Raw genomic sequence first — 526,333 nt, forward strand, 5'->3', positions numbered from 1 at the left:
TTCGTTCGAGTTACTCTGCTCAGTAACTCCTTCTCCACCAAGAGCCAATATTCGAATGACATCACTCTTTGAATTACACTCGCGCTAGTTGCCTAGCGCCATCTATGAACGTTTATTTTCTTAACGCTTCAAAATCCAATCACTACACCCCCAACGTAAGAGTAGTGTTTATATGAAAACATAAACATACCTCTGAATTAAAATTATGAATTGGATTTTAAAACGTATCTAATAACATCAAATTATCCAAATAAAAATAAACACAAATGCAAAGTTAACTCGAATAAATAACTAATTACTAACAAACATTTAAGAAAGCAACGAGGTAAAATAAGAAATGCATAATTGAATATAAATACCATCTTGATAATAAGAAACTCACTTATCAGTTAATATATACTTAATAATGTATATAATCACTTATCAACTAATAAACGCAAATTTATAATGAATATAATCACTTAGTAAACATTAATACATAATTAAGAAAGGATTTCACTTGATAACATTACTCAAATGATATTTCAAATACAACCAAAACTGCTGAATGAAAATTTATAACAAACACTAGAAAAAGTTATATTCCTATTTCAAATAGTTTTGCACATTATACTCTTAACCAAACTTGCGAATACCAATTATTCAACATATTAAGAAAATGATAATAAAAAAAAACATTAAAACAAATATACATAATATCAAGCATAAATTATTATTATTTTATAGTCACTAATCCCATATTGATATATAAAACAGAAAAATGATATTAGTACTAAAAAAATATTTTTCAGTCTATTTTGGTAATAAACGTGACAGGGCATCAGCATGCGGCATTTTAGAACCAGGGCAATGTTTTAATGTTATGTTGAATCTCTGCAAGGCAAATACCCACCTTTGTAGTCGAGATGACTGAGGAGCGCACTTGGTCAGATAAGGAAGGGGGTTATGATCGGTAAAAATGTGGATCTCGAATCCAAACACAAGGGTTTCAAACTTTTTCAAGCTCCAAACTATAGCAAATGCTTCCCGTTGGATTGTCGACCAAGATTGTTGGCTTTTGTTTAATTTTTGACTTGCATAAGCGAAAGGGCACATTTTTCCACCAACAGTCTGTGATAAACACGAGCCAATCCCGATTGACGAGGCATCACAATGAATCACAAAGGGTTTGCTCATATTCGGAGTGTGTAGAGTAGGAGCGTGTAACAATGCTGATTTTAATTTTTCAAAAGCAATACTATGCATTTCACACCACTGTAATACATCAGGGCTTCTTTTCTTTGTTAGTTCCGTTAATGGAAAGGCAATCTCGGCGAAATTCGCAATATAATCACGATAATAGTTGAACAGGCCAAGAGCACTACGTAGTTGTTTCTTGGTTTCAGGTACGGGCAAACGAGAGATCGTTTCTAACTTAGCTGGATCAGCTTGATGCTTTCCTGAGCCAATTATATGTCCCAGGTATGAAATTTCAGATTTCGCGAAAGCACACTTTGAAAGATTAACAGTGAATTGCAGCTCTTCCAATCTATCCAGCACCAAATGAAGATGTTTCAAGTGAGAGCAAATATCATTGGAGAATATAGCAATGTCATCAATATAAGCACGGCAAAATTCTCTGTATGGCGACAATGCTTTGTTCATTTCCCTTTGAAAAGTTGCAGCTGCATTTTTCAGCCCAAAAGGCATTACCTTAAAACGATATTGTGCTCTATGGGTCTTAAAAGATGTATAATCCCGCGAATCTTCTTCCATGGGAAGCGAATAGTACCCCTTAAAAAGATCTAACACACAAATCACATTTGCCTGTCCTATGGAATATATTAATTCCGTTGCGTCTTCCATGGGGAAATCGTCGGTTTTAGTCACTGCATTCAAAGCTCGATAATCCACGCACATCCTGATAGATCCATCCTTCTTGTTTACACAGACTATAGGATAAGCAATGTCAGCTGAGCTCTCTTCGATTAGATCTAGTTTTAGGAGTTCTTCGATTTGGGAGTCTATTTGAGGTTTCAACGCTTCAGGAATCCTGTACACGTAAGGTTTTTCCTTTCTTTATCGTCCTCTAATTTTATCTTGTGATGACCAACCTTTGCAACTCTAACTTGTCCGGTAAATATTGAATGATGATTCCACAATAAGTTCAGGATTTGACATTTCATTTCCTCAGAAAGATGTCGCAAATCCACTTGATCAAATATCTCTTTCCGGTAACATACATTTTTATAACTGGGGGATGAATAAACTTCTCCAAAGTCTGCATCATCTTCAAAGATTAATTCTTGGATAGTATTTCCGAATTTTATTTGCATGACAATGCCGAATTTTTCCATCGCTAAGTTTTACTTTATATGAATGTGGAGGGCAATGCTCGATGATTTCTCCAGGACCAGTCCAACGGGCATACAATTTGTTCGATGAATCAGGTATTAATAAATAAACTTGGTCACCTGGCTTAAATTCCTTAGAAGCGGTTCGGCGGTTAAAATATTCTGCATATGCCTGTTGTTTACCAGAAGCGATGAGATATGCTTCCTCTGCAGCTCTTTCTAAGTTTATTTTTTGCTCCTGTAAATAATCCACAACTGATTTCTCCATGTTTAACGGAATGGCAATATCACCACACCAGCTCGATTTTAGAACACTGAGAGGTCCTCGTGCTTCACGTCCATACATCAACTTGAATGGCGAAACACCCGTCGTACAGTTAGGAACTTCCCTGTACGCAAAAAGCATATATGGAATGTATTTATCCCAATTACTCGGATCAGTTCTGATAATGTGATGGAGTGAATTTTTGAACACCCTATTATATCTTTCTATAAGGCCATTCCCAGCTGGATGGTTAGGCGTCGTAAATCTGGGAGCACAACCTAATCTTTTCATGAATTCCTGGGTTAACTTAGAAATAAAGTTCGTTCCATTATCACTTGCAATAACATTGGGTATTCCAGTCCGCATGAATATCTCCAATAAAGCATCACACGTAGCTTTAGCCGTTAACGAACGAAGAGGGATAGCCTCAGGCCATCGAGAATGCTGGTCCATTAGACATAATACATACTTATGCCGACGAGCAGAAGGGGGTTCAATGGGTCCTATTAGGTCTATATTTACTATCTCAAATGGCAATTCCGGACGGAGAACAGGAGTAATAGGAATTTTATCAATCATTTTTTCCGGACTCCTCAACTGGCATTCTTTACAGGATTTACAAAAGTTTTTAATATCATCTGTCATATTTGGCCAATAAAAACTGTATTCAATTCTTTCACTAGTCTTTTTTAATCCCATATGGCATCCGAAAATTGATTCATGTGCTAATTTAAGAACTTGCTGTCTCTTATTTTTGGGCAAAACCAACTGATTCACTTTTTCGCCTAATATTTTATCCCGGTGGAATATTAATTCATCATTCATAAAAAAGTTTCCTTTTCCAAGGGATAAATTTTTTCTTACTGACAGCAAAGTATCACATTTTCTTTGTTCTTCTTTCAACGCATTAATTTTGTTTTTCTTATCCAAAGAATCGCTTTCATTTCCGATCGGTTGTTCTTCGCTCTGACTAATTCCACAACAAATCATAAATTCATCAAAGCTCTCTTCCATCGGCGCCTCTAATCCAGACGAGTTTTGGGTGAGGCTGTGGTTTATGCTTTCTCCCAATAAATTTAATACAGAGGGGGGGATGATGAATTGCTCTTGAATTCTATCCGTGACAGCTGCAACTATCTCAATAGGTCTGGAAAATCCTTCGTTGTTTTTATCTTTTAATGATATTTGGAAACTCGAAAGAGTAGCGTTAATCCTTTCTCCAAATGCACTTTTTAAAATGATTTTTCCTTTTTCTTTTTGTTCACTCGACACATATTTAGAATTTAAAACTGGTATCATAGCACCTGAGTCAACTAGGGTTTTCAGTTCTCTATTGTCCACACAAATATCAACGTATTGTAAAGGATTGATATTTAAGCTTTTTTCACCATTAATTAATTCCGACTGAATTTCCGCGGTTAAAATGTCTTCCCGTTTCTTTTCTGCCGCAGATTCTCTCAACTGCGATTTTTTATGTCTATTTGGGCAGTCTCTAGCAAAATGCGACAATCCACAAACGTAACAGTCCCTTGTTACTTTTCTTGAATTTGTAGTTTCGTTTTTATGAAAGTTTTTGTTTCTGAATTCTCGTTGATGCGGGGGTACATATTTTCGTTCCGAAAAATGTCTCTCTTCTCTTTCGTCGTAGGTTTGATGTTTAGAAAAGTTATTCTCTTGATATAGTTCTTTCTTTTTCCTCACACTGTTTGATCGCACATTTTCATAATCATCTAATTTGCTTGCAGTTTCGTTTGGATTCGTGAATTGTGACCAAACATCAATAAAATGTTCTTTAATATCCGTAGGTACTTTTCGCTTTATCTGTTCTGTTATGATTAAACCCGACAAACTTTCAAAAGTAGTTATTTACAATCCTTGAATCCATTGCTCAAAATAATTTTTAAGTTCGTAAGTAAAATCGCACCAGGTAGTCTCCGGTCTTTTAAAATGAGTCATAAACTTTTGCCTGAATTTTTCCGGGATGAGTTTAAATCGTTTCACTAATAAACTCTTGATGTGGTCATAGTCCTTAACTTTCTCGATTGGCTCTCGAGCGATGAGTTGGGTTATATCCGTTGGCAATAATCCTAATAGATGCGACACGTAATCTTCTCGTTTTATTTGAGCCCACTCGGCTTGTCTCTCGAACAACAGCAAATATAAACTGATATCACTGTTCTTTTCATCGAATTTTTGCATCACGAGCCTGAGTTCTATCTTGGGAGTTGGTAATTCGACATCCACGGGTACACTGGAATATTGCAGCTTCAGTTTCTCAAGTTCGAATTCTCGTTCTTCTTGTGCCTTTTTCTCCTGCAATTCCCACTCTTTAATTTTTGTTTCTTCAAATTCTCGTTCTTCTTTAATTTTTCTTTCTTCAAATTCTCGTTCTTCTTTAATTTTTCTTTCTTCAAATTCTCGTTCTTCTTTAATTTTTCTTTCTTCAAATTCTCGTTCTTCTTGCTTTCGTTTTTGATCTTCTCTCTCTTTTCTATCCTCTATGATAACTATCATTTGTTTCTTCACAAACTCTTCCTCGTAATTTTCACTTCCAATAATTAATTTTTTTAAGTCCACAATTTTCATCTCTAATCAAACAGTTTCACCCAGCTCTTCCGCCAACAACTTCAAATTTTCCTTTTTCGCACTGCCTAGGAAGGCCATATCGATACCGAAAGCACACACCTTTATCAAATAAAGTTCGATTTCAAGTTCGTCAAAAATAGCACTCGATTCTCAATCTGGTCGACTGCGCCAAATGTCGTGGCTGGTTCGTGAGTGCTTTGAAAAAATTTAGGCAAATAGAAAACTTAACAGATTTATTTCAGATTCGTTCGAGTTACTCTGCTCAGTAACTCCTTCTCCACCAAGAGCCAATATTCGAATGACATCACTCTTTGAATTACACTCGCGCTAGTTGCCTAGCGCCATCTATGAACGTTTATTTTCTTAACGCTTCAAAATCCAATCACTACAGCCAGCTATCTGGGGGATGCGGTGGATGCTATGCAGCGGGGCCCCGCGATTGTGCCCCCCCTCCCCCCTGTGATCAAGAATTAAAATAATGTCCTGAACAATAACAGCGTTTACACATATTGAAAGTATACGTTTGTTTCCACGTGGCTGGCTGAGCTTCGACTTCCGGGGTTAGTGGGCAACGAATGTTAAAACAGAGCGGAGCGACTTCTGGGCGCATGCGACTCCCAGAAGTCGAGGATGAGGCTGAGTTCAAATGGACTTGTAAATCATCAATTATCTATTTTTTTTCTACATCTAATTTAATATATTTTATGTGTGCATCTGTGCATATTTGTTTATATTAAGTTATTAAGTTTTTGAAACAAAAAGTAAAACGAAGATAAATTAAACCATCAACTCCTAGCAATGCACAATGCATTACTTCTTCACAGGCCACGACCGAAATAAGAAGAATTAAGGAAGAAGTTTAAATGGAGAAGTCGGCGGATTTGGAAATATACGAAGTCTGCAGTATATATTATAGTCTAGTGCAAGTATGCAAATATTATTAATACAAGATAAGTGGATTTACAGTCACGTATCTCACTTACTAGGTAATAGTAGCATATATTAATTTGATCATTCATTCTATAAACTGCTTAATACTGTTAGATATAACCATGTCCATGCCAATGAAATATTGCTCTGGGTATCAAAAAAAGGAAATTATCAGAAAAGAAAACAGAAGAAAAGCTAAATTTCACAAGAAGTCACAAGTAGATCAGTTTTCTTGGCTACGAAGTAATTCTGGAAAAGAAATTTCTTCAACTTCAGAAATTGCAATTCAAACTTCAACTGGGGAAGAAATTTCTACTCCAACTACACAGTCTTGCAATGAAAATGTTGAAACGGTGAAATTTGTTGAAGAACCGTGTGTTTATACAAATATTACCGAATCAGAAAATAATGAGGGAAATGACAATAACAAATACGATCAAGAGAGTATAAATGATTCTGGTTTATGGCCAAGTATTATAACTGATAAATTTAGAATGTTTTGTGTTAAAGCAGACCTGTACAACACAAAGGATTTTTTACAAAAAATGCTGAAGGTAGATCATTTTCCACTACGTACTACTTCAAAAAAATGCCAAATGGTGAAACCTAATTTCGTAGATGGTTAATTTATTCAAAAACGCAAGACTCCGTGTTTTGTTTTTATTGTATACTGTTTTCCAAAAGATGAAGAGATGACCAAATTACACAATTTATAGGTGGCTATAATAACCGGAGAAAGCTGTTAACTGTAATTCAAGATCATGAGCGTTCTAGTTGTCATTTTAATTCGTTTATTGCTTGAGAAGAATTACTAAAACGACTAAATTTACATTCAACTATTGGTAAAACAAATCAAGTTAAATGATTCTATTTTTCTAATATTCCACTTCTAGGAAATCATGAAATAAAAGGATAGCTTAATAATGGAAATTTTTCATGTTTGATCGAATTATTAAGTAAATACGACTCTGTGCTAACGGATCAAAAAACAAAATAATAAATTCGAAAAATAGAATTGTGCATCATTTAGCACATAGTTCAAATGAAGAAATTATCTTTGCATTAGGAAATGAAGTCCTTAACAAAATTAAACATGATATAAAAGCAGCCCTGTACTATAGTATACAAAGGGATTATACTCCTGATATTTCCCATAAGGAACACACTTCAATCATTATTAGGTATGTAAAATTTGAAGAGAAAAGTTTAACTATAAACGAGTCATTTATAGGGTTTATTGAAGTAACTCATGTGACTGGAGAAGGACTAACAAAAACTCTATTGAAAAGATGTACTGAGCTTGATTTAGATATTATGAATTGAAGAGGATTTTATGTTGTGAAGTGTATGATAACGGTAGTAACATGAAAGGGAAATTTAAAGGATTGCAGTCTAGAATAGTTTCTCTACATCTGTATGCAATTTATGTTTCTTGCCTATCACATTCCTTTAATTTATTAATTTGTAATGCCACTTACAGCAGTATATAAAGTAAAAAAAAACTTTTTGGGATATTACAACATTTATATTGCTTATTTTCTGCCATGGGAAAAAATGGTAAATTCTGCAAAGCATTTAAACATTACTCTTAAACCCTTATGTGACACTCGTTGGGAAGCCAAAATAGATGATACACAGTTTGAAGAAATTTTAATACCCTAGAAGAATTTATTGATGTTTAAATGATGTAAGTAACGATAATACAGCGGTATCCGAAGCTAAAATTTTATTAGGTGCTAGAAATGTCATTTATTTTATGTTTAATAATATTGTTTGCAATATTTTCCAGAATTAAAACTATCAATAAACTATTTCTAGCAGAAACAATTGTTCTTGAGTCGGCTTTCAATTTAGTCAATAAAATTAAAACTGAAATCCAAAATTTAGGAACAAATTTTAACACATTTTTCGACGAAGCAAAAGTGCTAGCACATAATTTGAACATTTTCCTGAAAAACGAAAAGGAAAAGATTATATTCCAAAATTATATAAAAAAAACTGGAAGAGGAATTTAGATATTATTTTTTTTAACACTGTAATTGTACAAATAGAAGATGGGTTTAAAAGTATACCAAATAGTAATTCTGATTTCAAATTAATCACTGATGTAACAACCTTAGAAAAATATGAATTAGAGAAATGTTCCAAAAACTTTGTGAAATATTATAACACAGATGTAGATGAAAACCTAATCCAAGAAATTTATTTTTTACGGAATTTGATTTTGAATGAAAGAGATGTAAATAACTCGCAAGACATACTGCAATGTATACTAAATAATAATTATAATGAGTTATTTCTAAATGTATTAGTTGTCTTAAAACTTTTCTTTACTTTGCCAGTTACTACAGCAAATGCTGAGCGGTCTTTCAGCAAATTAAAATTAATAAAGAATTATCTTCGGTCAAGCATGTGTTCAGAACGCTTAAATGCACTTGCTGTATTAAGCATCGAAAGAGAAATTGCAAAATATTGTAATTTTTCTGAAATAATGGATGTATTAGCAAAAAAAAAAAAAAAAAAAAAAAAAAAAAAAAAAAAAAAAAAAATCAAGCATTAAATATATAAATATGCATTAATAATAAGTGTTCAGTTTTTTTTTTTTTTTTTTTTTTTTTTTTTTGCTTTACGAAAAATTAGGGCGCCAAATGGCTTCTTGTACCCAGGGCCCATCATAATGCCTTTAATCTAGTGCGTCATAACCGGCTATAAATATATGACGACGAATTATTTTTATTTAGATGAATGAATTTGTAAATTTTTTTCTGTATAATGTTTCAAATTCAAGTCATTTTAAGATTCCTCCATCAGATGTATGATTGTCAACGCTACTGATTTTCTGTATGTGTGAGTTCTACAACAATTCTTTGTCAAATAGATATTTTAAATTCTTTTTTATTCTTTAGGATTAAAAATATATAATTTTTACGTATATATAAAAAAACATTGCAGTTGTTGCGTTCTGCATGTTCTGAATTTGATGCTTGTAATGAAATTTTGGGGCATTAAAACGCAAAATCAAAAATTAGGTATGTAGTTTTGACAAACTAAATAAAAAGTTCATTATTTGTTTCATACTTGAGTAGCCTCTTAGCCGATGCAGTTCCAAAGAACTGCACCGTTGCCCAGGGAACACCACGTGGAGGTGGGCTACTTTTGTTCCCCGCCCACCCACCCTCCATCGCTGCATCCGAAGACAGTTCTGATCTGAAAACTGCATCGGGCAGCCGACGACAGTTTTGATGTTAAACTGCGTCTTTCTGCGACCGGTATCTCACTGGAATATCCAAGGCTAAGCAGAACTGGTAGATCGCAAAGGATTCTACAACTGGCACTCCGACAGGAGCCATTCGTGCAGGCAAACCCAGAGCAGAACACAGCTTGTAGACCGTATAGGATTCTACAACAGGGATATCTAACTTCTGGGTTGCAGATGGAGCCAGTTTCGCTGGAAGTTCTAAAGCCTGGCAAATCCTAAATACCGTGTAGGAGCGAACCACTGGGACGGATTCTACTGTAGTCGCAGGTGGATCAGATGGTGTATCAACATCTTGATCCAAATCGGGATCGAAAAACAGATCTCCGATTGAGGGTAAGTGAGGGAACATGTAATATTTCAACAGTTCCCAGATCGTCCATAGGACGATCCATCCAATGATGGCCGTAGCCTCATTGAAATGTTCAAAAAACGCACTAAGCATAGCTCAGCAAAAAAAAAAAAGTCACGCAACGATCAGTTGCAAAAAGAGAAATGATTCTTAACAGAGTAGCAGAAGGTGGATTCATTGTTTCATCTATTGTATTGTTTGTATTTTGTGTGTTTGTTTAACATTAAACAGTAATATTTCTGCTAACAACAATAAGAAGAATGATTGTTGACACTTTCTGCATCCAATAACAACTGAAATATAACCAATGATTATTACTAAGTTAACAATGGAATAAATCTAATAATCGAGCATAGAATAATAGAGGGGGGCAAAGAGGGGAGTAAATATTTAATTAAATTATGTGGGTTTTAATTTATATATTTTTTCGAATATTAACTAGATTTTTCATGAGGGATTTAAAACGAATACTATCGATCGAGATTGAGATTGATTAAAATGTGTAAAAAATGTGTTGAGTAAAATTTGAGAACAAATTTCCTGTTTACTTAATATGTTAAGAAAAAAGTTCCTGCCCTGTGCCGTATTTGTGGTAAATTGCCATATCATATTAGTATAGTCATTAGTTAAACAAAGGAAGTGGAAAGTGAAAGAAAAAGAGAAGAAACGCTCAAAAATATATTGAAAGATCAAATTCAAGCGAAACTAATGCAGAAAAAAAACATCAATTTTCAAGAAGCACCAATTTTCAAAATCCCTTACATGAGCGTTTAGTGCTTCGTAGAATAATGAAGAAAACCAAATATGCATTTTGGATGCTCATTTGTCAACCATCTTCAAAACTCCACACAAAACTATTTTAATGATAAGATCAATTATCAGATTAAGTCGCTGTTACTACGTTTACTCGCTTGTGAACGAGCAGACCGACAGACGGTCAATCCAAATTTGAAATACTTTAGATGTTAAATCGCCGGCATCCTGGCCTAGGGGTAGCGCGTCTTCCCCGTGATCTGGGCGTCCCGCGTTGGAGTCTTGGTTCGGGCATGGTTGTTCTTCCCCTTGTGTTCTATCTGTGAGGTGTATGAAAGAGCCGCTCTGTAAAAAGGGGTTGTGCAATCGAGTGTGTGAGTGTCATCCTCATATGAGCTGGAAGTTAGACTTCTGCCCTTGGGTGTTCAGGGGTCTTTATCCGCAGAAGCTACTGGACCCCCTTTCCGTTGTAATGAGGACACGACATCCTCAGATTTTAAATCTGTGCATCAAATATTACTCATTTAGCGTTTTTCGTTTTGTTGCTATTGTGTTAAATTACTTTCGAACCACCGAATTGAAAAATTTGTTGTGAATTCATTTCGTTCAAAATTTGATAGAAATTTAAAAATCTGAAGTAGAGACCATATACAAAATTTCATCCATAAAACTGAAAACACTTTTGAATAATTGTGTTACTCATAGGCGTGATTTTATTTAAAAAAAGTTTCTCAGATTCTGGGAGATTGAAAACGTGCTGATTCGTCAAAATATGAAGTTCGATTTTTTAAAAAAAAACTATTATAAGTGTAAACTATAAAACTATATTTAAACTATTATGTATAAACTATATTTTTAAACTATTATAAGTCCTGGCTAGGCACACCGACAACCCATTCTTATTTGATTGACTGTTGACTAGTTTTCAGAAAGTTGGCACGATTTTGTTATGTTTCGCAAGTAACTGGACATTAATCTTAAGCCTTACCGAACCTTTAATTACTGTGTCTTACTATAAAAAGTATCCAGAAACTGAATTGAAGCTTCAAGTGGCACAAATAATGCTCAAAACCTGAAAAGTGAAATGCAATCATTCATTTTGTTAAAATTTAATAATATGGAATGTATTAAATATAATTAGTATTCTGTAGCTTTTTTTCATTTTGTTAAACTCATCTTTAATTAGGAATCTGTTTTACACATGAAAAAAAATAATTAATATTTTGAAAAATGATGATATAAATAATTTATATACATTCTTCCTACATTTATCCTTTAACTTTATACATGATTTCAGTCTTAAACCCTTAAAAACCATAAAGACGCCAGAAAAATTGAAATTTATTTTGAGAGAATAAGACCTATTGAAGGTGTTTGCATAGCTGTGTCAGGCTTTGTAATAAGACATAAAATATAAATTAGAGAAATGTTCCAAAAGCCTTGTAAAATTTTATAACACAGATGTAGATGAAATCCTAATCCAAGAAATTTGTTTGTTACGGGATTTGATTTTGAATGAAAGAGATGTAAATAACGCACAAGACATATTGCAATGTATACTAAATAATAATTATAATGAGTTATTTCTAAATGTATTAACTGTGTTAAAACTTTTCTTTACGTTTCCAGTTACTACAGCAAGTACTGAGCGCTCTTTCGGCAAATTAAAATTAATGAAGAATTATCTTCGGTCAAGCATGTATTCAGAACGCTTAAATGCACTTCCTGTATTAAGCATCGAAAAAGAAATTGCAAAAAAACTGTAATTTTTCTGAAGTAATTGATGTATTAGCAAAAAAAAAAAAAAAAAAAAAAAAATCACCCATTAAATAAATATGCATTAATAATATATGTTCAGATTTATATATATATATATGTTGCTTTACAAAAAATTAGCGCCCCAAATGACTTCTTGCACCCAGGCCCCTTTGAAGAGAATACCGGCTCTTGATGGAATTATTAATCAAATTTTTCATCAAAACAAATAACATAAATTCCATCACAATGTGAAAGAAATCATCTAGAAATTATCCAATGCTTCTTAAATTCTAGCTAATCATCAAATATTAAATCATTGTTTTGTACTCACCCGGCTTTCGAGTACTCCAAAGTATTTTTTCCATCATCGATGGTGCTAACATGGCTCGAAGTGGCTTTCTTGGCGAAAGTCTAAAATAATATTTTAAAATCTAAATTCTAATTATTTTCCAAAGTTTATTTTTTAATTTAACCCATTTTAACTTAATTCTAAGATATTCTCTTATTTCTTGATCCAATTCCACATTTTTTTTTATTTAATTAATGCTATATACGAGCTTCGTAAAACTGTTGTAATCAGCACTTTCACATGCTCCAAGTGAAAGGATAAAAATCTATCTATCATTCTAATCAAATTCTTTTAAAAGATATCTATATTTCCCTTTCCTAAGTCTACACGTCTCAAAGAATTCCTATCAGAATCTCATAGTATAAAATCACCGGGGAAAAATATTTCGGGCTCTTTCGCTCTTTTGCATTTGTATCGCGATGTGAACGGACGTCAGTTTCATCGTCGCTTCACTCTTGTATATAATTTATGCCTCCAGGGATGGAATGAAGCGAAGTTTTTAAAATTTTCAAAACTCCGTGGTAAGTAAAAATGACCGAAGATACTAATAAAAAAAAATTAAAAACCACAAAACTTCAAAGACCCAGGGTAAGAGTCGGTCATTTTGAAGCATTCGAACCCTCCCAACTAATGTTCCTCGAAATGAGTTCATTTTCCAGGAAAAAAGAGAAAACAGGGAATGAAGACACATGTGTTAATTTTCCTTCATAGCGTCCCGCCGTATAACACTAGCGGTGCCGTGTTTCAGCTATTACATATGTATTTTCTTGCACATAATATATAAATGAATAGTTTAAGATACAGCCAACAAAATAAAATTGAAAAGTTTTTTCAACAATTATTTTTTTACAGGCAAAATAATTAAAAAAATTTCTTGAAAAAATAGGCTTTTACATAGAATGCTATAGCTGAAAGTTATGAATCTTTTTGATTTAAAAGGTCATCTGTTACTAAAAAAGGTTAAAAATGAATCCTAAATCTATTTTTTCATTTATAATTGAAATTAACGATTTTAGAAGCAAACGATGTAAGACACACTCAAAGGATTCTAGCAGTATTCTAATTGTCAAACAATTTTTCACTGTATCCAATTTTCAGGATTTTGTCTATATCCACATTTCAAAAAATCCTACGTACAAAAAAAATAAATTTTTTGATTTAATGACAAAAATGCCTTGAGCTAAAAGAATGATATTTATTACGATGTCTTTATATCAAATTTAAAGATTTCTATCAAATTTTTATTGAAATCCATTCAGAGGTAATTTTCTGTCTGGCTGTTCAAGTAAAAAATATAACTGCGAGACGTAAAGAGCTATATTGATAAAATTAGGCATACAGATATATCTTCTGAAATGTAGAACTCTATGAAATTTAAAACCAAATTAGTCAAGTGGTTGACCGTCTGTCGGTCTATGTATTTGCATGCATGTAGACGCAATAACATAAAAACGCGTTCACTAAAATAAATGGTATATCAATGGTTTAAATTCGATGATCTGGAAGACCAAGTTTCGCTCTGCAGTTTTTTTTTTTAATTAAGTTTTTTAGGAGAAAATATTTAGATACGAATCACATACTGATTCTACATATGAATATTTTCCAATCTTATCTACATATGAACTGGTCATTTAAATAAAAAAAAAATCGTGAATGTTATCGTGAAAAATCGTTTAACATGTTATTCGAAACAATCTGCTATATTAGAGTATTTATTTTTACAGTTTATCTATCATGACTTACGTTTTTGAACTTACATTCAGTTTTACCATGGTGAAATCATTTCCAAGATGGCACTATTTTTTAAATTCTTTTTAATCCATCGGGAAAGCACAATTATTTACAAGCAAAGACGCGGACATTGCGCGTCCGCCACATTGCAGTACAAAAGCCGAAGTGGGGAAAAAGGGCCGAAATAAATTATCCCTCGCCTTATATAACCTTAGATTTTGGTAGGGAAAATATTTCTTCATTGTGCTAATATATTAATAAGATTCTGATAGGGATTTCTGACGCATGTCAATCACATGTAATTGAAACACAGAGATTTTTTAAGAAAGAATGTGCTTACTGGACATTTTTTTACCCCTTCACGCCGAGCGTGTGAAAGAATCGGCTTTTAGCTGATTATGCAATTTTATAAAGCTTCTCTTGAATTAATTAAGTAGAGATAAAGGAATTGGATCACGAAATAAGAGAATATTTTAGAATGAAGTTACTATGGGCTAAATTAAGATAAAATCTTGGAAATTAATTAAATTGAAATTAAAAGTTTAATATATATATATATATATATGTGTGTGTGTGTGTGTAAAATCGCGTTTTTTTTCCAGTAAAGACACCTATATAGATTAACTTGCAAACCAAATCTTTATCTAAACATAAAATTTGATCCGTTTCCGAGATACACGAAATAAATAAATTTATATCGCTCCTTTAAAGTTAGAAGATGTCAAATTTTGGTATTAATCGATAGAAAAAAAAAACACGTCCCAAATGCTCAATTTTTCTCTGAAGTTCTACGAAGTACAAATGCTCATGTGCGGAAAGCTTAAAATAACGGCCCATAATTATAATGTAGGAGAGAAGAAAGGAAATAGATTTATTAGGATTCATGGAGCCTCAATTAAAAAGAGAACCGTGTCTGCTTTTGCTGTTCTATTTAAACATTTCCTCTTCAACAAGTTTAGTAATATTTTAGTTAAAATAATTAAAGAATTGCTTTCAGCAATCAGGAAATGGCAACAAATAAACGTGTTGAAGAAGAAAATTTAATATTTGTTGCCATTTCCTGATTGCTGAAATCATCATAGTTTAATTAAAATGATTACAAAATTGCTTTCAGCAATCAGGAAATGGCAACGAATATTAAATTAAGTGCACGCGAGTACTTTAATTATGTTCTAGGAAACGTTTGAAATTATATTATGGTTTTAATGCTTTTAAAATTTAAAATAGGCTTTCTAATTTTTTTTTCTCTTTTATAGATTTAAAAGACATTTTTAACTTTCTTTTGTAATTTAAAAAAAAATGCTTTACAAAAATTGTTATTTGATAATGAATAAGGATAAAATTTTTAGAATTTTATAATTAATAGTCCCTTTGACGACCACCGCCTTTCCTATTAATACAGAATTTTAAACAATTAAAATGAATTTAAAATTTCATCTTATTATTTCATAAGACTGGAAAATATGAACTTAGTGGAATCAGTTTTCGGAAAATTATTACACATGCAAATTAAGCAGTGCATATACCAGGGAATAAAAACGAAATTGAAAATCTTACATCTGAGTTAAGATAAAAAAAAAAAAATCTTAATTTTAACATTGGCAAAAGCGCGCATTTGAATACTTTGCGCAAATAATGAAATTAATCTGTATTTTATCATCATAATTAGAAAAAAGTTACAGTTTGTATGTGAAATCAAATTTCCTAAAATGTATTAAAATTTGAGAAAACATTTATACGGAAATGAAATTCGTATAGTTAAAGAGGTAATTTGTAGTGTTTTAAAATAAATACCGTTAAATTATAATCGTATTGTGAGGTAATATATTCGGGATGTATATTTACGATACACCAAATTGAATTAATTAATTTTTAAATAATTTTTGTACTTGATGTTCACGATGATCTTTTTGTTTCCATTTGTCTTGAAAAGCGGGTGTGCCTAATTTCGTGAAGGAAGTACAGAAAAATACAAATTTATGAAAACAAACACAAGCTTATTTTTTATATGTATACATTATAGAATATATAAATATGTGACTAATATACAGAGAGTTTCAAAGCATTTTAACAATAGAAATACGAGGGGTGTTCAAAAATAAGTTTATAAGGCAAAGGAAAAAAGGTTTTATCAACAATAGACCCAGGATACAAATGGTAATTAAGCGATAAATATGGCGGTCAATTCTCTACATAATCACCAAACCTGTTGAGGCATTTATCACACCGCTGGACCCATTTGTTTAATCCGCTTTCCTAATAATCAGGTCCCTATCTATTGAACCAGTCATCGGCACTTTTTTTAACACCACCGTCTGACATGAACCTTGTTTCGGATAAGTGTTTCTTCAATGCCGGGAAAAGAAAATATTCACTGGGAGCCAAATCGGGGCTGTATGAGGGGTGGCTCCGGACCTCCCAACTAAACTTTACCAGCAATCTCTCTGCCCACTTCAAAAGGACGACACCATTTTTCTACTCATTACTTCGTCCCCGTACACTTCAACGATTTGTCTGTGAATATCCGATGGGGACACATTCTAGACCCATAGAAATCGCATCAAGGCTCGCACCTCTATGCGAGACCACTTCTCTAGACGTCTTGCCATTACTGTCGCTGTTTCAGGTCTCAGTACTATCTGCTCGAACGACCGGTCTAAGACAACTAGCGCCATCTGTCTCCACTCTGGGTAACAATATTCCCATCCACAATTTCTACTTTCCAAATATGCTGCTTGTAAACTTTTCTTTGGATCACCCCTCGTAAATAAATTCATATGCATAAGCAAAATTATTATCAACTGTTAAAAGGATTAATGTTTATTTTGAGTTAGAAATCTTTCATTTTAACATTAACAGTTTTGAAACAAAAGAAAAGTGAAATTTAATACTCAATATCTTTTTCTTTTTGACATCCATTATGCAGAGAATTCTGTTTTAGAAGATTAGGATCTGAAAATAATAAATTTGTTTAGTCGTTTCTTTTTAAGCAAACCGTTTAATGAAGGGAATATAAAGGGAATGTGACCGTAGCCGTCGAGAGATAAGGCCTCAGTGCTGCTTCGTGACGTCATCATCACTAGGGCTATTCTCTACCGATTCGGGAATAGCGAACTGTTGCATACATCGTTTTGTCTCCATTTTAGATGGGGATTTATTTCCTTTTATTTTCAAAATTTGTTGACAATTTTATTTTAAGTTCAAAGGAGATATACTAAAGTCATAACGTTCCTTTTTCGTTGATATTAAAAATGCTAACTAAATAGAAATAAAAATTTACTTTGAACTTTAACAAACATGGGAATTTTTTTTATTGCCTATCTTTCATATACCGATTATTTAAGAAAAAGGGAGTATTTTTAAAGTAAAAATTTATGATAAAAGTATCTCTTTAGAATATAAATTTCAAATTTTTCAATGCATTTAAAGAATTTTGCCTGTTTTCTTGAGGGGGAAAAATAATAAATTTCTTCCATTATCAATTACATAATTTGAGAACTAAAAATTATTATAAATATTTGTTCTATTTTATTATTAAATTTTTATTTGATTTCAAATATATTTTTCCGGAGAGAATATTTACAAATATGATAAACATATTTAAACTATTAGTGATTAAGAGTTAAAGACCAAGATCTTGAAGTAAAATAACAGAAGTGTTTTCTTACATTACTCTGTCAAATGCTTAACAAAACAAATCACACAGTTTACAAATTATCAGATCATGACATTCATGCAAACCTTATCCCTCCCCATGTCAAATGCTATGCCTTAAATAATGCATAAGTGAAAAATTTTACAGCATAATTTTATTAACTTCAAAACATCAGTGAAAGATTTTAGATTTTCTCATTGATTTTACTATAGGCAACATTTTAAAATTATTTCTAATGTCAACATTCTTTTTTTCCTCACAAACACAAGGTCTACAGTGACAATCAGTTGATATTAGCTTTTTTACCAACCTCTTTAAAATATAAAAATAAATTTAAATTTCTCAAAAAAAAAAGAGAAAATTCAAACATAATATACAGATTTATTGTAAAGATAATCTTTGATAAATTGTCTTTATATTTCACTGAAGTCTATATAATTTAATAAGAGAATAAAAATTCACTAACCTTATAAAAAGCCAGAAATTTCTGCTCAGTATTTGAAGATAATAGAAATGATAAAGTCCTAAAAGACTAGAGCTCAAGTGAAAGCCAGATATGCCTGGTCTATCACTTAAGCCAGACCATTGGGACAACATTTCTTTCAAGCAGCATATAATATGCAAAATAGAATATGTAATTAAAAGTATCTCCTGTATAAAAGAAAAATTTACATAAAAGCTAAACTGTAATTTCTTACAAGCCAGACATGTCTTCTACATATGAAATAATGTATGTGCAAAGAATTTACAATAATCAGATTATTATGTCAGGAATGCTAAATTTTTGCTTGAAAGAAAACTATTAAAACCAAGGACAATCTCTTAAACCATGGGGAATTTTAATTCCTTTATTATGACTTCAAAATTTAAACTAAGTAAACAAAAAAATTTTTAGATACAATTTATAATATTAAAAAAAATTATTTTAGAGTTTGAAGTTTACGATTTTTTTGTTTTGCAGTTTGTTTCCTGCACTGATTTTTTTCTTTACAGTAATTATTTAAAAATATATTTGTAGATGACCACAGTAACATTTTGAGAATTTTTTCATCACTATGTTTATTATCACAATAATGTTCAAATAAGTTTTCAGAATTTAAATAATTTTCAGATAGTCCCAAAGCAATCTTTCTTGGATTTTCAGATGCAATAAAATCATCTTCAAAATTAAAACAGAGTTTTTTAATAATAATATAATTATGTACAATAGCATTAACTACATTTGGTGTAGGACAAAGAAGCTGACCCCTGTCTAATTTAAAAATGAGCCCATAACTTTCATCAATTTCAATTGTCTTATCTACTGTTAAATTACTTTTGCAGATATCACATTTTAATTTCTTAACAGCAATAAACACACAATATCCTGCTATGTAGGTTAATGGACCTAAAACCTCTCTAACTTCTTCTATATCCTCATCATTAACTTGAATATTTGGCCAAAATGAAAAAACTACACTTTCTTCATCTACATCACCAAAATCTTGCAAATTATTACTTGTAATTAAAACTTGACCAAAAGTTTTGGAAGATATACCTAATTTTAATAAAGAACGTATCCTAATCTTTTTTTCAGTTTCAAACAACTGCCTTATAGATATATGATAATTGCCACCTGACATTTGTCGATACAGGCCAAACCTATTTTCTAAATTATCTGTTTGAAATTTTCCTGGCAAAATAAAATCTAATCCAAACTTTTCTTTACAGTAAACAGCTATTTCTGTAATAGCATTTGTGGTTACTTTTAAGGCAGCATGTGTTTCGTTTGACAATCCACCCATTTCTTCCCATTTGTTCAACCAATTTAAAAATTTGTCAAGAAATTGAACTTTTTCATCATTAACCATGTACGATAGAAGCTGCTTAAATTTATCATTTTCTCTTAAACCTATACTAGGGGATTTTACATTCATAACCTTCCACCAAGTCAAGATTATTTTAATAAACTGAGCTGTATCTGCAAAATGTTGAATTTCATATTTATTGCCAACCTCCTGCAATGCCCCAACTGTATGGTCATTAAAAACCTGTAAGGCAAGACTGACATTTTGTCTCTCAAGACTTGAAGGAGATAATGCTTTTAATGTTAATTTACAGTTATGTTTAACTAAGTTATTAGCATCAACATTATGTAATTTTCTAAGTGATGCAAAAGAAGCTTGGTGAAAACTTTTCTCTTAATGCCTTTCAAAATTTGGGGAAAAAAATGAATTACCATCATTTTTTTGATTTAACCAATTGTTTCGTACACTTTTAAGTAAATGCACTGGATCAATCATGTAAAATAAAGGCCTTTCTTTATCACATGGATGAAGATAAACCATTCGAAATTGTTTTTTCTTTTTTGGATCAACCTGAGTATCAAATTGGGACATTGCACTTCTGTTAATGGAATTATTATCACTAACAACAGCAAAGACAAAAAAGCCAATGTTTTCTAACTTATTGATTATTTTCCTTATCATGCAATGCAAATCATCATATTTTATGCTTTTAACTGGCCACACATGTACAACATCTTTGTAAGAAGAGGTCACACTTGAAATCAGAAATACATGTGCTGAGGTAGCCAACTGGCCATTATTTTTTGAGAGACCAACAATGTTTCCTGCTTTATAATCAACATATGGTTTTATATGAATCTCATCAAACTGCAATATAACTTTTTTTATCTAAATCAGATAAATACATAACCCTCTGACTTAAATAATTTAAAAAGTATTTTTCATTTTGTTCTAACTGAGGGTTAATGCCTGGGGATGAGCATAGATTTTGAATTGTTGTTGGGTGGGGCAAAATAAGTTTACTACTTTTTCTAATAAATTGATATGCATTTGGAGCCAAGCCATACAAAAGTGTACAAAACACCAACATCTCTGGGGAATATGTTAATTTCCGCATTTCTTTTAAACATAGCTGCTCACCTATAAATTGGAAAAAAGGATCTTTATCACTATGCATCATGATCTGAAGAGCATCTTTAACAGAATTCAAAACATCATCTTTTGGCTCTTCTTCAAACACTTTAACACAAGTTGAAAGAATATCAGCGAGTAAATTAATACTTCGACACTGAAGAGGAAAAGAATAGGCTCCAACTTTTAATCGTTTAACATTCATGAAAAATACATTTACCTCCAATATTTCATTTATTAGTACCGAATACTTAATTTGTGGATAAGGAGAATCGATCAGTTTTGCAAAAAGTAAATATGAATCCTTTCGAATTACAGTCCATAAACTGGATAACTCCAAATTACTTACCTTCAAATCAAGTTCTTCCAAAGAGCTAAATGACCTGGACTTTTCATATATTTCATTTTCTTTAATACTGTTCTTAATAGCCTGAATGAGAGCAGACTGCTCTCTTTCCTCTCTCTTTTCTTCAGGACAATCTCTTTGAATCTTAGGAACTTGAAAGTAATTTGGATATCCACAAAAAATTGTAGGGAATGCCTCCTTCTTTAATTTTTTAATACCCAATGGTGCGGTAAGCACTTTACCTTTGTTTATGTCGAACCCATGAGCTTCTTTGACAAAATCATCTTCTACAAAATGCAGCTCACACACCTGCAATATAAAATAATTTCTATTTTAGCTACCACTGACTTTATCATTCCAGTAAATGCAAAATTAATCTTCAAAACTATAATAACAGAAGCATAATAACTACAAATTCAAAACAATGACTCATTGTTTACTTTGCAGGTAAAATGAACAGAAACTAGCAAGATGGACTATAATAAATAAAACGAATAATAAAGCAATAGCTAAGAAATAAATTATTACGTTCATTCTGACATAACTGCATTATATGCAAATGACATTAATTAAAGAGAAATTACTCCCTAATATAATTTTAAGAATTTTTGAGACTAATTTAATAATTTAAGGGTTAATTTCCTAATTTAAATTTAGTCTTTTCTCTATAATAATACAATCATATAGTTTATATTCAAAATAATGCTCAATACTCATTTTCGTTTTACAGTGGAAACAAAATTTACAAGGAACTAGGTAAAATAGATTGTAGTAAATAAAATTTTAATATTTATGATATAAATTTCTTATTATCCTTACAAAGGGAAAGGAATTGGAATATTATTGTTCTAATGAAAAAAAAAGGAGTTAATTTCGATCAATAGTGCATTCGAACACATTACTTGAAAACAGACATTAGCCCTAATTCTGAATTATTAGCATTTCAAACTTGATAATGGTAAATACATGTATATTATATAAAATAAATAAACAGCAATAAATGATGCTCAAGAATCAAGCAGAGCAAAAATAATTCATAAAGAAAATTATCTTATTAGTACTAGATTCTGTTTAAAAGTAAGACCTATTTCGATATCTCATTTTTGAAGAAAATAAGATAACATAATTCTTATATCATGAAACGGGTATTTGAATAATATATTAATAAAATTGACGAAATAGTTTACATACCTTGCTGGGTTCAAAATCCTTTCTGTGAATGGCGGCAATCCACCGTTTTCGTAAATTCCCATCTTTCGGGAAATTAAAAACTGAAACTTTGGGCCCAGTTCTATAATTTCCTTTACAGTTGGGTACACAACAAGTGAATGGCATTTTAAAATCCACAAAACTAGTGATGAGAAAAACGCAAAATAAAATGGCTAAGATTTCACACTCAAACAGAGCGGGAAAACAACGAAATGAACGAAACATGAGTCAGAAGAAAGGATCACGGGAGTAGCCCTACCGGATATGACGTCAGAGCAATAAAGAAATTCTTCGCTGCGGCCTTATCTCTCGTCGGCTACGATGTGACACGAACTGATTCTTAGATTATGCCTATCCCTTCCACCTCCTTCATAGAGAAAAAGTACTGTAATCGTCAAAAAAATTCGAACTCGAGATTTTGACAAATCCCCATGTTTTAGAACTCCCTGATTTCGAAAAGCACTTTTTTGGAAAGGATGAGGCGATAGATTCAGTAAAAATGCCAAATTCACGCCAAACGTGAATATTTTGTAACTACTGTACGCCAATGCCATGCAAGGCATTTTCTGTTATAACAAGTTTATTAACGTGTATGAGAGAAAATTTTGTGGAGACCATTCCCGTAGGTTTTAATATCCTGTTTTTGTGGTTAAACATGGAAGAATTCTGGCCATATTTCATGAATTGAACAATACAGAGATGATGAAGAGAGCATCGGAGCCACCCATCTCTTTTTGAAATTCAACTACACATCAATAACAGAATGATCGAACTAATAAAGATTTAACATGCACCATACCCACTTAACGGGTCGCTACCCTCCAATCCTGAATTAAATAAATTAATGCGATAAACTAATAGAATGGTCTGCGTTACAGGACCAAAATTCGAAAGTTCGATTCCAAGAATATCCAAGAATTATTCTTCTTGTACGACGATTAAGTAAAAGTTAAATCTTATGAGACTGAATGTTCTTCGGCAAGTGTAATAGAAAAGTTTGAAAGCAGGTATCGGGGCCGAAGAAAGATCCATGCCCTTTTCATCATTCAGAAGATTGAGATCCCATTTTAAACAGTCTTCAGAGAGTTAATATATGGTATTTTAATCTAAACGGTTTCATCTATTTGGCTGCTACTAGCATTCAATAATTGTACTCAGTAATTATGTACTCTTTGTGTTTATTCGAGCAAAACGTAATCACCGCAATGCTGTTGATTCATGACATGATAGAAACGCATTTACAGAACATTACTTTACAGATAGTAAGGTGACAAAAATTAGTTTCCGAAACGAATGGATTCATCTAAGGGCGTTAAATCCTTTCCTAACAAATGTAATTTAATCTACATAGGGGCTATTTTCTTAAGTGACTTCCTCCTATCTTCCACGCTACCACGTTTAGGCAAACTTAGCATTCAAATATACCATACAAGTTTAATTCTGCATTAGAACATCGCATAAAAACTGATTTCTTGAAAAAATGATACACGAGGAAAAGTGCAAGCAACTCAAATTTTATGTAGATGGATCCACGTTTCTTTAGGACGTTTTCCCTGCCTACGGAAAGTCGTCTTTCATGCCTCTCTTAAGGAAAAGAGAGGAATGTCAGCGGTGGGATTCGAACCCACACCTCCGAAGAGACTGGTGCCTTAAACCAACGCCTTAGACCTCTCGGCCACGAAACCACGAATAGGCAATCTCAGCATCCAAATATACCATAAAAGTTTAATTCTGTATTAGAACATCTCATAAAAACTGATTTCTTAAAAAATTGATACATGAGGAAAAGTGCAAGCAACTCACATTTTATGTAGATGGATCCAGATTTCTTTAGGTCGTTTTCCCTGCCTCCGGAAAGTCGTCTTTCATGCCTCTCTTAAAGAAAAGAGAGGAATGGCAGCGGTGGGATTGGAACCGACTGGTGCCTAAAACGAGCGCCTTAGACCGCTCGGCCACGCTACCACGTTTAGGCAATCGCAGCATCCAAATATACCACAAAGTTAATGCAGAAAAGTTTAATTCTGCATTAGAACATCTCATAAAAACTGATTTCTTAAAAAAAATGATACATGAGGAAAAGTGCAACCAACTCACATTTTATGTAGATAAATCTATTTTGCTGTAGTTCGTTTTCATTACCTACGGAAAGCCGTCTTTCAAGCCTCTCTTAAGCAAAAGAGAGGAATGGCAGCGGTGGGATTCGAACCCACGCCTCCGAAGAGACCGGTGCCTTAAACCAGCGCCTTAGACCGCCCGGCCACGCTACCACGTTTAGGCAATCTCAGCATCCAAATATACCATAAAAGTACAATTCTGCATTAGAACATCGCATAAAAACTGATTTCTTCAAAAAATTATACATGAGTAAAAGTGCAACCAACTCACATTTTATGTAGATGGATCCACGTTTCTTTAGTTCGTTTTCCCTGCCGACGGCAAGTCGTATTTCATGCCTCTCTTAAGGAAAAGAGAGGAATGTCAGCGGTGGGATTCGAACCCACGCCTCCAAAGAGACTGGCGCCTTAAACCAGCGCCTTAGATCGCTCGGCCACGATATCACGTTGAGGCAATCTCAGCATCCAAATATACCATAAAAGTTTAATTCTGCATTAGAACATCTCATAAAAACTGATTTCTTAAAAAAATGATACATGAGGAAAAGTGCAATCAACTCACATTTTATGTAGATAAATCCACTTTGCTTTAGTTCGTTTTCACTACCTACGGAAAGCCGTCTTTCAAGGCTCTCTTAAGCAAAAGTGAGGAATGGCAGAGGTGGGATTCGAACCCACGCCTCCGAAGAGACTGGTGCCTTAAACCAGCGCCTTAGACCGCTCGGCCACGCTACCGCGATTAGGCAATCTCATCATCGAAATATACCATAAAAGTTTAATTCTGCATTAGATCATCTCATAAAAACTGATTTCTTGAAAAAATGATACATGAGGAAAAGTGCAAGCAACTCACATTTTATGTAGATGGATCAACGTTTCTTTAGTTCGTTTTCCCTGCCTCCGGAAAGTCGTCTTTCATGCCTCTCTTAAAGAAAAGAGAGGAATGGCAGCGGTGGGATTCGAACCGACTGGTGCCTAAAACGATCGCCTTAGACCGCTCGGCCACGCTACCACGTCAAGAAATCAGTTTTTATGAGATGTTCTAATGCAGAATTAAATTTTTATGGTATATTTCGATGCTGAGATTGCCTAATCGCGATAGCGCGGCCGAGCGGTCTGAGGCGCTGGTTTAAGGCACAGGACTCTTCGGAGGCGTCGGTTAGAAGGGTAGCGGAGGCCCGGCCACGCTACCATCTCAGCATCCAAATATACCACAAAAGTTAATGCAGAAAAGTTTAATTCTGCATTAGAACATCTCATAAAAACTGATTTCTTAAAAAAAATGATACATGAGGAAAAGTGCAACCATCTCACATTTTATGTAGATAAATCCATTTTGCTTTAGTTCGTTTTCATTACCTACGGAAAGCCGTCTTTCAAGCCTCTCTTAAGCAAAAGAGAGGAATGGCAGCGGTGGGATTCGAACCCACGCCTCCGAAGAGACTGGTGCTTTAAACCAGCGCCTCAGACCGCTCGGCCACGCTATCGCGATTAGGAAATCTCAGCATCGAAATATACCATAAAAATTTAATTCTGCATTAGAACATCTCATAAAAACTGATTTCTTGAAAAAATGATACATGAGGAAAAGTGCAAGCAACTCACATTTTATGTATATGGATCCACGTTTCTTTAGTTCGTTTTCCCTGCCTACGGAAAGCAGTCTTTCAAAATTGTCTTATGCAAAAGAGAGGAATGGCAGCGGTGGGATTCGTACCCACGTATCGGAAGAGAATGGTGCCTTAAACCAGCGCCTTAGACCGCTCGGCCACGCTACCACGTTTAGGCAATCTCAGCATCCAAATATACCATAAAAGTTTAATTCTGCATTAGAACATCTCATAAAAATTGATTTCTTAAAAAAATGATATATGAGGAAAAGTGCAACCAACTCACATTTTATGTAGATAAATCCATTTTGCTTTAATTCGTTTTCACTACCTACGGAAAGGCGTCTTTCAAGCCTCTCTTAAGCAAAAGAGAGGAATGGCAGCGGTGGGATTCGAACCCACGCCTCCGAAGAGTCTGGTGCCTTAAACCAGCGCCTTAGACCGCTCGGCCACGCTGCCACGTTTAAGCAATCTCAGCATCCAAATATACCATTAAAGTTTAATTCTGCATTAGAACATCTCATAAAAACTGATTTCTTAAAAAAATGATACATGAGGAAAAGTGCAACCAACTCACATTTAATGTAGATAAATCTATTTTGCTTTAGTTCGTTTTCACTACCTACGGAAAGCCGTCTTTCAAGCCTCTCTTAAGCAAAAGAGAGGAATGGCAGCGGTGGGATTCGAACCCACGCCTCCGAAGAGACTGGTGCCTTAAACCAGCGCCTTAGACCGCTCGGGCACACTACCACGTTTAGGCAATCTCAGCATCCAAATATACCATAAAAGTTTAATTCTGCATTAGATCATCTCATAAAAACTGATTTCTTTAAAAAATGATTCATGAGGAAAAGTGCAACCAACTCACATTTTATGTAGATAAATCCATTTTGCTTTAGTTCGTTTTCACTACCTACGGAAAGCCGTCTTTCAAGCCTCTCTTAAGCAAAAGAGAGGAATGGCAGCGGTGGGATTCGAACCCACGCCTGCGAAGAGACTGGTGCCTTAAACCAGCGAATTAGACCGCTCGGCCACGCTACCACGTTTAGGCAATCTCAGCATCCAAATATACCATAAAAGTTTAATTCTGCATTAGAACATCTCATAAAAACTGATTTCTTAAAAAAATGATACATGAGGAAAAGTGCAACCAACTCACTTTTTATGTAGATGGGTCCACTTTTCTTTAGTTCGTTTTCCTGCCGACGGCAAGTCGTCTTTCATGCCTCTCTTAAGGAAAAGAGAGGAATGTCAGCGGTGGGATTGGAACCCACGCCTCCGAAGAGACTGGTGCCTTAAACCTGCGCCTTAGACCGCTCGGCCACGCTACCACGTTTAGGCAATCTCAGCATCCAAATATACCATAAAAGTTTAATTCTGCATTAGAACATCTCATAAAAACTGATTTCTTAAAAAAATGATACATGAGGAAAAGTGCAACCAACTCACATTTTATGTAGATAAATCCATTTTGCTTTAGTTCGTTTTCACTACCTATGGAAAGCCATCTTTCAAGCCTCTCTTAAGCAAAAGAGAGGAATGGCAGCGGTGGGATTCGAACCCACGCCTCCGAAGAGACTGGTGCCTTAAACCAGCGCCTTAGACCGCTCGGCCACGCTACCACATTTAGGCAATCTCAGCATCCAAATATACCATAAAAGTTTAATTCTGCTTTAGAACATCTCATAAAAACTGATTTCTTAAAAAAATGATACATGAGGAAAAGTGCAACCAACTCACATTTTATGTAGATAAATCCATTTTGCTTTAGTTCGTTTTCACTGCCTACGGAAAGCCGTCTTTCAAGCCTCTCTTAAGCAAAAGAGAGGAATGGCAGCGGTGGGATTCGAACCCACGCCTCCGAAGAGACTGGTGCCTTAAACCAGCGCCTTAGACCGCTCGGCCACGCTACCACGTTTAGGCAATCTCAGCATCCAAATATACCATAAAAGTTCAATTCTGCATTAGAACATCGCATAAAAACTGATTTCTTAAAAAAATGATACATGAGGAAAAGTGCAACCAACTCACATTTTATGTAGATAAATCCATTTTGCTTTAGTTCGTTTTCACTACCTACGGAAAGCCGTCTTTCAAGCCTCTCTTAAGCAAAAGAGAGGAATGGCAGCGGTGGGATTCGAACCCACGCCTCCGAAGAGACTGGTGCCTTAAACCAGCGCCTTAGACCGCTCGGCCACGCTACCACGTTTAGGCAATCTCAGCATCCAAATATACCATAAAAGTTCAATTCTGCATTAGAACATCGCATAAAAACTGATTTCTTAAAAAAATGATACATGAGGAAAAGTGCAACCAACTCACATTTTATGTAGATAAATCCATTTTGCTTTAGTTCGTTTTCACTACCTACGGAAAGCCGTCTTTCAAGCCTCTCTTAAGCAAAAGAGAGGAATCGCAGCGGTGGGATTCGAACCCACGCCTCCGAAGAGACTGGTGCCTTAAACCAGCGCCTTAGACCGCTCGGCCACGCTACCACGTTTAGGCAGTCTCAGCATCCAAATATACCATAAAAGTTTAATTCTGTATTAGATCATCTCATAAAAACTGATTTCTTTAAAAAATGATACATGAGGAAAACTGCAACCAACTCACATTTTATGTAGATAAATCCATTTTGCTTTAGTTCGTTTTCACTACTTACGGAAAGCCGTCTTTCAAGCCTCTCTTAAGCAAAAGAGAGGAATGGCAGCGGTAGGATTCGAACCCACGCCTCCGAAGAGACTGGTGCCTTAAACCAGCGCCTTAGACCGCTCGGCCACGCTACCACGTTTAGGCAATCTCAGCATCCAAATATACCATAAAAGTTTAATTCTGCATTAGAACATCTCATAAAAACTGATTTCTTAAAAAAATGATACATGAGGAAAAGTGCAACCAACTCACATTTTATGTAGATAAATCCATTTTGCTTTAGTTCGTTTTCACTACCTATGGAAAGCCATCTTTCAAGCCTCTCTTAAGCAAAAGAGAGGAATGGCAGCGGTGGGATTCGAACCCACGCCTCCGAAGAGTCTGGTGCCTTGAACCAGCGCCTTAGACCGCTCGGCCACGCTACCACATTTAGGCAATCTCAGCATCCAAATATACCATAAAAGTTTAATTCTGCTTTAGAACATCTCATAAAAACTGATTTCTTAAAAAAATGATACATGAGGAAAAGTGCAACCAACTCACATTTTATGTAGATAAATCCATTTTGCTTTAGTTCGTTTTCACTACCTACGGAAAGCCGTCTTTCAAGCCTCTCTTAAGCAAATGAGAGGAATGGCAGCGGTGGGATTCGAACCCACGCCTCCGAAGAGACTGGTGCCTTAAACCAGCGCCTTAGACCGCTCGGCCACGCTACCACGTTTAGGCAATCTCAGCATCCAAATATACCATAAAAGTTCAATTCTGCATTAGAACATCGCATAAAAACTGATTTCTTAAAAAAATGATACATGAGGAAAAGTGCAACCAACTCACATTTTATGTAGATAAATCCATTTTGCTTTAGTTCGTTTTCACTACCTACGGAAAGCCGTCTTTCAAGCCTCTCTTAAGCAAAAGAGAGGAATCGCAGCGGTGGGATTCGAACCCACGCCTCCGAAGAGACTGGTGCCTTAAACCAGCGCCTTAGACCGCTCGGCCACGCTACCACGTTTAGGCAATCTCAGCATCCAAATATACCATAAAAGTTCAATTCTGCATTAGAACATCGCATAAAAACTGATTTCTTAAAAAAATGATACATGAGGAAAAGTGCAACCAACTCACATTTTATGTAGATAAATCCATTTTGCTTTAGTTCGTTTTCACTACCTACGGAAAGCCGTCTTTCAAGCCTCTCTTAAGCAAAAGAGAGGAATCGCAGCGGTGGGATTCGAACCCACGCCTCCGAAGAGACTGGTGCCTTAAACCAGCGCCTTAGACCGCTCGGGCACGCTACCACGTTTAGGCAATCTCAGCATCCAAATATACCATAAAAGTTCAATTCTGCATTAGAACATCGCATAAAAACTGATTTCTTCAAAAAAAGATACATGAGGAAAAGTGCAACCAACTCACATTTTATGTAGATGGGTCCACGTTTCTTTAGTTCGTTTTCCCTACCTACGGAAAGTCGTCTTTCATGCCTCTCTTAAGGAAAAGAGAGGAATGGGAGCGGTGGGATTCGAACCCACGCCTCAAAAGAGACTGGTGCCTTAAACCAGCGCCTTAGACCGCTCGGCCACGCTACCACGTTTAGGCAATCTCAGCATCCAAATATACCATAAAAGTTTAATTCTGCATTAGAACATCTCATAAAAATTGATTTCTTAAAAAAATGATATATGAGGAAAAGTGCAACCAACTCACATTTTATGTAGATAAATCCATTTTGCTTTAATTCGTTTTCACTACCTACGGAAAGGCGTCTTTCAAGCCTCTCTTAAGCAAAAGAGAGGAATGGCAGCGGTGGGATTCGAACCCACGCCTCCGAAGAGTCTGGTGCCTTAAACCAGCGCCTTAGACCGCTCGGCCACGCTACCACGTTTAAGCAATCTCAGCATCCAAATATACCATTAAAGTTTAATTCTGCATTAGAACATCTCATAAAAACTGATTTCTTAAAAAAATGATACATGAGGAAAAGTGCAACCAACTCACATTTAATGTAGATAAATCTATTTTGCTTTAGTTCGTTTTCACTACCTACGGAAAGCCGTCTTTCAAGCCTCTCTTAAGCAAAAGAGAGGAATGGCAGCGGTGGGATTCGAACCCACGCCTCCGAAGAGACTGGTGCCTTAAACCAGCGCCTTAGACCGCTCGGGCACACTACCACGTTTAGGCAATCTCAGCATCCAAATATACCATAAAAGTTTAATTCTGCATTAGATCATCTCATAAAAACTGATTTCTTTAAAAAATGATTCATGAGGAAAAGTGCAACCAACTCACATTTTATGTAGATAAATCCATTTTGCTTTAGTTCGTTTTCACTACCTACGGAAAGCCGTCTTTCAAGCCTCTCTTAAGCAAAAGAGAGGAATGGCAGCGGTGGGTTTCGAACCCACGCCTGCGAAGAGACTGGTGCCTTAAACCAGCGAATTAGACCGCTCGGTTACGCTACCACGTTTAGGCAATCTCAGCATCCAAATATACCATAAAAGTTTAATTCTGCATTAGAACATCTCATAAAAACTGATTTCTTAAAAAAATGATACATGAGGAAAAGTGCAACCAACTCACTTTTTATGTAGATGGGTCCACGTTTCTTTAGTTCGTTTTCCTGCCGACGGCAAGTCGTCTTTCATGCCTCTCTTAAGGAAAAGAGAGGAATGTCAGCGGTGGGATTGGAACCCACGCCTCCGAAGAGACTGGTGCCTTAAACCTGCGCCTTAGACCGCTCGGCCACGCTACCACGTTTAGGCAATCTCAGCATCCAAATATACCATAAAAGTTTAATTCTGCATTAGAACATCTCATAAAAACTGATTTCTTAAAAAAATGATACATGAGGAAAAGTGCAACCAACTCACATTTTATGTAGATAAATCCATTTTGCTTTAGTTCGTTTTCACTACCTATGGAAAGCCATCTTTCAAGCCTCTCTTAAGCAAAAGAGAGGATGGCAGCGGTGGGATTCGAACCCACGCCTCCGAAGAGACTGGTGCCTTAAACCAGCGCCTTAGACCGCTCGGCCACGCTACCACATTTAGGCAATCTCAGCATCCAAATATACCATAAAAGTTTAATTCTGCTTTAGAACATCTCATAAAAACTGATTTCTTAAAAAAATGATACATGAGGAAAAGTGCAACCAACTCACATTTTATGTAGATAAATCCATTTTGCTTTAGTTCGTTTTCACTGCCTACGGAAAGCCGTCTTTCAAGCCTCTCTTAAGCAAAAGAGAGGAATGGCAGCGGTGGGATTCGAACCCACGCCTCCGAAGAGACTGGTGCCTTAAACCAGCGCCTTAGACCGCTCGGCCACGCTACCACGTTTAGGCAATCTCAGCATCCAAATATACCATAAAAGTTCAATTCTGCATTATAACATCGCATAAAAACTGATTTCTTAAAAAAATGATACATGAGGAAAAGTGCAACCAACTCACATTTTATGTAGATAAATCCATTTTGCTTTAGTTCGTTTTCACTACCTACGGAAAGCCGTCTTTCAAGCCTCTCTTAAGCAAAAGAGAGGAATGGCAGCGGTGGGATTCGAACCCACGCCTCCGAAGAGACTGGTGCCTTAAACCAGCGCCTTAGACCGCTCGGCCACGCTACCACGTTTAGGCAATCTCAGCATCCAAATATACCATAAAAGTTCAATTCTGCATTAGAACATCGCATAAAAACTGATTTCTTAAAAAAATGATACATGAGGAAAAGTGCAACCAACTCACATTTTATGTAGATAAATCCATTTTGCTTTAGTTCGTTTTCACTACCTACGGAAAGCCGTCTTTCAAGCCTCTCTTAAGCAAAAGAGAGGAATCGCAGCGGTGGGATTCGAACCCACGCCTCCGAAGAGACTGGTGCCTTAAACCAGCGCCTTAGACCGCTCGGCCACGCTACCACGTTTAGGCAATCTCAGCATCCAAATATACCATAAAAGTTTAATTCTGCATTAGAACATCTCATAAAAACTGATTTCTTAAAAAAATGATACATGAGGAAAAGTGCAACCAACTCACATTTTATGTAGATAAATCCATTTTGCTTTAGTTCGTTTTCACTACCTATGGAAAGCCATCTTTCAAGCCTCTCTTAAGCAAAAGAGAGGAATGGCAGCGGTGGGATTCGAACCCACGCCTCCGAAGAGTCTGGTGCCTTGAACCAGCGCCTTAGACCGCTCGGCCACGCTACCACATTTAGGCAATCTCAGCATCCAAATATACCATAAAAGTTTAATTCTGCTTTAGAACATCTCATAAAAACTGATTTCTTAAAAAAATGATACATGAGGAAAAGTGCAACCAACTCACATTTTATGTAGATAAATCCATTTTGCTTTAGTTCGTTTTCACTACCTACGGAAAGCCGTCTTTCAAGCCTCTCTTAAGCAAATGAGAGGAATGGCAGCGGTGGGATTCGAACCCACGCCTCCGAAGAGACTGGTGCCTTAAACCAGCGCCTTAGACCGCTCGGCCACGCTACCACGTTTAGGCAATCTCAGCATCCAAATATACCATAAAAGTTCAATTCTGCATTAGAACATCGCATAAAAACTGATTTCTTAAAAAAATGATACATGAGGAAAAGTGCAACCAACTCACATTTTATGTAGATAAATCCATTTTGCTTTAGTTCGTTTTCACTACCTACGGAAAGCCGTCTTTCAAGCCTCTCTTAAGCAAAAGAGAGGAATCGCAGCGGTGGGATTCGAACCCACGCCTCCGAAGAGACTGGTGCCTTAAACCAGCGCCTTAGACCGCTCGGCCACGCTACCACGTTTAGGCAATCTCAGCATCCAAATATACCATAAAAGTTCAATTCTGCATTAGAACATCGCATAAAAACTGATTTCTTAAAAAAATGATACATGAGGAAAAGTGCAACCAACTCACATTTTATGTAGATAAATCCATTTTGCTTTAGTTCGTTTTCACTACCTACGGAAAGCCGTCTTTCAAGCCTCTCTTAAGCAAAAGAGAGGAATCGCAGCGGTGGGATTCGAACCCACGCCTCCGAAGAGACTGGTGCCTTAAACCAGCGCCTTAGACCGCTCGGGCACGCTACCACGTTTAGGCAATCTCAGCATCCAAATATACCATAAAAGTTCAATTCTGCATTAGAACATCGCATAAAAACTGATTTCTTCAAAAAAAGATACATGAGGAAAAGTGCAACCAACTCACATTTTATGTAGATGGGTCCACGTTTCTTTAGTTCGTTTTCCCTACCTACGGAAAGTCGTCTTTCATGCCTCTCTTAAGGAAAAGAGAGGAATGGGAGCGGTGGGATTCGAACCCACGCCTCAAAAGAGACTGGTGCCTTAAACCAGCGCCTTAGACCGCTCGGCCACGCTACCACGTTTAGGCAATCTCAGCATCCAAATATACCATAAAAGTTCAATTCTGCATTAGATCATCTCATAAAAACTGATTTCTTTAAAAAATGATACATGAGGAAAAGTGCAACCAACTCACATTTTATGTAGATAAATCCATTTTGCTTTAGTTCGTTTTCACTACCTACGGAAAGCCGTCTTTCAAGCCTCTCTTAAGCAAAAGAGAGGAATGGCAGCGGTGGGATTCGAACCCACGCCTCCGAAGAGACTGGTGCCTTAAACCAGCGCCTTAGATCGCTCGGCCACGCTACCACGTTTAGGCAATCTCAGCATCCAAATATACCATAAAAGTTTAATTCTGTATTAGATCATCTCATAAAAACTGATTTCTTTAAAAAATGATACATGAGGAAAAGTGCAACCAACTCACATTTTATGTAGATAAATCCATTTTGCTTTAGTTCGTTTTCACTACCTACGGAAAGCCGTCTTTCAAGCCTCTCTTAAGCAAAAGAGAGGAATGGCAGCGGTGGGATTCGAACCCACGCCTCCGAAGAGACTGGTGCCTTAAACCAGCGCCTTAGACCGCTCGGCCACGCTACCACGTTTAGGCAATCTCAGCATCCAAATATACTATAAAAGTTCAATTCTGCATTAGATCATGTCATAAAAACTGATTTCTTAAAAAAAAGATACATGAGGAAAAGTGCAACCAACTCAAATTTTATGTAGATAAATCCATTTTGCTTTAGTTCGTTTTCACTACCTATGGAAAGCCATCTTTCAAGCCTCTCTTAAGCAAAAGAGAGGAATGGCAGCGGTGGGATTCGAACCCACGCCTCCGAAGAGACTGGTGCCTTAAACCAGCGCCTTAGACCGCTCGGCCACGCTACCACATTTAGGCAATCTCAGCATCCAAATATACCATAAAAGTTTAATTCTGCTTTAGAACATCTCATAAAAACTGATTTCTTAAAAAAATGATACATGAGGAAAAGTGCAACCAACTCACATTTTATGTAGATAAATCCATTTTGCTTTAGTTCGTTTTCACTGCCTACGGAAAGCCGTCTTTCAAGCCTCTCTTAAGCAAAAGAGAGGAATGGCAGCGGTGGGATTCGAACCCACGCCTCCGAAGAGACTGGTGCCTTAAACCAGCGCCTTAGACCGCTCGGGCACGCTACCACGTTTAGGCAATCTCAGCATCCAAATATACCATAAAAGTTCAATTCTGCATTAGAACATCGCATAAAAACTGATTTCTTAAAAAAATGATACATGAGGAAAAGTGCAACCAACTCACATTTTATGTAGATAAATCCATTTTGCTTTAGTTCGTTTTCACTGCCTACGGAAAGCCGTCTTTCAAGCCTCTCTTAAGCAAAAGAGAGGAATGGCAGCGGTGGGATTCGAACCCACGCCTCCGAAGAGACTGGTGCCTTAAACCAGCGCCTTAGACCGCTCGGCCACGCTACCACGTTTAGGCAATCTCAGCATCCAAATATACCATAAAAGTTCAATTCTGCATTAGAACATCGCATAAAAACTGATTTCTTAAAAAAATGATACATGAGGAAAAGTGCAACCAACTCACATTTTATGTAGATAAATCCATTTTGCTTTAGTTCGTTTTCACTACCTACGGAAAGCCGTCTTTCAAGCCTCTCTTAAGCAAAAGAGAGGAATCGCAGCGGTGGGATTCGAACCCACGCCTCCGAAGAGACTGGTGCCTTAAACCAGCGCCTTAGACCGCTCGGCCACGCTACCACGTTTAGGCAGTCTCAGCATCCAAATATACCATAAAAGTTTAATTCTGTATTAGATCATCTCATAAAAACTGATTTCTTTAAAAAATGATACATGAGGAAAACTGCAACCAACTCACATTTTATGTAGATAAATCCATTTTGCTTTAGTTCGTTTTCACTACCTACGGAAAGCCGTCTTTCAAGCCTCTCTTAAGCAAAAGAGAGGAATGGCAGCGGTAGGATTCGAACCCACGCCTCCGAAGAGACTGGTGCCTTAAACCAGCGCCTTAGACCGCTCGGCCACGCTACCACGTTTAGGCAATCTCAGCATCCAAATATACCATAAAAGTTTAATTCTGCATTAGAACATCTCATAAAAACTGATTTCTTAAAAAAATGATACATGAGGAAAAGTGCAACCAACTCACATTTTATGTAGATAAATCCATTTTGCTTTAGTTCGTTTTCACTACCTATGGAAAGCCATCTTTCAAGCCTCTCTTAAGCAAAAGAGAGGAATGGCAGCGGTGGGATTCGAACCCACGCCTCCGAAGAGACTGGTGCCTTGAACCAGCGCCTTAGACCGCTCGGCCACGCTACCACATTTAGGCAATCTCAGCATCCAAATATACCATAAAAGTTTAATTCTGCTTTAGAACATCTCATAAAAACTGATTTCTTAAAAAAATGATACATGAGGAAAAGTGCAACCAACTCACATTTTATGTAGATAAATCCATTTTGCTTTAGTTCGTTTTCACTACCTACGGAAAGCCGTCTTTCAAGCCTCTCTTAAGCAAAAGAGAGGAATGGCAGCGGTGGGATTCGAACCCACGCCTCCGAAGAGACTGGTGCCTTAAACCAGCGCCTTAGACCGCTCGGGCACGCTACCACGTTTAGGCAATCTCAGCATCCAAATATACCATAAAAGTTCAATTCTGCATTAGAACATCGCATAAAAACTGATTTCTTAAAAAAATGATACATGAGGAAAAGTGCAACCAACTCACATTTTATGTAGATAAATCCATTTTGCTTTAGTTCGTTTTCACTACCTACGGAAAGCCGTCTTTCAAGCCTCTCTTAAGCAAAAGAGAGGAATCGCAGCGGTGGGATTCGAACCCACGCCTCCGAAGAGACTGGTGCCTTAAACCAGCGCCTTAGACCGCTCGGCCACGCTACCACGTTTAGGCAATCTCAGCATCCAAATATACCATAAAAGTTCAATTCTGCATTAGAACATCGCATAAAAACTGATTTCTTAAAAAAATGATACATGAGGAAAAGTGCAACCAACTCACATTTTATGTAGATAAATCCATTTTGCTTTAGTTCGTTTTCACTACCTACGGAAAGCCGTCTTTCAAGCCTCTCTTAAGCAAAAGAGAGGAATCGCAGCGGTGGGATTCGAACCCACGCCTCCGAAGAGACTGGTGCCTTAAACCAGCGCCTTAGACCGCTCGGGCACGCTACCACGTTTAGGCAATCTCAGCATCCAAATATACCATAAAAGTTCAATTCTGCATTAGAACATCGCATAAAAACTGATTTCTTCAAAAAAAGATACATGAGGAAAAGTGCAACCAACTCACATTTTATGTAGATGGGTCCACGTTTCTTTAGTTCGTTTTCCCTACCTACGGAAAGTCGTCTTTCATGCCTCTCTTAAGGAAAAGAGAGGAATGGGAGCGGTGGGATTCGAACCCACGCCTCAAAAGAGACTGGTGCCTTAAACCAGCGCCTTAGACCGCTCGGCCACGCTACCACGTTTAGGCAATCTCAGCATCCAAATATACCATAAAAGTTTAATTCTGTATTAGATCATCTCATAAAAACTGATTTCTTTAAAAAATGATACATGAGGAAAAGTGCAACCAACTCACATTTTATGTAGATAAATCCATTTTGCTTTAGTTCGTTTTCACTACCTACGGAAAGCCGTCTTTCAAGCCTCTCTTAAGCAAAAGAGAGGAATGGCAGCGGTGGGATTCGAACCCACGCCTCCGAAGAGACTGGTGCCTTAAACCAGCGCCTTAGACCGCTCGGCCACGCTACCACGTTTAGGCAATCTCAGCATCCAAATATACTATAAAAGTTTAATTCTGCATTAGAACATCTCATAAAAACTGATTTCTTAAAAAAATGATACATGAGGAAAAGTGCAACCATCTCACATTTTATGTAGATAAATCCATTTTGCTTTAGTTCGTTTTCACTACCTATGGAAAGCCGTCTTTCAAGCCTCTCTTAAGCAAAAGAGAGGAATGGCAGCGGTGGGATTCGAACCCACGCCTCCGAAGAGTCTGGTGCCTTAAACCAGCGCCTTAGACCGCTCGGCCACGCTACCACGTTTAAGCAATCTCAGCATCCAAATATACCATTAAAGTTTAATTCTGCTTTAGAACATCTCATAAAAACTGATTTCTTAAAAAAATGATACATGAGGAAAAGTGCAACCAACTCACATTTTATGTAGATAAATCCATTTTGCTTTAGTTCGTTTTCACTACCTACGGAAAGCCGTCTTTCAAGCCTCTCTTAAGCAAAAGAGAGGAATGGCAGCGGTGGGATTCGAACCCACGCCTCCGAAGAGACTGGTGCCTTAAACCAGCGCCTTAGACCGTTCGGCCACGCTACCACGTTTAGGCAATCTCAGCATCCAAATATACCATAAAAGTTCAATTCTGCATTAGAACATCGCATAAAAACTGATTTCTTAAAAAAATGATACATGAGGAAAAGTGCAACCAACTCACATTTTATGTAGATAAATCCATTTTGCTTTAGTTCGTTTTCACTACCTACGGAAAGCCGTCTTTCAAGCCTCTCTTAAGCAAAAGAGAGGAATGGCAGCGGTGAGATTCGAACCCACGCCTCCGAAGAGACTGGTGCCTTAAACCAGCGCCTTAGACCGCTCGGCCACGCTACCACGTTTAGGCAATCTCAGCATCCAAATATACCATAAAAGTTCAATTCTGCATTAGAACATCGCATAAAAACTGATTTCTTCAAAAATAGATACATGAGGAAAAGTGCAACCAACTCACATTTTATGTAGATGGGTCCACGTTTCTTTAGTTCGTTTTCCCTACCTACGGAAAGTCGTCTTTCATGCCTGTCTTAAGGAAAAGAGAGTAATGGGAGCGGTGGGATTCGAACCCACGATTCCGAAGAGACTGGTGCCTTCAACCAGCGCCTTAGACCGCTCGGCCACGCTACCACCTTTAGGCAATCTCAGCATCCAAATATACCATAAAAGTTCAATTCTGCATTAGATCATCTCATAAAAACTGATTTCTTTAAAAAATGATACATGAGGAAAAGTGCAACCAACTCACATTTTATGTAGATAAATCCATTTTGCTTTAGTTCGTTTTCACTACCTACGGAAAGCCGTCTTTCAAGCCTCTCTTAAGCAAAAGAGAGGAATGGCAGCGGTGGGATTCGAACCCACGCCTCCGAAGAGACTGGTGCCTTAAACCAGCGCCTTAGACCGCTCGGCCACGCTACCACGTTTAGGCAATCTCAGCATCCAAATATACCATAAAAGTTCAATTCTGCATTAGAACATCGCATAAAAACTGATTTCTTAAAAAAATGATACATGAGGAAAAGTGCAACCAACTCACATTTTATGTAGATAAATCCATTTTGCTTTAGTTCGTTTTCACTACCTACGGAAAGCCGTCTTTCAAGCCTCTCTTAAGCAAAAGAGAGGAATGGCAGCGGTGGGATTCGAACCCACGCCTCCGAAGAGACTGGTGCCTTAAACCAGCGCCTTAGACCGCTCGGGCACGCTACCACGTTTAGGCAATCTCAGCATCCAAATATACCATAAAAGTTCAATTCTGCATTAGAACATCGCATAAAAACTGATTTCTTCAAAAATAGATACATGAGGAAAAGTGCAACCAACTCACATTTTATGTAGATGGGTCCACGTTTCTTTAGTTCGTTTTCCCTACCTACGGAAAGTCGTCTTTCATGCCTGTCTTAAGGAAAAGAGAGTAATGGGAGCGGTGGGATTCGAACCCACGATTCCGAAGAGACTGGTGCCTTCAACCAGCGCCTTAGACCGCTCGGCCACGCTACCACCTTTAGGCAATCTCAGCATCCAAATATACCATAAAAGTTCAATTCTGCATTAGATCATCTCATAAAAACTGATTTCTTTAAAAAATGATACATGAGGAAAAGTGCAACCAACTCACATTTTATGTAGATAAATCCATTTTGCTTTAGTTCGTTTTCACTACCTACGGAAAGCCGTCTTTCAAGCCTCTCTTAAGCAAAAGAGAGGAATGGCAGCGGTGGGATTCGAACCCACGCCTGCGAAGAGACTGGTGCCTTAAACCAGCGCCTTAGACCGCTCGGCCACGCTACCACGTTTAGGCAGTCTCAGCATCCAAATATACCATAAAAGTTTAATTCTGTATTAGATCATCTCATAAAAACTGATTTCTTTAAAAAATGATACATGAGGAAAACTGCAACCAACTCACATTTTATGTAGATAAATCCATTTTGCTTTAGTTCGTTTTCACTACCTACGGAAAGCCGTCTTTCAAGCCTCTCTTAAGAAAAAGAGAGGAATGGCAGCGGTAGGATTCGAACCCACGCCTCCGAAGAGACTGGTGCCTTAAACCAGCGCCTTAGACCGCTCGGCCACGCTACCACGTTTAGGCAATCTCAGCATCCAAATATACCATAAAAGTTTAATTCTGCATTAGAACATCTCATAAAAACTGATTTCTTAAAAAAATGATACATGAGGAAAAGTGCAACCAACTCACATTTTATGTAGATAAATCCATTTTGCTTTAGTTCGTTTTCACTACCTATGGAAAGCCATCTTTCAAGCCTCTCTTAAGCAAAAGAGAGGAATGGCAGCGGTGGGATTCGAACCCACGCCTCCGAAGAGACTGGTGCCTTGAACCAGCGCCTTAGACCGCTCGGCCACGCTACCACATTTAGGCAATCTCAGCATCCAAATATACCATAAAAGTTTAATTCTGCTTTAGAACATCTCATAAAAACTGATTTCTTAAAAAAATGATACATGAGGAAAAGTGCAACCAACTCACATTTTATGTAGATAAATCCATTTTGCTTTAGTTCGTTTTCACTACCTACGGAAAGCCGTCTTTCAAGCCTCTCTTAAGCAAAAGAGAGGAATGGCAGCGGTGGGATTCGAACCCACGCCTCCGAAGAGACTGGTGCCTTAAACCAGCGCCTTAGACCGCTCGGCCACGCTACCACGTTTAGGCAATCTCAGCATCCAAATATACCATAAAAGTTCAATTCTGCATTAGAACATCGCATAAAAACTGATTTCTTAAAAAAATGATACATGAGGAAAAGTGCAACCAACTCACATTTTATGTAGATAAATCCATTTTGCTTTAGTTCGTTTTCACTACCTACGGAAAGCCGTCTTTCAAGCCTCTCTTAAGCAAAAGAGAGGAATCGCAGCGGTGGGATTCGAACCCACGCCTCCGAAGAGACTGGTGCCTTAAACCAGCGCCTTAGACCGCTCGGCCACGCTACCACGTTTAGGCAATCTCAGCATCCAAATATACCATAAAAGTTCAATTCTGCATTAGAACATCGCATAAAAACTGATTTCTTAAAAAAATGATACATGAGGAAAAGTGCAACCAACTCACATTTTATGTAGATAAATCCATTTTGCTTTAGTTCGTTTTCACTACCTACGGAAAGCCGTCTTTCAAGCCTCTCTTAAGCAAAAGAGAGGAATCGCAGCGGTGGGATTCGAACCCACGCCTCCGAAGAGACTGGTGCCTTAAACCAGCGCCTTAGACCGCTCGGGCACGCTACCACGTTTAGGCAATCTCAGCATCCAAATATACCATAAAAGTTCAATTCTGCATTAGAACATCGCATAAAAACTGATTTCTTCAAAAAAAGATACATGAGGAAAAGTGCAACCAACTCACATTTTATGTAGATAAATCCATTTTGCTTTAGTTCGTTTTCACTACCTACGGAAAGCCGTCTTTCAAGCCTCTCTTAAGCAAAAGAGAGGAATGGCAGCGGTGGGATTCGAACCCACGCCTCCGAAGAGACTGGTGCCTTAAACCAGCGCCTTAGACCGCTCGGCCACGCTACCACGTTTAGGCAATCTCAGCATCCAAATATACTATAAAAGTTTAATTCTGCATTAGAACATCTCATAAAAACTGATTTCTTAAAAAAATGATACATGAGGAAAAGTGCAACCATCTCACATTTTATGTAGATAAATCCATTTTGCTTTAGTTCGTTTTCACTACCTATGGAAAGCCGTCTTTCAAGCCTCTCTTAAGCAAAAGAGAGGAATGGCAGCGGTGGGATTCGAACCCACGCCTCCGAAGAGTCTGGTGCCTTAAACCAGCGCCTTAGACCGCTCGGCCACGCTACCACGTTTAAGCAATCTCAGCATCCAAATATACCATTAAAGTTTAATTCTGCTTTAGAACATCTCATAAAAACTGATTTCTTAAAAAAATGATACATGAGGAAAAGTGCAACCAACTCACATTTTATGTAGATAAATCCATTTTGCTTTAGTTCGTTTTCACTACCTACGGAAAGCCGTCTTTCAAGCCTCTCTTAAGCAAAAGAGAGGAATGGCAGCGGTGGGATTCGAACCCACGCCTCCGAAGAGACTGGTGCCTTAAACCAGCGCCTTAGACCGTTCGGCCACGCTACCACGTTTGGGCAATCTCAGCATCCAAATATACCATAAAAGTTCAATTCTGCATTAGAACATCGCATAAAAACTGATTTCTTAAAAAAATGATACATAAGGAAAAGTGCAACCAACTCACATTTTATGTAGATAAATCCATTTTGCTTTAGTTCGTTTTCACTACCTACGGAAAGCCGTCTTTCAAGCCTCTCTTAAGCAAAAGAGAGGAATGGCAGCGGTGAGATTCGAACCCACGCCTCCGAAGAGACTGGTGCCTTAAACCAGCGCCTTAGACCGCTCGGCCACGCTACCACGTTTAGGCAATCTCAGCATCCAAATATACCATAAAAGTTCAATTCTGCATTAGAACATCGCATAAAAACTGATTTCTTAAAAAAATGATACATGAGGAAAAGTGCAACCAACTCACATTTTATGTAGATAAATCCATTTTGCTTTAGTTCGTTTTCACTACCTACGGAAAGCCGTCTTTCAAGCCTCTCTTAAGCAAAAGAGAGGAATCGCAGCGGTGGGATTCGAACCCACGCCTCCGAAGAGACTGGTGCCTTAAACCAGCGCCTTAGACCGCTCGGGCACGCTACCACGTTTAGGCAATCTCAGCATCCAAATATACCATAAAAGTTCAATTCTGCATTAGAACATCGCATAAAAACTGATTTCTTCAAAAAAAGATACATGAGGAAAAGTGCAACCAACTCACATTTTATGTAGATGGGTCCACGTTTCTTTAGTTCGTTTTCCCTACCTACGGAAAGTCGTCTTTCATGCCTGTCTTAAGGAAAAGAGAGGAATGGGAGCGGTGGGATTCGAACCCACGATTCCGAAGAGACTGGTGCCTTCAACCAGCGCCTTAGACCGCTCGGCCACGCTACCACCTTTAGGCAATCTCAGCATCCAAATATACCATAAAAGTTCAATTCTGCATTAGATCATCTCATAAAAACTGATTTCTTTAAAAAATGATACATGAGGAAAAGTGCAACCAACTCACATTTTATGTAGATAAATCCATTTTGCTTTAGTTCGTTTTCACTACCTACGGAAAGCCGTCTTTCAAGCCTCTCTTAAGCAAAAGAGAGGAATGGCAGCGGTGGGATTCGAACCCACGCCTGCGAAGAGACTGGTGCCTTAAACCAGAGCCTTAGACCGCTCGGCCACGCTACCACGTTTAGGCAATCTCAGCATCCAAATATACCATAAAAGTTCAATTCTGCATTAGAACATCGCATAAAAACTGATTTCTTAAAAAAATGATACATGAGGAAAAGTGCAACCAACTCACATTTTATGTAGATAAATCCATTTTGCTTTAGTTCGTTTTCACTACCTACGGAAAGCCGTCTTTCAAGCCTCTCTTAAGCAAAAGAGAGGAATGGCAGCGGTGGGATTCGAACCCACGCCTCCGAAGAGACTGGTGCCTTAAACCAGCGCCTTAGACCGCTCGGGCACACTACCACGTTTAGGCAATCTCAGCATCCAAATATACCATAAAAGTTTAATTCTGCATTAGATCATCTCATAAAAACTGATTTCTTAAAAAAATGATTCATGAGGAAAAGTGCAACCAACTCACATTTTATGTAGATAAATCCATTTTGCTTTAGTTCGTTTTCACTACCTACGGAAAGCCGTCTTTCAAGCCTCTCTTAAGCAAAAGAGAGGAATGGCAGCGGTGGGATTCGAACCCACGCCTCCGAAGAGACTGGTGCCTTAAACCAGCGCCTTAGACCGCTCGGCCACGCTACCACGTTTAGGCAATCTCAGCATCCAAATATACCATAAAAGTTCAATTCTGCATTAGAACATCGCATAAAAACTGATTTCTTAAAAAAATGATACATGAGGAAAAGTGCAACCAACTCACATTTTATGTAGATAAATCCATTTTGCTTTAGTTCGTTTTCACTACCTACGGAAAGCCGTCTTTCAAGCCTCTCTTAAGCAAAAGAGAGGAATCGCAGCGGTGGGATTCGAACCCACGCCTCCGAAGAGACTGGTGCCTTAAACCAGCGCCTTAGACCGCTCGGGCACGCTACCACGTTTAGGCAATCTCAGCATCCAAATATACCATAAAAGTTCAATTCTGCATTAGAACATCGCATAAAAACTGATTTCTTCAAAAAAAGATACATGAGGAAAATTGCAACCAACTCACATTTTATGTAGATGGGTCCACGTTTCTTTAGTTCGTTTTCCCTACCTACGGAAAGTCGTCTTTCATGCCTGTCTTAAGGAAAAGAGAGGAATGGGAGCGGTGGGATTCGAACCCACGATTCCGAAGAGACTGGTGCCTTCAACCAGCGCCTTAGACCGCTCGGCCACGCTACCACCTTTAGGCAATCTCAGCATCCAAATATACCATAAAAGTTCAATTCTGCATTAGATCATCTCATAAAAACTGATTTCTTTAAAAAATGATACATGAGGAAAAGTGCAACCAACTCACATTTTATGTAGATAAATCCATTTTGCTTTAGTTCGTTTTCACTACCTACGGAAAGCCGTCTTTCAAGCCTCTCTTAAGCAAAAGAGAGGAATGGCAGCGGTGGGATTCGAACCCACGCCTCCGAAGAGACTGGTGCCTTAAACCAGCGCCTTAGACCGCTCGGGCACGCTACCACGTTTAGGCAATCTCAGCATCCAAATATACCATAAAAGTTCAATTCTGCATTAGAACATCGCTTAAAAACTGATTTCTTCAAAAATAGATACATGAGGAAAAGTGCAACCAACTCACATTTTATATAGATGGGTCCACGTTTCTTTAGTTCGTTTTCCCTACCTACGGAAAGTCGTCTTTCATGCCTGTCTTAAGGAAAAGAGAGTAATGGGAGCGGTGGGATTCGAACCCACGATTCCGAAGAGACTGGTGCCTTCAACCAGCGCCTTAGACCGCTCGGCCACGCTACCACCTTTAGGCAATCTCAGCATCCAAATATACCATAAAAGTTCAATTCTGCATTAGATCATCTCATAAAAACTGATTTCTTTAAAAAATGATACATGAGGAAAAGTGCAACCAACTCACATTTTATGTAGATAAATCCATTTTGCTTTAGTTCGTTTTCACTACCTACGGAAAGCCGTCTTTCAAGCCTCTCTTAAGCAAAAGAGAGGAATGGCAGCGGTGGGATTCGAACCCACGCCTCCGAAGAGACTGGTGCCTTAAACCAGCGCCTTAGACCGCTCGGCCACGCTACCACGTTTAGGCAATCTCAGCATCCAAATATACCATAAAAGTTCAATTCTGCATTAGAACATCGCATAAAAACTGATTTCTTAAAAAAATGATACATGAGGAAAAGTGCAACCAACTCACATTTTATGTAGATGGGTCCACGTTTCTTTAGTTCGTTTTCCCTACCTACGGAAAGTCGTCTTTCATGCCTGTCTTAAGGAAAAGAGAGGAATGGGAGCGGTGGGATTCGAACCCACGATTCCGAAGAGACTGGTGCCTTCAACCAGCGCCTTAGACCGCTCGGCCACGCTACCACGTTTAGGCAATCTCAGCATCCAAATATACCATAAAAGTTCAATTCTGCATTAGAACATAGCATAAAAACTGATTTCTTAAAAAAATGATACATGAGGAAAAGTGCAACCAACTCACATTTTATGTAGATAAATCCATTTTGCTTTAGTTCGTTTTCACTACCTACGGAAAGCCGTCTTTCAAGCCTCTCTTAAGCAAAAGAGAGGAATGGCAGCGGTGGGATTCGAACCCACGCCTCCGAAGAGACTGGTGCCTTAAACCAGCGCCTTAGACCGCTCGGGCACGCTACCACGTTTAGGCAATCTCAGCATCCAAATATACCATAAAAGTTCAATTCTGCATTAGAAAACCGCATAAAAACTGATTTCTTCAAAAATAGATACATGAGGAAAAGTGCAACCAACTCACATTTTATGTAGATGGGTCCACGTTTCTTTAGTTCGTTTTCCCTACCTACGGAAAGTCGTCTTTCATGCCTGTCTTAAGGAAAAGAGAGTAATGGGAGCGGTGGGATTCGAACCCACGATTCCGAAGAGACTGGTGCCTTCAACCAGCGCCTTAGACCGCTCGGCCACGCTACCACCTTTAGGCAATCTCAGCATCCAAATATACCATAAAAGTTCAATTCTGCATTAGAACATCGCATAAAAACTGATTTCTTAAAAAAATGATACATGAGGAAAAGTCTAACCAACTCACATTTTATGTAGATAAATCCATTTTGCTTTAGTTCGTTTTCACTACCTACGGAAAGCCGTCTTTCAAGCCTCTCTTAAGCAAAAGAGAGGAATCGCAGCGGTGGGATTCGAACCCACGCCTCCGAAGAGACTGGTGCCTTAAACCAGCGCCTTAGACCGCTCGGCCACGCTACCACGTTTAGGCAATCTCAGCATCCAAATATACCATAAAAGTTCAATTCTGCATTAGAACATCGCATAAAAACTGATTTCTTAAAAAAATGATACATGAGGAAAAGTGCAACCAACTCACATTTTATGTAGATAAATCCATTTTGCTTTAGTTCGTTTTCACTACCTACGGAAAGCCGTCTTTCAAGCCTCTCTTAAGCAAAAGAGAGGAATCGCAGCGGTGGGATTCGAACCCACGCCTCCGAAGAGACTGGTGCCTTAAACCAGCGCCTTAGACCGCTCGGGCACGCTACCACGTTTAGGCAATCTCAGCATCCAAATATACCATAAAAGTTCAATTCTGCATTAGAACATCGCATAAAAACTGATTTCTTCAAAAAAAGATACATGAGGAAAAGTGCAACCAACTCACATTTTATGTAGATGGGTCCACGTTTCTTTAGTTCGTTTTCCCTACCTACGGAAAGTCGTCTTTCATGCCTCTCTTAAGGAAAAGAGAGGAATGGGAGCGGTGGGATTCGAACCCACGCCTCCGAAGAGACTGGTGCCTTCAACCAGCGCCTTAGACCGCTCGGCCACGCTACCACCTTTAGGCAATCTCAGCATCCAAATATACCATAAAAGTTCAATTCTGCATTAGATCATCTCATAAAAACTGATTTCTTTAAAAAATGATAAATGAGGAAAAGTGCAACCAACTCACATTTTATGTAGATAAATCCATTTTGCTTTAGTTCGTTTTCACTACCTACGGAAAGCCGTCTTTCAAGCCTCTCTTAAGCAAAAGAGAGGAATGGCAGCGGTGGGATTCGAACCCACGCCTCCGAAGAGACTGGTGCCTTAAACCAGCGCCTTAGACCGCTCGGCCACGCTACCACGTTTAGGCAATCTCAGCATCCAAATATACCATAAAAGTTCAATTCTGCATTAGAACATCGCATAAAAACTGATTTCTTAAAAAAATGATACATGAGGAAAAGTGCAACCAACTCACATTTTATGTAGATAAATCCATTTTGCTTTAGTTCGTTTTCACTACCTACGGAAAGCCGTCTTTCAAGCCTCTCTTAAGCAAAAGAGAGGAATGGCAGCGGTGGGATTCGAACCCACGCCTCCGAAGAGACTGGTGCCTTAAACCAGCGCCTTAGACCGCTCGGGCACGCTACCACGTTTAGGCAATCTCAGCATCCAAATATACCATAAAAGTTCAATTCTGCATTAGAACATCGCATAAAAACTGATTTCTTCAAAAATAGATACATGAGGAAAAGTGCAACCAACTCACATTTTATGTAGATGGGTCCACGTTTCTTTAGTTCGTTTTCCCTACCTACGGAAAGTCGTCTTTCATGCCTGTCTTAAGGAAAAGAGAGGAATGGGAGCGGTGGGATTCGAACCCACGATTCCGAAGAGACTGGTGCCTTCAACCAGCGCCTTAGACCGCTCGGCCACGCTACCACCTTTAGGCAATCTCAGCATCCAAATATACCATAAAAGTTCAATTCTGCATTAGATCATCTCATAAAAACTGATTTCTTTAAAAAATGATACATGAGGAAAAGTGCAACCAACTCACATTTTATGTAGATAAATCCATTTTGCTTTAGTTCGTTTTCACTACCTACGGAAAGCCGTCTTTCAAGCCTCTCTTAAGCAAAAGAGAGGAATGGCAGCGGTGGGATTCGAACCCACGCCTGCGAAGAGACTGGTGCCTTAAACCAGCGCCTTAGACCGCTCGGCCACGCTACCACGTTTAGGCAATCTCAGCATCCAAATATACCATAAAAGTTCAATTCTGCATTAGAACATCGCATAAAAACTGATTTCTTAAAAAAATGATACATGAGGAAAAGTGCAACCAACTCACATTTTATGTAGATAAATCCATTTTGCTTTAGTTCGTTTTCACTACCTACGGAAAGCCGTCTTTCAAGCCTCTCTTAAGCAAAAGAGAGGAATCGCAGCGGTGGGATTCGAACCCACGCCTCCGAAGAGACTGGTGCCTTAAACCAGCGCCTTAGACCGCTCGGCCACGCTACCACGTTTAGGCAATCTCAGCATCCAAATATACCATAAAAGTTCAATTCTGCATTAGAACATCGCATAAAAACTGATTTCTTAAAAAAATGATACATGAGGAAAAGTGCAACCAACTCACATTTTATGTAGATAAATCCATTTTGCTTTAGTTCGTTTTCACTACCTACGGAAAGCCGTCTTTCAAGCCTCTCTTAAGCAAAAGAGAGGAATCGCAGCGGTGGGATTCGAACCCACGCCTCCGAAGAGACTGGTGCCTTAAACCAGCGCCTTAGACCGCTCGGGCACGCTACCACGTTTAGGCAATCTCAGCATCCAAATATACCATAAAAGTTCAATTCTGCATTAGAACATCGCATAAAAACTGATTTCTTCAAAAAAAGATACATGAGGAAAAGTGCAACCAACTCACATTTTATGTAGATGGGTCCACGTTTCTTTAGTTCGTTTTCCCTACCTACGGAAAGTCGTCTTTCATGCCTCTCTTAAGGAAAAGAGAGGAATGGGAGCGGTGGGATTCGAACCCACGCCTCCGAAGAGACTGGTGCCTTCAACCAGCGCCTTAGACCGCTCGGCCACGCTACCACCTTTAGGCAATCTCAGCATCCAAATATACCATAAAAGTTCAATTCTGCATTAGATCATCTCATAAAAACTGATTTCTTTAAAAAATGATAAATGAGGAAAAGTGCAACCAACTCACATTTTATGTAGATAAATCCATTTTGCTTTAGTTCGTTTTCACTACCTACGGAAAGCCGTCTTTCAAGCCTCTCTTAAGCAAAAGAGAGGAATGGCAGCGGTGGGATTCGAACCCACGCCTCCGAAGAGACTGGTGCCTTAAACCAGCGCCTTAGATCGCTCGGCCACGCTACCACGTTTAGGCAATCTCAGCATCCAAATATACCATAAAAGTTTAATTCTGTATTAGATCATCTCATAAAAATTGATTTCTTTAAAAAATGATACATGAGGAAAAGTGCAACCAACTCACATTTTATGTAGATAAATCCATTTTGCTTTAGTTCGTTTTCACTACCTACGGAAAGCCGTCTTTCAAGCCTCTCTTAAGCAAAAGAGAGGAATGGCAGCGGTGGGATTCGAACCCACGCCTCCGAAGAGACTGGTGCCTTAAACCAGCGCCTTAGACCGCTCGGCCACGCTACCACGTTTAGGCAATCTCAGCATCCAAATATACCATAAAAGTTCAATTCTGCATTAGAACATAGCATAAAAACTGATTTCTTAAAAAAATGATACATGAGGAAAAGTGCAACCAACTCACATTTTATGTAGATAAATCCATTTTGCTTTAGTTCGTTTTCACTACCTACGGAAAGCCGTCTTTCAAGCCTCTCTTAAGCAAAAGAGAGGAATCGCAGCGGTGGGATTCGAACCCACGCCTCCGAAGAGACTGGTGCCTTAAACCAGCGCCTTAGACCGCTCGGCCACGCTACCACGTTTAGGCAATCTCAGCATCCAAATATACCATAAAAGTTCAATTCTGCATTAGAACATCGCATAAAAACTGATTTCTTAAAAAAATGATACATGAGGAAAAGTGCAACCAACTCACATTTTATGTAGATAAATCCATTTTGCTTTAGTTCGTTTTCACTACCTACGGAAAGCCGTCTTTCAAGCCTCTCTTAAGCAAAAGAGAGGAATCGCAGCGGTGGGATTCGAACCCACGCCTCCGAAGAGACTGGTGCCTTAAACCAGCGCCTTAGACCGCTCGGGCACGCTACCACGTTTAGGCAATCTCAGCATCCAAATATACCATAAAAGTTCAATTCTGCATTAGAACATCGCATAAAAACTGATTTCTTCAAAAAAAGATACATGAGGAAAAGTGCAACCAACTCACATTTTATGTAGATGGGTCCACGTTTCTTTAGTTCGTTTTCCCTACCTACGGAAAGTCGTCTTTCATGCCTCTCTTAAGGAAAAGAGAGGAATGGGAGCGGTGGGATTCGAACCCACGCCTCCGAAGAGACTGGTGCCTTCAACCAGCGCCTTAGACCGCTCGGCCACGCTACCACCTTTAGGCAATCTCAGCATCCAAATATACCATAAAAGTTCAATTCTGCATTAGAACATAGCATAAAAACTGATTTCTTAAAAAAATGATACATGAGGAAAAGTGCAACCAACTCACATTTTATGTAGATAAATCCATTTTGCTTTAGTTCGTTTTCACTACCTACGGAAAGCCGTCTTTCAAGCCTCTCTTAAGCAAAAGAGAGGAATCGCAGCGGTGGGATTCGAACCCACGCCTCCGAAGAGACTGGTGCCTTAAACCAGCGCCTTAGACCGCTCGGCCACGCTACCACGTTTAGGCAATCTCAGCATCCAAATATACCATAAAAGTTCAATTCTGCATTAGAACATCGCATAAAAACTGATTTCTTAAAAAAATGATACATGAGGAAAAGTGCAACCAACTCACATTTTATGTAGATAAATCCATTTTGCTTTAGTTCGTTTTCACTACCTACGGAAAGCCGTCTTTCAAGCCTCTCTTAAGCAAAAGAGAGGAATGGCAGCGGTGGGATTCGAACCCACGCCTCCGAAGAGACTGGTGCCTTAAACCAGCGCCTTAGATCGCTCGGCCACGCTACCACGTTTAGGCAATCTCAGCATCCAAATATACCATAAAAGTTTAATTCTGTATTAGATCATCTCATAAAAACTGATTTCTTTAAAAAATGATACATGAGGAAAAGTGCAACCAACTCACATTTTATGTAGATAAATCCATTTTGCTTTAGTTCGTTTTCACTACCTACGGAAAGCCGTCTTTCAAGCCTCTCTTAAGCAAAAGAGAGGAATGGCAGCGGTGGGATTCGAACCCACGCCTCCGAAGAGACTGGTGCCTTAAACCAGCGCCTTAGACCGCTCGGCCACGCTACCACGTTTAGGCAATCTCAGCATCCAAATATACCATAAAAGTTCAATTCTGCATTAGAACATAGCATAAAAACTGATTTCTTAAAAAAATGATACATGAGGAAAAGTGCAACCAACTCACATTTTATGTAGATAAATCCATTTTGCTTTAGTTCGTTTTCACTACCTACGGAAAGTCGTCTTTCATGCCTCTCTTAAGGAAAAGAGAGGAATGGGAGCGGTGGGATTCGAACCCACGCCTCCGAAGAGACTGGTGCCTTCAACCAGCGCCTTAGACCGCTCGGCCACGCTACCACCTTTAGGCAATCTCAGCATCCAAATATACCATAAAAGTTCAATTCTGCATTAGAACATAGCATAAAAACTGATTTCTTAAAAAAATGATACATGAGGAAAAGTGCAACCAACTCACATTTTATGTAGATAAATCCATTTTGCTTTAGTTCGTTTTCACTACCTACGGAAAGCCGTCTTTCAAGCCTCTCTTAAGCAAAAGAGAGGAATCGCAGCGGTGGGATTCGAACCCACGCCTCCGAAGAGACTGGTGCCTTAAACCAGCGCCTTAGACCGCTCGGCCACGCTACCACGTTTAGGCAATCTCAGCATCCAAATATACCATAAAAGTTCAATTCTGCATTAGAACATCGCATAAAAACTGATTTCTTAAAAAAATGATACATGAGGAAAAGTGCAACCAACTCACATTTTATGTAGATAAATCCATTTTGCTTTAGTTCGTTTTCACTACCTACGGAAAGCCGTCTTTCAAGCCTCTCTTAAGCAAAAGAGAGGAATCGCAGCGGTGGGATTCGAACCCACGCCTCCGAAGAGACTGGTGCCTTAGACCGCTCGGGCACGCTACCACGTTTAGGCAATCTCAGCATCCAAATATACCATAAAAGTTCAATTCTGCATTAGAACATCGCATAAAAACTGATTTCTTAAAAAAAAGATACATGAGGAAAAGTGCAACCAACTCACATTTTATGTAGATGGGTCCACGTTTCTTTAGTTCGTTTTCCCTACCTACGGAAAGTCGTCTTTCATGCCTCTCTTAAGGAAAAGAGAGGAATGGGAGCGGTGGGATTCGAACCCACGCCTCCGAAGAGACTGGTGCCTTCAACCAGCGCCTTAGACCGCTCGGCCACGCTACCACCTTTAGGCAATCTCAGCATCCAAATATACCATAAAAGTTCAATTCTGCATTAGAACATAGCATAAAAACTGATTTCTTAAAAAAATGATACATGAGGAAAAGTGCAACCAACTCACATTTTATGTAGATAAATCCATTTTGCTTTAGTTCGTTTTCACTACCTACGGAAAGCCGTCTTTCAAGCCTCTCTTAAGCAAAAGAGAGGAATCGCAGCGGTGGGATTCGAACCCACGCCTCCGAAGAGACTGGTGCCTTAAACCAGCGCCTTAGACCGCTCGGCCACGCTACCACGTTTAGGCAATCTCAGCATCCAAATATACCATAAAAGTTCAATTCTGCATTAGAACATCGCATAAAAACTGATTTCTTAAAAAAATGATACATGAGGAAAAGTGCAACCAACTCACATTTTATGTAGATAAATCCATTTTGCTTTAGTTCGTTTTCACTACCTACGGAAAGCCGTCTTTCAAGCCTCTCTTAAGCAAAAGAGAGGAATCGCAGCGGTGGGATTCGAACCCACGCCTCCGAAGAGACTGGTGCCTTAAACCAGCGCCTTAGACCGCTCGGGCACGCTACCACGTTTAGGCAATCTCAGCATCCAAATATACCATAAAAGTTCAATTCTGCATTAGAACATCGCATAAAAACTGATTTCTTCAAAAAAAGATACATGAGGAAAAGTGACAAACCAACTCACATTTTATGTAGATGGGTCCACGTTTCTTTAGTTCGTTTTCCCTACCTACGGAAAGTCGTCTTTCATGCCTCTCTTAAGGAAAAGAGAGGAATGGGAGCGGTGGGATTCGAACCCACGCCTCCGAAGAGACTGGTGCCTTCAACCAGCGCCATAGACCGCTCGGCCACGCTACCACCTTTAGGCAATCTCAGCATCCAAATATACCATAAAAGTTCAATTCTGCATTAGATCATCTCATAAAAACTGATTTCTTTAAAAAATGATACATGAGGAAAAGTGCAACCAACTCACATTTTATGTAGATAAATCCATTTTGCTTTAGTTCGTTTTCACTACCTACGGAAAGCCGTCTTTCAAGCCTCTCTTAAGCAAAAGAGAGGAATGGCAGCGGTGGGATTCGAACCCACGCCTCCGAAGAGACTGGTGCCTTAAACCAGCGCCTTAGACCGCTCGGCCACGCTACCACGTTTAGGCAATCTCAGCATCCAAATATACCATAAAAGTTCAATTCTGCATTAGAACATCGCATAAAAACTGATTTCTTCAAAAAAAGATACATGAGGAAAAGTGACAAACCAACTCACATTTTATGTAGATGGGTCCACGTTTCTTTAGTTCGTTTTCCCTACCTACGGAAAGTCGTCTTTCATGCCTCTCTTAAGGAAAAGAGAGGAATGGGAGCGGTGGGATTCGAACCCACGCCTCCGAAGAGACTGGTGCCTTCAACCAGCGCCATAGACCGCTCGGCCACGCTACCACCTTTAGGCAATCTCAGCATCCAAATATACCATAAAAGTTCAATTCTGCATTAGATCATCTCATAAAAACTGATTTCTTTAAAAAATGATACATGAGGAAAAGTGCAACCAACTCACATTTTATGTAGATAAATCCATTTTGCTTTAGTTCGTTTTCACTACCTACGGAAAGCCGTCTTTCAAGCCTCTCTTAAGCAAAAGAGAGGAATGGCAGCGGTGGGATTCGAACCCACGCCTCCGAAGAGACTGGTGCCTTAAACCAGCGCCTTAGACCGCTCGGCCACGCTACCACGTTTAGGCAATCTCAGCATCCAAATATACCTTAAAAGTTTAATTCTGCATTAGAACATCTCATAAAAACTGATTTCTTAAAAAAATGATACATGAGGAAAAGTGCAACCAACTCACATTTTATGTAGATAAATCCATTTTGCTTTAGTTCGTTTTCACTACATATGGAAAGCCGTCTTTCAAGCCTCTCTTAAGCAAAAGAGAGGAATGGCAGCGGTGGGATTCGAACGCACGCCTCCGAAGAGACTGGCGCCTTAAACCAGCGCCTTAGACTGCTCGGCCACGCTACCACGTTTAGGCAATCTCAGCATCCAAATATACCATAAAAGTTTAATTCTGCATTAGAACATCTCATAAAAACTGATTTCTTAAAAAAATGATACATGAGGAAAAGTGCAACCAACTCACATTTTATGTAGATAAATCCATTTTGCTTTAGTTCGTTTTCACTACCTATGGAAAGCCATCTTTCAAGCCTCTCTTAAGCAAAAGAGAGGAATGGCAGCGGTGGGATTCGAACCCACGCCTCCGAAGAGACTGGTGCCTTAAACCAGCGCCTTAGACCGCTCGGCCACGCTACCACATTTAGGCAATCTCAGCATCCAAATATACCATAAAAGTTTAATTCTGCTTTAGAACATCTCATAAAAACTGATTTCTTAAAAAAATGATACATGAGGAAAAGTGCAACCAACTCACATTTTATGCAGATAAATCCATTTTGCTTTAGTTCGTTTTCACTACCTACGGAAAGCCGTCTTTCAAGCCTCTCTTAAGCAAAAGAGAGGAATGGCAGCGGTGGGATTCGAACCCACGCCTCCGAAGAGACTGGTGCCTTAAATCAGCGCCTTAGACCGTTCGGCCACGCTACCACGTTTAGGCAATCTCAGCATCCAAATATACCATAAAAGTTCAATTCTGCATTAGAACATCGCATAAAAACTGATTTCTTAAAAAAATGATACATGAGGAAAAGTGCAACCAACTCACATTTTATGTAGATAAATCCATTTTGCTTTAGTTCGTTTTCACTACCTACGGAAAGCCGTCTTTCAAGCCTCTCTTAAGCAAAAGAGAGGAATCGCAGCGGTGGGATTCGAACCCACGCCTCCGAAGAGACTGGTGCCTTAAACCAGCGCCTTAGACCGCTCGGGCACGCTACCACGTTTAGGCAATCTCAGCATCCAAATATACCATAAAAGTTCAATTCTGCATTAGAACATCGCATAAAAACTGATTTCTTCAAAAAAAGATACATGAGGAAAAGTGCAACCAACTCACATTTTATGTAGATGGGTCCACGTTTCTTTAGTTCGTTTTCCCTACCTACGGAAAGTCGTCTTTCATGCCTGTCTTAAGGAAAAGAGAGGAATGGGAGCGGTGGGATTCGAACCCACGATTCCGAAGAGACTGGTGCCTTCAACCAGCGCCTTAGACCGCTCGGCCACGCTACCACCTTTAGGCAATCTCAGCATCCAAATATACCATAAAAGTTCAATTCTGCATTAGATCATCTCATAAAAACTGATTTCTTTAAAAAATGATACATGAGGAAAAGTGCAACCAACTCACATTTTATGTAGATAAATCCATTTTGCTTTAGTTCGTTTTCACTACCTACGGAAAGCCGTCTTTCAAGCCTCTCTTAAGCAAAAGAGAGGAATGGCAGCGGTGGGATTCGAACCCACGCCTGCGAAGAGACTGGTGCCTTAAACCAGCGCCTTAGACCGCTCGGCCACGCTACCACGTTTAGGCAATCTCAGCATCCAAATATACCATAAAAGTTCAATTCTGCATTAGAACATCGCATAAAAACTGATTTCTTAAAAAAATGATACATGAGGAAAAGTGCAACCAACTCACATTTTATGTAGATAAATCCATTTTGCTTTAGTTCGTTTTCACTACCTACGGAAAGCCGTCTTTCAAGCCTCTCTTAAGCAAAAGAGAGGAATCGCAGCGGTGGGATTCGAACCCACGCCTCCGAAGAGACTGGTGCCTTAAACCAGCGCCTTAGACCGCTCGGGCACGCTACCACGTTTAGGCAATCTCAGCATCCAAATATACCATAAAAGTTCAATTCTGCATTAGAACATCGCATAAAAACTGATTTCTTCAAAAAAAGATACATGAGGAAAAGCGCAACCAACTCACATTTTATGTAGATGGGTCCACGTTTCTTTAGTTCGTTTTCCCTACCTACGGAAAGTCGTCTTTCATGCCTCTCTTAAGGAAAAGAGAGGAATGGGAGCGGTGGGATTCGAACCCACGCCTCCGAAGAGACTGGTGCCTTAAACCAGCGCCTTAGATCGCTCGGCCACGCTACCACGTTTAGGCAATCTCAGCATCCAAATATACCATAAAAGTTTAATTCTGTATTAGATCATCTCATAAAAACTGATTTCTTTAAAAAATGATACATGAGGAAAAGTGCAACCAACTCACATTTTATGTAGATAAATCCATTTTGCTTTAGTTCGTTTTCACTACCTACGGAAAGCCGTCTTTCAAGCCTCTCTTAAGCAAAAGAGAGGAATGGCAGCGGTGGGATTCGAACCCACGCCTCCGAAGAGACTGGTGCCTTAAACCAGCGCCTTAGACCGCTCGGCCACGCTACCACGTTTAGGCAATCTCAGCATCCAAATATACCATAAAAGTTTAATTCTGCATTAGAACATCTCATAAAAACTGATTTCTTAAAAAAATGATACATGAGGAAAAGTGCAACCAACTCACATTTTATGTAGATAAATCCATTTTGCTTTAGTTCGTTTTCACTACCTATGGAAAGCCGTCTTTCAAGCCTCTCTTAAGCAAAAGAGAGGAATGGCAGCGGTGGGATTCGAACGCACGCCTCCGAAGAGACTGGCGCCTTAAACCAGCGCCTTAGACCGCTCGGCCACGCTACCACGTTTAGGCAATCTCAGCATCCAAATATACCATAAAAGTTTAATTCTGCATTAGAACATCTCATAAAAACTGATTTCTTAAAAAAATGATACATGAGGAAAAGTGCAACCAACTCACATTTTATGTAGATAAATCCATTTTGCTTTAGTTCGTTTTCACTACCTACGGAAAGCCGTCTTTCAAGCCTCTCTTAAGCAAAAGAGAGGAATGGCAGCGGTGGGATTCGAACCCACGCCTCCGAAGAGACTGGTGCCTTAAACCAGCGCCTTAGACCGTTCGGCCACGCTACCACGTTTAGGCAATCTCAGCATCCAAATATACCATAAAAGTTCAATTCTGCATTAGAACATCGCATAAAAACTGATTTCTTAAAAAAATGATACATGAGGAAAAGTGCAACCAACTCACATTTTATGTAGATAAATCCATTTTGCTTTAGTTCGTTTTCACTACCTACGGAAAGCCGTCTTTCAAGCCTCTCTTAAGCAAAAGAGAGGAATCGCAGCGGTGGGATTCGAACCCACGCCTCCGAAGAGACTGGTGCCTTAAACCAGCGCCTTAGACCGCTCGGCCACGCTACCACGTTTATGCAATCTCAGCATCCAAATATACCATAAAAGTTCAATTCTGCATTAGAACATCGCATAAAAACTGATTTCTTAAAAAAATGATACATGAGGAAAAGTGCAACCAACTCACATTTTATGTAGATAAATCCATTTTGCTTTAGTTCGTTTTCACTACCTACGGAAAGCCGTCTTTCAAGCCTCTCTTAAGCAAAAGAGAGGAATCGCAGCGGTGGGATTCGAACCCACGCCTCCGAAGAGACTGGTGCCTTAAACCAGCGCCTTAGACCGCTCGGGCACGCTACCACGTTTAGGCAATCTCAGCATCCAAATATACCATAAAAGTTCAATTCTGCATTAGAACATCGCATAAAAACTGATTTCTTCAAAAAAAGATACATGAGGAAAAGTGCAACCAACTCACATTTTATGTAGATGGGTCCACGTTTCTTTAGTTCGTTTTCCCTACCTACGGAAAGTCGTCTTTCATGCCTCTCTTAAGGAAAAGAGAGGAATGGGAGCGGTGGGATTCGAACCCACGCCTCCGAAGAGACTGGTGCCTTCAACCAGCGCCTTAGACCGCTCGGCCACGCTACCACCTTTAGGCAATCTCAGCATCCAAATATACCATAAAAGTTCAATTCTGCATTAGATCATCTCATAAAAACTGATTTCTTTAAAAAATGATACATGAGGAAAAGTGCAACCAACTCACATTTTATGTAGATAAATCCATTTTGCTTTAGTTCGTTTTCACTACCTACGGAAAGCCGTCTTTCAAGCCTCTCTTAAGCAAAAGAGAGGAATGGCAGCGGTGGGATTCGAACCCACGCCTGCGAAGAGACTGGTGCCTTAAACCAGCGCCTTAGACCGCTCGGCCACGCTACCACGTTTAGGCAATCTCAGCATCCAAATATACCATAAAAGTTCAATTCTGCATTAGAACATCGCATAAAAACTGATTTCTTAAAAAAATGATACATGAGGAAAAGTGCAACCAACTCACATTTTATGTAGATAAATCCATTTTGCTTTAGTTCGTTTTCACTACCTACGGAAAGCCGTCTTTCAAGCCTCTCTTAAGCAAAAGAGAGGAATGGCAGCGGTGGGATTCGAACCCACGCCTCCGAAGAGACTGGTGCCTTAAACCAGCGCCTTAGATCGCTCGGCCACGCTACCACGTTTAGGCAATCTCAGCATCCAAATATACCATAAAAGTTTAATTCTGTATTAGATCATCTCATAAAAACTGATTTCTTTAAAAAATGATACATGAGGAAAAGTGCAACCAACTCACATTTTATGTAGATAAATCCATTTTGCTTTAGTTCGTTTTCACTACCTACGGAAAGCCGTCTTTCAAGCCTCTCTTAAGCAAAAGAGAGGAATGGCAGCGGTGGGATTCGAACCCACGCCTCCGAAGAGACTGGTGCCTTAAACCAGCGCCTTAGACCGCTCGGCCACGCTACCACGTTTAGGCAATCTCAGCATCCAAATATACCATAAAAGTTTAATTCTGCATTAGAACATCTCATAAAAACTGATTTCTTAAAAAAATGATACATGAGGAAAAGTGCAACCAACTCACATTTTATGTAGATAAATCCATTTTGCTTTAGTTCGTTTTCACTACCTACGGAAAGCCGTCTTTCAAGCCTCTCTTAAGCAAAAGAGAGGAATGGCAGCGGTGGGATTCGAACCCACGCCTCCGAAGAGACTGGTGCCTTAAACCAGCGCCTTAGACCGTTCGGCCACGCTACCACGTTTAGGCAATCTCAGCATCCAAATATACCATAAAAGTTCAATTCTGCATTAGAACATCGCATAAAAACTGATTTCTTAAAAAAATGATACATGAGGAAAAGTGCAACCAACTCACATTTTATGTAGATAAATCCATTTTGCTTTAGTTCGTTTTCACTACCTACGGAAAGCCGTCTTTCAAGCCTCTCTTAAGCAAAAGAGAGGAATGGGAGCGGTGGGATTCGAACCCACGCCTCCGAAGAGACTGGTGCCTTAAACCAGCGCCTTAGACCGCTCGGGCACGCTACCACGTTTAGGCAATCTCAGCATCCAAATATACCATAAAAGTTCAATTCTGCATTAGAACATCGCATAAAAACTGATTTCTTCAAAAAAAGATACATGAGGAAAAGTGCAACCAACTCACATTTTATGTAGATGGGTCCACGTTTCTTTAGTTCGTTTTCCCTACCTACGGAAAGTCGTCTTTCATGCCTCTCTTAAGGAAAAGAGAGGAATGGGAGCGGTGGGATTCGAACCCACGCCTCCGAAGAGACTGGTGCCTTCAACCAGCGCCTTAGACCGCTCGGCCACGCTACCACCTTTAGGCAATCTCAGCATCCAAATATACCATAAAAGTTCAATTCTGCATTAGATCATCTCATAAAAACTGATTTCTTTAAAAAATGATACATGAGGAAAAGTGCAACCAACTCACATTTTATGTAGATAAATCCATTTTGCTTTAGTTCGTTTTCACTACCTACGGAAAGCCGTCTTTCAAGCCTCTCTTAAGCAAAAGAGAGGAATGGCAGCGGTGGGATTCGAACCCACGCCTGCGAAGAGACTGGTGCCTTAAACCAGCGCCTTAGACCGCTCGGCCACGCTGCCACGTTTAGGCAATCTCAGCATCCAAATATACCATAAAAGTTCAATTCTGCAATAGAACATCGCATAAAAACTGATTTCTTAAAAAAATGATACATGAGGAAAAGTGCAACCAACTCATATTTTATGTAGATAAATCCATTTTGCTTTAGTTCGTTTTCACTACCTACGGAAAGCCGTCTTTCAAGCCTCTCTTAAACAAAAGAGAGGAATCGCAGCGGTGGGATTCGAACCCACGCCTCCGAAGAGACTGGTGCCTTAAACCAGCGCCTTAGACCGCTCGGCCACGCTACCACGTTTAGGCAATCTCAGCATCCAAATATACCATAAAAGTTCAATTCTGCATTAGAACATCGCATAAAAACTGATTTCTTAAAAAAATGATACATGAGGAAAAGTGCAACCAACTCACATTTTATGTAGATAAATCCATTTTGCTTTAGTTCGTTTTCACTACCTACGGAAAGCCGTCTTTCAAGCCTCTCTTAAGCAAAAGAGAGGAATCGCAGCGGTGGGATTCGAACCCACGCCTCCGAAGAGACTGGTGTCTTAAACCAGCGCCTTAGACCGCTCGGGCACGCTACCACGTTTAGGCAATCTCAGCATCAAAATATACCATAAAAGTTCAATTCTGCATTAGAACATCGCATAAAAACTGATTTCTTCAAAAAAAGATACATGAGGAAAAGTGCAACCAACTCACATTTTATGTAGATGGGTCCACGTTTCTTTAGTTCGTTTTCCCTACCTACGGAAAGTCGTCTTTCATGCCTCTCTTAAGGAAAAGAGAGGAATGGGAGCGGTGGGATTCGAACCCACGCCTCCGAAGAGACTGGTGCCTTCAACCAGCGCCTTAGACCGCTCGGCCACGCTACCACCTTTAGGCAATCTCAGCATCCAAATATACCATAAAAGTTCAATTCTGCATTAGATCATCTCATAAAAACTGATTTCTTTAAAAAATGATACATGAGGAAAAGTGCAACCAACTCACATTTTATGTAGATAAATCCATTTTGCTTTAGTTCGTTTTCACTACCTACGGAAAGCCGTCTTTCAAGCCTCTCTTAAGCAAAAGAGAGGAATGGCAGCGGTGGGATTCGAACCCACGCCTCCGAAGAGACTGGTGCCTTAAACCAGCGCCTTAGATCGCTCGGCCACGCTACCACGTTTAGGCAATCTCAGCATCCAAATATACCATAAAAGTTTAATTCTGTATTAGATCATGTCATAAAAACTGATTTCTTTAAAAAATGATACATGAGGAAAAGTGCAACCAACTCAAATTTTATGTAGATAAATCCATTTTGCTTTAGTTCGTTTTCACTACCTACGGAAAGCCGTCTTTCAAGCCTCTCTTAAGCAAAAGAGAGGAATGGCAGCGGTGGGATTCGAACCCACGCCTCCGAAGAGACTGGTGCCTTAAACCAGCGCCTTAGACCGCTCGGCCACGCTACCACGTTTAGGCAATCTCAGCATCCAAATATACTATAAAAGTTCAATTCTGCATTAGATCATGTCATAAAAACTGATTTCTTAAAAAAAAGATACATGAGGAATAGTGCAACCAACTCAAATTTTATGTGGATGGGTCCACGTTTCTTTAGTTCGTTTTCACTACCTACGGAAAGCCGTCTTTCAAGCCTCTCTTAAGCAAAAGAGAGGAATGGCAGCGGTGGGATTCGAACCCACGCCTCCGAAGAGACTGGTGCCTTAAACCAGCGCCTTAGACCGCTCGGGCACGCTACCACGTTTAGGCAATCTCAGCATCCAAATATACCATAAAAGTTCAATTCTGCATTAGAACATCGCATAAAAACTGATTTCTTAAAAAAATGATACATGAGGAAAAGTGCAACCAACTCACATTTTATGTAGATAAATCCATTTTGCTTTAGTTCGTTTTCACTACCTACGGAAAGCCGTCTTTCAAGCCTCTCTTAAGCAAAAGAGAGGAATGGCAGCGGTGGGATTCGAACCCACGCCTCCGAAGAGACTGGTGCCTTAAACCAGCGCCTTAGACCGCTCGGGCACGCTACCACGTTTAGGCAATCTCAGCATCCAAATATACCATAAAAGTTCAATTCTGCATTAGAACATCGCATAAAAACTGATTTCTTCAAAAAAAGATACATGAGGAAAAGTGCAACCAACTCACATTTTATGTAGATGGGTCCACGTTTCTTTAGTTCGTTTTCCCTACCTACGGAAAGTCGTCTTTCATGCCTCTCTTAAGGAAAAGAGAGGAATGGGAGCGGTGGGATTCGAACCCACGCCTCCGAAGAGACTGGTGCCTTCAACCAGCGCCTTAGACCGCTCGGCCACGCTACCACCTTTAGGCAATCTCAGCATCCAAATATACCATAAAAGTTCAATTCTGCATTAGATCATCTCATAAAAACTGATTTCTTTAAAAAATGATACATGAGGAAAAGTGCAACCAACTCACATTTTATGTAGATAAATCCATTTTGCTTTAGTTCGTTTTCACTACCTACGGAAAGCCGTCTTTCAAGCCTCTCTTAAGCAAAAGAGAGGAATGGCAGCGGTGGGATTCGAACCCACGCCTCCGAAGAGACTGGTGCCTTAAACCAGCGCCTTAGATCGCTCGGCCACGCTACCACGTTTAGGCAATCTCAGCATCCAAATATACCATAAAAGTTTAATTCTGTATTAGATCATCTCATAAAAACTGATTTCTTTAAAAAATGATACATGAGGAAAAGTGCAACCAACTCACATTTTATGTAGATAAATCCATTTTGCTTTAGTTCGTTTTCACTACCTACGGAAAGCCGTCTTTCTAGCCTCTCTTAAGCAAAAGAGAGGAATGGCAGCGGTGGGATTCGAACCCACGCCTCCGAAGAGACTGGTGCCTTAAACCAGCGCCTTAGACCGCTCGGCCACGCTACCACGTTTAGGCAATCTCAGCATCCAAATATACTATAAAAGTTCAATTCTGCATTAGATCATGTCATAAAAACTGATTTCTTAAAAAAAAGATACATGAGGAATAGTGCAACCAACTCAAATTTTATGTGGATGGGTCCACGTTTCTTTAGTTCGTTTTCCCTACCTACGGAAAGTCGTCTTTCATGCCTCTCTTAAGGAAAAGAGAGGAATGGGAGCGGTGGGATTCGAACCCACGCCTCCGAAGAGACTGGTGCCTTCAACCAGCGCCTTAGACCGCTCGGCCACGCTACCACCTTTAGGCAATCTCAGCATCCAAATATACCATAAAAGTTCAATTCTGCATTAGATCATCTCATAAAAACTGATTTCTTTAAAAAATGATACATGAGGAAAAGTGCAACCAACTCACATTTTATGTAGATAAATCCATTTTGCTTTAGTTCGTTTTCACTACCTACGGAAAGCCGTCTTTCAAGCCTCTCTTAAGCAAAAGAGAGGAATGGCAGCGGTGGGATTCGAACCCACGCCTCCGAAGAGACTGGTGCCTTAAACCAGCGCCTTAGATCGCTCGGCCACGCTACCACGTTTAGGCAATCTCAGCATCCAAATATACCATAAAAGTTTAATTCTGTATTAGATCATCTCATAAAAACTGATTTCTTTAAAAAATGATACATGAGGAAAAGTGCAACCAACTCACATTTTATGTAGATAAATCCATTTTGCTTTAGTTCGTTTTCACTACCTACGGAAAGCCGTCTTTCTAGCCTCTCTTAAGCAAAAGAGAGGAATGGCAGCGGTGGGATTCGAACCCACGCCTCCGAAGAGACTGGTGCCTTAAACCAGCGCCTTAGACCGCTCGGCCACGCTACCACGTTTAGGCAATCTCAGCATCCAAATATACTATAAAAGTTCAATTCTGCATTAGATCATGTCATAAAAACTGATTTCTTAAAAAAAAGATACATGAGGAATAGTGCAACCAACTCAAATTTTATGTGGATGGGTCCACGTTTCTTTAGTTCGTTTTCCCTACCTACGGAAAGTCGTCTTTCATGCCTCTCTTAAGGAAAAGAGAGGAATGGGAGCGGTGGGATTCGAACCCACGCCTCCGAAGAGACCGGTGCCTTAAACCAGCGCCTTAGACCGCTCGGCCACGCTACCACGTTTAGGCAATCTCAGCATCCAAATATACCATAAAAGTTCAATTCTGCATTAGAACATCGCATAAAAACTGATTTCTTAAAAAAATGATACATGAGGAAAAGTGCAACCAACCCACATTTCATGTAGATAAATCCATTTTGCTTTAGTTCGTTTTCACTACCTACGGAAAGCCGTCTTTTAAGCCTCTCTTAAGTAAAAGAGAGGAATCGCAGCGGTGGGATTCGAACCCACGCCTCCGAAGAGACTGGTGCCTTAAACCAGCGCCTTAGACCGCTCGGGCACGCTACCACGTTTCGGCAATCTCAGCATCCAAATATACCATAAAAGTTCAATTCTGCATTAGAACATCGCATAAAAACTGATTTCTTAAAAAAAAGATACATGAGGAAAAGTGCAACCAACTCACATTTTATGTAGATGGGTCCACGTTTCTTTAGTTCGTTTTCCATACCTACGGAAAGTCGTCTTTCATGCCTCTCTTAAGGAAAAGAGAGGAATGGGAGCGGTGGGATTCGAACCCACGCCTCCGAAGAGACTGGTGCCTTAAACCAGCGCCTAAGACCGCTCGGCCACGCTACCACGTTTAGGCAATCTCAGCATCCAAATATACCATAAAAGTTCAATTCTGCATTAGAACATCGCATAAAAACTGATTTCTTAAAAAAAAGATACATGAGGAAAAGTGCTACCAACTCACATTTTATGTAGATGGGTCCACATTTCTTTAGTTCGTTTTTCCTACCTACGGAAAGTCGTCTTTCATGCCTCTCTTAAGGAAAAGAGAGGAATGGGAGCGGTGGGATTCGAACCCACGCCTCCGAAGAGACTGGTGCCTTATACCAGCGCCTTAGACCGCTCGGCCACGCTACCACGTTTAGGCAATCTCAGCATCCAAATATACCATAAAAGTTTAATTCTGCATTAGAACATCTCATAAAAACTGATTTCTTAAAAAAATGATACATGAGGAAAAGTGCAACCAACTCGCATGTTATGTAGATAAATCCATTTTGCTTTAGTTCTTTTTCACTACCTATGGAAAGCCGTCTTTAAAGCCTCTCTTAAGCAAAAGAGAGGAATGGCAGCGGTGGGATTCGAACCCACGCCTCCGAAGAGACTGGCGCCTTAAACCAGCGCCTTAGACCGCTCGGCCACGCTACCACGTTTAGGCAATCTCAGCATCCAAATATACCATAAAAGTTTAATTCTGCATTAGAACATCTCATAAAAACTGATTTCTTAAAAAAATGATACATGAGGAAAAGTGCAACCATCTCACATTTTATGTAGATAAATCCATTTTGCTTTAGTTCGTTTTCACTACCTATGGAAAGCCGTCTTTCAAGCCTCTCTTAAGCAAAAGAGAGGAATGGCAGCGGTGGGATTCGAACGCACGCCTCCGAAGAGACTGGCGCCTTAAACCAGCGCCTTAGACCGCTCGGCCACGCTACCACGTTTAGGCAATCTCAGCATCCAAATATACCATAAAAGTTCAATTCTGCATTAGAACATCGCATAAAAACTGATTTCTTAAAAAAATGATACATGATGAAAAGTGCAACCAACTCACATTTTATGTAGATAAATCCATTTTGCTTTAGTTCGTTTTCACTACCTACGGAAAGTCGTCTTTCATGCCTCTCTTAAGGAAAAGAGAGGAATGGGAGCGGTGGGATTCGAACCCACGCCTCCGAAGAGACTGGTGCCTTAAACCAGCGCCTAAGTCCGCTCGGCCACGCTACCACGTTTAGGCAATCTCAGCATCCAAATATACCATAAAAGTTCAATTCTGCATTAGAACATCGCATAAAAACTGATTTCTTAAAAAAAAGATACATGAGGAAAAGTGCAACCAACTCACATTTTTTGTAGATAAATCCATTTCGCTTTAGTTCGTTTTCACTACCTATGGAAAGCCGTCTTTCAAGCCTCTCTTAAGCAAAAGAGAGGAATGGCAGCGGTGGGATTCGAACCCACGCCTCCGAAGAGACTGGCGCCTTAAACCGCTCGGCCACGCTACCACGTTTAGGCAATCTCAGCATCCAAATATACCATAAAAGTTCAATTCTGCATTAGATCATCTCATAAAAACTGATTTATTAAAAAAATGATACATGAGGAAAAGTGCAACCAACTCACATTTTATGTAGATAAATCCATTTCGCTTTAGTTCGTTTTCACTACCTACGGAAAGCCGTCTTTCAAGCCTCTCTTAAGCAAAAGAGAGGAATGGCAGCGGTGGGATTCGAACCCACGCCTCCGAAGAGACTGGTACCTTAAACCAGCGCCTTAGACCGCTCGGCCACGCTACCAAGTTTAGGCAATCTCAGCATCCAAATATACCATAAAAGTTTAATTCTGCATTAGAACATCTCATAAAAACTGATTTCTTAAAAAAATGATACATGAGGAAAAGTGCAACCAACTCACATTTTATGTAGATAAATCCATTTTGCTTTAGTTCGTTTTCTCTACCTATGGAAAGCCGTCTTTCAAGCCTCTCTTAAGCAAAAGAGAGGAATGGCAGCGGTGGGATTCGAACCCACGCCTCCGAAGAGACTGGTGCCTTAAACCAGCGCCTTAGACCGCTCGGCCACTCTACCACAATTGGCAATCTCAGCATCCAAATATACCATAAAAGTTTAATTCTGCATTAGAACATCTCATAAAAACTGATTTCTTAAAAAAATGATACATGAGGAAAAGTGCAACCAACTCACATTTTATGTAGATAAATCCATTTTGCTTTAGTTCGTTTTCACTACCTACGGGAAAGCCGTCTTTCAAGCCTCTCTTAAACAAAAGAGAGGAATGGCAGCGGTGGGATTCGAACCCACGCCTCCGAACAGACTGGTGCCTTAAACCAGCGCCTTAGACCGCTCGGCCACGCTACCACATTTAGGCAATCTCAGCATCCAAATATACCATAAAAGTTCAATTCTGCATTAGAACATCGCATAAAAACTGATTTCTTAAAAAAATGATACATGAGGAAAAGTGCAACCAACTCACATTTTATGTAGATAAATCCATTTTGCTTTAGTTCGTTTTCACTACCTACGGAAAGCCGTCTTTCAAGAATCTCTTAAGCAAAAAAGAGGAATGGCAGCGGTGGGATTCGAACCCACGCCTCCGAAGAGACTGGTGCCTTAAACCAGCGCCTTAGACCGCTCGGCCGCGCTACCACGTTTAGGCAATCTCAGCATCGAAATATACCATAAAAGTTTAATTCTGCATTAGAACATCTCATAAAAACTGATTTCTTGAAAAAATGATACATGAGGAAAAATGCAAGCAACTCACATTTTATGTAGATGGATCAACGTTTCTTTAGTTCGTTTTCCCTGCCTGCGGAAAGTCGTCTTTCATGCCTCTCTTAAAGAAAAGAGAGGAATGGCAGCGGTGGGATTCGAACCGACTGGTGCCTAAAACGAGCGCCTTAGACCGCTCGGCCACGCTACCACGTTTAGGCAATCTCAGCATCCAAATATACCATAAAAGTTCAATTCTGCATTAGAACATCTCATAAAAACTGATTTCTTAAAAAAAAGATACATGAGGAAAAGTGCAACCAACTCGCATTTTATGTAGATGGGTCCACGTTTCTTTAGTTCGTTTTCCCTACCTACGGAAAGTCGTCTTTCATGCCTCTCTTAAGGAAAAGAGAGGAATGGCAGCGGTGGGATTCGAACCCACGCCTCCGAAGAGACTGGTGCCTTAAACCAGCGCCTAAGACCGCTCGGCCACGCTACCACGTTTAGGCAATCTCAGCATCCAAATATACCATAAAAGTTCAATTCTGCATTAGAACATCTCATAAAAACTGATTTCTTAAAAAAAAGATACATGAGGAAAAGTGCCACCAACTCACATTTTATGTAGATAGGTCCACGTTTCTTTAGTTCGTTTTCCCTACCTACGGAAAGTCGTCTTTCATGCCTCTCTTAAGGAAAAGAGAGGAATGGGAGCGGTGGGATTCGAACCCACGCCTCCGAAGAGACTGGTGCCTTAAACCAGCGCCTTAGACCGCTCGGCCACGCTACCACGTTTAGGCAATCTCAGCATCCAAATATACCATAAAAGTTTAATTCTGCGTTAGATCATCTCATAAAAACTGATTTCTTTAAAAAATGATACATGAGGAAAAGTGCAACCAACTCACATTTTATGTAGATAAATCCATTTTGCTTTAGTTCGTTTTCACTACCTACGGAAAGCCGTCTTTCAAGCCTCTCTTAAGCAAAAGAGAGGAATGGCAGCGGTGGGATTCGAACCCACGCCTCCGAAGAGACTGGTGCCTTAAACCAGCACCTTAGACCGCTCGGCCACGCTAACACGTTTAGGCAATCTCAGCATCCAAATATACCATAAAAGTTTAATTCTGCTTTAGAACATCTCATAAAAACTGATTCCTTAAAAAAATGATACATGAGGAAAAGTGCAACCAACTCACGTTTTATGTAGATAAATCCATTTTGCTTTAGTTCGTTTTCACTACCTACGGAAAGCCGTCTTTCAAGCCTCTCTTAAGCAAAAGAGAGGAATGGCAGCGGTGGGATTCGAACCCACGCCTCCGAAGAGACTGGTGCCTTAAACCAGCGCCTTAGACCGCTCGGCCACGCTACCACGTTTAGGCAATCTCAGCATCCAAATATACCATAAAAGTTCAATTCTGCATTAGAACATCTCATAAAAACTGATTTCTTAAAAAAAAGATACATGAGGAAAAGTGCAACCAACTCACATTTTATGTAGATGGGTCCACGTTTCTTTAGTTCGTTTTCCCTACCTACGGAAAGTCGTCTTTCATGCCTCTCTTAAGGAAAAGAGAGGAATGGGAGCGGTGGGATTCGAACCCACGCCTCCGAAGAGACTGGTGCCTTAAACCAGCGCCTTAGACCGCGCGGCCACGCTACCACGTTTAGGCAATCTCAGCATCCAAATATACCATAAAAGTTTAATTCTGCATTAGAACATCTCATAAATACTGATTTCTTAAAAAAATGATACATGAGGAAAAGTGCAACCAACTCACATTTTATGTAGATAAATCCATTTTGCTTTAGTTCGTTTTCACTACCTATGGAAAGCCGTCTTTCAAGCCTCTCTTAGGCAAAAGAGAGGAATGGCAGCGGTGGGATTCGAACCCACGCCTCCGAAAAGACTGGTGCCTTAAACCAGCGCCTTAGACCGCTCGGCCACGCTACCACGTTTAGGCAATCTCAGCATCCAAATATACCATAAAAGTTTAATTCTGCATTAGAACATCTCATAAAAACTGATTTCTTAAAAAAATGATACATGAGGAAAAGTGCAACCAACTCACATTTTATGTAGATAAATCCATTTTTCTTTAGTTCGTTTTCTCTACCTACGGGAAAGCCGTCTTTCAAGCCTCTCTTAAACAAAAGAGAGGAATGGCAGCGGTGGGATTCGAACCCACGCCTCCGAACAGACTGGTGCCATAAACCAACGCCTTACACCGCTCGGCCACGCTACCACGTTTAGGCAATCTCAGCATCCAAATATACCATAAAAGTTCAATTCTGCATTAGAACATCGCATAAAAACTGATTTCTTAAAAAAATGATACATGAGGAAAAGTGCAACCAACTCACATTTTATGTAGATAAATCCATTTTGCTTTAGTTCGTTTTCACTACCTACGGAAAGCCGTCTTTCAAGCCTCTCTTAAGCAAAAGAGAGGAATCGCAGCGGAGGGATTCGAACCCACGCCTCCGAAGAGACTGGTGCCTTAAACCAGCGCCTTAGACCGCTCGGGCACGCTACCACGTTTAGGCAATCTCAGCATCCAAATATACCATAAAAGTTCAATTCTGCATTAGAACATCTCATAAAAACTGATTTCTTAAAAAAAAGATACATGAGGAAAAGTGCAACCAACTCACATTTTATGTAGATGGGTCCACGTTTCTTTAGTTCGTTTTCCCTACCTACGGAAAGTCGTCTTTCATGCCTCTCTTAAGGAAAAGAGAGGAATGGGAGCGGTGGGATTCGAACCCACGCCTCCGAAGAGACTGGTGCCTTAAACCAGCGCCTTAGACCACTCGGCCACGCTACCACGTTTAGGCAATCTCAGCATAAAAATATACCATAAAAATTTAATTCTGCATTAGAACATCTCATAAAAACTGATTTCTTAAAAAAATGATACATGAGGAAAAGTGCAACCAACTCACATTTTATGTAGATAAATCCATTTTGCTTTAGTTCGTTTTCACTACCTATGGAAAGCCGTCTTTCAAGCCTCTCTTAGGCAAAAGAGAGGAATGGCAGCGGTGGGATTCGAACCCACGCCTCCGAAGAGACTGGCGCCTTAAACCAGCGCCTTAGACCACTCGGCCACGCTACCACGTTTAGGCAATCTCAGCATAAAAATATACCATAAAAATTTAATTCTGCATTAGAACATCTCATAAAAACTGATTTCTTAAAAAAATGATACATGAGGAAAAGTGGAACCAACTCACATTTTATGTAGATAAATCCATTTTGCTTTAGTTCGTTTTCTCTACCTACGGGAAAGCCGTCTTTCAAGCCTCTCTTAAACAAAAGAGAAGAATGGCAGCGGTGGCATTCGAACCCACGCCTCCGAACAGACGGGTGCCTTAAACCAGCGCCTTAGACCGCTCGGCCACGCTACCACGTTTAGGCAATCTCAGCATCCAAATATACCATAAAAGTTCAATTCTGCATTAGAACATCGCATAAAAACTGATTTCTTAAAAAAATGATACATGAGGAAAAGTGCAACCAACTCACATTTTATGTAGATAAATCCATTTTGCTTTAGTTCGTTTTCACTACCTACGGAAAGCCGTCTTTCAAGCCTCTCTTAAGCAAAAGAGAGGAATCGCAGCGGAGGGATTCGAACCCACGCCTCCGAAGAGACTGGTGCCTTAAACCAGCGTCTTAGACCGCTCGGGCACGCTACCACGTTTAGGCAATATCAGCATCCAAATATACCATAAAAGTTCAATTCTGCATTAGAACATCTCATAAAAACTGATTTCTTAAAAAAAAGATACATGAGGAAAAGTGCAACCAACTCACATTTTATGTAGATGGGTCCACGTTTCTTTAGTTCGTTTTCCCTACCTACGGAGAGTCGTCTTTCATGCCTCTCTTAAGGAAAATAGAGGAATGGGAGCGGTGGGATTCGAACCCACGCCTCCGAAGAGACTGGTGCCTTAAACCAGCGCCTTAGACCGCTCGGCCACGCTACCACGTTTAGGCAATCTCAGCATCCAAATATACCATAAAAGTTTAATTCTGCATTAGATCATCTCATAAAAACTGATTTCTTTAAAAAATGATACATGAGGAAAAGTGCAACCAACTCACATTTTATGTAGATAAATCCATTTTTCTTTAGTTCGTTTTCTCTACCTACGGGAAAGCCGTCTTTCAAGCCTCTCTTAAACAAAAGAGAGGAATGGCAGCGGTGGGATTCGAACCCACGCCTCCGAACAGACTGGTGCCTTAAACCAGCGCCTTACACCGCTCGGCCACGCTACCACGTTTAGGCAATCTCAGCATCCAAATATACCATAAAAGTTCAATTCTGCATTAGAACATCGCATAAAAACTGATTTCTTAAAAAAATGATACATGAGGAAAAGTGCAACCAACTGACATTTTATGTAGATAAATCCATTTTGCTTTAGTTCGTTTTCACTACCTACGGAAAGCCGTCTTTCAAGCCTCTCTTAAGCAAAAGAGAGGAATCGCAGCGGAGGGATTCGAACCCACGCCTCCGAAGAGACTGGTGCCTTAAACCAGCGCCTTAGACCGCTCGGGCACGCTACCACGTTTAGGCAATCTCAGCATCCAAATATACCATAAAAGTTCAATTCTGCATTAGAACATCTCATAAAAACTGATTTCTTAAAAAAAAGATACATGAGGAAAAGTGCAACCAACTCACATTTTATGTAGATGGGTCCACGTTTCTTTAGTTCGTTTTCCCTACCTACGGAAAGTCGTCTTTCATGCCTCTCTTAAGGAAAAGAGAGGAATGGGAGCGGTGGGATTCGAACCCACGCCTCCGAAGAGACTGGTGCCTTAAACCAGCGCCTTAGACCGCGCGGCCACGCTACCACGTTTAGGCAATCTCAGCATCCAAATATACCATAAAAGTTTAATTCTGCATTAGAACATCTCATAAAAACTGATTTCTTAAAAAAATGATACATGAGGAAAAGTGCAACCAACTCACATTTTATGTAGATAAATCCATTTTGCTTTAGTTCGTTTTCACTACCTATGGAAAGCCGTCTTTCAAGCCTCTCTTAGGCAAAAGAGAGGAATGGCAGCGGTGGGATTCGAACCCACGCCTCCGAAGAGACTGGTGCCTTAAACCAGCGCCTTAGACCACACGGCCACGCTACCACGTTTAGGCAATCTCAGCATCCAAATATACCATAAAAATTTAATTCTGCATTAGAACATCTCATAAAAACTGATTTCTTAAAAAAATGATACATGAGGAAAAGTGGAACCAACTCACATTTTATGTAGATAAATCCATTTTGCTTTAGTTCGTTTTCTCTACCTACGAGAAAGCCGTCTTTCAAGCCTCTCTTAAACAAAAGAGAAGAATGGCAGCGGTGGCATTCGAACCCACGCCTCCGAACAGACGGGTGCCTTAAACCAGCGCCTTAGACCGCTCGGCCACGCTACCACGTTTAGGCAATCTCAGCATCCAAATATACCATAAAAGTTCAATTCTGCATTAGAACATCGCATAAAAACTGATTTCTTAAAAAAATGATACATGAGGAAAAGTGCAACCAACTCACATTTTATGTAGATAAATCCATTTTGCTTTAGTTCGTTTTCACTACCTACGGAAAGCCGTCTTTCAAGCCTCTCTTAAGCAAAAGAGAGGAATCGCAGCGGAGGGATTCGAACCCACGCCTCCGAAGAGAATGGTGCCTTAAACCAGCGCCTTAGACCGCTCGGGCACGCTACCACGTTTAGGCAATCTCAGCATCCAAATATACCATAAAAGTTCAATTCTGCATTAGAACATCTCATAAAAACTGATTTCTTAAAAAAAAGATACATGAGGAAAAGTGCAACAAACTCACATTTTATGTAGATGGGTCCACGTTTCTTTAGTTCGTTTTCCCTACCTACGGAAAGTCGTCTTTCATGCCTCTCTTAAGGAAAAGAGAGGAATGGGAGCGGTGGGATTCGAACCCACGCCTACGAAGAGACTGGTGCCTTAAACCAGCGCCTTAGACCGCTCGGCCGCGCTACCACGTTTAGGCAATCTCAGCATCCAAATATACCATAAAAGTTTAATTCTGCATTAGATCATCTCATAAAAACTGATTTCTTTAAAAAATGATACATGAGGAAAAGTGCAACCAACTCACATTTTATGTAGATAAATCCATTTTGCTTTAGTTCGTTTTCACTACCTACGGAAAGCCGTCTTTCAAGCCTCTCTTAAGCAAAAGAGAGGAATGGCAGCGGTGGGATTCGAACCCACGCCTCCGAAGAGACTGGTGCCTTAAACCAGCACCTTAGACCGTACGGCCACGCTAACACGTTTAGGCAATCTCAGCATCCAAATATACCATAAAAGTTTAATTCTGCTTTAGAACATCTCATAAAATCTGATTTCTTAAAAAAATGATACATGAGGAAAAGTGCAACCAACTCACATTTTATGTAGATAAATCCATTTTGCTTTAGTTCGTTTTCACTACCTACGGAAAGCCGTCTTTCAAGCCTCTCTTAAGCAAAAGAGAGGAATGGCAGCGGTGGGATTCGAACCCACGCCTCCGAAGAGACTGGTGCCTTAAACCAGCGCCTTAGACCGCTCGGCCACGCTACCACGTTTAGGCAATCTCAGCATCCAAATATACCATAAAAGTTCAATTCTGCATTAGAACATCGCATAAAAACTGATTTCTTAAAAAAATGATACATGAGGAAAAGTGCAACCAACTCACATTTTATGTAGATAAATCCATTTTGCTTTAGTTTGTTTTCACTACCTACGGAAAGCCGTCTTTCAAGCCTCTCTTAAGCAAAAGAGAGGAATCGCAGCGGAGGGATTCGAACCCACGCCTCCGAAGAGACTGGTGCCTTAAACCAGCGTCTTAGACCGCTCGGGCACGCTACCACGTTTAGGCAATCTCAGCATCCAAATATACCATAAAAGTTCAATTCTGCATTAGAACATCTCATAAAAACTGATTTCTTAAAAAAAAGATACATGAGGAAAAGTGCAACCAACTCACATTTTATGTAGATGGGTCCACGTTTCTTTAGTTCGTTTTCCCTACCTACGGAGAGTCGTCTTTCATGCCTCTCTTAAGGAAAAGAGAGGAATGGGAGCGGTGGGATTCGAACCCACGCCTCCGAAGAGACTGGTGCCTTAAACCAGCGCCTTAGACCGCTCGGCCACGCTACCACGTTTAGGAAATCTCAGCATCCAAATATACCATAAAAGTTTAATTCTGCATTAGATCATCTCATAAAAACTGATTTCTTTAAAAAATGATACATGAGGAAAAGTGCAACCAACTCACATTTTATGTAGATAAATCCATTTTGCTTTAGTTCGTTCTCACTACCTACGGAAAGCCGTCTTTCAAGCCTCTCTTAAGCAAAAGAGAGGAATGGCAGCGGTGGGATTCGAACCCACGCCTCCGAAGAGACTGGTGCCTTAAACCAGCGCCTTAGACCGCTCGGCCACGCTACCACGTTTAGGCATTCTCAGCAACCAAATATACCATAAAAGTTTAATTCTGCATTAGATCATCTCATAAAAACTGATTTCTTTAAAAAAGAATACATGAGGAAAAGTGCAACCAACTCACATTTTATGTAGATAAATCCATTTTGCTTTAGTTCGTTTTCACTACCTACGGAAAGCCGTCTTTCAAGCCTCTCTTAAGCAAAAGAGAGGAATGGCAGCGGTGGGATTCGAACCCACGCCTCCGAAGAGACTGGTGCCTTAAACCAGCGCCTTAGACCGCTCGGCCACGCTACCACGTTTAGGCAATCTCAGCATCCAAATATACCATAAAAGTTTAATTCTGCATTAGAACATCTCATAAAAACTGATTTCTTAAAAAAATGATACATGAGGAAAAGTGCAACCAACTCACATTTTATGTAGATAAATCCATTTTGCTTTAGTTCGTTTTCACTACCTACGGGAAAGCCGTCTTTCAAGCCTCTCTTAAACAAAAGAGAGGAATGGCAGCGGTGGGATTCGAACCCACGCCTCCGAACAGACTGGTGCCTTAAATCAGCGTCTTAGACCGCTCGGCCACGCTACCACGTTTAGGCAATCTCAGCATCTAAATATACCATAAAAGTTCAATTCTGCATTAGAATATCGCATAAAAACTGATTTCTTAAAAAAATGATACATGAGGAAAAGTGCAACCAACTCACATTTTATGTAGATAAATCCATTTTGCTTTAGTTCGTTTTCACTACCTACGGAAAGCCGTCTTTCAAGCCTCTCTTAAGCAAAAGAGAGGAATCGCAGCGGAGGGATTCGAACCCACGCCTCCGAAGAGACTGGTGCCTTAAACCAGCGTCTTAGACCGCTAGGGCACGCTACCACGCTTAGGCAATCTCAGCATCCAAATATACCATAAAAGTTCAATTCTGCATTAGAACATCTCATAAAAACTGATTTCTTAAAAAAAAGATACATGAGTAAAAGTTCAACCAACTCACATTTTATGTAGATGGGTCCACGTTTCTTTAGTTCGTTTTCACTACCTACGGAAAGCCGTCTTTCAAGCCTCTCTTAAGCAAAAGAGAGGAATGGCAGCGGTGGGATTCGAACCCACGCTTTCGAAGAGACTGGTGCCTTAAACCAGCGCCTTAGACCGCTCGGCCACGCTACCACGTTTAGGCAATCTCAGCATCCAAATATACCATAAAAGTTCAATTCTGCATTAGAACATCGCATAAAAACTGATTTCTTAAAAAAAAGATACATGAGGAAAAGTGCAACCAACTCACATTTTATGTAGATGGGTCCACGTTTCTTTAGTTCGTTTTCCCTACCTACGGAAAGTCGTCTTTCATGCCTCTCTTAAGGAAAAGAGAGGAATGGGAGCGGTGGGATTCGAACCCACGCCTCCGACGAGACTGGTGCCTTAAACCAGCGCCTTAGACCGCTCGGCCACGCTACCACGTTTAGGCAATCTCAGCATCCAAATATACCATAAAAGTTTAATTCTGCATTAGATCATCTCATAAAAACTGATTTCTTTAAAAAATGATACATGAGGAAAAGTGCAACCAACTCACATTTTATGTAGATAAATCCATTTTGCTTTAGTTCGTTTTCACTACCTACGGAAAGCCGTCTTTCAAGCCTCTCTTAAGCAAAAGAGAGGAATGGCAGCGGTGGGATTCGAACCCACGCCTCCGAAGAGACTGGTGCCTTAAACCAGCGCCTTAGACCGCTCGGCCACGCTACCACGTTTAGGCAATCTCAGCATCCAAATATACCATAAAAGTTTAATTCTGCATTAGAACATCTCATAAAAACTGATTTCTTAAAAAAATGATACATGAGGAAAAGTGCAACTAACTCACATTTTATGTAGATAAATCCATTTTGCTTTAGTTCGTTTTCACTACCTATGGAAAGCCGTCTTTCAAGCCTCTCTTAAGCAAAAGAGAGGAATGGAAGCGGTGGGATTCGAACTCACTCCTCCGAAGAGACTGGTGCCTTAAACCAGCGCCTTAGACCGCTCGGCCACGCTACCACGTTTAGGCAATCTCAGCATCCAAATATACCATAAAAGTTTAATTCTGCATTAGAACATCTCATAAAAACTGATTTCTTAAAAAAATGATTCATGAGGAAAAGTGCAACCAACTCACATTTTATGTAGATAAATCCATTTTGCTTTAGTTCGTTTTCACTACCTACGGAAAGCCGTCTTTCAAGCCTCTCTTAAGCAAAAGAGAGGAATCGCAGCTCAGGGATTCGAACCCACGCCTCCGAAGAGACTGGTGCCTTAAACCAGCGCCTTAGACCGCTCGGGCACGCTACCACGTTTAGGCAATCTCAGCATCCAAATATACCATAAAAGTTCAATTCTGCATTAGAAAATCTCATAAAAACTGATTTCTTAAAAAAAAGATACATGAGGAAAAGTGCAACCAAATCACATTTTATGTAGATGGGTCCACGTTTCTTTAGTTCGTTTTCCCGACCTACGGAAAGTCGTCTTTCATGCCTCTCTTAAGGAAAAGAGAGGAATGGGAGCGGTGGGATTCGAACCCACGCCTCCGAAGAGACTGGTGCCTTAAACCAGCGCCTTAGACCGCTCGGTCACGCTACCACGTTTAGGCAATCTCAGCATCCAAATATACCATAAAAGTTTAATTCTGCATCAGATCATCTCATAAAAACTGATTTCTTTAAAAAATGATACATGAGGAAAAGTGCAACCAACTCACATTTTATGTAGATAAATCCATTTTGCTTTAGTTCGATTTCACTACCTACGGAAAGCCGTCTTTCAAGCCTCTCTTAAGCAAAAGAGAGGAATGGCAGCGGTCGGATTCGAACCCACGCCTCCGAAGAGACTGGTGCCTTAAACCAGCACCTTAGACCGCTCGGCCACGCTAACACGTTTAGGCAATCTCAGCATCCAAATATACCATAAAAGTTTAATTCTGCATTAGATCATCTCATAAAAACTGATTTCTTTAAAAAATGATACATGAGGAAAAGTGCAACCAACTCACATTTTATGTAGATAAATCCATATTGCTTTAGTTCGTTTTCACTACCTACGGAAAGCCGTCTTTCAAGCCTCTCTTAAGCAAAAGAGAGGAATGGCAGCGGTGGGATTCGAACCCACGCCTCCGAAGAGACTGGTGCCTTAAACCAGCGCCTTAGACCGCTCGGCCACGCTACCACGTTTAGGCAATCTCAGCATCCAAATATACCATAAAAGTTTAATTCTGCATTAGATCATCTCATAAAAACTGATTTCTTTAAAAAAATGATACGTGAGGAAAAGTGCAACCAACTCACATTTTAATTAGATAAATCCATTTTGCTTTAGTTCGTTTTCACTACCTACGGGAAAGCCGTCTTTCAAGCCTCTCTTAAACAAAAGAGAGGAATGGCAGCGGTGGGATTCGAACCCACGCCTCCGAACAGACTGGTGCCTTTAATCAGCGCCTTAGACTGCTCGGCCACGCTACCACGTTTAGGCAATCTCAGCATCTAAATATACCATAAAAGTTCAATTCTGCATTAGAACATCGCATAAAAACTGATTTCTTAAAAAAATGATACATGAGGAAAAGTGTAACCAACTCACATTTTATGTAGATAAATCCATTTTGCTTTAGTTCGTTTTCACTACCTACGGAAAGCCGTCTTTCAAGCCTCTCTTAAGCAAAAGAGAGGAATCGTAGCGGAGGGATTCGAACCCACGCCTCCGAAGAGACTGGTGCCTTAAACCAGCGCCTTAGACCGCTCGGGCACGCTACCACGTTTAGGCAATCTCAGCATCCAAATATACCATAAAAGTTCAATTCTGCATTAGAACATCTCATAAAAACTGATTTCTTAAAAAAAAGATACATGAGGAAAAGTGCAACCAACTCACATTTTATGTAGATGGGTCCACGTTTCTTTAGTTCGTTTTCCCTCCCTACGGAAAGTCGTCTTTCATGCCTCTCTTAAGGAAAAGAGAGGAATGGGAGCGGTGGGATTCGAACCCACGCCTCCGAAGAGACTGGTGCCTTAAACCAGCGCCTTAGACCGCTCGGCCACGCTACCACGTTTAGGCAATCTCAGCATCCAAATATACCATAAAAGTTTAATTCTGCATTAGATCATCTCATAAAAACTGATTTCTTTAAAAAATGATACATGAGGAAAAGTGCAACCAACTCACATTTTATGTAGATAAATCCATTTTGCTTTAGTTCGTTTTCACTACCTACGGAAAGCCGTCTTTCAAGCCTCTCTTAAGCAAAAGAGAGGAATGGCAGCGGTGGGATTCGAACCCACGCCTCCGAAGAGACTGGTACCTTAAACCAGCGCCTTAGACCGCTTGGGCACGCTACCACGTTTAGGCAATCTCAGCATCCAAATATACCATAAAAGTTCAATTCTGCATTAGAACATAGCATAAAAACTGATTTCTTAAAAAAATGATACATGAGGAAAAGAGCAACCAACTCACATTTTATGTAGATGGGTCCACGTTTCTTTAGTTCGTTTTCCCTACCTACGGAAAGTCGTCTTTCATGCCTCTCTTAAGGAAAGGAGAGGAATGGGGGCGGTGGGATTCGAACCCACGCCTCCGAAGAGACTGGTGCCTTAAACCAGCGCCTTAGACCGCTCGGCCACGCTACCACGTTAAGGCAATCTCAGCATCCAAATATACCATAAAAGTTTAATTCTGCATTAGATCATCTCATAAAAACTGATTTCTTTAAAAAATGATACATGAGGAAAAGTGCAACCAACTCACATTTTTTGTAGATAAATCCATTTTGCTTTAGTTCGTTTTCACTACCTACGGAAAGCCGTCTTTCAAGCCTCTCTTAAGCAAAAGAGAGGAATGGCAGCGGTGGGATTCGAACCCACGCCTCCGAAGAGACTGGTGCCTTAAACCAGCGCCTTAGACCGCTCGGCCACGCTACCACGTTTAGGCAATCTCAGCATCCAAATATACCATAAAAGTTTAATTCTGCATTAGATCATCTCATGAAAACTGATTTCTTTAAAAAATGATACATGAGGAAAAGTGCAACCAACTCACATTTTATGTAGATAAATCCATTTTGCTTTAGTTCGTTTTCACTACCTACGGAAAGCCGTCTTTCAAGCCTCTCTTAAGCAAAAGAGAGGAATGGCAGCGGTGGGATTCGAACCCACGCCTCAGAAGAGACTGGTGCCTTAAACCAGCGCCTTAGACCGCTCGGCCACGCTACCACGTTTAGGCAATCCCAGCATCCAAATATACCATAAAAGTTCAATTCTGCATTAGAACATCGCATAAAAACTGATTTCTTAAAAAAAAGATACATGAGGAAAAGTGCAACCAACTCACATTTTATGTAGATGGGTCCACGTTTCTTTAGTTCGTTTTCCCTACCTACGGAAAGTCGTCTTTCATGCCTCTCTTAAGGAAAAGAGAGGAATGGGAGCGGTGGGATTCGAACCCACGCCTCCGACGAGACTGGTGCCTTAAACCAGCGCCTTAGACCGCTCGGCCACGCTACCACGTTTAGGCAATCTCAGCATCCAAATATACCATAAAAGTTTAATTCTGCATTAGATCATCTCATAAAAACTGATTTCTTTAAAAAATGATACATGAGGAAAAGTGCAACCAACTCACATTTTATGTAGATAAATCCATTTTGCTTTAGTTCGTTTTCACTACCTACGGAAAGCCGTCTTTCAAGCCTCTCTTAAGCAAAAGAGAGGAATGGCAGCGGTGGGATTCGAACCCACGCCTCCGAAGAGACTGGTGCCTTAAACCAGCGCCTTAGACCGCTCGGCCACGCTACCACGTTTAGGCAATCTCAGCATCCAAATATACCATAAAAGTTTAATTCTGCATTAGATCATCTCATGAAAACTGATTTCTTTAAAAAATGATACATGAGGAAAAGTGCAACCAACTCACATTTTATGTAGATAAATCCATTTTGCTTTAGTTCGTTTTCACTACCTACGGAAAGCCGTCTTTCAAGCCTCTCTTAAGCAAAAGAGAGGAATGGCAGCGGTGGGATTCGAACCCACGCCTCCGAAGAGACTGGTGCCTTAAACCAGCGCCTTAGACCGCTCGGCCACGCTACCACGTTTAGGCAATCTCAGCATCCAAATATACCATAAAAGTTCAATTCTGCATTAGAACATCGCATAAAAACTGATTTCTTAAAAAAAAGATACATGAGGAAAAGTGCAACCAACTCACATTTTATGTAGATGGGTCCACGTTTCTTCAGTTCGTTTTCCCTACCTACGGAAAGTCGTCTTTCATGCCTCTCTTAAGGAAAAGAGAGGACTGGGAGCGGTAGAATTCGAACCCACGCCTCCGAAGAGACTGGTGCCTTAAACCAGCGCCTTAGACCGCTCAGCCACGCTACCACGTTTAGGCAATCTCAGCATCCAAATATACCATAAAAGTTTAATTCTGCATTAGATCATCTCATAAAAACTGATTTCTTAAAAAAATGATACATGAGGAAAAGTGCAACCAACTCACATTTTATGTAGATAAATCCATTTTGCTTTAGTTCGTTTTCACTACCTACGGAAAGCCGTCTTTCAAGCCTCTCTTAAGGAAAAGAGCGGAATGGCAGCGGCGGGATTCGAACCCATGCCTCCGAAGAGACTGGTGCCTTAAACCAGCGCCTTGGACCGCTCGGCCACGCTACCACGTTTAGGCAATCTCAGCATCCAAATATATCATAAAAGTTTAATTCTGCATTAGAACATCTCATAAAAACTGATTTCTTAAAAAAATGATACATGAGGAAAAGTGCAACCAACTCACATTTTATGTAGATAAATCCATTTTGCTATAGTTCGTTTTCACTACCTACGGAAAGCCGTCTTTCAGGCCTCTTTTAAGCAAAAGAGAGGAATGGCAGCGGTGGGATTCGAACCCACGCCTCCGAAGAGACTGGTGCCTTAAACTTGCGCCTTAGACCGCTCGGAAACGCTACCACGTTTAGGCAATCTCAGCATCCAAATATACCATAAAAGTTTAATTCTGCATTAGAACATCTCATAAAAACTGATTTCTTAAAAAAATGATACATGAGGAAAAGTGCAACCAACTCACATTTTATGTAGATAAATCCATTTTGCTTTAGTTCGTTTTCACTACCTACGGAAAGCCGTCTTTCAAGCCTCTCTTAAGAAAAAGAGAGGAATGGCAACGGTGGGATTCGAACCCACGCCTCCGAAGAGACTGGTGCCTTAAACCAGCGCCTTAGACCGCTCGGCCACGCTACCACGTTTAGGCAATCTCAGCATCCAAATATACTATAAAAGTTCAATTCTGCATTAGATCATCTCATAAAAACTGATTTCTAAAAAAAAAAAAGATACATGAGGAAAAGTGCAACCAACTCACATTTTATGTAGATGGGTCCACGTTTCTTTAGTTCGTTTTCCCTACCTACGGAAAGTCGTCTTTCATGCCTCTCTTAAGGAAAAGAGAGGAATGGGAGCGGTGGGATTCGAACCCACGCCTCCGAAGAGACTGGTGCCTTAAACCAGCGCCTTAGACCGCTCGGCCACGCTACCACGTTTAGGCAATCTCAGCATCCAAATATACCATAAAAGTTTAATTCTGCATTAGATCATCTCATAAAAACTGATTTCTTAAAAAAATGATACATAAGGAAAAGTGCAACCAACTCACATTTTATGTAGATAAATCCATTTTGCTTTAGTTCGTTTTCACTACCTACGAAAGCCGTCTTTCAAGCCTCTCTTAAGGAAAAGAGTGGAATGGCAGCGGTGGGATTCGAACCCACGCCTCCGAAGAGACTGGTGCCTTAAACCAGCGCCTTGGACCGCTCGGCCACGCTACCACGTTTAGGCAATCTCAGCATCCAAATATACCATAAAAGTTTAATTCTGCATTAGAACATCTCATAAAAACTGATTTCTTAAAAAAATGATACATGAGGAAAAGTGCAACCAACTCACATTTTATGTAGATAAATCCATTTTGCTTTAGTTCGTTTTCACTACCTACGGAAAGCCGTCTTTCAAGCCTCTTTTAAGCAAAAGAGAGGAATGGCAGCGGTGGGATTCGAACCCACGCCTCCGAAGAGACTGGTGCCTTAAACTAGCGCCTTAGACCGCTCGGAAACGCTACCACGTTTAGGCAATCTCAGCATCCAAATATACCATAAAAGTTTAATTCTGCATTAGAACATCTCATAAAAACTGATTTCTTAAAAAAATGATACATGAGGAAAAGTGCAACCAACTCACATTTTATGTAGATAAATCCATTTTGCTTTAGTTCGTTTTCACTACCTACGGAAAGCCGTCTTTCAATCCTCTCTTAAGCAAAAGAGAGGAATGGCAGCGGTGGGATTCGAACCCACGCCTCCGAAGAGACTGGTGCCTTAAACCAGCGCCTTAGACCGCTCGGCCACGCTACCACGTTTAGGCAATCTCAGCATCCAAATATACTATAAAAGTTCAATTCTGCATTAGATCATCTCATAAAAACTGATTTCTAAAAAAAAAAAGATACATGAGGAAAAGTGCAACCAACTCACATTTTATGTAGATGGGTCCACGTTTCTTTAGTTCGTTTTCCCTACCTACGGAAAGTCGTCTTTCATGCCTCTCTTAAGGAAAAGAGAGGAATGGGAGCGGTGGGATTCGAACCCACGCCTCCGAAGAGACTGGTTCCTTAAACCAGCGCCTTAGACCGCTCGGCCACGCTACCACGTTTAGGCAATCTCAGCATCCAAATATACCATAAAAGTTTAATTCTGCATTAGATCATCTCATAAAAACTGATTTCTTAAAAAAATGATACATGAGGAAAAGTGCAACAAACTCACATTTTATGTAGATAAATCCATTTTGCTTTAGTTCGTTTTCACTACCTATGGCAAGCCGTCTTTCAAGCCTCTCTTAAGCAAAATAGAGGAATGGCAGCGGTGGGATTCGAACCCACGCCTCCGAAGAGACTGGTGCCTTAAACCAGCGCCTTAGACCGCTCGGCCACGCTACCACGCTTAGGCAATCTCAGCATCCAAATATACCATAAAAGTTTAATTCTGCATTAGAACATCTCATAAAAACTGATTTCTTAAAAAAATGATACATGAGGAAAAGAGCAACCAACTCACATTTTATGTAGATAAATCCATTTTGCTTTAGTTCGTTTTCACTACCTATGGAAAGCCGTCTTTCAAGCCTCTCTTAAGAAAAAGAGAGGAATGGCAGCGGTGGGATTCGAACCCACGCCTCCGAAGAGACTGTTGCCTTAAACCAGCGCCTTAGACCGCTCGGCCACGCTACCACGTCTAGGCAATCTCAGCATCCAAATATACCATAAAAGTTCAATTCTGCATTAGATCATCTCATAAAAACTGATTTCTTAAAAAAATGATACATGAGGAAAAGTGCAACCAACTCACATTTTATGTAGATAAATCCATTTTGCTTCAGTTCGTTTTCACTACCTATGGAAAGCCGTCTTTCAAGCCTCTCTTAAGGAAAAGAGAGGAATGGCAGCGGTGGGATTCGAACCCACGCCTCCGAAGAGACTGGTGCCTTAAACCAGCGCCTTGGACCGCTCGGCCACGCTACCACGTTTAGGCAATCTCAGCATCCAAATATACCATAAAAGTTTAATTCTGCATTAGAACATCTCATAAGAACTGATTTCTTAAAAAAATGATACATGAGGAAAAGTGCAACCAACTCACATTTTATGTAGATAAATCCATTTTGCTTTAGTTCGTTTTCACTACCTACGGAAAGCCGTCTTTCAAGCCTCTCTTAAGCAAAAGAGAGGAATGGCAGCGGTGGGATTCGAACCCACGCCTCCGAAGAGACTGGTGCCTTAAACCAGCGCCTTAGACCGTTTGGCCACGCTACCACGTTTAGGCAATCTCAGCATCCAAATATACCATAAAAGTTCAATTCTGCATTAGAACATCTCATAAAAACTGATTTCTTAAAAAAAAGATACATGAGGAAAAGTGCAACCAACTCACATTTTATGTAGATAAATCCATTTTGATTTAGTTCGTTTTCACTACCTACGGAAAGCCTTTTTTCAAGCCTCTCTTAAGCAAAAGAGAGGAATGGCAGCGGTGGGATTCGAACCCACGCCTCCGAAGAGACTGGTGCCTTAAACCAGCGCCTTAGACTGCTCGGCCACGTACCACGTTTAGGCAATCTCAGCATCCAAATATACCATAAAAGTTTAATTCTGCATTAGATCATCTCATAAAAACTGATTTCTTAAAAAAATGATACATGAGGAAAAGTGCAACCAACTCACATTTTATGTAGATAAATCCATTTTGCTTTAGTTCGTTTTCACTACCTACGGAAAGCCGTCTTTCAAGCCTCTCTTAAGCAAAAGAGAGGAATGGAAGCGGTGGGATTCGAACCCACGCCTCCGAAGAGACTGGTGCCTTAAACCAGCGCCTTAGACCGTTTGGCCACGCTACCACGTTTAGGCAATCTCAGCATCCAAATATACCATAAAAGTTCAATTCTGCATTAGAACATCTCATAAAAACTGATTTCTTAAAAAAAAGATACATGAGGAAAAGTGCAACCAACTCACATTTTATGTAGATAAATCATTTTTGATTTAGTTCGTTTTCACTACCTACGGAAAGCCTTCTTTCAAGCCTCTCTTAAGCAAAAGAGAGGAATGGCAGCGGTGGGATTCGAACCCACGCCTCCGAAGAGACTGGTGCCTTAAACCAGCGCCTTAGACTGCTCGGCCACGTACCACGTTTAGGCAATCTCAGCATCCAAATATACCATAAAAGTTTAATTCTGCATTAGATCATCTCATAAAAACTGATTTCTTAAAAAAATGATACATGAGGAAAAGTGCAACCAACTCACATTTTATGTAGATAAATCCATTTTGCTTTAGTTCGTTTTCAGTACCTACGGAAAGCCGTCTTTCAAGCCTCTCTTAAGCAAAAGAGAGGAATGGAAGCGGTAGGATTCGAACCCACGCCTCCGAAGAGTCTGGTGCCTTAAACCAGCGAATTAGAGCGCTCGGCCACGCTACCACGTTTAGGCAATCTCAGCATCCAAATATACTATAAAAGTTCAATTCTGCAGAAAAACTGATTTCTTAAAAAAAAAGATACATGAGGAAAAGTGCAACCAACTCACATTTTATGTAGATGGGTCCACGTTTCTTTAGTTCGTTTTCCCTACCTACGGAAAACCTTCTTTCAAGCCTCTCTTAAGCAAAAGAGAGGAATGGCAGCGTTGGGATTCGAACCCACGCCTCCGAAGTGACTGGTGCCTTAAACCAGCGCCTTAGACCGCTCGGCCACGCTACCACGTTTAGGTAATCTCAGCATCCAAATATACCATAAAAGTTTAATTCTGCATTAGAACATCTCATAAAAACTGATTTCGTAAAAAAATGATACATGAGGAAAAGTGCAACCAACTCACATTTTATGTAGATAAATCCATTTTTCTTTAGTTCGTTTTCACTACCTACGGAAAGCCGTCTTTAAAGCCTCTCTTAAGCAAATGAGAGGAATGGCAGCGGTGGGATTCGAACCCACGCCTCCGAAGAGACTGGTGCCTTAAACCAGCGCCTTGGACCGCTCGGCCACGCTACCACGTTTAGGTAATCTCAGCATCCAAATATACCATAAAAGTTTAATTCTGCATTAGAACATCTCATAAAAACTGATTTCTTAAAAAAATGATACATGAGGAAAAGTGCAACCAACTCACATTTTATGTAGATAAATCCATTTTGCTTTAGTTCGTTTTCACTACCTACGGAAAGCCGTCTTTCAAGCCTCTCTTAAGCAAAAGAGAGGAATGGCAGCGGTGGGATTCGAACCCACGCCTCCGAAGAGACTGGTGCCTTAAACCAGCGCCTTAGACCGCTCGGCCACGCTACCACGTTTAGGCAATCTCAGCATCCAAATATACTATAAAAGTTCAATTCTGCATTAGATCATCTCATAAAAACTGATTTCTAAAAAAAAAAAGATACATGAGGAAAAGTGCAACCAACTCACATTTTATGTAGATGGGTCCACGTTTCTTTAGTTCGTTTTCCCTACCTACGGAAAGTCGTCTTTCATGCCTCTCTTAAGGAAAAGAGAGGAATGGGAGCGGTGGGATTCGAACCCACGCCTCCGAAGAGACTGGTTCCTTAAACCAGCGCCTTAGACCGCTCGGCCACGCTACCACGTTTAGGCAATCTCAGCATCCAAATATACCATAAAAGTTTAATTCTGCATTAGATCATCTCATAAAAACTGATTTCTTAAAAAAATGATACATGAGGAAAAGTGCAACAAACTCACATTTTATGTAGATAAATCCATTTTGCTTTAGTTCGTTTTCACTACCTATGGCAAGCCGTCTTTCAAGCCTCTCTTAAGCAAAATAGAGGAATGGCAGCGGTGGGATTCGAACCCACGCCACCGAAGAGACTGGTGCCTTAAACCAGCGCCTTAGACCGCTCGGCCACGCTACCACGCTTAGGCAATCTCAGCATCCAAATATACCATAAAAGTTTAATTCTGCATTAGAACATCTCATAAAAACTGATTTCTTAAAAAAATGATACATGAGGAAAAGAGCAACCAACTCACATTTTATGTAGATAAATCCATTTTGCTTTAGTTCGTTTTCACTACCTATGGAAAGCCGTCTTTCAAGCCTCTCTTAAGAAAAAGAGAGGAATGGCAGCGGTGGGATTCGAACCCACGCCTCCGAAGAGACTGTTGCCTTAAACCAGCGCCTTAGACCGCTCGGCCACGCTACCACGTCTAGGCAATCTCAGCATCCAAATATACCATAAAAGTTCAATTCTGCATTAGATCATCTCATAAAAACTGATTTCTTTAAAAAATGATACATGAGGAAAAGTGCAACCAACTCACATTTTATGTAGATAAATCCATTTTGCTTTAGTTCGTTTTCACTACCTACGGAAAGCCGTCTTTCAAGCCTCTCGTAAGCAAAAGAGAGGAATGGCAGCGGTGGGATTCGAACCCACGCCTCCGAAGAGACTGGTGCCTTAAACCAGCGCCTTAGACCGCTCGGCCACGCTACCACGTTTAGGCAATCTCAGCATCCAAATATACCATAAAAGTTTAATTCTGCTTTAGAACATCTCATAAAAACTGATTTCTTAAAAAAAAGATACATGAGGAAAAGTGCAACCAACTCACATTTTATGTAGATAAATCCATTTTGCTTTAGTTCGTTTTCACTACCTACGGAAAGCCTTCTTTCAAGCCTCTCTTAAACAAAAGAGAGGAATGGCAGCGGTGGGATTCGAACCCACGCCTCCGAAGAGACTGGTGCCTTAAACCAGCGCCTTAGACCGCTCGGCCACGCTACCACGTTTAGGCAATCTCAGCATCCAAATATACCATAAAAGTTTAATTCTGCATTAGATCATCTCATAAAAACTGATTTCTTAAAAAAATGATACATGAGGAAAAGTGCAACCAACTCACATTTTATGTAGATAAATCCATTTTGCTTCAGTTCGTTTTCACTACCTATGGGAAGCCGTCTTTCAAGCCTCTCTTAAGGAAAAGAGAGGAATGGCAGCAGTGGGATTCGAACCCACGCCTCCGAAGTGACTGGTGCCTTAAACCAGCGCCTTGGACCGCTCGGCCACGCTACCACGTTTAGGCAATCTCAGCATCCAAATATACCATAAAAGTTTAATTCTGCATTAGAACATCTCATAAGAACTGATTTCTTAAAAAAATGATACATGAGGAAAAGTGCAACCAACTCACATTTTATGTAGATAAATCCATTTTGCTTTAGTTCGTTTTCACTACCTACGGAAAGCCGTCTTTCAAGCCTCTCTTAAGCAAAAGAGAGGAATGGCAGCGGTGGGATTCGAACCCACGCCTCCGAAGAGACTGGTGCCTTAAACCAGCGCCTTAGACCGTTTGGCCACGCTACCACGTTTAGGCAATCTCAGCATCCAAATATACCATAAAAAATCAATTCTGCATTAGAACATCTCATAAAAACTGATTTCTTAAAAAAAAGATACATGAGGAAAAGTGCAACCAACTCACATTTTATGTAGATAAATCCATTTTGCTTTAGTTCGTTTTCACTACCTACGGAAAGCCTTCTTTCAAGCCTCTCTTAAGCAAAAGAGAGGAATGGCAGCGGTGGGATTCGAACCCACGCCTCCGAAGAGACTGGTGCCTTAAACCAGCGCCTTAGACCGCTCGGCCACGTACCACGTTTAGGCAATCTCAGCATCCAAATATACCATAAAAGTTTAATTCTGCATTAGATAATCTCATAAAAACTGATTTCTTAAAAAAATGATACATGAGGAAAAGTGCAACCAACTCACATTTTATGTAGATAAATCCATTTTGCTTTAGTTCGTTTTCACTACCTACGGAAAGCCGTCTTTCAAGCCTCTCTTAAACAAAATAGAGGAATGGAAGCGGTGGGATTCGAACCCACGCCTCCGAAGAGTCTGGTGCCTTAAACCAGCGAATTAGAACGCTCTTCCACGCTACCACGTTTAGGCAATCTCAGCATCCAAATATACTATAAAAGTTCAATTCTGCAGAAAAACTGATTTCTTAAAAAAAAAGATACATGAGGAAAAGTGCAACCAACTCACATTTTATGTAGATGGGTCCACGTTTCTTTAGTTCGTTTTCCCTACCTACGGAAAACCTTCTTTCAAGCCTCTCTTAAGCAAAAGAGAGGAATGGCAGCGTTGGGATTCGAACCCACGCCTCCGAAGTGACTGGTGCCTTAAACCAGCGCCTTAGACCGCTCGGCCACGCTACCACGTTTAGGCAATCTCAGCATCCAAATATACCATAAAAGTTTAATTCTGCATTAGAACATCTCATAAAAACTGATTTCGTAAAAAAATGATACATGAGGAAAAGTGCAACCAAATCGCATTTTATGTAGATAAATCCATTTTGCTTTAGTTCGTTTTCACTACCTACGGAAAGCCGTCTTTCAAGCCTCTCTTAAGCAAATGAGAGGAATGGCAGCGGTGGGATTCGAACCCACGCCTCCGAAGAAACTGGTGCCTTAAACCAGCGCCTTAGACCCCTCGGCCACGCTACCACGTTTAGGCAATTTTAGCATCCAAATATACCATAAAAGTTTAATTCTGCATTAGAACATCTCATAAAAACTGATTTCGTAAAAAAATGATACATGAGGAAAAGTGCAACCAACTCACATTTTATGTAGATAAATCCATTTTGCTTTAGTTCGTTTTCACTACCTACGGAAAGCCGTCTTTCAAGCCTCTCTTAAGCAAATGAGAGGAATGGCAGCGGTGGGATTCGAACCCACGCCTCCGAAGAGACTGGTGCCTTAAACCAGCGCCTTAGACCGCTCGGCCACGCTACCACGTTTAGGCAATCTCAGCATCCAAATATACCATAAAAGTTTAATTCTGCATTAGAACATCTCATAAAAACTGATTTCCTAAAAAAATGATACATGAGGAAAAGTGCAACCAACTCACATTTTATGTAGATAAATCCATTTTGCTTTAGTTCGTTTTCACTACCTACGGAAAGCCGTCTTTCAAGCCTCTCTTAAGCAAAAGAGAGGAATGGCAGCGGTGGGATTCGAACCCACGCCTCCGAAGAGACTGGTGCCTTAAACCAGCGCCTTAGACCGCTCGGCCACGCTACCACGTTTAGGCAATCTCAGCATCCAAATATACCATAAAAGTTCAATTCTGCATTAGAACATCGCATAAAAACTGATTTCTTAAAAAAAAGATACATGAGGAAAAGTGCAACCATCTCACATTTTATGTAGATGGGTCCACGTTTCTTTAGTTCGTTTTCCCTACCTACGGAAAGTCGTCTTTCATGCCTCTCTTAAGCAAAAGAGAGGAATGGCAGCGGTGGGATTCGAACCCACGCCTCCGAAGAGACTGGTGCCTTAAACCAGCGCCTTAGACCGCTCGGCCACGCTACCACGTGTAGGCAATCTCAGCATCCAAATATACCATAAAAGTTTAATTCTGCATTAGATCATCTCATAAAAACTGATTTCTTAAAAAAATGATACATGAGGAAAAGTGCAACCAACTCACATTTTATGTAGATAAATCCATTTTGCTTTAGTTCGTTTTCACTACCTACGGAAAGCCGTCTTTCAAGCCTCTCTTAAGCAAAAGAGAGGAATGGCAGCGGCGGGATTCGAACCCACGCCTCCGAAGAGACTGGTGCCTTAAACCAGCGCCTTAGACCGCTCGGCCACGCTACCACGTTTAGGCAATCTCAGCATCCAAATATACTATAAAAGTTCAATTCTGCATTAGATCATCTCATAAAAACTGATTTCTAAAAAAAAAAGATACATGAGGAAAAGTGCAACCAACTCACATTTTATGTAGATGGGTCCACCTTTCTTTAGTTCGTTTTCCCTACCTACGGAAAGTCGTCTTTCATGCCTCTCTTAAGGAAAAGAGAGGAATGGGAGCGGTGGGATTCGAACCCACGCCTCCGAAGACACTGGTGCCTTAAACCAGCGCCTTAGACCGCTCGGCCACGCTACCACGTTTAGGCAATCTCAGCATCCAAATATACCATAAAAGTTTAATTCTGCATTAGATCATCGCATAAAAACTGATTTCTTTAAAAAATGATACATGAAGAAAAGTGCAACCAACTCACATTTTATGTAGATAAATCCATTTTGCTTTAGTTCGTTTTCACTACCTACGGAAAGCCGTCTTTCAAGCCTGTCTTAAGCAAAAGAGAGGAATGGAAGCGGTGGGATTCGAACCCACGCCTCCGAAGAGTCTGGTGTCTTAAACCAGCGAATTAGAACGCTCGGCCACGCTACCACGTTTAGGCAATCTCAGCATCCAAATATACTATAAAAGTTCAATTCTGCAGAAAAACTGATTTCTTAAAAAAAAAGATACATGAGGAAAAGTGCAACCAACTCACATTTTATGTAGATAAATCCATTTTGCTTTAGTTCGTTTTCACTTCCTACGGAAAGCCGTCTTTCAAGCCTCTCTTAAGCAAAAGAGAGGAATGGCAGCGGTGGGATTCGAACCCACGCCTCCGAAGAGACTGGTGCCTTAAACCAGCGCCTTAGACCGCTCGGCCACGCTACCACGTTTAGGCAATCTCAGCATCCAAATATACCATAAAAGTTTAATTCTGCATTAGAACATCTCATAAAAACTGATTTCGTAAAAAAATGATACATGAGGAAAAGTGCAACCAATTCCCATTTTATGTAGATAAATCCATTTTGCTTTAGTTCGTTTTCACTACCTACGGAAAGCCGTCTTTCAAGCCTCTCTTAAGCAAAAGAGAGGAATGACAGCGGTGGGATTCGAACCCACGCCTCCGAAGAGACTGGTGCCTTAAACCAGCGCCTTAGACCGCTCGGCCACGCTACCACGTTTAGGCAATCTTAGCATCCAAATATACTATAAAAGTTCAATTCTGCATTAGATCATCTCATAAAAACTGATTTCTAAAAAAAAAAAGATACATGAGGAAAAGTGCAACCATCTCACATTTTATGTAGATGGGTCCACGTTTCTTTAGTTCGTTTTCCCTACGTACGGAAAGTCGTCTTTCATGCCTCTCTTAAGGAAAAGAGAGGAATGGGAGCGGTGGGATTCGAACCCACGCCTCCGAAGAGACTGGTGCCTTAAACCAGCGCCTTAGACCGCTCGGCCACGCTACCACGTTTAGGCAATCTCAGCATCCAAATATACCATAAAAGTTTAATTCTGCATTAGATCATCGCATAAAAACTGATTTCTTTAAAAAATGATACATGAAGAAAAGTGCAACCAACTCACATTTTATGTAGATAAATCCATTTTGCTTTTTTCGTTTTCACTACCTACGGAAAGCCGTCTTTCAAGCCTCTCTTAAGCAAAAGAGAGGAATGGCAGCGGTGGGATTCGAACCCACGCCTCCGAAGAGACTGGTGCCTTAAACCAGCGCCTTAGACCGCTCGGCCACGCTACCACGTTTAGGCAATCTCAGCATCCAAATATACCATAAAAGTTCAATTCTGCATTAGATCATCTCATAAAAACTGATTTCTTTAAAAACTGATACTTGAGGAAAAGTGCAACCAACTCACATTTTATGTAGATAAATCCATTTTGCTTTAGTTCGTTTTCACTACCTACGGAAAGCCGTCTTTCAAGCCTGTCTTAAGCAAAAGAGAAGAATGGCAGCGCTGGGATTCGAACCCACGCCTCCGAAGTGACTGGTGCCTTAAACCAGCGTCTTAGACCGCTCGGCCACGCTACCACGTTTAGGCAATCTCAGCATCCAGATATACCATAAAAGTTTAATTCTGCATTAGAACATCTCATAAAAACTGATTTCTTAAAAAAATGATATATGAGGAAAAATGCAACCAACACACATTTTATGTGGAGAAATCCATTTTGCTTTAGTTCGTTTTCACTACCTAAGGAAAGTCGTCTTTCAAGCCTCTTTTAAGCAAAAGAGAGGAATGGCAGCGGTGGGATTCGAACCCACGCCTCCGAAGAGACTGGTGCCTTAAACCAGCGCCTTAGACCGTTCGGCCACGCTACTACGTTTAGGCAATCTCAGCATCGAAATATACCATAAAAGTTTAATTCTGCATTAGAACATCTCATAAAAACTGATTTCTTAAAAAAATGATACATGAGGAAAAGTGCAACTAACTCACATTTTATGTAGATAAATCCATTTTGCTTTAGTTCGTTTTCACTACCTACGGAAAGCCGTCTTTCAAGCCTCTCTTAAGCAAAAGAGAGGAATGGCAGCGGTGGGATTCGAACCCACGCCTCCGAAGAGACTGGTGTCTTAAACCAGCGCCTTAGATCGCTCGGCCACGCTATCACGTTTAGGCAATATCAGCATCCAGATATACCATGAAAGTTCAATTCTGCATTAGAACATGGCATAAAAACTGATTTCTTAAAAAAAAGATACATGAAGAAAAGTGCAACCAACTCACATTTTATGTAGATGGATCCACGCTTCTTTAGTTCGATTTCCCTGCCGACGGCAAGTCGTCTTTCATGCCTCTTTTAAGTTAAAAAGAGGAATGGGAGCGGTGGGATTCGAACCCACGCCTCCGAAGAGACTGGTGCCTGAAACCAGCGCCTTAGACCGCTCGGCCACGCTACCACGTTTAGGCAATCTCAGCATCCAGATATACCATAAAAGTTTAATTCTGCATTAGAACATGGCATAAAAACTGATTTCTTAAAAAAATGATACATGAGGAAAAGTGCAACCAACTCAGATTTTATCTAGATAAATCCATTTTGTTTTATTTCGTTTTCACTACCTACGGAAAGCCGTTTTTCTGTCCTCTCTTAAGCAAAAGAGAGGAATGGCAGCGGTGGGATTCGAACCCACTTCTCCGAAGTGACTGGTCCCTTAAACCAGCGCCTTAGACCGCTCGGCCATGCTACCACGTTTAGGCAATCTCAGCATCCAGATATACCATAAAAGTTTAATTCTGCATTAGAACATGGCATAAAAACTGATTTCTTAAAAAAAAGATACATGAGGAAAAGTGCAACCAACTCAGATTTTATCTAGATAAATCCATTTTGCTTTATTTCGTTTTCAATACCTACGGAAAGCCGTTTTTCTGTCCTCTCTTAAGGAAAAGAGAGGAATGGGAGCGGTGGGATTCGAACCCACGCCTCCGAAGAGACTGGTGCCTTAAACCAGCGCCTTAGACCGCTCGGCCACGCTACCACGCTTAGGCAATCTCAGCATCCAAATATACCATAAAAGTTTAATTCTGCATTAGATCATCGCATAAAAACTGATTTCTTTAAAAAATGATACATGAAGAAAAGTGCAACCAACTCACATTTTATGTAGATAAATCCATTTTGCTTTTTTCGTTTTCACTACCTACGGAAAGCCGTCTTTCAAGCCTCTCTTAAGCAAAAGAGAGGAATGGCAGCGGTGGGATTCGAACCCACGCCTCCGAAGAGACTGGTGCCTTAAACCAGCGCCTTAGACCGCTCGGCCACGCTACCACGTTTAGGCAATCTCAGCATCCAAATATACCATAAAAGTTCAATTCTGCATTAGATCATCTCATAAAAACTGATTTCTTTAAAAACTGATACTTGAGGAAAAGTGCAACCAAATCACATTTTATGTAGATAAATCCATTTTGCTTTAGTTCGTTTTCACTACCTACGGAAAGCCGTCTTTCAAGCCTCTCTTAAGCAAAAGAGAGGAATGGCAGCGCTGGGATTCGAACCCACGCCTCCGAAGTGACTGGTGCCTTAAACCAGCGCCTTAGACCGCTCGGCCACGCTACCACGTTTAGGTAATCTCAGCATCCAGATGTACCATAAAAGTTTAATTCTGCATTAGAACATCTCATAAAAACTGATTTCTTAAAAAAATGATATATGAGGAAAAATGCAACCAACACACATTTTATGTGTAGAAATCCATTTTGCTTTAGTTCGTTTTCACTACCTAAGGAAAGTCGTCTTTCAAGCCTCTTTTAAGCAAAAGAGAGGAATGGCAGCGGTGGGATTCGAACCCACGCCTCCGAAGAGACTGGTGCCTTAAACCAGCGCCTTAGACCGTTCGGCCACGCTACTACGTTTAGGCAATCTCAGCATCGAAATATACCATAAAAGTTTAATTCTGCATTAGAACATCTCATAAAAACTGATTTCTTAAAAAAATGATACATGAGGAAAAGTGCAACTAACTCACATTTTATGTAGATAAATCCATTTTGCTTTAGTTCGTTTTCACTACCTACGGAAAGCCGTCTTTCAAGCCTCTCTTAAGCAAAAGAGAGGAATGGCAGCGGTGGGATTCGAACCCACGCCTCCGAAGAGACTGGTGTCTTAAACCAGCGCCTTAGATCGCTCGGCCACGCTATCACGTTTAGGCAATCTCAGCATCCAGATATACCATGAAAGTTCAATTCTGCATTAGAACATGGCATAAAAACTGATTTCTTAAAAAAAAGATACATGAAGAAAAGTGCAACCAACTCACATTTTATGTAGATGGATCCACGCTTCTTTAGTTCGATTTCCCTGCCGACGGCAAGTCGTCTTTCATGCCTCTTTTAAGTTAAAAAGAGGAATGGGAGCGGTGGGATTCGAACCCACGCCTCCGAAGAGACTGGTGCCTGAAACCAGCGCCTTAGACCGCTCGGCCACGCTACCACGTTTAGGCAATCTCAGCATCCAGATATACCATAAAAGTTTAATTCTGCATTAGAACATGGCATAAAAACTGATTTCTTAAAAAAATGATACATGAGGAAAAGTGCAACCAACTCAGATTTTATCTAGATAAATCCATTTTGTTTTATTTCGTTTTCACTACCTACGGAAAGCCGTTTTTCTGTCCTCTCTTAAGCAAAAGAGAGGAATGGCAGCGGTGGGATTCGAACCCACTTCTCCGAAGTGACTGGTCCCTTAAACCAGCGCCTTAGACCGCTCGGCCATGCTACCACGTTTAGGCAATCTCAGCATCCAGATATACCATAAAAGTTTAATTCTGCATTAGAACATGGCATAAAAACTGATTTCTTAAAAAAAAGATACATGAGGAAAAGTGCAACCAACTCAGATTTTATCTAGATAAATCCATTTTGCTTTATTTCGTTTTCACTACCTACGGAAAGCCGTTTTTCTGTCCTCTCTTAAGCAAAAGAGAGGAATGGCAGCGGTGGGATTTGAACCCACTTCTCCGAAGTGACTGGTCCCTTAAACCAGCGCCTTAGACCGCTCGGCCACGCTACTACGTTTAGGCAATCTCAGCATCAAAATATACCATAAAAGTTTAATTCTGCATTAGAACATCTCATAAAAACTGATTTCTTAAAAAAATGATACATGAGGAAAAGTGCAACTAACTCACATTTTATGTAGATAAATCCATTTTGCTTTAGTTCGTTTTCACTACCTACGGAAAGCCGTCTTTCAAGCCTCTCTTAAGCAAAAGAGAGGAATGGCAGCGGTGGGATTCGAACCCACGCCACCTAAGAGACTGGTGTCTTAAACCAGCGCCTTAGATCGCTCGGCCACGCTATCACGTTTAGGCAATCTCAGCATCCAGATATACCATGAAAGTTCAATTCTGTATTAGAACATGGCATAAAAACTGATTTCTTAAAAGAAAGATACATGAAGAAAAGTGCAACCAACTCACATTTTATGTAGATGGATCCACGTTTCTTTAGTTCGATTTCCCTGCCGACGGCAAGTCGTCTTTCATGCCTCTCTTAAGTTAAAGAGAGGAATGGGAGCGGTGGGATTCGAACCCACGCCTCCGAAGAGACTGGTGCCTGAAACCAGCGCCTTAGACCGCTCGTCCACGCTACCACGTTTAGGCAATCTCAGCATCCAGATATACCATAAAAGTTTAATTCTGCATTAGAACATGGCATAAAAACTGATTTCTTAAAAAAATGATACATGAGGAAAAGTGCAACCAACTCAGATTTTATCTAGATAAATCCATTTTGTTTTATTTCGTTTTCACTACCTACGGAAAGCCGTTTTTCTGTCCTCTCTTAAGCAAAAGAGAGGAATGGCAGCGGTGGGATTCGAACCCACTTCTCCGAAGTGACTGGTCCCTTAAACCAGCGCCTTAGACCGCTCGGCCATGCTACCACGTTTAGGCAATCTCAGCATCCAGATATACCATAAAAGTTTAATTCTGCATTAGAACATGGCATAAAAACTGATTTCTTAAAAAAAAGATACATGAGGAAAAGTGCAACCAACTCACATTTTACGTAGATGGGTCCACGTTTCTTTAGTTCGTTTTCCCTACCTACGGATAGTCGTCTTTCATGCCTCTCTTAAGCAAAAGAGAGGAATACCAGCGGTTTGATTCGAACCCGCGCCTCCGAAGAGACTGGTGCCTGAAACCAGCGCCTTAGACCGCTCGGCCACGCTACCACGTTTAGGCAATCTCAGCATCCAGATATACCATAAAAGTTTAATTCTGCATTAGAACATGGCATAAAAACTGATTTCTTAAAAAAATGATACATGAGGAAAAGTGCAACCAACTCAGATTTTATCTAGATAAATCCATTTTGTTTTATTTCGTTTTCACTACCTACGGAAAGCCGTTTTTCTGTCCTCTCTTAAGCAAAAGAGAGGAATGGCAGCGGTGGGATTCGAACCCACTTCTCCGAAGTGACTGGTCCCTTAAACCAGCGCCTTAGATCGCTCGGCCACGCTATCACGTTTAGGCAATCTCAGCATCCAGATATACCATGAAAGTTCAATTCTGCATTAGAACATGGCATAAAAACTGATTTCTTAAAAAAATGATACATGAGGAAAAGTGCAACCAACTCACATTTTATGTAGATAAATCCATTTTGCTTTAGTTCGTTTTCACTACCTACGGAAAGCCGTCTTTCAAGCCTCTCTTAAGCAAAAGAGAGGAATACCAGCGGTGGGATTCGAACCCGCGTCTCCGAAGAGACTGGTGCCTTACACCAGCGCCTTAGACCGCTCGGCCACGCTACCACGTTTAGGCAATCTCAGCATCCAGATATACCATAAAAGTTCAATTCTGCATTAGAACATGGCATAAAAACTGATTTCTTAAAAAAATGATACATGAGGAAAAGTGCAACCAACTCAGATTTTATCTAGATAAATCCATTTTGTTTTATTTCGTTTTCACTACCTACGGAAAGCCGTTTTTCTGTCCTCTCTTAAGCAAAAGAGAGGAATGGCAGCGGTGGGATTCGAACCCACTTCTCCGAAGTGACTGGTCCCTTAAACCAGCGCCTTAGACCGCTCGGCCATGCTACCACGTTTAGGCAATCTCAGCATCCAGATATACCATAAAAGTTTAATTCTGCATTAGAACATGGCATAAAAACTGATTTCTTAAAAAAAAGATACATGAGGAAAAGTGCAACCAACTCACATTTTATGTAGATGGGTCCACGTTTCTTTAGTTCGTTTTCCCTACCTACGGATAGTCGTCTTTCATGCCTCTCTTAAGCAAAAGAGAGGAATACCAGCGGTGGGATTCGAACCCGCGCCTCCGAAGAGACTGGTGCCTTAAACCAGCGCCTTAGACCGCTCAGCCACGCTACCACGTTTAGGCAATCTCAGCATCCAGATATACCATAAAAGTTCAATTCTGCATTAGAACATGGCATAAAAACTGATTTCTTAAAAAAATGATACATGAGGAAAAGTGCAACCAACTCAGATTTTATCTAGATAAATCCATTTTGCTTTATTTCGTTTTCACTACCTACGGAAAGCCGTTTTTCTGTCCTCTCTTAAGCAAAAGAGAGGAATGGCAGCGGTGGGATTCGAACCCACTTCTCCGAAGTGACTGGTCCCTTAAACCAGCGCCTTAGAGAGCTCGGCCATGCTACCACGTTTAGGCAATCTCAGCATCCAAATATACCATAAAAGTTTAATTCTGCATCAGAACATCTCATAAAAACTGATTTCTTAAAAAAATGATATATGAGGAAAAGTGCAACCAACTCACGTTTTATGTAGATAAATCCATTTTGCTTTACTGCGTTTTCACTACCTGCGGAAAGCCGTCTTTCAAGCCTGTCTTAAGCAAAAGAGATTAATGGCAGCGGTGGTATTCAAACCCACGCCTCCGAAGAGACTGGTGCCTTAAACCAGCGCCTTAGACCGCTCGGCCATGCTACCACGTTTAGGCAATCTCAGCATCCAGATATACCATAAAAGTTTAATTCTGCATTAGAACATCTCATAAAACTGATTTCTTAAAAAAATGATATATGAGGAAAAGTGCAACCAACTCACGTTTTATGTAGATAAATCCATTATTCTTTACTGCGTTTTCACTACCTACAGAAAGCCGTCTTTCAAGCCTGTCTTAAGCAAAACAGAGGAATGGCAGCGGTGGGATTCGAACCCACTTCTCCGAAGTGACTGGTCCCTTAAACCGGCGCCTTAGACCGCTCGGCCATGCTACCACGTTTAGGCAATCTCAGCATCCAGATATACCATAAAAGTTTAATTCTGCATTAGAACATCTCATAAAAACTGATTTCTTAAAAAAATGATATATGAGGAAAAGTGCAACCAACTCACGTTTTATGTAGATAAATCCATTATGCTTTACTGCGTTTTCACTACCTGCGGAAAGCCGTCTTTCAAGCCTGTGTTAAGCAAAACAGAGGAATGGCAGCGGTGGGATTCGAACCCACTTCTCCGAAGTGACTGGTGCCTTAAACCAGCGCCTTAGACCGCTCGGCCATGCTACTACGTTTAGGCAATCTCAGCATCCAGATATACCATAAAAGTTTAATTCTGCATTAGAACATCTCATAAAAACTGATTTCTTAAAAAACTGATATATGAGGAAAAGTGCAACCAACTCACGTTTTATGTAGATAAATCCATTTTGCTTTACTGCGTTTTCACTACCTGCCTAAAGCCGTCTTTCAAGCCTGTCTTAAGCAAAAGAGATTAATGGCAGCGGTGGTATTCAAACCCACGCCTCCGAAGAGACTGGTGCCTTAAACCAGCGCCTTAGACCGCTCGGCCATGCTACCACGTTTAGGCAATCTCAGCATCCAGATATACCATAAAAGTTTAATTCTGCATTAGAACATCTCATAAAAACTGATTTCTTGAAAAAATGATACATGAGGAAAAGTGAAACCAACTCACATTTTATGTAGATAGATCCACGTTTCTTTAGTTCGTTTTCACTACCTACGGAAAGCCATCTTTCAAGCATGCATATTATAAAGGATGGAGATATTATGAAGCATAAAACTGTCAAGCCGCACATGAGAGTTTTATGCTTCATTCTATAATAATATTTATTACATTCTGTAATATTTAATATAACCTTTGTTGTTCCAATGATTAACGCTAAAACTTGACTCAAATTTCTATAAGATCAGATACAAAATTTGGTTATTACTCTTTTGAGGTGCCATGTTTACATGCATGTGAACGTACAGATCAATAAATCTCCCCCCCCTCCCTTTTAGAGATTCTTACAAAATCCAGCACGAATCTGCAATTCTGATTTTAAAAATGTGCACACTAAATTTCATTCGCATAGCCCATTGAGTTTTTGAGTATCTCTTTCCCATGCATATATGCAGATAGGCATACTTTCCTTCAACGAATTTTTTCGAAATTTTAATAAAAATCTATAAATCTGGCGTTAAAACTACTTACCAAATTTCAGCGTCTTATTTAGTTTTTTGTCATATGTATAGAAAAACAGGAGGCAGAAAGTCAAATTTAAAAACAAAATTCCAAAAATGTGCTTTCCTTACTCGTGGAAATCTGAAACGTTAGGATTTGTTAAAATATAGAATTTTTTGACAACTAATAATGCTGTTTTTTTATATACTTTGTAGAAAAAAAATTTATAAGAATATTCAAAAGTATAATTATTCACTATGTAAACTGCATAGGTATTAGTAGGAAGAATTTTCAAGGAATTTGTATGATTATTGGATTAATATTATTGATTTTTTTTTTTGGAGATTTAAGATTATTTTGAAGTTATTCATGTGTTATAATATTTTTGGAAGTTATTGTGTAAAATAAAACTCTAACAATTAAAATTAAAATTCTGATTTTCAAAAAAAATTCCTCCGTGGTTCACCTCCCTCCCCCCCCCCTTTTCCGAATTTGCAAGCTGTAGGTCAAACTATTATAAGTAGATATTACAAACAAATTACAGTATCTTATCATTTCTCGATAAGAAACGAATGGAACAAAATTTGCTAATTCATTGTTAGTGGATATGATGATGTTTTGTTTATAACAGGCAAAATCCGATTTGGAAAATAAATTATTTACATTAGTATGAATCAGCTTTGTACAAGCTTGAAATAAACTCTTCACCATCTTCCTGCAACCAAAGAATAGTTTCATATCGAACATATAATAGTGTATGCATCATTTTTCATATTATATATAATACTTATACTACATAAAATAAATTCTATATTGTATGATCAGATTTTTTAACCTCTTTTAATGAAGATAATGTTGTAAAATTTAAATCTGAATCTCTTTCTATCTTACGACCAGTTAAACAAAAAATTTATGGCGAAATTTTCATGATTTTGCGTGACATTCCAAATATTATATAATAACATCATACATATATTGTATAATTGATGATAAAATAACATGCACACTTCTTGAAAAATCTGATTAATTTTGGTCTAAAGATATAGCTGTATTCATCAAATTATTCCGAAAATAGATTAAAAAAAAGTATTTTATCCTGAAACAGACTCATCTAAAATCCGTCATGTCAACTTCTGTACTAATAATAAAGATGACTGAGTGTGCGTGCATAGGTTGATGCTCTATAGACCAGACAACTTGATTCAGAGCTTCCAAACTTTATATATATATATATATATATATATATATATATATATATATATATATATATATATATATATATATATATATATATATATATATATATTGTTACGAAATTTCCGGGGTTCGTTTGGATAGTGGGAGTTATATGGTGTGGAGAACACTCAATCAGCAGGCGGCAGTAGAAAATGAAACAACGACGTTTATTTACACGAAGACACACAGGACAACACAAAGACGACAACTATATACAGCACACAATTATCTTCAGCCGATACGTGCAGACAACAGCACACAATAGACTCTAATGCAGACCGTAGCGCACAACTTAATTCAGCACTCACTTGACTCCGTCGCTGCTCCGCTAATCTCTGGAAGGGCAGTTCCTGCTGTCGCTTCCGACTACTCTTCGACTCCACTGGTTCGCAACCCAATTCACCACTGCCCTGCGGGTGCTTCCTTTTATAGGTCTCAGGAAGCGGGGCTAGAAGCCTCTCAACCAATCAGGAACGTTCGAGGCGTAACTCCATTCCTACTGGACGGATCGGGAAAATTCTCGATGTTTCGGGTATAATCTATATTGGCGCCAAAGTCGCCAAATTTGTCGCCAAGTCGCCAAATTTGTCGCCAAGTCGCCAAATGGTCGCCAAGCTCTAGGACCTCCTATGGAACCCACTATGCTGGGAAGCAGCATTGCAGGTTCGTAACAATATATATATATATATATATATATATATATATATATATATATATATATATATATATATATATATATATATATATATATATATATATATATATATATATATATATATATATATATATATATATATATATATATACTTTAAGCACTAAGTAGGAATTTAAAAAAAAATGTTATTAGAATTTTAATTAATTAAAAATAAGCGAAATTTTGAAATTTTTTCGCTATAACTTCTGAAAATATTACAGCACAAAAATGATTTTTATTCTCTCCTAAAATTCAAATATATATATATATTTTTAATCATAGAAATTTTTTTGCCTTATTATTTTTCTACTTTGAATTAATTTTTAAAAAAATATTTTAAACATATTTTGTTACAATGCATTTGATTGTTGAAGAGAAAAGTGAAATAGCTTTCACTTTTGCTTCTAGTATTTCGCGCTGGCATATTTTACACTGTTGATGATTATAATTTGAAGATTTGACATTTTTTTTGTGTTGAATAAGTTTCAGTATAAGGCATGATTTAATAAAATTGTTTGAAGTTTTGTTGTATTTACAATTAAGATTTGATTTTAGAACCAAGTGATGGCAAAAAATTCTTACAATACTTCCATTTTTGAACATTGCTGCTCTTGTCTGTGTTATAATTGATTGTATAAAGATAGTGACAGAAAATTACGGAAATGCACAGCACAATGAGCGGAAAGGTGTATGTTTCGAAAATAGTATATGCTTATCAAATCAGCGAATCGCCTAAATCATCTAGTTAATAATAAATTTAAATAAACTTAAAACATAGAACATTATCTTCAAAACTCAGGAAAAAAGAACTTTTAATCTTAATAAATTTACATTTTTTTTAATTTTATGACCTCAAATATGATAATATGTCTTTTAAATTTATAAATAGTAGTTAAATAAATAACGAAAAAAAAACTAGATTATTGGAAATTCTAAATATATTGTGAACACTTTTATTTTTCATACGTGAAATTAACATTTGCACCAAAATAGCAAAATAAATCATATTTGAATTGATTAAAAATAATTTAATCGAATTTGAATTTATTTATTCATATTTGAATGAGCATAAAAAATTATGTACATGAATTTATTTTTGAATTGTTTTCTTTTATCGGTAAAATATCCTAAATTACAATATTTCCTGTGCTAAGAATGGATTTCAGAAATATATTTCTATATTCAAGGTTTCTTTCAAACTTAATTGGATATATCCTAGCACACAATCAATACCAAGGTTACAAAGTAACTTTTGAATGGAGATTCTGCTCGCTCTACTCTCCATATCCGTTAAGATCACAGATGCTGTTCGCACATTCCAAGTACTTCCCTTTTAAGAGTTATAAATTCATCTTATCAGATTCGAATGTTATTAGGCAACAGAGTCTGGAGGCAGCACTCTGATCCAGGCTATAAAAGTCCATTTGTCCACAGCAGTGCTCTAGGGAAAAACATTATCTTCCTTTTCTGAAGGCGATGACACTTTCAAAAAGCGAATATGGGATAAAAGATTATTTTTAACTTCTTAGAATATATTAATACGATAACGTATTTTCTTAATCAAATGTCAAACGTGTCTGTGATACAACAACATTGATAATAATGTGATAACATATCAGTCACTTGAAAAAAAAACGTGCGATAAGTTTTTATTCATTGCAAACTTTATTGTTCAGAGTCGCAATCGAGATGCAGCTGTGGGAGAATGCGAACAAATGATTCGCAAGAAAAGAGAGAATTTGATGGAAAATGAAAATTCGCAGTTTATGAGTTTAAAATATTGGAAAAGAAAAATTTTCAACATGTCAACATAAATTTTTCATGGATCTGAAATTTTATTCAGCGGATTTACTTGTCTAAATAGAACACATCTGAAAGTGATGATAACTAAACATCTCTCTGCAATCTTACTTTGAAAATTTTTACTTTTATCTAGAAATATTTAACTTATTAGGAAAGAAAAATGGCTTGGAAGCTAGTAATTTGCTGTATTTTATATGCATCATTTGCAAATGCTGCCGTTGGAACTAACATTCACTCTTTGGACTTGATACCAAAAGTAGATTTTTTCCCCACAGAATTATTAGGCATCGAAGAAGAACAAGAACGTGACATCCTATTCGAAATCAACTGGACAAATGCTACAAATGAGACTTCAACGGAGTCTTCACAACCATTTCCAAAGGATTACTTTGTGACCGTCGCTTCCAGTGACTCTGGGATATTGGAAATAGTTAATTCTTCATATTCAAATTGCATCAATATAAACGATAAGCCTCACAATTTTACAATTGTTGTCAGGGGAGTGTTTTTAGGTTATACAAATGTGAAAGTAAGCTTAAAGGCAGCTACTAAAGGTTGTGGAGTCGAAGACAACGATGAATTAACCTCGATGGAAGAAGCACGTTCCCGAGATTTCGAGGTATTAGTTACTGTCATCAGACCGCCGTCAATATTGGTAAATAGTGTAACAGTTATTTTTGCTATTCTGGTTGCTTTTAATTTCATCAATATGGGTGTGCAGCTTGACATGGAGAGTATAATGCAGGTGTTAAAGAAACCTGTGGGACCAGCTATTGGTTTTGCTTGCCAGTTCTTGTTCATGCCTTTGGTGAGTGTAATTTACTTAATTAATCACTAATAAAGTTACTCACTTTAAAGTGAATATTTTAGTGAAATTGTTTTAAATTATTATAATATCTATCTCTTCTAATAATAAGGATAAGTGTGTGTGTGTGTGTGTTTTTTAGCGTTCTATAGGTCAGATCGTTTGACCTAACGTCACCAAATTTGGCGCATATATACTTTGGAAGGTGGAAACGTGCTATTAGGTGTGATTTTCAATGAAATTGTAAATAGTTTTAATTAATTAAAAAACTAAGCGAAATTTCGACGTTTTTAACACTATAACTTCGGAAAAATTTTATAGTGTAAAACTGGTTTTTATGTTAACTTAAAATACAAAATATTATCTTTTCAATGATGCTAATTTAATATTCATGTAAATTTGTTGGGCCAGATCGTTTGACTTAACGTCACCAAATTTGGCGCATATATACTTTGGAAGGTGGAAACGTGCTATTCGGTGTGATTTTCAATGAAATTGTAAACAGTTTTAATTAATTAAAAAACTAAGCGAAATTTCGACGTTTTTAACACTATAACTTCGGAAAAATTTTATAGTGTAAAACTGGTTTTTATGTTAACTTAAAATACAAAATATTATCTTTTCAATGATGCTAATTTAATATTCGTGTAAATTTGTTGGGTCAGATCGTTTGACTTAACGTCACCAAATTTGGCGCATATATACTTTGGAAGGTGGAGTCTTGCTATTCGGTGTGATTTTCAATGAAATTGTAAACAGTTTTAATTAATTAAAAAACTAAGCGAAATTTCGACGTTTTTAACACTATAACTTCGGAAAAATTTCATAGTGTAAAACTGGTTTTTATGTTAACTTAAAATACAAAATATTATCTTTTCAATGATGCTAATTTAATATTCATGTAAATTTGTTGGGTCAGATCGTTTGACTTAACGTCACCAAATTTGGCGCATATATACTTTGGAAGGTGGAGTCTTGCTATTCGGTGTGATTTTCAATGAAATTGTAAACAGTTTTAATTAATTAAAAAACTAAGCGAAATTTCGACGTTTTTAACACTATAACTTCGGAAAAATTTTATAGTGTAAAACTGGTTTTTATGTTAACTTAAAATACAAAATATTATCTTTTCAATGATGCTAATTTAATATTCATGTACATTTGTTGGGTCAGATCGTTTGACTTAACGTCACCAAATTTGGCGCATATATACTTTGGAAGGTGGAGTCTTGCTATTCGGTGTGATTTTCAATGAAATTGTAAACAGTTTTAATTAATTAAAAAACTAAGCGAAATTTCGACGTTTTTAACACTATAACTTCGGAAAAATTTTATAGTGTAAAACTGGTTTTTATGTTAACTTAAAATACAAAATATTATCTTTTCAATGATGCTAATTTAATATTCGTGTAAATTTGTTGGGTCAGATCGTTTGACTTAACGTCACCAAATTTGGCGCATATATACTTTGGAAGGTGGAAACGTGCTATTAGGTGTGATTTTCAACGAAATTTTAAATAATTTTAATTAATTAAAAAACTAAGCGAAATTTCGACGTTTTTAACACTATAACTTCGGAAAAATTTTATAGTGTAAAACTGGTTTTTATGTTAACTTAAAATGCAAAATATTATCTTTTCAATGATGCCAATTTAATATTCGTGTAAATTTGTTGGGAATTTTGGCTATGTTTTGAAACAAACGTTTATCACTTTTCCAACAATAAATTATATTGTGGCCCTGAAATTCAAACCGTTTTCATTTTTTCATTAAATCTTGTAATTTTCTTCTTTTTTTAAAAGATAGCGAAGAGAGATTTTGTTTAATAACAGAGTAGTTTACAAAGGAATGAAAATATGACTGTAAAACAGCTAAAATTAGAAAATAGATAAACCAGACATTTACGTTTTTAAAAGTTCTATATTGTAACGGGACTGGTCTCCATTAGAAAGGATTATGTACACAATGGACAGAGGATATATATGAATATATGTATTAATATAAATCAATTAAAGCGTTTCTGTTAGCAATAACTTAGATTTTCTGATAGATAGTTTCGTTACAACTGGTCAACAGAAATATATTTATATAATATAGTTTATATTAATTTGTACATTTGGCAACGATATTCAATTGATATACTATGATATTACTATGGTATTCAATTTTTTTATGATGATATTTACCAATTATTATTTGAAGAATATTCTGAATGTCAACGTAAAAATTACTTAAAACATTTAGATTAGAAATAGTTAAAACTAGTATTAATGCATTTCTATTATTATTATGAAATTATTATCTATGCATTTCAAGAAATGAAATAGCTGTTTTGAAATTTCATCACAATCAAAGTATTTATTACTTGAAACAAGTAGAAATTATCAAAAAGGTGTTAAAATTTATAAAATATTACCTAATTTTATCTTATTAATTTCATAACATGAGCTTTCCAGATTAATGAATGAGAAATTGGAAACCATTTTAGAGAATTTACCAACATTATCTTCTTGACCTAGTGTATCAAATTGATTTGAATTTTTCAACGTTTAAAGATTCTTTAATTGTACGAGAGTCTTTAAAATTCTTAATTATCTTTCTCATGGAGAGAAGAAGAGAAAAAATAAATTACTTTTAGCACTAAAAAAGAAAGCGAATTTATAATTCCAAATTATTTACAAAAATGCACATTTAATATTAACAGATTTTTACTTTTCTCTAAAATATAAGAACACATCTCAGAAACTAAGTCTTATCAATGACTCTCCGACCCGCCCGAAGACACACGGATAAAGAAAACTGAATGACCGAACCGCCGCAACTGCAACACTGGCGGGAACTGTGGTTGAGTCCTAAGGGCCATCACCGGCCACGATACAACTCTTCCCGAAGGAAGTACGTCCCGTCATGGATGGGATGAGCCAGATCCCCCACTTTTTTGTGTGCCCTCAAGGGTGGCGAGATCCAACCACCATGCTGGAAGCATCTCATCCTCCTTTCGAGGTGCCCCCCGAGGGTCTCATCTGAGAAACTAAAAATTACAATAACTTATTAATAAAATATTTAATAGAGCATTTTTTTCGTTTTTCCAATGATTACGAACCGAGCATAATGTTCTGCAATTTAGTGCAACCAGTCATTTGATTTTGCTCAGTTCAGTTCAGTTATATTAACGTCCCGTCCCAAAATAGTCTAAAGCCGCAGTCCTACGACCTGTGCGTCTACAGACATGGCACATTTTCCCCTGTTTCCCCTCTCTTGTGGTTTTCCGGGGTTCTTTGATGTCTGTGGACGCGATTCGACGTTTCCCACAAATTGTCGGTAAAATGGACATACATCAAACAACTCCGGAAAACCACAAGAGAGGGGAAAGAGGGAAAAGTGTGCCATATCTGCAGATGCACAATTGGTAGGAACGCGGCATTAAAGCTATTTTGGTACCGGCCTCGTCATTTTGAACCGTGGTCAGATGACGAGGACGACACCGCCACCACCGTTTTAGCTTCCGCACCACAGCAGCGAGATATGTTTGGCCCTGACGGATTTAGCGGGACTAGAGCCGCTTACTTGGCGGTTCTTCAATGGGATTGGATCTCAAATTTTAAACCGAGACCTTAATCCTCGACCACCGCGGCCCCATTTGATTTTGTAATATGTAATTAAATCTGTTCTACATCAAACAACAAATCATAAGCAATTTTTTAACTAATGAGAATTGTTTGAAATATTTAGTAGCAATGCAAATGAAAACAAAGAATTATATTAGTATTCGAATTTTGTGTTAAATAAGATGAAAAAAATGAGTGCCAAATAAAAGGAATCGAAAATTTGAAATATATAGAAAAGCAAAAAATTAAATGAAACACAACACACCCGGAAAAAGCAATTTTTCGTCAGAACTTTCGAAAAATAAATTAAATAATTCAAAATAAAATTTCCGTTGATACAGTATTTTATATAATGCATTTCTCAGATATTTAATACATATTTTTTTTCTTTCTGTGTTGTATAACTCTTTCGTATCTTTCTCAAACAAAGGAGCGTGGATGTTGCACGTTGAAATCCAACTTTATCTCGTTCTTTGCTGAAGGTAACAATGACGCTTTCTACTCGTTCGAGCATTCTTTGGCCTGGAGATAATAAATCACTTCTCTTTCACGTTCCGTTCCTCGACCTTCATTATTTATACACGATTTGGGATGGTCATGAAAACGGTCTCGCTAGGAGAAATCGTATTCTTTGACAGAATATTGATCATGCATTAGGGTTAAAAATAATATAAATGATTTTGAATGTAGAAACGAACAGCATTGCAAATTTTTAATTTTTTTGAAAGAGTAGATAATATATATAAGTGAAAGTGAAAATTCTTAAACAATTTATAAGTTGTTGAATTGTAAACACTTTAATGTTTTTTTTTTTTTTTCAAATTTTATTTACAAATATTATGAAGCAGCAAAAAGATTTTAGTGACGATTCCGTGATATAATGATTCATTTCTTTATTATAATCAGCGATAGTGGTCTCCCAAAAACTTTCTCGCACACTTTTTTAATAAATTTGTCATGCATTAATAGTATGCATGACAAAATTATTTTTAATTGTTCTTAGCTATTGTACGTCTTACATGGCTTTGGCGTACAACAGCTACGAAATATTAACTTTTGGCTTGAATATAACATTTTTACTCAATCTACCGTCTCACCCTTGGCGAGGTTTTTGGCGATTAATCCCTGGCATGCATTAATAGTGTGCAAAAACCGAATTTGAGTTTTAGACACGTTTTTCTCAACCGATTGAAACAATGATTTGATACAAAACTTCATTTGTAGTCACAAATTCCCGCACTAAATTCGATATATTTACGTCATTGCGTTTTTAAATTATTTTTGAAAGTATAGACTCGAAGATAGACAATCCGTAGTTGGATTTGGATCAAAACTTGATAGGTGTCTACAATATGGATGTTGAATATATGTAAATTTTATCCATCTAGCTCTCTTCGTTTTGTAATTATAGTGTTAACTTCTTCTTCTATTCGAACAGCTGGACTGACGGACCCTATCTGAACAGATAATACTCAAAATTTTATGGAAATTTGTAAATTCGGTGCAAAAACCGTATACCAAATTTTAACCGTCAAGCTCAAATTTTTTTCGAGTTATCTTTGTCACAGACAGACAGATGGACATTTTCCAAAAACGCGTTTTTGGAAAAGGAAATATAAAACGGAGAAGGATCTAAAGGAGAGTCAAAGAGGATCAAGGCTCTGGAATGGAAATTAAAGGAAATCTAAAACGTGAAACGTAAATTGTGAAAATCTCGATTCCGAATTCTTTTTTGACGATTACTATACTTTCTCTGTACTACGTATACAAGAAAATAAAAATGCCTGTTTCCACCGATTGGAAAAATTATTTAGTCTTTAGCCTTGTCACTACTAGTGAACGAAAATATCATGAACGTTTTAAATCATTTTATTTGATTCCAGTTGTTAGTCGCAATGTTTGATTAAATTTTCTGCCGTTCTTTCAAAAATATTAATAACTTAAGGTTACGCTTATATTAGGTTAAATGTTATCCGCAATTGGAAGCCTCACTTGATTCATCATGTCCAACAGTCAACAATGACAAAAATGGTCCCATTAGAATTATTGCTTGCCATTATCCAAGAAAATTATCTGACAATAAATTGTCAACAGACGATAAATGGATTTAACATAAAATCTGCTTAGTGGGAAAATTAACTTTGAATGATTTTTTAAAGAAATCGTTTGCGCAACTTATATTCTCATTTAAGTAATAAAAGTGCTATTGACAAAAGAATTTTGTGTATTATAATAACTAAAACATTTTTTACATTAAAAATAATATACGTAATTTTTAAAAAAAATGTGTTATTTTAACTGCGTATTGGCATTTTGTCAATACCATTAAATGTATTTTTATTTTCTCGCATTTAATGTTTACATCAGTGAGTCATCAACAGCTGATTTGATGCATGATTGTTGCTATCTTTTTTGTTAGCGTTTCAAATTTTAATCCAAATACTGAAACATGAGGAAGATGTCATTGAAAGTTTCAGGATAGACAATCAAATTAACATTTTTAAAAATTAATTAAAGGTATAAAAATAGTTTCATTTGAACAACATTAAATTTATCATCTAGAACACAAATTTCCTTTGCTTCTTAAAAGAGTTAAAATAAAAAAAAAATGAAAAAGAAGAAAATTAAGAAATAAGGTCCAAAATAGTCGTACATACAAATAAAATTCCCATTTATTCATCAAACTTGAAATTTTATATTTTTAGAAGAATATTTCATTATCCTTGCTTCATATTTATTTAATTTGATTGTAAAATTATGCTGATAATGTAATGAAATATCAAATGAATTTTTTAAAAAATATTCTTTGCAAAATTTGTCTTTTTATAAAAATTTATTTTTATAAATTTTTTTTTATCTAAATCAAAAATGCCAAGTTCAAACTCCTAACAACACAAGGTCTAAATTCATGTGATTCGAAAATAAAAAGGAATTTCCATTCTTTTGTAGAAACAATAGTTTATTTAAAAAAATATTTAAGTATTGCAAAGATAATAATTCACATGTTCAGTTTTATGATGATTAGAATCTCTGCTCTGCCATCATTTCTCCCTTTCTTTGAAGGATAACTTAAGCCCGCTATGATTCATTTCAAAGATTATCGAAGATAAATATCAATAATAGTGCATCTGGCGGGAGATTGATTTCCTTTAATAAGTGAAAACCATTACTTTCTCCGATAATAATTTTCACAAACCAATTTTCACAGTATTTTCAAACTTGGCAGGCAAATATTTGTAAAATTCAGGTTTACCAATTTCTCTGAACTTTCTTTCGGATCTGAATAGTATCGGATATCAAGGTTCTACATTTGCATGTGGTTAGGTACAGATTTTATCTAATTACGCCACTTTGCATAACAAAGTTTGAATTAAGCTCTTAAACTTTAGTAATTGTAAGAAAAATTTTCTTTAGAAAATTGCATTTATATCCTTTTACTTTCCCAGATATTTTCACATTACGATATTAAATGATCGAGATTAATTTTGCTTAGGAGAAAATAATTGTTTTTGTTCGATACCAAAAATATTCTCTTAAACATTTTTTCCAATTCATAGTATCTCATATCAAGTTATATCTATTATCACCATTATTCAAAACGTCATATTAACAATTTACTAAAATCTGATTATAATTTGATTGATGAAAAATATTAATGCAAAATGTTTGTATAAGATACCAATATCTGTTCTAATATTTTTTTATATGTGAGTGTTCTATGTTAACATAAAAGGCGTTATGACACAGGTGGTTTCAAAAGTTACCTCAAAGCGGTGTTATTTATATTATTTCTCCCAAATTTTAGCCCCAGCTCCTTCTGTTAATCATTTCCTTTTCATTTTGTGCAGGCCTCTTTTGGCATCAGCCATCTCCTGTTCGATGACAACAGTCTGAGGTTGGGGCTATTCACGCTGGGATGTTCTCCAGGAGGGTCCATGAGCAATTTCTGGACGTTGCTCTTCGATGGTGATGTTAACCTCAGTGTCACCATGACTTTTATCAGCACAGTGGCAGCTCTAGGTTAGTTAATCTATGTATTTTTTTTTCAGTCCGTCCTTCTTATTATGAGTAGCAGAAATAATTTTTTTGGCTGTTCAATAAAAACATGCCCTTATCAACTAGAAAAATGATAAAATAAATTAATAAAAATTTACCAAATAGTTACCATTTTTCATTGTTCCCTTTGTTTTTCAGTGTTTATGATACATTTATTTTAAATTGTTAAATAATGTTTTTATGTAATGATTCTAAATATAATAACATGCATATTGTCATAAAAAAATATTGCGAGTTCTCTATCAACTGTTATTTTTTGAATCCGTACAATCCGATTATGTAAAATCAATCATCGTGATTATTCATGATATATAGTTTCTATTCTCAGCGCATCACGGTTATTTTAAAATAAGCAATAAAATTACTGATCCTCTATGGGGGGGGGGTCAGTATTTAGTATGAATAAATGAATAAGCAAAAATATTGTAATATTCAAAAACAATATTTCATTTCAATTAGTATCATCAAAGTAATAGAAAATATGATCACTATTTTAAACGGTTAATGCTTTTTACTGAAGAAAACAAGAACACAGGAAATATATATTTAAGCATGATGCTGTTTTCAAATCTCTAATCCTAGCTGTGATTATTTCACTACACGAGAGAGTACTTTAAATTCTTCCGATTATACCTAGCAATCAGAATTAGTTCAGAGACGTCAGCCTTGAAGAGTTGGACAGGAGCTCCAAGAAAACCGCAACTGGAATTCTTTACGTAGAATTTCTCTACAAATGTCCATGTACCATACATAGGTTTAAAAGATCATTTCAACAATAAGATATGCCCTTCTTCATGTATAATAAATTTCTTCTTCATCATTGAAGTCTGACTTATAAAAATCATCATAATCACTTTTGTTAATCAAGAAATAAGACGATTCAATTATCCAAATGGACTGATGCATTAAAACCCATCGCACCCATATAGCCCAATAACTATTTTCTAAATCATTAAAGATAGGAATGTATTACCATAGTAGGAAATGTTTTTAAGTTAAGTAAAAAATTATATTTTATATTATTTTTGTGACTAAACGTACAGCTAACCAAACTACAAATTCTAAATTTTTACATAGGTGCTCTATCCTATTAGTTATACTTAGTGAAATATGCTTCACACATTATAATTTTAAACAAAAAAATTATTTTACAATTAAAACTAACCGAGTTATGAAGTTTTGAAGATAACTATGATTTTCTCCTAAGCAGCTTCATCCAGGTAAGTCCAATAAATGGTATTCCTGGGACAATGGAGAAACATCTGCTTAAAACTGGTCAGCAACAAACTTCCGACAGAACTCCATCTCAAACCATAAGTCTAAACGTTTCTGATAATGAGATTCTTATTTTTTTGTTTCAAATATGATATGGTGAGGTTTTTGCGTTAAGAATACCAGTTGTTTTAGGTGAAAATTCCAAATAAAAAATATCATCCAAGTTTGCGTTACCTTGTGAGATGAATACTTTAAAAAAAAATTTAAAAATCGTATTGAAATGTACATTTTTTGCCATTATGTACATCAGTGTGTAATTTAAGTGAAGTTATTTTGAATAATGATAAAGAATGTTTCGAACTAAAATTTTGGACATCAACGCTTATGATCCTATGTATGAAACGGAAGCTACAAAATTTCTGCCAACAATCATTACATAAAACCATTCATATTTTCGACAAATTTTTTTCAAGCAAATTTTATCACTCGCTCATTGATGCGTTTATTTTGATTCGTGTAGATAAGTTCCAAAATGTGCGCTGATACCGTCATAATGATCATTTATCCCCGCACTATGAATTGCAAATAATGATTGACAGATAAAACTGGAAAAAAGCTGATTTTTCAATTTTGGAGCCACTTTGAAAAAGATAATTGGTTTTTTTTTTATCTTGATAAAAATAGCAAAATAATTATTGATGCAAAAACAAACGAATTTATCTCTATGGTTCATTGACCAATGCAAGAGCTTTCAACTATTTTAAATCGTATCATATTAAATAAATATTAATATAAAATGCAAATTTCTTAAAAGAATTGCTCAATTATTAGACGGTTTTCTTTCATGCAAAAATGACAGGTTTTCCGATGGACTTTAATGGGAATGCAATATTGCCATTACAGATTCTAATGTAAATCCAAATCTTTGATTATTATTGGCCAACAAAATATTAAATAAGCCTAACTCAGATGAGAGTAATATGATTAAAACTTCTCGCAGTATTTTTGAATGGTCGTTGAATAACATTATTTCCCAAACATCAGTAAAAGTTTAAATAAAATCTTTGAAATGTGAGCTTCAGAATACAATTTGAAATATAATTAAAAGAAATATTAATTTATTATATTTAAGAACCGAAAATGCATTCTATTTTACCCAAATCCTTCCCTTATTGTACTCGGAGTATTTAATAAATTTAGACATGGCTTTCGATTCTAATACATCATTTCTTTCTTACATAAAATGAAATTAAACAGAGGATATGTAAAATTTATCTGAAATGAGTAAAATTTTAAAAGCAATTTGGGGGATTTGGCCACAAGACGTCAAAGAAATTAACTTAATCATTTTTGAGAAAATCCTATTTTATGCCAAAAAAATTTGGTGCAAAGACTTTACTAAAATTAATAACAAATTATGGCATAGTTCAAAGGCAGATTTTATAGTCAGTAAATGAATTATATGGCATAATTTCAAACGAAACCATACAGGTGCTCAGTGGATTCATTCCAATCGTCATAAAGAAGGAAGCGGAAATGGCAAAGTTAATCAGCTGAAAAAGACTTTCAGAAAGCTTTCGCGTATCTCTTTTAAACGTGCTTCTGTTTTATAGCTTTTTTTTTTTTCTTTTGGCGAATGTATTATTTTTTGGGCGCTTTCTTCCTGGCCGATTGAAACCAAATTTTGAGGCAGAAAACTATAATTGTAGTCACAAAATCACATACTAAATTTCATATATTTAACTCACTGTTCTTACACGCTTTTAAAAGTACAGACCGAACGATGGAGTTTTGACGGATTAGGTACCAAAATTAACATATACTTATATTTTGGATGCTAATTTATGTATTAAATTTTATTTAATTAGTTCTTTACTTTTTGTACTTAACGTGTAATATCGTGTCATTTCTTAATTATTTTTTTTAATGTAATCGAATAACCGGGCAGATAGACTTCCTCTGAATGGATTTCGCTCAAAATCTGGTAGAAATTAACAAATTTCTTCTAAAGTCCATATATCAACTTTCATCCATTTAGTTCAATGCAGTTTTGAGTTATTTTGTTCACAAAAAAATTAATTAAAAAATATGCTTATCACAATCAGGGAGATCTGAAACGTGGAGACTTATCAAAAACTCTTATTCGGATTTTTTTGACGATTAAGATTTTTTTTTCTTTGCTATTTCGTATACGAGAAAGTAAAAAAAAATATCGAAACAAAAGGAAATAAATTGCTACTGAATTACGAAATACTAAATAATCTCATAACCATGCCATTACCGTATTCACCAGTTATGTCCGGAGCTTAAGAACCTTGAGTTCAAGCTCTCCGTGACAGTCCCCTCAAATCGGCAAATCAGATTTCGAAATTTTGAGTATAAGGAATGGATCGGACCTTCGAATTTAATCATAATCAAAGGACATTTTTTTTTATGAAGAGTAAAATTCTGTTAATACCATTTATATAGATATTGCAGGACAAAATAACAGGAGTTGTCCGTGCCTTTGTCCTTCATTGAAAAAAAACAAGAAATAGATGAAAAATACTTAAATTAGGCGACTAATTACACTGCATTACTGTAGAGAAAAATTGCAGTTAGGTAAGCAGTTGAATATATTGTACAAGAACAAGATAAAAGATGTTAAATTTATCTGAGATTCCAGATCATTTGATTTTGAATAATATGCCTTTTCGGAACATAAGAAATATATTAATGAAGCAGAATGAATGAGTGGAATGTATTAAATGTATCAATTGAAATTTTCGGGATGAAAGCGCATGTGGTGTTTGTTGGAAATGAGACAGAATACAGGCAAGCAAAAATTACTAGAAAAGAGGATTTAATTGACATTAAATTCAATAAACCGGGCATTCGAATTAATATTGAAGACAAAGTAAAAATGATGAATTCATGCAAAATAAAGGGCAGGTATCTATTGAAGGCTGGTAGCCAAACTACTTTGAAAATGTTAACCCAAAGGAAATTGTTCTTTAACCAGATTCTCACTGGCTATGATGCTTTAAAGCTCATCAGCTGAGATCTTTCTGGCAAGGATGATAAGGGTTCCGATGAGAAAACAGTGAGCATAATTCCACCTACTATCAAAAAGAGTGAGTTTGGGATTAATCCGCAGGAACAGGAACTGTATGGAACTGAAAATGAAAATCTTATTGAAATTCCATTTTATCATGAACTTTGCATGGCGATTGTTCAGAACCATTGACCAAAGAACTGAACAATGCTAAACCAACATCAACTATGGACATTTTTTCTCACGTCCTCCATTTTTTTACTTAAATATTTCAAGTATTTTTATTTTTTAATCAATTCGTCATGGTTAGTATTTTATCTAAAACTACTCCTTTTTTTATGACTGTCACGTATAGATAATTTTAATGGAACTGCAGGTGGGATTGAGGACTCTTTGTGAGTGGGTCGATGTAGATCTTTCGGTTGGTTGTCATTTTACCGTTTAGCATTGCGGTATGAAACGGCTGTGATCCTCGGTTTCGCCCTTTAATGACCCACTTTTTTTTTCTTAGTTCCTTCCTACCAGTGGATTTTTTGGCGGCTTCCCATCTTTTCCCGTTGGCTTTGGCTTGTGTCGGAATGTGGACCTTATATATCTCTTTGATATTATTTATTTGGAGTTTTGCTTGATTATATGAATTAGTAAAAAAAAGTGCTCTAATACCTTAACACGCAGTTAATAATTCTCAGATTATGATCCAGTTTTTCTGCACCATTACATTTTCGTTTCACTTTTAGTCGTATTATAAAGCATGCCATTCTGTACATAAGCTTTTTTTTTTTCATATAGTGGATAAACGTTTGGAACTCAATTTTTCTGCCACAAAGTTGCCTGAAGTCCTCCGAATCAAAAAGATGTATATTCAAGCATTCATATAACTATGATTGCTATTACCTTATTCTGCTTTAAACGATACGATTTTTTATTTGTTTGATGACAAATGCTGTTCATGAATTGAATGATTTTATATTGACCCTAAAGACATAAAAATTAATCGCCGAATTTAAAATCTTGAATTATTTTGTAAATCTCCATTTAACTTCAAATATTAATATAACTGCTAATTTCTTAATAAGAAAAATACTCCTTCAAATATTTTTCAGTGCAATTTTAAAGGCATACTTTCTATGAATAGCCCATTTTTTTAAAATTTTTTTTTTACTCAATGCATACATTGCCTTTCATATAATGCGATTTATCTTTTCCTTTTTATTGCTTTGTACCCATATCTTTTATTGCTGATAGTATCTGGTATTTTTTTACTTTTCGAAAGTTTTTAAAACTGCAGTTCTTTATTTTATATGAATCCAGGAATATTTGATATTTCTTTTCTAGGAACAGCTTGAAATATACATAGTATGGAAACTAGTTACATAGTATAGACTCATAGCTTGCATACACCTACTCAGACGCTTTAATTTTGGAATATAACTTTCTTAATCTTATCTTTAAAATATTTTAACCTGCTATAGAAAAAAAAATGTACATTTCCTGAAAGGCTCAGTTCTGATTCATATATATATATATAATACTCAAGAAATAAACTTTATTAATATTTCTTTTCTTCCTTTATAAAGACGCGTCTGAAAAATATTTTGTATTGCTATCATTTAGAAACACTTTGTTGAAAGATTTGGTTGCAAATTACAAAATACTGTAATTAAGATGTTGAAATAATAAAATAAAGATAAATTTTGAAATTTGTAATTATGTAAAAATTTATTTTAATTTTTCCCCTCGATGAATATATTGATTTCTCTCCCAGATATACAGCTGAAAAGATTCGAGCCTACAGGAGCAAGAGTATAGAAAAAGTGATAAAAGTGGAAGTGGTAATATTGAATCTAATTTGCTGACTAAGCATCCTAGAGAGACCTACAACCAAGTCCTACTCAGGCGAATGTCCTTGTAAAGTGAAAATAATGAAGAAATTATTAATTCCCTTCATAATTTTTTTTCAGGCTAGCATTCCAAAATGGATAGGGTCAATTTTCCTCCTCCTAGGCCTATTAATTAAATTTTCGCACTAAGTCATGATGTGTGCATGATAATTTTGTAAAAATAAATTCATCAAGCAAATCCTATTCCAGGTTATTATTTTAAAAAATCTACATAATGGATTAAATGCATCAGCAGGAAAATAAAACAAAGTTCCGTTAACTTATGACGGACCATGCGTCTTCTCGTCTTTATCTGTCTGTCCTCTTTCATCTCCTTCCCTTTCTTGGTTTCCTCCCCTCGAATATCAAGTGACATTTCTCCTGCTAGCTATAATAGTTTGCACCTCTGTCGTTGGGGGTGGGGGTGGAGGAGTGGTGCCTAAGCCACGTTCCTATGGCCCATTGCCTTTACGGATATCGTCATAAATCTGCCATTTGACCCAGTGTAGGACCACTCTTACCTGTGGATGTCGGTTGGGAGCTTCCGGCAAAATTTCGATAAAATGAAGATACGGTAAAGAGCCCCGGAATACCACAAGAGGGGAAAGAGGGCAAAATGCTCTGGACGCTAGGCACGCATGGACCATGGGAACGAGGGTTCTAAGTATATTTAACTTAAATATGCAACAACTTGTTTGGAGAAAAGATTTATTACAAATATTAAACCAATACGTTTATTAGTGTTGCAGCATACAATAGATTATAAGTAAATAAAACATAAATAATTTTAGTAACTATAACATTTTTGTGCTTTCAGGTATGATGCCGCTATGGATCTTCACTTTAGGAGCTTCCCTATTTCGAGAAAAAGAAGCTTCTATACCTTACATGAACATGGTAGGATCTCTGCTCGGTCTAACATTTCCCATCATCATAGGGTTGCTGATCAAAAAGTACTCGCCAAAACTGACAAGAATTTCCCTGAAGATCATCAAACCCTTTACCATCATCATCGTTCTATTTGGCATCACTTTCGCTTCTTATGTCAACAGATTCGTCTACTACCTGTTCACTTGGCAAGTGGTTGTGGCTGGTCTCAGCATCGCTTGGGGCGGTTATTGCTTTGGCGCCCTGGTGTCGTGGATATTTCGTTTGGACAGAGCACAGATAATTGCCATCTCTATCGAGACAGCTTTCCAAAACCCCGCGGTTGCTTTTGTCCTGCTACTACTGACGCTGCCACAGCCTGGTGCAGACTTGGCGTCGGTTCCTATCGTTGCGCAACTAATGTTGACCGGAATTCCAATGTGGGTAGTACTGTTGGGAATTAAGATTTACAAGAAAATCAATAGATATAATGAAAGGGGAAGTACTGGTCAAATAGCGAAACCTCAGATAGATACTGTGCAGAATACATACTTAGCAGTAGAGACAAATCCACCTGAAGAGAAAGTTTATTATGAATCGAGGGCGAATAAGGTAGGTATAGAACGATACTCGATTCAGTCATGATCATTTGAGGTTTGCTGATTAGTGCCTTTTCGAATTCCGAGTAGCACTGATACTTCTGACACAGAATGAATGCATCATACAATTAATTCAAGGCAAATTGAACCGATGTCAATTCACAAATCAACCAAGTTTGCCGGATAATGTATTTTTGAATCAAATGTTATTGTCTTATTTGATCAAAATTTCATTTTCAACTAGTATTTGTTTTTCTAATATATGCAAACTTGACTCAAAAGACATCTATTGCACACGTGAACGGATGAAAGACAATAACTGATACATCTGTGATGTGTATTGTAAATAACAAAACTAGATGTATTGATCAATATATTGTCAATAGAATACCTTTATGATGAAATGAACTTACTTAATGATGAACATTATGAAATGAACTTAATGATTTTATAACTTACGAATTATATAACGTTTAATTGTTGAGCAGCTAATTTAATAAGCTAAAGAGTTACAGTTAATTACATATATCCTCATTAAAAAAGTGGATAGCAAAATGTATATCACATTATAATGAAGATGTCAGATATCTTGAGAAATTTAAGCAAATAAATGATGTAATTAAAGGTTCTGTTGCATCCTCGTTTAACTGAAGAGTTGATGAAACAATTCATTATATAATAATAAATTAATAATCCTGGACGGTCCGCTGCTGTTTCAATTTTTTGTATGTTTCTCATGTTACGAAAAGTATAAATTCTTATCACTAAGAAAGGATCTTTCAATAAAAGAACTTCATGACTTATTAGAAGTTTCATGTGAGATTATTTAATTTTTGTTAACAGTTATTTTGTTGTTTAAGTATGTTGATTCTTTTTTTAGATATGATATTCTCATTACTTCCCATTCATATCATTATCACATAGAATCAAATTGCAAAGTTATGAAAAGTAAATAAAAAATTAAAACCGACAAATTTGTGACACTTTTTTTTCCTATTTACAAACAAATGAAAGAAGAACAAAATTAATGGAGAAGAGATTCGAATTTCTAGTTCTAAGCATCGTAGTATTGTAATATTTTGGTTTAATTCATATATTTTAATTTTATTTTTGAAATTTACTTTTTATTGCTTGATTTATGAATTTACTTTACTTCCCAATTAGATGAAATATCCTTTTTTGAGACTTTTGCTGCTAGTTTAATTCCTATAATAATTTTAGTTTCATTTTAGATATTGAAGTGTTTCTACGTATTTTTGCATTTTCAATTACTTGATTCGAGACTAAAATTCCGTAATTCGACGCATGTGTCAGACACGTCATTATATAAGAAAGTTTTAATTATGTAACAGTGACAAAGCGCACATCGAAAAGTGGAATTAATACCATCCAGTGATGATTGTATTTTAAATAGAGCACACGGATTCATTGGTGCTAAACCTCCGAGACATTGCACTTAGTTTGATTTTTACACCTGATAAAAACCATAGAGTTTAGATTGTGCGACAGTTTATTGACCAATTTGAAAGGGAATATTGTATTAGTAGTATGATATACAACTCATGCATTCCTCCAGTTATTCTTTCGCTTTAGCATTCATTCCCACATTCATACATAAGAAAAATAAAAGAAAGCATATCAATGCGTGCAAGTGGATGAAATTTCAATATTAAAATTTTGGATTATAATGTTCATGAGTATAAAATATAGTAATAAAGTGTGTCACTGTAAAACATGCTTAAAATGATTTTGAAAAATGTATTAAAAATGCATAATGCCAGACACTTTAATTTTGAAAATGAACTAAATGCAAAAATAATTGAAAAGAAGATTTACTTCGAATAAAAATGCAATGAAAATGCTAAAACAATAAAACGAATTTAGAGAGAAAGTAAAAATTGAATGACATTTTAAAAAGCTAATGTTGCGTTGAAAATTCAACTTGACGATAAAAAAATAGCATGAATTCTAAAATTGAGATAAACGAAAAACAATCTTTACAACGACAGGAAATGTGAGGTTTGTATAGTTTTCGTTTCATTTGTTTAATTTCTATTTTTTTAAGTATTAATATAATAAATTTCTTTATATGCAAAGAACGTATTTACGCCTTTTTAATTAAAAATATATTTCTTTGAAAAATATAAAAATATAAAATAGTTTTAATCATAAGAAAAATATATTATTATCTAATGCACTCAAAAAAAATCTTTTAATCAAGATATCTCTCCCCAGCTATCTTAAGGAATATGACTTCAAACTGACAAAGGAAGCTCTTGAAAAAAGAGTGAACGGATATGTTAATCTAAGTTCATTAAAAGCGTACAGCCTTAATTAATGGAAACAGATTTGCCGGACTTGTTAAAAGAGTCGCATCGTATAATTATTTTAAATGTTCACATGTAAAACAAAGTTACAAAGTAAATGGAGAATTATTGAGAAACAAGGTATTTGTTTTTATTGACAATTGTATTTGCTTTTTATTCTAATGTTTTAAGAATCCTACAGAATATTATAGATATGCTTATTTTAAAAGCGTCGATGCTTTTTAAGGGGTGGTACAAATATTTATAATTTTTTAAAAAAAGTATTACAGATTTTTTCGATAAGATTGGATTATGATCAAGACACTAAAAAATTATTTTGACTCTAATATTTGGTACCGGAAACTAAAATTTAAATGGAATGATCGTCTGAAAAAAAAAAGACTTTAAAACTATTAGGGCGTCAAATTGGACTTATTGGACTATTAGGGCGTCAAATTACTGAGGATATGGTATGGAATTTTGAGAATGGCCGAGGCCATCCATGTCGTGCCAGAGAAGTCTTTTTCAGCTGTGCTATTGCTACTCAGTTTGTCAGATATCAATTCTAGTTTCCACTAAAATGATCTTCAGTTATAAAAATGGTGACAGTATAAAAATTCATTACATTGAAAGCTAAATAATATCTTTCAAAATACGAAAAAAAAAAAAAAGAATTTTAGCAGCGCCGTTACTTAAATAAAGTCCACCATTCACACACACACAAAAAAAAACCTGTTTTATAAGGTCCCTAATCAGGGAGAAATCAATTTCAAATAGAAAGCAATATCCTTAATCTGTTTAAATGGAGAAGGTCACCAACACTGGAAAAGAAAAGAAAAGAAAGCGACGAAGCGTTGTAAAAAATTATTTTTATCAATATCCTTCACAAAGGGTTAAACTCGTAAATGTAACTGCTTATGAAAGAGATGTTTTTTTAAGCTGTTGATAAAATAAGGAAATATCACTCATCTGAAGATATAGATAACACGAATGTTGAACTCTTTTTTATTTTTAAAATTCAGTTGTTATTTTATCAATTTAAAATGCAATTTTTTTGAATTATATAATTATTTGTTTTTGTATTCTCTTTATTTAAAGGCAGTGAAAATGTTGAGATTTTCCTTCCTTTTAAATCTGGAATTTGATATACCTTCCATAAAAAGACGTTAATAGCCAAAAGGTGCAATTCGCTTATCTATACTTATATATAAAGCTCAATGTGTGTGTGTGTGTTGGCGCTCTACAGAAAAGACCATTTGACCTACAGCTACCAAATTTGGTACATGTATACCTTGGAGGTCGGGAATGTGCACCTGGAGTCCCTTTTTTTGAATTTTTAATTAGAATTTTAATTATTAATTAAAAACTAACTTTCCTGCCAAAAAAATCTTTTCATTTTCCCCACCGCCAAATGAGTAAGGGTTCAGTTTTTTTTCCCCAACAGTAATGAGGCTAGGCTTAAGACTTTTCGGCTGATTATTTCAAACGATTTTGTTTATTTTCTAAACGTTTTTTGCATTAAAAATTAAACATTTTTAATTAATCGATCTTTCAGATTCATTCTGAAGTACTTTTGAATTAAAATAAAACAGAATAAAGGAAATTAAAAATGTCGAATCTGCATAGAGTTACCCCAAATGGCGCAGAAAAACTCACGCATTTGCGTTACCGTAACTGGCGTTGAAAATTCACGCATGCGCATTGTGTTTTGATTGTTGACATGACAACCATTATCAACGGATGATTTAAATTATTTTTAGATTAGTTGCATGCTTTTGTAATTAAAGTGTATTTATGTTAGTTATATATTTTTTGTATATGCTTATAGTTTTAAGTACATCGTTTTTTAAGTAGTTTTTTTAAACCTGTTTCCGATCGATTATTTTAAACGATTCATTTTATTTTCTTAGTGTTTGATGCATTTAAAATTAAACATTGTTAATTAATTGATCTGGTCATGATGAATCTGAGAAAATTTTGTTGACAAATTCTTGAAATATTACATAAATTAAGAAAGACATTCTTTAGTGTCCATATGGTTTAAATGCTCAGTGACTCTGTTTTCAGTAATCATATTATTAAAAAAATGCTTTGTTTCAGTAAAAAAAAATATTAGTATATTAATTGCAGTTTAATCATTTCCACTTTAATTTAAAGCATAAACTCTACGGGAGCTAACAGAAAATTAGAGAGATACATATTACGTTATGGCTGAAGGCCTTTATAGTATTATGAGTGAATTATATGATTATCAAAATTTGAAGTTTTAAAATAATTTGATGAAGAAGCTACTAAAGTAGGAATTGCGTAAAATATTTAATTATTAAAATGTTAACGAACATTAAGATTGGCGAACTGGCTGGTCGCCAAAGGCGGCTAGTTAGTAAATAAAAATAGAAATCATATGATTAATAAAATATTAGATTAATACTGTTGCTTTGTCTATAATTTATCAGGTTTGTATCAATTTTATAATAGTCATTTAATTATTACAATGCTTGCACACACCAAGCGAGTGCTTAACTAATATCGTGTATAAGTCACAATCTTAATGAATAAGTCATAAGTCTTAATAAATAATAAAAAAATAATGGCAGTGTCATTTTAAAATAAAAAAATACCGTAATATAAATCAGTAACATGATAATTAAACATGACGAACTATTATTACTTGGAAAGAAAAAATGATCCACTTATGTTATAAATAATCTGGTGCTAAAGAATTTTCTATTTATTCTGTTTATTTATTAAATGTTGTCATATAAGTTTTAATCTAAACTTTGACTCGAATTTTGAGTCAATAGGTTGCATAAAAATCAAGAGTATTTATGAATCAGAGCGATAAATAATTTATTGAGATGCATAAAGAAGTACAAGAAATCACTTTATCAATCGTGTACGGTGTAAGACACGGGGCTTTTAGTTTAGTTACATTAACGTCCCGTTTTAAAGCTGTACTAGGGCTATTTTGGGACGAATCTCGTAAGTATGAACCCAGTCAGAAGACGAGGACGACGCCTGAGCTGGCATGCCCCTCTCCAAGCTTCCGCACTACACCAGCGGGAGGACATTTGACTCAGACGGATTCAGCTAGGACGAGACCCGCTTAAACGAAGGTTCTTCGATAGAATCGGGTCTCGAACCCTCTTGTCCTGAAGAGGTACCCTTCCCACGAGACCACCGCAGCCCCGTAAATCCAGTGGTATAAAATACAAGAAACAATTAGTTTCATCTATGATGAATGCACGTTTATTTAAACTCTTATTCCCCAGGCTATTAAAAATTAAAACGGTTCTAATCAAATATGGGCCCAGGCGTATCAACATAAAATGGCTCCCAGGACAAATATCAAAATACCACCCCATCCTCTCTTTAAAAAAAGAAAAAAAAGAAAATTGCAATTTGCAAATTTTTTTCTCTCTAAATATTCAAACAAATTATAACGCATCATTAAATAACAAATTAAGTGCTGTGGAGTTCTTTAGTCTGAAAGTAAGTGAAAATACCTTTTTATCAAATGCATGACTAAATGCATCCATAAAATTTTTTAAAAAGTCGTTGCAGCCATCTAAATCATACATCTATAAAAAAAATTAAATGCTATATATAATTCTGAAATATAAATTGCCATATATTCATCATAACACTGACAGAAAAAAAAATATGACATCGAGTGGTGGATTAAACATCTTGAAGTCCCTGGTGCTGATGATGGTCTTACGAAATCACTGTATCCTATACACGATTTGCTAGACATTACCTTTTTAAGTATAATTTCGAATACTTTTGATCATTTTAATTATATTTTACTAATAATTCTTGCATCTTATAATTGGTGTACTATTCAATTTATATAATTAATTTAATCAATCTGATGGATGATTAAGATGCCTAGAATTCCATAATTTTGAATGCATGTATGCAACTTAGGAAATATTTGCTTTATAAGTTTCGTAAAATATTGCTTTCATGTTATGGTTTGTAGTTTCTGAATCTAATTACATCACACAAATGAATAACATTAATAAATAAGAGACTGAAAATAAGGAGAATTGCCATTTTCTTGTGAAATGCAGAAATAAAAATAACGATAACTTTAAAAGTTTACGAAACTTCCTAAAAATGCAAATATACTTAATAAATATTATATAGCTAATTAAATTAAAAAAGAATATTAATTCATTCTTAAAATCATACATAGGAACAAAATTATAAAATCATTTACTACTTTTTTGTTGCTTAAAAGTAAAGTAAAATTCTTGATTTAAAATTTGTTTGAAATATAGTGATGGTTTGCAATAGATAAACCATATTCAGTTTAAACATTTGATGAAACAGTGAAATAGATTTGATTTAAATTTCAACAATGAAAATATCTACTGCAAATCATATTTAAAAATATTTATTAAAATTATAGCAAGATTGCAAAAAAACCCAAAAAAAAAAACCTAAATTAATAGCATTAAAAAGATAATTTTTTAAATTTAAAATGGGCGGGAAATTAATATTCTCAAGATAATACTTTTTTGAAGCTGTTCAGACTTCAATGCTCAGACAGTCAGTAAAAAAGTTCTCTTATTCATTAATTAATTAAAATTCTAATTAAATTTTCTAGAATAAGTTTCTGAGTGTACAATCTCACCCTTCAACGTATATTCGTACCAAATTTGACAGCTTTAAGTCCAAAGATATGCCCTATACTGCGCCAATGACAAGCAGACAACAGACATATGAATTTGATTATAGATAAACAGTGATGACTATACAGTGGGCAGTATATAGGTCGATTTTTGTATCTAAAATATATCTTAAGGCATATAAAAATATTTAAAAAAACAGCTTTGATTCTCATTTTGAAATTTAAAAGAAAGTTGCTGGATAATTCCTCAGAAAATTTGAAATATTATTGCTTTTACCTCCAAGGAAGGATTAAAATAAGAAATTTTGAAAATTCTAGAAAATTTTGATTTATAAGAAAATTTAATCAAATATGCATTTCGTCTATCTCTTATTAAAGAAAATGACAAAAAGCGCTCAAATTTCTTATTCTACTGAAAAAAAAAATTCTACAGGTACCAAAAATTATCGACAAAAGTCGATATGCATTACTCTTTTATGTATAAAAATTCTAAAAATTGATAACTTGGAAAGGATTTTCTTTACATTTTCCGAAACAAGTAAAAGTATTTTCTTCCTTACTTTACTCTTCATTTTGGAAGCTCGATAAAATAGGGGAGCAATTTTCTGATCTGATTCCAAGTCAGAAGATTGATTGCGTGTGCGTGTTCAAATCACGTCGGGGCACGCATTCTGAAAATCATGTTAACAGCGCTGTTTCCAAGAGTGTGCAGGGGTGGTCTGACGTGTAGGGCGCTAGATCAAGATTTTTAACTTTTGATCATAAATTTGAAAAATCATCCACATTACTGTAAGGCTACATGAATTTCACCGATTTTTTGTTTCTTACTTTAAGTTTGCATATTTTTTTCTCGTAGGGTTTTACAAACTCAAACGACATGGGGCAACAGCGTATCGTTTGTAACACTGTATGATTTTTTAAAAATTTTCTACAGCATTTTTAGTATAGCGGGTGATTTAAAAATCCATTAACATTTGAAAATTCAATAAATCATAGAATAATATAGGTAGAAAGGTAGTAATGGACACGCATGTTCCGTTAGGCTTGGCTTCACAAGTCCCCAGACCTCATTCCGTGTGATTATTGGTTGTGGGGTTACCTGAAGTCACAAATCTATCGCGATCATCCGACCTCATTAATTATGCTGAAAGACAACATCCGATGACAATTTCTCACCACACTAAAAATATGGTGTATATGGCTGTTCAAAATGTTGTCCCTCGACTACAGGTATTGTTGGTGAATGACGGCTGACATGTTGAGCATTTACTATAAAGAAAGTGTTAGCTAAAAATCAATTATTATGCTAATTATTACTTTTGTTATGATACAAAGTGCCATCTGTAGGCTATTTTTTGAACTATTTTTGGTTCCAATAAAGCCCCATGCCATTTCAAACACGTGTTCCAATTTTTACCTCTCTACCCATATTATTACGTAAATTATGGTATTTTCACATGTTAACGGACTTTTGAATCACCCGGTATATGATAATTAGAAAAATATTTGTGCACTTTTACCTTTTGAAAATCAAGCATATGTGCCAATATACGATATATACAAAGTTTGAAAGTCGCCATAATAATTTCGAATACGGTGCTGAGAATTCTGCAGCCAACCCTGTATATAAAAAAGGCGAGAATATTATAAAACTTTAATATAACTCTTTTTTTTTTATTTCTAAAAAACATATTTCTCCAAATGGCGATTAAAAAAATTGAATTCTGAATAATAAAAGTGAAATCAAAATAGCAATTTAATAATGTTTAATGATTTTTCATTGTCTGGTGATGTTGATTTTCATTGCTTGCTTTTTATGAGTTGAGTTACATGCGCCCGCTATAATATATGAACATTTCATTCCTAACTACTTTATGGGGAACTTCAGATAAAATCAATATGCAATCAGTGCAAACTTGAAGGCTATAGAATTTTTATAAAAAGAATTGAGAGTTGTCCAATGTATATTTCTTTGTGAGACAGAAAACTTTGAAAAGTATCTTAGTGAACTCTGTCTTAAATAAATTTGATTTTTATCACCATATCTTGTTAACATAAATCTCTTTGTTATTTTGTTGGGGACACCGTGTTAGAATTGATTCCCAAAATGCAAAAAATGACTATGTTTTTTCTCACATTGTCTTGAATTAAAATATTTGAAATTTTTGGAATTTACAGAATAAGACAATAAAAAACTTGCTTTTCTCTTATATGTAATTGATCCCTCGATTTTATTCTCTCTGGTAATATGACCCAGAAGACTTGTTCTGCTTTTCATAGTTACTAGTATAGGATAATATATAATCTTTTCTACAACTTTGAAAGGAATGAATTTGAATTTCTCTCTCTCTCAAAAAAAAAAAAAAAAAATACGAATAGCATTAAGTTACCGAAATTTGATGGTCGAAACCTATTTGTAACAGGGAAAAAAGCTTACAAAGATTCTATCCAAACATAAGTGACACAATAATGGAAGGATATTATTTTTTATAGCAAAGGAAACATAGTATAATTATTAATACCCCAGGGTTTTCTTAGAGCAGCACGGAGGTTAAATATTAGTGTTTCCTTACTCCTACTGAATAAATATCGAATTCTTCTGAAGTCCGTGAAGAATAGGAAAATGCGTCATTCCTACTATCAGGAGTAAAGTAAAGCGAGGAAAGAAATACTTTGTTTGGTGAAGAGCTAAAAGTTAGAAATAAATATTTGGATTTTCATTGGATAAAAAAAATTATGTTTTCTTTAATCTCTCTATATTTTTTTCTGCATTTCATAAGATAATAATTCCAATTAGTTTAAAGAGAAAAGAATCTACAGCAACTATTTGACATTCAATTGTTTATTATATTTTTATTAAATATTATTTTACAACTAACTAAGGAAAGAGCAAAGTGTAATTTAAATTCATTCTTGACCATAATGATAAATAATTTTTTATTATTTTAAATATACATTCAGCCAGATATTTTTAAACCGTGAAGCTTAAAATAAATCAAAGCAATAAATCAAATTAAACTAAATATTATGCCAGCGACAAAAGAGCTTACCAAAATTTGTTGAAAAAATAGGAAACCAACGTGAAATACTTTTATTAACCGCTTAACTGTTTTGCCCGAGGGCCATACGTGCATCGATTTATCGAATTTTGATAGTTGTAAGCAAAAACATAAGCCATTGATAATGATTATAATTCAATATTAAAATTACTTCGAATACATAGATAAGTCAAGTATTCAATGGATTTCCATTTGAATCAAAATAAGAAAATATTCCCAAAATAGAAGGTGCCATCTTATTAGATAGTAAAGAAAGTAAAACAGTTAAGGGGTTAAGAATAAGAAACATGAATATGTTCGTCTTCTTTTATTTACTTTTCTCACAATTTATTGAAAAAAAAAACAATCTTGAGAAATACATCAAAATAAGTATGAAAATCAATGCATTTTTTAATACATGAACGATAGAAAATAAACTCTTTTAAAACGGAATCTGCTTTTTATATACATATCTTATTAAAAAAACAACAATATTTTGCATTGAAATTGCACAATCGATATTATTTAATATTTTTTAAATGCATTTTGCAAATGAAATAGGTTTCGTAATTCCTTAACAAAAGTATTAACATAAGTTTGTTGTGAATGAAATAAAACATTTATATAAATATCCGTACTGTTATTATAAATCATATGTTGTTGACAAAAACGTTTTCGGTTAGAGATTTATATAAATATCGATTTCATACGATATTTAAAGTGATTGTTAGTGGAATTTAATAACTGATTATATAAACCCTCAATTAAATAAAATACTCAACAGATAAATAAAGAGATTAAGAATTTAAATGTCTATTGCAAATATGTAAAAAAGAAAGAAAGAACGATTGAAAAACAGCCCGTTTATTAATTTTGATTAAAGAAGAATTTCTATCCTTTATAATTGATTGCTTATTTACACTTTCGACAGCATTCAGATAGCATTCTTGAAAAGGAAGCGATTCTACAAACAGATAACACGTGATATGGACATCTCAAAATTCTGATGAGTGATTGATGATATCGTTGAGATCTGAAGGTGGTTCTTTTGATAAAGTTTGAATGAATTGACTTATGATCAAAACATTTTAATAATCACATTGTAGCAGTAAATATTTTCAAGAAATGCTGATGGAAAGAATTATAATATCTTTGTGAATTCCCATAGTTTTTTTTCTTGTTTGCAATAGTATTACATGATATATGGCTGCTTATATCACATACGTCATTAAGGAATCTCTATAACAGCAATTTTGAGCCGTAATATATATATATATATATATTAAAATCCATATAAGTAGAACGTTAGCTCATTCTTAATCTGGAAAAAGGATTGGTAAATTTTAATTAAACATAAATACTATCCTAAATATAAGATTTAATATAAGACATACAATCAATACATTTTAAAACAATTGCTACTCGTTTTGCATTTGATTTTCACGAGTTCATTTCCAAATAATTAAAAAAAACTGAGTAAGTCATTAGAATGACTACAAACTAAATAAAATACTGAATAACACAGAAATCGTTTATTCGTCTTCTAAAAAAATAAAATAATTAATGTTATTAGAAGAATATAACAGCAGTCTTTCGTCATCAAATATTAGCTGCATAACGTTCTTTCATTGCCAAGGAAAACACTGCCAACATCGCCAAATGTGGAACACTCTAACCAGTTCTTCATTCCTCTCTCTCTAACACTGCACGAGTTTGGTGAAAGAAAAAAATAATAAAAATAAACGATTTCGAAAAGAAAAAAAAGAAGAAAAACTTTCTCCCTCGCACGTGATACTACACAGCCGCTTTCAACTTTTCTCAGACGCATACAGGCGGTTGCTGGCGGTCGGTTTGTTGGGAGTAACTCGTGGAATACTTTCCTACCACTGACCTGGAGATCCCATTTTCATTTACAAGCTGCAAGGACTGAAATATTTTATTTCCCTCAAAGCATTAAAATCAACTTATCCTTATCACAAACAAACGCAACTTCCGAAGTAACCGCCAGCATCCCAGAATTCCTCGCGTAATCCCCAAATAGCATCAGTTGTATTCTTTCAACCTTTAAAAATGTAAACAGGAGTGGGCTCTTTTTTTTTCAAGAAAATTGGAGGTAAATATGCTTTTATAAGGAATGTGAAATGTTTTAACTGGAAGTGTGTGACTGACATTCAATTGTTGTTTTTGTTTTTGTTGCTGCTCATCTAGTGTTTGTTCTATTGTGTGTGTCATCTTGTGGAGTGAAATGACCAGAAACAAATAATTTTCCGAATCGGCGTGTCCTTCCTTTGCCGCCCTTGTTATGCATTTACGGGCAGAATTTCCACCAATGAAATGCAAAGAAGTTATTCAGTGTTGATTGAGTGTGCGACAGTAACTCTTCACACTTCATAGATTTTTCTATGAAAGAGTATTCAAGCCGGGATTAGTGTTTATTGGAAGCTATTCAAAAGTGGTATTATTCACAGTTTTCAGCCATGAACCACGTCACGGTGGGAAATAAATGAAAAAAGAAGAATTATATACGCCGTCTGACTGTAGCTCAGGCTAGTTCTATTTGCATTTCACATTAGCGCTGTGTCGGAATCGGCAGTGTTAAAGCATAGCTCCTGTTCAGTTAAAGTATATCATACATATGAAGCACATGTTGCAGCTTTTGTTTAACATAACAAATAATTTTTCTAATGTACACAGTATGCTGATTGGCTCTCATAGATAACCAAGAATTTATTGATTTATCATACTTTCTCATCCTCACAAAATGTTGAATCAAATTTTATTCTGTGTTTTTCTCTTTGTTTGCGCTCATGGTTCTGCCGAAGTTGGAACACATCAAACAAAGCCAGTGCATTCTGTTCCAAGAATTGACTTCTATCCACAAGAATTAAATGCTGTTATTGAAGAAGACACAAGACATGTTTCATTTGGAATCAGCTGGGAGAATTCAACCGATCCTTTGCTGTCTGAGTCTCTTCAGGATTTTCACGGTGATTATCGAGTTACAGTGATTTCTGAAGATACGAATATATTAGAAATTGTGAATTATTCGTACCCCCAGTGCATAAGATCCAGGCATGAACCGAAGAATTTCTCTTTTACTGTTAAAGGGGTTTTTCTTGGCTTTACAAAAGTTAGGGTCAGTCTTCGAGCAGCTGTTAAAGGATGTGCAGCTGCTAAAAGAAATAGGACTTTTTCAAGTCCGTTGGAAAAGACAAAGGATTTTGATTTGACAGTGAGTGTGATTAGGGCGCCATCATTATTAGTTAATATTGTAACTGGTGCTATGGCAGCACTTGTTGCTTTTAATTACATCAATATGGGTGTCCAACTAGATCTCCTGTGTATTGCAAAAGTATTGAAGAAACCTATAGGCCCTGCCATTGGATTTGTTTGCCAGTTTCTATTCATGCCTTTAGTAAGTATCACAACATTTACGTATTTATTTAAAAATTTATGTTTCATATTATTCGAATGATAATTTATTAGATTAATATTTAAAATTGAAATATAAAATGTTTTTTATTATTTGACTGATAGATTGTTAGATTAACATTTACAATTGAGTTATAAAATTATGAGATCACAGCATAAGACATTAAATTATACATTATATAACAATCCAATTTTCATTTTTATATTATTCTTTGCATATTATTCTAATATTTAAAGTAGACCCAATTCATTTATCGTGTCATAAAAATATGTTGTATATTATCATATAATTTTTATATTGTCATGTCACATAAAATGTAGGTGGGGTTGCTTTTCAGCGGTCCCACCAGTTTCCCGCATGGCCTATGATTAGGTCGGAGTATCGCAGAGTATGTCACATAAAATGTCATATTCTTTGCATATTATTCTAACATCTAGTGTAAATCCAATTCACATATCATGTCACATGAAAATGTTAGCTGCGATTGTTAACTAATGTCTAATTTAATGTCTTAAGCTGTTATCTCTCATTACATACTTTTTCTTGCAACAAAAAGAATAATTGATTTCAATATTAAATAGGCACGGCGCCCTTGAGATATATCATATGATATTTTAAATATGAAATATTTGCAAACAAACACAGATGACATTGGAAACATCTTTCTCAGAAACAAGGAACCAACGGTCCAAAATTAAATGATTCTAAATTACCTCTTGTGTTGCTTCAAAACGAAAAGCAAATATGTCTAAATTTATCTAAATTTTAACAAAAAAAAATGCTTAAGGAGCATTTTTTAAAAATTTAATATTCATATTCTGTCATTTTTTAATAGGAACCATAACTTAGAACTGCCAAGCTTGAAATTTATCTGAAATTATTTTGTTTTTCATGATTTCCGGTCTCAGTTAACGAATCGATAATGAAACCATCAAGTATGATATAAAATAAACATACTATGAATATTTTTTTACTTTAATCAATTCTATATTAGCTGTTAATTGTACTGTGCTTGTTAATTTAGTCAAGCGCAGTAGAATTAAAATAACATCATCTGAAGTTGACTTCTTGATGGAATTGTTTTATATTTTTTTAACATTAACATATGAATTTTTTTTTAATTTTAAATAAAAGGGACTTTTACAATAATGATTTTTTTCGCTACACAGCATTATGTGGCCAAGAGTGTTATGCGATATAGATGCACTTCCCTTGCAATTCTTAGGGATTGCATGAGGACAAAAAAATAACGTGTTTATGGCACTTTATAAAAAAAATTTCATGTGAGGACCAAACAATAATGTCATATTTCGCCACTTACTTTCTCTATACGTCCTTAAAAACTTTCCTCATACATCTTTTTTTTTTTTTTTTTTGCAATGAAATATATTATAATAAAAAAAATATATGCATGTGAATTCTTGCTAAGAAAAAAAATGAAGAAGCACCTTATTAAAAGCGTGTTCAGCTTTTATGCTATAAAAAAATTCAAATATCGCTGGAAAAAAAAGTTGGTTATGAAATTTTAGAGATTATAATATTGCACCGCCTATATGCAACGAATTGGTTGCATTAGCAATTTAAAACTCACTGATGACATTGAAAAATTAATATTTTTTCAATATTCCATTATTCTGCAACCAATACTTATTTCAACAGATATTGAAATGGACACACATACTAATCCCTTTCTTCTGCAATAGATTAAGAATCGCATTAGATTAGTTGCACTTCAAGAATCGCAAAGCGTGACCGAAGCTTGTTTCCTACAGATTTTAGTTGCAACGTTTTTCAAGCGTAGTTAATTTGTTATATTTAGGCTACTAATTAGGAGATTTTGCTTTTCTGGGGGAAGCGTCTTAAGACTTATTTCACTAATCAGGACCATTTCCTTCTCAAATTTATTAAAAATAACCTTAACGAAAGATTACAGGCTTCCTTCTTAGAATTATCTAATGAAACTTTTCATTCGATAGGAGAAATCGATTCAACAATACTTTCCGTCATAAATATTTTATTTCTTGAATAATTTTCATAAGAATTTCATTAAGCTACAGTTTCAAGTCATGCCTAATTTTTTATTTGATTAAAAATTCCGTTAAACTATTTACTTATATGCAGTGGAGTCTCCATAAAATGAACTTCCACACATCAAAAATCTCTGCACTCTGAACTCTTTTAGGAATCTTGAGTTTCAATAGAAAAACAAGTTCTATACTATCGAAAAAAATTTCTATATATAAAACAAAATTTTTGAAGCAATCAACAATGGATCGTTAATTTTCTTCAGGAGTATGAAAAAAAAAATATTTTTTAAAAAAATTGTTTCATCGATTTTTGAAACAATAAAATTTTTTGGAAGGCTGTAATATTGTGAAATTTACGAAAAAGCATTCAATATGTGCCTGTGAGTCAGTCATACGTTACTTTTAGCTTCTATTTTACAAATCTCTTTCGTAACTTGAGACGATAAAACCTTATTCAATTTAGCTCCGGATTTTTTTAAGAGTTTGTATGGTCTCTAAACTGAATTCTTAGTGAATCAGAAGTTTAACAATAAAAGAAGTGGAAAGCGGAATTATAAATAATGTTATTGCAAAAAAATACGATATTTTGAAAAATAGATATCAACAAATTTGGAAAATCGTTATTTGTACATTTTTTTTAAAAATCTCATTGAAAATTTAATTTTTTTAAGTCCTCAAATAACGATGCATAGTTGTTTCTAATAAGAAAATGCCCCAAAGCTTGAAATATTTCTATATATTAGAAATCATGTGTTTCGAAACTTCTATCAATCCAATTTCCCCTTTGTGATCTTAAAATTCGATATATAAAAGTTCGATTGTATTTATTTTTCTGTTCTGTTTACAAATTATATTCTTTTAAATAAATTTCTTAACTAATTTTATTCCTTTAAGTCTTTTTTCAACCCTCTAAAATAACTATGCACCATTGTTTTTAATAAGAAAATGACGAAAGATTTGCAATATATTTATTTCTATATATTGACATTGAATCTCGATAAATCGAATTTTTCCCTGAAGTTCGATATATAGAGAAGTTCGGCTGTATTTAGTTTTCCATTTAGTTTATAAGTTATGTATTAAAAAAAATCTTAAATAAAATTAAACTAATTGAAGTTAACCTCAAGTTTAAGTTTAACAACAAGATGCTTTGTTTTGAATTTCTTTCCATTCAAGGGTAATTAAAAAGATCTGATTTAAAAAAAGCGATAGAATCAGGTACAGACAGTTATGTCTTAAATTTGTGAAATTAAGTGTGCATATTTTATTCCGAGTAAAATGCATTTTCATTTCAAAATAATTATTAAAATAAAGGAAATTATTTAATTACCATAAATATCCTTTGTAAATTTAATTTATATAAGAATATTTTTTCCATCTATATTATGAATTTAGTTAGATATTTTTGTATCTCCTGCTGTTATAAAAAAAAAAGGGAATGGCGCACAAGTTATACTTTCACCTATCGATTGTTCAGAAAATAGGTAAATCTTACAAAACCTTGCATAAATTAAATACATAGATGTGTTTGACATACAATTTGATTTCCCGAACTTCAAAAAGCGTGCCATCTTTCGCTTTGATTGACTTTCACTGATGAACTCACGTGAGTTCCCAAAACGAGGAAGAGAGTGCTAGACAGAATAAAAAAAAAAAAAAAAAAAGGAACAGAGGGGAAAAAAAAAAAAAAAAAAAAAATCTGCTTTTTGAAAGTCAGCTGCACCGCTATTTGGGACAGGAAGTGGTTATGAAGCAGTTAAGGCCTGGGGCGCTGGCTAATTTTCTGTAATACTACAAAGCCAGTTTATTTTGACCGTTATTTTATCTGGTCATAAGTTACAATAAAGTAGGACAGAAACGTGGTTTATTGACCAAGTTTCTGTGCATAAGCAACTGGCTACTTGCCTCTGTTCTTGTAAGACTCGTTTAATCATAATTTTTTATGCACTGTTTTCCTGTTTAAAATGTTTAAGCGTACCTATCAGATTACCTGGGTATTATTGTATAAATTCTGCCTCATGGTAAAAAGATTGCAATGTTTTTATATTTTAATGAAATTTTTCAGTAAACAAATTTTTAAGTCATTTTAGTTTTGATTATAAAATTTTTTCGATCTATGCATTCTATTCATATTTTATTATTTCTGATTTAATTTCTGAAAAAATATGAAAAAAAAAATGATGATTTGATGGAAAAGTTCAGCACATTTCTTTTGAGAGATGTTCATATTCATGTTTATATCTTCCTTGCCTTCAGTGGGTATTTATAAAATTAATTTTATAAAAGCAGTGTTGTTTACTTAACTGCGTGAAGTATATGCGCATACCATGGCATTAATTCATTAATTACAGAATTAATTTAAATTAATTAAAAGTAAAAATTTCAGCAAATTCTTTTAAATTTTGTTGGAAGCAGCAAAATTAAGACAGGTGTGAAATATAATTAAATTCTACAGAAACTTTTTTTAAAAGGATATTATATTTATTTTAAAAAAATTATTTTTAAAAAATCGGTAAAACGTTTTTTAAAAAATCTTTATAGATATATACTATATCAAACTATTTTTAAAAAATAGTGATCGATCAAAAATGATGAATTTCTTGTATTATCTCAAAAATAAATCAAAGTAAAAAGAAGCTCAAATAATTAATACGAATTAAATACAAACTAAAGAATTTGCTGATCATCGATAAAAAAATGTATCGATTAATCAGCACTAAAAATCACAACTTATAATAAAATAAAAAAATATTTGACAGTTTTTTTTCCTTCCAAAATATTTGTAAATCGTAATGTACTAAATTTTTAAATGCCTTTATGATTTGTTTCTTATTGCCTTGGTAGGAAATACTGTTATGTATAAATATTTTTTTAGCTTTTTCAGTCTGCAAAAGTATATAAAAGTCCACTGTTTATGTGAATGAGAAAATTTTTCATTTGTAGGTATAAGCTTAAGGTTTTGAAACAATGATCTGATCTGAAATAATACATAATATCGTCTCACGAATATCTTTTATATTAAGTTATATTTCTTACAACACTTTAAAGGAATGAACAAGATTTCAATTTTCAATAGTCAATTTCGTGTTGTAAAATACATTCTAGGTCTTCATCAAAGCATTGCTACATTTATTCTTTGAAAAAAATCTTTGCAAAATGGACCACTGTAACTTTTTAGAGTAATTTCACTTTAAAAGCTCGTGATATTATACTTTCTAAAGTATCGAATTTTTGAGTATATTTTTTAAAGATCTGAACAAAACTTGAAATCTATATTTGCGCACAGTTCTGTTGCATAATTAATATTACTTTTCTCTTTACTTACTGCATACATTTGGACCCAAGAAACTGTACCATTTATCAATTATTTCTAATATGATTCTTTTATTATTTATTATTTTTTTGGCAGATTTATTATTGACAGAGATTATATAATTTCAAAGAAAAAAGTATCTGAAGGTGAAAACGAAAGAAACTAGCAACAACAGCATAAAAAAACTCGATTAATCAAATTCAAGGTTATTTAGAACTGGAAAAAGCTGGTTTAATGTATTGTTTAGAGCTGTTACATGAAAATATTTAAAATGATACTAAAGTTTCAAAATATAATAACAAACGAATAAGTTTTAACAGGAATTAGCATTATTTTTTTGGTAATTTAAACCATTTACTTCTAGAAAATAGAAAAGGACACGAAATGAAAGGGACAGCAAAGAATTCTGAAGTCCTTAATATAGATAATAATAATCTAAAGAGAAATTACTGTTCTCTAGCTGGCAACGCTTCAATCAAAAATAAATTCCAAGGCATATCAAGAAATCGTTTGGAACTCAGTAACAATCGTTAAAGATATTTTGTCTTTAGCTTTATATTTTTCTCATATTTTTTAAAAAGTTATTATTATTTTAAAAATGTAATGTTTTTGTGTATCTCGATAATTTATTTATGTTCACAAACAGTCTATGTGAATTTTTGAATTTTCAAATTGGGTTTTAAAATGCCATGAGAAATATAAACTGCATTTATTATTCGACATTATATTATATTATAATTGGTTAAAAATAAACTCAAAAAACATTTGTCAATTTAAAATATTTCTAATCGAAAATTTCATCGGATCCTTAAATATGTCTCTAATCCCATCACAAATAACGAATCACAATAGAAAAATGTCACATTCGTTATAGTGAATTTTCATATAACTGGACACTATATGATTATCCGATTCTGTTATGGCTGTTTTATTTTTGTTGCTATTTGAATTTTATGTCATATTTGTCAAATTCTACGCATTTAAATTCAATGTCGCAGTAGCACATGAAAAGATGGCTTCTACTGTGAATTCATGAAAAATCATTTTCTTCCTTCTCAAACGATTGCGCTGAAAATCAGCTGTTTTTTATATGATTCTTTTATTATTTATTATTGACAGAGATTATATAATTTCAAAGAAAAAAATATCTAGAAGGTGAAAATAAAAAAAAATAGTCTTTTAATCTCAAGATTATTTGGAACTGGAAAAAACCAGCTTACAAACTGTCATTTAATGAACAGCTAAAGAAAAAAATTTAACATGTTTGTAAATTTCAAAGGATGGAATGCAAACAAATAATTTTTTATTTTAAATCAGCATTTATTTTTTGTACTTTAAACAACTTCAGTGAAAGACATGAAAATGAAGGGAACAACAAAAATTTCTGAACACACACACTACTTTATTGTTAGAAGAAATCTTGCTTCAATAAAGGTATTTTTTCCCATAGAGGATTATACCAATAAAGGGTTTTATCCTAGTGGTATTATACCTATAAAAGTATTTTTTTTACTAAAAAAACTTGAACATGCTGGGAACCCTTTAAGTTAATTTGGTACATATTTGGCTCTGAATTTCTAAACTGTGGAGTATTCGATTAACCCCAGATGTCTGATTATCTGAACTAAACGTCAATTTGTCAAAGTAAAATTTTGGTAAATGCAAGTTATCTTGCAGAACACGGAAAATTGCATCTGCAGTTGCAGTTAATTGTTGGTTGAATATTATTTTCTTAGTTCCATTTCGACATTTAAAAAAAACTTATTTACATTTTTGAATAAACAGGAAATTTTCGATCTGAAAAGCAATCATATTTGATGTATCTGTTAAGCAAACAAAAAAGGTAAGATTACTCGACAATATCTGCAATAAGCATTTGAATTAATGCATTTATAGTTTGTATTCGTTATGCACACAAATGAAAAAAAGCAAAAATGACACAACCATAAAACTAGATTTATTACTGTACAAAGACTTGTCATTCTATTGATTGCACTATGGTTTCAGTGCTATTATATTTTTGAGTCATATGACTTGAAATAAATGCATTTTTTTTATCAGCTGAATACATAAGCAAAGACAAGGAGAGATATAAATCGATACTTTTAAAAGAATGAGTGAATTTTTATCGATCGCATTTTGTAAAAAATCTGCAGTTGGGCGTCACAAATTGCACACCATATTGAATAGATGAATTCTTTCGAAATTATATTTCCCTGACTCTTACTTCTTCTTCGATGCTGAACTGAATGTAGAATTTGTCAATCCAAAAGTTTTTTAATTAGAGGTTTTTGAACTTTGAGTAAATTCTTTGTTGATGATTCATCAAATCATTCGTTATGACTGTTACTTAAGAGAGATAGATACCAATGAAAAGAACCATAGATCAAACAGATCGTCTTTGTTATAGTTTCAAAGCGGATTTTTTTCCTACATGTTCAATTTCATGTCTTTGAGAATTTTTTTTCTTTTTATATTGAGTTAAGTTTAGTCAAAAGCCTTTCTATTTACATGATTAATAAATTAAAAAATTTTCTCTAATTCAAACTTTGTGACCTTTTAAAATCTCATTCCTTTACAAAGAAAAAAATTAAATGAATTATTGTAATTTACCTTATTGTATTCTCTTTATTGTAATTTACTTTTCTTTAATAATGTGGTAATTTCTTTGTGAAAAGTACATATTTCGAGTACGTTCATTTGGAGACGATTATAAATTTAGGCATTTTGTGACCCAATGCAATACCCATCATGATGTCACACTTTTAATAAAACGGTTTATTTAGCTTAACTGTTTTTTAGAGATTTAAAACTTAATTAATGTGTTAATGATATATATTTATTATTTTATTTTAATTACTACTTAAAAATGCACACACACACATACATACATACATACATATATATATATATATATATATATATATATATATATATATATATATATGCAATGTTATTTCTTAATCTAATTTAAATCCTAATTAATTTCCTAATTTTTGCAGTAACTTAATCCATATTAATCTCATTATAAAATGTTCTCTTAGTTCCTGATCCAATTCCGCTATTTATTTAATTACTTTCAACACGCGTTTTAGAAAATTACTAATTCAGCAGATTCCCATGCTCCGAGTGAAGGGATAAAAATACTTAACATTTACAACATTCTTTTTAAGACTGGTAAGTTTCTCTTTCCTAAATCTACACATGTCAAAGAAATCCCTATAAAAATCCCACTGTAAAATCTCTGAGGGGAAAATTTTTGGTCTCTTTTGCTTTTGTGTCGCGATGTAGACTGCCATATCTATATCTCTTACCGCTTTTAATCTCTATAAATTTTTCCTCAGAAATGAAATAAATCAGAAATTTTAAAATTTCAAAAGTTTCTTCTTCTCGGCCAGGCATCTGCTAAAATATGTTTACATATATTTATTTATTGTGACGCCTGAATTAATTTTATGATGCAAATTGTGACTCAGAATTTCATTTTTCATATAATATTATCGAAACAGACATTTGATTTATAATATTCATGACAGATAATCATATTAATAATTAGAATATTATCGAAATATTTTAGCATTATTATCATTTGTATTTTTTGCATATTTATGTTTTAGATAACTAAGTTAATAACAATTTTTTAATCAATTTGTTTGAGGCAATCTCTCTTCAACAGCCTTAGGCCTGGTCTTCTTTCTCTGAAATCCATTACTGTTATTTGGTTCAGGCTGAGTTTTTCAGTTAATAACCCTATTTAATCAAAAACATTTTAACACGCTTATGATGTATTACGTGCCAGGCGTAGCAGACAAGGGCGTAGACAAGTACAAAAAAGATGAGTAAACGCCCTCCTTTGTTAAGTTAAAATCAAAACGGACAGGCATGTGTAATGACATTTTCCACAACTTTTATTTCATGTCAGAACAAAGGGGCATTTGAGGTCACGGAAAATCGTAAAGTCATCCAAATAGATAGAAGACAAAATAGAAAATTATAAATACATTACACGTCCTAATCCAACATATATGGGTGCGGGCACCTGTTGGATTATAGAGAATGTCCAGACTATAGAGGATTGTATAAACAACACTGAATTATATCATAATACATTTTTCTATGTCTGGTAAACGAACCTACATATTAAGGATTAAAATATGGTATAGATATACAAATAATTGGGTATAGACATCACTGAATTATATAACAATACATTTTTGTACGTATTGAAAACGAGCCATCATGTTAAGAAGAAAAATGTTGTAATAAGGTGTTCAGTAGGAGCACGTTAAATAAACAAATCATATACTGAAAGGGTGAAGTTTTCAAGTTTTAACAGAAAGAATGATTCATCACAAAATAACATATTAGAGCAAGTACGTCGAACTTGCTGGACGGATTAGAGAGCCTACAGTATTTTCATGTATACTCTCCGTTTTAGGTACCTTATCTAATCAGACAATGAGAAAGTGGATAGAAACTATAATTTGCTTGATAGTTGATAAAAATAATAAAATTATTTGAATGTTTCTATCATATATTTGTTCTGAAATGAATCCTTGTATAATTAATAAATGTAATATAATTCACCATAAACTAATTTTTATACCAAACCTTTTGTACCCAACAAATAGGTAAAGAGAGTCGAAAAAAATTGTAATTATATGCAATTTTTATGAAACCTGAAATGAACAGCTCTAGACAATGTTATGTAAGGTCACCACAGAGAGAGAAATGTTCAAATAAAATTAAAACACCTGGGGGCCTTTCATTTTAAAGGGCTTTGGGATGTTACTCAAAGAATGGATGTGTTTGTTGTTTTTTCGTGTAAAAATCTTTTTATGAAATCCTGAAAGAAGTATGAGAAATCATAAACATTTAAAGACATTCTTATTCCCGAGAAACAGTGCGTGCATATTTAAAAGTTGCACACCAGAAATAAATGTCTCAAAACAATCCTTTACCTCATCACTCTTAAATTCTAAAGGGAATCTAAGAATATTGAAGGGTAACTAGGCTTCTTTAAAAATGCACTATTACGTTCTTTCATGAGGTTCTCAAGACTGATATTTAAGATATTTATATTCAATTCGTATTACATAATTTTAGCTGATAAATGAAGAAAAAAAGTGCAATTTCATTATATTTAAATCTTATTCTTTTAAATGATTTAGATTTGAAGCTTGAGAATCATAGGAAATCAATTTGTTCAGCAGGAATTTTAGTTACAATTCGCGAATTTCAAAAAAATGTTGGCTTTCCAGTTTCGAAATTAGCATAAATGGGACTAGGAACAAAAAATATTATTTATTTCATCGTCATATTTGATTCAGAAAAGTAAAATAGACATAAAAATATATTGATTTTTTTCAAGTGTGTTGTGCGTTTTTGTTTTTATACTCTCCCTATGTTATTCCTATGCTACTTGTACTCAATGTGAACACATGTGATTATGTTGATTTTTCGAAATTTAATTCGTCTTGAAATTATAAAAAAAAATCTTGTTAGAAACATTTTTTCGCTTTTGTGCATATCATCATACTTCTGTTGTCAGTTGGAGAAAATACAGATTTATGTGATATGTAGAAATAAATCATCATTTGGAAATGAAACTTAATGCCCGTTTTGGAGTGAAATAAAACAAGTATCAGATCTGATTCTAATTTCTGGAACACTAGACGTTTTTATAGAAAAGTCTAGTTAAGGCTACGTTAATATTTCAACAATGCTATTCAATCAATGCATGGAAAACTCAATGCGCTACGAGGTAGATGTTTGCAATAAATCTACTGAAATAAATAAAGATATGATATAAAGATATGTCATAAAATCGTATAGAATTCAATGACTGAAATTTTTATGTTTGACGTAGTTTAGAGATTTATAATTCACCGTCAGTTTGGAATTATAAATCTGTAAAGCGCACCCGGTCAGAAAGTAAACATAACCATTGCTTTCATGCAGAAAAAAAAGGATATACGCTTACAAAAAAAAAGTACTTTGATTTTGCGGAGATCAAAACAAAGACATAAAATTAAATGTGAATAGCAAAGACAATACTGTGTCTTGTTGGAATGAAATCTTTTGATTTTTATTATTACTTCATAAATTGTTTGCCCAAGTCGTCTTTATAGACGGATGCCAATATCTATACAGTGCAAATAAAATGGAAATATATTATTAAATATCATCATTTATTTTTCTATTACAATTCCTGGAAACCTTTCAACTAAATACTAAACACTTGATATTTTTCTCCGATTCTTTAGGCATATTATCAAAAATCAGACTTTTTTTATTATCAAAGTTTAAAATCAGATATTTTAAAAAAGAAAATAAATGGTTAGCCATCGGAAATTTATTTATTAAAATTAATCTGTCATTCGCTAGCGTGTTGCCAGCCAATTTAATAAAAATACTAAATGCAGTTATTTTCGCGAAAGTTTAGTTTAGTTATATTAACGTCCCGTTGTAAAGCAACACTAGGACTATTTTGGGACGGACCTCGTCATTTTGAACCGTGGTCAGATGACGAGGACGACACCTGAGCCGACACCCCCCTCTCCACACCACACCAGCGGGGGGACGTTTGGCATGACGGATTTAACGTGCAACAGATCTATTTTCGCTAAAGTAATCACGGTTGTTATTCAAAGTACATTTTAAAAGATTGGTGAATTAACTAAAAATTAACTAAGCATTTTAGTGAAGAGTGCTCGATAGATAGTTTTTTTTTTAAATTTCTAACTTGGCATAATACCGGGTCTACACTCGGCCAGTAGACAGCGCATGCTTAGAAAGGCTGAAAAGTGCTGTTCTGTCGAATGGCAAGTAATTGTCCCGACGGGGCAACAACATGCCGCTATGTTGTATTATTTTCCCCCCTACTTCGCTATATTGTATTTTTTTTCTTTCTTTAAATTACTTTGTAGAATTTGGCGGTTATTTTGGCGTGAAAAAAATGATCACTTATCAATTCCGACATTTTTTTGCTCTTTGTTCTTTCTGATGTGAGGCTGTTTTTTTTTTTTTTTTGTTTTTTTTTTTCATTTTATTTGTCATTTCTTTTCTATAGTTTTCCAAATTTTGGTATGTTGATCTTTTTTTTTTTTGGGCTATTTTACCGTCTTTCTCTATGTAAATACTCATCAGTTTAATACGATACGCAGTAAAAAAGAAAAATTTAGGGACGCCAAAACGGCAATTTATAGTTAAGCAAGGAATGTCTGAATCTATCTTATGAAATTATGGCAAACATAAATGAGCCCCTTTCTGCGCATGCTCTGCCTTCTGGCTGTTTTATAATTGGGCCAATTTATTGCTGTAAAATATTCAATAACTAAATAAAAAGGCCAACCGTGGGAAAGATAGTTTTGGCTAGTTGTCAAGAATTTCTATTGACGTTAATCGAACATAACAATAGGCACAAACTTACTGATTGAAACTTATGATTGAGGTGACATCCATACGTGGGTGTACATCAGATAATCGGGCGGAGAACACACCCTATTTTTACTTTCTCGTATAAAAAGTATAACAAACAAAGAGAAGATATTAGGGGGAAAAAAGGAACTCGAGATTTTAATGAATATTCAAGCTTCAAATCTTTTTGTCAAAAAACTAGTTGTTGGAATTAAGCTTAAATATCTATCTATGAACATGATAAATCATAAATGTATTCAGCTACACAGATGAAATATGGCATGTGATTCTAACGAGAAATTTGTAGATTTATGCCAAATTTTGAACAATATTCATTCACCATAAGTGTGACTGCCTATCCGAGTACAATTAAACATGATCACTACAAAACGAACGAGACAAAATTTAATTTTAGTTTTAAAATGTTTAAAGTTTTAGTATTTAATGTGTATCATATTATCTGTAATCACAATCAGTTGTTCTAACATGCTTTGTGGCACACAGAATAAGCTGAATGACAACAGCATTGGTGGAAAATATGATGGTTTACTAAGGACCACTAAGAGCATTCCCATCGGAGGCATGTGCCATCTTTGGTAGGTGATAGCCTCACACCAATTATATTCTCATTAGGGAAGCGAGAACCAAGCACCATGCTGGAAAATTCCTGTCTGCAATTTTGAGGAGCCCTCCGGCGAGAGATGTCAAATCATCTGTTTCGAATTTTGAACTAAATCTGTAAAAGAGTTGTTATATTTATTACTAGACAATATAAAAACTAGACAATCTAGGATACTTTTTCTATATCTTGACTGACTTCTTTCTGACTTGTTAAATGCATAAGTCAAGTATGAATTTTTTTAAATACTGATGAAGGTATTAAAAATGTTTATTGACATTAGGGAAGTTTCAAAAACTTTAATTTGAAACATACTGAATTAGAAAATAAATGAATGATTTATAACAGAGTTTCACAAACCATGGTGCATGTACCAAAAACGGTACAACACGTCATTTTTAATTTGAGACATAGTGTATTAGAAAAAGAGCTAAGGTTATATAACAGTGTTTCTCAAACCATGGTGCATGCACAGCTGGTACAGTACATTATTTTTATTTTAAAACATATTGGAATAGAAAATGAGTGAAAGTTTTATAACAGGGTTTCTCAAATCATGGTACATGTACCATAAATGATACAACACGATATTTTCGTGATATAATTTTTACACTAGAATGTGAGATGAATGTGTGAAATGGATATGCTGTGGCACATATTTTAACATTTTGCTTTTGTCTTTATTTTTCAGGTATCTATTTTATTTTCTGTTTTGCCTCCGTTTTTTTTATTTACTTTTTTATTTTGAACACTGTGCTAGATAACATTTCAGTTCGAGATAGAGATCAGCCTTTAGATATTTAAGTTTAATGAGTTAAAAAAAACTGCTTAGTTTTCTATTCAAAAAGGGGGGGGAGGAAGGAAGATGAACACAGGCATATTTTCCAACAAAGCGATTAAATTTTAATTCCTATTTTTTTATTTTTGATAAAGTAGATTTTCAGTTGTTTTATATATTAAAAATAAATATAGAATAGGATGCAATTTGAACCTGTTTTATGCTTGAAATAAATGAAGATAAAACTTAATATATCGTTATATATTTTTTTACAATGCTTGCAAGATAAGCTGTTATGTTGAAAGAATAAACAAGCTAACGGAATTCTAAATTGCTTGGAGTATTATTTTAGTTGTAAGAATTTAAGATGCTCTGCAAGCTATAGTTTGAAGCTTAAGAAAACGGGTAATTTTCTAGAAAGCATGCAAAACATATAATATATTAATTTAAACTGTAATTAAGTTTAAAATCATAATCTAAATTTGTTAATAGACATTTAGCAGACGATTCCTTTTCAGACATTTTATAAATGCTACCATTTTTATTTTGTTAAAATATTATTAAAAGGTAAAAGCAAATTGAATTTTTCTTTAATAAACATATTTTGTTAATATTATTTCGTTTACTTTTTGTATAATAGCTGATGATCCATTGTAAACCTTTTGAAATCTGGCAATGCTTGTAAGATAAGCTGTTATGTTGAAAGAATAAACAAGACGGAATTCTAAATTGCTTGGAGTATTATTTTAGTTGTAAGATGCTCTGCAAGCTATAGTTTGAAGCTTAAGAAAATGGGTAATTTTCTAGAAAGCATGCAAAACATATAATATATTAATTTAAACTGTAAATAAGTTTAAAAATTATTAATACTCCATTTTGTATGTATTGACTTTCAGTTGAAAAATCTTATTGCTCTTATGGTATTTTTTTTTTATCTTTATTACAGTGCTACAGAATTTTAAAAGTTTATGAATTTCTTTATTATAGAACAAGAAGACGCTGATATTAAACAGCACAACTATGACTTCTTCTAATTAGCACAACAATGGTTTGCTTAGTAAAGTAAAAATGGTCGAAAGTAAAAGGCCGAAATTTTTTTTGTTCTCAAACAAAAACACCGTTGTACGGCTTCAGTTATATATTCTTTAAAAGATCACATTCAATTAAAAAAAACAGAGAAAGGGGAAATATTTTATCCCTTTTAACACATGGTTGGCTTCGGTAGAAGATACCGTTAATTTAATTTTAAACTCAGAATGCAAGGAAAAAAATAGTAAAAACGTTAGTCACAAGTTTATTCGAAGAATTTCTACAAGAGAACATTAAATTTTTTTCCCCAAGAAATTGGTCTATTATCGGTAACTAAATAATATCTTGTTCAGAGAAAAATATAATATATAAGGATTTTTTTAAATTAATTTACAGCACGATATCTGATCCATTAATTATCAATTAAATGTTATTTTGAAAACGGAGCTGGATTAAAAATCTAGTGGGGTCTTTTGACATTGCAAGATTCAAACCCTCTACTGCCTTTCCTTCGCCAAACTTTCGAAAACTATAGGATTTTTTAAAATTGATTTTAATTTATGTAGGCAGTTTTAAATAACATATAAAGATAAGTTTAAATAAAAAAAATATTTAATTGAGTTTGACTTTCAGAGAGCCGGTTTTGATATTTCGCATATACTAAAATTAAATAAAAAATTTCTCAGTTTAATTTGTTAAAGCATTCTAAATACAAAATTTATCAAAAGTTTTATTTGTGAGTCAGTAAGAAAACGGCAAAAAAAGAAACACTGCTTTGCAAGCGATTTTTAAAGCATAAAAATAATCTTAAGAATAATGTTTCAAACTTTGCAACAAATTTGATTTTAATGTGAATATTGTTACAAACCTATAAAGTTGCTTCCCAGCACGGTTAGTTCTATCACCTTAAAGACCGATTTACAATCATCGGCATTGAATGCTGCTAGGTTGCCGAGCCAGTGATCCCAGAGCTTACGACCATTTGGCGACAAAATAGATAATGCTGGAAACTTCGAGAATACAATGGGAGCTAATATGCGCCCAGAACCTTCACGCTCCGCCTCCCGGGAGCCGAGTCCTGGCGTTTATTGTAGAAGCAGCGTCGTGTCGTGTGTGGAGTAGTGAGTCGGCAGCTGGATACAGCTAAAGCGAGGGACAGTGAAAATTTCAGCCTTTTGGAGAGACCGTAAAGCGAAGCTTCGAGGATGCGCTCTCCTCTGCTTTTTGTTTTCACACCATACACCCACTAGTGAACGCGGTGATCCGTAACAATATGTTTGAATATATGGTTATAATTCAAGTGAAAGCATAAAATTAGATAACCGGAAAATACCGCAAAAAATATCGGGGGCCCTCGGCAATTACTTATATAGCCTATTTGATAATCCAACTCTGTCATGTTTAGTTTAGTTACATTAACGTCCCGTTTTGAAGCAACATTAGGGCTATTTTGGAACGAACCTCGTCATTTTGAACCGCTGTCAGATAACGCCGGCGCTGTCATGAGCGTTTTATATGTAGTATCGAAAAAAAGTGAGTAAGCAATTTGGAGGCCTTTTTTTTACAGATTGAAATCAAAATCTGATTTAGATCCACAATCTTAGTAATAAGTCATATTACTGACTCTCCGACACGCCCGAAGACTCACGGATAAAGAATACTGAATGACTGGACCACCGCAACAGCAACATTGGTGGGAACTGTGGTTGAGTGCTAAGGGCCATCACCGACCACGGTATAACCCTTCCCGAAGGAAGTACGTCCCGTCACCGATGGGAGAAGCCAGATTCTCCACATATTTATGTACCCATCGGGTGACGATATCCAACCACCATACCGGAAGCATTTCATCCTCAAATCGTGGTACCCCCCGGGGGTTAAATCTTAGTAATAAGATCATATTCCAAATTTCATTTATCTAAACCACTGAGTTTTTTTTAATTATGTTTATATGTATTCGAATGTATTGACCGACAGATAGTCAATCCTTTGACGATTCAAAATTTGAAACAGGACAATTTAAGTAACAAGATCACTTACCAAATTTTACTTCAGTTGTTGCATTTTTGAGCTTTTATTTTTGTGTGCATTTGAATTTACTAATTAACAGACAGTCAATTCTTTTATGTATTTGGTTGAATATTGATGTAGATCTATCTACACATTAGATTCTAAAACTGCGAACCAAATTTTACAGATCTAACTTTATCGATTTTGTCTTTGTAGTTATTGTGTTTTCTTGCACAAATACAGACAGAGAGACACAAAAAACATCCTATGAAAGAATCTTGTTTAAAATTTGACGAGATTCTACAAATTTATTATAAAGATCGTATACTAACTGTCATTCTTTCAGTTCAAAGTAATTTTGATTTGTTGTGTTCTTTGACAAAATAACAGACAGACATAATTCCATTTTTTTAAAATTTTATTTAGCGAAGTCTGAAATGTGCAGATTCATCAAAATCCCAAGGTCGAATTTTATTGACTATTACAGTACTTACTTGATATATGAGAAAATATAAAATGAAAGTTAGTAACCCTAATTAAAATGGCGAAAAATATACACTTTTAGCACTTCTTTTTCCCCTTGAGCAGTGAGCGCCCCCTTGTGGGCATTTTACAGAAGTCCCTTGTGGCGTTTACAGACAAGCAGTTGAACGGGAGACCTACATCCTGAGGTCGACTTTTTCCTATGCGCAACCCTTGCGCTAACGCCGAATGTTTTCGGTTAGAAACGGTGGAATCCCTCCGCCATACTGTTTTCTTTAACCTAATTGTCTATGTGTGTTTGTAAATTTTGTAGTGTAACTGTGTTTGTGTAGATTAAAAATATTATATTAAAACCGTTCATTAGAAAATCGCAACACACTCACTATACACTGCTATTTCAAAAAGAAATAGAATTAACTTTTTAAAAAAAATTATAAATTATTTTATAAATAAATGCTGGTCAATGAGTCAAAATTTCGGATGATTCTGGTGGATCCTGGACGTTTGATCAATTATATGCGGATTTCTCTGAATAATGTTTTTATGTTGATTTTTCTTCAGCATTCTTTGAACAGAAGTAGATAAACCAACGTTAAGGCAGCTAAGTGTTAAGGCATTTTTGCCTTAATTACAAAGTTTTGTTTTATGTGTTCTTCGTAATATAAAGCACAGGGGGTGTCAACCCGAAATTTTCTTGCATGCTCTCTAATAATAAAGGTATTCTTCGTTTCTTCCCGTTTAAAATTGAGAATCTCGGGCAAGGCGTAAATGCCACTAATGGTTTTTTTCCCCCGTCGCAGTTTCTCATACGAGAGTTATGTTGCATTGCATGAAAAGAAAACCGATTATGCATTTTGGACTTCTTTTTTCGATAGATGACAGATAGATAATGAAAATTTGACACAGAAATAGAATTTTAGAAATATTATCACATATCAAGTTTCATTTATTTAAATTACTGTGTTTTTTAGTTATTATGTTTACCTGTATGACCAATAAATGGCTAACCTTCTGACGCATTTGATAAAAAAAATTGATTAAATATCTGCACTTTTGTTATTAAATCCATATTATCCATATTACTCTTTACGTTTTTGTTCCTCGTCATCTGACCGCTGTTGAAAATTGCGAGGTCAGTCCCAAAATAGCCCTAGTGTTGCTTTAAAAGGGGACGTTAATATAACTAAACATAACAAAATTTATGTTTTTTAGTAGTGAGTGGATACACTTGCACTTGTACAGTCAGACAGCCGAATTTTTTCCATTTAGCTCTTTATTTTTATGGCTATCACATTCGACGTATTTGAGCAGACTGACAAATTTCCCACAAATGGATTTAATTCAAAAATTGATAAGATTCTGCAAATTTAGTGCAAGGAATATTTACCAAATTGTAGTTGTTAAGCTGAAAATATTTTTTAAAGAAAGAGAGATACATCATTTAACAGATGTATTTTACGGACTGGAAAGAAGTGTCCGAAACGTAAAGGATTCGTTTAAATCTCAAGATCATTTTTTTTTGTATATTTCGAATTGGAGAAAGAAAGGGAAAAAAAGAAAAAAAGAAAGATTAATTACTTGGAAAGGATTCATCTCTACTTAGGTGTGTGTGGCAACGGTTCTTATCTTTTTGAAATCGAAATGAAGCAATTGACCCGATTTTTCGGAACTTTCAATTTTATTGGCGCGGACTAGCGAATAGAAAAAAGAACTAGGTTTTGAAGCAAACGAGTTGGTGCTGTGCCGCACGGAGCAGTCGGAGCACGGAGCTATAGCTCACCTTGCATAACTTCCGGAAGTGAAAGGGGACATGTGAAATAGGTTCATCGCTGAAGGAAAAGTACCGAAATTTCGAAATTATTTATCTCATTCGTTTTTATTCAAAAACTGTACACTTGGCAAAAAAGAATTTCTTTTATAAAAACAAAAAATTAAACAAAACAATAATTAACTGACATTTTTTCATTTTATTATGTACGAAATAAAAAGAAAATATTGAAATTACCATTTTATTCGCCCTGTATGAGTCGTAGCATTTTAGACTTCTCAGTGTGCGAAAATATTATTTTTGAAGTTATGTCTGTCTGTGTATGAATATTACAACTCAGAAATAGAACGGACTAGATCGGAGTAGTACAAAATGTAAGGAGAAGGCATCCTAAACAAAAATTTAATGGAGATGTGGGGGCGGACTTCTACTTCCACTCCTGATACGTTTTGTCATAAATTGTACAGGGAATATTCGGAACGAAAAATTTCTCTAAATTAAATAATCCAGGCTGGAAATATGTAGCTGGTTGTGTTTGTTTAATCAAAGGAAAGATGCTTTCTTGTCTTTTTCTTATTTATTTTCGCACACACACACATGGACGATGATTAGACACATATAAGGAAACACATAATATTTACATTTAAAAATAGAAATTGCCGCTAACAAAGAGCGAACGAATGATTCTTTTTGCCGCTAACAAAAGAGCGAGCGGTGCCTGCTTGCACCAGTTTAACACCAACTCTCAGGGTCAAGTGTTTACAAAAAAAGCTTAAGTGCGCCTCCCCCACATTCCAAACATACATTTGCGCATACTGCGCCATCTATGTTCAGTATTAAGCTTTACTGTATGAATAAATATACAAAGAATAAAAAATACAAATAAAATAATTAAATAAGAACAAAAATTACAAATAATAAAATCACAAACAATATAAGACTAAAATAGATTGAGTTGTTAAATATCGAGATACCGCAGTGCTTTAATAACTGGATGACATTTGTGATGAAACAACTTATAACTAATTTTACATTCTCCTTCTGGTTTGCCAAGACTAATTCTTCTTCATTTAGCATTCAAATGGCTGACGAGTTAGTTCAACCGATTACTTACAATTGTTGCAAATTGACCGCTGCCCCAGAAAGGGAATCCACCTTAATAAAATACTGTAACAAAAGAAGTATAGAAGGGTAATAATACAGCAAAAAATGTTGTGAACAAAAAAATATATAAAGAATGAAATGGCCTGGCATTATTTAGGTTACTGCACCCCACCAGGGGGAGGCGCCCTCAGACATGAGGATGAGAAGCTTTCGATATGATGATTGGTTCTCACTATCCAGGTGGGATGAGAAATGGTGTGGGTTCGGCCATCCTCTGCCAATAACAGGACATACCTCCCACGGGAGGGGTTATACCGTAGTCGGTGATAGCTTTCAGGACTCAGCCTTAGTTCCCGCCAATGCTGTTGCCAGTTATTCAGATTTATACGTATCCTCAAGGCTTGTCGGGTTTTTTTGGTTACCACATGTGACAACTTCTGACATGTGACTTATATGACACATGTAGTTTATGTAACAACTTGTTATTATTTAGGTTACCACTTACATTAAGCACTCGTATTTTCTTCTGTTAGGCTTCTTTTGGCATCAGTATGTTGCTTCTGGAAGATGCCAGCTTGAGGTTGGGGCTATTCACTCTGGGGTGCTCTCCTGGCGGTTCTATGAGCAACTTCTGGACTCTGCTCTTCAACGGCGATGTCAACCTCAGCGTCACTATGACCTTCATCAGCACCATTGCAGCACTGGGTCTGTACCTAACTATTCTTTTATTTATTTATTTAACTTTATAAAAGTAATGATTTTGTTGATTTCAAGTGTTTAAGTGCTATTTACAGCATATCGTTGAGAATTTTATGCCAATATTATGCCACGAAACATTATTTCTGATTACAATAGAAAGCTTGAATGCAAGAAACAAATTCAAAGTGATGATGAAAAATTGAACAAAATTTGAATGCATCGAATAAAATGAGGAATTTAACTGTTTCATTTGAATTTTTTTTTCTGTCGGTAATGTTCAAGTATCGAAACTAATCCAACAGCATTCTGTTATAAGCTGTGAATTCGGTCAATGATTCCGCAGGTGGTCATAGCCTTGAACGATGATTATGTCCACTGATTAAATGAAAAACGATCTCGATTTCGTCTCCATTGGTCCATAATAAGAAGTGAGGATATTTGAACTCTATTTAATTCCTCTGAAGGACATTCATAGAATATGAACTTTGAAATCTTTAACCAGTCTTAAGGTGTAGTTTTGTATGCTTCATATGAAGCTCGTCAACAACATCGATATTTTGCACTTCTTTTAGTTACGATGTCTTTATTTTTCTTTGTTAATTAAATATTTAAAATACATCTCTGCTCATTATATTATTACTACAATGTTGAAAGAGCACCCACTAGGATTTTTGAGATTAATCATTATCGCAAAGATTGTTCCTTTTATATGTCATCATGAAACAAGAATAAAATGTATTCACTTGTTAATTTTGTAAAATTATCACTCATGATCTGGTATAATAGACATTTTTACAAAATTAATATACTTCATGAATAAACTTTTAAAGTTCATATTTGTAAGCAAATTTTTGGTGTTGTTCCGAAAACATGGAAATTTCAAAAGCGGATCAATCCTTGAAGAAGTTTTATTGTTTCTGATTCTAAAGTAATCTTGCAGAATCGATCAAAAACCGGTCCAGATCTTATTACTCGCTGAATATGAAATTTGAATTACAGCAAAATATTTAACTCGATTAGAGTATTGTCTTCTTTAAACATATTTATAAGTCGTATTTGTTTAGAAATACATCACCATCTTACTTTTTTTTTTATCGAATTTCCAAATGACCACCTTAATTTTCATTCTTTTAAACCACTGAAGACTTTGACGCAAGAAGACAGCTTGGGCTTTTTTCTTTTCTTTCAATTTTATGGTTTCATTTGATAAATATGAAAAAGAAATTACTTTTACCTTTCAGCGCATCATTAACTGCGCATTTCAATTTAAGAAAATTTGAATGAGAAAAAATAATGTTTAAATAATAATACTTATAAAATAAATTGAGTGCTGATATTTTATACTTAAAAAAATCGTTTTTATCTTTGCTATTTTTTATATCGTTTTCCATAAGTCATTGTATTGAATGAGTCAAATTGCAAAGCAAAATAACGAAAGCATGAAATTAAAATCAAAACTGTCTCCAAGGCCGATCACTGAAGTAAGCAAATCTGAAATCTAATTAATCTTCTAAGTATTTCGTAACGTTTAAATTTGTTTATAAAAGTTTGTTTGTTTATATCTTTAAAAAATATACAAAATATTAAATTTAAAATACCGATGAAGTGATTGTTTTGCTGAATATTTTATGATGCATGAAGCTACTTGATGAATTTAATTAGTTAGATTTGATTATTTCAAATTTAAAAAAAATCGGAAATAGACTTTTTGTGGGAAACTTATTTGTTAAAAAAAAGTTCATTTATTTATAGCTCTAAATAGTTATAATACTATACACTGCAACATTAAAACATTTAACAAATTAAAACATTACAACATTTACAGTATGTAGTATTTAAATTCGATCTCAATACATGAAATTGTATTGAGATCTACTTTAAATTTTATATGGAGTTCTTTGATTGTTAGGTTATTAACATGTATTCTAAAATACGCACAAAATTGTAATTATGAAGTGTCAGATACCACAGGAATATAGTTTAATTTTATTTTATGTTACAGTGAACACCCAAAATCAATCAAAACCCGAATATACTTGGTAAAGCGCGTTTTAACTAACAGCTTTAGGGAGAACCCGAATTAAACATGTAAAACGCACTCTAACTGACAGCACTTGGGAGATTTTGCTAATTTGTTTGTTTTGTTGCTAATTTGCGTTTTGGCTAATTTATTGGACAGTATTTCTATCTATCCAAAATTATTTTATTAAACTATACTAAGTAAAAACGTTTGAGGAAATAACCCGTCATTGAAGAAAAAATTGCTTTATTATTTTTTTAATTGTATTTACTTTGTTAATTTTACTTTTTTATTTATACTTTCTTATACTTATTTATTTTTATAATTACTCAAGCAAAAAATCTAGATTTTCATATAGTTTTAAATGGTTAAAACCGGAAATAACAGGGAAAACGATTCTCCGCAGCGCTGTTGGTTAGAGCGCGTTTTACCTAGTTAATTCGCGTTTTGACTGATTTCGAATTTTCACTGCAACATATTTTCTGTTATTGTTAATCTTATTGTATTGTCATATTATATTGACAAGTCAGATACTTAATACCTACTTCAAATTTTTCCACCTTGCTATTTATTTCATTGTTTAAAATTGCTATAAAAACTTTTTAAAATGTTTCAAGCAAAATCATATTAAAAATACAAGAGATTTACTGCATTACAACTTTAAAAATAGAATAATTTTTTGTTATTTCTATAGTTATGTGCGTCTTGATCCTATGAGAGGAACAATTATCAGAGAATCATGGTTTTTATAATGTTTATGTGCTGTAGACTGTTTTTAATGTCTTATTAGAATGAATAAATTGATTTTATAATTTTCTTTAGCAATGATGCCATTATGGATCTTTACTCTTGGCGCTTCTCTCTTCCGGGACCATGAGGCCACCATCCCTTATATCAACCTTGCGGGTTCCTTAGTCATCCTTACCTTTCCCGTCGGAATTGGTCTTTTGATCCAACAATACTCTCCAAGGCTGTCCAAGATATCCCAGAAAATCATCAAACCTTTTACTCTCATCTGTGTCCTCGTTGGTATCTGCGTCGGACTCTACGCCAATAGTTTCGTTTTTAAACTCTTCACATGGCAGGTGGTTTTGGCAGGAATCAGCATCGCTTGGGGTGGGTATAGCTTCGGTGCTCTGATGGCCTGGCTGTTCCGGCTAGAGAAGTCTCAGATCATGGCTGTCTCCATTGAGACAGCATTCCAGAATCCAGCTGTCGCTTTTGTGATGCTTGTACTGTCGCTTCCTCAACCAGAAGCCGATTTAGCATCAGTGCCTGTCATCGCCCAGTTGATGTTGACTGGACTTCCTATGTGGGCATTGCTTATCTTGACCAGAGTCTACAAGAATATGAAGGTTTGTTGTGAAGAAGACGATGAAATAATCGAGAAACCAGAGATAGATACTATACACAAGGCGTACCTCGCAGTGGACACTAATCCGCCGGATGATAGCGAAACTGTTGTGTTGGAACCACCGAATAATAAAGTTAGAATTGTTCGTGTATCATCTTAGTTTAAACGTGTTAATGTGATATTGTTACTTAGTTAATCGTTTTTGTATGTTTTTACATATTTGTACAATTTTGATTTGTGATTTGTTAGATAATGTATGAGCATTTAATGTAAATTTCGCATTTTTGTGCTGTTTTTTTTATTAAAGACGTAGATTTTAAGCATTAATGGTTAAAAGGAAAGCATTTTTTTCGATATTATTCTTTCTTTGGCCCTCACAATCAGGAAAATTTATGCAAAAACGTGAAAAATATTTTGAATTGTGAAATACAATTAATTGTTTTTTGTTCTATAATACAATTTCGATAAATGCTTGAATAGTTGAAATGAAAATAGTTTTATAAATGTAATCTTTTATACTGTGCTTACAATCAAAAACTTTAAAGTAAAAACTCCAGATACATAAGAAATTGTTAAATACATTCATACATTTTTAAATTCAGATGTTCAATATTTTTCTTGAATACTGTTTAATTGTGGTATAACATGACTGTTTACTAAAATTCTAAAACTTGAATGAAATTTAATTGGAATTTAAGAATATTTCATATTTGAATTTTGTGTTCTGATTTAGATAAATTTTGCTTTTTATCCCATGGTTTTAGATTAATATTGTTTTTACCATCATTCAAGAATCATTTTGACAAGCTTTTGACTTTAGAATAATTTAATTCATGATGATTTAATTATTTCAATTGCAGACAGGCAGAATAATGACACAGTATAGACAATTAAAGACTTTTGTGCTAATAAATTAAAATAAACCAGAAACATTACTTGGATGAAATGTCGGATTTATTATGTTTTCACTGATGAACACCTGTTGAAACCTGTCTGTAATAATTTTTTAATTTTAGAAATCTAAAAAAATATTTCATTAGTGAACAAAGTGTAATAATAGATTGCTTAATATCACTTTTTTATCCTATGTATCAAGTTCATCAATATTTTTTACAATTGTTAAACAGTTTATTACAATGCTTTCAGATTTTTAACACATTTTTAATTGAATGCAGTTAAAAATGGTTGAGTAAAAGTGTGAACTGAAATGTTATTGTATATTATGCATTACTTTAAAAAGTCATTTATTAAAATATATTATGTAAAATTTTAATGGAATGTGTAGATGAACATTCAATTTTGTTGATTTAAATGACGAATGAACCTTTTTTGGGCCTTTATTTGTGTATTTTTGTTTACCGATTCAAAAACCATTATTTATGCTGTTATTTTGATTCATTTTTAGATCTATTATCTTTTTTATGGATATATATATTAAATATTTTAACTAAAAATAAAAATTTTGTGAATGAATCCTACAAAAGGTGCATCATTAAAATTGTTCCATTACTTTTAAATTTCACTAGATAAGCAATTGCTTTAAAATGCTTTATTATGTTCTTTTATACTTGATATTTAATTATAAAGGAATAAAAAAATAGTATTAAACTGATTGTTTGCTGAAAATAGAAACACTTTTTAGACTTAAAACGTGGAATGCCAAGAATATTTTACTGAATATGATTCATCGGATCGAAGAACAGTAAGTGCATAGGGTCTTAAAATGCCTGAATTCGTCAGAATATAGAATAAAAATACTTCACCCCTTACTTCAACTGAAATTTGAGAACTGAATTTGAAATCTGTTATCCGTAGTTAAGCAGACAATTTTTCAAACCGTTTATGTCAAACTGAATCAATGAAAAAGTTTCTGTACTTGAACGTTTGCCTATGGACTCCTTTTATTAGTAAACTATTTGAACCAATATAAATTTCAAATAAATATGCATGTGTGGTAGTTCATTCGTACTGTAACTATTGTACGATAGTACATAATAAGTCATTATAATAACTAGTTAAATGAAATGGATTTTAATATCATTGCATTGTTGATATATATAAAAATATTTTATAATGAATAAAAAATGTCTTCTTTTGTTTCGCGTTCTCATAAACATTTTCAAAATGCATTAGTATTGCTGCAAAAGTTAACACAGTATCATGTTTTCATTGAACAATTCCAATTTCCTTTCCGAAGTTAAATACGATTTCTAAATAGTATAGTTTAAAAGTGGGCAATTTTTATGTGTAAAAATAATGTGAATAACAAAAGTGAATTACAGGTGCAAATTAAAATTCTGAAATCTGTTCATCAAAAAAAAAAAAAAAAAAAAAAAAAAAAACATATTAAATAAATGAGTAACACAAGTTATTTTTTAAAACTCATTTTAATTAGTTCGAAAAGTCATCGTAATTTATTTTAAATGTAGAGCAATTCAGAATAACAAAATAAATGAAGTTCTGAAAATTGTTTTTAAAAAAAGCTTTTATCAAAAAGTAAGAATCGTCGTGTTAAAGCTACAAAATAACTAATTACATAAAGTAAAACACACGGCTTCCTTTTTAAAAATTGAGCCAAACGGTTTCAATTTAACCTTCGTTTTAGCAAGCAGTGATAAAATTAGAAAAGAGTTTTAAAATTCAGCTGGCAAAGTAAGATTACGTAATTCGATGACTGAAGGTCTTTCTGCTTGCCAATAAAAATTTTGCAATCAATTCCCGCGACAGTTGTATCTGTTTTTAATTCACATTTTAAAACCTTTCTTCTCGTTGCAGTCTTTCGTTCTTTTGGAACTTGGCGAAGAACATAATAATATATTAAAGAATATCATTCAATTAATATTACTGTTAACTTGGTAAAAAATGCAAAAATACAGATTTTGTGAAATCCGGTCTTTTTTTTTAAAAAAAATTTTCTGGAACATTAAGCATACAATGAGTTAATGTTGAAATCTGCAAAATTACGATCTCCTTGTTTCAAATTTCCCTCACTTTAAAAAAACCCATATTTAGAATCCCGCCTGTCTTATTTATTAACTCAATAATTCAAAAATGCAGTGAGATATAGGATGAAATTTAGAAAGAAATTATTGCCAAAATTACTGATCTATATCAAATTTTAAACCACATCAGTTTATGGGAAAGCTATCTGACCGCGAGTATCAATATATCAAAAAACCAGAAACTAATAAACAAAACATCTAAAAACACTTGTTGCATGTTTAAATCTTATAATTTATCAGCATCTTGCCTGGATGTATGCGTCCTCTTTGTTGACAACTCTAGAATTATCAGTAAATATTTTTATCATCTCGTAAATTCTTTGCTACAAGCAAAGGAAAAGCGTTATCGTCATTTCACAATTCATTTTCACGATTTTAGTTGTTGAAAATATTTGAATTTTAAAAGCAAACAACAACAAAAAAAGGAAAACTTCTTTCCAATTTATATCTTCGGAAAGTTAAGCCTTGAAATAAAGTGGTAGATAAAAGAAATATCGAGGTTGAAAACAGACCTTCAGTTTTGAAGTTTTATAGCAATGTGTACTTTTTATTTATTTTTTTCTTACCAAAACACGTGTAGCTTATCTATTTATGAATGACAATGCAGTTTAGTACGTGATCAAGTGTCTTTTATTTGAAAAGAATTTTTTAACAATGGAATACGAGATCAATAAATTATATAACAGAAATGACTGCAATGAATGTCAAGTTAATCGATATGAAAAGTATTGTTTTTATAACTTAAGACTGAAAAACAACGCTTTGCTAAAGTTTTTTTTTTTTTTAATTTCTGTCATATGGTTTTGAATTTACATTATACTTTAATTTAATTAAATATAAGTAACAGAATTACAATTATGATAATTTGGCATTTTGATGAATAATTTACATATTTTGAAAGTATTGGTATGTTTTATGCAAATCGAATGTGGCTAAAGTACATTTTTTATCATGTGAGAACATGATGTTGTTTTAGTTAAGGAATTTTGAAGCTCGAAATCGCTTAGGCAATGAATAAGGCATAAATGGCAATTTTCATCATCATCTTTTAATCGCATATATTTTTTACCTGCTTTTACCGGTATTGCATTATTATTATGTATACTTCTTTGAAAGCAGATGCATTTTTAAAAGATTGACCAGCTTTTACCAGTATTGCTTTATTATTACGTATGCTTCTTTGACAGCAGGTGCGTTTTTAAAAGGTTGACGTAGAACTATGACATCATAGCTGTTATTTCATCTCAGAATCGGTCGAGCTCCAACACTTTGTTTGCCAGCTAAAAAAATTGAAAATGAAAGTTTAAAAAAATTATATATATATATATATATATATATATATATATATATATATATATATATATATATATATATATATATATATATATATATATATAAAGAGAGACAGAGAAGTCTCGTGATTGTTTCAAACTGGTTAATGACTTAAATTAATTAAGACAAATAATGACTTAAAAATAATAATGTTCTCACGTGATAATTTGAAATTTGCAATCATAGATTTTATTTTAATTTTTTAATTTTTTTAAAAATTTTCTTTTTATGTGAAGTAAAGAAAGAGAAAATATTGTAATCGAGAAAAATTCGAACTTGAGATTTTTACGAATCTCTACTCTTTAGACCACCATTAGTTCGAAAAACACTCTTTTCGAATGATGTCGCTCAATGAACACAATAACGATAAAACGCTTTGAGCTAAACAGATGAAATTTGGTGTGTGTACTCTACATCAAATTTGTAGATTTCTGCCAATTTTTAAGCGAAATCCATTCAGGAGAAATATTTCTGTCGTGCTGTCCAAATACAAATGAACAAGATAACCACAAAATGTAAAAAGACATGTTGATAAAATTTGATACACAGTTTGAGCATCTAAAGTGTAGATATATATCAAATTTGGAACCAAATTCGTCAAAAGATTGACCATCTGTTGGTCTTAATTTCGCAAGCATGAAATTGTGGTAATTCATAAACACAATGATTTAAATATATGAAATTTGCTTTATGAATTTATGTACAGTTTTGTGTCACATTTTGTTTTGGATCTCTTGGGGGAAAAAAAGGCATTCACAATATATATTGACTTTTCTGGTACTTGTCAGTTTTGCTTTAGCGATTAAACGTATCACAGCGATTAGTCGCCAAAAGTCGTACGATAATAAGCTCTTTAGTAATTATTTTTTCGCCAATTGCATGCAGTTAATAATTGATTCTTAAATACAAATAACATTGCTTGAGTCACATTTTTATACAAATTCAAGTTCTGAGGACGTTTCCTTCTTTTGGAAATAGCCACACGATGATAATATTCATAAATACGACAACTACAAAACGAAGAGAAAATTTGAAACGCAGATTTACCACCTAAAATATAGATACTTGTTAAATTTTGAATCAGATGCATCAAACGGTTGACCGTCTGTCGGTTTATACTTTCTCATGCATATAAATGCGTTAACTTTTAAATGCAACAACTTAAATCAATGAACTTCCCTACGTTACCTTTTGATTACATCTGTAGTTTTGTGTCATATTTTGGTGACAATCGGAAAACAAAAAAGCGTCCAAAATACAAATTTTCGCGATAGATTCAGTAAAAATGCCAGATTTACACCACAGCTCTATATTTCGTAACTACCATTCACCAATACCATGCAAGATATTCAAAGAATTACCTAATTACCACGATCTGATGCGGATAAAGAGGGATAAGATCTTTATTGGAGAAAATTTCAGGGAGACTAACTCTCGCTGGTTTAAACAGTAACATTTTCTACTCATATACGATTGCAGAAATCGTCTTAGTACTTTTTTGTTTCAATTCGTGCATTTTTTGGGGGGAGTGGGGGGATTCTATCTGATAATAATGATACCAATAATGATACCTACTCATCATTGGTAACTAATGATACCAATGTGTATATGAGTAGACCCTCATTGCCTTCTGACAACCACTATTTAAAGATATAGTCCACGTCTACCTCTTGTATTTATAAATAGATTATGTCTACTAGCAATATTTTTTATGTGAGCGCAACTTCTTACTTTATCAATTAGTAATGCTATCTCAGAGGCTTTGGTTTCTATTTCTAAACAGATTGTGGACGATTTTCAGATTATATGAGCCAACTTCACTTAATGACAGATAGCATTGGAAATAAAAGGAGTAAAATTATATTCGAACGCAAGAAAAATATAGAATCATATATTTTCCAAAATTAAAAACACGAAAAGTGGCATTTTAATATTTTGACGTCTTTCAATACCTCACAAAATTTCGCATTTTTTTTAATTTTAATTATCCTTACTTTATTATCCTTTTTATTGTCGTCATATTTTTTCACGATTTCAAAAATAATATTTTAATACCATTTAATATTTATTTTCTCGCTCTTCCTGCAACATCCATTTGTTATCATTCATTAATTTAAATTCTTTTATTACCATTCGAGGATATTTCTTTAATTTGACTTTTTACATCGGTATCGTATCATCATAATTTATGGCACAGTTTTGTTAATTACGTTAGATTTCAAAATCCATCTCTTTTTATTAGTTTTCAATTCATAATAATGTTTTTTGAACTTAATTAATTAATTTTAATTAATTTTTGAATTTTGAAAATTTGACAGTAACATTCATATCATCTTAAAGAGCACATATACCAAATTTTATCAAGATGGAAAGAAAAAAAAACATTGTAGATATGTATAAATTACATGCAAACAAACGTTTATCTTTTTGTGTTAAGGTTATCCAGTTTCAGAGTTCTGAACTCTTTTTCAGCCCGAAAAGTATTAATGAATGGAAAAATTTTAAGACATATGCCTCGTGCCTTTCAAAGAAAAAGAAATCCTTTTTTTTTTATTGTATTTCTTCCTTTCCTCTTTATTTCCTTAGCTTGCAGAATATGAAATACGAAGTAAATGAAATCGTGACCTATCAGATTTCACTGATCTCATCAGTTTTTCCTGATCTCGACGAATTCGATAGCTTCAATTCATTTATAGATTTCTTTTTGAAGTAGAATCCATCGAATCTAGAATCGAACGAGGAACTATTCTTCAATATTTTATTTCATTCAGGTCATTTAGTTCCTTTTTAGGTAGTTTTAGGCATATCTTTTTTTTATTGGATATTTTTAATTTAACGTGACTTTGAGAAACTTTTCATTTTAATATGGAATTTTTTTTCGTTTCACGTATTTGTCATTGCTTGTGGAAATTTCTTATTTCATGGATTAATTAAAAACCTTAAAGATTTTGTCCATTTATAATAATGTTAAATTTTAATGCAAATTTTAAAATAAATTTTAATATTTAATATAATTTAAATAAAATATTTGCTTAAATATATTTTAATATAATTCAAATGTATGTTCCACATTACTTCCTAAGCAACTGGTGAAAATTTTGCTCATTTATTAAATAAGGCATGAGAATGGGTATTGTCAACTTTTCAATGCATAAAAATTAATTACATTTTCAATTAATTAAAAATTAACAAAAATATTTTTTATATTGTGAACTATTTTACAATTTTCTTTTACAATATTCTTTTTTATTTTAATACGACTTTTGACAAAATTTTTATCGGTAACAGAGATTTGTCTTATTGATTTAAAAATGATTTTAAAAAAGTTTATAATAAACTTTCAACTTCGGCGTTTGTGAGAAAAATTTTCTTTAATAATATGATGAATGTTTATAACTAATGGAGAAAATTCGCTGTTTATTTTTTAAAAAATCGCCTGGTTTGATTTATATTGTAGTTTTAATTAGAAACCGTCAATAAATACTTCAGACTATAAAAGTGTTTTTTTTATATTATAATATTTATATGAAAACACTTTTTTACTTCAAAGATTTTTAAAAGAATTTTAAACCCGAGCAACGCCGGGTTTAGTAAAGGGTGGGATTCAATCTTAGATTATATTTTTTGAACTAGCAGAATTTATTCGTGGGAACATATTTGATTTTCTGGTAATATTTATGCAAAGTTTCTGGAAAAAAGTAATTGTCTTTTAAACTGAATTATAGAATTCGTATGCGGAAATAGCAGGAGTGTTCTCTCCTCCACTTTCTCATATAAACTGATAATCAAGAACCTTCTTTACTATCTGCAATTCAATCTTCCTCTGTATCCCCTGAGGAGAGTGGGTAAGGCACAGAGGAAGGCAAAAAAATTTTCAAAGCTTTTGATGTCCTCAAACATAAGTAACCCCCTCTCCCTCAACCACTTCCAAATGTAGTAATCCAATATAGAACGTTTTGTATCTCGTAATATAATGAAAAACCTGCGAGAATGGTCTTTTCAAAATGGTCTTCAAAACCTTTCTCGCATACGTTCTAATAGAGGTATCCCCCTACCTAACCCCCGGGGTGGCATCTCGAAATCAGGATGAGATGCTTCTGGTATGGTTTTTGGATCTCGCACCCTGGAGGGTACACAAAAAGGTGGGGGATCTGGCTCCTCCCATCAATAACGGGACGTACTTCCTTCGGGAAGGGTTGTACCGCGGACGGTGATGGCCCTTAGTTCTCAACATTAATTCCCGCATGTTAATCTTTGGCATGAATATAATATTTTTAATGAAATGTATTGTATAATCCTTGGTGAGGGTTTTTTTTTTTTTTTTGGCGATTAATCTCTAGCATTTAGTTAATAGTTCTGAAAATCAAATTTGCGTTTTAAACGCGTTTTTCCCAACCAATAGAAAAACAAAAATTTGATACATAATTATAATTGGAGTCACGGAATCGCATACCAAATTTGATGTACTTAAGACGTTGAATTTTTGACTTATCGCGTTGACACGTTTCTGGAAGTACAGACCGATAGATTACAGACCAATTACAGATTACAGACACGTTACAGGAAGTACAGACCAGTCAATTCCTTGTTGGATTTGGTTAAAATTTTGATAAGTGTTTACACTATAGATGCGCTCAAATTTATCCATCTAACTCTTTTCGTTTAATAGTTATAGTGTTAACTAATATTCAAACAGCCGGACCGACAGACTTTCTTTAAATAGATCCTGCTCAAAATGTGAAAGAAATATACACGCTTGGTGTGAAGGCCATACACCAAATTTCATCAATATAGTTCAAAGCGTTTTGAGCTATTTTTTCACAGATAGACAGAAATAATGCCAAATATATGTTCATCGGAGATCTAAAGCGTGGAGATTCTTTCTCTGTAATTCACATAAGAGAAAGTAAAAATTGAGCATATATATTGGAAGTTTTCTTTTCCATAGATTGGATCCAAAGTTTGATACAGATTTACAATTTTGATTACAAGACCACATATTAAATTTTATTTATGCAGATCGTTCCGTTAATGGTTTGTATATATTCTCGTTAACATGAGAGCGAATATACTGGTCAACAAATAGCCACCCTTTTGACAGGTTTAAACTAATATTTAAAACACAGCTACAAACTTGATGAAAAATCTTTATACCAAATTTTATCCATGTAGATCTTTGCGTTTTTGAATTATCCAGTTCACATGCATAAGGACAGATAGACGGCACACTTCCCTTCGACAGATTCATCCAATTTCGATAGAAATGCATGTAATGGTATTTTTTAAAATCTAATTTGAAACCTAATAAATTTCTTGTTTTCTATCTTAATTTAGCCCATATTAACTTCATTCTAAAATGTTCTCTTATTTCCTGACGCAATTCCCATTTTCTATTTAATTATTTCTACACGGGCTCTGCAAAATTACTGAATTCAGCAGATTCTCATACTCTGTGTGAAGAGATAAACATTTTTAATGCTTACAACATTCTTTTAAAGATACCTAAAATCCACTTATCTAAATCTATAGTGGCAAAGAAATCCCTATCAAAATTTCCTATTAAAATCACTGAAGGGAAAATTTCGGTCTGCTCTGCTCTTGTGTCTTGATGTAGGCTAGCAAATCTCTTACCGCTTTTTATATGTATAAATCATGCCTCCTGGGATGAAATAAATCGAAATTTAAATTTTCAAAAATTTCTCCTTTATGGCCAAGCAACTGCTAAAATATGTCTACATGTATATCATTGGTGTTAAGACCCTATGCTACTGGGTTTCGTTAAAAAATTGATAAAAATCTAGAAATTTAATATCAAGACAATAGAACAAATTTCATCAATCTAGTTCAATGAGTTTTTGAGTTGTTTACAGATAGACAGATAAACATAATTCCACATTTGTGTTTTTTGGACTCATAGAAATCTGAAATGCGGAGATCTCTGAAAATATCGATGCAGAATTGATTTTAACGATTACGATTATAAAACTTTCTTTTTGCATATTCTTCGTACAGAAAGACAAAACTGTTTGTTTATGTGAATATTTTATCGAAGCCAAGAGAACTGTAGGTTGTTTGGTTGGAATTTTATGGCACGAGAACCATATTTTTCTATACTGCACCAAGCGAAATGTAAAAGAAATTTTATTAATTATTAAAAACACTTAAAGCAAAAAAGCCATGATAAAAATTTCATAAAACACGACGAATTAACAGTGAATATAAATATTTACAAATGTTAAAAACAAACAACAAATCATTGTTTTGAAAAACAAGTGAAATGGAAACCAAAGAGAACAGTAGCGATACTAGTCTAAAACTCTCGATTCGATGAGTATAGATCTGCTCGACTGAATAGGTCTATACTCATTCTAATTTAAAACATGTCTATAACAAATGAAAGTAGATTGCTGTAGTACTGCTCTTATACTCAATATTTAGAACTATATTTATCGAATTGGTTTATAGAAATTTTTAAGAAAATAGAATTAGAGCTTATATTGTTTTTCTTCTATAATGATACAACTAAACAAACACACAAAAATCATTGCATGTCGATTTTTATATACCGTTATCACTCCTGAGAATTACGTTAGATATAAATGCGTTTTTTACAACTTAATAACACCAAACAGAACTTTTTAACGAGTAACGATGAGCGAATGCGTATGCTAATTTTCGGTCATCCTCTGATCTTCAAATAGCGGAAGCAGCTAATTACCTGTTGCGAAAACACGGTTGTCGGCGCCAAGAAACTCAACATCAAAGAATTTCTTTTTAAAAAAACGAAGAAAAACTTGTTTCTTTATGATGTCTGAGGAAAATTTAGATAATTTAAGAGATTATTTCAAAATGAAACAGTTGAGAAATATTCTTCCTTTGAATCTCTGGGATGCTTTTATGCAAGAATAACACGTGTTGCTTTAAAACCAACGGAAATTCTACCTCTGTAGTTTTCTCGCATCCTCTCCAATAAAGATATAAATCTCTCCGAATTAAATTCAGAACCCTATACAATGTCGGGAAAGCCACGAGTACTCAAAATTTTATTTTCAAAGTCCCACGTATAATAAGCTTTTAATGCTTCATAGTATAGGGAAGAAAACCGGATATGCATTTCTGTCCTAATTTGGGTTTATAATCGGATTCTTGATTTCTAAATTTATTGTCATTTAAAAATTGGTGATGAAAAAATTTGTACTACTATTTTTTTGTTGTTGTTTTTACTTAAGTGTAAGGTTAAAGGAAGATGGACTTGTCTGTCGTTGAAGATGTTGTGGTGACGCTTTATAAGCCAGATAACAGCTACGAGACAAGAGATATTTCTTTTGTCTAGTGGTCTTGTTACTCGGCTACGAACCCAAAGGTTGCGAGTTCGATCCTCGCCTATCGCCAATAGCAACATTGGTGACCCGATGACGTGATACGCAAAAAAAACCTTCATACAACTGTTGTAGCGCCATCTACCAGAAATAAATAAAATCAAAGCTGATAAAATAATCAGCCAATAAAAAATGAAAAAAAAATGAAGCTGATAAACAATCGGCCAATAAATAAAATGAAGCTGATAAACAATCGGCCAATAAATAAAATGAAGCTGATAAACAATCGGCCAATAAGAGAAAAGAAAATGCAGCTGATAAATAATCAGCCAATAAATAAATAAAGCTGATAAATAATCAGCCAAAAAAAAAATGGATAAGACGCTACAGCCAATATATCACCACTAATAACAACAAAAAAAACAGGACAAAAAATCGTTCGTCTCACCTCCGACGCACTGAAGGGGGAATAATGTGGTGACGCTTTATAAGCCAGATAACAGCTACGAGACATGAGAAATTTCTTTTGTCTAGTGGTCTTGTTACTCGGCTACGAACCCAAAGGTTGCGAGTTCGATCCTCGCCTATCGCCAGTAGCAACATTGGTGACCCGGACGTGATAAAATGCTCAACATCATGTTCAAATTTAGATACTGTTAAATTAGGTTTAGTTAAATTTGGATATTGTTGTAACAAATTAGCATATTTAGAAGTTTTATCCAAAGTACTAATAACATCATCAACAGATATTGTTGTTACATGGTGTCGAACGGACAGATTAGTTATTCCATCAATAAGTTGTTTGTTATGAATATCTATTAAAAGCTTAAATTTATTCAAAAAGTCAGCTCCTATTATTGCTTTATCAACTTTAGCTAATATAAAAGGAAATTTAAATTCTCTTCTAAGTCCTAAATTCAAGTTCAAAATTTTAATTCCATAAGTAGAAATTTCTGTTCCATTCGCCGCATATAGTTTAAAATCATCTGTTGTTTTATTTCGATGAGTTGCAGGAATAAGACTAACATCAGCTCCTGAATCCACTAAGAACCGCAGTCCTGTGTTTTTGTCCTTTACAAATAAACGAAACTTGCGGCTTTCATTAATATCAGCATCAGCGGTAGCCGCTAATCCTGTTGCATCTTGGAGTTTCCCGCCTTTTCGCTCGAGGAAAAGGCGAGTAACATTTATCAGGTCGGCAACGATCGCCAAATTTAAAATGATAAAAACAATATTTACATTTCTGGTTAAATCGCTTAGTTGAACGACTGCAGCTTCGAGATATATTCCGGCGATGATTTATAAATTTGGATCTAGAACGGTCATTTATTTGCAGTGAATCAATTTTTTGTTCTAAAGCAGCTATTCTTGCAAATAAAGCATCAGTATAGTTAACATTTGGCGAAACAGCACAAACTTCCTTTTCCTTTTCCTTTCAAACTTCTCGCAACCTTTGGGTTCGTAGCCGAGTAACAAGACCACTAGACAAAAGAAATTTCTCTTGTCTCGTAGCTGTTATCTGGCTTATAAAGCGTCACCACATTGTCAATCAACCAAAAATGTGGTTGCGCTTGTGCCGATATCTTTAAAAACTATTTTTTTAATGAACTTTTTTTATTATTTAGCCTTTTTGACCTGACTTTTACATGTTTAAAATTTTAAATCCCATGTAAAAATAGTTCTTTCTACGATAACCCATATATAAGTATTTATTTTCCTACAGGGGAAGAAGTTTGATAGCCAGGATGTATACTTCCGTTTGGACTAAAAGTGTTAAAGGATGTATTGGCATAAGGGAATGAACCAGCTATAAGCTATTTGATAATGAATGCTATAATCAGAGATTTATTATGATTTTTTTTGGATTAAGTATGTAGGTATACAGCTAATAGCAGTATGTTTAGTTAAGTTAGATCCTCTCAAAGACTTATCAATATTAGTGAGATGATAGAAGTAATATTTTAGACAATGTTTTAATATTGGCCAATCGATAGATAATAACCTATAAAGATAAAAATCTGATTAGGTAAACACCAGTTGAATAGAGATTTCACATAATTCGACTGAAATATGCTACCGGATAAAAAAAAAGTTAGCGAAGGCATAGTCGCTTGTCCAAATAATCATATGGGGCCGCGGTGGCCTGGTGATAAGGTCTCGGCTTCGGAACCGGCAGGTTTCAGGTTCGTGACCCGATTCTACCGAAGAACCGTCGTGTAAGGGAGTTTGTTGCACGTTAAATCCGTCATGACCAAGCGTCCTCCCGCTGGTGTGGTGTGGAGAGGGGGTGCCAGCTCAGGTGTCGTCCTCGTCATCTCACCGCGGTTCAAAATGACGAGGTCCGTCCGAAAATAGCCCTAGTGTTGCTTCAAACGGGACGTTAACTGAACTAAACCAAACTTCAAATAATTATGATTAATTTATACCACTATCATTATAAGAAGTATTTGTTAGTAAATCTACGAATTGCAAATGGAATCACTCTTGCTTGGCATGGGCGATGTCCTGATCATGAAGGGGACTCACTTGTTTGATGGCTGGCCATTGCACATGGTTCGGCTATGGGTCGTCACTTTCACAACTAGTAGTTGGTTGGGGCACGTAAGTTTTGGTAGGGGGGTTGCGTTCGCGCTTTCGCCGGTAATTAAAAAATTAGAGCACTGTGTCCTAGTAATGGATATTTGTTGCTACTTAAAGGATGTATATTGTGAGGAGCTAGTCGTAATTTTTGATTAAATCTGACTTTTTTGATTATGTATACAAGAAGTTGCAAGTATTCTACAGGTACGCTCAGGGATACTCGGGTTCTTTTCCTAATTTGAAACAGAAGCAGGGGGGGGGGGGGTTGTGATGATATTTCAATACTTGTCAATAGACGATTAACCTATAAAGACAAATTTCTTAGATAGTCACCAGCTAACTATAGATTTCACCCTATAATGAGTTATCGGAATATCATTTGACTTATGATTAATAGTTTCACAACTAAAATAAATGTATTATGTTTTCAAATGCTCATTTGTTCTAATTCATTATGTTTTCAAATGCTCATTCTTTCCAATTCATTATGTTTTCAAAATCATAGTCGCTGTCGAATTAATATTATTAATATTTACTACAACTAATGTGATAAAAAATTGTTTTTCGTTCAATGAATTGGAAGAAAAACTATACACAGGGCATTGGAGATGCTGTGATCGGAAAAATGGCTCTCCCAATCGAGAGACAGTCCTCTGTACTTCTTCGGGTAAGCTGATGGTTATCACTTTTCTAAACTGTGGTTGATTAGGGTGTCTGAATTTTGCCAATGGGAAATATATGGGCACTACTTATGATAATTTGAATGACAAAACAGTTTGTTTTAATAATAATATTCTCCTCTAATTGCATTATTTATTGATAATTGCATTTAATTCATTATCTTTAGACATAGGCAGGCCTCCATAAAATGGCCACTCCTCTAAACTTTATCAAGGACACTAAATTGAAATTGTAATTAAATCTGATTAATATTTTATAAAATATTTTCAAATTAATATAATTTTGTCTAGAAATTGATTCACTAATTTAACATTTGTTAATTGTTAAATAACATCAAATTATTTGTATTAATGTCGTTACTATTGCTAATTTAATTTTTTAATTGCTGATACCCTCAAAGCAATGATTTCGACAAACAACAAAAAAATATATTAGAAAATAAAGGGGGAAATCGCAGTTAACAAACAAATAAAAAAATCTATTACTTCTTTAATTAAATTTTGATTTTAATTAATTAAAATAAAATAACAACGTACAAAATTTTATTAGCTAAAGATATGAATTATATATTTAATTATTAAAATTTCTTAAGTCAAAATACTTAATAAAAATATAATTTCCCAAAACTTATTTAACATTTTGATCAAACACGAATTGAATTTAAATTACAAGTATATTAATTAGCTAATTACAAAATAAATATTTAAACAAATTATAACACAACAATGAATAAAAAAATCAATTGCTGCAAAATCATTTACCTTGAAAGTTAGACAAATATTCATCTTATGAAATGCACAACTAAATACATCTTGGAAATAAATAATAATTATAATAACCATTTAAATGATTCGTTTACATAAAAATGTCGACACTGTATATAGTTTTGAAATAATATTTATCATTATATATATTATCATAATAACTTTAAAAAATATTATATCATCTTGAGACATATTCAGTTTGTTGAGGCGCTTGGTATTGATGTTCTTGGAGAAGGGGGAGTGGGGAGGCAAGAAATAATCATACATAATATGGAGCTGCAATTCTGGCGTTGGGTATAATAATCTATCTATACTTATAACAAAGCTCAATGTGTGTGTGTGTGTGTGTGTGTGTGTGTGTGTTGGCGCTCTACAGGCCAGGTCATTTGACACACAGCTATCAAATTTGGTACATGTATACCTTAGAGGTCGGGAATGTGCACCTGGGGTCTCTTTTTTTGAAATTTTAATTAGAATTTTAATTATTAATTAAAAACTAACTTTCCAGCAGAAAAATCTTCCATTTCCCCACCGCCAACTTTTCCGCCAAAAAAATCTTCCATTTTCCCCACCGCCAAATGAGTAAAGCTTCAGTTTTTTTTTTTTTCTCAACAGTAATGAGGCTAGGGTTAACATTTTTCGGCGGATTATTTCAAATGATTCTGTTTATTTTCTTAATGTTTTAGGCATTTAAAATTAAACATTGTTAATTAATCCATGTTTCAGATTCATACTGAAGTACTTTTGAATTAAAATAACACAGAATAAAGGAAATTAAAAATGTATAATCTGCATAGCGTTACCCCAACTGGAATAGAAAAATTCACGCATTTGCGTTAACGTAACTGGCGAAGAAAATTCACTCATGCGCATTGTGTTCTGAATGTTGACATGACAACCAACGGATGATTTAAATTATTTTTAGGTTAGTTGCATGCTTTTGTAAGTAAATTGTATTTATGTTAGTTACATATTTTTTTGTATATGCTTATAGTTTTAAGTACATCGTTTTTTAAGTAGTTTTTTCAAACCTGTTTTCAACCGATTATTTTAAACGATTCATTTTATTTTCTTAGTGTTTGATGCATTTAAAATTAAACATTGTTAGTTAATCGATCTGTTCATGATGAATCTGAGAAATTTTTGTTGACAAATTCTTGAGATATTACATAAATTAAGAAAGATATTCTTTAGCCCCCATAAAGTTTAAACGCTCAGTGACTCTATTATCAGTAATCATATTATTAAAAAAAATGCTTTGTTTCAGTAAAAAATATTATTATATTAATTGCAGATTAATCATTTACACTTTAATTTAAAGCATAATTTCTAAGAGGGGTAACAGAAAATGAAAGAGATACATATCACGCTATGACTGAAGGCCTTTATAATATTATGAGTGATTTATATGACTATCAAAATTTGAAGTTTTAAAATATTTTGCTGAAGAATCTATTAAAGTTGGAATTGCGTAAAATATTTAATGGTACGACCGGAGTCTAGCCCTCTGCTTGGCACAATTTTTAAAAATCGCTAACAACGGCCTTGCGAAATGTTCAAAAGCAAAGGAGCAGATGTTCAATTATAGTGCATAATAAAGATTGCCAGCTTTGGAGCGTTATCGCAACTTGGCGAAGAAGGGGGTTAAACTCCGGTTCAACCTATTTAATTATTAAAATTTAGACGAACATTAAGATTGGCGAACCGGCTGGTCGCCAAAGGCGGTTAGTACTAAATAAATTAAAATATATACACGAAAGCTCTTACTCATTTTAATTATAATTTTATTAACCATAATTGAATTTTATAAATGCTACACTATTTATTTTTATACTTAATTTAATCAATCTGTTTGGATAATTATGATTAATTGAATTCAATAGTTTTAAACGAATATGTATTTGCAATTATGACTTATAAATATTTAAATATGTATTGTAAAATGGATTAGCTCACAGTATCAATTTATTTTCAACGTTAAAAAATTTTCATGCTGTTTTGTTTTTTGTTCTGTCTGGATTTTTTAATGACTAATATCGAAGGTTGCAAAAGACAGTTACTAAACAATGCTCCAAAATAAATGATTTACAAATGGAAACCAGAAGTTCTTAAAGTCATAACTGCATTTTTTAAGGAATTTTACAAATAAAAATGAGTTAATTCAATCCCAGAAATTTAAATTTAAATAAAAATATACATTTCTCTTATAAACCAAATTTTTTAGAAACGGTTTTATGAAAAAAAGACATAAAAAAAATAACTCTTTGATTTCAATTTTAAAAATGGAAATATACAGACCTGAAGAATGGAAAGATCTGTTTCAGGAGCATATTTTTAAAACTATATTTATGACATTTTTTTATATTTACATTACATTATTGCATTTTTTATCAAATTGTCAATAGTTAATAATATAAAATTTAAACTTCTTTCCCCATTTCGAATATTTTTTAGTTTTAAAATTTTAATGAAGATATTAACTTATGTAATTTTTCACAGAAACTGAGATACTTTGTAATTAAATAAAACATATTTCGAAATTTCTGCAACTTTTTTTTCATTGAATTAAATCGATAAAAATAATTTGGTAATAAATATTATAATTTTTGGAAAAATTGAAATTGCAAAGAAATCATTGTAAATAAAAATGCATCATTACTGAAAGACTTTATGTTTAATTATAAATGAATAAAACATAAATTATTTTTTAAAAGTTCAAAAATAATATATTGATATTAGATTCGGGTCATTAATAAAAGAATGTTAAAAAACTGGCTCTAAACTTCACTTTATTTCGTTTATCATTTAGCTTATTATTAATTATTCGTTATTAAATAATGTGCAACAATTAAATAATAAATTGTAAAAAAATATAATTGTTCATCCTTATTTTAGTTATAAAATCTTCTCAAGGTGGGCCAATTTCTTAAGCGAAACTGTATTCTCAAAGAAGACAAACTCAACAAATTTTATGAAAGCAGTTTAAAAATACACAAGGCTGGTTTCGTTGCGGTAATTAAAACTCACACCGAAATAAGTTCATGTCAACCTCAATAATAGATAAAAATATCAGGAGAATAGTGCATTATTACATCCGTATCATCTTCCGACACAGCACAATTTTTTATTGCTCGTATTTCCTTTCTACACGTGCAAGTTTTTTTTTCTGTTTGTTTTAAGAAATTTATTCCTGGCTGTTCTTATTCAGGCTACCTTATACCAATATCAAATATCTTATAGCCTTCACAAAATATTAATTACTTTTTTGCTGAATAATGGAAAACTAATTGACTATATTTCCAATGGGGAAAAATATGACCATTCGAGTCCTGTATCAAGTTCGATGTCACGTTGTGGTCTCTTCCCTCAGACGATGTATTTTTATCAGATGCTGTTAATATGATTCGATCATATTACAGTGATATATCGATGCTTATGTAGATAAAAAATATATTGCCTAACGCTCACGGTTAACATATCAATATCAGAGATGCAGGACATGGACTGAAATAGAATCTGATAAGTTCTAAAGTAAGGGATCATATTGTAATAATAAAACGAGAGGAATAAGATTATTAATTTGAGTCCCTGGCGCTCACCTAATTTTTAACCTTCCCCAAATAGAACTCGTCTGTTATTTATGATTATGTGTCACGTTTTATATTTTAAAATGTCACGTTTTTGTCGAAAATATATATAAATCAATAGTTTGTAGCTATTGAAGTTACGTATGTTCCTACAAATTATTACAATAAATGCATTGATCAGGTGGTTATAAATTTCATATTTAATCTAGTAATATAAATTGAATAAATAACATGAATGAATAGTTCTTAAAATAAGGAGAAATGGACTTTTCACATGAAATGCAATGTTAAAATGCCTATAGTTTTAAAAGTTATTAAAATTTCTGAATAATGCGAATATATTATTATATGAAAGATTTTGTTCAAAAAAGAAATTATTTAATGCTTGAAATCATACAGAGAAGGAACGTGAAAAAGTTATCATCTCTAAGCTGCAAAATCACTTTCTACCTTTTCATAATTTAAGAATAAAGTAAAATTCCCGATTAAAAAAGTTATTTGAGGTAAAACGATTTTTCTCAACAAAATAGCAAACGATTTCAAGATTTAATGAATCAATGAAATAGGTTTGATTAAAATTTCAACGCCGAAAACTCTTGCAATCATATTCAAAAATATATATTTTTTAATTTGTTAAAATTGTGTTAATATTGCATAAAAGCTAAATTTATATCATTGGAAATATAAGTTTTGAAATTTTAAATTGATTCAACAATTATTTTCGTGAGATACTATTTTCCGAATTATTCAAAATTCCTCATTCAAAATTTCGTTTATTTTTTTAAAAATCATTTAAATCCTAAACCGGTTTTTTAAAAAAATCACTTCGAAGTGCATTTTACTTTTCCTTCAATATATTTGAGCTAAATTTCGAACTTGAATCGAAAGGCCGACTTGTAATATGCCAACGAACAGACAGAATATAGATGCATACATTTACTTTATCAGTAATAATGATGATTGCATAATGGACGTTAAATATTCTTTTATTTAAAAGGTATCATAAAGATTTAATTTTTTTAAATTGCTTCGAATGATTATAATGATTTTATACTATATATTTTGGAGAGTGGAAATGTGAATCTTGCAGCAGTTATTTTGAGATTCTAATCGGAATCTTAATTAATTAATTATTAAGAGCGATTTTGACGTTTTCCCGTGATATCTTCTAAAAACACCATTACACAAATATATATATATATATATATCACTGCTTTAAAATTAAAAAAATTATCTTTGTAATGATGCAAATTTATTTATTGTGTAATTTTTCCCTGAATTGTGGTAATTTATTAGAAATGTTTTCTTGCATAATTTTCAGCAATATATTTCATTGTTGCAATGAAACTGAAACCCTTTTCTTCGTTTCAACAAATATTTAATTGTAAAATATTCTTTTATTATTGAATACCAAAGAGATTTTTTTACATTTGCAGGTTATGTGAGTAAGTAGAAAGTGAAATTTTCAGTGAATTACCTGGACAGCTACCATGAATTTCAGTGGTTATGTGACTTGACTCCATAAGGAAGGTTCAATTGTATGGCATTTAGAACAAGTGTAAGATTATTAAAATAACACGGCTCCAATGTCTATCAAAATTTGATGATAGATGGAGATTATGAACATCAAAGTTATGCATATGAGATTTAAATGAAATGAAACTCAGTTACCATTGGCGATGAATCAAACGATTGTCGAAAGCGCATAATTACTAATAAATGCATGTTTTAAAAACTCCAGTGGCGTAAGAAGGACAAGCATTTTCAGGACCAAATACTTTTCCGTCGTTTCTTAACAATTTTGGCGATATAAAATGAAATAAATTCATAAATATTTTGCCCAATTAAATGAATATAATAATTCTATTATTGTTCTGTCCTTGCTCATATTGTTAATTAATGTAATAAATCTAATAGAATTTCGTCTAGCATTAATAACTTTAATAAATTTACTATTAATTTGTCTTTTTTTTATTGTATTTAATAACCATACTACTTCTTTTTCTAATGCCAAATGAATGCAATCAATATTTTTGCGTCATTCTCAGAAACCGGCATTCGGAACAACCCTAACCCCCTGCCAACGTAAGCAATTTTTGACAATTAATAATTTCAGAAATTTATTCAAGAGAGACGGATAGATAATAAATAAGGAAATCACCCAATCGTTTACGGATATACAAGAAAATTGCTAATGAAATGTCATATATTCGTAGAGACTTTTTCTCTTTTCAAATTTGATTATCTGACTTTTTTAATTTGGAAGAAATCACACAACTAATAAGCAAAACAGATGTGTTATGTCTACTGATTTTTGTATTTTAGAAGTGCGAAGAAAAATATATTTTCTTTAAAAGGTTCAAGAAATCTGTTGGACCAATGTTAAAAAATAAAGAGCATAATGTCGCAATAAATAATTTTATTTCTGGAATTGCGTTGGGTATATAAATTAAATTATTATACTTGTGAAACTATATCATAGTATCTGACAATTGATTTTCAACAAATTTCTTTCCTTATCTTGTAATTTAATTTTATATTGAAGAAAACATTTTAAGAGAAAGGAGCAAAAATTAAATTTTTATTACATTATCTTTCTTGTTCTATTACCGATAGATGGCAGTACGATGTAGGCATCCTTAATAAAACCCAGAGAGAAAACGCAACTGTCCTCAGAGGCTTTAGAAATATAAATTAAAAAATAGGTTTTTCAGTGAAAAAAAAGTACTGTTTCAACGGTGCATACATTCAAATTTATTTGAAAGTTAACTACAAGCATTTTGGGAATTTCCTTCATGTTATTAAAGGAAATAAATATCTAGATTTCTGAAATCTCATGCTCACATTTCGGTCTCAGGTTGTTTAAAAAGCCGCAAATAATTTTTATCAATAAATAATAATTTCAATTTAAGTATAGTTTTTTAATTTTTTTAAAGCACAATAATTCTTAAAATTTTTCAAAGGCTTCATGTTTGAAATAATTTTAAAGGCATAATATTAAAAGTAATATAAATCTGAAAAATATTCTTTTGTATTATATATATTTCACTTTTATGGAATTAACCTTTTCTGTGGCATTAATGTAATTCTTTTAGTGTTTTGTTAGGAAAGCGTCCTTCGAGCCTGCTAAGCCCTATTAGAATGCTCGAATATGTGCAAAGAAAGTGCGTGTTCTTACTTCTTAATTTTTCTTATGTGTTTTTATTTCTTTTATATTTACTAAAGAAAAATGTTAAATATTTACCAAATATAAAGTAGTAAACTTATAAACGTTCCCTTCTCTTGTATCTTTTGAAAAGAAAAAGTTGACTTAAAGCAAGAAATGATGGAATTATATGATTTTTTTCAATTTAAAGTCATATAATTGGCCAAAATATCAATAAAATATAGTTGCATCTAAATGGAATTGCACAAAAGAAAATATTTCCTACAAAGTCATTAAAAAAAGGAATGCATAATTTTTTTTCTTCTAAATATCAGTTCTAATCAGGCATTGAGAATCCATCTAATACGATGACTCTAAAATAGAAAAAAAAAATAATGCATCATATTTCTTTGAAAACTTTATCAAGATTAGTAATTAAACAGAATAAGACAATAAACCAAATTAAATAATTTTATAGTGAAAATCGTCAATTTTAAGAGAAAAAGAGAATCAGCATCTTCGTACAGTAAATATCTCTCTTCACCGGGGACAAAGAGACTTCGTCAATGCCGAATATGAAAACCTTCAGGAAAATTGAACATATGCTTTTAGAAATTACCTGCACATATTTTGTAATGTCAGTTTAAAAAATGCAGCATGGGGTGTACTGATTACGTTGTACTATCTGTTGGCCACAATGAATCTAAAATTACGCAATTAATCAAAAATCAAGCTATTTTAATCCAAAACCTTACTGTTTATTCAATATTTGAAAAAAGCCTACGAAATTTTATATTTCAGACATAAAATCTGATCAACAATTTATATATCTAAAATTATTACTCATATCGTTTGATATTTGTGCATTTCATAGTGTGGTGAGATTTACTTCGAATTTCTGCCTGCTTATATGATTGTCGTCGGAGATTTGAAATTTCACAAGCGCCGACACGGACAAACATTGCTCTATGAATTTTATGATATGGTGTAATTATAATTGTCTGTTTATTTTTATTGATTTGAACTTCATTCTTTGTCTCCTAATCATCGCCTCACTGCTTTTCTGTATTAAATTCGATTATTCAATCGCCATTAAGAGAGAGTGTCATGGTAAAAGAGTTGTCAACATGTACACAAGCCTGCACGTCTTCTTTACTAAATTAATTGTATTTTTTTTATATATATATATATTACAGAGCTAAATTTCGGAATTCAATTTTTGCCTGCATTATTTGATGTTGACAGTTTAATTTTAAAACATTTAATTACTTATTGAATCTTTGTTAAACTACATTAAATATTTAATTTTAAATCTCACTACTTACCTGCCGCCTTTTTGGCAACTTGATGTTCTCCATGATTAATAGTGACTAAAATCTTTTATCAAATATTTTATGTGACTCCTCCGACAAAACTTTTTTAAACTTTAACTTTGCACTGTTTTGTTCATTGTACTGTGCATATTACTAATTTTCTATTCTCTTCCCTAAATTATTAACTTTAATTTGAAACGAATGTGATAAAACTTAAATGAATACCAAAAAATTTCTGCAGAAAACAAAAATATTTTTAAAATTATGAATAGAAAAAATAGAATCGTGCAATATTGAAATCCTACATGTACTGCAATTTTTTTAATATATAATTGCAGAATATTTCATTATATCTCAAAGAATTATTGAATAAAATTCAGTTTTAAGCTTTTCTTACAAAAGTATTTAAGCAACTTAAGTAATAATATTTTATTTGTGAATGTGAAAAAAAAATCTGAAAAAAAAATATGGTCTAAATTTTATACAATCCTTAAGTTCTATAAATCATCTTTATCCTATGTATTATTTTTCATGATTTTTCAGAGATATAAATAACAATTAATAATTCGAGGAACATGCTCACTTGTAATGTAGTATGCGCAGGCTAAAGTGTAAGCAAATTTTAAAGGTTTTTTTTTTTTTTTTTTTTTTTTTTTTTTTTTTTACGAACACATATTTTAGGAAGAATGTTAAGTATGTAATGTTTTATCTGATTTCGAATTAGATTTCAAACTTCTCTGAATTGACTGATAAGATATGGTTGATAAGCTGAAAAATAATCACTAAACTGATAAGCAGAATAGATAAATGAAATGATAATATATCATTGAATTGTTAATTAGAATAGATTATTGAATTGTTAATTAGAATTGATCAATGAATCGTTAATTAGAATAGATAGATAGACTGATAAGCAAAGCAGACCAATGAACTGAAAGTAGATTATATCTATAAATTGATAACCAGATTAAAAATTTCGCTCATTTTCTGATTTTTTCTTATTTATAGCAAAAGAATATTACATATTAGAGTTAAAAAGATGCTTTGGAGCAATAATTAGTTTTATTATTTTTAAAGTAGTTTTTAGATATCCGTTTTACAATAAAAGATCTTTTGTATTTTTTAAAAAAATAATTGCAGGCTAAGCAAATTAATTGGACATTTGTGAAAAATATCTGAACTCTACTAGATGACTTTCAATTAATTCCATTTACTTATTCTTATAATTCAAATTTCTGTTGATGTAAAGTATTCTAAAAAACAAAAATTTATTTCGATTTATTTTTTGAAGATATTTTCTTTTTCATTTTATAAATGATAGATGGCAGCACAATATGAAAACTACATCCGCAAAATTTATTTCCATTTTGTTGCATTTCAAGCAAGATATTTGTTATTTAACAAGTAGAAACTATTAAATGTAGGATTTATATTTTCTCATTGTAGATTGACAGTAATGATTTTGTGGCTATGACGCTTTTATTTGGTGAAGTTATTTAAGTAATTACATATCAAATGAAGTTACCGAAATGATTAACACACTTGCTCATGAGGATGATCGAAAAACTAAGAATCTGATATAGTAAAAATTGCAAGACAATTAAAAACGGCATTTAAATGGATTTCTGCTGTGGAGTTTTCAGTACTAAGCATTTTTACCGAGTATTTTTAACATTGTCTCTTTAACATCAATGGACAGATACAGAAACGTCAAGTTTTGAAATGAGAAGAGCAAAGAAAGGAGGTGGGAAAAAATACCAGAATAAAGATAAATAATCATACAAAATATACTATTATTGGGAGTGACTAATATTTTAATGAACCTGAGAAGAAGCATTGCTAAAAGAATTTATCATAGTGGCTTGGGAAGAAGAGCTATTATGCGTTTTTGTAGGGTTGATATTGAGCATTGATATGAGCTAATAGAAATTCAGAACGAATTAAAGCATTCGGATGGTCGAAAAGAACAATTAAAATGTTTCGAGCCATTTTTCGTGATGTGATCTTTTCTCTATTCTCAAATTGGAATGGATAACTGAATTTCTATTACAGCAGGAAGTGTTTATCACTCACTTAAAAATGGAAAGCATAAAGCTTCGTAGATTGTTTATGTTTTAAGAACAATCGATAAACCACATAGCTCGATAGTTGGCCAATGACCGCGAATTTTGGCCATGTTTTGATTTATTGGGGGAGAAGAAAAATTAAATTGGTCAGTCCAGTAATTTTAAATCGGAAATTGTATAGCGCGAAAAGAAAAGCAATTTGGAGGAAATAATTACGAATATTAGTAAGTTGCGATTACGATATAAAATATGGAGATATGATTATGATCAGTGGGGATTTGCAGCCTTAGGCCATGTACATTGCCAAGTTCCTCTTTTAACAAGCGGAGCGATTTAGTTTCATATTTCGGCACAATTTTAGCATGTGAATGATTTATTACGTTCATATTTTAATTTTAATAATTTTGTGATTATATGTTTTTATTTATCTATTATAACTTTAGACTGCCTGGTATTCATATTTGTACATAATGGTATTGAAGTAGATGTTCAATTTTATAAATATTTTTATAACCAAGAAATTATAATGAAAATAGTCTGACTAATTACGCGTAATAAAGTTTGAATATTACCCTAATCTTTTATCAATCGTAGAAGTTGTATTTTTTAAAAACTTATTTATTTGGCAACTAGGGAAATAAAAATTTTTGAGCTACCAACTTGCGGACCCCCCTCAGCGCAACGGCCCTAGAAATCTGCAATTGTCTACGATAGATTCTGAAGGAGAATCACACCTGTATTATACTATTAAAATAGGAGTTATAAATTAATAAGAAATTCATTGCGAGTCTAATTTCGTTAAAGAATATTTAAAAAAATTAATCAAACAACTATAGATCATAGCTTCCATAACTTTTCTCACTCCTTTCCATGGAGAAAGGAGGAAAGAAACTGAGAGAAAAGGAAGGATCATTTAAAACAACGATTCCAAATCCTATGTAACTCGGAGAGTCGTATACTTCTACTGAATTCTCTTCATTTGTCCGTGCAATAGGCATGACCTTTGGAGAGAACGGAAGTTGATTCTTCTGTCTTGATAACTTGGTCGTGATTGTCAGCACATTTTTTAGAAAAATTGGTATCTGGAAGATCAATCTTCGCTCAAAAGTTTTTTTTTTTTTTGGAGAAAATATTTTGTATTTTGATACATATCACATACACATTACATATCAATATTTTTGAATCTTACTACATATGAATTGGTCATTTAAATTTTTTAAAAATCACGAATGCACTTAGTTTAGCATGTTTTTTGAAGCAATCTGCTTTATTACAGTATTCATTTTACAGTTTAAATATCAATACATATGATTTTGAACTCACACTCAGTTTTAGCATGATGAAATCGGGTCCACGATGGCGCTGTCAGCATGAGAACAGACAGAAAAAGTCTCTAATAGTCAGTTATAAAATAAAGGAGGGGGTGGGGGTTGTATGTGTGTGTGTGTAAAATCGCGTTTTTTTTTTAGGAAAAAGACCTATACAGATATTAAAAAGCTAAAATATTAAATATAAATACATAAGTAAAGAAATAAGGTACAAGGATCAAATCGAACCGAGGACCCGATTACATGAATCATTCATGTTGTTCTGACTCCTATACTGTACTGCCTATACTTTGAAGCGGAAGTTGAATATACTTATTCTGATAGTTAGTTATAAAAATTGGATTTTTTTGTGTGTAAAATTACATTTCTTCAGGAATGACACCTATATAAATAAATTTAAAAAGCAAAACCTTATCTAAATACAAAATTTGATCCAAATAGTTAGAGCCTTTTTCGAGATATACGAAATAAAGTTATGTATTATACAAGAATGGCTCTTTTAAAGTTATAAGATTATAATTAATAATTTTGGTTATAATAATTACTCTAAGCATAAAACTTTCTGGAACCTGTCATACAAATAGTTTTCACAAGTCTTATTGTATTCAAATAAACTTCAATACTTTCAGTGAGATATTGAAACATCCTAGAAGCACATATATATTGCAAGATATTGCATAATATTTTATATTATTTTATGTTGAATACTATATAATACTATATTAAATATTATTTTATATTATACTATATTGCATATTATTTTATGTTGAATCTAATATATAAAAATCTCATGTCACGGTCTTTGTGTTCGAACTCCTCCGAAACGGCACGACCGTTTTTCATGAAATTTTTTATGTGTATTTGGTAGGTATGAAAACAGGTCGTAAAGTATATTTCACAACGCTATGTAATTAGGGTGTTCCTATCCACGTTCACCGTACGATAATGAGATCAACGCTTGCTTGAAATCATCGCCACAGTGACGTAACGTTGAAAAAGTCCAGCTACAAATAAACATACAAGATCCATCTGCTGACGCATTCTCGGACCAATTGTTAGATATCGGTGATGGAAAGGTTGCTGTCTAATAAAATACTGGATGCATAAAATTGCCCACTAATTTCTGCACTATCGTTGATTCGCAAAATGCCGCATTTTTCCCGATGTACACACATAATACATAAATCATGCGTGTCTGGCAGAAAGAGCCATTTTGGCAGCATAAAAATGTGGACGTCGACGATTTAAACTTCAAGATATAGTAGTCGTTGCCAGGCGACTTGGTATCATACAAATTGATCGATACAATTTGCGATGTTTTAGAACTCACTGGATATGTCAGGCATATCACCACACCTTCTACGACTGAAAGTTGGATCTCCGGTTATTTTACTTCGAAATTTGAACCCACCATAACTGTGCAATGACACTCGACTGGTCATTAAAAAATTGATGAAAAACGTTATCGAAGCCACCATTTTGAATGGTAAATTCCGAGCCGAAAATGTTTTGCTGCCACGAGTTCCAATGATTCTCACAGACGTGCCAATCGAATTCAAACGCGTTCAATTTCCTATTAGATTCGCATTCGCAGTGACAATCAATAAGTCACACGGCCAAACGATGTCTGTTTGCGGCTTAGATTTGGGCACACCATGTTTTTCACACGTGGCATGTTCTCGCGTGGGCAAACTATCGAGCTTATTTGTGTTGGCTAAATACGGACTGAGAAAAAATATCGTACACTCAGTTGCTCTTCGAAATGAATATTGATTTTCTTTATTTCATTTTTATACTTCAGGACAAAAAATATAATACTTTTTTCACTTTACGTTTAACTTTTAAGAGATCAAACAATGTATATGTTCGTTACGTTAATGAAATACATTGTATTGAGAAAATGAATGGTTGGTTTTTTTTAGTTTTTATCGGCGTCATCGTCTACAGAGCTCCATTCCTCTTCCTGTCATACATCCCATCCCTACACACTTACAATGCATTCGTTAACAACCAAAATATTCAATAGAAATAATTTATAAGGCAGAACAACGTTTGCCGGGTCAGCTAGTACTATATAATAATATCGCATAATATTATATAATATTGTGTAACGGGCTCTGCGACCTATGGTCCTGGAAGTTAAAAAATTTTTTGAATCATAAATCCAAAAGAATTTCCGATGACATTAATGCAATTCTAAATATTGTTATTTACCTTTTAGTTATTTTCTTTTATTATTTACATGGTTAGCATAAAGGAATAGTCGTATTTTAAAAAGCCATGCTTTCAAAACTATTACACATAATATAAAAGGCGGGGCGTTTTGTTTTTAACGTCCCTCAACAGGTGGCAATTATCTGAACATGACAGAAATATGGTTAATTCACAGCTGCATGAAGATAGTACAGATTTTATCTTTCAACAATATAGGCCCCATTCCATTCCGGTTTGGATGTTTGCAATCTACTTAAATTAGGAATTTCCATAATGCTGAATTGGACGTGCAGGTAACAGGGATTTGGCTTCATCATAGTCACCAAGATCTGGGAGTCTTACATAATGTTATTTCTTTCCATGGAGTTACTTTGCGTAAATCTTCTTTGCTTTGTATTTTTCTTTGTTTACAAAGATTTTGGTTATAGTCCTCCCCATTACCGAAACAGTCAATGAATTTAACGAACTTATTAAGGTTGCATGGAGCACTATTGAACAGAGTAACACTTCAAAATGTGAACTTGAAGTGTTGAAAGTGTGAACTTGAAGTCGAACGAACTTTATGACAGATTCAATATTTGTCTTTTTACAAAAGACTCATACATTGGACGGTTATAACAGTAAAAAATATTGGAATGTTTTTCCTTATTTTTATACATCTCTAATTATGCTATATGTAATAGCTTCGAAAATATAAATGTATAATATCTGACATTTATTTCTGATAACCCTGTAATTCATCAAAGAAAGCAAACTGAAAGCTGAATAATCTTGATATCTGTATTTATACATGCAGGAGAGTCCCAAAATGCCATTGTTACATTCAAATTATGGATCAAATATATAAAATAAATCTTTTTTCACGATAAGGCATATGTGAGGAAATGCAAAAAGGGGGAGAGATTTTTCTGCTGGCTTACTGTCAGTGAATTCATGAATAGAAAGATAAACTATACAACAATACAAATTTGCAATAGCACAGCCATTTATTTGCATGATCCGAATATTATAAGGAGTGGAATAAATAAATAATAGCTTCAGAAACATGATGATAGTAAATAGGACGCAAAATAAGCAATAAATTTCAGAGGATTTTGTCGTCTGAAACAACGACATAGATCTTGTGCCGTTCTAAATCTGCAGTCCATTATAATAAGGTGTGGGGGCCGATTTTACAAAGTCAGAAATTGATTTTGAGTTTAAAACTTTCCCCTAGCTACATTTTTCATTTTGTTTTATCGCTACTACTAATAAAAATGAATGTGTTTATATGTCCGTTGCCTTTTCACAGCACAGTGTTTTGACTTATAGCTACCAGATTTTGCATATATATATATATATATATATAATTTAGAGGGTAAAAATGTACACCTCAGAGTGATTTTTTAAAATTTCTTAATTATAATTTCTATTAATTAAAAATTAAATGAAATTTTGGCGTTTTTCTACGATAGCTTTTGAAAATACAGTTGCACGAAAATGAAATTCATGCTATTTCAAAATTTTAAAAATTATCTTTTTACGATACCAATGAATCAGTCACGCGAGTTTGCCCCAAATTTTGGCAATTTTTAACAAAATATTGTTTATATGTACATATATTAACAAAATAATAATATATTTCCTGCAGTAGTTTACATTGTTGCTTTGAAATTCAAATCGTTTTGGTTGCTTCTCAAGTATTTAATCGTATGATTTTTTTTTTCGTTGCTGAAGGCTAAAGAAGATGAATTCTGTTTAAATCTATGTAGTTTTCAGGATAAATAAAAATAAATTTGAATTATAATACCAGGAAAGTTAGGACAGATGAACCGCGCATTTACATTTCAATAGCGCTTTAATGTTATGGGACTGTTTCCATTAGAAAGGTCCATATACATGATTTACAGAAAATTAAGACAATTTAAATAACACTACATTAATATCTCACAATTTTAGGGAAATCACGGTCATGGTGTTATACCTAAACGACTTGACTGAAATTAAATACAACTTTAACCGGCGTACCAGCTGGTCGCCAGTGGAGATTGTCTATACGCTAATAATAAAGATGAATGTGTGTATTGGAGCTCTACAGGCCAGACTAGACCTAGGGCTGCCAAAATTGACACGTATATATCTTTTAGGTAGGGACTGTAGAAGTTGGAGGAATTTTATTCGAAATTTTAATAAATTAAAAATTAAACTGAATTTTGGCGTTTTCCCGGTTAAATACTGAAAATATTATTGCACAAAAATAAATTTTACACTGTCTCAAAATTAAAACAAACAAACAAACTTTTTAATGATATAAATTTAATAATCGTGTGAATTTTTGCTGAATTTTGATCATTTTTTAAAAATATTTTTTCTTTGATTTCTGATAATAGATTACATTATTTCCCTGACATTAAATCGTTTTCATTATTTCATCAACTATTTGATCGCATGATTTTTTTTTTTTTGCTGAATTTTGATCATTTTTTAAAAATATTTTTTGTTTGATTTCTGATAATAGATTACATTATGGCCCTGATATTAAATCGTTTTCATTATTTCATCAACTATTTGATCGCATGATTTTTTTTTTGCTGAATTTTGATCATTTTTTAAGAATATTTTTTGTTTGATTTCTGATAATAGATTACATTATAGCCCTGACATTAAATCGTTTTCATTATTTCATCAACTATTTCATCACATGATTTTTTTTGCTGAATTTTGATCATTTTTTAAAAATATTTTTTGTTTGATTTCTGATAATAGATTTCATTATGACCCTGACATTAAATCGTTTTCATTATTTCATCAACTATTTGATCGCATGATTTTTTTATGATTTATTTAAAATTAAATATAAACTATATCCTTTGTGAACCAGTTGGTCCCCAACGGCGAAGAATAAAAAAAATGAAATTACAATACAGCGAGTACTAGAAAATAAATGGATTAGATAATTACATTTTTAACATCGGTAAGATGTCGCGAAACTGGTTTCTATTAAAAAAGTTCCTGTGCATAATGAACAAAATGTATATCAGGTTATTAAAATAATAAGGCATTCATATCTATGATAATTTGATACCTAAAAATATTTTCCGAGTGAAAAATTATTAAATTATGCAAATCCGGCATACCAGCTGCTCGGCAAAGGCGGATAGTTTAACATAAATCAAAATGTTCTGTAGACTTAGCGTATAAAATTTTTAAACCTAATTATTTTATTAAATGCAAAAATTAATTAACTACTATCCAGTCCATCATCTCACTAGAGAAAGTGTACATCTCCCAATAATTTTTTAAAATTGTAATGAGAATTGTCTTTGGTATATGGAGTCTTCTAAAACTACTTAAAGGCCTGTTTCAACGAATGAAAAAATAAAAATTCTGATATTTTTATTTTAGTTATAAATTTAAGGGGCACTGGTTCTACTCTGTAATAAATTTAGAATATCTGAGAAATTTCTATATGGACTTATAACGAGGCAATTATTTTTATTTTATACAATTATTTTTTAATATACTTTGCGTGTGCGCATATAAATGAGTATGTTAGAAACAATGAGGAAAAAAAACAGGTGATATAATAATATTTGATAAAATTTGCGATTAACATCACATTTGTTGACAAACTTACCTACATTATTAGAAATAATTAAGTCGAAAGAAAGGGGGAAAAACGAATCATCATTTCAGTAACAGAGAAAGTATGCATATCAATATTTGTGCTGTATATCGTACAAATCCATGATAAATTGATGCACACGTTTTTATCTACTACAGAATCTACTTTACAGCTGTTTCGTTCAGTCTTTTTTCTCTTCCCTGGATTTCTTGAACAATTGTTTGTTATTTTTTAAACTCCATATTTTTGTTATTTTTTTCTATCTACTAATAATATATATGTGTATGATTGTGTTTTTATATTTGCTTTAATTTTAACTCAAAAACAGCCATAGATATTTGTACTCGTAAAATATTGCTTCTTTATTTATATTTCGGTCAACAATTTTAAATGAAATTTTGAATTATAATTTATCATTCAGTTCTACCTTTTTTGCACAGTGTTATTAAATTCTTTTAATAATATTTTAGTTTATTGTATTTATAACCATTTCTTTTAATTACTCTTCATCATCTATATTTACATTTTGAAACAAAATTGTTTAGCATTCAGACTGAATGTTTTCATTTGGCTGCATTCATTTAGTACTATTTCTTTATAGTTACATCTATGAGTTTCATGTTATATGTTAATGGCATGCGAGGGAAAGTTCAAATATCTCTCTATATAAAACGTTAAACTACGTGGCACAGAATTCGAGCTTATTACTAATTGTCAAATGGCAACTATCAAATATAAACAAAACATATACGAATTTCAAACTATTTGATTTACCTCGTTTTTGCCGATGTACAGAATCAAACATTTGGCTTAGCTAATTAATAGAGATGCAAAGTATTATTAAAAGGTCAAAGAAAAGAAGATGTAGAAGATATCAAGAAATAGGCTTCAAATAAAAAGTTCAATTAAATGCAAAAATAGGCATAACTATTGTCAAATTGGTAAGACTTTAGATTAATGTACGGCTTCTCGCCAAGCACGTCAAAAACTCTTTAAAAATCTGTAATCCTGGGTGTATATTATAAATGGTAACAAACGGCTTTTAAAAGTGCAGTCAAAAAATTGTCACGTTTATATTTGGCGAAAATTCATTCCAAAACTTATCATTTTTAGCGTTCGTATATTAATCTTAAGTCCAGCCGTAATCGTAAAGACTTGTCTACGGATATCGATATTTGCATTCTTCCAAAACAATTTTCTTATAAAATATGCTTTTTCTATTATCGTAATTATACAAAATTATCTTTTTAATTATGTAAATTTCATTTTTTTGTGAAATTTTTCATTTAACTTTCAAAATATTTTGATACACTATCTGATACAATGTTTTTAAATGCTATGATGAAATTAAACTCTCCATCACGACATTCAAACATGTGCTTTTATCAATCATTAAATTAATAGTAGGATGTTCACTTTCGCTTTTATTTTGTAATATATGCCCTTTGTAATGTGCAATAAACTACTTTACTTGAATTCATGTCAAATTCATGTCATATCAAATGACAAGGTGAAATGTTTTTTAAAGAAATGTATCTCATATTAATAGTTAACAGTCTAAAAACTCAATTAATCTTGGCGAACAATTGGCCGCCAAAGGGGGCTAATATATAAATAATGTGATATTAATATATAATATATAAATAATAATATATTATATATAAATAATATTATATAAATAATGTGCATAATATAAATAATGTGCATTATGCATAATCTACAATTCTATCATACAAAGCGATCAACATTTTTTGAATATTCTTTCATTTATTCTCTTTATTTCTCAATTTTATGATTAATTGATTTTTAACAAAGCGATAGTTGGCAATGAGCCTGCGTAATTATTGAGCTTTATGAATCAGTCCCAGTTCAGAGCATAAATGAAATTTCCCTCGTTTGACCTTGAGATTCGCTCTCCGCTCTTCAAAGCAAACAATGAGTCCTGCTACAAGGTGAACGAGGTTTTCCACCAATCAGTCGCGCCTCTTCATTTAATATAATTCTTTCTTTTGTTTTTTCTTCCTTTTTCATCCAAGTTTTTTCACGATTTTCTGTCTCTTCGCTTTAGTTCAGCTGCCACGCTTTTGATCGGCTGTCTAAACAGAGCGTTCTTTTTAAAGACTATCAGCTGATAAAGGATTTTTAGATTATAACTGAGATGATTATGAAAACAATGAGTTTGCAAATCCAAGGTGTAAATCTTCATCAAACACTGAAATCTCACAGCTATTTGTTTTTATCTCACACTTGAAATTTTTATTTGTAACAAGAATAGAGGAAAACAACACGCAGAAAAGACCCAGGTGAACACAATTGTATTTTCGGATTGTTTTAACTTCCTCCTTTGCGTCGAGTTAGAGTCATCTGCGCCAGCCTACGTGGAATTGCCGGTAAAAGCAGCCAACAGAATGCTTGGAGTAGTACTGCCATAAAATGAAATCAGTTGTGTTGCTCGTTTTTATAACCTGCCAGCTTTGTGTACAAGTTTCTTACGGTCTTAACATCACTTTTAACTCATCGAATGTAGAAGTTTTTGTCGACGATAAAGTTACGGTTTTGGTTATATTCAATGGAGCAGGTGATGAACTGGAACAGGTGAAAGCGAGCAATTGGACCGTGTTTTACGAACCACGGTCGAATTTAGAAGCAGAATTCAAACAATCTTCGATAGTTTGTGACAATATTGATCAACGATGTATCGGAGAAATGGATATAAAGGGCCTTTTCTTAGGATTTGGCACAGTGACTTTGGCTCGTTTAGATCCGGAAACAAAAACTTGGATAAAACTTGAACCTCGTTTAGTTGTTACAATTATTCGGCTAGATAAACTTATAAACAAAATATTTATAGCTTTTGTGGCTATAGTTGTGAGTCTCAATAATGTGAATATGGGATGTGCGCTTGATCTGGGTATTGTTAAAGATGTGCTCAAAAGACCTATTGGACCAGCTATTGGTTGCTTTTGCCAGTTTGTAATAATGCCCTTGGTAAGTAAAATTAAAAAATACATTTTCCTTTATTATTTTTATTTCATATTATTCTATACTTCTATTAGAATATAAAATCACTGACTTTTTAAAACACACTTATCGGTTCTAGTATTTTGAATCTGCATTTTCTTAATAAATCTAATGATTTATTATGTCTAATCTGATGATTTTGGTTGCATTTTGTCTTTCTAAGGAATTTTATTAAAGTCGAATACATAATGTTTATTTCATTATTCATAGATATAGACCTATCTAATTTATATTTTTAAAAGTTTGCGGTTTTTTTTTTAAATTTTAACTTCTCGTTCTTTCAACTTTTCACTCTTGTAAAAAAAATCACAACTTATAGCTAGCAATATATGAATTTAAAAAATAGTCTATAAAATAGGAATCAAAATATCAAATAAAATAATGGATGGTAATAACTCATTATAATTTTATGGTCTTATACTATTATACTTAAAATAATTTCGCAAAAGATTCTTGTGATTGCTGGATGAAGTTATTCTAAAGTGAAAATTTTTTCTCTAAAGTCTGGAAATTCGTACAGCGAGTGAGATATTTTTAAACATTTAATAAAAATACAAGATATATTTCAATATAATTAATTTATTTTATGATTAATTAAAAAGGAGTACCAAATTTGTGCACATTCTTAGAATTATAGGCATAAAAATACCCTACAAACTTTTTATAAAGTATTTTTTATGTGGATTTTAATGAAAACGATATTGCAGTACTTCAATGAGGATTGTTTTCTCAATTTGGACGGAAATCTATTCAATTGATAAATACAATAAATAGTCTATAAAATAAGAAAAATAAGTCAAAAGAAAATTATGACCGACATTAACTTAGTAGGATTTTATGATCTTGCACTATTATACTTAAAATAATTTAAAAAAAGATTCTTGTGATTGCTGGATTATTATATTCTAAAGCGAAAATTCTTTTTCTAAATCCCTGAAATTCGTATAAAGAAAAAGATATTTTAAAGCATTTAATAAAATACTAGAGATATATTATTCGAATCAATTTATTTTATGATTTATTAAAAAGATGTACCAAATTTGAACATATTCTTTAAGTTATAAATATAAAAAAATGCCTACAAACTTTCTGAAACTTTTTGAGCCCCTCTTTCACCCCTTTATCTGAATGTTAATAAAGAAAATATTCAGTGAATTTTTTTTTTTTTTTTTACAATATGGACAGAAGTCATTTTCCTGATCATACAATCATATGGTAGAGACAAGAGTATAGATACATAATATATCTTCTAATGTCTAACTGCATCCTGTTGTACATTTTTTTTTTGCAGTATGCTTAATGGATTCCAAAATTATATCGGCGCGACAAATTTAACCCAATCACTTAAAATGAATTCATTCCAAAAAAATGCCGATCTTTATTTCAGAATTACTTAAAAAATTTTAGAATTTTAATAACGTTTTCAAATTTTAGAATCTTAGTAATATAGATTAAAATTAAATAATCAATTCATTTATTAATAACTTCTATAAAAATGAATCATTTTTAATTGTTTATTTGTTTCGCACTTGCTAAAAGAAGATAAACACATTTAGTAAATAAAAAAACAGCTAGTTGTGCCAGTCACTTGGCTTAATTCCTGCAATGTCATCATCGTTTATGTTTTTCTGTTCTTTTAGAACATGCAATTATTGGCATGGTGCCATGTTTGTGGCTTGGTGTTTCTCCACGTGTATTCGTCGTCCTGTGTCTACTTCTGAATGCAACATTATTCGGCATTAGTAATGTTCGAATTTCTTAAAAATTAGAAACTCAAAGTATTAAATACTGAACTGGTTATTTATAGACGTTCTTTTTCTTTAGAATTATTTTGAAAGATAACACAATATTTCTTTTGTCGAAATTTGATGCAAAATTACAAAAATATGAGTGAATATTTCGGTTAAAAAGAAGATGATAATTTGGACCGGATCTTCAAGCAGATGAAAGGCCGAATAAATACAAACATTTGAAAACAAATAAATAGACATTCGAACTCTAGTTCCAAACATTACAAAATATTGTTTCGTTATTTTATTATTAAAATTTATTTGTAATTATATAACATTGATAGTGTGCACGCAGTAAATGTATTTAATATCGTTGCAATTTGCGTAAGTTTAAATATGATAGTGGCGGATGTAGACATTTCGAAGGTGCAGACAGTGCAATCTATGAGAACGTTTTTTTTTTATTTTTAAATTTGATGAATTTAATTTACCATTTCAAAATATGTTTAACTTAACAGCATAATGCTTTATTTTATACTAATTTTTTTTATATTTTAGTAATATTGTACAAATGCATATGATTTTATCTAATTATTATAATTAATGATTGTGTGGCTTCTACTTTTGCACAATGCTATTTAAACAGATGTTTTGTGTTTATAAACGTAGTTATTTTACGTTTATAACGTTAACTACGTTAACTACTAATACTATTATTATAGTATTAGTAGTTAGTTATTTATAATTCATAGAATCTGTATTTTTTTCAAACTTATTCATTAATAAGATTTTTTTAATCGGTCTGCATGCAACACCCTTCAATCCAGCAGCACGAAGCAGCTATCTAATTTATCTAATAGTCAAAAAATTCGATTTTAACAGGTCTCCTTATTTCAAAGCTCTATAATTCCGAAAAACACATTTTCAGCATTATGTTTGCCTGGCTGTCTGTCTATGAACATAATGACTCAATTACACTTTGGGATAAACAGATAAAATTTGGTATATCGACTTGCGTTGGATTTTGTAGATTTCTTTAAAATTTTAAATGAAACACAAAAATTCACTAAAAATGTTATATTCACACCAAAAATCTATCTTTATTAAATATTTCTCGTTAATGCCATGCAATGATTTGTGGCCTTTCGAAGGTTTAAAATTTTATGCTAGGGAAAGGGGATGAAATCTTAGTTGGAGAGTATATGAACAAGTTTTGGGATGATCATTCCAACTGAAATTTTCGCTCCTCTCAACTAGGGATTGCAATATGGGACCAAAAGTTCAATACCGGTATTCGTTATTTTTTAGATCTTGATACCGGGATACCGGTTTTAATACCAGTAGTAGACATTTTGGAAAAAGAAAGAAAACACAGGTGTTTCTTTGTTTTATTTGCCAGTTTTATTAGAGGGTGTGAATATCATAAAAGATAATTTGTAACTTATAGATTATAACAGTATATAAAGAGTCACAAAAAAATAAAATAAAGGAACATCTTACTTATTTAAAAAAATTCTTATTTATTACAAAAAAGTATAAATATCACTATTCAGTCTGTGGTATGTTACACATTTTTGAAACGTGATCTTAAAAAACATAATGCATCAATTGTACTATCATTAAGCCTGGAACGTAATCTTGTGCAAAAATTATCAGCCGTCGAAAACGCTCTTTCGGCATCTACGCTAATTGGCGGTACTGTTAGCAATACGCGATATACTTTTTCGAAGTATTTATCTCTAAATCCCTCATCTTCAAATAAATCGATTTCTCGTCGGATGGTTTTGGATGTAGCTGATTTCTGTATTGTATTTTTGGTTCGTTGAAATTTTATTTATCGTTAATTCTAATTTTTGTTCAAGAGACAATTCCTTTTCACTATCGGTGTCATCATAATCTTCGATAACTGTACCGAATTCTTCTGAATGTGGATAGGTTTGTGGGTAAAAAATTTTAAGAAAATTTACTATAAACTTGATCAGATTTGAATTGGTTAGTTTCTTTTCTTCTTTTTCATTTTCATTTTTAAAATCATTATAATTATGTAAATACCGTGAGACATTTTCTATTTCGGTATGCCTTTCTTCTGTGCGAGTTTTCAATGTAATATATAATTCTTCAGATAGTGATGTACGTCGTTCTTTCAGTGACTGCAACATGAAATTTATTATTGAATTAGCTGCTAATAAATTAGAATTTCTCCGACATATCCTCCTTTCACGCTTCCTTTCCTCCTTTTATCTCCTCCTTTCATCTCAAACATCTCCTTTCCTCTTTCCTCTCACCCTTATTTTGTTGAATTAAACCATCCTAACGCATGCGCAAAAGCGCGAAGGGTTTTACAATCCGTTGTGAAACAGTATTTTATCACTTCTCTTGATTGTACGATGCAATTTCGTATTCATTAATTAATTTCGTCCGTTAGGGAGACCTAAAAACAAAAACATGTATTATTTTGCTATGTTGGCGATCCCTGAACATGCAGTTGAGACAATTTTAAAAATTTCTAGTAAATAACGAAAAAACGGTATTTAAACTTGTGATTACTGGTGTTATAAAATTGAAAAAATAACTCAAAATACCGGTATTCGGTATCCCGGTATAGCGGTGTTGCAATCCCTACTCTCAATTGTTGTTGCCATGACATCAGACTCAAAATATAAATATTGGATTTTGAAATTTTATTACGCGTAATAGAGAATGATAAGGCTATTGTAATTGGACAGATATGAACACGGATCAAAAATCTGCATCAAGTCAAAAAAATAAACATACTAAAAATATTTTATAAATATATAATGCTTATTATTAATATACCCGTTGGAATTCCTTGTCGTGTACGTTGCATTTTATTCTGTGAAAATTATTTACTTGCATTTTATATGAATTTTAATTTCTGGAATTCTCACAATTTTTTTGTAGCGATTTGTATTAAAAAGTCCACATATGTTATTACATCAAGTATTAAATCATAGATGTATTATCAGACACTAAAGAAACTTTCAGTTGGCTTTTCCTGATTTTTTTTGTAAATATTTTCAAATAAAATTTAACCTCTTAAAAAAGCCAGTATGAACCGTGTAACTCGATATTTCTGCACTGGCCACTTATATGTTATTAGCTACAAGCAATCGTTATGTATAGATGTGCTAGGTTTGAGTGTAAAATTGTTCGTTAACCGAAATCTATAGATAAATAATCAATCATAGTTAAATGTCTTAAAATTTTTTAGGATTTTGAAAATAAAAATTGCATAATGTAAAAGAATTTGAGTTTTTCTTTTTCTTACTTATATATAAAACAGATAAATAAAAGCGCAGCTTTAATTGCAGCAATTGTGTCTAAAGATATCCAAATTATAAACATTATCATGATGGCATGGGTTAATATTTCAAATTGAAAAAACTGAATTGAACGAAATGTTTAAGTAAATTGCAGTGCTAAATATTAAAAAAATATTGTACTATCTGATGCAATTTCCTAAGTAAAGTATATTCTAGTAACACACACTGAATGTATCTGCACATTCTCTATGGGGAAAAAGCCCCGATAAAGTTCCCCAACCCAAACCAGTAGACTGATTTTGCTAATTTCTTTCATTTTAAAATTAATGATTCATCATCAATGGCTTGCTATTTTGTACCTTTATCCATTTTTGAGAGAAATATCAAAAATACGACTTCATAATGTATTTTCTGTGAGAAACAGAAAAGGTTCTATGAACGTCGATAAAAGTCTGTCATAATCACTGTAGCGGTTTCGCCAACTTTTATTTCTTCTGAAGTTAAAGACTCATAGATACATACATCGTCAAGAATAGTCTGATTTCATCGTTCTCCAGTTTCGAAAGCTATAATAAAGTAAAACTTCGACAAAGCCTTCCACTTCAGTGGTCGGAACTGCTTTTCATCACCAATTAATTTTGTTACTTTGTAAACATATATAACGAGTCGAAATGACTTATAAATATTGCATAATTTTTATTTTAAAAAGTGCTTTCTTTTGTTTTGATAATATGGATTTCATCAAAATTTTTCGATATGACTATGTTAATACTATTAATATTGTTTGACCAACTGGTCGCTGAAGGTGGTTCCACTGCACTCGTCTTCTTTATTTTTATTATTTTCTTTTAACCCTTTCTAAGGCCGTGGGAAGTATGCTTCTCACCAAATTTGTCAATCGTTGTATGAATTTATGTAGGTTGGCATAAGTTCTGACATATTTTTTTAGAAAGACAGAAACATATATGCTTCAGTCCTTTATCTCATACAAAATGATGTGCCTTGATATGTTACTTAATTATTAATTAATCAAATTAAATTCATCTAAGAAGCTAAATGAATCCCTTTTCTTATTCTAATTTTAAGCCTAAAAGTATTTTAACATAATATGACTAGAAAAAAATGGCCCTTTAAAGGGTTAACTAGAAAGTTTTAATGTTTTCTTATGGATTGTTTATAGCTTAGTAGAATTTGAATTATTGTGTTTCATTTACATAAAGTTATGATGTTTTTAACAATAACAGTTTTTACTAATTTTCATTAACTTTTACAATCAAAAAAAGAAGAGATTTTTTTTTCAAATTTGTTGGCATACTCAGGAATAACTTGAATCTTCTTATTTTAAAAATGGGGATGGTTTTATGTATAGTTAATACTCATTTATAATCCGCTGAGATAGCCTGATTCGAAAACGAATAAAAATTTCGTTTGCCACAAATTCATTATTTGATTCTTTTATCTTTTTAATAATTAATCACAAAAAAAAAGCATAACAAATTTGCATAAAAAAATAGCAGTTGAAATTCATTCAAAATATTTAAATGAAAGTTATGAAAGAAATTTCTTTGGAGAAGGTCTGACAAGTTTATAAGTGATGTAATAACATTATTTTTCGTAAACCTGAAATTTTCGCTTTTATCCTATTCTATTTTTGACGACGCCAGAAGATGAGCTGGTCTAGACTGGCCGTTATCCTATTAACTGATATGATTGTATTGGAAAAAGATTCTGCGCATTATAAGAATGCTTAAGGAATAAAAAAAATAAACATTATAATCTAAAATACTCTTTAGATATAATTATATAATAACAATGGAAGTTTTGTTTTTGTGCAATGGAATCTCTCTCTCAAATCAAAACTAATCAATATAATCAGATTTCAATAAATAGTGATCCACCAAAAGAAAAAAAAGTGCAATGCTGAACATAAATTTTAAAAGAAAAGATTAGCAATAAATTTCAAATTGGTCCATGAAGGGAAAATATATGGATTAGTGAAAGTATAAAATAATAAAAATTGAAGACCTCAGTTAAATGATCTTTGCTATTTATTCATGCTTAGATTTGTTTTCACACTGTTAAATCAGTTAATTTAAATGTTAAAAAAAGTATCAGTTGCAAAATAGAATCTGCCATTCGCATTCTATAATGACGCAGACCTAAAAGACGGGTATATTCTTAACTTCCCAAGTGAGCGATACAGACGACGGCGGACAATTATATATATTAACCTATTCTATTCTTGACGACGTCAGAAGATGTGCTCGTCTGTATATATACATATACAGACGAGCAGATATATCTGAAATATAAGTACCTATGTAAGATGTCTCAGATCAATGTTGTCCGTATTCCTTATACAACGCATAATGCATAAAAGTGAGAGAGAGAAAGAAAGAGAAAGAGAGGTCATAACCAAGGTAATCTTGTGTCAATGCATGCTGACGCAAACTTATAGAGATCTGGAAGGAAGGGAAGAGATATGACGTCACAACTTATTGCTCAGATATGCTTGTAAGATAACTCATATCACAGAATAGAATCCAATATATAAAATACTCGCAGTTGCGATAAAACATTGAATATTTAGTTGAATATATCGAACTTATACTTGTTTAATTGATAGTTTTTAAACTACTCAGTTGTCTCATCTAGGTGGGTACACACTCATATGCAAAGTGAAAGGAAATGGGCCAATTTTGATAGTTTTCCATAATAAAGTATGTGAAATAAGATTCAATTCCATCAGATCTGGACATCGAATTGTTACTATCTTTTCATCACCTCTCGTCAGATGGAAATTATTTACAAGGTGCGGCAAAAAAAAAAAAAAAAAAAAACTTGGACAAAGTTATTACATCATAAATTAGAAGTTAATTATTTTCATTTTAATTTTTGTTCATTTCTTTTTGTCTACTACTTCAGTGATAACATATTTTATAATGTATCTTTTAGTTTACGTATTGTTTTTTTTTTTTTGGCATTTTTACGAAGTCAAGCAAAAGATCTGCAATTTTAGAATTGTTTTAGCAAAGAAAACAAGTCGTTCGTTTGCTTAATGTACCTCGGCAAACTGTGTCTGATGTAATCTGCCATTTCAAAGAGCTTGGCAATGATGGTCCACGTCCAGGAAGTGCAAGAAAACGTATAGTGAATGTTTCCAATAATCGTAAGGTAATCAAAAAGCGAGTTCAACGAAATCTCTAGGTTCCCATAGGAAAGATCTCTCATGAAATGAAAATAAGTGACCGATTAATGCGGCGAATGTCAAAAACAGAGCTTGGACTGAATCTTACAAGTTCCAAAAAGTTCCGCTTTTGACTGAAGTAAACAAACTCATGCGGCTCTAAAGATGCCGAAAACTTTTGACACGGGCTGCAAGTCAGCGCTGAGTGAGATTCCTTTTCACTAATAAGAAGTTCTTTACCGTCCAAAAGCACATAACTCCTAGAACTATAGGAACTAATCTATAGACACTTCAAGTACTTCAGCAATGGGTGAACATTGCAAAAATCCAAAGTCGGTCATGTTCTGGGGCGGAATTTGCGCAAGAGACAAAACACCTCTGGTTTTTGTGGATGAGGACGTTAAAATAAATCAAAAAGTGTACCAACGGGACATTTAGAAGCTGTTGTATTTCCGTGAGCCAAAACGCACTTCCGCAATGTAAAGTGGGAGTTTCAACAAGACTCTGCATCAGCTCAAAAGGCTAAAAAGGCAGAGGAGTGGTGCAAGAAGCATTTTCCAGGACCTGATATCATTGAAGAATGGGTACAATACTCTTTGAATCTCAATCTCATGATACAGTGTATGGTCCATTTTGGAGCCTAGGCCTTGCATTAAACTTGCATAAAAGTTTGCATAAAAGGGCTTGCATAAAAGTTTGGACTATCTAAAGCAATGACTTCGGAGGGAATGGGATAGATTAAAGGTAGAAGATTTGCAGCCCTTTGCTGAAAATTTCAATAAGCGTTTGCGCCTGCCTCTACATCGCTGTAAAAGGCGGCCGTTTTGAAACAAATTAAATTTATTCATTAGTAAATGTCTACTCTTTTTATTATTTGTTATATTTTGTTAATTTATTTATTTTTAATGAAGCTATATTAAAAATTGTTTGTCCGGGTTTTTCTGTCGCACCCTGTAGTTTTGTTTGATGAAATGATTTTCTAATTGTAAAAGGTCTCTCTCTCTTTCCAAATCATAATCGTTTTTTTATTTTTATTTGTGTCATCGAGACTGTTTAAATGCTTTCCCAACGTCGGTTTTCTATTTGTAAAATTAAAACTTAAAAAAAAAAAAAACTAAGCCCTGTGCTTCCCAGTTTGAAATCTGACGATCCAATCCTCAGGTATAATATATTGTTACAAAATTTCCGGGGTTCGTTTGGATAGTGGGAGTTATATGGTGTGCAGAACGCTCAATCAGCAGGCGGCAGTAGAAAAAAAACAACGACGTTTATTTACACGAAGACACACAGGACAGCACAAAAACGACAACTATATACAGCACAGAGAAGACTATCTTCAGCCGCGAGACGTGCAAACAGCAGCACACAACAAGACTCTTCTGCAGACTGTAGCGCACAGCTTAGTTCAGCACTAGCTTGACTCCGTCGCTGCTCTGCTAATATCTGAAAGACTTCTTCTTCACTATCGATTCCGACTACCACCATTCTGGCAGCTGCGGCTGCCCCTTTTATAGGTCTCAGGAGGTGGGACTAGAAGCATCTCAACCAATCAGGAACGTTCGAGGCGTATCTCGGTTCCTAATGGACGGATCGGGAAAATGCTCGATGTTTTGGGTATAATCTATTTTGGCGCCAAAATCTTCAAATTCATCGCCAAGTCGCCAAATGGTCGCCAAGTTTGTCGCCAAGCTCTGTGACCTCCTATGGAACCAACTATGCTGGGAAGCAGCATCACAGATTCGTAACAATATATAACAAAAATTCTAAAATTATAGTATTTTTCATGTTTGTTACTTAAAACTGTACTGCGTAACAAGATCTGAAACCTTTACTTCTTTGGAAATATCATTAGAGAATTTATTTAAAAAATGATAAAAAGAGGAAACAATACTATAAGGAATCGCAACCTTTTTCATAGACTCATTTAACATTAAAATAATTTTAAATTAAACGCGGGATATAAAAGTAAAGTATATGTTTAAAAGATGATACAATAGATGCCACTTAATGTGATCGCAGTTAATAATACCATTCGTTCTATATTATCAAATTTCTCTGTTCCCAGATGACCTATTCAAATGTACATAAAAATATTTGCTTAATGTGATCACTCTATGGTTTAATTTTATCAGGTTTGAAGTAAAGAGTTGAGCTAGCTTTCGGTTTCAACCAATATTTATGACTAACATTCGTGAAATTCCTCTTTTACTGAAAAGAAACATCTGACATTCTTTTTCCCCTTGGATTTTTTTTTATTTGGATTAGAACTGGATTGGTTTAAAAGGACATCCACGCTGCCAGCTTTGGGTTGGAATCAAATCTAAATAACCATAAACTACTGCTACCTGCGATTCAATTCCAAAAGCAATAGAACATTTTTTTAAGCTAATTTGAGTATTGAAATCTAAATTGAAATTCTTATCAGGAAAGAAATCTTACCTAAAACAGATGAGAAATTCAGAACCACTTCTTTTGAAAATTGTAACAAATTGTGAGCTTTTTGTGAGTAAATCCTTAGCAATACCTGTTGATCATTCTGAGGGAACGAAAGTGCTGAAGAAAACCATCCAATGAACGCCTAAACGAGTCAAACGATATTTCGAAACGAGGTTTGCAGCTGCGCTCAACAAGTTTTAAAAACCAATCCAGTACGAACAATAATTGAGAAAAAATCGTCGGCTGTAACAATAAATGATTTTTTAAAGCATTATTTTTAAAACGAATTATAGATATCTCTGAGATAAGTATTTATTGTTTTTCCTTGACGTGATAAAAATACAATTGATTTTACCAATTCGATTATTGTTATCAATCGGTTAATGTTATTAAAATTTCTAAATATCAAAGTATTCACATTAAGCGAGAACTACTGTATAACAAATAATAAAAGTCATAATATGTTTATTTGAATTAATTCTTAAAAAATATGATATCATTTTATGAAAGATTTTATAAGGTAAAAATAATGAATGTGAATTTTGCGATTACTATTGAAAATTATATAAATTTTTCAAAATTTAGAAATTCTCACTTTTTGACAAGAATTTTTTTTTTTTTTTTGCTGACTTGTGTAATTACAATTATAAGAAAAAATAAAGATTTTTTTGCCATTGGACATAATGTTCTTAAGTATTCCAAACATTACCATTTTATTGCATGTCAATTTACTCTTTACTCTAAAAGAGGAAATGGATTAAATGCCAACCATCGAAGATATTTCAAAATGGATGCAATTTATGGAAGCTGCTTCAGGAAAAATTTTTCAAACCGCTATTTCCTTTGCACACCTGTTGCGTTAAACAGATCAGATCGTGCAATCTGATTATAAAACGTGTTGGGAAATGCTGCGTTGAAATCATTTCGATATTTAACTTGGGAGTGCTATCCGCATACCATTTAGTCATGAGATATAATTTTAACTTTCCAGGTTAAAGATATGAAAATAATTGCGGGAACTTTAAGGAAGTTGTAAAAATATGTGAAATCGGGTGCGCAATACCACAGAGATTAAATAGCGTGAATTTTTTTTAAAAATTATATTTCTTCTCGTTTCCGTTTATTCTATCGCATCATATTCAAGTGATATTGTTTTAAAGCTGATAAATTTTATCAAAAGCTTTGATAAGAGAAGTTTTATTTCAGACATGGAAAAATATTAACCAATAACTTTCTAAATGTTAAATTTAATGTTTTTTATAAATTTATGCAATTTATGAATTTAAATTTAGTATAATTTTATTTCTGAGTTAAAAAAATCAATAATAGACTGGTTTTTTTTTTTTATTCTGCTAGCTTTTTTTAGTTTTGTGCAGAATGTTGCAGAAAACGTAAAATAATTATTTATTAATGAATTTTAATATTAATAATAATAATAATTTTAGTTAAATATATTATTCGAAAGGAACAGGAAACATAATGATATTACAGATTTAAAAAATTGTTGAAATTTAGTATTAATTTCCCATGTTTTTGTTTGAATACTACTGAATAAAAAGTATAGAATGAATTGATAAATATCTCATGAAAACAGAAAATATTACTTTTTTGAATTACTCTTGTAGTGTTGTTAAATGGATAATTTAATCTTTGGTTATAATCTTATTAAATATTTTAAAAAGCTTTCTATTTAGCTTCTTCTTTTTTTTTTTTTTTTGGCTGACAAAGTAGTTTTGGTACATGTGTAGATTTTGCACAATCTCTTTTAATTAGATAGTCTTGTAGCCGCTTTTGTAATACAACTATAATTGGCTATGATGACGTCAGAGACAGCGCCTTCTGAGGCCATTTGTGACTCAGCTCAGATCAGACGACGGTACGTGCTGCAGGTTTTGATCTATGCTGTTACATCTATCTTAAAATTACTCCAAAATTTTGTAAGTAAATAGGCTGTGTGTAACGTTACCTGTAAATATTTAAATAACTGTTACACTAATTCGGACTTTTTACTGAATTCCTTAACGACCCTACAGCCTTAATTTGATCTAATTGTTCAGATGCAAAATTGGTAAATCTGAATTTCCAGTAATTACCAATACATTTTTATATTTGCTTACCTGGATACTTGTAAACTGGTGTACCTGTTCAAAGAAATTATCAGATTTCTTACTTCACTATTTTGTGCAAACATTCATACTGACTTTTCTTGAAACATACTAAAATAAAAGATTTTGTCAAATATACAGAAAAAAAATCTTGTCCAGTTTTTAATTTAAATTAAATGAAACAGAAAATATATTAGACGATTGTAATTTCTGTCAGATGATGAAAATGTTTAACTCTGGATGGCAGCTAAAAACGCATTGAATTAATTTTCCCTATCTACTATATTCACTTAATGTAGCTTGACGTACCTTTCAAAGAATTATGTTAATATTGAATTAATATTGTTATATTCTCAGTAAGCAATTCATTGATTCAATAATAGTACGTGCTTTACATTGGCGTGTTTCCTCCTAGGCAATCTAAGCAATTACCTAAGGCACTGAGCTGAGAAGAGATTGCTAGTAGAACGATTAAAGAATATTACCTGCCTATCTGCCAAATAAGTTTGTAAAATATTAGAATAAAATCAGCATTTTGACAAGTTTAATTGATCAAATTCTTATTGATTTCAGAACATTCATTTAGTTATTGCAATACTTATAAGTATGAAATGACTTCTTAAATGTAGTTATGTATAAACGTAACCTTTGTGAAGTCATGAATCATAATAAAGAAATAAATAAAAAACATATACATTCCAAAAAAAGTTATTAAAGTAAAAAATTTAAAATAAATCAAATGTTTATAAAATTTAAAATGTATAAAAATTTGAAAATAGATCAACTAGTTTATTAAAAATAGATCCTAATTATGTGTCCTTGCCAGGACCACAAAGTGTTTTAATCCTTCTCTGGCGTATTTTAAACAAAATAGAAACATATATCAGGATGCTATTCATATTAAAAAATATACTTAGGAATTATTCATTATTTTCATAATTTATAGTTCTATAGTCGAGTATAATAGAGTACTTGAAAAAAGTTATCTAAAATAATTCGATTCTTCTGTTTTTCCCTTAAGGTGTCCTATGGCGTGGGGTACCTTATATTTGAAGATCCCGTTATGCGTCTCGGGCTGTTTACGTTTGGCAGCAGCCCTGCAGGGGGTGCAAGCAACATGTGGACCGTCCTGCTGGGAGGCAATCTCAATCTGAGCATCACCATGACTTTCATCAGCACCATCGCTGCTTTAGGTGAGATTTCAATGATATCTTTTTAATAAAATTCTGATATTCAGGGGCAATTATTTGCCACAAAGAAGGAAACTGGATTCTAATGGAAACTCGACACTAGTATACAATATAACGTCGAGAAGATGCCCATTTGTAGACTGGGAAGGGAAAGATACATCAGCAAGTCGTTTATTTGATATATTCTTTACCCATTATCCGAAAGATTTAAGCATGCATATCTTATTGACTTTAGATCGTTGACTGGAGGTAAGATTTTATTGGCTATCAAGTAGCGAATTATCACGTCTAGTTATTGTATATATAAAAAACAAGGGTTTCAATCATCTCAATTGTTGTACAGTTTTTTTTTTTTTTTTGGCCATCATGTGACGAGCTAGTTATTGTATATATATATATATATATATATATATATATATATATATATATATATATATATATATATATATATATATATATAAACAAGGATTTCAGTCATCTCATTTGTCGTACCATTTTCTTTTGTTGGCCATCATGTGGCGTACTATCTCGTCTAGTGAGTGTATATGAATAAACATGGGTTTCAATCATCTCATTTGACATATAATTTCAGGTAAGTCACTAGATTTGCCTTCTTCGTTTTAACAACTGGGGAGGTGAAATTTTAGGACTTAACTGGGGAGGTGCGGTCTACGAGACCGTATTTCATTTACACTCAAATTAAAATTTCTAATGAATGCATTAGTTTGAAAAACTGCCAATATATTTTGCAAATATTTTTCTTGCTATATAGATATGTTTTAGAAATTTTCTAAAATATATTATCATTGAAAAAAGTAAATGCGTTAGAACATACATTTTCTTCTCAAATTACATGTTACAATAAATAATATTCTTGAAAAAGCATATTACTTTTTACTTTTTAAATCATATTTATTTTTAAAGTATATGAAGGTATATAGAAGACAATATAATGTAAAATTCAACAATTATATGAAAAATAAAAAAAAAATGACAATGGGTAAAATTGGCCCTTTTTTTATCGGCTTGTGTGACTTTCATAACACGGTTTTCTAGGGCATTTTAAATATACAGGTTAAGAACCGGTATAAAAATCAACCTATAAATTCTGTATATATATTTCTTGGTATATTAATATATTTTACGAATTTTTCAAAATACATTATCATTAGAAAAATTAATTATGTTTGAACATACATATCAAAATCAGTTGAATGTGAACTTTCATCGAAAAACTCTTCTGTACAATTATCCTTATCACTAAAATCACTTTATTCTTCATTTAAAAGTGTCTGAAGCACTGCTTCATAAAAGATTCAGTAAACTGGATGATATTTAGGGGCCCAAGTTTTAGCGCCATCTGATAAGCTTTGTTTATCACTGGGACACTAACAGGGAGATGCGGTCTTAGAGACCGCGCTCGAAGAAATAATTGAATTATTTAAAAAAACATCTGCTGAAATCGGTTGAAAAAGTGCACGTGTATTCAAGGTCATAAAACAGGAAGCTACAGGGTCAATCCATTCAATTAAGCTAAAAATAGAATAGGGGTGACAGAAAATCCATCGCTAGCTGTCTCACAGACCGCACGTCCCCAATTAAGGGTTAATAGATTTGCCTTCTATTAAAACAATATGACGGAAAAGGTTGGTGATAAGGGCATACCAGTCAAGGCTTTTGAGCTTTCCAAGTAACTGATTTCCGTTATTCCAGAATTATTTTCTGCTCTATGCTCAGAAATAGCTTGTTATTTTCAATCTTCTCAGAGATTCCAGATCAAATGCTTCATCTGCATTACGAAACACAAATAGTTCATATGATTTATTATTCTCCAGATCATTGAAGAGATGTCCTGCCAGAGTAGAAGGCTCAAATCTTATGGACGCATTCAACACTGATAACTATTTACCATCCATTCCAAATATCATTTTTTAAGTAAAAATAAAAGTGAATTTATTGTATTGGAGATACGCGAGGATTTGTATCACTCCAAGATGATGCATGATTCTGACAAGGGGAGGGCATGAGGTTGAAAATTCATTTCGAAATGAGATTTAGTATAATGGTAATATACATTTAGAATGTTCATTCACGAAAATATTAAAGCGCAATGGCCAGTCAGTTTCGAGAAAATGACCCTCAAACTTTCTGCATAATTTATATACTAATAATGTACTACTGTTGCCGAAAGCGCGAATAGTATAGTGGTTAAGGCATCGGAGTAGCTTTGTGGAGACCCGGATTTGATCCTGGGCTAGCAAACTTTGCGTTTTTCATTTCAAATTAATTTAACAATTTACAAACAGTCTTAATTAATATGTTTTTCATTTTTTATGCAAAAATAAATATGTATTCTCCTAATTTTTTAATTAAAATTTAATTTTTAGATGGAAAATAATTATAAGTATAAATGCCTTTTTTTTAAGTTTTCAGAATTAATTAAATTAAATTAACAATTTAAAGACGGTTTCAATTAATATGATACTCATTTTTATATGGAAAAAAATAAATGTATAATGCATAAGTTAATACATAAGTTATAACTTATTTTTTAAAGGAAAAATAATTATGTGCATGTATATTGTTCTTGAATTATAACTATAATTTAATTTTCAAGTGTTAAAATAATTATAAATATAATTTAAACTATAAAAATATTTCAAAATAAATATTTTTATCTTAAAATAATTAAACGTTTTAATTTTTGGATTCTAATAAAGATAAAATATTTATTTTAACTCAGTGAAGCTGTATTTATATCGGGAATTAAAGAGAGCTGCTGAAATAAACAAAATTGTATCGGCAAACATTCAAAACGTTAATAATCGAAAAGAAAAAGTAGAAAGCAGGTGTTAAGTTAGGGAATGCATAGGCAAATGGTTCAAAATTTTTAGTAACTTACGATACACTTTGTGCATTGCCCAATTTTCTGAAGGAAAAAAAAAATTTTTTTTGAAGGTGAATGATTTTTTTAATCGATTTTTATAAACTTTCTCTTTGAGTATAATCATTTATGAATTTTGCAAAATGTCAAAATGTATTTAACTTCTATGAAACGTTCTTACGATATTACGATTCTGTTTCTTGTATCCAATACAAAAAAAAAAAAAAAACTAATGAAATATTTTTTTGACGTCATTAATTTGATTAGCATTTTTCATCATTTAAGTTATATATGTAATTATTTTTCCTGCTTAAAAATAAAATTATAACTTAAGTATTAAGTCAATGAATATTTATTTTTGAGGGAGATTTATTTTTAAAACATTCGTTTTTGATTCTATAAAAGAGTTATATATTAATTTAAACTCTCTTAATTTTATTTAAATAATTAAAAAAACGCGTTAATATCTTTAATTTTTTTTAAAAATTTATAATTCAAGTATTAAGTGGAAAGACATTTATTTTTCTGTATAAAGAGTTGTATCATATTAATTGAAATCATCTTTAAAATGTTAATTTAATTTAAGTAATTTTGTATATTTAAAAATTGCATCCATATTTATAATTATTTTTCTTCTAAAAATTAAATTTTAATCCAAGAATTAAGAGAATAAATATTTATTTTTGCATTAAAAAATGAAAACATATTAATTAAAACTGTCTGTAAATTGTTAAATTAATTTAAAATAAATTAGAAAAAAAAAAAAAAAAAATGCAAACTTTGCGAGCCCAGGATTAAATCGGGGTTTCTTCAATGCTACGCCAATGCTTTAACCACTATACTATTCGCAACAGTGGCACATTATTAGTATATAAACTATGCAGAAAGTTTGAGGACCATTTATCTCGAAACTGACTAGCCATTGAATATTTTCGAGAATGAACATCCTCAATGTATACTACCATTATACCAATTCTCATCCCGAACTGAATGTTCAAACTCATGCCCTCCCCTTGTGAGTTTCATCATATGATTGAGGCCATATGTTTAACCGTTTGGATCTTCTGAGTGGCTGAGGTCACATGAAATACAGAGGGTTTTAAAAGAGGGCATAGTTTGCAATATTCAGCCGCAGTATTATGTAGTATCAAATGCATACGGCTCAGTCATTAGTGATGTGAGGGGCACCAACTCAACGGCAAAGCTAAACGCCATGTATTCAGCAGCCATACTTTGATTCATATTTGAATCCACCCTATTCTCTCGCCAACTTCGTAGTACAAGAATATGAGTCGCATGTATTTGGAATCTCCAGATTACATGTTGTGCTATGAATCACAAATAGCTTGCTTGACAATAAGGACAGTTTTCAGTATATATTTTAAACTTCTTAAAATAATAAATACGCATGACACATTTTATTACACCTGCCATTCGATGTATTGAATCATCAGAGATGAGTTTTTATATAATTCTTTGTTATTAAATGCAATGGCAGCCATTTCATCCATTTGGACTGTATCGCTACAACTTATGTTTAAAAATTAATTTTCTTTATCGATTTTTTTATTTTCTCATTTTGGGAAGACTTCAAAAATTTTAGTATTGAAATAAATATTTCTTTTATTTATGAAGAAAATGTGTAGTTAAAAAAAAAAAAAAGATTTTATTTACAGTTTTTCTTTTTCTTGATGATATTTAAAAAGAATTAGAAAGGTTTGAATGAATTTCGCGACAAAAGAATCATTTTTTTCCTAAGCACGAATCTTACCCGTACAAAGCAAATAACGTATGAGAAAATTAACGATGCACGTCAGTATGTAAATAAGAAGAAACAGGCATAAATAAAGAGCTATAAAGAGCTTTGCGAATTTTGCGACTTTTTGATAGTTTCAATAAACAGTGTGTTTAGGAGGAAAATAGAAAAATAAAAATCATGACATAGATCTAATAAAACAAGAATTGGGTAGAATTTGAATTTTTGTTCATTATCTCAAATTGCAAAAAAAAAAAAAAAAAAGGAAATGAATTTTCTCAGAAAATTTTCTTACACTGGATTTACTTTGAAAATGCTATTAGATTTTCCGATTTTATTTTCAGAAATAAAGTGATTAGAACTTTTAATTTAAGATTATTAATTAAAGAACACTTTTTTCAAAAAGAAATTTTACTTTAGATTTTTATGACGTGCGTTTTAAATAAGTTCAAAATAAATATTTCTTTCCAATTTCGTTTTAATAACAGAATTACCATAACGATTTCACTATCTTTCTTTGTTATAATAAAAATATACATTTATAATTTTGATTTTATATTTAAACCGAAGATGGTATCTTAATAAAATTAAAATAATTCAATTGAAAGGCTTAAAGTTTTTTTTTTTTTTTTTTTTTTGCCATCTAATTGATTAAAAAATAAGAAGATAAGGCAAATAAATTAATTCCAACAAATTCCAACCTCTGAAATCTGTTCTGTACGAATATCGTTTCTTTTAGCTTGTAGAATAAATATATATATATATATATATAATATAATGCGAAAATGATTAGGTAATTTCAAACTGATTTGGGTAATTGAAAAAATTTGATCTTAAGAGCTAAATATTGGAGATTTATTGTTTTGGCGCATTTTTAGCATTTGTGCTAAAAATATTGTTGTGTTGCTTATTGTTTAGCATTTGTGCACATTTATATAATTAAAAGAGAATAAAATTTGTTATGTGATCTTTCACGTTAAATTTATCAATTTTCTGTGCCTCTGTGTTTAATTTGCTGTGCCATAGGCATTTTTAAAAAAATTATTTTTGACTTCCATCTATTTCTAGACTTTTGAAAAAAAATATTATTGCTGTGAGGAATCCAATAAGTTTAATAATGGATAAAGGCGTTTTACTCAGTAAAAAAAACAACCTTAATGTGCTCAAATACAGTAAGATATGCACAAATGCACACAAAAAGGTAATGTGCACAAATACAGTATTCGCAGAAATAAAAAATATACGAGTAGAAAATAAGCTGCTAGTTAATTTAGCAGAAGAATACAAAGCGCTCACGATAGAACAACTGGGGAGCTTCAAGATTTTAAAGAAAGAATTCACGACTGACTTCAACCGCTTTCGTCTCTTACTTTATATAGCTTTTCCGATAGGACGAAAAGACTTCTAGAGCAATCGCCGGATTTTGATTCCTTTTAGAGATATCGCTTTAATTCTTGCACTTTCGAGAACCTTCATTGTTATTGCCAAATAGTCACCAAGTATTGGGGTGGCATCAGACTTGGAATCCATTAAACATTCATAAAAATCTAAAGCTCTGTTCTTTAATATGAAGAAGTGCAGACAAGTAGTATTGCAGATTCGTAACAATGCATTTATATATATGTAATGGTAAGTTCGGTTCGTAATTAACATCCAGTTTTGCATCTATCAATCACATATTAATATCTAACTATGTATGGTCTTATGTTGAGCTGTGACTGGCTGTTTTTTTACCCATAAAACGTGCAATGGATCTCGAAATTAAGTTGGCACTAAGAAATTGACATATATATATTAGTTATATTAAAAAATTAAACAGTAATATTATTTCACATATGTTGTTTATCTATACTTATGTCATTTAAATTATATCAGTCTGGTATTAAAAAGATTTACACCTATCATAGAGCCTAGAGAAAAAAAAATTGTTTTTTCAATAGAAAAATCATGCAAATACAAAATTAAAACATATTAGATATAACTGTTATAGTTCATACTATATAAATGAGGCATTCCAAATGAATTATTTATAATTTTATGCATACTGTATAGTTAATAAAAAGTCTCATGTTATGCAGTAAATCCTTTTTTAATTCAGTTTTCATTTCTAATTCGTTTGATAAAAATATTCATCAGATGTAGATACATTACATTCATAAGGATATAATAACTTCTTTTCACCACGTTTTTTTTTAAAGTATTTTTTGGAACCTTTCCAAAATAATATGCTTGCAAAAGAGAAAAATAACGATGCGAATAACAATAAATCGTCTGCAGAAATCCCGCACTAATGATCAAAGATTACATCAGACTATGTAAGCGAACTTATATAATGATATCTAATAAAAGAACATTTTTTCTTCAGTTGCCGAAATGTAATGAGATAACGAAAGGAATTTACCGAACAGGAAATGCTCCAAAAAAAGAAAGAAAAAGAAAAAGGATATTTGTAATAACGCTCTAATCATTCGGTTATTATTTTCTTATACCCTTCATAACCCTTATTTATATTTAACTTATGACATAATTTTTCCTATTACTCTTATTTTTGTACTAACCAAAAATTAATTATAAGTTTTATTTAATTTCTTATAATAACTCTTATAGTTCTTGTTTTCCCTTTTTCCTAATATTATACGATATCGTGCGATATTATATTATATCATTTAATTTTCAACAATATTATATAATATTGTGTGATATATCATTTAATATTCTACAATATTATACAATATTGTGCAATATATCTTTTAATATTCAACAATATTATACAATATTTTGTGATATTATACTATATCATTTAATATTCAGCAATATTATGCGATACTGTGCGAGAGATATTATATTATTTAATATTCAACAATATTATACAATATTGCCAATATCGTTTGATATCATACAATATTGTACAATATATGTGTGCTACTACGGTTTTCTTTATTATAATCTTCAAAACTTGTTTATTTACAGGTACAATTCCATTTTGGCTCTTCACTTTGGGGAAAACAATAATAACAGGAACAAAAATCGTCGTTCCATTCCAGAATATAATCGCGTCACTGGCTTCCCTTATGATTCCCATCGGAATAGGCATTCTAATCCAGCGCAGATTTCCCAAGGTAGCTGCACGCTCCAAAAGAATATTGGCTCCTGTGTGCATCATTCTACTTATCTGCATCGTAGTTCTGGCATCAATCGCCAATTCTTACATGTTTTACTTGCTGACGTGGCGCATGGCCATTGCTGCAAGTCTTAGCGTATGGACTGGTTTTGCAGCCGGTATTCTTGTTGCATTGGTCTTTCGCTTTTCACGTGCTGACATCATAGCCATTGCAGTAGAAACAGGCATCCAGAATAGTGGTATTGCCTTCGTGTTGTTGAGTTATTCTTTGAAACCACCTGTATCTGATATTGCATCTGTCGTGCCCGTGGCTGGGTCTATCATAACACCCATTCCTCTGTTTGTTATTTACTGTTTTCAAAAAATTTGGAACAGATGTCACAGAAATGAGGATTTCGAATTGCAAGCCATCACTTCGAAGAGGAGAGATTCCGACCAAGGTGAAATAAATTTAGCAAGCGATTTTGTAAATAAATGATGAGCTTTTGTGTTATTGTTTTTCAAATATTTTTAATTCTTATCCAGCTGTCTTTCATGTAAATTATTTTTATGCGAATATTTGAAAGCAAAAATGTTCAAAAATAAAATATTTTTTCATTTTATTGGAAGTATTTCATTGTTAAATATGATGTGATTCGGTACAGAAAGCGTTTCATGTGATATTACAGATATATGATACTCAATTGCTTGATTTCCGTTGAACTTTCATTTGCACGCTGTTTTATGCTGTACTCTGATTTCAGATGTGTATTATTTATAAATATAATCAGTGTACTTTAAAATTAAATTTCTGCTGAGCACTTTACGCATCTAATGTTATCATAAATACAAAACAATTACTTTCAAGATAAATTAATAATAATAAAAAAGAGAATTGTCCGCGATAAACTATTTTTAATGAACTTGAACTAGCACTTTACTACTGATGCACTAGCACTTTTCGACGATTGCACTTAATTAAGGGGTGGTACGCAGAAAGATGAGAGGTTATTGCACCTCCCGATTCCGCGATTCTCTAATTTCACCCTATTGCCAAATATATCTTCCCTGTCATTCCTTTTTTAACGAAATAAACTCTTCCTGGCGCATATGCAAAAGCGTTGAAGGTTTTAGAATCTGAGATCGAACAGTATTCATAAGCTGTTCGTACATTTTATGAAAGATTACTTTAACATAATATAAATCTAGTTTTTTTTTCTTTCATAAAATTCTTGGAAAAATATACTCAAACGTGCATTTTTTTAAAGATATATTTTAGAAATTTTTTCCAAACAGAACGTACATTTTTACACGTTTTTTCTTTTTTTCTCTTTTAAAAATAGCCATTCATATATTCTATCTTTAGATAAACCATTTCCAAAGTTTTTATAACATTTTTGAATAAAAGAATATTTTTCTGAAATAACTGACTGAAAATTTTATTTTTTGACTGCGAAAATTTTATTTTACCAAGTCGTTAATTTTTGCCATTCTGTAAAAAAAATAATAATTATCAAACAAAAATTTACAGTCTGTTAAAAATTGCTAAAAAAATAAATCCAATTTAAACCAAATGATTGTTTAGTATTTAATTAAAGTATTAAAAAATATATGAACAGTCATTGTATTTTTACTTTTAAATCAAGAGATTGTAACCGACATCGCTTAGTTATTGAATTATTCTTAAACTGATAGCGCATATAAAATTCATTCGGATCATTATTTACTATGAAGAGTATATTGATTCAAGTGTATTCATGTGAAGTAAACAGTACAGCATAAGCATAATGGATATTGTGGGGATCTGGAAAACTAATAAATATCTATATCTATAAACATATTTGAATTTAAAAAAGACAGCATTTGTTATTTATAGTAATTAAACTCGCAAATTGTTATTTATAGTAATTAAATTCATAATTTTTTTCCAATTATCCATTAAACTTTAAAAAGTTCTTCTTATTCCTTTGCAATTCCGGATAATGGAAAATTAAAATTTCAAATGACGTTTTCTTCCCTTTTATGGTTCCGTAATTCATTCTCAACAATGATATTTTAATCATATCTTAAAACTATTCAAAACATGTTCTTAATTGGCAATGAATATCTCTTTCAATTTTTGTTATTTTCAAATTGTCGACTTATTATTGTTTTAGTATTGATTACCAAAATTCTCAAACTTTTCTGAAAATTTTCGTGAAAAAAAAAGATGTTAGAATTCAGGTCTTTCTAGGAGGTAAGTCTAGGAATAAAAATTTTGAAGTTTTTGACAAATTGTTTGTTAAAAATGTAAGCAAGTTAAATATTTGTGCACTGCTCTTTGTTACTGTTAGTTTTTACGTTATATCTCTCAATAATTTGAAACTCCAAATTTAATGTTTTAAATATTGGCTAAAAAAAGTTTATTTTAATCAGGTAAAAGTGGTTCCAAATCTGAATCTTGATTAAAAATCAATTTTAATTTACTTAAAATTGAATGTTAAGAAAGTGTTCTGTTAATAAAGAAAATTATTTTTATTCGTAAATGATTCGTAACAAAAAATATAATAGAAATAATTGGAATTTTTTTTATTTACAACCGAAGAAAAATTTATTTTCGTTTGCTTAAAAAATTTCAAATGCAACAAGACAATAAGCAGTAAGAATTTACTGGCATATTGGTTATGTTAGTCAGGTCAGTTATTTTTATTTATTGTTTTTTCATTTATTTTACATTTTATTTTATTTTTTTTACCACCTGACTATAGTATATTGAAATTATTCGTCAAAAGTTTGCAAAAGCAAGAAGAATTTTATTTTAAAATATTTCATCAGTTCCTTAAAAAAAACATATATTACACTGAATATTATTTATATAATGAAGCAAGCATCATAAAATTTTGCGTTTTTATATTTATCTTTCGTTAAAATAATACTTGGCAGCGGTGGGATTCGAACCCACGCCCCCGAAGAGACTGGTGCCTTAAACCAGCGCCTTAGACCGCTCGGCCACGCTACCACATCCTGATATCAATGATATCACTTCTAGTGACATATCCTCTAATGACACTACAGAAATGAGATAAAAGTAGTTCAGATACCAGACATTCAATCAAGGAAAGTGAAACCGGAGCGGCGGCGAAAAGATAAGGACAACGAGTTCTATTTATATAAGATCTTGGAACATTTAATGGAAACCTAGCAGTTCACCAATATAACGGAGCACACTCAGTAAACGGCAGCTACAATTTTAGGTTAATGGTGACCAATTTAATAATAAAGATAATTTCAATTCGATGAATTTAATTTGATTATTGAAGAAAAGTTTTGATTGTTTATTTATTTGAAACAAATCTAAACAAAGAATTAATATCTGATAATTTTTCTAAATTAAATTTTATTGATAAATAAAGCAGTCGAAACATTTTTGATTTGATTTTTGATTGATTGATTGATTTTTTTCATTGATTTTTTTAAAAAATAAACTTACAATTATATATTACTCTCGCTTTGAAGAGCAAAATGTAATAAGATTGCACTTGTTATTATTTACAAAGGCGAATTTGAAAGAATATATCATATAATATATAATTATACTAATGTAATTAAAATTGTTGAATTCTCAACGTTCTTTAAAACGATACATTAAATCACATCTGCATAAAAAAAAAAGAAAAAAAACTTTTATAACTTAATCGTATATCATTCGCATCACATCAATAAAAATATAATAAAAACAGCTGCTAAAGCTGCTAAGTAGTGGAAGATTATAAATCTGCTTATCATTCCATCCCAAAACGGGCTTGAAATGTAGGGTTTTAACATCATTTATTTTACCTTGTATCCAATGCGCAAAAATATCTCTTTGTTGTGCATTTCTGCCATTTTTTTATAACTTAATCTCACATTTTACGATATAGATATGAAATTATTTTATTTGGTGTTTTGAATTAAATTTTTTTAAACTCTTTTTTGCTTAGAAAGCAATCTGTTATCGTCTGCTATTCTCTGATTACTCTGAAATTTTTTATTCCCTTTTTAATATATTTTTTCTTTATATGATACCTGATAACTTACAAATCTTTTTTGATTAAATCATGTAGTTCTTTACGACTATTATAACAACACACGATGTTGTTTACAAAAGAGGAGAAAAAGCTCTATTTTTGAACCCTTTTTTCGATTTTTCTTGAGCAACATGTAATTTTACTCAACATTTCAATTTTGCATCAAATTCTTTCCAAAATTCTCAGAAACCAAATTAAATACCCATTATCAAATAAACAAAGGATCCTGCGATTTTGGAACCATTTCATCAAGTCATTTAGATCTTGGTGCCTTGAACATCCAGGACATACTGAATTATATGGTTCTTAAGAAACTAATGAATATCGTCTATATATAGATGCAGAAATACCCAATTTCCAAATGAATCTCATCTTTTTCAAACTTTCGTATTTATTCTTATTTCACTCTATACTCGATTGAACCATGAAAATAAAAATAAAAATAAAAAATAAAAAATGGAGAAATACATCAAAAATTCCTTAACAAAATCATTGCAAAATTATAAAGATAACCCTAGCTTTAAAATTTCAGCCATATTGAGACTTTTTAATATTGTATTTTTTTATCATCATCTGTATTGAAATTTGTGTTATAATATTTATTAAAAGTTTACTGATTTTTATTTTTGCATTTCTATGTTATTTTAATGGGGTTTTTTTTGCTGTATTAAAAGTATTTTAAAGAATTATATATTGCTTTGCTTGGTATTTCGGGAATCATACGATTCTAATTTTAGTTTTTCATCTTTTTAAATAGTCCCCCTTCATTTTAGAGTTTCATTTGCTTTATTTATTACATCATGTTTGACGCACTGCATTCGTATCTGCAGCTTGAGGTATAAAATCCAAATAGTAACAACTCAACAATTAATACAAGTTGTATAATATTAAACAAGTAAGTAAAAGCACCGCGAATCTCACGAAGTCACTGTCTTCTTTATAATAGCCCATTTCAGCAAAATTGAAATTTATTTATTTTTCTTTTTGATAATTCGTAATTAATCAAACAGAAAAATAAATAAAAAATTTCGTAGTTTCTTTTTAGTAAACGGTTTAATATATTATGCTTTTTTTTAAATTTTGGACTAGGTGTTATGAGCTTTTGATTGCCTAATAAACATTGGAATACAATAGTATTAAATATCTTCCATAAATCTTTTAAAACTACAACATTAAGAATTTCTATGTAATAATATCTTTAAAATGATTAACGTCCATATATTCTGAATTTTATTTTATTTCAATTAAGAATCCATTGTCAATAAGTATATCTCAATTAAAAAATAGGCTTTCAAAAGCAATTTATGCTTACATATTAATTTTTTTTAAATAAAAATTTCTTACTTTTCTAATTTAAAACGAATTTTTTTTATTGAAAGCCCACTTTCCCCATAATATTTATAAGAATTTTTAAATTATTATGAACCAGACTATAAATTTTTATTTAAAATACTTATACTAATTAATACTGAAATATTCAAAGAATTTAGTTATATATTTTAATTGAAAATAATTGTTGATATCATTAAAAAACGACAAATAAAGAAAAAAGAAAATTTATTCATAATATGTATCGAATATTTTGTTCGATTGATAAGTGTGATACATTTCCATCACTAATTAAGAGTTATATAGATATACATTCCAATTAGCATGAAGATAGTATAAAGGTTACTATAGTAAACACTTTTTTAAGTGATTATGTAAAAAAAACATAAAATTGTGCATGAAAAAGTTATCATATGAAACATGAATTGCTATTGCACTTGGAATGCATAATGTTTGTAAAAAATATATTTCAAATGACAATAATCTAAGTAGAATAATCTAAAAAGAATATAAAAATTGAAATGGAGATCTTCATATACAAAAAAGAAAAATATACATCGAAATATAATATTTTTCAGTGATTAATTTCGATATCAGTCAAGGTTACAGTTAAAAAATAAAATTAGAAATTATTAAAATTAATTGCATATTTCCCCCCTTTAAAACTACATCAATTTTTTTTGATGTTTTAAAGTTCAATGTAAGTTTCTTATTAAGTTATAGTTATAAGCAATGGCAATTTTTTTTCAATAATCATTGAAATAAAATTTTGACAGTAAATAAAATACTATAAAAAATCTTTTACACCCATCAAATAAAATATAATAAAATATTATCACTTGAGAAACAACTTATGTTCGTTTACAAAAGAATTTTTGATATTCAACAACTCGTATGCAGTCTTTCGATTTGAAATGAGTTTGGAACTTCAATGCAACAGCTAAACTCATCTGTTCTTTCTCAAATGGGTGATGATTCTTCAGCAGTCACAGTTGCAGGAGCACATTTCTTTGGTTGATCTTCTTGGACGAGGTAGAAGTCCAGCAGCATCTACTAATTATAAACAAAAAATGAATTTTGCGATTCTTTTCTTTTCATATAGCAAATTTATAATTTTTTTCCGTATTAAAATTAAACATTATGTAATTTATTTTAAAATAATATTTTACTAGTTGACTGTTTGACCTAAATGCTTCCAATAACGCTGAGTTCTAAAGCCATTTACTGAGCATTAACTAAAAGAAAAAATTTAAATTGTATCTACGATGTTATTAGTTCCGTTTCTTTTTGGCATTGTTTTAAGTGGTATAAAAGGTTACTGTACGACCCCTGGTATCGTCTGCAGCGAAAGAAGGTCGTTTGGAGTTTATGAAAAAACAGGGGTGAAAGAAAGATTTTCAAGAAAGCTATGCACGTTCCCCGGAAGTAGTACATGTTTAATCCTGAATTAAAGATGGATTAACTTTTGCTTAAGTTCAACATAGATTAATATATTCACAAATATGTAAAATTGATTCCCTGTGTAATTATAAGATCTGATAGAAAAAAAAAAGATTTTTAAATAATATTAATAGATGCTGAATGAATGTGAAGCCAATGACCCCCAGACTTGGTGACTAATTTTGCAATTTTAGTGACAAAAGGAAAAGTCTAGAAAATGCGACAATTTTGACGGTTTTTCTAATAAGAACAGAGATTTTGAGATACTCTTCGAAATATTCGATATCCTATCACAGAGACCACATAAACACAAGAAAAGTAAAACTAGTCAGAAAATTTCTCTCTTTTGAGTGTCGATCGCAGAGGGAGCTCTCGACTTGTTTGCGCAAAGCTTTTTTTTTATTTCATGATTTGATATTTACTTGTGTGTTGTTGATTTTTGCATATGTTGTTTGTATATATTCCTCGGCTGCATTTTGTCACCTTTTTTTCTTATGAAATAAAATATGCTCATGTATTTCGAAATAATTGAACTGCTCATTATACATCTGCCGGATGATTTCCTTAACATTATTTATATGATTGTAAAGTAATAAACTAAATATGATTGATTAAAATTAGTTTTTTTTTGGGATATGTATAGCTAAAAAGCCCAGTAATGTTTTTGATAAACATATAATCAGATTACTCAAAAATTTAAAATGCTATACTGGTGTGCTAAACTTAAGCAACCGTGTGAATTTTAAGCAGATAATCATGAAATTGCGATCAACAGAATGAACACAATACAGTAGAAAGGTGATGCATACGCAATTGTCAGGAACAAAACATCATAGGCGATGTGAGTGTACCGCAAAACGCGTGCGGTCGGCGCGCGCAGCTCAAGACAACAAGGAAAGGAATGATGGAGGCGCAATTAAAGTCATTCCCTGCAAGTGCAAGCGAGTTCTTTCGTGAAATATGGCTAGAAGTAATCACTTGGACAACTTCATACGCGGCAGAATGATCGGAAATCTAAAGGAAGGGCACAGTTTGACCAGTGTAGCTGAAAAGTTCGAAATCAACAAAAGTGTTGTTCCGCTCGCTTGGAAAGCCTTCCAAACCATAGGTACACCTTTCAGAAAGGTTGGTTGTGGCCTCCCTAGGAAAACAACTGCAGTGGATGACCGATCGATTGTCCTGCAGGCGAAAAGAGTCCGATACCAATAAACAAGCGCCACTGCTCAGCAACTGTGAACAGCAACAGGGCGACAAGTGTCGCGGTTTACTGTAGCCAGATGCCTTTACAAAGGTGGTCTATTCCTTCACCGTCCTGAACGCTGCATTCCTTTGAAAGTTGGCCATCGGTGGCACCGTTTAGAAGTGGTGTAAGAAGCACAAAAACTAGACATCTCATTAATGGACTCGTGTCCTCTTTACGCATGAGAATCGTTTCAGTTCCACAAGTGATTCTCAACGCTAGTTGATTTCGAGAGAGGTCCGGACGCGGTTTCATCCCAGTAACATCATGGAAAGAGACCGCTATGGTGGCCCTGGAGTTGTCGTTGGGCAGGCATTATGCTTAATGGGCGGACTGAGCTCCACGTTTTTGACAGAGGTTCTGTAACCGGAAATCGCTATTGTAAGGAAGTGATCCTTCCCCATGTATGTCTGTTTCGAGGTGCTATTGGACCAGACTTCTTTTTTATGGATGACAACGCCTGGCCACATCGAACTGCTGATGTTCAGCAGTTACTGGAAAGTAAAGATATCACTCGAATGGATTGACCAGCATTCTCTGCTGATTTAAATCCCATAGAATATGTGTGGGATGCTTTGGAGAGTCGCCTTGCGGCACGATTACATCCTCCGGGGAAAACCCGACAACGGAAACAGATGCTGCTTGAGGAATGGGCACTCTTATCTCAACTACTGTTGGACAATCTGGTGCTGAGTATGGAGAGACAGTGCGAAGCTACCATTGCAGTAAGGGGAGGGCATATCCCAAATTGAGGAACATCTGCTTGCTATTCTTCCTCTTGTACAGACATCATGTGTAACGATACTATGAGTTCAATAAAGCCTTTTTTTTTGTTTGTTTCATTCCATACTATATGCATTGTATTCATTTTTGAGCAACTATGCTTTCGTCATCGTTTAAGTACAAAATTCTGTCTTCCATTTCTGAATTTCAAGTTTCTCTGATGATTCCTTGCGAAGTTATGCAAAAAAAGGAACTGTTGCTTAAGCTTTGCACACAATATATATTAATACTAATCAAGTCATTAGTAGCATAAACAATTTTCTTAATCTATGATACAGAGAAATATTTATTTCTCCAAAAATATATTGATTTAAAATATATATGATGTGAAATGTATTATTATATAAATGCATCATATAATACATATATGATTGATATAAAATCATTGATGGGAGGTGGTCGGATGTACACAAGAAGAAAAAGAATATATTGATATACTGAAAAAATGCCAGATTATGTTTCTAAACTATGAAAACGGCTCAGATCAGCTGTTTTAAACATGTATCTTTACTTATCTTCAAACATTTGGAATTTTAAAAATTAAATCTAATATTAGATCAGCATTGTAAAAATATCTCTTTTAAAATGATATTCAATAATTAGAAAAACGAAGAAAAAGTCGTTCTATACAGTCATTGTTCCATATTATTGAAAATAAACGCTTCGAGCAATGAAATGCATTATTGTCTATGTTATAGTACTAAAGAATCGTGATTATTGAGCATAGTGGCTTCATCTAAAATCTACAATTCGAGCGATGTCAAAAGTTCTTACCCTTGACGGCTGCCTTTTTGGACTTGGATGACTTCTTGGGCGGCTTGACTGCGGATATGCATGAGAGTACAACTCTCTCTCCCATCAATTGGACGAGTTTCGGGTCAGTGCTGAAGTTGCCGAAAGGAGTCATCAGCTGTGGAAATGGAAAAAGCAAAATGCGATGTTAGGTTGATGCATTGTTGGATAGAAAACAAGAAGAAATCTGGGTTCTCTTATCGTGATGCTATTTGTTTCGCGTTTAAAATGAATGGGATGAGATACAATCGAAAAAAGTTAGGTTATGTAAAGACTATTTTGTGTTTAGAGTTCTTTTATTCCGTAGCTTAATTCATACATATGAGTGTTGAAATATTCTGCACTGTCAATGACTTGAGTATCAGTAATCTTTGAAATATGGTTATGATTTTAAAAAGCATTCCAAGAATGCTGGGTAGTTTAATTTCTAAATTTTTCTGTAATAAATTGTTAGAATTTTATGTAAAAGATTTTTTTTATTATGGAATCATCATCCATTCTAAATATATGAACCACTCAGTTCATCTGATTTATTTTCATGAGCTTTATAACATCATGCTCTCTATATATTTTATATAGCTCAAAGTTATATCTTCTTCTCCAAACATTGTTGATTTCTATCCCACCAAGAATGACTCGCAGAATTTTTGTTTAGAAAATGGCTATTTTATTTTCTCCATCTTTGGTCAGGGTCCAGGTCTCTGAGCCATAGGTGAGTATTGGTCTAATTAAGGTTTGATATAGTAAAAATTTTGTATTTCTTAATAGTAGTGAGGATTTAAAAAATCGTTTTAGTTCGTGAAAGGCTTTATATGTATTCATTAGACGACCTTGAATCTTCTTGACTATGCTATTGTCATCAGTAACTATAAAACCAAGATAAGTAAAACTTTGGGCAACCTGAAATTTGTGAGAACCAATTTCTAGATGGGATTCATGGGAGGTTCTAATACTTAGTACACACATATATTTGATCTTTTTCGCTGTTTAGGATAAGTCCCATGCTATTAGCAGCATGCTCTAAAGAAAAAAAACTATCTTTTAATGCTGAAACAGTTCTTGAAATGATGTCAATATCGCCCGCATAGGCCGAAATTTGTGTTGATTTTGAGAATATATTGCTCCTGATGTTAATTCCAGTATCTCTTATAACTTCCATTAAAGCAACATTAAAAAAAAGACAGGATAAAGAATCACCCTGAATGATACCATTATTGACACTCATTTCTTCTGATAAAGATCCTAAGGATTTGATCCTGCAAGTGGTATTGGACATACTTGCAACTAACTACAAGTCTAATTAGTTTAGGCGGTATTTCAAATTCAGCCAGAACTTCATAAAGCGATTTCTATTAATATTGAAATTTGGTATGCGGTATTTATATTAATCTTGTAGATTTCTATCATATTTTGAGTCAAATCTGCTCAGTGGAAGTCTGTCCATCCGGCAGAATATAAGTTGTTCGACTATAATTTCACACAATAACTTCAAAACAAGAGAAACATAACAAGAAAGCTAGATAAATAACATTCGAGGCATAATATGAACAGCTATAGTCTAAGTACATTTCAAATTTCTAGCTAAATCCAACAAGGTATTGACCGTCTGTCAATCTGTACTTTCAGAAACATGTAAACATGATGACTTAAAGAACAATAACTAAAATACATGAAATTTAGTATGTGATTTTGTAACTACAACTGTGGTTTTATGTCAAACTTTTGTTTCAATTTTTTTCAATTTTGTTTCAATTTCAACTTTTGTTTCAATTCTTGGGAAAGACGCGTCTAACACACAAATTCGATTTTTGAGTACTATTAACCCATTCCAGGGTTTAAATACCAAATAACTCGCCAAGGATTACATTACTAGATTCAGTAAAAATGCTAAATTCGAGCCAAAGGTAAATATTTCGTGACTATTGTACGCCTGTGTCATTAAAGGCATTCTCTGAGATAACAATGTTATTAGAGAGTACGCGAGAACATTTTGGAGAGACCATTCCAGCTGATTATATAATAATAAATATGAAAATTTAATATTTTTATATCTGCATTATAAAAACAATAACTCCTTCCATTAATCATTATATTTCTTTTCCATCTGTATTATTCATTCTTGTGTGAATATACACACATAAAAAAACGTAATTAATTAAATTGATCAAACTTACAAAAGAAATACTGTTATTACTCATAGACCAGCCTAAAAAAATTTTATAAATATGAAATCCATGCTATCTTCAATGATTAAATATTTGTCTATGATAATAATTAATCCTAATCTCAGGATGATTTTATTAAAAAAGGTTAAGAGCAGAAAAAACCAGTGGGAGTGGTTTCGCCAAATCCTTCACGCATACTCACTAATAAATTTGTCATCCAGAGACAGTTTTGCATGGCATTGGCGTACAATAGTTACGAAATATTATCTTTTGGCGTGAATTTAGCATTTTTACTGAATCTATAGTGCCTTTCTTGGCGATTAATCCTTGGTCAATATTAATATTATCCCAAAATCGAATTTTTGATTTAGATACATTTTTCTCAACTAATTGAAACCAACATTTGACACAAAACTGCACTTGTAGTCCAAATTTGATATTCCAAATTTGCTATATTTAATTCATTGCGTTTTAGAATTATCGCATTTATATATTTCTGAAAGTACAGACCGAGAGACGGTCAACAACTTGTTGGATTTGGCTCACATTTTGACAGCAGTCTACACTATAGTATACCGAATCTTATCCATCTAGCTCTCTTCGTTTTGTTGTTATCGCGTTAACATATATTCGAACTGCCGGACAAATGGACTTCTTCTGAACGGAATGTCCTCAAATTTTGATAGAAATCTGTAAATTTAATATGAAGACCATATATCAAATTTCAACCATTTACCTCAAAGCGTTTTTGAGTTTCAGACGACAGACAGACGGATGGACAATTTGATGATTTAAAACGTGGAGATTCGTCTAAATACCGATTTCGAATTTTTTGACGATTACTATACTTTCTCTATACTACGCATATAAGAAAGTAAAAAAAAAAAAAAAAAGCTTATAAAGATGATGACCTGGGTTAATTTCTGCAACGACAGAGTTCCGACTATTTTTAACGAATTAAACATCCATGCGTGCAGACAGTAATACAGTTAAGTTATTTTTGTAACATAATCCATTTTTCTTATCTGTTCCCTCACTTATAAATTACTCTTATCTTACCTACGGCACTTAGCGTTATTAACGACCGTGCCTCAGATCTTTCATAAAGCAGATCTAGGCCAGCGAGGCTCTGCTCTGTGACGTAATCATTTAGGAAAAAGCAGTGATGCGTTGCGAGCAACATAGAAATTATCTAGGTTTAATCTTCTCCCATCCCCTCAACAGGTTTCTGTACGTCATGGCAGTCCCATCGGCGTTTGTCTGAGGCGAAATTGGGTCAGAAATATTTCACCCTCTGCAGACAATCGGGCATTGTTTCGTATTCCTGGCCGTAAAATTTTGCCTCGTGTTGAAACAGCGAAACAGCCATCCCATACACGACTGACTTTATTTCCTGTTTCAGACGGAAATGTGTCCCAACTTTCTTCCAACATCGCATTGACCCGAGGCTAACAGCAGGAAGAGAAAGGACACTTTCGGTAAAAAAAGAGGGTGTAGGAATGAATTAACATAGATTTTTTGATATTTACAGGCTGGTTTAAAATGCCACGTAGATATTTTTGAGACGCAGACAAAACAAAAACAAACTATATTCATTTCTTTGAATACGTGATATGAAATTTTGCTTTAAAAATTGCCAAAATAAGAATAACACGGAGAAGATTTAATAACACACTAAAAATAATTTCATAAATTTCAACGAACAGTTCTCATATATATACAAATTTATTTCGTGTATCTCGAAAATGGCTGTAACTATTTGGTTCAAACTTTATATTTAGATAAGGTTTTGTTTTTTAAGTTTATCTATATAGGTGTCTTTACTGGGAAAAAAACCCCGCGATTTTACACAAACATAATTTTTTTTATAACTATGTACTAGAACCCATTTCTATCAGCTGTCATGCTGACAATGTCATATGGCGCCATCTCGGGAAATTTTGTGATACTTGTATTGTTGCCATAGGAAGATAACTTACTGGTACTTGTACTTCAAAATGTTGTGAGATGGCGCTATATGACATTATCCGAATACGAATTCGTTCGGCTCACATCCAATAACAACAATGTAATTATTGTGTTAAACAATTCGAATAACATGTTAAACGAAGTGCATTCCTGATTTTTTTTTTATTTAAATGACCAGTTTATATGGTGGTAAGATAGAAAAATATTTATATGTAAACAGTATGTGATTCGTATCTAAATATTTTCTCCTGATGAACACATTTTTAAAAAGTACTGAGCGACGCTGAGTCTCATAGGTACTGAAAATATTAAAACAACTATTTTCAGAAACTTAACAGTTTGATTCTATTCTTGTGCAATTTAATAGAAGATAATGACCAGAGACAGTAAATTATAGAGTTTGAAATAGTTTTGAGATGCATATATAAAAATGTTTTCAAGGAATTTCGATTTTTTGATAGTCATTTATTGAGATTCATGGAATATAGCTATTTTTGATGTATAGCAGGAGACTTTCATACCGTAATTTTGATTATTAAATTGTCATTATAATTATAATTACCTTTAGTCAATATTAGATGAATTATGAGATTACGATAGTCTTCTATCAAAATTTCACCATTAACATCCTATGTACATTTACTGCGTAGCTTTTGCTTCAATAATAAACATTTCCAATCGCAATTACTTTGTGTTTTAACTTTCTCGTATACGTAGTATAGAGAAAGTACTGCAATTGATTGCAAGTATTGCAAGATCAAGCAATTGCAATTATATCAATTATATTGCAATTATTGCAATTATATCGTTGAAGTATATCAATTGCAAGATCAAGTATTGCAATTGATCGAGAAAGTATTGCAATTGATCGAGAAAGTATTGCAATTGATCGAGAAAGTATTGCAATCGGAAGAGTTTGCTGAATCTCCAAGTTTTAGACCTCCCGGAGTTCGAAAAATACATTTTTCTTTGAGCTGACTGTCTGTAAATACGATAAATCAAAAACGTTTTGAGCTAGATGGATGTTACAACTTTTAGATATCCATCCAATTTTGAGCAAATTCCGTTCAGAGGAATTCGGTCTGTAGGGCTGTTCGAATATATGTTGACATAATAATTGTAAAACGAAGAGCGCTGGATAGATAAAATTCAATACACAGATTTGCAATCTACAGTGTAGACACATAACAAATTTTGAGTCAAATCCAACAAGGGATTGACTGATTGTCGGTCTGTACTTTCAGAAACATGTAAACATAATACTTCAAAACTGCAGTGACTTAAATATATCAAATTTGCTGTGGGAATTTGTGATAACCAGTGCAGTATCCAGTCAAATTTTTGTTTAAATCGATTGGGGAAAACTTATCTAAAACAGAAATTCGTTTTCTGGATAATTTTCGCCAAATAACTCGCCAAGGATAGCAAAAATGTTAAATTCTCACCAAAGGTTAATATTTCATAACTATTGTACGCCAATGCCATGCAAGGCATTCTTTGTGATAACACCTTCATTTAGAGAATGCGAGTGAGATTTGGGGAGACAACTGCCGATGATTTTAACTTAGCTATGCACTTTAGTTGCCATAACTTTGATTACGTGTCAATAAAAGTAACAGCTTTTCATATGAAGACATTTATTCTATTAAAAATTCTTTCTTACCATTTTGGGATCCTGATGAATAACTTGACTAGCTTTTCTAGTTTCTGCCACGCAGTTGACTTCAGCCTTTTTGTTCTTTGGATCCTTCAGAACAGTCTGAAAAATCAACACATTACCATGAATAAATAGTTGAAATAATTTTTAATGCATATTGATGGATTATTTGGGTGAACAAAAAAAGCATTAAGCCAGAAGAATAGATTCAAATAAATAAGTACAGTTAAATATTTGCTGATGATTTAACAAAAGCTAAACAGAGTTATTTATCTGTTATAAATATAGAATTTCTAAAGCTTCATTTTAAGAAATGAATCTTTGCTCAATATTTTTAAATCCATAAATGATTATGACACTTCGTATCTAATATTAATATAGTAAACTGTCAGGAGAATCAACACTAATTTGACCATAGATTTCAAACTTTTTGAAAAATTATAAACCGATTGTCCTTCAGAATATATATATATATATATATATATATATATATATATATATATATATATATATATATAATAATAATTTGCGATACATACATTGCAAATTTCAATTATAATTTTAATTTTTCAAAAAATGTAATGTTATTTAATTTTTATAAGAATATATTTTCTTATATACTGTTTAATTTTAAATAATATATGATATTTTCGATACTCTTATTTTAGTTATATTAACGTACTGCTTTAGGAAAACATTAGGGTTATTTTGGGACGGATCTCTTAATTTTGAACAAAGGTCGAATAACAAGGACGGCATTTGGGCTAACCCCCAAATGCTGTCCTTGCACCCCCCCCCCCTCCTCCAAACTTCCGTATCTCACTAGTGGGAGGAGATTTGGTTCGATGGATTTAGCATGCGCCGGAGCCGCTTACAAGACGGTTCTTCGATGGAATCGGGTCTCGAATCTATAGCCATCCAGCCCCGAAAACGAGACCTTATCATCAGGCCACCACGGTCTCAACATTATTTTAATAGTAGGATAAGTAAAGGATTTCATATACAGTATATTTGCAAATGGTATCAAAAAAATATATATAAATTGGCAAGCTCTAGAGTCATATTCATTTGGAAAAAATTTTTTTATGGCATCATCAAAGCCCCATTCATGCCAGATAAAGATGTGCTGTAACTGAAAATTTTCCAGTGAAAAAAATTTTAGTTAATAGTATAGTTTCATTAGTTGGGCATAAGCAAATATTGCTTCAAAATAATTTTATGCAACCTTGTTAGGCTTGTAATCTATACTGTAAAAAAAAAAGCATGATATGTGATTACACATTTTAGAGGATGATTTAAAAGTATACTTTAAAGTCCTTAGAGTCTATCAGGATCTTTTCGATGCAATATTCTGAATATTGTAACAACAGTTTTAAGTCTTCTAACTGGCAAGGCATTTCAAACAATTGTAAATGATTGAACCTACCCCAAGAGCAGCATCGAGTTCTAGCTTGAGTGGAACGGACATGCCACCTTTGCCTTTAGCTTGTGGTTCTTTATCGTCAGTAGTGTAGGTGGGCTCGTGATCCATCCTGTCGATTCTGGCGGCAGAAACAGGCTGCAGTTGACTAGCAGATACCTGAAAGAAGCAAGTAAAATGATGTATTTTTTTTATAAAAGATATTAGCCAACTTCGGCTACCAGATTCTTCATTGGAAATAATAGTAGATGTATTTTATTATGCATAGTATTCCTGGCTCCCTTGTTTTAAACTTTGTAGTATTAAAAAGTAGAGCAAAGACCAAAGCTAAGTAAACATGTGAAATAAGTTGGCGAAATCGTTCGTTTTATTGATGCTAGGGATTTTTACATTTTGCCACATATTTCGAAAAGGAAAGATTGTTTATGGTAGAGGAGGAGACAAGATGAGCACCGATAATTTAAAGTAAGAATTAATGAAATCAGAACAATGATGGCAATTGGGGGCGCTGTTAAGATTTTCCTTCTAATGGAATGCACATGTAGTGTTTTTGAGATTTTCGTTGGAAATGATAGAGGGATCTAATTTTTATAAACTTTCATATAAAATAAAAATTAATAGAATAAGTACGATTATTGAAGTTGAGAGATTCTGTTGAGTTTGCTTTTCCATAAGAAACGTACGGTGAAGAAGTGAATTTGAAATTCGTCTCGAAGCTGGAGCGATTGGGAAGGCAACAATTGCTGACGTAGGTAGAGGCCTTGAATTTCCATTTAAAATAAAATTGGCGATAAAGATCCAGTGGTTGGAGTTGGGTACTCATTCTTTAGTTTGGTTGTCATTTATTAACATTGAATGCCCAAAGAGATACATAAAGGCTTGCTAAATCTGTTTAAGGTTATTTTTCAAAATATTAATAGATTCTACAACTTTTGAAGTGGAGAAATTAAGGATAAATATTCCAAAATTGATATTTGCAGAGAGGAATACCGTGTTCTGATGTGTTGATATGAGTTTTGATAGGCGCTTAGTTTGGGTTTGATATTACTTAACACGAAGTACGTATTTATCTAATTATTTTAAAATTCATGTTAGGAGGAAACCATGATTCAATGGATAATGAGAACTAAAATGCAATGTAACGCTGTCGGTTCTCTATCAACCTTTGTAAAAAGTAATTATAAGATTATATTTGTACTTCCTCTATAATTTTTATTTAAGATTTCGCATATATATGAACACTGAACACATCTAAATACAGAGTCTTATGAAAGCAATAATTTTCCTGCAATCTTTTTTCATACACTATTTTCTAAAAAAATTTAATACTTTTAGAATTATAATTCCTCATATATACCAAAATATTAAATCAAATCAACAACGTCAACTAATGATCATTTAATATACGTTAAATTCGACGCAATAATTTAACTTTGAGATCCGTTTATACCTTTACGAGAACAAAAAGACATGATCTTACGTTTTCATCATAAGATAACGAATAGCTAGATTTTAGAAGAAATGCACAGTTGCATTTGTCATGTGACTATAATATCACGAGAATCGACTAAATTAAAAATAAATTTTATAAAAAAATGAATAATAAATTTACAAATAAATAAAATTTTCATTCTTTTCTCGATGGTTCACTAAAGAGTAGATTTATTTTGTCCTCGCTCTTAACGTAATCTTTTTTTAATGTTGGTATTGTCTAAAATATCAATAAAATTTAAAATTAATGACTTCAAAATGAAAGCTATGAATTTTATTTCATTCTATTCAGAATTTTACATGATTTTCACATTAAACTGTAACTTAAAAAGGGTAAAAAATTATTACCGTTAGCTATAAATGCAGTTAATTAGCTTTGCTCATTAAGGCCACATTTATTATTTTTTTAAATTAAAATTTGTTATTTAAAAAATAGTAATTTTTATTCTTTGGTGTTTTATTTCGATATGTTTAATATTTTCATAACTATCTTTTGATGCATAATAATTGATATGCTGAATAGTTTTTACAAATTTTCAGAATCATATATTTCAATAAAATCGATGAATCTAAAAATTTAACAAGCTATAAATATTTAAATTTTAAACTTATAAGTAATTAATCTGCTATATATAATTATTTACTTTGAATTAAAAAATGTCGATAAATTAAGCAATAAGCCTGAATTAGTAGACAGCACAACATTAAATGCATCAAACGATATTTTAACAAAATCAAAATCACATGAAACGAACGATTTCCTCTCTTTAACTATGCAAACGAAAGGTTTGAATAAACTCTTATTTATTCTTTCAATAAAAAAAACACTTCTGAATTTGTTCTGACTGTTCGCTTACGTTATTCATGACTGTTTATTTTATTTCCAAATTGTTATTTCCTTTGCTTCCTTTCTTTAGAATTTATTGAGTACGATTCCAAAAAGAATTCTATGAATGCAAATTTGCAGAAAAATTCTTTAAGTAGCATAATACGGAAAAAGCAATCGTTTTCATCTAGCAAGAGAAATACGGAAGTGTATTTTGTATTTACAGGAATTCGGGTGTAAAACGATTCGTAGCATTAAGTTCCACGAACCGTTTCAAACTGAGCATTTTTTAAGCGTCGTTAATTCTGCGTTAACTACACCCATAACGGCTATTCCACTGGCGAATGATTCTCGTGGGAAATTAATTCTTCTTCCTAATGGCAGCACTTTTGTTGAGAAGATTATCTTTACTATGAAATTGTTCGGTGGCGTGGGTTTCGCGTTCGGTTAGATGTCACTGAAAATAAGAAATAATTTAAGGAATACATTTAAAACTAAAAAGTATTTCCCTGTTAGTAGTAATGTTTTATATCAAGCGTATGAAAATGTACAAAAGAAAGTCATAGACTTTCCTTTTAACAATATCGTTAAAAATAATTTTAAGATAGTAAAAGGAAAAAATAAGATGAAATTTATTGTCATTTAAACTTCTGGAACAAAAGAAATATAAACAGGTATTTAAAGCTTTAATTCTAAAATTTTTTGAAATAACAATTTTTATTATAAGTTCTTTTAAGAAGCATTTTTAAAACAATAAATAAAAATCTTTTCTATGGAATATTTTTATTAAAATACCTCAGCTAGAGCAATGACAATCTATTTGAAATTTTATATATGTTTGATAGAAGAATTATAATTATGATATTTTTTTATGACAGTTCCTGTATTACTAAGCTATAAATTACAATTATGGTAATTAATTTTGTAATTACCATTGTTAATTTTGAAATTTCTTACATTACCATGTAAGTTCCTATACCATTGATCTCGAATCATAGTATTTTATATGAAAAATTCTATGCCACTGATATATGCAATTAGATGATGTCATTTGATATACAGTGGCTCAAAAAATTGAGAGTACACCTTACTTTTACTTCATAAATCCGACTTTCAATATAAATAACACATTAACGGGAAGTGCAAACATGATTTTATTTTTACACATAACAAATGGTTTAATTTAGAGTAAAAATAAAGAAAAATCAACGAAAAATTTCTAAATTGAAAATTTTCAGAAGCATTTTAAACAAACATACGTAGAATTTTGCCTCAAAAAATTGAGAATACACCAATGAAATTTTTGAAATATCACGCATAGAAATAAAGTGTCACTATTAAATTGCATGTCTTTTGGCTCTTATAATGGCCTCTAAACGTCATGGTACCGATTTGACCACTTTTTGGTGGTATTTGAAGATATTTTACCCCATTCTTCTTGCACCAATTATTTTAAATGGGTTTTGTTTCTAATTTTGTGTCTTTGAACCCCTTTTTTGAGTATGGCCCACGAATATTCAATGGCATTGATGTCGGGGTACTGTGGTGCTGTGTGTAATTGCTATTTACAATGAAAAAGACACCATATTTTGAAGTTACGTGTATTCTGTTTGGGGTCGTTGTCTTACTGGAAAATGAAATTTCCATCTAAATCCAAATTTTTAGCACTTTTCTTTAGATTGCTGCGAAGTATATCCAAGTAAACCGTATCATTTATAATGCCATCTATAAAAATTAAATTTCCTACCCCGAATGAAGCCTTGTAACCTCAAGTCTCACGGAGTCACCATCATGTTTAACTGTAGGGCGTAAATTTTTCGGATACAAAGCAGTATTAGGCTTTCTCCATACAGTGAGATGGTTGTCACTGCCAAAAATGTTGAGGTTTCTTTCATTACTAAATATAGATTTCTTCCAAAGGTTATTGGTCTTCAATTGATGAGTTTTTGCAAACTTCAAATGCTTTTTCTGAATTTGCAAGCTGGTGAATGGTTTCTCTCTAACAATGTGACTTTTATATCCAGCTTGTTTAATGGCATTTAGCACAGTTTCAGCACTTACACTTCTGCCTATGATTTGAAAAGTTTCTGCAACAAGTTGGATGAACGATATGGTAGCAGCAATCTAAAGGAAAGTCTTAAAAATTTGGGTTTAGATGGAAATTCCATTTTTCAGCAGGACAATGACCCCAAACAGAATGCACGTAACGTCAAAATATGATGTCTTTTTCATTGTAAACAACAGTTACACACGCCACCACAGTACCCTGACATCAATGCCATTGAATATTCGTAGGGGATACTCGAAAAAGTGGTTCAAATATACAAAATTAGAAACAAAACCCATTTAAAACAAGTGATGCAAGAAGAATGGGGTAAAATATCTTCAGATACCACCAAAAATGGGTCGAATCGGTACCATGACGTTTAGAGACCATTATAAGAGCCAAAAGACATGCAATTTAATAGTGACACTTTGTTTCTATGAGTGATATTGCACAAAATTTCATTGGTGTATTCTCAATTTTTTGAGGCAAAATTCTGCGTATGTTTATTTAAAATGCTTCTGAAAATTTTCAATTTAGAAATTTTTCGTTGATTTTTCTTTATTTTTACTCTAAATTAAACCATTTGTTATGTGTAAAAATAAAAACAAGTTTGCACTTCCCGTTAATGTGTTATTTATATTGAAAGTCGCATTTATCAAGTAAACGTAAGGTGTACTCTCAATTTTTTGAGCCACTGTATTAGTTCCACTGCAATTGATTTGAGCATTATGATAATAAAATTTTATATATAAATTCATATAATTGACTAAGCATTATATTTAAAGAACTTGTAGATAAAATTTCGTATAATATGCTTTTTTTATTTAGCTATCTCAAATTTTCGTGAATTCAAAAATTTTGTAACATAATTTTAAAAAAATTAATTACTACGATTGCCTTCTTTTGTTTTAAAATTTTTCTTTTGTAATTTGTTTTAAAATTCTATACCTATTATTTTTATTTAATATTTCTGTGATTAATAATTTTAACATATTTAATTCTTGCAAATTATGCCAACAAATAATTTCAATAAATTATAGTATATTAATGAATTATAATTAATTTTTATTATTATGGTTTATAAATAAATTATAACATTTGATAGTCTAAAATTTAACTAAGAGCAAATATTATTTAAATATAAAAAAATAAGAAAATTGATTCTAAATGTTCTTACAAATCAGCCGCTATTGCTAAAACTAGGAGAATAATTTTTATATTTGCTTACATCATAAACAAAGATCAGTAAGATTTTTTATTACTAGTGTAATCCGCTTAGAAAATTTAATTTCCCTATGTTATCAAATATCCTTTTAACAAAAACTTACTTATGTTAATGTTAATGTTAAATATTAATGCAGTGTGTTTCCAACCACTTAGCCGTAAAATACTTTCCTAAAACACCTCTTAAATTTCAAAACTTTCGGAAAATAGAGCAAAGAAAGAAAAAAAAAAATCTACTTAAATATTATAAAAGCCTTCTTCATCTTCTTAATGGGAAATCACTTTGCGTTTTGCTAAAAATAGTTTCTTATTTTACATTTGAGGCCATTATAGAAAAGAAAATCTCCTTAAATGAAGTATGACGTTGCTACAACAAGTAAGCTTCGTTCCTATTTTTGGCGAGATCCGAATATAGAATCCAGTTCCTTTCCTGCTTCCTTGCTAGAAAGAAAGGTAACGTCTCACGAATGAAGATATTATTCAAGACGAAAGGTAGATCGCTTTTGCTCGCGGGGCCGCAATGTAAGATCGATATTACTGGAATACCAAATGGCCCGTAGATTGTTATAAAAAGAAATGATGATGTCTTTGCTAAATGGATTTGAAACTCTTTTACAACGCACGCAACATTTCTCCCAAGTTACTTTTATAAAGAAAAGCGCTTCAATCCATGCACTAAAGAATGCTTATTTTTAATATTTTAAAAGAAAAATGTAATGGTCAATTTATTAAATTTGTTGACTGCATTTAAAAATAAGTAGCTCAAGAAAGTGGCGAATAAAATAATCAGATTTCAACAAGGAAAAAACTAAAATACCAAAAGAATTGTTCAGAAATTTTGCTGCACTTTTATTTCTTACAAATTTTGAGAATTCTGTAATTAAAAATTGATTGCAGTTACGCAATTGAGAACTAAATACTGTTTGGGGAATTCAAACTACAGTGTTGAAAATCTCACCTCAGAAGCTTTAACCGAAATTGAAACAATTCCGATCTTTTGCATAGCAGTTATATCATTTTTTGTTTTACAAAATTGATTGAATATAGATAATTAGTTTTTGATTATGTCAACATTAAAAGTTTTAACATTAAAAGGAAACTTCTAGATCTTAAAGTTGGGTTTACACTCAGCCAGCTACAAACTATCCAGTAAGACCACACATGCGCAGAAACAGTATTGTCCCGTCGAGACAAGAACTTGATTTGTCCGCTGTCTCAGCGCATGCGCAATCTTCCTTCTGCGCATGCTTGACTTAATGGAATCTTATAACTGGCTGAGTGTAAACCTATCTTAATATGAATAACTTGAAGATGAAGATACTTTAGAATTTTCAACTTTTTTTTCTTTGAGATTTAAGAATTTGAAATGGCTGAATAGATAAATATTCGGATTTGAAGTACAAATAAAATATATTTTCAGTTTGTTCCATAAATTCTAATTAAAAGATTTATATCATAAATTAATTTTATATTGCAGATGGACCTTCCTCTGCGTCAAATTAACTGGGAATATTTTTGGTCTTTATTGTACGACCAAAAAAATAGAGTCTTTTATAACTCTATGACTTTTATGATACAACAACCACTTCTTCATGCAATGCTTTAATCCTGGTGTAAAAATATACAAAAATTATTAAAATAAGCATATTTAGGAAATATATAAAACATATCCAAATAAATATGCATGAAATATAGAGTTTGTGAATGATAAAATACTCTCAAGATAGAAAAAAAAGTGATAATTAAATACTAGAATCACCACGACATCAAAAAGATTAGCATTCATATGCATATGGAATAAAACTACTAGCATAAAATGATGCTTTAATTTCAAGAATTTTATTTCAATTCTTAGATTGAAATCAATCTTTATTGTTTTCACATCTTCTTTGAACTAGATAAATGAATCACATTATGAAAAGAAATTTGGATTCTTCTAGCTTCAGAAGCATGTAAAGTAGACCACTTATAAAGAGGAAAAAAGGAATTTTTTAACCAAGAATTATTTAACCCTTAAATGATTCTCACTGCAATATCTAGAAATAAGAGAATTATAAAGAAATAAAATGAATGCATTTTATTTCCTTGAGACTATCCATGGACTCTTAAATATCTCTAATACACAGAGAATTCTTCGAAGCGAATCTAAAAACTTCTCACGATCAAAAGCAGATCACGAAATGGAGTCAATTCATACTCGCATGCTACATGTCAAGTGTGTTGCTCTGATTCAATTTTGGAATTTAATGTCTGAACATCTTGCGTTTATGCAGCTTTAGCATTATGTCTCAGCACAATATAAGAGAATGTGCAATTACTTGAGGGAAAACATGCGCGTTAATATTTGCAAAGCAACACTGGAATTGCGCGAACTGACTCTATAGAGAAACTAAACTAACTGAATCGAATAATGAATCAGAAGATTCTTGTAATTTTTAATTTATTAAGTACTTTTATATTAATTCTGTTACTAATAAAGGAGATTATCTGTGTATCTGTGTGAGTATGAGCGTTCTAAAGAGCAAAAGTTTGTCTTAGATCTACCAAATTTGGCGCATATATATTTTGGAATTTAGAAATTGCACTCTAGAAATCCTGTTTTTGGAATTTTAATTAGAATGTCAGTTAATTAGAAATTAAGTGAAATTTTGGTATTTTTCCACTGTAATTTCCGAAAATATTATCGTACAAAAATAATTCTCATACCATTTTAAAATTTAAAAAATTATCTTTTTACATTCCACTTTAATTGCCCTACAACTTACCCTGAATTTTGACAATTTTTTTATTATTTGCATAGTTTTGAATAACAGTTTGATATTGTTTAATAAAATATTTAATCGCTTGATTTTCTTCTATTTAAAAAATCTAAGAAAAAAATTGCCTATGTATTTTACATTAAGAAAACCAGAAAGTGGAAATACGTTATCGCAAAAGACAACACGCAATTAAAATCTACATTTTCCAAATTAATATCTATTAAACTTCATTAAGAATTTTCATTCATAAAATATATATTAAAGACCTACAACTACTTAATCAAAATGGCTTTAATATCCGTCACAGTTTGATGCATAAAAATTCTCTATTAAGAGAATATGAGCATCGAATTATGCATAGGAGATTTAATTGAAATTAGAGCAAATGGTAAGCCAGTTGAAGGCCGAAAACAGCGTTAAACATTATTTTGATATCTCTTTCTAAAAAGTCCGAAAAGCTTATTGTCAAAGAATAAAATCACATCTGTCTTTAAAGATATTATTTGCACCGAATTACCGAGCAATTTAGATTTGGAAATTCAAAACCATGTGACAGGAAGCGGAAGAATAAATAATAAATACTAAATCCGGAAATATGCAAGCTATTTGCCAGTGACAACTGGTACCTGCCGAGGAAATGCACTTTCATAACACTCTATGTGACAATTCTTTATTTTTTAAGGAAATAATAAAATATGAGAATAGCAAAATATGACATAATGAGATTTTTATAAGCTTTTTTTTTTCATTCCATTATCATCTTGGAATAAAGAGATTTGATTTAGTCAACAAAACAGACATAAATTATTTGACGCTGTTTTGATTGTAGCAGAGATAAGTTGCACGTGCTGGCGTAATGATTATCTCGTTGAATTCCATATTAAAATGGAATAAGGTTGCTAGTTTATCATCCAAGTTAATGATAAATCGATAAATTATTTATTTTAATAGAACTTATATATCAGTGATGAAGGGATAAGTGAGTCGATAATTAATTTATCAACATTATGATGAAGTAAAGTGATTATATCAAATGAGATTATAACAGATAGAATTAGGAGAAATGAAGAGATTACAAGCTACATAAATGTTATTTTCTGTCTTAGAGGATTTCAACAGTTTTACTATAGTAATTGCACACAAAAACTGAAAAATATCACTTTTGGAAGCGCTTATGATATCAAAATAAACCACAAGTATAGATGCCTAAAAAATGAATAAAATTTCTAATCATTTAGTTAGAATCGTACAATTTATTGTTGCCATGAACAGAAAATAAATTTGCATCTGAAATAGGCTTTAGTAAGAAACTGTATAAAATATGTTATATAGATATATATATAAAATCTCCCAAGAATTATTTTAAAATTTGAATCTGAATGAAATGATGTATTTTTTATTAAGTTGTTTGCTAGATTTGCTCATTTTGAGATTGCCATTTTTAAGAAGTAAAAGAAAAACTTACAAAAAATTTCTGCTTTAATTTTGGAACTTTTTAAATAGAAATTTGGTGATAAAATTTACTTTCTTTACAGTTATATTTTTAATTGCAGTAAATATGAAAAAATTCTACAATTTATAATTTATTTGTTTTTTGAGAAGCACGCATTTCAAGAAACTTTAATAGAATTTAATATTTCACTTATTTTTTTAGTACAAAAAATGAATATTAATTAATAGAATAATAATTTCTCACAGTTATAATTATTTGATAATAAATTACAAAATAACCATTTTGAGATAAGCAATTTCTTAAGTAAAAGCAGAAAATATTCTATGTTGTTTCTAAGTTATTGTTATATAATTGGTTGCAGTAATTGATTTGAGGTAGGTAGGTATGTAGGGTTTATAGGCACAAGGGCCATATGAGGCCATACTACGTCAGTCATATGGTTTAATTTAAAAGCACATTAATATGAACCCAATCTATTAATTATAAACAATACCAACTGAGATAAAATGCATAAAATATAATCGATGTAGCAATCAACTGATAAAATTTTAAAATTTCCGAATCACAGAAAGAAAACATTTTTGGAACAAAGTAAAAGTGTGAGGTTAATGATATAAGTCCATAATGAAGCACTAACAAACATTAAAATATTAAAAAGCAGCTAGATGCAAGCAAAAAGGTGGATAGTTTTTAAAAAGTTAAAAATATTTGGATGGTATTTCTCACCCACCAGGTCGGTTAGATTTAAGGATGATGTATTGAAATAGCTGACACGATGGGAATGGTAAGAAGGGAATTAAATTAAAAATATTTGATGCTTAGATCAACGTGACACGTCTGACACATTGGTGCCCTTTCGACAAAGATTAGATGTCTGTGAGTACAGCGTGTATGTCCTATACGGAGGCTTGTTAAAATAAGCCAATTTGAGTACGTCCGATTTGGAGTCGCTAACTACACATACTTAACAAATAATTTGAAATAGCTTATTCAGAATTCCACAAAACTATAATTAGCTCCTTATGGAATAACTGAATAACTTTGGTCAATTTGCATTAATTCTGATGGCTTAAAACAAGTACTTGAGCTTTATAGTATATTTACAGACTTAGTTAAATTTTGGAATAATTTAATTCCTGAAAATACTCGAATATTCATTAATATTTCATATGCAGAATATCCTCTTTTGTTAAAAAGTGCAACTAGTAAGGAAATGTATAGCATCATTTCTGATTTTAACCATTGATTTTTCAGCAATATTAGTTGGCTTATGATTCTTTTTTAACAAAATATTTATCAAAGAAGAGAAGACATGAGAAAAAAATAAAAAGTTGTGTAATAAGAACATTTTTATCAGTATGGACAGTTGATGCAAAGAATCTAGCGTTGAAAATTACAAAACATAATAATATATAACAATATATAAAATGTTATCATCTATGATAGTGAAATTTATCTCTTGATGAGTTTAGTCCATGTTATATTATATTATGCTGAAAGACATCAAATAAATATTAGCTTGAATTTATTTAGGAAGTATCAAAATTCTTTTTTTCTTTATATGCTTTTTTTATTCTTTTGTAAGAAAAAAAAAACGTAATTTTATGAAATATTCTTTCAGCCAATTTTTTAATGGAATGCTTGGTTAATTAATGAGCAGTTATCGTCCCACATATTATTCTAGATTTTATTATCTTTTAAATTTCTTAGTAGAATTCAATTTAGGCATTGATTAATTTTATTTTATCGATTCCTAAATAATTATTGTCATTTTACCTCATTCCAGAGCAATTTACCTTATAATTTATTTAAGTTAACAAACTGCAAGCATAATTAATTATTGTTTGGAACTTCTAGAGTTTTGCTTACAAAACATTTATTCAGTATTGTTATATTCATTATTTCATTGTTTGTAAATACGAGATAAGCCTAACGAATCCACGTTACCTAACGCCACCTGTTATTTAAAAAAAAGGATAAAGACAATCGCATTGATTGAGATATAGAGCGAAACTTTTAAAAACTTTTATGTCTATCTCTTTGAGAGTGCCATGACTTCACGCTCCTTTGCGTTTGTGGGACGAATGATCTTTAACTCACGACTGCCTCTACATCTTCGAGAAATAAGTTCCCAAGAGATCTGCTGAGGTATTCAAGATTTTGCCATGCAATTCTAATTGGGCTAAACATTTCGAAAAACATTTATATCAATTAATTGTTTAAATTGTCTGTGGAATTGGCAATTATTTTCTGGGAATAAGAAGCAAAAAATTAGGAATAAATGGTTTTCAATTTTTATGCTTCAGAATTTTTCAATCTGGGGTGTTCATCTTTGGCAACATTAAGGAAATTTATATTAATTAATGGTTTAAATTGTCTTTGGAATCGGCAACTGCTTTATGGAAATAATAAGAAAAGAATTAAAAATAAATGGTTTTCAATTTTTATGATAAAAAATTCCTGAATTTGATGTACTCATCTTTGGCAACATTAAGGAGAAGGTTTTTTTCCTTCAGTTTTTCAGCTACTGTGTTTATCCTTTCAATTGAAAAATAGAAAATGAGACACCGTCTTCACTGTTATTATGTGCTCATACTATCTGCATAAAGATTTTCACTTCTTAAAATTTAAAAAGATTTTGACGACAAATGAAAGTTTTTTGAAAGATTCTAGGAATAGATTTCTTTATACTAATAAGCATTTACCTTACCATGGTCATTTGTCTGGCGTAGCATTACTGTCATTCGCCATTTTCCACAAAGTCCACCGTTTACTGCGCAAATGATATCAAATCATTAACTATTCTGTACAATTTTCATTGAAATTAAACTCTTTAAATTTTTCGTGGCTCATTGCCATTTGTTGTTTCCATAAAACTTATCGATTATTGAAGTCAAAACATTTATTCCTTAATTCGAAATTACATTTGCATGTTTTATTGTTCTGCATTTTTTTAATCTAATTAGATGATATTTTTTATTCCAAAAATGTATCAACCTTCGATGCAATTAGAATAGTAAAATATTTGAAATGTTTGTTGACTATGTGTCATTTTTGAATAAAAAAAAGTGTTTTAGAAGGATTTAAATTAACTTTTTTAGTTTGAGAAGCGATAATTTGATATTGGTGTAACTCACAGATACACGTTTAAAAGATTATGGTTAAAATGTAAACTTATAAATTGATAACATTTTGTTTAATGTTAAAAACGTTTAAAAACGCTTAACGTTTTTAAAAACGCCTTATTAAGGACTGTAAGGAAAGGACTGAAAGTTTTAATTTTTGTTCCATTTTTCTTATAAAAATATTGTTGAAGGAAAAAATATATGGAATGTTGAGTTTTGCTGAAACAAACTATTAGTTATTCAAATTCTCTTTTGATTTTTCGAAAATTAAATTTTATTCAATAATGATGCTTTTTATAATTTTAACCATAGACAGTTTTACAGTTATTTTTAAAATTATATAGTATTTCCTATTAGCTTTTGTAATTGCTTGATTACTTTTTAATCTGAAACTAGAAGAACTATTGAAAACTGTTCAATAATTCTAATAAAAAATAAAATAAGCAAAAAATTCTAATAAGAATTTTTAATAATAAAAGTAATAAATTTTTAATAATAAAAGTTAATCTAATAAGAAATAAAATAAGTAAACATTTTTTAGTATTTGATTTGAATTTCCCATGTTTCTTATTCTTTTTTTAATATAAATAATTGTTTATTTTTAATTACGAGCAAATGTATCGAAATTAGATACTTTTCTAGATTCGCTTTATATTCCTAGAATATAAAAGAATCGATCAAATCATTTTATCTACAGCTCTTACTTAATTATATCCGAAATTTGAAAATAGTGTAATTGATAACTTGCCATTTATATTCATACTACATGATAAATAATAAAGATAAGATAAATTTAATTTTTTAATACATTTTAGTTTAGTTTTGAAGTTTTTTTTTATTGTTTATGTACAAACGGTGAACCTGACAGTTTAAGAAAATAAAACATAACAACATTATCATCAGTTACAATTGACAGATATGTTTGAATTTGCATAAATTTCTCTTATAATTTATATTTCACTCAACAAGGTTTCATATTGCATGGAATATACTCCTGCATTCTATGGAGTCTTTTTTATAAAGAAAATACCCTTCGTATTTTAAACAATTTTTTTAGAGTTGAATTTTTTTTATTTAAGTTATTAATTTTAATTTAGAGAACATTTTATTCTTATTTCAAATAAATTGTTTTATAAAATAAATTTAACCGTAGTAAGTTTGATCTCAATTGAAGAGTCAAAATTTATCATATGGCTCCAGAAAAGCTAAAATTTTTGTTTAAACAATATAATTTTTCAAAAATAATTTTAAGAAATTTTAAAGGTTTTAATAATATAACAGAAGATTAATATTCATTTTTTTAATTTTCAGTTTTTAATTTATAAATTAGTATTGTAAATATCATGAATTTCTAAAATAATTTTTTCACAAAACCACAACCAGATGGCGCCATGCGTAAGGAATCACAATTTAAATAAATGAATCGATTCAATGATAGCTGAAAATATTAAAATAATATTATCATCAAGAACACAAGAGTGTATAAAATTTGAGAACTCTAGAATGTTAGGAAGTATGTGCGGAATTGTTTGCTATCTATTTTTATAAACACGAAACATGTCAAGTTAAATAAATACATTTAAACACACGCCACCATTTTATGCTGACCAGTAATAAGAAATCACACAGGTGTACTCACTACTTCTCTGTCGCACTGGCATTGGTATCCTTGGTGTATGTAAATCCCGAGCAGCACCATGATGCCAATGATGGTGGTCACTGCCAGCAGTGTCACAGAGAGGATGCGGGCCACCTTCAATGTCGTCGACACGGGCTTGTCGTACGCCTGCAAAGACATGTGTTTTAGATCATACATACGGATGAATAAATTGTATAAAAATGGAACCGACAGCAATTTCAGCAGAATTCCTTCAATACAGTAGAGTTTTTCGCATTTCAATATACATTTACACATATACTTAAAACTAATTAAGCAAATATAGTAATTACTTTTACTGTATTTATCTATATAGTAAAAGTAATTAAAATAATACGAACCACTTATTCCCGCGCCAATTGCTCTGATTTTTCAAATTTTTATTTTATATAAAAACTCAAGAACCCTAAAAATGACATCAAAGGTCGCTTGCTACATTCTGCTATTTTTTCTCCTCTCGAAATATCCTAAAAAACACCTTATAGCTCCCAAATTCAACAACTGGGTTGATATCGTTAATTGAATTCGCCAATAAATTTCACTACTTTGCATATATTTTTAACCATTTATTTTTTTTTCTGTACAAATGTAATTTAAGATACAGCAGTCATAAATATAAAGATCAAAATTGGATGACATTACAAAATTAATTTTATTCATATAAAGGGTAAAACAGCTTCTTGCCAAAAATGGCTAATATTAAATAATATTGAGAAAATGAAATGTTATCGTGAAGGAAATATTACGATAATTATTTGTCTAAATACAGATATTTCACCTATAGTATGCATTTGAATGATTATAGTATGTATTTGAAGCAATATTTTTTTAAGACTCTTAGGCGTATATTTAGTAACATATTAAAGATATTGCAGTAAATGGTTATAAAATAAATTTCAAAAGGAACACAACAATATTAATTTTTAATTTTTTAAATCGAAAATTTTTCAAAGTTTCCATCCGATTCTATAAATTTTGTATTCACATTTTAAAATCCTCCGATGTTTCAAACTTTACAAACTATTAATTGGAGCCCTTAGGAGCCCAATTTTCTGAAATATGTATGTTTTACATCCATTAGAGTATCGATGTGTAGTTATTTTACATATTCGCTTCTCATAAAGCGCGTTTAACTAATAAGCGCCCATTCATAAATTTGAGGAACAATCTTTGGATTCATTTTAATACCGAAGGAAAAAAATAGATGTTGGAGCAGTGATCCATAACTATCATCGAAAGCTGACTATCGTGATGACAATTATATAACATCAGTCAAGAGATGATTTGACTAAAAACTTACGGAAAGATTTTCGAAAGTTAAACTGTATTTATGTACAATAATTGCATAGCACTAGCCAATTTTTACTTTATCGCATACGAAATATAGAAAAAGGAACTGTAATCGTCAAAAATTTTAAAAAAAATAATTCAAACTCGTGATTTTGAGGAATTTACCTCAAGCCTCTGTCGAATTCAGGTCTCCCTGAATTCTAAAAGCCCATTTTTGGTATTATTTCTATCTATCTATCTATGAACCAGATTATTAGAAAATTTTCTAAGTTTGACAGATGAAATTTGGTATATAGTCTTTACGCTATATTTTTTGATTCCTATAAATTTTGATTTATCATTGTGGAAGTCTGTCTCTCTGACTGTGCGAAATATAAGTTGATACAATAACTACAAAAAAGATACCTGGATAAGTCAAATTTGGTAACAGATTTAACATCCAAAGTGCAGATGCTTATTTAATTTGAAACCAATTCCGTCAAGAGGTTAATCGCCTATCGGTCTTTACTTTCACAAGTATATGTGGTGGTAACATCATAAGCCAGATAACAACCTCCGGAGAGGAGTGTACACTTTTATCTAGTGGCTTTGTTACGCGGCTATGGACCCTAACGTTGCGAGTTCGAATTTCAAACCTGCACATTGGTGACCCTGGTTCTGCACAACCGCATGCTTCGTTCAGCTGGCGTCGCTCCTTCTACCTGCAATAACCACTCACATATGCTCTCCCTCGTCCGCCATAACACTTGGCGCGATAATCACGTTCGTCGCTTGCCATAACTGGCGCGATAAAACTCCACCGACTCACTGGTGGGGAAGTATTGTGGTGGTAACATCATAAGCAAGATAACAACCTCCGGAGAGGAGTGCACACTTTTGTCTAGTGGCTTGTTACACGGCTATGAACCTTAACATTGCGAGTTCGAACCTCAAACTTGCACACATATAACCGCGATAACACCAAAACACAATGCATTAAATTTTCGAAATTTTTCATCTAATTTTGTGATCACAATTGCAGTTCTGTGTCAATTTTTAGTTTCAACCCGTTGGTAAAAAACCCAAATTCGATTCTTAGATACTATTAATCGCATGCTAGTGATTAATCGCCAAGGATACATGATAGTTTCAATTAAAATGTTAAATTCACCCCAAAATATAAATATTTTTAACTGTTCTTCGCCAGTGCTAATCAAAACATTCGTAGTCTTACTTAAGGTCCACAATTTTATGAGGGGAAAGGGGATGGCACATTTATTAGAGGGTACGCGAGAAACTTTTGGGGAAGCACTCCAGCTGGTTCTTTTATTTATGTATTAAACATTTCTGCATGGTACAATCCGACGTCAATAATGCAAATGATTTAAATCGTATATAATGACTGAAAGTATCTGGAAGCAATAATTAAAAATTTTATTCTGAAAAACAAATCCGAGTCCAATTTTTGGTTATTTTCTCCCTAGAATATTTTGGATTTTAACTATTTTTAAATTTGGTTAGTGCTTACATTCTTCGTAAACATGCAGCAATAAATGAAAAAATAAAACATTTCTACTCATTTTTCATAACAATCGTCGTTTTAAATTTGAACTCGCTAAATAATAAATGACGAGGAAAAAAATTAATTCACGGTTACGATTAATGATTAAAATCTATTTTCTCTCAAAAACGTTGAATAATAACGTAAACATATCCTGAAACTGTAATTTTTCAATATAATTACTGGTGAAGTAGTCCATATTCCGAGAAATCAGAATTTTGATGTTTTATTTTTGTGAGCAGTAATTTATTTTTCCTGTGAAAGGGAAAAGATATTTTTAGGTAGATTAAATTGATTGTTAGAGAGAACAATGTGATCTATTTATATAACTTCCCATTATTTTAAAATTTCATTTATCTTCTTCGTGTGTACTACCTTCTTTGTCATATATATTTATTTCATATTCTGATGAATGAAACATTAAATGAAGATTTAAGGAAGTATGAATAACAATGGAAAATATTTATGGATTATAAATATCTACTAGTCTTGTACTCTTAATAAAAGAAAATATTGCCTTCATTTTCGCTATGAAAATTCTCTCTCTCTCACACACACACACACAAACACAAATCTAATTAGGGCCAAAGAATATAGATTTAGATCTCCCACAATCATTTGCAATTTTTTAGACGTATATGCTTCAAACAGGCATTTTGATTATTCGATTACTATCAGGTTTCTGTTCTCTTTTTGAGTTACTACTAGAGCTTCTTCAAATTTGCTCCTAGTAATTGTTTACTTGAATCCAATGAAGGTAACTACAATTGGATGGTATACCACACTCTAGATTGGCACACCGCACTATTGACTTAAAAAATAGATTAATTTTGAGAGAAATTAATATATACGCTGGTTCCTCAGTAGATTGGGTCTTTGAGCATGTGATCCTTTAACTAAAAGGACTGAAACTTTACCCCTAGCTCATTTTTAATACGCCACTGGGAATTTCATTATGTATAGTAAATACATAAAGAAAAACTGGCCAATAAATTCACAATACTTTAATTATATAAATTCCGGCAAGGCATATTTGATCTCTATTTGAAGCCACAAATTGAGTGTATGCGTACACATTACGCAAGAATGGTTCGTCGCACATAGTTAAAAACATAATGCAATGAACGTATTGCATGTTTATATGTAAACTGTTTGTCGCAATAGCATTTTGAGACACTAAGAAATTTTAGTAATTGGGAAATGTTTCATTGTTTGTGTTTATCATTTTTTCAAGGCTGAGAGGAAAAAAATAAATAAAAAAGTTACCATTCAATTTATACCAATTGATGACACCTCTGGGGAGTACAAAGGCATAGAGATAAGCAGTTTCCGGTAAGGTGGTTAATAATCATTTTGTTGGTGAGTATATTAAGGTTAAGGTGTCGATATGTCTCCACCCCCTGACGGGGCTACCTCCTATAGCAGGTATTGTACCTGGACCATTGATGATCATTAGGACTTTAGTTCTTACCTCCGTGCTGTCACAATGGCATAATAATTTTTTTAAACTTTAATACATTAAATGATTATAAAGAATGGTGACGGTATTATGCTATTGATGTAAATGTTTGTAAGTGATATTCTAGTTCATTAAAAACACTTGAATCTTATCCTGAAATAGTTTGTTATTCCGCACTTTTAACAACTTTTAAATGTACGTTTTGTTTTGTTGAAGTGCTTTTAAATCATCTGCTTTTATTCAACACAAGTTCTTAATGCCTGCGGGAAATAAATGAAATAAATAAAAATTGTACATTTTTTTTATCAGATTTTTTTTTTTTTTTTTTTTTTTTTTTTTTTGTAAATGAACGCAATTACATCCTTTTATCATTATATTTTGAAAAACATTAAGAGATTGTTGTCCAAGAACTGATTTCTTTTAAACCGAAAACTGTGCCATTATTTGTCATGCTTCGTGCGGACTAATGATGCATAAAATCCATTAATTATTGACAATTTTTTTTAAAAAAACTCAAAATGTGATTATTCCATTTGTTTCCAATTGATGCGGAAGAATTTGTTATCAATAATTTCATACATTAGCTTCTTTTTTTTACGAATTTTACGAGTTTTTTTTTGTATAATGTACGCATGGTTCAGTTTATTCACGTTTCAACAAATAAATGATTCCTTGTTTCATTTTAAACATATATCTCCATAGTATATTACGGATAGAAATAGTTTTATATGTTATGTGACATTTCAAATGCATAAACTATTTCAAATAAATATGATCTACAAACAGTATGAAAATTCTTATATGTACAAAAACTTCTACATGCTGATGAGTTATAACTCACTTTATATCCTATGATGATGTCTGAATTGATGAATTGATATCAATACATAAAATTAAAAATATAACCTCGTAACAGTCCGATTCTATAAGTCACCAGATAAATATTGAAGGTTTTTGTAACAAATTTCATATGAGTTTACCATAAAATTAAAAATTATTCTTTTAGTAAAAATTATTTTATAACGTAATGAATATAGGATGAAATTCATAAATATTTTTATAAGATATTTTCTATCCTACATTTTTCTATTAAGCTTGAATTATCGTAAGAAGTGAGTAGTCAGTCGTAGTATTAGATTTTAAATTTAAAAAAATAAACAAAACTTATGCTTTAATATTTTTTAATACATTTTACTTAGACTTTAAAAAAAAAACAGAACACCTAAGAAATATTAATAAATTGGTTCACATGGTTATGGCTTAATTGGTTTCCAAGGATATTGGATGTTTTTTCAAACCATACCGAAAATTGGTGATACTAGAAATCTGTTTAAAATGAAGGAAAACAAGGCTTGTTTTTCATCTGCCACCATATTTATCAAAATTATAATTCCTATAGATCTAAAAAAATGCGTAAAATAACGAATGAAATGTACCAGTTTTCTATCCATTAAATTAAAAGAAAGTAACGATAGTGTGAAATTATGGTGATTTCTATAGATAACATTTCACGTTTATGCATTTACTACATTAAAATTTAACATAAATAACGGAAATGAAATTTTCTGAATATGTTAAAATGAAATGCAGATTTTTTTTGTTATAAATATAAATAAACTACAAAGTGGATGAATTATTTATGCTAATAAATGGTATATATTAGTAATCATAAATAAGATATTTTTTGTAATTACACTTATGTAATTTAAATCTTAAGCAAATAGAGAATGCAAACTGAATTTAGAACAAACCTGACCGAAAGAGTGAGCTATTCTTGGAGATAATATGCGATTCTTCTACAGTTTTTGGAAATAATATTCTAGAAATGTTATCACTTAATGCAAATGATCTACGTAATGCTTTGGTCTCTAAAATCACTTTATACAACAAAAACATCGGTGATAGATTTTAGCTTGCTATTTAAAAGGAAAAAATAATTTATCCTCAAAGATAGAATTGTGATAGAACAGCAAAGAAAATTATATATCGTCTGTCTTCTTAGATAATCGAATTTTAATAGGATAAAATTAAAGGTTGATTTTTTTTTGGTAAAGAAAACGGTGATGACATTTAATTCTAAATAAAATGACATAAACGAATATAAAAATATAAATAATGTTTACGTACTGGTGGCAAACTAACGATGCTATTGGAGTCATTTCTGTAATCCACACTGGCACTCTCGTCGACAGCAACTTTTGACTTTTCCATCATTATTCTTCCCACAACCTGAACTGTTTAAATTCCACAAGTGAAAGCTGTCTTCTCTCTGGTAGAGCCTTAGTTTTGCACAACCTGCTCGGCCTGGGACGCTTTTTCAAATATGGGGCATGCACGGCACACACCAGTCAAAGACCTCACCGTTATGCTTGTTCCTTTTTTGTTTTGTTTTGGTTTTTATTCCCCTTTTTTCCTCCTTTGCAGCAACTCGTGTGGAACCATGGACCCGTCACAAATCTGAACTAGGACCCGTTATGAGGGATAGCCTTATTGAGTTTATAAAAAGAATGCTTTCGTTCTTTCTTTTCCTTTTAAAACATCGTCTGCGCTGTGGAAGGAAAGCAAAAGAAGAAATGTGTCACATCATTGCGTGGGACCTGTATTGTGGATGGCGAAGGTGATTGGTGAAACTTTAAGTTCAACTACCTGTTGTTGTCCACACGCTGCTTTTTGGTGATTGTGCGGAAGATAGACGGTTATAATTGGGCATTTTGTATCGATTATTTTGGTTGTTGTTCTATTGCGTAGGAATTATGTGTTTTCAAAATAGAGGAAAGCAATGCAATGGTGGGGAATATATTTGAATTATGAAACTATCGAAGGTGCAGGAAAAGGAAGTTTTTATTTTAAGAAAAGATTTCAGTCTTTTAGAACGCATTTCGGAAATTTAAAACTTTTTTCTTACTGAAGAAATAATTTTTGAATTGAGCGATCTTACCATCCTTCCTTTATTTGGTTCCTTTTTTCCAATAAAAAAAAATTACTTTTCAAAGTGTTTTAGGATCAAATCCTATCTAGAAATGTGCACATCCCTTTATACATAGAATTGAATCCTAGCTAGAAATGTGCAAATCCCGTTATACCCATTATACGAACTCAAATCCAGCAAAATAACTACCAAGAACCAACATATAATATTCATTTAAAATAGTGAATAAAATTATGATTGAGTAACGTTACATGATTTTTGTATTTTCAAAAGCTTACAATTGAAGTTTAATGATATTGCCATTAATCCCAATATATGATGTTTTAATAACATACATATTTATACTTGTCATGTGATGTAACGTCATGTCAATTGCCTGCATTCAAATATCGTGTATTTAATGCATAATGATGCATTTCGCTTCTAAACTACTTTCATATTATTTGAGATTAAAGAGTGCAAATTTATAGTTTCAGGTATGAACTATAGGACATAAAGTTTTTAAAATTCAATCTTTGTAATTGCATTTTATTTTTGAAAATATAAGAAAAATAAGCTTTCAACATAGTTACGCCGGCTACGGAAAAAAATTACGAAATTTCATTTTTTCCCCCTTCTAGTACAATTATTAATATATTGTTTTTGCAAAATAATTTAGCCTTTAAAAAGGAAAGTAAGACTCAAAATTGGAAGTAAATTGTTGAAAAACTCCTGTTGTCCTGGCTCAAAATATTTTTTCCCAAATTTTTGGGGATCAAATTAAAAATAGAAACAATGAGTTTCTCTTTGTAGATTGGATTTTAATTGTGTCTACAATATATTTTAATACTTTATTAATGTTTGGCATTTCTTTTATTTATAATATCAAAAATAATAATTACTTTTTTATTATATTTTTTTAGTAATAAAATTTTTCTAGTTCATAAATAGTTCTTAAACCCCAGTATATTATATATTGATTACCTGCGCAGTTACATTTGTTATGTGACTATGTGGTCACATAAACTGATTTCATTTAATGCAGTTATTATGATATGATACATTACTTTTGACATTAATGTAAATAATAATTTCCTTTATAGTTTAGTAGTCGCTGGCGACGATCGGCCGGCTCCATCGCCACCTCTTATTTAGAATAATTGCAAATGAAAGTTAATGATGTCTAGATATGTCATTTACGATCCTCTGTCCGCCATCATAATCCATTTTTAAGAAAATTCTCAAAAACCCTATTTCACTATGCAGTCTCTATAGCGGAAAACTGACAAAGTTTCCCAATCACAACCACAGAACCGATTTCAAATATTTTTATTAGATATGAAAGTGTTCTTAGCTCTTTTATATATGTTAACAATGGTAGACGTCCTCTTTCCCTTTCCATTTTCACAGAATCCCCAACTGCAACAACTGAACCAATTTTGTTAATTTTCATCCGAATTAAATTCTTCTCTTTGATGGCGTAGCTAAACAGTCATAATTTTTTGTCCTTAATGTGCAAAAGTAATTTAAATTAGCACTTTCTTTTATTTAGATTGAAAGTATTTAATAAAAATTGATCGGCATGACTACATTAATACTATTAATATGAGGGATGAAATGCTTGCTGGGCATCGAAATCTGCAACTATTATTAAAATTAGCTTTATCATGTCAATCAAATTTGATGAATTGTGTCTCATCTTCCCAATAAAAGAAAGTATTATTTTGAATTAAATTTGAAAAATTTGCATAAAACATTGTGATTGGTTTGCAGTATTTGTAAATTGACAAAATTGGTTCAGGTATTAAGAATGTACTATTTACCACAGTTTTATTCAGCACTATTTATCTCGAAACCTCAGAAGAAGACCATTGATTACAGATCTTGATACAGATCTTACAGAAGATCTTGATATCTAAAGTTCAAGAGCTTTTACATGAAACAAATATTTTCGAAATCGGTGCTATGAATGTGCCTGGGGAACTTCGTTGTGTTTTTCCTCTTAAAGAATGCACAATAAAGAATGTTTCTGGACCTTCTTTCAAGAATGGAAATTGGTAGAGGGCTAGCCATCATTGAAGACATATCAAGAACTCATGAGCTTTCATATGAAATAAAGATTGGTGAAATTCATACAGTAATTGTGGCTTAGAAATTCTGTCGTTTATTCTTTTTTTTTTTCTTTTAAAGAAATATAGTGAAGTTGTGTAATTGCGTTTTTCTTTTTCGATTTCACTCGTAAATGGGAAGTGAGGAAAGGTAGCCGACCCTTGATAAGTTATCTATCGCTCATGAATTTTTTTTATAAAAAAGAATTGAAAAACTTGGAATAGTTGTCGGGGCTGAAAGGCACACTTTTTTTTTTGGAGGGGAGGGTGTCTCATAGTTATTTTATGTATGTAGTTATTAATATATGTAGTATTAATATGAAAAATAATTCCTTTTTTATTTTCTCGTATACGTAGTATAGAAGAAATATAGTAATCGTCAAAAAATTCAAACTCGAAATCTTGATCAATCTCCATGTTTTAGATCTCCCCCCTCCCCCACTCTGAGTTCGGAACATGTCCGTCTATTTGTCTATGACAGAGATAACTCAAAAACATTTTGAGCTGTATGGTTGAAATTTGGTATACGGTATTAACGAAACAATTGTAGATATCTGTCAAATTTTGAGTAAAATGCTCAAAGGAAGTCTAAATATAAGTTAACACGATAATTAAAAAACAAAGAGGGCTAGCTAGATAAAATTCAGTACGCAGATTCAACCTCTACAGTGCAGGCACTTGTCAAATTGTGTGCCAAATCCAACTACAGGTTGACTGTCTGTCGGTCTGTAATTTTACAAACATCAAACATCCAAAACCGCAGTGACTTAAGTATATCAAATTTAATATGTGATTTTGTGATTATAATTGTTGTATATTATCAAACTTTGATTTCAATCAGTTGGGAAATACGGATCTAAAACACAAATTTGGTTTTCGGATACTATTAACTGTATGCCAGGAATTAATCAGAAAAAAACATCTTTCCAAGAATCGCACAAAAGATTTAGTAAACATGCTAAATTCAAGTCAAAAGTTAATATTTTGGGACTATTGTATGCCAGTGCCATGCAAGGGTTCGCTGGGATATTTAAATTCCAGAGTAAGCCCGCCCTCGCTGGTTTAATAATTGTCTTTCCTATGATATGTTTTTCGTATTATATAACCGTATATATTTTCCTATTGCGTATTGACCTCCAGATTTACATAAAAAATTATTTTCTACAATTGGCACATTAATAAAAGATAATTTTTAAACCTAAATCTATTCTATAAATTATGATACCTCCGCTACGTTAACAGACTGAGACATCTGTTCTTCATTTATTTTCTCGAGGGATTAAAAAGTTTTAGATCATTAAGCAAAGAGAAGAAAGAGAGAAAAAAACCCGAGGTGATGACCCATAGGGAAAACAACACCCTCAACTCATTAAAATAAATCATCTTCAGCCACCAAATTGGCCATTAGTTTTACGAGTGTCAAAAAAGAAATTTCTTTGTTGTCTCGGGTCTTTGTTTTGGTAGAGGCAATTGAGGCTTGTTTGGATTTTTCGCACAATGCCCCACTTGATCTAGCGTAAAAATGGGATTTCAAACAGGCCACAAGAAGGATGTGGGAGCTTGGAAATCGATGTTCTATTTTCATTTCTTTTTCGCCCGAAAACCCGCTTCCTTCTGCTGTTATCCTCGTGTAGGATGCGGTGGATTCAAGAATATTCTTTCTTTCGCCTTTATTAGCTCGTATATCAGAAGAAATGGGGTGATCGTGGGTATGAAGCAAATAAATTTTGGGGGATTGTTTTATTGAAAAATACGAGCAGTAGTGGCGATGTTAGAAATGGAATGGAATTTCGGTTGTTTATTCGAAATCTGTAGCTATATATTTCGATTTTGAACCATAGCAACTGGCTAGGTCAATTCCAGATTATCCAGTGCCATTTTTAATAGATGGCGTTAGTAGCATTTCTTACATGCAAATACATCGGGAAATTTATATGTGAAAGATTTGTGATCGGGGGCTGTATATTAAGAAAATTTGAGCTTGTTAATAGCAAAATTGACTTTTTTCGGTTTTTTTATTAACAGAAATTTCGGAAGAATAAACAACACCCATATCCTTAATATGAGTATCATTTATTTAAAAATATAAATATTTTTTTGTTTAATTTTTGAAGCATTTTCATTACTTTTAAAATCAATTCACCATTTAGTTTTTTTTAGTTGATATCTCCCTAAGAAATTAGCAAATAATTTTTAAGAATACAGAAATACGTTTTTTGGCCCATTTTTTTCCCCTTAAAAAGTAGCTAGCTGACTGTGGAAATGCGAATACCATAAAGACATTTTAAGACATTATCAGTGCTTGTTAAAAGGATGGACTATTATTTTCAGGCAGAAACAATTTTTATTCGGATAGAAGTTTATTAAATTTGCTACTGTAAGAAAGACCGAATATGGGCATTCTTTCTATTATCCAACGGCTGATGTAATCAAGCCGAATTGAGCCAAGCACATTATCATGCTATAGTGTCTCGAAAAAGAGATTCGAATGTTTTTTCATAAACGTAGTTACAAAGAGGATACAATTTTAGAACTTGGAGGGAATCATTTTAAGAATATTTTTAAAATATTCTCCATATTATGATTGAGTTTTAAACTTTAAGCCATTAAGAAATAAATAAAAAGTGCTAATTAATTTCCTTATTTTAGTGTAAATTAATTTATTGAATAGTAAGAAATAGCACTGATTTCTTTTTATCTTTATTTCATTTACTTGTAAGCGATAACTGTTGATAAAGAGCAAAACTTAATTAAACATTCCAACAATCAAATCTGTCTTGCAATATAATTTTATATCGTCTGAGTTGAAAAAAAAAAATCATTCATTTTTTTAAAGCAGAATTCATGTTAAATCAAAATCGTCTGATTTGAAAATAAATTTAATATTTAACTAACTGCGATACTATAATCCCCTTTAAAGCTCGTGTTTCATAAATATTAGTTCTATAAATGCAACTAAATTTAATATATGGTCCCTCAAAAAGTGGATGCAACTAATCTACTGTAGGAATTTTATAATTTTTATGAATATTTCGAAAATGGTTTGGGGTATTATATATATATATATATATATATATATATATATATATATATATATATATATATATATATATATATATATATATATATATATATATATATATATATATTTGGATTCCGGCATCTTAGCGTATCAATTTTTTACCCATGTAAAAATTTACTGTGTTACATTTCAATGTTTTCTCACATGTATCTTTAAAAATTCATAAAAAAAATATTAAATCTGTGTTATTTTTACATTTATTTAATGACTTTCTGAAATGTAATAATGTTACTTTAGGTGAGTGAAATTTTTTTAAAGAAATATATAATAGTTTCCGAGATATCGCCCAAAGTTCATAACTGAACATTGGAAGCGTCATTTTTAAAATCTTATAAATTTCTAAATTATCATCAGAATTCCAATAAAATTTATTGAGAGGTTAATTTCGGTACGACAAATCGAGTCAGGGAAAAATTGATAGTCTTAATGAAAAAATTTCGAGACAGTAGTTAATTAGTGCGATTAATCAGATGATTTAAATCAACAAACCTCTCCCCTCGAGTCATTTCCGTTAAAATCAAATTTGTAAAGTTGCGATTATAAATAAAAAAGTTACAGAAGTATTCAGTTTTGTTGTTGTATGATTGTGCGTACATTCACATGTATATTTTCTTCTGTAATAAAGTTGATAATTAAAAAAACAAGAATATATTAACTCGTTTTTCATTTTCTTTCGATTTAATTAATTTTGGCTATATAACATTAAATACATCAAGTTGGTCAAGAAACGTTTAATGTCCCACTTGCAACTTACCCTTATAATGCTAAGGAAATTATATGCTATCGTTGCGATGTTTTGAATTGAAAAAAAAAATTGAGGAAACGTGTATTTTGGTTCTTTATTTACTACGTTTTCAAAAAAAAATATTAAGTAAAACAATAATAAACTACAAAAAATTGCTTATGGTGTCGAGAAATCACGAACTTATCAAAACAACGAATAGGAAACAATGAATTTTTCTTTTTTTGCATTGATTATCAATCGGCAAGGCAAACTTTATTTAGATAAATACTAAATAATTTCAAAAAAGAAAATGCTTAACGACATGAGAGAGCAAAATTTTTAAACACAAGGTATTAAAAATTTATTAAATCAAAACCTAACTGTTTATGTTGATTTAAAAAAAAAAAAAAACTATCGAATCTTTAGTCTAAGACATCATAGTATGATAATGTTTTAAGTTTAATTCATTAGTTATTATATTATTTTTTCTTAATTATATAACAGCGATAACATACACGCACCTATTCAAATATTCATTTAACACCATCACAATGCTTATAAATATAAATCCAGCATTATAAAAGAAAATGAAAAGTATTGCAGTAAAATATACTTAAAATATTTTTAAAAATCCATTCAAATTAGAAAACAAAACTGATAGAACAAAAAGTAAAGAAATTCATAAAAATTATTTTATGAATTTTAAAATGATATAAAAATGGTTTTTGTACAATAACACCTTGGAAGTTATTGAGGGAAAATGCTAAAATTAAATTCGATTAATTTTTAATTAAAAATCTTATTAAAATTTTGAAAAACCCATTTTTATTGAGCTCTTAATATCCGTGTCATATTTAGCAGACTTAAGAGCAACAGTTTGCCAGCTGAGCGTTTTGTACGATTTTTTTTTATCATACGCATCGCAATTTGTAGACGAAAGTTTGCCTATAATGCTATCATGTGATTAGATAGATGATTATAAATAATACAAAGAAATATTTTGATGCTAATTGCTTAAAATTGTAAAAATCATAGGAAGGATTCATTAAAAACGATAAAAATCCCCCCCAAATCCTGCCTAATTGAACACAACTCAAATATTGCACTTTAGAAATGAGAAATGTTCTTATTTCGTCGTGCTGCCATCTACTGTAGAATATAATAATTAAAGTTGCCGCTCAATTCGGTTTATGTTATGCTTAGCATTTATTAAAATATTCCAAGTAAATTTTTATACTCCAACTAATAATTTTTTAAGGCATAGGGAGACCTTTCAATGGTTTAATAAAATTGTTCATTTGTAAAATACTTAGAATGCAATGATGATATACATAAAAATTTCTGTAATAGGTTTGTTAAGAGCATATTTTAATCATTAATAGAAAGATGGTGTACCATAATATCTGAACATTTCTCAGGATTAAATCTGATCTATTTTTAAAATTCTGTCATATTCTAAATAATCTATGATTGATAACAAAATAAGTGGACTAATGTATTAATTATTCGGTAACAGTTGAGAATAAATTTAGCATTTAGTTGTATTAATAGTTAAAACCTCTTTCATAAATCGACCAATAAAGTAGAGTATACAAAAAAATTAATAATTGCATATAAATTTCATTAAACTCTAACTGTTTATAAATAGAAATGTGGAGTTAGTTTCATTCGATATTATATCTAAAATATATATCCAATGTCTCTTCAACATTGAAACACTTTTCTTAACTAAAAAAAGAATCATTTCATAAAAGTGTTAAAATCTCAAAAAATAATAAATAAGAAGAACGCAATATTCAGTGACGACCACGATTCAGAAGCAATATTCATTAATAACATTATATTTTCAATTATTATGGCAATATAAAGGTGATTAAATATTTTTACCAAAAGATAGAAATGATATTTTAAAAATATCATTTAAATACAAATATACTAGACTTAACAATGCGCCATAATACATGTAAAATACACTTTATTTTACGTAGATATTAATAATAATGCAGATATAACATAGAAATACACTAAAATATACACAAACAAACAAATGCACTAAATTTATTAATGCATTTGTTGATTTTTATCCTATATATTTCATGAATTTGTAAGTTTTTTTTCTCCATGATATTTGTTTCTCTGAGGGATATCTTAAATAAGGACCCAAATTTCATTATTAAAATGAAGGAGTTCAATTATAAACTTTAAAAGCAAAGAAAAGTAAATAGAAAAGATAAGGGGAAAAATTAGAATTTAAGAGTACATTATAAGCTTCAAAATAGTGTTCAATTTCTAAAACTTCAGAATTTGACAGAATTTTTCAATAACATAAATTCGTCATATCAAAAAAAAATCTAGATTTGCTATTAATTTTATTACTGTATCTTAATTTGATAATTTTCAGTGAAATTCAGCATAAAGAAATATTTAAATATTCTACCACGGACTATAAATTTTGCTTAATATTGGTAATCGTTAATAATTATCACAAATTTTTCACTTTTACAGTATTTTATTGCAATTACTACACCTTTTGCTGAAATTACAAATTTTGACGCTGTTTAAATTTATTTTTGACATTTTTTTGAAAAAAAATTGAACTAATTTGAAACTTATTCCAAAACACTAAAAATAAAAAAGGGCAGTTAAAAATGCTTGCTTATCAAACTTGTTTTTGAAAAAAAAATGTTTTCATATTTTCCTTTTCAAAGATACTTTATCACTGGTTTTCTTCTGATTTTTTTTTTTTAATTTCCAAGTGCCTTATATTATGAAGATCTTAACTTAAATTAAAAAACTCCTGATAATCAGAAAGAGAGTTGACAAACATATTAAGAAGGAAAGCAATTGAAATGAATCAACTCTTACTTTTCTGGCGTCGCTCTTGGTGTGTAAGTAGTCAGGTCTGAAGATGAACGCCTCCAGGTGAAAAGTTCGGTTTTACTAACATATCCTCGAGTACACCGACCCAGAGCAAATAAATCTGTTGCAATGCTCAAACGTCCGTTTTTCGATGCGCAAGCCTGAAGAGGAGATACCACCCCAGGTTCCACCCTTGTCATCTGAGCGGCGTTTAAAAGCATGAGGTCCGTTGCAAGGTAACACTATGCGATAACATTTACAAATGGGGCATTAGTAAAATCTAATGAACTTGTTGCTTATGCTTATGTTAATTTTATCGGTGTTTTATGAATCTGAAACTATAAAAATTCACAAGAATGGAAAAAAAAATAATATTTGTTTGAAGAACTTTCAACTTAAAAATAAAATAAATGTAAAAAAAAAAAAAAATGAAATTTTTATAATTTTTATTGTATTCTAAAATAATATCTTCTATAAAATAATTTCTTATTTCGTTGGGACTTGATTCATGTACAAAGTTTAACCATTTGACAACCAACGGGACATATGCATCCCACTAACCTCTTAAAATCAGTTTAAATAGTTCTAAGTAAAAGTAGTTTTTTTGGTGGGGTGATGATATATTTGACCATCATGTTCTAGCCAAGGGAGTTTAAAAACATTTGGAAAAAAAATCGAATGGATTTGTCTAATATAGAAGCTATTAATATTAAGCTTCATTTTCTACACGATTGCAGAGAAAAAGATTTTAAAAAATTGGTAGTTAAAAGGTTTAAGATTTGCTTGCATGGCCTGGACACGTATACATAAGAATAAGGTCCGAGTGTAAAAATGTTCGAATTTCTACTTTTAGGAAAATTTACATTGTTAAAATCAACAGATCACAGTAAATATGTTAATGAGATTTATTGTAAATTTACTTTCTGTCTAACTAGTAATACATTGGAGTCATGTTTCTAACTGCAGTCTCTAAAATCATTATTTGTAAGTAATAGAGACTTTCTCTTCAGAGAGTGGCGGCAACTTGGTATTGAGGTCCCAACTCAGGAATGGAAATCGAAATTTGAAACCTGATTCCACTTAAGAAAGGACCTTGGTTAAGACTGTGGAAGTCAAATGTCTCTCGCCAGTGGTGTGGTGCGGACTCATGGAGAGGGAGCAGTCAACTCAGGCACCATTCTTGTTATTTGACCGTGACTCATGATTATGAGCTCCGTCTCAAAATAGATCTAGAGTTTCTTCAAAATGCGGCATTATTATAACTAAAATTAAAGTAAACTCTCTGAAGAGATTTAGGTATATCAGAGCCTATTTTTAAAATGCGCCTAATTCGTTTATGCTAGGCTCAATGATGGATTTAGGTATTTTACAGTCCTAGGCAATAACCATATCAATGATATATTTGAGTTCTTTTTTGTATATAACTTTCATAAAATGCATGTTTTTATCTTTATATTTAAAACTGAAAATCGATACGTTTGTTTAAATTCTTGAACCTTATAAATTCCACACCCCTTCACGGATTCGAACAAAATTTGGCACATATGTTTTGAAGGAAATTGGGATTAAAACATTTTACTATTTTCCCCGCCATAACTTCTGCATCACTCAATGCAAAAAAATTATTTTTAAGCCACTTTAAAATAAAATAAAAAAAAATAGCTATTAGTGCCATAAATCTCTTTTAAAAACGATTATTTTTTTAATTTGAATCAATTTTTTGATTTAATGTAAATATATTTTCGTAAGAATATTTTAATTTTCCATTGAAATGTCAAGTCTATTTTAATGCTGAATTACTTGCATCATTGGCGTGCTTTTATTATTTTCAGATATTATTTTTTATTTTGTTACGAATATGTTTACTTTCTTGGTTGAATTTTAATTTAATTTGTTATATACAAACTTTTGTAAGGGCTTTAAAATCTTCCTTTAAATTTTTTTTTTAATTTCTTCGACTGTTTGACCTCATTCTGTCCATACTAAAGTAATTTTAAAGTTTTAATGCTTCCAATTAGCATAGTATAATTTTTTACTGGTTTTTCAGCTTGCATTTATTGAATAAAATTGCATTTAAAAATAAATAAACGCAATCAAAATGTTTTGAAAGTATATATTCATTTATATACGCTTTGGTATTCCCAAGGCTCACATTCCAACTGACAGCGTGAAAATTATCTACTTACGAGTTATATAAATTTTGTAATTGTTAAATTCTGTGTTTCAGATATTTTAATATCAATTCTGTGTTAGAATTGATATTAAAATGCGATTCAAATTCATACAACAAACCTATAGAACGAGCATAATATTAATCACAAATTAATATCGTCTGCCGAACGTTTTCTTCAAAAAAACTTTTTTTTTAACATGATACATTTGCAAACTGTGCTTTCAATCTGCTTCGATTATTGTAAAGCTTTAACGTATTTTAATTTTGAGTTCTTGGCATTAAGGCATAGATGTTTTTTGCTGAAGATTCCAAACAGCGCATTAAAAAATTAAGTAATAGAGTCAAGTAGCCTTTAAGTTACTTTATTCTGATTTTGTTAATTTTAAATTAGGTTCAGTTAAAATTTAATCTCTTAAAAACACTGGTATGAAATTAGAAATTCTGTGACTCACCCATGAGCAATTATATGTAGCAGGAATCTAAAGAGGGGGGGGGGCTAAAAATTTCTTTTATTAGGATTCTTTAGAATAGTAACAAGGGTTGAACTTAAAATCTTTAAAGGATAGAATATTAAACCTCTGTGAATTAGAAGTCTATGTATTTCTCACATTCATAATACTTATAGAAAAAATTAAACTGGGGAAGCTGTGAATATAGTGATTTTTTAATAAGTATGACACGGTTGTGTGGTATACACTTTTGTGCATATTCTCAGGGCTTATAAATATCGTAATAACTAATTGGATGCAATGAAACTGATAGAATTCTGATCAGCTACAACTTGACAAAGTGTTGATATTATCCTAATACCTTTAATAAACAATGTTTTTGTTCTTTAATCGTTTGTTTTTATTATGTGAGAACATGATGTTGTTCTGGTTAGGAAGTTCTGAAGTTCAAAATCGCGTAGGCAATGAATAAAGCATAAGTGACAATTTTCATCATAATCTTTTAATCGCATATATTTTTTTACCTGCTTTTACCAGTATTGCATTATTATTCTGTAGGCTTCTTTGAAAGCAAATGCGTTTTTAAAAGGTCGACCTGCTTTTACCAGTATTGCTTTATTGTTACGTATGCTTCTTTGACAGCAGATGCGTTTTTAAAAGGTTGACGTAGAACTATGACATCATAGCTGTTATTTCATCTAAAAATCGGTCGAGCTCCAACAACACTTTGTTTGCCAGCTTGAAAAATTGAAAATGAAAGCTTAAAAAAATTATATATATATATATATATATATATATATATATATATATATATATATATATAGAGAGAGAGAGAGAGAGAGAGAGAGAGCGATAGAGAAGTCTCGTGATTGTTTCAAACCGGTTTAAACTGGATTAATTTTTTGATTAATTTTTGATAATTTGGTTTTGATTAACTTTTAAACATAATTTTTTTATTCATAAAAATATTCATTTGTTTTTTATCATTTTTTGACATAATTATATTTTGTTAATTCGCTTGTCTTTTACACATTTTTTTAATTCATAAAAGTCACTGTTTTGATTTATTTTTAAACATATTTTATTCATAAAAACATTCATTTGATTTTTACTCATTTTTTGACACAAACATATTTTTTTAATTCGCTTGTTTTTTACACATTTTTTTAATTCATAAAAGTAAGCCACTGTTTTGATTCATTTGTTTTTTTAAACATAATTTTTATTCATAAAAACATTGATTTGCTTTTTACTCATTTTTTGATATAAACATATTTTTTAATTGTCTTGTTTAGGCGTGTTTAATTGGCTTGAAATGTGTTATTAGTACAACTATTTTCGCTTTTCAAGTAATGTTTAATAGATGCAATTTAGAGAACAACAATTTTACATTTTCAAATAAATTGTTAGTCTTTGCCTATCAACAAACACACTTACAGGCGTCACATTTTTCCAAACAGAAAAACCATTTTCCAGCGTCGCGAACCTGAATGAAAATTGCATCATTTCGCTTTCTAACCGCCTAGCGATTAACTAGTATTCAAGCGTCCGGCCTTATTTATTGTTATTTTTTTTAGAATCCTTCAAAATAAACGATCCAACAGAAGCCACGTGCCTTGAAGAATTGATTGAGCAGCGCCCGTGGAGCGAACGAAAGCGGGTAGAAGGGCCCAACTTTCACACTATCCACCCTGTTGCAGTACACTTTACCCGGAAACGGAATGCGATCAATACCACAGGAAAGCGATTTCCTGGAAATAGGGGTAGATTTCGTAAGAGTTTTTTTTTTCTCCGGAGAAAAGTTATAAAATAAGCTCACTTCTTATTTGCTTGCTTTCTTCTTTTGGGGAAGGATGTCTTTTATTAAACGCTACTATCAGATTTATCCATCTATTGCATCTCTCTCTTATAGAAAGTTATTTAGGTTTTTCTTTTTGGCGACGAGGGTGAAAGAACCCTGATGGATTTGGCGAATTGTTTTTTGGATGGTTTTCTTGCGAAGCTAGACTGAAAAAAACATATATATTGGAGGAACGTGTCATGTATTTTATTTATTTTATTTTTTGAAGATTGACTTTCCTCCCCCTTTTTTTCCTTCTTAAGATGGTGGAAGAAAGCCAATAAAGTTTGTTTACTGTTTGGAGTGCTCTTACCCGTGTGTGTGCGTCTCAAAAGATTTCCTGAAATAAAATTCTAGTTAGCTATTTCTTTTATTAGTTGATAATAAACCAATACTTTATTAAAGGAATAAGTAGTACTCGGAAATTATAAGAGAGCAAAAATTTATCGATGTACGATAAGGTTCACGGAGTGCTTGAACTCAATGGCTCTTAACTTCCAGACACTGCTGTTTTTTGCTGAAACAATTATGCATTACAATTCCCCTACTATGCAAGCATGAAATTAATTTAAAAATTTAGCCTTTAAATTTAGAAATGAGTAAATGAGAGACAAATGAGCTTTTATTGTAACCTAAAAGAAGATAAAAGAAATATAAATAGAGATTGGATGTTTACATAATCGAATTAATAAGCATTAACATTTTCACATAGTCACATCGGCATGGTATGGCATCTTATCGTCCAGGGGGGGGATCAAAGCTATCTTCTTAGTCTTCAATGATAACAGAAAATCTTATTCCAGTCACTTTCACTGCAGTCTTTACGCTTTTATTTAATTTTAAAATAAACTTGTTGAAAAGTTTTTAAATAAACAATCGGAAAACTTAGATTTATGCAGAATGCTGCATTTTTGTTAAGTTAATTTGTACCGAAAGTATTTTAAAGTCTGCCGAAGTAAATTTGAACAAAAAGGTTATCAGTATAAAAACTTGACCTTTCTGTCAAACAGTTGCCTATATGAGTGTCGATTTCACAAAGTCAGTGAAAATGAGCCAATAAGAGATTTAATCACATTTCTTCTGACGTATTTAACCATAACATTCTACTGGAAGGAGCTCCACAGATATGATGATAAGAAGCTTCTGATATGGCTGATGGTTCTCGCTTCTCTGATGGGTACAATAACGATATGAGGCAGTTGCCTATACGGCGAAGATCGGTCGTATCTGATAAAGTTATTACGCATTTACCATATTATCCGTTTTAATTTTCTGACGATTCGAATCATTTAAATTACCCCAAATGAATAGGCTGGTCCGATAAATAGTGAAGAACCCTTTCCTGAAAGGGCACCATGAGTATCAAAAAGGAAGTCGTTCAATGAATAAATGGTTTTATTGTGAATGGCTGAGCATGTAGCAATGATTTTAGAATTATGTTGTCTTTATTCCCAATAATGGATAGTAGCACATTCTATTGAATGAGTATGAGCTAATGCTAATTTCGGGTGACAGGTCATGATTTCTAAGGTATTGTCACAGTACTCTGGTCATTTAGTGTTATTTAAGCACATATGGAAGTTGGGAGTTACTTTCTATGGATATTTTATTTTGATACAAAAATTCATAAGAATCTTTATAAAAAAAGCCTGGAAGTGTGACTTCTTTATTCAGTCAAATGAGTAAGAGAGCAATTGAAATAGAAGTTTGACTTAGCTGTTAGATGTAGTAGTGAATTGTTTTCCTGGAGGATTTTCAAGGAAACTGGTTCGCATTTGTATTTCAGTTCAAAAGAAACTAGATAAGCCTTCAGCAGTCATTTCAGCCAAGCAGGCTATTTATTGCTGAATAATTTAAAAATGCAATTGAACAACATAGTCTGAGAATAAAACTTATTATCATCCTATTTCGTTTCATATTCCTCGACTATGTCATGTTATAATTGTTTACCATGTTGTATTTCCTCAGCTTTGCCTCCCACCAGTAGTATAGTAGTCACTTATAAGCAAAAACAGCTAACTGCATGCTCATAAAAAGGATATATGAAATCGATTTCATCTTCTTCTTAAATAAATGAAAAATTAGTACCTGCATGCAAATGAATCTAAGGATGTAACATTTGGAAAGTTTGAAATCAAATTTTGATAATTTTTTTTTATTATGTTAACATTAATTTTTTTCACTTAAAAAACGTTCAGGTTGTGCACAATTTGTATAATTTTGAAAACAATCAAATGTTTTTTAATTACTCAAATGGGGAGAAGTAATGTAACTATACCTCCAAATTGATGTGGGTTTTTTTAAAAAAAATGATAATTCAAAGATTGCTTTCCTCTTATTATTTCCGGTTTATAAATAAAATTCGTTCACAACAAGCCATAATAAAAATAATATTTATTATTAGAAGTAATGAAAAATTATGTAATACGACAAAAATTGTGTGTTGTAAATTTAGAAACTATTCCTAATTAGACACTTTCGAATATTTTATTTTAAACTCTATTAAAATAGAGTGAAACATCAAAAAAATTATTGATATTTAGTCTTAAATTTAATTTTTGTTTAAATTTCATTAATTTAAAAATCAATAAAAAATTTTTAATAAAAATCTTCCTTACTGCAAATGAAAATGTGAAAAATACATTATTTAATTAATCGATTATTACTCTATTCAAATTTGTGCGAAAAAGACAAATTATGATTAAAATATATACCCTTAGAATGTGATTTTGTTATATCAGAACTACATATCTCAGAATCATTTTTACATATCATAATATGTTTCTCTTCAGAATAATTATTACCATTTTATCATTTGACCACACCTCTTCCTTTGCCAACCGACCAAGGCTTTGAATGCGAGTAGTTGATGAATTTAATTGGTAGAAATCGCGTGACTTAATACGTAATAAAAGGATTTTGTAAAGGGTAAGAAATAGCCAACTGGAATATTAATCTACTGGTTGGAAAGAAAATTGATTCATTCTGCATTAAAAATTCAAATGAAGTTCTAACAGAGTCGAATTTATAAATATTACCATAATAATTTTTCCCAAAATAAAAATTTCAAGGAAAAGAAAAAAAAATTTAAAGGGTCGACCTTTTATTTAAACCTTAGAATGTAACAAAATCAGAAAAAATCGCTTAACAGATTTTAAAGACAGGCGGAATCAAATAAAATAGGAAATAGTGAATAAACTATACAAGATATACTCACGTACTAAATAAAAGTCACCAGAAATTTTAATTAACTTACCGAATTAATATATTCTGGATTCACAAAAATTGCTTTTCCGATACAATCAGATAACTTAATTCAACAAAGAACTAGTGTGATTCTTTTGAAATTCATTTTTTAAATCATTCTTTTTGTTAATTTTATACAGAAAAACAATTAATAAGAGCAGACGATTATCAGATATGTGTTTCCAAATGTAACCAACCGAAAAAAAATCTTAAATAAAATAATAAATCTTTAAATAATATATATATTTTATTACAAAACCCAAACGATATTTGTTATTTAAATATAAGCTTTCTATGCAAAAGTTTTTTTTTGTCTATTTCGCAGCATAATATATAATTAATGTAATTCCTTCTTAAACCCGGCAGATAACTAATATATTTATAATTGCTTTAAAACCGAAGAAGTCATGATATATTAATATGAGGAAAAGTGCGCCATTATTAAAACTCAACCAACTTAAAAATTAAATTGAAATTAAAGATATAAACAAAGTTCTGATTTTTTGCCATTGGTAATAAAATCAGCACAAAGACTTAGACACTGAAACAGTTTTTCTATAAGAATAACATTCCTACATCAATCTGTGGAAAGTGTACGTTTTGAGATAAATAATACATTAATGATAAAAGCAGCATCAATTCGTGTTCATTTGAAGTGGGTTTTGCAAATCTGATATTGTAATATATCGTTCTTTTTTTATTATATTAATATCATATCATAACTTAGTATATGGCAATAATAGATAATCAGATATATTTGTCTGCTATGGCATAGTCATATTAAATGAGTCGATTCCATTTCCGTAATTGAAAAACAGTGTATTATATTTATTTTTTCTCGCATCCATTGTGCACAAAGAGAAAACATTATAATCGACTAACACGAAGTTTTAGCTTTTCCTGCGTTTTTCAAAACTTTTTTTGAAATTGTTTTACTAACAAACACAATAATTCAGAAACGGAACTCCCCGGACAAATGAAATTTCGTATGTGTTCTTTGTAGTAAAAGTATTCTTCTCTGACGCAATTTGAACGAAATCTGCGAAGAAACACATCCACGTGGTAGCTTAAAAACGTCACAACCTAGAAAGACGAAATTCCACTTATAGTTTAATCACCAGAATTCTAGAGCTGTATGAAATTTCAAACCAAATCTGTTTTCGTGTTCAGTGTTAATTAGCCTGTCGTCGCATGCAGTAATGGATTTAGGAATTTTTAGTGAGCCCTGCATTATACATTATAGGCCCTTCTTTTAATAACTGGTTAATTCAATTTCACATTTCACATATTTTTTTATATAATCAATATATCAATAATTTATTTTAATTCAATGTTTGTTTTCATTTCTATAGCCTTATAAAATATGTTTATAGACAAATCTATATCTATAGATATAGATCTAGATGGATAGAAATAGATAAATAAATAGATAGAGAATTAATGGAAAAAGTAACTAAAATAATACAACTTTTGAACATTAATTATACCTATCAATTGATGATTTCTTAAATGTGAATAAAAGTATTTAATTATGATTATAAAGAAATAACTAACTTCAAATCAGTATAACATTAAACGCTGGATTTATCATGTAGAATATAGCATAAGTAATTAAATGAATAGATATATTTCGATATATTTTGAATGAGTGATTAAGTTTTAATTTATTTAATAAAGAATTTAATAATTCAATATAAATACACATTGCATTATGATTTTTTAATTCATAGAGTTTGCACTTTTTACAAATTTATTCATTCGGCAACTAAGTCTATAATATTTTTTTGAATGCACCTGCCTGCAACCCAGTTGTCTAGTCAATGAATCTGAAATTCGTCGCTGAATATGTATATGAGGGAAGGCAAACACAAAAATATAACAAGCTATAGAAGTGAAAATTAATATGTGGTTTTGAGTTAAAACTATTGAGTTATGAAAATTTTTAAATTTAATAATTTAGAGCAAAAACAAATAAAATGCAGATTTCATTATGTTTCCAGTTAAAGACAAAATGCACCATGTTATGTAAGCCTAAAAATACTAGGGCATAAAACACTGCTCCAGATTTTTTTCGACAAGATAGAAAATAAATTTAAGATAATATTAAAATAAATAAATAAAAAATGATTGAAATCAATAAGAAACGTTTAAAGAAATCGTAATTCTAAGTAGTATTCATAATGTTTTGTAAATTCAGAAATAGGTGCCTTTTTAATCGTTGCTAAACGTTTAGTTCCTTAATAACGTCTGGCTGAGCACCAAGAAAACAAGCAAAGGTGTCATATTTCTTTTGTTGGTAATAGAAATATTTCTCAGATAGGCGCGGCATCCGCCGTAACTGTAGAAATCAACAGCTAGAAGAAAAACTATCATATTTTCAAGGAAGTCTGTTTTGTGCTTAACATTTTTTTCTAAGCTTCTATTTCAAATTTCGCTTCATTTTTCTTCTGCTAATTCACACCGTTTTGTTTTAACAAAATAAAATGTAAGATTAAGTTTCAGTTTCGCAATGTTAATATTCTTAGAATTAGTGAAACTGAATAACCAAATTGCATGACGGGGAAAAAAGTGTTCACGAATTATATCGCCGCTGTTTTTTAATTCACAGTTTAATTAAATCACTGTTAACTAATCACTATTAATTAATCACTGTTCAGAATTAGATCACTGTTTAACTAAAGGATTTAGTTTGTTTGAGATAATAATTATTTCCGCAACGTTTTCTTTGATGGAGTTAAAATTTACAGATTTATTAATTTATAGAAATCTAACTTTCTGTGATTTGTAGTTTTCTAGCCATATTAAAAATACTAAGTGGGAGGTATGAACAACGTACATAATTTTGAACAGAATGATAAAAATATTCAATACATGACAATATGAAACGGATCTGAAAATATTACAAATTTATTACTTCTCGACATAATTGCCATTCATGTTAAAGCAATTGTAACAGCACTAGATCAGTTTGAAAATCCTGATCTCACAGAATGCCGAAGATCTCTCAAATACTTATTAAATATCTCAAATAGTGGTTTAACATGCAATTTTTTTGATTATGGAGAAAATTATAAACAGACCATCAGAATTAATTGCAGACCCATTGCGGTATTATAATTTCAACCAAAATGGAAGAATTTATAATTCTGTACTTCACTTTCTAGGAATGTCTTCCTATTTTTCTGAATTTAGAGGGAATACGTTTGCATACACTGATTAGCGAATTGCATAATGCTTTATGACCTCGGTGGCCTCAGCTTCGGGACCGGAAAGGCTCCAGATTCGATCCCGATTCCATCGAAGTGTAGGCGGGTCTGCTGCACGTTAAATCTGGGTGTCCTGTCGCTGTCATTGGTGTAGTGCTGAATCTTTGAAAGGGGATGCCAGCTCAGGTGTAGTCCTCGTCATCTGGTCGCGGTTTAAATTTACGAGATCCATTCTAAAATAGTCCTAGTGTTGCTTTCAAACGGGACGCTAATATAACGAAACATATTGCATTTAATAAAATTTGTATTTCCGAGATTTTAAAATCTGTAGATCCAAAATAGAATCACTAATTTTATGAGATTTTTATTAAGCTTACTTATGTTTCTAAACGTGTCAAAAATTGTTAATTTTATTGACAGAAGATAATTTAAACTTTCCACAACTCAAATGAATCCCACATTTCAGATTTTATGCATAATTAAAAGAATACATAAATTTGGTAAAATAAATTTGCTGTAAATAGTGTGGATGAGATGTCCTTTAGCTGTAAATTGAGAACCCAATAGGTGTTGATTAAGGAACTGAAGTAGTAAAATTTCCATATTATTATTATTCAACATTTGCAAGTAAAAATAAATATGAAAATCATGTTAGACGTCATCCATGAAATTTGCTATGTATCCTTTTAGGAAAACAGACCCGAAGAAAGTATTAATTTATATCCTCCCCCCCCCCTTTTTTTTTCTTTCTATAACTTCCAAATCTTCTTTGAACGAAAAATACATTGCTAACAGAAATTTTAGGAAAAAATTTTAGGAACAGAAATTTTTTTTAAAAATTTTTTACCAGAATTGTAGTCATTTAATTTTAAATAAATTTATAACATTATTGTTTAATTTCTTTTTAAACTATTATTTAATTCATTTAAAAATTATTATTTTGTATAATTATTAATTTTGAAATTAAATTTTTAATTAATTAAATAAAAATAATTACACTATTAATTAAAACAATTATTAAATTTCAAAATTTCAAAATTAAGTGATAGAAGGCTTTTACTTTTCACGTAAATTCCTTTAAATATTTTGCATAAATAAAATTTTCATAAACATTCCATTAAAACATCTTGATTAAAATTCATTAATAAATGAATTTAAGATATGAAATTCATTAATAAATGAATTTAAGATATGAAATTCATTAATAAATGAATTTAAGATATGAAATTCATTAATAAATGAATTTAAGATATGAAATTCATTAATAAATGAATTATATTAAGATATATATGAAACACTATTTTTTATGCGTTTTTCTTAACAATTTTCTTAGAAAATCACTTTTTTAATTTCATTTTTAAATATGAGGATCGAAACAAAATATAATAAACAATTTTTAAGTTGATTTCTTTTTTATTACAGGTGCGAAAGCATATAATTTTATCAGCAATTTACTTTCCCGAGTTACCTCGGGCAGATGAAAAAAGTTAAATTTAGTCTACTATATTTAAAGTCCATGCCTTCGTAATCACTATTTGAAAAGTCATCTGCACTGCATATTCTTTATCATATATCATCATGTCAGCTGCCACAAACACTATTCGGCTAAACACCTGCCGTCCAGATCTAACATCCGAAAACAAAATTCTACAACAAAATTTGTGAACTTTCAATCAAAGCAGAATATTTTCTTTCTTTTTGAACTTCAGACCGAAGAAAAACTAAATCATGTTGAACAAATCCTGTATGACCCCAGTTTTTTAGTGATAATAATAAATTGCAATATATACGAACCCGAGATAACACGGGATAATCAAAGAAGCGGTTAAAAATAGAATCGAATGATTTTGCACACCTAGATTGCAAAGTACAAATGAAATGTATTCCAATAATACCGAAAAAGCAGAATTCTAAATCAGTTTGTTCAAACGCTTATCTGAATGACAGGATAAAATTAACTTCACTGGTTATTGATTGGAGTAGCATATCTTAAAGGCGGGTTCTCGGATCCGTAGGCGTTTGTTGTAGTTCGTCACCGCGGGATACCAACACAAATACGCCGCTAAAGATATTTGAAGTTTAATATTGAAAAATGGGGAAGGGAGTTAAATTTAGAACTGGGTAAAATAAATATAAGTCGAAAGTCTTTTGCCTTTTTAGTTTCAAAAGACTTATCACTGTCACGATGAAGATATGAATTTAATTTCGAACTATTAAGAGCACTGAAATTAAATAAAATGCTGCGGTGTTAGAAAAATAAAATGAGCGATTTCAAACATGTCTTGTGAAAGTTAGAAGACTTCCTAATATTAGTTTAACTATAACTTTTTGATTTCCTGATGGTTATAGAATAATGTCTAATATCAATAAAATCTCTTTTTATTTTTTGCACTTTTAAAGTTCTAAAAAAATCTATTCTACATTATGGATCGATAAATAATCATGATTAATTTAATCAAACGTATTATTAAAAAAAAATCTAACCATAAAACTGGAGACCAGAAACTTTCGATTTTGAATCTAGATTGCTTTAACTAGACGCGAAGGTTATATAAAAGTTTCATGGATTTGAGTCTAATAATCACACATATGTCATAAGGTTGAAAGGGTATAGAAGTTTTAAAAGAGGAAATTAACTCGGACGTATTCCTTGTGATTGGATTGCATTTTTTTTTTCATTACAAGAGTCATAATAATTACCATAATACTAAGCCGTATAAACAGGGATTTTTGTTACTGGCTGTTATGCTCATTAACTATACAGCTTTTGCAAAAGCAAACAGCAGGCAATAAAAGTTAAAAGAAACTTCAAATTGTTGGTAAATTGCTGGAAATCTTTTTAAAATATTTTTCATCATTTTTTAAAAATATTTTTAGATTTTCAGGGTATTTTAATATTGTGTTAAAATTATCACTATGCGTAATGCGTCTTCCTCTAATTTCATTGATTTCAATACATTCTATTATATAGTGCTGAACCGAGCCTATTTCACCATATATATGTGTTGTCTTGCATCCTTCCGACTCTGTTGAAGTACTCAGGAAATCTTCCATGTCATGATATAATCTGCACTGACATCAAGTGAAATATTCTTTTTATAATTTTTGGTTCCTGTATGAATTCATATGTTATGTGTCCTAACTGGATTACATTAGAGGAATACAATTCTATCAATACTGAACAGCTCCAAATGCCCGTTCAACGAAAATATGAGAAGCCTAGATACCATTGCGAAATTCCTTTTCCTTTCATTAAGAGTGTTTGAGGTAATACCCGAGGTGTGTGCTTTGTTCATTAGATATGCTCGCTCAAATGAAACATGAAGGTTTTCTGAAAACTCTCAATAGATGTCTGAACATCCATTTGCTTGATAGCTATCAGTTAAGTGGGGTCTTTTGTATATTATTCCCAAAAAAATATGGGCTATCATTGCGACTTTTCAGAAGAGTTGGGAATTTCTTATATTTGAAGAGAAAATCGCGCTTTACAAATTCTGAAAAGCTAAGGGATGAGGGTAATAAGATAGATTTCGAATGGAATTATACAGAGGGAAGCTCGGAACAATAATTTAATTAATAAAATAGAATCGAGTTTCATTTTTGACATTGAGATAGAAGAAAACACATAATTTTATGCTTTTGTTTCATCTGAAATAAGCCCTTACTTTAAACAAATCTGGGATACTTCACAAGGCTGCTTTAAAGGTTGTAATTACAAAAGAGTCTACTAAAGAAACAAAGCATGGATAACAAATTTCTTCTATACATTCATTTTATAATATCCAAAATTTACCTCAATTGCATTGTCTATTAACTTTTATCTTGTTATAAGTATAGTTAACAAAAGGGAAGTTTAAGAATGAAAGTAACAACAACGGAATTATAAATATTCGAATCTCAATATACCAATGATGAATTTTTAATACGTTCGTTGACCTTGATAATGAAATTCTCACTCTGACGTCATTAAACAATTAAATTTCAACAGCATTGCGACAAATGAACTTTGGCAACTTTCCAAAGACCTACCACATAGATAACTCTCTCCCAAACACAATTACAACGTCTTTAACTGCAACGATCCTCCCCATAAGCAAATGAGACAAGTTGTACTTTATCCACGAAACTCATTAATTGAACACAATCCGCCCACAAAATCTACATCACCAAAACAAAAACAGTTCTGAAAAGGACCCGAGCGGAAGTTGTGCGGGTGGAGTCACCTGTTCCTCAAGGAACACATGATCAACCAAGCCTGCTAAAATCATATCAAACAAAAGGAAACCGAGCTCGTTCGTGGTGGTAAGGTTGGTTTGGCTGGTAAGGACCCGCTGAGTTGGCACCTCTTCCTGTTCTTTGAAGGCCCTCTGCACGACATGTCCAACGGCTATCTTTGGCATCTGATGGCGTAAGATGGTGCCTCTATGGAAGCTCAAAGAAGTGTGCCGGTTTTGCGGGATGTTATGGTCAAAATGAAAACGAGGTTGCTTTGTTGCTTTTGGCGGGAAGTCTACTGAGCGGGTTAATTGACTTATCGGACGAGTTAGTTTTCTTTTTCAGGTTTGTGAGTGAGAATAGTTTTTGAATGGGAATTCTTGTGGGTTGAACTAATTTTTTTTTTTTTTTTGAAGGTGAAATGAATGTCAAGGTTTTAGGGGAAGGAAAGACGGCTTTCTCACATCCTGTGTATTGTTATTTTTTATATTAAGATAAGATTAGAGGTATTTTTTGGAAATATGAACAACTCTTCATTAATAACGATGTTGACTCTACCTAAAACAATTCTAGAATATTACAAATTATTAATATCGGTGAATTCACGATTTATCAGGTTCCTCTCATTTTTTTCTCAAGAAAGTGAAGCGATGTTTGTTTTCTGGAAAATAAAAAATAGGAAGAGATTTTTTCTTTCGGTGAAAAAAATTGAGCGTAGTAATGCATAGCAGCAGACAAATATAAACCTATACTTCATTATAATTACTTGTACAGATAAGAGAAAATAGATAAATAATTTTATCTATTGTTCGTTATCTGTCCCTTATCTGTATAGAGTGGAGAAAGGGTAATATAGGTTCGACATTTATCAAGCATTTTAATTTAAATATAATTTGCAAAATTCATATTAATTTGAAGACCATTATGGTCAGAATTATTAAAAATGAATTTGATATGAATAGTTTTTTTTATTTTATTTTCTGTTTCTGTTTATCAGAAATTAGCTTTTATTAATGAAATTGAAGATTTTAAGTTCCAGAGAAGTCAATTTCACTGCTACAAAATAAAGTTTATATTTTGAATAATTCATAAATTTTTTTGATTACCACTTGATTTTGAATAGTTAAAATATCATTTTTTATTATGTCTATTAATAATAACGATTAGAGCATGCGCGTTAGTATGAACTAGCAAATTTGGTATATATATGCCCTAGAAACCAAATTTCAATTAACATCTTGTTGACAATTTATTTGTGTTTCGGAGCAAAAGAGAAGCTGGCAGCGGTGGGATTCGAACCCACGCCTCCGAGGAGACTGGTGCCTTAAACCAGCGCCTTAGACCGCTCGGCCACGCTACCACGTTCTAATTCCTTCAACATCTGGATTTATCACTTCATTTCATTGCTGGTTGCCTTAGGAGGGGAGATAAATCTAGTTCAGAAAACAAGCATTCAGTCAAGGTAACTAATACGAGAACGGAAAACGGGTGTTACGAATTTTTACGTTGTTCAATGAAAGAGATAATAGCAATATTTAGCGGATATAATTTTAAAAATTTCTTTATGCCACAATAAATTAATATTTTTAAGTTCCAGGTGTATTGGATCGGGAGAAAGATTGTCAAATGGATTGATTCCTGACAGGCAAAGGAAGTATAGATGTCCCGAGTGTCAGTAGCCGATAAAATAGTGTTTTTGGATTTATTTTTGGAGCCAAGATTCTAAGAAGACTCTTGAATGAGTCAAAAATACAATATTTATTTTCATCACGCTAGTGATTTCTAATGGTCAAAAGAGCAATGGAACTATATAAAATAATTCGAAGATTTTTTCGAATTTTATATATATATATATATATATATATATATATATATATATATATTGAACTTTTAAGCGCACACTAACAGGTTTGAAAATTTATATAACGAGTTTTAAGTACTTAGTTTAGCAGTTCTTTAAAAAAATACAAAACACAAAAATAATTCGTGTTATATTTGGTGGATATAATATAGTTAAAAGGAATGAATTTAGAATGATATAGAGATTATGCCTCAAGTGTCGTTTATATTTTCTAACAAGACTAGACTATACTGATATTATCTACATTGAAATTTTTAAAAAATTCCATTTAGTACTATTCTCGTTACACTTCAAAATAAGATGCAAATAGGCAATATAGCGGTTTTGACTCAAATTAGTGTCGAATCCAAAGTATTTTCTTAAACAGTTGAGAGCTTCGCTACAAAACGTTCTAGCTATCTATTGTGTAAATTTATTCATAAACATTTTGTCTTCTGTTTTACTGGAATTAAAAATGTTGACGAAATTAATTACGAACAATCATCATTTCATATATAGAGAAATTCATTTATGAATGCTTGTTTGTATGGTCTTTTATACAAATCCATATTCTTTTTACTCGATCTGAATTAGTTTAGTTTAGGTTAGTTATATTAACGTCCCGTTGTGAAACAACACTAGGGCTATTTTGGGATGGACCTCGTAATTTTGAACCGCAGTCAAATGACGAAAACGACACCTGAGCTGGCTCCCCCCTCTCCACACCGCACAACACCAGGGGGAGGACGTTTGGTTTGACGCATTTAACGTGTAACAGACCCCCTTACACGACGGTTATTCTTTTAATTCGGGTCACGAACCTAAAATCCTATGATTCACAAGCCGAGATCTTACCACCAGGCCACCGTGGCCCTACTCATCTGGATATACGTGCTCTACATGACAAAAGAAAAGCTACAGTTAATTTTTCAAAGCCAAAAAATAAATTAAAATATCAGTTAGTTAAAAGTTTATTTAATTTTTGATATTTTTTTTCATCTATATTTTCTGAAAATATTATTCTACAGAAATGAATTTTACCCTATTTTATAACTAAAACAATTACTTTTTTTAATGATAACCAATTTCTTTTTCACATAATTTTTTTCTCAAGTCTAAATAAATTTTTTAACAATCCATTTTATGCACGTTCTGTAACAATGCTTTTATTATTATGATGAAAATTTAAACTTTTTTCATTATTCCATCAAGTCATTTCATTGCATATTTCAGTCAATACTAAAAATCTAGATAAAAGATAGCTTCGCTTGGTTATGAGCTCTAAAATATGGCTTTAACTGCTGCTTTTATTTCGTGGTTCTAAAGTTTTTCAAATTTAAACGTGAAGTAATTTGTAGTAGATTGACATCAAAAATTCATATTTTTCAGATTTATTAAATAGCAAAGTCAAATTTTGTAATAAATGCATTACCTATTAATAGTTAAACAGCTAATATTATCGGTCAACAGGAAGGATAGAATCTTGAGAAAGAATGACGAGAACAATATAAAAAAGTATTCTGTCCATTGATTGGTTTATAAGGTATTATTTTTATTTGAAAAAATTAATAAATGTCATTGTTTTGTTAAAAATCTAAAAAAACGTACTGAAAAATGCAAAGGAATGTCCATCATGCAAAGAAAAAAAAAACCACCAAATAGTTTAACACCGGAAAAAGATAAAAAAAATTAACAATTCTTAAGGAAATAGCACATTTATTTAAACTACCAGAATGGTTAAGAAGCCTGAATAGCTTTCAGCTTTCCTTTTATGGACCAATATTGGCGAACCGTTTTATTTCACAACATTTTTAATGCAAAATTTCTAAATTTCTAATTTATCTAAGTTGATACAGTTTTCACTACATCAACAAGAACTCTTCTATATAGCTGAGTTAGCTATTTAACACTTAACACGCCGCGATGGAATTATATTCTACACCATAATACTTACGTAACTAAACGAGGAAACAATTTAATTCGATTATTTCATCATTATCATAATCGAAATTCAGCAGAAGTGAAATTCACTTAATTCATTCACGTGCCTACCGTTTGCTATTTCACACGATTCCATCTTTTTACATAATTACGCGAAAAAAAGAGCACGGTTATAACTGAATAAAAATGAGTCAAAAATTTGGTCACTGCCATCAAGAAAAAGAAAGAAAAGAACCCAAATAATGGACGCGCTGACAGACAAGCGTGCAGCGCATGCCCGTCTGTCGTGAATGACGTCATCACTCATCAATTTATTATCCATGTCGAGCGTTTATGGGGTTTAATTGGTGCGTCTTTCGAAGTTGGGCCGAGTCCCACACCCGACAAGTTGATCCCATGATGCAATAAACCACTGTCTCTAGTCCTAGCGCCTTCTCTCGCGCTCTTTCGCTTCCCATGATCCGAACGTCCATGCTTCTCGATGTGGACAAAGCTGGTGAGACTGAGATGCCACGATTGGCGAGGAAATAGCTCTCATTGGCGATATTATAGTTTTGTTTATTAACTTTTTTCGTGAAGAGATTAACATATAAATATTACTCAATTTCAAATGAACAGAAACATACAGATTCGAATATTCTAAAATCAAATCCAAATATCTCAAAAGCTGAATTCAAAGTGAAAAGTCCTTTTTTTTTTTTGTAAAAACTTTTTTTCGAAAAAAATATTTAGATACGAATCACATACTGATTAAATATGACTCTTTTCCAATCTTATCTACATATTATCTAGTCATTTTAATAAAAAAAAATCACGAATACACTTAGGTTAACACGTTATTCAAAACAATCTGCTGTATCACAATATTCATTTCACAGTTTATATGTCATTACTTATATTTTTGAATTTCCTTTCAATTTTACCATGGCGAAATGGGTTCAACATGGCGTTTTATGACATTGTCACCATGATAGCAAATAGAAAAAGATTATAATATTTAGTTATAAAAAGGTTTTTGTGTGTCTGTGTAGTGTAAAATTGCGTTTTTTCAGAAAAGACGCAGATATAGATAAGATTTATAAGTAAAAAAATAAAGAAAAAAACCGGTAGTCGAATAATCAAGCGCCTTAGAACGCTTAACATACTTAAATTCTTTCTTAAATCACTTAACTTAAATTCTTTCTTACGAATTCATATGAAGCTAGTCTTTTTATATAATAATCCTGTCAAGGGAAGTGATATTACAATTGGGAAAGTGCGGAGTTTAATCACATGATATTTTATGCAAATAGAATCAGTTTTCTGACTTGCATTAACCTACCTGAGCGGTAGCCGTATTTCAATCTTTGCTGAAGCAAAAGAGGGAGATGCCAGCGGTGGGATTCGAACCCACGCCTCCGAAGAGACTGGTGAATTAAACTAACATGAAGCTAGTAATTTTATATAATAATCCTGTCAAGGGAAGTGATATTAGAATTGGGAAAGTGCGGAGTTTAATCGCATGATATTTTATGCAAATAGAATGAGTTTTCTGACTTGCATTAACCTATCTGCACGGTAGCCGTATTTCAATCTTTGCTGAAGCAAAAGCAGGAGATGGCAGCGGTGGGATTCGAACCCACGCCTCCGAAGAGACTGGTGCCTTAAACCAGCGCCTTAGACCGCTCGGCCACGCTACCGCAATCTTCCGACATCAGCCTCAAAAAATAAAATTGAACTTAATTTCTTTCTGAAGAATTGATATGAAGCTAGTATTTTCATATAATAATCCTGTCAAGTGAAGTGATATTACAATTGGGAAAGTGCGGAGTTTAATCACATGATATTTTATGCAAATAGAATCAGTTTTCTGACTTGCATTAACGTACCGGAGCGGTAGCCGTATTTCAATCTTTGCTGAAGCAAAAGAGGGAGAAGGCAGCGGTGGGATTCGAACCCACGCCTCCGAAGAGACTGGTGCCTAAAACCATCGCCTTAGACCGCTCGGCCACGCTACCGCAGTCTTCCGATATCAGCCTCCAAAAATAAAATTGAACTTAATTTCTTTCTGAAGAATTGATATGAAGCTAGTATTTTCATATAATAATCCTGTCAAGGGAAGTGATATTACAATTGGGAAAGTGCGGAGTTTAATCACATGATATTTTATGCAAATAGAATCAGTTTTCTCACTTGCATTAACGTACCGGAGCGGTAGCCGTATTTCAATCTTTGCTGAAGCAAAAGAGGGAGATGGCAGCGGTGGGATTCGAACCCACGCCTCCGAAGAGACTGGTGCCTTAAACCAGCGCCTTAGACCGCTCGGCCACGCTACCGCAATCTTCCGACATCAGCCTCAAAAAATAAAATTGAACTTAATTTCTTTCTGAAGAATTGATATGAAGCTAGTATTTTCATATAATAATCCTGTCAAGGGAAGTGATATTACAATTGGGAAAGTGCGGAGTTTAATCACATGATATTTTATGCAAATAGAATCAGTTTTCTCACTTGCATTAACGTACCGGAGCGGTAGCCGTATTTCAATCTTTGCTGAAGCAAAAGAGGGAGAAGGCAGCGGTGGGATTCGAACCCACGCCTCCGAAGAGACTAGTGCCTTAAACCAGCGCCTTAGACCGCTCGGCCACGCTACCACAGTCTTCTGATATCAGCCTCCAAAAATAAAATTGAACTTAAATGCTTTCTTAGGAATTGATATGAAGCTTATATTTTTTAAAAATAATCCTGTCAGGGGAAGTGATATTACAATTGGGAAAGTGCGGAGTTTAATCACATGATATTTTATGCAAATAGAATCAGTTTTCTCACTTGCATTAACGTACCGGAGCGGTAGCCGTATTTCAATCTTTGCTGAAGCAAAAGAGGGAGAAGGCAGCGGTGGGATTCGAACCCACGCCTCCGAAGAGACTGGTGCCTTAAACCAGCGCCTTAGACCGCTCGGCCACACTACCACAGTCTTCCGATATCAGCCTCCAAAAATAAAATTGAACTTAAATGCTTTCTTAGGAATTGATATGAAGCTTATATTTTTAAAAAATAATCCTGTCAGGGGAAGTGATATTACAATTGGGAAAGTGCGGAGTTTAATCACATGATATTTTATGCAAATAGAATCAGTTTTCTCACTTGCATTAACGTACCGGAGCGGTAGCCGTATTTGAATCTTTGCTGAAGCAAAAGAGGGAGATGGCAGCGGTGGGATTCGAACCCACGCCTCCGAAGAGACTGGTGCCTTAAACCAGCGCCTTAGACCGCTCGGCCACACTACCGCAGTCTTCCGATATCAGCCTCCAAAAATAAAATTGAACTTAAATGCTTTCTTAGGAATTGATATGAAGCTAGTATTTTTTAAAAATAATCCTGTCAGGGGAAGTGATATTACAATTGGGAAAGTGCGGAGTTTAATCACATGATATTTTATGCAAATAGAATCAGTTTTCTGACTTGCATTAACGTACCGGAGCGGTAGCCGTATTTCAATCTTTGCTGAAGCAAAAGAGGGAGAAGGCAGCGGTGGGATTCGAACCCACGCCTCCGAAGAGACTGGTGCCTTAAACCACCGCCTTAGACCGCTCGGCCACGCTACCACAGTCTTGCGATATCAGCCTCCAAAATTAAAATTGAACTTAAATGCTTTCTTAGGAATTGATATGAAGCTAGTATTTTTTAAAAATAATCCTGTCAGGGGAAGTGATATTAATATTGGGAAAGTCCGAAATTTAATCACATGATATTTTATGCAAATAGAATCAGTTTTCTGACTTGCATTAACGTACCGGAGCGGTAGCCGTATTTCAATCTTTGCTGAAGCAAAAGAGGGAGATTACAGCGGTGGGATTCAAACCCACGCCTCCGGGGAGACTGGTGCCTCAAATCAGCGCCTTAGACCGCTCGGCCACGCTACTGCAGTCTTTCGACATCAGCCTCCAAAAATAAAATTGAACTTAAATGCTTTCTTAGGAATTGATATGAAGCTAGTATTTTTAAAAAATAATCCTGTTAGGGGAAGTGATATTACAATTGGGAAAGTTCGGAGTTTAATGACATGATATTTTATGCAAATAGAATCAGTTTTCTGACTTGCATTAAACTATCTGCGCGGTAGCCGTATTTCAATCTTTGCTGAAGCAAAAGAAGGAGATGGCAGCGGTGGGATTCGAACGCACGCCTCCGAAGAGACTGGTGCCTAAAACCAGCGCCTTAGACCGCTCGGCTACGCTTCCGCAGTCTTCCGATATCAGCCTCCAAAAATAAAATTGAACTTAATTTCTTTCTGAAGAATTGATATGAAGCTAGTATTTTCATATAATAATCCTGTCAAGGGAAGTGATATTACAATTGGGAAAGTGCGGAGTTTAATCACATGATATTTTATGCAAATAGAATCAGTTTTCTGACTTGCATTAACGTACCGGAGCGGTAGCCGTATTTCAATCTTTGCTGAAGCAAGAGAGTTAGATGGCAGCGGTGGGATTCGAACCCACGCCTCCGAAGAGACTGGTGCCTTAAACCAGCTCCTTAGACCGCTCGGCCACGCTATCACAGTCTTGCGATATCAGCCTCCAAAAATAAAATTGAACTTAAATGCTTTCTTAGGAATTGATATGAAGCTAGTATTTTTTAAAAATAATCCTGTCAGGGGAAGTGATATTAATATTGGGAAAGTGCGAAATTTAATCACATGATATTTTATGCAAATAGAATCAGTTTTCTGACTTGCATTAACCTACCGGAGCGGTAGCCGTATTTCAATCTTTGCTGAAGCAAAAGAGGGAGATTACAGCGGTGGGATTCAACCCCACGCCTCCGGGGAGACTGGTGCCTCAAATCAGCGCCTTAGACCGCTCGGCCACGCTACCGCAGTCTTTCGACATCAGCCTCCAAAAATAAAATTGAACTTAAATGCTTTCTTAGGAATTGATATGAAGCTAGTATTTTCATATAATAATCCTGTCAAGGGAAGTGATATTACAATTGGGAAAGTGCGGAGTTTAATCACATGATATTTTATGCAAATAGAATCAGTTTTCTGACTTGCATTAACGTACCGGAGCGGTAGCCGTATTTCAATCTTTGCTGAAGCAAAAGAGGGAGATTACAGCGGTGGGATTCAAACCCACGCCTCCGGGGAGACTGGTGCCTCAAATCAGCGCCTTAGACCGCTCGGCCACGCTACTGCAGTCTTTCGACATCAGCCTCCAAAAATAAAATTGAACTTAAATGCTTTCTTAGGAATTGATATGAAGCTAGTATTTTTAAAAAATAATCCTGTTAGGGGAAGTGATATTACAATTGGGAAAGTTCGGAGTTTAATGACATGATATTTTATGCAAATAGAATCAGTTTTCTGACTTGCATTAAACTATCTGCGCGGTAGCCGTATTTCAATCTTTGCTGAAGCAAAAGAAGGAGATGGCAGCGGTGGGATTCGAACGCACGCCTCCGAAGAGACTGGTGCCTAAAACCAGCGCCTTAGACCGCTCGGCTACGCTTCCGCAGTCTTCCGATATCAGCCTCCAAAAATAAAATTGAACTTAATTTCTTTCTGAAGAATTGATATGAAGCTAGTATTTTCATATAATAATCCTGTCAAGGGAAGTGATATTACAATTGGGAAAGTGCGGAGTTTAATCACATGATATTTTATGCAAATAGAATCAGTTTTCTGACTTGCATTAACGTACCGGAGCGGTAGCCGTATTTCAATCTTTGCTGAAGCAAGAGAGTTAGATGGCAGCGGTGGGATTCGAACCCACGCCTCCGAAGAGACTGGTGCCTTAAACCAGCTCCTTAGACCGCTCGGCCACGCTATCACAGTCTTGCGATATCAGCCTCCAAAAATAAAATTGAACTTAAATGCTTTCTTAGGAATTGATATGAAGCTAGTATTTTTTAAAAATAATCCTGTCAGGGGAAGTGATATTAATATTGGGAAAGTGCGAAATTTAATCACATGATATTTTATGCAAATAGAATCAGTTTTCTGACTTGCATTAACCTACCGGAGCGGTAGCCGTATTTCAATCTTTGCTGAAGCAAAAGAGGGAGATTACAGCGGTGGGATTCAACCCCACGCCTCCGGGGAGACTGGTGCCTCAAATCAGCGCCTTAGACCGCTCGGCCACGCTACCGCAGTCTTTCGACATCAGCCTCCAAAAATAAAATTGAACTTAAATGCTTTCTTAGGAATTGATATGAAGCTAGTATTTTCATATAATAATCCTGTCAAGGGAAGTGATATTACAATTGGGAAAGTGCGGAGTTTAATCACATGATATTTTATGCAAATAGAATCAGTTTTCTGACTTGCATTAACGTACCGGAGCGGTAGCCGTATTTCAATCTTTGCTGAAGCAAAAGAGTTAGATGGCAGCGGTGGGATTCGAACCCACGCCTCCGAAGAGACTGGTGCCTTAAACCAGCTCCATAGACCGCTCGGCCACGCTATCACAGTCTTGCGATATCAGCCTCCAAAAACAAAATTGAAATGAAATGCTTTCTTAGGAATTGATATGAAGCTGGTATTTTTTAAAAATAATCCTGTTAGGGGAAGTGATATTACAATTGGGAAAGTTCGGAGTTTAATGACATGATATTTTATGCAAATAGAATCAGTTTTCTGACTTGCATTAACGTACCGGAGCGGTAGCCGTATTTCAATCTTTGCTGAAGCAAGAGAGTTAGATGGCAGCGGTGGGATTCGAACCCACGCCTCCGAAGAGACTGGTGCCTTAAACCAGCTCCTTAGACCGCTCGGCCACGCTATCACAGTCTTGCGATATCAGCCTCCAAAAATAAAATTGAACTTAAATGCTTTCTTAGGAATTGATATGAAGCTAGTATTTTTTAAAAATAATCCTGTCAGGGGAAGTGATATTAATATTGGGAAAGTGCGAAATTTAATCACATGATATTTTATGCAAATAGAATCAGTTTTCTGACTTGCATTAACCTACCGGAGCGGTAGCCGTATTTCAATCTTTGCTGAAGCAAAAGAGGGAGATTACAGCGGTGGGATTCAACCCCACGCCTCCGGGGAGACTGGTGCCTCAAATCAGCGCCTTAGACCGCTCGGCCACGCTACCGCAGTCTTTCGACATCAGCCTCCAAAAATAAAATTGAACTTAAATGCTTTCTTAGGAATTGATATGAAGCTAGTATTTTTAAAAAATAATCCTGTTAGGGGAAGTGATATTACAATTGGGAAAGTTCGGAGTTTAATGACATGATATTTTTTGCAAATAGAATCAGTTTTCTGACTTGCATTAAAATATCTGCGCGGTAGCCGTATTTCAATCTTTGCTCAAGCAAAAGAAGGAGATGGCAGCGGTGGGATTCGAACGCACGCCTCCGAAGAGACTGGTGCCTAAAACCAGCGCCTTAGACCGCTCGGCCACGCTTCCGCAGTCTTCCGATATCAGCCTCCAAAAATAAAATTGAACTTAATTTCTTTCTGAAGAATTGATATGAAGCTAGTATTTTCATATAATAATCCTGTCAAGGGAAGTCATATTACAATTGGGAAAGTGCGGAGTTTAATCACATGATATTTTATGCAAATAGAATCAGTTTTCTGACTTGCATTAACCTACCGGAGCGGTAGCCGTATTTCAATCTTTGCTGAAGCAAAAGAGGGAGATGGCAGCGGTGGGATTCAAACCCACGCCTCCGAAGAGACTGGTGCCTTAAACCAGCGCCTTAGACCGATCGGCCACGATACCGCACTGTTCCGACATCAGCCTCCAAAAATAAAATTTAACTTAAATGCTTTCTTAGGAATTGATATGAAGCTAGTATTTTTAAAAAATAATCCTGTTAGGGGAAGTGATATTACAATTGGGAAAGTGCGGAGTTTAATCACATGATATTTTATGCAAATAGAATCAGTTTTCTGACTTGCATTAAACTATCTGCGCAGTAGCCGTATTTCAATCTTTGCTGAAGCAAAAGAAGGAGATGGCAGCGGTGGGATTCGAACCCACGCCTCCGAAGAGACTGGTGCCTAAAACCAACGCCTTAGACCGCTCGGCCACGCTACCACAGTCTTGCGATATCAGCCTCCAAAAATAAAATTGAACTTAAATGCTTTCTTAGCAATTGATATGAAGCTTATATTTTTTAAAAATAATCCTGTCAGGGGAAGTGATATTACAATTGGGAAAGTGCGGAGTTTAATCACATGATATTTTATGCAAATAGAATCAGTTTTCTGACTTGCATTAACGTACCGGAGCGGTAGCCGTATTTCAATCTTTGCTGAAGCAAAAGAGGGAGATGGCAGCGGTGGGATTCGAACCCACGCCTCCGAAGAGACTGGTGCCTTAAACCAGCTCCATAGACCGCTCGGCCACGCTATCACAGTCTCGCGATATCAGCCTCCAAAAACAAAATTGAAATGAAATGCTTTCTTAGGAATTGATATGAAGCTGGTATTTTTTAAAAACAATCCTGTCAGGGGAAGTGATATTACAATTGGGAAAGTGCGGAGTTTAATGACATGATATTTTATGCAAATAGAATCAGTTTTCTGACTTGCATTAAACTATCTGCGCGGTAGCCATATTTCAATCTTTGCTGAAGCAAAAGAAGGAAATGGCAGCGGTGGGATTCGAACCCACGCCTCCGAAGAGACTGGTGCCTAAAACCAGCGCCTTAGACCGCTCGGCCACGCTTCCGCAGTGTTCCGATATCAGCCTCCAAAAATAAAATTGAACTTAATTTCTTTCTGAAGAATTGATAAGAAGCTAGTATTTTCATATAATAATCCTGTCAAGGGAAGGGATATTACAATTGGGAAAGTGCGGAGTTTTATCACATGATATTTTATGCAAATAGAATCAGTTTTCTGACTTGCATTAACGTACCGGAGCGGTAGCCGTATTTCAATCTTTGCTGAAGCAAAAGAGTTAGATGGCAGCGGTGGGATTCGAACCCACGCCTCCGAAGAGACTGGTGCCTTAAACCAGCTCCTTAGACCGCTCGGCCACGCTATCACAGTCTTGCGATATCAGCCTCCAAAAACAAAATTGAAATTAAATGCTTTCTTAGGAATTGATATGAAGCTGGTATTTTTTAAAAATAATCCTGTCAGGGGAAGTGATATTACAATTGGGAAAGTGCGGAGTTTAATCACATGATATTTTATGCAAATGGAATCAGTTTTCTGACTTGCATTAACCTACCGGAGCGGTAGCCGTATTTCAATCTTTGCTGAAGCAAAAGAGGGAGATGGCAGCGGTGGGATTCAAACCCACGCCTCCGAAGAGACTGGTGCCTTCAACGAGTGCCTTAGACCGCTCGGCCACGCTACCGCAGTCTTCCGACATCAGCCTCCAAAAATAAAATTGAACTTAAATGCTTTCTTAGGAATTGATATGAAGCTAGTATTTTTAAAAAATAATCCTGTTAGGGGAAGTGATATTACAATTGGGAAAGTTCGGAGTTTAATGACATGATATTTTATGCAAATAGAATCAGTTTTCTGACTTGCATTAAACTATCTGCGCGGTAGCCGTATTTCAATCTTTGCTGAAGCAAAAGAAGGAGATGGCAGCGGTGGGATTCGAACGCACGCCTCCGAAGAGACTGGTGCCTAAAACCAGCGCCTTAGACCGCTCGGCCACGCTTCCGCAGTCTTCCGATATCAGCCTCCAAAAATAAAATTGAACTTAATTTCTTTCTGAAGAATTGATATGAAGCTAGTATTTTCATATAATAATCCTGTCAAGGGAAGTCATATTACAATTGGGAAAGTGCGGAGTTTAATCACATGATATTTTATGCAAATAGAATCAGTTTTCTGACTTGCATTAACATACCGGAGCGGTAGCCGTATTTCAATCTTTGCTGAAGCAAAAGAGGGAGAAGGCAGCGGTGGGATTCGAACCCACGCCTCCGAAGAGACTGGTGCCTAAAACCAGCGCCTTAGACCGCTCGGCCAAGCTACCGCAGTCTTCCGATATCAGCCTCCAAAAATAAAATTGAACTTAATTTCTTTCTGAAGAATTGATAAGAAGCTAGTATTTTCATATAATAATCCTGTCAAGGGAAGGGATATTACAATTGGGAAAGTGCGGAGTTTTATCACATGATATTTTATGCAAATAGAATCAGTTTTCTGACTTGCATTAACGTACCGGAGCGGTAGCCGTATTTCAATCTTTGCTGAAGCAAAAGAGTTAGATGGCAGCGGTGGGATTCGAACCCACGCCTCCGAAGAGACTGGTGCCTTAAACCAGCTCCTTAGACCGCTCGGCCACGCTATCACAGTCTTGCGATATCAGCCTCCAAAAACAAAATTGAAATTAAATGCTTTCTTAGGAATTGATATGAAGCTGGTATTTTTTAAAAATAATCCTGTCAGGGGAAGTGATATTACAATTGGGAAAGTGCGGAGTTTAATCACATGATATTTTATGCAAATGGAATCAGTTTTCTGACTTGCATTAACCTACCGGAGCGGTAGCCGTATTTCAATCTTTGCTGAAGCAAAAGAGGGAGATGGCAGCGGTGGGATTCAAACCCACGCCTCCGAAGAGACTGGTGCCTTCAACGAGTGCCTTAGACCGCTCGGCCACGCTACCGCAGTCTTCCGACATCAGCCTCCAAAAATAAAATTGAACTTAAATGCTTTCTTAGGAATTGATATTAAGCTAGTATTTTTAAAAAATAATCCTGTTAGGGGAAGTGATATTACAATTGGGAAAGTTCGGAGTTTAATGACATGATATTTTATGCAAATAGAATCAGTTTTCTGACTTGCATTAAACTATCTGCGCGGTAGCCGTATTTCAATCTTTGCTGAAGCAAAAGAAGGAGATGGCAGCGGTGGGATTCGAACGCACGCCTCCGAAGAGACTGGTGCCTAAAACCAGCGCCTTAGACCGCTCGGCCACGCTTCCGCAGTCTTCCGATATCAGCCTCCAAAAATAAAATTGAACTTAATTTCTTTCTGAAGAATTGATATGAAGCTAGTATTTTCATATAATAATCCTGTCAAGGGAAGTCATATTACAATTGGGAAAGTGCGGAGTTTAATCACATGATATTTTATGCAAATAGAATCAGTTTTCTGACTTGCATTAACCTACCGGAGCGGTAGCCGTATTTCAATCTTTGCTGAAGCAAAAGAGGGAGATGGCAGCGGTGGGATTCAAACCCACGCCTCCGAAGAGACTGGTGCCTTAAACCAGCGCCTTAGACCGATCGGCCACGATACCGCAGTGTTCCGACATCAGCCTCCAAAAATAAAATTGAACTTAAATGCTTTCTTAGGAATTGATATGAAGCTAGTATTTTTAAAAAATAATCCTGTTAGGGGAAGTGATATTACAATTGGGAAAGTGCGGAGTTTAATCACATGATATTTTATGCAAATAGAATCAGTTTTCTGACTTGCATTAAACTATCTGCGCGGTAGCCGTATTTCAATCTTTGCTGAAGCAAAAGAAGGAGATGGCAGCGGTGGGATTCGAACGCACGCCTCCGAAGAGACTGGTGCCTAAAACCAGCGCCTTAGACCGCTCGGCCACGCTTCCGCAGTCTTCCGATATCAGCCTCCAAAAATAAATTTGAACTTAATTTCTTTCTAAAGAATTGATATGAAGCTAGTATTTTCATATAATAATCCTGTCAAGGGAAGTCATATTACAATTGGGAAAGTGCGGAGTTTAATCACATGATATTTTATGCAAATAGAATCAGTTTTCTGACTTGCATTAACCTACCGGAGCGGTAGCCGTATTTCAATCTTTGCTGAAGCAAAAGAGGGAGATGGCAGCGGTGGGATTCAAACCCACGCCTCCGAAGAGACTGGTGCCTTAAACCAGCGCCTTAGACCGATCGGCTACGATACCGCAGTGTTCCGACATCAGCCTCCAAAAATAAAATTGAACTTAAATGCTTTCTTAGGAATTGATATGAAGCTAGTATTTTTAAAAAATAATCCTGTTAGGGGAAGTGATATTACAATTGGGAAAGTGCGGAGTTTAATCACATGATATTTTATGCAAATAGAATCAGTTTTCTGACTTGCATTAACGTACCGGAGCGGTAGCCGTATTTCAATCTTTGCTGAAGCAAAAGAGGGAGAAGGCAGCGGTGGGATTCGAACCCACGCCTCCGAAGAGACTGGTGCCTAAAACCAGCGCCTTAGACCGCTCGGCCACGCTACCGCAGTCTTGCGATGTCAGCCTCCAAAAATAAAATTGAACTTAATTTCTTTCTGAAGAATTGATATGAAGCTAGTATTTTCATATAATAATCCTGTCAAGGGAAGGGATATTACAATTGGGAAAATGCGGAGTTTAATCACATGATATTTTATGCAAATAGAATCAGTTTTCTGACTTGCATTAACGTACCGGAGCGGTAGCCGTATTTCAATCTTTGCTGAAGCAAAAGAGTTAGATGGCAGCGGTGGGATTCGAACCCACGCCTCCGAAGAGACTGGTGCCTTAAACCAGCGCCTTAGACCGCTCGGCCACGCTATCACAGTCTTGCGATATCAGCCTCCAAAAACAAAATTGAAATTAAATGCTTTCTTAGGAATTGATATGAAGCTGGTATTTTTTAAAAATAATCCTGTCAGGGGAAGTGATATTACAATTGGGAAAGTGCGGAGTTTAATCACATGATATTTTATGCAAATGGAATCAGTTTTCTGACTTGCATTAACCTACCGGAGCGGTAGCCGTATTTCAATCTTTGCTGAAGCAAAAGAGGGAGATGGCAGCGGTGGGATTCAAACCCACGCCTCCGAAGAGACTGGTGCCTTCAACCAGCGCCTTAGACCGCTCGGCCACGCTACCGCAGTCTTCCGACATCAGCCTCCAAAAATAAAATTGAACTTAAATGCTTTCTTAGGAATTGATATGAAGCTAGTATTTTTAAAAAATAATCCTGTTAGGGGAAGTGATATTACAATTGGGAAAGTTCGGAGTTTAATGACATGATATTTTATGCAAATAGAATCAGTTTTCTGACTTGCATTAAACTATCTGCGCGGTAGCCGTATTTTAATCTTTGCTGAAGCAAAAGAAGGAGATGGCAGCGGTGGGATTCGAACGCACGCCTCCGAAGAGACTGGTGCCTAAAACCAGCGCCTTAGACGGCTCGGCCACGCTTCCGCAGTCTTCCGATATCAGCCTCCAAAAATAAAATTGAACTTAATTTCTTTCTGAAGAATTGATATGAAGCTAGTATTTTCATATAATAATCCTGTCAAGGGAAGTCATATTACAATTGGGAAAGTGCGGAGTTTAATCACATGATATTTTATGCAAATAGAATCAGTTTTCTGACTTGCATTAACCTACCGGAGCGGTAGCCGTATTTCAATCTTTGCTGAAGCAAAAGAGGGAGATGGCAGCGGTGGGATTCAAACCCACGCCTCCGAAGAGACTGGTGCCTTAAACCAGCGCCTTAGACCGATCGGCCACGATACCGCAGTGTTCCGACATCAGCCTCCAAAAATAAAATTGAACTTAAATGCTTTCTTAGGAATTGATATGAAGCTAGTATTTTTAAAAAATAATCCTGTTAGGGGAAGTGATATTACAATTGGGAAAGTGCGGAGTTTAATCACATGATATTTTATGCAAATAGAATCAGTTTTCTGACTTGCATTAAACTATCTGCGCAGTAGCCGTATTTCAATCTTTGCTGAAGCAAAAGAAGGAGATGGCAGCGGTGGGATTCGAACCCACGCCTCCGAAGAGACTGGTGCCTAAAACCAACGCCTTAGACCGCTCGGCCACGCTACCACAGTCTTGCGATATCAGCCTCCAAAAATAAAATTGAACTTAAATGCTTTCTTAGCAATTGATATGAAGCTTATATTTTTTAAAAATAATCCTGTCAGGGGAAGTGATATTACAATTGGGAAAGTGCGGAGTTTAATCACATGATATTTTATGCAAATAGAATCAGTTTTCTGACTTGCATTAACGTACCGGAGCGGTAGCCGTATTTCAATCTTTGCTGAAGCAAAAGAGGGAGATGGCAGCGGTGGGATTCGAACCCACGCCTCCGAAGAGACTGGTGCCTTAAACCAGCGCCTTAGACCGCTCGGCCACGCTACCGCAGTCTTCCGACATCAGCCTCAAAAAATAAAATTTAACTTAATTTCTTTCTGAAGAATTGATATGAAGCTAGTATTTTCATATAATAATCCTGTCAAGGGAAGTGATATTACAATTGGGAAAGTGCGGAGTTTAATCACATGATATTTTATGCAAATAGAATCAGTTTTCTGACTTGCATTAACGTACCGGAGCGGTAGCCGTATTTCAATCTTTGCTGAAGCAAAAGAGTTAGATGGCAGCGGTGGGAATCGAACCCACGCCTCCGAAGAGACTGGTGCCTTAAACCAGCTCCTTAGACCGCTCGGCCACGCTATCACAGTCTTGCGATATCAGCCTCCAAAAACAAAATTGAAATTAAATGCTTCCTTAGGAATTGATATGAAGCTGGTATTTTTTAAAAATAATCCTGTCAGGGGAAGTGATATTACAATTGGGAAAGTGCGGAGTTTAATCACATGATATTTTATGCAAATAGAATCAGTTTTCTGACTTGCATTAAACTATCTGCGCGGTAGCCGTATTTCAATCTTTGCTGAAGCAAAAGAAGGAGATGGCAGCGGTGGGATTCGAACCCACGCCTCCGAAGAGACTGGTGCCTAAAACCAGCGCCTTAGACCGCTCGGCCACGCTACCGCAGTCTTCCGATATCAGCCTCCAAAAATAAAATTGAACTTAATTTCTTTCTGAAGAATTGATAAGAAGCTAGTATTTTCATATAATAATCCTGTCAAGGGAAGGGATATTACAATTGGGAAAGTGCGGAGTTTAATCACATGATATTTTATGCAAATAGAATCAGTTTTCTGACTTGCATTAAACTATCTGCGCGGTAGCCGTATTTCAATCTTTGCTGAAGCAAAAGAAGGAGATGGCAGCGGTGGGATTCGAACGCACGCCTCCGAAGAGACTGGTGCCTAAAACCAGCGCCTTAGACCGCTCGGCCACGCTTCCGCAGTCTTCCGATATCAGCCTCCAAAAATAAAATTGAACTTAATTTCTTTCTGAAGAATTGATATGAAGCTAGTATTTTCATATAATAATCCTTTCAAGGGAAGTCATATTACAATTGGGAAAGTGCGGAGTTTAATCACATGATATTTTATGCAAATAGAATCAGTTTTCTGACTTGCATTAACCTACCGGAGCGGTAGCCGTATTTCAATCTTTGCTGAAGCAAAAGAGGGAGATGGCAGCGGTGGGATTCAAACCCACGCCTCCGAAGAGACTGGTGCCTTAAACCAGCGCCTTAGACCGATCGGCCACGATACCGCAGTGTTCCGACATCAGCCTCCAAAAATAAAATTGAACTTAAATGCTTTCTTAGGAATTGATATGAAGCTAGTATTTTTAAAAAATAATCCTGTTAGGGGAAGTGATATTACAATTGGGAAAGTGCGGAGTTTAATCACATGATATTTTATGCAAATAGAATCAGTTTTCTGACTTGCATTAAACTATCTGCGCAGTAGCCGTATTTCAATCTTTGCTGAAGCAAAAGAAGGAGATGGCAGCGGTGGGATTCGAACCCACGCCTCCGAAGAAACTGGTGCCTAAAACCAACGCCTTAGACCGCTCGGCCACGCTACCACAGTCTTGCGATATCAGCCTCCAAAAATAAAATTGAACTTAAATGCTTTCTTAGCAATTGATATGAAGCTTATATTTTTTAAAAATAATCCTGTCAGGGGAAATGATATTACAATTGGGAAAGTGCGGAGTTTAATCACATGATATTTTATGCAAATAGAATCAGTTTTCTGACTTGCATTAACGTACCGGAGCGGAAGCCGTATTTCAATCTTTGCTGAAGCAAAAGAGGGAGATGGCAGCGGTGGGATTCGAACCCACGCCTCCGAAGAGACTGGTGCCTTAAACCAGCGCCTTAGACCGCTCGGCCACGCTACCGCAGTCTTCCGACATCAGCCTCAAAAAATAAAATTGAACTTAATTTCTTTCTGAAGAATTGATATGAAGCTAGTATTTTCATATAATAATCCTGTCAAGGGAAGTGATATTACAATTGGGAAAGTGCGGAGTTTAATCACATGATATTTTATGCAAATAGAATCAGTTTTCTGACTTGCATTAACGTACCGGAGCGGTAGCCGTATTTCAATCTTTGCTGAAGCAAAAGAGGGAGATGGCAGCGGTGGGATTCGAACCCACGCCTCCGAAGAGACTGGTGCCTTAAACCAGCTCCTTAGACCGCTCGGCCACGCTATCACAGTCTTGCGATATCAGCTTCCAAAAACAAAATTGAAATTAAATGCTTTCTTAGGAATTGATATGAAGCTGGTATTTTTTAAAAATAATCCTGTCAGGGGAAGTGATATTACAATTGGGAAAGTGCGGAGTTTAATGACATGATATTTTATGCAAATAGAATCAGTTTTCTGACTTGCATTAAACTATCTGCGCGGTAGCCGTATTTCAATCTTTGCTGAAGCAAAAGAAGGAGATGGCAGCGGTGGGATTCGAACCCACGCCTCCGAAGAGACTGGTGCCTAAAACCAGCGCCTTAGACAGCTCGGCCACGCTTCCGCAGTCTTCCGATATCAGCCTCCAAAAATAAAATTGAACTTAATTTCTTTCTGAAGAATTGATATGAAGCTAGTATTTTCATATAATAATCCTGTCAAGGGAAGTCATATTACAATTGGGAAAGTGCGGAGTTTAATCACAGGATATTTTATGCAAATAGAATCAGTTTTCTGACTTGCATTAACGTACCGGAGCGGTAGCCGTATTTCAATCTTTGCTGAAGCAAAAGAGTTAGATGGCAGCGGTGGGATTCGAACCCACGCCTCCGAAGAGACTGGTGCCTTAAACCAGCTCCTTAGACCGATCGGCCACGATACCGCAGTGTTCCGACATCAGCCTCCAAAAAAAAAAATTGAACTTAAATGCTTTCTTAGGAATTGATATGAAGCTAGTATTTTTAAAAAATAATCCTGTTAGGGGAAGTGATATTACAATTGGGAAAGTGCGGAGTTTAATCACATGATAATTTATGCAAATAGAATCAGTTTTCTGACTTGCATTAAACTATCTGCGCGGTAGCCGTATTTCAATCTTTGCTGAAGCAAAAGAAGGAGATGGCAGCGGTGGGATTCGAACCCACGCCTCCGAAGAGACTGGTGCCTAAAACCAGCGCCTTAGACCGCTCGGCCACGCTTCCGCAGTCTTCCGATATCAGCCTCCAAAAATAAAATTGAACTTAATTTCTTTCTGAAGAATTGATATGAAGCTAGTATTTTCATATAATAATCCTGTCAAGGGAAGTCATATTACAATTGGGAAAGTGCGGAGTTTAATCACATGATATTTTATGCAAATAGAATCAGTTTTCTGACTTGCATTAACCTACCGGAGCGGTAGCCGTATTTCAATCTTTGCTGAAGCAAAAGAGGGAGATGGCAGCGGTGGGATTCAAACCCACGCCTCCGAAGAGACTGGTGCCTTAAACCAGCGCCTTAGACCGATCGGCCACGATACCGCAGTGTTCCGACATCAGCCTCCAAAAATAAAATTGAACTTAAATGCTTTCTTAGGAATTGATATGAAGCTAGTATTTTTAAAAAATAATCCTGTTAGGGGAAGTGATATTACAATTGGGAAAGTGCGGAGTTTAATCACATGATATTTTATGCAAATAGAATCAGTTTTCTGACTTGCATTAAACTATCTGCGCAGTAGCCGTATTTCAATCTTTGCTGAAGCAAAAGAGGGAGATGGCAGCGGTGGGATTCAAACCCACGCCTCCGAAGAGACTGGTGCCTAAAACCAACGCCTTAGACCGCTCGGCCACGCTACCACAGTCTTGCGATATCAGCCTCCAAAAATAAAATTGAACTTAAATGCTTTCTTAGCAATTGATATGAAGCTTATATTTTTTAAAAATAATCCTGTCAGGGGAAGTGATATTACAATTGGGAAAGTGCGGAGTTTAATCACATGATATTTTATGCAAATAGAATCAGTTTTCTGACTTGCATTAACGTACCGGAGCGGTAGCCGTATTTCAATCTTTGCTGAAGCAAAAGAGGGAGATGGCAGCGGTGGGATTCGAACCCACGCCTCCGAAGAGACTGGTGCCTAAAACCAGCGCCTTAGACCGCTCGGCCACGCTTCCGCAGTCTTCCGATATCAGCCTCCAAAAATAAAATTGAACTTAATTTCTTTCTGAAGAATTGATATGAAGCTAGTATTTTCATATAATAATCCTGTCAAGGGAAGTCATATTACAATTGGGAAAGTGCGGAGTTTAATCACATGATATTTTATGCAAATAGAATCAGTTTTCTGACTTGCATTAACCTACCGGAGCGGTAGCCGTATTTCAATCTTTGCTGAAGCAAAAGAGGAAGATGGCAGCGGTGGGATTCAAACCCACGCCTCCGAAGAGACTGGTGCCTTAAACCAGCGCCTTAGACCGATCGGCCACGATACCGCAGTGTTCCGACATCAGCCTCCAAAAATAAAATTGAACTTAAATGCTTTCTTAGGAATTGATATGAAGCTAGTATTTTTAAAAAATAATCCTGTTAGGGGAAGTGATATTACAATTGGGAAAGTGCGGAGTTTAATCACATGATATTTTATGCAAATAGAATCAGTTTTCTGACTTGCATTAAACTATCTGCGCAGTAGCCGTATTTCAATCTTTGCTGAAGCAAAAGAGGGAGATGGCAGCGGTGGGATTCAAACCCACGCCTCCGAAGAGACTGGTGCCTAAAACCAACGCCTTAGACCGCTCGGCCACGCTACCACAGTCTTGCGATATCAGCCTCCAAAAATAAAATTGAACTTAAATGCTTTCTTAGCAATTGATATGAAGCTTATATTTTTTAAAAATAATCCTGTCAGGGGAAGTGATATTACAATTGGGAAAGTGCGGAGTTTAATCACATGATATTTTATGCAAATAGAATCAGTTTTCTGACTTGCATTAACGTACCGGAGCGGTAGCCGTATTTCAATCTTTGCTGAAGCAAAAGAGGGAGATGGCAGCGGTGGGATTCGAACCCACGCCTCCGAAGAGACTGGTGCCTTAAACCAGCGCCTTAGACCGCTCGGCCACGCTACCGCAGTCTTCCGACATCAGCCTCAAAAAATAAAATTGAACTTAATTTCTTTCTGAAGAATTGATATGAAGCTAGTATTTTCATATAATAATCCTGTCAAGGGAAGTGATATTACAATTGGGAAAGTGCGGAGTTTAATCACATGATATTTTATGCAAATAGAATCAGTTTTCTGACTTGCATTAACGTACCGGAGCGGTAGCCGTATTTCAATCTTTGCTGAAGCAAAAGAGGGAGATGGCAGCGGTGGGATTCGAACCCACGCCTCCGAAGAGACTGGTGCCTTAAACCAGCTCCTTAGACCGCTCGGCCACGCTATCACAGTCTTGCGATATCAGCCTCCAAAAACAAAATTGAAATTAAATGCTTTCTTAGGAATTGATATGAAGCTGGTATTTTTTAAAAATAATCCTGTCAGGGGAAGTGATATTACAATTGGGAAAGTGCGGAGTTTAATGACATGATATTTTATGCAAATAGAATCAGTTTTCTCACTTGCATTAAACTATCTGCGCGGTAGCCGTATTTCAATCTTTGCTGAAGCAAAAGAAGGAGATGGCAGCGGTGGGATTCGAACCCACGCCTCCGAAGAGACTGGTGCCTAAAACCAGCGCCTTAGACCGCTCGGCCACGCTTCCGCAGTCTTCCGATATCAGCCTCCAAAAATAAAATTGAACTTAATTTATTTCTGAAGAATTGATATGAAGCTAGTATTTTCATATAATAATCCTGTCAAGGGAAGTCATATTACAATTGGGAAAGTGCGGAGTTTAATCACATGATATTTTATGCAAATAGAATCAGTTTTCTGACTTGCATTAACCTACCGGAGCGGTAGCCGTATTTCAATCTTTGCTGAAGCAAAAGAGGAAGATGGCAGCGGTGGGATTCAAACCCACGCCTCCGAAGAGACTGGTGCCTTAAACCAGCGCCTTAGACCGATCGGCCACGATACCGCAGTGTTCCGACATCAGCCTCCAAAAATAAAATTGAACTTAAATGCTTTCTTAGGAATTGATATGAAGCTAGTATTTTTAAAAAATAATCCTGTTAGGGGAAGTGATATTACAATTGGGAAAGTGCGGAGTTTAATCACATGATATTTTATGCAAATAGAATCAGTTTTCTGACTTGCATTAAACTATCTGCGCAGTAGCCGTATTTCAATCTTTGCTGAAGCAAAAGAGGGAGATGGCAGCGGTGGGATTCAAACCCACGCCTCCGAAGAGACTGGTGCCTAAAACCAACGCCTTAGACCGCTCGGCCACGCTACCACAGTCTTGCGATATCAGCCTCCAAAAATAAAATTGAACTTAAATGCTTTCTTAGCAATTGATATGAAGCTTATATTTTTTAAAAATAATCCTGTCAGGGGAAGTGATATTACAATTGGGAAAGTGCGGAGTTTAATCACATGATATTTTATGCAAATAGAATCAGTTTTCTGACTTGCATTAACGTACCGGAGCGGTAGCCGTATTTCAATCTTTGCTGAAGCAAAAGAGGGAGATGGCAGCGGTGGGATTCGAACCCACGCCTCCGAAGAGACTGGTGCCTTAAACCAGCGCCTTAGACCGCTCGGCCACGCTACCGCAGTCTTCCGACATCAGCCTCAAAAAATAAAATTGAACTTAATTTCTTTCTGAAGAATTGATATGAAGCTAGTATTTTCATATAATAATCCTGTCAAGGGAAGTGATATTACAATTGGGAAAGTGCGGAGTTTAATCACATGATATTTTATGCAAATAGAATCAGTTTTCTGACTTGCATTAACGTACCGGAGCGGTAGCCGTATTTCAATCTTTGCTGAAGCAAAAGAGGGAGATGGCAGCGGTGGGATTCGAACCCACGCCTCCGAAGAGACTGGTGCCTTAAACCAGCTCCTTAGACCGCTCGGCCACGCTATCACAGTCTTGCGATATCAGCCTCCAAAAACAAAATTGAAATTAAATGCTTTCTTAGGAATTGATATGAAGCTGGTATTTTTTAAAAATAATCCTGTCAGGGGAAGTGATATTACAATTGGGAAAGTGCGGAGTTTAATGACATGATATTTTATGCAAATAGAATCAGTTTTCTCACTTGCATTAAACTATCTGCGCGGTAGCCGTATTTCAATCTTTGCTGAAGCAAAAGAAGGAGATGGCAGCGGTGGGATTCGAACCCACGCCTCCGAAGAGACTGGTGCCTAAAACCAGCGCCTTAGACCGCTCGGCCACGCTTCCGCAGTCTTCCGATATCAGCCTCCAAAAATAAAATTGAACTTAATTTATTTCTGAAGAATTGATATGAAGCTAGTATTTTCATATAATAATCCTGTCAAGGGAAGTCATATTACAATTGGGAAAGTGCGGAGTTTAATCACATGATATTTTATGCAAATAGAATCAGTTTTCTGACTTGCATTAACGTACCGGAGCGGTAGCCGTATTTCAATATTTGCTGAAGCAAAAGAGTTAGATGGCAGCGGTGGGATTCGAACCCACGCCTCCGAAGAGACTGGTGCCTTAAACCAGCTCCTTAGACCGATCGGCCACGATACCGCAGTGTTCCGACATCAGCCTCCAAAAAAAAATTGAACTTAAATGCTTTCTTAGGAATTGATATGAAGCTAGTATTTTTAAAAAATAATCCTGTTAGGGGAAGTGATATTACAATTGGGAAAGTGCGGAGTTTAATCACATGATATTTTATGCAAATAGAATCAGTTTTCTGACTTGCATTAAACTATCTGCGCGGTAGCCGTATTTCAATCTTTGCTGAAGCAAAAGAAGGAGATGGCAGCGGTGGGATTCGAACCCACGCCTCCGAAGAGACTGGTGCCTAAAACCAGCGCCTTAGACCGCTCGGCCACGCTTCCGCAGTCTTCCGATATCAGCCTCCAAAAATAAAATTGAACTTAATTTCTTTCTGAAGAATTGATATGAAGCTAGTATTTTCATATAATAATCCTGTCAAGGGAAGTCATATTACAATTGGGAAAGTGCGGAGTTTAATCACATGATATTTTATGCAAATAGAATCAGTTTTCTGACTTGCATTAACGTACCGGAGCGGTAGCCGTATTTCAATCTTTGCTGAAGCAAAAGAGGGAGATGGCAGCGGTGGGATTCAAACCCACGCCTCCGAAGAGACTGGTGCCTTAAACCAGCGCCTTAGACCGATCGGCCACGATACCGCAGTGTTCCGACATCAGCCTCCAAAAATAAAATTGAACTTAAATGCTTTCTTAGGAATTGATATGAAGCTAGTATTTTTAAAAAATAATCCTGTTAGGGGAAGTGATATTACAATTGGGAAAGTGCGGAGTTTAATCACATGATATTTTATGCAAATAGAATCAGTTTTCTGACTTGCATTAAACTATCTGCGCAGTAGCCGTATTTCAATCTTTGCTGAAGCAAAAGAAGGAGATGGCAGCGGTGGGATTCGAACCCACGCCTCCGAAGAGACTGGTGCCTAAAACGAACGCCTTAGACCGCTCGGCCACGCTACCACAGTCTTGCGATATCAGCCTCCAAAAATAAAATTGAACTTAAATGCTTTCTTAGCAATTGATATGAAGCTTATATTTTTTAAAAATAATCCTGTCAGGGGAAGTGATATTACAATTGGGAAAGTGCGGAGTTTAATCACATGATATTTTATGCAAATAGAATCAGTTTTCTGACTTGCATTAACGTACCGGAGCGGTAGCCGTATTTCAATCTTTGCTGAAGCAAAAGAGTTAGATGGCAGCGGTGGGATTCGAACCCACGCCTCCGAAGAGACTGGTGCCTTAAACCAGCTCCTTAGACCGCTCGGCCACGCTATCACAGTCTTGCGATATCAGCCTCCAAAAACAAAATTGAAATTAAATGCTTTCTTAGGAATTGATATGAAGCTGGTATTTTTTAAAAATAATCCTGTCAGGGGAAGTGATATTACAATTGGGAAAGTGCGGAGTTTAATGACATGATATTTTATGCAAATAGAATCAGTTTTCTGACTTGCATTAAACTATCTGCGCGGTAGCCGTATTTCAATCTTTGCTGAAGCAAAAGAAGGAGATGGCAGCGTTGGGATTCGAACCCACGCCTCCGAAGAGACTGGTGCCTAAAACCAGCGCCTTAGACCGCTCGGCCACGCTTCCGCAGTCTTCCGATATCAGCCTCCAAAAATAAAATTGAACTTAATTTCTTTCTGAAGAATTGATATGAAGCTAGTATTTTCATATAATAATCCTGTCAAGGGAAGTCATATTACAATTGGGAAAGTGCGGAGTTTAATCACATGATATTTTATGCAAATAGAATCAGTTTTCTGACTTGCATTAACGCACCGGAGCGGTAGCCGTATTTCAATCTTTGCTGAAGCAAAAGAGGGAGATCACAGCGGTGGGATTCAAACCCACGCCTCCGGGGAGATTATTGCCTCAAATCAGCGCCTTAGACCGCTCGGCCACGCTACCGCAGTCTTCCGACATCAGCCTCCAAAAATAAAATTGAACTTAAATGCTTTCTTAGGAATTGATATGAAGCTAGTATTTTTAAAAAATAATCCTGTTAGGGGAAGTGATATTACAATTGGGAAAGTTCGGAGTTTAATGACATGATATTTTATGCAAATAGAATCAGTTTTCTGACTTGCATTAAACTATCTGCGCGGTAGCCGTATTTCAATCTTTGCTGAAGCAAAAGAAGGAGATGGCAGCGGTGGGATTCGAACCCACGCCTCCGAAGAGACTGGTGCCTAAAACCAGCGTTTTAGACCGCTCGGCCACGCTTCCGCAGTCTTCCGATATCAGCCTCCAAAAATAAAATTGAACTTAATTTCTTTCTGAAGAATTGATATGAATCTAGTATTTTCATATAATAATCCTGTCAAGGGAAGTCATATTACAATTGGGAAAGTGCGGCGTTTAATCACATGATATTTTATGCAAATAGAATCAGTTTTCTGACTTGCATTAACGTACCGGAGCGGTAGCCGTATTTCAATCTTTGCTGAAGCAAAAGAGTTAGATGGCAGCGGTGGGATTCGAACCCACGCCTCCGAAGAGACTGGTGCCTTAAACCAGCGCCTTAGACCGCTCGGCCACGCTACCGCAGTCTTCCGACATCAGCCTCCAAAAATAAAATTGAACTTAAATGCTTTCTTAGGAATTGATATGAAGCTAGTATTTTTAAAAAATAATCCTGTTAGGGGAAGTGATATTACAATTGGGAAAGTGCGGAGTTTAATCACATGATATTTTATGCAAATAGAATCAGTTTTCTGACTTGCATTAACCTACCGGAGCGGTAGCCGTATTTAAATCTTTGCTGAAGCAAAAGAGGGAGATTACAGCGGTGGGATTCAAACCCACGCCTCCGGGGAGACTGGTGCCTCAAACCAGCGCCTTAGACCGCTCGGCCACGCTACCGCAGTCTTCCGACATCAGCCTCCAAAAAGAAAATTGAACTTAAATGCTTTCTTAGGAATTGATATGAAGCTAGTATTTTTAAAAAATAATCCTGTTAGGGGAAGTGATATTACAATTGGGAAAGTTCGGAGTTTAATGACATGATATTTTATGCAAATAGAATCAGTTTTCTGACTTGCATTAAACTATCTGCGCGGTAGCCGTATTTCAATCTTTGCTGAAGCAAAAGAAGGAGATGGCAGCGGTGGGATACGAACCCACGCCTCCGAAGAGACTGGCGCCTAAAACCAGCGCCTTAGACCGCTCGGCCACGCTTCCGCAGTCTTCCGATATCAGCCTCCAAAAATAAAATTGAACTTAATTTCTTTCTGAAGAATTGATATGAAGCTAGTATTTTTAAAAAATAATCCTGTTAGGGGAAGTGATATTACAATTGGGAAAGTGCGGAGTTTAATCACATGATATTTTATGCAAATAGAATCAGTTTTCTGACTTGCATTAAACTATCTGCGCAGTAGCCGTATTTCAATCTTTGCTGAAGCAAAAGAAGGAGATGGCAGCGGTGGGATTCGAACCCACGCCTCCGAAGAGACTAGTGCCTAAAACCAACGCCTTAGACCGCTCGGCCACGCTACCACAGTCTTGCGATATCAGCCTCCAAAAATAAAATTGAACTTAAATGCTTTCTTAGCAATTGATATGAAGCTTATATTTTTTAAAAATAATCCTGTCAGGGGAAGTGATATTACAATTGGGAAAGTGCGGAGTTTAATCACATGATATTTTATGCAAATAGAATCAGTTTTCTGACTTGCATTAACGTACCGGAGCGAAAGCCGTATTTCAATCTTTGCTGAAGCAAAAGAGTTAGATGGCAGCGGTGGGATTCGAACCCACGCCTCCGAAGAGACTGGTGCCTTAAACCAGCTCCTTAGACCGCTCGGCCACGCTATCACAGTCTTGCGATATCAGACTCCAAAAACAAAATTGAAATTAAATGCTTTCTTAGGAATTGATATGAAGTTGGTATTTTTTAAAAATAATCCTGTCAGGGGAAGTGATATTACAATTGGGAAAGTGCGGAGTTTAATGACATGATATTTTATGCAAATAGAATCAGTTTTCTGACTTGCATTAAACTATCTGCGCGGTAGCCGTATTTCAATCTTTGCTGAAGCAAAAGAAGGAGATGGCAGCGTTGGGATTCGAACCCACGCCTCCGAAGAGACTGGTGCCTAAAACCAGCGCCTTAGACCGCTCGGCCACGCTTCCGCAGTCTTCCGATATCAGCCTCCAAAAATAAAATTGAACTTAATTTCTTTCTGAAGAATTGATATGAAGCTAGTATTTTCATATAATAATCCTGTCAAGGGAAGTCATATTACAATTGGGAAAGTGCTGATTTTAATCACATGATATTTTATGCAAATAGAATCAGTTTTCTGACTTGCATTAACGTACCGGAGCGGTAGCCGTATTTCAATCTTTGCTGAAGCAAAAGAGTTAGATGGCAGCGGTGGGATTCGAACCCACGCCTCCGAAGAGACTGGTGCCTTAAACCAGCTCCTTAGACCGCTCGGCCACGCTATCACAGTCTTGCGATATCAGCCTCCAAAAACAAAATTGAAATTAAATGCTTTCTTAGGAATTGATATGAAGCTGGTATTTTTTAAAAATAATCCTGTCAGGGGAAGTGATATTACAATTGGGAAAGTGCGGAGTTTAATGACATGATATTTTATGCAAATAGAATCAGTTTTCTGACTTGCATTAAACTATCTGCGCGGTAGCCGTATTTCAATCTTTGCTGAAGCAAAAGAAGGAGATGGCAGCGTTGGGATTCGAACCCACGCCTCCGAAGAGACTGGTGCCTAAAACCAGCGCCTTAGACCGCTCGGCCACGCTTCCGCAGTCTTCCGATATCAGCCTCCAAAAATAAAATTGAACTTAATTTCTTTCTGAAGAATTGATATGAAGCTAGTATTTTCATATAATAATCCTGTCAAGGGAAGTCATATTACAATTGGGAAAGTGCGGAGTTTAATCACATGATATTTTATGCAAATAGAATCAGTTTTCTGACTTGCATTAACGTACCGGAGCGGTAGCCGTATTTCAATCTTTGCTGAAGCAAAAGAGGGAGATCACAGCGGTGGGATTCAAACCCACGCCTCCGGGGAGATTATTGCCTCAAATCAGCGCCTTAGACCGCTCGGCCACGCTACCGCAGTCTTCCGACATCAGCCTCCAAAAATAAAATTGAACTTAAATGCTTTCTTAGGAATTGATATGAAGCTAGTATTTTTAAAAAATAATCCTGTTAGGGGAAGTGATATTACAATTGGGAAAGTTCGGAGTTTAATGACATGATATTTTATGCAAATAGAATCAGTTTTCTGACTTGCATTAAACTATCTGCGCGGTAGCCGTATTTCAATCTTTGCTGAAGCAAAAGAAGGAGATGGCAGCGGTGGGATTCGAACCCACGCCTCCGAAGAGACTGGTGCCTAAAACCAGCGTTTTAGACCGCTCGGCCACGCTTCCGCAGTCTTCCGATATAAGCCTTTAAAAATAAAATTGAACTTAATTTCTTTCTGAAGAATTGATATGAATCTAGTATTTTCATATAATAATCCTGTCAAGGGAAGTCATATTACAATTGGGAAAGTGCGGCGTTTAATCACATGATATTTTATGCAAATAGAATCAGTTTTCTTACTTGCATTAACGTACCGGAGCGGTAGCCGTATTTCAATCTTTGCTGAAGCAAAAGAGTTAGATGGCAGCGGTGGGATTCGAACCCACGCCTCCGAAGAGACTGGTGCCTTAAACCAGCGCCTTAGACCGCTCGGCCACGCTACCGCAGTCTTCCGACATCAGCCTCCAAAAATAAAATTGAACTTAAATGCTTTCTTAGGAATTGATATGAAGCTAGTATTTTTAAAAAATAATCCTGTTAGGGGAAGTGATATTACAATTGGGAAAGTGCGGAGTTTAATCACATGATATTTTATGCAAATAGAATCAGTTTTCTGACTTGCATTAACCTACCGGAGCGGTAGCCGTATTTAAATCTTTGCTGAAGCAAAAGAGGGAGATTACAGCGGTGGGATTCAAACCCACGCCTCCGGGGAGACTGGTGCCTCAAACCAGCGCCTTAGACCGCTCGGCCACGCTACCGCAGTCTTCCGACATCAGCCTCCAAAAAGAAAATTGAACTTAAATGCTTTCTTAGGAAGTGATATGAAGCTAGTATTTTTAAAAAATAATCCTGTTAGGGGAAGTGATATTACAATTGGGAAAGTTCGGAGTTTAATGACATGATATTTTATGCAAATAGAATCAGTTTTCTGACTTGCATTAAACTATCTGCGCGGTAGCCGTATTTCAATCTTTGCTGAAGCAAAAGAAGGAGATGGCAGCGGTGGGATACGAACCCACGCCTCCGAAGAGACTGGCGCCTAAAACCAGCGCCTTAGACCGCTCGGCCACGAATCCGCAGTCTTCCGATATCAGCCTCCAAAAATAAAATTGAACTTAATTTCTTTCTGAAGAATTGATATGAAGCTAGTATTTTTAAAAAATAATCCTGTTAGGGGAAGTGATATTACAATTGGGAAAGTGCGGAGTTTAATCACATGATATTTTATGCAAATAGAATCAGTTTTCTGACTTGCATTAAACTATCTGCGCAGTAGCCGTATTTCAATCTTTGCTGAAGCAAAAGAAGGAGATGGCAGCGGTGGGATTCGAACCCACGCCTCCGAAGAGACTGGTGCCTAAAACCAACGCCTTAGACCGCTCGGCCACGCTACCACAGTCTTGCGATATCAGCCTCCAAAAATAAAATTGAACTTAAATGCTTTCTTAGCAATTGATATGAAGCTTATATTTTTTAAAAATAATCCTGTCAGGGGAAGTGATATTACAATTGGGAAAGTGCGGAGTTTAATCACATGATATTTTATGCAAATAGAATCAGTTTTCTGACTTGCATTAACGTACCGGAGCGAAAGCCGTATTTCAATCTTTGCTGAAGCAAAAGAGTTAGATGGCAGCGGTGGGATTCGAACCCACGCCTCCGAAGAGACTGGTGCCTTAAACCAGCTCCTTAGACCGCTCGGCCACGCTATCACAGTCTTGCGATATCAGACTCCAAAAACAAAATTGAAATTAAATGCTTTCTTAGGAATTGATATGAAGTTGGTATTTTTTAAAAATAATCCTGTCAGGGGAAGTGATATTACAATTGGGAAAGTGCGGAGTTTAATGACATGATATTTTATGCAAATAGAATCAGTTTTCTGACTTGCATTAAACTATCTGCGCGGTAGCCGTATTTCAATCTTTGCTGAAGCAAAAGAAGGAGATGGCAGCGTTGGGATTCGAACCCACGCCTCCGAAGAGACTGGTGCCTAAAACCAGCGCCTTAGACCGCTCGGCCACGCTTCCGCAGTCTTCCGATATCAGCCTCCAAAAATAAAATTGAACTTAATTTCTTTCTGAAGAATTGATATGAAGCTAGTATTTTCATATAATAATCCTGTCAAGGGAAGTCATATTACAATTGGGAAAGTGCTGATTTTAATCACATGATATTTTATGCAAATAGAATCAGTTTTCTGACTTGCATTAACGTACCGGAGCGGTAGCCGTATTTCAATCTTTGCTGAAGCAAAAGAGTTAGATGGCAGCGGTGGGATTCGAACCCACGCCTCCGAAGAGACTGGTGCCTTAAACCAGCTCCTTAGACCGCTCGGCCACGCTATCACAGTCTTGCGATATCAGCCTCCAAAAACAAAATTGAAATTAAATGCTTTCTTAGGAATTGATATGAAGCTGGTATTTTTTAAAAATAATCCTGTCAGGGGAAGTGATATTACAATTGGGAAAGTGCGGAGTTTAATGACATGATATTTTATGCAAATAGAATCAGTTTTCTGACTTGCATTAAACTATCTGCGCGGTAGCCGTATTTCAATCTTTGCTGAAGCAAAAGAAGGAGATGGCAGCGTTGGGATTCGAACCCACGCCTCCGAAGAGACTGGTGCCTAAAACCAGCGCCTTAGACCGCTCGGCCACGCTTCCGCAGTCTTCCGATATCAGCCTCCAAAAATAAAATTGAACTTAATTTTTTTCTGAAGAATTGATATGAAGCTAGTATTTTCATATAATAATCCTGTCAAGGGAAGTCATATTACAATTGGGAAAGTGCGGAGTTTAATCACATGATATTTTATGCAAATAGAATCAGTTTTCTGACTTGCATTAACGTACCGGAGCGGTAGCCGTATTTCAATCTTTGCTGAAGCAAAAGAGGGAGATCACAGCGGTGGGATTCAAACCCACGCCTCCGGGGAGATTATTGCCTTAAACCAGCGCCTTAGACCGCTCGGCCACGCTACCGCAGTCTTCCGACATCAGCCTCCAAAAATAAAATTGAACTTAAATGCTTTCTTAGGAATTGATATGAAGCTAGTATTTTTAAAAAATAATCCTGTTAGGGGAAGTGATATTACAATTGGGAAAGTGCGGAGTTTAATCACATGATATTTTATGCAAATAGAATCAGTTTTCTGACTTGCATTAACCTACCGGAGCGGTAGCCGTATTTAAATCTTTGCTGAAGCAAAAGAGGGAGATTACAGCGGTGGGATTCAAACCCACGCCTCCGGGGAGACTGGTGCCTCAAATCAGCGCCTTAGACCGCTCGGCCACGCTACCGCAGTCTTCCGACATCAGCCTCCAAAAAGAAAATTGAACTTAAATGCTTTCTTAGGAATTGATATGAAGCTAGTATTTTTAAAAAATAATCCTGTTAGGGGAAGTGATATTACAATTGGGAAAGTTCGGAGTTTAATGACATGATATTTTATGCAAATAGAATCAGTTTTCTGACTTGCATTAAACTATCTGCGCGGTAGCCGTATTTCAATCTTTGCTGAAGCAAAAGAGTTAGATGGCAGCGGTGGGATTCGAACCCACGCCTCCGAAGAGACTGGCGCCTTAAACCAGCGCCTTAGACCGCTCGGCCACGCTACCGCAGTCTTCCGACATCAGCCTCCAAAAATAAAATTGAACTTAAATGCTTTCTTAGGAATTGATCTGAAGCTAGTATTTTTAAAAAATAATCCTGTTAGGGGAAGTGATATTACAATTGGGAAAGTGCGGAGTTTAATCACATGATATTTTATGCAAATAGAATCAGTTTTCTGACTTGCATTAAACTATCTGCGCGGTAGCCGTATTTCAATCTTTGCTGAAGCAAAAGAAGGAGATGGCAGCGGTGGGATTCGAACCCACGCCTCCGAAGAGACTGGTGCCTAAAACCAGCGCCTTAGACCGCTCGGCCACGCTTCCGCAGTCTTCCGATATCAGCCTCCAAAAATAAAATTGAACTTAATTTCTTTCTGAAGAATTGATATGAAGCTAGTATTTTCATATAATAATCCTGTCAAGGGAAGTCATATTACAATTGGGAAAGTGCGGAGTTTAATCACATGATATTTTATGCAAATAGAATCAGTTTTCTGACTTGCATTAACCTACCGGAGCGGTAGCCGTATTTCAATCTTTGCTGAAGCAAAAGAGGGAGATGGCAGCGGTGGGATTCAAACCCACGCCTCCGAAGAGAATGGTGCCTTAAACCAGCGCCTTAGACCGCTCGGCCACGCTACCGCAGTCTTCCGGCATCAGCCTCCAAAAATAAAATTGAACTTAAATGCTTTCTTAGGAATTGATATGAAGCTAGTATTTTTAAAAAATAATCCTGTTAGGGGAAGTGATATTACAATTGGGAAAGTGCGGAGTTTAATCACATGATATTTTATGCAAATAGAATCAGTTTTCTGACTTGCATTAAACTATCTGCGCAGTAGCCATATTTCAATCTTTGCTGAAGCAAAAGAAGGAGATGGCAGCGGTGGGATTCGAACCCACGCCTCCGAAGAAACTGGTGCCTAAAACCAGCGCCTTAGACCGCTCGGCCACGCTACCACAGTCTTGCGATATCAGCCTCCAAAAATAAAATTGAACTTAAATGCTTTCTTAGCAATTGATATGAAGCTTATATTTTTTTAAAATAATGCTGTCAGGGGAAGTGATATTACAATTGGGAAAGTGCGGAGTTTAATCACATGATATTTTATGCAAATAGAATCAGTTTTCTGACTTGCTATAACGTACCGGAGTGGTAGCCGTATTTCAATCTTTGCTGAAGCAAAAGAGGGAGATGGCAGCGGTGGGATTCGAACCCACGCCTCCGAAGAGACTGGTGCCTTAAACCAGCGCCTTAGACCGCTCGGCCACGCTACCGCAGTCTTCCGATATCAGCCTCCAAAAATAAAATTGAACTTAATTTCTTTCTGAAGAATTGATATGAAGCTAGTATTTTTAAAAAATAATCCTGTCAGGGGAAGTGATATTACAATTGGGAAAGTGCGGAGTTTAATCACATGATATTTTATGCAAATGGAATCAGTTTTCTGACTTGCATTAACCTACCGGAGCGGTAGCCGTATTTCAATCTTTGCTGAAGCAAAAGAGGGAGATGGCAGCGGTGGGATTCAAACCCACGCCTCCGAAGAGACTGGTGCCTTAAACCAGCGCCTTAGACCGCTCGGCCACGCTACCGCAGTCTTCCGACATCAGCCTCCAAAAATAAAATTGAACTTAAATGCTTTCTTAGGAATTGATATGAAGCTAGTATTTTTAAAAAATAATCCTGTTAGGGGAAGTGATATTACAATTGGGAAAGTGCGGAGTTTAATCACATGATATTTTATGCAAATAAAATCAGTTTTCTGACTTGCATTAAACTATCTGCGCAGTAGCCGTATTTCAATCTTTGCTGAAGCAAAAGAAGAAGATGGCAGCGGTGGGATTCGAACCCACGCCTCCGAAGAGACTGGTGCCTAAAACCAGCGCCTTAGACCGCTCGGCCACGCTACCACAGACTTGCGATATCAGCCTCCAAAAAAAAAATTGAACTTAAATGCTTTCTTAGCAATTGATATGAAGCTAGTATTTTTTAAAAATAATCCTGTCAGGGGAAGTGATATTACAATTGGGAAAGTGCGGAGTTTAATCACATGATATTTTATGCAAATAGAATCAGTTTTCTGACTTGCATTAACCTACCGGAGCGGTAGCCGTATTTCAATCTTTGCTGAAGCAAAAGAGGGAGATGGCAGCGGTGGGATTCAAACCCACGCCTCCGAAGAGAATGGTGCCTTAAACCAGCGCCTTAGACCGCTCGGCCACGCTACCGCAGTCTTCCGGCATCAGCCTCCAAAAATAAAATTGAACTTAAATGCTTTCTTAGGAATTGATATGAAGCTAGTATTTTTAAAAAATAATCCTGTTAGGGGAAGTGATATTACAATTGGGAAAGTGCGGAGTTTAATCACATGATATTTTATGCAAATAGAATCAGTTTTCTGACTTGCATTAAACTATCTGCGCAGTAGCCGTATTTCAATCTTTGCTGAAGCAAAAGAAGGAGATGGCAGCGGTGGGATTCGAACCCACGCCTCCGAAGAAACTGGTGCCTAAAACTAGCGCCTTAGACCGCTCGGCCACGCTACCACAGTCTTGCGATATCAGCCTCCAAAAATAAAATTGAACTTAAATGCTTTCTTAGCAATTGATATGAAGCTTATATTTTTTTTAAAATAATGCTGTCAGGGGAAGTGATATTACAATTGGGAAAGTGCGGAGTTTAATCACATGATATTTTATGCAAATAGAATCAGTTTTCTGACTTGCTATAACGTACCGGAGTGGTAGCCGTATTTCAATCTTTGCTGAAGCAAAAGAGGGAGATGGCAGCGGTGGGATTCGAACCCACGCCTCCGAAGAGACTGGGGCCTTAAACCAGCGCCTTAGACCGCTCGGCCACGCTACCGCAGTCTTCCGACATCAGCCTCCAAAAATAAAATTGAACTTAAATGCTTTCTTAGGAATTGATATGAAGCTAGTATTTTTAAAAAATAATCCTGTTAGGGGAAGTGATATTACAATTGGGAAAGTGCGGAGTTTAATCACATGATATTTTATGCAAATAAAATCAGTTTTCTGACTTGCATTAAACTATCTGCGCAGTAGCCGTATTTCAATCTTTGCTGAAGCAAAAGAAGAAGATGGCAGCGGTGGGATTCGAACCCACGCCTCCGAAGAGACTGGTGCCTAAAACCAGCGCCTTAGACCGCTCGGCCACGCTACCACAGACTTGCGATATCAGCCTCCAAAAAAAAAATTGAACTTAAATGCTTTCTTAGCAATTGATATGAAGCTAGTATTTTTTAAAAATAATCCTGTCAGGGGAAGTGATATTACAATTGGGAAAGTGCGGAGTTTAATCACATGATATTTTATGCAAATAGAATCAGTTTTCTGACTTGCATTAACCTACCGGAGCGGTAGCCGTATTTCAATCTTTGCTGAAGCAAAAGAGGGAGATGGCAGCGGTGGGATTCAAACCCACGCCTCCGAAGAGAATGGTGCCTTAAACCAGCGCCTTAGACCGCTCGGGCACGCTACCGCAGTCTTCCGGCATCAGCCTCCAAAAATAAAATTGAACTTAAATGCTTTCTTAGGAATTGATATGAAGCTAGTATTTTTAAAAAATAATCCTGTTAGGGGAAGTGATATTACAATTGGGAAAGTGCGGAGTTTAATCACATGATATTTTATGCAAATAGAATCAGTTTTCTGACTTGCATTAAACTATCTGCGCAGTAGCCGTATTTCAATCTTTGCTGAAGCAAAAGAAGGAGATGGCAGTGGTGGGATTCGAACCCACGCCTCCGAAGAAACTGGTGCCTTAAACCAGCGCCTTAGACCGCTCGGCCACGCTACCACAGTCTTGCGATATCAGCCTCCAAAAATAAAATTGAACTTAAATGCTTTCTTAGCAATTGATATGAAGCTTATATTTTTTTAAAATAATGCTGTCAGGGGAAGTGATATTACAATTGGGAAAGTGCGGAGTTTAATCACATGATAATTTATGCAAATAGAATCAGTTTTCTGACTTGCATTAACGTACCGGAGCGGTAGCCGTATTTCAATCTTTGCTGAAGCAAAAGAAGGAGATGGAAGCGGTGGGATTCGAACCCACGCCTCCGAAGAGACTGGTGTCTAAAACCAGCGCCTTAGACCGCTCGGCCACGCTACCGCAGTCTTCCGATATCAGCCTCCAAAAATAAAATTGAACTTAATTTCTTTCTGAAGAATTGATACGAAGCTAGTATTTTCATATAATAATCCTGTCAAGGGAAGGGATATTACAATTGGGAAAGTGCGGAGTTTAATCACATGATATTTTATGCAAATAGAATCAGTTTTCTGACTTGCTATAACGTACCGGAGTGGTAGCCGTATTTCAATCTTTGCTGAAGCAAAAGAGGGAGATGGCAGCGGTGGGATTCGAACCCACGCCTCCGAAGAGACTGGGGCCTTAAACCAGCGCCTTAGACCGCTCGGCCACGCTACCGCAGTCTTCCGACATCAGCCTCCAAAAATAAAATTGAACTTAAATGCTTTCTTAGGAATTGATATGAAGCTAGTATTTTTAAAAAATAATCCTGTTAGGGGAAGTGATATTACAATTGGGAAAGTGCGGAGTTTAATCACATGATATTTTATGCAAATAAAATCAGTTTTCTGACTTGCATTAAACTATCTGCGCAGTAGCCGTATTTCAATCTTTGCTGAAGCAAAAGAAGAAGATGGCAGCGGTGGGATTCGAACCCACGCCTCCGAAGAGACTGGTGCCTAAAACCAGCGCCTTAGACCGCTCGGCCACGCTACCACAGACTTGCGATATCAGCCTCCAAAAAAAAAATTGAACTTAAATGCTTTCTTAGCAATTGATATGAAGCTAGTATTTTTTAAAAATAATCCTGTCAGGGGAAGTGATATTACAATTGGGAAAGTGCGGAGTTTAATCACATGATATTTTATGCAAATAGAATCAGTTTTCTGACTTGCATTAACCTACCGGAGCGGTAGCCGTATTTCAATCTTTGCTGAAGCAAAAGAGGGAGATGGCAGCGGTGGGATTCAAACCCACGCCTCCGAAGAGAATGGTGCCTTAAACCAGCGCCTTAGACCGCTCGGGCACGCTACCGCAGTCTTCCGGCATCAGCCTCCAAAAATAAAATTGAACTTAAATGCTTTCTTAGGAATTGATATGAAGCTAGTATTTTTAAAAAATAATCCTGTTAGGGGAAGTGATATTACAATTGGGAAAGTGCGGAGTTTAATCACATGATATTTTATGCAAATAGAATCAGTTTTCTGACTTGCATTAAACTATCTGCGCAGTAGCCGTATTTCAATCTTTGCTGAAGCAAAAGAAGGAGATGGCAGTGGTGGGATTCGAACCCACGCCTCCGAAGAAACTGGTGCCTTAAACCAGCGCCTTAGACCGCTCGGCCACGCTACCACAGTCTTGCGATATCAGCCTCCAAAAATAAAATTGAACTTAAATGCTTTCTTAGCAATTGATATGAAGCTTATATTTTTTTAAAATAATGCTGTCAGGGGAAGTGATATTACAATTGGGAAAGTGCGGAGTTTAATCACATGATAATTTATGCAAATAGAATCAGTTTTCTGACTTGCATTAACGTACCGGAGCGGTAGCCGTATTTCAATCTTTGCTGAAGCAAAAGAAGGAGATGGAAGCGGTGGGATTCGAACCCACGCCTCCGAAGAGACTGGTGTCTAAAACCAGCGCCTTAGACCGCTCGGCCACGCTACCGCAGTCTTCCGATATCAGCCTCCAAAAATAAAATTGAACTTAATTTCTTTCTGAAGAATTGATACGAAGCTAGTATTTTCATATAATAATCCTGTCAAGGGAAGGGATATTACAATTGGGAAAGTGCGGAGTTTAATCACATGATATTTTATGCAAATGGAATCAGTTTTCTGACTTGCATTAACCTACCGGAGTGGTAGCCGTATTTCAATCTTTGCTGAAGCAAAGGAGGGAGATGGCAGCGGTGGGATTCGAACCCACGCCTCCGAAGAGACTGGGGCCTTAAACCAGCGCCTTAGACCGCTCGGCCACGCTACCACAGTCTTGCTATATCAGCCTCCAAAAACAAAATTGAAATTAAATGCTTTCTTAGGAATTGATATGAAGCTGTTATTTTTTAAAAATAATCCTGTCAGGGGAAGTGATATTACAATTGGGAAAGTGCGGAGTTTAATCACATGATATTTTATGCAAATGGAATCAGTTTTCTGACTTGCATTAACCTACCGGAGCGGTAGCCGTATTTCAATCTTTGCTGAAGCAAAAGAGGGAGATGGCAGCGGTGGGATTCAAACCCACGCCTCCGAAGAGACTGGTGCCTTAAACCAGCGCCTTAGACCGCTCGGCCACGCTACCGCAGTCTTCCGACATCAGCCTCCAAAAATAAAATTGAACTTAAATGCTTTCTTAGGAATTGATATGAAGCTAGTATTTTTAAAAAATAATCCTGTTAGGGGAAGTGATATTACAATTGGGAAAGTGCGGAGTTTAATCACATGATATTTTATGCAAATAAAATCAGTTTTCTGACTTGCATTAAACTATCTGCGCAGTAGCCGTATTTCAATCTTTGCTGAAGCAAAAGAAGAAGATGGCAGCGGTGGGATTCGAACCCACGCCTCCGAAGAGACTGGTGCCTAAAACCAGCGCCTTAGACCGCTCGGCCACGCTACCACAGACTTGCGATATCAGCCTCCAAAAAAAAAATTGAACTTAAATGCTTTCTTAGCAATTGATATGAAGCTAGTATTTTTTAAAAATAATCCTGTCAGGGGAAGTGATATTACAATTGGGAAAGTGCGGAGTTTAATCACATGATATTTTATGCAAATAGAATCAGTTTTCTGACTTGCATTAACCTACCGGAGCGGTAGCCGTATTTCAATCTTTGCTGAAGCAAAAGAGGGAGATGGCAGCGGTGGGATTCAAACCCACGCCTCCGAAGAGAATGGTGCCTTAAACCAGCGCCTTAGACCGCTCGGCCACGCTACCGCAGTCTTCCGGCATCAGCCTCCAAAAATAAAATTGAACTTAAATGCTTTCTTAGGAATTGATATGAAGCTAGTATTTTTAAAAAATAATCCTGTTAGGGGAAGTGATATTACAATTGGGAAAGTGCGGAGTTTAATCACATGATATTTTATGCAAATAGAATCAGTTTTCTGACTTGCATTAAACTATCTGCGCAGTAGCCGTATTTCAATCTTTGCTGAAGCAAAAGAAGGAGATGGCAGCGGTGGGATTCGAACCCACGCCTCCGAAGAAACTGGTGCCTAAAACCAGCGCCTTAGACCGCTCGGCCACGCTACCACAGTCTTGCGATATCAGCCTCCAAAAATAAAATTGAACTTAAATGCTTTCTTAGCAATTGATATGAAGCTTATATTTTTTTAAAATAATGCTGTCAGGGGAAGTGATATTACAATTGGGAAAGTGCGGAGTTTAATCACATGATATTTTATGCAAATAGAATCAGTTTTCTGACTTGCTATAACGTACCGGAGTGGTAGCCGTATTTCAATCTTTGCTGAAGCAAAAGAGGGAGATGGCAGCGGTGGGATTCGAACCCACGCCTCCGAAGAGACTGGGGCCTTAAACCAGCGCCTTAGACCGCTCGGCCACGCTACCACAGTCTTGCTATATCAGCCTCCAAAAACAAAATTGAACTTAAATGCTTTCTTAGGAATTGATATGAAGCTAGTATTTTTAAAAAATAATCCTGTCAGGGGAAGTGATATTACAATTGGGAAAGTGCGGAGTTTAATCACATGATAATTTATGCAAATAGAATCAGTTTTCTGACTTGCATTAACGTACCGGAGCGGTAGCCGTATTTCAATCTTTGCTGAAGCAAAAGAAGGAGATGGAAGCGGTGGGATTCGAACCCACGCCTCCGAAGAGACTGGTGCCTTAAACCAGCGCCTTAGACCGCTCGGCCACGCTACCGCAGTCTTCCGGCATCAGCCTCCAAAAATAAAATTGAACTTAAATGCTTTCTTAGGAATTGATATGAAGCTAGTATTTTTAAAAAATAATCCTGTTAGGGGAAGTGATATTACAATTGGGAAAGTGCGGAGTTTAATCACATGATATTTTATGCAAATAGAATCAGTTTTCTGACTTGCATTAAACTATCTGCGCAGTAGCCGTATTTCAATCTTTGCTGAAGCAAAAGAAGGAGATGGCAGCGGTGGGATTCGAACCCACGCCTCCGAAGAAACTGGTGCCTAAAACCAGCGCCTTAGACCGCTCGGCCACGCTACCACAGTCTTGCGATATCAGCCTCCAAAAATAAAATTGAACTTAAATGCTTTCTTAGCAATTGATATGAAGCTTATATTTTTTTAAAATAATGCTGTCAGGGGAAGTGATATTACAATTGGGAAAGTGCGGAGTTTAATCACATGATATTTTATGCAAATAGAATCAGTTTTCTGACTTGCTATAACGTACCGGAGTGGTAGCCGTATTTCAATCTTTGCTGAAGCAAAAGAGGGAGATGGCAGCGGTGGGATTCGAACCCACGCCTCCGAAGAGACTGGGGCCTTAAACCAGCGCCTTAGACCGCTCGGCCACGCTACCACAGTCTTGCTATATCAGCCTCCAAAAACAAAATTGAACTTAAATGCTTTCTTAGGAATTGATATGAAGCTAGTATTTTTAAAAAATAATCCTGTCAGGGGAAGTGATATTACAATTGGGAAAGTGCGGAGTTTAATCACATGATAATTTATGCAAATAGAATCAGTTTTCTGACTTGCATTAACGTACCGGAGCGGTAGCCGTATTTCAATCTTTGCTGAAGCAAAAGAAGGAGATGGAAGCGGTGGGATTCGAACCCACGCCTCCGAAGAGACTGGTGCCTTAAACCAGCGCCTTAGACCGCTCGGCCACGCTACCGCAGTCTTCCGGCATCAGCCTCCAAAAATAAAATTGAACTTAAATGCTTTCTTAGGAATTGATATGAAGCTAGTATTTTTAAAAAATAATCCTGTTAGGGGAAGTGATATTACAATTGGGAAAGTGCGGAGTTTAATCACATGATATTTTATGCAAATAGAATCAGTTTTCTGACTTGCATTAAACTATCTGCGCAGTAGCCGTATTTCAATCTTTGCTGAAGCAAAAGAAGGAGATGGCAGCGGTGGGATTCGAACCCACGCCTCCGAAGAAACTGGTGCCTAAAACCAGCGCCTTAGACCGCTCGGCCACGCTACCACAGTCTTGCGATATCAGCCTCCAAAAATAAAATTGAACTTAAATGCTTTCTTAGCAATTGATATGAAGCTTATATTTTTTTAAAATAATGCTGTCAGGGGAAGTGATATTACAATTGGGAAAGTGCGGAGTTTAATCACATGATATTTTATGCAAATAGAATCAGTTTTCTGACTTGCTATAACGTACCGGAGTGGTAGCCGTATTTCAATCTTTGCTGAAGCAAAAGAGGGAGATGGCAGCGGTGGGATTCGAACCCACGCCTCCGAAGAGACTGGGGCCTTAAACCAGCGCCTTAGACCGCTCGGCCACGCTACCACAGTCTTGCTATATCAGCCTCCAAAAACAAAATTGAACTTAAATGCTTTCTTAGGAATTGATATGAAGCTAGTATTTTTAAAAAATAATCCTGTCAGGGGAAGTGATATTACAATTGGGAAAGTGCGGAGTTTAATCACATGATAATTTATGCAAATAGAATCAGTTTTCTGACTTGCATTAACGTACCGGAGCGGTAGCCGTATTTCAATCTTTGCTGAAGCAAAAGAAGGAGATGGAAGCGGTGGGATTCGAACCCACGCCTCCGAAGAGACTGGTGTCTAAAACCAGCGCCTTAGACCGCTCGGCCACGCTACCGCAGTCTTCCGATATCAGCCTCCAAAAATAAAATTGAACTTAATTTCTTTCTGAAGAATTGATACGAAGCTAGTATTTTCATATAATAATCCTGTCAAGGGAAGGGATATTACAATTGGGAAAGTGCGGAGTTTAATCACATGATATTTTATGCAAATAGAATCAGTTTTCTGACTTGCATTAACATACCGGAGCGGTAGCCGTATTTCAATCTTTGCTGAAGCAAAAGAGGGAGATGGCAGCGGTGGGATTCGAACCCACGCCTCCGAAGAGACTGGTGCCTTAAACCAGCGCCTTAGACCGCTCGGCCACGCTACCGCAGTCTTCCGATATCAGCCTCCAAAAATAAAATTGAACTTAATTTCTTTCTGAAGAATTGATATGAAGCTAGTATTTTCATATAATAATCCTGTCAAGGGAAGAGATATTACAATTGGGAAAGTGCGGAGTTTAATCACATGATATTTTATGCAAATGGAATCAGTTTTCTGACTTGCATTAACCTACCGGAGTGGTAGCCGTATTTCAATCTTTGCTGAAGCAAAAGAGGGAGATGGCAGCGGTGGGATTCGAACCCACGCCTCCGAAGAGACTGGGGCCTTAAACCAGCGCCTTAGACCGCTCGGCCACGCTACCACAGTCTTGCTATATCAGCCTCCAAAAACAAAATTGAACTTAAATGCTTTCTTAGGAATTGATATGAAGCTAGTATTTTTAAAAAATAATCCTGTCAGGGGAAGTGATATTACAATTGGGAAAGTGCGGAGTTTAATCACATGATAATTTATGCAAATAGAATCAGTTTTCTGACTTGCATTAACGTACCGGAGCGGTAGCCGTATTTCAATTTTTGCTGAAGCAAAAGAAGGAGATGGAAGCGGTGGGATTCGAACCCACGCCTCCGAAGAGACTGGTGTCTAAAACCAGCGCCTTAGACCGCTCGGCCACGCTACCGCAGTCTTCCGATATCAGCCTCCAAAAATAAAATTGAACTTAATTTCTTTCTGAAGAATTGATACGAAGCTAGTATTTTCATATAATAATCCTGTCAAGGGAAGGGATATTACAATTGGGAAAGTGCGGAGTTTAATCACATGATATTTTATGCAAATAGAATCAGTTTTCTGACTTGCATTAACGTACCGGAGCGGTAGCCGTATTTCAATCTTTGCTGAAGCAAAAGAGGGAGATGGCAGCGGTGGGATTCGAACCCACGCCTCCGAAGAGACTGGTGCCTTAAACCAGCGCCTTAGACCGCTCGGCCACGCTACCGCAGTCTTCCGATATCAGCCTCCAAAAATAAAATTGAACTTAATTTCTTTCTGAAGAATTGATATGAAGCTAGTATTTTCATATAATAATCCTGTCAAGGGAAGAGATATTACAATTGGGAAAGTGCGGAGTTTAATCACGTGATATTTTATGCAAATAGAATCAGTTTTCTGACTTGCATTAACGTACCGGAGTGGTAGCCGTATTTCAATCTTTGCTGAAGCAAAAGAGGGAGATGGCAGCGGTGGGATTCGAACCCACGCCTCCGAAGAGACTGGTGCCTTAAACCAGCGCCTTAGACCGTTCGGCCACGCTACCGCAGTCTTCCGATATCAGCCTCCAAAAATAAAATTGAACTTAATTTCTTTCTGAAGAATTGATATGAAGCTAGTATTTTCATATAATAATGCTGTCAAGGGAAGAGATATTACAATTGGGAAAGTGCGGAGTTTAATCACGTGATATTTTATGCAAATAGAATTAGTTTTCTGACTTGCATTAACCTACCGGAGCGGTATCCGTATTTCAATCTTTGCTGAAGCAAAAGAGGGAGATGGCAGCGGTGGGATTCGAACCCACGCCTCCGAAGAGACTGGTGCCTTAAACCAGCGCCTTAGACCGTTCGGCCACGCTACCGCAGTCTTCCGATATCAGCCTCCAAAAATAAAATTGAACTTAAATGCTTTCTGAGGAATTGATATGAAGCTAGTATTTTTTAAAAATAATCCTGTCAGGGGAAGTGATATTACAATTGGGAAAGTGCGGAGTTTAATCACATGATATTTTATGCAAATAGAATCAGTTTTCTGACTTGCATTAACGTACCGCAGCGGTAGCCGTATTTCAATCTTTGCTGAAGCAAAAGAGGGAGATGGCAGCGGTGGGATTCGAACCCACGCCTCCGAAGAGACTGGTGCCTTAAACCAGCGCCTTAGACCGCTCGGCCACGCTACCGCAGTCTTCCGATATCAGCCTCCAAAAATAAAATTGAACTTAAATGCTTTCTTAGGAATTGATATGAAGCTAGTATTTTTTAAAAATAATCCTGTCAGGGGAAGTGATATTACAATTGGGAAAGTGCGGAGTTTAATCACATGATATTTTATGCAAATAGAATCAGTTTTCTGACTTGCATTAACGTACCGGAGCGGTAGCCGTATTTCAATACTTGCAGAAGCAAAAGAAGGAGATGGCAGCGGTGGGATTCGAACCCACGCCTCCGAAGAGACTGGTGCCTTAAACCAGCGCCTTAGACCGCTCGGCCACGCTACCGCAGTCTTCCGATCTCAGCCTCCAAAAATAAAATTGAACTTAATTTCTTTCTGAAGAATTGATATGAAGCTAGTATTTTCATATAATAATCCTGTCAAGGGAAGAGATATTACAATTGGGAAAGAGCGGAGTTTAATCACATGATATTTTATGCAAATAGAATCAGTTTTCTGACTTGCATTAACGTACCGGAGCGGTAGCCGTATTTCAATCTTTGCTGAAGCAAAAGAAGGAGATGGCAGCGGTGGGATTCAAACCCACGCCTCCGAAGAGACTGGTGCCTAAAACCAGCGCCTTAGACCGCTCGGCCACGCTACCGCAGTCTTCCGATATCAGCCTCCAAAAATAAAATTGAACTTAATTTCTTTCTGAAGAATTGATATGAAGCTAGTATTTTCATATAATAATCCTGTCAAGGGAAGTGATATTACAATTGGGAAAGTGCGGAGTTTAATCACATGATATTTTATGCAAATAGAATCAGTTTTCTGACTTGCATTAACGTACCGGAGCGGTAGCCGTATTTCAATCTTTGCTGAAGCAAAAGAAGGAGATGGCAGCGGTGGGATTCGAACCCACGCCTCCGAAGAGACTGGTGCCTTAAACCAGCGCCTTAGACCGCTCGGCCACGCTACCGCAGTCTTCCGATCTCAGCCTCCAAAAATAAAATTGAACTTAATTTATTTCTGAAGAATTGATATGAAGCTAGTATTTTCATATAATAATCCTGTCAAGGGAAGAGATATTACAATTGGGAAAGTGCGGAGTTTAATCACATGATATTTTATGCAAATAGAATCAGTTTTCTGACTTGCATTAACGTACCGGAGCGGTAGCCGTATTTCAATCTTTGCTGAAGCAAAAGAGGGAGATGGCAGCGGTGGGATTCGAACCCACGCCTCCGAAGAGACTGGTGCCTTAAACCAGCGCCTTAGACCGTTCGGCCACTCTACCGCAGTCTTCCGATATCAGCCTCCAAAAATAAAATTGAACTTAATTTCTTTCTGAACAATTGATATGAAGCTAGTATTTTCATATAATAATGCTGTCAAGGGAAGAGATATTACAATTGGGAAAGTGCGGAGTTTAATCACATGATATTTTATGCAAATAGAATCAGTTTTCTGACTTGCATTAACGTAACGGAGCGGTAGCCGTATTTCAATCTTTGCTGAAGCAAAAGAGGGAGATGGCAGCGGTGGGATTCGACCCCACGCCTCCGAAGAGACTGGTGCCTTAAACCAGCGCCTTAGACCGTTCGGCCGCGCTACCGCAGTCTTCCGATATCAGCCTCCAAAAATAAAATTGAACTTAAATGCTTTCTTAGGAATTGATATGAAGCTAGTATTTTTTAAAAATAATCCTGTCAGGGGAAGTGATATTACAATTGGGAAAGTGCGGAGTTTAATCACATGATATTTTATGCAAATAGAATCAGTTTTCTGACTTGCATTAACGTACCGGAGCGGTAGCCGTATTTCAATCTTTGCTAAAGCAAAAGAAGGAGATGGCAGCGGTGGGATTCGAACCCACGCCTCCGAAGAGACTGGTGCCTAAAACCAGCGCCTTAGACCGCTCGGCCACGCTACCGCAGTCTTCCGATATCAGCCTCCAAAAATAAAATTGAACTTAAATGCTTTCTTAGGAATTGATATGAAGCTAGTATTTTTTAAAAATAATCCTGTCAGGGGAAGTGATATTACAATTGGGAAAGTGCGGAGTTTAATCACATGATATTTTATGCAAATAGAATCAGTTTTCTGACTTGCATTAACGTACCGGAGCGGTAGCCGTATTTCAATCTTTGCTGAAGCAAAAGAAGGAGATGGCAGCGGTGGGATTCGAACCCACGCCTCCGAAGAGACTGGTGCCTAAAACCAGCGCCTTAGACCGCTCGGCCACGCTACCGCAGTCTTCCGATCTCAGCCTCCAAAAATAAAATTGAACTTAATTTCTTTCTGAAGAATTGATATGAAGCTAGTATTTTCATATAATAATCCTGTCAAGGGAAGTGATATTACAATTGGGAAAGTGCGGAGTTTAATCACATGATATTTTATGCAAATAGAATCAGTTTTCTGACTTGCATTAACGTACCGGAGCGGTAGCCGTATTTCAATCTTTGCAGAAGCAAAAGAAAGAGATGGCAGCGGTGGGATTCGACCCCACGCCTCCGAAGAGACTGGTGCCTTAAACCAGCGCCTTAGACCGCTCGGCCACGCTACCGCAGTCTTCCGACATCAGCCTCCAAAAATAAAATTGAACTTAAATGCTTTCTTAGGAATTGATATGAAGCTAGTATTTTTAAAAAATAATCCTGTTAGGGGAAGTGATATTACAATTGGGAAAGTGCGGAGTTTAATCACATGATATTTTATGCAAATAGAATCAGTTTTCTGACTTGCATTAACGTACCGGAGCGGTAGCCGTATTTCAATCTTTGCTGAAGCAAAAGAAGGAGATGGCAGCGGTGGGATTCGAACCCACGCCTCCGGGCAGACTGGTGCCTTAAACCAGCGCCTTAGACCGCTCGGCCACGCTACCGCAGTCTTCCGATCTCAGCCTCCAAAAATAAAATTGAACTTAATTTATTTCTGAAGAATTGATATGAAGCTAGTATTTTCATATAATAATCCTGTCAAGGGAAGAGATATTACAATTGGGAAAGTGCGGAGTTTAATCACATGATATTTTATGCAAATAGAATCAGTTTTCTGACTTGCATTAACGTACCGGAGCGGTAGCCGTATTTCAATCTTTGCTGAAGCAAAAGAGGGAGATGGCAGCGGTGGGATTCGAACCCACGCCTCCGAAGAGACTGGTGCCTTAAACCAGCGCCTTAGACCGTTCGGCCACTCTACCGCAGTCTTCCGATATCAGCCTCCAAAAATAAAATTGAACTTAATTTCTTTCTGAAGAATTGATATGAAGCTAGTATTTTCATATAATAATGCTGTCAAGGGAAGAGATATTACAATTGGGAAAGTGCGGAGTTTAATCACATGATATTTTATGCAAATAGAATCAGTTTTCTGACTTGCATTAACGTAACGGAGCGGTAGCCGTATTTCAATCTTTGCTGAAGCAAAAGAGGGAGATGGCAGCGGTGGGATTCGACCCCACGCCTCCGAAGAGACTGGTGCCTTAAACCAGCGCCTTAGACCGTTCGGCCACGCTACCGCAGTCTTCCGATATCAGCCTCCAAAAATAAAATTGAACTTAAATGCTTTCTTAGGAATTGATATGAAGCTAGTATTTTTTAAAAATAATCCTGTCAGGGGAAGTGATATTACAATTGGGAAAGTGCGGAGTTTAATCACATGATATTTTATGCAAATAGAATCAGTTTTCTGACTTGCATTAACGTACCGGAGCGGTAGCCGTATTTCAATCTTTGCTAAAGCAAAAGAAGGAGATGGCAGCGGTGGGATTCGAACCCACGCCTCCGAAGAGACTGGTGCCTAAAACCAGCGCCTTAGACCGCTCGGCCACGCTACCGCAGTCTTCCGATATCAGCCTCCAAAAATAAAATTGAACTTAAATGCTTTCTTAGGAATTGATATGAAGCTAGTATTTTTTAAAAATAATCCTGTCAGGGGAAGTGATATTACAATTGGGAAAGTGCGGAGTTTAATCACATGATATTTTATGCAAATAGAATCAGTTTTCTGACTTGCATTAACGTACCGGAGCGGTAGCCGTATTTCAATCTTTGCTGAAGCAAAAGAAGGAGATGGCAGCGGTGGGATTCGAACCCACGCCTCCGAAGAGACTGGTGCCTAAAACCAGCGCCTTAGACCGCTCGGCCACGCTACCGCAGTCTTCCGATATCAGCCTCCAAAAATAAAATTGAACTTAATTTCTTTCTGAAGAATTGATATGAAGCTAGTATTTTCATATAATAATCCTTTCAAGGGAAGTGATATTACAATTGGGAAAGTGCGGAGTTTAATCACATGATATTTTATGCAAATAGAATCAGTTTTCTGACTTGCATTAACGTACCGGAGCGGTAGCCGTATTTCAATCTTTGCTGAAGCAAAAGAAGGAGATGGCAGCGGTGGGATTCAAACCCACGCCTCCGAAGAGACTGGTGCCTAAAACCAGCGCCTTAGACCGCTCGGCCACGCTACCGCAGTCTTCCGATATCAGCCTCCAAAAATAAAATTGAACTTAATTTCTTTCTGTAGAATTGATATGAAGCTAGTATTTTCATATAATAATGCTGTCAAGGGAAGAGATATTACAATTGGGAAAGTGCGGAGTTTAATCACATGATATTTTATGCAAATAGAATCAGTTTTCTGACTTGCATTAACGTAACGGAGCGGTAGCCGTATTTCAATCTTTGCTGAAGCAAAAGAGGGAGATGGCAGCGGTGGGATTCGACCCCACGCCTCCGAAGAGACTGGTGCCTTAAACCAGCGCCTTAGACCGTTCGGCCACGCTACCGCAGTCTTCCGATATCAGCCTCCAAAAATAAAATTGAACTTAAATGCTTTCTTAGGAATTGATATGAAGCTAGTATTTTTTAAAAATAATCCTGTCAGGGGAAGTGATATTACAATTGGGAAAGTGCGGAGTTTAATCACATGATATTTTATGCAAATAGAATCAGTTTTCTGACTTGCATTAACGTACCGGAGCGGTAGCCGTATTTCAATCTTTGCTAAAGCAAAAGAAGGAGATGGCAGCGGTGGGATTCGAACCCACGCCTCCGAAGAGACTGGTGCCTAAAACCAGCGCCTTAGACCGCTCGGCCACGCTACCGCAGTCTTCCGATATCAGCCTCCAAAAATAAAATTGAACTTAAATGCTTTCTTAGGAATTGATATGAAGCTAGTATTTTTTAAAAATAATCCTGTCAGGGGAAGTGATATTACAATTGGGAAAGTGCGGAGTTTAATCACATGATATTTTATGCAAATAGAATCAGTTTTCTGACTTGCATTAACGTACCGGAGCGGTAGCCGTATTTCAATCTTTGCTGAAGCAAAAGAAGGAGATGGCAGCGGTGGGATTCGAACCCACGCCTCCGAAGAGACTGGTGCCTTAAACCAGCGCCTTAGACCGCTCGGCCACGCTACCGCAGTCTTCCGATCTCAGCCTCCAAAAATAAAATTGAACTTAATTTATTTCTGAAGAATTGATATGAAGCTAGTATTTTCATATAATAATCCTGTCAAGGGAAGAGATATTACAATTGGGAAAGTGCGGAGTTTAATCACATGATATTTTATGCAAATAGAATCAGTTTTCTGACTTGCATTAACGTACCGGAGCGGTAGCCGTATTTCAATCTTTGCTGAAGCAAAAGAGGGAGATGGCAGCGGTGGGATTCGAACCCACGCCTCCGAAGAGACTGGTGCCTTAAACCAGCGCCTTAGACCGTTCGGCCACTCTACCGCAGTCTTCCGATATCAGCCTCCAAAAATAAAATTGAACTTAAATGCTTTCTTAGGAATTGATATGAAGCTAGTATTTTTTAAAAATAATCCTGTCAGGGGAAGTGATATTACAATTGGGAAAGTGCGGAGTTTAATCACATGATATTTTATGCAAATAGAATCAGTTTTCTGACTTGCATTAACGTACCGGAGCGGTAGCCGTATTTCAATCTTTGCTAAAGCAAAAGAAGGAGATGGCAGCGGTGGGATTCGAACCCACGCCTCCGAAGAGACTGGTGCCTAATACCAGCGCCTTAGACCGCTCGGCCACGCTACCGCAGTCTTCCGATATCAGCCTACAAAAATAAAATTGAACTTAATTTATTTCTGAAGAATTGATATGAAGCTAGTATTTTCATATAATAATCCTGTCAAGGGAAGTGATATTACAATTGGGAAAGTGCGGAGTTTAATCACATGATATTTTATGCAAATAGAATCAGTTTTCTCACTTGCATTAACGTACCGGAGCGGTAGCCGTATTTCAATCTTTGCTGAAGCAAAAGAGGGAGATGGCAGCGGTGGGATTCGAACCCACGCCTCCGAAGAGACTGGTGCCTTAAACCAGCGCCTTAGACAGCTCGGCCACGCTACCGCAGTCTTCCTATATGAGCCTACAAAAATAAAATTGAACTTAATTTCTTTCTGAAGAATTGATATGAAGCTAGTATTTTCATATAATAATCCTGTCAAGGGAAGTGATATTACAATTGGGAAAGTGCGGAGTTTAATCACATGATATTTTATGCAAATAGAATCAGTTTTCTGACTTGCATTAACGTACCGGAGTGGTAGCCGTATTTCAATCTTTGCTGAAGCAAAAGAAGGAGATGGCAGCGGTGGGATTCGAACCCACGCCTCCGAAGAGACTGGTGCCTAAAACCAGCGCCTTAGACCGCTCGGCCACGCTACCGCAGTCTTCCGATATCAGCCTACAAAAATAAAATTTAACTTAATTTCTTTCTGAAGAATTGATATGAAGCTAGTATTTTCATATAATAATCCTGTCAAGGGAAGTGATATTACAATTGGGAAAGTGCGGAGTTTAATCACATGATATTTTATGCAAATAGAATCAGTTTTCTGACTTGCATTAACGTACCGGAGCGGTAGCCGTATTTCAATCTTTGCTGAAGCAAAAGAAGGAGATGGCAGCGGTGGGATTCGAACCCACGCCTCCGAAGAGACTGGTGCCTAAAACCAGCGCCTTAGACCGCTCGGCCACGCTACCGCAGTCTTCCGATATCAGCCTCCAAAAATAAAATTGAACTTAATTTCTTTCTGAAGAATTGATATGAAGCTAGTATTTTCATATAATAATCCTGTCAAGGGAAGAGATATTACAATTGGGAAAGAGCGGAGTTTAATCACATGATATTTTATGCAAATAGAATCAGTTTTCGGACTTGCATTAACGTACCGGAGCGGTAGCCGTATTTCAATCTTTGCTGAAGCAAAAGAAGGAGATGGCAGCGGTGGGATTCAAACCCACGCCTCCGAAGAGACTGGTGCCTAAAACCATCGCCTTAGACCGCTCGGCCACGCTACCGCAGTCTTCCGATATCAGCCTCCAAAAATAAAATTGAACTTAATTTCTTTCTGAAGAATTGATATGAAGCTAGTATTTTCATATAATAATCCTGTCAAGGGAAGTGATATTACAATTGGGAAAGTGCGGAGTTTAATCACATGATATTTTATGCAAATAGAATCAGTTTTCTGACTTGCATTAACGTACCGGAGCGGTAGCCGTATTTCAATCTTTGCTGAAGCAAAAGAAGGAGATGGCAGCGGTGGGATTCGAACCCACGCCTCCGAAGAGACTGGTGCCTTAAACCAGCGCCTTAGACCGCTCGGCCACGCTACCGCAGTCTTCCGATATCAGCCTCCAAAAATAAAATTGAACTTAATTTATTTCTGAAGAATTGATATGAAGCTAGTATTTTCATATAATAATCCTGTCAAGGGAAGAGATATTACAATTGGGAAAGTGGGGAGTTTAATCACATGATATTTTATGCAAATAGAATCAGTTTTCTGACTTGCATTAACGTACCGGAGCGGTAGCCGTATTTCAATCTTTGCTGAAGCAAAAGAGGGAGATGGCAGCGGTGGGATTCGAACCCACGCCTCCGAAGAGACTGGTGCCTTAAACCAGCGCCTTAGACCGTTCGGCCACTCTACCGCAGTCTTCCGATATCAGCCTCCAAAAATAAAATTGAACTTAATTTCTTTCTGAAGAATTGATATGAAGCTAGTATTTTCATATAATAATGCTGTCAAGGGAAGAGATATTACAATTGGGAAAGTGCGGAGTTTAATCACATGATATTTTATGCAAATAGAATCAGTTTTCTGACTTGCATTAACGTACCGGAGCGGTAGCCGTATTTCAATCTTTGCTAAAGCAAAAGAAGGAGATGGCAGCGGTGGGATTCGAACCTACGCCTCCGAAGAGACTGGTGCCTAAAACCAGCGCCTTAGACCGCTCGGCCACGCTACCGCAGTCTTTTGATATCAGCCTCCAAAAATAAAATTGAACTTAATTTCTTTCTGAAGAATTGATATGAAGCTAGTATTTTCATATAATAATCCTGTCAAGGGAAGTGATATTACAATTGGGAAAGTGCGGAGTTTAATCACATGATATTTTATGCAAATAGAATCAGTTTTCTCACTTGCATTAACGTACCGGAGCGGTAGCCGTATTTCAATCTTTGCTGAAGCAAAAGAGGGAGATGGCAGCGGTGGGATTCGAACCCACGCCTCCGAAGAGACAGGTGCCTTAAAACAGCGCCTTAGACAGCTCGGCCACGCTACCGCAGTCTTCCTATATGAGCCTACAAAAATAAAATTGAACTTAATTTCTTTCTGAAGAATTGATATGAAGCTAGTATTTTCATATAATAATTCTGTCAAGGGAAGTGATATTACAATTGGGAAAGTGCGGAGTTTAATCACATGATATTTTATGCAAATAGAATCAGTTTTCTGACTTGCATTAACGTACCGGAGTGGTAGCCGTATTTCAATCTTTGCTGAAGCAAAAGAAGGAGATGGCAGCGGTGGGATTCGAACCCACGCCTCCGAAGAGACTGGTGCCTTAAACCAGCGCCTTAGACCGCTCGGCCACGCTACCGCAGTCTTCCGAATTCAGCCTCCAAAAATAAAATTGAACTTAAATGTTTTCTTAGGAATTGATATGAAGCTAGTATTTTTTAAAAATAATCCCGTTAGGTTGAAGTAATATTACAATTGGGAAAGTGCGGAGTTTAATCACATGATATTTTATGCAAATAGAATCAGTTTTCTCACTTGCATTAACGTACCGGAGCGGTAGCCGTATTTCAATCTTTGCTTAAGCAAAAGAGGGAGATGGCAGCGGTGGGATTCGAACCCACGCCTCCGAAGAGACTGGTGCCTTAAACCAGCGCCTTAGACAGCTCGGCCACGCTACCGCAGTCTTCCTATATGAGCCTACAAAAATAAAATTGAACTTAATTTCTTTCTGAAGAATTGATATGAAGCTAGTATTTTCATATAATAATCCTGTCAAGGGAAGTGATATTACAATTGGGAAAGTGCGGAGTTTAATCACATGATATTTTATGCAAATAGAATCAGTTTTCTGACTTGCATTAACGTACCGGAGTGGTAGCCGTATTTCAATCTTTGCTGAAGCAAAAGAAGGAGATGGCAGCGGTGGGATTCGAACCCACGCCTCCGAAGAGACTGGTGCCTAAAACCAGCGCCTTAGACCGCTCGGCCACGCTACCGCAGTCTTCCGATATCAGCCTCCAAAAATAAAATTGAACTTAAATGCTTTCTTAGGAATTGATATGAAGCTAGTATTTTTTAAAAATAATCCTGTCAGGGGAAGTGATATTACAATTGGGAAAGTGCGGAGTTTAATCACATGATATTTTATGCAAATAGAATCAGTTTTCTGACTTGCATTAACGTACCGGAGCGGTAGCCGTATTTCAATCTTTGCTAAAGCAAAAGAAGGAGATGGCAGCGGTGGGATTCGAACCCACGCCTCCGAAGAGACTGGTGCCTAAAACCAGCGCCTTAGACCGCTCGGCCACGCTACCGCAGTCTTCCGATATCAGCCTCCAAAAATAAAATTGAACTTAAATGCTTTCTTAGGAATTGATATGAAGCTAGTATTTTTTAAAAATAATCCTGTCAGGGGAAGTGATATTACAATTGGGAAAGTGCGGAGTTTAATCACATGATATTTTATGCAAATAGAATCAGTTTTCTGACTTGCATTAACGTACCGGAGCGGTAGCCGTATTTCAATCTTTGCTGAAGCAAAAGAAGGAGATGGCAGCGGTGGGATTCGAACCCACGCCTCCGAAGAGACTGGTGCCTTAAACCAGCGCCTTAGACCGCTCGGCCACGCTACCGCAGTCTTCCGATCTCAGCCTCCAAAAATAAAATTGAACTTAATTTATTTCTGAAGAATTGATATGAAGCTAGTATTTTCATATAATAATCCTGTCAAGGGAAGAGATATTACAATTGGGAAAGTGCGGAGTTTAATCACATGATATTTTATGCAAATAGAATCAGTTTTCTGACTTGCATTAACGTACCGGAGCGGTAGCCGTATTTCAATCTTTGCTGAAGCAAAAGAGGGAGATGGCAGCGGTGGGATTCGAACCCACGCCTCCGAAGAGACTGGTGCCTTAAACCAGCGCCTTAGAAAGTTCGGCCACTCTACCGCAGTCTTCCGATATCAGCCTCCAAAAATAAAATTGAACTTAATTTCTTTCTGAAGAATTGATATGAAGCTAGTATTTTCATATAATAATGCTGTCAAGGGAAGAGATATTACAATTGGGAAAGTGCGGAGTTTAATCACATGATATTTTATGCAAATAGAATCAGTTTTCTGACTTGCATTAACGTAACGGAGCGGTAGCCGTATTTCAATCTTTGCTGAAGCAAAAGAGGGAGATGGCAGCGGTGGGATTCGAACCCACACCTCCGAAGAGACTGGTGCCTTAAACCAGCGCCTTAGACCGTTCGGCCACGTTACCGCAGTCTTCCGATATCAGCCTCCAAAAATAAAATTGAACTTAAATGCTTTCTTAGGAATTGATATGAAGCTAGTATTTTTTAAAAATAATCCTGTCAGGGGAAGTGATATTACAATTGGGAAAGTGCGGAGTTTAATCACATGATATTTTATGCAAATAGAATCAGTTTTCTGACTTGCATTAACGTACCGGAGCGGTAGCCGTATTTCAATCTTTGCTAAAGCAAAAGAAGGAGATGGCAGCGGTGGGATTCGAACCCACGCCTCCGAAGAGACTGGTGCCTAATACCAGCGCCTTAGACCGCTCGGCCACGCTACCGCAGTCTTCCGATATCAGCCTACAAAAATAAAATTGAACTTAATTTCTTTCTGAAGAATTGATATGAAGCTAGTATTTTCATATAATAATCCTGTCAAGGGAAGTGATATTACAATTGGGAAAGTGCGGAGTTTAATCACATGATATTTTATGCAAATAGAATCAGTTTTCTCACTTGCATTAACGTACCGGAGCGGTAGCCGTATTTCAATCTTTGCTGAAGCAAAAGAGGGAGATGGCAGCGGTGGGATTCGAACCCACGCCTCCGAAGAGACTGGTGCCTTAAACCAGCGCCTTAGACAGCTCGGCCACGCTACCGCAGTCTTCCTATATGAGCCTACAAAAATAAAATTGAACTTAATTTCTTTCTGAAGAATTGATATGAAGCTAGTATTTTCATATAATAATCCTGTCAAGGGAAGTGATATTACAATTGGGAAAGTGCGGAGTTTAATCACATGATATTTTATGCAAATAGAATCAGTTTTCTGACTTGCATTAACGTACCGGAGTGGTAGCCGTATTTCAATCTTTGCTGAAGCAAAAGAAGGAGATGGCAGCGGTGGGATTCGAACCCACGCCTCCGAAGAGACTGGTGCCTAAAACCAGCGCCTTAGACCGCTCGGCCACGCTACCGCAGTCTTCCGATATCAGCCTACAAAAATAAAATTTAACTTAATTTCTTTCTGAAGAATTGATATGAAGCTAGTATTTTCATATAATAATCCTGTCAAGGGAAGTGATATTACAATTGGGAAAGTGCGGAGTTTAATCACATGATATTTTATGCAAATAGAATCAGTTTTCTGACTTGCATTAACGTACCGGAGCGGTAGCCGTATTTCAATCTTTGCTGAAGCAAAAGAAGGAGATGGCAGCGGTGGGATTCGAACCCACGCCTCCGAAGAGACTGGTGCCTAAAACCAGCGCCTTAGACCGCTCGGCCACGCTACCGCAGTCTTCCGATATCAGCCTCCAAAAATAAAATTGAACTTAATTTCTTTCTGAAGAATTGATATGAAGCTAGTATTTTCATATAATAATCCTGTCAAGGGAAGAGATATTACAATTGGGAAAGAGCGGAGTTTAATCACATGATATTTTATGCAAATAGAATCAGTTTTCGGACTTGCATTAACGTACCGGAGCGGTAGCCGTATTTCAATCTTTGCTGAAGCAAAAGAAGGAGATGGCAGCGGTGGGATTCAAACCCACGCCTCCGAAGAGACTGGTGCCTAAAACCATCGCCTTAGACCGCTCGGCCACGCTACCGCAGTCTTCCGATATCAGCCTCCAAAAATAAAATTGAACTTAATTTCTTTCTGAAGAATTGATATGAAGCTAGTATTTTCATATAATAATCCTGTCAAGGGAAGTGATATTACAATTGGGAAAGTGCGGAGTTTAATCACATGATATTTTATGCAAATAGAATCAGTTTTCTGACTTGCATTAACGTACCGGAGCGGTAGCCGTATTTCAATCTTTGCTGAAGCAAAAGAAGGAGATGGCAGCGGTGGGATTCGAACCCACGCCTCCGAAGAGACTGGTGCCTTAAACCAGCGCCTTAGACCGCTCGGCCACGCTACCGCAGTCTTCCGATATCAGCCTCCAAAAATAAAATTGAACTTAATTTATTTCTGAAGAATTGATATGAAGCTAGTATTTTCATATAATAATCCTGTCAAGGGAAGAGATATTACAATTGGGAAAGTGGGGAGTTTAATCACATGATATTTTATGCAAATAGAATCAGTTTTCTGACTTGCATTAACGTACCGGAGCGGTAGCCGTATTTCAATCTTTGCTGAAGCAAAAGAGGGAGATGGCAGCGGTGGGATTCGAACCCACGCCTCCGAAGAGACTGGTGCCTTAAACCAGCGCCTTAGACCGTTCGGCCACTCTACCGCAGTCTTCCGATATCAGCCTCCAAAAATAAAATTGAACTTAATTTCTTTCTGAAGAATTGATATGAAGCTAGTATTTTCATATATTAATGCTGTCAAGGGAAGAGATATTACAATTGGGAAAGTGCGGAGTTTAATCACATGATATTTTATGCAAATAGAATCAGTTTTCTGACTTGCATTAACGTACCGGAGCGGTAGCCGTATTTCAATCTTTGCTAAAGCAAAAGAAGGAGATGGCAGCGGTGGGATTCGAACCTACGCCTCCGAAGAGACTGGTGCCTAAAACCAGCGCCTTAGACCGCTCGGCCACGCTACCGCAGTCTTTTGATATCAGCCTCCAAAAATAAAATTGAACTTAATTTCTTTCTGAAGAATTGATATGAAGCTAGTATTTTCATATAATAATCCTGTCAAGGGAAGTGATATTACAATTGGGAAAGTGCGGAGTTTAATCACATGATATTTTATGCAAATAGAATCAGTTTTCTCACTTGCATTAACGTACCGGAGCGGTAGCCGTATTTCAATCTTTGCTGAAGCAAAAGAGGGAGATGGCAGCGGTGGGATTCGAACCCACGCCTCCGAAGAGACAGGTGCCTTAAAACAGCGCCTTAGACAGCTCGGCCACGCTACCGCAGTCTTCCTATATGAGCCTACAAAAATAAAATTGAACTTAATTTCTTTCTGAAGAATTGATATGAAGCTAGTATTTTCATATAATAATTCTGTCAAGGGAAGTGATATTACAATTGGGAAAGTGCGGAGTTTAATCACATGATATTTTATGCAAATAGAATCAGTTTTCTGACTTGCATTAACGTACCGGAGTGGTAGCCGTATTTCAATCTTTGCTGAAGCAAAAGAAGGAGATGGCAGCGGTGGGATTCGAACCCACGCCTCCGAAGAGACTGGTGCCTTAAACCAGCGCCTTAGACCGCTCGGCCACGCTACCGCAGTCTTCCGAATTCAGCCTCCAAAAATAAAATTGAACTTAAATGTTTTCTTAGGAATTGATATGAAGCTAGTATTTTTTAAAAATAATCCCGTTAGGTTGAAGTAATATTACAATTGGGAAAGTGCGGAGTTTAATCACATGATATTTTATGCAAATAGAATCAGTTTTCTCACTTGCATTAACGTACCGGAGCGGTAGCCGTATTTCAATCTTTGCTGAAGCAAAAGAGGGAGATGGCAGCGGTGGGATTCGAACCCACGCCTCCGAAGAGACTGGTGCCTTAAACCAGCGCCTTAGACAGCTCGGCCACGCTACCGCAGTCTTCCTATATGAGCCTACAAAAATAAAATTGAACTTAATTTCTTTCTGAAGAATTGATATGAAGCTAGTATTTTCATATAATAATCCTGTCAAGGGAAGTGATATTACAATTGGGAAAGTGCGGAGTTTAATCACATGATATTTTATGCAAATAGAATCAGTTTTCTGACTTGCATTAACGTACCGGAGTGGTAGCCGTATTTCAAACTTTGCTGAAGCAAAAGAAGGAGATGGCAGCGGTGGGATTCGAACCCACGCCTCCGAAGAGACTGGTGCCTAAAACCAGCGCCTTAGACCGCTCGGCCACGCTACCGCAGTCTTCCGATATCAGCCTCCAAAAATAAAATTGAACTTAATTTCTTTCTGAAGAATTGATATGAAGCTAGTATTTTCATATAATAATCCTGTCAAGGGAAGTGATATTACAATTGGGAAAGTGCGGAGTTTAATCACATGATATTTTATGCAAATAGAATCAGTTTTCTGACTTGCATTAACGTACCGGAGCGGTAGCCGTATTTCAATCTTTGCTGAAGCAAAAGAAGGAGATGGCAGCGGTGGGATTCAAACCCACGCCTCCGAAGAGACTGGTGCCTAAAACCAGCGCCTTAGACCGCTCGGCCACGCTACCGCAGTCTTCCGATCTCAGCCTCCAAAAATAAAATTGAACTTAATTTCTTTCTGAAGAATTGATATGAAGCTAGTATTTTCATATAATAATCCTGTCAAGGGAAGTGATATTACAATTGGGAAAGTGCGGAGTTTAATCACATGATATTTTATGCAAATAGAATCAGTTTTCTGACTTGCATTAACGTACCGGAGCGGTAGCCGTATTTCAATCTTTGCAGAAGCAAAAGAAGGAGATGGCAGCGGTGGGATTCGAACCCACGCCTCCGAAGAGACTGGTGCCTTAAACCAGCGCCTTAGACCGCTCGGCCACGCTACCGCAGTCTTCCGATCTCAGCCTCCAAAAATAAAATTGAACTTAATTTCTTTCTGAAGAATTGATATGAAGCTAGTATTTTCATATAATAATCCTGTCAAGGGAAGAGATATTACAATTGGGAAAGAGCGGAGTTTAATCACATGATATTTTATGCAAATAGAATCAGTTTTCTGACTTGCATTAACGTACCGGAGCGGTAGCCGTATTTCAATCTTTGCTGAAGCAAAAGAAGGAGATGGCAGCGGTGGGATTCAAACCCACGCCTCCGAAGAGACTGGTGCCTAAAACCAGCGCCTTAGACCGCTCGGCCACGCTACCGCAGTCTTCCGATATCAGCCTCCAAAAATAAAATTGAATTTAATTTCTTTCTGAAGAATTGATATGAAGCTAGTATTTTCTTATAATAATCCTGTCAAGGGAAGTGATATTACAATTGGGAAAGTGCGGAGTTTAATCACATGATATTTTATGCAAATAGAATCAGTTTTCTGACTTGCATTAACGTACCGGAGCGGTAGCCGTATTTCAATCTTTGCTGAAGCAAAAGAAGGAGATGGCAGCGGTGGGATTCGAACCCACGCCTCCGAAGAGACTGGTGCCTTAAACCAGCGCCTTAGACCGCTCGGCCACGCTACCGCAGTCTTCCGATCTCAGCCTCCAAAAATAAAATTGAACTTAATTTATTTCTGAAGAATTGATATGAAGCTAGTATTTTCATATAATAATCCTGTCAAGGGAAGAGATATTACAATTGGGAAAGTGCGGAGTTTAATCACATGATATTTTATGCAAATAGAATCAGTTTTCTGACTTGCATGAACGTACCGGAGCGGTAGCCGTATTTCAATCTTTGCTAAAGCAAAAGAAGGAGATGGCAGCGGTGGGATTCGAACCCACGCCTCCGAAGAGACTGGTGCCTAAAACCAGCGCCTTAGACCGCTCGGCCACGCTACCGCAGTCTTCCGATATCAGCCTACAAAAATAAAATTGAACTTAATTTCTTTCTGAAGAATTGATATGAAGCTAGTATTTTCATATAATAATCCTGTCAAGGGAAGTGATATTACAATTGGGAAAGTGCGGAGTTTAATCACATGATATTTTATGCAAATAGAATCAGTTTTCTCACTTGCATTAACGTACCGGAGCGGTAGCCGTATTTCAATCTTTGCTGAGGCAAAAGAGGGAGATGGCAGCGGTGGGATTCGAACCCACGCCTCCGAAGAGACTGGTGCCTTAAACCAGCGCCTTAGACCGCTCGTCCACGCTACCGCAGTCTTCCTATATGAGCCTACAAAAATAAAATTGAACTTAATTTCTTTCTGAAGAATTGATATGAAGCTAGTATTTTCATATAATAATCCTGTCAAGGGAAGTGATATTACAATTGGGAAAGTGCGGAGTTTAATCACATGATATTTTATGCAAATAGAATCAGTTTTCTGACTTGCATTAACGTACCGGAGTGGTAGCCGTATTTCAATCTTTGCTGAAGCAAAAGAAGGAGATGGCAGCGGTGGGATTCGAACCCACGCCTCCGAAGAGACTGGTGCCTTAAACCAGCGCCTTAGACCGCTCGGCCACGCTACCGCAGTCTTCCGATATCAGCCTCCAAAAATAAAATTGAACTTAATTTCTTTCTGAAGAATTGATATGAAGCTAGCATTTTCATATAATAATCCTGTCAAGGGAAGTGATATTACAATTGGGAAAGTGCGGAGTTTAATCACATGATATTTTATGCAAATAGAATCAGTTTTCTGACTTGCATTAACGTACCGGAGCGGTAGCCGTATTTCAATCTTTGCTGAAGCAAAAGAGGGAGATGGAAGCGGTGGGATTCGAACCCACGCCTCCGAAAAGACTGGTGCCTTAAACCAGCGCCTTAGACCGCTCGGCCACGCTATCACAGTCTTGTGATATCAGCCTCCAAAAACAAAATTGAACTTAAATGCTTTCTTAGGAATTGATATGAAGCTGGTATTTTTTAAAAATAATCCTGTCAGTGGAAGTGATATTACAATTGGGAAAGTGCGGAGTTTAATCACATGATATTTTATGCAAATGGAATCAGTTTTCTGACTTGCATTAACCTACCATAGCGGTAGCCGTATTTCAATCTTTGCTGAAGCAAAAGAAGGAGATGGCAGCGGTGGGATTCGAACCCACGCCTCCGAAGAGACTGGTGCCTAAAACCAGCGCCTTAGACCACTCGGTCACGCTTCCGCAGTCTTCCGATATCAGCCTACAAAAATAAAATTGAACTTAAATGCTTCCTTAGCAATTGATATGAAGCTAGTATTTTTTAAAAATAATCCTGTCAAGTTAAGTGATATTACAATTGGGAAAGTGCGGAGTTTAATCACATGATATTTTATGCAAATAGAATCAGTTTTCTGACTTGCATTAACGTACCGGAGCGGTAGCCGTATTTCAATCTTTGCTGACGCAAAAGAGGGAGAAGGCAGCGGTGGGATTCGAACCCACGCCTCCGAAGAGACTGGTGCCTAAAACCAGCGCCTTAGACCGCTCGGCCACGCTACCGCAGTCTTCCGATATCAGCCTCCAAAAATAAAATTGAACTTAATTTCTTTCTGAAGAATTGATATGAAGCTAGCATTTTCATATAATAATCCTGTCAAGGGAAGTGATATTACAATTGGGAAAGTGCGGAGTTTAATCACATGATATTTTATGCAAATAGAATCAGTTTTCTGACTTGCATTAACGTACCGGAGCGGTAGCCGTATTTCAATCTTTGCTGAAGCAAAAGAAGGAGATGGCAGCGGTGGGATTCGAACCCACGTCTCCGAAGAGACTGGTGCCTTAAACCAGCGCCTTAGACCGTTCGGCCACGTTACCGCAGTCTTCCGATATCAGCCTCCAAAAATAAAATTGAACTTAAATGCTTTCTTAGGAATTGATATGAAGCTAGTATTTTTTAAAAATAATCCTGTCAGGGGAAGTGATATTACAATTGGGAAAGTGCGGATTTTAATCACATGATATTTTATGCAAATGGAATCAGTTTTCTGACTTGCATTAACCTACCATAGCGGTAGCCGTATTTCAATCTTTGCTGAAGCAAAAGAGGGAGATGGAAGCGGTGGGATTCAAACCCACGCCTCCGAAGAGACTGGTGCCTTAAACCAGCGCCTTAGACCGCTCGGCCACGCTACCGCAGTCTTCCGACATCAGCCTCCGAAAATAAAATTGAACTTAAATGCTTTCTTAGGAATTGATATGAAGCTAGTATTTTTAAAAAATAATCCTGTTAGGGGAAGTGATATTACAATTGGGAAAGTTCGGAGTTTAATGACATGATATTTTATGCAAATAGAATCAGTTTTCTGACTTGCATTAAACTATCTGCGCGGTAGCCGTATTTCAATCTTTGCTGAAGCAAAAGAAGGAGATGGCAGCGGTGGGATTCGAACCCACGCCTCCGAAGAGACTGGTGCCTAAAACCAGCGCCTTAGACCGCTCGGCCACGCTACCGCAGTCTTCCGATATCAGCCTCCAAAAATAAAATTGAACTTAATTTCTTTCTGAAGAATTGATATGAAGCTAGTATTTTCATATAATAATCCTGTCAAGGGAAGTGATATTACAATTGGGAAAGTGCGGAGTTTAATCACATGATATTTTATGCAAATAGAATCAGTTTTCTGACTTGCATTAACGTACCGGAGCGATAGCCGTATTTCAATCTTTGCTGAAGCAAAAGAAGGAGATGGCAGCGGTGGGATTCGAACCCACGCCTCCGAAGAGACTGGTGCCTAAAACCAGCGCCTTAGACCGCTCGGCCACGCTACCGCAGTCTTCCGATATCAGCCTCCAAAAATAAAATTGAACTTAATTTCTTTCTGAAGAATTGATATGAAGCTAGTATTTTCATATAATAATCCTGTCAAGGGAAGTGATATTACAATTGGGAAAGTGCGGAGTTTAATCACATGATATTTTATGCAAATAGAATCAGTTTTCTGACTTGCATTAACGTACCGGAGCGGTAGCCGTATTTCAATCTTTGCTAAAGCAAAAGAGGGAGAAGGCAGCGGTGGGATTCGAACCCACGCCTCCGAAGAGACTGGTGCCTAAAACCAGCGCCTTAGACCGCTCGGCCACGCTACCGCAGTCTTCCGATATCAGCCTCCAAAAATAAAATTGAACTTAATTTCTTTCTGAAGAATTGATATGAAGCTATTATTTTCATATAATAATCCTGTCAAGGGAAGTGATATTACAATTGGGAAAGTGCGGAGTTTAATCACATGATATTTTATGCAAATAGAATCAGTTTTCTGACTTGCATTAACGTACCGGAGCGGTAGCCGTAATTCAATCTTTGCTAAAGCAAAAGAGGGAGAAGGCAGCGGTGGGATTCGAACCCACGCCTCCGAAGAGACTGGTGCCTTCAACCAGCGCCTTAGACCGCTCGGCCACGCTACCGCAGTCTTCCGATATCAGCCTCCAAAAATAAAATTGAACTTAAATGCTTTCTTAGGAATTGATATGAAGCTGGTAATTTTTAAAAATAATCCTGTCAGGGGAAGTGATATTACAATTGGGAAAGTGCGGAGTTTAATCACATGATATTTTATGCAAATGGAATCAGTTTTTTGACTTGCATTAACCTACCATAGCGGTAGCCGTATTTCAATCTTTGCTGAAGCAAAAGAGGGAGATGGCAGCGGTGGGATTCAAACCCACGCCTCCGAAGAGACTGGTGCCTTAAACCAGCGCTTTAGACCGCTCGGCCACGCTACCGCAGTCTTCCGACATCAGCCTCCAAAAATAAAATTGAACTTAAATGCTTCCTTAGAAATTGATATGAAGCTAGTATTTTTAAAAAATAATCCTGTTAGGAGAAGTGATATTACAATTGGGAAAGTGCGGAGTTTAATCACATGATATTTTATGCAAATAGAATCAGTTTTCTGACTTGCATTAAACTATCTGCGCAGTAGCCGTATTTCAATCTTTGCTGAAGCAAAAGAAGGAGATGGCAGCGGTGGGATTCGAACCCACGCCTCCGAAGAGACTGGTGCCTAAAACCAGCGCCTTAGACCGCTCGGCCACGCTTCCGCAGTCTTCCGATATCAGCCTCCAAAAATAAAATCGAACTTAATTTCTTTCTGAAGAATTGATATGAAGCTAGTATTTTCATATAATAATTCTGTCAAGGGAAGGGATATTACAATTGGGAAAGTTCGGAGTTTAATCACATGATATTCTATGCAAATAGAATCAGTTTTCTGACTTGCATTAACGTACCGGAGCGGTAGCCGTATTTCAATCTTTGCTGAAGCAAAAGCAGGAGATGGCAGCGGTGGGATTCGAACCCACGCCTCCGAAAAGACTGGTGCCTAAAACCAGCGCCTTAGACCGCTCGGCCACGCTACCGCAGTCTTACGATATCAGCCTCCAAAAATAAAATTGAACTTAATTTCTTTCTGAAGAATTGATATGAAGCTAGTATTTTCATATAATAATCCTGTCAAGGGAAGTGATATTACAATTGGGAAAGTGCGGAGTTTAATCACATAATATTTTATGCAAATAGAATCAGTTTTCTGACTTGCAATAACGTACCGGAGCGGTAGCCGTATTTCAATCTTTGCAGAAGCAAAAGAAAGAGATGGCAGCGGTGGGATTCGAACCCACGCCTCCGAAGAGACTGGTGCCTTAAACCAGCGCCTTAGACCGCTCGGCCACGCTACCGCAGTCTTCCGACATCAGCCTCCAAAAATAAAATTGAACTTAAATGCTTTCTTAGGAATTGATATGAAGCTAGTATTTTTAAAAAATAATCCTGTTAGGGGAAGTGATATTACAATTGGGAAAGTGCGGAGTTTAATCACATGATATTTTATGCAAATAGAATCAGTTTTCTGACTTGCATTAACGTACCGGAGCGGTAGCCGTATTTCAATCTTTGCTGAAGCAAAAGAAGGAGATGGCAGCGGTGGGATTCGAACCCACGCCTCCGGGGAGACTGGTGCCTTAAACCAGCGCCTTAGACCGCTCGGCCACGCTACCGCAGTCTTCCGATCTCAGCCTCCAAAAATAAAATTGAACTTAATTTATTTCTGAAGAATTGATATGTATTTTCATATAATAATCCTGTCAAGGGAAGAGATATTACAATTGGGAAAGTGCGGAGTTTAATCACATGATATTTTATGCAAATAGAATCAGTTTTCTGACTTGCATTAACGTACCGGAGCGGTAGCCGTATTTCAATCTTTGCTGAAGCAAAAGAGGGAGATGGCAGCGGTGGGATTCGAACCCACGCCTCCGAAGAGACTGGTGCCTTAAACCAGCGCCTTAGACCGTTCGGCCACTCTACCGCAGTCTTCCGATATCAGCCTCCAAAAATAAAATTGAACTTAATTTCTTTCTGAAGAATTGATATGAAGCTAGTATTTTCATATAATAATGCTGTCAAGGGAAGAGATATTACAATTGGGAAAGTGCGGAGTTTAATCACATGATATTTTATGCAAATAGAATCAGTTTTCTGACTTGCATTAACGTAACGGAGCGGTAGCCGTATTTCAATCTTTGCTGAAGCAAAAGAGGGAGATGGCAGCGGTGGGATTCGACCCCACGCCTCCGAAGAGACTGGTGCCTTAAACCAGCGCCTTAGACCGTTCGGCCACGCTACCGCAGTCTTCCGATATCAGCCTCCAAAAATAAAATTGAACTTAAATGCTTTCTTAGGAATTGATATGAAGCTAGTATTTTTTAAAAATAATCCTGTCAGGGGAAGTGATATTACAATTGGGAAAGTGCGGAGTTTAATCACATGATATTTTATGCAAATAGAATCAGTTTTCTGACTTGCATTAACGTACCGGAGCGGTAGCCGTATTTCAATCTTTGCTAAAGCAAAAGAAGGAGATGGCAGCGGTGGGATTCGAACCCACGCCTCCGAAGAGACTGGTGCCTAAAACCAGCGCCTTAGACCGCTCGGCCACGCTACCGCAGTCTTCCGATATCAGCCTCCAAAAATAAAATTGAACTTAAATGCTTTCTTAGGAATTGATATGAAGCTAGTATTTTTTAAAAATAATCCTGTCAGGGGAAGTGATATTACAATTGGGAAAGTGCGGAGTTTAATCACATGATATTTTATGCAAATAGAATCAGTTTTCTGACTTGCATTAACGTACCGGAGCGGTAGCCGTATTTCAATCTTTGCTGAAGCAAAAGAAGGAGATGGCAGCGGTGGGATTCGAACCCACGCCTCCGAAGAGACTGGTGCCTAAAACCAGCGCCTTAGACCGCTCGGCCACGCTACCGCAGTCTTCCGATATCAGCCTCCAAAAATAAAATTGAACTTAATTTCTTTCTGAAGAATTGATATGAAGCTAGTATTTTCATATAATAATCCTGTCAAGGGAAGTGATATTACAATTGGGAAAGTGCGGAGTTTAATCACATGATATTTTATGCAAATAGAATCAGTTTTTTGACTTGCATTAACGTACCGGAGCGGTAGCCGTATTTCAATCTTTGCTGAAGCAAAAGAAGGAGATGGCAGCGGTGGGATTCAAACCCACGCCTCCGAAGAGACTGGTGCCTAAAACCAGCGCCTTAGACCGCTCGGCCACGCTACCGCAGTCTTCCGATATCAGCCTCCAAAAATAAAATTGAACTTAATTTCTTTCTGTAGAATTGATATGAAGCTAGTATTTTCATATAATAATGCTGTCAAGGGAAGAGATATTACAATTGGGAAAGTGCGGAGTTTAATCACATGATATTTTATGCAAATAGAATCAGTTTTCTGACTTGCATTAACGTAACGGAGCGGTAGCCGTATTTCAATCTTTGCTGAAGCAAAAGAGGGAGATGGCAGCGGTGGGATTCGACCCCACGCCTCCGAAGAGACTGGTGCCTTAAACCAGCGCCTTAGACCGTTCGGCCACGCTACCGCAGTCTTCCGATATCAGCCTCCAAAAATAAAATTGAACTTAAATGCTTTCTTAGGAATTGATATGAAGCTAGTATTTTTTAAAAATAATCCTGTCAGGGGAAGTGATATTACAATTGGGAAAGTGCGGAGTTTAATCACATGATATTTTATGCAAATAGAATCAGTTTTCTGACTTGCATTAACGTACCGGAGCGGTAGCCGTATTTCAATCTTTGCTAAAGCAAAAGAAGGAGATGGCAGCGGTGGGATTCGAACCCACGCCTCCGAAGAGACTGGTGCCTAAAACCAGCGCCTTAGACCGCTCGGCCACGCTACCGCAGTCTTCCGATATCAGCCTCCAAAAATAAAATTGAACTTAAATGCTTTCTTAGGAATTGATATGAAGCTAGTATTTTTTAAAAATAATCCTGTCAGGGGAAGTGATATTACAATTGGGAAAGTGCGGAGTTTAATCACATGATATTTTATGCAAATAGAATCAGTTTTCTGACTTGCATTAACGTACCGGAGCGGTAGCCGTATTTCAATCTTTGCTGAAGCAAAAGAAGGAGATGGCAGCGGTGGGATTCGAACCCACGCCTCCGAAGAGACTGGTGCCTTAAACCAGCGCCTTAGACCGCTCGGCCACGCTACCGCAGTCTTCCGATCTCAGCCTCCAAAAATAAAATTGAACTTAATTTATTTCTGAAGAATTGATATGAAGCTAGTATTTTCATATAATAATCCTGTCAAGGGAAGAGATATTACAATTGGGAAAGTGCGGAGTTTAATCACATGATATTTTATGCAAATAGAATCAGTTTTCTGACTTGCATTAACGTACCGGAGCGGTAGCCGTATTTCAATCTTTGCTGAAGCAAAAGAGGGAGATGGCAGCGGTGGGATTCGAACCCACGCCTCCGAAGAGACTGGTGCCTTAAACCAGCGCCTTAGACCGTTCGGCCACTCTACCGCAGTCTTCCGATATCAGCCTCCAAAAATAAAATTGAACTTAATTTCTTTCTGAAGAATTGATATGAAGCTAGTATTTTCATATAATAATGCTGTCAAGGGAAGAGATATTACAATTGGGAAAGTGCGGAGTTTAATCACATGATATTTTATGCAAATAGAATCAGTTTTCTGACTTGCATTAACGTAACGGAGCGGTAGCCGTATTTCAATCTTTGCTGAAGCAAAAGAGGGAGATGGCAGCGGTGGGATTCGAACCCACACCTCCGAAGAGACTGGTGCCTTAAACCAGCGCCTTAGACCGTTCGGCCACGTTACCGCAGTCTTCCGATATCAGCCTCCAAAAATAAAATTGAACTTAAATGCTTTCTTAGGAATTGATATGAAGCTAGTATTTTTTAAAAATAATCCTGTCAGGGGAAGTGATATTACAATTGGGAAAGTGCGGAGTTTAATCACATGATATTTTATGCAAATAGAATCAGTTTTCTGACTTGCATTAACGTACCGGAGCGGTAGAGGTATTTCAATCTTTGCTAAAGCAAAAGAAGGAGATGGCAGCGGTGGGATTCGAACCCACGCCTCCGAAGAGACTGGTGCCTAATACCAGCGCCTTAGACCGCTCGGCCACGCTACCGCAGTCTTCCGATATCAGCCTACAAAAATAAAATTGAACTTAATTTCTTTCTGAAGAATTGATATGAAGCTAGTATTTTCATATAATAATCCTGTCAAGGGAAGTGATATTACAATTGGGAAAGTGCGGAGTTTAATCACATGATATTTTATGCAAATAGAATCAGTTTTCTCACTTGCATTAACGTACCGGAGCGGTAGCCGTATTTCAATCTTTGCTGAAGCAAAAGAGGGAGATGGCAGCGGTGGGATTCGAACCCACGCCTCCGAAGAGACTGGTGCCTTAAACCAGCGCCTTAGACAGCTCGGCCACGCTACCGCAGTCTTCCTATATGAGCCTACAAAAATAAAATTGAACTTAATTTCTTTCTGAAGAATTGATATGAAGCTAGTATTTTCATATAATAATCCTGTCAAGGGAAGTGATATTACAATTGGGAAAGTGCGGAGTTTAATCACATGATATTTTATGCAAATAGAATCAGTTTATCTGACTTGCATTAACGTACCGGAGTGGTAGCCGTATTTCAATCTTTGCTGAAGCAAAAGAAGGAGATGGCAGCGGTGGGATTCGAACCCACGCCTCCGAAGAGACTGGTGCCTTAAACCAGCGCCTTAGACCGCTCGGCCACGCTACCGCAGTCTTCCGATCTCAGCCTCCAAAAATAAAATTGAACTTAATTTATTTCTGAAGAATTGATATGAAGCTAGTATTTTCATATAATAATCCTGTCAAGGGAAGAGATATTACAATTGGGAAAGTGCGGAGTTTAATCACATGATATTTTATGCAAATAGAATCAGTTTTCTGACTTGCATTAACGTACCGGAGCGGTAGCCGTATTTCAATCTTTGCTGAAGCAAAAGAGGGAGATGGCAGCGGTGGGATTCGAACCCACGCCTCCGAAGAGACTGGTGCCTTAAACCAGCGCCTTAGACCGTTCGGCCACTCTACCGCAGTCTTCCGATATCAGCCTCCAAAAATAAAATTGAACTTAATTTCTTTCTGAAGAATTGATATGAAGCTAGTATTTTCATATAATAATGCTGTCAAGGGAAGAGATATTACAATTGGGAAAGTGCGGAGTTTAATCACATGATATTTTATGCAAATAGAATCAGTTTTCTGACTTGCATTAACGTAACGGAGCGGTAGCCGTATTTCAATCTTTGCTGAAGCAAAAGAGGGAGATGGCAGCGGTGGGATTCGAACCCACACCTCCGAAGAGACTGGTGCCTTAAACCAGCGCCTTAGACCGTTCGGCCACGTTACCGCAGTCTTCCGATATCAGCCTCCAAAAATAAAATTGAACTTAAATGCTTTCTTAGGAATTGATATGAAGCTAGTATTTTTTAAAAATAATCCTGTCAGGGGAAGTGATATTACAATTGGGAAAGTGCGGAGTTTAATCACATGATATTTTATGCAAATAGAATCAGTTTTCTGACTTGCATTAACGTACCGGAGCGGTAGAGGTATTTCAATCTTTGCTAAAGCAAAAGAAGGAGATGGCAGCGGTGGGATTCGAACCCACGCCTCCGAAGAGACTGGTGCCTAATACCAGCGCCTTAGACCGCTCGGCCACGCTACCGCAGTCTTCCGATATCAGCCTACAAAAATAAAATTGAACTTAATTTCTTTCTGAAGAATTGATATGAAGCTAGTATTTTCATATAATAATCCTGTCAAGGGAAGTGATATTACAATTGGGAAAGTGCGGAGTTTAATCACATGATATTTTATGCAAATAGAATCAGTTTTCTCACTTGCATTAACGTACCGGAGCGGTAGCCGTATTTCAATCTTTGCTGAAGCAAAAGAGGGAGATGGCAGCGGTGGGATTAGAACCCACGCCTCCGAAGAGACTGGTGCCTTAAACCAGCGCCTTAGACAGCTCGGCCACGCTACCGCAGTCTTCCTATATGAGCCTACAAAAATAAAATTGAACTTAATTTCTTTCTGAAGAATTGATATGAAGCTAGTATTTTCATATAATAATCCTGTCAAGGGAAGTGATATTACAATTGGGAAAGTGCGGAGTTTAATCACATGATATTTTATGCAAATAGAATCAGTTTTCTGACTTGCATTAACGTACCGGAGTGGTAGCCGTATTTCAATCTTTGCTGAAGCAAAAGAAGGAGATGGCAGCGGTGGGATTCGAACCCACGCCTCCGAAGAGACTGGTGCCTAAAACCAGCGCCTTAGACCGCTCGGCCACGCTACCGCAGTCTTCCGATATCAGCCTACAAAAATAAAATTTAACTTAATTTCTTTCTGAAGAATTGATATGAAGCTAGTATTTTCATATAATAATCCTGTCAAGGGAAGTGATATTACAATTGGGAAAGTGCGGAGTTTAATCACATGATATTTTATGCAAATAGAATCAGTTTTCTGACTTGCATTAACGTACCGGAGCGGTAGCCGTATTTCAATCTTTGCTGAAGCAAAAGAAGGAGATGGCAGCGGTGGGATTCGAACCCACGCCTCCGAAGACACTGGTGCCTAAAACCAGCGCCTTAGACCGCTCGGCCACGCTACCGCAGTCTTCCGATATCAGCCTCCAAAAATAAAATTGAACTTAATTTCTTTCTGAAGAATTGATATGAAGCTAGTATTTTCATATAATAATCCTGTCAAGGGAAGAGATATTACAATTGGGAAAGTGCGGAGTTTAATCACATGATATTTTATGCAAATAGAATCAGTTTTCTGACTTGCATTAACGTACCGGAGCGGTAGCCGTATTTCAATCTTTGCTGAAGCAAAAGAGGGAGATGGCAGCGGTGGGATTCGAACCCACGCCTCCGAAGAGACTGGTGCCTTAAACCAGCGCCTTAGACCGTTCGGCCACTCTACCGCAGTCTTCCGATATCAGCCTCCAAAAATAAAATTGAACTTAATTTCTTTCTGAAGAATTGATATGAAGCTAGTATTTTCATATAATAATGCTGTCAAGGGAAGAGATATTACAATTGGGAAAGTGCGGAGTTTAATCACATGATATTTTATGCAAATAGAATCAGTTTTCTGACTTGCATTAACGTAACGGAGCGGTAGCCGTATTTCAATCTTTGCTGAAGCAAAAGAGGGAGATGGCAGCGGTGGGATTCGAACCCACACCTCCGAAGAGACTGGTGCCTTAAACCAGCGCCTTAGACCGTTCGGCCACGTTACCGCAGTCTTCCGATATCAGCCTCCAAAAATAAAATTGAACTTAAATGCTTTCTTAGGAATTGATATGAAGCTAGTATTTTTTAAAAATAATCCTGTCAGGGGAAGTGATATTACAATTGGGAAAGTGCGGAGTTTAATCACATGATATTTTATGCAAATAGAATCAGTTTTCTGACTTGCATTAACGTACCGGAGCGGTAGCCGTATTTCAATCTTTGCTAAAGCAAAAGAAGAAGATGGCAGCGGTGGGATTCGAACCCACGCCTCCGAAGAGACTGGTGCCTAATACCAGCGCCTTAGACCGCTCGGCCACGCTACCGCAGTCTTCCGATATCAGCCTACAAAAATAAAATTGAACTTAATTTCTTTCTGAAGAATTGATATGAAGCTAGTATTTTCATATAATAATCCTGTCAAGGGAAGTGATATTACAATTGGGAAAGTGCGGAGTTTAATCACATGATATTTTATGCAAATAGAATCAGTTTTCTCACTTGCATTAACGTACCGGAGCGGTAGCCGTATTTCAATCTTTGCTGAAGCAAAAGAGGGAGATGGCAGCGGTGGGATTCGAACCCACGCCTCCGAAGAGACTGGTGCCTTAAACCAGCGCCTTAGACAGCTCGGCCACGCTACCGCAGTCTTCCTATATGAGCCTACAAAAATAAAATTGAACTTAATTTCTTTCTGAAGAATTGATATGAAGCTAGTATTTTCATATAATAATCCTGTCAAGGGAAGTGATATTACAATTGGGAAAGTGCGGAGTTTAATCACATGATATTTTATGCAAATAGAATCAGTTTTCTGACTTGCATTAACGTACCGGAGTGGTAGCCGTATTTCAATCTTTGCTGAAGCAAAAGAAGGAGATGGCAGCGGTGGGATTCGAACCCACGCCTCCGAAGAGACTGGTGCCTAAAACCAGCGCCTTAGACCGCTCGGCCACGCTACCGCAGTCTTCCGATATCAGCCTACAAAAATAAAATTTAACTTAATTTCTTTCTGAAGAATTGATATGAAGCTAGTATTTTCATATAATAATCCTGTCAAAGGAAGTGATATTACAATTGGGAAAGTGCGGAGTTTAATCACATGATATTTTATGCAAATAGAATCAGTTTTCTGACTTGCATTAACGTACCGGAGCGGTAGCCGTATTTCAATCTTTGCTGAAGCAAAAGAAGGAGATGACAGCGGTGGGATTCGAACCCACGCCTCCGAAGAGACTGGTGCCTAAAACCAGCGCCTTAGACCGCTCGGCCACGCTACCGCAGTCTTCCGATATCAGCCTCCAAAAATAAAACTGAACTTAATTTCTTTCTGAAGAATTGATATGAAGCTAGTATTTTCATATAATAATCCTGTCAAGGGAAGAGATATTACAATTGGGAAAGTGCGGAGTTTAATCACATGATATTTTATGCAAATAGAATCAGTTTTCTGACTTGCATTAACGTACCGGAGCGGTAGCCGTATTTCAATCTTTGCTGAAGCAAAAGAGGGAGATGGCAGCGGTGGGATTCGAACCCACGCCTCCGAAGAGACTGGTGCCTTAAACCAGCGCCTTAGACCGTTCGGCCACTCTACCGCAGTCTTCCGATATCAGCCTCCAAAAATAAAATTGAACTTAATTTCTTTCTGAAGAATTGATATGAAGCTAGTATTTTCATATAATAATGCTGTCAAGGGAAGAGATATTACAATTGGGAAAGTGAGGAGTTTAATCACATGATATTTTATGCAAATAGAATCAGTTTTCTGACTTGCATTAACGTAACGGAGCGGTAGCCGTATTTCAATCTTTGCTGAAGCAAAAGAGGGAGATGGCAGCGGTGGGATTCGAACCCACACCTCCGAAGAGACTGGTGCCTTAAACCAGCGCCTTAGACCGTTCGGCCACGTTACCGCAGTCTTCCGATATCAGCCTCCAAAAATAAAATTGAACTTAAATGCTTTCTTAGGAATTGATATGAAGCTAGTATTTTTTAAAAATAATCCTGTCAGGGGAAGTGATATTACAATTGGGAAAGTGCGGAGTTTAATCACATGATATTTTATGCAAATAGAATCAGTTTTCTCACTTGCATTAACGTACCGGAGCGGTAGCCGTATTTCAATCTTTGCTGAAGCAAAAGAGGGAGATGGCAGCGGTGGGATTCGAACCCACGCCTCCGAAGAGACTGGTGCCTTAAACCAGCGCCTTAGACAGCTCGGCCACGCTACCGCAGTCTTCCTATATGAGCCTACAAAAATAAAATTGAACTTAATTTCTTTCTGAAGAATTGATATGAAGCTAGTATTTTCATATAATAATCCTGTCAAGGGAAGTGATATTACAATTGGGAAAGTGCGGAGTTTAATCACATGATATTTTATGCAAATAGAATCAGTTTTCTGACTTGCATTAACGTACCGGAGTGGTAGCCGTATTTCAATCTTTGCTGAAGCAAAAGAAGGAGATGGCAGCGGTGGGATTCGAACCCACGCCTCCGAAGAGACTGGTGCCTAAAACCAGCGCCTTAGACCGCTCGGCCACGCTACCGCAGTCTTCCGATATCAGCCTACAAAAATAAAATTTAACTTAATTTCTTTCTGAAGAATTGATATGAAGCTAGTATTTTCATATAATAATCTTGTCAAGGGAAGTGATATTACAATTGGGAAAGTGCGGAGTTTAATCACATGATATTTTATGCAAATAGAATCAGTTTTCTGACTTGCATTAACGTACCGGAGCGGTAGCCGTATTTCAATCTTTGCTGAAGCAAAAGAAGGAGATGGCAGCGGTGGGATTCGAACCCACGCCTCCGAAGAGACTGGTGCCTAAAACCAGCGCCTTAGACCGCTCGGCCACGCTACCGCAGTCTTCCGATATCAGCCTCCAAAAATAAAATTGAACTTAATTTCTTTCTGAAGAATTGATATGAAGCTAGTATTTTCATATAATAATCCTGTCAAGGGAAGAGATATTACAATTGGGAAAGAGCGGAGTTTAATCACATGATATTTTATGCAAATAGAATCAGTTTTCGGACTTGCATTAACGTACCGGAGCGGTAGCCGTATTTCAATCTTTGCTGAAGCAAAAGAAGGAGATGGCAGCGGTGGGATTCAAACCCACGCCTCCGAAGAGACTGGTGCCTAAAACCATCGCCTTAGACCGCTCGGCCACGCTACCGCAGTCTTCCGATATCAGCCTCCAAAAATAAAATTGAACTTAATTTATTTCTGAAGAATTGATATGAAGCTAGTATTTTCATATAATAATCCTGTCAAGGGAAGAGATATTACAATTGGGAAAGTGGGGAGTTTAATCACATGATATTTTATGCAAATAGAATCAGTTTTCTGACTTGCATTAACGTACCGGAGCGGTAGCCGTATTTCAATCTTTGCTGAAGCAAAAGAGGGAGATGGCAGCGGTGGGATTCGAACCCACGCCTCCGAAGAGACTGGTGCCTTAAACCAGCGCCTTAGACCGTTCGGCCACTCTACCGCAGTCTTCCGATATCAGCCTCCAAAAATAAAATTGAACTTAATTTCTTTCTGAAGAATTGATATGAAGCTAGTATTTTCATATAATAATGCTGTCAAGGGAAGAGATATTACAATTGGGAAAGTGCGGAGTTTAATCACATGATATTTTATGCAAATAGAATCAGTTTTCTGACTTGCATTAACGTACCGGAGCGGTAGCCGTATTTCAATCTTTGCTAAAGCAAAAGAAGGAGATGGCAGCGGTGGGATTCGAACCTACGCCTCCGAAGAGACGGGTGCCTAAAACCAGCGCCTTAGACCGCTCGGCCACGCTACCGCAGTCTTTTGATATCAGCCTCCAAAAATAAAATTGAACTTAATTTCTTTCTGAAGAATTGATATGAAGCTAGTATTTTCATATAATAATCCTGTCAAGGGAAGTGATATTACAATTGGGAAAGTGCGGAGTTTAATCACATGATATTTTATGCAAATAGAATCAGTTTTCTCACTTGCATTAACGTACCGGAGCGGTAGCCGTATTTCAATCTTTGCTGAAGCAAAAGAGGGAGATGGCAGCGGTGGGATTCGAACCCACGCCTCCGAAGAGACAGGTGCCTTAAAACAGCGCCTTAGACAGCTCGGCCACGCTACCGCAGTCTTCCTATATGAGCCTACAAAAATAAAATTGAACTTAATTTCTTTCTGAAGAATTGATATGAAGCTAGTATTTTCATATAATAATTCTGTCAAGGGAAGTGATATTACAATTGGGAAAGTGCGGAGTTTAATCACATGATATTTTATGCAAATAGAATCAGTTTTCTGACTTGCATTAACGTACCGGAGTTTGTAGCCGTATTTCAATCTTTGCTGAAGCAAAAGAAGGAGATGGCAGCGGTGGGATTCGAACCCACGCCTCCGAAGAGACTGGTGCCTTAAACCAGCGCCTTAGACCGCTCGGCCACGCTACCGCAGTCTTCCGACTTCAGCCTCCAAAAATAAAATTGAACTTAAATGTTTTCTTAGGAATTGATATGAAGCTAGTATTTTTTAAAAATAATCCCGTTAGGTTGAAGTAATATTACAATTGGGAAAGTGCGGAGTTTAATCACATGATATTTTATGCAAATAGAATCAGTTTTCTCACTTGCATTAACGTACCGGAGCGGTAGCCGTATTTCAATCTTTGCTGAAGCAAAAGAGGGAGATGGCAGCGGTGGGATTCGAACCCACGCCTCCGAAGAGACTGGTGCCTTAAACCAGCGCCTTAGACAGCTCGGCCACGCTACCGCAGTCTTCCTATATGAGCCTACAAAAATAAAATTGAACTTAATTTCTTTCTGAAGAATTGATATGAAGCTAGTATTTTCATATAATAATCCTGTCAAGGGAAGTGATATTACAATTGGGAAAGTGCGGAGTTTAATCACATGATATTTTATGCAAATAGAATCAGTTTTCTGACTTGCATTAACGTACCGGAGTGGTAGCCGTATTTCAATCTTTGCTGAAGCAAAAGAAGGAGATGGCAGCGGTGGGATTCGAACCCACGCCTCCGAAGAGACTGGTGCCTAAAACCAGCGCCTTAGACCGCTCGGCCACGCTACCGCAGTCTTCCGATATCAGCCTACAAAAATAAAATTTAACTTAATTTCTTTCTGAAGAATTGATATGAAGCTAGTATTTTCATATAATAATCCTGTCAAGGGAAGTGATATTACAATTGGGAAAGTGCGGAGTTTAATCACATGATATTTTATGCAAATAGAATCAGTTTTCTGACTTGCATTAACGTACCGGAGCGGTAGCCGTATTTCAATCTTTGCTGAAGCAAAAGAAGGAGATGGCAGCGGTGGGATTCGAACCCACGCCTCCGAAGAGACTGGTGCCTAAAACCAGCGCCTTAGACCGCTCGGCCACGCTACCGCAGTCTTCCGATATCAGCCTCCAAAAATAAAATTGAACTTAATTTCTTTCTGAAGAATTGATATGAAGCTAGTATTTTCATATAATAATCCTGTCAAGGGAAGTGATATTACAATTGGGAAAGTGCGGAGTTTAATCACATGATATTTTATGCAAATAGAATCAGTTTTCTGACTTGCATTAACGTACCGGAGCGGTAGCCGTATTTCAATCTTTGCTGAAGCAAAAGAAGGAGATGGCAGCGGTGGGATTCAAACCCACGCCTCCGAAGAGACTGGTGCCTAAAACCAGCGCCTTAGACCGCTCGGCCACGCTACCGCAGTCTTCCGATCTCAGCCTCCAAAAATAAAATTGAACTTAATTTCTTTCTGAAGAATTGATATGAAGCTAGTATTTTCATATAATAATCCTGTCAAGGGAAGTGATATTACAATTGGGAAAGTGCGGAGTTTAATCACATGATATTTTATGCAAATAGAATCAGTTTTCTGACTTGCATTAACGTAACGGAGCGGTAGCCGTATTTCAATCTTTGCTGAAGCAAAAGAGGGAGATGGCAGCGGTGGGATTCGACCCCACGCCTCCGAAGAGACTGGTGCCTTAAACCAGCGCCTTAGACCGTTCGGCCACGCTACCGCAGTCTTCCGATATCAGCCTCCAAAAATAAAATTGAACTTAAATGCTTTCTTAGGAATTGATATGAAGCTAGTATTTTTTAAAAATAATCCTGTCAGGGGAAGTGATATTACAATTGGGAAAGTGCGGAGTTTAATCACATGATATTTTATGCAAATAGAATCAGTTTTCTGACTTGCATTAACGTACCGGAGCGGTAGCCGTATTTCAATCTTTGCTAAAGCAAAAGAAGGAGATGGCAGCGGTGGGATTCGAACCCACGCCTCCGAAGAGACTGGTGCCTAAAACCAGCGCCTTAGACCGCTCGGCCACGCTACCGCAGTCTTCCGATCTCAGCCTCCAAAAATAAAATTGAACTTAATTTCTTTCTGAAGAATTGATATGAAGCTAGTATTTTCATATAATAATCCTGTCAAGGGAAGTGATATTACAATTGGGAAAGTGCGGAGTTTAATCACATGATATTTTATGCAAATAGAATCAGTTTTCTGACTTGCATTAACGTACCGGAGCGGTAGCCGTATTTCAATCTTTGCAGAAGCAAAAGAAGGAGATGGCAGCGGTGGGATTCGAACCCACGCCTCCGAAGAGACTGGTGCCTTAAACCAGCGCCTTAGACCGCTCGGCCACGCTACCGCAGTCTTCCGATCTCAGCCTCCAAAAATAAAATTGAACTTAATTTCTTTCTGAAGAATTGATATGAAGCTAGTATTTTCATATAATAATCCTGTCAAGGGAAGAGATATTACAATTGGGAAAGAGCGGAGTTTAATCACATGATATTTTATGCAAATAGAATCAGTTTTCTGACTTGCATTAACGTACCGGAGCGGTAGCCGTATTTCAATCTTTGCTGAAGCAAAAGAAGGAGATGGCAGCGGTGGGATTCAAACCCACGCCCCCGAAGAGACTGGTGCCTAAAACCAGCGCCTTAGACCGCTCGGCCACGCTACCGCAGTCTTCCGATATCAGCCTCCAAAAATAAAATTGAATTTAATTTCTTTCTGAAGAATTGATATGAAGCTAGTATTTTCTTATAATAATCCTGTCAAGGGAAGTGATATTACAATTGGGAAAGTGCGGAGTTTAATCACATGATATTTTATGCAAATAGAATCAGTTTTCTGACTTGCATTAACGTACCGGAGCGGTAGCCGTATTTCAATCTTTGCTGAAGCAAAAGAAGGAGATGGCAGCGGTGGGATTCGAACCCACGCCTCCGAAGAGACTGGTGCCTTAAACCAGCGCCTTAGACCGCTCGGCCACGCTACCGCAGTCTTCCGATCTCAGCCTCCAAAAATAAAATTGAACTTAATTTATTTCTGAAGAATTGATATGAAGCTAGTATTTTCATATAATAATCCTGTCAAGGGAAGAGATATTACAATTGGGAAAGTGCGGAGTTTAATCACATGATATTTTATGCAAATAGAATCAGTTTTCTGACTTGCATTAACGTACCGGAGCGGTAGCCGTATTTCAATCTTTGCTAAAGCAAAAGAAGGAGATGGCAGCGGTGGGATTCGAACCCACGCCTCCGAAGAGACTGGTGCCTAAAACCAGCGCCTTAGACCGCTCGGCCACGCTACCGCAGTCTTCCGATATCAGCCTACAAAAATAAAATTGAACTTAATTTCTTTCTGAAGAATTGATATGAAGCTAGTATTTTCATATAATAATCCTGTCAAGGGAAGTGATATTACAATTGGGAAAGTGCGGAGTTTAATCACATGATATTTTATGCAAATAGAATCAGTTTTCTCACTTGCATTAACGTACCGGAGCGGTAGCCGTATTTCAATCTTTGCTGAGGCAAAAGAGGGAGATGGCAGCGGTGGGATTCGAACCCACGCCTCCGAAGAGACTGGTGCCTTAAACCAGCGCCTTAGACCGCTCGGCCACGCTACCGCAGTCTTCCTATATGAGCCTACAAAAATAAAATTGAACTTAATTTCTTTCTGAAGAATTGATATGAAGCTAGTATTTTCATATAATAATCCTGTCAAGGGAAGTGATATTACAATTGGGAAAGTGCGGAGTTTAATCACATGATATTTTATGCAAATAGAATCAGTTTTCTGACTTGCATTAACGTACAGGAGTGGTAGCCGTATTTCAATCTTTGCTGAAGCAAAAGAAGGAGATGGCAGCGGTGGGATTCGAACCCACGCCTCCGAAGAGACTGGTGCCTTAAACCAGCGCCTTAGACCGCTCGGCCACGCTACCGCAGTCTTCCGATATCAGCCTCCAAAAATAAAATTGAACTTAATTTCTTTCTGAAGAATTGATATGAAGCTAGCATTTTCATATAATAATCCTGTCAAGGGAAGTGATATTACAATTGGGAAAGTGCGGAGTTTAATCACATGATATTTTATGCAAATAGAATCAGTTTTCTGACTTGCATTAACGTACCGGAGCGGTAGCCGTATTTCAATCTTTGCTGAAGCAAAAGAGGGAGATGGAAGCGGTGGGATTCGAACCCACGCCTCCGAAAAGACTGGTGCCTTAAACCAGCGCCTTAGACCGCTCGGCCACGCTATCACAGTCTTGTGATATCAGCCTCCAAAAACAAAATTGAACTTAAATGCTTTCTTAGGAATTGATATGAAGCTGGTATTTTTTAAAAATAATCCTGTCAGTGGAAGTGATATTACAATTGGGAAAGTGCGGAGTTTAATCACATGATATTTTATGCAAATGGAATCAGTTTTCTGACTTGCATTAACCTACCATAGCGGTAGCCGTATTTCAATCTTTGCTGAAGCAAAAGAAGGAGATGGCAGCGGTGGGATTCGAACCCACGCCTCCGAAGAGACTGGTGCCTAAAACCAGCGCCTTAGACCACTCGGTCACGCTTCCGCAGTCTTCCGATATCAGCCTACAAAAATAAAATTGAACTTAAATGCTTCCTTAGCAATTGATATGAAGCTAGTATTTTTTAAAAATAATCCTGTCAAGTTAAGTGATATTACAATTGGGAAAGTGCGGAGTTTAATCACATGATATTTTATGCAAATAGAATCAGTTTTCTGACTTGCATTAACGTACCGGAGCGGTAGCCGTATTTCAATCTTTGCTGACGCAAAAGAGGGAGAAGGCAGCGGTGGGATTCGAACCCACGCCTCCGAAGAGACTGGTGCCTAAAACCAGCGCCTTAGACCGCTCGGCCACGCTACCGCAGTCTTCCGGTATCAGCCTCCAAAAATAAAATTGAACTTAATTTCTTTCTGAAGAATTGATATGAAGCTAGCATTTTCATATAATAATCTTGTCAAGGGAAGTGATATTACAATTGGGAAAGTGCGGATTTTAATCACATGATATTTTATGCAAATGGAATCAGTTTTCTGACTTGCATTAACCTACCATAGCGGTAGCCGTATTTCAATCTTTGCTGAAGCAAAAGAGGGAGATGGAAGCGGTGGGATTCAAACCCACGCCTCCGAAGAGACTGGTGCCTTAAACCAGCGCCTTAGACCGCTCGGCCACGCTACCGCAGTCTTCCGACATCAGCCTCCAAAAATAAAATTGAACTTAAATGCTTTCTTAGGAATTGATATGAAGCTAGTATTTTTAAAAAATAATCCTGTTAGGGGAAGTGATATTACAATTGGGAAAGTTCGGAGTTTAATGACATGATATTTTATGCAAATAGAATCAGTTTTCTGACTTGCATTAAACTATCTGCGCGGTAGCCGTATTTCAATCTTTGCTGAAGCAAAAGAAGGAGATGGCAGCGGTGGGATTCGAACCCACGCCTCCGAAGAGACTGGTGCCTAAAACCAGCGCCTTAGACCGCTCGGCCACGCTACCGCAGTCTTCCGATATCAGCCTCCAAAAATAAAATTGAACTTAATTTCTTTCTGAAGAATTGATATGAAGCTAGTATTTTCATATAATAATCCTGTCAAGGGAAGTGATATTACAATTGGGAAAGTGCGGAGTTTAATCACATGATATTTTATGCAAATAGAATCAGTTTTCTGACTTGCATTAACGTACCGGAGCGATAGCCGTATTTCAATCTTTGCTGAAGCAAAAGAAGGAGATGGCAGCGGTGGGATTCGAACCCACGCCTCCGAAGAGACTGGTGCCTAAAACCAGCGCCTTAGACCGCTCGGCCTCGCTACCGCAGTCTTCCGATATCAGCCTCCAAAAATAAAATTGAACTTAATTTCTTTCTGAAGAATTGATATGAAGCTAGTATTTTCATATAATAATCCTGTCAAGGGAAGTGATATTACAATTGGGAAAGTGCGGAGTTTAATCACATGATATTTTATGCAAATAGAATCAGTTTTCTGTCTTGCATTAACGTACCGGAGCGGTAGCCGTATTTCAATCTTTGCTAAAGCAAAAGAGGGAGAAGGCAGCGGTGGGATTCGAACCCACGCCTCCGAAGAGACTGGTGCCTAAAACCAGCGCCTTAGACCGCTCGGCCACGCTACCGCAGTCTTCCGATATCAGCCTCCAAAAATAAAATTGAACTTAATTTCTTTCTGAAGAATTGATATGAAGCTATTATTTTCATATAATAATCCTGTCAAGGGAAGTGATATTACAATTGGGAAAGTGCGGAGTTTAATCACATGATATTTTATGCAAATAGAATCAGTTTTCTGACTTGCATTAACGTACCGGAGCGGTAGCCGTAATTCAATCTTTGCTAAAGCAAAAGAGGGAGAAGGCAGCGGTGGGATTCGAACCCACGCCTCCGAAGAGACTGGTGCCTTCAACCAGCGCCTTAGACCGCTCGGCCACGCTACCGCAGTCTTCCGATATCAGCCTCCAAAAATAAAATTGAACTTAAATGCTTTCTTAGGAATTGATATGAAGCTGGTAATTTTTAAAAATAATCCTGTCAGGGGAAGTGATATTACAATTGGGAAAGTGCGGAGTTTAATCACATGATATTTTATGCAAATGGAATCAGTTTTTTGACTTGCATTAACCTACCATAGCGGTAGCCGTATTTCAATCTTTGCTGAAGCAAAAGAGGGAGATGGCAGCGGTGGGATTCAAACCCACGCCTCCGAAGAGACTGGTGCCTTAAACCAGCGCTTTAGACCGCTCGGCCACGCTACCGCAGTCTTCCGACATCAGCCTCCAAAAATAAAATTGAACTTAAATGCTTCCTTAGAAATTGATATGAAGCTAGTATTTTTAAAAAATAATCCTGTTAGGAGAAGTGATATTACAATTGGGAAAGTGCGGAGTTTAATCACATGATATTTTATGCAAATAGAATCAGTTTTCTGACTTGCATTAAACTATCTGCGCAGTAGCCGTATTTCAATCTTTGCTGAAGCAAAAGAAGGAGATGGCAGCGGTGGGATTCGAACCCACGCCTCCGAAGAGACTGGTGCCTAAAACCAGCGCCTTAGACCGCTCGGCCACGCTTCCGCAGTCTTCCGATATCAGCCTCCAAAAATAAAATCGAACTTAATTTCTTTCTGAAGAATTGATATGAAGCTAGTATTTTCATATAATAATTCTGTCAAGGGAAGGGATATTACAATTGGGAAAGTTCGGAGTTTAATCACATGATATTCTATGCAAATAGAATCAGTTTTCTGACTTGCATTAACGTACCGGAGCGGTAGCCGTATTTCAATCTTTGCTGAAGCAAAAGCAGGAGATGGCAGCGGTGGGATTCGAACCCACGCCTCCGAAAAGACTGGTGCCTAAAACCAGCGCCTTAGACCGCTCGGCCACGCTACCGCAGTCTTACGATATCAGCCTCCAAAAATAAAATTGAACTTAATTTCTTTCTGAAGAATTGATATGAAGCTAGTATTTTCATATAATAATCCTGTCAAGGGAAGTGATATTACAATTGGGAAAGTGCGGAGTTTAATCACATGATATTTTATGCAAATAGAATCAGTTTTCTGACTTGCATTAACGTACCGGAGCGGTAGCCGTATTTCAATCTTTGCTGAAGCAAAAGAGGGAGATGGCAGCGGTGGGATTCGAACCCACGCCTCCGAAGAGACTGGTGCCTAAATCCAGCGCCTTAGACCGCTCGGCCACGCTACCGCAGTCTTCCGATATCAGCCTACAAAAATAAAATTGAACTTAATTTCTTTCTGAAGAATTGATATGAAGCTAGTATTTTCATATAATAATCCTGTCAAGGGAAGTGATATTACAATTGGGAAAGTGCGGAGTTTAATCACATGATATTTTATGCAAATAGAATCAGTTTTCTCACTTGCATTAACGTACCGGAGCGGTAGCCGTATTTCAATCTTTGCTGAAGCAAAAGAGGGAGATGGCAGCGGTGGGATTCGAACCCACGCCTCCGAAAGAGACTGGTGCCTTAAACCAGCGCCTTAGACCGCTCGGCCAAGCTACCGCAGTCTTCCGATATCAGCCTCCAAAAATAAAATTGAACTTAAATGCTTTCTTAGGAATTGATATGAAGCTAGTATTTTTTAAAAATAATCCTGTCAGGGGAAGTGATATTACAATTGGGAAAGTGCGGAGTTTAATCACATGATATTTTATGCAAATAGAATCAGTTTTCTGACTTGCATTAACGTACCGGAGCTTTAGCCGTACTTCAATCTTTGCTGAAGCAAAAGAAGGAGATGGCAGCGGTGGGATTCGAACCCACGCCTCCGAAGAGACTGGTGCCTAAAACCAGCGCCTTAGACCGCTCGGCCACGCTACCGCAGTCTTCCGATTTCAGCCTCCAAAAATAAAATTGAACTTAATTTCTTTCTGAAGAATTGATATGAAGCTAGTATTTTCATATAATAATCCTGTCAAGGGAAGAGATATTACAATTGGGAAAGTGCGGAGTTTAATCACATGATATTTTATGCAAATAGAATCAGTTCTCTGACTTGCATTAACGTACCGGAGCGGTAGCCGTATTTCAATCTTTGCTGAAGCAAAAGAGGGAGTTGACAGCGGTGGGATTCGAACCCACGCCTCCGAAGAGACTGGTGCCTTAAACCAGCGCCTTAGACCGCTCGGCCAAGCTACCGCAGTCTTCCGATATCAGCCTCCAAAAATAAAATTGAACTTAAATGCTTTCTTAGGAATTGATATGAAGCTAGTATTTTTTAAAAATAATCCTGTCAGGGGAAGTGATATTACAATTGGGAAATTGCGGAGTTTAATCACATGATATTTTATGCAAATAGAATCAGTTTTCTGACTTGCATTAACGTACCGGAGCGGTAGCCGTATTTCAATCTTTGCTGAAGCAAAAGAAGGAGATGGCAGCGGTGGGATTCGAACCCACGCCTCCGAAGAGACTGGTGCCTAAAACCAGCGCCTTAGACCGCTCGGCCACGCTACCGCAGTCTTCCGATATCAGCCTCCAAAAATAAAATTGAATTTAAATGCTTTCTTAGGAATTGATATGAAGCTAGTATTTTTTAAAAATAATCCTGTCAGGGGAAGTGATATTACAATTGGGAAAGTGCGGAGTTTAATCACATGATATTTTATGCAAATAGAATCAGTTTTCTGACTTGCATTAACGTACCGGAGCGGTAGCCGTATTTCAATCTTTGCTGAAGCAAAAGAAGGAGATGGCAGCGGTGGGATTCGAACCCACGCCTCCGAAGAGACTGGTGCCTAAAACCAGCGCCTTAGACCGCTCGGCCAAGCTACCGCAGTCTTCCTATATGAGCCTACAAAAATAAAATTGAACTTAATTTCTTTCTGAAGAATTGATATGAAGCTAGTATTTTCATATAATAATCCTGTCAAGGGAAGTGATATTACAATTGGGAAAGTGCGGAGTTTAATCACATGATATTTTATGCAAACAGAATCAGTTTTCTGACTTGCATTAACGTACCGGAGCGGTAGCCGTATTTCAATCTTTGCTGTAGCAAAAGAAGGAGATGGCAGCGTAGGGATTCGAACCCACGCCTCCGAAGAGACTGGTGCCTAAAACCAGCGCCTTAGACCGCTCGGCCACGCTTCCGCAGTCTTCCGATATCAGCCTACAAAAATAAAATTGAACTTAATTTCTTTCTGAAGAATTGATATGAAGCTAGTATTTTCATATAATAATCCTGTCAAGGGAAGTGATATTACAATTGGGAAAGTGCGGAGTTTAATCACATGATATTTTATGCAAATAGAATCAGTTTTCTGACTTGCATTAACGTACCGGAGCGGTAGCCGTATTTCAATCTTTGCTGAAGCAAAAGTAGGAGATGGCAGTGGTGGGATTCGAACCCACGCCTCCGAAGAAACTGGTGCCTAAAACCAGCGCCTTAGACCGCTAGGCCACGCTACCGCAGTCTTCCGACATCAGCCTCCAAAAATAAAATTGAACTTAATTTCTTTCTGAAGAATTGATATGAAGCTAGTATTTTCATATAATAATCCTGTCAAGGGAAGTGATATTACAATTGGGAAAGTGCGGAGTTTAATCACATGATATTTTATGCAAATAGAATCAGTTTTCTCACTTGCATTAACGTACCGGAGCGGTAGCCGTATTTCAATCTTTGCTGAAGCAAAAGAGGGAGATGGCAGCGGTGGGATTCGAACCCACGCCTCCGAAAAGACTGGTGCCTAAAACCAGCGCCTTAGACCGCTCGGCCACGCTACCGCAGTCTTCCGATATCAGCCTACAAAAATAAAATTGAACTTAATTTCTTTCTGAAGAATTGATATGAAGCTAGTATTTTCATATAATAATCCTGTCAAGGGAAGTGATATTACAATTGGGAAAGTGCGGAGTTTAATCACATGATATTTTATGCAAATAGAATCAGTTTTCTCACTTGCATTAACGTACCGGAGCGGTAGCCGTATTTCAATCTTTGCTGAAGCAAAAGAGGGAGATGGCAGCGGTGGGATTCGAACCCACGCCTCCGAAAGAGACTGGTGCCTTAAACCAGCGCCTTAGACCGCTCGGCCAAGCTACCGCAGTCTTCCGATATCAGCCTCCAAAAATAAAATTGAACTTAAATGCTTTCTTAGGAATTGATATGAAGCTAGTATTTTTTAAAAATAATCCTGTCAGGGGAAGTGATATTACAATTGGGAAAGTGCGGAGTTTAATCACATGATATTTTATGCAAATAGAATCAGTTTTCTGACTTGCATTAACGTACCGGAGCTTTAGCCGTACTTCAATCTTTGCTGAAGCAAAAGAAGGAGATGGCAGCGGTGGGATTCGAACCCACGCCTCCGAAGAGACTGGTGCCTAAAACCAGCGCCTTAGACCGCTCGGCCACGCTACCGCAGTCTTCCGATTTCAGCCTCCAAAAATAAAATTGAACTTAATTTCTTTCTGAAGAATTGATATGAAGCTAGTATTTTCATATAATAATCCTGTCAAGGGAAGAGATATTACAATTGGGAAAGTGCGGAGTTTAATCACATGATATTTTATGCAAATAGAATCAGTTCTCTGACTTGCATTAACGTACCGGAGCGGTAGCCGTATTTCAATCTTTGCTGAAGCAAAAGAGGAAGTTGACAGCGGTGGGATTCGAACCCACGCCTCCGAAGAGACTGGTGCCTTAAACCAGCGCCTTAGACCGCTCGGCCAAGCTACCGCAGTCTTCCGATATCAGCCTCCAAAAATAAAATTGAACTTAAATGCTTTCTTAGGAATTGATATGAAGCTAGTATTTTTTAAAAATAATCCTGTCAGGGGAAGTGATATTACAATTGGGAAATTGCGGAGTTTAATCACATGATATTTTATGCAAATAGAATCAGTTTTCTGACTTGCATTAACGTACCGGAGCGGTAGCCGTATTTCAATCTTTGCTGAAGCAAAAGAAGGAGATGGCAGCGGTGGGATTCGAACCCACGCCTCCGAAGAGACTGGTGCCTAAAACCAGCCCCTTAGACCGCTCGGCCACGCTACCGCAGTCTTCCGATATCAGCCTCCAAAAATAAAATTGAATTTAAATGCTTTCTTAGGAATTGATATGAAGCTAGTATTTTTTAAAAATAATCCTGTCAGGGGAAGTGATATTACAATTGGGAAAGTGCGGAGTTTAATCACATGATATTTTATGCAAATAGAATCAGTTTTCTGACTTGCATTAACGTACCGGAGCGGTAGCCGTATTTCAATCTTTGCTGAAGCAAAAGAAGGAGATGGCAGCGGTGGGATTCGAACCCACGCCTCCGAAGAGACTGGTGCCTAAAACCAGCGCCTTAGACCACTCGGCCACGCTACCGCAGTCTTCCGATATCAGCCTCCAAAAATAAAATTGAATTTAAATGCTTTCTTAGGAATTGATATGAAGCTAGTATTTTTTAAAAATAATCCTGTCAGGGGAAGTGATATTACAATTGGGAAAGTGCGGAGTTTAATCACATGATATTTTATGCAAATAGAATCAGTTTTCTGACTTGCATTAACGTACCGGAGCGATAGCCGTATTTCAATCTTTGCTGAAGCAAAAGAAGGAGATGGCAGCGGTGGGATTCGAACCCACGCCTCCGAAGAGACTGGTGCCTAAAACCAGCGCCTTAGACCGCTCGGCCAAGCTACCGCAGTCTTCCTATATGAGCCTACAAAAATAAAATTGAACTTAATTTCTTTCTGAAGAATTGATATGAAGCTAGTATTTTCATATAATAATCCTGTCAAGGGAAGTGATATTACAATTGGGAAAGTGCGGAGTTTAATCACATGATATTTTATGCAAACAGAATCAGTTTTCTGACTTGCATTAACGTACCGGAGCGGTAGCCGTATTTCAATCTTTGCTGTAGCAAAAGAAGGAGATGGCAGCGTAGGGATTCGAACCCACGCCTCCGAAGAGACTGGTGCCTAAAACCAGCGCCTTAGACCGCTCGGCCACGCTTCCGCAGTCTTCCGATATCAGCCTACAAAAATAAAATTGAACTTAATTTCTTTCTGAAGAATTGATATGAAGCTAGTATTTTCATATAATAATCCTGTCAAGGGAAGTGATATTACAATTGGGAAAGTGCGGAGTTTAATCACATGATATTTTATGCAAATAGAATCAGTTTTCTGACTTGCATTAACGTACCGGAGCGGTAGCCGTATTTCAATCTTTGCTGAAGCAAAAGAAGGAGATGGCAGTGGTGGGATTCGAACCCACGCCTCCGAAGAAACTGGTGCCTAAAACCAGCGCCTTAGACCGCTCGGCCACGCTACCGCAGTCTTCCGACATCAGCCTCCAAAAATAAAATTGAACTTAATTTCTTTCTGAAGAATTGATATGAAGCTAGTATTTTCATATAATAATCCTGTCAAGGGAAGTGATATTACAATTGGGAAAGTGCGGAGTTTAATCACATGATATTTTATGCAAATAGAATCAGTTTTCTCACTTGCATTAACGTACCGGAGCGGTAGCCGTATTTCAATCTTTGCTGAAGCAAAAGAAGGAGATGGCAGGGGTGGGATTCGAACCCACGCCTCCGAAGAGACTGGTGCCTAAAACCAGCGCCTTAGACCGCTCGGCCAAGCTACCGCAGTCTTCCTATATGAGCCTACAAAAATAAAATTGAACTTAATTTCTTTCTGAAGAATTGATATGAAGCTAGTATTTTCATATAATAATCCTGTCAAGGGAAGTGATATTACAATTGGGAAAGTGCGGAGTTTAATCACATGATATTTTATGCAAACAGAATCAGTTTTCTGACTTGCATTAACGTACCGGAGCGGTAGCCGTATTTCAATCTTTGCAGTAGCAAAAGAAGGAGATGGCAGCGGTGGGATTCGAACCCACGCCTCCGAAGAGACTGGTGCCTAAAACCAGCGCCTTAGACCGCTCGGCCACGCTTCCGCAGTCTTCCGATATCAGCCTACAAAAATAAAATTGAACTTAATTTCTTTCTGAAGAATTGATATGAAGCTAGTATTTTCATATAATAATCCTGTCAAGGGAAGTGATATTACAATTGGGAAAGTGCGGAGTTTAATCACATGATATTTTATGCAAACAGAATCAGTTTTCTGACTTGCATTAACGTACCGGAGCGGTAGCCGTATTTCAATCTTTGCTGAAGCAAAAGAAGGAGATGGCAGCGGTGGGATTCGAACCCACGCCTCCGAAGAGACTGGTGCCTAAAACCAGCGCCTTAGACCGCTCGGCCACGCTACCGCAGTCTTCCGATATCGGCCTCCAAAAATAAAATTGAACTTAATTTCTTTCTGAATAATTGATATGAAGCTAGTATTTTCATATAATAATCCTGTCAAGGGAAGTGATATTACAATTGGGAAAGTGCGGAGTTTAATCACATGATATTTTATGCAAATAGAATCAGTTTTCTCACTTGCATTAACGTACCGGAGCGGTAGCCGTATTTCAATCTTTGCTGAAGCAAAAGAAGGAGATGGCAGCGGTGGGATTCGAACCCACGCCTCCGAAGAGACTGGTGCCTAAAACCAGCGCCTTAGACCGCTCGGCCACGCTACCGCAGTCTTCCGATATCAGCCTCCAAAAATAAAATTGAATTTAAATGCTTTCTTAGGAATTGATATGAAGCTAGTATTTTTTAAAAATAATCCTGTCAGGGGAAGTGATATTACAATTGGGAAAGTGCGGAGTTTAATCACATGATATTTTATGCAAATAGAATCAGTTTTCTGACTTGCATTAACGTACCGGAGCGGTAGCCGTATTTCAATCTTTGCTGAAGCAAAAGAGGGAGATGGCAGCGGTGGGATTCGAACCCACGCCTCCGAAGAGACTGGTGCCTAAAACCAGCGCCTTAGACCGCTCGGCCACGCTACCGCAGTCTTCCGATATCAGCCTACAAAAATAAAATTGAACTTAATTTCTTTCTGAAGAATTGATATGAAGCTAGTATTTTCATATAATAATCCTGTCAAGGGAAGTGATATTACAATTGGGAAAGTGCGGAGTTTAATCACATGATATTTTATGCAAATAGAATCAGTTTTCTCACTTGCATTAACGTACCGGAGCGGTAGCCGTATTTCAATCTTTGCTGAAGCAAAAGAGGGAGATGGCAGCGGTGGGATTCGAACCCACGCCTCCGAAAGAGACTGGTGCCTTAAACCAGCGCCTTAGACCGCTCGGCCAAGCTACCGCAGTCTTCCGATATCAGCCTCCAAAAATAAAATTGAACTTAAATGCTTTCTTAGGAATTGATATGAAGCTAGTATTTTTTAAAAATAATCCTGTCAGGGGAAGTGATATTACAATTGGGAAAGTGCGGAGTTTAATCACATGATATTTTATGCAAATAGAATCAGTTTTCTGACTTGCATTAACGTACCGGAGCTTTAGCCGTACTTCAATCTTTGCTGAAGCAAAAGAAGGAGATGGCAGCGGTGGGATTCGAACCCACGCCTCCGAAGAGACTGGTGCCTAAAACCAGCGCCTTAGACCGCTCGGCCACGCTACCGCAGTCTTCCGATTTCAGCCTCCAAAAATAAAATTGAACTTAATTTCTTTCTGAAGAATTGATATGAAGCTAGTATTTTCATATAATAATCCTGTCAAGGGAAGAGATATTACAATTGGGAAAGTGCGGAGTTTAATCACATGATATTTTATGCAAATAGAATCAGTTTTCTGACTTGCATTAACGTACCGGAGCTTTAGCCGTATTTCAATCTTTGCTGTAGCAAAAGAAGGAGATGGCAGCGTAGGGATTCGAACCCACGCCTCCGAAGAGACTGGTGCCTAAAACCAGCGGCTTAGACCGCTCGGCCACGCTACCGCAGTCTTCCGATATCAGCCTCCAAAAATAAAATTGAATTTAAATGCTTTCTTAGGAATTGATATGAAGCTAGTATTTTTTAAAAATAATCCTGTCAGGGGAAGTGATATTACAATTGGGAAAGTGCGGAGTTTAATCACATGATATTTTATGCAAATAGAATCAGTTTTCTGACTTGCATTAACGTACCGGAGCGGTAGCCGTATTTCAATCTTTGCTGAAGCAAAAGAAGGAGATGGCAGCGGTGGGATTCGAACCCACGCCTCCGAAGAGACTGGTGCCTAAAACCAGCGCCTTAGACCGCTCGGCCAAGCTACCGCAGTCTTCCTATATGAGCCTACAAAAATAAAATTGAACTTAATTTCTTTCTGAAGAATTGATATGAAGCTAGTATTTTCATATAATAATCCTGTCAAGGGAAGTGATATTACAATTGGGAAAGTGCGGAGTTTAATCACATGATATTTTATGCAAACAGAATCAGTTTTCTGACTTGCATTAACGTACCGGAGCGGTAGCCGTATTTCAATCTTTGCTGTAGCAAAAGAAGGAGATGGCAGCGTAGGGATTCGAACCCACGCCTCCGAAGAGACTGGTGCCTAAAACCAGCGCCTTAGACCGCTCGGCCACGCTTCCGCAGTCTTCCGATATCAGCCTACAAAAATAAAATTGAACTTAATTTCTTTCTGAAGAATTGATATGAAGCTAGTATTTTCATATAATAATCCTGTCAAGGGAAGTGATATTACAATTGGGAAAGTGCGGAGTTTAATCACATGATATTTTATGCAAATAGAATCAGTTTTCTGACTTGCATTAACGTACCGGAGCGGTAGCCGTATTTCAATCTTTGCTGAAGCAAAAGAAGGAGATGGCAGTGGTGGGATTCGAACCCACGCCTCCGAAGAAACTGGTGCCTAAAACCAGCGCCTTAGACCGCTCGGCCACGCTACCGCAGTCTTCCGACATCAGCCTCCAAAAATAAAATTGAACTTAATTTCTTTCTGAAGAATTGATATGAAGCTAGTATTTTCATATAATAATCCTGTCAAGGGAAGTGATATTACAATTGGGAAAGTGCGGAGTTTAATCACATGATATTTTATGCAAATAGAATCAGTTTTCTCACTTGCATTAACGTACCGGAGCGGTAGCCGTATTTCAATCTTTGCTGAAGCAAAAGAAGGAGATGGCAGGGGTGGGATTCGAACCCACGCCTCCGAAGAGACTGGTGCCTAAAACCAGCGCCTTAGACCGCTCGGCCAAGCTACCGCAGTCTTCCTATATGAGCCTACAAAAATAAAATTGAACTTAATTTCTTTCTGAAGAATTGATATGAAGCTAGTATTTTCATATAATAATCCTGTCAAGGGAAGTGATATTACAATTGGGAAAGTGCGGAGTTTAATCACATGATATTTTATGCAAACAGAATCAGTTTTCTGACTTGCATTAACGTACCGGAGCGGTAGCCGTATTTCAATCTTTGCAGTAGCAAAAGAAGGAGATGGCAGCGGTGGGATTCGAACCCACGCCTCCGAAGAGACTGGTGCCTAAAACCAGCGCCTTAGACCGCTCGGCCACGCTTCCGCAGTCTTCCGATATCAGCCTACAAAAATAAAATTGAACTTAATTTCTTTCTGAAGAATTGATATGAAGCTAGTATTTTCATATAATAATCCTGTCAAGGGAAGTGATATTACAATTGGGAAAGTGCGGAGTTTAATCACATGATATTTTATGCAAACAGAATCAGTTTTCTGACTTGCATTAACGTACCGGAGCGGTAGCCGTATTTCAATCTTTGCTGAAGCAAAAGAAGGAGATGGCAGCGGTGGGATTCGAACCCACGCCTCCGAAGAGACTGGTGCCTAAAACCAGCGCCTTAGACCGCTCGGCCACGCTACCGCAGTCTTCCGATATCGGCCTCCAAAAATAAAATTGAACTTAATTTCTTTCTGAATAATTGATATGAAGCTAGTATTTTCATATAATAATCCTGTCAAGGGAAGTGATATTACAATTGGGAAAGTGCGGAGTTTAATCACATGATATTTTATGCAAATAGAATCAGTTTTCTCACTTGCATTAACGTACCGGAGCGGTAGCCGTATTTCAATCTTTGCTGAAGCAAAAGAGGGAGAAGGCAGCGGTGGGATTCGAACCCACGCCTCCGAAGAGACTGGTGCCTTAAACCAGCGCCTTAGACCGCTCGGACACGCTATCACAGTCTTGCGATATCAGCCTCCAAAAATAAAATTGAACTTAAATGCTTTCTTAGGAATTGATATGAAGCTAGTATTTTTAAAAAATAATCCTGTTAGGGGAAGTGATATTACAATTGGGAAAGTGCGGAGTTTAATCACAAGATATTTTATGCAAATAGAATCAGTTTTCTGACTTGCATTAAACTATCTGCGCGGTAGCCGTATTTAAATTTTTTCTGAAGCAAAAGAAGGAGATGGCAGCGGTGGGATTCGAACCCACGCCTCCGAAGAGACTGGTGAAAAAAACCAGCGCCTTAGACCTCTCGGCCACGCTACCACAGTCTTGCGATATCAGCCTCCAAAAATAAAATTGAACTTAAATGCTTTCTTAGGAATTGATATGAAGCTAGTATTTTTTAAAAATAATCCTGTCAGGGGAAGTGATATTACAATTGGGAAAGTGCGGAGTTTAATCACATGATATTTTATGCAAATAGAATCAGTTTTCTGACTTGCATTAACTTACCGCAGTGATAGCCGTATTTCAATCTTTGCTGAAGCAAAAGAGGGAGATTGCAGCGGTGGGATTCAAACCCACGCCTCCGAAGAGACTGGTGCCTAAAACCAGCGCCTTAGACCGCTCGGCCACGCTACCACAGTCTTGCGATATCAGCCTCCAAAAATAAAATTGAACTTAATTTCTTTCTGAAGAATTGATATGAAGCTAGTATTTTCATATATTAATCCTGTCAAGGGAAGTGATATTACAATTGGGAAAGTGCGGAGTTTAATCACATGATATTTTATGCAAATAGAATCAGTTTTCTGACTTGCATTAAACTATCTGCGCGGTAGCCGTATTTAAATCTTTGCTGAAGCAAAAGAAGGAGATGGCAGCGGTGGGATTCGAACCCACGCCTCCGAAGAGACTGGTGCCTAAAACCAGCGCCTTAGACCGCTCGGCCACGCTACCACAGTCTTGCGATATCAGCCTCCAAAAATAAAATTGAACTTAAATGCTTTCTTAGGAATTGATATGAAGCTAGTATTTTTTAAAAATAATCCTGTCAGGGGAAGTGATATTACAATTGGGAAAGTGCGGAGTTTAATCACATGATATTTTATGCAAATAGAATCAGTTTTCTGACTTGCATTAACCTACCGGAGCGGTAGCCGTATTTCAATCTTTGCTGAAGCAAAAGAGGGAGATGGCAGCGGTGGGATTCAAACCCACGCCTCCGAAGAGACTGGTGCCTTAAACCAGCGCCTTAGACCGCTCGGCCACGCTACCGCAGTCTTCCGACATCAGCCTCCAAAAATAAAATTGGACTTAAATGCTTTCTTAGGAATTGATATGAAGCTAGTATTTTTAAAAAATAATCGTGTTGGGGAAGAGATATTACAATTGGGAAAGTGCGGAGTTTAATCACATGATATTTTATGCAAATAGAATAAGTTTTCTGACTTGCATTAAACTATCTGCGCGGTAGCCGTATTTCAATCTTTGCTGAGGCAAAAGACGGAGATGGCAGCGGTGGGATTCGAACCCACGCCTCCGAAGAGACTGGTGCCTTAAACCAGCGCCTTAGACCGCTCGGCCACGCTACCGCAGTCTTCCGACTTCAGACTCCAAAAATAAAATTGAACTTAAATGTTTTCTTAGGAATTGATATGAAGCTAGTATTTTTTAAAAATAATCCTGTCAGGGGAAGTGATATTACAATTGGGAAAGTGCGGAGTTTAATCACATGATATTTTATGCAAATAGAATCAGTTTTCTGACTTGCATTAACCTACCGGAGCGGTAGCCGTATTTCAATCTTTGCTGAAGCAAAAGAGGGAGATGGCAGCGGTGTGATTCAAACCCACGCCTCCGAAGAGACTGGTGCCTTAAACCAGCGCCTTAGACCGCTCGGCCACGCTACCGCAGTCTTCCGACATCAGCCTCCAAAAATAAAATTGAACTTAAATGCTTTCTTAGGAATTGATATGAAGCTTTTTTTTTAAAAAAATAATCCTGTTAGGGGAAGTGATATTACAATTGGGAAAGTGCGGAGTTTAATAACAAGATATTTTATGCAAATAGAATCAGTTTTCTGACTTGCATTAAACTATCTGCGCGGTAGCCGTATTTAAATCTTTGCTGAAGCAAAAGAAGGAGATGGCAGCGGTGGGATTCGAACCCACGCCTCCGAAGAGACTGGTGCCTTAAACCAGCGCCTTAGACCGGTCGGCCACGCTATCGCAGTTTTCCGACATCAGCCTGCAAAAATAAAATTGAACTTAAATGCTTTCTTAGGAATTGATATGAAGCTAGTATTTTTAAAAAATAATCCTGTCAGGGGAAGTGATATTACAATTGGGAAAGTGCGGAGTTTAATCACGTGATATTTTATGCAAATAGAATCAGTTTTCTGACTTGCATTAACGTACCGGAGCGGTAGCCGTATTTCAATCTTTGCTGCAGCAAAAGAGGGAGATGGCAGCGGTGGGATTCGAACCCACGCCTCCGAAGAGACTGGTGCCTTAAACCAGCGCCTTAGACCGCTCGGCCACGCTACCGCAGTCTTCCGATATCAGCCTCCAAAAATAAAATTGAACTTAAATGCTTCCTTAGGAATTGATAAGAAGCTAGTATTTTTTAAAAATAATCCTGTCAGGGGAAGTGATATTACAATTGGGAAAGTGCGGAGTTTAATCACATGATATTTTATGCAAATAGAATCAGTTTTCTGACTTGCATTAACCTACCGGAGCGATAGCCGTATTTCAATCTTTGCTGAAGCAAAAGAGGGAGATTGCAGCGGTGGGATTCAAACCCACGCCTCCGAAGAGACTGGTGCCTTAAACCAGCGCCTTAGACCGCTCGGCCACGCTACCGCAGTTTTCCGCCATCAGCCTCCAAAAATAAAATTGAACTTAAATGCTTCCTTAGGAATTGATATGAAGCTAGTATTTTTTAAAAATAATCCTGTCAGGGGAAGTGATATTACAATTGGGAAAGTGCGGAGTTTAATCACATGATATTTTATGCAAATAGAATCAGTTTTCTGACTTGCATTAAACTATCTGCGCGGTAGCCGTATTTAAATCTTTGCTGAAGCAAAAGAAGGAGATGGCAGCGGTGGGATTCGAACCCACGCCTCCGAAGAGACTAGTGCCTAAAACCAGCGCCTTAGACCGCTCGGCCACGCTACCACAGTCTTGCGATATCAGCCTCCAAAAATAAAATTGAACTTAATTTTCTTTCTGAAGAATTGATATGAAGCTAGTATTTTCATATAATTATCCTGTCAAGGGAAGTGATATTACAATTGGGAAAGTGCGGAGTTTAATCACATGATTTTTTATGCAAATAGAATCAGTTTTCTGACTTGCATTAACGTACCGGAGCGGTAGCCGTATTTCAATCTTTGCTGAAGCAAAAGAGGGATATGGCAGCGGTGGGATTCGAACCCACGCCTCCGAAGAGACTGGTGCCTTAAACCAGCGCCTTAGACCTCTCGGCCACGCTACCACAGTCTTGCGATATCAGCCTCCAAAAACAAAATTGAACTTAAATGCTTTCTTAGGAATTGATATGAAGCTGGTATTTTTTAAAAAATAATCCTGTCAGGGGAAGTGATATTACAATTGGGAAAGTGCGGAGTTTAATCACATGATATTTTATGCAAATAGAATCAGTTTTCTGACTTGCATTAACCTACCGGAGCGGTAGCCGTATTTCAATCTTTGCTGAAGCAAAAGAGGGAGATGGCAGCGGTGGGATTCAAACCCACGCCTCCGAAGAGACTGGTGCCTTAAACCAGCGCCTTATACCGCTCGGCCACGCTACCGCAGTCTTCCGATATCAGCCACCAAAAATAAAATTGAACTTAAATGCTTCCTTAGGAATTGTTATGAAGCTAGTATTTTTTTAAAATAACCCTGTCAGGGGAAGTGATATTACAATTGGGAAAGTGCGGAGTTTAATCACATAATATTTTATGCAAATAGAATCAGTTTTCTGACTTGCATTAAACTATCTGCGCGGTAGCCGTATTTCAATCTTTGCTGAGGCAAAAGAAGGAAATGGCAGCGGTGGGATTCGAACCCACGCCTCCGAAGAGACTGGTGCCTTAAACCAGCGCCTTAGACCGCTCGGCCACGCTAATGCAGTCTTCCGACATCAGCCTCCAAAAATAAAATTGAACTTAAAGGCTTTCTTTGGAATTGATATGAAGCTAGTATTTTTAAAAAATAATCCTGTTAGGGGAAGTGATATTACAATTGGGAAAGTGCGGAGTTTAATCACATGATATTTTATGCAAATAGAATCAGTTTTCTGACTTGCATTAAACTATCTGCGCGGTAGCCGTATTTAAATCTTTGCTGAAGCAAAAGAAGGAGATGGCAGCGGTGGGATTCGAACCCACGCCTCCGAAGAGACTGGTGCCTTAAACCAGCGCCTTAGACCGCTCGGCCACGCTACCGCAGTCTTCCGACTTCAGCCTCCAAAAATAAAATTGAACTTAAATGTTTTCTTAGGAATTGATATGAAGCTAGTATTTTTTAAAAATAATCCCGTTAGGTTGAAGTAATATTACAATTGGGAAAGTGCGGAGTTTAATCACATGATATTTTATGCAAATAGAATCAGTTTTCTGACTTGCATTAACGTACCGGAGCGGTAGCCGTATTTCAATCTTTGCTGAAGCAAAAGAGGGATATGGCAGCGGTGGGATTCGAACCCACGCCTCCGAAGAGACTGGTGCCTTAAACAAGCGCCTTAGACCTCTCGGCCACGCTACCACAGTCTTGCGATATCAGCCTCCAAAAACGAAATTGAACTTAAATGCTTTCTTAGGAATTGATATGAAGCTGGTATTTTTTAAAAAATAATCCTGTCAGGGGAAGTGATAATACAATTGGGAAAGTGCGGAGTTTAATCACGTGATATTTTATGCAAATAGAATCAGTTTTCTGACTTGCATTAACCTACCGGAGCGGTAGCCGTATTTCAATCTTTGCTGAAGCAAAAGAGGGAGATGGCAGCGGTGGGATTCAAACCCACGCCTCCGAAGAGACTGGTGCCTTAAACCAGCGCCTTAGACCGCTCGGCCACGCTACCGCAGTCTTCCGATATCAGCCTCCAAAAATAAAATTGAACTTAAATGCTTCCTTAGGAATTGATATGAAGCTAGTATTTTTTAAAAATAATCCTGTCAGGGGAAGTGATATTACAATTGGGAAAGTGCGGAGTTTAATCACATGATATTTTATGCAAATAGAATCAGTTTTCTGACTTGCATTAACGTACCGGAGCGGTAGCCGTATTTCAATCTTTGCTGAAGCAAAAGAGGGATATGGCAGCGGTAAGATTCGAACCCACGCCTCTGAAGAGACTGGTGCCTTAAACCAGCGCCTTACACCGCTCGGCCACGCTACCACAGTCTTGCGATATCAGCCTCCAAAAACAAAATTGAACTTAAATGCTTTCTTAGGAATTGATATGAAGCTGGTATTTTTTAAAAAATAATCCTGTCAGGGGAAGTGATATTACAATTGGGAAAGTGCGGAGTTTAATCCCATGATATTTTATGCAAATAGAATCAGTTTTCTGACTTGCATTAAACTATCTGCGCGGTAGCCGTATTTCAATCTTTGCTGAGGCAAAAGAAGGAGATGGCAGCGGTGGGATTCGAATCCACGCCTCCGAAGTGACTGGTGCCTTAAACCAGCGCCTTAGACCGCTCGGCCACGCTATCGCAGTTTTCCGACATCAGCCTCCAAAAATAAAATTGAACTTAAATGCTTTCTTAGGAATTGATATGAAGCTAGTGTTTTTAAAAAATAATCCTGTCAGGGGAAGTGATATTACAACTGGGAAAGTGCGGAGTTTAATCACGTGATATTTTATGCAAATAGAATCAGTTTTCTGACTTGCATTAACGTACCGGAGCGGTAGCCGTATTTCAATCTTTGCTGCAGCAAAAGAGGGAGATGGTAGCGGTGGGATTCGAACCCACGCCTCCGAAGAGACTGGTGCCTTAAACCAGCGCCTTAGACTGCTCGGCCACGCTACCGCAGTCTTCCATCAGCCTCCAAAAATAAAATTGAACTTAAATTCTTTCTTAGGTATTGATATGAAGCTAGTATTTTTAAAAAATAATCCTGTTAGGGGAAGTGATATTACAATTGGGAAAGTGCGGAGTTTAATCCCATGATATTTTATGCAAATAGAATCAGTTTTCTGACTTGCATTAAACTATCTGCGCGGTAGCCGTATTTCAATCTTTGCTGAAGCAAAGGAAGGAGATGGCAGCGGTGGGATTCGAACCCACGCCTCCGAAAAGACTGGTGCCTTAAACCAGCGCCTTAGACCGCTCGGCCACGCTACCGCAGTCTTCCGACATCAGCCTCCAAAAATAAAATTGAACTTAAATGCTTTCTTAGGAATTGATATGAAGCTAGTACTTTTAAAAAATAATTCTGTCAAGGGAAGTGATATTACAATTGGGAAAGTGCAGAGTTTAATCACATGATATTTTATGCAAATAGAATCAGTTTTCTGACTTGCATTAACCTACCGGAGCGGTAGCCGTATTTCAATCTTTGCTGAAGCAAAAGAAGGAGGTGGCAGCGGTGGGATTCGAACCCACGCCTCCGAAGAGACCGGTGCCTAAAACCAGCGCCTTAGACCGCTCGGCCACGCTACCGTAGTCTTCCGACATCAGCCTCCAAAAATAAAATTGAACATAAATGCTTTCTTAGGAATTGATATGACGCTAGTATTTTTTAAAAATAATCCAGTCAGGGGAAGTGATATTACAATTGGGAAAGTGCGGAGTTTATTCACGTGATATATTATGCAAATAGAATCAGTTTTCTGACTTGCATTAAACTATCTGCGCGGTAGCCGTATTTCAATCTTTGCTGAAGCAAAGGAAGGAGATGGCAGCGGTGGGATTCGAACCCACGCCTCCGAAGAGACTGGTGCCTTAAACCAGCGCCTTAGACCGCTCGGCCACGCTACCGCAGTCTTCCGACATCAGCCTCCAAAAATAAAATTGAACTTAAATGCTTTCTTAGGAATTGATATGAAGCTAGTACTTTTAAAAAATAATTCTGTCAAGGGAAGTGATATTACAATTGGGAAAGTGCAGAGTTTAATCACATGATATTTTATGCAAATAGAATCAGTTTTCTGACTTGCATTAACCTACCGGAGCGGTAGCCGTATTTCAATCTTTGCTGAAGCAAAAGAAGGAGGTGGCAGCGGTGGGATGCGAACCCACGCCTCCGAAGAGACCGGTGCCTAAAACCAGCGCCTTAGACCGCTCGGCCACGCTACCGTAGTCTTCCGACATCAGCCTCCAAAAATAAAATTGAACATAAATGCTTTCTTAGGAATTGATATGACGCTAGTATTTTTTAAAAATAATCCAGTCAGGGGAAGTGATATTACAATTGGGAAAGTGCGGAGTTTATTCACGTGATATATTATGCAAATAGAATCAGTTTTCTGACTTGCATTAAACTATCTGCGCGGTAGCCGTATTTCAATCTTTGCTGAAGCAAAGGAAGGAGATGGCAGCGGTGGGATTCGAACCCACGCCTCCGAAGAGACTGGTGCCTTAAACCAGCGCCTTAGACCGCTCGGCCACGCTACCGTGGTCTTCCGACATCAGCCTCCAAAAATAAAATTGAACTTAAATGCTTTCTTAGAAATTGATATGAAGCTAGTATTTTTAAAAAATAATCCTGTCAGGGGAAGTGATATTACAATTGGGAAAGTGCGGAGTTTAATCACGTGATATTTTATGCAAATAGAATCAGTTTTCTGACTTGCATTAAACTATCTGAGCGGTAGCCGTATTTCAATCTTTGCTTAAGCAAAAGAAGGAGATGGCAGCGCTGGTATTCGAACCCACGCCTCCGAAGAGACTGGCGCCTTAAACCAGCGCCTTAGACCGCTCGGCCACGCTACCGCAGTCTTCCGACATCAGCCTCCAAAAATAAAATTGAACTTAAATGCTTTCTTAGGAATTGATATGAAGCTTTTTTTAAAAAAAAATAATCCTGTTAGGGGAAGTGATATTACAATTGGGAAAGTGCGGAGTTTAATCACGTGATATTTTATGCAAATAGAATCAGTTTTCTGACTTGCATTAAACTATCTGAGCGGTAGCCGTATTTCAATCTTTGCTGAAGCAAAAGCAGGAGGTGGCAGCGGTGGGATTCGAACCCACGCCTCCGAAAAGACTGGTGCCTTAAACCAGCGCCTTAGACCTCCCGGCCACGCTACCGCAGTCTTCCGACATCAGCCTCCAAAAATAAAATTGAACTTAAATTCATTCTTAGGAATTGATATGAAGCTAGTATTTTCATATAATAATTCTGTCAAGGGAAGTGATATTACAATTGGGAAAGTGCGGAGTTTAATCACGTGATATTTTATGCAAATAGAATCAGTTTTCTGACTTGCATTAAACTATCTGCGCGGTAGCCGTATTTCAATCTTTGCTGAAGCAAAGGAAGGAGATGGCAGCGGTGGGATTCGAACCCACGCCTCCGAAGAGACTGGTGCCTTAAACCAGCGGTTTAGACCACTCGGCCACGCTACCGCAGTCTTCCGACATCAGCCTCCAAAAATAAAATTGAACTTAAATGCTTTCTTAGGAATTGATATGAAGCTTTTTTTTAAAAAAAATAATCCTGTTAGGGGAAGTGATATTACAATTGGGAAAGTGCGGAGTTTAATCACGTGATATTTTATGCAAATAGAATCAGTTTTCTCACTTGCATTAAACAATCTGCGCGGTAGCCGTATTTCAATCTTTGCTGAAGCAAAAGAAGAGATGGCAGCGGTTGGATTCGTACCCACGCATCCGAAGAGACTGGTGACTAAAACCAGCGCCTTAGACCGCTCGGCCACGCTACCGCAGTCTTCCGACATCAGAATCCAAAAATAAAAATTGAACTTAAATTCATTCTTAGGAATTGATATGAAGCTAGTATTTTTTAAAAATAATCCTTTCAGGGGAAGTGATATTACAATTGTGAAAGTGCGAAGTTTAATCACAAGATATTTTATGCTAATAGAATCAGTTTTCTGACTTGCATTAACGTACCGGAGCGGTAGCCGTATTTCAATCTTTGCTGAAGCAAAAGAGGGAGATGGCAGCGGTGGGATTCGAACCCACGCCTCCGAAGAGACTGGTGCCTTAAACCCGCGGATTAGTCCGCTAGTTCACGCTACCGCAGTCTTCCGACATCAGCCTCCAAAAATAAAATTGAACTTAAATTCATTCTTAGGAATTGATATGAAGCTAGTATTTTTTAAAAATAATCCTTTCAGGGGAAGTGATATTACAATTGTGAAAGTGCGAAGTTTAATCACATGATATTTTATGCTAATAGAATCAGTTTTCTGACTTGCATTAACGTACCGGAGCGGTAGCCGTATTTCAATCTTTGCTGAAGCAAAAGAGGGAGATGGCAGCGGTGGGATTCGAACCCACGCCTCCGAAGAGACTGGTGCCTTAAACCCGCGGATTAGTCCGCTAGTTCACGCTACCGCAGTCTTCCGACATCAGCCTCCAAAAATAAAATTGAACTTAAATTCATTCTTAGGAATTGATATGAAGCTAGTATTTTTTAAAAATAATCCTTTCAGGGGAAGTGATATTACAATTGTGAAAGTGCGAAGTTTAATCACATGATATTTTATGCTAATAGAATCAGTTTTCTGACTTGCATTAACGTACCGGAGCGGTAGCCGTATTTCAATCTTTGCTGAAGCAAAAGAGGGAGATGGCAGCGGTGGGATTCGAACCCACGCCTCCGAAGAGACTGGTGCCTTAAACCCGCGGATTAGTCCGCTAGTTCACGCTACCGCAGTCTTCCGACATCAGCCTCCAAAAATAAAATTGAACTTAAATTCATTCTTAGGAATTGATATGAAGCTAGTATTTTTTAAAAATAATCCTTTCAGGGGAAGTGATATTACAATTGTGAAAGTGCGAAGTTTAATCACAAGATATTTTATGCTAATAGAATCAGTTTTCTGACTTGCATTAACGTACCGGAGCGGTAGCCGTATTTCAATCTTTGCTGAAGCAAAAGAGGGAGATGGCAGCGGTGGGATTCGAACCCACGCCTCCGAAGAGACTGGTGCCTTAAACCCGCGGATTAGTCCGCTAGTTCACGCTACCGCAGTCTTCCGACATCAGCCTCCAAAAATAAAATTGAACTTAAATTCATTCTTAGGAATTGATATGAAGCTAGTATTTTTTAAAAATAATCCTTTCAGGGGAAGTGATATTACAATTGTGAAAGTGCGAAGTTTAATCACAAGATATTTTATGCTAATAGAATCAGTTTTCTGACTTGCATTAACGTACCGGAGCGGTAGCCGTATTTCAATCTTTGCTGAAGCAAAAGAGGGAGATGGCAGCGGTGGGATTCTCACCCACGCCTCCGAAGAGACTGGTGCCTTAAACCCGCGGATTAGTCTGCTAGTTCACGCTACCGCAGTCTTCCGACATCAGCCTCCAAAAATAAAATTGAACTTAAATTCATTCTTAGGAATTGATATGAAGCTAGTATTTTTTAAAAATAATCCTTTCAGGGGAAGTGATATTACAATTGTGAAAGTGCGAAGTTTAATCACAAGATATTTTATGCTAATAGAATCAGTTTTCTGACTTGCATTAACGTACCGGAGCGGTAGCCGTATTTCAATCTTTGCTGAAGCAAAAGAGGGAGATGGCAGCGGTGGGATTCGAACCCACGCCTCCGAAGAGACTGGTGCCTTAAACCCGCGGATTAGTCCGCTAGTTCACGCTACCGCAGTCTTCCGACATCAGCCTCCAAAAATAAAATTGAACTTAAATTCATTCCTAGGAATTGATATGAAGCTAGTATTTTTTAAAAATAATCCTTTCAGGGGAAGTGATATTACAATTGTGAAAGTGCGAAGTTTAAACACAAGATATTTTATGCTAATAGAATCAGTTTTCTGACTTGCATTAACGTACCGGAGCGGTAGCCGTATTTCAATCTTTGCTGAAGCAAAAGAGGGAGATGGCAGCGGTGGGATTCGAACCCACGCCTCCGAAGAGACTGGTGCCTTAAACCCGCGGATTAGTCCGCTAGTTCACGCTACCGCAGTCTTCCGACATCAGCCTCCAAAAATAAAATTGAACTTAAATTCATTCTTAGGAATTGATATGAAGCTAGTATTTTTTAAAAATAATCCTTTCAGGGGAAGTGATATTACAATTGGGAAAGTGCGAAGTTTAATCACATGATATTTTATGCTAATAGAATCAGTTTTCTGACTTGCATTAACGTACCGGAGCGGTAGCCGTATTTCAATCTTTGCTGAAGCAAAAGAGGGAGATGGCAGCGGTGGGATTCGAACCCACGCCTCCGAAGAGACTGGTGCCTTAAACCCGCGGATTAGTCAGCTAGTCCATGCTACCGCAGTCTTCCGACTTCAGCCTCCAAAAATAAAATTGAACATAAATGCTTTCTTAGGAATTGATATGAAGCTAGTATTTTCATACAATAATTCTATCAAGGGAAGTGATATTACAATTGGGAAAGTGCGGAGTTTAATCACGTGATATTTTATGCAAATAGAATCAGTTTTCTGACTTGCATTAAACTATCTGAGCGGTAGCCGTATTTCAATCTTTGCTGAAGCAAAAGAAGAAGATGGCAGCGCTGGTACTCGAACCCACGCCTCCGAAGAGACTAGTGCCTGAAACCAGCGCATTAGACCGTACGGCCACGCTACCGCAGTCTTCCGACGTCAGCCTCCAAAAATAAAATTGAACTTAAATTCATTCTTAGGAATTGATATGAAGCTAGTATTTTTAAAAATTAATCCTGTCAGAGGAAGTAATATTACAATTGGGAAAGTGCGGAGTTTAATCACGTGATATTTTATGCAAATAGAATCAGTTTTCTGACTTGCATTAACGTACCGGAGCGGTAGCCGTATTTCAATCCTTGCTGAAGTAAAAGAGGGAGATGTCAGCGGTGGGATTCGAACCCACGCCTCCGAAGAGACTGGTGCCTTAAACCAGCGCCTTAGACCGCTCGACCACGCTACCGCAGTCTTGCAATATCAGCCTCCAAAAATAAAATTAAATTTTTTCTTAGGAATTGAGACGAAGCTAGTATTTTTATATAATAATCCTTCCTGTCAAGGGAAGTGATATTACAATTGGGAAAGTGCGGAGTTTAATCACATGATATTTTATGCAAATAGAATCAGTTTTCTGACTTGCATTAACCTACCTGAGCGGTAGTCTATTTCAATCCTTGCTGAAGCAAAAGACTGAGATGGCAGCGGTGGGATTTAAACCCACGCCTCCGAAAAGACTAGTGCCTTAAACCAGCGCCTTAGACCGCTCGGCCACGCTACCGCAGTCTTCTGGACACAGCCTCTAAAAATAAAATTAAATTTTTTCTTAGGAATTTCTATGAAGCTAGTATTTTTATATAATAATCCTTCCTGTCAAGGGAAGTGATATTACAATTGGGAAAGTGCGGAGTTTAATCACATGATATTTTATGCAAATAGAATCAGTTTTCTGACTTGCATTAACCTACCTGAGCGGTAGCCGTATTTCAATCCTTGCTGAAGCAAAAGAGGGAGATGGCAGCGGTGGGATTTAAACCCACGCCTCCGAAAAGACTAGTGCCTTAAACCAGCGCCTTAGACCGCTCGGCCACGCTACCGCAGTCTTCTGGGCACAGCCTCCAAAAATAAAATTAAATTTTTTCTTAGGAATTTCTATGAAGCTAGTATTTTTATATAATAATCCTTCCTGTCAAGGGAAGTGATATTACAATTGGGAAAGTGCGGAGTTTAATCACATGATATTTTATGCAAATAGAATCAGTTTTCTGACTTGCATTAACGTACCGGATCGGTAGCCGTATTTCAATCTTTGCTGAAGCAAAAAGGGAGATGGCAGCGGTGGGATTCGAACCCACGCCTCCGAAGAGACTGGTGCCTTAAACCCGCGGATTAGTCCGCTAGTCCACGCTACCGCAGTCTTCCGACTTCAGCCTCCAAAAATAAAATTGAACGTAAATGCTTTCTTAGGAATTGATATGAAGCTAGTATTTTCATAAAAATAATTCTATCAAGGGAAGTGATATTACAATTGGGAAAGTGCGGAGTTTAATCACTTGATATTTTATGCAAATAGAATCAGTTTTCTGACTTGCATTAAACTATCTGAGCGGTAGCCGTATTTCAATCTTTGCTGAAGCAAAAGAAGGAGATGGCAGCGCTGGTATTCGAACCCACGCCTCCGAAGAGACTGGCGCCTTAAACCAGCGCCTTAGACCGCTCGGCCACGCTACCGCAGTCTTCCGACATCAGCCTCCAAAAATAAAATTGAACTTAAATGCTTTCTTGGGAATTGATATGAAGCTTTTTTTAAAAAATAATAATCCTGTTAGGGGAAGTGATATTACAATTGGGAAAGTGCGGAGTTTAATCACGTGATATTTTATGCAAATAGAATCAGTTTTCTGACTTGCATTAAACTATCTGAGCGGTAGCCGTATTTCAATCTTTGCTGAAGCAAAAGCAGGAGGTGGCAGCGGTGGGATTCGAACCCACGCCTCCGAAAAGACTGGTGCCTTAAACCAGCGCCTTAGACCTCTCGGCCACGCTACCGCAGTCTTCCGACATCAGCCTCCAAAAATAAAATTGAACTGAAATTCATTCTTAGGAATTGATATGAAGCTAGTATTTTCATATAATAATTCTGTCAAGGGAAGTGATATTACAATTGGGAAAGTGCGGAGTTTAATCACGTGATATTTTATGCAAATAGAATCAGTTTTCTGACTTGCATTAAACTATCTGCGCGGTAGCCGTATTTCAATCTTTGCTGAAGCAAAAGAAGGAGATGGCAGCGGTGGGATTCAAACCCACGCCTCCGAAGAGACTGGTGCCTTAAACCAGCGCCTTAGACCTCTCGGCCACGCTACCGCAGTCTTCCGACATCAGCCTCCAAAAATAAAATTGAACTTAAATTCATTCTTAGGAATTGATATGAAGCTAGTATTTTCATATAATAATTCTTTCAAGGGAATTGATATTACAATTGGGAAAGTGCGTAGTTTAATCACGTGATATTTTATGCATATAGAATCAGTTTTCTGACTTGCATTAACGTACCGGAGCGGTAGCCGTATTTCAATCTTTGCTGAAGCAAAAGAGGGAGATGGCAGCGGTGGGATTCGAACCCACGCCTCCGAAGAGACTGGTGCCTGAAACTCGCGGATTAGTCCGCTCGTCCACGCTACCGCAGTCTTCCGACATCAGCCTCCAAAAATAAAATTGAACCTAAATTCATTCTTAGGAATTGATATGAAGCTAGTATTTTCACATAATAATTCTGTCAAGGGAAGTGATTTTACAATTGGGAAAGTGCGGAGTTTAATCACGTGATATTTTATGCAAATAGAATCAGTTTTCTGACTTGCATTAACGTACCGGATCGGTAGCCGTATTTCAATCTTTGCTGAAGCAAAAGAGGGAGATGGCAGCGGTGGGATTCGAACCCACACTTCCGAAGAGACTGGTGCCTTAAACCAGCGCCTTAGACCGCTCGGCCACGCTACCGCAGTCTTCCGACGTCAGCCTTCAAAAATAAAATTGAACTTAATTGCTTTCTTAGGAATTGATACGAAGCTAGTATTTTCATGTAATAATTCTGTCAAGGGAAGTGATATTACAATTGGGAATGTGCGGAGTTTAATCACACGATATTTTATGCAAATAGAATCAGTTTTCTGACTTGCATTAACCTACCTGAGCGGTAGCCTATTTCAATCCTTGCTGAAGCAAAAGAGGGAGATGGCAGCGGTGGGATTTAAACCCACGCCTCCGAAAAGACTAGTGCCTTAAACCAGCGCCTTAGACCGCTCGGCCACGCTACCGCAGTCTTCTGGACACAGCCTCCAAAAATAAAATTAAATTTTTTCTTAGGAATTTCTATGAAGCTAGTATTTTTATATAATAATCCTTCCTGTCAAGGGAAGTGATATTACAATTGGGAAAGTGCGGAGTTTAATCACATGATATTTTATGCAAATAGAATCTGTTTTCTGACTTGCATTAACGTACCGGATCGGTAGCCGTATTTCAATCTTTGCTGAAGCAAAAGAGGGAGATGGCAGCGGTGGGATTCGAACCCCCGCCCCCGAAGAGACTGGTGCCTGAAACCAGCGCATTAGACCGTACGGCCACGCTACCGCAGTCTTCCGACGTCAGCCTCCAAAAATAAAATTGAACTTAAATTCATTCTTAGGAATTGATATGAAGCTAGTATTTTTAAAAAAAAATCCTGTCAGGGGAAGTGATGACTGAGGTGGCAGCGGTGGCATTCGAACTCCCGCCTCCGAAGAGACTGGTGCCTAAATCACAGTCCTGCGATATCAGCCTCCAAAAACAAAATTGAACTTAAATTCTTTCTGAGGAATTGATATGAAGCTAGTATTTTTATATAATAATTCTGTCAATTGAATTGATATTACAATTGGGAAAGTGCGGAGTTTAATCACGTGATATTTTATGCAAATAGAATCAGTTTTCTGATTTGCATTAAACTATCTGCGCGGTAGCCTTATTTCAATCTTTGCTGAAGCAAAAGAGGGAGATGGCAGCGGTGGGATTCGAACCCACGCCTCCGAAGAGACTAGGGCCTTAAACCAGCGCCTTAGACCGCTCGGCCAGGATACCGCAGTCTACCGACAACAGCCTCCAAAAATAAAATTGAACTTAAATTCATTCTTAGGAATTGATAAGAAGCTAGTATTTTTAAAAAATAATCCTGTCAGGTGAAGTAATATTACAGTTGGGAAAGTGCGGAGTTTAATCACGTGATATTTTATGCAAATAGAATCAGTTTTCTGACTTGCATTAAACTATCTGCGCGGTAGCCTTATTTCAATCTTTGCTGAGGCAAAAGAAGGAGATGGCAGCGGTGGGATTCGAACCCACGCCTCCGAAGAGACTGGTGCCTTAAACCAGCGGTTTAGACCACTCGGCCACGCTACCGCAGTCTTCCGACGTCAACCTCAAAAAATAAAATTAAACTTAAATTCATTCTTAGGAATTGATATGAAGCTAGTATTTTTTAAAAATAATCCTGTCAGGGGAAGTGATATTACAATTGGGAAAGTGCGGAGTTTAATCACGTGATATTTTATGCAAATAGAATCAGTTTTCTGACTTGCATTAACGTACCGGATCGGTAGCCGTATTTCAATCTTTGCTGAAGCAAAAGAGGGAGATGGCAGCGGTGGGATTCGAACCCACGCCTCCGAAGAGACTGGTGCCTTAAACCAGCGCCTTAGACCGCTCGGCCACGCTACCGCCGTCTTCCGACGTCAGCCTTCAAAAATAAAATTGAACTTAATTGCTTTCTTAGGAATTGATATGAAGCTAGTATTTTCATATAATAATTCTGTCAAGGGAAGTGATATTACAATTGGGAAAGTGCGGAGTTTAATCACGTGATATTTTATGCAAATAGAATCAGTTTTCTGACTTGCATTAACGTACCGGATCGGTAGCCGTATTTCAATCTTTGCTGAAGCAAAAGAGGGAGATGGCAGCGGTGGGATTCGAACCCACGCCTCCGAAGAGACTGGTGCCTTAAACCAGCGCCTTAGACCGCTCGGCCACGCTACCGCCGTCTTCCGACGTCAGCCTTCAAAAATAAAATTGAACTTAATTGCTTTCTTAGGAATTGATATGAAGCTAGTATTTTCATATAATAATTCTGTCAAGGGAAGTGATATTACAATTGGGAAAGTGCGGAGTTTAATCACATGATGTTTTATGCAAATAGAATCAGTTTTCTGACTTGCATTAACCTACCTGCGCGGTAGCCGTATTTCAATCTTTGCTAAAGAAAAAGACGGAGATGGCAGCGGTGGGATTCGAACCCACGCCTCCGAAGAGTCTGGTGCCTTAAACCAACGGTTTAGACCACTCGGCCACGCTACCGCAGTCTTCCGACGTCAACCTCCAAAAATAAAATTGAACTTATATTCATTCTTAGGAATTGATATGAAGCTAGTATTTTTAAAAAGCAATCCTGTCAGGGGAAGTGATATTACAATTGGGAAAGTGCGGAGTTTAATCACGTGATATTTTATGCAAATAGAATCAGTTTTCTGACTTGCATTAACGTACCGGATCGGTAGCCGTATTTCAATCTTTGCTGAAGCAAAAGAGGGAGATGGCAGCGGTGGGATTCGAACCCACGCTTCCGAAGAGACTGGTGCCTGAAACCAGCGTATTAGACCGTACGGCCACGCTACCTCAGTCTTCCGACATCAGCCTCCAAAAATAAAATTGAACTTAAATGCTTTCTTAGGAATTGATATGAAGCTTTTTTTTTTAAAAAATAATCCTGTTAGGGGAAGTGAAATTACAATTGGGAAAGTGCGGAGTTTAATCACGTGATATTTTATGCAAATATAATCAGTTTTCTGACTTGCATTAACGTACCGGATCGGTAGCCGTATTTCAATCTTTGCTGAAGCAAAACAGGGAGATGGCAGCGGTGGGATTCGAACCCACGCTTCCGAAGAGACTGGTGCCTGAAACAAGCGCATTAGACCGTACGGCCACGCTACCGCAGTCTTCCGACATCAGCCTACAAAAATAAAATTGAACTTAAATGCTTTCTTAGGAATTGATATGAAGCTTTTTTTTTAAAAAAATAATCCTGTTAGGGGAAGTGATATTACAATTGGGAAAGTGCGGAGTTTAATCACGTGATATTTTATGCAAATAGAATCAGTTTTCTGACTTGCATTAACGTACCGCATCGGTAGCCGTATTTCAATCTTTGCTGAAGCAAAAGAGGGAGATGGCAGCGGTGGGATTCGAACCCACGCCTCCGAAGAGACTGGTGCCTTAAACCAGCGGTTTAGACCACTCGGCCACGCTACCGCAGTCTTCCGACGTCAACCTCCAAAAATAAAATTAAACTTAAATTCATTCTTAGGAATTGATATGAAGCTAGTATTTTTTAAAAATAATCCTGTCAGGGGAAGTGATATTACAATTGGGAAAGTACGGAGTTTAATCACGTGATATTTTATGCAAATAGAATCAGTTTTCTGACTTGCATTAACCTACCTGCGCGGTAGCCGTATTTCAATCTTTGCTAAAGAAAAAGACGGAGATGGCAGCGGTGGGATTCGAACCCACGCCTCCGAAGAGACTGGTGCCTTAAACCAACGGTTTAGACCACTCGGCCACGCTACCGCAGTCTTCCGACGTCAACCTCCAAAAATAAAATTATACTTAAATTCATTCTTAGGAATTGATACGAAGCTAGTATTTTTAAAAAATAATCCTGTCAGGGGAAGTGATATTACAATTGGGAAAGTGCGGAGTTTAATCACGTGATATTTTATGCAAATAGAATCAGTTTTCTGACTTGCATTAACGTACCGGAGCGGTAGCCGTATTTCAATCTTTGCTGAAGCAAAAGAGGGAGATGGCAGCGGTGGGATTCGAACCCACGCTTCCGAAGAGACTGGTGCCTGAAACCAGCGCATTAGACCGTACGGCCACGCTACCGCAGTCTTCCGACGTCAACCTCCAAAAATAAAATTGAACTTATATTCATTCTTAGGAATTGATATGAAGCTAGTATTTTTAAAAAGCAATCCTGTCAGGGGAAGTGATATTACAATTGGGAAAGTGCGGAGTTTAATCACGTGATATTTTATGCAAATAGAATCAGTTTTCTGACTTGCATTAACGTACCGGATCGGTAGCCGTATTTCAATCTTTGCTGAAGCAAAAGAGGGAGATGGCAGCGGTGGGATTCGAACCCACGCTTCCGAAGAGACTGGTGCCTGAAACCAGCGCATTAGACCGTACGGCCACGCTACCGCAGTCTTCCGACATCAGCCTACAAAAATAAAATTTAACTTAAATGCTTTCTTAGGAATTGATATGAAGCTTTTTTTTAAAAAAAATAATCCTGTTAGGGGAAGTGATATTACAATTGGGAAAGTGCGGAGTTTAATCACGTGATATTTTATGCAAATAGAATCAGTTTTCTGACTTGCATTAACGTACCGGATCGGTAGCCGTATTTCAATCTATGCTGAAGCAAAAGAGGGAGATGGCAGCGGTGGGATTCGAACCCACGCCTCCGAAGAGACTGGTGCCTTAAACCAGCGCCTTAGACCGCTCGGCCACGCTACCGCCGTCTTCCGACGTCAGCCTTCAAAAATAAAATTGAACTTAATTGCTTTCTTAGGAATTGATATGAAGCTAGTATTTTTAAAAAGCAATCCTGTCAGGGGAAGTGATATTACAATTGGGAAAGTGCGGAGTTTAATCACGTGATATTTTATGCAAATAGAATCAGTTTTCTGACTTGCATTAACGTACCGGATCGGTAGCCGTATTTCAATCTTTGCTGAAGCAAAAGAGGGAGATGGCAGCGGTGGGATTTGAACCCACGCCTCCGAAGAGACTGGTGCCTTAAACCAGCGCCTTAGACCGCTCGGCCACGCTACCGCAGTCTTCCGACGTCAACCTCCAAAAATAAAATTATACTTAAATTCATTCTTAGGAATTGATATGAAGCTAGTATTTTTAAAAAATAATCCTGTCAGGGGAAGTGATATTACAATTGGGAAAGTGCGGAGTTTAATCACGTGATATTTTATGCAAATATAATCAGTTTTCTGACTTGCATTAACGTACCGGATCGGTAGCCGTATTTCAATCTTTGCTGAAGCAAAAGAGGGAGATGGCAGCGGTGGGATTCGAACCCACGCCTCCGAAGAGACTGGTGCCTTAAACCAGCGCCTTAGACCGCTCGGCCACGCTACCGCCGTCTTCCGACGTCAGCCTTCAAAAATAAAATTGAACTTAATTGCTTTCTTAGGAATTGATACGAAGCTAGTATTTTCATATAATAATTCTGTCAAGGGAAGTGATATTACAATTGGGAAAGTGCGGAGTTTAATCACATGATATTTTATGCAAATAGAATCAGTTTTCTGACTTGCATTAACCTACCTGCGCGGTAGCCGTATTTCAATCTTTGCTAAAGAAAAAAACGGAGATGGCAGCGGTGGGATTCGAACCCACGCCTCCGAAGAGACTGGTGCCTTAAACCAACGGTTTAGACCACTCGGCCACGCTACCGCAGTCTTCCGACGTCAACCTCCAAAAATAAAATTATACTTAAATTCATTCTTAGGAATTGATACGAAGCTAGTATTTTTAAAAAATAATCCTGTCTGGGGAAGTGATATTACAATTGGGAAAGTGCGGAATTTAATCACGTGATATTTTATGCAAATAGAATCAGTTTTCTGACTTGCATTAACCTACCTGCGCGGTAGCCGTATTTCAATCTTTGCTGAAGCAAAAGAGGGAGATGGCAGCGGTGGGATTCGAACCCACGCTTCCGAAGAGACTTGTGCCTGAAACCAGCGCATTAGACCGTACGGCCACGCTACCGCAGTCTTCCGACATCAGCCTACAAAAATAAAATTGAACTTAAATGCTTTCTTAGGAATTGATATGAAGCTTTTTTTTAAAAAAAATAATCCTGTTAGGGGAAGTGATATTACAATTGGGAAAGTGCGGAGTTTAATCACGTGATATTTTATGCAAATAGAATCAGTTTTCTGACTGTCATTAACGTACCGGATCGGTAGCCGTATTTCAATCTTTGCTGAAGCAAAAGAGGGAGATGGCAGCGGTGGGATTCGAACCCACGCCTCCGAAGAGACTGGTGCCTTAAACCAGCGCCTTAGACCGCTCGGCCACGCTACCGCCGTCCTCCGACGTCAGCCTTCAAAAATAAAATTGAACATAATTGCTTTCTTAGGAATTGATATGAAGCTAGTATTTTCATATAATAATTCTGTCAAGGGAAGTGATATTACAATTGGGAAAGTGCGGAGTTTAATCACATGATATTTTATGCAAATAGAATCAGTTTTCTGACTTGCATTAACCTACCTGCGCGGTAGCCGTATTTCAATCTTTGCGAAAGAAAAAGACGGAGATGGCAGTGGTGGGATTCGAACTCCCGCCTCCGAAGAGACTGGTGCCTTAAACCAGCGCATTAGACCGTTCGGCCACGCTACCGCAGTCTTCCGACGTCAGCCTCCAAAAATAGAATTGAACTTAAATTCATTCTTAGGAATTGATATGAAGCTAGTATTTTCAAAAAATAATCCTGTCAGGGGAAGTGATATTACAATTCGGAAAGTGCGGAGTTTAGTCACGTGATATTTTATGCAAATAGAATCAGTTTTCTGACTTGCATTAACGTACCGGATCGGTAGCCGTATTTTATTTGCTGAAGCAAGAGAGGGAGATGGCAGCGGTGGGATTCGAACCAACGCCTCCGAAAAGACTGGTGCCTTAAACCAGCGCCTTAGACCGCTCGGCCACGCTACCGCAGTCTTCCGGACACAGTCTCCAAAAATAAAATTAAATTTTTTCTTAGGAATTGATATGAAGCTAGTATTTTTATATAATAATCCTTCAAGGGAAGTGATATTACAATTGGGAAAGTGCGTAGTTTAATCACGTGATATTTTATGCATATAGAATCAGTTTTCAGACTTGCATTAACGTATCGGATCGGTAGCCGTATTTTATTTGCTGAAGCAAGAGAAGGAGATGCCAGCGGTGGGATTCGAACCAACGCCTCCGAAAAGACTGGTGCCTTAAACCAGCGCCTTAGACCGCTCGGCCACGCTACCGCAGTCTTCCGGACACAGTCTCCAAAAATAAAATTAAATTTTTTCTTAGGAATTGATATGAAGCTAGTATTTTTATATAATAATCCTTCAAGGGAAGTGATATTACAATTGGGAAAGTGCGTAGTTTAATCACGTGATATTTTATGCATATAGAATCAGTTTTCAGACTTGCATTAACGTACCGCATCGGTAGCCGTATTTCAATCTTTGCTGAAGAAAAAGAGGCAGATGGCAGCTTTGGGATTCGAACCCACGCGTCCGAAGAGACTGGTGCCTTAAAACAGCGGTTTAGACCACTCGGCCACGCTACCGCAGTCTTCCGACGTCAACCTCCAAAAATAAAATTAAACTTAAATTCATTCTTAGGAATTGATATGAAGCTAGTATTTTTTAAAAATAATCCTGTCAGGGGAAGTGATATTACAATTGGGAAAGTGCGGAGTTTAATCACGTGATATTTTATGCAAATAGAATCAGTTTTCTAACTTGCATTAACGTACCGGATCGGTAGCCGTATTTCAATCTTTGCTGAAGCAAAAGAGGGAGATGGCAGCGGTGGGATTCGAACCCACGCCTCCGAAGAGACTGGTGCCTTAAACCAGCGCCTTAGACAGCTCGGCCACGCTACCGCCGTCTTCCGACGTCAGCCTTCAAAAATAAAATTGAACTTAATTGCTTTCTTAGGAATTGATATGAAGCTAGTATTTTCATATAATAATTCTGTCAAGGGAAGTGATATTACAATTGGGAAAGTGCGGAGTTTAATCACATGATATTTTATGCAAATAGAATCAGTTTTCTGACTTGCATTAACCTACCTGCGCGGTAGCCGTATTTCAATCTTTGCTAAAGAAAAAGACGGAGATGGCAGCGGTGGGATTCGAACCCACGCCTCCGAAGAGACTGGTGCCTTAAACCAACGGTTTAGACCACTCGGCCACGCTACCGCAGTCTTCCGACGTCAACCTCCAAAAATAAAATTGAACTTAAATTCATTCTTAGGAATTGATATGAAGCTAGTATTTTTAAAAAGCAATCCTTTCAGGGGAAGTGATATTACAATTGGGAAAGTGCGGAGTTTAATCACGTGATATTTTATGCAAATAGAATCAGTTTTCTGACTTGCATTAACGTACCGGATCGGTAGCCGTATTTCAATCTTTGCTGAAGCAAAAGAGGGAGATGGCAGCGGTGGGATTCGAACCCACGCCTCCGAAGAGACTGGTGCCTTAAACCAGCGCCTTAGACCGCTCGGCCACGCTACCGCAGTCTTCCGACGTCAACCTCCAAAAATAAAATTGAACTTAAATGCTTTCTTAGGAATTGATATGAAGCTTTTTTTTTAAAAAAAATAATCCTGTTAGGGGAAGTGATATTACATTTGGGAAAGTGCGGAGTTTAATCACGTGATATTTTATGCAAATAGAATCAGTTTTCTGACTGTCATTAACGTACCGGATCGGTAGCCGTATTTCAATCTTTGCTGAAGCAAAAGAGGGAGATGGCAGCGGTGGGATTCGAACCCACGCCTCCGAAGAGACTGGTGCCTTAAACCAGCGCCTTAGACCGCTCGGCCACGCTACCGCCGTCCTCCGACGTCAGCCTTCAAAAATAAAATTGAACTTAATTGCTTTCTTAGGAATTAATATGAAGCTAGTATTTTCATATAATAATTCTGTCAAGGGAAGTGATATTACAATTGGGAAAGTGCGGAGTTTAATCACATGATATTTTATGCAAATAGAATCAGTTTTCTGACTTGCATTAACCTACCTGCGCGGTAGCCGTATTTCAATCTTTGCGAAAGAAAAAGACGGAGATGGCAGTGGTGGGATTCGAACTCCCGCCTCCGAAGAGACTGGTGCCTTAAACCAGCGGTTTAGACCACTCGGCCACGCTACCGCAGTCTTCCGACGTCAACCTCCAAAAATAAAATTATACTTAAATTCATTCTTAGGAATTGATATGAAGCTAGTATTTTTAAAAAATAATCCTGTCAGGGGAAGTGATATTACAATTGGGAAAGTGCGGAGTTTAATCACGTGATATTTTATGCAAATATAATCAGTTTTCTGACTTGCATTAACGTACCGGAGCGGTAGCCGTATTTCAATCTTTGCTGAAGCAAAAGAGGGAGATGGCAGCGGTGGGATTCGAACCCACGCCTCCGAAGAGACTGGTGCCTTAAACCAGCGCCTTAGACCGCTCGGCCACGCTACCGCAGTCTTCCGACGTCAACCTCCAAAAATAAAATTATACTTAAATTCATTCTTAGGATTTGATATGAAGCTAGTATTTTTAAAAAATAATCCTGTCAGGGGAAGTGATATTACAATTGGGAAAGTGCGGAGTTTAATCACGTGATATTTTATGCAAATAGAATCAGTTTTCTGACTTGCATTAACGTACCGGAGCGGTAGCCGTATTTCAATCTTTGATGAAGCAAAAGAGGGAGATGGCAGCGGTGGGATTCGATCCCACGCTTCCGAAGAGACTGGTGCCTGAAACCAGCGCATTAGACCGTACGGCCACGCTACCGCAGTCTTCCGACATCAGCCTCCAAAAATAAAATTGAACTTAAATGCTTTCTTAGGAATTGATATGAAGCTTTTTTTTAAAAAAAAATAATCCTGTTAGGGGAAGTGATATTACATTTGGGAAAGTGCGGAGTTTAATCACGTGATATTTTATGCAAATAGAATCAGTTTTCTGACTGTCATTAACGTACCGGATCGGTAGCCGTATTTCAATCTTTGCTGAAGCAAAAGAGGGAGATGGCAGCGGTGGGATTCGAACACACGCCTCCGAAGAGACTGGTGCCTTAAACCAGCGCCTTAGACCGCTCGGCCACGCTACCGCCGTCCTCCGACGTCAGCCTTCAAAAATAAAATTGAACTTAATTGCTTTCTTAGGAATTAATATGAAGCTAGTATTTTCATATAATAATTCTGTCAAGGGAAGTGATATTACAATTGGGAAAGTGCGGAGTTTAATCACATGATATTTTATGCAAATAGAATCAGTTTTCTGACTTGCATTAACCTACCTGCGCGGTAGCCGTATTTCAATCTTTGCGAAAGAAAAAGACGGAGATGGCAGTGGTGGGATTCGAACTCCCGCCTCCGAAGAGACTGGTGCCTTAAACCAGCGCATTAGACCGTTCGGCCACGCTACCGCAGTCTTCCGACGTCAGCCTCCAAAAATAGAATTGAACTTAAATTCATTCTTAGGAATTGATATGAAGCTAGTATTTTCAAAAAATAATCCTGTCAGGGGAAGTGATATTACAATTCGGAAAGTGCGGAGTTTAGTCACGTGATATTTTATGCAAATAGAATCAGTTTTCTGACTTGCATTAACCTACCGGATCGATAGCCGTATTTTATTTGCTGAAGCAAAAGAGGGAGATGGCAGCGGTGGGATTCGAACCCACGCCTCCGAAAATACCGGTGCCTTAAACCAGCGCCTTAGACCGCTCGGCCACGCTACCGCAGTCTTCCGGACACAGCCTCCAAAAATAAAATTAAATTTTTTCTTAGGAATTGATATGAAGCTAGTATTTTTATATAATAATCCTTCCTGTCAAGTGAAGTGATATTACAATTGGGAAAGTGCGGAGTTTAATCACATTTTATTTTATGAAAATAGAATCAGTTTTCTGACTTGCATTAACCTACCTGAGCGGTAGCCGTATTTCAATCTTTGCTGAAGCAAAAGTTGGAGATGGCAGAGGTGGGATTCGAACCAACGCCTCCGAAAAGACTGGTGCCTTAAACCAGCCCCTTAGACCGCTCAGCCACGCTACCGCAGTCTACCGGACTCATCCTCCAAAAATAAAATTAAATTTTTTCTTAGGAATTGATATGAAGCTAGCATTTTTACATAATAATTCTTCCTGTCAAGGGAAGTGATATTACAATTGGCAAAGTGCGGAGTTTAATCACATGATATTTTATGCAAATAGAATCAGTTTTCTGACTTACATTAATCTACCTGCGCAGTAGCCGTATTTCAATCTTTTTTAAAGCAAAAGAGGGAGATGGCAGCGGTGGGATTCGAACTCACGCCTCCGAAGATACTGGTGCCTAAAAGCATCGCTTTAGACGGCTCGCCCACGCTACTGCAGCCTTCCGATCTCAGCCTTTAAAAATAAAATTGAACTTAAATTCTTTCTTAGAAATTTATATGAAGTTAGTATTTTTATATCAAATGATATTTTATGCAAATAGACGGAGTTTTACTGACTTACATTAGCCTACCTGCGCGGTAGCCGTATTTCAATGTTTGCTGAAGCAAAAGAGTACGATGGCAGCGTATATTTATAATTAGCCTCTCAAGGTGTGTGACATTAGAAACAGGAAAGTGCAGAGTTCAATGAAATGATACTTAATACTGGCAGATGGTGTTTTCTTGGCTTCCTTTTGCCTACCAACCCGGAGCCGTGTTTCGAAACAAAGCGATGGTATCGGTGGGATTCGAAACCACTCCTCCGAATTAACTGCGAAGCAAATTTTTGTTGCCTTAAACCAGCGCCTTAGACCACTCGGCCACGCTACGACAATTTTCGGATCTCAGCATCCAAATAATCATTTACTGAGTTTCATTCTTGGAATTGATATGAAGCTAGTATTTTTTATAATAATCCTGTGAAAATGAGTGATATTAGAAGATGTAAATTGCGTAGTTTATTGAAATGATATTCAATACAGATAGACGAATTTTTTTGGCTTGCTTTTGCCTATTTACCCGGAGCCATAGTTGAATCTTTCCTTAAGCAAAAAACAGCGATTGCAGCAGTGGGATTGGAATCCGTGCCCCCGAAGAGACTGGTGCCTTAAACTAGCGCCTAGCTCGGCATCGCTGCCATCGCCTTCTGATCTCAGCATCCAGATATATAATTTAAATTCTTTTTTAGAAATTAATATAAAGTTAAAGTTTTTTTTTTATAATAATCCTGTCAAGGTGTGTAAGATTCGAAGAGGGAATGTGCGGAGTTTAATCATATGATATTTAATACAGACAGATGGAGTTTTTTTTTACTTTCTTTTGCCTTCCTGCACGGAGCCGTAGTTTAATCTTTCCTTAAGCAGAAGAGAGCATTAGCAATGTTGGTAACCGAGCCCAAGTCTTCAAATAGCGCCTTGGTCCGCTCGGCTACGATTGATGTTGAACTCGTATTCTTATGTACTTATCTTTTTGCATTTTGATATCCTATTTCTCTTCGACGAATATCTTTTTTTATTTGATTATTTATGTTAAACGAATGAACCAAATGATGGCCGGAAAGAAGAGGGACCACGTGACACAAAGACTATAGACTTATAGTGACAGTTCATTTTCCCAACTTCCCCAGGTTCCGAATTTACAAAAAAAAGGGGGGGGGGAGATTAAAATTAAAAATAAAATCAAATTTTAAAACATCCTAAAAAGTATTTAAACAAATAAAAATCAAATCTTAAATTGATATAAATAAATCGAAGTCAAATCTTAAAAATGATTAAAACAATAAAAGGTAGGTCTTAAAAATGTTTAAAGCAATTAAAACTAAATATTAATAATGAATAAGGTGATTAAATATTAAATCTAAAAAATGTTTAAAACAATCAAAATAAATCTTGAAACGATTAAAATAAATTAAAATCAGATCTAATTAGAATCCATACGTGAATGAGTAGGTTTCTTTTATTATTTTTATTATATGTAACACATGTCTATTTCTGTGTTACTCAAGTATATGTAACACAAAAACATACTCATATCTGAACTATATAAGTAACATTATTACATGCTGAGTAAGACTTAAGATAAATAGTTTTTTGCCAATATTCAATTAATAAGATGTATATACGGAGGGTACAAAAAAATTCTTTACGTAGCTATAATTATTAAAGAAAGTTTAATTTTTAACACAAAATATTTTATTATAAAAATGAGAATTGGTCTAACACAATTTCATTTATTATTTATGAATATTATAAAGGGAAAAACTATCTAGAAAATTAAATACGTAAATTGAAAGTATCAAAAAATGCCAATAATAAGAAACAAAAAAGTTTCCGTACTCTATTTACATAGTACATGTAAGATCTTTTCATGCTGACCAACTTGTATTTAATGATCGGTAGCCCTTCCTTTGGCCTTTATCACTTCTCTCAAACGTTGTGGCATAACTTTTACAAGCATTTTTGTTGTTTTTGGAGAACTAGTGCTCAAAATGTTTTGAATGGCCCTTTTGAGTTCAACTTTGTTCTTTGTGTTATATTTTTTTATGTTCACGGCTGATTTCTTCACATAAATGTTCTACAGGGAGCCTAGTGTCGAGTGAGTGGGGAGGGCTAATGTTCTATCGGGAGACTGGGGAGGGCTATGAGGCTGTTGTTTAACTTGATAGAGAAATTACTCTTGACAAATCTTGGACGTATGTTGTCCTGTTGAAAAGTAAAGTCAGTTCCAGGGATAGTTTTTCTGCATTTGTTAAAACATTTTATTTTAGAATGTCAAGATACATGTACCTATCCATACTTTTATAAAATATAACTTTTTGATACCAGCAGCCCTGATACACCCCCATACCATATTTCCGCCATCACCTTGCTTCACAGTTCCACATAAATTCTTAATTAACATGTGTTGCCTTTATTTCCCACAGGCCATAACTAGGCCATCTGATACATGGATATTAAATTTTGATACATCACAAAAAAGAACAGATTCCCCAAAAGACAGAGGCTTGCTTATATGCTTCTTTGCAAACTCGAGACGCTTTTTTCTGTTGCAGAGACTCATAGGTGTAAAGACCGTATACCAGATTTCAACCATCTAGCTCAAAGCATTTGTGAGTTAGTTTTGTCACAGACAGACAGATATTTTTCAAAAATTTGTCTTTCGAATGCAGGGAGATCTAAAACTTGGAGATTCGTCAAAATCTCGAGCACGAACTTTTTGAACATGACTATACATATATAGTAAAATGAAGGAAACAGTCACGTGTCGTAGAATCTTGGGAAAGTTTAAATAACGCCCAAATGTTTATGCTTTCAATACTGCAGAAATCTAAAACTTGAAAATTACAAAGATAGTTAAATAAATAATGACTTACAAAGATACAAATTACAAAGATACAATTTAGATAGATAATAATTACAAAGATGACTAGTTACTCTATTTGCTCTAATGAAAACTCATAAGGATTATTGAGGATGTGAGCTTTAACTGAGCTAACATGTATTCGTTTAATAATGTTATTTATTTTGGTAAAAATGCTAATTTTTTATCAAATAATTAATAATTTATTTAATAGAATGTATAATTTTCATTTAAAACCGCATACGAAATTTAATATGTCTTAATCGTCGCATCTTTCAATTATTGTGTTCACAGATAAACAGGCTGGTTGAAATAAATTATGTTTTCTGATTCAAGAAAATATAACATGTGGAAAATCAAATCTAAAAGTTCAAGAACATTCTAGTTTCACATTATAAATAAGTGACTCGTTTCCAGCCGAAGAAGAGAAAGATACAATGTGCCCGACTAATCAGAAACGGTTTTTAAAAATCGTCTGCTTAAATTGAAATTCTCATTTTAATTGAAAAGCTATTCAGATTATATAATGATCCCATGTGTTAAAATATTTCATAAAGAAATAATTTTCTCATTAAAAATATTAGGCATTAAGTTATTTTAATACCGAGCAAGTAAGACGCTAAAATATTTCAGCAAATATTTTAACGCCGGGCATATCACCTAGCATAATATAATTAAATTTGCCTTACTTGAATGAAGAAAAAAAATCGTCTCTTCTTAAATGGATCGTTTGCTGCATAAGATAAATAAACTATAACTTTTAATTTAAAAGTGCTTTTATTAGAAAAAAATCTATTTCATAAACAAGCAAGTGACTATCTTTTTTTCTTATGACTTTGCTTAAATTTTAGCTGATTTTTAAGAATATAAATTTGTTTCATTACAACTCCATTTACAATCAGTATTTCACTAATTTTACATCATTGTTTAGATTTTAATTTTAATTACTCTTTATTACGTTATCGTAATTTCTTTTATTTCTCATTATACAGTGACGTAAGTACTTTTTAAATTTCTATCTGATAGTATTTCTATTTCAGTTAACTATATAGTTTAAATTATTTTTATATTATAATTTTTTATTGCATTATTTTTGTATTATAATTTTTTCCAAGTTTTAGTATGCTTGTTTTTACTTCAGATGTTTATCTTTTAATTTTCACTAATTTCATTTTCTGTTTTAATATACTTTTGTTTAAATTTATTTGTTTCATTTTTAGAAAAATAGGATTTTGTATTCAATTTTTTATTGCTTCCTAAAATGCTATTGCACTAAAATCTTCCATTTTAGAAAATCAATAATAATACACTATTTTAATATTTTCAAAACTGATAATCAATCTATTACATTATATAATTAGCGATTCCTTATAAGAGGCAAAAATGAGATTGAGAAAAAAAGTGTTAATTTCAAGAATCTTTAATATTAATAATGAAGAACAAAGAAATAAAAAAATAATTACATTTTTAAAAAATGTTTTAATTTTAGCAGTACAAATATGTTTTAAAAAACTATTTTAAAAACAGATTTGCATCATTAAAATATCAGCTGTATTTTGAAAAAGAATATCATGGAATCAGATTATATTATCTTAAAACTCCAGCTTTGTGCAGTTTTGAATTGTTGTTTTGACATAACCTTTGAGAAAAGATTCATTATTGCCACATAGTAACTAAGTTATATGTAAATACCATAATAGCATAACGTAGTTCTGTTCTACAGTACGACAAATTTTTAAATCTTTAATTAGTAAATGACGAAAAACAGTAGTAAAAAAGTTTTGAAATGCACATGGTAAATAAATAGGATATGTGTAATGCATTTACGTGTTCTTAGAAATTCATTCTAAATAATGAACTGATTAATTTTTTTAATTTATTCTTAGACAATTATTCCAATTTTTACCCAGAAATCTGTGTGCGGAGGCTTGCTTATAATATCCATGTAAAACATTTAAAATGTCGATTTGCAATAATAGTAAAAGACAGACCATGTTACTTTTGAGCAACCATACTGATTTTACTGATACCATAAGAAAAATTTGAATATTGGTGAATGGAATATTTGCCCAATACGAGAAAGTTAATTAAGTTTTTTCATCCTGATTCAAGCCCATGAAATAGATGAAGAATAAGGAAGACGTGAAATTTAATTTTTAAAGTTTGATATTTTGCTGTATCTTTATTTCTGTACTAACAATCAGTACTTGCTGGGAATTTTGGTTTAGTTTAATTTCAATTAATTGTCTTATGCATACCTAGGGGATTCTCTTAACAAAGAATTTTGAAGCAATGAATTCTTCTGTAAAGCCATGTAATTTTAATAGCCTTATATTGTTCAGATTATTATGTACATAAATATTCTTATAGTGTGATGAAATCATAGCGCCTATTATCAAATCACATGAAATCGTAATGCCTGTAATCAAGTCATTTGAAATCGTAGTGCCTTTAATCAAACAGCATAAAATCATAGAGCTTATAATCAAATCGCATAAAATTATATTGCCTAAAATCAAGTCACTGGAAATCATAATGCCATTAAAAACATAATTTTTCGAGTAATCTGTCTTCTAGCCACTCATTTTTGTCGAGGAATTGTAATTTCACTTGCTTGTTCTCTTGTAAATTGCGTAAATAATAAATGAAATACTTCTTTCTTAAACTTTCAACAAATAAAGAAAATGATGCTATTAATATTCAATAAAATATTGAAAAGTTTGAGTTTCATTGCAACAATAAAATGCGTCTTTAAAAATTATGTAAAAGGCATTTTAAAAAATTGCCAAAATTTTAAAAAATTGATTAAAATTCTAATTAAAATCGCAGTTAAATCTCAATCTAACGAAAATCTTAATTTCTTTGATTAACTCTTTTCAATTGATTAAAATTTTAATTAAAGTCTCAGAGGTTTGACATGAAATGCAAATCATCCTCACCCTTCAAAGTATATTTACACGAAATTCGTGTGCAATAGATTAAATGGTTTGATTTGCAGCACAACAAAATTCTTTTAGGTAGATTCTTGTAGAAAGACTATTTATTGCAATGTTTGTCCATGTTATCTTGTGAACACAAGAACTAGAGTAATTTTCTTTGGATTTTAACTGGCTTGGAATATGTTGCTAGAAATGTAAAAATCTAGGACGAGCTGTAAATGAACCATCCAGTTCGAGGAGTGAAAATGGTGAGAACTGAAATTTTCATTTAGCGATGATATTCTTAATATTGACAATAAAAAAAGTCCAATTAACCAAATTAGCACCTCTTTCAGACGAACAACTTTCGTATATTTTGTTTTTCAATATCTACAATATCTTAGAAGTTAGGGGCCGAAAAGTGATTTTCGGGCCCTAACTCAAATGTAAAAGAATCTACTTTTGCCTTTCAACTTGCCGAGAAGAATTTTTTTTTTATTAGTAGTGTAGCAGTTGCATTACTCTTATCTTCTCTTTTGGATACTAGAAGGTGATACCTGATTAGTCCATCCGACATGTCATCCCATAGTGCATTGCGATTGTAATTAAAATGAGATGTGATGCTGAACTGTGAAGCCGCGCGCGTGAATGTCTTGTCTTTGTGTTTGTGCTTGTTTAGTGTGAATGTGATTATTAAAAGAAATGTTCCTCAAAACATTCGTCCTGTTGCTTCCTGCATGGATCATAATAATCTACATACCACCACAGTAGTAAAAATAAAGAGGAAATAAAAGACAATCTATCAACAAAATTAATATTTAGAAATAACATTGAATAAAACTTGTCCATAGTGTATCATATTCACAAAAATTGGTGCATAAAATTTCATATATAAAAAATTTATTTTGATAAATGATAAAGTTTTGACACCCTACGTCAAATGTACGTTTACTTACGAAATTCAAATTACCATTGTTCTGTTAGCAAAGTTCTAGAATTACAGCAAGTTATTCAATGCTTTTGAAATAAGATATGAAATTTAATTCAATAGGCACTGAAAATATGACATATTTATGGCTTCAAACTTATGACAAGAAAATAAATCTTAAGTGATTCATTTTTCGTCCTCCCCTACAATATATTGTAAAGAACACAATGATTCTATCTTGCTACTATGTAACAGAATAATCGTGTACTGATCTACTTCAATTTTTTATTAAAAGTTTTTCTTTTCTTTACTTAAAATTCTATTCCTATAAAAAATGAATTCTAAATCGAGATTGTTCTGAACTCTAATTGAAATGTTTGATATCTAAAACTTTTAGTTTAAAATTTTGTAACTCTGAAGTAATAAAATTTGACTTGTTGTAAGAATGACTACAATTTGCATCATTTTAAATCTAGCATGCTTAACAAAAGATTTTAATTGTAATTTCAATTCTGATGCCATTTTTTTCAAATTCAATAACATTTTTCAATAAATCAATATATCAACATTTAAAGTTTATATAAAAAATGCTTGTCCTGAAGCATGTTTTCAATAAAGTAATATATTTCAATAAATTTCCCATCAATTTGCTGATCTATTTTCTTACAGTAATTTGTATAAAATAAAGAGTGACGATAGCCATATTATTGCATGATGAGACAATGCATCTGTGTTAATAATAAAGATGAAAATGTGTGTAACCAATTTGGCACATATATTTCTTAAAGAAACGAAATATATATCTTGGAGAAAGGTTTTTTTTTTGAAGTTTTAATTAGATCTATTTTAATTGGAAATTTTAATTAGATTTATTTTTGAAATTTCAATTAGATCTATTTTAATTAGATTTATTTTTGAAATTTTAATTAGATTTATTTTTGAAATTTTAATTAGATTTATTTTTGAAATTTTAATTAGATTTATTTTTGAAATTTTAATTAGATTTATTTTTGAAATTTTAATTAGATTTAGATTAATTTTAAATAACTAAATCAGAAATTAAGCTGAATTTCTGTGAAATTACTATTGCATAAAAATAAATGTTTCACCATTTCAAACTCAATTTTTAATACTAACATTTTTAAAGAAAAGTAAGTAATTTTCTGAATTTTGGAAGTTTTTCAAATATATTTCTATTTGCCTAACTTTCAAGTATAAATTGTATTATTGCCTTGAAATTCAAAACATTTTCATTTTTCATCAAATATTTAATTGCGTGATATTTTCAACAGTAGAAAACTAAGAAATGAAAGATTCTATTTACTATATGCGTTGTTTACACCGCGAATAAAAGAGTGAAGTTACAATAATGCAAAATTTAGTTGATAAATGAACCGATCAGTGACATTTTTAATAGCCCCATGATGCAATGGGGCTAGTCTTCGGTAGAAATGTTCATGGACACAATATGCAGAGCGTATGCATGACAAAACAACAATTAACTTTAATATCTGACTGTTTGATGGAATCATGGGCATGAAGTTATATCGAAAAGATTTTACTGAAATTAAATATAATCAATATAACTGGAGAATCAACTGGTCGTTAAAGACGACTAGAATTTAATAAAATCACAGTGAATGTAATAAAATCACAGTGAACATGAAGGAACATGAATGTATTTTTTAGGCTGATATGCACATTTTAATTGCTTGGCATAATAGTTTAACGCACAAAATATAACATACTTTAGAACACTTCATGGGACCTAAAGCATACTAAAGTCCAAATAAACAAATAAAATAAATAAATAAATACTTTAAAGGTAGGTACAGGCCCGATTTCTTTCGAAATTTTAAATAAATTTTTAATTAATTAAAAACTAAGCCATACTTTAAACTTTTTAGCGAAAACTTGCAATATTATTAAGAACATAGAAATAATTTTTGCACTATTGTTGAAATTTTTAAAAAGGTTAGTTATTCAGTAATACAAATTTCATTTATATGCATTTTTTTCTTTAATTTTAATAAATCTTCCATGATAAACTTTAAGTCGAATTCATGGCAATACTTTTATAACCATAACGGAACTGAAATGAATTATTATTGTTTCACCAAGAATTAATTTCACCCAAGTTTTTTTTTTTTTTTTTTTTTTTTTTTTTTAACTTTTTCTTATACTTAGTGTAGAGAAAGTATAGTAATCGTCAAAAAAAAAAAATTCGAATTCGAGATTTTGAGAATCATTTTATTTTCGACCTCTTTGAGTTCATAAAAACGAATTTTTGGAAAATGTCCGTCTGTCTGTGACTAGGATAACTCAAAACCGCTTTGAGTAAGACAGATGAAATTTGGTATACGATCGTTAAACCAGATTTTCCAATTTCTATCTTTGATTAAAATGCTTTCAAAGGAAGTCCATCTGTCCGGCAGTTCGAATATAGATTAACACAATGATTACAAAACAAAGACAGCTAGATAGATAAAATTCAGTACAAAGAGTTAACATCTATAGTCTAGACAACTACTAAATTTTAAGCCAAATCCAACAAGGGGTTGGCAATCTATCGGTCTGTATTTTTAGAATCGTATAAACACGATAATTCGAAAACGCAATTACTTAAATGTATCAAATTTGGTATGAGATTTTGCGATTCAGTTTTGTGTCAAATCTTTGTTTCAGTCGGTTGAGAAAAATGTGCCTAACGCACAAATTTATTTTCGATACATTAATGTCGTGCCAAAGATAAATCGCCAAAACACTCGCCAAGGATTACACGATAAATTCAGTAAAAATGCTAAATTCAAGCCAAATGTGAAAATTTCGTAACTATTGTAAGCCAATGTCATTCAAAGCTTTCTCTGACATAACTTGAGGGTATGCGATAAAATTTTGGGGGAGATTTTTTTTTTCACTCTTAAAAAAACAACTAATTGAAAAGCTTTTAAAATAACCTTATCATGGATATCTTTTAAAGTGTTCACCAAAGTAAGTACTCGGGGAGTGTTTAAAGTGATTTTGCTCTTTCTTGTAATATAATTTGATGTAGTTTCTGTAAATTGCATATACAAACATCATTAATCACAAAATGCAATGATTGATTCAATGCAGCAATATGAAGACAAGACAGACGATTGAAGCTTAAAATATTGTCAAGCTATGAATTTTCAATTTTTGTACTATGGCTAGTAGAAATTCTGACACCTTCCTCGCAATATACTTTCGTTCCAGAATCGATTTGTCATTTTCTGTAATCAGTGTTTTCCTATAAACAAAAACTCTGGAAAGCCCTCTTCGGGATTTTTCGCATTCTACCACACACTTATAATGAGTTGTCAAAATCTGTTTTGTCGATGCGTATGTAATGCAAAGGAATTTCCCGCCCGATATTATTAAAAAAATTTGACAAATATCCAGAATTCTCTTTCTTCCAGATGCTTCCGTTTTCAATTTTTTTCTTTTCGTAATTTTTATATATCCTGGAGTTCTCTGGGGAAACTAAGCGAAAAATAAAAAGTCATCTCTGCAATAATGGAAATTTGATAGTCTCTCTACTCTTTCTCTCATCGCAATCGTCTTTATTTCCTCATATACTAAGTAAACAAAACGAAAAAAATCTATTGTCACCAAAAAAAAAAAAAAAACGAAACTCGAAATTTTGACGAATTTATTTTGGAATTACGTTTGTCTTTCTGTAAACACATTAAGTCAAGAGAGATTTGAGCTAGATAGATGAAATTTGGCATATGGACTTCAGACCAAATTTATAGGTTTTGTTAAGAATTCAGTTAACCACGTGATCTTCCTGGGGGAGCTAGCTGCCAATCATGTATCACGTGGTCTCCCTGTTGTTGTTTAGTATATTTTTTCGAGTGGAAGTGAACTTGACTCTTGTACTAGGGGGAGTGTGATCTCGGCTCTCTCTCTCCCGAGAAATTTGATGTGTAGTTTTCTAGGCCTTCTACACTTTGGCGTACTCATGTGCCTTTTGTTGTTGATGTTACCAATAAACCCCATAAAAGACAACATGTGTCTTCAAGTCTTTTCACCCAGACCACAATCTTCACTATCAAATAAATTATTGTGTAATCATGAAAAGCAATAACTTTTACAGGTTTTTATCAAATTTTGGAACGAAATCCATTCAGAGGCAGTCTATTTATCTGACTGCCCATATACAAGTGAGCACAATAAATACAGAGCGCAAAAAGCAAGATAGATAAAATATAGTGCTGAGGTTTAGCATTTTAATTATAGATTCTTATAAATTTTTTAACCAAATCTATTCAAGGGCTGACCGTCTGTCAGTTTTTACTTTCTCATAAATGTAACGCATTGACTTTAAGAAATTCATATGTTATTTTGTGGCTACAGCTGTAGTTTCGTGTCAAATTTTAAATTCAATCGGTCGAAAAAAAAGGTGTCCAAAACACACATAAACGACAAATTCATTAAAATTGCTTAAAGACCTACATGTATTAATTATTATCCGGCAATGCCATTTAAAGCATCGGGACCTTACCCAAGGTCCATAATTTTGTACGGGAGGGAAGATAAGACATTTATTGGAGATTAAGTGAGAAAATTTCTAGAGAAACCACTCGTCTGGCTTATATTAAAATATTTTCATAATAATATTATTCTTTCATGCTTCGATTTTTGTGCTAACTCAAAATGCCAACAATATTGTTACAACATTTTCATGATACTGCACAGCATTTAGAAAATCGAATATCATAGAGACATCGTGAGGTATCCTGCGCCAATAGGATTGTTTCTTCAGATTAGCTTTTACTTTTAAGAACTCCTCCCTCTCCTCGATCCTTGGCGAAGAAATCCTTCCCCTTGGCGGCACTGCGACACCCTCTGGCAGAAACAGTCCGTGCAACCCTTCAGTCGGAAAGCGGTCTCTCTCACGCACGCATGGAACGGTGAAACGAATGCTGTCAGTGGGAACACAACTGATCATCATGAGGCTGAGAAGATGCAGATGACGTTCTTTAGGAATACCTGTCCCCCGATGTGATCATTCTCTTCGGGTAAGCACTCCCTTCTCATCTTCTTCCATCAAGTAAGTGTTCGGTGCTCCATAGGGAAGGCATTCCCTGGGCTTTTGGAGATTTGAGAGATGGTGACCTTCTCCTGCATTGGGAAGTCGGTTTTTGTCTCTCGGTTCTTCTCTTATCGTGACTTTGTTTCCTGAGATAATGACTTGTGGTTGGCTGTCAGAGTATCTTGAGGGATGTTGTTGTTTACGTTCGGTTCGACAGTGGGGACCACTTAGTAACATTATAGGTTAGAGCTCTTACAACACTTTAAAGGTTATGCGTTGTTTACGAAATACATCATCTGAAGCTTAAGCATATATTGTAAAAGCTTTCACTACATTCTTGTGTCATCTTAAAACTTTGGCTATGATTCCATTATTAATTTTAGAATAATTTTGCAAGTTCAACTTAAGTCTTGACCTATGATCACGGTATAAAACATATATTCATTTTCAAGCTCTAGTTATTATTGTTATTCTTTTTTTTTTTTTTTTTTTTTTTTTTTGCAATAAAACAGTGATACACTTTAAAATTAAGCTAAATTTCTGAGGTTGAAACCTTTAAGGGCCATTTGAAAGTATCACCTTCTTGCATTTTTAATTTATGAGACATTGCAACTTCAATTAATAAAATGAATCTTATTTTTAAACATTCAGAAGAGTTTAAAGTTTATTTTTGTTTGCAATAAATGCAATATATAATTAATATAATATTTGATATTTATATTTATTTCAATAAATATTTGTGGAGAATTAAAGTACTTTAAATACAGAAGTTTTATACTATAGTCTGAATAAAATAGATATGCATAAATATTTAATTATCATAAAAAGATGTTAAATATTCTTTGCACAAAAAAATGAAATAAAATTTCTCTTAACGAATCTATTTAGATATTATTATTATGTATCATCTAAAAATTATTTTTTATGCAGCCATCATTCAGTTATAAAGCTTAAAACACGAACTGATTCAATATAAATGTTAAATACGTATGAAAAAAATAAAAAAAATAAAGGTTTAAATTATATTATTATTCATTTAAGCCAGAGTAATATATGCATCTTAGAATTTTTTTTTTGAAATTTTGTCTTCTGTTTTTGTAGATTCAAATATTGTAAATCCTTTTATCGCTCTTTTTTCCAATTGTTTGAAATTATAAGAAGTATAAATTCAAATACAAAACGAAATGTTTTAAAAATTCATCCTACAAAATATTTTTAAAATATAGATTCATATTTAATTAGAATGATTGTTGATCTCGTTTGGATTATTCACGATACAACAATGGTATATAACCACTCTACTTTTATTAATTATTCCTGACTAATTATCACATTTTGAGAACACCACCAATACAACGTGATTTTTATGTGGCGAAAATTTATAATTTAACCTGATTGTCACGTCGTCAACACGTCACGTAACCACAAAGTGTTGCCACAAAGAAAATATAAATCGTATTTTCGATTTTTTATTTTTATAGAATTTAATGCACGGAGAAATAATTCAGTAATCGATTGTTTCAAACATTAAAAAGACAATAAATGAAAGTGAAAAATGATGGATACTATTATTCTTTACGCTGAATGATAAAAAAAAAGTGTCCCATTCCTGATAATTTGATTACCTGGAAATAAATCCTCTTATCTACTGAATTGATCTATTATTAATTACAAATTTTATCACATTTGATAACCATTGTTGATAACGATATCGTTTTTCTAGCGATTGAAATGTAAGCTTCGAGAGTAAATGATTTCATTCCCCTGTTTTTTATTGCTTTTTCTTTTTCTTCCTTCCTTTCTTTTTCTTTCTTTTTTCCTTTCTTCTTCTTCTGCGTTTTTTTCTTTCGTCTTTTCCTTTCTTTGTTTGTTTTTCCTTTTTCTTTTTGAAATAAAGTCTTCTAATGAATATGTTTACTATTCAAGCCGTGAAATTGTATAAATGATAATTTGAGCATCTGAGCTACATTTGCGCATCAAATTAACTAGAAATGAAGTGCGAAAGCTTCTAAAATAATTAAATGAATCTCAATATTAACAAAATAATCGATATTTTTATTTTGGGGCTCTTTTTTCACTTCAAGGTTGCGGACTTTCGCTTGTACGTATGATGAAATAAACAATACAGTAAAATTTAGTAAAGCATTCAAAACTTCGATATTAAATTATTGTAGTTTTCTAGCAGTAGATTAAAAATATCAACGCATATATTTTTAAAAATCACATTTAGTCTGCTTTTTTAATCAGTGAAATTATGAACTGAAATGTGAAATCGACTAACTTTAATTTTTATTATTTTGTATTAGTTATTTTTATTTATTATTTATTATTGTTTAACCTATCCGATTACAGTTGATTTATAAATCTTTTAGTGGTTGTTTATTGAACTTTTAAATTTATATATGATTTCCACTAGTAACAAATTTAAAAATGCAACACGTTAAGAAATTATGTGTGCAAGCGATTCATTTTATCTAACATGATTGAATAGATATGTATCTCATCTCGATATGTATTCTTATTTCATTTCAGGTTACTTTGTTGTAATAAAAATTTATGTAAAGAATAAATGATTATAGCATCCGTATGAGAAATATAAAAGCTGAGAATGGTGACTGTATATAACTTTTATATATGATTGCAGATTCACGGTATGAAGGAAGTTTTTCATTTTTTATTTAAATTTATTTTAATTTTACGCTACTCGTTCAAAACATTTTTTTTTTTTTACTCTAGACATAAATCAATAAATGTTGCTATATACAGAGTGGTGACAAAGTCTTTCTCTTATTGCAAAAAGTTATTGTGAAAAATTATTATACTCCGAAAAATTGTAAAAGTGTTTATAAGGTTTTAATAAAGCCACTAATGTTAGTAAATTTCGATGTTAACACCCTTGGTAATTCAAAGAATGTATAAGCGGTGTTCCACAAAGTTTTGCTCAACATTTCGGCTGTCCAACTAGACACACAATCTGTGATCCTAGCTTTGAGAGTATTAATACCTTCAACTGGCGTTGCCAATATTACTTTGTTTTTTACGCAAGCCCAAAAGCGACTCTGAACTGCAATGGCCAATTTGAGTTCTTGGAATCAAAGTACACATTGAACTTTTCCCTTCTTTAACGCCACTTTAATAACATCCAAACATAAAATCACTGTTTCTCATTAGTTGTACTAGTAAAAATAATAGTTGGATTAGTAAAAGTGTTGCAGTATTATATTAAATGTAATAATTTTTTGTAACCAAGGAAACCATATTCTGACTTCATTTATATTTTTTCACACTTTTAGAAAATATAAACAGGAGATTTTGTATAAATATGGCGTAGAATATGTAAAGTATTGGAAATGTATCGTGCTTTGGAAAGTTATGTAAGAAAGAATTATATAAGAAATTTACATGTTGAATAATATCAGGCTAATATTAGAATGCTTGCTTAAGCTATAAATAAAGTGAAATGCATGAATATAAATATTTAAAGTGAAATATTTTTTTTTGATTATCAAGATAATATTATATATGCTGTGTTCATTTAAATTAACAATAATGAATCTCAATACAATTTAATCAATAATAGAGATTATTTCAACGATATGGAGTACTTGGAAACTCTTATCTGTATTAAGCTTTGTTTTTTCCAAATCAAATGACAAAGAAATGATATATTTTAATTGAAATGGCTTAAATTTTTTCAAAGAATTTTATTTGTATTCCAACTTATTCCCTCAACTGACAGGAAATACCTATATTTATAAATTAATAACTTATAATTATAACTTGCTTTACGTAAAAAATCTAATGTATGCTTAACTGGAAAAATGCGATCGTTTAAATCCTGATAATATGCAAATTATTCGCACATATATAAAACCATAAGAAAATTAACCTCACTTTTTTGCGATCATTTAAATAATTCCTGATAATATGAAATTATTCGCACATGTATAAAACTATAAGAAAATTAACCTCACTTTTTTGTGATCGTTTAAATAATTCCTGATAATATGGAAATTATTCGCACATGTATAAAACCATAAGAAAATTAACCTCACTTTTTTGCGATCGTTTAAATAATTCCTGATAATATGCAAATTATTCGCACATATATAAAACCATTAAAAAATTAACCTCACTTTTTTTTTTTTTTTTTGCAATCATTAGTGAAGAGCGCGATACAATTTCAAGCTGTGAAAAACTTAATTATAAAAGAAACGTATTGCATGGTAAATACAATGCCAATGTTAATTTTTTTTATGCAAATAACATTTCGATGTGTTGTTTGGGCATGGTTGTTATTTAAATTGTAAAAAAAAATTAGAATGAATATGAAATACTGAAATATTTAGCAAGTATGCATTATTAACATTACAATTATCTACTATATCTTAAAATACAAATTTTCATTTTCTATTTATGGATTTCAGAATTAACGTAAATTAATTTTCCAGTGCTCTGTAAAAAAAAGTGATTATTTCGATTTTAATTGTCATTTATCGAACAATTTCCATTTACAGCATTATATGGCATCAATTGTATGTGTAGTTGTTATATCTCAAATTGCGCTGACGTTTCATAAAATGCCACTGAAATAAGATAACTTACAAAGTTCTTTGAACTCGCAAATATTAATTCATCTCATCTTCATTATTTATATTTTTTTCTTGGGAGGGGGTGGGGGGTATGAACATAATTTTTTCTGATTATTTTTGCTCTTAAGATCTTTTCTTTACAGAATGTAGCTTTTAAACACCATAAAAAAAGTTCTGAAATATATATTATGTGATAAATACATTCTTTCCTTCCTTTGCGAAAGGGAAGCTGCGAAAGATAGTTCGATCCCTGGTTCATAACTCTCTAGCATAACAGAAAACAAACATTGTGTACGGCTTCTGCAGTTGTTGTACCAATTCGAGAACAACCGTCGGCTGAGTCACGTCACAGCGATTTTGACAACTTAAAGTTTCGGAAGCGTCATCACTTCGCCGCCTTTAAGACATCTGTTGACGTTCAAGGTCATTCTGTAAATCAACAACCATTTACGTTATGTCATTTTTACTTCTGAGAATGGCCAAAATGTGCTCATCATTTGGGAAGAACGCGGAATGGAATTTATGGGAGACGATTTTTTTTTATAGTTATTTCCATCGTCTGGTGGCAATGCCATTGTATGCATTCTTTGGAAATTTCGAATAAAATAAATGAATAATGCAGTTTTTGTTTTTAAATGTTATCTGAGCTTGAGCAATGGCACCTAAAGGTTTTCAAACTCGCTGGTTATGAGTTTTACAATCGTTAAAAGCTTGAGTGAACATTGTAAACTGTCACGTTTATTGTTTTGTTTTGGAAAAATTACATTTCTTGATGTTTCCACGGTGTCCAGTTGGTGTCTAAGCTTCCCAAGATATATGATCTCTGTCTGTACAGTTCAGATATGCATATGATGACAAAATAATTGCTGAGCACTTTTCCGATTTGTCAGTTGTTACTGGATTGCTTGTTAGTGATCGCTTGTTTGAAAGCTATTCAGCTGATTTGATGAATATTTTTCTTGTTTTATTTTAAGTATAGCAATAGAATAAATTAAAAAATACAACCAAGTGAAAGTTAGCACTGACGGGTCAAGCCTATTTTGGCGTCCTTTCCGTGTAGCTCACGAAATCCGATTTCTAAATTCGCTGACAATCACAGATTTATGTAAAGCCACGATAAGACTGAGTGAACTTAATTGCATTTATTTTGTGATCTCTAGCTTAAAATTTATTAAAAGAATATATTTTTTTAAATATATATCGTCAGTTAATATTGACTAACGTGCCTGAAAGAAAAATTATATTGTCAGTCAACAAAGTCTAACGTGGCCTGAACGAAAAGTACGAAGTCAGATATTTTTTATTGACTAGGCACTTAACATGTTGAATGTTCTGCCCTAAAGCGACTAATGCTTACATTTGGTATTGGGTTATTTTACTTTTATCACGTTTGTAATTTTCGATATATCGATCATCTGTCACTCTAATTTTTTTTTAATTTTTCGGGATTGATATTATGATAATTAATTACACCTTTTTTTTTATCAAAGGCTATTATAATTATCTTACTGTACAAATAAAGATCCACGTTTTAAATTTGCATGTATTTCCAGTCTCCCTCCAAAAAATAATATTGGGCGCACTGTTAGAATATAAAACAAGAACTGTCTTCCAGTTTATTTGCAGTTTCACATTATAACTTTGTTAACACTATATTGTACTGGCGGAAGATTCAAAAATCGCCAGAATTTCATTGCATAATATATTGCCTTAAGATTGGAAAATCCTCAGAATTTGCTTATAATTTAATAAATCAGAATTTGCATATAATTTCTAGTAAGCTATGTTAAGTTATATACACCTAATTCTTCAGCTCTTAGAGAAAGAGCAAAAGAATATGCAAATGAGTTTCGAAACATTTTTGAGTATAAATAATAATATGTGATTTGCCTTTCAAAATACCACAATGGATTGGAATTTTTGAAATAAGTGATACATTCCAGATTAATTTAAGAATATATATATATATATATATATATAACCAAATACCAAGTTAATATATATACATAAATTATTATTGAATCCAATTTTAATCTTCAATAATTATAGAATTAAGATAGTGTGACAATTTTCTTAATGCAGTAAAAATTGAGACTGAAAATACCTTACACTATTATAGGCTCATAATAAAAATCAAATAAATCTGTTTATAATTTTTTAATATTAATTACTTATTTATGAATAAAACATGGTACAATCCAAATAATTTAATTTAATTCAGTCCAAGGTGTTGAAACTGGGACTATCCCAGCTAATTCTTCACTTAAGATAAGTATTACATCTTAGAACCCTGAAGTCCAATGACGAAGTTCTACAGCTATATCAATTGATAACAGATATCCATTTGAGCTGTAACAGATATTCACTGCAGCTGTATCATTTGATAACAGTGATTAAATCAATAACAAATACTAACAATGTGATAACCACACTTTCCAGTAGTCCCAAGTCCACTCTTTCCGATGAAGATACTGCTGTGCTGTCGTCAAGTCAGCTGCTAATGGCAAAGAACGATCAAGAACTTAGCGGAATGCGTCTCCGTCTATCAGACTATCACATCTTTCCCTTCTCCAGCCATAAAACCCTCGTGTTTCTTATCGATCTTAATTAAGAGAGAGCTTAAGCTTGTTTGGAGTTTATCTTCCGATAACGGAATGGCCAGCTTTTGCTAACAAGTGGTGTCAGCGATGAAACGGGGATGGCGCCAAAAATGAGGGTAATCGCGTGGTTTTAGGAGGTGAAAATCCTGGAAACGATATCAGATGAAGTGATAAATCTCCCCCAAATGATGGTGTGTTTTTTCCTGTAGTAAATTTATCACAAAAATTCGTTAGCTTTGTGCGAAAGAATGGCTTTGACAGCGAACATGCCACTCTGTATTACCAACGTTCTCCCATGCTCTCTATAAAGATAAATTTGTGTTTTAGACGCGTTTTTCCCAACAGACTGAAACAAAAATCGGGCACAAAATCACGCTTGTAGTCACAAATTCACATACCAAATTTGATATATTTAAGTCACTGCGTTTTAGAGTTATAGCATTTACATACTTCTGAAAGTACAGACCAACATACGATCGATACCTTGTTGGATTTGGTTCAAAATTTGATAGATGTCTACAATATAGATGTTAAATATGTGTAACAAATTTAATCTATCTAGCTGTCTTCGTTTTGTAGTTATCGTGGTAACTTAAATTCGAACAGCTGACAGACTTCCTTCCAATGGAATTTGTTCAAAATTTGACAGAAATCTTCAAATCCGGTGTAGAGACTGTATATCAAATTTCACCCCTCTATTTGAAAGCATTTTTGAGTTATCTTTATCACAGACAAATGAACAGACAGACATTTTCCAAAAATGTATTTTTCGAATTCAGGGTTCATTAAAATATCGAGTTCGAATTTTTTGAAGTTCATTTTACTTTCTCTATACTTCATATACGAGGAGGTAAAAAATGTTACTCCCTTATGGAATGACCAATTTAACTTAAAGCACATGGAAATGAATAATTTATAGCAGCATTTCTCCCTATTTTTACTTGCTTACTCCTTGACTTGTCATCACCGTTCCACGTCTTAGTCAATGTGAGTTGCTGGATCCCCTTCCACTCTTTGAACTTCAGAAACGAGATAGTTTTATTGATTATAAGTTAATATCTACATATTAGCTGTTTTTAGCAACAAATATTTGGATAATTTCAGTTTACAAAACATTTCATTGCAAGCACTCCCAAAGTAATTAGTCCAAATATAAAACAGCTAAATTTAAAAATAATTTCAAGCAAAATATTTTTAAAAAACGACACATTCTTTTCAAAATTCTAAATGTTTAGATTCAAAGTTTTCCAGGAGTGTTGAATTATAAATCATTAAACCAGTTGGGAAAAAAAAAAAAGATTTGACCATAATAATCTGCAAGTGAATTTGAATGCGTGACAAAATCCATGACATAAAAAAGTGTTACATTTTTTTTTTTTTTTTTTTTTATTTGAATAAATTCCAGTACGTTTCCCTTGTGAATCCAATTGAAGGAAAAAGTTAGAAAATTTTCCTGATACAATTATTACAAATTTTTAATGTTTTTTTGAAGTTTTGTAGCTAACCCTTTGACAACACATTTTTTTAAACGACTTTTGTATTTGAAGAGCATTTAATTTTTTGAACATGTGAAAGCAGTAACTTTTATGTAAGAATACATTTATTTCTTATTATTCAAAATATATACTACATGACATTGAGATAATTTAAACTAATTAGAATTACAAAAAAAAAAAAAAAATGGAAACATTAATTCAAACAAATGCGGAATGTTCTGATACATCAGATATACCCAAAGGGTTAATATGAAAGAATAAAATATAAATGGTACAATTCATAATATTATAACTCTTTTTAATTTTAGAAACTTTATTTGATTTTCAAGTGATAAATAAGAAAAACCTTATTGTGTGGTACGCGGTAAAATTATGTGAAAGTATATTCCACATTTTAGTGAAGACATTCGTTGCTTGCAGGTGTTCTATGCAATTCAAGCATGACAACATTCACCGCGCATGCGTGACAGACGACCCCTAATTGTTTCTCGATCGCAGGTGTTGTTAAACATGCAGCTGGTTTAAAAAATTCTTTATAAAGAAGTAAAAATAAATTTGTAGGCAGTTCCATATAATTCATCGATTTGTTGGACTTAATTTAGCCTTATTGTATTTTTATAATAAAAAATCTAAAAAAATGACGGTTAAAAACAGGAAACTATATTTATATTGCATTCATTTCCTGGAGAATTATTTTTTTATTGAGATGTATTTCGTTTATTATTTATTGAAATTAAAGTTGTATGTATAAAATAATATTTTTAAAAAAATTTCAAAAGATTTTTGTTTGAATTAAAAGTAAGTAGAAGATGCGAGAAATTTTAAGAATAAGACTTTAACAAATATGAAATGAATTATGATTCCATCCATTTGTAATATAAAATATATTTGATAATACATCATGTTTAAATATTATGCATTTTCAAGTTCATAAGTTATTAAATGGCACCCAAGAAACCTTACTATGTAAAATTATAAATAACATTTTCTTGTGCAAAATTGATGAAAGCAAACTTTTTCGACTTAGAATAATGTAAGAAAATCAGATTCTTAAAAGATGGTAAAATTTTAGATATTACTTGTGAATTTTTTAATGTACACGATTGAATAATTATTATGAAACAAAATATGAATTTTTTTAATGTAATGCAAATTTATAATATACTTTATAAATATATGGTTATAAGTTAGAAATGAGCTGATTTCATTCTATTTCAAGATTCATTTTCAAGATTTAACAGAAAAAAATGCTAATGCAATATTTTCAAAAACTGGCTGTTTTTTTTAAGAGTAACTCTGCTTTCGAAATATTGAACTTATTGAACATTATGTAAAGGAACATAACTTCATTATGAGGTATAACTTAATTATGAGGTAACCTTTTTAACTTCATTATGAGGTATATGAAAATAACAGACGAGTTTCAGGAACAATTACTTAATTATTTTCTAAGTTCCACATTTCACAGACGAAAGAAACACGAACACGAAAATTACGCTATAGTCACTTAGAACACAATCTAATAAGAAGAAGGAATCCAAGAAGGATCATGGGAAATATACCCTGTTAATAAGGTAACGCCATCTGTTGTACCAAAAGAGAAATTAGTAGAGTTATGTAACTGCTACAATTAGAAGTAGCACTTTCGGATGCAGATTTTGGTAGCAAATACCATACAGTTGACTTCTCAGTGACATAGAGAGATTAAATTGCGCTCAGGGGGTTGGCATTATTTTTTCGCCCCTTTCGATACGTCTCTTAAAAGAATTATATAAACGATTATATGTATCCCATTTTGCCCCAGAAGAATGGTGCCAGATCATCAATGACCCTTTTTGCGCTACGCTGTTTTTTCACCTAATTGCATAACTGTAACCATATACTACTGAAACGTGTTTTATAATCATTTTTTTTTCTAGTTTTTAGAAATGAAAAGGATTTATTTATTGAAAATTCGGAGAATTCGAAGAAATTTTTAAAAAGGTGCCTTTCGATTTCATTTTTGTATGTTTTGCGTTCTTTTATGAAAGTTAGGCTTGCAGAGGTTGGCATTATTATTATTATTATTATTATTATTTTTTTTTTGCCCCTTCAATAGTTCTCTTAAACGACTTATGTAAAGCACATTAATGTTTTGTTCCATTTTGTCCCAAAAGAATGGTACCAGTTTCATCTATGCTACTTTTTGTGCCCAATTGCTACGCTGTTTTTTTCTCCTAATTGTATAATTCCAACCATATATTACTAAAACATGTTTCACTATCATTCTTTTTTTCTATTTTTCAGAAATGAAAAAAATTTATTTATTGAAAAATTCGGAGAATTCAAAGAATTTTTTTCTTTCTAAAAGAAATTTTTTTAAAAAATTGCCTTTCAATTTCATTTTTCTTTGCAAAGAGGAGTGTTTCTGTAATGGTAGGAAAGTTTAGCTCGCGGAGAAGTCTTTGCTAACCGCTCTAGTTGTGCTCCCGCTGAAGTCATTGCCTGTTGTTTTGTTACGCTTGTTGTGAAGCCAGAATGCTGAGCATCTTAATTACTCAGCAGGTCCAATAAAGCTCCCCAACAAACCGCAGAACCGCTCATTTTTAGCCACACTGCTAAAGGTTAGACCGCAAATGTCAACAACACACCATTCACGCATGTGTATTTTCGCTCCTCTCCATGCTCGCTCTACGGGGGTGTTGCCGATACCACAGAAATTTCCACCTACCTTAATTCTTGTGTGTGAATCACTTTTAGACCCTTTGAAAAAAAGTTTTCTTTTCAGCTCTTTCTCTTTTATATATATAGGATCTATTGTTTTATTTTTTATTTCTCAGCTCCCCTCCCCCTTCTCCCTCATACCAAAGCCGCTATCTGACGCTTCACGCTTTAGATTTCATATCCAGTGGTCGTTGTATCAAATGCAAGTTTAACATTAAAAGTTAAAATCTAATGTCCTATAAATGAACCAGATCATTCGTAGCCTGAAAGCCCCCCAACACGCGCCCGTATAAATTCGTTATATTCTTTATGATATTTTTTTAGCATATTAATTTTGTGCTTTCGTATAATTTACAAGGCCATGCATTTCAACAGCTTAAATTTAAAATCAAAGCATCGGCTAAATGATGCAACAGTATTCTAATTTTTCTCTTTAATCTTCTTCTAACTATTTTTTATTAATTTCTATTATGTTGTTTAGAAACTAAAACATATGTTGCTTAATATTTTTTTTTAAAAATGTCCGATTATGTAATTTAATAATATTTAAATTGCTCAAAACTTTGCTTTTTTGTGCCATTACTTTTACTATTCGGCTTAAAATTGCTTTTAAATTTAAAACTTGAACTTTTTTAATATACGAAATATTTAAACCAATTCTCTTTAAAGGATTCATAATTAAAATTTTGTGAAATTATCAGAATTTGCTGCATAACTCTGCTTATTTAGCGAGTCTGACTTGGGAAGTAAGGGAGTGGTTTCGCGGGGACTTTCATTGCCTTAGAGCTCCTAGAGGGCTTAATCCGGCTGTGCCTGTTTTACCATTCAAGTGCGACTAAAAATTTAATTTCTGTATTACTATTGACTGTACTTTAAAGAAATAATAATAAAAGTATTTAATCTCTGTCACTATTAGCATCAACGAATTAATTCTGTGTTTGGCAATAATGAATTACAAAAAAAAATGAACAGAAAATTTTCGAAATATTCTTTTATAAGTGCATTAAAAAGTATAAAATAATTTTTATAAGACTTTGGAAGAGATTATAAATATTCTAAGAAAATTAGAATTTAACTAACATGCATAAAATATTAATTATTTTTCATAAATATTTAGGCGCTTGATTTCCTATCATATTTATTGTGGCTTTATTTCCTTAGCTCATAACTTGCAGCGCTTTGCGCTTTTATGATTTTGTTTTGAACTTCCTATCTTGCCTTTAAAAAAAATTATTTTCTACTTTTTAGTCCAATAACTTCTAAATTTTTAACATTCTAACACTTATTTCTATTATTTGTAGTTTTTAGTATATTTGAAAATTATTTAAAATATTCTGTGATCTTTTATTAATTTTTTTATTTCCTCTCTTTTGGAATAAATTAACTGATTGTTAATTTTGAAAATGTTAAAGTATTGTCTTCGGAAATATACAATTGTATAACATCTTAGAATCTAGTACTTCAAGAAGTCAATGAAAAATCTACTTATCTTTACCAATTTTTAAAAAACATTATTAAATGCAACAGTGAATTTCGGTACAGCCAGGAAGTGTCTATAAGACTCTTACGTAATCATTGTATAGTTATGCGCAGTTAAATGTTATAAAAAATTAAAATGAAATCTACGATCGCAAATGTCATAGTTCTACGTCAGCCTTTTAAAAACGCATCTGCTGTCAAAGAAGCATACGTAATAATAAAGCAATACTGGTAAAAGCAGGTAAAAAAATATATGCGATTAAAAGATGATGTTGAAAATTGCAATTTATTCTTTGCCTGCGCGATTTCGAGCTTCAAAACCTCCTAACCAAAATAACATCATGTTCTCAAATAATAATATACTTAATCACTTTACTGGTTTACTTTATATACAATTTGATGCATATACAATTTTAATAGGGAAAATATACTTTCTTTTACGCTGTGATCAATATTCATTGCCTGCGCGTTTTCGAGCTTTAAAACCTCCTAATCAAAACAACATCATGTTCTCACATGATAATAATATAAACGCTTACTGAATCTCATTTCAGATTCGTTAACATTTGTAATTTTAAGAATTTGTTTTAAAAGCATTACGAGTTAAAAAATTTCATTAAGTTAATCAAATTGTCTTTTTAGTAAAATATTCTTTCAGTAATTAGTATTTAAAATTCTTTCTTCTGATTTATTTTTCGATAATAATTTTTTGATAGAAGTTTGGTGGTAACAAATTTTGATTACTGGAATTGTATAGGAAGTGAGAAAAAGGATGCTATAAAGTTTTCATTTTTTGATTTATCTTGTACTTGATGCATATTACGATTTCATTCGCAAATAGAAATTCTGCGTATGTTAAAGCATATTTGCTGACGAAAAGAATGAACATGATAGAAAAATGTATAACATTTATTGTCAAAGGAAGAAAGTTTGTCTTTTTAGCAATTTCTAATACTTTATTGTTTTTTCCAGATACAGAAAGCTTTTTTATTGAATTTTGTTTAATTTTCATAGGAAAAGAAAAGAAGATTTAGGTTTTTTTCTAGAAGCATCCTGAAATTCTTACCATTAAAACTTTTGCTTTTTCCACCATATCTACATTGTTCCATTATCGGAAGTAAGTTTTCATACTACAGTAGAATCTAAGAATCCGGTGCTTTTTTATAATAGAAATATAGAGCCATATATTAAATCTTTCAATAGGCTTCATGACTGATAAATAATATTTTCAAAACTTCCCATTCAGTTAGAAGTTAATTTACCTTCAACGCCATCGATTAAGAACATATCGCAAACTAACTATTAATACCAACCATCTTGCCCTAATTTTATAGAAATCATTCACTTGACTATAAATGGCTGGTGAAAAAATTTCCACTTCTCGCCAGTTTCACCCACATTATTTTATTATGTAGCTTTAAACTAAATAGATGAAATTGTTCTGGATTTTAGTATGGATTTGTGTATGGTCTTTACGTCGAATTGGCAGGTTCGACAATAATAATCATTCTCTCTTGATAATCTTCTTTGATAATAACAATCACTATCTGACAGTACTAATAATATACTCGTGTATTATTAAGCATATGCATTTGACAACCAAGAATTATGAAAAAACTTATTAAAGTATGATCTTTGGTAGTTTTTCGCTGATTTTGATAATCGCTGGGATGCAGTGAAAATAAAAATACTGGAAAACCTAATGTTCTTCCTTCTGATCTATTAAAACCGAGATTGATACAAAATTATAATTGTAGTCTCGAAGTCACATGCCAATTTTCGTATATTTAAGTCATCACGTTTTGAGAAATCGCATTTATATGCTTATAAAAGTTGGTTATCAAGATACAGTCAAAGCCCGCGGCGGATTTGTTTCCAAATTTGATACATATCGATTCTTAAGATGTTAAATTTATGTACCAAATTTGATCCAACTAGCTCTCTTCGTTTTTTAGATATCAAGTTAACTTTTATTCGGATAACTGGAGAGACAGATTTCCTTTGAATGGATTTCGTTCAAAATTTGATAGATATCTTCAAATTTGGAGTAAAAATCATATATTAAATTTAAGCTACCGATCTCACTACTATCTCTTTGTATATTTCCTATACAAAAAAAGAATGTCAAAAATTATATTATCTGTGTGCAAACTTAAACTTCAACGACAATGAAAAACATTTGAATAAAAGAGTGATGCTGTGATAATAAATGAATTTTGCGTACTCATTGTTTTGGGCTTTGTTTAAGGAAGTAATTAAGTAGAGGGACAATTGAATATTATGGACGAAATTAACAGATCAACGCCATTTCGACCTTCAACGTCAATTAAAATTGAATGATGTCAGCATTACTCAAATGTTGAATAATTTTCTCATATCCATTTTTCAATTATGCTTTTTTTTTTCACTGAGTATTTAAATTTTAAGAATATTTTTTATGGTTTTGTTTTTACCTAAAATTGTGTGGAATTCAGTTTTCTACAGTAACAAGTATTTTTGAAATCATTCTGAAGTTAAAATATGTTTCTCGTGCTGTTTCCTGCGCAATTGTCTGAAACAATCCGTATTATGAGAACTCAAATTCCAGACGTTCCGGATTAACTGGAATCGTCTGGGTTTTTGACTTCTTGCCCCAGTTGAGAATAAAATGTTTGGAATTGTCTCGTTTTTATATTTATATATTAATAAACCAGATTACAAAAAAGTGGATTTAGTTAAGCAAAATATATTGCTAAAGACTTAATTCCCTTATTCTCACTATACGAAGAATTTGGACAGTCTGGTTATATTGACGTCGAGATTCCTTGAAGAGTGCAATGAATTTTAGAATTCAAACTCTTATAATTAGAATCTGTCAATAATTCGATTTGTTTTGTTAGTTCCTTAAATTTCGAATTAACGTAATGATAAAACATCTTCTTTAATTCTAATTTATTTTGATTAATTTGAAATGAAAAAAAATAGAACCTTTTTTAATTGATTTTTTTAATTAAATAATTTGCAAAGAAGTTTTATTGCAGAATCGCAATTAAAAGTACTGTACCTATTTATTTATTAAAGTTATTTCCGTATTAAAATTGCTATTTTTTAAAAAATAATTTTTATTACTTAATAATTAAATTATATATATAATTTATCAAAATATTTAAATATTAAAATTAGTTCCTTACTCTCATTCTAAATTTAAAATTTTCACTTTCTCTTGGTGTGTTGTTCATTTTTAGAATAGAAATTTTTCTTATTTCGAAGATTTGGATAATTTGAATTTTAATATAGCCTCTTCTATTTCGATTTAGTTGGTGTCCTTCATATAAGGCTCTTTTAAATATAGCTATTTAAACTATAAAACCTTCAACTCTTAGAAAAAGGCCGCCTTTATAATATTCCTCAAAACATTTTCTGTTTGACCAAAACTATTACGTACATTATTCATATTTAGCAGACATTTAAGTAATATTTTTATCTTCCAATTTTACTTCGTAACATGTAAACATATAGTGGGTCTTTTCGAAATTTTGAATAAATCCATGTAATTTTTGGATTTATATTCTAGGAATATTTGTACTCATTATCCAGTTATTAACATTTTACAGTGTCTTATTTAAATTATTAAAATCTTAAATCATTAAAAAAAATGGAACATATTTTAGCAAGAAAATTAAAATCCTAATTGACAAAAACATTAAGGAGCCCGCTGAAAATACAGTGGCCAGAATGTTAACTGCTGTTGAAAAATGAATTTTGAAACAGAATAGAATATCTAAATAAGGACGCTTTTAGTGTATATAATTTCTCTGATATTGTCAAGAAAATATCTATTCAAGGCATGAATCATTTCAAGTGATATGCGAAAAATTTCCGATATCAAAATTATATAATAGAGAATCGTAAGAGCTGAAATGCTTTCATAAGTTGAATGCGCTGATTACTGTAAAACAGAATTAACACAATAAAATGCAGCGATTAAATACTCTTTTATTGAAAATGTATCGCAATATTAAAGTTTGTTTTTAACGGAAGAGATTAATCAAGTTAAATACAGAAGGTAAGGCAGAAAAGAATATCCTTCGTCAATGCAACAGAAAGCAGAATTGAAAAATCGGAAAACAGTATTTAAATAAGCCTGTCATATTTTAGAAACACAATTTTTCCTGTTATGATTTGCTAATGAAATCTAATCCTTTAAATGACAAAAGAGTTCTTTGTAAAAAAATCACATTAGAATATGAGATAAATTCGAACGAATTCTTCCAGAAATAGTAAACAAGAAAGCAATTATAAATTCAAACTACAACTTTAAATAAAAAAAAAAGAAAGAAAGAAAGCGTTGTTGGTGAAAGCAGAGCTTTAAGCTAAACGAGAATGTTATGTAAGAATGGAAGAACGAATATGTCAATCTATCTTTCAAGCAATGATATAAGAATGAATTAAAATATAAAAAGTGACACATTTGTTGTAAATAGAATTTTCTTCTTTTTAATGTAAGAATATATCCAACGAAAAGTTAATGTAGCAATTTAATTTTCTAGTGGAATATGAATTTTTATTTAACCAAAAAGAGAAATTACTGTAAACTATACTCTGATTCTTAGAAGATACATGAACATTCTTAACTAATGAAGAATACAATTTCACATGAAAGATAAATAAAGAAAAGGAAAAACGCATGTATGTTAGCACTTTTTTTCGAAGATGCGGATGTGTATTAATTCTTCTAAAGTAATTCATTAATAATAATTTAATAATTCAAATTATTTTTTGAATAAGAATGCTATTGGAATCTAATTCAAAATCTGTACATAAAGGCAAAAAAAAGTCAGATTTTATATCTTTTACAGTCAGTGTTTTTAATTTAATTTAGCACTTGAACATAATAAATAATTAACAACTGAAACATTTAAAAGAAATTTTGTTGTAAAATTTCAAATAACCGTCAATGAATTGCAAATACTTTATATCAAAACTCCATGGTTGATTCTATAAGTATCTCCAACTATTTTATTCTTAAAATCACAATTTTCATACTTTTAGAATATTAAACCTGGAATAACACGGTAATAGACTCTTTATTTTTTTTCTTTGACATCTTATACCTTTTAGTACTGAGGGATAACTAGATCCACAGAAGAAAAATGCAATTTAAAAAAAAGTTCTTGTCACCAGAATTTTCGAAAAGAAATGCATGTGTTGGGAAAGGTGATAAAACAGCTGGCTCGTGTCCGTCTGAGACGAGAGACAGGTTTTTATGCCGAATTCACTGCCACAATTGTAATTCAAGCGCTTTCGGTGAAAATTGGGAGAAAGTCGATTCAAGATCGTCTGCCAGCATCATTGCTGTGAACATATTTACAATTTTCCGAATTTAGTTTTGGCAATTTAAAAGAATATTGCAAAGAATGAAAGATCGTGCATTGATAAAAAAAATGTTTGTTCTTTTTTTCATATTCTGATTTTTAATCACATTTTTTTATTTTATCAGAAAAGGATTGTTTGGTTTCTTTTTCAAAACACAATTCCTTTTATTTCTGTAATAAGGACAATTTTTTTTTTTTTATGAAAAGAATTAAACAAATGGTTTGACTTATAATCAAACTTGCAATCATATTACTAATTTAGTTATTTAAAATTATTGATTAATAAATTCTTTATGCCAGTAAAACTCTTAATACATAATCATTAACTTTTATTTACTATATTTGTTTAATATTAGTATTTTAAATTTTTACATAAACATTAATAGATAGGGTTGTATTATTTGTCATATTTATTAAAGAAGAAACAAAACATTTTGTATTAGAATTGTTTTAATATCGTTATTGATTTACATAATTTATTGTTAAATAAAACAGCTTGAAAATTTCTTGCGTATTATATTTTGAAAATTAGGAAAATGCATTGAATGATTTAAATAAATTTTAAATCGTTCGGAAAATTCCATGTCTGTACCACAAAATATTTTTTGTGTTTTTTTAACATTATTTTGTTGCGTCAAATAAATTTGGTTTTATTAACTGAATAACAGTATCACTTAGAAATTATTCTACAATTTTATGGACTTCGAGTACATTATTTTAAACTGTAAATAAGAGAATGTAGTTATAATGCAAAACTGAATTCACTTTATAAGCTGCATAACAGACTATTTATGCTTTTTCGAACAATACAGTGTTTGAGTTTTTTCGCGTGAACTTTTACCAAAATACTTATATGTCAAAGTGCAACCGATTCATTATATATTTACATACATTATTAATTATATGTTTTATTTTGGCTTAGTATTAATTTTAATTACATATAGAAATTATAAGTAAACTATCAATCAGTTAATTTATTACTAAAGTAATTTAATTCACAAAATATGCCAATATTCTGATTTTTGTTTTTACATTGTCTAAGCCAAAATCCGTCGTTTTTCTTATCTGGTAACTTATTTTTCATCGATGAACTATCAATAGGTTCATCTTCCTAACCTGAAACACCGAGGCCCCTTATCTGTGTAGTGCAGGACCTTATAGCGGAAGTCGATAATAGGAAGAGTTTAAGTGACTCTTCCATATGGCTACTGATTGGCTTCCGGTTTTTGTTTTCAGATTTTGACAGGTAAACGCTTAGAGCGCGTGGCGTTCCTCGCCTTTCCCTTATCTCCTGCCCCTATGCATACAGATTCGGATTTAGTAATCTCCGAATAAACTGAAAACTCCTCCCATTGTTCCCCTTCCCATTTATTAGGGTTTTGTTTCGGGTCGTTTAGCAGTGACTCTTTGTTTCCGTTCTAAAATGGCTAACAGAATGAAATGACTGTATCGGAGGGAAAATACAGCATGCTTCTGGTTCAGGCTTTCTTGTATTGGAAAATAAAAATGTGATGTTTTTTTTTTTCTTCTTTTTTTCCCCCTTCATTATTTTTGTTCAAGAGAGTAAATCTCAGAATATGTATCATTCAATATTGCGCTATTAAAGTTTTTTTTTATTTATTTTTGTTTAAAGCAAATATATTTTGAAAGAAAAATGTTCTGTTATTTAAATTAAATCTAAATGTTCATCTTTTGGAAATTAAAATCAAATATACTTAATCACTTTATTGGTTTATTTTATATACAATTTCATATATATACAATTTGTTATATACAATTTTAAAAGGGAAAATGTACTTTCTTCTATGCTGTGATCAATAATGGAATGGAAACATGGAGGCATTAAGACTTCGTTTTTCTTAATAATGGCAAAACGAGATGATTCGAAAAGATGTATTTTCATTACTTCCTCTATTCCAAATTCCCCATCTTTAAAAGGAGTTTTGAGGTGTTTTTAATGCCAGTGATCTAAAGATAAAGAAAGATTAAACTATGTTCTATGAAGTTTTATGTAAAATTTTGTTATCAAGAATTATGATGCTGATAAATCCTTTTGATGAATGTCTACATATTCAAAAGGATTTATATACCATAGGATTTAAGGTACCATAGAAGTTTCATAATGATTGTGGAAACTGGTTTTGTTCTGCTACCCATTGTCTTACCTGATCTAATGGCAAATGGATACAATACGAAAAGATGAATTTCCATTATCGACATGTTCCCCGTCATTAAAGAAACTCTGGCATTCTGTAAGTCAGATATCTGAAGATTTAAGTATGTATAATAAAGTATATATGTTACTGAAAATTATGATGCTGGTTAATATGAATCCTTTTGATGAACGTCAGTGGTACCATACGAGTATTGTCATATTTGTGGAAACTGGTTTTGTTCTACTATCCATTGTCTTATCTGATCCATTGGAAAATCGAGACCATCTGAAAAAATTAATTTCCATTACTTACTTTGTCGACATATTCCACGTCATTAAAAGAAATTCTGACATTCCCTACGCCAGCAATCTAAAGATTTGAAAGATTTAAGAATGTTTGATAAAGTGCGTATGTTATGAAAAACTATGATGTTTATTAGTATGAATCCTTTTGATAAACGTCAGCAGTACCATAAAAGTTTTCATCATATTAAAAGAAACTGGCTTTGTTCAAGGTAAGATTATCCATTGTCTTACTTTATCTAATGACAAATAGAAGCCATTGGACAAATTAATTATATTCGAATTAATTTGCCCAATTTATTATTACGAGGCGAAAAAATTAATTTACATTCTTCCTCTATTCAAATTCCCCATCATCAAAAGGAATTTTGAGATTTCATACGACAGTAATCTAAAGATCATACTATGTTCTAAAATATTTGCAAAACTGCTATTTCAAAACTTTGATGCTAATCAAAGTTTTGGATCCTTCTAGTGAATGTCAACGGCACCACAGAAGGTTCTTCTGAAAACTGTCTTTGTTCTACTTTTTCTTATTTTACCTCATCTATTGGTAAATGAAGATAATTTTAAAAGATTTATTTTCATCATTTCCTCCATCCTATATTTCCCATCATTAAAAGAAATTGAGAGATTTCATGCGGCAGTAATCTGAAGATCAGATTATATTCCATAATATTTTGCAAAACTGCTAATCGGAAACTACGATGCGAATCTATACGAGTCCTTCTGATGAATGTCGATGGCACCACACAAGTTTCGTCATATTACTGAAAACTGGCTTTGTTCTACCACCCACTGTCTTACCTGGTCTAATGGCAAAACCGAGTCTATCCGAAAAGATTCATTTTCATTATGTCTTCCTCATAAAAAGACAGGCCGGGAGGTCAGCAGACTCGGGATGGGCCGCCACGCCCTCCGACTTGAAGGGCGGCCGCTCGTTACGCCAGCAGAATTGTTTCAAATGGGGTGCGCGGACCGTGGAAAGAAAAAAAGTGGCGCTTCCTTCTTCGCCAGCCGCAGGAAGTGCTTTACCGAGATGGTAGAAGGGGGTGGAGGGAGAGAGGGTATTTCTTTTTTCTTCGGCCATTTTTCGCCCTCAGAATCGAGATGACACCCTATTTGTCATCTGTGGATAGATGTGTTAGTTCTTTGCGGCAAAGAAATGAAAGCTGTTGTCTATCGTATTGTTTCACATTTGTTTTGAGTGCATGTTTGGATGAACTCAAATTTCATCACTTTAGCAAAGATGCCTCCTGAAAATTTAGAATCTTAGATTGTAATACATTTTAAAAAGACACTTTATACTTGTGAAATGATTCGATAATTGATTGATTCTATAATATAATAATTGTAGAATGCGTTCTGTGAGAAGATCGATTTGATGGTTGAGAAGTGGATTGAGAGAGACTGATATAAAAGCCCAAATGCAGTCTTTAGGGGTTCCCAGAAATTTAAACATTTTTGAGTTTTGACTTTTGAGAATTAAATATGACGATAGAGGCGAGAATGCGATATTATACAGGTTGATTATAAATGAATATCTCAACATTGAAAGTCTGTTAAAACAAAGCAAAATGAAGCACAGCTGTGCTGTACATTGGAAATCAAAAATAACAATTTGAAAGTTTAAATTGGTGCCGTGAAATTAAAACTTTTTCGTGTTTTGGATTTCTAGAACCAAATATGATGAAAGAGGCGAAAATGCGATAATACACAGGATGTTTATAAATGAATATCCCAACTTTGCAAAACAAATTGAAGCACAGCTGCGTTGTACATCGTAGAGCAATTACAAATTACAAAAATAAAAATTGAAAGTTAAATTGGTACCGCGAAATGTAAACATTTTTGTGTTTTGATTTTTGAAAATCAAATACGACGACAGAGGTGGAACTACGATATTACACAGTGTGATGATAAATGAATACCCAACTTTGCAGGTTCGTTAAAACAAAACAAAATAAAATGCAGCCGTGTTATTCATCTTTAGTCAAAAATAGCAACTGAAAATTTAAATTCAACACAATTATTAGTGTTCAAAGCGAGCCCCCTCCAGAAATAAGAATTATATCAAAGCGGGGACTCATACCACAGTTTTTTCTGCATGTTTGCTGTGAAGCATTGAAAAGATGCAAATCTGAGTGTATGACAACATTTGATCTTTTTAAAATTAGACTACATTATATAACTGGTGTTTGTTTCTCCACTCCCCATTGATGTTCACAAACTGAAGATATGCATATCTACGAACCTCCAAAGCGTCACATCAAGGATGCTGAAAAGATATGAAATGAACTGTCATATCGTCTTGATATCGTCCGCATTTTCGGAGGGGCTTCCAGTGAACGCTTATAACTGAGTTAACTTTAAATTTCCAACTGTTATTTGTAATTTTCGACAAACAACACGGTTGTACTTTGTTTTGTTTACTTTTAATAGCCCTGCAAAGTTGGGATATTCATTTGAATCAATCTGTATTCTTTATACCATTTGTTCTGGCAGTGCTGCTGTAGCAATAAGACTGATGAAAAGCTTATGAATATTTGGATAAAAAGGGATTCTTGTCTCGGAGCAATATGATTTCATTTTTATAATCCTAACGTGAATTTTGGTGGTTATGTTTCCTTTCCTTATAATTTTAAAAATAAATTATCTTTGTCGGAAATCAAAGATCAGATAGTGGCAATTAAAATCATCGAATTGAAAGTATTTATTTATTGAAAAGAATCAATCGATCACAAGCTGTTTTAACCCTAAGATAGGCTCTAGTTTAATAGGATATATTTACATTTCACAAACAGAATCTTCCAAAATTAAAAGTCCTATTATGTTTCTACTGCATTGAATATAGAGTAATTTCTTAGATTAAATTAATTCGAAAACGGTTGGTGAAAGCAGGTGATATTGCTTCTTAATTTTATAAGAATTTGTAGTTCTTTTGAATTCTATAAGACTTTCTTTTCACTTCAATTCTTTTTTTATAATGGTGAGTATACAATTTCCCCCAAGTTCCAAGTCCTGTAGTAAAAATGTTACAGTTTTTTTATCCCTTGTTGATATAGTCTTGTAAATGCTATCAATTTCATTACACACAACAACAACGATCAGCTAAAATTATGTCAATGTTCCAGCAATGAATAAGGCATATCAAGTATATATATGCAATAATATTATTACTCTAATTCAAATCCTAATTCATTTCCTAATTTTTATCTTCATTTAGCCCATGTTAACTTCATTCTAAAATGGTCTCTTATTTCCTGATCTAATTCCCACTTTTTTATTTAATTGATTCTACACGCGTCTGGAAAACTGAGGAATTCAGTTTGTTTTCACACTCTAAGCGAAGAGATAAAAATCCCTAATACTTACCACATTATTTTAAAGGTACCTGAGATTTCCTTTCCTAAGTCGACACGCGCCAAAGTAATCCCTATTCACATCGCATAATAAAATCACTGAAGGGAAAAATTTTGGTCTCGTTTGCTCTTGTGTCGAGGTAGACGGACACATCTTTTACCGCCATTTCTTTGTACAAATTATGCCTCCCGGGATGAAATAAATCGAAGTTAAAATTCCAAAAGTTTCTTTGGCCACGCAACTGCTAAAATATATTTACATATATTTATAAAAGAATGTGGCATATATCTTGATTTATATCTTAAAGATTAGTGATATACATATGACATAACTCCGCGATTCTTTGCCTTCCGATCATTATTACGCATAATTTACACATAATTTTTTATGGTATAATTTTACACATAATTTTTACATAATTTATACATAATTTTAATATGGTATAATTTTGGACGGCATCCTTTTTTTAATATGGTGCAGACAATAGTCTTTGCGAAAACGTAGTCTTAGCGTAATGTATAGTGCTTTGCGAAAACTTTCAATTGAACTGGAAACACTAAGGATATCACTTTGCTTAATTAATCGTCCCTTTCAGGACAATATTTTGCCTCAAATACTTTTGTTTCCCAGATTTTGGGAATGTTGAAAGTTGAATTAAGATTTAAATTCTGTTTTTTTTTTTTTTTTTTGTTTTTTTGTTTTTTTTTGGGGGGGGGGGGGTCTTGTAAATTTAGGGAACGTCGTTGGAGTGACATCATAAGGAAGTAAAGAAATATATTTAAGGAGCATAACACATCGAGGGGAACAAGGAAAATATTTTTTCCTGACATGCTTCTATAAAACAATTTTCTTCTTTTATCAATTTTTTTGCCGTGAATTTTATCTTCAGAATATTTAGTTTAAAAGAATATAATTTTTTAAAAACTATTTTTCTATTATATAAGCAAATTTAAATATTTTTCAAGATTTTTTTTTATCAAGTTTATTCTAAAAATTTGTTTTGAAATAAATTTAAAATTAAATTTTTAAAAAAAAATCGGCATAATTTTCTCTATACACTGAAATTTTGTATTTTATGTAATGAGATTATTATTGTTTTATTTTATTATCATCTAAATAGTTTTAAAAAAACAAATACGTTTTATTAACAACTTGAATATTTAAAACGTAGGGAAAACCGTTGAAAAAATATGTGAACTCGTAAAGGCCTTTTGAAATAAATATGAAAGTTTTCATTTTTAATTCAAAAAGAATTAAAGAAGAAACTTTGAACAGTCTAGACAGGTATTTTCACATTTTATAAGCTTCAGTCATTAAAGAAATGTGAGTTTATGTGAGAAAATAAAGCGAATTTTCTCATTCAGGAATGAACGAACGATAATTTGTTTAATTTAAGTAGTAAATACATGAACATTACTTACATATCTTTAAACTCCAAACAAATTTATTTGACACTTAATTCTACTTTTATATTTGTTTTGTTTTCGATAATAAAAGTTTATGCTGTAAAAGAAACATAATTTTCAGAGTAAAATCTTTATTAGCTGAATGTTTCTTTATTATTATTCTTATTGAAAACTCCTCTAATGGAAAAATCATGTTCTTGAACTTATTTTCATTTTTACGAAGCTATCTAACTACAGTTTATGTAACTCGAGTCGTTACTACTAATAAAAGAGTCCGTGTCTTTCTTTCTGCTTATGTGCGTGCGTATCTCTTAGCGCTCTATAGAGCATACTGTTTAACCTAGAGCTACTAAATTTGGTGCAAATATACTTAGGAAATGATAAAATGCATGGAGTGTTTCTTTTTAAAGTTTTAATCAGAATTTTAATTGGTGGGAAAGTAAGCGAAATTTTAGCACAATTATATATCCCGAAATTCGAGATATATTATTGTGCAAAAATAATTTTTATACTATTTTAAAATGTAAAAACTTATCTTTTTAATAAGATCATTTTATTTTTCTGCTATTTTTTATGACATTTAGCAAATTAAAAAAAATTGAATAATCTTCAACAATGTTTTTATTATTGCAGTATAATTCAATCCATTTTCATTGTTTTGTCAAATAGTGTAATTTTTTCCCCATTGTTAAAAGTCGAGGAAAAAAAATTCTGTTTATAAATTGCCTAACTTGCAAGAAGAATCAGAAAATAAAGTTACAATATCGTAAAAGACAACGATTAATTAGAAGATGTATTGCCTCGAAAATTACACTTTCCATGGTACTACGATGTCATTGGATTCGATACCATTAAGAATGTCCTTATCTTCTCTTCTAATAATAATGATGAAAGTGTGTGTATGTTCATACTCTACAGGCCAGATCGTTTGACTATCGATATATATATTCTTTAGAAGATGTAAATGTGCACTTCGGAACGAATTTTTTAAAAATTAATTAGAATTTTAACTAATTATAAATTAAGCGAAATTATGGATTTTTTTTGCAAAAATTTTCTTAATTATTACAGCGAAAAAAATAAATTTTATATCATTTAGTCATTTAAAAGATTGTTTTTTTCAATGATACCAATTTAATAGTCGTACAAAAAAATTTAAATTTTTTCTTGATATCTAACAACTGATTAAATTATTTCCTTAGAATTCAAACCTGTTCCATTGCTTCGTCAAAGATCTAATCGTTTATTTTTTTTCTATTGTTAAAAGCTAAAATAAAAAGATTCTATTTAATATCTGTGTAATTTAGAAAATGTTTTTAAAAAATGAAATTACAATACCGAAATTTAAAATGAAATTTAAATAAAATTGATGAACCAGGCTTTTATATTTTTAATATCGCCATAAAGTCATAGAACTGGGCTCTATTAGAAAAGAACTTAACTAAGAGTATTAAAGTAACCCGACTTTAATGCGTCAGCTTTATGAAATCATGGACATAAAGTTATATCTCAAAGATTTAGATTGTGTAGCAAAAATTTAACGATGTCACTACTTATTACTCCTGACGAATAAACTCGTCATAACGCAACATGTTGTATTTTATTCGTTAATAGCAACTCGTCCTTAACTGGTTAACTAAAATTAAATATAACCAATGTTCCGGCAAACCAACTAATTGTCAGAGGCATCCAGTACACAATAAACCTATTAAAAGAACACACCTTTAATATGCATGTAATCTAATTTAATGTTTAAAAATATATGATTGAAAAAATTCTAGATATCAAGTTATGTATAACAGATGTGTTTGCAGTTAAACACAATTAGCGTTCCTAGTGAACCAGAGATCGCCAATGGCGAGTTCTTTAACAAACAATGTAAAAAGTAAGAAGAACACAAACATAAAACAATACATGCTATGCAACCATTGTTACCCAGTTAAAACGGACTATTAAATCCTTCTAGAGAATCAATAAAGAGGGAAAAAGAGAACTATCAGAAGTAAATTAGTAAATCTGTTGTTGGTTTACGAGACCAGAAAAAACAAATAAAAGCGCAGATGGGTGAAAGTAACTTCAACACGTAACATTGTTTTACAATCTTATGCGTTCTTCTTATGAATAGATCATAATGTTTATTACACAGTAATTTAGTTTTCTTTGTTAGAAATTTTATTATGTTCACAAACATTCATTTCATATGGCTTCACAACACTCACAAACATTCATATGACTTCTTTTTGAGAAGCAGAAACTTTTACTTGATGAAGGAATAAAAATGTTCTTTTTAATTTTCATCACATTTTCTTTTTTGTGTTGAAGCCGTAGCCATATATTTTTTGCCATAAATTTCCAAAGTTATATAAATATTTTGAAATTTCTTCTTCAATTATTTCTAGAAAAACCAAGACAAAAACTTACCGATATTTCTGAAGAAATCAGATTAACTGTCTTTTAACCATAATAGTGAGTTTTTTATTGCATGTATCACAATAAAAAATTGGATTTGTTTTGAAACACATTAAAGTAATAAATATTTTTTTAAAAATCATTAGTTGTGTAATAACTGGGTAAATACTTGCGTTTGTTCCTGCTATATTTCTGAAGGAAACAACGAGATCCATGACAAATAAAATATTTGGATAGTTTTCGATATCAGAAAAAAATAGACTCGGAATATTAGCACTGTCACTACAAATCTGGGTCCTTTAATTTTTCAAAATTCTTTTTTGCTTAGGCCATAAAATTAGCACAACGCGATTATATTCTAGAACACAACAATAATAACTAGTGGGAGTGGTCTCCAAAACATTTTCTCGCATGTATCCTAACAACGCGATTTTATTCTAGATCTTAGAAATAATAGTGAATGAAGATTTTCTTGCATACTCTCTAATAAATGTATGTATATATTATTAACTCATGCAAATGCCGAGCATTAGATCCGAAAGAAAATGTTAACGTGAGATCTTCGATGATACTTTTTGGCGATGAATCTTTGGAATGTTGTTAATACCCAAATACCAGAAAATCCATTGTGTATTTTGGGCACCTTTTCCCGCCATTTGAAATCAAAATATAGTATAGAATTGCAATCGTTGTCTCGGAATCTCATATCACATTTCATATATTTATGTCAATGAATTATAGAATAATTACGTTTACATGCATTTGAAAATACTGACCGACAGACGGCCAACCCCTTGATAGATTTGGATCACGTACGTCGTATGCCCCACAGTGATTCTTGCGGTTATTTCACGCAGTGTTGCCTGTATATTAACACTGACAATTCTACGTTATGCTGGTTTCGGTCATTAAGTGCATGGTCTGTCACTGCGTTGTCCATGGTGGGAGGTTATACCAGAAATTAGGCACACTTTCTTGACACTGTGGATATCAGAATATTGAATTCCCTAACGGTTTCCGAAATGGAATACCTTATACGTCTAGTTCCAACCATGATTTCTGGTTCTAAGTCTGGCAATCATTGTCGGGAAGCCGTAATCACTTCAAAAACCTTTTCATATGAATCCCTTCAACACAAATGAATGCACTATCCGTTTACACATTTTTACGCGATACTGCTGCTGTCTGTATTGCATACTTCTATCCCATGACTTTTCTCACCTCAGTATATATTGTGTACTTCTTTTAATCATGCCTCCGTGCCAAATTTCTAAAACGTTAGACATAGACGTACAAATACTGCTAAGAGATACAAAGAATGGTATTTTGTGATTTTTGACTCATAAAATTTTCTGGTTAAAAATAACAAAGTCTAATTTTTTACACAATTTCCCAGTTCTGTCAATCATATTGAACAAAATATTGCTGACATACTAATATTTTGAACAAAAAGAAATTGTATTCTATGAAGAAAACTGACCAGATTATGAAATTTTGAATTTCATTATGGTAAGCCAATCAGTGGTTGCTGCTAAATAGTGCTTTGTTTTGATTGGCAGATTTTGTTTTCAAAGTTATCAGTGAAATATTCTTGTGTCGTCTGAAATAGTGATCAAAGTTTAGTAATTCGATTAATTTAATGTGATAGCTAAAAAACTCAACAAATCAGATGTATCTGATTTTTATATCCGTTAACAAATTTCTTTCTAACTGTGTAGTGAACTGTCTACGGTAGATAATTTGTTTGTTTATTTTTCTGTTTATGTATATGTGAAATCGATATTTAAAAAAAATCTCAGCAATCTGTATCAATGAAATTTGGTATATACTCCTGTCGCTTAAATATCAGATTTATATCAAATTTCCTTATTATTTGGTTTACTGATTCGCAAAATGCTTACGCGGTTACTTTCATTGTACCACCAGTTTATTATAAAAGGACCCTTGTTCTTCAAATACATGAAAAAAACCGGAAAACTATTTCAAGCTAGAAACATTATGATGTTCTAACTTATTTTTGATGTTCTAGCTTGACTTGATTCAACCATCAAATGATTTTGAAAAATAAAAAGATATCGTTTTTGGACTGCTAGACCTCTTTTCAATTATATAAATAGCTCTTGCTTTAAGAAATTCCTAAAAAAAAAAAAAATGTCAAATATTTATTGTATTAAAAGTCCGCCACGAGACAACACTTAACGGACTACCATTAAATAGTGTTTAAAATGAAAAGATTCTTTTTCAAGAGCGTGAAGATAAAACTGATCTTTCATTGACTAATATAACTCTGAGTTATTCTGAGTTACACATTTCTAAAAGATAAATGATACTTATTTTAATCATAACAATCAGATTTTTATATCGCATGACGCAATATTTTGGTATCAATTTTCTTCCCATAACGCCTTAATTACCATCAGTCTCGAGTTTGACCTGAGTAGTTCAAAGGTTGGAGTGCTGCAAACCAACGCACCAGAGTAAACAAAACTCGTCAAAACGGCCTTATCGGGGTTGATAAATATTTAACTGGACGGAATGCGATGTTTCTGTTGGGTTTCTGATGGTTCCCACACGACGGAACTCAAACAGGAACCTTGACCGGTCTATCTGCGGATGCCTTGTTGGCGCTGGGTAAGCGGGGAGAAGAGAAATAATTTATTTTAGATGGGATGCTGCAATAATTTTCACTGTCTTCTAGTCAGCTGCATCAACTTCAAAATAAACATCTTTCTTCAACATCTGCCGAAGTTTTGCTATTATATTTATGTAAGGATTTCTGTGTTAAAGTGTTTTATTATTATTGTTATTTGTCCCATGTTATAGCCATTCTTTTAAGTGAAGAGTGTGGCAATGGTTATTGATTCTATATTACAAATTGAAATTTGGAATTCATTTCAAAATAATAAAAACGAAATTTTAACGATGTATTTGTTTAGATTATTTTTATAATTTTATCAAATTAAAAATTCAAACTGGAGCCATAGAAAGATCGTGCAGAAATTCCATTTTATTTTAGATACTTTGATAAGTGAGAGAGCCAAAGTTTATTTAATGCAATTCAAGAAACAATAAAAAGAAATAAATTGAGAAAAAGTAAAATAACTGGTAATTTAAAAATGGTTTTAAAAAGGTAGAACCTTATGAATTAAAAATGATATAGTTTGTTGATTTTTGAATTTATTCCTTCCGATATATCCACTGACTCATAATGAAGGATGTTTATATTTTGCGTGTGGTAAAATTTGAGGAAAAAACTTTTTTTAAAAAGCTTATTTTAAAAAATAGTATCTTTTTTTTTCAATTGGAATTTTATTTATCAAGATAAAAAAAAAAAAAAACCTAATCAGGGTTGTACCAACTAATCTAGCTGATCTGGTCGCTTTAATGTGATGCTCATCTAGCACTTAAAATATTTAATAAATTGCCGTATTTAATGAATTAATAATATGTGTTTGGAATATCGTTATCAAAACACATTAAAAAAGGATAAGTTTTCAAAAATAAAATTCTGAGAGTAATGACTTTCAGCCTATGTATATGAAATATTTTTCGCAATTATCTAATAATAGAGAGAATCGTAGATTTCGTATAAAAGATCTCAGGAAAATTAATAATATAAATAACCTTAACAATCCTGCAATAATTTTTTGAACTTCCTCCACACATAGTTATCGAGGATATGACTATTCGATTTTTTCCATTATATAGGTGCTTACCCGCAACCCTTCCTTATCCTTTTAACCTAAGTGTAGACATTATCTTTCTTTAGATTAAAAAAAATTCCGTAAATAGTAAATAAAAATGATTTCATTCATTTTATAATAAGAGTTTTTAAATCAAGTTTTTTCGAAAAGTAAAAACCGAAGAGAAATACTGAGATATCCAATAAAGTATTCATTTCTAGCAGAGATAAAGATTATTAAATAGAAAAATTAGAAAATTGATAAAATTCATATTAACAATAACTTTTTGAGGCAATTTCAGAGAAATGTAATTTTGTACTTCCATTTCATTTACAAGGACCATACAGTAGAAGCTACTTAAATTAAATCTCACAAATTTTGAAAGTTTAATCTAATAGCATCTTTAATTAAACCTTGCAAATGAATGCAAGTAATGTAATGTGAGCAATTTTATATTATTTTGCTTTGAAATTTGTATTTGAAAAATATTTTGCTTGATATTTTTTTTAATGTCAGATCCTATAATTTAATAGTATTTAGGCTGTGTTAATGAAAGTTTTGCTACTTTTTACTGTTTTGTCAGCATTAATTAATTGGATGATGAATCTTATTCTATTGACTGCGACGCGCCATTAAATGTTTACATCAATTTGGTAACAATTGACCTAAACTGCTACGACAGCTACTTAAAACTGCTTACTTATATATTAAATTAAATTCAATAAAGTGCACAAAAATATAATTTTGGAAAGAAAAGGAGAAATCAGAGTGATGGGGGCTGAAACTTGCATTACTTGAGGGCTTAATCTGATTCTGATTTCTAACCTAGTAATCAATATTGAATTTCCATTGGCCTAAGGACATCCTGAGAAGTTTAATCCGACCGTTATATCAAATCAAGTAATCATTATTGGTGAAGTTTGAGACAGTGCTAAAGAGACAATGCTGAAGTTTGAGACAATGCTGAATTTCGAAATATATTTTGGTTCAAATATCTAATTACCGTTTAATTTTCTCTCACTTGCCAAGTAAGCGATGAAAACTTGGCAGCCTGGAGCACCCTGATAAATCGATTCGAGATATCCGTCCGAATCCTTAGATTCTGCTCACGCAGGAGGAGAGCCGGAGATCAGATTAGAGGAATCCTATCGAAATTCAACTTTGAACCCCGGGGTCACCCCCGCCTCTCTTGTTTGTAATTCTGCTTGTCATACTACTGCGCTACAAGAAGCAGCTGTATTCAAGGAAACAGTGCGCGAACAAGGAGATAGTATGTGTATGGGAGACGCCAAGTTGCTTACTCACCACAGTCGATTGGAAGGGATTGTTGTCTCTGGTAAATCATCAGCAGAGAGTGATCAACTGGTGCGATGCGAGCGTCTTTAGAGAGAAGTGTAGGTCCGGACATGGATTTATAGACAATGCAGGTGGTGACTGACTGTTTGGGAATAAGACACTGAAAATTCCGTATTTGCAATCGTTTCTCTGAGGTATGTTCATAGGAATTTCTGATATTGTGAATATATCATACATTTTGGCAAATTTAATTGATTTTAGTTTGTTGTTATTATCATGTAGCAATATATTTTTTATAGATAATCGATGCTTAAATTTTTCTGTTCAGAGAAAAAAAATGCAAATCAACTTTTAATTATAATTGGCTTTATTGGCATTTTAATCAAGATCGTATTCAATTATTTAATAAATTCCTCTAGTATCTTTAGGTAGTGCAAATCCTGGAACCCCCTATTTTTTTTTCTTCTTATTTTGAAAAGCAAGATATACTTTATTCAATTTAGTTTAATCTTTTTATAAACGGCTTTACATAGCAAATTTTAACAAATAGAAATAGCAAAACAAAATATTTCATTTCAATTCATTTTCAGGAGAGTTCGTGTCAGAATCTTAAATACAAAGAAGAAAAAAATGAGCTTCAAACTCAAAAGTAATATTGAACTATTTTAATGCAATTTAAACACTATTCAATATTATATAAAAAAATATAATATAAATTTTGTAAAAACTAATTAATAAGAAATGTTTTAGAATAATGCTATATAATTTGAAATGTAATTGATTTTAAGTCGAATGAGTTCAAATGCTATTTTAATGCTATATGATGCAATACAATTTTAATACAATTTAAACACCATCTAATATAATATAAAATAATATAAATTTTGTAAAAACTAATTAATTAGAAATGTTTTAAAAGAATGCTATAAAATTTGGAATGTACTTGATTTTAAGTTGAATGAGTTCAAATGCTATTTTAATGCTATATGCTGCAATACTATTTTAATACAATTTAAACACCATCTAATATAATATAAAGAATATAATATAAATTTTGTAAAAACTAATTAATTAGAAATGTTTTCTAAAACATTTCTAATTAATTAGTTTGCTATATAATTTGAAATGTATTTGATTTTAAGTTGAATGAGTTCAAATGCTATTTTAATGCTATATGCTGTAATACTATTTTAATACAGTTTAAACACCATCTGATATAATATGAAATTTGTAAAAATAAAATTAATCGGAGATGTTTTATAATAAAGCAATAAAATTTTAAAAAATGGACTTGAATTTTAAGTTGAATGAGTTCAAATGCTTCGTTTTTGTAAATTAAATGAAAGCAAAAAATTAAATTAAGCAGGAAATCCTTGGAGAATTTTTTATGTTGTCTCTCTTTTGATAATAACATGAAATCGTTCCAGATTTAGAACCACCCTTCCTAACCAAATACGTTTAGTACTATTCTTTAAAAACTCCCAGTTTGGAAAAACAGAATTGAGAAAAGGGTTATTTTTCAATATTTTTAATAATGTTTGATTAGTGATAATTTACAAACAAATTTTATTAATCTATTCTTATCTTAATGACGAATTTTTATTGAGGGTAAATATTTTGAAGAATATCCACAACTTGATAATAGCTCATCAAACTTTACATTGTAACACGATAACTTGAAAATAACTTTAGCCTTTATTAGTGTTTTAAAAATATATTTGGATTGGCACTAGTTATCATAATATAAATTCTATTAAATTGAGTTAGGATTTTTCTTAAAAATATTTTCGTTATGAGTTCCTTGTTATCATGTGAAAACATGATATTGTTTTGGTTAGGAAGTTTTGAAACTCGAAATCGCGTAGGCAATGAATATTGAAACTCGAAATCATGTAGGGAATGAATAAAGCATAAATGGTAATTTTCATCATCATCTTTTAATCGCATATATTTTTTTACTTGCTTTTACCAGTATTGCATTATCATTATGTATGCTTCTTTGAAAGCAGATGCGTTTTTAAAAGGTTGATACCTGCTTTTACCAGTATTGCTTTATTATTACGTATGCTTCTTTGACAGCAGATGCGTTTTTAAAAGGTTGACGTAGAACTATGACATCATAGCTGTTACTTTCATGGAATGTAATTTTTTTTTCGGAGGAAATTAAATAATTTAATTTATATAATATGTTAAAAAAAATTTCACTCGTGTTTAATAACAGTTTGGATAAAAGTATTTTCTTTTCCCCCCAATATCACTTCATTCATTCTTAAGTGGGAAGCATTGAAGGATTTCACTCCAGTTCTAAGATTAATCCATTATGAAACTGTTTTATGATCTCAAAAATTAGAAAATAGCAGTTTGTGTTTACAAAAATATTGTTTTCATAAATATTCGATATAAATTAATATGTTTAAAAATTTATTGATAAATTGTTTATCATTTGGAAATCGCATTGCGACGGAAACGCTCGTTGTTCAGCTTCCAAACATGGCATTCTTTTTTGTGAGAACATAATGTTGTTTTGGTTAGAGGGGATTTGAAGCTCGAAATCGCGTAGGCAATGAATAAAGCAAAAAAGGCAATTTTCATTTTCAATTTTTTCTTGGCTGGTAAAAAAGTTTTGGAGCTCTCGTAAACCGGTTTAAACTGGTTAATGACTTAAATTAATTATGACAAATAATGAGCTTAAAAATAATAATGTTCTCACATGATAACTTGTAATTTGCGATCGTAGATTCCATTTTTAATTCTTATTTTTTAAATATTTTCTTTGAGAGTTATATATCTGTATGAAACCTTTAAAAATAAGTAACTGAAACGACATTTTATAGGCCATATCGTTAATGTTGTATATCAGCCAACCTTAAACTCTAAAACATAGAATGAAGCACTTACGATGATCATCATCTTTTTGATTTTTAACAATTTTTGAATGATTTATTGATTTTATGTAATAAAAAAATCGTGTCATATACTTTACAAAATGATTCGCTCTTACATATTTATGTATCGTATCATTCAAGACACGGGTTCTTGTAAATTATATTCTCTTCCAAAATATTTAATTCACTTAAAAATATAATATTGTTACTTTATCATCGCAATAAATAAAAAGCGAATTTCTAATTCATTGGTTTTCATGGCTAATATTTCATTAGTTTAGACAGGTGAATACAATCATTTTAGCTTCAGCGACATAAATGCGACTTAGTGGTAATGCACTACGCTATGTTTTGCAGCCAACTTTTAAATTTATTGCGATAAAAATTTTATACGGTGACGTTTCGCCTCATGCATCGTTATTAGTAATACACGCTCTGAGATTCTGGGAGAACAATAGATATAGTTCTCCACTTCTTTTTTATTTTCGGCGATGTATAAACAGTCGAAGATGCGAGTTGCGGTATTGCAATAAAAATAATAATAATAAAAATGGCACGCTAACTCTCACGAGCGCCAACACGTATACCTCGTACAAGTTATCTCGGTGAAAGATTTTAAAACTCATCAAAACACGCAAGTAAAGAGATAAATCATTTATATTTGTAGCAATAAAATTGCTATCAGATTTATAACCTTTTATTTTCAAAAATAAATAATTGCTTTTCACCCAGGTGGCACTAGCGGCTGATTTAAGCATTTTGCAAAAATATGCTGTACACGCTTTGAGGCCTATTTTTTAAAAATAAATTATCAGTTAAGTTTCAGATTTCAATACATTTTAAATTTAAGCAATAAATTAATTTTAGTTTAAGGTTTGAATAAGTCAACGATAATTATTAGCTAATGATTCCCTGATTTATAAATTATTTATAATGCATGTGTTATGAGAGAATATCTAGAAATTATGATTTTTCAAAAAATATAACTTTAAAACTTATTCTTTCGCAGATTCTATCGAGTCAGTTTTAATATAACCATACAATCAAATGAACAATTATAATTATATTATACATAACGCATGCTATGTATAATATAAATTGTATAATTATTTATATTATATATAGTTTTATATATTTGGCAATTGAGCAAGTATTATTTTTTAATCGACTTGTTTGAGACACCTTACAAGCCATTGGCCTGGGCAGCAGCCTAATCTGCCTAAAGGAAATCCGTCGCTGATTGGCACTTATCTCTTAGCATATTCTTGTATGCTATTTCATTCATAGAATACCTTTTATTCCAATACCTTTATATCTTTTGAAGAAGCAAATTTATATGAAATTTGTTTCTTATAAAGGATAATTAGTAAGAAGGGGGGGGGGGTTATTATATAGGCAAAGTAGGGTAAGTGTCTATAGGCCCCGCATCATTCGGGGGCATCAAGAAAAGTTAATTTATGCTTTCATATAATTTAAAAGTGATATGTACTCCATCATATTATGATTTAAGGCAAGCATCGTTTCAATTTGAGGTTATTCTTTTAATGACTTTTCCTTTGTATATGAGTATTTATAATATGTTTTTGTGATTTTTTAACCTTAAAATATAAAATTACGTTTAAAATTTTAATTTTTTTTCATTGTTTACTGAAGTCAGGCCTCTTGAAGATGATTTTAAATTAAATTTTTGTTATTACAGTCTGTAATAGTATTTATTTCTTAAAAACTGCTTATACAAATATGAATTAATATACAGAAAATATATCTAGTTTTGAAATTTTCGAATGAAAAAAAAAAGGACCTTGAAAATTACATTGCTTTAGACCTTCTATAAAACTTAATCTAGCCTTATAAATAATTACTTCAATAACTAAAAAAAAATCGATAAGTAATTTGTTAGAAATTCGGATATGATATATTTCCTTATGAATTTTATGCAGTTTAGTATAGTGGATTTCCATTAATTGGAGAAATTTATACATATTCAGATAGCAAAGCCAACAATCAACCCAACTCTATGTCACAGGTATGAAAATGTCAGGTACATTTGAATATCAGTATCAATCTGTAACTGATACAATCCTTAAGATTAAAATTCCCTTTTTAATAATACATATTTAACAGCAGTGCAAATTTTTCATGAATTTTGGCAATTTTTTAAAAACATTTTTGATTAATTTCAATGATAGTTACATTGTTGCTTTAAAATTCAAATCATTTTAACTGTTTCATCAAATATTTAATCTCGTAATTTTACTTTTATTGTTGAATGCTAAAAAAGAAGCATTCTGTTTATTGTCTGTACGGTTTACAAGAAGGAACCTTTCCCGTGATTTGTGCATTCCGGGTTCGAGTCCCGGTTCGGGTATGGTTGTTGTTCTTCTATCTGTGAGGTGTGTGAATGTGCCTCCCCTTTAAAAAGGGGCCGTGCAATCGAATGTGATGCATGAGTAGCTAAGTCGTACTCTTGGACCTAGATGGCGCTACTTAAAAACAAAAGATGCTCACTCGGCTTAAAATCACTGACATCCTCAGCGGGCTTATCAAATACAAGTGCCATTAGACACAACAACAGCAAGAAGGGGGAGGGGAAGTGAATTTACAAAACGACAAAATATAGAAAAATAGGTAAACTAGACATTTACGGTTTTTATAGCTCTATGATATCATGGAGAAGGATTATACACAATGAACAAAGCATGAAAAGATAATTAAAACAAAACAGTTTTATTGTTTGGAAACTGTGTTTCAGTTTTATTGTCTGAAGAATTGTCAAAGAAGAATTTTATTATCAAAGAAGTCTCTCTAGTTTAATAAAATGCAATGTTTTTATTGTCAAAGCATCAATCACTCTTAGTCAATCGGTATCTTGAATTGTTGCTGAAATAAATATATTTGGAACGATGTTGCGCAAAAGATAAAGAAAAATGCAGTAACAGTAGATTGAACTGTTCAACAAAATTTAAAAACACGATAGCTGCATGTAGAAAGTGTTTTCGTTTTATCTTTGACGTCAAGAAGTGAGATAGAATTACGTAATTTGAAAAGCAGAAGATCTCTCCAAATCACTTTCGACATAACTGTCTGTCAGTATTTCGCTTACTTGTTAGATTTCCCACAATAATAACTTATTCAGCAATTCTTTGTAAAGAAGAGGCATTATGAGTTGAAAGAAGTTGTTTTATGGCGAAAAACATAGCCTATGTTTAGAAAAATGAGAGAAAGGTTATTTATCAATCTATTCAAATCTATGTAATTTTAATCAAATTCGCATTCAAAATATTTTTAATCTTATCGAAACATGACTTCTTAAACTTGGACCCGGATAAAAATAACTATCACTTGTATGAATTTCGTTGCAGCAATTATATGTAATGATATCTCTTAATTTAATTTAAATCCTCATTAATTCACTCATTAATTTAATCCTCATTTTATCGAAACATGACTTCTTAAACTTGTACCCGGAAAAAAATAACTATCACTTGTATGAATTTCGTTGCAGCAATTATATGTAATGATATCTCCTAATTTAATTTAAATTCTCATTAATTTAATCCTAATTAATTTAAATCTCTTAATAATTTTTATCTTAAAAATAGGCCCAATTCTAAAATTTTCTCTTATTTCCTGATCCAAATCCTATTTTTTTAGGAAATTATTTCTAACACGCGCTCTAAAAAGTTGAAGATCATTGCAGTTTCTCCTGTTCCGAGCGAAGGGATAAAAATGCTTTATACTCACGCATTCTTTTCAAACCTAAAATTCCCTTTCCTAAATCAACTAATGTCAAAGAACCCTCTGTCAGAATCCCTTAAAAAAATCACTAAAGATAAAAATTTCTGTAGCTTTCGCTTTTGTGTAGTGATAGAAACAAATGTGTTCCGCCTTTTGTCCTATGCAAAAATTTTATAGATCCATGACTTAGAAAATTATACTTTTGAAATAAACTTCAATTTATGTCACCAGGGGAGGGCAATAATATGTGCATGAGGACGAAAAGTCCGCTCACACCAGAACACAAAGGGGAAAGGTACTGATATTTTCCCTTTAATGATATTACCAAGTAATTCAGCCAGCTCAGGTGTCGTCCTCGTCATCTGACCGCTCTTCAAAATTACGAGATCCGTCCCAAAATAGTCCTAGTGTTGCTTTACAACGGGACGTTAATATAACTAAACTAAACCAAGAAATTCTGATAAGGTTTTCTTTGACGCTCGTCGATTTAGAAAAGGGAATGTTAGGTATCTGTGAAAAGAAAGCGTGGGTGTTACAGATTTTTATCCCTTTACTCAGAGTGTGACAAACTGCAATGATCAACAATTTTTTTTGTTCTCGTGTCAGAAATAATTCAATAAAAAAAGCAGGATTTGAATCAGGAAATAAGAAAAAAAATTTTGAATTAAGTAACATGGGCTTGTTTAATATAAAAATTAGGAAATTAATTAATATTTAAATTAAATTGAGATATATATATATATTCTTGAAAACTGGCATACGAAGAGTTATCTTTAAATGACAAATTTATCATTATTTTATTAATAATTAATTAATAATAAAAGTAAATTTTTTCATAAGTAAGCAAAAAGCACAGTTTTTAGAAGTTTTAAAAAAAGTTTTTTGTTAAACCTGTGTTTAGGGCGGTATTAGCAAAGCAAGAGAAAAGAATATGTAAACAAATTCAGAGCTTATATAGCTTCTGAAAGGAAATTCTTCCCTAGTTCCAGATGGAACAAACATTTATTTTAACCCTGTGATTTTCATGTGCTATTGCAACTTACGTGAGAGTGTTAAAGTTGCGAAAATAAATTTTAAAGAACAATTTGATTTTCCTCGAAAGTATTTTCAGGATACTGATTTTTGAACAGTATGAAAATTTGCTGCTTGAACTAATTGTATCAATCGAATACTTAAGAAAGAAATTATTAGCTTTCCTGTCTGCTATTCAATAGATAAATCCATTAAGTCCTGAACATGAATATAAAATACAGAGTGCTCAAAAACAATTAAACGATATATTAAAGTTTGAGTGATCCATAATAATAATCATTATCAGAAGAATTTAAATTCTTCATTAGACGCAAACATAACATTCTTCATTAGACGCATGCGTCTCTCTGTTGTGGGTTTTCCTCATAGACAATGTACAGTGAATCAGTGCTTTTGGGATTTTGAGTATTCATTTTATGTCTAGAATCCACGGGTTTTCTTATGAAAAAAAAAAAAAAATTGTCGAAATCGGACCAGTGGAATATATATTAAAGCTAACATTATAAAAATATTAAACAGTTTTAATACTAACCAATATAAGCATTGTTTCTCGAAATAAAATAAATGGCATAGCATGAAACATTTTAAAACCATAATATATATTTGTATATTTTTAACGGTTTCTCAGTATTGTTATGAAGAATTATAACTAATTTTGATGGATTATTTTTTTATCTGATTCCGTTATATATAATACTGATTGCCTTGCAGCAAAAGCTTTTGTTGTTTATTATTAAGTATAATAGCGTACCATTTAATAAATTTAATGAAAGCAGCTTTTAAAACCGCACCTATATTAATATATTAAAAAGCGTTTTCTATATTTTAGTCTTTAATTATTCTAATTATTATTAATTTACTTATTATCAGTTAGTTATTAATTTATTATTATTGTTATTAATTGAGTCTTAAATTTGTAATTCACTTTTTTTAATATGAGAGACTCTTTTTCAAATTCACCAACATTATTTGTCGCCTATCGTATAGAATAATTTAATAAAACTTATTGCATTGCTGGTAACTAAGTTATGAAAATATTAAAATACTGTATTTTTATCGAAGACATACAAATTTCGAAATTTTAAAAACACTATCTCGCCCAGAATAAATGAAAAATGAATTACAACATTTTGTCTTTAGAGATAATTAGCGTAGTTGATTAAAAATGTGTTAAAAGATGTTCATCGTTATCACCCCTACTCCAACTATCAATTAAATCAACAAAATGAGGTTCAAATTAAATATAGATATTTTAGTTACCTATTTGTTTTCAATATTGATTGAGATTTTTATACTTCAGTTAACTTTAATACTTCAGCTGTATTTTGTAGTACAAAGAAACATAAAATGTGTTCATATGGTCCTATTATTGTAAGTTCCATCGCATTTCCCATGATAATCCTATTTGACAAATATAGTCTATCCTATAACTACTGTAAAATAGAATAATTAAAGGTTTTGAATTAATTCGCATCGAAAAGTAAACGCGCATGTTTGAGTTATGACAGCAGGTTTGTATCATGAACGGTTGCCATTTAATTAGGATCCTATATCTGAAAAGTAAACATACATATGAATATGGCACAGAGCTGTCACGACTTTGCCGTCACATCCTTGCAATTGACAGCTACAGTCATTTGTTATAGTTTTCTCACAGTGTGTCCAGTTGACAGCAACTGTTGAGGAAACGCGGTGGAAAAACAGAATCCCCATTTTCTTGACAGACGCCGTTTGAAAAATGGAAAAGAGGAAATGGGCAGAAAGTGAGGGCGATTCCAGTTTGACCCAAATGTGAATTCCTAATCAGGAAGCTGCAGATCATCTCGCACAGCAACCACCGGCGATACCGCTTCTCACGTGCCCCTCATCCATTCTTTTTTTCCCCTCCGACAGCGCTGTTTTTCTATCCCCCCTCAGCTACCACCCCCCTTTCCACCGAATTGTTTCATCACAGCCAGGCAGCATCTTCCAAATTAATAAACGTCTAGTTGCCAGTGGCAACGCTCCACGCAATGCGCACTGCGTGCAAGCGCACGGTCGAGGTCATTTGGCGATTCGGCGGTGAGAACCACTCGACGTCACAAGGACGAATTTTCGGTCGGCTGTTCTCTGTTTGCGTTGGGAGGGGAGGAAGGTGAGATTGTTTTGATTGTTGGGAATCGGGAAGGGATCTAATTTTTTTATTTTTTATTTTTGATTAGGTTAGGCCTTTTTTTTTAAAAAATTTTTTCACTTTTTCTTTTAAATAATGTTATTATACTCCAAAACTTTTAAATAAATAACAAAATGAATCATTTATAAAGACCAGCAGGAATGGTATCATTAACTTTTTGTACTTTACAATAAAGATACTATCCCGTCTCTCGCAGCGTAGAATTTTGCGACTTCGTTAAGACCGTGAACAACACGAGCGCTCAGATTTTTTATTCTTAAGAGACCTGCAAAAGAGCATTTTGTGTTTCGTAATATAGAAAAGAGATCCGAATATACATTTTCGACAGTGTTATTTTTTTTCGACGGATTAAACTCGGATTTTTCTCGACGGATTTGGTGCAGGAATACAATTTTAGCAACTAGATCGTATGCCAATTTTATTTATGTAAGTCTTTGCATATTTGAATTAACCGTTTTTATATGCATTCAAAAGTGTTATGTCACCAGGAATCACAGCACACAGTTTATTTATTTAACCCTCTGCGGCTCCGCTAGCCAGAAGGTAGTTAAACATATTAAAGCTAAAAGGTCGGATTCATAATTACATAAATTATATAAAAAACAATTTATAAAGAAAATGGAAAATTAGAATGTGATTCATAATTTACAATCACATGGAGTGACATTTAAAAGAGCATATGTAAAAATCTTAATTCGGAATTATATCGTAGCATATTTATGAATGTAAACTCATGTTTCTGTATAATTATAAATATGTTAAATGAAAAATCGTTTCATCAATTACATTGGAAAATAGATTGGACAAAGTGTAGTTTAAAAGCAGGTAAAACAAAAACACACACAATACATACACACACACACACACAAATTCCCTTAGCCCCCCTCCATTTTTTTACTTCACCATTTAGGAAATATATAAGAAAAAAACAAATTTTAAAAATTAAGTATAAAAAATTTTTAATTCGAGATTTTTACAAATTTTTGTGTTTCGGATTCATTTTCTCTAAATCCAAAAACTCATTTATGTTATTATGCCTTTCTGTGAACACGATAGCTCTAAAACGCTTTGAGCTAGATGGATGAAACTTGACGCGCTATCTTGATATTAAATTTGTATCAGATATCTGGATTTTGTTCAGATTATATCAAATTCTGAATAAAATACATTCTAAAGAAATTCGTCTGGCTGGCTGTCCGAGTGAAAGTAATATTATAATACAAATAATTCAAATATAATAATACAAAATATAATATAGTAATACAAAATAGCGAGCCCTATAGATGAAATTCAGGACACAGCTTTAGCATCTAAAGTACACATCTGTATCAAATTTTGAATGAAATGCGTCTGCTAGTGTTACTGCCTGTCAATCTGTATATTCTCACGCATGTAAATGAGATTATTGAATAACGCAACTACTTAGATAAATTAAATCTGTCTATGCCAAATAAAATCTTTGACAAATTTTGGTTTCAAACGGTTGATAAAAAAGGCATCCCAAAAGCGTATTTAATTTCTTTCATAATCCTAATGAAGCACAACACACTCATTTGCGAGAATAAAAGTCTTGAGCACTCTTGAAATTTACGGTCTTGAGTTCCAAGATTGCTCAATTATATTGAGTTTCAGGAGTTCACATGTTACATTTGTGAGTGGCATAAATATACTCAATAGTAAATAGCATTTTTCTTATCGAGTATATACGAGAAATTTTTGGAATTATATATATATATATAACATTTTCATAAATATTTAATAAAACCCGCTGGTTTTAACCCCTTGCTTGCCGCGGGCGTATATATACGTCTCCCTAAGTCAATGTGTTAACTGCCCCTGGCGTATATATACATCTCGCAACTATATACGTATATATACGTGGCACTGGGGACCGAATCTCGCAAGTTATCCTAGGCAGGTAAGGGGTTAATAAATATTTGAAACACGACTCTAAAAACAAAATCAAAAAAAAATATATATATCAAAAGTTATGTTATCAATAGATAAACCAACAATTAAAAAGAAAACACGCACACACACACTACAAAAGCTAAACAATAGTTTTAACCGATTTACAATTCAAAAAGTCCTCTTAGAAAACAAAGTAGGGTTTATTCACCGATGTCAGCTGCAGCTTCTTTCCCTCGACGCCCTCAATTTGTCTGATAAAGGGCTTCCTTATTATATTTTTTTTCTGATTTTACCTACCACGATGGCCGTGTCTGGGAAAACACTCAGAACTCCAGAGAGACAATTACTTATAATCTTAAATGAAACTCCGAGTTCAAGCTAGACAGCCAAAAAGTACTTGTGCTGTCATTTTGTCCTTTTCCCATAGCTAGAATGTTACAACCCAGAAGAGCTTGTGCGCCAGTCTGCATCAGATGGCCAATATCTTGTATATTTCAGATGCTGTCTTTGGCTATAAAAAAAACAGAATTTCACATTACATGCAACGTCTATTACAAAAGATTATTTTCAATAGTTTCTTATTAAAAAGAAGGTAGTCACTACAATGTACATAATAAGAATGACTCACTTAAATGTTGATTTTCGAAAAATTATATTATTATTGATACGAAAAATTATCCAGCTGGTATATGGTGAAAAAAACTCCTACACTGGAATATTGGATAATGATTTTATTCCTCATGCACAGGAAGCAACAAGAATTTTTTTTAAAATTAAATGTTAAGAACAGAATTTGTAGACATTAACAACACTAACAGACAGAAAATTGCTAAAAAAAAAAAAAAAAAAAAAAAAAACAGTAATAGCGATTACAGAGGTCGCTTTGTGATTAAGAAAGAATTAACTTCATGTGAGAACGCTTCATATTTTATAATCTCACAAAAATATATGGAATTTTCTAGATGTATAATCATATCTCGGTTCTTAATAGAGACTGCTATAATTCACATTCACATAATCACGGCAGTGATCATTTTGATGAGACTCTAAAACTGGTTTGAATTGTTAGAAAATGAATTTAAAATTAATTTTGAAAAATTTAATAAAGTAAAAGGAAAAAAATTACCTGAAATAAAATTGCTATCACTGCAGAATTTTGCTTACAATTTTTTTAAGCGATGGAAAAATGGTTTCTGTGAAATAATAATTTTCGAAGCTAATAAGGAAATTCGTTAAAATTGAGATTAAATTCTATTAACGGAGAATCTAATTAAAATTTTGAAAAATACTTGATGAAAACTTTATATCTAAAAAGTAACTACGTCCCGAATTTAGCAGTTCCAGGTGAAATCGTCTGTGCAATAGAGCTTTACATTTTATATGCAAAGCTCACAATTATATCTCACAATTCATAGAAAATAAACTAATTAAAAAGTATTATCATGTTACAAAGCATCATTCTACGTTAGAATAGCGGATTTCCAACGAGGTAGATTTGGCGAATAAAGCTGCCAGGCTAGGAGAGGATCCCAAATAAGTCGATTAAAAAATTTTATATTCCTAGTTGCCAAATAGATAAGCTTATAAAAAATACAAATTCTATGATTGAAAAATATAAACACTCAATCAACTGTCATTAGACTGTTTCTTATATGTTTCTCTTAATTTTTAGAATGTTTACTAACGCATTCACTTAATTTTTAGGTTGTTTACTAACACATTCACTTAATTTTTAGGATGTTTACTAACACATTCACTTAATTTTTAGGATGTTTACTAACACATTCACTTAATTTTTAGGATGTTTACTAACACATTCACTTAATTTTTAGAATGTTTACTAACACATTCACTTAATTTTTAGGATGTTTACTAACACATTCACTTAATTTTTAGAATGTTTACTAACACATTCACTTAATTTTTAGGATGTTTACTAACACATTCACTTAATTTTTAGGATGTTTACTAACACATTCACTTAATTTTTAGAATGTTTACTAACACTGAGCTTCTGATTTCATAATACTGTATGCAAATGTAAGTACGTCAATCCCAAGCAGTCTGGAATCGTCCATATTTACTAATAATAAAGATGAAGGCGCGTGTGTGTGCTGACACTCTACAGACCAGAATGTCTGACCCACAGCATCGAAATTTAACGCATATACTTTAAAGGGTAGGAATATGCATCGCCAGGCATGTTTTTAAATTTTGATTATAATTATAATTAATTAAAAATTACGCTGGATGTTTCAGTCATTCCGCAATAATTTCACAAAATATTATTGCAAAAAATTAATTTTACATCGTTTCAAAATAAAATTAAAAAAATATATTTTAATGGTTCCGATTTAATAATTGTGCTGATTTTTTTCCTAAATATTGGAATATTGGCAGCTTTTTTTTAATATATTTTTTTTTTCTAATTTCGAACAACAGATTACATTGTTGCCATGAAATTCAAACCATTTTCATTGTTTCGCCCGGTTTTTAATCTTTGATTTCCTTTTACTGTTGAAAGTTAAAGAAGAATCCCGTTCAATATCTGTGTAAATTACTAGACAAATTAAAAAGTGAAGAAACAATATCGCGAAATTTAGATGATAGTTGAATCGGATCTTTAACTATCTTTAACTAACTTGATATTATTGGACCGTACCCATTAGAAAGATTCGTGTATAGAATACTAGAACTTAACTAAGGTAAGTAATTAAAAAACACGGCTTTAACCGCTTAACTGTTTTGCCCGTATGCCATACATGCATCCATTTATCGAATTTTGATAGTTGTAAGCAAAAAATAAAGTATTCATAACAATTATAATTCATTATTAAAATTACTTCGAATACATAGATAAGTCAAGCATTCAATGGATTTCCATTTGAATAAAAATAAGAAAATATTCCCAAGATAGAAAGTGTCTTCTTATTAGACAGTAAAGAAAATAAAACAGTTAAGTGGTTAATGTCAGACAATTTCACGGAATCATGGACATGGAGTTATTATAGAAGACGATTTATCTTGCGATTTTAAGAAATAAAAACAAATATATTTTCACAAAATTAATATATTAAAGCAAGATTAACCTAAGATAAATCATTAACATGATTAAAATGAAGAAAATGTGGAACTAAATCTATCATCTTATTAAAAATGGAGCTTCATAATATTTATGCTTAGAGCTTTCGCGTCTAGTGAGTTACCCGTTTTGGCGTTTTATTTCAATATCATATTTGTTATTGTAACAAAGCCATTTCATGTAAAGTCATAGTTATAGAACGAAAAAAAAACCCCGCCAATTATTGTTTCTTGTCTTACTTTTTGTTATGTAAAAGTTACAATCAGACGATAAAAGGCTTCAAAATTAAATTGGCAGTGCTCATTTGTTGTACATAATACGAGCATCAATCAAGTCCATTGTCACAATGCGCTACTCAAAAATCGCCCGTAAATGTCTCTTAGGAATTTAAACTTTTATTACATTCCATACGCACGGCGTGAAAACATTTTTATCGTGCTGTTGTAATCATTCTAAAATGTTAACGATTCACAGTAATGGCTTTATTGTTAAGTCGGAATAAGCTACTACAACATGCCGTGTTATGTTGATATGCCAATAAAAGCAAAACCACTCGGAATGATGCACTTAAAAGTGGAGCAAAATGCACATGTTCAAGGATACAAGGATCTTCGAAGGATAATGAGTTGTCAGTTGCATGATGCGGCCGAAATATCTGGCACGGTTCTTGTTTTATGCGCATTTGACTTATGGCATTTCCTCGTCTGACATTGCTGTTTATGATATCGTTCGATATCTTTTTTATGATAGCTGAGAAATCTGTCGCTTTTATTCTTTGTAATAAATGCGAAGAGAGTGCATTCGAAACATTTCAAATGAAATGGGTTTTTAATTGTTGAAACGTCCACGTGATATCTTTTTCAGAGGAGCAAGGCCGTAATTGATTTTATTGGTTGTAGTGTTGTGGCAGCACGTTTTCCTATTGTCATATTGCTGATGAAAGAATTATTATAATTATCGGTCTTTGTCTAAATCAGCTTTTGCTTTATCAAAAGTACTTTTTACATTAAGTGTTGTCCCACGGGGGGGGGGGCACTTCATAATTGAGGATTAGAAGCTTCCAGCATTGTGGTTAGTTTTCGCCACCCTTGTGGGTGCTCGAAAACTGGCTGTCTGGCACCTCCAGTCGAAGACGGGACGTACTTCACTAGGAAAGGATTGTGCCGTAACCGGTGATGGATCTTAGACTCAATCACAGTTCCCGCCAATGTTGCTCCCACTTTGGTCCTGTCCATGGATTCAGTTTCATCCATGTGCGTACTGGCGGGTCGAAGTAGTCAGTTAATGATTAGATTTAGTGTCGGGGGCTACAGAAATAGCATGGGGTCGACTACCCCTACCAATGATGGGACGTGCTTCTCAACGATAGGGTTATCCGTAGCCGATGATGACTCTTAGAACTCGATCTTAGTTTCCACTAATGCTGTCTCCGCAGACCGATCATTCAGATTTTATCTGTGTGAGGTCGGAGTAGTGAATGTGTGATTACATTAAGTATCATAACCCTTAATACAATATCACTATATACCGATTATCTGAGCCGATTATGTCAGTCCTTATCTGGAATTTTCTAAAAATGGGTTATTCGAGTCTCAGTTTCAAATCATGATTTCTTTTTCTAAGTTTCCCGAAACTGTTTACTTCAAATTAAAATTAATGTGAGTGGTCTCTACGAAGCTTTCTTGAATTCTCCTTAATAAAGGTGTAATGGTGTTAACCCCTTTTTCTCCTGCATAAAAATTATAGACCTTGGACAAGGCCTTAAGTGTCACAAATGTTTAGATTTTTATTTTCAGAGTTCCACATATGAGCACTTTGTGATTTATAGAATTGTGAAGGAAAACTGGAGCGGCATTTTGGTCACATCAACGATTGCCACCAAAATTCGACGCAAAATTACAATTTCTCTCAGAAGGTCACGTACCAGATTTATTTTTCTGCGTTTTTAAATTACTCAGATCGATAAACGATCTACTTTTTCACGAATTTCATTCAATAGTTTAATACTGATCTGAGCTTTAGTTGCTAAAATTGTGAGCTAAATTTTATTTATCTGGCTCTTTATATTTTGTAGTTAATGGGCTCACTTCTATTGGTAAAAACAGAAGGACATACAGACGTATTTCCCTTGCATGTATTTCGTTCAAAATTTGACCGAAATCTACAAATTTTATGTAAAAAGTGTATATCAAATTTCACTTATGTGACTGAAAGCGCTTGTTATTAATCATGTTCATAGATAGTTATATTTCCATTGTAATGGGGTGCGTGAAGGTCCAGATTTATCTAAATCTCAAGATTGTTTTTTGTTACTATTTGCTACATATTCTTTGTGTATACTTTGCATAAGAGAAAAAGTTGATCGTTTGTCGATCGTCATATATCTAGTGTTTCCTTGGATCTTTTACTGTCTCCTTTGCTTTTTCTACTGTCTCCTTTGCATTTTCTACTATCTCCTTCTCTTTTCCTATTGTCTCCTTTGCTTTTTCTACTGTCTCCTTTGCATTTTCTACTATCTCCTTTTTTACTATTGTCTCCTTTGCTTTTTCTACTGTCTCCTTTGCATTTTCTACTATTTCCTTTTCTTTTCCTATTGTCTCCTTTGCATCTTCTACTGTTTCCTTTGCATTTTCCCAGTAATTCTTTAAAAATGTTTAAATAAATGTTTTCTCCTGCTGAACAATACGAAAGTTCTAAAATGTTAGACTGGAGATTTTTGAATTAAAAAAAATGTATATGGAGTGATATATATAACATTTTTTTTTGCAATTATTTTTAATATTTAATTCATAAAATCGCATTTTATTAAACAATCAAAGAAAAATATTTGTTGCTTGGATAAGAATTATTGCTTAATATAAACGTTGCAATTTAAAAATGCCTCACATTTTTGATTCACTCTGCAAAATGATTTTTAATGAACAAAGTATCGCATGAAATTTTACTTACTTTTCACTGGCTGACAAAACAAAACTACAAAATATGATTAGATAAGACTAACTTTAATTTAACATAGCAAAACAAATTAGTCAATAATGCAATAATAAATATTGTTCTCAATAAAAAGTGTACTTTCTTAATGTTAAATAATATTTAGAATAGTTTTTGAATAATACATTGCGAATACAGTTGTTTTCATTCTTTATTTGCACTTATTTTGGAATGTGTTTTCAGATCCTTTATTCCAATTTTAATTTTTCCTCTTTGATAAAGTCTTTTTACCCCTTTTAATTGGCCATCAGTATTAGAAAATAAGAACAAAATTATTCTCTTGTGTACATTAGGCATTTAATTAAGAGTGTTTTGCCCATTCTTTTTTTACCAGCGTCTAGATCAAATGCAATCGAACCTGCAGGTGTCTAGACTATATTTATTAGTTTAGAGTTCTTTGACACTGGCTAATAGAACCGTCTGTCGATAATAAGAAAAATCGTCTGCTATTTCAACATAAAAAAGAAAAAGAAAAATGATTTTGACCTTCAATAATTTTCCTTGTGTATCTTATTTAAAATGAATTTTTCTGTTTTAATAGATATTTTATTATTTGAACATTTGGATTATCCATGAAATCTTTTTAAATTTTACATTAAGAAGCATTTAAAAAACAAAAGCAAATGATTTGCTGATATTTCGTTTATGTGGCTTGTTGGGCAAAAACTAAGAATTTTGTATCATATTTTGTTTGAAATCGATTTCTTTAAAATAACAAAAATTATTCAATCTCTCGTTTTAGCTAGTTATTAATATCATTTAGATTCAAATAAACATATAATTTAAAATAGTACGAGAAGTCTATGATGTTTATTTTGAGGGTGAGTAATTGCATTTGCAAGCTATAATTGTTATCAAGTGGAATAGATCTAAAATCAGAGAATCATTTATCGATTATGGAAAAGATTATCTGCAAAATAGTATTATGGATGAAATGGGAATTCTTAGTTAATAGTTAAAAAATTTGCAAAACCTAGGAAGAACTTTAACATGACCGTAACTTCAAATAAGACTGATTATTCTACAAATTTGACCACTGAATTTGCAGTAACAGAATCTCGTTTCACTCCATTCAGTCGAAAGGAAACATAATCATAACTAAACCAAAATAAATTTCACTCCATTTGTTCCAACTGTTCTTTATCGGATTTTGAAACTCTCCTCGCTTTTGAGCATGCGTCTGGAGGCGTTTGTTTCGTCAGAAAGGGGTAAGAGGGAAGTTGAAAGGAGGTGCTGTTGGTGAAAGGTTATTCACGGAATTAGGAGAAGTAACAACCACTTTCTTCATACCACCCCTTGGCGAAATACAAATGTCGAAAAATGTTAGTCTCGGAGATCCTGAAACGAATAGTAGATATGAACGTCGTGATATTTTGGTTGGATGGACTCTTATTCTTATAGTAGGTTCATTAGTTCGAAACTTGGTTGTATCGAAGATCTAATGCGTACATGAGTCTGATGCACTTTAAATCTGTTATCGAAGGATTTGTGTTTCTCATTTAAACGAGGATTGGTAATCCTTAAGTGCCCATCTTTTCATTTGACTACGATGAAAATTTTAAGTCAGATCAAAATAGCCCTTAAGTAGTTTTCCAAAACAGTGCTTTATTCTAAATGAATCATTCAGAATGTGACTTGATACTTAAATCTTGTGTAAAACTAGTGCAACTCCCATATCACATCGATTTGGAAAATATCAATATATATAATCGTTCACCTGAGTTTGTAACACTTACAAATATCCCCGTCTTTTTGGACTGAGTCATCATTCGATGCGTTAATTTTTATTCGTCATTATTCCCAATTTCTATACAGATTTTTCTTATGCGAATAAAGCTAAGCATGAATAAAAATTAGCTATGCGATCTTAATCTTTACATTTTATTTACATTTGTTGTGTTGTAACGAAGATAAATGAGCTGAGGACTGCAATTATTTTATATTCAAATTAATTTTAATCATTAATTTTGATTTGAATATTCGAGAATTTGAATTGATTGAAAAAGACCCCACTGCAGAAAACAAATCTTTTAATTTTAGTATGCATTTATATATAAAGCACATTTTTTAAAATATTTTAAAACAATTTGCTAAAATATTTAAAAATTTCTTTTTTTTTAAATTTTTTAACATTAATGTTAATTTTTTAAACATTCTGTAAGAGTGCATAAGAGTTTATAATACAATTCTCGTCAGTTAGCACATGATAATCAGATCTAAGATATAGTTTACCCATCTAGATAGGCACATTTTCTAGTACTGAATTTTCTTTAATATCATTTTCATGATAACCAAAAATGAATGTCTGGATCGATCTTTCTTCATTTAATCTTTCTAAGTTAAGGGGAGACTGTCTTGTGAAATGGCTTAACTCCTCCGATAATCCAGGGGCTTGATAGCGGCCTTGTAGTAAACGCTAAATCCGCATGAGCTCGCGTATTTATAGCTGGCAGCAGACGATATTTGTCGAGGCGCCGAAGGAATCCTTTCGTGACGTCATCAAGCGGGACACAGACGATATTCCTCGACAGCACGTGTCGCTGACTTGCACCTCTTCACTTCAGTCCTTTCTCGAATCAGACGGCGTGCTTTGAACGAAATAAAAAAAATAAAAATAAAAGAGACATCAAAAAATAGAAACACCAGTTAAGAGAAAAAAAATATTAAACGAAAGTTATTTACAGATCTTGTGATTCGAGTCTGCCTCGATTATTTAATTTTTTGTTGCATCAAATTTCTCAGCATTGGATTCTCAGCATTTTTTTTAACAAGAATCAAGTTTTGGTTTACAAAAAATGCAAACTAAAAAAAAAAAAAAAAAAAAGGGAATAACAAAAGATGTATTTATTTACAGTTAGTGCATTTTTATAAATATATTTTTAGGAAACAGTTTTCTGCACTTAAAGATAAAATTAAATCCGATCTTTAGTTAATAAGTTTTTTAGAGAAAAAATACTTTTTAGTTTAGTTTATTTAATTTGGTTGAATTAACTTCCCTTTTTGAAGCTACGCGAAAGTAATCAGCAAAATCACTTGCTGAATAGGATTTTTCATTATTTCTACAGCTTCCTATAATAGAATTTGTAAATTCGCCTTTTTTATTTCTGTTTTTAAATTTTACTCTTATAATTAATGTGTTATTTTTATACAATGAATGCGTTATTCATCTGTTTGTTTAATTTTTACTCTTATATTGCCAGTTATTTAATGAAACATATTAGGTAATCAATTGTGGAATTGAATTTGGGAAGAAAGGTGAAAGATTAAAATATGTATTATGAATAATGTTATTAATCGATTATTATTAATAATCAGCAGAGTGGTCTGCCTGAAATTTTCTTGTACTCTCTATTGGCGAGTTTCTTTGGCGAACTCTTGTACTCTCTATTGGCGAGTTTCTTTGGCGAACTCTTGTACTCTCTATTGGCGAAATTTTCTTACAATCTCTATTGGCGAATAATAGTCACGTCACAAAAGAGCCTACTAGTTGCAACTATTCTTAAGGATGCTGTTAAGACACAATCCAGAATGGTCTCCTCGAAACTTTCTTGGGTGTGTGGGGGGGGGGGTCTAATACTTTGAAATTTGGGTCTTATCCCCCTCCCGCTGGATATTGGGTAAGGCCGAGAAAAATTTTACATGGCACTATAAATAACAGTTATGAAATATAGATCCTTAACGTGAATCTAGCATTTTAACAATATAGGGTGTTCATTAATTATTGTAGGGGTTTCCGTACCTCATAACTTTCAAATAAAAAATATTACACAAAAACCGATTACGAATTCGTAAATTACAACTCAAAGAATTTTACGTGGCAACAATGCGATCGTAGCGCATTTGCAGTCTGGGTAATTATGAAGTCATAAATAAAAATGGCGACCGTGCAAGAAAAAGCAATGTGTGTATTGTGGTTTTTCGAAACTAAATCAGTCATAACTACTCAACGTCGCTTCAGGACCACGTACAAGAAAGATCCTCCTTCGGATGATTCCAGACGCTGGTTAACACAATTTCAGGAAACTGGTAGCGTTCTACACTGAAAGGGAGCGGGAAGACCGAGCACATACGACGATGTGGAACGTTCTCCATAACCGCCTTTAACTGAATGCCTACAAAGTGCAAATTGTGCAAAGCTTTACATATTAATATCATTAATAAAATTCTTTGAGTTGTAATTTACGAATATGTAATCGGTTTTTGCGTAATATTTTTTATTCGAAAGTTATGAGGTACGGAAACCCCGACAATAATTAATGAACACCCTATATATCATGAGAATATATATTTTGGAAGCCTTTTTTCCCACCAGATTGAAACTATAATTATACATGGAATTACAGTTGCAGTTGCAAAATCATATGCCGAATTTTATTGCTTTAAACCGTTGTTTAATAGTTAATGTGTTTACATGCATGCAAAAGTGTAGATCAACAAATAGTCAACCATTTGATAGTTTTGGCTGAAAATTTCATAAGAATCGGCATTTTAATTGCTAAACCCGTGTTCCAAATGATATCTATGCACTTTGCGTTTTGTAGTTATATAGTTCTCTTATATTCGAACAGCTAAAAAGATAGATAGTCTCTGAATAGATTTCGTTTTAAATATGATTAAAAAAATCTACAAATTTGGTCTTAATTCCATGTATTACATTTCGTTTTCTACCTTAAAGCGCTTTTAAATTATCCTGTTCACATGTAGTCATGTCATATAGTCATAATTCCACAAATAGTCATATAATCATAATCCACAAATGTCATATAGTCATAATTCCACAAATGTGTTTTTCGAAATGTGTTCGATTCGTCAAAATCTCGATTTCGGAGTTTTTGACAACTGCAATGGGTCGTATAAAAATAAGTAATAAATGGCCAGACTGATGGATCGATTTATTATATTGACCGGTTATCATTAACACAAACTCCGGAAGTATTAATAATAACCGATCGATTACAATTGTGAGCTTTTCAAGTGAAATACTTTAATTATCTTTTTTTCTGTGTATTATTTATCCTCTTTGTTTATTTTTTTCACTCATCAAAGTAAATCGAAAAATGTCAGCTACATAAGGAAAACATTTTTTTAAAAAAATATTTCTTTTATCTACCCCCAAGGTGAATTCCTCATTCAAATATTCTGACGTATGTATCTGTAATATTTGGAGCTAAGGAAACGAATAAAAGACATTAGTATCTACCTGATTTGTCCTATCAACTAATCCTGTAATATATATATATATATATATATATATATATATATATATATATATATATATATATATATATATATAATTAATGAAATAAATAATAAGTCCTGTAAATATATAAAATCAATTAAATAAGTAATAATTCCTGTAAACATATAAAATAAATGAAATAAATAGTAAATTCTGTAAATATATGAAATATATAAAATCCTGTAAATAAATATAAAAAAGAAATAAATAGTAAGTGCTGTAAATATATAAAATAAATGAAATAATAGTGAATAAAATAGTAGAATAAATAATAAACGAGTTATAAAAATCCTCGTACGAAATAAGATTTAAAAAAAATTAAATGCGATTTCTCTTAATATTAGAAGGCGTTTTGCTTTAAATAATCTATTATCCTTTTAACAGTATTTCAGATCTGATTGTCACAGATTAACCAACGGAAGTTGTATTAAAAAATCTCATGCACTTTGATAGAGTTCTTAGGAAATAGAAAAAAAAAGATATACATTATTTGATGTACATTTTAGATGTAAATATATAATAACATTAGAAGTTTTGTTTCGTTGCAGAGAGGATCTCCTGTATCAATAATCAAATCAAAACTATTCTCTATACAGGTTGAATATGAAATTTAAAAAAAGAAAAGAATATTGAAAGAAAATAGTGACAATAATTTTCACTTTAGTCTGTGAAGGGGGAGTATAAAATGATAAATTTAGACCTTAGCTATTTATTCATAGTTACACTCTGATAAATCAGCCAATTTTTCAAAAAATATCTATATCGGTTGCTGAGGCTAAAACAGAAGCTAGAATTTGCTCATCCGATAATGACGCAGATCAAAGGGACGGGAATATTTTAATTGCATCCAGCATTACAGACAGCAGTGGACAATTATACATACTGATTCCCTATTTAAATGGATATTTACTATTAATTTTCTTTAATGTATCATTTACTTTTTTTTGCATGATGCATAATTAATACGCAAATTTCTTTTTCAGAATGCACTGGACAACCAACAGATAAAGATGGGCTGTGCGTTCTCAAAAGCCTACGAGAACAATCCAAGAATATTTCACGTAAGCATGCTTTAAACAAATAATTAATGCATTCTATTTCTACTAATAACAAAGATGAATGTATGTTTGTCTGTGTATCGGCATTCTATAGACCGAATAGTTTTACTCAGTGGTATCCAAGTTCGCACAAACATAGTTTGAAGAGTGAGAATGTGCATCTAAGATCGATTTTTTTTGAAATTTTAATTAACTAATAATTAGTGATATTTTTCCGCGATAATTTCCGAGAATATTACAACTCAAAAATAATTTTTTACATCACCCTATAATTTTTTCTATTTTTAATTAATTTTTTAAAAATATTTTAAACGTATTTTATAATAATGTATTTCATTATTGAAGTGAAACTCAAATCGTTTTCATTTTTGGTATTAATAATAAAAATTTGGTATCATCCTAAAATATTTTACCCCATTGTTGATTATCAAAATATGAAAATTCAGCTTATTTTCTATTTTGAGTAGTTTCAGTATAAAACATGCTTAATTTTTAAAAAATTTTATTGTATTTACAATTGAATTTTAACTTCAACACTAAGTAATAATGAAAAAAATTAAGGTTACGTATAGAGATAGAAAATTAGAGAAATGCATACTGCAATGAATAAAAAATACGAGTTATATTCAGTAACTATTTATCCCCAAGCATTAGCTGGTCACCAAAAATGTCTAACAGTTTAATAATTGATTATTAGAAATATTTTATTTATAAAAGAATGGATGTAAAGTTTGATAATAAAAATTGTTTTCAATTTTAGCGGTATTCAATGTTTTTTTTTTTTTTTTTTTTTTTTGCTCTTTCCTCTGTAAGTGGGAAATAGTGAAACTTTCTTGTTTTTTATTCTGTTGCTTTTAATCGATCATCCTGAAGTTTTCTCTTTTGCAGAAGTATCTGTATTCTGTATTATTTAATATTTTGTCACTTAAGGTGTATAACGAAAAATTGTACTGCACTGAACCTGTCACAACAAACGACAAAGTTTATTTAATAGACAGTTATATTTCATTGCAAGCTGTTCAATCCATAATCCATTTCCTGCAATGCATCAAAACATCGATGTCAGCTAACATTATACAAAGTAAATTAATCCGCTAATAATGTACTTGAGATGACAAGAAATAAAAACATACAGCTATAATTCCTGGCCGATAGATGGCGCCACGGAAAATTCTTCGAAATTTTTTATCATTAGTACATTTATTAAAACTTCATATCAGACAATGAATAGTTCCATAATATTTCTGAATCAAAATTTGTAATTGTAAATCAAATGGAAAATAAATTACATCACAGAAAAACGCATTTTTATTCGGTAATTCTGAAGTAGAAGATAATAAAAAAAAATTTCAAGGGGTTTCAAAATATTTGGATAGTCAACAATAGTTGGAGGCAAGTGGGTTTAGAATTCGATTTCTCAAATGCGCTGCCATTTGATGAATATCCAGTATGGTTTCAACATGATCTTTGTTCTAAATGCTGTTAAAACAGTGAGTGCAATTATTTCGCTGTTTGATTTGTTTAATAATATTTTTGAGCAATATTTTATACAATCAAGAGAGAATAAAAATAAAATAGAACCAAAATAACCTCACTGAATGTTACATTTTTAATGCTTCGTAGTTACTATAATTAGCTGGCAATGGTAGATACTGTATTTCAAAAAGTTTAATTAGAACTTTATATTTTATCGCATTAATGATAAGGCGGCTATTTGAGTAATAAATTAGTATATGATGTCTAATTATGTCAGTAAATTAACAGATCAATTACTAATTATCATTTAGTAAGTTTTATAAAAACGATTATTTCTATGTATCTGATAGGTTAGCACACTTCATTTATTCGAAAAATTTTGTCTTTGTGTCTTTAAATCAAGCTGTATTTCATTTATTTTTCATGATCATCATGAATATCATCATTTCTTATTATCACCATTATTAACATGTTTCTTATTATCACCATTATTAACATGTTTCTTATTATCATTATCATTTCTTATCATCATCATGATTAGCATCATTTTATCGTTGTCATTTCTTATCATCATCATGATTAGCATCATTTTATCGTTGTCATTTGTTATCATCATCATTATTAAACATCATTCTTATTATCATTTCTATTATCATCATGATTAACATTATTCATATTATCATTTCTTATCATCATTTCTTAGTATCAAACTGTATTAAAAACGATAAGCGTTATACCTCCTTAATAATCAAGAATACTGTCAACAATGAAATAATTTATTTAAATCAATTAATTAATAAATTATTTAATCAAATAAATAAAGCAAAACTGTTATGATATAAAAAAATTCTAACTAATTGAATCTTCCTCTTTTAGGTGTGGAATGTGGATAGTGATGGCCGTCATCTGAAACCTGGAAAAATAGAAGTTACAGACACGCAATTGATTCTTTACCAGAAAACAAACATTGTAGTGAGATGGCCTTTGACAAGCTTGCGTCGGTATGGTTTCGATTCAGAAGTGTTTTCTTTCGAGTGCGGTAGAAGGTGCACCACTGGGGCAGGAGTGTACGCCTTCAAATGCAGAAGAGCCCAGGCTTTGTTCAGCATCTTGCAAGAATCCATCAACAATAGCAGTAGTAATGCCGCCTCTAACACTTACGCGGAGGAACAAACTTCTACAGCCGTAACAAACACCAACGCCGAATCGGTGAACCCCATACATTCCACATCTCCAGCAGTTCAGAATGGCCACATTCTCAACATGATACCGACTAGTCCAACAGTGGATGCCTTCGGGTATCTGCAACCAAATCCAGCAAATAATTTCGTTCATTTTCAACCTCCTACTCCAGCTCCAAGACACAACAGCACTGCTGGCTCTCCGGGTGGATATATATGCATCCAAGGAACTAGCAGCGTAAGTCCGCCAGAGGGTATGACAACAGAATGGCCTTCCATGCCTTCGAACCTACCTAGCTGCTGTAGTCTGGGGACTTGCGGAGGAAGATCTATATCTGCCTCTCCTTCAGCTCATCATTATGTAAATAATGAGGTCATTGAGCAGGGTGCGAGTTGTTCAAATACCATGTGCATTATGAACAAGTACGTCAATCACTCTGTGATTGCAGCAGATTTGACACATCGATGCTGTCCAGTCACAAGATGTTGCGTAGAACATAACAACAAAAGCACGTACGTGAACAGTGCAATGGTCACTCTGAGCACAGGTCACCTGCCTTGCTCTGGAGGGATTTGTCCAATGGACTGTGCCCATTGTTTGGATTTGAATACCAACTATGCAAAGTTAGATGACCTTCTAAAGCAGGAACAGTCGGCAAAAAAACACAAAGAACATTACTACGTTAACGTTAAAACTGATGCTACTGCACATTCTAGTTCCACCAGTAGCAAATGTGTGTCTGGTAGGTCCAGTCCTATAGAAGCTCTCAGCAGGTGTGGCACTCTGACCACCCCAACTAGTCCAAACTCTACCCAAGTGCTCAAGTCACACTGTTACGCCAATCTGGGCTCTCCTACTACCTCTGAGACCGCGAGTTCCAAAGAACAGATCGAGCTAACTTATGCGGTACTGGACTTGTACCAGTCTGATTCGAGCAATAATAATGTTGCATCGCCAGTTTCCACTCAGAATAGCCTTCATTCACTTGCTAGTTCTCCTGTTAAATCGCCAGAGGGTTACGCCCAAATTGATTTTGATAAAACTGTGGCGCTGTCGAATTCTGCTAATCCATGTGCAGCTTTCAACGACGATAGTATGAGAAAGACTAGGCATAACGCTGTTACACCCGGTGCGAGTATGACTGTGTAAAAATGGAACACGATTCTTTTATAGAGTATTTTCGATTTATGGTGCTTTGAGATGAAACCTGTATTGTTCAAAGCAGATAGTAAAATACATCAATGTATTGTATCTTGAACAAAGCGATGGATCTCTATTGTCCAATGTCTGTCGGATGGAATTGTTGCCAAAGACAATTTTAAAGTATTCTTCTACGGAAATTCGATAAGACAAAACGAAAATCTTGCTTTTTCAGGGATAAGGGATTTATTAAATCTTATGAAATTCCACAGTCACTGGTAGAACGTCCAGTTTTTAATACTTTTGTTAATATTAAGTGGATAAGAAAGTTCAAGTCGAGTATTTTATATCGTTTGAAGCGGGAAGATAATGATTGTTTTAAGTGTGTATCGCGTGTGATTTTGTAATATATTCATTACTGTCATACATATTTTTCAAAATATTCGAACTGTAGGATTTTTTTCCCGATTATTTTGTACATTGAAGTAACTTTACATTTGTATATTTCATTTCCAAACTTGTAAATATAACATATTTTTCATCTATCACTTCATTAAAGTATAAATATGTTTTCATTTTCTCTACTATTAAAATGCTAATCTATGAAAGTATGTCTCTGATAATTTATCTTAAGTTGCCGTAAACATAATTTATTATAAATAAAAAATTATGATAAACTTATGATGATTATATTATACATTATGTCCCAGTTTTTTTATTTGCAATATTGCATTAATGAATCGTCAATCGGTAGCTTTTCAAAATTCCTAAAACTACAACAATATTCGTGCCATATTTATTAGCTTAGTTAGCTTTTCGATGCTGTTTCTATTATTTAAATATATCTTTCTTTCTTAAATATTTTTCCTAATTTTACGTATTTAATTTCAAATCAATTCCATTTAATGAAATTATATTCAATAAAAATAATTATGGAACATTTTTGCAAATTTAAATTTTATATCAGCAATTCTTAATCTTTCAGTTAAAATATGTTGTCAGACTGAAATTTTTCAATAAACCAACATTATATCTAGTTATTTAAAAATAATTAATATCAAAATATGGCATGAAAATGTTCTGACATATTTTCATAGGTTTTGTATTAGTGCTTTAAAAGTATATTACAAAATGTTTGTTTCCTGTATAAGAAAATTTTGGATGCGTTTTAAGAACTGCTTATTTTTATATATTTTCTGATTTATTACGTGATTTAAAATTAGATAAAAGTTGCAATAATTTCTATAATTGTTATACAGAATTCCAGTCATACTTCTCTTGTACAGATTTGTCTATATATTTTTTGTCAAAGAATTCCAGAATGTTATCGGAAACTAGAATTGGATGTTTTACAACTAAAGTAGCGCGCTATTTAGATTGATTCTGTCTATTTTTAAAAGTTGCTTTACTGATTCCCAAGTGTTATAATGTGAATGAATTTGTTGTACTACTTTCCATGAACTTTCTTGTATTGACTTCTCTAATGAACATGATGAACTAGAATTGTACAAATATTTCGAAGCTTTGTACAAATATAAATGGCTTTTAACTCTCGTGCTTCCTTATTTCAGTGAAGGTCATTTGCTTGACATTTATTGTAGTGCCTTGTGTTAAGTTTTCATTTTATTTTGCACAAATAAAGTAAGTATCTTTAAACCAAGAAGTTAGAAACTTTTTATGTATTCATTGTGCCTGTCTTTGTTTATACACTTGTTTTAAGGTGTGTCCAAAAAGTAGGGTTATGTTGAAAGAACAATTTAATCAATTTTTGCACTTAACATAACACCTTGGCATATTTGCTAATGATTGATATATTGCGCTAGAAAATTGGAATGATGTGGGTGGCTTTTGTATAGAAACTTCTAGGTTACTGGCGAGTTCCATTTCTCACACTGTCCTGCTTTGTGGAAACTGTATTCCATTGTCATTCACTTTGGTATACTGCGCTAGAACATTGGGGAGATTTGGATGGCTTCAGTACAAAAAGTCCTAGTGTAATCCTAGTATAATCCTCACAGTGTCCTGCTTTAGGAAAACTGTTTTCCCCTGTCATCCAAACCCCCGGAGGGGCACCTCGAAATGAGGATGAGATGCTTCCGGCATGGTGGTTGGATCTCGCCACGCTGGAGGGTACCCTAATAGGTGGGGGAGCTGACTCCTCCCATCGATGACGGGACGTATTTCCTTCGGGAAGGGTTGTACCGTGGCCGGTGATGGCCCTTAGGACTCAACCACAGTTCCCGCCAATGTTGCTGTTGCGGCGGTCCGGTCATTCAGTTTTATGGTTTAAATCCGTGTGCCTTCGTGGCGGGTCGGAGAGTTAGATGGTTGACTTCCCCTGTCATCCACTTTGGTATACTGCGCTAGAACATTGAGAAGATGTGGATGGCTTCAGTATAGATGTGGATGGCTAGGTTGGTGGGAGGGGGCTCCATTTCTCACAGTGTCCTGCTTTATGAAACCTGTTTTCCCCTGTCATCCACTTTGGTATATTGAGCTAGAACATTGGAAAAATGTGGATGGCTTCAGTATAGAAACTCCTAGGTTACTGGCGGGATCCATTTCCCATAATATCCTGCTTTGTGAAAACTGTTTTCCGCTGTCATCCACTTACTATGGTGTCCTATCGCAGTTATTTTAAGGGACCGTTCTCACTTAGCACTTCTCATACAGTTCTGTTTTTACTATAACTTGAAGAAAATTACTAATTCGTTCGAAAGCATTACTCAAAACAGACAACTATCATTTCTGCTAAATCTAAGATCATTCGGATTTTAAATTCTCTAATACTATGGGAAGTCGTACGGATTATCCCATATCATTTTTGTTTTCGAGGTATAGGGACTGTGTAGAGGATGCTTGAGGAATCACCATCGAAATTTTTCTGGAAATTCGAGAATCTTCTTGGTCACGTGCATCTTTACATTGTGTATAAGTAGTATTATTTCCTCCGATAGTGTGACTGTTGTTTGACATTGAATGGCCGGTTTAGATCTCCCAAGTGTGGTATAGTAACATTGAGCGATAAAGTTTATAGCCCATTCCCATCAGTCGATGCGAAAGTGGCCATTTGAGGGGTGCGTTGAGTGCTTGAACTAAAGGCTCTTAATCTTCGGACATAACAGGTGAACAGAGTAATGGCATAGCAGTGAGATTACTTACTAAGTGGTTGTAATGAAAAACTTTTCTTTTTCATTTAAAAAGAAAATGAAAATCATTTCCTCTCCTCTGGCATTGTAGTCTTTTTTATAAGTTTGAAACCGAGATGCCACTGCTATCTATGTTCTGTCAGTGAACAAATCTACTCTCTTCAGTAAGTCACAAAGCTGCAATGGCATAAGTCTCCTTTTCATTAGAATTAATGCCACAATCACATGACAAACGTAATTGTGCTGGTAATTTAAAATCAACTTTCTGTTGCTGATTGCTGATCTAACTTTAGTTTTGTGGCAAGAGGCTCTATGAGGATTTTGCCTGTAAACCAAAGGCGGATCAATGGACATCAATATGCCCCATGCCATGGAACTGCATGATGCCAACAAATCAAGCTAATACTCAATTACTGATTTAATTTTGAAAGTTCCAAATTAAACCAGCACATCTTATTTGAAGTGCATCATATATCGATCCCTTTGCAAAAATGAAGAATTTTAGTCTAGAGGAGAATCTATAAGATGATTAATGATTAACCGTAACATTGATAATCTAGGTAATTTGGACATCCAAGTTCATTGTTTCAAAAAAATAATTTGAGATTTTCTAACTAAAATCGTAACATAAATTTTTTAAACAACCGTAACATTAATTAAAACAGCAACAACAAAAGGTTTTCACGATTTATTTTCCACTAAAAATCCTTTTGTAAGCTCTCATTTTTATTTAAATTAATTTTCATCGAAATTGGTCGTACTAAACTCACTAGTATAATGAATAAGAATTATTCAGTTGATATAATATAAGAATTCATGATGCTTTAAAAATTCTAAGTGCACATTCTCAACTTTCGAAATATAATTGTGCCAGATTTCGTAATTTGTGAACGTAATCTGGCATCTTTAAAAATGATCATGTAGAGTTCCAACACATGCATCCATCAATATTAGTAGTGGATATTTTGAAGTTTCAGATGCTGTTGGTATATATTTCTTTTAATTTTTTAGGATAAATTAATAAAACTAAATTAATTAATAATAATTAACTGTTAATTTTAGTATTTTTTATACTCCTTTCGTCTTAAGCCTCGTAATAAATTGTATCTCCTTAGTGCATCCCATCAGTTTATTGGTAAAAAGGCCGTTTTGCCTTGATTCTGATTCAGTATTATTCATTTGAATGTAAACCAAAGGGGGAACCAAACCAAAATCTCTCCAAAATTTCCTCTTATATTCTCTGATAATGGAGTTATTTCCCATCCTCCTTAAAATATTGTCTACACTGCATAACTAAGGAAGGTCTGAAGCGTGGAAATTGAACCAAAATCTCCAAGCTAAATGAACTTTATGACTTCTCAGGCATGTGGTATTACAGTGTCTAAAACATTGAAGAAGAAATTTGTAATGTGATAAATTCATTTAGCAGTCATTAAAATATGAAATTAATGATTATTGAACTAGCAGAACAAATTTAAACTAGTAGGAATGGTCTCCCGCAAATTTTCTTACTAAGGCGCTTGCTATATATCTTTCATAAAATTATTGACCATGAAGAAGAAATAAATGCTACGAATACTCATATTTTTATTTTCACAGACTTGCACATAAGCGTATTTGCATTCGTAGCACAATGAAAAGAATCGAATATGCAATTTCGATTGTCAACTGACTAAAAATCGAATTTGATACAAATTGCAAAACGTTTATTGCAAAATCGCATATGAAATTTCATATATCTTAGTCGTTGCGTTTTATAAGTTTTCGTTCTCAAAATTTAGTAAAAGCTTATTAAAAATATACACTTCAGATATTAAAGATTATCCATTAGATCCAAATATTATCCACTTACCTCTTTATATTAATATACACTTCAGATATTAAAAATTATCCATTAGATCCAAATATTATGCATTCACCTCTTTATATTAATATACACTTCAGATATTAAATATTATCCATTAGATCCAAATATTATGCATTTACCTCTTTATATTAATATACACTTCAGAAATTAAATATTATCCATTAGATTCAAATATTACCCATTTACCTTTTTATATTAATATACACTTCAGATATTAAATATTATGCATTAGATCCAAATATTATCCACTTACCTCTTTATATTAATATACACTTCAGATATTAAATATTATCCATTAGATCCAAATATTATGCATTTACCTCTTTATATTAATATACACTTCAGAAATTAAATATTATCCATTAGATTCAAATATTACCCATTTACCTTTTTATATTAATATACACTTCAGATATTAAATATTATCCATTAGATCCAAATATTATCCACTTACCTCTTTATATTAATATACACTTCAGATATTAAATATTATCCATTAGATCCAAATATTATGTATTTACCTCTTTATATTAATATACACTTCAGAAATTAAATATTATCCATTTACCTTTTTATATTAATATACACTTCAGATATTAAATATGTTCCATTAGATCCAAATATTATTCACTTACCTCTTTATATTAATATCCACTTCAGATATTAAATATTATCCATTGGATCCAAATATTATCCATTTTCCTCTTTATATTAATATACACTCCAGATATTAAATATTATCCATTAGATTCAAATATTATCCATTTGCCTCTTTATATTTTGTAGATATCTTGCTCTGGAGTAGCCGAACAGATAAACTTCCTGAAATGGTTTTAATCAAAACATGATAGAAATTTTCAAATCTAGTGTAAAAATTCCATTCCTATTTCATCCTTCAAAGTCAATGTGATAGATTTTCGTCACAATCTCAAGCCCTTTTTTTTTTTTTTTTTTTTTTTTTTGATGATTGAAAAAAAAATTAATTTTGCAACCTTCAAAATCATCTCTTTGCCAGTTTCATGCACATGAAAATACGAAATTAAAATGCGTTTTTTTTTTTTCAATTCTGTCTGGAAAGAAAATGAAGAATTATTGAAATGAAGATAATGATTGCTTTTATTTCTATCAATTGTAATAAAACGATCCAAAATATCTGATTATGGAAATTATTTTAATGAGACGATCCAAAATATATCAATATATCTAATTGTGAAAATAATTTTAATGAGATGATCCAAAATATTCCAATATATCCAATTATGAAAATTATTTTAATGGACGATCTAAAATATTCACGTATATCCAATTATGAAAATTATTTTAATAAGATGATCCAAAATATTCCAGTATATCCAATTATAAAAATTATTTTAATGAGACGATCCAAAATATACAAATATATTCAATTATGAAAATTATTTTAATGAGACGATCCAAAATATACAAATATATTCAATTATGAAAATTATCTTAATAAGACGATCCAAAATATTCCCATATATCCAATTATGAAAATTATTTCAGTAAGATGATCCAAAATATTCCCGTATATCCAATTATAAAAATTATTTTAATGAGACGATCCAAAATATACAAATATATTCAATTATGAAAATTATTTTAATGAGACGATCCAAAATATACAAATATATTCAATTATGAAAATTATCTTAATAAGACGATTCAAAATATTCCCATATATCCAATTATGAAAATTATTTCAGTAAGATGATCCAAAATATTCTAGTATATCCAATTATAAAAATTATTTTAATGAGACGATCCAAAATATACAAATATATTCAATTATGAAAATTATTTTAATAAGATGATCTAAAATATACAAATATATTCAATCGTGAAAATTATTTCTGTGAGATGATCCAAAATATTCCCGTATATCCAATTATGAAAATTATTTTAATAAGATGATCCAAAATATTCCAGTATATTCAACTATGAGAAAGTATTTTTATAACATTATCCATTATATTCCAATATAATTATGAATATTATTTTTTGTTGTATGGATAAGAAATAAATTTTAGAAAGAAATATCTCTAGAAGAATAGTCAAAAAGATTTTTCAATACAGTTAGCAAAGCGTTCATGGCTGTATTCAAGGTTAACGATTTTTATGAGGGGATAACATCTTTTAATTAAGGTGTACGCGAGAAACTTTCAGCGGTCCCATTAGTGGCTGTCCATTGTGGAATTTGTCATCCGGGCATTTGTTGTTGGAACAAAACAAAACGCGTATTATCTACAGATTTAGTTGCCGATTTTTCCTTCAACTAGAAACTAGTTACGAACAGTTTGAACTCAATTTGCTCGTTTTATCAGGACAGGCTATGCAAATAATCCAACTAACTACAGGTTAAAACTTGTGGCTAGTTTTGTGCAAGTGTTATTTTACGTCAATCAAGAAAAATTCTTCTTTCATTCATGAAAATTCTTTTGTCATGCTCGGAAAACTGGAGTAAAATGTAAAAATATATCCCAATTCGTAATGGATGAACAATTTTCGGAGTAAGCTATCCGTAGCTCATCCAAATGTAAAAGCGGACTTTTTCATGTATATGATTACTCGCTGGAAAGTCATATCCCCGGGATGGGTAAAAGGATATTCGCGAGAAAAAACGATCCTCAGTCAGATTCCCATTGTTGTCACAGAGTAAGAATGGATGCACTTATCAGGATTGGATTTTCCCACAACCTTCCCTTCTTTCTGGAATGACATTTTAGAGGAAAACATAGAGCACAGAACTGGCAAATATTGTAAAAGAAAGAAAGAAACCTATGCTGTATTTTGATCTATTTTTTCAGAAATAAAATAAACAAAATATTCATCGGAACGTAAAGTTTATATATTTGTTTTTGCAGTTAACCTAAAACTAAGATGATATTTTAAAAGAAACGTGAAATTAATATTTTGAGAAGGAGAGTTTTTACTTTTCGTTTGTTTAAAATTTGTCTCGTTAAAAATTTATGTAAGATATTATAATCATCAGACATTTTATTTTGATATTTTAATCAATATCTCCGCGACAAAACAATCAAAAGTTTAGCTTAATTATATTAACGTTCCGATTTTAAAGCAACACTAGAGTTATTTTGGCACAGACCCCGTCATTTTGAACCACGGTCAAAGGACGATACTTGAGCTGGTATCCCACTATGCAAACTTCTACGACATACCAGCGGGAGGACGTTTGGCCGCCCCGATGAAATTAGCTCTCACCCGACCCGCTTACAGACGGTGTTGTGGTGGAATCGGGTTTCAAACCTGAAATTCTCCAGCTCCAAATCCAAGACCTTACTATCACGCCGCCGCGGCCTAAACAACCATTAAAATATAACCACACCATAAAAGACATTAATTAAAACATCATTAAACATCATATACGACACATTAACACCATATAAAGCAACCAGTTTGAAATGCATTCTTAACATCACACCGCATCTTCGTTCCTAAAGCACTTGTGACCCATTTCTGGTTTGGTATAGATGTGGGTGGACTTTATTTAAAAAAAAATTACATTGTAATCAGTTGGAAAGAAGCATACAAATGACAAAATACGAATACATATTACATAACAAAAAAAAAAAAAAATTCTAAAAACTAGAATGAAAAATATCTAGCGTATAATAAAACTGTATGAATGGACATTCTGATATACAATATGAGTGAAAAAAACAAAGTAGTTATAAAAATTATGTACTTGAGGAGGCTTAAACATGCATTATGTATAAAATGCAAGGGATATTGAAATGTTGAACGGAAAAATTAATAGGATTAATCTAATCACCGAATTATGCTAACTCAATCAGCAAGAGTGTGCTCTCGAATCTGGTATACTACATAATAAATGTACTTGTCTGCTACTAACCATATGCCATTGGCAAACTATAGCTACGAAAGATCCTATTAAAATGCAATCTTTGATGATTTATTGTTGGGATGTGACTACTACACAACTACTAGAAAACAGAATGAGTATTTTGGGTCCTTATTGCGTTTGATTAAAAATACAATTTGATGCAGAGCCAACTGTAATCGAAAGATCATATGCCAAACCAAATTTCATATATTTGAGTCATGACGTTTTGGAATGATCGCATTTACATCTTTTGAAAATACAGACGGACATTTGGTTAACTCCTTGACAATTTTGGTACTAAATTTGACTGGATATCCTTTAGATGTTAAATCTGTGTATACAAATTTATCTATCTAGCTCCCTCCATTTTGTAATTAGCATGTTGAATTATATTTTTTAATAATAATAATTAATAGTTTGTCAATAGTTAATAATAAACAAGTGATCAATTAGGCTCAAATTTATCTAATAATGGTTTAAATATTTCAGTGTAAACACACATAGTAGTCCTAATTCTGAGCATTTATATTTTTTTTACAAATATATTCATTTAGAAGCTAGGTTCATAAAAAAATATTTATCGATTTGCCTGCAGCGTCTCCTAGACTGCCTTGTTAGAAATACGCCACAGATCGTTACGATTTATTTACGTCAAATAAATACCAATACCAAATGCATATTTTTACATCCAAAATAATTACTCAAAAGCAGCCATTAATCATGAACAAAAACAATTGCAAAAATGATAAAATAATGTTAAAAAGTCTTTAAAATGTAATGTTTTTTTGTTCTTTGTGAAAATTAATAATTCTACATCAATAAAATATATTTGAAAGCATTTACAGTGAATTTTTATTCTACATCGAGCTATTAAACATGTTATTAACAAAAAGAGTAACGATAATCCAATCAATTTAACACACGATTTGTATCTATCTAGTCAATTTCCAGCTGCCATCGCATTAATCAATATAGAAACAAACATTCGCTTTCCCTTATATTGTTTCCCAGTGGTCTTCTGATGTAAGACAACAATCGAACAGTCAATATAAACAAGCCGAAAAGAAAGAAGTCTGCCGCAATAGCTGAGTATTGATTCTCTGCAACAACAGGAATCATCGTATCGCTTTGACGATACCGAAAGAAAAAAGAAGTTGTTATTGCAGCCGGTGACATTAATTGAGCAATCACTCTTTGTGCAGTTCACAGCGCGCATCGTAAAGTTGTTTTGTTTTTAATCATCTGCCAGTCACGTGTTTTTTTTTTTTCTGAATCACCCATCTATCGACCCTCTCGAGCACCCTTCGTCCCTCTTGGCTTTTAATAATGCTTGCAATTGAGGGTTTTTACCGAATCAGGGCAGTTTTCCAGAATAAAGGAAATCTTGTGTGACTTGGCTAGAATTCTGAGAGCATCAAATGTAGCATATGCAGTGTAGATTCGTCACTCCAGAAATGCGCGCTGCTACAAAAAATATCTATGATGAAATTGCATTTTTTAAAAGATATTTTACCCGTAATTAGCCTAAGATTTTTAATTTTAAAATCAATATTAAATAACCAGTATATGATAAATTCCTTGTAATTTTGCCAATAGAAAATTATGTGAATACTGATGTGATGATTTGGCAGATGAAAGCATCAGATCACCCCCCCCCATCCACCCACACAGGCGTCTATTTATGCACTTTCATCTCGGTAATACTCTTTTAAAAAAGAATGTTAAAAAAAGAAGTGCGATTTATACATGTATTACAGATATTTAAACATCTTTAAATATCTCTTATTACATTTAAATTACATTACATTTAAATATCTCTTATACATTTAAACAAATTTCACTAGAAATTACTACTAGATTCTCTGAAAAATTATACAAAAGCGAAAACATGCTTATTAAGGAAACAAAATTTTACAACCCCCAAAATCCCGAAGAATTTCAGACAGTATTACCGTTCTATGACCAGAACCTCTCCAGCAGCTTTATCACACCAATTTGACTCTGAACCTAATTTTACCAATAAAACTCAAAAGTAAACTCAGGCTTCCTTTCTTTTTTAAGTGATAAGTAAAGTATTTAAGTTACAAGTAAATATTATAGTTTTTATGTACACTTAAAAAATTTTTCATTTACAACAACTTATTAAGTAATTTCATTGCCATGTTATTAGCTCTGTCCGATTGTAATGTCCGGAGGTGATGAACGCCGTGTTCATGTGCGCAGCGAACTTTCCCTCAAATCGATAAAAAAATCTTACCTAAATACTCATTCATGAATTAGTAATTTTAGAAGAAAGTAGAAATTCGAATTGCTGCGAAAATTATATTGTAAGGAATTAGTTACGCGCGTTATACAAGGTGGTCCAAAAAAATCTTTTCCTACATATGAACTACTAGTGGCCTATCCGCCCAACAATTGAAGAAATGTCATTAGTGACATTGTATGGATACAAGATGGGGTTCTTCCATACGTCATCCAATCTGTTCGATAAGTGCAGCAACAACACTTTGATGATAGAGTCATCTCCCGTAACTTTGAAATTTCGTGGCTACCTCTACTCGCCGAGTGCACTCCTATGGATTTCTGGTTCTTGGGTTATTTGAAATCTAAAGTGTACATGTCTAGTTGGCGATATGTTGAAGAATTGGAAGATGTGATAAAATGTGAAGTTATGCAGATTCATACGTTCGTCATTGTTGTCAACAATCCCCCATATGCAATATGTTGCCGCCTGCGGAAGTAGACGCTTGAAAATTTCTAATTCCAATAACCCTTTACTCTCTTATGGTGTCATTGGTCCTTTACAGTTCCTTTCTTTGCAAATGCTTTAGGCTGACGATTTTCGCCACACACTTATCGTCCCAAAGCTATTTATGGTTTTTCAATACGCTGATCCATTTGCGCCAGGAAAAAGTGGGTGTTGATGTTCAAAAATTCCGAAATTCCTTCAATGTAATGGTAACCGTGAGCTCTGTGTCATTTAAAATCATCACAATCTCGAACGTATACCTTCAAACAACCATATGTGAAATTTGGTTCAATTGTTTGAGCGGATAAGGGCGCTAGAGTTTCCTATATCGGAGAAGTTATTTTTTTTCAAGTGGAGGGGGGGGGAGCTATTCTGTATTTCGTCATAAACTAAACGGTATTCAAATATTTATATTTAAAAAATCTCCTTGGTGATTCAAATCTTTTTTTCAGACAAATAAAATTTTATAAAATTAAACTCTTTTAATTCAATAATTTCAATTAAAAATTGTTGATAAAATAAAAACATCATAACATTTTAACTGGCATTGTAAATATTAATGTTCTATTCTAAGAAACTGGAAATTTAACAATGACAAAATAAATGATAAAATAAACTTATGTAAACAGCAAAAAAGTTCAAATTTTACAAACAAAAAAAATCTGTTAATTTAGAAATGCACAGTACACATATATAGACCTGCTTAATTTAAATTTACTTTCTAATTCTTTGCTATCATACTTTGTTCCGGATAAAAAAAAATAAGGGTTTCAGTTCCGACAGAATTCAACTTTAATATCGATAATTTGGAATCTCTTGCGAGATTTACTTTATTTTTTCTAACATAAAACAATCTTACGTGTCTTTTTAGCATCATTTTTCGATCCTTTGCGTAACGATTGGTATATAATTTTGGATCGATAGATCCCTTAAACACTCACCAACAAGGAAAATCAAATAAACAAGGAAAAATCCCGTTTAATACATTAAGCAGTTAGGCCAGGGTAAGATTTTGTGTTAAGTCTATAAATGGCCCATGCGATTTGGCCTACATAATTTTTGGCTATTAATTCCTAGCATTTGGTTCATACTGTAAAGTCTCGATCCAATAACAGGTAGCGATATGATCAAATTCTTTATTTACAGCTTTATTACATAAAAACAACTCTTTCTCATCTAGGTTAAATGAATGACGCTATTTATAGCACGAAATTTAAACAAGAATAGTTCCTCGAACAAATTTGGAGAAAACGCCTTCACAAGAACAGCTAACAGGCGGTTGGCGTCTCAGGCTACTCCAGGGTTAGCTCTAGGAATCCACCGAATTTCCTTCGGGTTGAATTTTTCTCAGAAGTCCACTTCATACCAAGCTCCTCTCTCCCTCTTCTTCCGAAAAATCTCACCTTTTATCTTTCTCTCAGACTCCACTTTTCCTGCCCACTCCTTGTTACCCAATCACCGTTCAGAACAACCTGAATCGTCTCTGGTCGCCCGTGGGAAATGTCCATTGATGATCCACCCTCCACAATGGGAAAAATGAAGGACATCTGGACATCTGGAGTGTTTGACACTCTCGCCTTTCGAAGACACGATTTATTTCCCTGGGAAACGCACGTGTGGTTCCTTATCTGGATTAGCACTAATTGGCCAGACGACCGTACTTAAAAGGAGGGTCTTCCATTTGGCAATCCGGAGGCACTTAACACTGTGGGAGTTTCGTTGATGAAGAATGGCCCGGAATGTAAATTATCGAGTGTGGGAAAAAGGAATGTCACAGTGGTCACCCAGGAAGAAGCTGAATCATTACAATACACAGAACAGAACGCCGTCTCACTTTCAATGTCTCTCCCACTTCATGCTGGCCAGATATGGCTCTTGTAGCCACAAAATCCGAAATAACTAACTAACTAACTTCCACTTCATGCTCATTACAGTGTTTAAATAACCAGAGGGTTATAGTTGCAGGGGCATGAAGCGGTGTTGTTTGTATCCGTAACCATTCTGATCACTGAAGGTTCATACACAAGTGCCCGAAAATCGAATATGTAATTGATCGATCAACACTACAATTTGGCACAAAATTTCCTGTATAGTACACTTATCAAATTCCAATTGAGTTACTACATTAATAATTATACGAAAATACAAACCGGCGTACACAGAATCCTTTCAAAAATTTGGTTCCAAATTTGATGAGAGTCTGTACTTTAGATGTTGAAACTCTGTACCAAATTTTATCTATTCAATTCTTTACATTTTGCAAGTGATCATTTGCACTAGGACAGCAGGACAAACAGACGACCTTTGAATGGATTTCTTTCACAATTTGATAGAAAAAGAAGTTTATAAACCGAATTTCATTCATCTAGCTTTACGCACTTTTCACTTGGCATGCTCACAGGCAGACATAGTTCTATTATTTTTCAAATTCAGAAAGGTCTAAAACGCAGATTTATTAAAAATTCGATGTTTTTTTTTAACGATTACTTTTTTTTGTATACTTCATATACGAGAAAGTAAAAACTGCTGGGAAGTTTTCTACCTCATACAGAATTTTATCCTATTTTTTTAAAGTTAAACTGTTATTTAAAATTAAATATTTGCAATCGGATTCTTTATGTTTCATCATCAAACTAGGGATAATCTGATAAATATAAATAACAACGCTTTCATCACTTCGAAATTATGCCACTTGCAAGATGAATTTTTTAAATATGTTTTTATTTATTTTTCAAAATTTACTTTTTTTAAAAGCTGCAAATAATTATTTGCAGCGGTCGTATAATAATCGATTATAAAATCATATTCTACATGAGGATTTACTTACATCGTACATTTTGCACTTTAAATTAAAATTGTGTAATTAAATTAATTGCTATTACAGAACTGCATTTTGGATAATTCGTCTTTAAAAACTATTTGGTAAAAGTAATAGTTAAATACTTTAAAAACATGTTAGAGATTATTTGCTTAATAAGATTAAAACATTTCCTCGAATTTTTCCTCTTAAATCTTATAATCTTATAATCGAATAGATTACATATAGTCAAGTTCTATTTAAATCACCTCGCACTAGGACAGAAAAAGCACATTAAAATTGCACATAACAATAAATGAAAAAGCACATAACAATAAGTGAAGAAAAGATTTACTTATATGAAGCATTAAGTAATAACAACATTACTGAAAATTACTGTCCTGAAAGCCTTAAAATGCACTCCTAGACTAACTTTAAAGCGAACTAAATATAATCTTTTAATTTACATTGATGTTAGATAAACGATAATAGTTATAGCTTTGTTTATATGGTAAAAGAAATTTTTCAGCTAAAAATCTTTTTACTATACCTGTACTTATTTAATCTAATCTTTTTACTATACCTGTACTTATGAAAAGTATGAATTTTAGTATTTTTTTATACAAATTTTGTCATAAGCTCATTGATTTTATAAAAGATTAAATGCTATATTTCGTTCAACAGAACATGGGAATGTGTCAACGAGTTTTTTTAAAAATCAAAATTACAAAAATTGGTTAACAGTCTTAGAGCTATAAACATTATCGAATGCTCCGAGTGCCACCTTCTGTATCATCAGTGAAATTCAAAATATTAAAACATAAATTTGCTTCTTGCATAATTACTTTTTTAATTCAATCATTCATTAAGTGATGAAACATAACATATACTCCAGCATACATACTGGAACCTAAGTTCTTACATAGTCATTTACCAAGCTAAAAATTAAAAATCCAGCTGTTGCCATTTTTCTATTGATATTCTCTCTAATAATAATAAATAAATTATAAACATGCTTTTGTTAAATCATAACCGAAATATATCTGTGTATAAACTGAAGTAGAAAAAAGAAAAAAAGACAGAGTGATTTTATGCATCAAATTATTCAAATTTTATTATTTCAAGTTGACATCATTATTTCTAAGTATAGTTGTCAGTCCAGATTTTCGAATTGAATAATGAACAGCGTTTCAGCTGCGCAATAAAATAAAAATTGCCACTGCAAAACTTACGAAATTTAGATGTAAATAGTCTTTCGTGGTTGGAGAGATCTTCAAGGTCTTGGTAACAAGCAGAAACAAAAGCGTTAAATTATTTCAAATGCCATGTCCTATCTTTTGTACATCTTATTTATTTATTTATTTTCATATTCTGTTGCATGCGAAATAAAAGTTATTGATGTCTAGCAGATAATATTTAAAAGAAAATTAAATGGGATTAAAGCACTTTTTTAAAAAAATCATTAAAAAGGAAACTCACAAAAATTTAATAGCCTTATTAAATGGGATTAAAGCACTTTTTTAAAAAAATCTTTAAAAAGGAAACTCACAAAAATTTAATAGCCTTGTTTTTAATGCAAAGAAACTATTCTCTTCCTTTACATATAGAAAGCATTATTTCTAACAAGTTTTTTTTTTTTTGCATACAAGTATTGGTTTTTATATTTAATTAGGGAATAAAATATTTAAAATATAAATTATTACCAGTCCAACTATTTATTTTCTTTGTGATAAACGACACTTTCTATCATCAATGCGTTAAAAAAATCTTGTTAAAAGAAAACTGACAATTATTCAATCACTTTGTTTTTACTGTAAAGAAACGTTTTCTCCCTCTGCATGGCGAAAAATTTATTTCTAACAGGTTTTCTTTTCGTACAATTATTGATTTTTAAATTTAATTAGGGATTCAAAAAATTTAAATATAAATTAATGCTAGTCCAGCATTATATTGTTCTCTTATGATAAACAACAAGCTCTAGCTCTTTCATCAATGCTTTTATTTATGAATTTACGAACTGTTAATCAAATGAAATACTTGTTTTAAACCAAAATTAAAACATAAATAAACAAGTATGGTGGCGCCATCTACGTAATCTTATAATAACCATATTTAATTGCAAATTTCTTTTAAGTAAGATTCTATCGTGCTGCCATCTACTTTTCGTTTTATCAACTACGAATGATTATACCAATGGGTCTTTAGTTATTTATTAATTAGAAAATAATCAAATTCAGAAAGAGAAAGCAATAATGATCATATCTTCTTAACATGACTAGTGTGAGAAGCTTTTTTTAATGCAACATTAATAAAAGACCAAAAATAACTGTAGTACAGAGATCTTAGGTAGAAAAGTTAAAGGGGGAAATTTAGAAGTTGGAAATAAGAAAAGTTAAATGCAAAAACTTAGAAGGGAGAAATTATTATTAAAATTTTAGTCATTTGATAACTTATGTACTTATCGAAATTCATTTGTGTGTGTGTGTGTGCGTGAACTTTCATATTCCCTTTTACATTACTGCTAAATATTTCAAAAAAATCTTCAGTTTTCGTGAAATAATGTAAAAATAAAAGCTGAAAAGGGGGTGGGGTGGGATATAATTCTGAAAGAATGAAAATAATAATAATAATAATAAAGAGAGAAATTGTGGAGCTTCAAAGAAAGAAATTCTGAATCTTTTTTATTGGATAATATTCAATCCATGTGAGTTACCTTAATTTTTCTATATTTTTATGTCTTAATGTCATTTTAAAATTCTCTCATTTTCTTTTCCAATTTCGCCATATCTGAAGGATTTAATTCACAGCTTAGGAAAAATAAATAGGTCCAACTGTAAATGTATTTAAACCTATTTTGTAAAATGACTTCATGATTATTTATTTTATGTTTTTTGAAGGAAGTGTAATGTTACTAATTTCTTTCCTTATTAATTTATAAGTTAATATTTATAATAATTTATTTAATTATTTGAAATGTAATGCATTGAAAAATTCATTTATTTATAAGTATAAAATTAATATGAACATCTGGTAATCGATGTTTGTAATATTATATCATTTCCTGTTTTCCTTTTGTCAAGTACCACTGACAGATGGCAGCACGATTGCTGAAATGATGCATAACTCATAATTATTACAATTAACATACGTTTGGAAATTTTAAGAGAATGTGCTTATTTTAAAACAATGTGGAAGTCTGTCAAGTTTTAATGCAGAAGAAACAATTATTTTATGTACTCTAACGGAACAATGAATAATTAAAATAAAAAATATATTCATAACAAAAAATTAAATAAAGAAAGAAATAGAATATAAGAATCTTTCATAGGTTTTAAATCATTTGTTTTACATTTTTTTGTCGAATTGTTGCTTTCGAATTTCCATTTTTTTAAGCCATAATCAATGGTCTATAGAAATTTAAAAAAGTACATAATCATTGAACTGAATTGGTCTCCAACTCGTCCTTTCTTCTCTCCACAAATCTATTTTCTAAATGATTTAAATATAAGAAATGGACCAAGCCGGACGATGGCTAGCATAGCCTTTCAGTTAAGCAATGGATTCAGTAACAAACGATGATAAAATTAATTGAAACTTTATATCCTCTTAAATATTAAAAGAGGTCCGAATTTTCTCCGAAACATCATAGCATGATAAAGTTATAAAATTATTATGTCGATAATAAATCCTTAAAATCAGGAACATGAAATGATGCTAAATTATATCTTAATCTTCATCTCGCCTGGCTGAATCAGCTGCTGCATTCTGCGCGTTACGATTTTAATACCAAACAATTGCTTAAAAAATAGCAGCTGAAAAACCTTCTCATGTTTAACAAGGTAAATTAAGAAACTCTACTTTTGAATTAATGTCCAAAGAAAGTAGGGATATTCTTTAACTATAATGTTAAAACTAGTTAAAACACATGAGAAAAAATTAATATAATAATTTCTAATGAGCAAAACTGGTATCATCAAAAATTCATTATTTTTTTTAATTTCATAATTGTGTAAAAGCGAGTTTATGCGATATTATTGAATAAAGAGAAAAATCACTAAATTTCGTTTAATTTTTAATTACATAAAAATTTAAGTTAAACTTCTGAAAATCCTTCCTTATTGAGCGTATATTACTCAAGAATTTCGAAGCTGATAAATTTGGCAGCTGTCCAACATTCCAAGTCCAACATTCTGCCTTGTAAAACGGTTCGAATAATTTTAACATCACTCGTTAACCCCCAGAGGAGGGCACCTCGAAAAGAGGATGAGATGCTTCCTGTATGGTGGTTGGATCTCACCACTATGCAGGGTACACAAAAAGGTGGGGGATCTGGCTCCTCTCATCGATGTCGGGACGTACTTCCTTCAGATAGGATTGTACAGCGGCGGGTGAAGAACTGAACCATAATCCCCGCCAGTGTTGCTGTTGCGGTGGTCTGGTCATTCAGTATTCTTTATCCGTGTGCCTTCGGGCGGGTCGGAGAGTCAGTGATATGACTTAACATTACTCGTTTGCATAAAGTATCTGAGGCTGAAATCATGGGCATATTAAAGTTTAAACGCACAGCATCTATATCCTCTAGAACAAAATTTTAGAAAATTCCTGTTTTAAAATAATAATAGCAGCTATTTCAGATGCTTGTAACTGAATTTGCTTTTTTCAACGAGACACTTAATAAACCAGCTGGAATGTTCAACACTAGATTTTCTCATATACTGAGAACGTATAATGAGCTTGGGATAGTACAAGAACAATGAGGGCAAATACTGGACGTTCATGGCAGTCTGCAAGCGTGAGAGTCTTCCCAGATTTTCGCGGGTAATGAGCACGTAATAAACCAGCTTGAATGTTCATATATTTCTCATATACTTAGAACGTATAATGAGCTTGGGATAGTACAAGAACAATGAGGGCAAATCCTGGACGTTCATGGCAGTCTGCAAGCGTGAGAGTCTTCCCAGATTTTCGCGGGTAATGAGCACGTAATAAACCAGCTTGAATGTTCATATATTTCTCATATACTTAGAATGTATAATGAGCTTGGGATAGTACAAGAACAGAGAGGGCAAATCCTGGACGTTCATGGCAGTCTGCAAGCGTGAGAGTCTTCCCAGATTTTCGCGGCTAATGAGCACGTAATAAACCAGCTTGAATGTTCATATATTTATCATATACTTAGAACGTATAATGAGCTTGGGATAGTACAAGAACAATGAGGGTAAATCCTGGACGTTCATGGCAGTCTGCAAGCGTGAGAGTCTTCCCAGATTTTCGCGGCTAATGAGCACGTAATAAACCAGCTTGAATGTTCATATATTTATCATATACTTAGAACGTATAATGAGCTTGGGATAGTACAAGAACAATGAGGGCAAATCCTGGACGTTCATGGCAGTCTGCAAGCGTGAGAGTCTTCCCAGATTTTCGCGGCTAATGAGCACGTAATAAACCAGCTTGAATGTTCATATATTTCTCATATACTTAGAACGTATAATGAGCTTGGGATAGTACAAGAACAATGAGGGCAAATCCTGGACGTTCATGGCAGTCTGCAAGCGTGAGAGTCTTCCCAGATTTTCGCGGCTAATGAGCACGTAATAAACCAGCTTGAATGTTCATATATTTATCATATACTTAGAACGTATAATGAGCTTGGGATAGTACAAGAACAATGAGGGCAAATCCTGGACGTTCATGGCAGTCTGCAAGCGTGAGAGTCTTCCCAGATTTTCGCGGGTAATGAGCACGTAATAAACCAGCTTGAATGTTCATATATTTCTCATATACTTAGAACTTATAATGAGCTTGGGATAGTACAAGAACAGTGAGGGCAAATCCTGGACGTTCATGGCAGTCTGCAAGCGTGAGAGTCTTCCCAGATTTTCGCGGGTAATGAGCACGTAATAAACCAGCTTGAATGTTCATATATTTCTCATATACTTAGAACGTATAATGAGCTTGGGATAGTACAAGAACAGTGAGAGCAAATCCTGGACATTCATGGCAGTCTGCAAGCGTGAGAGTCTTCCCAGATTTTCGCTTGTAATGATCATTGTGGAATGCTTTAAATAATACAATTAAAAAAACTGTCAGTGAATTTGGATATGATTACATCCAAAATTTGGCCTAAATCTATAATTTCAGCTGCAAGAACGCATACCAAATTTTATTGAACTAAGTTAACGCGTCTTTGAGTTATAGCGCCTATATGCGTGCACGAAAATATGCGTGCACACGAATATGCGTGCACGCGAATATACATGCACAAAAATGGATTTTCTTTTCTTTGACAGATTTGGTTCAAAATTAAATAAACATTTACATTTCCAGCGACAGATCTGTCATAACAAATTTCATTCATATAGCTTTTGATTTTTATGTGCACATGCGCATTTAAAGACAGACCAACAGATTTTCTTGCCACGGATCTCGTCCCAATTTTGTTGAAACAAATTTACATATTTAGTATTAAGGTGGAAAATTAACACAAGGTAGCTTTTTTGTTAAGACAAAATGCCTTTTAACTTTCTCGTATACGTGGTATAGAGAAAACAATGTAATAGTCAAAAAATTCGAACTCGAGATTTTGACGAATCTCCACGTTTCAGACTTTCCTGAATTCAATAAACACACTTTTGAAAAAAAAAATGTCCATCTATCTGTCTGTGACAAAGATAACTCAGAAACACTTTAGGCTAGATGAATGAAATTTGGTTTACAGTCTTTACACTAAATTTGTAGATTTCTGTCAGATTTTGAGCAAAATCCGTTCAAAGGAAGTCTGTCTGCCTGGATGTTTGATTATAAATTTGCAGGATAGCTACAAAACGAAAAAAAGCTAGATGGATAAAATTTGGTACCCAAATTTAATATCTATAGTGTATTTACCTATCAAATTTTGAGTCAAATCGAATAAGGAAGTAACCGTCTGTCGATCTGTATTTTCAGAAACATATAAACGTGATAGTACAAAAACACAATGAATATATCAGATATGATATGGGATTTTGTGACTACAATTCTCGTTTTGTGTCAAGTTTTTGTGTCATTTGGTTAGGGAGAATGCCTCTAAAATACAAATTTGAATTTCAGATACTGTTAACCGCATGCCAGTAAGGAATCGCCACAATACTCCCCAAGGATGACACGAGTACTAATTCAGTAAAAATGCTAATTTCGCGCCAAAAAATATTTCGTCTTTATTGTAAGCCAATTCCATGGAAGGCATTTTCTGAGATAACACCTTTATTAGAGAGTGTGCGAGAAAGTTTGGTTGAGACCACTCCAGCTGCTTGAGCTCTCTTAAAATACAAAGAGACAGACATAATTCCAAGAATATGTGTTTTGGATTCCATGAAATTTGAAATGTGGACATACGTCAAAATCTCGAGTCGATTTTTTGAATGATTACAGTGCTTGAAAGTAAAAACTTACAGTTTATTCTTATATTATATTTTAAATGTTGGAAGAGCTGAATGCTTTGGAAAACTATATGAAGAGTGACATTTCAAAAAGTAAAGCAAATGTTTTGTGAGACCCAAAAGGTTAATTTATTCCACTAAAATTCACGGAAGGCAAATGTCAGTAAAATACAGCAAATATATTTTTAAAGTTGGATGAAAAATTGCGAATAAAAATTGTAATGATATACTTTTTAAGGTACCAGTTATATTTCCCCACCCACAAAATGAAGATCTTCTGATTTTGGATCGGTGTTTCATATCGATTTCCGATATCAGTGTTTATTTATCCAATATCATATCAATAAATCGACTCATAAGAGGCAACACCCATCTCAGCTTGCCAAATTTTACAAAAGCAAGAAAATGAATTCTTCGCAACCGATAATAAATATTTCCGATTCTTTTTTTTCTTATTTGATATGAATACCAAACCATATCTTCTTAGCAGCTGTGGAAAAAATCATAAATATTTATTATTGATTGCGATTTTTTTATTTACTTTGTGTGGCAGATGCTGTTGCTTGTTAAACGATGGAACATAAAAGTTTTCGAGTATCATGATTGATATTCAAATCGTTATTTACAAAAAAATGTTCTTTTTAATCCTCTGTAAATAGATCCAATCTTTATATTTTGCAGATCGATATTGATTTTGGACTTTCATTTTTTCTGCCTAACAAATAACCATTCATCAGCTCACAAAGGAGCTGTAATATAAAAAAGAAGAAAAAAAAATACGGGAAATGTGATTAAGAGAAATAATATCCCCCAAAAATAAATTACGAATTTCTTCTCCGAAGCACCGTAACATGCTAATAATAAGGGCAAATTTGTTTGTCTTGTATGCATTTTGCATGGGGGGAAATATATTAAAAACAACCAAAAATTCTGTAACCGAGTACTTTTATTTATTATTTTCTCGCATACGAAAAACTTTAACTCAGATTTTTGACGAATCTCCACGTTTTAGACCCTCATGAGTTCGAAAAACATATTTTTGTAAAATGTCCGTCCATCCAACTGTCTGTCTATGACAAAGATAACTGAAAAATACTTTCAGACAGATAGATGAAATTTAATACTCGGTATTTACTCCAAATTTGCAGGTTTTTATCAAATCTGCTCAGAGGAAGTCCGGCTGTTTGAATATAGTACTATAATTATAAAACGAAGAGAGCTAGATAAATAAAATTTGGTGGATACATAGATGTAATATCAATATAGATTTAACATTTAACAAAAGCCATTGCACGATAATTAAAAAACATAATGACGTCAATATATAAAATTTGGTATGAATTTTATGACTACAACTGCTGTTTTCTATCACATTTTTGTTTCAATCGTTTGAGAAAAACATGACAAATTCAATTTTTGGTACTATTAATGCATGCCAGTTTTAATCGCCAAGTAACTCGCCAAGAATGAAACGACAGATTCAGTAAAAAGGCTAAATTCACAACAAAAGTTAATATTTCGTAAACTATTGTACTCCAGCGCCTTGTAAGGCGTTCTCTGGCGCAAGTTTATTACAGAATATGTGTAAGAATTTGGAGAAGAGTACTCCTAATGTTTTTTTAAAATAATTATTTTAAAGTGCAAAGATAATTTTAAAGTGCAGATGCATTTTTCTGATAGTTTGTTCTTGTCATCACCTTTTTTGCATATCTTTGTGATCCAGTTTATTTATTCGATCTTTACTCTTCTGTTAAACTTTACTCCTCTGTTATTCTGTTAACCTTTCAAAATAAAGTACATATATTGCGGTACATTTATTACAGTACATTTATTGCTGCACATTTATTACAGTACATTTATTGCAATACATTTATTGACTCAATTAATATAATTCTTTACATTTATTAGAGAACTTTTTCCACTTTCAATTTGTCACAGCATAGTAAATAGTTGGCTTTTGCGCCATAAAAAAACGAAACTAAATCCAATTTTAAGTATGCACCTATCTCTAAAGGTTCAAAAATTAGCTATTGAGTCACGATTAAAGTGACCACCCTGTATACTGGCGAAATAAATTACAAAATAAATTTTGCTTAATAAATTTTATGTAGGAATGATTAAAGGATTATTCAACACGAGTGAAATTAAAAATTAAAAGATTCAAAGAGAATTTTAGATGCTATATATTGTTCGAATCAAACTCTTCAACAATAGAAAAATAAACAAAAATAATCCTCTATCGTGAACTACAGCAAAGTTACCTATATACTGACATCTGAAATATCAAACTGCCGAAAATCTAATAATTTTCATAAAGTCTGCTGCTGTATGTCCGGCTGTATACATGTTTCAGTTTCAAGTAGGGCTAGGGGGCTTTAAGTAATATTTTAATGCGTGAAATCCAGCAGTACCCTCATTTTTTTTTTTTTTTTTTTTTTTTTTGAAATTTGAATTTAGCTATTTTGATGGACATTTCACTCTATTCAATAACTTAAAAAGCGGGAAAACTTGGGGAAGATGGGACACGAATCGTGCATCACGTAACAAAACGTCTCAACCGAATAATTCTTCATCAAAACATTTTTTTTCTTAATTAGTAGCACTCAGCTAGGATTATATATGAATAGAGCTTTTGCAATCAGAAAATAACTTTAAAATACATATTTTAAGAATAGAAGTACTTGTAAAGGATAGTTGAAAATTTATAATGCTTTATAGTTTGAAAAATCATTGAATTAATATTGCGTTGTACAAAAGAGTGTAACTATTTCAATTTTGAATCACATTCTGTACCATTTATTGGTGGACGCGAAATATATTCATGAATGGCTTGAACTTTAGATGGGACATGACAAATATAAAATATTTCGTGCAACTCGTGTCAAAATGCTTCAAACTAATAATTCTTCATTTAAATGTTTTTTTTTTCTTATTTAACAGGACTTAATGAGGATTATATATATGGATAGAGGCTTTGCACTCTGAAAATAGCTTTAAAAGATACATTTTACAAACAGAAGTACTTGCAGAGCAGAGTCGAAAAATTCTAATGCTGCATATTTTCAAAAATTATTGAATTAATATCGCTTTGTGTAAAAGAGTGTAACTGGCTCAATTTTGAATCGCATTCTAAACATTTATTGGCGGTTTCAGAATATATTCATTGGTTTTTTCCACGTTTCCACAATATCTTTGGCGTTTTAAAAGGAAAGAAATGTATTTTTAAAGCTTTTCTTCCGATTATTATCAAGTTAGTCATCAAGTTTGTCTGCAACGAAGAGTTTATTCCAACTATGCTTGAAGATTTTATATTGTCTCTTTTGAATAATAACATTATTTTTTAACACTAAAATCTGCGAATTTCTGCTTTGTTTTAAAGTGACTACTACTTTATTAATAAGCTGTAGCTACAGATTATTATTTTATTCCTTTGGCACTTTGTTTTTGATAATGTCTGTCATTTGATTAAAGAGATATAACTACAAATCTTTTGCAATGCTCTCTTCTTTTCCACTTTTCAATATATATATATATATATATAAGGAAATATAATTAACGAAATAACAATATTCTATCTTTAATCATTTTATTAAAGTTTGATGAAAATATAGTCCTTCATTGTATTATATAAAAGAATTTATTATGTAAAAAATAAATTCCTTTTCAGTTTCATTTATTAAAAATTTTATTCCCTAATTTATTTTTTAATTCAAATGTGTCTCTAAACTTTTATTTTAATCTTAAATCATTGAAACTGAAATCGAATGAAAGTCAGGGGATAGGGGGTAGAAAATTACTGCTATGTAAAGTAGGGGGAAACCCCTCATATCCCAACGTCCATTACAATGGCCGTTGGAATAAGCAAATACAAATATTCATACAGAAAAAAAGTACGGGTTTAATATTATGTGAAAGATTTTGACCTCATGAGGTTGAAAAACTTTTTTTCTCACCAAATAATTCACAACTGACAAACTAATAACTAGAAATCAACGTTGAATGAAAAGGCTTTTGAAGGGGTCAACAATGAAGTGCTGTCCACTGCTGCGCCGTCCCGGACCTTGTTTCTGCACTGGATCAGGGAGAGAGGGTCCTCCGTTCCCACGACCAAACAAAACGCGAATTAAAAGAGCGCAGGGGGATACTTCCTAAGATGGGCCGGGGTGGGACAGAGGTCGAAAGATTCCGGGACAGAATCCGGGAATTCTTCCTACGGAAACGACGGCTTCCGCGCACGCGAGACGGTGCATTCGTCAGCCCCGCATGAAAGGGATCGACCACTAGTTGCAGGAAAACAGTTTTACCGGTGTACATGCAATATAAAAAAATTTCTTACTTTTTTTTTTTTTTAATTTCACTACTGCATTTCGGCAACAAACATATTATATGAATTCCCCTAGTAAAAAAATCGGCCACGATTATAGCAACAAAATTATAATTTATGATATAATATAAATATTAATCTATGAAAAAAATCCTAAAAATCCCCTAACATTTTTTTATAGCCCGAACGAAGTGTTCGCATAAATATAGGGGAGGGGGAGGAAGAAGAAAGAAATTTAGAAGTTATGATATGAAGAAAAAAATATTTGGATGCGCGTATATTGTACGATTTTCCAGAAATGTTTCAAATTAAGATTTAAGGGCCTTTTTTTGCATATTTTTATTTTTTTGTATAAGAATAATTACAGAAAAAAAATAATGTGATTATCTTCAAAAAGTTCGAACTCAAGATTTTAAGAATCTCCAAATTTCGGATCTTCCTAGATTGTAAAAACATATTTTTAGAATTACTACTGCTTGTGAATGCGACAATTCAAAAATAGATTGAACTAGAACGGATGAAATTGGAATATGCAGTCTTTATATCAAATTTCGTACAAAATACAATTTGAGGAAGTTTGTCTATCCGATTGAATATAAGTGAAGGCGATAACTACAAAATTCAAAGAGCCAGATAAATGAAATTTATAAACTGTTTTAGAATCTAAATTGTTTGAATCAGATCTGTCAAGACATTAACCGTCTGTCGATCTGTACATCCGCATTCATGTAGATTTGTTAATTCAAGAAACGCAATGATTTAAATAAATAAAATCTGATGTGTGATTTTTTTTACTAAAGTTATAACTCTATGTCAAATTTTGGTTTCAGTCTTTCAACAATAACAAAAAAAACTGTCCAAAATTTATATTTGATTTTTATTTTTTCATTATTCTGCGAAGCATGAAACGCTCAAGGAAAAGACCACGAAAAATGAAAAAGTATAAGCATTCTTGGGGTTCAAGGTATTGCTCAAAATCCAACAAAAGCATTCGTTTTTACTGAGGATTGGAGGTAACAATTTATTACGGACTATACTTCAAAATTTCAGAAAGGCTGTGCTGAAGCCCAACTCGCCAATCTTTTCTATAGTCTAAAACATATCCTTCTGATCTCTCTAAGGGCTGGAACTCTTTCTTTAAGGAACCGTGCTGTAAGATTTTCATCTACTGGCTTTTCTCTTTGAAGAAGATTTTTTTATTGCAGTTTCTTCTCAGACAATTATTGAACAGAATTCCTTCATTTACCGAGCATTTGGTGACATTTTCCTCATTATATTTGATATAACTGAAGCTTATATGAAAGTCTATTCTTAACATCCATCATTTAAAAAAAAGACGAGCGAATCTTTAACTTTTATATCAAGATCATAATCTAAAACGATTAATAATTAGTTCAATAACAACCGCAATTTTTACTTAACAGTTTAAAGAGAATACATTATGTGTTTTAAATAGTATTCAAGAATTATTTATCAAAAGCAACTTTTATGGTGAAACCAAATGCTTAAAATTTTACTGACTTAATTGCTTTATTCGCTTTTCTTTATTTTATATTAATTAAAGAACTTTCCTTCAAGAATGCTTAAGAAATATTTGTTAAGCAAATTGCCTTTCAGACAAATAACCTGTTGAGCAAAAGTTTCAGACTTTTTCAGTAAATCAGTTATTCTATAAATTATTTGTTTTTCAGTGTGTTCTATGAACTATTTGTTTTCCCATATGTTCTATAAACTATTTTTTTTATTTAATAATGGGTTCCGGCTTAATTCTTATGCAAATGAGTAAACACGTGGTAATTACTAGACAAAAAAAAAAAAGAAAGAAAAAATGATTATTCTTAAAAGCAATATTCATCAACAAAAGGTATAGGTAAAAAAACATTTATTAATGCCACAAACCGGTCAATGACTTAAATAATTGAAAACGCAAAGCCAGATATCAACAGGTTCTGAGAGAAATATTCAGTAAAGCCTTGCCGAAAGCAAACTTGTGTTAGATATCGATGTTAGGTATCGTTCAAATTATGAAAGTATGTATAGTTAAATAAAATTCTAAACCTTGTTACAATTTAAAAGAAAAAAAATGAAGCAAATATTAATTAAAAGGATTTTTTTACTGCTTTGTAAATTGATATGTGACACAATTATTTAAAAAAAAATAAGTAATTTTTATAAACACAATTCTATAAGAATTTAGCGGTGAAAAAAAAGTAGAGTTTTCCCAGATTCTCATAAATCGCCATTTTCTTTCTCTATTTAAAATCAGACAGTTTCTATGCCTTTCGTTTTAATAATTTGTTTAACCACTTGAAAATTAAAGGTGCTTTATCTTATTCGACATTACGTTTCCTTTTAATGTCGATTGGATTTGCAAGATTATCTAATTTTTTCATTCTTTATTTCTTGATCGTCATTTTCGATTAATACTTTGTCTTGTCCTTCAACATTTGGTAATTCTTCAACTGCAATTGCTTTTGCAATGTGTTCAATTTCTTTGGCTATGCTTTCAGTATAGAAAAGTGGATGACGAACTGCATCGTAATGTTTATGAATGAAGTTATAGAATTGCAAAAATTAAACTGAAATAATTAAGATAACATGTTAATTTAAAATTATATATTGCAAATCCACGCCTGACAACAGTTGACTATCGTGAAATTTGAATCAAGTTTTACAAAGATCTAATTCAATAGTTTACAGCTAGTTTTTAGTTTGCCTGAAGCAATCGAATTATTGAAGAAAAAAATTTAATCAATTATTATTAATAACTAATAAAAAAAATTCTATTTGAACTCGAATATTATTAGGAGTTCCACTTTTGATAAACCAGACTAACACTCAGAGCCTTTCAGGGTGAACTTTTAATTCTCTGAACTATAAAATCTCCTATTGTTTGTGTTCGCGGTTCTTTCAGGTATTATCTATAAACTTTTTAAAATTGAATTTCGAAAAGAAATTATGCATATCTGTACAAACCAGACAAATATTTGTGAAATGATCTAACAGAAATCAAAATTATTTTGAACACTCTGGAACCATCATTTGTTGTTTCGTTTCACAATGCTGTATCTGTTATTGGACAACTGCTTTTTAGACATTAAAACAGATGATTTGGTGTGACTAAGTTTATTGAAATTATAAATATAAAATGCTGTTTTCTTTTACGAAATTTTTTTCTTTGAAACATGATTTTATTTTCAATAACTTTCTATTAAATAGTAATTCTCAATATATTTAAATATTTTCCATCTTCAATAAAAATATTTTGAAATTTCAAAAAAAAAATGATAAAATACATATTTTCTATGTATTTTCAAACAAAGAAGTCATGAAAAGTACCCAAATCCCATAGTTTACAAACAAACAAACATACGATAAAAAGAGTTCAGATGTGAAAATATTAATTACCGTCTTTTCCTCATTTCTGTCTCTCATATTTTTAAAAATTGGAACCTGAGTAATTTTTATAGAGTCCCTTTGAAGCTGACCGCTCAAGTGAAAGTAGAGGGAGGTGGTGTACAGTGCACGCTATGCTGCCCCTGTTACATCGTCCAGTGATTCCATTCGTTTAACGGTGTATTACAAACACGAATACCATTACAATAAATAAAACCCTTATAAAATGCCCATTTGAGGGCCACCGTTCTTCATTAGGACATAAAGGACTTCGTTAGCTCAGGTGCGGGCTCCATTCTCTGCCGGCTATTATAAAGAGTCACCACATGGATTGCTCTAGTGTGCATCATATGATCGAGACTTGAAAAAGAGATCATATTGGCTGAATTCGACAACTGATTCTGATTATATGCTGCAAACATTTTGGACTTCAATTCAGTTGAAAGAGATTGCTTAGACCTTTTAAGTTTTGATTAGGTAAGAAAAATTTAGTTATTATTTTTCTTTCGTGAGAATTATTTTAATTTTGCATTGATGATCTTTTCATTTTTGATTTTAAGTTTTCTCTGGTCCCTCTTAGGCCTAAATTAAATATTAAGGGCTAATTATTTTTAACAAAATTTTTTTTAAATTGTTAATTTGTAAAATAATAGTAACTTCGAAAATTTTTGTTATGTATTGAGAAAAATTATATATATATGTTACGGCCAAAGCCCGAAATCGACCAGTTCGCGAATTGGCCAACGTTGCTGTAAACTTACCGGCCAATGCCCGATCTTTTCTTGATTTCGGGCTTTGGCCGGCCAATTCGCGAAGTGGCTTGGGACGATCGGCCAAAGTAGGAAGAAAGGAATCAAGAGCAGATTGTTTTATACACTGTTAAAAATGAAGTATTGAAAAATGAGTACTTCTGTCTACTGTTTTAGTGATTGATTTAGATGATTGGAGTTCAACAATTTTTATTTAAAATATTGGTGTCTCAAGAATATTTTGTCAAAGGGCAGAGAACCTATGTAAAAATTTAAAATTCCTAATTCATCGGAGTATTTATTGACTAAAGTTATATTAAATATAATTATTTAGTTCCTTTAGACCATTTTGTTAGCAAATGTATGACCCAAATTAGCTGATGATCGCTGATTAGAATGATTATAAGTATATTAAACTATGTTTGCCTTAAATTAAATTGTTTTATTGAATTAATAATATAGGTATTGTCAAAGCTCATAGAAAACTTTTCCTCCTTTTACTTTTCAGAAAATATCTTATTTCATTTTTTTTTTCATTTTATACAAACACCTGCCGAAAATTACAATTTTGTTTATTAAATTTGCAATAATAGTTGATTTATTTTTTAATTTAATCTTCTATCAATTTGATGGCAACACGTTGATAAAAGATATTTTTTTTAAACTTGACGTGCTCGCGCAGATTAAATTTTAGTATAATTTAATCTAAGCATAATTTATAAATTAAATTTTAAGCTTTAATTAAAAAAAAGCTTTAATTTGATGCAAAAATCGATTTTGTGCTGTAATATTTTCTGTTTATAGCGACAAAACGCCGAAATTACGCTTCAAGCATCGACTAATGCACAGCTCACTAAGGAATTTATTCCATCCATACAGAGACGCCTAAAAGCTCACTACTTTGAGTCAAATTTTAAACTTATCCAGTTTCTGACTGGGCATGGAAACTTTAAAGCATATTTAAAACGATTCAATTTGTCGCCGACTGATAGGTGTTCGTGCTACAGTGGTGCAGTCCAGGATGTCAAGCATTTGATATTTGAATGCACCAAATTTATTCCGGAAAGACGTAAACTGAGAAACTGCCTTCGAAAGAACAATATAGCTTGGCCTCCTCATTTATCTGCCTTTGTACAGTGTAAAGCATCCTTCATTTCCTTTTGTACATATATTAATAGTATTTTTCCCCGTATGATTTAAACTTTACTTCAGTGTGTTTGCCTACTTATATTTGCATATATACTTTTGTATTTGTATTTTGAATATTTTAATTGATCATGCTTCTTCAATTGTTTTATAGCATTTACTGTATGTTTCTATTACTATGTGAGCAATTTTGTTTCATTTTTGTTTTTGTTTGTGTATCTACTTGTTTTCCCCTATTTTTCTTTCTTCTTTTTTGCATTTGTGCCTGCGACCTTATATTTGAAATTTATTTTACTCTCAATTGCGTATTGACTTACATCTGTAAGCCGTGTGGTATACTTGTTGGCACACAAGGAGTTTATTCATAGAGAACAAAAAAAAAAAAAAAAAATTAATTAAAATTCTAATTAAAATTTAAAAAAATCGCTCCACGGTGTACATTTCCGACCTCCAAGGTATACATTATGCCAAATTTGATAACTGTATGTCAAACGGTTTGGACTGTAGTGCGCCAACACACACACACATTGAGCTTTATTTATAAGTATAGATTATCACATCAGGCTTTGGCCAAGGGAAGCAAGGACGAACTGACGTCCGTTCACGAGCGATACAAGAGCAGAAGAACGGAAAAAGAGCAAGCAATATTTTCCTCCAGTGATTAAATACTGTGAGATTCTAACAGGGATTTCTTTACACTTGTCAATTTAGGTAAGGGGAATATACATATCTTTCAAAAGAATTTGCTTAGCTTTATCCCTTCACTCGGAGCATGAAAGTGCTGATTTAAGCATTTTTACAGGGCTAGTGTTGGATTTATTAAATTAAAAAATGTGAAATTGGAACAAGAAATAAGAGAACATTTTAGAATGAAGTTAATATGGGATAAATTAAGATAAAAATTAAGAGATTAATTAGGATTTAATTTATATATATATGTTCTGAGAATTGTCTTTTGACTATTATTTTTATCAATGAGGTTTTGCTTTAAAGAACGTCTCAGTCAATACTTTTTAAAATATATATATATATATATTCTATTGTGCTTTACGGGATCTTTGATGACCTTTTGTTAGATTTTCAGTTTTTGTACAAAAGAATTCCAGGTTTAATCAATCCATCAAAATTCCATTTTGCGTAGTTTAAATCTTTTGGAAGTTAAATATCCTTTCTTTGGAGTGGTGTATCAGACTAAAAAAAAAGATGTAGTTTTAGGTTGCCGTTCTCTTCATCTAAGCGTGGTTCATAATTACGAAGTCTGTTTCGATAAATCCTTCGTATTGTTTGAATATAATTAATACTTTGCGCTCGAATAGTGCTTGCTGAATAATTTTGCATTGAATTACTTTTCCGAGCGCAAAGGGTTAAACTAAAGTAACTGTCTGTACTATTAACGTAGATTCACATAAAGATGGAAGAAAAGTTTCAAAGTTGAAAAAAGTGTCATTCTGTTATAATTCGAAATTTATTTAAGTTATATTAACATACCTTTTCAAAATTACTAGAAGACTATTTTGGAGGGACAGTCGCACTTTTAAACTGTAAGCAGATGATGAGGACGACTCTTGAACCAGCATCTTACTCTCGAATATTCCGACCAAATTCTCAGGGAAAGAATTGACAAAGTTTTTTAAATGAACCCGGTACGGTATCACAACAGATTTTTGATGGAATCGGATCTCTAATTCTTGACCTCTGATCGGTTACTGGATTTTCATGGTGCCAGAAGAGTTATAAGAGTATAAATCTTTTTATAGTGCAAAATGTTTGAGAAGGGCGACATAAACGTCGATGATTTCATGAGATTTCTAGAAAAGGCATCTCACTTTGATATTTTAGAAGGAATATTTAGAAGGAATTTTAGAAGGAACTCACAATTTCAAAATAGTAATTAAGTCAATAGTAAAATAGTTATCAATAAAAGTAATTAAAACAATGAATTAAATATTTACGAATTTATTGAAACAGTTTTGAGCACATCAGCGTTGAATTTGAATTTTTTTAATGTAATGAAAGATAAAAAATCTTTCTTAAAATAAAAAAAAAGTATTTAAATATAGGTCGCTCATAAAATAGCTTTCTTTATTTAGGGTCATATGCAACTAAAATTAATGAAAGGAACAACACAAAATTTCATGTGAAAACTCATGAAGACATAAGGAGATAAATTCCCTTCACCCCCCCCCCCACTCCCAAATTAAAAAAAAAATTGCAAAAAATAATAATAATAACTGAAACCATCTATAGAATAGATTTTGTCACTATCAGAAATGAAATATTGAATAAAAAATTATAATGAACACGCAAAAAACAGATTATGCAAAATTTTATTTATATTCGAGTGAAAAAAAAAATTGGAATCTGCTATCGCAAATTTCAAGCTATCATCTGAGAACGTTATTATTTTTTTAAGTCATTATTTGTCTTAATTAATTTAAGCCATTAACCAGTTTAAACCGATTTGAAACAATCACGTGACTCTTAGATTACGCAGGCGTCGATATTTAGAAAAACGTTTTTTTTTTTTTTTTTTTTTTTTTTTTTCTTTTTCACCTCAAAATCGGTCGTACTAAACAATTATTTCTCGAGACAAGAACTATTACTATTATTATTATTATTTATTTATTTATTTTGTGAAAAAAAAATCTCGTTTAAACTAGTTTAAAATGATTAGTGACTATTGTATTGCGCATTCGTTATTTTTTAGAAAAGCGACGTTTTCTATTTATTTTTCCTTTTGTATCTTAAAATTTTTTGAGCTCCAAAGCTCTTTTTCTTTTTGCTAGCTAAAAAAACTTAAAATGAAAGATTAAAAATATTATATGATTATAATATATACACATTTTGATACCTCTTCTTCTTGCGTACAGCCGACCACCCTGACACCACTGAATGTAGCAGTATCGACAGGATTTGTTGTGGCCGACTGCTATCTTGAGCATTGTCCATCCTTGCATTGACCAATTTGTCAAACTAACATTCTCTTCGAGGTAATTGGCCACAAAGTGGTCAGTTACTGTCCTTCTTCCCTATCTACCCATAAAACAATGAAACGACCATTACTAAGAGAAAATCTCCACGAAATTCAAAATATCTCTTCAAATTTTCTTTACACAACAATAGAAAACTGAATACTTTCAAATAGTTTGTAAAAAACTGACAATTTTTGACATCATGTCCTTCAGCGTTTTAAGATTACCTGGTACCATCAGTACTGTACTTAAGTCATTATTTATAATTTTCAGATTTTTTTCTTAACTCCGAGATTTTAATACATTCCTTTAAATAGTGGTAAACAGTACTGATTCCTCCACAAATGCATTTATTTTCCTGCATTCTTCCAAATCTTTGGAAATATGCAGGAAATCCATGTACATTTCGACACCTTCCTCGCTGTTTCGCGTTGCTTCCCGTTTTCTTCCTTGTGCCTCTTCGGCCGATAACTTCTTACGACCCTAATATTTATTTTCTACCCGCGTATTTTGAGGCTTCAAAAATCCCGAACCAAAACAATATCATGTTCTTACATGATAAAAAATGCATATGCAGAAATAAATGACATAAGTACGACATTCACAGAAAGTATCTTTTATTAACCAACATTAGGATTATATTTATGATGTACTGATCTTATCTTTGTGTAAAATTTTTAACTTTAATATTATTTACAATATTTAATTCGCAACTTTCTCTTTTTGTGAAATTCATCCTTTCGTATTTTCCACAATCAGTAGGTATATAAAATTTACATAAATTATTAGATAAATATAATATGCATGTGCTTTGGACTCCAAAGTTTTAGATTTGTATAAAATTGCAAAGAAATTTGGTAAACAGGAAAATACAGGCAGTGTTTTTCTATCTTTTTCTCTAAACAACGAATTTTAACACAAAACACGCCGTAGAAAATGTTTAACGAAAGTACTTCGGGGTTTTTTTTCAGTGCATAAAGCTAATATTTTCCAAAGTAAGCTAAACCACCTACTACTGAAGGATTGGTTAGAATTTTATTAGATTCCGAGATCTTGCAGAAAACGAATATAAAATTTGTTGTACAATATATTCGATTACCCTTTTTGCCAAAAGTTATTGAACAACTGTATCATCATGATAAAACAGCTTGTTATGAAGCAGTGTTATTCGTTTACTTCTTTGCATTCCATCCTAATCGATTGATTTATTAGGCCTACTTTAGAGGTTTAATCTATTTAAAATATCACAGAAAAGCAATAAATAACCTTATGATGACATTTCATGAAATTTGACTTGATTTATTGGGTTACAGTCACGAATATTTTTCTTGCCGAGCTGGTGGTATTGAAAATAAACCTTCTCGGGGCTGGTAATATTAAAGTTCCATAAGGCTTTAATTTTTAAAGTTTAGGTATCTCTATGCTTCTAAGTTTTGTGAAAGAAATTTAATGTTCTCGCTTGATACTTGATTTATACTTCCGCTATTCTGGAGAAATTTCCTTTTATAAAACTTATGGACGAAAAAAAATTTCAATATCCATATATATTTTTTAAAAAGAAAGTGGACATTTATTTTCGAAACCCTATAGATCAACTTTTATTGTACAGAAAATATCCTTTGTTTAAGGAAAGAAGTTAAAATTACTTTTTTAGAATATTATTTTAAATTAATCCATCCAGATGTTTTTCTTTTTTTTTTACAATTCTAAAATTTTTCATTATTTTAAAAATTGTCTTCAAATGTCAAAGGTTTAATTATAATTTCTTTGATTATATTTATATATTTTTTTCCCTTCAGAATCTCTTTTTTACATGAAAATTCATATCGATTGAACGTAAATAAAGTTTATGAGCAATCGCAAATATCTTTCTAATCACCATGTCGCTGAATATTTGTATAGACTATCTTAAAATTATAATAATTTGTTTATGAAGGTTTGTAACATCATTATTTTTACAAATAATTTCTTAATTATATTTTAATAAATGTAAGAATATTCGAAGGCAATTTAAAGTATTGTTATATTAGTTTAGATAAAAAAAAAAATTTGTTCTTGTACATTTTTATTAAATTTGATTTGTTTCATATTTGCAAAGATGAAGTTTGTAGCCAATTTTCAATCCATTTCCTGCTGTGCTAGAGTCTAAAAATTTAATACAATTATGTATTTTTCGATTACAATGCATTATCTTTTTATTTGCAAGATTTAAATTATCATTTAATTAATTAACATCATATAATTTTGATTCTATACGAAAGCCGATGCTTTACAGTAAATTTTGAAAAAAATTATTATTCCTTAATATTTTTAATAACATATTATAATTTAAAAAACTCAAGAGTAAAAAAAAATTGAAATAACAAAATAAAGAAAGAAAATAACGCTGTGTTACTTGATAATAATGTGTTTTTAAAGGCAATTTTTATAAAATCTATTGCACTATTTATTTAACTTGATAAATTTCAGATATCCTCACGGAATTTTGAATTCCCATTGTGCTTTTGCATTGTATATATACAATTTACGGAATTTTGAATTCTCACAGGTACAGAATGTACGCCACTTATGGAATTTTAAAGATTCTCCATTTTTTTTAAATACAGAATGTACACCAATCACAAAGTTTTGTAACCTCTCCGTCCTTTCATGTAGATGTACATCACTCACGAAATTTTGAATCTCTGTTCTTTTCTGTGCCATGAACGTCATTCACGAAATTTTAAAGCCTCTCCATTCTTTCATATAACATATAAACTTCTCACTGAAGTTTGAATCGTCACAATCCTTTCTTAAGTATGTACGCCACCCATGAAATGTTTTTAGGTGATTTTACTGTGACAGCGAAATTAATAAATAAGTACCATTATTCCGCGGTTGTCGATTATTATTAAGTTAATCATCACAGCACAAAATATTGTTTGGACCAGCAAGGCCACAGAAAATGGAATCATACTGTATATGCAAGCAAAATCGTAAAAATAGACAAAAGTTGTCAAAAATAATGTTTTTGTATGTGAAGGAAGTATGTTTCAGACGACTTTCCTGACCAAAGTAGCTTTACAAACCGGTCGAAGAATACGTGATTCAAAATAAGAACGTATCTGTTCTTCTTGTTTATTCACAATTGCAATAAATGAACCGCACAGTAAAGAGCAAAGTAATGTAATAAGACAAATACCCAAAAATTACAGTTTTGTGTATTTTTAAAGAACTGCCTATGGGCAATTACGAAAAGGAAAAACAGTGTTTCCATAAATTATTGAATAATATATTATACGAGGAAAAGAATGATCAAATGCAGGTTTCCGTGGACGAATATAGATAAGAACTATGAATATAAGATGTGAATAATTTTTTAGCAATTACACATCAAATAAATCAGGAGATAACGATAAACAATTCATCAAAAATAAGAAAAAATCATGTCATGAGATTAAGTTCAACCGGTTTTTTTTACTCTGTACTCTTTATCAGTTACTATACATTTATATGACCACTGTGAAAAGGGCTATGGATAAATCTGCAAGAGTGGTCTTCTGGAAATTTTTTCGCATACTCCCCAATAGAGATCTTATTCCCTTTCCCTTTCCCTTTGCATAAAATAGGGAGCCTTGGGTAACGCCTTGAATATTTTGCATGGTATTGGTGTAAGACAGTTACGAAATATAAATATTTGGTGTGAATCTTGCATTTTTATTGAATCTACCGAGCGAACATTTTTGATGCTTTTTTTTTATGATCGACTGAAATCAAAATTTGATTCAAAATTATAGTTGCAGTCAGAAGACAACATACTAAATTTCATTAATTTAAATATTTGCGCTCATCAGTTATTAGTTTTTCATGCATGCAAAGACAGACCACCAAATGACCCATTTTTTGATAGATTTAGTTTGAAATCTGATATGAACCTATATTTTAAATGCTAAACCTATGTACCAAATTTTGTTTTGCTAGCTCTTTTTGTTTTGTAGTTATCGTAATAACTTATACACAGACAGCTTGACTTCTTCTGAATGGAATTTCCTCAAAATTTGATATGTGCAAATTTGGCATGAAATCCATATTCCAAATCTCATCCATTTAGCTCAAAACATATTTGAGTTATCATGCTCACGGACAGATAAGAAAGCATGTGTTTTTGCATTCAGGGAATTCTGAAACGGGGAGATTCGTCAAAATCTGGAGTTCGAATTTTTTGACGATTACAATACTTCCTTTATACTTCCCATATGAGAGCTTGACTACTCCAACCCTCCCTGAAACTTATGCATAAATCTGACTGGAGGGACCGCCACAACAACAATGGAAGGAAATCAGGTTGAGTCCTAAAAGCCATCACCGGCCACAATACAACCCTTCTTGTGAGAAGTAAGCCCTGTCATTACCATGAAATAGCCGATCCCCGCCATTTTTGCAGCCACATGGATGGCAAGAACCAACCGCCAAGCCGGAAGCATCTCATCCTCATATCTGAGGTGCCTCCAGGTAGGGGGGATACGACAAAGTAAGTCAACCATCTAACTCTCCGACCCGCCACGAAGGCACACGGATTTAAACCATAAAACTGAATGACCGTACCGCCGCAACAGCAACATTGACGGGAACTGTGGTTGAGTCCTAAGGGCAGTCACCGGCCACGGTATAACCCTCCCGGAAGGAAGTACGTCCCGTCATCAATGGGAGGAGTCAGATCCCCCACCTATTAGTGTACCCTCCAGGGTGGCGAGATCCAACCACCATGCTGGAAGCATCTCATGCTCATTTCGAGGTGTCCCCCGGGGGTTTCATACGACAAAGTAAAAAAAAAAAATAGATGAAGAGTATAGATTTATACGCCCCAAACCAATACCTTATCTGAAAGACACACTTTATTCACATGGCAATTAATGTATTATCAACGTCTGTAGGTTATTCTGCTTACTGATGACACGAGTTATTTTTGAACAATGCTGTTTCATTCCAATCAAAAGCTGTATTTTTAAAATCTGGTAATTAGTTATAGCCCCAACTTACGCATTGCCTGATATACATCAGCATTCATCAGTATTTTGAAACAATAACTTATTTTTTAAAAATAAAACTGTGCAGATGACATTCCTGAAAAAGATCTAACACCGTCCATTATTTCCACTGCACGTGCACTTGCCCCAAAGTACAAAACAAACACCAATGAATGACACGCAAAGGCCAAATTACAGCCATTGTCAGTGAAGTGTTGAGAAATGACCAGATCATAAAAGGCATGCGGGATTCGCTGAAGCGTTAAGAGTGATGGCCATGTGGATTTCTTCCTGCGAAAAGTTTGGAAGCTCGATTTGTATGTACTATGACGCAGGTGCTGCATCAGATTCCCTTCCTTCAGCGAAAATTTTCTGTTCATCAGTTGGCGAAACACCTGAACCTGGACCATAGAATATTGGAACACCTGAACCTGAATCGCCGGAAATTTAATTGTGATGTATATTGATATATAAGTCGCTTGGCGAAATTATTCTCTTACAGCAGGTTCATAAATAGAGGAAATAGTTTTATCTTTCCCTTTTGTTATTTCTATTCTATGATATATTTACATTATAAGAATGCAATAAACATGTCTGACGAGGTTAACTTCTTTTTACTTTCTCGTGTACGCACAACAGAGAAAGTATAGTAATCGTCAAAAAATTCGAATTCAAGATTTGGATGAATTTCCACATTTTAAATCTCCCTGAGTTCGAAAAACACATTTTTGGAAAATGTCTGTCTGTGATAAAGATAACTCAAAAACGCTTTGAACTAGAAGATTGAAATTTGACACGAGGCCTTTAAAACCAAATTCACTGATTTCTATCAAATTTTGAGTAAAATCTGTTCAGAATAATTCCAGCTATTCGGGTTTTCGAATATGAGTAATTACAAAACGAAGAAATCTAGGCAGATAAAATTCGGCACACAAAATACACATCTGTAATCTAGACATCTATCAAATTTTGAGCCAAATATAACTATGGATTAAATATCTGGCTTCCATAGATTCGATTTTTGGATACAATTGTTGGGAAATGAGCCACTAGAGCGCACCACTTGGCACGCTAGAGGGCGCTGCTGTTATGGAAATATAAATATAAATGCAGTGGTTGCGAGAGAGGCTTGTTTCAGCTGGTCCTCCACATCTATGGTTAGTTGATTAGAGTTTGATGTGTTGTGTAAGTGGTTTATGTTAATGTTTTATGTATTTTATTAAAGGAGTTTAGTTATATTTTGAGTGTAATGAGTTAGTTTCTTATCATATTTTGGTGCATCGGCCGGGAAGGATTTAGTGATTTGTTCATTGGTGTTTAAAATGAGTGTAGACGAGTCAGTTGAGAGAAATAGAAAAAATAGAGGTGTAGTGAGAGCGGCAGTTACGAATGTTATTAAAACTGTGGAAGTAGAATTTGCGAGGGAAGTACCGGATATTGAGGTCTTGCGGGATGACCTGGAAATTTTGATTAAAAGAGAAGCGGAGCTACAGACGTTGGTTGAAAGACTTAATGGGCAAATTAAATTGATAGAATTGGAAAAGGAGGTACAACAAGAATTGGAATATAGTGATTCGATTATTAGATGCAAGGGTAAAATCCAGAGATTTATTGAAAAAATTAAGTATAGTAGTGGGAATGCGGCTGTACTTGCTCGACACGTTAATAGTACAAAGTTGCCTAAAATTGCTTTAGATATGTTTGATGGTAATATTAAAAAATTTCAGGAATTTTGGCCATCGTTTGAGGTGGCTGTGCATGATAATGCTTCTTTATCGAAGGTTGAAAAGTTTAATTATTTAAGATCATTATTGATGGGCGGTGCGGCTAGGGCAATTTCTGGATTAACTTTAACTAATGAAAATTATGATAAAGCAGTTGAGATCCTAAAAGATAAGTTTGGGCAGAGACAAGCCGTGATCTCAGCTTATATGAACACGCTTTTATCATTACAGCCTGTTAGAAGGATAAATGACACCGCGGGGTTACGTAATCTCTACGATGAAATTAACAACAGCATAAGAAGTTTGGAGTCGTTGGAAATTGATATAGATTCTTACGGTAGCTTATTGTATCCGATTCTAGATAGATGCATACCTGTTGAATTGATGTTGTTGTTTAATAGAAGTCGGGTTGAAAAGAAAATAAGGGAGCCAGTGATATCCGATTTGTTGAATTTTTTGAAGGGAGAGATAGAGGCACGCGAAAGATCTTTTTTGGAACGTGCAGAGTTGTTGATTCCTGTTACCAAAAGTAATTTATCCCCCTTTAAGAAAACCCAATCTTCATCCTTTAGTAGAGGTGTGTCTTCTGCGGCAACGTTAGGCGTATCAATAAGTAAATTTTTCGATTTTTGTCCGAAGGAAACCCATAGAAATGAAGATTGTAAATTAAGCGTGCAAGATAAATACAAGTCGCTTTATGATCAATACAAGTGTAGGAGATGTTTCCGTAAAGGTCATAAGAAGTTTTGTTATGTAAAAGGTATAAAATGTAAAACCTGTGGATCACAATCCCACTTGGAGTACTTGTGTGAAAGAGGTCAGAGACCAAGTAAAAGCGGTAGTGTTGGAGGATCTTCCAATGAGTCCAAAGACGTAGGTGTTAATTCATTGTTTCGAGAGTCAATGATCAATACTGAAAAACGGCATAATATCTATTACCAAACAGCTAGAGCCGATGTAGTGGGTTCAAATAAAATCGCTCGAGGGATTAGAATTTTAATTGACAGCGGTTCCGAAGCTAGCTTTCTTTTAGAAAGTATTGCAGAGGAAGTCGGATTACCTACTGTGTCAGTTGAGAAACTTAAAATTCACACTTTTGGGTCTCAATCACCCCACTTGAGAGAATTAAAGTGAAAGAAAGCTTTATTGAAAAGCCCTATTAGTGATTCGCATTTAGAATGCAATATACTGGTGATAGACAAAATTGTTGGCCGAGATTTAATTCGAAGCCCTTCGGAAGGTATTGTATCGGTTTTGAGACGAGAGGGATTTGTTTTGTCTGACCAGGGTGGTGAGGAAACAGATTGGCCTTTTGATTGGAAATGACTTAATAAATAAAGCTTTAACGGGGAAAACTCGCAGACTTTCAGAATTTTTGATGTTATATGAGACCATATTTGGCTGGGTAATTAATGGAAGCTCTGGAGAAGACGGTTTAAATTGCACTTTAAGTATGTATACTAGAGTTGAGTGCTGTGAGGAGGAAAAGTTATCAGATTTGTTGTATAATTGGTTTCAATTGGAAAGTCAAGGAATTAGCGATTCGCCTTCAGGGAGGAGTGAAAGCGACGAAAAAATAATTCAGAGGTTTGAGGAAAACTTGCGTTTTAAGAATGGCCGTTACGTTACGGGTCTCCTGTGGAAGCGCGATCCAGTGGATTTGAAGGACAATTTTCATTTGGCTAAACGGCAATTGGATAGATTGCAAAGAGAATTGGAAAGTGATAGTTTTATTCGTAACCAATTCGAGGAAATAATTAAATTCCAGAGGGAAAATAATAGAGTCGAGGATTGTGCCGAAGGTGACGCGGGGTACTTCATGCCGTATAGGAGCGTGGTCAGGAAAGATAAAAGCACTACGCAGGTTCGATTGGTATTTAATTGTTCAAGTTCTAAGAGAGGCGATTTGTCATTAAATGATTATTTGGAACAAGGCCCTAATTTGAATCCCAGTCTATTGGATGTCCTTTTGAAATTTAGAATATTTGAAGTAGTTTTTTGTGGAGATATAGAAAAGGCTTTTTTGATGATTGGAGTGGCTGAACAAGATCGTCGTTATTTAAGGGTTTTGTGGAATACGAATGATAAAGACCGAGAATATGTGGTGTTGCAAATGAGTCGCGTTTTGTTTGGAAGTAGATGCTCACCATTTTTGTTGCGAGCCACAATCAGATATCATGTTAGAAAATATCTCGAAAGATACCCGGATTGTGTCGACATGTTGGACAACGCATTATATGCTGATGACTTGTGTTACGGCGCTGAGACGGTTCAAAAAGCTTTCAGCTTGTCTTCAGGTGCAGTTACTATCTTGAAAGATGCAGGGTTTAACTTGAGAAAGCTATGCACGAATTCTAAGGAGTTGTGGACATTGTGGATTCAAAATGGATTAAGTGATGGTGTTGGGTCTGAGCAAGATTCTAAGTTGAAGGTTTTGGGTTTAGTGTGGGATTTAAAGGAGGATTGTTTGGGGGTTGATGTTGTGCCTTTGTTGAATAGCTTGGAGTCGGTAAGGAATACAAAGCGGTCTGTGTTGAGTGTTGTTGCTAGGGTATTCGATCCTTTGGGTTTTATTAGTCCGTTTGTTGTGCGTGTTAAGAAACTTGTACAGGAAATTTGGGAAAGAGGTATTGATTGGGACTCAGAGTTGCCAGATGATTTGAGAAATAAGTGGGAGAGGTGGTGTTGTGAAGTAGGTTGTTTGTCTGACGTGCGAATAGATGTTGCTTTTCTAGCAGGGATAGGGATGCTGGTGGAATGGAGATGCATATATTTTGTTACGCGTCGCAGATTGCATATGGAGCATTTGCGTATTTTCGGTGGGAAACTTCATCGGGTGAGGTTGGAGCGTACTTTGTCATGGCGAAAAGTAGATTAGCACCTTTGAAAAAATTGAGCTTACCTAGATTAGAGTTGATGGGAGCATTGGTTGGTGCTAGATTGTGTAAACATTTATCGGTGGTTTTTAAGAATTGGGTTAAAAGAGTTGTTATGTGGACGGATTCTGAGATTTGTTTGCATTGGATTAAGAGTTCAGCGTCGGAATGGAAACAGTTTGTGGCAAATAGAGTCGTTGAAATTCAGAATTGTTTAGTTCCTGATAGGTGGTTCCACTGCCCAGGTGTGGAGAACCCAGCTGATCGGTTGACCAGAGGAGTGTCGGCGGGATCACTAAAAAACGATGATATATGGTGGAGTGGACCTCGATGGTTGAAAGCACCGCAGAGCGACTGGCCTCAACAAAAACTCAGAGTTCAAGACGAGAGTATACCTGAGAAAAAGATCGTTGTACACACTACGATTGTTAAGGATGATCCATTGATTGACATTTCCAGATTTAGTAGTCTTAACAAGCTGCTGAGAGTTATTGCCTATGTGTTGCGGTTTCTTGGGAAACTTGGAGGAAGAAGCAGACAGAGAGGTCCGTTGGTGGCGGTGGAGATGAGCGAAGCAGAAGAATTTTGGGTGAAGCAAGTTCAACGTGAACACTTTGATCTGAAATAACTCGTCTCAACCGAGGTCAACATATTCTCGCTAGTTCACGAATATGGAGTCTTTCTCCCTATCTGCAGGACGGTCTTCTTCGTGTAAAAGGACGTTTAGAACAGAGCGAGTTGACGCAGGAAGAAAAGCACCCAATACTTCTGCCCAAGTCTAAATATACCGATCTCTTGATACTACATGAACACAATCGAGGGTTCCATTTAGGTGTGATAGCTACTTTATCCAGAGTAAGGAAAAGATTCTGGATACCAAGAGGACGACAATCAGTGAAAAGTGTTTTAAATGGTTGTCTTGTGTGCCGCAAATACAATGCAAAACCTGCAAGACAACAGACGGGACAATTGCCTAAAGACAGGATAGTTGCTTGCCCTCCGTTCACTACTGTAGGTACAGATTTTACAGGATCTATAACTGTGAGGACTACCTCAGGTGCTCTACAGAAGGTGTATATTGTGGTTTTCACATGTGCTGTGACTCGAGCAGTTCACCTTGAAGTGGTTTCTAATATGAGCGTTAGAAGTTTCATTCTATCGTTGCACCGGTTTATGGCTCGAAGAGGTGGCGTAAAGATATTTTATTCTGATAACGCTAAGACTTTTCGAAGCTCATGTGAAATCCTTAAGCAGTTCAAAAACATAATAAGACAACCCGAGCTGAAGAGTTTTATTGCTTCTGAAGGTATATCCTGGAAGTTTATTCCGGAGCGTTCTCCATGGTGGGGAGGCTTCTGGGAACGATTGTTGCGAAGTATTACAGAACCACTGAGAAAGACGCTTGGAAGAACATTGTTGACTTTGGAGGAATTGTCAACTGTCCTTACAGAGATGGAATGCGTGATCAACAATCGACCGATTACGTACGAAAGTGATGAGTTGGATGAACCAAGAGCTCTTGCGCCTTCACATTTCTTGCTTCCTGGACAACGAGAACCTGGATTTGTACCAGAATACTTTTTGGACTTGTTTGAATCTGCATCGGATCGTGTGACCTTGAGCAGACGTAAACTTCTCCAGACTAGACTTTTGAAGGAACTTTGGCTTAAATGGAAGGAACAGTATTTGTTAATGCTAAAGAGTGCGCATAATCTTGCGAATCCATCGTCTTACAACAATCTAAAAATTGGAGATATCGTCTTGGTTGAAGGTGCATCTAAATCAAAATTGCTCTGGGAGATGGGAGTGATACAAGAGCTAATCATGGGAAGAGATGGACTTCTACGAGCATGCATAGTGAAAACGTCAAAAGGTAAATTGAGAAGAGCAGTCGTTGTACCCTTTAGAAATGTAGTATTTAAATTTCAGTTTATTTGTTTGTTGTGAATTGTGCTCTATTATTGCATATATTTGTGTAGTTGGTTTTATGTATTGTTTACTTATATTTATTTCTATGTAAAAATTTAATTGAATGTTGTTAATATTTATGTGAAATTTAATTCTGAATGTATCTTGTAGAGGAAAGTGTACACTGTCGTGTACAGGTGGGGAGGATGTTGGGAAATGAGCCACTAGAGCGCACCACTTGGCACGCTAGAGGGCGCTGCTGTTATGGAAATATAAACAGTGGTTGCGAGAGAGGCTTGTTTCAGCTGGTCCTCCACATCTATGGTTAGTTGATTAGAGTTTGATGTGTTGTGTAAGTGGTTTATGTTAATGTTTTATGTATTTTATTAAAGGAGTTTAGTTATATTTTGAGTGTAATGAGTTAGTTTCTTATCAACAATTAACATATGCCAGGGATTAATCGCCAAATAACTGGCCAAGGATGATACGATAGATTCAGTAAAAATACTAAATTCACACCGAAAGTTAATATTTCGCAACTTTTGTATGCTATTACCATGGCATGACAAATTTATTGGAGAGTATGCTAGAAGGTTTAGGGAAGACTCCTCTCCCCTGGTATAATCTTAGCAACAAGGATACTAAAATTCTTGTATTTTCCAGCAATAGTTGGTCTGTTGCAGCTTCGTTTAAACCTCTTTGTATATTCAGACCTCATCAATATACGTCAAGCTAGAGAAGGTAATGGATGGTCTAAGTATTACCAAAGTTTGAAATGGGAAGATTTGAAACTCAGTGCTATAGCTTATATGCAATTTGAACCTTCTATTGTTTTATTAGCTTCGAATCAAAAATCAATAGGAAATGCCGTCAAAATTTACCAGTGGGTTTAAAGTTTTGAATTAGAAAAGTTTTATTCCAACAGAACAATATTTGTAAAGAATACAGGTACTTTACAGATCGTCCTACAATGTCATGTGTTTAAAAAAAAAAAAAAAAAGAAATCCACCATATTGTCAGTTCTAGAATTTTTCAGTATGTAAGCCCAGATTCTTTACAAATAAAGCATACAACATTGGAACAAGCTCTAATAATTTAGTTTAATTAAAATTAAATTTTGAAACAATATCAAAGTATTCTTACATGGAACTTCGCAATTTGAATAGAGGGTGGAGGACGAGAGCGTTATTTGAATCGGCAATCTTTCTATGGCTCTGGAAAGGTGCTTTACAGCGAGAGGTTTTAGGTACACCACGGATACATATATGATGGATGACATTTGATTGCATGGGTCATGAACTTTCGTCTCTATCATCTCAAAGCCGATATTCTGCCACAAGACACCTGCAACTTGCCTTATTATTGAAATAATTATTCTTTTAATGTTGGCCTGTATTCAATCTAATTCCAGTATTTCTCGAACGATTTCTGATAACGATGCTTCATATTAGCTGGAAATCGTGACCTACTAGTTTGCTTATAAATATAGTTAATGTTGACTTATTAGTGCTAGGCAGTTTTGATGTAAAATAACTTTTTTTTGTAATATTCGGAATAAAAAATATTTTATTGGGTGTTTTGCAAATTACATGTAAATGTAATGCAAACACTAGCCGATTTTTGTCAAAAAGCATTAAAAAGGTATCTTTTTCTTAAATTATTGAAAATAGCAATGGTTATCCAATATATGTATGTTCATGTAAAGATAAATTTTGTCTAATACACAATTTTATAAGTGATAAGCAATACACAAAATTGGTAGTTAAAATAAAAATTCTGTTTAACTATAAATTTTTTAAGTGAAAATCTTCATATTACTCAATCTCATGTTTCAATTGAGTTTGTTAAAAATTAATGCGGCTTTTAAAGTCTGTTTTATCTAAATATTTTATCTGAATAATGTTTTATGGAGCTAGTAAATAACTGCTACTAAAAATCTTTTTCACTTTTTAAAATGATATTAATTACCATCCTTTCTTTCAGTTTCCACAAAATAAAATTAAGATGGACAGAGTCTTCAACGAGACAAATTTAGAATTCGAAGACCAATACATCCCTTCCGGAAACTGGTTCCCCACAACCTATGACGATTCAAACAAGGAATCTTTCTTCTCAGAAAACTATGCCATCACCAACTTTGAAAACGTTCCTGCCACCGATCACCAGTTTTGCCACAATCACGATTCAGCTTCAAATGACGCAAGACTTTTTTCTCATGTGCCCAACTGCGATCCTCCAAAACAGATGACTAACAGCAACCCAGACTTAAAAATGAATGATCCGTTCTCCGTTCGCTGCCGAATTCCGGTTCCAGATCTTGTTCCAGTATCGAATTACCAATTGTGGCTGGAGACCTCGTTCATGTGTCGGCGGAATGAAAGGGAAAGACAGCGTGTTCGGAGCGTGAATGATGGGTTCTCAAGACTGCGCAATCACCTTCCACGAAATGTACAAATAAAACGAAGACAAAGCAAAGTCGAAACGCTGCGACACGCCATCAATTATATCAAACAATTGCAAACGCTTCTCGATAATAAATCAACAGAAGATGCGAAAAAGTAACCTAAGAAATTATTGACCAGGCGGTTAACTACACCTTAATGTTCAACACCTGTCGATGAACCTGTGACTTGAATTTACAAGTAGAAAACTAGTGATTTAGTGATCTTCAAAAGAAGATAGTTTTTAACTTTCGTCATGAACTGCTCCGAGGCATCAAACAGACTATAAACATCAAGAACCGGTCATGATCGCTCGTTATAGGTCATGTAATCTACAAGATGTTACGAACAATTTGTTGATTTCATAGTTAAGACCTTCAATTTACTTTATTCACTAAGAGTAGTAGAAAATCACGGTTATCTGTTATTGTACATAAGAAATTTGTTAATTCTTATATAATTAAAAAAATTCCATTAATTTCTAATTTTTATATAATTAAAGATTTTATTAATTTCTTCTGATTTCTAATAAAATATGGGAGGGGTTGTAAAAATTATTAAAGAAAAATGCATTTTGAAAAAGTGTTATTAATATTTTAATTGACTTCAGAGTGAATCCCTAATTGTGTGCCCAATTTTAGTTTTTTGCTTTTTTTTTTTTTTTTTTTTTTTCAAAATTTTTAATAAAGTTAACAATAATGTTTTTCAAAGTTTCAGATCCTATCCTAATAAAATATAATGAATTTTGGTATATAAAATCAATTTATTACTTACCAAGATGTCTTATCGTAAGAATATATCTCTGATTTCACTAAAAAATAAATCCAACAAATTAAAATCGACCCAAAAAATATTTTTTTCTTTTTTTGGAAAAATGCATCCATGTTTCACTTGAACACACATTAATTTGCAAATAATAAGAATATTCTATGAAGAAAGGAAACATTGATGTCGATTCCAACGATGCGTATAATATTCTTATATTTTTTTTATGAAATTGATTGATTAGTAAAATAATAATAATAATAATAATAATAAAAACGTACCAAGCAATACTCATAAGTTGTCTTTTCCCATTTAGCTCATCTTATTTGACTGTCAATTTCAAATTTCGGTAATTATGAAATTAAAACCCTTAAGGATTCTAAAGTATTTCATAATATTAATTAGTATTCCATCTGATTTCTAGTATCAAGATAACCACGATAATTAGAGCTTTATAATAATACACTTTAGAGTCCTTACTCAATTTTAAATAAATGATACTTGTAAACCTCCCTTTTTGCTCTTGTTAAGTAATTTTTTGGCCCGCTTTTAGAAAAATTTGCAGATGCTCTTCTTATATAAGTCTAAAAGACATGATCGAAGTTTTTTTATGTTTTAACATTCCAAAATTTTGTAAACATAACTAGAAAAAAATATATTTGAAAATTTAGACTTTTTAAAAGAAATTCGAGAATTTTGATTCACATACACAACTTGGAGAGAAAGAGAACATCAACTACTAATAAATTAAGAAATGGTTACTATAATTACTTTTTTTTATACATGTTTAAATGCGAAGTCCTTGCTTAAAATTATGTTACTATACTTTGATTGAATAGAAAAAAAATCGATTTTTTCGTGTAAATGTTTTTTCCCTCATCAAATGAATAATTCTTTTTTTTTTGTGGCTATGATTGATATGTGAAATGAATAACAAAAGCTTTTGCAAAATAATAACATTAAAAAAATTATTCATTTGCAATACACAAGATATTTCAAAGTGGTATAAAAACTTGGAATGATATACATGGCATCAATACAAATAAAAAGTGAAATAAAATATTTTCCAATAAAAAAGAATTCGGAAACAGCAAATTTTGAACAACCGTTCAATCGGCGTAAATAAATGATATCAAAAGAAGTATTAGAATACAATTTATCACGAACAAATAAATACCTCTTTTTCTAACCTTTCTTTTTTAAAAAGCCATATGCCCTCTTCTTAAAATTGTTTTTATGCGCAATTGCATTTTAGAATTGACATTATTGATTATATCTCGTATGCTATCAGTGAGTGAATAATTTTAAACTCTCCATTGATACAGAAAAATATCCATTTTCCTGTACGTTTTTAACGTTTCTGCAGAGGTGAAATGTCTATTGATTATTAGGTTTTCTGAATTCGATATTTTGAGCACGGAACTCTATTTAAAATACTGAGCCTATAGTCATATCAATAAATCTTAATGTTTACTGAAAATAAAATAATGAATCATATATATATTTAACAGCAAGATCTTTCTTACAGTTTCTACCTGTTCTAATGTCTTGAATGCGTAGCAATTAAGCATTACTTTGACACGAATTTGTACTGGAAAAAACGTAACTTAAGGTATCCGACTAGATTGTAAAGGTTTTTCTTTATCAGAAAAATTCGAAATTTTTTTATGATCTGAAAATATTTCGTCTAAACTTCATAGATTCTAAAACAGACTTTGTTTATAATATAGATAAGATATAACTATAGATAATGTAGTTTCAAAAATACACAACAAATAAAAATGAAATCGGAAAGAGTGATATTTTAAACCGAAAATGAGTGATTTAATTTATTTTTACCGTAAAATCTCCAAAATAATATTTGATCATATTATTTTATAATAACTCTCTACCTACTCAGGCGCAGTTTGCTCTTTTTTTTGGGGGGGGGCATTTTTGTTAAAAAAGCGTGAAAACTACATTTGTTTCCAGCGCATTTGGAGGAACTAATTTGAAAGTACAATATCTAAACGAATTTTTGGAAGAATAAATATTTCACTGTGATTGATTCACGGAAAGCATAATAGATCAAATCAATTCAATAAAATTTCATGAAATTTGGTATGCATGCATCCAAAATCTTTGAAGGTGTGATAGACCGCGGATTTTAAGATAGCTTGGTTTAGATATGTTTTACATACATTAAGTTCAAAACATAGACAAATTTTGACAAAAAAAATCATTAAAGGCAACTTCAAATGCTCATAAAATTTTAATTTATTAAAATAATTTTTATCTTATGGTCTCTTAAGTTTTATGTAGTTTC

The 526,333-nt window shown here is 34.5% G+C and overlaps 8 protein-coding genes and 458 non-coding genes across 471 annotated transcripts; 7 read left to right on the plus strand and 459 right to left on the minus strand.

Annotated features, from left to right (window-relative positions):
* Positions 1 to 24,626: 24,626 nt before the first annotated feature.
* Positions 24,627 to 24,708, minus strand: Trnal-aag (transfer RNA leucine (anticodon AAG)). Its single transcript has one exon. It is a non-coding gene; the product is annotated as a tRNA-Leu (tRNA).
* A 500-nt stretch (positions 24,709 to 25,208) lies between these two features.
* Trnal-aag (transfer RNA leucine (anticodon AAG)) lies at positions 25,209 to 25,290 on the minus strand. Its single transcript has one exon. It is a non-coding gene; the product is annotated as a tRNA-Leu (tRNA).
* Positions 25,291 to 26,542: 1,252 nt separating this feature from the next.
* Positions 26,543 to 26,624, minus strand: Trnal-aag (transfer RNA leucine (anticodon AAG)). Its single transcript has one exon. It is a non-coding gene; the product is annotated as a tRNA-Leu (tRNA).
* Positions 26,625 to 26,833: 209 nt separating this feature from the next.
* Positions 26,834 to 26,915, minus strand: Trnal-aag (transfer RNA leucine (anticodon AAG)). The gene has a single exon. It is a non-coding gene; the product is annotated as a tRNA-Leu (tRNA).
* Positions 26,916 to 27,705: 790 nt separating this feature from the next.
* On the minus strand, positions 27,706 to 27,787 carry Trnal-aag (transfer RNA leucine (anticodon AAG)). The gene has a single exon. It is a non-coding gene; the product is annotated as a tRNA-Leu (tRNA).
* Positions 27,788 to 27,996: 209 nt separating this feature from the next.
* Trnal-aag (transfer RNA leucine (anticodon AAG)) lies at positions 27,997 to 28,078 on the minus strand. Its single transcript has one exon. It is a non-coding gene; the product is annotated as a tRNA-Leu (tRNA).
* Positions 28,079 to 28,287: 209 nt separating this feature from the next.
* On the minus strand, positions 28,288 to 28,369 carry Trnal-aag (transfer RNA leucine (anticodon AAG)). Its single transcript has one exon. It is a non-coding gene; the product is annotated as a tRNA-Leu (tRNA).
* Positions 28,370 to 28,578: 209 nt separating this feature from the next.
* Positions 28,579 to 28,660, minus strand: Trnal-aag (transfer RNA leucine (anticodon AAG)). Its single transcript has one exon. It is a non-coding gene; the product is annotated as a tRNA-Leu (tRNA).
* Positions 28,661 to 28,869: 209 nt separating this feature from the next.
* On the minus strand, positions 28,870 to 28,951 carry Trnal-aag (transfer RNA leucine (anticodon AAG)). The gene has a single exon. It is a non-coding gene; the product is annotated as a tRNA-Leu (tRNA).
* A 209-nt stretch (positions 28,952 to 29,160) lies between these two features.
* Trnal-aag (transfer RNA leucine (anticodon AAG)) lies at positions 29,161 to 29,242 on the minus strand. The gene has a single exon. It is a non-coding gene; the product is annotated as a tRNA-Leu (tRNA).
* Positions 29,243 to 29,451: 209 nt separating this feature from the next.
* On the minus strand, positions 29,452 to 29,533 carry Trnal-aag (transfer RNA leucine (anticodon AAG)). Its single transcript has one exon. It is a non-coding gene; the product is annotated as a tRNA-Leu (tRNA).
* Positions 29,534 to 29,742: 209 nt separating this feature from the next.
* On the minus strand, positions 29,743 to 29,824 carry Trnal-aag (transfer RNA leucine (anticodon AAG)). The gene has a single exon. It is a non-coding gene; the product is annotated as a tRNA-Leu (tRNA).
* Positions 29,825 to 30,324: 500 nt separating this feature from the next.
* Positions 30,325 to 30,406, minus strand: Trnal-aag (transfer RNA leucine (anticodon AAG)). The gene has a single exon. It is a non-coding gene; the product is annotated as a tRNA-Leu (tRNA).
* A 209-nt stretch (positions 30,407 to 30,615) lies between these two features.
* On the minus strand, positions 30,616 to 30,697 carry Trnal-aag (transfer RNA leucine (anticodon AAG)). Its single transcript has one exon. It is a non-coding gene; the product is annotated as a tRNA-Leu (tRNA).
* A 209-nt stretch (positions 30,698 to 30,906) lies between these two features.
* Trnal-aag (transfer RNA leucine (anticodon AAG)) lies at positions 30,907 to 30,988 on the minus strand. Its single transcript has one exon. It is a non-coding gene; the product is annotated as a tRNA-Leu (tRNA).
* Positions 30,989 to 31,777: 789 nt separating this feature from the next.
* On the minus strand, positions 31,778 to 31,859 carry Trnal-aag (transfer RNA leucine (anticodon AAG)). The gene has a single exon. It is a non-coding gene; the product is annotated as a tRNA-Leu (tRNA).
* A 209-nt stretch (positions 31,860 to 32,068) lies between these two features.
* Positions 32,069 to 32,150, minus strand: Trnal-aag (transfer RNA leucine (anticodon AAG)). The gene has a single exon. It is a non-coding gene; the product is annotated as a tRNA-Leu (tRNA).
* A 209-nt stretch (positions 32,151 to 32,359) lies between these two features.
* Trnal-aag (transfer RNA leucine (anticodon AAG)) lies at positions 32,360 to 32,441 on the minus strand. The gene has a single exon. It is a non-coding gene; the product is annotated as a tRNA-Leu (tRNA).
* Positions 32,442 to 32,650: 209 nt separating this feature from the next.
* On the minus strand, positions 32,651 to 32,732 carry Trnal-aag (transfer RNA leucine (anticodon AAG)). The gene has a single exon. It is a non-coding gene; the product is annotated as a tRNA-Leu (tRNA).
* A 209-nt stretch (positions 32,733 to 32,941) lies between these two features.
* Trnal-aag (transfer RNA leucine (anticodon AAG)) lies at positions 32,942 to 33,023 on the minus strand. Its single transcript has one exon. It is a non-coding gene; the product is annotated as a tRNA-Leu (tRNA).
* Positions 33,024 to 33,232: 209 nt separating this feature from the next.
* On the minus strand, positions 33,233 to 33,314 carry Trnal-aag (transfer RNA leucine (anticodon AAG)). Its single transcript has one exon. It is a non-coding gene; the product is annotated as a tRNA-Leu (tRNA).
* Positions 33,315 to 33,523: 209 nt separating this feature from the next.
* On the minus strand, positions 33,524 to 33,605 carry Trnal-aag (transfer RNA leucine (anticodon AAG)). The gene has a single exon. It is a non-coding gene; the product is annotated as a tRNA-Leu (tRNA).
* Positions 33,606 to 34,105: 500 nt separating this feature from the next.
* On the minus strand, positions 34,106 to 34,187 carry Trnal-aag (transfer RNA leucine (anticodon AAG)). Its single transcript has one exon. It is a non-coding gene; the product is annotated as a tRNA-Leu (tRNA).
* A 209-nt stretch (positions 34,188 to 34,396) lies between these two features.
* On the minus strand, positions 34,397 to 34,478 carry Trnal-aag (transfer RNA leucine (anticodon AAG)). The gene has a single exon. It is a non-coding gene; the product is annotated as a tRNA-Leu (tRNA).
* A 209-nt stretch (positions 34,479 to 34,687) lies between these two features.
* On the minus strand, positions 34,688 to 34,769 carry Trnal-aag (transfer RNA leucine (anticodon AAG)). Its single transcript has one exon. It is a non-coding gene; the product is annotated as a tRNA-Leu (tRNA).
* Positions 34,770 to 34,978: 209 nt separating this feature from the next.
* Positions 34,979 to 35,060, minus strand: Trnal-aag (transfer RNA leucine (anticodon AAG)). Its single transcript has one exon. It is a non-coding gene; the product is annotated as a tRNA-Leu (tRNA).
* A 209-nt stretch (positions 35,061 to 35,269) lies between these two features.
* On the minus strand, positions 35,270 to 35,351 carry Trnal-aag (transfer RNA leucine (anticodon AAG)). The gene has a single exon. It is a non-coding gene; the product is annotated as a tRNA-Leu (tRNA).
* Positions 35,352 to 35,560: 209 nt separating this feature from the next.
* On the minus strand, positions 35,561 to 35,642 carry Trnal-aag (transfer RNA leucine (anticodon AAG)). Its single transcript has one exon. It is a non-coding gene; the product is annotated as a tRNA-Leu (tRNA).
* A 209-nt stretch (positions 35,643 to 35,851) lies between these two features.
* On the minus strand, positions 35,852 to 35,933 carry Trnal-aag (transfer RNA leucine (anticodon AAG)). The gene has a single exon. It is a non-coding gene; the product is annotated as a tRNA-Leu (tRNA).
* A 209-nt stretch (positions 35,934 to 36,142) lies between these two features.
* On the minus strand, positions 36,143 to 36,224 carry Trnal-aag (transfer RNA leucine (anticodon AAG)). The gene has a single exon. It is a non-coding gene; the product is annotated as a tRNA-Leu (tRNA).
* Positions 36,225 to 36,433: 209 nt separating this feature from the next.
* Trnal-aag (transfer RNA leucine (anticodon AAG)) lies at positions 36,434 to 36,515 on the minus strand. The gene has a single exon. It is a non-coding gene; the product is annotated as a tRNA-Leu (tRNA).
* A 209-nt stretch (positions 36,516 to 36,724) lies between these two features.
* Positions 36,725 to 36,806, minus strand: Trnal-aag (transfer RNA leucine (anticodon AAG)). Its single transcript has one exon. It is a non-coding gene; the product is annotated as a tRNA-Leu (tRNA).
* A 209-nt stretch (positions 36,807 to 37,015) lies between these two features.
* Positions 37,016 to 37,097, minus strand: Trnal-aag (transfer RNA leucine (anticodon AAG)). Its single transcript has one exon. It is a non-coding gene; the product is annotated as a tRNA-Leu (tRNA).
* A 500-nt stretch (positions 37,098 to 37,597) lies between these two features.
* Positions 37,598 to 37,679, minus strand: Trnal-aag (transfer RNA leucine (anticodon AAG)). Its single transcript has one exon. It is a non-coding gene; the product is annotated as a tRNA-Leu (tRNA).
* A 209-nt stretch (positions 37,680 to 37,888) lies between these two features.
* Trnal-aag (transfer RNA leucine (anticodon AAG)) lies at positions 37,889 to 37,970 on the minus strand. The gene has a single exon. It is a non-coding gene; the product is annotated as a tRNA-Leu (tRNA).
* A 209-nt stretch (positions 37,971 to 38,179) lies between these two features.
* On the minus strand, positions 38,180 to 38,261 carry Trnal-aag (transfer RNA leucine (anticodon AAG)). The gene has a single exon. It is a non-coding gene; the product is annotated as a tRNA-Leu (tRNA).
* Positions 38,262 to 38,470: 209 nt separating this feature from the next.
* Positions 38,471 to 38,552, minus strand: Trnal-aag (transfer RNA leucine (anticodon AAG)). The gene has a single exon. It is a non-coding gene; the product is annotated as a tRNA-Leu (tRNA).
* A 209-nt stretch (positions 38,553 to 38,761) lies between these two features.
* Trnal-aag (transfer RNA leucine (anticodon AAG)) lies at positions 38,762 to 38,843 on the minus strand. Its single transcript has one exon. It is a non-coding gene; the product is annotated as a tRNA-Leu (tRNA).
* Positions 38,844 to 39,343: 500 nt separating this feature from the next.
* Positions 39,344 to 39,425, minus strand: Trnal-aag (transfer RNA leucine (anticodon AAG)). The gene has a single exon. It is a non-coding gene; the product is annotated as a tRNA-Leu (tRNA).
* A 209-nt stretch (positions 39,426 to 39,634) lies between these two features.
* On the minus strand, positions 39,635 to 39,716 carry Trnal-aag (transfer RNA leucine (anticodon AAG)). Its single transcript has one exon. It is a non-coding gene; the product is annotated as a tRNA-Leu (tRNA).
* A 500-nt stretch (positions 39,717 to 40,216) lies between these two features.
* Trnal-aag (transfer RNA leucine (anticodon AAG)) lies at positions 40,217 to 40,298 on the minus strand. The gene has a single exon. It is a non-coding gene; the product is annotated as a tRNA-Leu (tRNA).
* Positions 40,299 to 40,507: 209 nt separating this feature from the next.
* On the minus strand, positions 40,508 to 40,589 carry Trnal-aag (transfer RNA leucine (anticodon AAG)). The gene has a single exon. It is a non-coding gene; the product is annotated as a tRNA-Leu (tRNA).
* Positions 40,590 to 40,798: 209 nt separating this feature from the next.
* Positions 40,799 to 40,880, minus strand: Trnal-aag (transfer RNA leucine (anticodon AAG)). Its single transcript has one exon. It is a non-coding gene; the product is annotated as a tRNA-Leu (tRNA).
* A 209-nt stretch (positions 40,881 to 41,089) lies between these two features.
* Trnal-aag (transfer RNA leucine (anticodon AAG)) lies at positions 41,090 to 41,171 on the minus strand. The gene has a single exon. It is a non-coding gene; the product is annotated as a tRNA-Leu (tRNA).
* Positions 41,172 to 41,380: 209 nt separating this feature from the next.
* Positions 41,381 to 41,462, minus strand: Trnal-aag (transfer RNA leucine (anticodon AAG)). Its single transcript has one exon. It is a non-coding gene; the product is annotated as a tRNA-Leu (tRNA).
* Positions 41,463 to 41,962: 500 nt separating this feature from the next.
* Trnal-aag (transfer RNA leucine (anticodon AAG)) lies at positions 41,963 to 42,044 on the minus strand. The gene has a single exon. It is a non-coding gene; the product is annotated as a tRNA-Leu (tRNA).
* A 209-nt stretch (positions 42,045 to 42,253) lies between these two features.
* Trnal-aag (transfer RNA leucine (anticodon AAG)) lies at positions 42,254 to 42,335 on the minus strand. The gene has a single exon. It is a non-coding gene; the product is annotated as a tRNA-Leu (tRNA).
* A 209-nt stretch (positions 42,336 to 42,544) lies between these two features.
* On the minus strand, positions 42,545 to 42,626 carry Trnal-aag (transfer RNA leucine (anticodon AAG)). The gene has a single exon. It is a non-coding gene; the product is annotated as a tRNA-Leu (tRNA).
* A 209-nt stretch (positions 42,627 to 42,835) lies between these two features.
* On the minus strand, positions 42,836 to 42,917 carry Trnal-aag (transfer RNA leucine (anticodon AAG)). The gene has a single exon. It is a non-coding gene; the product is annotated as a tRNA-Leu (tRNA).
* A 791-nt stretch (positions 42,918 to 43,708) lies between these two features.
* On the minus strand, positions 43,709 to 43,790 carry Trnal-aag (transfer RNA leucine (anticodon AAG)). Its single transcript has one exon. It is a non-coding gene; the product is annotated as a tRNA-Leu (tRNA).
* Positions 43,791 to 43,999: 209 nt separating this feature from the next.
* Positions 44,000 to 44,081, minus strand: Trnal-aag (transfer RNA leucine (anticodon AAG)). The gene has a single exon. It is a non-coding gene; the product is annotated as a tRNA-Leu (tRNA).
* A 209-nt stretch (positions 44,082 to 44,290) lies between these two features.
* Positions 44,291 to 44,372, minus strand: Trnal-aag (transfer RNA leucine (anticodon AAG)). The gene has a single exon. It is a non-coding gene; the product is annotated as a tRNA-Leu (tRNA).
* A 791-nt stretch (positions 44,373 to 45,163) lies between these two features.
* Trnal-aag (transfer RNA leucine (anticodon AAG)) lies at positions 45,164 to 45,245 on the minus strand. Its single transcript has one exon. It is a non-coding gene; the product is annotated as a tRNA-Leu (tRNA).
* Positions 45,246 to 45,745: 500 nt separating this feature from the next.
* On the minus strand, positions 45,746 to 45,827 carry Trnal-aag (transfer RNA leucine (anticodon AAG)). Its single transcript has one exon. It is a non-coding gene; the product is annotated as a tRNA-Leu (tRNA).
* A 500-nt stretch (positions 45,828 to 46,327) lies between these two features.
* Trnal-aag (transfer RNA leucine (anticodon AAG)) lies at positions 46,328 to 46,409 on the minus strand. Its single transcript has one exon. It is a non-coding gene; the product is annotated as a tRNA-Leu (tRNA).
* Positions 46,410 to 46,909: 500 nt separating this feature from the next.
* Positions 46,910 to 46,991, minus strand: Trnal-aag (transfer RNA leucine (anticodon AAG)). The gene has a single exon. It is a non-coding gene; the product is annotated as a tRNA-Leu (tRNA).
* A 500-nt stretch (positions 46,992 to 47,491) lies between these two features.
* On the minus strand, positions 47,492 to 47,573 carry Trnal-aag (transfer RNA leucine (anticodon AAG)). The gene has a single exon. It is a non-coding gene; the product is annotated as a tRNA-Leu (tRNA).
* A 209-nt stretch (positions 47,574 to 47,782) lies between these two features.
* Positions 47,783 to 47,864, minus strand: Trnal-aag (transfer RNA leucine (anticodon AAG)). Its single transcript has one exon. It is a non-coding gene; the product is annotated as a tRNA-Leu (tRNA).
* Positions 47,865 to 48,073: 209 nt separating this feature from the next.
* Positions 48,074 to 48,155, minus strand: Trnal-aag (transfer RNA leucine (anticodon AAG)). The gene has a single exon. It is a non-coding gene; the product is annotated as a tRNA-Leu (tRNA).
* Positions 48,156 to 48,655: 500 nt separating this feature from the next.
* Positions 48,656 to 48,737, minus strand: Trnal-aag (transfer RNA leucine (anticodon AAG)). Its single transcript has one exon. It is a non-coding gene; the product is annotated as a tRNA-Leu (tRNA).
* A 209-nt stretch (positions 48,738 to 48,946) lies between these two features.
* Positions 48,947 to 49,028, minus strand: Trnal-aag (transfer RNA leucine (anticodon AAG)). The gene has a single exon. It is a non-coding gene; the product is annotated as a tRNA-Leu (tRNA).
* A 500-nt stretch (positions 49,029 to 49,528) lies between these two features.
* Trnal-aag (transfer RNA leucine (anticodon AAG)) lies at positions 49,529 to 49,610 on the minus strand. The gene has a single exon. It is a non-coding gene; the product is annotated as a tRNA-Leu (tRNA).
* A 209-nt stretch (positions 49,611 to 49,819) lies between these two features.
* On the minus strand, positions 49,820 to 49,901 carry Trnal-aag (transfer RNA leucine (anticodon AAG)). The gene has a single exon. It is a non-coding gene; the product is annotated as a tRNA-Leu (tRNA).
* A 209-nt stretch (positions 49,902 to 50,110) lies between these two features.
* On the minus strand, positions 50,111 to 50,192 carry Trnal-aag (transfer RNA leucine (anticodon AAG)). The gene has a single exon. It is a non-coding gene; the product is annotated as a tRNA-Leu (tRNA).
* A 209-nt stretch (positions 50,193 to 50,401) lies between these two features.
* Trnal-aag (transfer RNA leucine (anticodon AAG)) lies at positions 50,402 to 50,483 on the minus strand. The gene has a single exon. It is a non-coding gene; the product is annotated as a tRNA-Leu (tRNA).
* Positions 50,484 to 50,983: 500 nt separating this feature from the next.
* Positions 50,984 to 51,065, minus strand: Trnal-aag (transfer RNA leucine (anticodon AAG)). The gene has a single exon. It is a non-coding gene; the product is annotated as a tRNA-Leu (tRNA).
* Positions 51,066 to 51,274: 209 nt separating this feature from the next.
* On the minus strand, positions 51,275 to 51,356 carry Trnal-aag (transfer RNA leucine (anticodon AAG)). The gene has a single exon. It is a non-coding gene; the product is annotated as a tRNA-Leu (tRNA).
* A 209-nt stretch (positions 51,357 to 51,565) lies between these two features.
* On the minus strand, positions 51,566 to 51,647 carry Trnal-aag (transfer RNA leucine (anticodon AAG)). The gene has a single exon. It is a non-coding gene; the product is annotated as a tRNA-Leu (tRNA).
* A 209-nt stretch (positions 51,648 to 51,856) lies between these two features.
* Trnal-aag (transfer RNA leucine (anticodon AAG)) lies at positions 51,857 to 51,938 on the minus strand. Its single transcript has one exon. It is a non-coding gene; the product is annotated as a tRNA-Leu (tRNA).
* Positions 51,939 to 52,147: 209 nt separating this feature from the next.
* On the minus strand, positions 52,148 to 52,229 carry Trnal-aag (transfer RNA leucine (anticodon AAG)). Its single transcript has one exon. It is a non-coding gene; the product is annotated as a tRNA-Leu (tRNA).
* Positions 52,230 to 52,438: 209 nt separating this feature from the next.
* On the minus strand, positions 52,439 to 52,520 carry Trnal-aag (transfer RNA leucine (anticodon AAG)). The gene has a single exon. It is a non-coding gene; the product is annotated as a tRNA-Leu (tRNA).
* Positions 52,521 to 53,007: 487 nt separating this feature from the next.
* Trnal-aag (transfer RNA leucine (anticodon AAG)) lies at positions 53,008 to 53,089 on the minus strand. Its single transcript has one exon. It is a non-coding gene; the product is annotated as a tRNA-Leu (tRNA).
* A 209-nt stretch (positions 53,090 to 53,298) lies between these two features.
* Positions 53,299 to 53,380, minus strand: Trnal-aag (transfer RNA leucine (anticodon AAG)). Its single transcript has one exon. It is a non-coding gene; the product is annotated as a tRNA-Leu (tRNA).
* Positions 53,381 to 54,173: 793 nt separating this feature from the next.
* On the minus strand, positions 54,174 to 54,255 carry Trnal-aag (transfer RNA leucine (anticodon AAG)). Its single transcript has one exon. It is a non-coding gene; the product is annotated as a tRNA-Leu (tRNA).
* Positions 54,256 to 54,757: 502 nt separating this feature from the next.
* Trnal-aag (transfer RNA leucine (anticodon AAG)) lies at positions 54,758 to 54,839 on the minus strand. Its single transcript has one exon. It is a non-coding gene; the product is annotated as a tRNA-Leu (tRNA).
* Positions 54,840 to 55,339: 500 nt separating this feature from the next.
* Trnal-aag (transfer RNA leucine (anticodon AAG)) lies at positions 55,340 to 55,421 on the minus strand. The gene has a single exon. It is a non-coding gene; the product is annotated as a tRNA-Leu (tRNA).
* A 209-nt stretch (positions 55,422 to 55,630) lies between these two features.
* Positions 55,631 to 55,712, minus strand: Trnal-aag (transfer RNA leucine (anticodon AAG)). The gene has a single exon. It is a non-coding gene; the product is annotated as a tRNA-Leu (tRNA).
* A 791-nt stretch (positions 55,713 to 56,503) lies between these two features.
* On the minus strand, positions 56,504 to 56,585 carry Trnal-aag (transfer RNA leucine (anticodon AAG)). The gene has a single exon. It is a non-coding gene; the product is annotated as a tRNA-Leu (tRNA).
* A 500-nt stretch (positions 56,586 to 57,085) lies between these two features.
* Positions 57,086 to 57,167, minus strand: Trnal-aag (transfer RNA leucine (anticodon AAG)). The gene has a single exon. It is a non-coding gene; the product is annotated as a tRNA-Leu (tRNA).
* Positions 57,168 to 57,376: 209 nt separating this feature from the next.
* Trnal-aag (transfer RNA leucine (anticodon AAG)) lies at positions 57,377 to 57,458 on the minus strand. The gene has a single exon. It is a non-coding gene; the product is annotated as a tRNA-Leu (tRNA).
* Positions 57,459 to 57,667: 209 nt separating this feature from the next.
* Trnal-aag (transfer RNA leucine (anticodon AAG)) lies at positions 57,668 to 57,749 on the minus strand. The gene has a single exon. It is a non-coding gene; the product is annotated as a tRNA-Leu (tRNA).
* A 209-nt stretch (positions 57,750 to 57,958) lies between these two features.
* Trnal-aag (transfer RNA leucine (anticodon AAG)) lies at positions 57,959 to 58,040 on the minus strand. Its single transcript has one exon. It is a non-coding gene; the product is annotated as a tRNA-Leu (tRNA).
* A 209-nt stretch (positions 58,041 to 58,249) lies between these two features.
* On the minus strand, positions 58,250 to 58,331 carry Trnal-aag (transfer RNA leucine (anticodon AAG)). Its single transcript has one exon. It is a non-coding gene; the product is annotated as a tRNA-Leu (tRNA).
* A 500-nt stretch (positions 58,332 to 58,831) lies between these two features.
* Positions 58,832 to 58,913, minus strand: Trnal-aag (transfer RNA leucine (anticodon AAG)). Its single transcript has one exon. It is a non-coding gene; the product is annotated as a tRNA-Leu (tRNA).
* A 209-nt stretch (positions 58,914 to 59,122) lies between these two features.
* Trnal-aag (transfer RNA leucine (anticodon AAG)) lies at positions 59,123 to 59,204 on the minus strand. The gene has a single exon. It is a non-coding gene; the product is annotated as a tRNA-Leu (tRNA).
* Positions 59,205 to 59,413: 209 nt separating this feature from the next.
* On the minus strand, positions 59,414 to 59,495 carry Trnal-aag (transfer RNA leucine (anticodon AAG)). Its single transcript has one exon. It is a non-coding gene; the product is annotated as a tRNA-Leu (tRNA).
* A 209-nt stretch (positions 59,496 to 59,704) lies between these two features.
* On the minus strand, positions 59,705 to 59,786 carry Trnal-aag (transfer RNA leucine (anticodon AAG)). Its single transcript has one exon. It is a non-coding gene; the product is annotated as a tRNA-Leu (tRNA).
* Positions 59,787 to 59,995: 209 nt separating this feature from the next.
* On the minus strand, positions 59,996 to 60,077 carry Trnal-aag (transfer RNA leucine (anticodon AAG)). The gene has a single exon. It is a non-coding gene; the product is annotated as a tRNA-Leu (tRNA).
* A 209-nt stretch (positions 60,078 to 60,286) lies between these two features.
* Trnal-aag (transfer RNA leucine (anticodon AAG)) lies at positions 60,287 to 60,368 on the minus strand. Its single transcript has one exon. It is a non-coding gene; the product is annotated as a tRNA-Leu (tRNA).
* A 209-nt stretch (positions 60,369 to 60,577) lies between these two features.
* Positions 60,578 to 60,659, minus strand: Trnal-aag (transfer RNA leucine (anticodon AAG)). Its single transcript has one exon. It is a non-coding gene; the product is annotated as a tRNA-Leu (tRNA).
* Positions 60,660 to 60,868: 209 nt separating this feature from the next.
* Trnal-aag (transfer RNA leucine (anticodon AAG)) lies at positions 60,869 to 60,950 on the minus strand. Its single transcript has one exon. It is a non-coding gene; the product is annotated as a tRNA-Leu (tRNA).
* A 209-nt stretch (positions 60,951 to 61,159) lies between these two features.
* Trnal-aag (transfer RNA leucine (anticodon AAG)) lies at positions 61,160 to 61,241 on the minus strand. The gene has a single exon. It is a non-coding gene; the product is annotated as a tRNA-Leu (tRNA).
* A 500-nt stretch (positions 61,242 to 61,741) lies between these two features.
* On the minus strand, positions 61,742 to 61,823 carry Trnal-aag (transfer RNA leucine (anticodon AAG)). Its single transcript has one exon. It is a non-coding gene; the product is annotated as a tRNA-Leu (tRNA).
* Positions 61,824 to 62,032: 209 nt separating this feature from the next.
* Positions 62,033 to 62,114, minus strand: Trnal-aag (transfer RNA leucine (anticodon AAG)). Its single transcript has one exon. It is a non-coding gene; the product is annotated as a tRNA-Leu (tRNA).
* Positions 62,115 to 62,323: 209 nt separating this feature from the next.
* On the minus strand, positions 62,324 to 62,405 carry Trnal-aag (transfer RNA leucine (anticodon AAG)). The gene has a single exon. It is a non-coding gene; the product is annotated as a tRNA-Leu (tRNA).
* Positions 62,406 to 62,614: 209 nt separating this feature from the next.
* Trnal-aag (transfer RNA leucine (anticodon AAG)) lies at positions 62,615 to 62,696 on the minus strand. Its single transcript has one exon. It is a non-coding gene; the product is annotated as a tRNA-Leu (tRNA).
* Positions 62,697 to 62,905: 209 nt separating this feature from the next.
* On the minus strand, positions 62,906 to 62,987 carry Trnal-aag (transfer RNA leucine (anticodon AAG)). The gene has a single exon. It is a non-coding gene; the product is annotated as a tRNA-Leu (tRNA).
* Positions 62,988 to 63,196: 209 nt separating this feature from the next.
* On the minus strand, positions 63,197 to 63,278 carry Trnal-aag (transfer RNA leucine (anticodon AAG)). The gene has a single exon. It is a non-coding gene; the product is annotated as a tRNA-Leu (tRNA).
* A 209-nt stretch (positions 63,279 to 63,487) lies between these two features.
* Trnal-aag (transfer RNA leucine (anticodon AAG)) lies at positions 63,488 to 63,569 on the minus strand. The gene has a single exon. It is a non-coding gene; the product is annotated as a tRNA-Leu (tRNA).
* Positions 63,570 to 63,778: 209 nt separating this feature from the next.
* On the minus strand, positions 63,779 to 63,860 carry Trnal-aag (transfer RNA leucine (anticodon AAG)). The gene has a single exon. It is a non-coding gene; the product is annotated as a tRNA-Leu (tRNA).
* Positions 63,861 to 64,069: 209 nt separating this feature from the next.
* On the minus strand, positions 64,070 to 64,151 carry Trnal-aag (transfer RNA leucine (anticodon AAG)). The gene has a single exon. It is a non-coding gene; the product is annotated as a tRNA-Leu (tRNA).
* Positions 64,152 to 64,360: 209 nt separating this feature from the next.
* Trnal-aag (transfer RNA leucine (anticodon AAG)) lies at positions 64,361 to 64,442 on the minus strand. The gene has a single exon. It is a non-coding gene; the product is annotated as a tRNA-Leu (tRNA).
* Positions 64,443 to 64,651: 209 nt separating this feature from the next.
* On the minus strand, positions 64,652 to 64,733 carry Trnal-aag (transfer RNA leucine (anticodon AAG)). Its single transcript has one exon. It is a non-coding gene; the product is annotated as a tRNA-Leu (tRNA).
* Positions 64,734 to 64,942: 209 nt separating this feature from the next.
* On the minus strand, positions 64,943 to 65,024 carry Trnal-aag (transfer RNA leucine (anticodon AAG)). Its single transcript has one exon. It is a non-coding gene; the product is annotated as a tRNA-Leu (tRNA).
* A 500-nt stretch (positions 65,025 to 65,524) lies between these two features.
* Trnal-aag (transfer RNA leucine (anticodon AAG)) lies at positions 65,525 to 65,606 on the minus strand. The gene has a single exon. It is a non-coding gene; the product is annotated as a tRNA-Leu (tRNA).
* Positions 65,607 to 65,815: 209 nt separating this feature from the next.
* On the minus strand, positions 65,816 to 65,897 carry Trnal-aag (transfer RNA leucine (anticodon AAG)). Its single transcript has one exon. It is a non-coding gene; the product is annotated as a tRNA-Leu (tRNA).
* A 209-nt stretch (positions 65,898 to 66,106) lies between these two features.
* On the minus strand, positions 66,107 to 66,188 carry Trnal-aag (transfer RNA leucine (anticodon AAG)). Its single transcript has one exon. It is a non-coding gene; the product is annotated as a tRNA-Leu (tRNA).
* Positions 66,189 to 66,397: 209 nt separating this feature from the next.
* Positions 66,398 to 66,479, minus strand: Trnal-aag (transfer RNA leucine (anticodon AAG)). Its single transcript has one exon. It is a non-coding gene; the product is annotated as a tRNA-Leu (tRNA).
* Positions 66,480 to 66,688: 209 nt separating this feature from the next.
* Positions 66,689 to 66,770, minus strand: Trnal-aag (transfer RNA leucine (anticodon AAG)). The gene has a single exon. It is a non-coding gene; the product is annotated as a tRNA-Leu (tRNA).
* A 487-nt stretch (positions 66,771 to 67,257) lies between these two features.
* Positions 67,258 to 67,339, minus strand: Trnal-aag (transfer RNA leucine (anticodon AAG)). Its single transcript has one exon. It is a non-coding gene; the product is annotated as a tRNA-Leu (tRNA).
* A 209-nt stretch (positions 67,340 to 67,548) lies between these two features.
* Trnal-aag (transfer RNA leucine (anticodon AAG)) lies at positions 67,549 to 67,630 on the minus strand. Its single transcript has one exon. It is a non-coding gene; the product is annotated as a tRNA-Leu (tRNA).
* Positions 67,631 to 67,839: 209 nt separating this feature from the next.
* On the minus strand, positions 67,840 to 67,921 carry Trnal-aag (transfer RNA leucine (anticodon AAG)). The gene has a single exon. It is a non-coding gene; the product is annotated as a tRNA-Leu (tRNA).
* Positions 67,922 to 68,130: 209 nt separating this feature from the next.
* Trnal-aag (transfer RNA leucine (anticodon AAG)) lies at positions 68,131 to 68,212 on the minus strand. The gene has a single exon. It is a non-coding gene; the product is annotated as a tRNA-Leu (tRNA).
* A 486-nt stretch (positions 68,213 to 68,698) lies between these two features.
* Positions 68,699 to 68,780, minus strand: Trnal-aag (transfer RNA leucine (anticodon AAG)). Its single transcript has one exon. It is a non-coding gene; the product is annotated as a tRNA-Leu (tRNA).
* Positions 68,781 to 68,989: 209 nt separating this feature from the next.
* On the minus strand, positions 68,990 to 69,071 carry Trnal-aag (transfer RNA leucine (anticodon AAG)). The gene has a single exon. It is a non-coding gene; the product is annotated as a tRNA-Leu (tRNA).
* Positions 69,072 to 69,280: 209 nt separating this feature from the next.
* Positions 69,281 to 69,362, minus strand: Trnal-aag (transfer RNA leucine (anticodon AAG)). The gene has a single exon. It is a non-coding gene; the product is annotated as a tRNA-Leu (tRNA).
* Positions 69,363 to 69,571: 209 nt separating this feature from the next.
* Trnal-aag (transfer RNA leucine (anticodon AAG)) lies at positions 69,572 to 69,653 on the minus strand. Its single transcript has one exon. It is a non-coding gene; the product is annotated as a tRNA-Leu (tRNA).
* A 209-nt stretch (positions 69,654 to 69,862) lies between these two features.
* Positions 69,863 to 69,944, minus strand: Trnal-aag (transfer RNA leucine (anticodon AAG)). Its single transcript has one exon. It is a non-coding gene; the product is annotated as a tRNA-Leu (tRNA).
* Positions 69,945 to 70,153: 209 nt separating this feature from the next.
* Trnal-aag (transfer RNA leucine (anticodon AAG)) lies at positions 70,154 to 70,235 on the minus strand. The gene has a single exon. It is a non-coding gene; the product is annotated as a tRNA-Leu (tRNA).
* Positions 70,236 to 70,445: 210 nt separating this feature from the next.
* Trnah-aug (transfer RNA histidin (anticodon AUG)) lies at positions 70,446 to 70,527 on the minus strand. The gene has a single exon. It is a non-coding gene; the product is annotated as a tRNA-His (tRNA).
* A 500-nt stretch (positions 70,528 to 71,027) lies between these two features.
* Trnal-aag (transfer RNA leucine (anticodon AAG)) lies at positions 71,028 to 71,109 on the minus strand. The gene has a single exon. It is a non-coding gene; the product is annotated as a tRNA-Leu (tRNA).
* A 209-nt stretch (positions 71,110 to 71,318) lies between these two features.
* On the minus strand, positions 71,319 to 71,400 carry Trnal-aag (transfer RNA leucine (anticodon AAG)). Its single transcript has one exon. It is a non-coding gene; the product is annotated as a tRNA-Leu (tRNA).
* Positions 71,401 to 72,192: 792 nt separating this feature from the next.
* Trnal-aag (transfer RNA leucine (anticodon AAG)) lies at positions 72,193 to 72,274 on the minus strand. Its single transcript has one exon. It is a non-coding gene; the product is annotated as a tRNA-Leu (tRNA).
* Positions 72,275 to 72,484: 210 nt separating this feature from the next.
* Positions 72,485 to 72,566, minus strand: Trnal-aag (transfer RNA leucine (anticodon AAG)). Its single transcript has one exon. It is a non-coding gene; the product is annotated as a tRNA-Leu (tRNA).
* A 500-nt stretch (positions 72,567 to 73,066) lies between these two features.
* Trnal-aag (transfer RNA leucine (anticodon AAG)) lies at positions 73,067 to 73,148 on the minus strand. The gene has a single exon. It is a non-coding gene; the product is annotated as a tRNA-Leu (tRNA).
* Positions 73,149 to 73,357: 209 nt separating this feature from the next.
* Trnal-aag (transfer RNA leucine (anticodon AAG)) lies at positions 73,358 to 73,439 on the minus strand. Its single transcript has one exon. It is a non-coding gene; the product is annotated as a tRNA-Leu (tRNA).
* A 1,374-nt stretch (positions 73,440 to 74,813) lies between these two features.
* Trnal-aag (transfer RNA leucine (anticodon AAG)) lies at positions 74,814 to 74,895 on the minus strand. Its single transcript has one exon. It is a non-coding gene; the product is annotated as a tRNA-Leu (tRNA).
* A 500-nt stretch (positions 74,896 to 75,395) lies between these two features.
* Trnal-aag (transfer RNA leucine (anticodon AAG)) lies at positions 75,396 to 75,477 on the minus strand. Its single transcript has one exon. It is a non-coding gene; the product is annotated as a tRNA-Leu (tRNA).
* A 209-nt stretch (positions 75,478 to 75,686) lies between these two features.
* On the minus strand, positions 75,687 to 75,768 carry Trnal-aag (transfer RNA leucine (anticodon AAG)). Its single transcript has one exon. It is a non-coding gene; the product is annotated as a tRNA-Leu (tRNA).
* Positions 75,769 to 75,977: 209 nt separating this feature from the next.
* On the minus strand, positions 75,978 to 76,059 carry Trnal-aag (transfer RNA leucine (anticodon AAG)). The gene has a single exon. It is a non-coding gene; the product is annotated as a tRNA-Leu (tRNA).
* A 792-nt stretch (positions 76,060 to 76,851) lies between these two features.
* Trnal-aag (transfer RNA leucine (anticodon AAG)) lies at positions 76,852 to 76,933 on the minus strand. Its single transcript has one exon. It is a non-coding gene; the product is annotated as a tRNA-Leu (tRNA).
* A 209-nt stretch (positions 76,934 to 77,142) lies between these two features.
* On the minus strand, positions 77,143 to 77,224 carry Trnal-aag (transfer RNA leucine (anticodon AAG)). Its single transcript has one exon. It is a non-coding gene; the product is annotated as a tRNA-Leu (tRNA).
* A 209-nt stretch (positions 77,225 to 77,433) lies between these two features.
* Positions 77,434 to 77,515, minus strand: Trnal-aag (transfer RNA leucine (anticodon AAG)). The gene has a single exon. It is a non-coding gene; the product is annotated as a tRNA-Leu (tRNA).
* A 209-nt stretch (positions 77,516 to 77,724) lies between these two features.
* On the minus strand, positions 77,725 to 77,806 carry Trnal-aag (transfer RNA leucine (anticodon AAG)). Its single transcript has one exon. It is a non-coding gene; the product is annotated as a tRNA-Leu (tRNA).
* Positions 77,807 to 78,306: 500 nt separating this feature from the next.
* Trnal-aag (transfer RNA leucine (anticodon AAG)) lies at positions 78,307 to 78,388 on the minus strand. The gene has a single exon. It is a non-coding gene; the product is annotated as a tRNA-Leu (tRNA).
* Positions 78,389 to 78,888: 500 nt separating this feature from the next.
* On the minus strand, positions 78,889 to 78,970 carry Trnal-aag (transfer RNA leucine (anticodon AAG)). The gene has a single exon. It is a non-coding gene; the product is annotated as a tRNA-Leu (tRNA).
* Positions 78,971 to 79,763: 793 nt separating this feature from the next.
* On the minus strand, positions 79,764 to 79,845 carry Trnal-aag (transfer RNA leucine (anticodon AAG)). The gene has a single exon. It is a non-coding gene; the product is annotated as a tRNA-Leu (tRNA).
* A 209-nt stretch (positions 79,846 to 80,054) lies between these two features.
* Trnal-aag (transfer RNA leucine (anticodon AAG)) lies at positions 80,055 to 80,136 on the minus strand. Its single transcript has one exon. It is a non-coding gene; the product is annotated as a tRNA-Leu (tRNA).
* A 209-nt stretch (positions 80,137 to 80,345) lies between these two features.
* On the minus strand, positions 80,346 to 80,427 carry Trnal-aag (transfer RNA leucine (anticodon AAG)). The gene has a single exon. It is a non-coding gene; the product is annotated as a tRNA-Leu (tRNA).
* A 209-nt stretch (positions 80,428 to 80,636) lies between these two features.
* Trnal-aag (transfer RNA leucine (anticodon AAG)) lies at positions 80,637 to 80,718 on the minus strand. The gene has a single exon. It is a non-coding gene; the product is annotated as a tRNA-Leu (tRNA).
* Positions 80,719 to 80,927: 209 nt separating this feature from the next.
* Positions 80,928 to 81,009, minus strand: Trnal-aag (transfer RNA leucine (anticodon AAG)). Its single transcript has one exon. It is a non-coding gene; the product is annotated as a tRNA-Leu (tRNA).
* Positions 81,010 to 81,218: 209 nt separating this feature from the next.
* Trnal-aag (transfer RNA leucine (anticodon AAG)) lies at positions 81,219 to 81,300 on the minus strand. The gene has a single exon. It is a non-coding gene; the product is annotated as a tRNA-Leu (tRNA).
* A 209-nt stretch (positions 81,301 to 81,509) lies between these two features.
* On the minus strand, positions 81,510 to 81,591 carry Trnal-aag (transfer RNA leucine (anticodon AAG)). The gene has a single exon. It is a non-coding gene; the product is annotated as a tRNA-Leu (tRNA).
* Positions 81,592 to 81,800: 209 nt separating this feature from the next.
* Positions 81,801 to 81,882, minus strand: Trnal-aag (transfer RNA leucine (anticodon AAG)). The gene has a single exon. It is a non-coding gene; the product is annotated as a tRNA-Leu (tRNA).
* A 500-nt stretch (positions 81,883 to 82,382) lies between these two features.
* Positions 82,383 to 82,464, minus strand: Trnal-aag (transfer RNA leucine (anticodon AAG)). The gene has a single exon. It is a non-coding gene; the product is annotated as a tRNA-Leu (tRNA).
* Positions 82,465 to 82,964: 500 nt separating this feature from the next.
* Trnal-aag (transfer RNA leucine (anticodon AAG)) lies at positions 82,965 to 83,046 on the minus strand. Its single transcript has one exon. It is a non-coding gene; the product is annotated as a tRNA-Leu (tRNA).
* Positions 83,047 to 83,258: 212 nt separating this feature from the next.
* On the minus strand, positions 83,259 to 83,340 carry Trnal-aag (transfer RNA leucine (anticodon AAG)). Its single transcript has one exon. It is a non-coding gene; the product is annotated as a tRNA-Leu (tRNA).
* A 208-nt stretch (positions 83,341 to 83,548) lies between these two features.
* Trnal-aag (transfer RNA leucine (anticodon AAG)) lies at positions 83,549 to 83,630 on the minus strand. The gene has a single exon. It is a non-coding gene; the product is annotated as a tRNA-Leu (tRNA).
* A 500-nt stretch (positions 83,631 to 84,130) lies between these two features.
* Trnal-aag (transfer RNA leucine (anticodon AAG)) lies at positions 84,131 to 84,212 on the minus strand. Its single transcript has one exon. It is a non-coding gene; the product is annotated as a tRNA-Leu (tRNA).
* Positions 84,213 to 84,423: 211 nt separating this feature from the next.
* Positions 84,424 to 84,505, minus strand: Trnal-aag (transfer RNA leucine (anticodon AAG)). Its single transcript has one exon. It is a non-coding gene; the product is annotated as a tRNA-Leu (tRNA).
* A 209-nt stretch (positions 84,506 to 84,714) lies between these two features.
* Positions 84,715 to 84,796, minus strand: Trnal-aag (transfer RNA leucine (anticodon AAG)). The gene has a single exon. It is a non-coding gene; the product is annotated as a tRNA-Leu (tRNA).
* A 209-nt stretch (positions 84,797 to 85,005) lies between these two features.
* On the minus strand, positions 85,006 to 85,087 carry Trnal-aag (transfer RNA leucine (anticodon AAG)). The gene has a single exon. It is a non-coding gene; the product is annotated as a tRNA-Leu (tRNA).
* A 209-nt stretch (positions 85,088 to 85,296) lies between these two features.
* Positions 85,297 to 85,378, minus strand: Trnal-aag (transfer RNA leucine (anticodon AAG)). Its single transcript has one exon. It is a non-coding gene; the product is annotated as a tRNA-Leu (tRNA).
* Positions 85,379 to 85,587: 209 nt separating this feature from the next.
* Positions 85,588 to 85,669, minus strand: Trnal-aag (transfer RNA leucine (anticodon AAG)). Its single transcript has one exon. It is a non-coding gene; the product is annotated as a tRNA-Leu (tRNA).
* Positions 85,670 to 86,168: 499 nt separating this feature from the next.
* Trnal-aag (transfer RNA leucine (anticodon AAG)) lies at positions 86,169 to 86,250 on the minus strand. Its single transcript has one exon. It is a non-coding gene; the product is annotated as a tRNA-Leu (tRNA).
* A 778-nt stretch (positions 86,251 to 87,028) lies between these two features.
* Positions 87,029 to 87,110, minus strand: Trnal-aag (transfer RNA leucine (anticodon AAG)). Its single transcript has one exon. It is a non-coding gene; the product is annotated as a tRNA-Leu (tRNA).
* Positions 87,111 to 87,319: 209 nt separating this feature from the next.
* Positions 87,320 to 87,401, minus strand: Trnal-aag (transfer RNA leucine (anticodon AAG)). Its single transcript has one exon. It is a non-coding gene; the product is annotated as a tRNA-Leu (tRNA).
* Positions 87,402 to 87,610: 209 nt separating this feature from the next.
* Trnal-aag (transfer RNA leucine (anticodon AAG)) lies at positions 87,611 to 87,692 on the minus strand. Its single transcript has one exon. It is a non-coding gene; the product is annotated as a tRNA-Leu (tRNA).
* A 211-nt stretch (positions 87,693 to 87,903) lies between these two features.
* On the minus strand, positions 87,904 to 87,985 carry Trnal-aag (transfer RNA leucine (anticodon AAG)). Its single transcript has one exon. It is a non-coding gene; the product is annotated as a tRNA-Leu (tRNA).
* A 209-nt stretch (positions 87,986 to 88,194) lies between these two features.
* Positions 88,195 to 88,276, minus strand: Trnal-aag (transfer RNA leucine (anticodon AAG)). The gene has a single exon. It is a non-coding gene; the product is annotated as a tRNA-Leu (tRNA).
* Positions 88,277 to 88,485: 209 nt separating this feature from the next.
* Positions 88,486 to 88,567, minus strand: Trnal-aag (transfer RNA leucine (anticodon AAG)). The gene has a single exon. It is a non-coding gene; the product is annotated as a tRNA-Leu (tRNA).
* A 209-nt stretch (positions 88,568 to 88,776) lies between these two features.
* Trnal-aag (transfer RNA leucine (anticodon AAG)) lies at positions 88,777 to 88,858 on the minus strand. Its single transcript has one exon. It is a non-coding gene; the product is annotated as a tRNA-Leu (tRNA).
* A 209-nt stretch (positions 88,859 to 89,067) lies between these two features.
* Positions 89,068 to 89,149, minus strand: Trnal-aag (transfer RNA leucine (anticodon AAG)). Its single transcript has one exon. It is a non-coding gene; the product is annotated as a tRNA-Leu (tRNA).
* A 209-nt stretch (positions 89,150 to 89,358) lies between these two features.
* Trnal-aag (transfer RNA leucine (anticodon AAG)) lies at positions 89,359 to 89,440 on the minus strand. The gene has a single exon. It is a non-coding gene; the product is annotated as a tRNA-Leu (tRNA).
* A 209-nt stretch (positions 89,441 to 89,649) lies between these two features.
* On the minus strand, positions 89,650 to 89,731 carry Trnal-aag (transfer RNA leucine (anticodon AAG)). Its single transcript has one exon. It is a non-coding gene; the product is annotated as a tRNA-Leu (tRNA).
* Positions 89,732 to 89,939: 208 nt separating this feature from the next.
* Trnal-aag (transfer RNA leucine (anticodon AAG)) lies at positions 89,940 to 90,022 on the minus strand. The gene has a single exon. It is a non-coding gene; the product is annotated as a tRNA-Leu (tRNA).
* Positions 90,023 to 90,509: 487 nt separating this feature from the next.
* Trnal-aag (transfer RNA leucine (anticodon AAG)) lies at positions 90,510 to 90,591 on the minus strand. Its single transcript has one exon. It is a non-coding gene; the product is annotated as a tRNA-Leu (tRNA).
* A 209-nt stretch (positions 90,592 to 90,800) lies between these two features.
* Trnal-aag (transfer RNA leucine (anticodon AAG)) lies at positions 90,801 to 90,882 on the minus strand. Its single transcript has one exon. It is a non-coding gene; the product is annotated as a tRNA-Leu (tRNA).
* A 209-nt stretch (positions 90,883 to 91,091) lies between these two features.
* Trnal-aag (transfer RNA leucine (anticodon AAG)) lies at positions 91,092 to 91,173 on the minus strand. The gene has a single exon. It is a non-coding gene; the product is annotated as a tRNA-Leu (tRNA).
* Positions 91,174 to 91,382: 209 nt separating this feature from the next.
* Trnal-aag (transfer RNA leucine (anticodon AAG)) lies at positions 91,383 to 91,464 on the minus strand. The gene has a single exon. It is a non-coding gene; the product is annotated as a tRNA-Leu (tRNA).
* A 209-nt stretch (positions 91,465 to 91,673) lies between these two features.
* Trnal-aag (transfer RNA leucine (anticodon AAG)) lies at positions 91,674 to 91,755 on the minus strand. Its single transcript has one exon. It is a non-coding gene; the product is annotated as a tRNA-Leu (tRNA).
* A 209-nt stretch (positions 91,756 to 91,964) lies between these two features.
* Trnal-aag (transfer RNA leucine (anticodon AAG)) lies at positions 91,965 to 92,046 on the minus strand. The gene has a single exon. It is a non-coding gene; the product is annotated as a tRNA-Leu (tRNA).
* Positions 92,047 to 92,256: 210 nt separating this feature from the next.
* On the minus strand, positions 92,257 to 92,338 carry Trnal-aag (transfer RNA leucine (anticodon AAG)). The gene has a single exon. It is a non-coding gene; the product is annotated as a tRNA-Leu (tRNA).
* Positions 92,339 to 92,826: 488 nt separating this feature from the next.
* Trnal-aag (transfer RNA leucine (anticodon AAG)) lies at positions 92,827 to 92,908 on the minus strand. The gene has a single exon. It is a non-coding gene; the product is annotated as a tRNA-Leu (tRNA).
* A 209-nt stretch (positions 92,909 to 93,117) lies between these two features.
* Trnal-aag (transfer RNA leucine (anticodon AAG)) lies at positions 93,118 to 93,199 on the minus strand. The gene has a single exon. It is a non-coding gene; the product is annotated as a tRNA-Leu (tRNA).
* A 211-nt stretch (positions 93,200 to 93,410) lies between these two features.
* Trnal-aag (transfer RNA leucine (anticodon AAG)) lies at positions 93,411 to 93,492 on the minus strand. Its single transcript has one exon. It is a non-coding gene; the product is annotated as a tRNA-Leu (tRNA).
* A 208-nt stretch (positions 93,493 to 93,700) lies between these two features.
* Trnal-aag (transfer RNA leucine (anticodon AAG)) lies at positions 93,701 to 93,782 on the minus strand. The gene has a single exon. It is a non-coding gene; the product is annotated as a tRNA-Leu (tRNA).
* Positions 93,783 to 94,282: 500 nt separating this feature from the next.
* On the minus strand, positions 94,283 to 94,364 carry Trnal-aag (transfer RNA leucine (anticodon AAG)). The gene has a single exon. It is a non-coding gene; the product is annotated as a tRNA-Leu (tRNA).
* A 209-nt stretch (positions 94,365 to 94,573) lies between these two features.
* On the minus strand, positions 94,574 to 94,655 carry Trnal-aag (transfer RNA leucine (anticodon AAG)). Its single transcript has one exon. It is a non-coding gene; the product is annotated as a tRNA-Leu (tRNA).
* A 209-nt stretch (positions 94,656 to 94,864) lies between these two features.
* Trnal-cag (transfer RNA leucine (anticodon CAG)) lies at positions 94,865 to 94,946 on the minus strand. Its single transcript has one exon. It is a non-coding gene; the product is annotated as a tRNA-Leu (tRNA).
* A 500-nt stretch (positions 94,947 to 95,446) lies between these two features.
* Trnal-aag (transfer RNA leucine (anticodon AAG)) lies at positions 95,447 to 95,528 on the minus strand. Its single transcript has one exon. It is a non-coding gene; the product is annotated as a tRNA-Leu (tRNA).
* A 208-nt stretch (positions 95,529 to 95,736) lies between these two features.
* Trnal-aag (transfer RNA leucine (anticodon AAG)) lies at positions 95,737 to 95,818 on the minus strand. Its single transcript has one exon. It is a non-coding gene; the product is annotated as a tRNA-Leu (tRNA).
* A 209-nt stretch (positions 95,819 to 96,027) lies between these two features.
* On the minus strand, positions 96,028 to 96,109 carry Trnal-aag (transfer RNA leucine (anticodon AAG)). Its single transcript has one exon. It is a non-coding gene; the product is annotated as a tRNA-Leu (tRNA).
* Positions 96,110 to 96,318: 209 nt separating this feature from the next.
* On the minus strand, positions 96,319 to 96,400 carry Trnal-aag (transfer RNA leucine (anticodon AAG)). The gene has a single exon. It is a non-coding gene; the product is annotated as a tRNA-Leu (tRNA).
* Positions 96,401 to 96,609: 209 nt separating this feature from the next.
* On the minus strand, positions 96,610 to 96,691 carry Trnal-aag (transfer RNA leucine (anticodon AAG)). Its single transcript has one exon. It is a non-coding gene; the product is annotated as a tRNA-Leu (tRNA).
* A 209-nt stretch (positions 96,692 to 96,900) lies between these two features.
* Trnal-cag (transfer RNA leucine (anticodon CAG)) lies at positions 96,901 to 96,982 on the minus strand. Its single transcript has one exon. It is a non-coding gene; the product is annotated as a tRNA-Leu (tRNA).
* Positions 96,983 to 105,338: 8,356 nt separating this feature from the next.
* On the plus strand, positions 105,339 to 122,556 carry LOC129964209 (hepatic sodium/bile acid cotransporter-like). The gene is made up of 3 exons (XM_056078928.1): positions 105,339 to 106,497; positions 113,951 to 114,122; positions 121,105 to 122,556. Exons 1-3 carry the CDS (start codon positions 105,850 to 105,852, stop codon positions 121,797 to 121,799), a joined length of 1,515 nt encoding a protein of 504 aa, XP_055934903.1. The 5' UTR covers positions 105,339 to 105,849; the 3' UTR covers positions 121,800 to 122,556.
* Positions 122,557 to 133,538: 10,982 nt separating this feature from the next.
* LOC129963843 (ileal sodium/bile acid cotransporter-like) lies at positions 133,539 to 161,160 on the plus strand. The gene is made up of 3 exons (XM_056078418.1): positions 133,539 to 135,151; positions 156,253 to 156,424; positions 159,261 to 161,160. The coding sequence occupies exons 1-3, from the start codon at positions 134,498 to 134,500 to the stop codon at positions 159,950 to 159,952; spliced, it is 1,518 nt and encodes a 505-aa protein (XP_055934393.1). The 5' UTR covers positions 133,539 to 134,497; the 3' UTR covers positions 159,953 to 161,160.
* Positions 161,161 to 194,763: 33,603 nt separating this feature from the next.
* Positions 194,764 to 218,043, plus strand: LOC129964179 (ileal sodium/bile acid cotransporter-like). Its single transcript, XM_056078895.1, has 3 exons — positions 194,764 to 195,715; positions 209,512 to 209,683; positions 217,291 to 218,043. Exons 1-3 carry the CDS (start codon positions 195,161 to 195,163, stop codon positions 217,917 to 217,919), a joined length of 1,356 nt encoding a protein of 451 aa, XP_055934870.1. The 5' UTR covers positions 194,764 to 195,160; the 3' UTR covers positions 217,920 to 218,043.
* A 2,293-nt stretch (positions 218,044 to 220,336) lies between these two features.
* Trnal-aag (transfer RNA leucine (anticodon AAG)) lies at positions 220,337 to 220,418 on the minus strand. Its single transcript has one exon. It is a non-coding gene; the product is annotated as a tRNA-Leu (tRNA).
* A 2,588-nt stretch (positions 220,419 to 223,006) lies between these two features.
* Positions 223,007 to 255,674, minus strand: LOC129962544 (uncharacterized). 2 transcript variants are annotated; one of them, XM_056076304.1, is made up of 6 exons: positions 255,259 to 255,674; positions 248,825 to 248,971; positions 234,267 to 234,419; positions 232,847 to 232,942; positions 227,033 to 227,168; positions 223,007 to 223,845 (listed from the first exon to the last, which is right to left on the minus strand). In XM_056076304.1, the coding sequence occupies exons 1-6, from the start codon at positions 255,343 to 255,345 to the stop codon at positions 223,775 to 223,777; spliced, it is 690 nt and encodes a 229-aa protein (XP_055932279.1). In that variant the 5' UTR covers positions 255,346 to 255,674; the 3' UTR covers positions 223,007 to 223,774. The 2 variants fall into 2 exon arrangements, with proteins under 2 accessions (XP_055932279.1, XP_055932277.1); XM_056076302.1 differs by having other exon boundaries at positions 223,007 to 223,848; positions 255,259 to 255,672.
* Positions 255,675 to 281,219: 25,545 nt separating this feature from the next.
* Positions 281,220 to 281,301, minus strand: Trnal-aag (transfer RNA leucine (anticodon AAG)). The gene has a single exon. It is a non-coding gene; the product is annotated as a tRNA-Leu (tRNA).
* A 4,018-nt stretch (positions 281,302 to 285,319) lies between these two features.
* On the minus strand, positions 285,320 to 285,401 carry Trnal-aag (transfer RNA leucine (anticodon AAG)). The gene has a single exon. It is a non-coding gene; the product is annotated as a tRNA-Leu (tRNA).
* A 236-nt stretch (positions 285,402 to 285,637) lies between these two features.
* Positions 285,638 to 285,719, minus strand: Trnal-uag (transfer RNA leucine (anticodon UAG)). Its single transcript has one exon. It is a non-coding gene; the product is annotated as a tRNA-Leu (tRNA).
* A 236-nt stretch (positions 285,720 to 285,955) lies between these two features.
* On the minus strand, positions 285,956 to 286,037 carry Trnal-aag (transfer RNA leucine (anticodon AAG)). The gene has a single exon. It is a non-coding gene; the product is annotated as a tRNA-Leu (tRNA).
* A 236-nt stretch (positions 286,038 to 286,273) lies between these two features.
* Trnal-aag (transfer RNA leucine (anticodon AAG)) lies at positions 286,274 to 286,355 on the minus strand. Its single transcript has one exon. It is a non-coding gene; the product is annotated as a tRNA-Leu (tRNA).
* Positions 286,356 to 286,591: 236 nt separating this feature from the next.
* Trnal-aag (transfer RNA leucine (anticodon AAG)) lies at positions 286,592 to 286,673 on the minus strand. Its single transcript has one exon. It is a non-coding gene; the product is annotated as a tRNA-Leu (tRNA).
* A 236-nt stretch (positions 286,674 to 286,909) lies between these two features.
* Positions 286,910 to 286,991, minus strand: Trnal-aag (transfer RNA leucine (anticodon AAG)). Its single transcript has one exon. It is a non-coding gene; the product is annotated as a tRNA-Leu (tRNA).
* Positions 286,992 to 287,227: 236 nt separating this feature from the next.
* Positions 287,228 to 287,309, minus strand: Trnal-aag (transfer RNA leucine (anticodon AAG)). The gene has a single exon. It is a non-coding gene; the product is annotated as a tRNA-Leu (tRNA).
* A 4,370-nt stretch (positions 287,310 to 291,679) lies between these two features.
* On the minus strand, positions 291,680 to 291,761 carry Trnal-uag (transfer RNA leucine (anticodon UAG)). Its single transcript has one exon. It is a non-coding gene; the product is annotated as a tRNA-Leu (tRNA).
* A 554-nt stretch (positions 291,762 to 292,315) lies between these two features.
* Positions 292,316 to 292,397, minus strand: Trnal-uag (transfer RNA leucine (anticodon UAG)). Its single transcript has one exon. It is a non-coding gene; the product is annotated as a tRNA-Leu (tRNA).
* Positions 292,398 to 293,587: 1,190 nt separating this feature from the next.
* On the minus strand, positions 293,588 to 293,669 carry Trnal-uag (transfer RNA leucine (anticodon UAG)). Its single transcript has one exon. It is a non-coding gene; the product is annotated as a tRNA-Leu (tRNA).
* Positions 293,670 to 295,813: 2,144 nt separating this feature from the next.
* Positions 295,814 to 295,895, minus strand: Trnal-uag (transfer RNA leucine (anticodon UAG)). The gene has a single exon. It is a non-coding gene; the product is annotated as a tRNA-Leu (tRNA).
* A 236-nt stretch (positions 295,896 to 296,131) lies between these two features.
* Positions 296,132 to 296,213, minus strand: Trnal-aag (transfer RNA leucine (anticodon AAG)). Its single transcript has one exon. It is a non-coding gene; the product is annotated as a tRNA-Leu (tRNA).
* Positions 296,214 to 296,449: 236 nt separating this feature from the next.
* Trnal-aag (transfer RNA leucine (anticodon AAG)) lies at positions 296,450 to 296,531 on the minus strand. The gene has a single exon. It is a non-coding gene; the product is annotated as a tRNA-Leu (tRNA).
* Positions 296,532 to 297,403: 872 nt separating this feature from the next.
* On the minus strand, positions 297,404 to 297,485 carry Trnal-uag (transfer RNA leucine (anticodon UAG)). The gene has a single exon. It is a non-coding gene; the product is annotated as a tRNA-Leu (tRNA).
* Positions 297,486 to 297,721: 236 nt separating this feature from the next.
* Positions 297,722 to 297,803, minus strand: Trnal-aag (transfer RNA leucine (anticodon AAG)). Its single transcript has one exon. It is a non-coding gene; the product is annotated as a tRNA-Leu (tRNA).
* Positions 297,804 to 298,357: 554 nt separating this feature from the next.
* Positions 298,358 to 298,439, minus strand: Trnal-uag (transfer RNA leucine (anticodon UAG)). Its single transcript has one exon. It is a non-coding gene; the product is annotated as a tRNA-Leu (tRNA).
* Positions 298,440 to 299,311: 872 nt separating this feature from the next.
* Positions 299,312 to 299,393, minus strand: Trnal-uag (transfer RNA leucine (anticodon UAG)). Its single transcript has one exon. It is a non-coding gene; the product is annotated as a tRNA-Leu (tRNA).
* Positions 299,394 to 299,629: 236 nt separating this feature from the next.
* Trnal-aag (transfer RNA leucine (anticodon AAG)) lies at positions 299,630 to 299,711 on the minus strand. Its single transcript has one exon. It is a non-coding gene; the product is annotated as a tRNA-Leu (tRNA).
* Positions 299,712 to 300,265: 554 nt separating this feature from the next.
* Trnal-uag (transfer RNA leucine (anticodon UAG)) lies at positions 300,266 to 300,347 on the minus strand. The gene has a single exon. It is a non-coding gene; the product is annotated as a tRNA-Leu (tRNA).
* Positions 300,348 to 300,902: 555 nt separating this feature from the next.
* Positions 300,903 to 300,984, minus strand: Trnal-uag (transfer RNA leucine (anticodon UAG)). Its single transcript has one exon. It is a non-coding gene; the product is annotated as a tRNA-Leu (tRNA).
* Positions 300,985 to 301,538: 554 nt separating this feature from the next.
* Trnal-uag (transfer RNA leucine (anticodon UAG)) lies at positions 301,539 to 301,620 on the minus strand. The gene has a single exon. It is a non-coding gene; the product is annotated as a tRNA-Leu (tRNA).
* Positions 301,621 to 301,856: 236 nt separating this feature from the next.
* On the minus strand, positions 301,857 to 301,938 carry Trnal-uag (transfer RNA leucine (anticodon UAG)). The gene has a single exon. It is a non-coding gene; the product is annotated as a tRNA-Leu (tRNA).
* Positions 301,939 to 302,492: 554 nt separating this feature from the next.
* On the minus strand, positions 302,493 to 302,574 carry Trnal-uag (transfer RNA leucine (anticodon UAG)). Its single transcript has one exon. It is a non-coding gene; the product is annotated as a tRNA-Leu (tRNA).
* A 236-nt stretch (positions 302,575 to 302,810) lies between these two features.
* On the minus strand, positions 302,811 to 302,892 carry Trnal-aag (transfer RNA leucine (anticodon AAG)). The gene has a single exon. It is a non-coding gene; the product is annotated as a tRNA-Leu (tRNA).
* A 554-nt stretch (positions 302,893 to 303,446) lies between these two features.
* On the minus strand, positions 303,447 to 303,528 carry Trnal-uag (transfer RNA leucine (anticodon UAG)). The gene has a single exon. It is a non-coding gene; the product is annotated as a tRNA-Leu (tRNA).
* A 554-nt stretch (positions 303,529 to 304,082) lies between these two features.
* Positions 304,083 to 304,164, minus strand: Trnal-uag (transfer RNA leucine (anticodon UAG)). The gene has a single exon. It is a non-coding gene; the product is annotated as a tRNA-Leu (tRNA).
* Positions 304,165 to 304,400: 236 nt separating this feature from the next.
* On the minus strand, positions 304,401 to 304,482 carry Trnal-aag (transfer RNA leucine (anticodon AAG)). Its single transcript has one exon. It is a non-coding gene; the product is annotated as a tRNA-Leu (tRNA).
* A 554-nt stretch (positions 304,483 to 305,036) lies between these two features.
* Positions 305,037 to 305,118, minus strand: Trnal-uag (transfer RNA leucine (anticodon UAG)). The gene has a single exon. It is a non-coding gene; the product is annotated as a tRNA-Leu (tRNA).
* A 553-nt stretch (positions 305,119 to 305,671) lies between these two features.
* On the minus strand, positions 305,672 to 305,753 carry Trnal-uag (transfer RNA leucine (anticodon UAG)). Its single transcript has one exon. It is a non-coding gene; the product is annotated as a tRNA-Leu (tRNA).
* Positions 305,754 to 306,307: 554 nt separating this feature from the next.
* Positions 306,308 to 306,389, minus strand: Trnal-uag (transfer RNA leucine (anticodon UAG)). The gene has a single exon. It is a non-coding gene; the product is annotated as a tRNA-Leu (tRNA).
* Positions 306,390 to 306,943: 554 nt separating this feature from the next.
* Trnal-uag (transfer RNA leucine (anticodon UAG)) lies at positions 306,944 to 307,025 on the minus strand. Its single transcript has one exon. It is a non-coding gene; the product is annotated as a tRNA-Leu (tRNA).
* An 872-nt stretch (positions 307,026 to 307,897) lies between these two features.
* Trnal-aag (transfer RNA leucine (anticodon AAG)) lies at positions 307,898 to 307,979 on the minus strand. Its single transcript has one exon. It is a non-coding gene; the product is annotated as a tRNA-Leu (tRNA).
* Positions 307,980 to 308,212: 233 nt separating this feature from the next.
* Positions 308,213 to 308,297, minus strand: Trnal-gag (transfer RNA leucine (anticodon GAG)). Its single transcript has one exon. It is a non-coding gene; the product is annotated as a tRNA-Leu (tRNA).
* A 554-nt stretch (positions 308,298 to 308,851) lies between these two features.
* Positions 308,852 to 308,933, minus strand: Trnal-uag (transfer RNA leucine (anticodon UAG)). The gene has a single exon. It is a non-coding gene; the product is annotated as a tRNA-Leu (tRNA).
* Positions 308,934 to 309,487: 554 nt separating this feature from the next.
* Positions 309,488 to 309,569, minus strand: Trnal-uag (transfer RNA leucine (anticodon UAG)). The gene has a single exon. It is a non-coding gene; the product is annotated as a tRNA-Leu (tRNA).
* Positions 309,570 to 310,123: 554 nt separating this feature from the next.
* Positions 310,124 to 310,205, minus strand: Trnal-uag (transfer RNA leucine (anticodon UAG)). The gene has a single exon. It is a non-coding gene; the product is annotated as a tRNA-Leu (tRNA).
* Positions 310,206 to 311,077: 872 nt separating this feature from the next.
* On the minus strand, positions 311,078 to 311,159 carry Trnal-aag (transfer RNA leucine (anticodon AAG)). The gene has a single exon. It is a non-coding gene; the product is annotated as a tRNA-Leu (tRNA).
* A 233-nt stretch (positions 311,160 to 311,392) lies between these two features.
* Trnal-gag (transfer RNA leucine (anticodon GAG)) lies at positions 311,393 to 311,477 on the minus strand. Its single transcript has one exon. It is a non-coding gene; the product is annotated as a tRNA-Leu (tRNA).
* Positions 311,478 to 312,031: 554 nt separating this feature from the next.
* On the minus strand, positions 312,032 to 312,113 carry Trnal-uag (transfer RNA leucine (anticodon UAG)). Its single transcript has one exon. It is a non-coding gene; the product is annotated as a tRNA-Leu (tRNA).
* A 554-nt stretch (positions 312,114 to 312,667) lies between these two features.
* Trnal-uag (transfer RNA leucine (anticodon UAG)) lies at positions 312,668 to 312,749 on the minus strand. The gene has a single exon. It is a non-coding gene; the product is annotated as a tRNA-Leu (tRNA).
* A 554-nt stretch (positions 312,750 to 313,303) lies between these two features.
* On the minus strand, positions 313,304 to 313,385 carry Trnal-uag (transfer RNA leucine (anticodon UAG)). The gene has a single exon. It is a non-coding gene; the product is annotated as a tRNA-Leu (tRNA).
* An 872-nt stretch (positions 313,386 to 314,257) lies between these two features.
* Positions 314,258 to 314,339, minus strand: Trnal-aag (transfer RNA leucine (anticodon AAG)). The gene has a single exon. It is a non-coding gene; the product is annotated as a tRNA-Leu (tRNA).
* Positions 314,340 to 314,575: 236 nt separating this feature from the next.
* Trnal-uag (transfer RNA leucine (anticodon UAG)) lies at positions 314,576 to 314,657 on the minus strand. The gene has a single exon. It is a non-coding gene; the product is annotated as a tRNA-Leu (tRNA).
* A 236-nt stretch (positions 314,658 to 314,893) lies between these two features.
* On the minus strand, positions 314,894 to 314,975 carry Trnal-aag (transfer RNA leucine (anticodon AAG)). The gene has a single exon. It is a non-coding gene; the product is annotated as a tRNA-Leu (tRNA).
* A 236-nt stretch (positions 314,976 to 315,211) lies between these two features.
* Positions 315,212 to 315,293, minus strand: Trnal-uag (transfer RNA leucine (anticodon UAG)). The gene has a single exon. It is a non-coding gene; the product is annotated as a tRNA-Leu (tRNA).
* Positions 315,294 to 315,529: 236 nt separating this feature from the next.
* On the minus strand, positions 315,530 to 315,611 carry Trnal-aag (transfer RNA leucine (anticodon AAG)). Its single transcript has one exon. It is a non-coding gene; the product is annotated as a tRNA-Leu (tRNA).
* A 236-nt stretch (positions 315,612 to 315,847) lies between these two features.
* Trnal-aag (transfer RNA leucine (anticodon AAG)) lies at positions 315,848 to 315,929 on the minus strand. Its single transcript has one exon. It is a non-coding gene; the product is annotated as a tRNA-Leu (tRNA).
* A 236-nt stretch (positions 315,930 to 316,165) lies between these two features.
* Positions 316,166 to 316,247, minus strand: Trnal-uag (transfer RNA leucine (anticodon UAG)). Its single transcript has one exon. It is a non-coding gene; the product is annotated as a tRNA-Leu (tRNA).
* A 236-nt stretch (positions 316,248 to 316,483) lies between these two features.
* Positions 316,484 to 316,565, minus strand: Trnal-aag (transfer RNA leucine (anticodon AAG)). The gene has a single exon. It is a non-coding gene; the product is annotated as a tRNA-Leu (tRNA).
* A 236-nt stretch (positions 316,566 to 316,801) lies between these two features.
* Trnal-uag (transfer RNA leucine (anticodon UAG)) lies at positions 316,802 to 316,883 on the minus strand. Its single transcript has one exon. It is a non-coding gene; the product is annotated as a tRNA-Leu (tRNA).
* Positions 316,884 to 317,120: 237 nt separating this feature from the next.
* On the minus strand, positions 317,121 to 317,202 carry Trnal-aag (transfer RNA leucine (anticodon AAG)). The gene has a single exon. It is a non-coding gene; the product is annotated as a tRNA-Leu (tRNA).
* A 236-nt stretch (positions 317,203 to 317,438) lies between these two features.
* On the minus strand, positions 317,439 to 317,520 carry Trnal-uag (transfer RNA leucine (anticodon UAG)). The gene has a single exon. It is a non-coding gene; the product is annotated as a tRNA-Leu (tRNA).
* A 554-nt stretch (positions 317,521 to 318,074) lies between these two features.
* On the minus strand, positions 318,075 to 318,156 carry Trnal-aag (transfer RNA leucine (anticodon AAG)). Its single transcript has one exon. It is a non-coding gene; the product is annotated as a tRNA-Leu (tRNA).
* A 236-nt stretch (positions 318,157 to 318,392) lies between these two features.
* Positions 318,393 to 318,474, minus strand: Trnal-uag (transfer RNA leucine (anticodon UAG)). Its single transcript has one exon. It is a non-coding gene; the product is annotated as a tRNA-Leu (tRNA).
* A 236-nt stretch (positions 318,475 to 318,710) lies between these two features.
* Positions 318,711 to 318,792, minus strand: Trnal-aag (transfer RNA leucine (anticodon AAG)). Its single transcript has one exon. It is a non-coding gene; the product is annotated as a tRNA-Leu (tRNA).
* Positions 318,793 to 319,028: 236 nt separating this feature from the next.
* Trnal-uag (transfer RNA leucine (anticodon UAG)) lies at positions 319,029 to 319,110 on the minus strand. The gene has a single exon. It is a non-coding gene; the product is annotated as a tRNA-Leu (tRNA).
* Positions 319,111 to 319,664: 554 nt separating this feature from the next.
* Trnal-aag (transfer RNA leucine (anticodon AAG)) lies at positions 319,665 to 319,746 on the minus strand. Its single transcript has one exon. It is a non-coding gene; the product is annotated as a tRNA-Leu (tRNA).
* Positions 319,747 to 319,982: 236 nt separating this feature from the next.
* On the minus strand, positions 319,983 to 320,064 carry Trnal-uag (transfer RNA leucine (anticodon UAG)). The gene has a single exon. It is a non-coding gene; the product is annotated as a tRNA-Leu (tRNA).
* Positions 320,065 to 320,300: 236 nt separating this feature from the next.
* On the minus strand, positions 320,301 to 320,382 carry Trnal-aag (transfer RNA leucine (anticodon AAG)). The gene has a single exon. It is a non-coding gene; the product is annotated as a tRNA-Leu (tRNA).
* A 236-nt stretch (positions 320,383 to 320,618) lies between these two features.
* On the minus strand, positions 320,619 to 320,700 carry Trnal-aag (transfer RNA leucine (anticodon AAG)). The gene has a single exon. It is a non-coding gene; the product is annotated as a tRNA-Leu (tRNA).
* Positions 320,701 to 320,936: 236 nt separating this feature from the next.
* Positions 320,937 to 321,018, minus strand: Trnal-uag (transfer RNA leucine (anticodon UAG)). The gene has a single exon. It is a non-coding gene; the product is annotated as a tRNA-Leu (tRNA).
* Positions 321,019 to 321,254: 236 nt separating this feature from the next.
* Trnal-aag (transfer RNA leucine (anticodon AAG)) lies at positions 321,255 to 321,336 on the minus strand. The gene has a single exon. It is a non-coding gene; the product is annotated as a tRNA-Leu (tRNA).
* A 236-nt stretch (positions 321,337 to 321,572) lies between these two features.
* Trnal-uag (transfer RNA leucine (anticodon UAG)) lies at positions 321,573 to 321,654 on the minus strand. Its single transcript has one exon. It is a non-coding gene; the product is annotated as a tRNA-Leu (tRNA).
* Positions 321,655 to 321,890: 236 nt separating this feature from the next.
* Positions 321,891 to 321,972, minus strand: Trnal-aag (transfer RNA leucine (anticodon AAG)). The gene has a single exon. It is a non-coding gene; the product is annotated as a tRNA-Leu (tRNA).
* A 236-nt stretch (positions 321,973 to 322,208) lies between these two features.
* Positions 322,209 to 322,290, minus strand: Trnal-aag (transfer RNA leucine (anticodon AAG)). Its single transcript has one exon. It is a non-coding gene; the product is annotated as a tRNA-Leu (tRNA).
* Positions 322,291 to 322,526: 236 nt separating this feature from the next.
* Trnal-uag (transfer RNA leucine (anticodon UAG)) lies at positions 322,527 to 322,608 on the minus strand. The gene has a single exon. It is a non-coding gene; the product is annotated as a tRNA-Leu (tRNA).
* A 236-nt stretch (positions 322,609 to 322,844) lies between these two features.
* On the minus strand, positions 322,845 to 322,926 carry Trnal-aag (transfer RNA leucine (anticodon AAG)). Its single transcript has one exon. It is a non-coding gene; the product is annotated as a tRNA-Leu (tRNA).
* Positions 322,927 to 323,162: 236 nt separating this feature from the next.
* Trnal-aag (transfer RNA leucine (anticodon AAG)) lies at positions 323,163 to 323,244 on the minus strand. The gene has a single exon. It is a non-coding gene; the product is annotated as a tRNA-Leu (tRNA).
* Positions 323,245 to 323,480: 236 nt separating this feature from the next.
* Trnal-uag (transfer RNA leucine (anticodon UAG)) lies at positions 323,481 to 323,562 on the minus strand. Its single transcript has one exon. It is a non-coding gene; the product is annotated as a tRNA-Leu (tRNA).
* A 236-nt stretch (positions 323,563 to 323,798) lies between these two features.
* On the minus strand, positions 323,799 to 323,880 carry Trnal-aag (transfer RNA leucine (anticodon AAG)). The gene has a single exon. It is a non-coding gene; the product is annotated as a tRNA-Leu (tRNA).
* Positions 323,881 to 324,116: 236 nt separating this feature from the next.
* Positions 324,117 to 324,198, minus strand: Trnal-uag (transfer RNA leucine (anticodon UAG)). Its single transcript has one exon. It is a non-coding gene; the product is annotated as a tRNA-Leu (tRNA).
* A 236-nt stretch (positions 324,199 to 324,434) lies between these two features.
* Positions 324,435 to 324,516, minus strand: Trnal-aag (transfer RNA leucine (anticodon AAG)). The gene has a single exon. It is a non-coding gene; the product is annotated as a tRNA-Leu (tRNA).
* A 236-nt stretch (positions 324,517 to 324,752) lies between these two features.
* Trnal-aag (transfer RNA leucine (anticodon AAG)) lies at positions 324,753 to 324,834 on the minus strand. Its single transcript has one exon. It is a non-coding gene; the product is annotated as a tRNA-Leu (tRNA).
* Positions 324,835 to 325,070: 236 nt separating this feature from the next.
* Trnal-uag (transfer RNA leucine (anticodon UAG)) lies at positions 325,071 to 325,152 on the minus strand. Its single transcript has one exon. It is a non-coding gene; the product is annotated as a tRNA-Leu (tRNA).
* Positions 325,153 to 325,388: 236 nt separating this feature from the next.
* Trnal-aag (transfer RNA leucine (anticodon AAG)) lies at positions 325,389 to 325,470 on the minus strand. Its single transcript has one exon. It is a non-coding gene; the product is annotated as a tRNA-Leu (tRNA).
* Positions 325,471 to 325,706: 236 nt separating this feature from the next.
* Positions 325,707 to 325,788, minus strand: Trnal-aag (transfer RNA leucine (anticodon AAG)). The gene has a single exon. It is a non-coding gene; the product is annotated as a tRNA-Leu (tRNA).
* A 236-nt stretch (positions 325,789 to 326,024) lies between these two features.
* Positions 326,025 to 326,106, minus strand: Trnal-aag (transfer RNA leucine (anticodon AAG)). Its single transcript has one exon. It is a non-coding gene; the product is annotated as a tRNA-Leu (tRNA).
* Positions 326,107 to 326,342: 236 nt separating this feature from the next.
* Trnal-aag (transfer RNA leucine (anticodon AAG)) lies at positions 326,343 to 326,424 on the minus strand. The gene has a single exon. It is a non-coding gene; the product is annotated as a tRNA-Leu (tRNA).
* A 236-nt stretch (positions 326,425 to 326,660) lies between these two features.
* Positions 326,661 to 326,742, minus strand: Trnal-aag (transfer RNA leucine (anticodon AAG)). The gene has a single exon. It is a non-coding gene; the product is annotated as a tRNA-Leu (tRNA).
* A 236-nt stretch (positions 326,743 to 326,978) lies between these two features.
* On the minus strand, positions 326,979 to 327,060 carry Trnal-uag (transfer RNA leucine (anticodon UAG)). The gene has a single exon. It is a non-coding gene; the product is annotated as a tRNA-Leu (tRNA).
* A 236-nt stretch (positions 327,061 to 327,296) lies between these two features.
* Trnal-aag (transfer RNA leucine (anticodon AAG)) lies at positions 327,297 to 327,378 on the minus strand. Its single transcript has one exon. It is a non-coding gene; the product is annotated as a tRNA-Leu (tRNA).
* A 236-nt stretch (positions 327,379 to 327,614) lies between these two features.
* Positions 327,615 to 327,696, minus strand: Trnal-aag (transfer RNA leucine (anticodon AAG)). Its single transcript has one exon. It is a non-coding gene; the product is annotated as a tRNA-Leu (tRNA).
* Positions 327,697 to 328,250: 554 nt separating this feature from the next.
* Trnal-uag (transfer RNA leucine (anticodon UAG)) lies at positions 328,251 to 328,332 on the minus strand. The gene has a single exon. It is a non-coding gene; the product is annotated as a tRNA-Leu (tRNA).
* A 236-nt stretch (positions 328,333 to 328,568) lies between these two features.
* Positions 328,569 to 328,650, minus strand: Trnal-uag (transfer RNA leucine (anticodon UAG)). The gene has a single exon. It is a non-coding gene; the product is annotated as a tRNA-Leu (tRNA).
* A 236-nt stretch (positions 328,651 to 328,886) lies between these two features.
* Trnal-aag (transfer RNA leucine (anticodon AAG)) lies at positions 328,887 to 328,968 on the minus strand. Its single transcript has one exon. It is a non-coding gene; the product is annotated as a tRNA-Leu (tRNA).
* Positions 328,969 to 329,204: 236 nt separating this feature from the next.
* Positions 329,205 to 329,286, minus strand: Trnal-aag (transfer RNA leucine (anticodon AAG)). Its single transcript has one exon. It is a non-coding gene; the product is annotated as a tRNA-Leu (tRNA).
* Positions 329,287 to 329,522: 236 nt separating this feature from the next.
* Trnal-aag (transfer RNA leucine (anticodon AAG)) lies at positions 329,523 to 329,604 on the minus strand. Its single transcript has one exon. It is a non-coding gene; the product is annotated as a tRNA-Leu (tRNA).
* A 236-nt stretch (positions 329,605 to 329,840) lies between these two features.
* Trnal-aag (transfer RNA leucine (anticodon AAG)) lies at positions 329,841 to 329,922 on the minus strand. Its single transcript has one exon. It is a non-coding gene; the product is annotated as a tRNA-Leu (tRNA).
* Positions 329,923 to 330,158: 236 nt separating this feature from the next.
* Positions 330,159 to 330,240, minus strand: Trnal-uag (transfer RNA leucine (anticodon UAG)). Its single transcript has one exon. It is a non-coding gene; the product is annotated as a tRNA-Leu (tRNA).
* A 236-nt stretch (positions 330,241 to 330,476) lies between these two features.
* Trnal-uag (transfer RNA leucine (anticodon UAG)) lies at positions 330,477 to 330,558 on the minus strand. The gene has a single exon. It is a non-coding gene; the product is annotated as a tRNA-Leu (tRNA).
* A 236-nt stretch (positions 330,559 to 330,794) lies between these two features.
* Positions 330,795 to 330,876, minus strand: Trnal-uag (transfer RNA leucine (anticodon UAG)). The gene has a single exon. It is a non-coding gene; the product is annotated as a tRNA-Leu (tRNA).
* A 236-nt stretch (positions 330,877 to 331,112) lies between these two features.
* Trnal-aag (transfer RNA leucine (anticodon AAG)) lies at positions 331,113 to 331,194 on the minus strand. Its single transcript has one exon. It is a non-coding gene; the product is annotated as a tRNA-Leu (tRNA).
* Positions 331,195 to 331,430: 236 nt separating this feature from the next.
* Positions 331,431 to 331,512, minus strand: Trnal-uag (transfer RNA leucine (anticodon UAG)). Its single transcript has one exon. It is a non-coding gene; the product is annotated as a tRNA-Leu (tRNA).
* Positions 331,513 to 331,748: 236 nt separating this feature from the next.
* Positions 331,749 to 331,830, minus strand: Trnal-aag (transfer RNA leucine (anticodon AAG)). The gene has a single exon. It is a non-coding gene; the product is annotated as a tRNA-Leu (tRNA).
* A 236-nt stretch (positions 331,831 to 332,066) lies between these two features.
* Positions 332,067 to 332,148, minus strand: Trnal-aag (transfer RNA leucine (anticodon AAG)). The gene has a single exon. It is a non-coding gene; the product is annotated as a tRNA-Leu (tRNA).
* A 236-nt stretch (positions 332,149 to 332,384) lies between these two features.
* Trnal-uag (transfer RNA leucine (anticodon UAG)) lies at positions 332,385 to 332,466 on the minus strand. Its single transcript has one exon. It is a non-coding gene; the product is annotated as a tRNA-Leu (tRNA).
* Positions 332,467 to 332,702: 236 nt separating this feature from the next.
* Positions 332,703 to 332,784, minus strand: Trnal-aag (transfer RNA leucine (anticodon AAG)). Its single transcript has one exon. It is a non-coding gene; the product is annotated as a tRNA-Leu (tRNA).
* A 236-nt stretch (positions 332,785 to 333,020) lies between these two features.
* Positions 333,021 to 333,102, minus strand: Trnal-uag (transfer RNA leucine (anticodon UAG)). The gene has a single exon. It is a non-coding gene; the product is annotated as a tRNA-Leu (tRNA).
* Positions 333,103 to 333,338: 236 nt separating this feature from the next.
* Trnal-uag (transfer RNA leucine (anticodon UAG)) lies at positions 333,339 to 333,420 on the minus strand. Its single transcript has one exon. It is a non-coding gene; the product is annotated as a tRNA-Leu (tRNA).
* Positions 333,421 to 333,656: 236 nt separating this feature from the next.
* Positions 333,657 to 333,738, minus strand: Trnal-uag (transfer RNA leucine (anticodon UAG)). Its single transcript has one exon. It is a non-coding gene; the product is annotated as a tRNA-Leu (tRNA).
* A 236-nt stretch (positions 333,739 to 333,974) lies between these two features.
* On the minus strand, positions 333,975 to 334,056 carry Trnal-aag (transfer RNA leucine (anticodon AAG)). The gene has a single exon. It is a non-coding gene; the product is annotated as a tRNA-Leu (tRNA).
* Positions 334,057 to 334,292: 236 nt separating this feature from the next.
* Positions 334,293 to 334,374, minus strand: Trnal-aag (transfer RNA leucine (anticodon AAG)). The gene has a single exon. It is a non-coding gene; the product is annotated as a tRNA-Leu (tRNA).
* Positions 334,375 to 334,610: 236 nt separating this feature from the next.
* On the minus strand, positions 334,611 to 334,692 carry Trnal-uag (transfer RNA leucine (anticodon UAG)). The gene has a single exon. It is a non-coding gene; the product is annotated as a tRNA-Leu (tRNA).
* Positions 334,693 to 335,246: 554 nt separating this feature from the next.
* On the minus strand, positions 335,247 to 335,328 carry Trnal-aag (transfer RNA leucine (anticodon AAG)). The gene has a single exon. It is a non-coding gene; the product is annotated as a tRNA-Leu (tRNA).
* A 237-nt stretch (positions 335,329 to 335,565) lies between these two features.
* On the minus strand, positions 335,566 to 335,647 carry Trnal-aag (transfer RNA leucine (anticodon AAG)). The gene has a single exon. It is a non-coding gene; the product is annotated as a tRNA-Leu (tRNA).
* Positions 335,648 to 335,883: 236 nt separating this feature from the next.
* Positions 335,884 to 335,965, minus strand: Trnal-uag (transfer RNA leucine (anticodon UAG)). Its single transcript has one exon. It is a non-coding gene; the product is annotated as a tRNA-Leu (tRNA).
* A 236-nt stretch (positions 335,966 to 336,201) lies between these two features.
* On the minus strand, positions 336,202 to 336,283 carry Trnal-uag (transfer RNA leucine (anticodon UAG)). The gene has a single exon. It is a non-coding gene; the product is annotated as a tRNA-Leu (tRNA).
* Positions 336,284 to 336,519: 236 nt separating this feature from the next.
* Positions 336,520 to 336,601, minus strand: Trnal-aag (transfer RNA leucine (anticodon AAG)). Its single transcript has one exon. It is a non-coding gene; the product is annotated as a tRNA-Leu (tRNA).
* A 554-nt stretch (positions 336,602 to 337,155) lies between these two features.
* On the minus strand, positions 337,156 to 337,237 carry Trnal-aag (transfer RNA leucine (anticodon AAG)). The gene has a single exon. It is a non-coding gene; the product is annotated as a tRNA-Leu (tRNA).
* Positions 337,238 to 337,473: 236 nt separating this feature from the next.
* Trnal-uag (transfer RNA leucine (anticodon UAG)) lies at positions 337,474 to 337,555 on the minus strand. The gene has a single exon. It is a non-coding gene; the product is annotated as a tRNA-Leu (tRNA).
* Positions 337,556 to 337,791: 236 nt separating this feature from the next.
* Trnal-aag (transfer RNA leucine (anticodon AAG)) lies at positions 337,792 to 337,873 on the minus strand. Its single transcript has one exon. It is a non-coding gene; the product is annotated as a tRNA-Leu (tRNA).
* Positions 337,874 to 338,109: 236 nt separating this feature from the next.
* Trnal-uag (transfer RNA leucine (anticodon UAG)) lies at positions 338,110 to 338,191 on the minus strand. Its single transcript has one exon. It is a non-coding gene; the product is annotated as a tRNA-Leu (tRNA).
* A 236-nt stretch (positions 338,192 to 338,427) lies between these two features.
* Trnal-uag (transfer RNA leucine (anticodon UAG)) lies at positions 338,428 to 338,509 on the minus strand. The gene has a single exon. It is a non-coding gene; the product is annotated as a tRNA-Leu (tRNA).
* A 236-nt stretch (positions 338,510 to 338,745) lies between these two features.
* Trnal-uag (transfer RNA leucine (anticodon UAG)) lies at positions 338,746 to 338,827 on the minus strand. The gene has a single exon. It is a non-coding gene; the product is annotated as a tRNA-Leu (tRNA).
* Positions 338,828 to 339,063: 236 nt separating this feature from the next.
* On the minus strand, positions 339,064 to 339,145 carry Trnal-aag (transfer RNA leucine (anticodon AAG)). The gene has a single exon. It is a non-coding gene; the product is annotated as a tRNA-Leu (tRNA).
* A 236-nt stretch (positions 339,146 to 339,381) lies between these two features.
* Trnal-aag (transfer RNA leucine (anticodon AAG)) lies at positions 339,382 to 339,463 on the minus strand. Its single transcript has one exon. It is a non-coding gene; the product is annotated as a tRNA-Leu (tRNA).
* A 236-nt stretch (positions 339,464 to 339,699) lies between these two features.
* On the minus strand, positions 339,700 to 339,781 carry Trnal-uag (transfer RNA leucine (anticodon UAG)). The gene has a single exon. It is a non-coding gene; the product is annotated as a tRNA-Leu (tRNA).
* A 554-nt stretch (positions 339,782 to 340,335) lies between these two features.
* Positions 340,336 to 340,417, minus strand: Trnal-aag (transfer RNA leucine (anticodon AAG)). The gene has a single exon. It is a non-coding gene; the product is annotated as a tRNA-Leu (tRNA).
* A 237-nt stretch (positions 340,418 to 340,654) lies between these two features.
* Positions 340,655 to 340,736, minus strand: Trnal-aag (transfer RNA leucine (anticodon AAG)). Its single transcript has one exon. It is a non-coding gene; the product is annotated as a tRNA-Leu (tRNA).
* A 236-nt stretch (positions 340,737 to 340,972) lies between these two features.
* On the minus strand, positions 340,973 to 341,054 carry Trnal-uag (transfer RNA leucine (anticodon UAG)). Its single transcript has one exon. It is a non-coding gene; the product is annotated as a tRNA-Leu (tRNA).
* A 236-nt stretch (positions 341,055 to 341,290) lies between these two features.
* Positions 341,291 to 341,372, minus strand: Trnal-uag (transfer RNA leucine (anticodon UAG)). The gene has a single exon. It is a non-coding gene; the product is annotated as a tRNA-Leu (tRNA).
* Positions 341,373 to 341,608: 236 nt separating this feature from the next.
* Trnal-aag (transfer RNA leucine (anticodon AAG)) lies at positions 341,609 to 341,690 on the minus strand. The gene has a single exon. It is a non-coding gene; the product is annotated as a tRNA-Leu (tRNA).
* Positions 341,691 to 341,926: 236 nt separating this feature from the next.
* Trnal-uag (transfer RNA leucine (anticodon UAG)) lies at positions 341,927 to 342,008 on the minus strand. Its single transcript has one exon. It is a non-coding gene; the product is annotated as a tRNA-Leu (tRNA).
* Positions 342,009 to 342,244: 236 nt separating this feature from the next.
* Positions 342,245 to 342,326, minus strand: Trnal-aag (transfer RNA leucine (anticodon AAG)). Its single transcript has one exon. It is a non-coding gene; the product is annotated as a tRNA-Leu (tRNA).
* Positions 342,327 to 342,562: 236 nt separating this feature from the next.
* Trnal-uag (transfer RNA leucine (anticodon UAG)) lies at positions 342,563 to 342,644 on the minus strand. The gene has a single exon. It is a non-coding gene; the product is annotated as a tRNA-Leu (tRNA).
* A 236-nt stretch (positions 342,645 to 342,880) lies between these two features.
* Trnal-aag (transfer RNA leucine (anticodon AAG)) lies at positions 342,881 to 342,962 on the minus strand. The gene has a single exon. It is a non-coding gene; the product is annotated as a tRNA-Leu (tRNA).
* A 236-nt stretch (positions 342,963 to 343,198) lies between these two features.
* On the minus strand, positions 343,199 to 343,280 carry Trnal-aag (transfer RNA leucine (anticodon AAG)). The gene has a single exon. It is a non-coding gene; the product is annotated as a tRNA-Leu (tRNA).
* Positions 343,281 to 343,513: 233 nt separating this feature from the next.
* Trnal-aag (transfer RNA leucine (anticodon AAG)) lies at positions 343,514 to 343,598 on the minus strand. The gene has a single exon. It is a non-coding gene; the product is annotated as a tRNA-Leu (tRNA).
* A 236-nt stretch (positions 343,599 to 343,834) lies between these two features.
* Positions 343,835 to 343,916, minus strand: Trnal-uag (transfer RNA leucine (anticodon UAG)). Its single transcript has one exon. It is a non-coding gene; the product is annotated as a tRNA-Leu (tRNA).
* Positions 343,917 to 344,152: 236 nt separating this feature from the next.
* Positions 344,153 to 344,234, minus strand: Trnal-uag (transfer RNA leucine (anticodon UAG)). The gene has a single exon. It is a non-coding gene; the product is annotated as a tRNA-Leu (tRNA).
* A 236-nt stretch (positions 344,235 to 344,470) lies between these two features.
* Trnal-aag (transfer RNA leucine (anticodon AAG)) lies at positions 344,471 to 344,552 on the minus strand. Its single transcript has one exon. It is a non-coding gene; the product is annotated as a tRNA-Leu (tRNA).
* Positions 344,553 to 344,788: 236 nt separating this feature from the next.
* On the minus strand, positions 344,789 to 344,870 carry Trnal-aag (transfer RNA leucine (anticodon AAG)). The gene has a single exon. It is a non-coding gene; the product is annotated as a tRNA-Leu (tRNA).
* A 236-nt stretch (positions 344,871 to 345,106) lies between these two features.
* Positions 345,107 to 345,188, minus strand: Trnal-uag (transfer RNA leucine (anticodon UAG)). The gene has a single exon. It is a non-coding gene; the product is annotated as a tRNA-Leu (tRNA).
* A 236-nt stretch (positions 345,189 to 345,424) lies between these two features.
* Trnal-uag (transfer RNA leucine (anticodon UAG)) lies at positions 345,425 to 345,506 on the minus strand. Its single transcript has one exon. It is a non-coding gene; the product is annotated as a tRNA-Leu (tRNA).
* Positions 345,507 to 345,742: 236 nt separating this feature from the next.
* Positions 345,743 to 345,824, minus strand: Trnal-uag (transfer RNA leucine (anticodon UAG)). The gene has a single exon. It is a non-coding gene; the product is annotated as a tRNA-Leu (tRNA).
* Positions 345,825 to 346,060: 236 nt separating this feature from the next.
* Trnal-aag (transfer RNA leucine (anticodon AAG)) lies at positions 346,061 to 346,142 on the minus strand. The gene has a single exon. It is a non-coding gene; the product is annotated as a tRNA-Leu (tRNA).
* A 236-nt stretch (positions 346,143 to 346,378) lies between these two features.
* Positions 346,379 to 346,460, minus strand: Trnal-aag (transfer RNA leucine (anticodon AAG)). Its single transcript has one exon. It is a non-coding gene; the product is annotated as a tRNA-Leu (tRNA).
* Positions 346,461 to 346,696: 236 nt separating this feature from the next.
* Positions 346,697 to 346,778, minus strand: Trnal-uag (transfer RNA leucine (anticodon UAG)). Its single transcript has one exon. It is a non-coding gene; the product is annotated as a tRNA-Leu (tRNA).
* A 236-nt stretch (positions 346,779 to 347,014) lies between these two features.
* On the minus strand, positions 347,015 to 347,096 carry Trnal-uag (transfer RNA leucine (anticodon UAG)). Its single transcript has one exon. It is a non-coding gene; the product is annotated as a tRNA-Leu (tRNA).
* A 236-nt stretch (positions 347,097 to 347,332) lies between these two features.
* On the minus strand, positions 347,333 to 347,414 carry Trnal-aag (transfer RNA leucine (anticodon AAG)). The gene has a single exon. It is a non-coding gene; the product is annotated as a tRNA-Leu (tRNA).
* A 236-nt stretch (positions 347,415 to 347,650) lies between these two features.
* On the minus strand, positions 347,651 to 347,732 carry Trnal-aag (transfer RNA leucine (anticodon AAG)). The gene has a single exon. It is a non-coding gene; the product is annotated as a tRNA-Leu (tRNA).
* A 229-nt stretch (positions 347,733 to 347,961) lies between these two features.
* Positions 347,962 to 348,043, minus strand: Trnal-aag (transfer RNA leucine (anticodon AAG)). The gene has a single exon. It is a non-coding gene; the product is annotated as a tRNA-Leu (tRNA).
* Positions 348,044 to 348,279: 236 nt separating this feature from the next.
* On the minus strand, positions 348,280 to 348,361 carry Trnal-aag (transfer RNA leucine (anticodon AAG)). Its single transcript has one exon. It is a non-coding gene; the product is annotated as a tRNA-Leu (tRNA).
* A 236-nt stretch (positions 348,362 to 348,597) lies between these two features.
* On the minus strand, positions 348,598 to 348,679 carry Trnal-uag (transfer RNA leucine (anticodon UAG)). Its single transcript has one exon. It is a non-coding gene; the product is annotated as a tRNA-Leu (tRNA).
* Positions 348,680 to 348,915: 236 nt separating this feature from the next.
* Positions 348,916 to 348,997, minus strand: Trnal-uag (transfer RNA leucine (anticodon UAG)). The gene has a single exon. It is a non-coding gene; the product is annotated as a tRNA-Leu (tRNA).
* A 236-nt stretch (positions 348,998 to 349,233) lies between these two features.
* Trnal-uag (transfer RNA leucine (anticodon UAG)) lies at positions 349,234 to 349,315 on the minus strand. The gene has a single exon. It is a non-coding gene; the product is annotated as a tRNA-Leu (tRNA).
* A 236-nt stretch (positions 349,316 to 349,551) lies between these two features.
* On the minus strand, positions 349,552 to 349,633 carry Trnal-aag (transfer RNA leucine (anticodon AAG)). Its single transcript has one exon. It is a non-coding gene; the product is annotated as a tRNA-Leu (tRNA).
* Positions 349,634 to 349,869: 236 nt separating this feature from the next.
* On the minus strand, positions 349,870 to 349,951 carry Trnal-uag (transfer RNA leucine (anticodon UAG)). The gene has a single exon. It is a non-coding gene; the product is annotated as a tRNA-Leu (tRNA).
* Positions 349,952 to 350,187: 236 nt separating this feature from the next.
* Positions 350,188 to 350,269, minus strand: Trnal-aag (transfer RNA leucine (anticodon AAG)). Its single transcript has one exon. It is a non-coding gene; the product is annotated as a tRNA-Leu (tRNA).
* Positions 350,270 to 350,505: 236 nt separating this feature from the next.
* Trnal-aag (transfer RNA leucine (anticodon AAG)) lies at positions 350,506 to 350,587 on the minus strand. The gene has a single exon. It is a non-coding gene; the product is annotated as a tRNA-Leu (tRNA).
* Positions 350,588 to 350,823: 236 nt separating this feature from the next.
* Positions 350,824 to 350,905, minus strand: Trnal-aag (transfer RNA leucine (anticodon AAG)). Its single transcript has one exon. It is a non-coding gene; the product is annotated as a tRNA-Leu (tRNA).
* Positions 350,906 to 351,141: 236 nt separating this feature from the next.
* Positions 351,142 to 351,223, minus strand: Trnal-uag (transfer RNA leucine (anticodon UAG)). Its single transcript has one exon. It is a non-coding gene; the product is annotated as a tRNA-Leu (tRNA).
* Positions 351,224 to 351,459: 236 nt separating this feature from the next.
* On the minus strand, positions 351,460 to 351,541 carry Trnal-aag (transfer RNA leucine (anticodon AAG)). The gene has a single exon. It is a non-coding gene; the product is annotated as a tRNA-Leu (tRNA).
* Positions 351,542 to 351,778: 237 nt separating this feature from the next.
* Trnal-aag (transfer RNA leucine (anticodon AAG)) lies at positions 351,779 to 351,860 on the minus strand. Its single transcript has one exon. It is a non-coding gene; the product is annotated as a tRNA-Leu (tRNA).
* Positions 351,861 to 352,096: 236 nt separating this feature from the next.
* Positions 352,097 to 352,178, minus strand: Trnal-aag (transfer RNA leucine (anticodon AAG)). Its single transcript has one exon. It is a non-coding gene; the product is annotated as a tRNA-Leu (tRNA).
* A 236-nt stretch (positions 352,179 to 352,414) lies between these two features.
* Positions 352,415 to 352,496, minus strand: Trnal-aag (transfer RNA leucine (anticodon AAG)). Its single transcript has one exon. It is a non-coding gene; the product is annotated as a tRNA-Leu (tRNA).
* A 236-nt stretch (positions 352,497 to 352,732) lies between these two features.
* Trnal-uag (transfer RNA leucine (anticodon UAG)) lies at positions 352,733 to 352,814 on the minus strand. Its single transcript has one exon. It is a non-coding gene; the product is annotated as a tRNA-Leu (tRNA).
* A 554-nt stretch (positions 352,815 to 353,368) lies between these two features.
* On the minus strand, positions 353,369 to 353,450 carry Trnal-uag (transfer RNA leucine (anticodon UAG)). Its single transcript has one exon. It is a non-coding gene; the product is annotated as a tRNA-Leu (tRNA).
* A 236-nt stretch (positions 353,451 to 353,686) lies between these two features.
* Trnal-uag (transfer RNA leucine (anticodon UAG)) lies at positions 353,687 to 353,768 on the minus strand. Its single transcript has one exon. It is a non-coding gene; the product is annotated as a tRNA-Leu (tRNA).
* A 236-nt stretch (positions 353,769 to 354,004) lies between these two features.
* Trnal-aag (transfer RNA leucine (anticodon AAG)) lies at positions 354,005 to 354,086 on the minus strand. Its single transcript has one exon. It is a non-coding gene; the product is annotated as a tRNA-Leu (tRNA).
* A 236-nt stretch (positions 354,087 to 354,322) lies between these two features.
* Positions 354,323 to 354,404, minus strand: Trnal-aag (transfer RNA leucine (anticodon AAG)). The gene has a single exon. It is a non-coding gene; the product is annotated as a tRNA-Leu (tRNA).
* Positions 354,405 to 354,640: 236 nt separating this feature from the next.
* Positions 354,641 to 354,722, minus strand: Trnal-uag (transfer RNA leucine (anticodon UAG)). The gene has a single exon. It is a non-coding gene; the product is annotated as a tRNA-Leu (tRNA).
* Positions 354,723 to 354,958: 236 nt separating this feature from the next.
* Positions 354,959 to 355,040, minus strand: Trnal-aag (transfer RNA leucine (anticodon AAG)). The gene has a single exon. It is a non-coding gene; the product is annotated as a tRNA-Leu (tRNA).
* Positions 355,041 to 355,276: 236 nt separating this feature from the next.
* On the minus strand, positions 355,277 to 355,358 carry Trnal-uag (transfer RNA leucine (anticodon UAG)). Its single transcript has one exon. It is a non-coding gene; the product is annotated as a tRNA-Leu (tRNA).
* Positions 355,359 to 355,594: 236 nt separating this feature from the next.
* On the minus strand, positions 355,595 to 355,676 carry Trnal-uag (transfer RNA leucine (anticodon UAG)). Its single transcript has one exon. It is a non-coding gene; the product is annotated as a tRNA-Leu (tRNA).
* Positions 355,677 to 355,912: 236 nt separating this feature from the next.
* Trnal-aag (transfer RNA leucine (anticodon AAG)) lies at positions 355,913 to 355,994 on the minus strand. Its single transcript has one exon. It is a non-coding gene; the product is annotated as a tRNA-Leu (tRNA).
* Positions 355,995 to 356,230: 236 nt separating this feature from the next.
* Trnal-aag (transfer RNA leucine (anticodon AAG)) lies at positions 356,231 to 356,312 on the minus strand. Its single transcript has one exon. It is a non-coding gene; the product is annotated as a tRNA-Leu (tRNA).
* A 236-nt stretch (positions 356,313 to 356,548) lies between these two features.
* Positions 356,549 to 356,630, minus strand: Trnal-aag (transfer RNA leucine (anticodon AAG)). The gene has a single exon. It is a non-coding gene; the product is annotated as a tRNA-Leu (tRNA).
* Positions 356,631 to 356,866: 236 nt separating this feature from the next.
* Positions 356,867 to 356,948, minus strand: Trnal-uag (transfer RNA leucine (anticodon UAG)). The gene has a single exon. It is a non-coding gene; the product is annotated as a tRNA-Leu (tRNA).
* A 236-nt stretch (positions 356,949 to 357,184) lies between these two features.
* Trnal-uag (transfer RNA leucine (anticodon UAG)) lies at positions 357,185 to 357,266 on the minus strand. Its single transcript has one exon. It is a non-coding gene; the product is annotated as a tRNA-Leu (tRNA).
* Positions 357,267 to 357,502: 236 nt separating this feature from the next.
* Positions 357,503 to 357,584, minus strand: Trnal-uag (transfer RNA leucine (anticodon UAG)). Its single transcript has one exon. It is a non-coding gene; the product is annotated as a tRNA-Leu (tRNA).
* A 236-nt stretch (positions 357,585 to 357,820) lies between these two features.
* Trnal-aag (transfer RNA leucine (anticodon AAG)) lies at positions 357,821 to 357,902 on the minus strand. The gene has a single exon. It is a non-coding gene; the product is annotated as a tRNA-Leu (tRNA).
* A 236-nt stretch (positions 357,903 to 358,138) lies between these two features.
* Positions 358,139 to 358,220, minus strand: Trnal-uag (transfer RNA leucine (anticodon UAG)). Its single transcript has one exon. It is a non-coding gene; the product is annotated as a tRNA-Leu (tRNA).
* Positions 358,221 to 358,775: 555 nt separating this feature from the next.
* On the minus strand, positions 358,776 to 358,857 carry Trnal-aag (transfer RNA leucine (anticodon AAG)). The gene has a single exon. It is a non-coding gene; the product is annotated as a tRNA-Leu (tRNA).
* Positions 358,858 to 359,094: 237 nt separating this feature from the next.
* Positions 359,095 to 359,176, minus strand: Trnal-aag (transfer RNA leucine (anticodon AAG)). The gene has a single exon. It is a non-coding gene; the product is annotated as a tRNA-Leu (tRNA).
* Positions 359,177 to 359,412: 236 nt separating this feature from the next.
* Positions 359,413 to 359,494, minus strand: Trnal-uag (transfer RNA leucine (anticodon UAG)). Its single transcript has one exon. It is a non-coding gene; the product is annotated as a tRNA-Leu (tRNA).
* A 236-nt stretch (positions 359,495 to 359,730) lies between these two features.
* Positions 359,731 to 359,812, minus strand: Trnal-uag (transfer RNA leucine (anticodon UAG)). The gene has a single exon. It is a non-coding gene; the product is annotated as a tRNA-Leu (tRNA).
* Positions 359,813 to 360,048: 236 nt separating this feature from the next.
* On the minus strand, positions 360,049 to 360,130 carry Trnal-uag (transfer RNA leucine (anticodon UAG)). Its single transcript has one exon. It is a non-coding gene; the product is annotated as a tRNA-Leu (tRNA).
* A 236-nt stretch (positions 360,131 to 360,366) lies between these two features.
* Positions 360,367 to 360,448, minus strand: Trnal-aag (transfer RNA leucine (anticodon AAG)). The gene has a single exon. It is a non-coding gene; the product is annotated as a tRNA-Leu (tRNA).
* A 236-nt stretch (positions 360,449 to 360,684) lies between these two features.
* On the minus strand, positions 360,685 to 360,766 carry Trnal-uag (transfer RNA leucine (anticodon UAG)). The gene has a single exon. It is a non-coding gene; the product is annotated as a tRNA-Leu (tRNA).
* A 236-nt stretch (positions 360,767 to 361,002) lies between these two features.
* On the minus strand, positions 361,003 to 361,084 carry Trnal-aag (transfer RNA leucine (anticodon AAG)). The gene has a single exon. It is a non-coding gene; the product is annotated as a tRNA-Leu (tRNA).
* A 236-nt stretch (positions 361,085 to 361,320) lies between these two features.
* Positions 361,321 to 361,402, minus strand: Trnal-uag (transfer RNA leucine (anticodon UAG)). Its single transcript has one exon. It is a non-coding gene; the product is annotated as a tRNA-Leu (tRNA).
* A 236-nt stretch (positions 361,403 to 361,638) lies between these two features.
* On the minus strand, positions 361,639 to 361,720 carry Trnal-aag (transfer RNA leucine (anticodon AAG)). Its single transcript has one exon. It is a non-coding gene; the product is annotated as a tRNA-Leu (tRNA).
* Positions 361,721 to 361,956: 236 nt separating this feature from the next.
* Trnal-uag (transfer RNA leucine (anticodon UAG)) lies at positions 361,957 to 362,038 on the minus strand. Its single transcript has one exon. It is a non-coding gene; the product is annotated as a tRNA-Leu (tRNA).
* Positions 362,039 to 362,274: 236 nt separating this feature from the next.
* Trnal-aag (transfer RNA leucine (anticodon AAG)) lies at positions 362,275 to 362,356 on the minus strand. The gene has a single exon. It is a non-coding gene; the product is annotated as a tRNA-Leu (tRNA).
* A 236-nt stretch (positions 362,357 to 362,592) lies between these two features.
* Positions 362,593 to 362,674, minus strand: Trnal-aag (transfer RNA leucine (anticodon AAG)). Its single transcript has one exon. It is a non-coding gene; the product is annotated as a tRNA-Leu (tRNA).
* A 233-nt stretch (positions 362,675 to 362,907) lies between these two features.
* Trnal-aag (transfer RNA leucine (anticodon AAG)) lies at positions 362,908 to 362,992 on the minus strand. The gene has a single exon. It is a non-coding gene; the product is annotated as a tRNA-Leu (tRNA).
* A 236-nt stretch (positions 362,993 to 363,228) lies between these two features.
* Trnal-uag (transfer RNA leucine (anticodon UAG)) lies at positions 363,229 to 363,310 on the minus strand. The gene has a single exon. It is a non-coding gene; the product is annotated as a tRNA-Leu (tRNA).
* Positions 363,311 to 363,546: 236 nt separating this feature from the next.
* On the minus strand, positions 363,547 to 363,628 carry Trnal-uag (transfer RNA leucine (anticodon UAG)). The gene has a single exon. It is a non-coding gene; the product is annotated as a tRNA-Leu (tRNA).
* A 236-nt stretch (positions 363,629 to 363,864) lies between these two features.
* On the minus strand, positions 363,865 to 363,946 carry Trnal-aag (transfer RNA leucine (anticodon AAG)). The gene has a single exon. It is a non-coding gene; the product is annotated as a tRNA-Leu (tRNA).
* A 236-nt stretch (positions 363,947 to 364,182) lies between these two features.
* Positions 364,183 to 364,264, minus strand: Trnal-uag (transfer RNA leucine (anticodon UAG)). Its single transcript has one exon. It is a non-coding gene; the product is annotated as a tRNA-Leu (tRNA).
* A 236-nt stretch (positions 364,265 to 364,500) lies between these two features.
* Positions 364,501 to 364,582, minus strand: Trnal-uag (transfer RNA leucine (anticodon UAG)). The gene has a single exon. It is a non-coding gene; the product is annotated as a tRNA-Leu (tRNA).
* A 236-nt stretch (positions 364,583 to 364,818) lies between these two features.
* Trnal-uag (transfer RNA leucine (anticodon UAG)) lies at positions 364,819 to 364,900 on the minus strand. The gene has a single exon. It is a non-coding gene; the product is annotated as a tRNA-Leu (tRNA).
* Positions 364,901 to 365,136: 236 nt separating this feature from the next.
* On the minus strand, positions 365,137 to 365,218 carry Trnal-aag (transfer RNA leucine (anticodon AAG)). The gene has a single exon. It is a non-coding gene; the product is annotated as a tRNA-Leu (tRNA).
* A 236-nt stretch (positions 365,219 to 365,454) lies between these two features.
* Positions 365,455 to 365,536, minus strand: Trnal-aag (transfer RNA leucine (anticodon AAG)). The gene has a single exon. It is a non-coding gene; the product is annotated as a tRNA-Leu (tRNA).
* A 236-nt stretch (positions 365,537 to 365,772) lies between these two features.
* Positions 365,773 to 365,854, minus strand: Trnal-uag (transfer RNA leucine (anticodon UAG)). The gene has a single exon. It is a non-coding gene; the product is annotated as a tRNA-Leu (tRNA).
* Positions 365,855 to 366,090: 236 nt separating this feature from the next.
* Trnal-uag (transfer RNA leucine (anticodon UAG)) lies at positions 366,091 to 366,172 on the minus strand. The gene has a single exon. It is a non-coding gene; the product is annotated as a tRNA-Leu (tRNA).
* A 236-nt stretch (positions 366,173 to 366,408) lies between these two features.
* Trnal-uag (transfer RNA leucine (anticodon UAG)) lies at positions 366,409 to 366,490 on the minus strand. The gene has a single exon. It is a non-coding gene; the product is annotated as a tRNA-Leu (tRNA).
* A 236-nt stretch (positions 366,491 to 366,726) lies between these two features.
* Trnal-aag (transfer RNA leucine (anticodon AAG)) lies at positions 366,727 to 366,809 on the minus strand. Its single transcript has one exon. It is a non-coding gene; the product is annotated as a tRNA-Leu (tRNA).
* A 236-nt stretch (positions 366,810 to 367,045) lies between these two features.
* Trnal-uag (transfer RNA leucine (anticodon UAG)) lies at positions 367,046 to 367,127 on the minus strand. The gene has a single exon. It is a non-coding gene; the product is annotated as a tRNA-Leu (tRNA).
* A 236-nt stretch (positions 367,128 to 367,363) lies between these two features.
* Trnal-aag (transfer RNA leucine (anticodon AAG)) lies at positions 367,364 to 367,445 on the minus strand. The gene has a single exon. It is a non-coding gene; the product is annotated as a tRNA-Leu (tRNA).
* Positions 367,446 to 367,681: 236 nt separating this feature from the next.
* Trnal-uag (transfer RNA leucine (anticodon UAG)) lies at positions 367,682 to 367,763 on the minus strand. The gene has a single exon. It is a non-coding gene; the product is annotated as a tRNA-Leu (tRNA).
* A 236-nt stretch (positions 367,764 to 367,999) lies between these two features.
* Positions 368,000 to 368,081, minus strand: Trnal-uag (transfer RNA leucine (anticodon UAG)). Its single transcript has one exon. It is a non-coding gene; the product is annotated as a tRNA-Leu (tRNA).
* A 554-nt stretch (positions 368,082 to 368,635) lies between these two features.
* On the minus strand, positions 368,636 to 368,717 carry Trnal-uag (transfer RNA leucine (anticodon UAG)). The gene has a single exon. It is a non-coding gene; the product is annotated as a tRNA-Leu (tRNA).
* A 236-nt stretch (positions 368,718 to 368,953) lies between these two features.
* Trnal-uag (transfer RNA leucine (anticodon UAG)) lies at positions 368,954 to 369,035 on the minus strand. The gene has a single exon. It is a non-coding gene; the product is annotated as a tRNA-Leu (tRNA).
* A 236-nt stretch (positions 369,036 to 369,271) lies between these two features.
* Trnal-aag (transfer RNA leucine (anticodon AAG)) lies at positions 369,272 to 369,354 on the minus strand. The gene has a single exon. It is a non-coding gene; the product is annotated as a tRNA-Leu (tRNA).
* A 236-nt stretch (positions 369,355 to 369,590) lies between these two features.
* Trnal-uag (transfer RNA leucine (anticodon UAG)) lies at positions 369,591 to 369,672 on the minus strand. Its single transcript has one exon. It is a non-coding gene; the product is annotated as a tRNA-Leu (tRNA).
* A 236-nt stretch (positions 369,673 to 369,908) lies between these two features.
* Positions 369,909 to 369,990, minus strand: Trnal-aag (transfer RNA leucine (anticodon AAG)). Its single transcript has one exon. It is a non-coding gene; the product is annotated as a tRNA-Leu (tRNA).
* A 236-nt stretch (positions 369,991 to 370,226) lies between these two features.
* Positions 370,227 to 370,308, minus strand: Trnal-uag (transfer RNA leucine (anticodon UAG)). The gene has a single exon. It is a non-coding gene; the product is annotated as a tRNA-Leu (tRNA).
* Positions 370,309 to 370,544: 236 nt separating this feature from the next.
* Positions 370,545 to 370,626, minus strand: Trnal-uag (transfer RNA leucine (anticodon UAG)). Its single transcript has one exon. It is a non-coding gene; the product is annotated as a tRNA-Leu (tRNA).
* A 236-nt stretch (positions 370,627 to 370,862) lies between these two features.
* On the minus strand, positions 370,863 to 370,944 carry Trnal-uag (transfer RNA leucine (anticodon UAG)). The gene has a single exon. It is a non-coding gene; the product is annotated as a tRNA-Leu (tRNA).
* Positions 370,945 to 371,498: 554 nt separating this feature from the next.
* Trnal-uag (transfer RNA leucine (anticodon UAG)) lies at positions 371,499 to 371,580 on the minus strand. Its single transcript has one exon. It is a non-coding gene; the product is annotated as a tRNA-Leu (tRNA).
* Positions 371,581 to 372,134: 554 nt separating this feature from the next.
* Trnal-uag (transfer RNA leucine (anticodon UAG)) lies at positions 372,135 to 372,216 on the minus strand. Its single transcript has one exon. It is a non-coding gene; the product is annotated as a tRNA-Leu (tRNA).
* Positions 372,217 to 372,452: 236 nt separating this feature from the next.
* On the minus strand, positions 372,453 to 372,534 carry Trnal-uag (transfer RNA leucine (anticodon UAG)). The gene has a single exon. It is a non-coding gene; the product is annotated as a tRNA-Leu (tRNA).
* A 236-nt stretch (positions 372,535 to 372,770) lies between these two features.
* Trnal-uag (transfer RNA leucine (anticodon UAG)) lies at positions 372,771 to 372,852 on the minus strand. Its single transcript has one exon. It is a non-coding gene; the product is annotated as a tRNA-Leu (tRNA).
* Positions 372,853 to 373,088: 236 nt separating this feature from the next.
* Positions 373,089 to 373,170, minus strand: Trnal-uag (transfer RNA leucine (anticodon UAG)). Its single transcript has one exon. It is a non-coding gene; the product is annotated as a tRNA-Leu (tRNA).
* Positions 373,171 to 373,406: 236 nt separating this feature from the next.
* Trnal-aag (transfer RNA leucine (anticodon AAG)) lies at positions 373,407 to 373,489 on the minus strand. Its single transcript has one exon. It is a non-coding gene; the product is annotated as a tRNA-Leu (tRNA).
* A 236-nt stretch (positions 373,490 to 373,725) lies between these two features.
* On the minus strand, positions 373,726 to 373,807 carry Trnal-uag (transfer RNA leucine (anticodon UAG)). The gene has a single exon. It is a non-coding gene; the product is annotated as a tRNA-Leu (tRNA).
* A 554-nt stretch (positions 373,808 to 374,361) lies between these two features.
* Trnal-uag (transfer RNA leucine (anticodon UAG)) lies at positions 374,362 to 374,443 on the minus strand. The gene has a single exon. It is a non-coding gene; the product is annotated as a tRNA-Leu (tRNA).
* A 554-nt stretch (positions 374,444 to 374,997) lies between these two features.
* On the minus strand, positions 374,998 to 375,079 carry Trnal-uag (transfer RNA leucine (anticodon UAG)). The gene has a single exon. It is a non-coding gene; the product is annotated as a tRNA-Leu (tRNA).
* Positions 375,080 to 375,633: 554 nt separating this feature from the next.
* On the minus strand, positions 375,634 to 375,715 carry Trnal-uag (transfer RNA leucine (anticodon UAG)). The gene has a single exon. It is a non-coding gene; the product is annotated as a tRNA-Leu (tRNA).
* A 236-nt stretch (positions 375,716 to 375,951) lies between these two features.
* Trnal-uag (transfer RNA leucine (anticodon UAG)) lies at positions 375,952 to 376,033 on the minus strand. Its single transcript has one exon. It is a non-coding gene; the product is annotated as a tRNA-Leu (tRNA).
* Positions 376,034 to 377,223: 1,190 nt separating this feature from the next.
* Positions 377,224 to 377,305, minus strand: Trnal-uag (transfer RNA leucine (anticodon UAG)). The gene has a single exon. It is a non-coding gene; the product is annotated as a tRNA-Leu (tRNA).
* Positions 377,306 to 377,541: 236 nt separating this feature from the next.
* Trnal-aag (transfer RNA leucine (anticodon AAG)) lies at positions 377,542 to 377,623 on the minus strand. The gene has a single exon. It is a non-coding gene; the product is annotated as a tRNA-Leu (tRNA).
* Positions 377,624 to 377,858: 235 nt separating this feature from the next.
* On the minus strand, positions 377,859 to 377,940 carry Trnal-aag (transfer RNA leucine (anticodon AAG)). Its single transcript has one exon. It is a non-coding gene; the product is annotated as a tRNA-Leu (tRNA).
* A 236-nt stretch (positions 377,941 to 378,176) lies between these two features.
* On the minus strand, positions 378,177 to 378,258 carry Trnal-aag (transfer RNA leucine (anticodon AAG)). The gene has a single exon. It is a non-coding gene; the product is annotated as a tRNA-Leu (tRNA).
* Positions 378,259 to 378,812: 554 nt separating this feature from the next.
* Positions 378,813 to 378,894, minus strand: Trnal-aag (transfer RNA leucine (anticodon AAG)). Its single transcript has one exon. It is a non-coding gene; the product is annotated as a tRNA-Leu (tRNA).
* Positions 378,895 to 379,130: 236 nt separating this feature from the next.
* On the minus strand, positions 379,131 to 379,215 carry Trnal-aag (transfer RNA leucine (anticodon AAG)). The gene has a single exon. It is a non-coding gene; the product is annotated as a tRNA-Leu (tRNA).
* A 233-nt stretch (positions 379,216 to 379,448) lies between these two features.
* On the minus strand, positions 379,449 to 379,530 carry Trnal-uag (transfer RNA leucine (anticodon UAG)). Its single transcript has one exon. It is a non-coding gene; the product is annotated as a tRNA-Leu (tRNA).
* Positions 379,531 to 379,767: 237 nt separating this feature from the next.
* Trnal-aag (transfer RNA leucine (anticodon AAG)) lies at positions 379,768 to 379,849 on the minus strand. Its single transcript has one exon. It is a non-coding gene; the product is annotated as a tRNA-Leu (tRNA).
* A 237-nt stretch (positions 379,850 to 380,086) lies between these two features.
* On the minus strand, positions 380,087 to 380,168 carry Trnal-aag (transfer RNA leucine (anticodon AAG)). Its single transcript has one exon. It is a non-coding gene; the product is annotated as a tRNA-Leu (tRNA).
* A 236-nt stretch (positions 380,169 to 380,404) lies between these two features.
* On the minus strand, positions 380,405 to 380,489 carry Trnal-aag (transfer RNA leucine (anticodon AAG)). The gene has a single exon. It is a non-coding gene; the product is annotated as a tRNA-Leu (tRNA).
* Positions 380,490 to 380,722: 233 nt separating this feature from the next.
* Trnal-aag (transfer RNA leucine (anticodon AAG)) lies at positions 380,723 to 380,804 on the minus strand. The gene has a single exon. It is a non-coding gene; the product is annotated as a tRNA-Leu (tRNA).
* A 237-nt stretch (positions 380,805 to 381,041) lies between these two features.
* On the minus strand, positions 381,042 to 381,123 carry Trnal-aag (transfer RNA leucine (anticodon AAG)). Its single transcript has one exon. It is a non-coding gene; the product is annotated as a tRNA-Leu (tRNA).
* A 237-nt stretch (positions 381,124 to 381,360) lies between these two features.
* On the minus strand, positions 381,361 to 381,442 carry Trnal-aag (transfer RNA leucine (anticodon AAG)). Its single transcript has one exon. It is a non-coding gene; the product is annotated as a tRNA-Leu (tRNA).
* A 236-nt stretch (positions 381,443 to 381,678) lies between these two features.
* Positions 381,679 to 381,760, minus strand: Trnal-aag (transfer RNA leucine (anticodon AAG)). The gene has a single exon. It is a non-coding gene; the product is annotated as a tRNA-Leu (tRNA).
* A 555-nt stretch (positions 381,761 to 382,315) lies between these two features.
* Trnal-aag (transfer RNA leucine (anticodon AAG)) lies at positions 382,316 to 382,397 on the minus strand. Its single transcript has one exon. It is a non-coding gene; the product is annotated as a tRNA-Leu (tRNA).
* Positions 382,398 to 382,630: 233 nt separating this feature from the next.
* Trnal-aag (transfer RNA leucine (anticodon AAG)) lies at positions 382,631 to 382,712 on the minus strand. Its single transcript has one exon. It is a non-coding gene; the product is annotated as a tRNA-Leu (tRNA).
* A 236-nt stretch (positions 382,713 to 382,948) lies between these two features.
* Trnal-uag (transfer RNA leucine (anticodon UAG)) lies at positions 382,949 to 383,030 on the minus strand. Its single transcript has one exon. It is a non-coding gene; the product is annotated as a tRNA-Leu (tRNA).
* A 236-nt stretch (positions 383,031 to 383,266) lies between these two features.
* Positions 383,267 to 383,348, minus strand: Trnal-aag (transfer RNA leucine (anticodon AAG)). The gene has a single exon. It is a non-coding gene; the product is annotated as a tRNA-Leu (tRNA).
* A 236-nt stretch (positions 383,349 to 383,584) lies between these two features.
* Positions 383,585 to 383,666, minus strand: Trnal-uag (transfer RNA leucine (anticodon UAG)). Its single transcript has one exon. It is a non-coding gene; the product is annotated as a tRNA-Leu (tRNA).
* Positions 383,667 to 383,902: 236 nt separating this feature from the next.
* On the minus strand, positions 383,903 to 383,984 carry Trnal-aag (transfer RNA leucine (anticodon AAG)). The gene has a single exon. It is a non-coding gene; the product is annotated as a tRNA-Leu (tRNA).
* Positions 383,985 to 384,538: 554 nt separating this feature from the next.
* On the minus strand, positions 384,539 to 384,620 carry Trnal-aag (transfer RNA leucine (anticodon AAG)). The gene has a single exon. It is a non-coding gene; the product is annotated as a tRNA-Leu (tRNA).
* A 236-nt stretch (positions 384,621 to 384,856) lies between these two features.
* Trnal-aag (transfer RNA leucine (anticodon AAG)) lies at positions 384,857 to 384,938 on the minus strand. Its single transcript has one exon. It is a non-coding gene; the product is annotated as a tRNA-Leu (tRNA).
* Positions 384,939 to 388,354: 3,416 nt separating this feature from the next.
* Trnal-aag (transfer RNA leucine (anticodon AAG)) lies at positions 388,355 to 388,436 on the minus strand. The gene has a single exon. It is a non-coding gene; the product is annotated as a tRNA-Leu (tRNA).
* Positions 388,437 to 388,669: 233 nt separating this feature from the next.
* Positions 388,670 to 388,751, minus strand: Trnal-aag (transfer RNA leucine (anticodon AAG)). The gene has a single exon. It is a non-coding gene; the product is annotated as a tRNA-Leu (tRNA).
* Positions 388,752 to 388,985: 234 nt separating this feature from the next.
* Positions 388,986 to 389,067, minus strand: Trnal-aag (transfer RNA leucine (anticodon AAG)). The gene has a single exon. It is a non-coding gene; the product is annotated as a tRNA-Leu (tRNA).
* An 870-nt stretch (positions 389,068 to 389,937) lies between these two features.
* Positions 389,938 to 390,019, minus strand: Trnal-aag (transfer RNA leucine (anticodon AAG)). The gene has a single exon. It is a non-coding gene; the product is annotated as a tRNA-Leu (tRNA).
* Positions 390,020 to 390,255: 236 nt separating this feature from the next.
* Positions 390,256 to 390,337, minus strand: Trnal-aag (transfer RNA leucine (anticodon AAG)). Its single transcript has one exon. It is a non-coding gene; the product is annotated as a tRNA-Leu (tRNA).
* A 554-nt stretch (positions 390,338 to 390,891) lies between these two features.
* Trnal-aag (transfer RNA leucine (anticodon AAG)) lies at positions 390,892 to 390,973 on the minus strand. The gene has a single exon. It is a non-coding gene; the product is annotated as a tRNA-Leu (tRNA).
* Positions 390,974 to 391,208: 235 nt separating this feature from the next.
* Trnal-aag (transfer RNA leucine (anticodon AAG)) lies at positions 391,209 to 391,290 on the minus strand. The gene has a single exon. It is a non-coding gene; the product is annotated as a tRNA-Leu (tRNA).
* Positions 391,291 to 392,328: 1,038 nt separating this feature from the next.
* Positions 392,329 to 392,410, minus strand: Trnal-aag (transfer RNA leucine (anticodon AAG)). Its single transcript has one exon. It is a non-coding gene; the product is annotated as a tRNA-Leu (tRNA).
* A 236-nt stretch (positions 392,411 to 392,646) lies between these two features.
* Positions 392,647 to 392,728, minus strand: Trnal-aag (transfer RNA leucine (anticodon AAG)). Its single transcript has one exon. It is a non-coding gene; the product is annotated as a tRNA-Leu (tRNA).
* Positions 392,729 to 392,964: 236 nt separating this feature from the next.
* Trnal-aag (transfer RNA leucine (anticodon AAG)) lies at positions 392,965 to 393,046 on the minus strand. Its single transcript has one exon. It is a non-coding gene; the product is annotated as a tRNA-Leu (tRNA).
* Positions 393,047 to 393,282: 236 nt separating this feature from the next.
* Positions 393,283 to 393,364, minus strand: Trnal-aag (transfer RNA leucine (anticodon AAG)). The gene has a single exon. It is a non-coding gene; the product is annotated as a tRNA-Leu (tRNA).
* Positions 393,365 to 394,236: 872 nt separating this feature from the next.
* On the minus strand, positions 394,237 to 394,318 carry Trnal-aag (transfer RNA leucine (anticodon AAG)). Its single transcript has one exon. It is a non-coding gene; the product is annotated as a tRNA-Leu (tRNA).
* Positions 394,319 to 394,554: 236 nt separating this feature from the next.
* Trnal-aag (transfer RNA leucine (anticodon AAG)) lies at positions 394,555 to 394,636 on the minus strand. The gene has a single exon. It is a non-coding gene; the product is annotated as a tRNA-Leu (tRNA).
* An 872-nt stretch (positions 394,637 to 395,508) lies between these two features.
* Trnal-aag (transfer RNA leucine (anticodon AAG)) lies at positions 395,509 to 395,590 on the minus strand. The gene has a single exon. It is a non-coding gene; the product is annotated as a tRNA-Leu (tRNA).
* A 236-nt stretch (positions 395,591 to 395,826) lies between these two features.
* Positions 395,827 to 395,908, minus strand: Trnal-aag (transfer RNA leucine (anticodon AAG)). Its single transcript has one exon. It is a non-coding gene; the product is annotated as a tRNA-Leu (tRNA).
* A 236-nt stretch (positions 395,909 to 396,144) lies between these two features.
* Positions 396,145 to 396,226, minus strand: Trnal-aag (transfer RNA leucine (anticodon AAG)). The gene has a single exon. It is a non-coding gene; the product is annotated as a tRNA-Leu (tRNA).
* A 236-nt stretch (positions 396,227 to 396,462) lies between these two features.
* Trnal-aag (transfer RNA leucine (anticodon AAG)) lies at positions 396,463 to 396,544 on the minus strand. Its single transcript has one exon. It is a non-coding gene; the product is annotated as a tRNA-Leu (tRNA).
* Positions 396,545 to 397,098: 554 nt separating this feature from the next.
* Positions 397,099 to 397,180, minus strand: Trnal-aag (transfer RNA leucine (anticodon AAG)). Its single transcript has one exon. It is a non-coding gene; the product is annotated as a tRNA-Leu (tRNA).
* A 551-nt stretch (positions 397,181 to 397,731) lies between these two features.
* On the minus strand, positions 397,732 to 397,813 carry Trnal-aag (transfer RNA leucine (anticodon AAG)). Its single transcript has one exon. It is a non-coding gene; the product is annotated as a tRNA-Leu (tRNA).
* An 855-nt stretch (positions 397,814 to 398,668) lies between these two features.
* On the minus strand, positions 398,669 to 398,750 carry Trnal-aag (transfer RNA leucine (anticodon AAG)). The gene has a single exon. It is a non-coding gene; the product is annotated as a tRNA-Leu (tRNA).
* A 236-nt stretch (positions 398,751 to 398,986) lies between these two features.
* Positions 398,987 to 399,068, minus strand: Trnal-aag (transfer RNA leucine (anticodon AAG)). The gene has a single exon. It is a non-coding gene; the product is annotated as a tRNA-Leu (tRNA).
* A 236-nt stretch (positions 399,069 to 399,304) lies between these two features.
* Positions 399,305 to 399,386, minus strand: Trnal-aag (transfer RNA leucine (anticodon AAG)). Its single transcript has one exon. It is a non-coding gene; the product is annotated as a tRNA-Leu (tRNA).
* A 237-nt stretch (positions 399,387 to 399,623) lies between these two features.
* Trnal-aag (transfer RNA leucine (anticodon AAG)) lies at positions 399,624 to 399,705 on the minus strand. Its single transcript has one exon. It is a non-coding gene; the product is annotated as a tRNA-Leu (tRNA).
* A 554-nt stretch (positions 399,706 to 400,259) lies between these two features.
* Trnal-aag (transfer RNA leucine (anticodon AAG)) lies at positions 400,260 to 400,341 on the minus strand. Its single transcript has one exon. It is a non-coding gene; the product is annotated as a tRNA-Leu (tRNA).
* Positions 400,342 to 400,896: 555 nt separating this feature from the next.
* On the minus strand, positions 400,897 to 400,978 carry Trnal-aag (transfer RNA leucine (anticodon AAG)). The gene has a single exon. It is a non-coding gene; the product is annotated as a tRNA-Leu (tRNA).
* Positions 400,979 to 401,529: 551 nt separating this feature from the next.
* Trnal-aag (transfer RNA leucine (anticodon AAG)) lies at positions 401,530 to 401,611 on the minus strand. Its single transcript has one exon. It is a non-coding gene; the product is annotated as a tRNA-Leu (tRNA).
* A 12,341-nt stretch (positions 401,612 to 413,952) lies between these two features.
* Positions 413,953 to 476,511, plus strand: LOC129963966 (uncharacterized). Of its 2 annotated transcripts, none has more exons than XM_056078602.1 (3): positions 413,953 to 414,095; positions 470,983 to 471,060; positions 473,410 to 476,511. In XM_056078602.1, the coding sequence occupies exons 2-3, from the start codon at positions 471,010 to 471,012 to the stop codon at positions 474,862 to 474,864; spliced, it is 1,506 nt and encodes a 501-aa protein (XP_055934577.1). In that variant the 5' UTR covers positions 413,953 to 414,095; positions 470,983 to 471,009; the 3' UTR covers positions 474,865 to 476,511. The 2 variants fall into 2 exon arrangements, with proteins under 2 accessions (XP_055934577.1, XP_055934578.1); XM_056078603.1 differs by lacking the exon at positions 413,953 to 414,095 and adding an exon at positions 446,890 to 447,142.
* A 28,273-nt stretch (positions 476,512 to 504,784) lies between these two features.
* On the plus strand, positions 504,785 to 523,724 carry LOC129963816 (helix-loop-helix protein 6-like). 4 transcript variants are annotated; one of them, XM_056078388.1, is made up of 2 exons: positions 504,785 to 504,918; positions 522,806 to 523,724. In XM_056078388.1, the coding sequence occupies exon 2, from the start codon at positions 522,827 to 522,829 to the stop codon at positions 523,382 to 523,384; it is 558 nt and encodes a 185-aa protein (XP_055934363.1). In that variant the 5' UTR covers positions 504,785 to 504,918; positions 522,806 to 522,826; the 3' UTR covers positions 523,385 to 523,724. The 4 variants fall into 4 exon arrangements, with proteins under 4 accessions (XP_055934363.1, XP_055934364.1, XP_055934361.1 ...); XM_056078389.1 differs by lacking the exon at positions 504,785 to 504,918 and adding an exon at positions 514,730 to 514,767; XM_056078386.1 differs by lacking the exon at positions 504,785 to 504,918 and adding an exon at positions 521,011 to 521,174.
* Positions 515,637 to 517,172, plus strand: LOC129962804 (uncharacterized). The gene has a single exon (XM_056076802.1). The coding sequence runs from the start codon at positions 515,637 to 515,639 to the stop codon at positions 517,170 to 517,172; it is 1,536 nt and encodes a 511-aa protein (XP_055932777.1).
* LOC129962805 (uncharacterized) lies at positions 517,492 to 521,050 on the plus strand. Its single transcript, XM_056076803.1, has 4 exons — positions 517,492 to 518,730; positions 518,829 to 519,503; positions 519,611 to 520,828; positions 520,994 to 521,050. Exons 1-4 carry the CDS (start codon positions 517,492 to 517,494, stop codon positions 521,048 to 521,050), a joined length of 3,189 nt encoding a protein of 1,062 aa, XP_055932778.1.
* Positions 523,725 to 526,333: the final 2,609 nt, after the last annotated feature.

This window comes from Argiope bruennichi, chromosome 3 (assembly GCF_947563725.1).
Source record: "Argiope bruennichi chromosome 3, qqArgBrue1.1, whole genome shotgun sequence".
NCBI lineage: Eukaryota > Metazoa > Arthropoda > Arachnida > Araneae > Araneidae > Argiope > Argiope bruennichi.

Bases quoted from the DNA above. Each gene is read 5' to 3' on its own strand.
- LOC129962804 (XM_056076802.1), top strand. From the start codon at position 515,637: ATGAGTGTAGACGAGTCAGTTGAGAGAAATAGAAAAAATAGAGGTGTA.
- LOC129962805 (XM_056076803.1), top strand. From the start codon at position 517,492: ATGTATACTAGAGTTGAGTGCTGTGAGGAGGAAAAGTTATCAGATTTG. The intron at 519,504-519,610 runs GTGAAGCAAGTT...CCCTATCTGCAG, and splicing joins GCGAAGCAGAAGAATTTTGG to GACGGTCTTCTTCGTGTAAA. The intron at 520,829-520,993 runs GTATTTAAATTT...TGTATCTTGTAG, and splicing joins TTGTACCCTTTAGAAATGTA to AGGAAAGTGTACACTGTCGT.
- LOC129964179 (XM_056078895.1), top strand. From the start codon at position 195,161: ATGAAATCAGTTGTGTTGCTCGTTTTTATAACCTGCCAGCTTTGTGTA. The intron at 195,716-209,511 runs GTAAGTAAAATT...TTTTCCCTTAAG, and splicing joins AGTTTGTAATAATGCCCTTG to GTGTCCTATGGCGTGGGGTA. The intron at 209,684-217,290 runs GTGAGATTTCAA...GTTTATTTACAG, and splicing joins CAGCACCATCGCTGCTTTAG to GTACAATTCCATTTTGGCTC.
- LOC129963966 (XM_056078602.1), top strand. From the start codon at position 471,010: ATGGGCTGTGCGTTCTCAAAAGCCTACGAGAACAATCCAAGAATATTT. The intron at 471,061-473,409 runs GTAAGCATGCTT...TTCCTCTTTTAG, and splicing joins ACAATCCAAGAATATTTCAC to GTGTGGAATGTGGATAGTGA.
- LOC129964209 (XM_056078928.1), top strand. From the start codon at position 105,850: ATGGCTTGGAAGCTAGTAATTTGCTGTATTTTATATGCATCATTTGCA. The intron at 106,498-113,950 runs GTGAGTGTAATT...CATTTTGTGCAG, and splicing joins AGTTCTTGTTCATGCCTTTG to GCCTCTTTTGGCATCAGCCA. The intron at 114,123-121,104 runs GTTAGTTAATCT...TTGTGCTTTCAG, and splicing joins CAGCACAGTGGCAGCTCTAG to GTATGATGCCGCTATGGATC.
- LOC129962544 (XM_056076302.1), bottom strand. From the start codon at position 255,345: ATGATGGAAAAGTCAAAAGTTGCTGTCGACGAGAGTGCCAGTGTGGAT. The intron at 234,420-248,824 runs GTGAGTACACCT...TGCTTCTTTCAG, and splicing joins GCCAGTGCGACAGAGAAGTA to GTATCTGCTAGTCAACTGCA. The intron at 227,169-232,846 runs GTAAGAAAGAAT...CCATTTCCACAG, and splicing joins TTCATCAGGATCCCAAAATG to CTGATGACTCCTTTCGGCAA.
- LOC129963843 (XM_056078418.1), top strand. From the start codon at position 134,498: ATGTTGAATCAAATTTTATTCTGTGTTTTTCTCTTTGTTTGCGCTCAT. The intron at 135,152-156,252 runs GTAAGTATCACA...TTCTTCTGTTAG, and splicing joins AGTTTCTATTCATGCCTTTA to GCTTCTTTTGGCATCAGTAT. The intron at 156,425-159,260 runs GTCTGTACCTAA...AATTTTCTTTAG, and splicing joins CAGCACCATTGCAGCACTGG to CAATGATGCCATTATGGATC.